At 36.4% G+C, this 554,565-nt stretch overlaps 1 protein-coding gene and 2 non-coding genes across 4 annotated transcripts; 1 reads left to right on the top strand and 2 right to left on the bottom strand.

Moving 5' to 3' along the window:
- Positions 1-51,754: 51,754 nt before the first annotated feature.
- Positions 51,755-51,861, bottom strand: LOC113192452 (U6 spliceosomal RNA). Its single transcript, XR_003302010.1, has one exon. It is a non-coding gene; the product is annotated as a U6 spliceosomal RNA (small nuclear RNA).
- A 59,041-nt stretch (positions 51,862-110,902) lies between these two features.
- On the top strand, positions 110,903-430,485 carry Slc4a4 (solute carrier family 4 member 4). 2 transcript variants are annotated; one of them, XM_026402584.2, is made up of 26 exons: positions 110,903-110,972; positions 153,710-153,783; positions 172,984-173,163; positions 239,756-239,891; positions 250,185-250,345; positions 259,431-259,610; positions 296,439-296,515; positions 326,148-326,305; positions 332,813-332,900; positions 335,385-335,539; positions 336,174-336,287; positions 338,906-339,080; positions 352,171-352,304; positions 357,853-358,124; positions 369,291-369,361; positions 378,076-378,267; positions 395,639-395,752; positions 397,544-397,705; positions 409,706-409,884; positions 411,001-411,073; positions 418,708-418,776; positions 421,297-421,470; positions 423,514-423,675; positions 427,251-427,347; positions 429,606-429,685; positions 430,398-430,485. In XM_026402584.2, the coding sequence occupies exons 2-25, from the start codon at positions 153,711-153,713 to the stop codon at positions 429,647-429,649; spliced, it is 3,240 nt and encodes a 1,079-aa protein (XP_026258369.2). In that variant the 5' UTR covers positions 110,903-110,972; position 153,710; the 3' UTR covers positions 429,650-429,685; positions 430,398-430,485. The 2 variants fall into 2 exon arrangements, with proteins under 2 accessions (XP_026258369.2, XP_026258368.2); XM_026402583.2 differs by lacking the exon at positions 110,903-110,972 and adding an exon at positions 153,178-153,358.
- Positions 115,736-115,807, bottom strand: Trnaa-agc (transfer RNA alanine (anticodon AGC)). Its single transcript has one exon. It is a non-coding gene; the product is annotated as a tRNA-Ala (tRNA).
- Positions 430,486-554,565: the final 124,080 nt, after the last annotated feature.

Genomic DNA, 554,565 nt, shown 5'->3' with positions numbered 1-554,565 from the left:
CAGAATTCCTGGAATAAGGATTCTGAAGTGAGTTTTGTTTTGTTTTAATTTTTGTTTGTTTATTTTGTTTTATTTCTAGAGGTGCTAGGGGTCAAACTAAGGATTTCATGCATATTAGGCAAGTGCTCTACAGAGTTGTACATCTAGCTCCTGAAGTTTTATTTGGAATGTTTTTGATCAGGTGCCTCTCTTTCCATCCTAATTTATGTTAAAGATAAAACTAAGTTTAGTATTTAATCACTTGATATTTATCAATGTATCTATAATACATTTATAGAGAAGCAAGTTAGACCTGATTCCCAGTTTGGTAATGACGTAACCTATTTTATAAATCATTTCACCTTTTACCTTTGTTTCTGCATCTGTGATCCATTTTTTTTTAACATGGGATTTTAGATGATTGAGGAGAAAATTTTTGTATCTTTAAAAGATAGCTGAAAAGTTATTACCTGAGTATAAAGATTCAGTTTACCAGGAGTTTAAAATAGCTACCTGCTTTTCCCTTCTCAGACTATTGTTTTAGAAATGACAATTCTTATTACAATTAAGAGATTTACTTAAACTATGTTTTTCCTTAAATCATTGTAGGTGGAAGTGTAGCTTTTCTTAAATTTCTTTTCATTTTTATATCTTTTGTTGTATGTATGTGTGGGTGGTGCTAGGGATTGAATCTAGGGCCGTATTCACACTAGGCAAGTACCCTACCACTAGGGTACACTCCTCTTTTCATTTTTGTAGGAAATATTAGTAGAACATAGTGAGTAATAAGTTTTTCTATTTTATTCTGTATTGTTCCTGCAGTGGAAATGAGTAATTTTTGTCTATCTGCTTGGTGATATTCAAACAAGAAACTGAAGCCAAAGTGGAGTGTCTTAGCAGTTTTGTCTGTTTAACCTCACCTCTTATTTCTTGCCTCATTCTTCTTTCCCTACTCTCTGAATTAATTAGGCAGCATGTAGTTTCAGTTTTAAATAAATCATGTATTTCTACTTTGAAAACATTATTATTGCTTTTTGCTCCACAGTTTGCTTTACTTTGTAGAATTTTGACCTAAATTTTTCGTACCTTTCAGAGAAATCACAAATAAAAATGATTTTGGTTTATATGTAATATATCATGAAATCATTATCATTTTTTAATTGAAATAAGGAATAAAATTAACAAAACTTCCTTAATAAGGCACACTTCTCTCTAAACTACTTATGTGAGTAGTTGTAAAACTTTGCATGTTTTCATCTTAGGTCTGTATATAAATAAAGAGGTTTTATTGCCCCCTAGATATTTAAGTTAAGGTATGCATGTTTTTTCCCATGTAATTAACCTTTCTATTTTATACTTTAGAAAAATTGTACATTTTTTTGAAATGAGAGGAAGAGTTACTTATTTTAAAATTGTAGTTTTCTTTTTATGTCACTTTTTGCTTTTGGTTTCTTGTTGAAAGGTGATAATTCAGTGGATTAACCAATCCTGATGCACTGATCTTTGATTAGGGGACTTGATTTCAAATCAGTAATAAACATATATACTTAAATTGTATCATGATATGTGTGAGCTTTTTGGTTGTTTGGTATAAATGAATTTGTCTATTTACTTATATGTCAATAAGTAAGTTTGAATTTCACAGACTGCTGAAGTTAAACTCATTAAAATGATTACTTTTTTTTAGAATTTACATTCTACTTTTGAATAAAAAATTCTGAATTTAAAAAGTTTAAATTGGTCTGTAAATTACATTGATTTTATTATGAAGCTTATAATTCAGTGTTCTTCGCTGACCTTTAAAAATGTTTAGTAATTTTTAATTTATGGAATTGAAAAGATGCTAATAAAAAATTTGTTATTTCTTTGTCCTAGTGTGATACATTATTAAGAATTAAGCATAAATAAAAATTATCTCTTTTAAAAAAAGGAATTGAGCCTAGTAGTCTGAATTATTTCTTGAATCGAATCTTATCTTCCATTAGAATATATGTATTACTTTTTTAGAAAAATAAATTTTTAGTTGTAGATGGACACAATAACTTTTTTTTTCATTTTTTATGTGGTGCTGAGGATCAAACCCAGTGTCTCACATGCGCTAGGCAAGTGCTCTGCTGAGCCACAACCCCAGTCTATGTATTTTAATAACTTTCTCTTCCATGAAGGTAACGTATAAGACTTGTTTTCGTCATCCAGAATTTTCTCTTCTGCTATGCCTGAAGCTTAGAACATTATATCCTGAGCTACCTAGATATTTTAGGTGTCATATTTTAAAGAACAGAGTTCCAAAATGTTTTTAAAATGGAGATATAAATTTTATTACCTCCAGAAAATTGCTAGCTAAATTAAAACATTAAAGGGTTTATAAATTTTGGGGATGAGGGTGTAGCTCAGTGGGAGACCACATGCTTAGCATGTGCGAAGCCCTGGGTACAATCCTCAGCACCAAAAAAAAAAGAAGTTACAAATCTTAGTAAATAATAATCTTCACATAACAAAATTTTCTCTCTTAAAAATTTCTTTGAAAGAATTTTAGAGTCACAAAAAGTTGCAGAAATATAGTTTTTGTGTACCAATCATTGAGCTTCCTCCAATGATAACACTTTATTTAACCATTGTATATTAAAAAGACAAATTAATTTTGGTGCACTATAAACTACAGACCTAGTTTGGATTTTACCTTTTTAAAAAACTCTGTACACGTGGTAAATGGGAGTTCATAACCTACTTGAATCAAAAGTATGAAATATGATATGTCAAGAGCATTGTAATGTTTTGAGCAACCAATAAAATATAAATAAATAAATAAAATCAGTAAACATTAAAAAATAAAAATTTTTTTTGAGAGAATATTTTTAATATTTATTTTTTAGTATTTGGCGGACACAACATCTTTGTATGTGGTGCTGAGGATTGAACCTGGGCCGCACGCATGCCAGGCGAGCGCACTACCGCTTGAGCCACATCCCCAGCCCAAAAAATAAAATTTTTAAAGAACAGTTTTAGGTTCATAGCAAAATTGAGCAGAAAATGAGAGTTCTCAGATACTCCCTTTACCCTTTACAGTTCGTCCCCACTACTGATGCACCTACTTTGATAGATCATTTTCATCCAAAGTCCATAGTTTATATTAGGGTTAATTCTTTTAAATTGGTTGTTGTAGATGGACAGAATGCCTTTATTTTATTTATTTTTATGTGGTGCTGAGGATCGAACCTAGTGCCTCAAACATGCTAGGCAAGCACTCTGCCACTGAGCTATATATTATACCCAAGCCCTAGGGTTCATTTTGGTCGAATATATTCTATGGGTTTGATAAACATGTATCTACCATTACATCACTGCCCTAAAAAAAAAAAAAAAAAACAAACTCTTATCTGTTCATTCCTCCCAACCCTGCTAAACACTAATCTTTTTACTGTTTCCATAGTTTTACCTTTTCTAGAAGTTGGAATCATATGATATGTAGCCTTTTCAGGTTGGCTTCATTCATTTAGTAATATATATTTAAGTTTTCTCTGTCTTTTCATATCTTGATAGCTAATTTCTTTTTAGGGCTGAGTAATCTTCCCTTGTCTGGATATATCAAATTATCCACTTACCTATTGAAGGACATCTTTGTTGTTTCCAAATTTTGGCAGTTTGGGATAATGTTGCTATAAACACCAATTTGTGGATTTTTGTGTGGGCATCAGTTTTCAGTTCCTTTAGGTAAATATCCAGGAGCCCAATTGCTTGATTGCATGTTAAAGATATTTTTAGTTTATTGTTTTATAAGAAACTGCCAAACCATCTTCCAAACTGGTTATCTTGTCTTGAGTTTTCACTAGCAATGAATTTGAGTACCTGCTCCTCCACATCCTTTTCAGCTTTTGCCCTCATCAGTGGGTTTTGTGGGTTTTTTTTTCTTCTTTTCCTTCTCTCTCTTTTCTCTCTCCCTCCTTCCCTCCCCGCTTCCTCTGCTTCCTTCCTTCCTTTCTTTTTCAGTGTTGGAGATTGAAGCCTCATGGACACTAGGCAAGTGCTCTCCTACTGACCTTTACTCCAACCTGGATTTCGGCCATTTTTATGGGTCTGGATATTATCTTGTCTTAAGATGTTGAGCATCTTTTCACATTCTTACTTGCCAGTTGTATGTCTTTTTTGGTGAGGTATCTATTTAGGTCTGTTTGCCCATTTATTAATTAGATTCATTTTCTGATTGTTGACTTTTAAAAGTATAAGTTTTAGATAATATACCTTTATCAGATTTTTTTTGGAAGCATTTTTTTTACCTGTTCTTGCCACAGTCCTGCTGCAACAAAATAACCGGGGGGTGACGAACAACTTGTGTGCATTGATACAGCAGGAGTGGGAGCCCTTTATTGTAGGACAGGAGGGGTATATATACATTCCACACAGCTTATCTTAATTAACATAAACTATATACAATAGTCAACCAATAAGGAATCTCCACACTTAATGGCTCGCTGGCTTTACTTCATAAACCACTCCCTCTGGCAAAATGCCAGGCGCCATCCTGACTTGTTTATAGACCCTAAAATGTTCTGTGATTTGTCTTCCCATTTTCCTGATGTTCTTGATGTTCTTTCACAGAACAGGGGTTCTTAATAAAGTCCTGTTTACGAGTTATTTCTTTCATAGATAGTGCTTTTGATGTTTTAAGTAAAAAGTTACTGTTCTACCTAATACCTAAGGTCATTGAGTTATCTTCTAGGAATTTTATAGATTTTAAGTTTACATTTAATTCTTTGAGTTAATTTTTAAAATGTTATAATTTCTATGTCTAGGTTTTGTTTTCTTTTTTCTTTTTGTTTGTGGATGTCTAATCTGGGCACCATTTGTTGAAAAGATTGTCTGTTCCATTGTATTGCTTTTGCTCCTTTGTTGGAGATCAATTAACCTTATTTATATGGATCTCTTTCAGGGCTTGTCTTTCTATTCCATTGGTTTATTTATTTTATCTTTTGCCAATACCACACTGTTGTTTACTGTAGCTGTACAGTAAGTCTTGAAGTGGCATAGTGTCAGTTTTCCAACTTTGTCTCAGTGTTGACTTGCCTATGCTGAGATTTTTGCTTTTCTGCATAAATTTTGAAATCAGTTTATCATTTGCAAAACAAGTTGCTGAGATCATTGATTAGAATTTTGTTGAATCCATACATCAGGTTGGGAAGTACTGCCATCTTTTTTTTTTTAATCTTTATTTTTTATGTGGTGCTGAGGATCAAGCCCCAGTCCCTCACACATGCCAGGTGAGCACTCTACCTCTGAGCCACAACCCCAGGCCAGTACTGCCATCTTTACAATATTGATTCGTCTTGTCCACAAACATGGAATATCTCCATGTATTTAGTTCTTTGGCATCTTTCATAAGAATTTCATAGTTTTCCTTGGTATAGATCTTGTATATACATTGTTAGATTTATACTTAAGTATTTCATTTATAAGGTGCTAAAGTATAGTATTCCACTTGTTCCACTTGTTCATTGTTGGTCTGTAGGCAAGCAGTTGACTTTTGGTGTATTAATCTTGTATCCTGCAGTCTTTTACTATATCACTTGTTTGTTTTAGGAACTTTTTGTTGTTTCTTTTGGCTTTTCCACTTAGATGCTCTCATCATCTGTGAACAGATATATTTTTATATTTATTTAATTCTTTCCAATATGTATACCTTTTATTTCTTTTTCTTGTTGCATTACATCAGCTAGGACTTCAGTATGATGTTGAAAAGTACAGTGGTGAGAGGAGACATTCTTGTATTGTTTTTTATCTTAATAGGACTTCTTTGAGTTTGTTACCCTTAATATAATGTTTGCAGGTACTTTGTGGATGTTCTCCATTAAGTTGAGGAAGATTCCCATCTATTTCTATTTTGCTGAGTATTTTTGTTAAATCCTTGCATTTAAAAAATAGCTTTATTATATATATATATATATATATATATATATATATATATATATATATATATATTGCTGAGAATTGAACCCAGGGCCTCACACCCCAGCTACTCACAGATTTTCAAATGTTGAATCAGCCTTGTATACCTGGGCTAATCCCACTTGATCATAGTGTGTAACTCTTCATACATTGTTGGAATCAGTTTACATATATTTGGAAGATTTTTGCCTCTGTGCTCATGAGAGACATTGATCTAGTTTTCTTGTAAAGTCTTTGATTTTGATGTTAGGAAAATACTGGCTTCACTGAATAAATTAGGAAGTATTCCTTCCATTCCTATCTTTTAAAAGAAATTGCAGAGAATTAGTATCATTTTCCCTTAAATGCATAGTAGATTTCATGAATGAATCAGTCTGGGCCTGGTGCTTTGTTTTGGAAATTGTTGACTCAATTGGAAAAACTGGATCTCCACATTCAGAAGAAAGAAATTGGACCTTTATCTGATACCGTATATTTAAAAAAACAAGTCAAAAAATTTAAACGTAAGACTTGAAACTATAAAACTACTAGAAGAAAACAAGAAGCTCTATAACATTGCTCTTGGTAATGAGTTTTTGAATTTGATCCCAAAGGCTTAGGCAACAAAAGTAAAAATACACACATGATTACCTCAAGCTAAAAAGCTGTACAGCAAAGGAAACAACTGAGTGAAGAGATAACCTGAGAGAAATATTTGCAGTCCATACATCTAATAAGGAAGGGGTTAATATCCAAAATACATAAGGAACTCAAATCAATAACAAAAAAAAAACAATAAAAAAAAATCAACAAAGGACCTGAACAGACAGGTCTTTTTTTTTTTATTTGTTCAAATTAGTTATATATGACAGAATGCATTTTGACACATCATACATAAATGGAGTATAACTTTTCATTCTTATAGTTGTACATGATATAAAATTACACTGGTCATATAATCATATATGCACATAGTGTAATAAAGTCAGATTCATTCTACTATCCTTCCTATTTCCATATCTGTCCCCTCTATCTAATCCAAAGTACCTCTATTCTTCCCTAGTCCCTGCTCCCTTATTGTGAATTAGCATCCACATATCAGAGAAAATGTTCAGCCTTTGGTTCTTTGGGATTGGCTTATTTCATTTAGCATAATATTGTCCAATTCCATCCATTTATCAGCAAATGCCATAATTTTATTCTTTTAGGCTGAGTAATATTCCATTGTATGTATATGTGTGTGTATGTGTATATATATATATATATATATATATATATATATATAGCACATTTTCTTTATCCATTGATCTGTTGAAGGACACCTAGCTTGGTTCTGCAGTTTAGCTATTGTGAATTGAACACTGATGTGGCTGCATCATTGTAGTATGCTGTTTAAGTCCTTTTGGTATAAATCAAGAAGTGGGATAATTGGTCAAATGGTGGTTCCATTCCAAGTTTTATGAGGACTCTTCATACTGCTTTACATAGTGGTTTTACCAATTTTCAGTACCACCAGCAATGTATGAGTGTACCTTTTCCCCCACTTCTTTGCCAACGTTTATTGTTGATTGTATTTTTTCTTTTTTAAAAATATTTTTTAGTTATCAATGGACCTTTATTTTTTTTATTTATGTGGTGCTGAAAATCGAACCCAGTGCCTCACACATGCTAGGTAAGCCCTGTTCCACTGAGCCACACCCAGCCCTCTTTTTTAAAAATTTTTTAAAAATGTTTTCTAGTTGTTGATGGACCTTTATTTTATTCATTTATTTATATGTGGTGCTGAGAATTGAACCCAGTGCCTCACACATATGAGGCAAGTGCTCTACCATAAGCCACAATCCCAGTCCTGACAGATCTTTTTCTAAAGAAGGCTTACAAGTGGCCAGCAGAAAAAAAAATCTTAATGTCACTAATCAGTAGAGAAATGCAACTTAAAACCACAAGGAGATAACACATCTGTTAGAATGGCTATTATCAGAGTTGATAAGGATGTGGAGAAAAGGGAACTCCTGTACCCTGGTTGTGGGAAGGTAAATTGGTATAGCCATGGAAAATAATGTTTCCTAAAAAAAAAAAAAAAAAAAAAAAAAACCAAAAACAAAAAACTAACTAAAAATAGACAATATATTCCAGCAATTCCACTTCTGGGTATATAGCCAAAGGATTTGAAATCAGCATAATTGAAGAGATGTCTGCATTGTCATGTTTGCAGCATTATTTACAGCCAAGATGTTGAATCACTGTAAGTGTTCATCAACTGATGAATGGTTAAAGAATACACACACACACACACACACACACACACACACTGGAATACTATTTCACCTTTAAAAGAGAAGGAAATCACTGGGGGTAGTGGTGCATACCTATAATCCCCATGACTGGGGCTGAGGCAGGAGTATCGCAGCTTCAAAGCCAGCCTCAGCAATTTAGCAAAGTTCTAAACAATTTAGTGAGACCCTGTCTCAAAGGGCTGGGGAGGTGGCTCAGTGGTTAAGCACCCTGAGTTCAATCCCTGGTGCCAAGGAAAAAAATGATCCCGTCATTTGTGATAATGTGGTTGAACCTGGAGGACATTATACTAAGTGATATAACCCAGTCACAGAAAGACAAATAATACATGATCTCACTTATATGTGGAATGTAAAACAGACAGAAGTAGAATGGTGGTTACCAGAGGCTAAGGGGTAGGAAGAATGGGGAAATGTTGGCCAAAGGATACAAAGTTTTGTTCTGAAGGGAATGGTGAAGTTTTTTGAGATCCATTGTACAAAACAGTGACTATAGTTAGTGTGTTGTTATGTTTCAAAATTATTAAGAGTAAATTTCAAACATTCTCATCACAAAAGCTAGTATTTGATATATGTTAATTAGCTTGATTTAATTATTCCACATTATATACACATTATATCACTTGTACTCTACATGTGTGTGTAAATGTGTATATATATATATATATATATATATATCATGTACATTAAAAAATTATACTTTAGCAGGGAGAAAATCAGTAGTTATACTCATTTGCCACATGAGGTCATTATATACTTGATTCTTTACTGTGCTCTGGCAATAATCTAAGCATCATTATTTTAATGATGATTGGTTGGCAAAAGATAGGAGCTGATGAGAGGACTTTGTGTTGCCAGACTAAAAGCCTTACTGATTAATAAATACTTCATTGAGTATGATTTTATGTGTATATATGTTCTAACTTGTTTAGATTAAACATGGGCAGACAAAAAGATAGTCTACTACAAAACTCCCAGCTGCTTCTCTAGGTATTAGATTGAATAATATTAATTGTAGGGGTTTTATGGAATAGTTCTAGATTAGGTAATTATGCTTACCAGGTTGCCAGGAAATTTAATGTTCTAATGGTCACTCATTGAAGACTGAATATTAAGAACTGTCTTATAAGACTTCACCATTTGCTTAATAATCATGTATGAAAAGAATCTTGTTATTTCTGTTATTCTATGAAACTAGGATAGATAATTATATTTTAGGAAAAAAGACTTACTTAAAGCTGTTGTCTAGAAAGCCAGTAACAGAGGTAGGAAAAAATTTGATCTTTCATGGACCCAAGAATATCTTCTGAAATAACCTGAACAGTAATTCCCTGGTGTTACTTCAAAATGTTGGTGGTGAGGAATCAATTTGTGTTAAAAAAAAATAAATCTGATCCCAGTTACCTGATCAGGAGGCTGAGGTAGGGGTTCTTATATTTGAGGCCAACATCAGTCCCTGTTTCAAAATAAAAAATAAAAAAGACTGCATATGTAGCTTAGTGGTTAAGCACCCCTGGATTCAATCCTTGGTACCAAAAAAAAAAAAAAAAGATAAGTTTGAAAGTTATCTAGTATTATAATTTATGATCTTGGATCTGTAACACTTGATATGTCATGCAGTACTTATCAAATTAACAGTTTTGGAACAGAATAGTCAATATGGGCATAAGTTATTTTGTTGATGGTTGATATGGACTACTAAATTGTCTTATCCCATTTTATACTACTTTAACAGAATACTACAGACTGCGTAATTTATAGAGAACAGGCATTTTTTTTTCATAGTTCTGGAGGTTTTGAAGTCTAAAATCCAGGCCTTGGAAGGTTTGGTGTTTGGAAAGAGCCAATATCTGCTTTTGAGATGGTCCCTTGAACTCTGTCCTCCATAAAGAACACTTTTTTCACATGGCGGAAAAGGGGGAAAAGAACAAACCCAGTCCATTAAGCACTTTTTTGTAGCAGCACTAATCCATTTGTGAGGGTGGAGTCTTCAAGATACAATACCTCTCATTACACCCCACCTCCCAACACTGTCACATGAGGATTAAGTTTCAGCATGAGATTTGGAGGGTACAGAAACTTCAAACCATGACATAAATGAAATAAACTTGTAAAGTATGGTAGTTGACTTTTACCAGACGGACATTAAACTGACAATTGAACATTATCCTTTTCAGAATAGTTACTTTCATTTACTACATGTGTATTTCAAACATTGTATCATTAGTTAAAACACTATTGGATCTGAATTTATTTAGAGTCTATATCATATTTTTTTTACTTATTTATTTATTTTTAGTTTTCGGTGGACACAATATATTTATTTTATTTTTATGTGGTGTTGAGGATGGAACCCAGCGCCCCACGCATGCCAGGTGAATGCGCTACCGCTTGAGCCACATCCCCAGCCCTATGTCATATATTTTTAAAGAGTGGGGGGGGGGGCGTTAGATTTTTAAAAATGGTCATAAATCACTTAGTGACAAGTAAATGGATAAGATATGTGTCAAAGTTGAAAAAAAACTGCTTTAGATTCTAAAAAAGGTATAATAAGGCACTTAGATCTATTTTCTGGTTCAGTATATGTGAAGGAAATTCATACTTGTTTTACTAATTCAAATGTTTTTGACTATGGCAGACTCTTAAATTGAATATATAACCTCTCTATATGCTTACTTTGAAGCCACTTTGAAGTATAGACGATTCTGGGAGAGTTTTGTTTTTTGTTTTGGTACTGGAGATTAAACACTGAGGTGCTCAAATAAGCTACATCCTGATCCTTTTTAAATCCCCAGCCCTTTTTTATTTTTTATACAGAATCTCTCTAAATTGCTGAGGCTGGCCTTAAACTTGGAATTCTTCTATCTCAGCCTCCCAAGTCACTGGGATTTAGGATGGGATGGGCACCACCATACCCTGAAAGTTTTTTTTTTTTTAATTCTATTATGTTTACAGTTGGTATATACCAGCAGTCATTGTTAAATAAAAATTTACCTATAATACTTTTAACATCACAGAGGCAGCAGTAATTTTTTTTAATGGTACTGGGGATTGAACCCAGGGCCTTGTACATACAAGGAAAGCACTCTACCAACTGAGCTATATCCCCAGCCCAAGGGAGTAATAATTTTGAACATAGGCTACCAAGACAAAATGGTGACTACAAATCTTGATCTTGCTACTTACTGTCTTAACCTTAGGCAAGAATGTCTTCCAATTTCTTTATCTGTAAGAGAGCCATAAATAAGTACCTACCTGTAAATAATGGAGCTCAATAGGGCTGGGGATGTGGCTCAAGTGGTAGCATGCGAGGCCCTGGGTTTGGTCCTCAACACCACATAAAAATGAAATAAAGATATTGTGTCCACCTAAAACTAAAAAATAAATATAAAAAAAAACCCTGCTCAATAGGCAACAACTTTCTCAATGTGACAAAGCTCAGGAAATAACACCAAGAGTTAATAAATGTGATGGCATCATATTAAAGAGCTTATGCACAGCAAAGGAAATGTGAAGAGAGAATCTACAGAATGGGAGAAAATCTTTGGTAGCTACTCTTCTAACAGGATTAATATCTAGATATATAGAAAATTCAAAATATTTAAGACCAAAAAACAAATAACCCAATTAATAAATAAATTAATAAATAAATTAATAAATCAGCAAATGAATTAAACAGACACTTGTCAAAAAAAGAAATACAAATGACCAACAAATACATGAAAAAATATTCAACATTATTAGCAATTAGAGAAGTGCAATCAAAACCACACTGAGATTTCATTTAACACCAGTCAAAATGGCAGGCACCAACAATACAAATGATAATAAATGCTGGAGACAATGAAGAAAAAAAAAGGAACAGTTTTATACTGTTGATGTGATTGCAAATTAGTACAACCACTATGGAAATTAATATGGAGGTTTCTCCAAAGACTAGACATGGAACCATCATATGACCCAGCTATACTACTCCTTGGTATTAATCCCAAAGAATTTTTTAAAGCCATCATATTATAGTGATATATGCATACCTATGTTTATAACAGCACAATTCACAATAGCCAAACTATGGAACCATCTAGGTGTCCATTGATGGATGAATGTATAAAGAAAATGTGTTATATACACAATGGAGTTTTATTCAGCCGTAAGGAAAAATGAAATTATGTCATTTGCAGGAAAATGGATGGAACTAGAGAGCTTTATGTTAAGGGAAATAAGCCAAACTCAGAAAGTCAAGGTCTTCTGTTTTTCCTCATCTGTGGAAGCTAGAGAGAAAAACGAAAAACAAAGGCGTGGGAGGCAGGGATCTCATGAAAATCGGAGGGAGATCAGTAGAGAACAGAGACCAGGGGGAAGTGGGGAAGTGCTGGGGAGTGATATTGGCCATATTATATTGTTATATTGTGTGCATGTATGAATATGTAACAACAAATCCCATCATTATGTACAACTATAATGCACCAATAAAAAATGTGGAAAGAGAAAAATAAAATAGTGCTAGCCATTATTATTAGTACCATTATTTCTCTTCACTTAATATCTTAGATAATACAGGTATCTGGATGATTTGTAAGTTTTGACAGTTAAATAACTGTGTTAATAAGAGTTAGTAAGATAGAAGTGTAGTAAAGTATCCCAATCTATTTTAATGTGGAAATTGCTATAGTATGATGTCATTTTTCTTCCTCAATCCCTCCCTCCCTTTCTTTTTCACGTGGATGCTGATCTATGATGGGGGTGGGGAGCATGGGAAGAATGGAGGATCTTTGGATTGGGCAAAGGGGAGGGTCGGGAGGAGTTATGTGGGTAGGAAAGATGGTGGAATGAGATGGACATCATTACCTTATGTATGATTGCATGAATGGTGCATCTGTACACTGTGCACAACCAGAGAATAGAAATATTGCACTCCATTTGTGTACAATAAATTGAAATCCATTCTGCTGTCATGTACAACTAAGCAGAACAAGTAAAAATCAGTCAATACATAAAACATACACGTAGAGAGGTTCATTCAACTATTTTGGTTACCCTTGGGGAGTGAGAATATTGTGGTTGAGTATCTTGGGAGAATGTCTTTGGTATAAAAATTAAACATTAGGCAGTTCATTTAATATTAAATTCATTCATTTGGCAAATATTGAGCTCCTATGGCATAGCAGGGACTGATAAAAGAAAAACTGTTGTTAGTAATTATACTTCCTCTGAAGGATGTTTAAAGCTACATAAAGAAGATTAGATTGCTTTTTTAACATTTTCCTTTATTTTCATTTTCTGTGCTTTTATGCTTCAAATGGTGCTGAATATAACTTTTTTGTAGTTTTATTAATGTTTCAGAAAATTATAATTTTTCCTATGTGAATGTAAAATTTCTAATTTTTAAATATAAAATATTTTATTGTTTTCAGATTATAAAAATTATAAATATTTGTTGCAAAAAACTCAGAATTTAATACTACATAATTCCAATGCTAAGAAATCTTCCTTATCTTGGAAAGCACATGGGTTTAATAGGCTATGATTTTTATCTATTTTTAAGCAAGTACATAAAGATCTTTGTGTCTCTTTCTAGAAGATAGGTAGCAACAAAAAGAACACTCCGTATCTATAAATTATCTTGAAATTATATTTGCTTAGAAATTTATTACTCTGTTTTTGAAAAAAAAAAAGCCCATTAAAGAATATGGTCTTTGGTGGAATAGTGCAGGTAATACCTGGGTAATACTTCGATAAGGGCTAAGAAGAGAGAGTGAGACCTTAGATTGCTCTGTTTCTTGGTTTCCTCCAGTTTTTATCTTATTATAAAGAAACAAAGGTGAAGAAGAGAAGGGAGGCATTCCTAAATTAATGGGTCCTAAAGCAATATTTAATATGGAACATTAAAAAATTTGGAAAATCACAAAGAAAAAAGGACCGTCTTCTAGAAATTCCACTATTTCCTTGCATTTTGTTGTGCATACATTCTACCAAAATATATATATCTATTTTCTGTGTATTTAGAAATCTTTATCCTCAGAAACCAAAATCCTGAATTCTGTATTAGACATGAAATAAAATGATTTTTATACTGAGATTTGATTATCAGCAAAATTTATTGAAGCTTAACTTTTACACTAAATGAGAGATATCTCTACCTAACTTAATAGGCAAACTGGAAGTTTAATATATTAGAATATGGATATATTAACATTTTCCATTGATTTGTAATTTGAGATCATCTTCTTTCTTCCATTTAATCTCCAGTTGGCAATAACAATAAAAGTAAGTATTTTTTGGTTTAAAAAAATACAATATGCCCTTTTAAAACAATCTGGAGATTGCAAAAATTTTCAAATATGAAAATGGCTCCCTGGATTCCATAATGCAGACAGAATATTATTCTAGCCAACTATTGCCTTCCAGATTTATGTACTTACATTTACAAAGAAACATTTTTTCCATTTTACCAAGTTGAAATTATGCTATAGATTCAATTCTATGTCCTGCTTTTTCCCTTTAGTTTACTGTGAAAACTTCTTATATCTAAGTTACTCAAATGCATTTGACTCTATAATTTTTCATTTCATAAAGTTTAACAAATACAGAAAATATGAGAAGGAAAAAAAAACACTTACACATTACTATTTTTTTTCCAAGTTGTGTTTCTTTGCTACTATCCTTCAAACAAAACTTAAGTGTTGGTAGCAACTCCTTACTTAATTCTTTTCACCTAATGAATAATAATCTTGAAAAATGAATCTCTTTAAATAAATTTTCATTATTTAATTACTATGATTAGGAAATTCATATTTTTTACATTTTGTATGACTTTTTTCTTCTTTCTTTCTGTCTCTTTCTCTTTCTTTCTTTCATTTAACATTAGGGTCTTTTACTACTTGTCTTAGGCTGGTCTTGAACTCCTGGGCTCAGGTGGTCCTCCTGAAGCCTTTCAAGAAATGGACCTACAAACATAAGTCATCATGACCAGATTTGTAGAACTTTTGCATTTACAAAGGACCACTAATCTAAGAAAATTTATTGTAATATTTTTACTATAAAATATATTTGTGAATGTTAGCATGTGTCTATTAGGTGAGCCCTAGCTCATAGTTTTTTTTTTCAATATGTTTTTAGTTGTAGATGGATACAATATCTTTATTTATTTTTATGTGGTGCTGAGGATCAAACTCAGTGCCTCATATGTGTGAGGTGAGTGCTCTACCACTGAGCTACAGCCCCAGCCCGCTCATAGAAATAATCTGTGAGGTGAACAGAAAGCCTACATCCTGGGAGCAAATTTTTACCCCTCACACATCAGAGCACTAATCGCTAGGGTATATAAAGAACTCAAAAAGCTAAGCACCAAAAAACAAAAACAAATAACCCAATCAACAAATGGGCCAAGGATCTGAACAGACACTTCTTAGAAGAGAATATACAATCAATCAACAAATATATGAAAAAAGGTTCATCATCTCTAGCAATTAGAGAAATGCAAATCAAAACTACTCTGAGATATCATCTCACTCCAGTCAGAATGGCAGCTATTATGAAGACAAACAACAATAAGTGTTGGTGAGGATGTGGGGAAAAAGGTACACTCATACATTGCTGGTGGGACTGCAAGTTGGTTCAGCCAATATGGAAAGCAGTATGAAAACTCCTTGGAAATCTGGGAATGGAGCCACCATTTGACCCAGCTATCCCTCTTCTTGGTCTATACCCAAAAGACTTAAAAACAGCATACTACAGAGCCACAGCCACATCAATGTTTATAGCAGCACAGTTTACAATAGCTAATTTGTGGAGCCAACCTAGATGCCCTTCAGTGGATGAATGGATAAAAAAATGTGGCGTATATACACAATGGAATTTTAATCAGCAATCAAAGAGAACAAGATCATGGCATGTGCAGGTAAATGGATGGCCTTGGAGAAGATAATGCTAGGTGAAGTTAGCCAATCCCAAAAAAACAAATGCCAAATGTTTTCTCTGATACAGGGAGGCTGACCAATAGTGGGGTAGGGAGGGGGAACATGGGAGGAATAGATAAATTCTAGATAGGGCAGAGGGGTGGGAGGGAAGGAGAGGGGGCAGGGGATTATCAAGAATGGTGGAATGTGATAGACATCATTATCCAAAGTATATGTATGAAGACACAAATTCGTGTCAACATACTTTATATACAACCAGAGACATGAAAAATTGTGCTGTATATGTGTAATAAGAATTGTAATGCATTCCGCTGTCATTTAATTTTTTTAAAAAAATCAATAAAAATTTTTTTATTTTATTTAGCTCACAGTTTTTGATGGTTTGTTTCCATGTAGAGTATCATGACTTAATCATGGCATAGGCCTGAGTCATTCTTGAATTTGACATTCCACTTTTTTATTATTATTATTAGTTGTAGATTAGACATGATGCCTTTATTTTATTTGTTTATTTTTATGTGGTGCTGAGGATCGAACCCAGTGCCTCACACATGCTAGGCAAGAGCTCTGCCACTAAGCCACAATGCTAGCCCTTCACTTTTTTTTTTTTTAACCCATAAACTTTATTTTCTAGCTTATTTATTTATTGTGGTGCTGAGGTTTAAAACTAGGGTTACTTTCATTGTAAACCGAGTAGGGGTACTTTATCACTGCATTATGTCCTTAGCTCTTTTTAAAATTTTATTTTGAGACAGGGTCCTGATAAGTTTCCCAGACTGGCCTTAAACTTACCATCCCTTTGCCTCAGCCTCCTGCTTTAGCATCCTGGGATTACAGGAATGTGTCACCATCACACCTGATTTTTACTTACTTTTTGTTCTTTGATCACCAGCTGAAGCATTTAGCTTTTATTCTGAATTATGACTGCTTAAGGACATTTTCATTATTTTTAAAGTTACCTAATATAAGATTAGCTGATAGCGTTTTTTATATGCAGAAGCTGTGCTAAGCATACTCTGTAAATTACTTGTTCCCTCACCTTACCCTTACAAAATTTGTGCTTTGGCAAAATCACAAATTTTTTTGCATATTAAGGGCTTTATAGATTGCCATCCAATTGCAGAACCTTTAAATGTTAGATCCTTAAATGCCTGTTTATGTTGGAATCTTTAGTGATATAATTATGAAACAGGGTGGGGAAGAAGGGAGAGAGAAAGAGAAAGGTGGAATTTGAAGATCTGCCTCTCTTTACCTGGGCCTTGGATAAGCTTTTAACTTTGGTGAACCTCAGTTTCCTCATTTTTCAAATTGTAATGCCAGCACCTTTCCAAGGCATAGGTTTGTTATAAGGAACAAATAGCATAAAATCTGTAAAAGGACTTTGTAAATTATGACATGTACACCTTAATAATTATTATTCAAAGAGCTCCAGGAAAGATAAATGAAAGGCAAAGTCAACTTGATTTTCGTGTTATGGTCAGTTCTTTTTTCAGAACTAATGGAAGTTGGGCATGGTAATCTTCCTATAAGAAATGCAGAAATAACTATGTCTGGGCTTTCACATCTTCTGTAGTCTAATGAAAATTTTTCTGACCACCTTTTTAGATCTTAGGGCACAGGGAATATGATTCTTTTTGTATTGTGTTAATTTTGAACAAGAGGTGTACCTAATTCTTAGGGGGAAAAAAAGAGCAAGGGAAAGATGGTATATCTGGCCACTACCACCTGCTATTTTTAGATTGGCTAGGAAGCCCTATTTGGCTGCCTTTACCCATCCTATTTGGCAACTCTTGAGCCTGCATCTTTCAGAAAATATAAGAAGCTTAGAAGGTGGAAAAGTGGATTTCTTTGATTTTCCAGAAGCCATTGCTGAAAAAACATCACCACAGACAATTTGAAGGACATTGACTGTAAGTAAAATAGTAAGTGTTTTCATTTAGTGGAGTGGGCATATGCAACACAAAAGAAATGATGTGATTCTACCTTTCTGCATTCAGAGGGGGTGAAGAGGCAATGAACCTTCTGTGCTAATTTGATTTTCATCCATTATCAAGAGAAATATTAATTTAGAGAAAGAAGCAAATACTGTGCATACATACAGAAACTCATACATTTTTATGGCTTTTTACAATAAAATCCTTAGGAAAAACGGTAACAATGTGAATGCCAAAGAAGAACACAGAAACCATCATGGAAATAACAGATCTTAAGATTAATGTATTAAGTTCAATGAATTTAAAAGATAAAGAATTAGAAGATAAATTGAAATTTTAATTGTCCATTTACTTAGATAAAGGACATACATAAATGGATCAGTTTTAAATGAGCATATATGTGGGCATTTTACAAATAATAAAATTTAAAAATTTTATTTGTAGTTTATACAAAGTTCTAAAATATTTTGTTATTTTGGTATAGTAATGTACCAAAAATCTCTCTTTTTAGGTTTTATGTGCCTTGAAATGGAGTTTCTTTTTACCTATATTATTATTTTATTAGCTTCCTACACTAATTTTGCTTTTTGTTAAATCATTTTTCTATAACTGGAGAATTTTATTAAATGAGTTAAATGCTAAGTGCTCAATAAATATTACTATAAAGTTTTCTATGATAATTGGTTGTACCTGGTATTTTTAACATGTGCAGAAATTTTAATAAGATTATATTTGAAAATCCATTTAAAGCCAATCCTAGTCTAAGTCATATAATTATTTTACATAATTGTATTTAAGATAAAATTTACTTTTTCATAGCAGTCCAAAATTGATAATTTTCCTTCTTTTCCCAAGGAGTTTGAGAAAAACTTTCATTGTAAACAGAGTTTTATGTGTAGTAGTAATGTAAAATAATTTTGCCTACTAGGAGAGGTTATGGATATATTGCTCTATTTGAATTTGTGACTATGACATCAGTGATATGTAACAGAGTATCTACTTAGAATGACTTAAATTCAAAGACCAATTTTGTTTTACAGACTACCTTGCTTGTAAAAAAAAAGGTTCAGGGAATATTTGTAAAGTCTTTTATTGTTGACAACGGAGGTTTACATCCTTTAATATTTAGTCTTCACAATAACCCTGGGAGGTAAATGGTAGTATTTTTCTCTTATAAGTAAGAAAACTGAAGTTTGGAGGTCACATTTGTATCTGACAAGGTTTTTAACAAGAGACTGGATCACTAGAAAGAATTCTATAGAACTGATGTCTTCACAGAGAAGGATAAAAAAAAAAATCCTAGGTGGTCTTTTGAAATCCACATGTCTGTGAGTTTTAGAAAGGCAGTATGGTTCGTAGAAAGCCTACCAGAAGACCTGTATTTACTATATCCTGACCTTGAGCAAGTAATTCAGTCTCTGAACCTTAATTCTTTATCTGTAAAACAGGGATGATTTTTTTAAATAACTTGAATATTACTGAAAAGATGAAATGAGATAATATAGAAAAGGGCATGCTCTAACTGCTTAGCAGTAAAGCTATTGTTCATAAGAACAATTCCAAAAACAGTAGTCCTTCCAATATCCCTGAGTTACTGCATAAACCATTAGAGCCATGTCTTTGAAGGGAAGTATAATGCTACTAATCAACACATTTTTGGTGAATTAGATAAAATGAATGGTGCATTTGTTGAAGATTTTAAGTATAGAGGAGGGAATTGGATAAAATAGAACTTGTGGATATATTTTGAAATGGAAACAAAAATCACAATTAAAAGGAGTAAGAAATAAGCCAGAACCTAGCTTGGAAGCAAAGAATGTGAGAACCATTTGGCTAAATCCTGGGCACACAGTTTTAGGACCAACTACATATCAGGGATGCTTCCAATAATCTGGTGGTTTGTGGACATGGACAGTTTCAGCAGTGGTGTGGAATGGCTCACATTGAACATGGGCTTTACAGTCTAACTGTCCTAGGTTAAATTTTGGCTGCGTCACTTGTTAGCTTTCTTGGACAAGTTACAAGTTAACATTTGTATGTCTATTCTGGAGAATGAAAATGATAAATCCTATCTTATGGATTTGTTTTGAAGATTTAATATGATACACATACAAAGTGTTAACTTGTATTTTCTGCATATTACCTCCTTTGCTAAAAAAAATATATGAGGTGTATAGGCAGGACCTTGGTTTTGTCTCTGCACCTGGTATATAATAGTAGACCCTCAAATATTTGTTGAATGACTCAACAAATGAAATTTATCAAGAGTATCTGTATATCCATAGACCTCGCTGAACAATGTGAGAAAAATACTCCTAATGTACAGTGGCATATATAAGATCTTTATCATGATCTCTTGTTTAAATTTCTATCTCATCTATTGTCTAATCATTTAAGTAACACTTAAATGTTTTATGTCATTAGAGTAGACAGTGGTATTTATCCATTATCATCCAGTCCAATGCTATGCTTGTAGCAGCACTTGACTGGAATAAGAATGTATTCTATGATTTACTGAACAACATAATCAGGAACATGTATTAGATAATGGTGATTGGTGAATGAAATTTATACTTGGTAATAGTAGAATTTTGGCTAAAGATGTTGGCTAAAGATGAGAGGTTAGTTTCTTCAATTAATATTTATCAAATGAAAGCCTGAAAAACATATTAATAGTCAAGGAAAAGAAAGATCTATATGAGAATATGATCTATTCATAGAACAAAGGGTACATGTTGGTAGATATTTTGAAGTAATCTTTGATAGAAATGACGTCTCTTGATTCTGATCTTTGCACTTACCTTTGTCTGGAGAATTTCTCTTTCCCTTACTCCATTTTTTTTCCCATTTGCCATATCTTATTCCTCTCTCAGTTTTCAGCTCAATGTCACTTTCTCCAAGAAACCTCTGTGACCACCTTGAGTCTCTCCCCTAGGTTCCCATAGTGCCATATACTTTCTCTGTTAAAATACATATGAAAATATGCTCTAATTGTCTGTTTAATTTTTTTGTGTCCCCTACCAAGTGATAAGTGCATGAGCACAGGAGTTATATATGTTTTATTCATCATTATACTCTAATACAGTGCTTGGTACTCAATACGCTTTGAATAAGTGAATGAAAAATGATGAATGAGAAAGCAAAAAACCTTCAAAATAATAGTTGTCATTTACTGGATATCTTTTAAGTGACTAGGCCTTAAAAGATGTTAATATTTAATCCTTGCAACAATTCAGATGGGGTACATGAGGTTGAAAGGATTTAATACGGTCAAAGCACTGCTTAGATCTGAGCCAGGATCTTTCTGTATATCTATGATCTTTTCCATTTGGTGATAATGCCTTTCTCATACTTTACATCAATATAGGTAATTAAAGATTGCAAAACTTCTTTACTCCTTATAACAGTCTTGAGAAGCCAGTATTACTTCCCCGACCCCCCACCCCCATCCATTTTTATATCTAGTGAAGCGAAAGCCATGGCTTTCCAATTAGATATTCTGGATGTGGATGATTTCCCTTTCCATGATAGCACAGCTGTCTCATTCTAACGGATTCAAAGGTCTAAGGCCTTTAAAAAATGGTGAGGTGGTGAACGTTTAAAAAATAATTTTAAATTCATAAACAAGTGAAATCATTCCAGATAGAAATATTTTAGCAGGGATGGAATAATTTCTGTATTTTCTTTATCATTTTTTCCCCAAGAGACAAATTAATGAAGTTGGGAATAATTGCTATTAGTACTATCAAGTTCTTTGTTCTCTTTGATACCTGGTTGTTTCTTGGTTTCATATTGCTATAAGCTCAAAATTTACTGAGTTCTTACAGAAGAGACTACTGCTTATGGAGGAAATGGTGCTCTGGGTGAATTTGATGCAGCACCTTCCTAATTGACTCTCCTTGCATCAGTTTGTTTTGCAATTACTCTGCTAATCCCATACTCCTCAAATTGCCGCTTCTGGCAAGAGGAGGCTTAATGGAAATGCCCAAGAGGTCATTGACTTTGGCCACCCTTGGCCTATGACTAGGCTTTGCTTTTTAACCTTCCACCAAAATTACTTCTGTTTAGAGGAAAGGGAGTAGGAATGAGGTTAGTGAGGAGAGTGGTATTTTTGACTGAAAGAAGAGGAGGCCTAAATCTAAGGGAAGCAATTTTCTATTTCTTCCCCCAAATGGAGAAGTCCCTTACACATACAGAGAAAAGAAAATTAAGAGTGAAAAGAAAAACAAACCTGTATTCTTGGTGTTGTCATAGTGTTTGGCAGCTGCTTTACCACATAGATCACTGGACTGTAGGAGAATAAAAATACCAAGTATCAAAAGTAAAGAGTATTTTTTAAAATTTCAAAACCCATTTTGAAAGCAGATGATAGTTTTCTAAAACTACAATTAACCAGAATTATAGTATAATCTCTTAAGAAAATGTTAGATTTAAATAAGAGCCTTACAAACAATTGTGATTTGAAAATACATTGCTCTAAAACAAATATAATCTTAACTTATATCTTGATTATTATATATTTTGTTCTGCCTTTTACTGTTCTGTAAATATTTGATGAAGCCACAGTTCATTATTTACTTTTCTTTGATCTCCCCACCAGCTAAAAATATTTGTGTTTCTGTTTTCCTTGTGACTTTGCGTTTGTGCTATCTGGCATTGGAATTTTGTTGAATCTGTGTATATCTATGGAGGAAAAAGAGAGGGAAGTGGATAATGTAGGCCCAAATAGGTTGTGGTTGAATAGAAGGAAATCCAAGGCTAGGCTGAAAGAATTGAGGTACAGGGCTGGGGTTATAGCTCAGTGGTAGAGTGCTTGCCTCACATGTGTGAGGCCCTGGGTTTGATCCCCAGCACCAAATAAAAATAAAATACAGATATTGTGTCAATCTACAACTAAAATTTTTTTTTAAAAAATTGAGGTACAATTTATATAAATTCTATAAATCTATATAGAATATATAAATTTTTTAAAAAAGAATACAGAAATAAATACTTTGAGATTCAGTTCCACCATATACATAAAATCACTTATGATGTGAGCCTCAACTCTCCGCCTCCTTTCCAATCATTTTCCTGCTTCATTTTAAGAGATATTTCGAAATTCTTTCCTAGATGAAGTTTTTCCCTATGTCCACAGGCTGTTGGTTGCTCTCTTCATTATTACAGCAAAATATTTGTTCACATATCTGCCATAGCCATTATCACTTAACTTTAAATTATTTGTTCATATATTTCTTTTTAAAGCTATATCATGAATTTTTGAAAATATGAACCTAATTTTAGTGCTGTCATCCTCAAAGTCTAGCCAAACTGTTTTGATTTGTGAGTGCATCAGCTGTGTTGTGTTTGGACAAATAGGTTGAGTTACTAATAAGAGGACTATATATTTTTGAATACCCCTTTTACTTACTTGAAAATAAAAGATGCTTTTGAATAATAAACTTAGACTAAAAACCACACAGTAGAAAATAAATCTGTATATTTGGTGCTATTTACCTCTCTTAAATGTTATCATTCTTTTCAGTTTCATCCTCTGCTATTGCTTTTTGTATTTAACACATGCTGTCCATGACTATATTCATTCCTGTGATTTCAATTACTTTTCTATTCCGATAATACCTTTGGCTGACCCAGCAGTGGCCTTCACAAATACCAATACTCTCTTTTTTCTTACTAAAAATAACCATTATTTCTGTTAGGGCAGGCATGTTGATAGTTAAATTTTCACCTCCCCAAATGTCATTACAAATAAAAGTAGTCATGTGACCAGTTCTGGTTAATAAAAGGGGAAATATCAGAGAGAGAAGCCTTTTCAAACAAGAGCAACAACAACAACAACAACAAAAACCTCACAAGAATCAGATTTTTACCTTCTTGCTTTTCTATATGGACCATGAATGCAGTGTGCAAAGGTACCTTATTAATTGTGTGACCCTGGGGACAAAAACAAACAAAAAACTACATATTAAATATGACAGAACAGGGGCTGGGGTTGTGGCTCAGTGGCAGAGCGCTTGTCTAGCATGTGTGAGGCACTGGGTTTGATTCTCAGTACCACATATAAATAAATGAATAAAATAAAGGTTCATCAATATCTAAAAAATATTTTTTTAAAATGACAGAACAGGGCTGGGGTTATGGCTCAGTTGTAAAGCACTTGCATAGCACGTGTGAGGCACTGGGTTTGATTCTCAGCCCACACAAAAAAATAAAAATAGTGTGTTCATCTACAACTAAAATAAATGTATATTTTTTAAAAAATGACAAAACAGGTTAAAAAATCATTTCCTTGATAACACTCCTGACAAGCTGCATTGGCTTTGGTCCACCTATTTCTGGGTTTCTTGCCACATGAGGAAATTAACTCTTGTTAAGTTACTGTTTATGGGTTTTTCTGTTATTCACAGCTGATTGCATTTCTACCGTATATATCCCAAATCCAGGGCTTGATTGGGACTTTTAGAGACTACGGACACTGAAAAGATTTTTCTTATTGAAATCAATTTTTCTCAGCATCTTCATTATTTATTTCACATAGTGACTTAAACCCAAAAAAATGTGGATTGAAAAATATTTAACTTTTATTCCTGCTTTGAAAATTTACAACTGATTTAAACTAGAACAGTGATTGTTAACATCTCTTAAATACTCACACATCTATTAGTTTCTGAACACTTCTGCAAAAAGTTAAAACATTTAATTTGATTTCTTAATTAATAAAATTAATTTTATTTTTTTTAGAATTGATATAATCTTTTTCAAATATCTAGATGGGGATGCTGAAGGAATAGAAATGGGAACCAATTCCTTTAAGGATTTTTGTTCTCACAGATAACCCTTATGAACCTGTCATTAGATAAAGCTTCAGACTAAAGAAATCAGAAAATTTTGTTTTTTATGTTTCTGTTTATCTCCCCCTTTGCTTTTGTTTCTTTAGAGTCTAGAGAATTAAATGGTGCATAGAAAATACTTAATGAATGAATGATGAATTTACTCATATATAATGTAGTAGATGTCTCTGTATCAGTCAGTATAGGTTATATTAACAAACAACAAAATCTATTTCTGAATTACATGCCAGAGTTATGTGGTTCACTTTGGGGAATTCTGTTTATCAGAGTTACTTAGAGACTCAAGGTGAAAGAACCTTTACTTTGTCAGATGTGTTTATGATTGCCATATGTGGTAGGGGGAGATTGGGATTTATACATTGACTTTTTTTCCCGCCCCCCCTTGGTTCTGGGGATTGAAGCCAGGGTCACTCTACCACTGAGCTCCATCCCCAGCCTTTTTAAAAGTTTGAGACAGGGTCTCGCCAAACTAGTCTCAAACTTGCCAAGGCTGGCCTTGAATTTGTGATCCTCCTGCCTCAGCCTCTCAAATCGCTGGGATTATAGGCCCACATCATCTTGCCCAGATATGAATTAGCTCTTAAAGTGTTCTCCCTGAAATAACAAATAACACTTTCACATTTTATTTGCCAAAGTAAGCCTGATGGTTAATCCCAGGTCATAGAGAAGTAAAATAACAACTCTGAGCCTAGATAGATGAGAATTGGAACATTTAAACAGCTCTAATAATTGGGTGTGATTAATACAAAATTAGGGATAGTCATTTTTAAGTTTGGTTTCTAGAAAGTGGGCAAGGTGTCTGGATTGCTCATCATTCCAATTAAAAGCAAATAAAAAATCTGACCTGAGTTGGGCGTGGTGGTACATACCTGTAATCCCAGTGACTCAGGAGGCTGAGACTGGAGGATCACAAGTTGTGATCAGTCTCAGCAATTCAGTGAGATCCTCAGCAACTTTGCAAGACCCTGTCTGAAAATAAAAATGACTGGGGATATAGCTCAGTGGTAAAACACCCCTGGATTCAATCTCTGCAAAAATAAATAAATAAATAAATAAATAAAAATTAAAAACAGAATTCTGACTTGAATGTAAAACAACTCCTGAATGCTTCCACAAGCAAAAAATAAAGAATTTTAAAAGTCAAGATGAATGAAGATGGAACTTCAAGATTAACCTGCGAAGAAAACTGCCTTTTGAACTTTGATGCTAAGTAGGGTAGGAGGCTGAGGGTAGAAGTTCTGTAGGAGGACTCAGCAATCTGTATTTAAAAAAAAAAAAAAAGACTATCCAGTATTCAGGTTTGCAAACAGCTATAATCCATTGCTTCAGTTTCTCAGTTTCAGAAATCCAATAGCTAGATAAAGCATGGAAAGGTTTGACCTTTAAAAAATAAGTTGTTTTTGTTCTAAAATTCAGTAGAAAATATAAGACCAGAATCTAGATTTCCTTGTTCCTGTCCAGCAAATTAGGAAATATGTTTCCTTTATTTCCATAGTTTGGTGGCCATTAATACAGATTTTAATAAACATATTTATTAATTTTAATATTAAAGTATTAACATGTTATTATTTTATTTGTTGTGCTGCAGGGGATCAAATCCAGGACCTTGTATATGCTTGGTCAGCATGCTACCATTGAGCTACAGACCTAGCCCAAAATGTTATTTATTCACTGTTTTGAATGGACACTATATGTGTATAGTATAAAATTCAAAATATAAAATACATTAAGGAACATAATTGAAATTAAATTTTTAAAAATTATCTGGTCCTAGTTCCCTTCTTAGAAGCACTCATTCCAGCCAGCTTAAGTTACCCTTCCAGAGATGCATGAATTTGTGTGTGTATATAAACCATACACACATACATACATATACACACAGACACAAATGGTAGCACACTAAGTTCACTGTTTCTTCATTTAACTCTATTATCCTGGATATCATTCAATTTTAAACCATATAGATTTGCCTTACTATTGGAAGTTGGCACATGATTCAATAATATGTCTCCCATTTATTCTAATATTTTGATATTTCAAATACTGCTACATAAATATCCTTTTATATGGCATTTCTCAGGTGTCAATAAATATATGGAGTAGATTCCTACAGTGGAGTTCATGAGTCAAGGATATATACATTTAAAATTTTAACTTTGGTCTGGGGTTGTGGCTCAGTGGTAGAATGCTCACCTAGCATGCATGAGTTACTGGTTCAATCCACCATATAAATATAAAAAAAAAAAATATTGTGTCCACCTAAAACTAAAAAAAAAATATTTTTTTAAAAAATTAACTTTAATAGTGTTTAATTGCTCTTAACAAAGCTGGTACCAATTTATACTTCCACTAGAAATATATGAATATTCCTTTGTATCCTTGTTGAAAAATTCCTTAAAAAAATTTTTCTTTTCACCATGTGGAAATTTTTAATTATTACACATTTGAATTCATCATTTAAAAAAATATTTCATTAGTTATTGATGGACCTTTATTTATTTGTTTACATATGGTGCTGTGAATCAAACCTAGTGCCTCCCACAGGCAAGGCAAGTGCTCTACCATTGAGCCACAACCCCAGCCCTAAATTCATCATTTTTTCATGGTTTCAGTGTTTTATGTAATTCTTAGTAAAGCCCTTCTTACTCTATGTCCCTTAAAAAATTCTTGTTTCAAGTGCTTTATGTTTTGTTTTAATTTTTATTGTTTAATACTTGTATATTCTAAAAATCTACCCAGCAGCTCCAATTGGGCCGTGCACCCCAGTGCCTGGCTGTGGCTGTAGCCACAGTGGGCACAAGGCCAAGTTCCTCCCCTTCTTTCCCCACTGATGGGGGCTTCCACTTGTCTCCTTGGGAGAAACAAAAGGGTCAACAATACACAGATGTCATCCCACTATGTCCTCTGCAGCCCACAGTGGCCAGTTGAAGATGCTGGCCTTCTGTGACACTCGTGTTTTGGCACGAAGGAGCGACATAAACATTTTTTATAGATGGCTAATATAATTGTTCCAAAACTATTTTCTTAATAAATCATCATTTCTCCCATTGATATGCAATGTCATCTTTAATAATATACTAAATTCCTTAATATAATTTTTTCTATTGCTAGATCTTCTATTCTGTCATTCATCAGTTCTTCACTCATTGACTAGTACCATATTGTTTTAATTGGTGAAGTTTCAAAATAAAATAAACATAGGGTTTATTCTGACCATTAATTTCATTTTTTAGAGTTTTCAGTCTTTTTTCTTCTTTTTTCATATGCATTTAAAATATACTTTGCTATTTCTCTAACAAAAATTGTGTTGTTATAATTATTGAGATTGCATTGAATTTATAGATTTCAGTTAAGTAGAAAGGATGTCTTCATGATATTGAGTCTTCCTACCCATGAACCAAATTTTCATTTTCATGTGTTTAAGGTTATTTTTCATATTCCTTAGTTGTTTCAAAAATTTATTTATAATTCTTGCTATTGCTTGCCAATTTGTTCTTAAATATTTGCCATTTTTTTTGTTTGCTGATAGTATAAATGAGGTTTTTACCTTCCTTTATATTTTTGACTGTTGCTTTTGCTAATATATATGACGGTAATTAATGTTTGTATATTAATTAATTTTATAGTTGGTCACATTTGCTGAGTTCTCTTTTAGTAGCAATTGTTTTTTCCCCTTAAGTTGAAACAATTGTAGATAATCTACAAATTATGAAGCATATTTCCTCCTTTGTTATTTTTTATGTACCTAATTTCATCTATCGACTAATTTCATTGGCTACAACCTCCTTCAGGATATTTTTAGATGATAATGGTTAGAACACAGTCATCTTTTGAGCTAGCATAATTATTTTTGTGTAATGTGATCAAGAAGGCTATAAAATATGCTTCCTTAAACTTGCAAAGCCCCCCACCAGAAAATATGTTTTGAGAAAGGAAATGAAATCAAAATGCTTCCTGGAAGCATGTTTTTTACATTTGGGTCTTTCACATATTTGTTCAAATGTACCTTTTCAGTGGGATTTTCCCTGCTCCTTAAATAAAACTGTATCCTCTTCTCCCTACCCAGCTCTTTTTTTCCCCTCTGTAGAATTTACCACTATTTCACAAATTGTATATTTACTTTTTTTTTTAAAGTATGTTTTTCTCCCCTGGAATGTAAACTTCATTAGAGCAGAGATTTTTTTTTTACCTTTTTTTGGATACTACTGTATTTTTAGCACCTGTAATTGTATCTTGCACATAAAAAATGCTCAATAAATACTTGATGGATGGAATTTCCTAAGATAATCCAGGGAAGGTGTTATAAGGACTGACTTGATGCCAGTTAGGTGTCAGTATATAGTAGGATTTAAATACCTGAGCACTTGATGGGTTTAAGGTACCATCATCACATTTTCAAATTTCTGTTACCTTATCTACTTCTCCATAGAGATGAACCATATACAAGACTCCAAATCTCAGCAGGACTGGGAACATAAGGATCCAAGCAGTAGTAGCCATGGAGAGGGGAAAAGCCCCAGATTCAGGGTTTACTCCACAGCTTTCCACTGGCATCTGTTTTAAAGAATAAAAAATTTTTTCATCTGTTTTGCAAAATAACCACAAAAATATTTCACTAGAAAGAGAATTCACAAGAATTGGAGCTCTGTAGAACAACCTTCATAGTGTTCAAAACAGATGTTCTTTGTACCTAATTTACCATTAAAAATAAACACAGCAAAGGCCTTTCATGAAAGCAGTGAGGAACTTTATATCCAAAGGACTTGGGCCTAGGATACCACAATTATTATTAAGAAAAAAGAAAGGAATAGAGAGAAGGAAGGGAAGAAGGGAGTGGGAAGGGAAAGGGAGAGAGAGAGAGAAAGAGAGGGATTGAAAGTCAGAGAAAGGGGTAAATTTTGAGATTTAAGCAAAATAGTTGGTGAAATTGTGTGAAAATTCTGTTGGAAAATTATTCTGGTAGCCTGGATATGGGGAAATGAATTGCCAGCAGGGACTGCTAAAAATACCGCAACGAGAAAGAAGTTACTTCATGCCAGCACATTGCCCTGCTAGTGCTTGGTATTTCTTTGTTCTAAATTCTTGTTCTGGTACAGGGTCAGTGCCTCTCCTTAAAGTGTGCTCACCTCAGATAGGGATTAATCTAAACCTGAAGGGTATGAAACAAAGCTTAATTCAGAAGCAAAAACTAGGGATCTCTAGCTCAGAGACACTCTTCATGTTTATGCTATTATTAGCACCATGATTAGGCTGAATTTAGACTAGCATTCCTATTTCACCTGAAGGGAAAATAGGAGGTTACTGCATTTAGACTGAAGGAAATCACGAATGTCAGCCTGCTATTAACAATGTTTTCAGATAAAAATTGTAAGAACCACATGTTATGAACTCAAAGTGGACTTCAGGCTGTTGTTCATCAGGACCCGTCTCTTCCTTCCTAGGTATTAAGATTCCTGATAATGGATTCCTTTCCTTCCTTCACTTCATGCCAAAAGTAAATTAAGGACTGCCTTCTTCAGTTGAGCAAAAGAAATGTAATTTCACCTTTTGCCTTTTATTTCAATCAGAGAAAAGACAAAAGACCTTACTTACCATACCCTATAAGGTATTTCAGGATCCCAAGGTCACTTCCTCCTTGCTCCCTTCACACCAGGCAGGCCAGCCTCCCCTGTGCAATAAGTAATATGCCCAGCTCACTGGGTCCCAGGAACTTTCCCTTGCTGTTCCCTCAACCCGGGCTCCTTTCTCCCAGATTTCTCATGGCTCACTCCATCACTTCTTCCCAGTCTCTACTGGGAGAAAGTGAATATCTTCTCGTTAAATAGGCCTCATCTGACCATCCAGTCTAAAACAGCACCCCCACCTGCCTCATCTGCCCTGTTTTCTGTTTGCTTACTGCTTTTATCATCACCTGATAAATTACATATTTATTTACTATACTCCATAGACTTTATAGAATGTAAACTCACAAGGGAAGGGTTTGCTGTTTGCTTCTGTGCGTAGGATGGTATCAGGAAAATGATGATATTTGATAAATTTCAGTTCAATGAATAATTTACTTTATTCTTGGCACTTTAACATATAGGTTTATTTGTTTTATTTTCTGTATCATACTTAATATCTTCTGTGGCACATAGGAATGTATTTGTCCTTTGGTATCAGCAGTCATTTATTTTTGTAAAATGGTTCATCGATATTAACAAAATATAGGATATTATAAAAGTTCTGTATGAAGCTGGTTAATGAAAAATGGTTTTGGATTTCTCAGGCTATATATTTTAATTTTGATTTCTATCTTCTACTTATCACACTTCATGTTAGTTACTTAGGCTTAACGATGCCTTAGCATTTGAAAGCAAGAATTACTATGGATCACTCGCCTCCAGTGTTTCCTCCTTCTGCACTCCTCTTGTGTCTTCCAACAAAAGTAGATTATTGAATTTTCTGTACATTAATAGGCAAAAGAATTTCCATCCAGCAACTATACTTAATGAGAAAATGTGTCATTTAGTAAAATCAGTACAAATATATTTTAATCAAGTATGAGGCTCAGCAAAATGTGTGTTCAGATACAGTAGGTCTTTTTTTTTCCATTTCAAAATCTTGATGAAATTCTACAAACAATAAGAAAAAAATGTGTTCCAAGTAGAAAATATAGCACAAGAAAAGAGTTGGATATAGAAATATTAGTATTAGGATCTCATGAACTGATTCTGGAGATAACTAATGTATTGTGGGACCCTCAAAACTATCACCAAACTATCTTTGAAAGTACGATGAGAATTCATTTGTTCATTCATTCATTCATATACTTTTAATTTATTTTTATTTTAAATTAATTAATTAGTTTGGGGATTCAACCCAGGGCTTTCAGTCCCTTTTTAAATTTTCAATTGAAACACAATAATTGGACCCATTTATCTGGTACAGTATGGCAATTTGATACTTGTATGTAATGTGAAACAATCAAATCAGGATAATGAGTTTTTCCATATTCTTGAACCTTTATAATTTCTTTATATTGGTAATCTTCAAACTCCCTTTTTCTAGTTCTTTAAATAAAATATATAATAAATTGTTTTAAATGATACTCACCCTACTGTGCCACAGAACATGAGAAGTTACTATCTAACTGTATTTTGGTACCCATTGTTATCTGACCTCTCTCTACCCTCCCTGCCCTTTTACCCTTCTTACCTCCTAGTGATCAACAAGTAATATGCCCAGCTCACTGTGTAAAAAATTTTTAACATTATTAATCATCATAGAAACGCAAATCAAACCCAGAATGAGATATCATATTACCCAAATTAGAATAGCTATAACCAAAAAGACTAAAGATAAACAAATGCTTGTAAGGATGGAGAGAAAGGGAAACCATCATACCCTATTGGGGGGAATATAAATTAGTATGGTATTTGTGGAAATCAATATAGAGTTTCCTTAAAAAACTAAAAACAGAACTACTGCATAATCTAGTTATTCCACTACTGGGCATAAATCCAAAGGAAATGAAATCAGTTTACTAAAAAGATATCTACACTTTCATGTTTATTGCAGCAATACTCACAATATATAAGGTGACCATCAAAAATTGAATGGGTAAAGAAAATGTGGCATGTATACAGAATAGAACATTACTTAAAAAAATGAAATTCTTCCATATGTGGCAACACGTATGGAACTGGAGGTCATTATGTTAAGTGAAATAAACCAGAAGACAAATACCACATGTTCTAACTCATTCATTTATTACCAGACATTAGCTACATGCTCACTGTGGAAGCCTCATTCATTTATTTACCAGACTTTAGTTGCATGCCCATCATGTGCCAGAAGTTTTTTGTATTGCTTTTAAGAATACAAAGTTCAATAACAGGTCCCTACTCTGATGTTGTGGGAGGTGATAGATTTGGCTGAGAGAAGGAAATTATCAATTCCAGCTGGTTAGGATTTTCTGAGGAGAACATGGGGTATTGGAGTCTTGGAAAGGTTTAGATACTTTGAATAAATAAGCAAGAATTTGAATAATCTTTTAAAAATTGATCAAAAGACATATATATACACACACACACAAATGCTGATGAGTTCTGTGTAATATATATATATATTGTAATATATATATATATTGTAATATATATATATATATATATATATATATATATATATATATTCTTTGTAGATCATCAAAATTAAAAAGTTTGTGTTTTGAAGGGCACACAGGCATTCTTCATTTAATTCATACTCATTCTAGCTCCCATGAATCTTTGGGTGCTAGGGATTCTTTGAGAGTAAAGTCTCAAGGAGATGTTTTCATGAAAATCTCTGGCACCTTAAGACACCAAAGCATTGCTGCTTTTAGGATCCATAAATAATTTAACATTGAGGTCATGAAGAGCCACTTTGGTGGAATTGTGACATGATATTTGTTCTTTGATAGTCATGGCAAGGCTGAGAGTCTCTGAGGCCTAGGCAGCCATCTCAGGGAGCTAGGAAAGCAGGAAATGGTGAGCAGAGAGCTGTGATCATCATTACTTGAGAGACACTCCTAGGGAGGAGATAAGGCATTTGAAGATTTGCCATGGGTCAGCCATTCCTACCTCAAGCCTCCTATTTGTTGGAGACAGGGGAAACTTGGGACCCATACACAATAGTTTGAAGACACTTACGGCTATAGAAGGGACACGATCTTTTCTGTTTCAAATCTCAAGTATGATATTTCATTCAAAGTTTTGTAGTCAGAATGATCTCCCAGTGTCATCAAACTCTCAAGTCCTATAATAGGATTTCAATCACCAAAAGGAAGTGCTGCAATTTGCTTTAGGATCACTTTTCATGAAGGCCAGGCTGTCACCAAGTTATCATATGTCACTATGTGGATACAGATTCCTCTGTGAGAATGACGTGTTTGTTGGAAGCAGTAAGAAGATGTGAAGTATGACTATGGAGTGTATCCCCCACAAGAGACAAATGCTGATAAGGAGTTCTGCCAGTGTGCTGCCAGCAACACCCCTCTTCCTGGGGGATTAATACATTGACTGGCCCTCTGGAGGGCCATGACTCCCCCAGTGGGAGAAATCTGGTTAATCCCTTAGTTTCTCTGAGGGCAGGCCCAGAAGGATCTTGTTGCCAGGAATCGAAAGTAATTGTTACCTTGACAGCAACAGTGCAGCCTGCGTGCGTCTTTCCTGGTCCCCATGTGATCCCTCACTGTGATTCTTGTGTGTTTACACCTGTGCATGACTCAGGAAGGTAGAGACAGCCCACGTGTCCCCATGTCCTCTTCAGGAGGCAGGGCTGGGCCTGCTGAGGTCAGCGTGCATTTTCCCTCTGCTGCTCTCCCAAATGTGAACTGATGGAACCGCCTAAGCCAGAGAGGTTATCTCAAGGAAGACAGCATGATTCCTGATAAGGACAAAGTTCTGGGTAAGTAGGAGTGGCTGCACCATCAATGATCCAGTTGCTAAAATGCTTCTCAGTGCAGGGCACATGTAAGAGGATGGGTATTTTCTCTTTCCTGGTGGCCGCTTGCAAGTGTTCAGGGGTGAGTTGGTGGCAGTTTGAGATTTGAGGCAGATTCTCTCATCAACTGCTTTTGCTCTGCTCCTCCTCATTTCACCTGAATCTATGTGTTCAGTAGTCCCTGCTTTGGAGATGTGGTCATCTCTCCTCTGGCACTTTCAATTTGCAGAACGAAGCTCTAGTTACTACACAAAGCTCCACTTACAACAGGCTTAAGTATTACACATTTATCATTATTTACAAATGAAGATATTGTCATTGTAGCATATGGATAAATGGGTATATTTTATTATTTGCAGTTTCTCCCATCCCTAGCCCCTCAACCCTTTCTTAATTGAAAGTTCTGTTAGATTCAATATCTTGAAATGATTCAAATATATTGGGGAGAATCATCTAATTCAAACTTGCTTGATTTTCTTCTGTTTTTTTTTTTTTTTCTCTGAAGAACAAAGTCTTTCATAAAAATGCCATCTTTTACAGCAGTGAGTTACGGGACTTGCACATCTTGGCTCTTCCCACCTGGGAGCACAAAAGGACTCAGATTTCAGTTGCTCTGCCCCCCTATTCATTATGGTTCTTTGTGGAATTTCCCCAACAGATTGCTTTTCATTTATCCACAAAGAACCTGGGCCAGAGCTCACCACTGGTGCTTCCTAATCTAAGTTGCCACAGCTGCCAAAATGAGAACTCTGCAGTCTAGCTGCTGATCCCAGAGAAAGGCTTGGTAGTGCTGCCAAACTGAATCCAACTTCTGCTGCATCCTTGTAGGCATCCTAAAAAATAGTTGCCTTGGTGCAGTGCTTGCCTCTGGCACCTCAACCAGTGATGCTTTTGCAAAGCGAGAAAAAGGATGCCTCCTTGCCCTATGTTCCAATAACAATAAAGGAATCTAGAGCAGGTATGGTTAAGCTTAAAGCATGACTTAGATTACAGAAAGCTTTCTTCTGACCTAAGCTGCATTGCTCCAGCTGGAACTAATCTAGTTGGAACTCTGATGTTGCAGCTGCTTTTGAGCTTAGGACACCATGACTTTGCTACCACCAGCATCTTCTCATTTGGGATCCCTGCTAATATCTTGGCCAATTTTTGTTTTTGAGAATAAAACAAAAATTGTTTGTTTTTGTTTTGGAAGTGGTGGGAAGGCTTCTATCCCAGAGCTTCTAAGTTGTGAGACAGCTGGAATGCGGGTTTGGGGTTCTGCTATCATTTGCTAACCCTGTTGTCTCCAATCCGTAGGTCTTTTTGCTGAATTTATTATACCAGACACTTTGCTCCTTTTGGTAAATTTTCTGTTGTTTCTCCTTGTACCTTACTTATTTGGGATTCCTCCAATTAATGACTATATATATATATATATATATATATATATATATATATATATAAAAAACCTAATATGGGTCAAGATTTAATTATTTCCCCAGGAGGATCTGAAGTCTCAAGTAATTCCAATTCTATGGCTATAGCAGGGATGAGGGTTTGCTTATTCTCCCCAACTTGGACATATCTGAGTCTTAGCTCCACCCCAACCCAGCCATGACACTGTGCATTTGCAGTCAGTTATAACTCAAGTTTCAAAATTCTTTACAAAAAGCACGCAACCCCCCACCTATAGGACACTATATCCTTTCACCCTCTCCCTTTCTCCTCCTGTACTCTGTGTGATCGTTACTTTGACATCTTTCTCCTCCCTAACCTGACTGCTAAGAATAGCCACCAAACATCAAACATTCATAATGTTTAGTGGACGGTGGTTATCATGAGGAACTCATCTATCAGTTTTTTTCCCATGGCCTTCTTTCTTTTTCCTTTGACAGTCCCTCTGTGTGTCTCTTCCTCTTTCAACAATGCATCTGGAAAATTATGTGAAAGGAAACTATTTCAAACATTCGCAAAACTATAGACTAATAAAACAAATACTATGTAGTCACCACCTACATTGAACAAAGGTTAACATTTTGCTAACTTTGCTTCAGATTTTTAAGTTACTGTAATATTACCTATATAATCAGCCTTCTAATTTACTTCTACCCAGCCCATAACTCCCTAAGTTCCACAGAAGTAACATTCTTTCCTTAGGTGGGGTTTCGCCTTCCCACAAGTGTTTTTGTGCATTTTGTCTACATGTGTATATTTATCTACATCATTATATAACATTATTTTATGGATTTAAAAATTAAATGCACGATATTATTCAGTACATGATATATTATAACTTTATTTCTCCACTCAAAGGTTTTTCAGATTTTTCCATGTTCACACATTAAATATAATTCATTAATTTTACAAATACTATCAGACTATATTTGAGACAATACTACAAGTGATATACCCAGTGCTCCATTGATAGAACAAATAACTACTTTAAGTTCTTTTTTTCCTACTCTTCCAACTTTTGCTTTATAACCTCTGAAAGATTTCATTATTGGTTCCTTATTCTGATGATCCATTTGTTTCTAGAAATTTTACCTTATTTGACTTTTTTTTTTTTTTTTTTTTTTTTTTTAGAGAGAGAGAGAGAGAATTTTTTAATCTTTATTTTTTAGTTTTCGGCGGACACAACATCTTTGTTGGTATGTGGTGCTGAGGATCGAACCCGGGCCGCACGCATGCCAGGCGAGCGCGCTACCGCTTGAGCCACATCCCCAGCCCACCTTATTTGACTTCTATGTTGAAGGAAATAAATTAGTATCTGAACTAAAAGGCATGGAAGCTTAAGGACAAGAATGGAGTACAAAGCTATGAGCTCTGAAATGACAATGGAAGATTTTCTGAGATTTTTATTAAATGAAATTGGAAAAAATGCTGTGACTGGGACAGCAAGAGCATGGGGCTCAGGGACAAGACAACCTAGACTTGAATTCCAGGTCCAATCCCTTATAGATGTATGAATTTCTCTCTAAATTTCTTAAAAACTTCTCTAAGCCTAAAATTCCTAATGGAGAGCTTACAGAGTTTTGAGTGTTCAGTAAAATAATTTATATCAAGCTTGTAGCGCAGTGCCTGGCACCTGGGAACTATTCTGTTCATCTTCATTTTGAGTAATGGTGGATAGCTTAGTTGAAGGCGCACACCTCTATTTTGGTAATGGGGTCTACGTTGGGACCCACTTCTGTCCCTTGGTTTCAGCTGTGTGTGCGACTGTATTTGTGTGTTCAAGAAAGGAATGGGAAGGCAGTGGCTGTAAAGCTCTTATAACCTCAAGACCCCCTTGCTCCTGCTTCAAAGACAAGTTGCCCTTTTTGATGTGTTGAGAATTCTATATTAATTCAAGGGAATTCTACATTAATGTAGAATTAGCTAACAACTTCTAAAAGCATTTTTAATAATGGGGTATAAGGATTGCTTTGAAATACACAAAAATAACTTAATATAAGGATTGCCTTGAAATACATAAAAATAACTTAAATAATTCCACTGCATTAAATATAACTAAGAGTGGTCTTTGTGGGGGGTGCTGGGGTTGTGGCTCAGCAGTAGAGTGATTGTCTAGCACGTGCGAGGCACTGGGTTCAATACTCTGCACCACATAAAAATAAGTAAATAAAATAAAGGTATTGTGGACTGGAGTTGTGGCTCAGTGGTAGAGCATTTGCACAGCACATGTGAGGCACTGGGTTCAATTCTTGGCACCACGTAAAAATAAAATAAAGGTTATTTAAAAAAAAAGCATTGTGTCCAACTACAACTAAAAAATAAATATTTAAAAAAACGGTCTTTTCATATGTACAATTTAACTTACCAGAGGCCTCTATGAATCTATTTAAGCCTACACCTAAATAAAACTTTTTATTAGGAAATAAAATGTACATATGCAAATTAAGGTGAGAGGTCATCAGTTAGGGTGGGGGACTTTGTGACCTGAGGGATTTTAGTGACTTCACCTTTGTTCTTACAAAACTGTTTTTGCATTCTGCTCTTTGTAAACAAACCTGAAAGAGACAAGGTTTGTTTTTGCTGGGAAAAATTCTAGGGCTAAAGGCAGAGCGGTAGGGCTAAAGATTGAACCTCTTCAGAGTGACCCCTCCAGTCTGAAATAATTAGTAACTATTGGTCAACGATTGAGTATTTTAAATGGCTCTGCTAAGACAAAACAGTTACTGTGAGGATTATAGCCAGAGATATATAGAAGGAAGTGGGGCCCCATAGGGATGTTGGACACCAGGAAAATTCACACAGAAGACTGTTCATGTTGAGGGAATATTTTAAAATACTAAAGCACTAATCCTGTGAATGAATGGAGAGGGCTGTGTTGGTTAAGTCCCAAATTGTCCCGTAGGTCACAGCCTGCACCCAGTCAGTCGGTCATTATTTCTTTATTCTATGGGCATTCTGAAAATTTCATTTCTTTTACGGAACAGAAAATAAAAAAAATTGCCAGGCATGGTGGCTCACACCTGTAATCCCTGCAGTTTGGGAGGCTGAGGCAGGAGGATCACGAGTTCAAAGCACCCTCAGCAACAGGGAGGCGCTAAGCAACTTAGTGAAACCCTGTCTCTAAATAAAATACAAAAAAAAAAAGATCTGGGGATGTGGCTCAATGGTTGAGTGCCCCTGAGTTCAATCCCCAGCACCAAAAAAAAAAAAAAAAAAAAAAAAAGGAAAAAAAGATATAGGCTTTGGGAAATACACAATTTCTATTCTAAGACTCATTTTAAGTCCATTTTTTTTCTTAAGGAATCAAAATCCTCGTGGTTGATGGATTTCAATGGATTTCTATTTTTCAATCAGTTAATGTTTTTGTTACAATTTTATAGGAAAATTTTTCTTTTGACAAACATATAAAATAGTTATTTGTGTTTTTTCAAATACAAATAGATTAGTAGATAACCTTTATGGATTTTAAATTTTGGGGGGTACTGGGATTGAACCCAGGGGTGCTTTACCATTGAGCCAAGTTACTGAGGTAAGCTAAGTTGCTGAGGATGGCGTCCACTAGACTTTCTTAAGGGGGCAGTTACTGAGACAAATTTCCTACACATTTTCTAAAAAGAAATTTTCAATTATAAGTATTTTATCAGTTAATGGGTATTTGAACATTATGTTGCATCAGTGATAATAGTACAGAAATCTAAAAGCAGAATGCCGAGAGTAGAATCTGAAAGAGGGGCAAGAAGAAAGATTCTTATGTGGATTCAAGTATCACAAGTATCATAGTATCATCACTTTTAAAAAAAATGTTATTTGAGATTCAATAGATAATTGTTATTTTCTTTTTACAGATACCAACGCTTATTTTATAATCTCTTCTGCCTGTAAACCTGAGCACCGATGCTTGACCTTTTGTAAGTCAAAAAGTCATGTGTGGAAAAGAAACAGTCCTGTATTTTAACCTCTTTTCTGTTTTACTTTTTTTAAAAAAGATTTTAATTATAAAATGGTTAGGAACAGAAAAGACTTTTTGTTTCTGTAAGCAAATGTTCTGACCTTGTTCTAAATTGATGAACTGCCTAAGTCTAGCTTTACTAATTTAAATTCTCAGAGTTCCTCTTGTGATACTGGTGGGTACTCAATAAATCATTGCTATTGCTGCTGCTGATATATATAGGTAATAAAAGAATGTGGAGATGCATTTTTCTCCTCTGTGGCTCGATATAAATAATGTCCTTTTCAAATCATTATGGGGAGGTATCTACTTGTTGGTCTTACAATGGTTTGTCATTTATGCATCTTATTGTAATTTGGTCCAAATACAATAGTTTTTATCTTCAAATAGAAACAAATTAGAGAGAAGTAATGAGACACCATTTGGGATTGCTGGCAACTTGAAATGTTCAAAAAAACGAAATCACACAAGCAAGAGAACAAAAAGCTTCATCCTGGCTTATTAGATGATTTAACCAGCAGTTGGTATTGGCACCAAATTATCAGCCAGACTGGTTAAAAAAAAAATCTCAGGGCTGGTAACTCTGTCCTCTGTGGGGAAAAATCTAAAATGCACTGCTCATCATATCTTTTGGTACATTGATATCCCTCATGAATTTCTGACAGGTAGAAATAGATGAAGAGATGGCATTGTAAGGGGAGCCAAGAGTGGGACACACAGTAATAAGATGCTGTGGCCACTCTGTGTCTATCCCTTTGCAGTTTGGAAGACAGTTGGAGTATTAAGTTTTGCATTATCAAGATGTCTCATTCTGCCTGGATCTAAGCATTTGTGCTTTACGTCTTGATGTATATAGGGAAAGACTCTAGGAAAAATGGAGTGGAAAAGAATTTGCATTTATTGCAAGAGCCTGTGTAGTGTAGGGTGGCGTATACAGATCCTCTCCAAACATTAAGCAGTGTCTGTCTGTTTTTGGCATCACATCATAAATAGGGCTCAGGCTTATTATGATACAGAAAAAAAGCTTTCAAAGAGATTTACATTCATCTTTAGCATGTTATAACATTGAAAGCTGCAGTATATTTTATAGGCAATATTCAATTGCTAGTGAGGTTTATTAGCTTTGCAAGTTTCAGCTCTTAGTTCATGTAAGGATATGTGGTCAGGGGAAGCTCTCTGATGAATTCCAATATGTTAATAGAGATTATTAACTATACACACACTATGTTTAATGAAGTTCTCTATTCCCTGTTTTGTTTTTAGTTTATTATTTCACACTTTTAGGGGACTATAAGAAGCTGGATGTTTTGTGCTAAAGTATGTGTCCAGTTCATGTGAGAATCCACCTTCTCCCAGGACAGGAAAGGCTTCTTTCTTTTCCTAAGTTTTCAACAAAGTCCTTCAGAGCCATGCTATATATTTATCAACTTGATTCTGTTGACTTTTGTTTTATATATTCCCTACCAGTTTTCCACAGACAGGTTAAATGGCAAATTTTTTAAATTCACGGAATTGGACGTTTCAAATTATTGACCAGTAAATCCATATGTGCTAGTTTTATATATATATATATATATATATATATATATATATATATATATATATAAAAGCATTACTTTTCAGAGAGTGCTATGAACTGATGTTGAGGATGGATTCTAAACTCTTAACATTTTTTTTTTAGTTGTCAATGGACCTCTATTTTGCTTATATATATGTGGTGCTGAGGATCGAATCTGGTGCCTCACACATGCTAGGCAAGCACTCTACCACTGAGCTACAACCCCAGCCCCTCTAAGCTCTTTATGATGGATTTTGAGATCTAGAAAACTTGAATTTCTTCCCTACTGCTGGGCAAAGCCATTCCATACTTGTCTTTGGTGAGATGCAGTTGCCAGCAAACAGCAAGTAAAATCTTGCATCCTGGAAAAGATCAATGGGCAGGGAATTTGATAACAGAAGAGAAGAAATGAGTTTCAGGAGGGATGCTAAAGGCCAGATGGCCCTGCAGGGTCTGCCAAGAAGTTCAGAGGCCCCAGGATAATGAAGCCAGCAAATGGGCTGTGCTCTGCCTGTTATATGAACAGCCCCAGGTTGGGAGTTCTGGTTATTTAGCAAAAGAGGTGAGTCCAGGATTAAGAAAAAGTGGGACTTTCTAAGTAGCTACTTCCTATCTGTGGTTGGACTTTGTGATCTCTGCATCTGTTGCCTTTCACTTACTTGTTCAGTTGCTCATTGACTGTATAGGTTCTCTTTGGATGGTATTTCATCTTCATTGACTGCCCCTTCTCTTACATATTTACTTACTTAGTGTGTCTGGTAAGTATTAGGCACTGTGGTAAGCCTGGATATAGAATAGTGAACAAAATGGACCTGGTACCTGTTCTCATAGAGCTTATGATCTAGTGAGAAAAATAAAGAATGGAAAATAGTTATAATACAAATAATCAGGGATATAAAAGAGAAGAAGGTATGGAATTCTATAGCAGGGGATCCTAATGTCATCTAGAGGTCAGAGAAGGTCTCTCTGGGACAAATATGTGGACTAAGACCTGAAGGGTGAGTAGATGTTTTCTGGAAAGTATGGAAATATTCCATGCAGAGAGGAAAATGCATAAGGAGTTGTACAATTGAGAGAGATTTTGGCATATTTTGCAACTGGAGAGTAAAGGGCGGGGAGGGGGGGAGAGAGAGAGAGAGAGAGAGAGAGAGAGAGAGAGAGGGAGGGAGGGGTTTGGGTGAGTGCAGAGACTTAAATTTTGGCCAGATAAAATACTTCATTGGAAGTGAGCAGTATTTCTCTGGAATTGCATCACAAAAGTAGAGGGTTGGGGTCTGAGGGTTAAGTTCTCCTTCTAGTGTGGTTGGAGGGTAAAGTGAAGAGGAAGCAATTTGGAAACCAATAGAATATAGAAGCAAGTGAGATAACCCAGGTGGCATTTGTAAATAAAGGAGAGAAGTCCTAAAACAGAACTTGGAAAAACTGACATTCAGTTGACCAACACTGGAAGAGGTGCCAAGAAGACTGAGGAGAATCAAGGAAGTGAGAAGAAAAACCAGTAAATTATGGTATCACAAAAATGAAAGGAAGAGAATCTTTCAGGTCTTTTTGCTTTGACACAAAATTTAAGGTAGTGCCGAGAACTCAGTAATAAATAACACTTAATGCAATATTTTAAAAAGCCAAAGTTAATGCCCAAAACCCATGAAGAACAAAATATCAAAATTTTAAATGAAGATGAGATTGGAATTCTTGAAATTTTTTTTTTTGCCTAAACCTCCAATATGGCCAACAAGACATTATCACACTGTATATTTAGAAGTTTGATAATAATGTTCATATAGAAAACAAACAAATAATAGTGTTAAATGTGGCTGAGAGGTTTGGGGATATAGCTCAGCTGGTAGAGTGTATGGCTTGCATATGCAAAGCCCTGGGTTTAATCCCAAGCATCACAAAAACAAAAAATAATGTGGCTGAGAAGTCAACTCAAGATGAGGGCTGAAATGAGTCCACTGGATTTAGGAATAAGCAACTCTCTTTGGGTCTTTTCTCTACTTGATTTTAATAAATCAATAGTTATCTTATTGATTCTGCAAACATAATTATTACTTCCAAAAAAACAAGTCTTTTTCTTACTTAGAAGATTGAATAAAAACAAATAATTTAAATGTTCTGAATAAAAACATTTTTTTCAAAATTTTAATTGTGACAAAATACACGTAACATAAAATTTGCCATATTTACCTTTTTTAACTCTACAGTTCAATTATATTAAATATATTTTTGCATTATTTTTAATTTGTTCTTTTTAGATATATATGACAGTACAAAGTATTTTGACATGTTATACATACATAAAGTATGATTTTTTTTTCTAATTAGGATTCCCATTCTTGCAGTTGTACATAATGTGGAGTTTCACTGGTCTTGAATTCATGTATGAACTTAGGAAAGTTTGTCCAATTAGATTTTGTATTATTGTGCAGAGATCACCACCATCCATCTCAGAATTCTTTTCATCTTAGAAAATAGAAAGTTTATTTAAGAGTCATTTTTGATATAAAATCTATTTTGTTTTATAATACTATAGCCACTCTGCTGTCTATTGGTTACTGTTTGCATGGAAAATGCTTTTTTATCCTTTAACTTTGCTCACCGGATCTGAAGTGAGTGTCTGGTAGAGAGCACGTGGCTGGATCATATGTTTTTATCCATTCAGTCAATCTATCTTTGGCTGGAGAATTTAACCCATTCATATTTAAAGGACTTACTAATAATTTTGCTATTTGTTTTCTACATATACTATGGCTTTTTGTTCTTAATTTCTGTTTACTTCCATTTTGGAGTAAAACATTTAGTTCTCTTCTTATTTCCTTTTGTGTATATTGTATAGCTACTTTCTTTATGGTTATCACAGGAATTACTTTTAACATATAAAAACTATAACACTTGAATTTATAGTGCCTTAAATTTAATAGCATATAAATACTATTCCTTATAGCTCATTTCTACCCTTTCTACTTACTGATGTCACAAAAATTATATATTTTAAACTATGTGTCCAAAAACACAAACTGATGACTGCTTTTAAAAGATGATTTTTTTTTCTTTCTTAAATTATGTAGAACACAAAATGTATTGTAATTGAAGTTACAATAATACTAGCTTTTACAGCAGCCAAGCATTTAACCTTTATGGTGATCTCTATTTCTTCATGTGGCTTTGAGTTACTGTCAAATGTCTTTTTCAACCTGAATGTCTCCCTTAAACATTTCTCACAGGGAAGTTCTAGTGGTAACAAATACCTTAGTTTTAATTTCAAAATGTTTTAATTTCTCCCTCATTTTTGGAAGACAGTTTTATCACATGTAGGATTCTTGGTTAACAGTTTTTTTCTTTAAGTACTTAAAATATATTGTTCCACTGCCTTCTAGTCTTCAAAATATCTGATGAGAAATATGATGCTAATCTTATTGAGGATTCCTTATATGTGATGAGTCGCTTTTCTTTTGTTGCTCTCAAGAGACTTTTTTTCTTTTTCTTTTGATTATAATGTGTCTCAGTGTGAGTCTCTTGGAAGTTCATTGTACTTGAAATTTGTTGAGCTATTTGAATGTTTATATTCAATTATTTCATCAAATTTGGGAATTTTCAGCCATTATTTCTTCACATGTTATGCCTGTTCCCTTTTCTCTCTTCCCCTTTTGGAACTCCTATAATGTAGATGTTGGTCAGCTTGATGATGTTCTACAGGATCATTAGGTTCTGTTCACTTTTCTTTAGTCATCCTTATTTCTGCTTAGACTTGATCATTTCAATTGTCCTATTTTCATATTTATTGATTTTTTTCTTCCTGCTCAAATCTGTCTTTAAATCCCTTGTGTGAATTTTTCATTTTAGTTATTTTACTTTCAGTTCCAAGATTTCCTTTGGGTTTCTCTTTAAGTTTTCTATCTCTTTATTGATATTTCCATTTTGTTCATACATTATTTTCTTGACTTTATCCATATCTTCCTTTAAGCATCATTAAGTTGGTTTTGTGTCTCAGTAGTGATCTGTTCAGGGCCTGGTAACTGCTACACCAGTGTTTTCTCACTGAGCTATATCCATGTTTTCCAACATAGTTTAAAAAATATCTTTGTCTAATAGACCTACCATCAGATCTTTCTTGAGGCCAACTTTTCTTGGTTTACCTTTTTTCTTTCAGTGGACGATACTTTTCTATTTCAATGTATGCCTTGCATTTATTTGGTCAAGATCTGGATATTTTAATTAATAATGATTCTCCCCTTGTTCAGAGTGGCCTGTTCTTTGCTTGATTTTGTTTTGGATTGCTGTAGGCTGTTAAGAATCAGCCCGAGGTTTGAAAAACTTGAGGTTTTTCAAAATCTTTTCTAAACCTACATTTTCTCCAGGAATGCATGATGACATTCTAATTTTCTCTATCAATTCAGTTCTAGTCTTTAATGTCTGGCTCCCAAAAGAGGAAAAAGAGAAAAATGAATGGGGAAAAATGCATCAGTCCTTTATATTCCTTGGGAATCTCTCTAGCCAGAAGGGGAGGGGCTTAAAACAAGGAGAGGAGATACAACAACAATGGCTACTGTCTCTTTGTTGCACCCCTGAGACCCGAAGCAGAAATCAGTGATCAGAGTACGGAGCCCTGATATTTTGAGGACAGGGCACTTTGCCTACCCTGGTTCCCACAAGCTGTGCATAAGCTGCTCCAGAAATACACTGTACAGCTCTCTGCTCCAGGATAGTGGTAGGAGGAGAATAGGAGGAGCTGAAATTGACCAAAATAAATTGTAATTTATCATCCAAGCCTTCCCTTGGATATTGTGACCTTCAGTAGACTAGAGTTCCAAAATAATTGCATCAGACACATTATTCTAGTGTAATCACCCATTTTCCCAGAATCCTCTCCCACCAAATATTTATTTTTAACCTCATGTCACCTTTCATATTAATGTTAAGGCAAATTGAAATAATTTCTTAATTTTAAGAATTTATTTTTAGAGGTTCTCTGGGTGGATCTTTGTTCTTACTTAAGTTCATGGGTCAGTCATATATGAGGGTCAGAAATATAGGCTACAAAGTCAGGTAACTAGGTATGATTGCTAAGCAAATCCATGAAAGAAGTCAGTTGGTGTTTTGATCACAGGTCTTTGTATGTATTTAGGGAGGCACTAGATTCTTTTTGAATAATTTGCTTCCTGATGGGAAGTTTGAAGTACTATATATAATTTAATTCTATGTACAATAAAACCCTCAGGTTCCTCTCTATCTAATAAAAATGTTATCTACATTTCTCTTTATGTGCTCTATTGCTGTGGATTCAGCTTATACCTGAATTAAAAAGGCCAGATCCTTTTCCTCTCAGATGGTTGGAAAGTTCAGAAGTTTGGAAGTGACTTGTCATGTCCCAGCCACCTGTCCAAAATCTAGGAATTCCAGCTTTATCTCTTAGTGTCAAAAAGTTAACTATATTTGGGGCTGGAGATGTGGCTCAGCTGTAGCGCGCTCGCCTGGCATGCGTGTGGCCCGGGTTCGATCCTCAGCACCACATACCAACAAAGGTGTTGTGTCCGCTGAGAACTAAAAAATAAATATTAAAAATTCTCTCTCTCTCTCTCCTCTCTCACTCTCTCTTTAAAAAAAAAAAAAGTTAACTATATTTACAGGGTTAAAAAAAATCATTTATATTTCACAAACTCAACCTCAGGCCCTAGGATGACCAGACATCCTAGTTTTACTCAGACTGTCCAGGATTTAGCTCTGAAAATCCTCTGTCCTGGAAAATTCGTCAGTACTGAGAAAACCTTGATAACTAGTCACCCTATTTGGCCTAGAAACATTTCCTGCTCTCCTTTATTAAAGCCACCTGATTCTTCGAGGTATGAAGATAGCAGGCAACTTTGCTAATTTTGCATGTTCGTTACTGCTACATTTCTTAACATTTATGAACTGCTGGGGTTTTGAGCAAGAAGGAAGTTGAGAGATCTTGCTCTACAACATCTCATTTTACAGATGAATAAAATCTCAATTGCATTGGCAAGATTAAGCCATCTTCGTTCCACTCTGGCTGCTGTGGTCCCAGATTTCTGTAATGTCTTCAAATATCTCCTTTCCCACTAATTAAAAACAAACCATTATGTTGGAACATCAGCTACAGTAACAGGAAAAAGTAGCAGTCAGTTAGTTTTAAATTGTCCAATAATCTTTTTCTAACGCCTCTATTTGCGTCATAGGCATTTTAACTTCCCTCGTGTCTAAAGTTCAATGTCTCTCATGGATTACTCATATTATCTGAGTGTGAAAATAAATATGGTCAGGTTAATTAGCATCAATTTTAATAAGATCCCAAAGTAATTTTACACCATGCTTCCTGGGGAAAAAAAGAAATTAAACTTGATAACTGGGATGATGGCATCTAAAATAGAAACTCTGCATGAAAGAAAGAAAATAAACATAGTAAAGGAAGGAAGATATGGGTGTATTATATATGATTTATAGATAAGGCTTTCTTTTCAGCATCGTTGCAATAGGGCTTTGTAATTTTGCTTGCAGAGGAAGTCAGAGTCTTGGTTCCCCAAAACAGACCAACTTTGAGGGCTTGTTGAAACATCAAATACCTGGCTCCTATACTTGCTCATTTCTGATTCAGTAGGTCAGGGCTAGAACCTGGGGAATATGTATTGTTAATAAGTTTCAAAGACTATTTAGATGCATTTGGCCAATGAAATTATGTCTAGGAACCATTTAACTAGGCTATTTGAAAAGCCTTCCATATTTTTCACTGAAGGAAAAAATATATAGTGATAATTTCTCAGACTTTTTTGAGATGGCAGGTATCATGGATCATCCTTCAAAAAGGGGAAAATTGAAATCAGAGTCATATCTTAATGTAAAAATATAAGAAGTGAGAATCTTAAAATTTTTTTTTTAGTTATAAATTACAGTAGAAGCCATTTTGATATATTTATATAAGTTTGGAGCATATCTTATTCTAATTAGGATCCCAGTCTTGTGGATGTACATGATGGGGAGATTCACTATAGTGTTTTCATATACATACATAGGAAAATTATGTCAGATTCACTTCACTGTCTTTTCTACTCCTATATCCCCTGACTTCCCTCCTTTCCCCTTTGTCTACTCCACTGAACTTCTATTCTTTCCCTCCCCACCCCCTTGTTGTAGGTTAGCATTCACATTTCAGAGAGAATTTTTTACCTTTGATTTTTTTTTAATTTTTATTTATTTATTTATTTTTTAATATTTATTTTTTAGTTTTTGGCAGACACAACATCTTTGTATGTGGTGCTGAGGATCGAACCCGGGCCGCACGCATGCCAGGCGAGCGCGCTACCACTTGAGCCACATCCCCAGCCCTGATTTTTTTTTAGATTGGCTTATTTCTCTTAGTATGATAATCTCCAGTTTTATCCATTTACCAGTAAATGTCATAAAAGTCATTCTTATTTATGGCTGAGTAACATTCCATTGTGTATATATACATCATAATTTCTTTATCCATTCATCTGTTGATGGACATCTGGGTTGATTCCATAGCTTAGCTATTGTGAATTTTGCTGCTATAAACATTGATGTGGTTGTGTCACTGTAGTATGCTGATTTTAATTCCTTTGGGTATAGACTGAGGAGTGGAATAGCTGGATCAATGGTGGTTCCATTCCTATTTTTTTGAGGAATTTTCATACTGGTTTCCAGAGTGGTTGCACTAATTTGCAGAACCACAAACAATGTATGAATATACCTTTTTCCCCACATCCTCACCAACATTTATTGTTACTTGTATTTTTGATAATTGCCACTCTGGTTGGAGGGAGGTGAAATCTCACTGTAGTTTTAATTTGCATTTCTCTAATTGATGTTGAATATTTTTTCATATATTTGTTGATAATTTGTATTTCTTCTTCTGTGAAGTGCCTGTTCTGTTCCTTTGCCCCTTTATTGATTGAGTTATTTGGTTTTTTTTGGTTGTTAAGCTTTTTGAGTTCTTTAGTATATTCTAGAAATTAATACCTTATCTGAGATGCAGGAAGTAAAGATTTCTCCCATTCTGTAGGTTTTTTCTTCACATTCTTGATTGTTTTCTTTGCTGTGAATCTTTTTAGTTTGATATTACCCCGTTTATTGATTTTTGCTTTTACTTCTTGAGCTTTAGGAGTCTTGTTAACGAAGTTGATTCCTAAACTGACATGTTGGAGTGTTGGGGCCTACCCTTTCTTCTGGCAGGTGCCTGCACCTGATCTGATCTTCTTGGAGTTGAGTTTTGTGCAGGGTGGGAAATAAGGATTCAATTTCATTTTACTACATATGAATTTCCAGTTTTCCCAGAACCATTTGTTGAAGAAATGATCTTTTTCTCCAATGTATGTTTTTGGTGCCTTTGTCTAGTATGAGATAACTGTATTTGTTTGGATTAGTCTCCGTATTTTCTATTCTATTCCATTGGTGAGAAGTTAGAATCTTTACACTGCACTTAATTTTTTTTTATAGTTTTAGATGGACACAATTCCTTTATTTTATTTGTTTATTTTTATGTGGTACTGAGGATCAAACCCAGTGCCTCATGCATGCTAGGCAAGTGCTCTGCTGCTGAGTCCCAGCCCTACCCACCCTGCATTTTTACCTCTAAGAATACTTTAAGATCCTGAAACTAGACCTGCTATAAAGTATGAGGATGTAATCCACCAGAGGGCATATATTCGGCACTGTGCACAACGATTTGTACATTTTGCACTTGACCATAATAAAGAGAGAGTAGAGATAACTCCTAGAAACTTCCCAGAGTCCAGCATTTTTCAACCTTGTCTATCTTGTACTATAGAGATTGTCCAATCACAGTCACATGAAGAAATAATGGCTGGAATCTTTAATTCACTCTCTGTTATGGAAGTACTTCTTAAGTGTATGTTTACATGGCCAGGTGCATATACCCACATACCCTGAAAAGTCCTTTGGGAAACAAACACAGGGCCCAAAGTTCTTAATTAACAGAGTGGATTCCCCAGCTCTGTCACCTAATGATGGAGCAGAAGATGTGCTTAGTAATTAATTGGGTGAACTGTAAAACTGGAATCCTGACCACTTGTGGTCATTAAAGATCCCAGGGTACTTTCTTTATGGCAGGTGGAGTTCTGGACAAATTCCAACTCTAATAATTAAATTACATTCTGCCCAGCTTCCTTGTACACATTCAATTGGACTCTGTTCCTTTTCTGTCCTTAATTGTAGTGGACTTGTATATTAGTAGAGAAATCCTGAATGCCTGCAGTATATCCCCTAATTTATGAAGTGGGATTCACTGGGTTAGCGATCAAGAAGCACATTTTTGGGGGCTGGGTTTGTGGCTCAGCGGTAGAGCACTTGCCTAGTATGGGCGGGACCCGGGTTTGATCCTCAGCACCACATAAAAATAAAGGCATTGTGTTGTGTCCATCTACACCTAAAAAATAAATATTTTTTAAAAAAGAAGCACATTTTTGTCTAAAGGGGGGGAATTGTTGAATTGGTATCTAAAGACATGGTACCACTCCTGAAAAATTAAACCTATTAAACATTTCAGGATATAATAGGTCATAACCTATTAGCTTTAGAGGCCATTTTTGCCTGTTCCTTTTATAGAAGATGTTGTTCTATAAATCAAATAATTAATAGACATACTTTATTAACAGACCAAGTCCGCATGTTTAACAACAACAAAAAAATCACAAAACTAAAATGATACCAGTCACTAGAATAGAAGTAGAGATAAGAACACTGAAATAAACTGAGAATCAATTGATGATTTGAAATTTGTTGATGCTGAATTTGTCCTCATGTGTTTCATTAAAAATAATTAGTCTGCTTCTAATCTACTATGTTTTTCCAAAGTGAGGAAGTTTGGAAGGCAAATGTGTTTTCTTTTGACAGTCATATTTTGTTGTTGTTGCCAGTTGATTTTACAAATAAAAATGCTTTTTTCTTTTTTTAAATAAATTTTATTATATATAATATAAATATAAAAATAATATATATATCTCCATCATAAGGTACACATATAGTGAAATGATTACTGTATTGGAATAAATTAATAATCTCATATAGTTATCCACCCCTGCCATAAGAAGAGCAGCTATAATCTCCTCATTTCATAAAAATCCAGAATAAACCAGACTATTTTAAAAAATAATTTTTTAGTTGTAAATGGATGCATTACCTTTATTTTATTTATTTATTTTTATGTGATGCTGAGGATCAAACCCAGTGCCCCACATGTGCTAGGCAAGTACTCTACCACCAAGCCACAACCCCAGCCCTGAACTACACTATTTTTAAAGATATCTTTTTTATCTTTTATTTGTTCTTTTTAGATATACATGACAGAAGAGGGTATTTTGACGTATTATATATACATGGAGTGTAACATTGTAATTAGGATCCCACTCTTGCCGTTGTACGTGATGTGGAGTTTCACTGGTGATATATTCATATTTGAACATAAAAAATATGAAACGCTTCATGAATTTGTGTGTCATTCTTGTGCAGGGGCCATGCTAATCTTCTCTGCATCATTCCAATTTTAGTATATGTGCTGCTGAAGCAAGCACCAGAATGAACCACACTATTAATTATAGTCGCATATTATACGTTAGACTTTTTGACTTATTTTGATCTACTTTGTTCCTTTTGATCTAAATCTCCCCTAACCCTCTCCCTAACACTAATTCTGTTAACTAGTGTTTTATTATCTATCTCCATATATTCAACTTTAAAAAAAGATTTCATTTATAAGTGTGATAACTTTCTTTCTATGTCTGGCTTCGTTCACTTAGCATAATGTCCTCCAGATCCATCCAATGTCATGGAAATGGCAGGATTTCTTCCTTTAAGAAAAAAAAGATGAATAATAATCTCTCTCTCTCTCTCTCTCTCTCTCTCTCTCTCTCTCTCTCTCTCTCTCTCTCTCTCCCTCTCTCTCTCTCCCTCTCTCTCTCTCTCTCTCTGTCTCTCTCTCTCTCTCTCTCTCTCTCTCTCACACACACACACACACACACACACACACACATTCTCCCCCCCACCCTCCAATTTCTTTACCCATTTATCCATTGTGAATAATACTGCAATGAACTTGGAAGTACAGATGTCTTTAGTAAGTGGCGATTTCATTTCAATTGGATATGTACCTAGAAAGGGGATTGCTATTGTATGGTAATTCTCTTTCTAATTTCTTCAGAGTCTCCATATGGTTTTCCACAATGGCTGTACCAATCCATATTACCACCAACACTGTACAAGGGTTCCCTTTTCTCTACATCCTCACTAACATTTGTTATCCCTTGTCTTTCTGATAGTAGCCACTCTAACAGGTATGAGGTGGTAACTCATTGTGGTTTTGATTTGTGTCTCTCTGATGATAGATACTGGTGAAGACCTTTTAATGTACCATAGGTCCATTTTTATGACATTTTTGGAGAAATGTCTGTTTAGTTCCTTTGCCTATTTTTAAATCAGGTTATATGTTTTCTTGCTCTTGAGTTGCATGAGTTCTTTATAAATCTTGGGCATTAATCTCTGATATGTAATGTGCAAATACTTTTTCCCAGTGTGCAGGTTGCCTTTTCATTTTGTTGATAGTTTCCTTTGCTGTGCAAAAGCTTTTGAGTTTGGAGTAGTCTCATTTATTTTTATTTTCTTTTGTAGTTTGAGCTTTTGGTTTTATAGAAAAGAAATCATTGCCAAAGTCAATGTCAAGGAACAGCAATAAATTTAGCCAACAAGGTGAAAGATGTCTACACTGAAAACTGTAGAACATTGATGAAAGAAATTGAATAATAAAAAATACATAAATGGAAAAAGTATTCATATTTATGGATCAGAAGAATTAATATTATTTAGATGTTCATACCACTTTAAAGAATATATAAATTCAATGCAATCCCTATCAAAATCCCAATGGAAATTTTCACAGAAATAGATTAATCTTAATTTGTATGGAGCCACAAAAGATCCCAACAGCCAAAGAAATTCTGATGAGAAAAACAAAAACATATTTTGTCACTTCTTGACTTAAAATTATATTACAAACCTATAGCAATCGAAACAGTATCGTACTAGCATAAAAACAGGCATACAGACCAGTGGAACAGAACAGAGAGCCAGATGTAAATCCAAATATATATGGTTAACAAATTTTCCACAAGGGTGCCAAAACAGTGGGAACAATTCCTTCAATAAATTATAATGGGAAACTGGATTTACTCATAGGAAAAAAAACACTATACACAAAAAATTAACTTAAAATGGATTTAAACCCTAAATATAAAACTTGAAACCCATAAAACTCTAACAGAAAAAAAATCTTTTTAAACAAACAAGAAAGCAGTGACTTGTATATTTACTGAAAAGAGAGTACTATTATGTGGTGAACAACCTCCCTTATTATTTAGCAGGTTGTCCATTTCAGGGAATCAAAATTCTCTCAAAAATATTTTAAACATATGAATGAAATATTATATTCTCATTGCTGATTCCATTTAATATGTACTTAATGTACACTCTGGGCCAAAAAGCCCTTTATTTGGAATACTGAGTAACTCATACATATTCAGAAAAGCAAAATGTACTTCCCAGTTTATGTGGTTTGTCAACATGTTTGAGAATAAATCCAGTTGGAGATGGTTTTTGTTTGCTTTTGTTTCTATTGTTAAACTAATTTTTGTTTTAGATAATATACCTAGCTCAAAATTTTCCAACCTTTAAAACAAAAATAAATCAACACACACTCACTACCTCCCCATGCTTAAATTTGAGAATTTTGTAATCATTTTCTGTGCATCTTCTCTCTGAACCACAGTAAATATTGCTTTATTATACTAGATTAACGAAGGAAAAAAGAGATCGGAATCAGAAAGCAGACAACAGCTGGTTTTCATTGTAAGGAAAGTGGTTTTATTACCTGGGTTAATGTGAAAAAAAATTTTGAAACTAAATTAAGAATGCTTATGAAAATGTTCTAAGAATAAATGTATTCCTGTAATGGAAAGAGATAAATTTTTAGCCTGAGAAGGTCTTTAAATAGGGAAGTTCTCAGAAATATGACTTGTAAATGATTTCCTGTGCTTGAAACAAAATATATGTAGTAGGGATTATTTGTTTGTTTTAATGGAACTTAAAAATGCATACAGAAAGGGGGGAAAAAGGAAGAAATAATATATCAGATTATGCTATTTCTGTTAGCTTTTGTGGAACTGGGAATTGAAACGAGGGATACTCTACCCCTGAGCTACATTTCCAGCAATGTACCACCACCTATTTCTGAGACAGGGTTTCCAAATAGCTGAGGCTATCTTTAAACTTTCGATTCTCCTGCCTCTGCTGAGATTACAGGAGTTCTGTGCTGTTTCTTACAAAGGTTTAAAATGACTTAATGGAACTCTGTGTGTGTGTGTGTGTGTGTGTGTAATTCTGTAGTTTAAAATGTTTTCTAATTTTCATTATTTTTTCTTCTTTGACTCATGTGAAATTCAGAAGTTTATTTCTTAATTTAAAAATATATTTTCTAGTTGTCTTTTTATGATTAATTCCAGCCTAAATTGTGTTTGGATATCATATACTGTATTTCTTTTTCTTTAGTGGTTTCCCTATAAATTGCAACATGAATAATTTATCAAGGTCCAAAGTAAGTTGGTACCTTTATCTCTTTCTTGTACAACTTAAGGTCCTTAGGTACCTTAACCTTGTTACTTCACTCCTGTCTTACATCATATTGTTGTCATGAATTAATTAATTACAGAATATTACCATTATTGTTATTATAAAGATAATGTTTATTTCATTTTATCTGCATACTTAACCCTTAATTTTGCTCTGCATTTGTTTCCACTTTAGCATTCTATCTGGGAATACTTTCCTTTTGACCAAAACATATCTTTTAGAATGTTTTTTACTGAAAATCTATTTGTGATGAAGTATATTTATTATTGCTCATGTGAAAAGATCTTTATTTGTCTTTGTGAAACATTACCGAAACATTACCGAAACATTACATCTTTATTTGTCTTTGTGAAACACTGTACCATTGTAATTGTCAAATATTTTCTTTGGCATACTAAAGATATTATTTCATGAGGCTGTGGATGTAGCTCAGTGTAGAGCATCTTGCCTGGCATGCATGAGGCCCTGGGTTTGATCCCCAGCACTACAAGAAGAAAATATTATTCCATAAATTCTGATTTCTTTTCATTTAAAAAGTGCTGATCACTTTTTAATCACACTGTAACTACACAGGACTTCAGAGGAAGGAGATAGGAGAAGGCTTTACAGACCAATTAGGATTTGATTTTGTTATAGAAGGACAGGCAAGGTATGTTTGGAAGAGCAGACAAAGAGTGAATTTCAGAGAAGTGGAATGATGTGTCAAAAATAATTGTAGAGCACAGAGGATTTTGAGGTTAGTGAAACCATTCTGTATGATACAATAATGGTAGATACATATCATTATACATTCATCTAAACTCATGGAAAGTACACCACCAAGAGCGAACCCTAATGTAAGCTTTCGGTGAGAAGTGGTGTGTGAGTGTGCTTTGATTGTAACAAAGGTATCACCCTGACATGAAATGTTGGTAGTGAGGGAGACCATGTATATGTAGTGGCAGAAGGTATGTAAGAGCTTCTATACTTTCTGCTCTAAAAGTAGTCTATCAAAGAAAAAATATACACAAACTTTTATATATCACAGTGTTACTATTATAGAAGTTAGCTATTATCCTATTATTCATTTGTAGTTAATTTCCTTTTTTTCTGTACAGCGGGTTGAACCCAGGATCTCATGTATGCTAGGTAAGTGCTCTACCACTGAGCTACATTCCCAATCCTTTTAATTTTATATTGAGATAGGGTCTCTTTTTTTTTGTGGGGGGTGGGGTACCAGGGATTGAACTCAGGGGCACTCGACCACTGAGCCACATACCCAGCCCTATTTTGTATTTTATTTAGAGACAGGGTCTCACTGAGTTGTTTAGCACCCCTCTTTTGCTGAGGCTGGCTTTGAATTTATGATCCTCCTGTCTCAGCCTCCTGAGCCACTGGGATTACAGGTGTGTACCATGGCACCCAGCCAAATTACCTAGGTTGGCCTTGAATTTGGATCCTCATATCTCAGCCTCTGAATAGCTGGGATGAGAGATGTGTGCCACTGCTCTGGACATAATTTCCCTTTTATCTCGGCATGCTTTTACAATATTTTGTTGTGATTGTAGTTGGGAGTTCTGCAGTTTCATCAGGATGAATATCAGTTTGAATTTCATATTATTCTGTTTGAGACTTGTTTGGCTTTAATCTGAGGAGTAATATCTTTCATCAGTTCTAGGAAGTATTGCTTCTTTAATATTGTGAAACATTCTCACTTCATTTTCTGTTTCTTAAACTTATTAGCAGGTTTAGTATTTTCATCTTTACATTCCTCAATAATTTCTTATAATTTTACTGTCAGCTTTATCTAATCTGCTTTTAAATGGATCCATTGAGTTTTAAAAATATATTTTTGGAAGTTCTGCTTGTTTCTTTTAAAACATTGTGCCACTTGCTTTTTATGTTTTCTTCTTCTGCTGATGTTTGCAAGCTGTTTTTCTGTGTCTTTAAACATAGTAAGCCAATTTTTAAATAATCGTGTCTGATTATATTGGAAATTTTTGAATTCTTCTCATGCTTATTGTCTTTAGTATTTTCCTTTCATGAAGTTTTTCTTTTATTATTTCTTTTTGTTTTAGATTGTTGATATCTTAAAATTTTATTTATGGAGATATAAATTAAGATATAAGATTAAAGTGCCGCCCCAAGAGAAGTTTCACATAGCTTTTGTCAGGCAGCAGCAAATTCTAGGCTGGGATCACCTTAACCATATTATGGATATTTTCGCTCAAGGTTCCTTCTTCCACCTGGGTGACTGATCACATTTCACTCTGGTCTGAAGTTGTAGTCCTTTGGACTTCAGTTTACTGAGAAGTATTTTTCCTATTAGAATCTCCACAGTGCATGGACTGTTGGATTTGACATTATTTTTGTCAAATGCCATCAGAGCAATACTGCTCCAGAGTTGGCTTGCTTTCAGGTCTGTTTGCTTTTGATTTTGTCCTGGTAATTGCTTAATATCTTGTGATTTGTGTGTGTGTGGGGGGGGGGGGTGGGTACTGGGATTAAACCCAGAGGTACTCTATCACTGATCTAATCTGAAAGTACGATCAAGGCTTGCTGAAGGAGAAAATGCCCATTTGTTGAGGAACAACTCTGCATATTTATAGAGCAGGGGGTGGTTTGACAGTTATGACAGTTTAATGGTTGAACGGTTTGACAGCTGGCTGGGGTGCTTTCTGATTGGTGGGTAAGGATCATGTGAGCCAGCAGGGATAGTCTGATTGGTGGGTAAGGATCATGTTAGCCAGCAGGGCTCACCATTGGACAGCTCTTCTTGGGGGATGGGGAAGTTAGTCTTTGGAGCCTGGGTGACTCCCAACATAATCCCCATCCCTTTTATTTGTTTTTTGAGATAGGGTCTTGCTAAATTGCTGAGGCTGGCCTTGAATTTGTGATCGTCTTGCCTCAGCCTCCCAAGTCACTGGGATTACAAGCATGAGCCACAATACCTGCCTCTTGTGATCTTTGTGATGTTGGTGTAAAGAAAATTGAATCAAAAATTGATCTTGAAATTTCAGTTATTTCCAGACAGGATGGTCTGAAAAACTTTGTGGGGTGTGTGTGTGTGTGTGTGTGTGTGTGTGTGCGTGTGCGTGTGCACCATTGTTGGGTACTAGAAAGATTTCAACAAAATTCTGGAATCAGAAATTAGATAGAATGGTGATAACTGGTAGAACTACATGATCAAATTCTAACACTGAGTGTTTCAGAATTGTGGAATTTTGATTTGCTTCCACAGAACTTCATAAAGGCTTCATGTTCAGAGATGTAAAAAGACAAAACAAAACAAAACAAACAAACAAAAAAAAAAACAAAGAAAAAAGAAGAAGAAGAGGTGGAAGTGAGATATTGGGAGTAAAAGAGACTGATGGTTTCATCACACTTTGCCCCAAGTGCCTACCCCCAGGTGGCAGATAGGTTTCTTCTCTGAAGAAACTAAACTGTTCAAGATGTCCATATGCTGGCCTTGAAGTTTCCCCAGGTGATTTCTCTGGTCATCTTCTTGTCTGCCTACCACAAAGTAAATTCATTGATTAAAACACTGTTCCTGAACACAGGCCTTTCAATCATTTTGTACACGTGTGTGCCTCATACTACTTTGAACAAGTAACTAAAGAGCAGGAAAGAAGCTGGATGTGGTAGTGCATGCCTATAATCCCAGCCACTTGGGAGGATGAGGCAGGAGGATGGCAAGTTTGAGGCCAGCCTCAGCAACTCAGAGAGGCTCTAAGCAACACAGGGAGACTCTGTCCACAAAAGAAAAAAAGAAAAAAAAAAGAAAAAAAAAGAACTGGGGATGTAACTCAGTGGTAAAGCACCCTTGGGTTCAATTTCCAGTATTCACCCCTATACACCCCTCAGAAAAAAGAGACAAGAGAATAAACTTAAGAAAGAAGATTGGGATACAAAAAAACTAAAGAAGAGTCATTAGTGCCATAGTCTAGAATGAAATTAATCAAAATTTCAGAAAGATGCCTGAGAAGTCTGGGAAGGAGTTATTTTTTTCCATATCTTGTAAAACATTCTATAGTATTTCTGATACAATGGAGCTTTTAGAAATGAAATGAGAATTAGCTGGTGCCGTAGCATACACATGTAATCTCAGCTACTCAGGAGCCTGAAGCAGACAGGAGAATTGCAAATTTAAGACCAGACTGGGCAACTCAGACTTTGTCTCAAAAAATAAAAAGGCATGTAGCTTAATAGTAAAGCACCCCTGGGTTCAATCACCTAGTCCCACAACAACAACAAAGGAGAATTATTATGGCAAAGATTCTGCAGAAGAAAAGAAAGAAAGAAACCCTAGGAAGAGCAAACATTTATTCAAGAAAAATTGTTATTAGGCTCCTCAGTGGACAACATTTATATGTTCATGTCATGAAAATATTGCTTATTAACTTAATAAAAATAATTATATAACCAGTGTTGTACAGATAAACGCTAATAGCTCTCAAAGTGCACATATTTACATACATACATTTATTATAAATTTTACTTCTGTGAAGGTATATAACCCACAATTTAGAGATAATAATAATAAAATACACAAAAATTTTTATTGTAAATTCCATATAGTAATCAATTCTCACATAATACTTTTACTGATTTTTCCTGAATTCTTGAACTCCAAGACAAGAAAGGGCTGTAATTGACAAATGATAATACATCTGATGTGAATGTTAGTTGAATTTGCATTTACCTCAACAAATAATAAAAAGTGAAACAATGAAGACATGTGTCAAACCTTCATTCATTCACCAATGATGTGAACAAATTCTTTGTTGAAATGAATATTTTTTTGAATAAGTGGAAAAATATTCCCTCACTTTTTATCTTATTCATAATTGAATGGGCACAGACATGACACACTTTCAAGTTTGATGTATCTAAATTATTAATATTTTTTCTATTTTTATGATTTGAATGCCTTTACATCCACAGAACCATAAATCAAGCTCCGATTTGTGGTATTTGCTGATTTCCGTGGTGAAATAGTACTCTTGTTCATATTGAGCTAACCAATCTGATGTCACTGAACACAGAATTGGGAAGATATGAATGAGAATACCATACCGCATTTCTGCCATGCAGGTAGAATAAACTTAAAGAAACTCAGGAGCCTGGATAACAGTACAATTCAGTAATATAATTAGGAAATGTAAATTTTGAATATCTATTGCCCTTCCTCTATACAGTCTATTGTGTTGTAAGTTTGTGCAAATTTTTATAATGACCATATTTAACGACTGACTTGCAAAATTCCTGAAATATTTAACTCTTGCAGTCTGGCGGGAGCTGACTCTATCCTACCACTGGCTAGAGCTCTGTCTGGTAGTTGGAGGAAACTAGTTGGCAGTGATATGAAACAGATGAATCTTCATTTCTCATAGCATAATGTGAAGATACAATGATTAAAGATGTTAAAGAAAAAAGTAACAGCTTTTCTAAAGATCTTTATGTAATCACTAAATTACTTAATGATTATAGGGAGAAAAAATGGGAGGCTGAGTAGTTGTAGGGAGCAGGACAGAGCTTAAATGTTAAAAAAGTTGTTTAATAATATATGAATTTTAAATTCTGTGAGATGGTTTTATTCCTCGTATTTTCCTGTTTTATTCACTGCTCAGGTGTTTTGAGGAGTATGATGTAGTTCACCAAAGACTCTGCATGAAATCACTCTATGCATCTAAGTTTTTAAATAACCTTTTGGATATTAAAGAATTAGTATTTTTTGATTGAAAGCATCACTTGGTATAAATGTAAGATGTTTCTACTTTGAGCATTTAGTTTGCTGCTGCCTTCTGGCGGTCACTGAACTCTTACAGTTTAAGCTATTGGTGGCTCACTAGGATTTTAATTAGGCAGATGAATCCCATATGTTTATGTGCACTGCTTTAATTTTTCTAGAATGTTTATTTGGGTAGTTATGGCACTTTAGCACCCTGTTTACCCAGGGGACACACAAACAGTCTGGTAATTTGTTATGTGATGTTATCGAAGGACACATACCATATCAAATATTTTAGTCCTACACTTTTAAAACCTAAGTGATAAATGAATGCTTTGCAAATTACATACATTCTTCTTCATCAGATCAGTTGCTCTTTTTCCTTTGTTTCATTCTCATTTCTATGATACTAATTTTTATTGATAACACCTCATTTTTGCCTTATTGTACTGGTCTCCTAGCTAATTTTTCCATCTTGCAACTATAGCATTCAACCCATCTTGAAAAGCAGTGCTAAACTCATTTTCCAAAATAGTGCTTTAATGTCTCTCCCCTACTCAAAAATCTTTAATGATTCCTCCTCCTTCTCCTCCTTCTGCTTTTCTCTCTCTTTTGTTTTAATTTTTATTGTTGGTTGTTCAGAACATTACATAGTTCTTGACATATCATATTTCACACTTTGATTCAAGTGGGTTATGAACTCCCATTTTTACCCCGTATACAGATTGCAGAATCACATCAGTTACACATCCACTGATTTACATATTGCCATACTAGTGTCTGTTGTATTCTGCTGCCTTTCCTATCCTCTACTAACCCCCCACCCCTCCCCTCCCCTCCCATCTTCTCTCTCTACCCCATCTACTGTAATTCATTTCTCCCCCTTGTTTTTTTTCCCCTTTCCCCTCACTTCCTCTTGTATGTAATGTTGTATAACCCTGAGGGTCTCCTTCCATTTCCATGCAATTTCCATTCTCTCTCCCTTTCCCTCCCACCTCATGTCTCTGTTTAATGTTAATCTTCTTCTCATGCTCTTCCTCCCTGCTCTGTTCTTAGTTGCCCTCCTTATATCAAAGAAGACATTTGGCATTTGTTTTTTAGGGATTGGCTAGCTTCACTTAGCATAATCTGCTCTAATGCCATCCCTTCTGCTTTTCTCTAAATTAAGTTCCGTAAGCTAGTAATCTCCAAAGTGAGGTGGGTAGACTCAGGGACAAGCCTCTGGAATAGGAAGACTACAGCAGAACATTTTTAAAAATTTCTGCACTGTGTGTGTGTGTGTGTGTGTGTGTGTGTGTGTAAAATAACCATAAAGGAAAAGAAATTAAACTTTGCTAATGTTTCACACAGATTAATACAGGATCTATCTTTCAGCTTGTGTCAGATGATCATGTGTTACTTATGGTACCTGAAATACCTTGAAGTAATAGTTGGAGTTCCAAAGTACTGAGGGGTAGCAGTAGTACCCTCATTTGTTTCTGGTTAACTTCCAGCTTGTTGTGATGTTTTTCTATTTATGTTAATCTGCTTATGGATTTATTAATTATGTGTTTCCAATATGAACATATAGTTTAAAAAATACATGAAAGAAATCAGATTGTGTTTATGTTCTTATTTCTGTAGCACTGAGGATTGAACCCAGGGCCTCACACATGTTAGATAAATATTCTACCTCTGATTTACATCCCTAACCTTAAGAAATTGGATTGAAAAGAATAGTAATTCAGGTATAAGAGAACGGCAATAAAATCAAGCTGATACTTTTATTCATAGTACCAATGCTTTTTTTTCTCTTGTTTGTTAGTGCTAGGGTTTGAACCCAGTACCTTTCATATGCTAGGCAAGTACTGTACCACTGAGCTGCATCTCTAGTCCAGTATAAATACTTTTTAAGCCACATTAGGTACTAAAAATAATGCAACTAATCTGGTCTGACAAGAATTTGTCCAAAAGGATTCAAAATTATTGAAATGACAATTTGAAATTGCAAATGCATTCTATTTAACAACTTTTACTTTAGGTGTATATTATGTTTGATTCTTCAGTTAGTGATAGTATCAAGGCATTCAATTAACAATCACCTGAGAAAGACAGGTGGAGCATGAAAACTGAGCTGATTTTAGGGGTGGGTTTTCTTTAAGAGAAAAAAAATATACAAATTTGCAAATGCAAGATCAGATGAGCATTTATTTAAAATGAGAAAAGAAGTCACAACAGATTTTTTTTTTAAAGAATGGAAAGAGTTTTGTGTTTTTTTTTTTAAGAGAGAGTGAGAGAGGAGAGAGAGAGAGAGAATTTTTAATATTTATTTTTTAGTTCTCGGCAGACACAACATCTTTGTTGGTATGTGGTGCTGAGGTTCGAACCCGGGTCGCACGCATGCCAGGAGAGCACGCTACTGCTTGAGCCACATCCCCAGCCCAACAACAGATTTTTTAAAAAGAAAAGATTTAGAAAAGTAGCACAACAATTTTATAAGTCAATTGCTTTTATCCCTTAGAAATATTTTTTCCTGTATTTTTTTAATTGTATCTTCTTTGATCACCTTTTCACATGATAATTACTTTGTAATATTTTCTAAAGATAGAAAGATAACTCATACTTCCTTTAGCATTGCTGATCAATACTTGTTTTTATTTAAAAAATAATTTGCTATTAGTAATGTTATGCAAACTTGGGGAACCTCTATCACATTTATATATAAGCTATAAAATTTTTGACATACATATTTTATCATGAATACTGACTTTAAATGCTTGTCGAACTAACAATACTAATTAGAGCAAATTTAAGTTTTTAAAAATGGTTGACATTGTAATCTTCATAATTGTATAATCAAATTAATAAATTACACATTTTGACTTGATAAATACATGTAGCTATTCTGTAATAGGAACATAGATTCTTTATATTATGTTGGTGGCAATTTGGTGTGTCATTTTATCTAGAACTACCCAATTTCATCAGGGCAAGATACTGAGAAATGCTAAAATGTTGTCTGATAAACTGGGATACATAAAACAAATAAGTTCACATGTAGATATGTTCTCTGATCATAGTGTCATTAGAGATTTATGTCTTACAAACATAGGGATTATGATAAATTTTGTTTCATCTGGTTACAATTAAAAATGACTAAAATTTATGATTTATTAAAAATTGAATATGTTGATAGGAGAGAATTTCCAATCAGAACGAGATCCCTTGCTTGTATTTTTATATATCTGATGACTACAAGAATTTTCCACAGACTATCTTCTGTTCTATAATTTCAAGCCTTGTTTCTCTTTCACTTCCTGCATACTATAGAATATATCCATATATGATATGACCTATGATTCTTCACCTTTTGTCACTACCACAGTTGAAACAGATCCCGAAGGATCCCATCTCTTCGGCTAGCCTGAATTATTCTCAACCCCTCATACAAGTGTTGGTATTCCTCTGTTCTTGTGTTTGTCCAAGTAAATCCTCCATCCTCTAGCTTAGAAGTACTCTCTTCTTCTGGTTTACTCAAATCTTATCTATTTTTAAGTACCTGCTCTTCCACCTGACTTGTTCAGGCTTCCAGGTCCTCTTATTTTGTTAAGTGAAAGCACATTTTCAGTGTGTTCTTAGTTCTTTAGGGCATCTCTTATGTTGTATTTGTTCTAATGCACACATATCCTATTTTTGCAGTTTAAAAACCCTTTCATTTTTGCATCCCGATATCACACTCAAGTCTATGCAAATATTAAATCCTCTGTGAATATGTGGGAAATCAAGACCTTTTTTGGAAAAATTAAATTGAGGGGAGATATCTTTGGAGTTCACAGAACCCTCTGTGGGAGAAGGGTGTGTGAAAGAAGTCACGATGACAGCCTTTTCTTCCCAGTGACACAGTGGAGGACATTTCTCCCCTGCATATGCTCTCCCATGCTGAGAATGTAATTTCTATGATGAATATCAAGGGAGTGGTGTACACTAGTTCTCAAACTGTGACACTAAATGGAAAGGATGACATTATGTAGAGTCACAATTGCAATTAGTATGTTCTCTTTCCCAAACTAGATAATTCTGTCTTCTCAACAGCTTACTTTTCTGTAGTATTCATCATAAGATCATATTTGTTAGCAATGGCAGATGGGAGAGTGGGGCTGTGTCTGTCCATCTCATGCTAATTTGGCATCTCTGTAGAGAGAAAACATTGATAAAAAATAAATCCTGTTTTCTTTTTAAGTATCATTCTGGTAGCTCTTTTTGATTTTGCCTTTTTTTAAAGTGCACTTTTGCTATCCTTCCAAAGATGTTGGTTCTTTTTTAACAGCAGAGGTCCTCCTTGCTCAGCGGTCCTCCAGGATCAAGAAGCAACTCATCCTAAAAGCACCAGATAGTTGGGAACTTCGTGACTTAAACAGATGATTAAAAAGCCATTGTCTGTGCTGTAGCTGGGTTTATGATGTCTTTTCATCTCGACACCTGCCAACATCTCAAGTTCTAATTAGCTGCCAATCAGGGGGAAAAGCTCAGAATAAGCCGCATTGTGCCTGGAATTACTATGTGGAAGTATATGCAAATGACTTGGGTTAAAGATAAGAAAGAATCTGTACTTCAGAGAATGAAAAGCTATATTAATCTAGGATTATCAAACACTGTAATGGATTCCTGACCATGTCAGACAGAATAATACTGTGATCCAGAGACAGTCCAGCTCTCCTGGGCACAGGTGAAACATGCTGTCTCTGATCTGGCTCATCCCATTGGAATAGCAGAAAGTGGAAAGAACCAAAGCCTTTACAAATCTGAGCGTGGCTGGGGTCCTAAACCCATGCGATCAGGACGAGCTCTACCCTGTGCCACCCACCTTTTCCCATCTGTATCCATCTCCCACTGTGTTATCAGACGCTCCAGATGGAGCTTCCTGTGCACTTGTTAATTATTATTATTATTTTTATCTCTTCACCCATAATGTCTCTAAATCTTCTGGCACTGCAACTGTTGTCTTTGTTGGAAAGAGATGATAGCCTCCTGAGTGGTGATGGTGGCATCTCTTTGTGAGCTCCCAGGAGCAATGTGGATACTATTTAAGTTTTTTTAAAAATAATAATTACGTCCTGACACTTAAAAAAAGTGAATTTCTTTGTAATCAGTTCTAGTGTTTAGGATTGCTTTGAAATTCAGTAGGGTTCTTCCTTTAAACAGGGAGAAAAGATACAGCTTGTTTCCCTTGTTTGGGATCCTTTGGGATGAAAAGCACTATAGAAATGTAAGCTATTATTAATCCACCCCTTCTCCAGACACATGTTGACAGGGGCTTTAAAATGCGTATCAGCTGACGTTGGTGAGACTTGGCTCAAAGTAAGCTGCAAATTTTTAAAAAATTTGCCCAAAGTCTGTCTGTTTCTGTGGAAATAGAAATGGCATCCTGTGGCTGAAGCTTTTCTTGGTTTTAGTAGTTACCACAGATTCAGCTGGATGGGTGTTACCTCCTGGACAATACTTAAAAGCCTTTGGATGTAGAAGGATAGACAGATCTTTGCAGATTTCCTCCAAAGCCTATTCCATAATAGAACCTTGAAAACTGTGGTTTATCTGCAACTCCGTATTGATATTTTATAGTAAGAAGGGAAAATCATTGGGTCTTGCCCATGTACCTGTACCACTGTGCCCAGTTGAAATTTTCTGCATAGTACTTTTTCCAATGTTATCATCGCTGGTGTTGACTTAATCCAAGCAATCTGAAAATCATGGTCTCTGCTATTGGAATAAGTACCTGCATGTGTGCCCACTGTGTCAGCTACTGCATACCCCAAAACAGATAAATATATGGGGAATGTGGTGGGACCTCACAAGCTCTGAACATCAAAGGAATAGAGGCCACATATTGCACTGCATACCAGTTAACATACATAGATTTAGTGGATTTCTGTTTTTACTAAGGTGAGGTTTGTAAAAATCTGGAATTAAAAAAAATTTTTTTAAAGTTATAGGTGGACACAATATCTTTATTTTACTTTAAATGGTGCTGAGGATCAAACCCAGTGCCTCACGCATGCTAGGTGAGTGCTCTATCCCTGAGCCACAACCCCAGCCCAGGGTGTTTCATTACAATTTGGAAATGGGTGGTAGCATTAAGCCTGTTTAGTTTATGTTCCTGAATCCCTCAGGGAGATTTAGGAGCCTTAAGTTAGTAACATGGGAAGCATCAAGACATCTTCTTAAGGTCCCACTTCTACACTAGTTCGTAAATAGCTCTGTGAAGCCCAAGCTTTATCACAGGTTTGTTATCTATTCTCCTCAAAACTAAGTGGCTCAAGCAATAACCATCTATTTGTTCATGATTCTTTAATTTGGCTGTGACTTACAAGAATAGTGTGAGTCTGTCCCATGTGGTGCCAACTTCCAAGATGGCTCACGAACATGGCTGTCAAATTGATACTCAGTTGGGATAGTAAGCCAAGGGCACTTCTGCTGGCAGGATTCCTAGGTTCTTCTCCAAGTGGCCTTTGCATGTGACCAGTTTGGGTTTCCTTCTCTGGTTCACAGAAGTCAGTTTTCCTACATTGTGATTAACTCTAACTAGCGTGCAAAAGCAGAAACTGCCAGACCTTGCTTAGGCCTCCTCTTGAAACTAGGACAGCACCATTTCTGCCAGTTTACAGGGGCAGCTCAGATTCAAGGGGAAGGGCTACAGAGGATGTGAGTAGCAGGAAATGTGATACATTGGGGGCTACATATACAGTAGTCTCCCAGTTTGGTTCCTTGGTTCTCATGGCTCTTCCCTGATATCTCACTTGGCACCCCCCATCATTCGAAATTTGAGGGACCTGCCTTCCTCTTTCTAGAACTCTCAGACTGAAATTCTTCTTTTCAAACTTTATCTTCTTGGTAGCTATCCCATGCCTTCTGGCACAACCATTGCTTTCCCCCATGAAGTTTTCTGGAGCCTTCCTACTAGACTGCCTGGCCCTTCACTATACTTCTGAGTCTCAAACAGAGGCCTAAATACGCCTACATACAGGGACATGGGCCAAGGAGTGGGGAATTGTGAGACATATATATGAATCATCTTCCCTGAAAGATGACTTGACTTGAAAATATAGCCTTAAAAATTCTCTTTGCAATCATTATTTTTATATAAAACCTTTTATATATATGTGAGAGCTAATGTGAACATGCTATTGAATAAAACATGGAATTGTATTGAATGTTTTTTAGATGGAAAAAAGGGTTCCAGGACATTTGAAGCTTATTGTGTTTGCTTCAAACTATACCCCAGACTCCTGGGGTGTGAGTGTGTTCTTCCATGTCACTGCAGGTCTGTTCACTTTTTGTTAGCAGAAATTCTCCTACTGGTCTTGCTTTTCCTGCCATGATCCAGGTCCAGATGAGGTTACATTATTACATGGGCCTTGACTGTGGCACATAAAGTGCTTGTTGCCTACTTCAACTTTCCTGTGAAGGGAGAACTCTATTTGGTAAAAGAGGAGGAAATGTATGTGACTTCTGTTTCCTCTTTCTGGGGTCTAAAACTTGTTCTAAACTTTGCCTCACTGAAACCAAACTCCGCTAGGTAGCTCTGTGACCTCTCTCACTGCTTGATGTCCTGCCTCTTAGTACCACGGAATGAAAGAGTATTGTTTGAATGGAAGCTACAGCACCTGTGGATCCCCTCTTCTGCTGCTGTCCTTAGTATGGCAGAAATATTCTTGTGGTGCTGCAAGGAACTTTAGTAATTCCTTGCTTCTGATTCCTTGGTCTTTTGTGTTGTCTCAGAGGCTGTGCTATCACATAGGCTGAGTTGGTTACTATGGGCCCCAAGTCCTTTCTCACCGACAGGGCAAGATAGTGCCTGGAGAGTTTGCTGGTGAATTTAAGCCGGGCCTCAGGAAGCTAGCAAGCTTCATCTCTCTTGAGTACAGTGGAGACTGGGGCCTTCAGCTGCATGGGCCAGGATGATAAAGCCTCCTTCTAAAGAGGAACAGTGTGGCAGTGGACCATGGTCAAGACTTGCTGGGAATTACAGTTGCTTGAGTCCATTGCTGAGCTCCCATAAGTCTTTAAATCACTACAAAGTAATAAGGTTGTTCTTTAATATGCCTCAAATCTTAGCCTAACTAAGCTCATGATATATATTTATTCTCTAGTTTACTATTTCTTTTTTTTGCTTGGTTGTTCTGCTCTCAAGCTTAAAGGCAAAGGACTACTTTAATAGAAAGTTTCATTCACAAAGCAATTTCATTAAATGTGTCCTGATGAAAGTGGCTCCTGACACACAGACAAAATGCACTGGGGATTTGTTATTTTGTAGATATTGGGCCCTAATAGAAAAAAAAAAACCTTGTTAGATATTTCATAGAATGTTCCATGGATATATTTTCCAAATTCATTTTTATATTTAAACATGGGGGAAAGCCCTGTCATAACAGGGCTCTAAAAGATAGACTTCAAGCATTATATTAATGTGCCCTTGGAATGACAAACCAGGTAGTTAAGATGATTAATGGAAGCTATGTTTATTCACCACTATGACTAAAATGATGCCAGAGGGGTCAATAAGTGAACTCTTTGTGAAGGCCAGTGTTATCACTCCTATTAAAATATTAACATTGTCCCCATTCCGTGGCTGCTTCACTGATTAATTTTTTTAATATATATTAATTTAGTTTTCAGGCTAAGTGCTTTCCTAAATCTTGTGCAGGTCTTGGTTAGTGTCAACTTTTTTGCAACACTGTAAGCAAGGACTATGGGAGAGGACGGTTCTTAGCAGGAAAAGAGGGCTGCAACCCAGGGCACACCAAGACTTTGCATCTTTCCAGCTTGAGAAATCACTGCATAATTAAATCTCATTCAATTCATATTATCTCTAAAGATCTGTACAGTCAGTGAGCAAAGTTCTCTTGAACAAGCTAATCTCAAGGTTCACAGATTATCCAAACATCATTTCTTTTCTGGACTGACTGTATCTTTCATTTTTGTCACCGTGATTCACATTTCCCTGTCAGTAAAACTGGATTTTCTATTTTGTAGGAGAGAAGGAGGCTGGTTAATTTGTTGGGGGGCCAGAGCAGGGGATACAGTTTAGGAATCAATGAGTCAATGATGGGTTCATCTTTCTTTAACCACCAGCGATCATTCAGTTGGGAGAGCAGTGGTGATTAATCAAAATCATAAATCTAAGCTGGCTTGTGTGTGTATTTCTGTTCTTTATTGAAGAGAAAATAAAAACTGCTTGTGACCCACACCTGGCACTGGCACTTTATATCCATTAACGACACCTGCCTTGCCCCACCCTTGGTGCCTGAGGTTGGGTGACACTAGTTTTTCGTACTAAACCCATAGCTAATGTCTATCAGGGAAACTTGCAATTCCTAGGATCCCAAATGCTCAGGTTGAAGTGGCTTCAACCTTATGGGTCTCTTAGTAGACCTTGTAGGTGAGCTAAGTCCGTATGCCTTTGACCTTTCAGGATGCTCCAGCCTACTTCTGACCTTGGGTGTCTCCATGTCTGTAAATGAGGGTATTTTTTTTCCCAAAGCCATACAGATCACTCTGGCCATGAACATGCTAAACTGATTCTTTTTGGGATAATCAAAGTTCTGCTTTTCTGAGTTTTCATTGTCTCCCTTTTCTTTGACTATCTAGTGAGGCTATTTTTAAGTGGGTTGTTTTGAGTACAACATAGCATCTAATGGCATTAAAATCATCACTGTGAATGACTGTGAAATTTATATCTCAAATTTGACTTCTCTGGGGATCTCTATACTTCTAAATTTAATTGCTTTGGATTTCCAATTTAATTTGTCATAGGTATCACAAACACATCGTTTTGATTTTTTCCCTCCAAAGTTGTTCCCCGCCAAAGCCCTAGCATGCTCATATCAGCTTCATTAAGTTGCTCAGAACCCCAAACATAGGACTAATTTTTGATTTCTCTCTTTACTTTCTCATGACCATCTTATGGTTTACTTTCAAAATATGTATCAAATATGGATAATTTTCATCACCTCCATTCCTAGTACTGTAGTTCAACACACGTCTAATCATTTTCTCCTCTGTACTACTGCAAAGACTCCTAAACTTCCACTCTTGTCCTCCTTGAGTTTAATTCCAAGACCAAAGTGATCATACTGCTTCCTTGCTCAGATCCCTTGCAGGACTCCCGTTGCCAACATGACCACGTCTGCAATGCGGTTATGATATTTTTTTCTTTTTCTGTTTTGGTACTGGAGATTGAAGCCAAGGGTGCTTTACCACTGAGCTACATCCTTAATCCTTTTTATTTATTTTTATTTTGAGATAGCGTCTTGCTTAAGTTGCTGAGGGTCTCTGAGTTGCTGAGGCTAGCTTTGATCTTGGGCTTCTCCTCCCTCAGCCTCAGAGTTGCTGGGATTACAGGAGTAGACCACCATGCCTGGCCCTTAAGATCTTTTAAAGCTCATTTTATACTACTTTACCTCGATCATGATTCTCAGTTATATGGCCACAAACATTTCAAGACTTGTCCCATTTCAGAGGTTGGGTTTTTGCTCTTTTCTTCTCTTAAGACGTCTTTTCCTTAGACAATTGCCTGGCTTGATCTCTCTCACTTCTCTTAGAGTCATTTTCAGCTCCAGTGTCTTCACCCCTTCAGAAGTGTCTTCTTAATCACCATGCCATAATGATACATAAATTTTAAAACTTTTAATATTTTGTGTTCCACAATGGGAATAAATTCCAAGAATTTATTCAGGAACCTGTTTACCTTGCTCATTAGTGTCCCCAGCAATAGAACAACCTGGAACATATATTGCTTACTAAGTACTTAGTGAACAAAATAATCCATTTGTATGTGTACTGTTATACTGTACTGGAGACTCAACTAGAGAGAATTAAATGAATTAAATGGATGATCAGCAAAGTTCTCAAGCTAGGGTTTGGAGACTAATAGGAGCATAATAAAGAAGACAATATTGGTAGCTAAGGTAGCTACTTTCTAACTTTTCTCATCCTTTAATCAAAAAGCTGAAACTAGGGCTGGGGATTTGGCTCAGTGGTAGAATGCTAGATTAGTATGAGTGAAACCCTGGGTTCAATCCTGAGTACCACAAGGAAAAAATAAAATATAAAAGCTTAAACCATAAAGTAGCATTTATGGATAGTTTTTTATTTATCTTTTTTGCCTATTGCATGGGCGAGGTGAATATAAAATTGCATAATACACAATCCCATACACATGTATGCATGTGTATGTGTGCGTGTGTGATAATAGGGATAGGTCTTAGTAAAAAAGGAGTAAAAAACTTCTATAAACTATAGGTACTCATTGTTTTACAACCAGACCCAATTCATAAAAATGCTGTAATATACTTTTCAGTAGGCAATATAAGCTGTAGGAAAGAACTCAGTAAGTTGGCCAGTTATTTGTGGGCCTCATGAGTAACTTCCTTCTTTTACTAAAACCAAACAACATTAAAACTAGAACTAAACACTGTGCCTAAAAGGAATGGGGAGCAATCAAACTCAGAAGAGAAAGAGAACTGTAATGTAACTGGGACCTTGTAAAGGTCATTTCCAGGTACCTGTGGCATTAGAACTCAAGTCAGAAGGTTCTTGCTGCATCCTGTTTGGAGAAAATAATACCTCAGTGACACCATCAATGTCAGTCATCCCCCAGGACACCACAGAGGCCATATCTTGTCATAGGGAATTCACCAACGTGAGTCTCAGCCCCTTTGTGGCACCTTCCTGTTGTTCTCCTTGGAGATGATATTTAGCAGTTGGAAATATGGTAGCATGCACTCAGCTTTCTCCAATCATTCCAAAGGAGTATTTTATTTTTTTCTGGAGAGAATTATGGGGTTGAGGGCGGAGGGATTGGGAATTTTGTGGATTCTGTTTTAAGAAGCCTTTCTCTTCCTCTCCTTTCATATTTTTCTTCTTTAATTTCTTTGTTCTTCTTGCTCCTCCTCTATGTGTTCTCCTTCTCTTCCCCTGTCTTTTCATGTTCTTTTTTTGTTCTCCTCACCTCTGTCTACCTTTCCTAACTCTCCCCAGAGGTGGTGGTTAATGACAGTCACTGAGTAAGAAGCAGCCAGAGACTTGGATGCCAAGGTCAACGCTGGGGAACCAAACCATTTACCACAGTGATGCTTTTCCTTCCTTTTTCCTTGTTCTTCTCCCCTGGATGGACCAAGGTCGTGGGCTTTTCTGCCACTGTGCTATGATGGAGTAGAGTCAGAGAAAGAGGAAATAGGAAACAAATGGGGCTTGACTTAATCACATCAGGAGTTCAGTTGTCGGAATACCAAGTTAATTTATGGTATCATGGCATGGAAAATTATATTTCAGGATGCAGAATTAAATCAAGTCATATCTCATGGTTTTTCAGATACAGTCTTCTGAGGAGGGGACTAAAAGAGACATTGCAACCCTCTGTCTGCCCCATAGCCAGAAAAATAGTTGTTTTCCAAATTTCCAAGGCCTGGTTTGTTTTGGCTGAACTCCATGTGCCTGGTAATGGACTGGTCTGCCCTGGTTGTCCTAAGGGAGGATCAAGTACTTCCCATAGCAGTGACTCTAGAGGGAACGGAGCTGGTCTCAAATAAACCTCTGATCTTGCCAATAAGAAACTCAGTTCTTTCTTCCCCACCCCTCCTTGCCAGTGATATAGTAGTGCAAGCAGGTGACTAGATTCAGAAGCTCATTTCCTGATGCTGGGAGGCGACTTGCGGAATCACAGAACCTTAAAAAGGGAAAGGATTTTAGGGGTCATCAGCATTACCACTGACTGGTGTTCTTCCTTGTTCTCTGCTTTTGCTCTCTTCTAAACAGCAGCAAGGATGTGTGAGGTAGCACATGAGCATCTATAATTTCAGAAGCAGCTCTGAGGACTGGAAAACTCTTCTTCCTATTGCGTCAGCATCTCTCTTTGTTGTAGGGTTTTTTTCCATTGGTCACTCTTGGGGCTCTTTTAGGACCCCATGAAACAAATCTTAGATCTAAGAAAGAAAGCTGGGTCTCCAAACCCTCTAAAGGAATTAATTCCTTGAGGATCTCAGGAGAAATAGCCTCAGATCCTTGAAGCCGATGTAAAAGAAAGTGGGTAAAGCAAGATGTGTCATGAAATCAGTGAGTTTTATCAGAAGGCTTATTTCTCTTTCTTGCATGTTCTTATTGATTCTTTAGAAGATGGCATGAAGCCACTCATTGTTATTATTATTATCTGAAAACCAAGGGTCTAAAATAGATTCAATATTAAGAAAAAAATTATAAGGAAAGCCCTTAAATTAAACAACAAGGGGCTGGGGATGTGGCTCAAGCGGTAGCGCACTCGCCTTGCATGCGTGCGACCCAGGTTCGATCCTCAGCACCACATACCAACAAAGATGTTGTGTCCGCCGAGAACTAAAAAAAAAATAAATATTAGAAAAAAATTTAAACAACAAGAAGTATTGGAAACACGATAGTCTTCCTGAACTCCTTTCTGATGCGATTTTAGAGCATTGGTTCACAAAAGTCATAGAAATCAGCTCTTCTAGCAGGAACAGGAGGTCATACACTTTGTATGTTGTTAAAAGCGCTAAGTGTTAGAGCATTAAAATCCTTCATCTACTGGATCTAGCTAGAGAGGAGTCCTCTAAAATCCTATCAGGTATGAATCAAATTCTATAACTACTCTTGGGTATGAAGGAAAATTCTACTCAATTTCTCATCATTTATTTGTTCAACAAATGTTTGCTAAGCACTAATTGCATATTGGGCACTGTGTTCCATATGGATGGAAGTTGAAGGGAAGCCTCTTTTACTCTCTGAGGCTTAGCTTGGAACTGGTTTTGTCAATTCTGCTGATAGGTTTGGATGAGATTCACTATTCCCTAATGGCTTTTCTTTTTCTAGCCGTATGAAAATGCAGGTGGGGTCAGAGTTTTACTGGCCTACTTTCAATAATGGCATTATTTTTTGATTCATCAAATGGAACCCCCAAATCCAATTAGCCATCTGGCTTAACTCAATTGTTTATCGATTAAGTGTGAATTCCTATTTATATTAATATATGTACTTATAAATGCTTACCTATAGTATGTGTTCATAAACCATTTCAATGTCTCAATGCTCCTCGCATTTTATGGCTGAAAAAGAGAATTTATTGTTAACCTTAGGTGTTGTTATGAAAATAAATGTTAGGCCCTGAGAATCCTTGGTGTGTAAGAGCAGTGAGTTTTTGTACACAGTGATGTTGCCTAGGGAAACACATATCTGGAAACAGAAGAACTGAACTTGAGTTTGGGGAATAAGTAGGTAGCAACTAGGTTCTGGGGAGAACCAAGAGCCATCTGGTAATATGTGTGGGGAAATGGATGTCCTTCTCAAAAATGGAGATGGTCTGCGAGTGCTGTTCCTTTGGGACCTAAGGTTTAGGTTCAGCCAGAAATAGTGGTATGTAAACACCCTGATTCCCTCATGTGCAGGCAGAGAACTGAGCCAGTAAATACAAAGAGCCTTTTTTGGTCAGCAGAAGGCAAACGAAAACTTAGTTAACTGAGTTTCTTTCTTTTCTTTTTTTTTTTTTAACCTAAATAGAAAGGTAAATTCAATTTGCAAAATGTTATAAAGGTCCTGCCATTCAGCGTGACAAGCAGAAAAGATGATTTAGAAAATGAAATCCTTTGCCTTATTCCATCATGACATCTGACTAGCAAATTCTTCAAATAAGTACACAGAGATCAAAATGAGAGAGGCGTAGGTGAGAGTGCTTTGGGCCTTCTGACCCAAATTCTCCTTTGCCAGCTTTGTCTTTCAGGTTGCTAAGTGCCCTGGGACCACCCTCTGGCTTTGCCCTCCTATTCCTTTTCAGACATTCGCTTCAGTTTGCTTCTCTTGTGTTTTTCTTCTATCTTTTCATAAGTCTGAAGAAATCTGGGGATGATGAGGAAGAATTATAGTGTGATAAGAAGTGTTGAGGGAGTATATTCTTCTGTTTGATAATTCATGCCTCAAATTGTTCTTGGTTGATTTTGTTTCATTCCTGATTGGAAGGAGTTGAAGATGTCCTACATCGTCCAATACAGAAGCCACTAGCCACATGTGGCCGTTTATAGTCAAACTTAAAGTAATTCAAATTTTGTTAAAATTTTAGTTCTTTAGTGCACATTATCCGCATTTGAAATGTTTAATAGCCACATGGATGGTGAGTAGATAGAATACATCCAACATCACAGAGTCTTCTGTTGGACAGCACTGGAAGTCTAGGTCTACTGTAGTCTGGTTTACTGCTGATCTCTTCCATCTCCCAGTATATCCTCTGAAATAACTATTGGTCAGTCCTGGCTCCTAGTGTTTTTGTATTTTAATGCCACTTCTATAATTCCTTCCTTCTCTTCCCTCAAACACACACACCACACACACACACACACACACACACACACACACACACACCAGGCACACATATAAAAATAAGCACACACTTTGAGAATCAAGAAGAGCAAATAAATTCAGCCTGAATTGAGTTTGTTAGGGTCTACCTAGTTTGATATGTGGGATAAAAATATTGCCTCCCTAACGCATTTAAATTGAATCTATGTAAAAATAAGGTTGCTTGAAAAAATTTGAGGATTCAAACAGAAATACACTCTTACCACATATGACTAACATTTTCTGGGTGTTTGACTTACCCATGCATTCCTAATAACAAACTTCTTACTCATTTTAACAATAAATGCACTCTCTATCAAGGGGCAAGTTGTGTGGTTACTAATCTCACTTTAGCTGTAGAGTCTATCTCTGGCAGCTAGATTGGTGAAGTCCTCCTGTCCTGCCAAGCTAACCCTCTTTTGGATGTCCAGGGTGATCTCTGGTGAAATCTTTATGTGTTCTCTCTGACAGCCTCTGTTATTTGTGCATTTATATATACCCTTTTTAAAATATCACCTTCTCTTTCCTCTGTTTATTCCTTTCCTCCTATTTTTTAGTCCTCTATTCCTACTCCTGTGTGTTCTTATGTATATTTTTATGCTTAAGAAATATTTCTTTCAAAGAAGTTAAAAAACTTTAACTATGTATATAAGGGTATAATGTGTATATATACAGTTTAAGAAAATAATATAATATGCACACAATTTCCTATCAAGTAGCTAAAGATATGAAATAGATGTTTGCTGTTATGTTCTTGCCCTACTGCATTCCCTACTCCCTAGGGATAACCATTATTCTACATTTTGTATTAATATCTTCATATTTTCTTTTATTTATTTTTTTTTAAAGAGAGAGTGAGAGAGGAGAGAGAGTGAGAGAGAGAGAATTTTTAATATTTATTTTTTAGTTCTCGGCGGACACAACATCTTTGTTGGTATGTGGTGCTGAGGATCGAACCCGGGCCGCACGCATGCCAGGCGAGCGCGCTACCGCTTGAGCCACATCCCCAGCCCCTTTCTTTTATTTTTAATACCTTTGCTCCACACACATATACACACACTTGTAAATACTATAGCATATAATTTTCCCTACTTCTTGAACTTTGTATATGCCAAAATGTTGTATACATTTTTCTATTACTTGCTCTTTTTCCCCCTCTCAACATTACATTTGGGAAATTCTTCAGTGGTATTGGGAGAGTTAGTTCTTTTACTCAGAATTAGGTTTTTGAGTAACAATCATATTAGTGTGCACATCTGTAGTTCATTACTGTTATGTATGTGCCAGAATCCATTGTATGAGAATGCCACAATATAGTTACCTATTTTATTCCTGATGGACATTTAGAGTCTTTCCATTATTTATTTTGCTGTTATAATGTAAGGTACTGTGGCAATCATATATTTCTTGCTGCACTTATGAATGACCTCTCTGATATATTTACCTAAGGGTAGACCTGCTTCACACTTCCTTTGAACTTTTTCCTTTGCTCATTTCACTTTCTCCCTCCTCCTCATCTCATCTCTATACTCAAAGCACTCTCCATTGACTCCTTCACTAAATAAAGAGGATAATTATTTTCTCCCCAGAACAGTGTCATTTTGGAGGAAAACAATGGGTTTCCTGGAAGTACTAGGAAGTGCTGAACAGACACATCTGGCTTTAAAACCCAGTTTCTCTATTTATAAAATGTGTGACCATGGGCTAGTTATTTGCCTCATTAAGTTTTAGTTCTTTCATTAGTAAAATAAAGGATAACGCTTTTTGTAGAGAGTGGTGTCAGAATTAAACAAGATAACACAAGGAAAACCTTTAACCCCTGGATGGAAGAAAATAGGCAGTCAATGTGTCTTGGCTCTTTTTTCTTCATCCATGTTGGAAATAAAACCTTCCATTGTCTACACAATGCCTTTCAAGGAAAAGGCTAGAGTCCCCATCCATTCCATTGATCATTACTCATTAAAGACACAGATGTGTTATCACAGCTACTCATTCACTCCCAGTGTTTCTCATTGGCTCTCTAGTTCCTGCTCTTGCTCTGACTAACAGTAGGCTGGAGGCATATAATAAGGATAGGCAGTGAGCAATGTGGGAGCATCAGTGGACACCTGTGTAATCTAGTACAAATGAAAGGTGATGAGCAGCCAAGTGAAAGAAACAATGGCGTACTCTTGGTTATCTATTCAGACCTACCACAACCCAGCACAAATACAGATTCAGAATAGGTATGACTCAGGTATTCTTTTTTGGGAAAGATAAACCCTACTGGGTCCGTGTTAATCTCAAGTAAGGGGCTAGAAATGGCCAAAGTGAGGGATACTTGTGAGGGTCTGCATTGGTTCAAGGACCTTTGCCTCTATGGATTTGATAATAACCTTTTTTTTTTCAGTTTTTTTTATTGTTGGTAGTTCAAAACATTACATCTATTTTGATATATTTCACAGTTTGATTCAAAAGGGTTATGAACTCCCATTTTTACCCTGTATACAGATTGCTGAATCACATCAGTTACATCAATTACATTTCCATTGATTTACATATTGCCATTCTAGTGTCTGATGAATTCTGCTCTCTATCCTATTCTCTACTATCCCCCCTCCCCTCCCCTCCCCTCCCCTCTCCTCTTCTCTCTCAACCCCCTTTACTGTAAAACACTTCTTCCACTTGTATTATTCTTTCCTTACCCCTCACTTCCTCTTGTATGTAATTTTGTATAACCCTGAGGATCACCATCCCTTTCCATGCAATTTCCCTTCTCTCTCCCTTTCCCTCCCCCCTCTCATCTCTATTAATGTTGATCATCTTCTCCTGTTCTTCGTCCCTACTCTGTCCTTAGTTACTTCCCTTATATCAAAGAAGTCATTTGGCATTTGTTTTTTAAGGATTGGCTAGCTTCACTTAGCATAATCTGCTCTAATGCCATCCATTTCCCTCCGAATTCTATGATCTTGTCGTTTCTTAATGCAGAGTAATACTCCATTGTGTATAAATGCCACATTTTTTTATCCATTCATCTATTGAAGGGCATCTAGGTTGGTTCCACAATCTTGCTATCGTGAATTGTGCTGCTATGAACATCGATGTGGCAGTGTCCCTGTAGCATGCTCTTATTAGGTCTTTAGGGAATAGACCGAGAAGGGGAATAGCTGGGTCAAATGGTGGTTCCATTCAAAGCTTTCCAAGAAATCTCCATACTGCTTTCCAAATTGGCTGCACCAATTTGCAGTCCCACCAACAATGAACCAGTGTACCCTTTTCCCCACATCCTCGCCAACACTTGTTGTTATTTGACTTCATAATGGCTGCCATTCTTACTGGAGTGAGATGGTATCTTAGGGTGGTTTTGATTTCCATTTCTCTGACTGCTAGCGATGTTGAGCATTTTTTCATGTACTTATTGATTGATTGTATGTCCTCCTCTGAGAAGTGTCTGTTCAGGTCCTTGGCCCATTTGTTGATTGGGTTATTTGTTGTCTTTTTGTCTAATTTTTTGAGTTCCTTGTATACTCTGGATATTAGGGCTCTATCTGAAGTGTGAGGAGTAAAGATTTGTTCCCAGGATGTAGGCTCCCTATTTACCTCTCTTATTGTTTCTTTTGCTGAGAAAAAACTTTTTAGTTTGAGTAAGTCCCATTTGTTAATTCTAGTTGTTAACTCTTGCGCTATGGGTGTCCTATTGAGGAATTTGGAGCCCGACCCCACGGTATGTAGATCGTAGCCAACTTTTTCTTCTATCAGACGCCGTGTCTCTGTTTTGATATCAAGCTCCTTGATCCATTTTGAGTTGACTTTTGTGCATGGCGAGACAAAGAGATTCAGTTTCATTTTGATGCAAATGGATTTCCAGTTTTCCCAGCACCATTTGTTGAAGATGCTATCTTTCCTCCATTGCATACTTTTAGCCCCTTTATCAAATATAAGATAGTTGTAGTTTTGTGGATTGGTTTCTGTGTCCTCTATTCTGTACCATTGGTCCACCCACCTGTTTTGGTACCAGTACCATGCTGTTTTTGTTACTATTGCTCTGTAGTATAGTTTGAAGTCTGGTATCGCTATTCCACCTGATTCACACTTCCTGCTTAGCATTGTTTTTGCTATTCTGGGTCTTTTGTTATTCCATATGAACTTCATGATTGTTTTATCTATTTCTACAAGAAATGCTGTTGGGATTTTGATTGGCATTGCATTGAACTTATAGAGAACTTTTGGTAATATCGCCATTTTGATGATGTTAGTTCGGCCTATCCATGAACAGGGTATATTATTCCATCTTCTAAGATCTTCTTCTATATCTTTCTTTAGGGTTCTGTAATTTTCATTGTATAAGTCTTTCACCTCTTTTGTTAGGTTGATTCCCAAGTATTTTATTTTTTTGGAGGATATTGTGAATGGAGTAGTTGTCCTCATTTCCATTTCAGAGGATTTGTCGCTGATACACAGGAATGCATTTGATTTATGCATGTTGATCTTATATCCTGCCACTTTGCTGAATTCATTTATTAGCTCTAATAGTTTCTTTATAGACCCTTTTGGGTCTGCTAGGTAAAGGATCATGTCATCTGCAAATAGTGATAATTTAAGTTCTTCTTTTCCTATTTTTATGCCTTTAATTTCTTTCGTCTGTCTAATTGCTCTGGCCAGTGTTTCGAGGACTATGTTGAACAGAAGTGGTGAGAGAGGGCATCCCTGCCTTGTACCAGATCTTAGAGGGAATGCCTTCAATTTTTCTCCATTCAGAATGATGCTGGCCTGTGGCTTATCATAGATTGCTTTTACAATGTTGAGGTATGATCCTGTTATCCCTAATTTTTCTAGAGTTTTGAACATAAAGGGATGCTGTACTTTGTCGAATGCTTTTTCTGCATCTATCGAGATGATCATATGGTTCTTAAATTTTTAAGTCTATTGATGTGGTGAATAACATTTATTGATTTCCGTATATTGAACCATCCTTGCATCCCAGGGATGAATCCTACTTGATCATGGTGCACAATTTTTTTGATATGTTTTTGAATCCGATTCACCAGAATTTTATTGAGGATTTTTGCGTCTAGATTCATTAGAGATATTGGTCTGTAGTTTTCTTTCTTTGAAGTGTCTTTGTCTGGTTTAGGGATCAGAGTGATATTGGCCTCGTAGAATGAATTTGGAAGTTCTCCCTCTTTTTCTATTTCCTGAAATAGTTTGAAAAGTATTGGTGTTAGTTCCTCTTTAAAGGTTTTGTAAAACTCTGCTGTATACCCATCCGGTCCTGGGCTTTTCTTAGTTGGTAGTCTTTTGATGGTTTCTTCTATTTCCTCTATTGTCATTGGTCTGTTTAGGTTGTCTATATCCTCCTGACTCAATCTGGGCAGATCATAAGACTTAAGAAATTTATCTATGCCTTCACTATCTTCTATTTTATTGGAGTATAAGGATTCAAAATAATTTCTGATTATGTTCTGTATTTCTGAAGTGTCTGTTGTGATATTACCTTTTTCATCCCGTATGCTAGTAATTTGGGTTCTCTCTCTTCTTCTCTTCGTTAGCATGGCTAAGGGTCTGTCGATTTTATTTATTTTTTCAAAGAACCAACTTTTAGTTTTGTCAATTTTTTCAATTGTTTCTTTTGTTTCGATTTCATTAATTTCAGCTCTGATTTTAATTATTTCTTGCCTTCTACTTCTTTTGCTGTTGTTTTGCTCTTCTTTTTCTAGGATTTTGAGATGAAGAATGAGATCATTTATTTGTTGGTTTTTTCTTTTTTTAAGGAATGAACTCCAGGCAATGAATTTTCCTCTTAGAACTGCTTTCAATGTGTCCCATAGATTCCGATATGTTGTGTCTGTGTTTTCATTTAACTCTAAGAAGTTTTTAATTTCCTCCTTGATGTCTTCTAAAACCCATTGATCATTTAGTAACCTATTGTTCATTCTCCAAGTGATACTTGATTTTTCCTTCCTTCTTTTATCATTGATTTTCAGTTTCATTCCATTATGATCAGATAAGATGCATGGTATTATCTCTACTCCTTTATATTGTCTAAGAGTTGCCCTGTGACATAGTATATGGTCTATTTTTGAGAAGGTTCCATGTGCTGCTGAGAAAAAAGTGTAGCTACTTGATGTTGGGTGGTATACTCTATATATGTCAATTAAGTCTAGGTTATTAATTGTGTTATTGAGTTCTATAGTTTCCTTATTTAACTTTTGTTTGGAAGATTTGTCCAGTGGTGAGAGAGGTGTGTTGAAGTCTCCCATGATTATTGTATGGTGGTCTATTAGACTCTTGAACTTGAGAAGAGTTTGCTTGATGAACATAGCTGCACCATTATTTGGAGCATATATATTTATGATTGTTATGTCTTGTTGGTGTATGGTTCCCTTGAGCAGTATGTAGTGTCCCTCTTTATCCCTTTTGATTAACTTTGGCTTGCAATCTATTTTATTAGATATGAGTATGGATACTCCTGCTTGTTTCCGCAGTCCATATGAATGGTATGATTTTTCCCAACCTTTCACTTTCAGTCTATGTATATCTTTTTCTATCATATGTGTCTCCTGTAGGCAGCATATTGTTGGGTCTTGTTTTGTGATCCATTCTACTAGCCTGTGTCTCTTAATTGGTGAGTTTAAGCCATTAACATTTAGAGTCATTATTGAGATATGGTTTGATCTTCCAGCCATATTTGTTTATTAATGTTACTAAACCTGTTTTGTTTTCCTCTTTGATTACTTTCCCCCTTTTACTGTCCTACCTCCCGCTGTTGGTTTTCAATGTTATTTTCTTTTTTTTTTTATTGTTGGTCGTTCAAAACATTACATAGTGCTTAATACATCATATTTCACAATTTGATTCAAGTGGGTTATGAACTCCCAATTTTACCCCGTATACAGATTGCTGTATCACATCAGTTACCCTTCCATTGATTGACAAATTGCCTTTCTAGTGTCTGATGTATTCTGCTGTCTGTCCTATTCTCTACTATCCCCCCTCCCCTTCCCTCCCCTCCCCTCCCCTTTTCTCTCTCTACCCCTTCTACTGTAAATCATTTCTTCGATTTGTATTATCTTGTCTTACCCCTCCTTTCCTCTTATATGTCATTATGTATAACCCTGAGGATCGCCTTCCATTTCCATGCGATTTCCCTTCTCACTCCCTTTCCCTCCCACCTCTCATCCCTGTTTAATGTAAATCTTCTTCTCAAGCTCTTCGTCCCTACCCTGTCCTTGTTTACTCCCCTTATATCAAAGGGGTCATTTGGTATTTGTTTTGTAAAGATTGACTAGCTTCACTTAGCATAATCTGCTCTAATGCCATCCATTTCCCTCCAAATTCTATGATTTTGTCATTTTTTAATGCAGAGTAATACTCCATTGTGTATAAATGCCACATTTTTTTTATCCATTCATCTATTGGAGGGCATCTAGGCTGATTCCACAATCTTGCTATCATGAATTGTGCTGCTATGAACACCGATGTAGCAGTGTCCCTGTAGCATGCTCTTATTAGGTCTTTAGGTAATAGACCGAGAAGGGGAATAGCTGGGTCAAATGGTGGTTCCATTCCCAGCTTTCCAAGAAATCTCCATACTGCTTTCCACATTGGCTGCACCAATTTGCAGTCCCACCAGCAATGAACAAGAGTGCCCTTTTCCCTGCATCCTCTCCAGCACTTATTGTTGTTTGACTTCCTAATGGCTGCCAATCTTACTGGAGTGAGATGGTTCAATGTTATTTTCCATTTCCTCTTCCTGTAATGTTTTGCCAAGGATTTTTTGAAGAGATGGTTTTCTAGCTGCGAATTCTTTTAACTTTTGTTTATCGTGGAAGGTTTTAATTTCATCTTCCATCCTGAAGCTTAATTTCGCCGGATACACGATTCTTGGTTGGAACCCATTTTCTTTCAGTGTTTGAAATATGTTATTCCAGGATCTTCTTGCTTTCAGAGTCTGTGTTGAGAGATCAGCTGTTATCCTGATTGGTTTGCCCCTAAATGTAATCTGCTTCCTTTCTCTTGTAGCTTTTAAAATTCTCTCCTTATAATGTATGTTGGACATCTTCATTATAATGTGTCTAGGTGTGGATCTCTTATGATTTTGCACATTCGGCGTCCTGTAGGCTTCTAGGATTTGGGATTCTGTCTCATTCTTCAAGTCTGGGAAGTTTTCTCGTATTATTTCACTGAATACGTTGTTTATTCCTTTGGTTTGGAGCTCTGTGCCTTCCTGTATCCCAATGACTCTTAAGTTTGGTCTTTTAACGTTATCCCATAATTCCTGGATATTCTGCTCATGGTTTCTTAGCAGTCTTGCTGAGCTGTCTATGTTCTTTTCAAGTTGAAATACTTTGTCTTCATTGTCTGATGTTCTATCTTCTAAGTGATCTACTCTGCTGGTAGTATTCTCAATTGAGTTTTTAAGTTGGTTTATTGCTTCCTGCATTTCTAGGATTTCTATTTGTTTGTTTTTTATTACCTCTATCTCCCTGTGAAATTGATCTTTTACTTCCTGGATTTGTTTGTCAATGTGATCTTTCATTGTCTGATTTTGCTGTCTCATGTCTTCCTTGAGACTCCAGATCATCTGTAGCATGTATATCCTGAACTCTCTCTCTGACATTCCCTCTGTTGCAGCTATTACCTCTTCTAAAGTTGAGTTGACCTGCATTGCTTGTGGTCCTTTCTTTCCTTGTCTTTTCATGCTGCTCACGTTTCTTTCTGCTTGGTGAAACTTTTGTGTTTATGAGGTTTTCCCCCTAATTATTTATATTGTCTTGTATAGTTGAAAAATCTCCCTTGCAGGGCGGGCAGTGGCTGTGTTCCTCCTCTAATTGGGGTGATCTGTCTACCACGCTGGTGGGCCGCTAGGCCTGCTCTGCCGGTTATTCGTAGGTCTGCCCACCCTGCAGGTGTGGGTGGCGGCTCTGCTCTGCCCCCACTCCAATTGTGGCGATGTGACTACCACCCCCTCAGGTCGTTGGGCCTGATCCGGATGCGGGTGGCTGCTCTGCTCTGCCCCTACTCCAATTGGAGTGACGTGTCTACCATGCTGGCAGGCCTCTAGGCCTGTTCAGCTGGTGGGTCTCAGGTCTGCCTGACTCTGGCAGTAGGGGGAGTTGGGGGTCGAGAGTCCTTTGGTCCTTGTGGTCACGTCCATGAAGAGATTTTGCAGTTTCCCGTTGTTCGCCAGGTGGGCGGGGCTGTTAGCAGAGCCCGGAGGGCATGGCCATGTGCTGGGCCATGCGGGGACCCTTCTAGCTGAGTCGGGCCACCGGGAGCCGCCTGAAGAACGGGGCAGCTGTGTCTGCGTGGCTAAGATCCGGGCGGGTGGTTTGGCTGTTCGCAGAGCTAGAGCAGGGCCTCCCGGGAGAGCCGGGATGGCGGGGGCGTCTGCCGGTTTGGGCTGCCACTCCACTCCGGGCCGCCGCCGCTTTCAGAAGCTGCTGGTGGCTGCGGGATTGGACCTCTGCGCCCGCCGGGGGGGCCACCTGTAGAGCCGGGTAGCTGTAGCCGCGTGGTTAGGAACCGGGCAGGTGAGGCGGCTGCTCCCAGAGCGAGCGCTAGGCCTCCCAGGGGAGCCCGGATGGCGGAGGCCGACTGCCGGTTCGGGCGGGGCGGGCTAAGCCGCTCCGGGTGTCAGCCACTTGCAAAAGCAGCTGCTGGCTGCAGGACTTGATTTCTGCACCCACAGCGGGGCCACCTGTAGAGCCGGGTAGCTTTGGCTGCGTGGTTAGGAGCTGGACAGGTGAGGCGGCTGCTCCCAGAGCGAGCACTAGGCCTCCCAGGGGAGCCCGGATGGCGGAGGCCGACTGCCGGTTCGGGCGGGGCGGGCCAAGCCGCTCCGGGTGTCAGCCGCTTGCAAAAGTGGCTGCTGGCTGCAGGACTTGACTTCTGCACCTGCCGCGGGGGCACCTGTAGAGCCGGGTAGCTGTGGCCACGTGGTTAGGAACCGGGCAGGTGAGGCGGCTGCTTGCAGAACAAGAGCTAGGCCTCCCGGGGGAGCCGCTTGCCGGAGCGGCTGATGGCTGCGGGATTAGACCTCTGTGCCTGCGTGGCCATCCAAGATCCACTTCTCTGGGACAAACTGTCACTTCCAATAAACCTACCAGTTCACAGCAGCTCTCCTCTTAAGGGAATTATGCTAGAAGTTCCTCCGTAGGTAGGCTGCAGCTCTTCCGATGGGTCTTTCTTATCCCGTTAAAGTGGAGACGTTGGAATCGCTGCTTCCTCGCCGGCTGCCATGTTGGATCCCTCCTGATAACAACCTTTTTATATCCCTGGAAATGATCTTATGCCTGTAGTTCTTCAAAGGCTTGATAGCTATCTCTAGTTGGAGAAGTTATGGTTTTGCACTGAGAAGCATGCCTGTAGGCATGCTGTAAGGAGGGAGTGGATGTTGGTTACAGGAATAGTGTAGAATCTTTCATTTGCAAGAAATATGAAAATTAGGACAAACAAAATGAGCTATGTGGCATACATTGCATAAGAAATCACTAGTCAAATTCATGATATGTTTTAGAAAAAGGAGGGGAGAAAATGCTTGTACAAGGAAAAGTATAGTTACAAATTATTACAGGAGTACCTGGCCTGTCAGTGCACGATCAACAAAGAATTCTGGGTAAGTTAGTTAACAACTGGGGTTGACAGAATTGGGAAATCATTATGAAAATGTGTATTGGACTTGGCTAGAAGGAAAACAGGAAGAAAATAATAAATAATCTATTGACACTACAACGTAAAGTAGAAACACTAGAATACATTAGTGGCAGTCAGGAAGATAAAGATCATAATGGTATATAATAAAGAAAGAAACTGGGGAAAATGCAAATTTATGCTAATTAAAGAAAGTGGTTGTAAATAATTGATCATTTCTTAGTCATACATTTCTGAAGAAAAATTTGATGATCCAAATTATGAAAAAGATTAACATATAATATGAGCCTATTTTGTGTATCATTTTGAAAATGAAAAAAAAAACCCTGAATTTCATCCATAAATCATTTCATTTGTTTAAATTGCCGATGGCTATAGTAAAACCTAAAATTTCAAACTGTGGATTATAACTCCTGTAATGGATCAGGTAATCCATTTAGTGGACCATATGGGGCATTTGAAAATATAGTAGTATAGAAATTATCAGAGTGTCTTTCATAAAGTAAGGGGAATTACTGTTTTGCTACATTATTTTTTTTTGTGTGTGTGTGTGTACACAATGGGTTTGTGTTTGCGTGTGTGTACACAGTGGGTTTCAAAAGTTTCAAAGCCACCAACACAGATGACTTCTCATGTACCCTTGCAATGATTCTGTATGTTAAGCAATTTGAGTTCTGTAGATGGAAATAATTTTGTTGGGTTTCCCATAATTCTCCCATCTAGGAATATTATTCCTTCTGTGTTGCATAGAGTTTTAATTGAGCATCTCCCTTTTAGATTGCAAAAAGTTGTTAAATTGTTAAAAACAAACCAAACAAAATAAAACAACAACAACAAAAACAAAGAAGAAACACTATGGATCTCCTTTTAAAGTTGTTCCAAAGTTGTGGAGCTTGTAGTCATGATTAAGGGAAGCTCCATGATATGAAAACATTTTTTCCATGCTTTTCTTCTTTTGTTTCATAGCATGAGTTCATCGAATGATCTGTTTAATTAGGGGGTACTCTAAGTGCATCAATTAGAATTAAATGCCTGTATGTGTTTTTTTAAAGTCCATTTGGTCTTGCAGGTATTGGAAGCTTTTCTTTGTATTTTTTTGGTGATAAACGTATGCATTAACCTTGCACGTCATGATTCTTTATAGAGCAGTTAGTACAGAATTTACAAGAATACACATGATCTTTGCTGGCTTTTCGCACACTGACTTAATAAGCAGGAGCCCAGTGCTACCCTTCCTTATTATCTTCCTTTGCTATTATCCATAAAAGCCCAGTTTTGGACTTGTGGGAATGATGAGAACTGTCTCAACAGGCCAACTCTGTAGCTTGTAATTCCATAGAGTGCTGCCAACGAACTGCTGTGGTGGGAATGAGTTAGGTTTCCATATAGCCTGTTCTCTGCATTGATTGGAGATTTTGGTGAACTTCATGAAGGTTTTTGACATCTGATCACTGTTTGAAGAGGTGAATGAGGTTGTTTTGATCTGTAGCCCTAACAAAATCTTCATTACTTTGTGAGTATGTTTTTTCCCCACTCTGTGCACAGTTAGGTGTACACCTCCTGTATACCTGACATGTTTTTGGTCTTTGTCCCATTCCATGGTCATGAGTTTTACAAGTAAAAAATTTTAGGGTTTTAATCACAATTGACTGATATTTATCATTGGTATAAAAACAGTAAAATTATACTTTGAGAGCTGCTAGCAATGACAAAAAAGCACACACATTGTATTCTTAGGCAACTGATATTAAAAAAAAAAAACCTTATCAGAAGAGACTTAACAGTCCTTGAACAATTTGAGGCTTAGAGTGAAGCCATCTTTGCTACTACTAATTTTCTTCTACGGATTTCTTGCATTTCACTAGCAGTAGTTTTGGGCCTCATTTTAGCAATGCTGAGGTGACATTTCCTTTCTGCTCTAAACACTTAATGGTTTTAATTAATGGTATTTATTCAGCTCATGCTTAGCAGTTTTATTTTTGCAAAGTGATTTATAATAATTTTTATTAGTTATTCTAAATTGAGATTTAGCATGTCATAAAGGAAATACTTTAAGAAAGGAAGCTATTCCTACCCAGCATTTGTCTAAATAGCATAATTATAACTGCATTACTTATGGATTGTTTAATTCCTTAATCCATAGAATGTAAATATATTACTCCAACCTGCAATTATGAAAGGTCTGCAAAGCTGGAATTGTGAAGTTCAACTGATTTCTGTAAGAATTCTTGAAATCAAGATGAGGATATGTCTATGGCTAAAACACTATTAGAGAAAATAAATTATTAGATCATATAAATCATTAGACAGTAATGACAATCAACATTTAGTAGTGCATTTAATTAAGCCATACCATTTAGAAATCAAGAGTATCAGAATAATGGTATCACTTTTACTCCTGAAAGCATATAATACGTATTAATATGTTTGCAACTAGACCAAGCTGGTAATTGGAAAATACTTTTGGCATGAAATAAAGCAAAATTCTCATGGGCATGTTCATTTTTGAATTAAATATTCTAGGTTTTGTATATCCGGATCTTTTGTATACCCAAAGGACAAAAATTTAGCATAAATAGTACATTATTGAGTTTGCATTTATTACTTTTGTATACATTGTAGAATGTAATGTGCAAATGTAAAGCTTGGAAATTAGAAAATTTGGAATGAAATGTGATATTCTAAAGACATTAACTCAGTACATGATTTTCAACTGATTTTTCATTATTGAAAGACAATCCAATCTTTAGATTATGTGTTCTTTAGTTTGCCTTTTGTCCCTGCTTTTTGGCTGTTACACTACGTGTGTAAGGATCTCCCCTAGAGAAGGCTTTGCCAAGGGAGAAGGGACAGAATGCTGACAGCTTCCCTGATTACCAATGTTTCTGAGTAAGGCAATGGCAGGAAGAGGGAAGTAAAGCCAACTAAAAATGCCAGGGAAACTGCCACTCATTTTATTTAAAGCCATATTTTTCAGAATTTAAATGCAAATTTTAGGCTACCAAACAATGAAAAATGAATTTTATGAAAAATTTCTTTTCCTGGTTACTATGGTATTTATAAGAGAAAGAAACCATAAACAACCATCTAGGTTTATGGGAAAAGACCCAATTAAAAAATCAGAATGTCAGGCAAGCATATCCTTGACTCAGTGTCTCTCTCTCTCTCTCTCTTTTTTAAAGGAACATGTAATATAAACATGTAGCTACACAGCATCTGCATAGATATTAAATATGATAAAAAGATTTACGAATGTACAACTGTGACCTGAATGAAAGGGCATGTCTAAACACAATGAATCCAATTTTCTGCTTACACTGGCAAAGAAACCAACTACTGTGCCTAAAAAAACACTTTAGTTTTATTAGCTAAATAAACAGACTAATCAACACCACTGATCCCCTGTTCCCACTTACTCAAAGCTTTTTGAAAAGCTGGGATGTTTCTCAAAGGCAAGCTATGGATTTCTAATGCCAAAAGGAGGTTTTAAATACTCCAAAATTCAAGTGATGGTTTCCATGGTGACTCCCCCCAGCCACTTACTTGGATCGGAAGAGTGCTTCCCCTTCAAACATCAGATCCCCAAGTCCCTTCAGTCCTGTAGCAAAGGGCCGAAAAAGGAATGGCTGACTTTGAGAAGGGTATTTGGTGTTGGCAAGCTCTTCTTACGTCAATATAGATTTCATTTCCTCATCAGACCAGTTTCTGGACGTTCTATTGGATCTCGTTCTTTCTTTGCCACCCATGATGTTTGTGTTCTGGTCAGGGCAGAGGGAGAGTATGTATAAAGTGTGGGTGGGCCAGCAAGGGATGAATTAGCTTGTGTGTGCTTTTCAGATTCACCCAAAGGTGAATCTGATGTGAATTGGAGAAGAGAGTGCTGAAGTGGCAGGTTTCGTTATTTTTTACCTGGGACACCTTAAAGGGCCAGCCTTTTTAATCTATGAAATACCTGGGTGGATTTCATGGTGTTTCATATGTAGTTTATCAAATATATGTGGTTTATTAATAAAAACAAAAAAGATTTTTTAAAAAGTAGAAAAACATGGAGATAAAATGTGTGTGAATATATAATATAATATATATATGTACATGTATAGCTTTATATAAATTTATATAATGAAAATGGAATCATGCCTGAACTTACCCCTCTGCAGCTTCCTGATTTTTCTTAATATTGCATTATGAATAGCTGAAAGGATGGACCATATCATGTTTAACTGATTCCCAGGTGGTTTTCAATTTTCTTATTTTATAACTTTAAAGAATGATGTGGAGTATATCTTTGTGTGATATTCTCTTTCTGTTGACTTGGGGTCAACATTCTCCTGGGAAAATTCCCAGAAATACCTTTTAAAGTTTTTTAAAGGTTTACTTTTATTATTAGTCTTTTTAAAAAAGGTTTACTTTTATTATTAATCTTTTCATTAACTATAAAGACACAATATTTTCTGTAGAGTCCTTTGTGTCTAAATGGTGATCAATAAGACTACATGAAAATGTTGATACAGCTTTCCCAGGCATATGCTTTGATCTTTCTACAGAATTAGAATTCAGAAAAGAAGGATTTGGATGTCTGCAATATGGAATCTGTTTTAATAACTAATATATATTGAATGTTTACTATGTATCAGACTTTCTGAGCACTTTGCATCTACTTATTCACATACTTCATACAACAAACTGATGAAGTTGATACCTTTTACTGATGTGGAAAGTGACACAGAGAAGTTAGCTCACACTAACTTCTGACTTTAATTGTGACTTAGGTCAAAACAAGTAGTAAATGACTAAGGTCATACAACTAGTAAATGGAACCTGTCATGGTTCAAAACAATGTAATTTGAGTCTATGTGGACAGTTAATCACAACCCAATGCTTTCTTTCATGTTGACCATCTCTAGTTGTAAGAAATTAAACACACTTGCTTTGGTTTTACCTTATACGTACTTGGGTAAACGATAACTCAACCTGTGTTCCCCAGGATCACAGGGGCACCCAATTGCAAATACCAATTTCTTTTCATTGCCATTTTTTGAGGCTTGATAAAATTGTAATTCTTCTACTGCACACTGATTTGTTCTCATGTGGAGCATTTTATTTCTACATTTGATCTTAGCTAACAGGCTGAGAAGCAATTCTATTTTATTTCTCTAGCAATTCAATGAAACATGAAATGGTGGGGGAAAAGACAATAATGTCATAATTGAGGGAGACATCATGAGACAGAAGGTAGAAGGATCAGGACAAGGGTGGTAGTTGAGAAAAAAAGAAGAGAACTATATAAAAAAGCAAAACCAAAAGCCCTGGTTTACAGATGGTGCATAAATCAAGAGTATTTATCAAAAAATACCCACATTGGTGGTGTCTAGGAATACATATTTTTGCTGCTCTTGAAGTGTCAAAACCAACCAGTAAGCAAACCCTGATAATTTTGAAAGGGTGTTACACTAATTTTCCTACTGGCACACACTCTTTTATATACTGGCTAGTTGATTAAAATGAGGATTTTTAAAAAAAATTATTTATTCTAATTAGGTATATATGACAGCAGAATGCATTTTGATACATTGTACACAAATGGAGCACAACTATCATTTCTCTGATTGTACATGACATAGTGTCGCACCACATATGCAGTCATACATGTACCTAGGATGATGATGTCCATCTCATTCCACCATCTTTCCTGCCCTCATGACCTCCCCACCTTCCCCTTTGCCCAAAGTTCCTCCATTCTTCTTATGCTCCCCTCATCCATTATGGATTAGCATCCACTTATCGGAGAGAACATTCAGCCTTTTGAGTTTTTGGAATTGGCTGACTTCACTTAGCATCATATTCTCCAACTCCATCCATTTACCTGCAAATGCCTCCTCGGTCTATACGCAAAGGACTTAAAATCAGCCACATCAATTTTTATAGCAGCTCAATTCACAAATAGCTAACCTGTGGAACCAACCTAGATGCTCTTCAATAGATGAATGGATAAAGAACTGTGGTATATATACACAATGGAATATTACTCAGCATTAAAGGAGAATAAAATGAGATTTTTGATGAACTCTGAAGGAGGATCTAAATTTTGGAAAAGTAGAGTACCTTCGATGATAAATTACCCTCCAGATCAATATTAGAGTCTTAAGAATGCACAAAATTGCAAAACTCACACATTTCTCCGATACTGATTAAGGCTCTGTGTTTGAGCAGGGATATGTCCATCAAGGGCCAGGAGGAGGGGAGACTTCTGGTATTTCCAACTCATATTTTTCCCTTATGAAGATGAAAAGGGAGTGAGCCAGGGGGTTCTGATATAGACATCAACCTGAGCTCTTCTCCACAAGCAAATAGGCTTTTCACTGTGCATTAAATAAACAATTTGTGCCATTTCCCTAAAGGCAAGTACAGTATTATAGAGTGGGAAAAGTTGTCATGTGGCAATCTGATTATTTCATTAATTTACTCTACAAGAACATTTATTGCCCCACCCAAGCAGCATCATCCACATCCCATTGTTATGTTTTACTGAGGGGATGATGTCAGTGGCAGGGAATGTGGAGATAGGAAAGTCATCTGCAGCTGCCCATTCCTTTAGGTATAGAGGTGATGGCTCACCAGACTTCCACAGGGCAGATTTCTAGCTTGTCTCCTTCAATGATGACTGTTGTTTAATCTTACGTAGCTGGTGTATTGACTTTTTGTGTAATCGTTTAATATTGATCTTCCATAGGAACTCTTCAGTAAGTTTCATGAGGGCAAAGACTGTACCATGTCTTGTTAACTGGGGTTTATCCCCACTGCTGAGCATAGTGTTCAATACGTACTACATTCTATGAATTTTTGAATGAATGAATGCTGCAAAACAGGCTAGAAACATGGCAGGTGGTAAAAGACAACTATAGGCTCTGAGTCCTGCACTCTGTGCTAGGATAAATTTGTTAAGACATTTTAAGATATGAAGAAAGACAAACGATGAGAGGGAATAATGGATACCCATGTGGGTTATAAACTCTGTTCTTGGAGTTTAAGAAAGGCATAAGAATGCAAATTAAAAAACAGATCTGTTCCTCTTCTCTGTAATTCTGATCATTCTCCCACTCTGACTCTACTAATTGGGTATTGGGTTACAGTGAGATTTGCAATTTCCTAGGAAATAAGGAAATGAATTAATAATGAAAATTATTACAGTATTTATTTTCATGTCAAGCAATGTCCTTAATCAACATCACTGAAGAGATAATAGTCTTGGCTTACACAGTTGAAGATAGAATATAGATAGAGGCATTCAATATGCTGGTGGACTGAGAGGTTATTTAACATTATTTTGGTACTGTAAATTGTGTCCTCATGAGGTTACTGAACTACACAGCAATACCCCACCTCTACAACCAGCACCAATATTGCTACCACTACCACCACAATAATAGAAGTTACCCAGAGAATAAATAGTAGAACTAAGCTTTGAACCTAGGATTGTCTGACTTGAAAGCTTATGCTCTTTCTTTTATATTCTTGTTATGAAGTGTAGTCTTCACAGGCAGGTCATCCTATAAGGAATAGGATAGTTTTATCCCTTTTGATGCCACTACTGACAGTTAGGTATGTACACAATTATTAATCAGACATTTCCCATATTTTAGTGGTCTCAGTTCATGGCTAAGCAGCAGAGTTCAAATTCTGTTGCTCTTGCCCTGATCTCTTAACTTTCTTTCCTTATCTTTTAAGTGGAGCCATAGTTGAGGAGAGTGAGATGTGAGTCATTAACAATGCAGAGGATAGGGGAAAGTGGACTCAGTGGGGTAGCTCAGAAGGAACTAAAGATTACCTCCATGAAAGGACATTTTATCTTTATGCTTGATTTTGCACCTAGGTGAGTTCAAACTTGGAGAGGCTATGAAAAGGAAAAATAATTCTTAATGGCTACCGTATATGTTCAAGATTTGATCATGTAAAGTTAGGAAGACAAGACACTCAAGGACCCATCAAATACACATATTTGAAATTTCAGTTCCACTTATTTTTTACTGACTTTATTACTCATTTTGTTATATATACTATTTTGATAATATTATTTTTCACTAAAATGATATTCCTAAAATACTGTGGTCCTTTATAAGGAATAAATTAATATTTGGCAATAACTAAAAGTCCAGAGAGCTAGAAATCAGAATCATACAAGTAGAAGGAAGATGATGTTTTAAAAAATATATTAAAATAATAGAAATCAGAATCATACAAGTAGAAGGAAGATGATGTTTTAAAAAATATATTAAAATAATAGCAAAAGGTTTATTATATTGCCATTTCTTGGCCCATAGAGGAAAACTATTTTTAATTAGTTTATTTGTTCCTTTTGGCACTTAACTTCTGAATTATATATCTATATGATATAGTTGTTAATTTATTTCTAGGTGCTGCAGTCCGGCTGCAGCAAAAAATAACCGAGCCACCACAAAAACTTGTAGATTCAAACAGCAACTCTTTATTCCCAAACTCTCCCCGACACTCTACACGCACATTCTGGGAAAAATACACTCCCTCCACCAGGCTCTGTGTACCAATTCTCTCAGAACCTTGAGAGAACTCAATGGTAACTCTAAAGGAGCAGGCGCCTGAGGCAGCAGGATAGCCCTATTCCCAGCAGGTTCCACCTTAAACCTGGAGCCACCCTAATCCAGCAGGATCCACCCTAAACCTGGAGCCACCCTAATCCAGCAGGATCCACCCTAAACCTGGAGCCACCCTAATCCAGGAGGATCCACCCTAATCCCTGAGCAGGGTCACCTTTCAAAGCAAAATGCCATGCGTCATTGCTACTTGGCTATGGCTCTCAGCACTAGGTATTTCAGTTTAGTTATTATCTACTGACTTTCTAATATGGAATGGAAAGGAGATAACTTTTTAGAAAGTGTTTGGTACATAAACTGGGAAAAAACCAAAAACTTTAGGCCAGGTAAATAACAGATGCATCACTTGGCCATAAGAGTACATTATACACTTCTCTGAGTGTATAAAGAGGAGGCCATTAAGTGCTTTTTAAAATAACATTTTCTATTATTTTTCTTCACTTTTACTTCAAAATGAGCATGTTCAAGGTGTGGGCTTTTCTCTTGTCACTCCAGTTTTATTAGGGCTGTCCAATTAAGTGAACTGGGATTATCTACTTCACTGTGTGATAGGAGTGTCTTTGAGGAGTATACTTCATATCAGCCATGGTTTAATTTAGACATATCAGTACAAGATAATAGACTGCTAAGCATCCTGAACTAGTGTTTTTTACATCTCCCTCCCACTCCAAAATACCAGATACAGTCTTTTGAGCTGTTTCTTTCTGCGGTGGTGACCCAGAGTCGTTTTGTAGCATTCCAATCATTAATGTAATACAATAATTGACTTATCTCAGTCTGCTGCAACCTGGGAGGATGGGTTGAGTGAGGAGACTTGGTATAGTCTGAAATAAAATGAAACAATATATATAAAGGCACACCAAGAAGATTTGAATGGTAGATATTGTTACATGTAAACCTGATTATGTTCCAATAGGTTTAATTAATAAAGTTGCCTTTAGTTTAAACCAGGAGTTGGCAAAGTGTGGTCTTCTGGCCCAAACTGGCCACACCCATCACTTGCGTATTGCCTACAGCTGCTTTCTCACAGACAAAATATCCTGTTGGCCAAGCCAACATTTACTATCTGGCTCTTTGCAGGAAAAGTTTCTTGACCCCATGGTTTAAACCAATATCTTATCCCATTTCTTATTGTGTCTACTTTCCTGACAAATAAGCCTCCAAATCCAAACTCTTCTCAAAACAAAACAACAAAACACATTGGTTTTGTATCTCTTCTTGTTATAGTGTATCATTTAAAAAATGAAATGACCCTAGTAAGTTCCAAAATAAAAATTTCCCTTTGGCAGTTTGAATAGTCTCAGTCTTTAAATACTAAACACGTTAGTTTGTTTCATTGGAAGGAAGTAAAAAAAATATTTAAACACATGTAATTACTATTTTGGGAGAGCTTCCAGAATCTTAACACTCTAAATAGAACATAGTAATATTGGTATTATCTATAGTGCATAATAGTGAAAGCAGAAGTAGAGCCAAGAGCTTTGAGTTCAGTTTATTTTGTCCATAATGGACAAAAAGTTTCATATTGATTATGCATTTCTGCAAGGGTTTTAAATCTTATTGGCTTACTAGCAAGTAAAATAGTATTAAATAGCCACTCTGTCAGAGCCAGGAGTCAGTAGCTAAAATAACTGCTATCTTGGGGGATATTGTTTATTGTTAACAATTTCTCAAATGGAGTGCTCAGTATCTATTTCTAATTGTTGTAGAGGCAAAATAAATGGACATTATTCACTTATGGAATAAAAAGTCCTAATTACTAGGAAAATAATTTACTTTCAAAATTTAATATAATTACATTAAAATAGTTCTCAGATCAACATATTTCTGGAAAAAAAAACATTCTAATTAGCCAAGGCCAAATTCTTCTATTTTACACTTCTTGTAAGAATGATGAGGAGAAAATATTAGGTGTTAAAAAGAAAAAAATATAGAGAATTGTTTTTGAAAACAAACAACTTTGTGTTCCAATTCCCTAACCATCTGTCATGCATACGAATTTTATCCATAGCAGTCTAATTCTATTTGTAGCTCCACTTATGTGAACTTAGAGATATGTGCAGGAAAACTACTTATGGAATGTAAGGGGAATCAAGAGATTTGAAATATGCGTCAGGGTTTTAAAATATGCCTTCCTTTTACTCTAGCTTTTATCAAACTTGAATGTACTTTACTATCAAACATAATTTAGAAGAATTAAGTGCCAAATTTATGTCTGAACTTCAGATTCCTTGTCTTTCTCATAGTTACTACTAATACAGTTATTCAACCTTCATTTGAGTAAGTGAAATAACATTTGGTTTGAACATCTTGCTAAGGATATCATTGCTGCTATCAAAAAATGTAGGGGCTTACAATAATAATCACTTTATTATCCTCATGGGTTCTGTGGGTTAGGATAGGGCACAGCAAGATGGCTTGTCTCTGCTCTCCAGTGTTTAGGATTCCAAGTTGAGAAGATTTGAGGGCTGGTGTGATTTGATGGCTGGGGATCAGAATCATCTGGAGGCTCCTTTATACTCACATGTCTGCTGGGAAGACCTGAAGAATTAGAACTGCCAACCAGTCTGCCTGTATGTGGTGGCTTCTCCCTGTGGACACACTCCAAGTGATTTAGGACCAGGCATGGCAGCTTTAGTGTATTTGGATCTTTACAAGGCAGCTAAGGCTCCAAGCATGACTGTTCCAGCAAACACACAGCCTTACTTTTGCTGCTCTGTTGGTCAAAGAAGTTTCAAGCTCACTCATATTCAAGGAGAGGAGAATTAGATTCTGCCTCTTCACACAGTGGACTGGCAAGGTCAATTGGAGAAGAGGATGTGGAAATGGGACATGTTGCTGACATTGTCTTTGAGAATATAGTCTTCCATGCTGGCCAAAGAAAAAGTGAGTATATAATTGGGAGAATGTGTAACTAGTAAAATGGCAACTTTTTGTTGTTGTTGTTGTGATGTTGGTTGTTGATTAGAATTGAATGTCTAAAAGGCATCTCATACTTACTGTGTTCAAAATAGTGTTGTCTTTCCCCAAAATCAAAATAGTGATTTTTGTTTTCTCCTAATTTTCTCTTCATCAGGTGCTTCCATCTTAGACTATGTCACCATTTCCTAGTCAAAATTTAAGTCATTCTTATATTTTTGTTCTTTGAACTTTTACATCTAATCAATTAGTTCTACCTCCAAGATGTCTCTCAGATTTATCCATTTCTGTCCATCTTCAGCACTCACCTCCTGTCTTGTCTGTTTTGTGCTGCTGTAATAGGATTCTTGAGACTGACTAATTTATAATGAACAGATAATTATTGGCTCACAGTTCTGGAGGCTGGCAAGTCTAAGATCAAGGTGCCAGCATCTTGGTGAGGGCTTTCTTGCTGCCTCATTGCATGGTGGAAGGCAATGAGAGGGCGAGCAAGAGTGACCTGAACTTGCTCTTTTATGATATTATCAATTCCATCCCGGAAGGTGAAGCCTTCATGGCCTAATCACCTCCTAAAGGTCCTACTTCTTAATGCTGATTGTTACAATGACAAATTTCAGTTTGAGTTTTAGAGGGACAAACATTCAAATCATAGCATTCCCTAACCCAACTCTCATTCATCTCCAATCTGTTCTCCATTCACTTTTTTTTTTTTTGGGGGGGGGGGTGTACCAGGGATTGAACTCAGGGACACTAAACCACTGAGCCACATCCCCAGCCCTATTTTCTATTTTCTTTTGAGACAGGGTCTGAGTTACTTGGCACCTCTCTTTTGCTGAGGCTGTTTTTGAACTTGTGATCCTCCTGCTTCAGTCTCCTGAGACGCTGGGAATTCAGGCTTGTGCCACCACACCTGGCCTCTCCATTCACTTCTTTAAAAAAAATTATAACTTTTTATTTTATTTATTTGTTTTTATGTGGTGCTAAGGATCAAACTTAAGGCCTTGCATGTGCGAGGTAAGTGCTTGCACTGAGCCATTACCTCAGCCCCTCCATTCACTTCTGAGAATGAAATTCCCAAACCCTAAATTTGATCATGTGACAACTTTATTTAAAATTGATCAGTAGCTTCTGATTGCTCTTAGAATAAGATCTGAATTTGGGCTGGAGATGTGGCTCAAGCGGTAGCGCTCGCCTGGCATGCGTGCGGCCCAGGTTCGATCCTCAGCACCACATACAAACAAAGATGTTGTGTCCGCCGAAAAAACTAAAAAATAAATAAAATTCTCTCTCTCTCTCTCTCTCTCTCTCTCTCTCTCTCTCTCTCTCTAAAAAAAAAAAAAAAAAAAAATCTGAATTCATTCTACAAAGCCCTACAAAATCTGGCTCTTGCTTCCTTCTCCAAACCTCATGTCATTACTACCTTAGTCCTTCCCTAACCAGCAAATCTCAAGCATTGAACCTCATTACTTTCATGTGAACTACACTATTAATTTCTACGGTAGAGCTTATCTTATTATTTTATGTTTACTTGTTTATTGCCTCTCTTTTAAACTAGAATTCAAGCTCCATGTAGCCAGTAGCCTTGACTGTCTTGCTTTACTCTGTTTCCAGTACTTCACTGGATCTTGTGCATAATAGGTATTCCACAGCTATCTTTTGAATGAATGGTTTAAAACAAGGAGCAAATTGTATGTATAAGTCTAATTCCTCATGAAAACATCCTTATTTTACTCAAGCCCATGACTGGACATAAGAGATGACTTTTACATTAATAGCCACAGAAAAATAAAAACTTCCAAGTGCTTTGGGGTTCAAACTGACTTTTCAAGGGGGTTCTCTCTCTATTTGAACTAATTTATACAATAACTTATAGTTGTTAACTAACTAAATCTAACCTTAACTTATTCATTTTTTTTTTGCTCCTAACATACTTTATTTGGTAGAAAACTTGGCCTTCTTCATCTGGTCCTCCAAGAACCAGAGAGGCCTTAAAAGCAGCCAGACCACATGTCAGTGCACATGCAGGTGCCCACCTGCAAGGGAGGCAGTTAGAGCCCTGCAGTGTGAGTGCAAGGGCACTCTGTGGTGCTATCTCCCCACCTTTGTTCATATTATGTCAGGGCCTCTGCTTGACCATGTCAATGTGGGTTTCACATCTGTCTGCATGTATGCTTTCCATGGCCACTGCCTCAAATGGATCTAGCACTGGGACCTGCCAGTGGGCAGCAAGAAGAGAAAGGGGCCTACTTCACCCAAACATGTCCCTACAGAGAGGGAGTTAGAGCAACATGCCTGTCACCAATCACACCTGCCTGCAGCTGCCCCCTGGGTTCTCTAAGGGCAACCCAAGGGATACAGTTCTTTGTCTTTCCTTAGAAGATCATTGTACATCTGGACATATGTAGTTTTGAAATCATAGACATTGGGCTTGTCAGGTGCTGGTCCTGGGAGCTTCACGTGAGTTCCTGTTCCGAAGGACTGGACGCTGAATCCTCGCTTGCTGAGGATGTTGTGCACCTCCATGCTCTGATTCTGGTTACTTAGCACACCACCTCCACCCGCAGCAGCGGCGATGAAGGCATGGCGAAGGCCATACCATCCACCGAACCCACTCAGGGGCTCCCACCCAGCCTCGGGCTTCTTAACTTATTCATTATTCCGTTTATTTATTCAGTTTTAAACAAGTGCCCATTGTATGCAAGGGACTGTACTATAGGAGATTAAACAATGTAAAAATGTTTAAGACACATTTCCTACTTTTATAGAGACTACAGTTTAGTGAGAGAAAAAAGGAAAATATACCAAAAGCCTCAATACATGGTGATGGTATAAGTGACATGGAAGGGGCCCAACCTAAGGTTACCAGCAGGGAAGAGATAGAGGCCTTTAGGGCTGAACTCATCAGAGAAGATAATCAGGATTAGGTTGCAATCTGAAGTGGATGTTTAAAAACAAGGCTTTCAATAGTTGGAGATGGAGGAAATAATCCTGGTACGATAAATAGCATGAGCAAGGGACTGGGACCCAGAACAGAAAATACGTGATTAAGAAATGGTGAGAAGTCCTGCACATGGGATCAGTGGCAAATACAGCCAGTTGAAACCAGGTCATGAAAGGTTACTAACTTCAAGCTAAATTACTTGAACTTCTTTCAATGACGGAGGAAGAACTATTGAACTTTTCTTGTTTGTTTGTTTTGTTGTTGGAGGGAGGGAAGGAAGGTAATGAAAATAGTGTTTTAGGGAAATTAACCTGGCTTTGAGTGCAGGCTATACCCACTGATGACGAGGGTGTGGGGAGGAAGGAGTGTGGAGGGAAGCAGTGCAGACACTATCCAAGGACCAGGGACCAAGTATTCTCAACTTCCTCCATGTGTCTCCAAGGTGTATAATGAAGACAATGAATTTCTTGTTCCAGGCTCCTAGTGGATAGAGCATAGACTTAGACCATTCAGAATGCTGGCTGTATAACATTGGGACTTGGATGACCTGAGGTCAGTCACTTGATATTGCTGAGCCTGTTTTTTTCAACTACATCATAGAGATAATTTTTGTACTATCATGCAAGGTTTCTATGAAAATTAGGAAGTTCTTGATAAAAGTAGCTATTATTAATTATTGAGTGCAGCATTGAGTTTACTGGATTAACTTTTTTTTTTTTTTTAGTATGAAACTGGACTGTTTCCATTTTCCTTGCCTGATGTTCTATGCTATAGGAAGACTATGAAAGCAATTTGTTAGCACAGCACCACTTCACCTTGTATGTAATGTTTTCTTTGGTATTCTCTGAAAAATCACCTCCATCTACTTGATTACTCTGTACTTTATTCCAAATAGTAACTGCAGTGTCAGCAGAAGCTTTCGAATAGTTGTTTCCCTAAGTGAAATGTCTTTTACTCTTGCCAGAATAGACAAAGTGTTAAGTAAAGAGTCAATACTTTTTGTATATTAATTTAATTAAAAAAACACTAATAGAGTTTGAGGGCCACTGACTGGGCAGAGAGAGCTGTCCAGTATTCTTAGACTTTGCTTCATTTTCATCTTATTCTTTTTTCTTCTTTTGAGTTTATTTAAACACTTTCCCTGGACTGGGATGCTAGGCTATTGGTTCCAAGACATTGCTAAACCAAACTGAACAAATGTCAGTTCCATGAAGTGATTTGGGGGTTCCTTTCCTTGGATCAAAGTTACTCAAATACTCAGATGGAAACTTGAGAGAAAAGGAATTTATGTATCAATAATTTTAGAATAATCTCCTTCTTTGAGTTTCTGACTTACCATGACATATGCTAGAACAGATATGTTCTGACAAAATTTTACTAAATTCTAAGCTTTTTTTGAGTTTAAATAAGAATTACTGAATGAAAGGAGATATGTTGGCATTTGTAGCTAATTTCCCTATAACTCTAAGTGAAATGTTATTTTTTATAAACAAAGATAAAAGCCTCAACATTTAATTTAGGGATGAAGACTTCTTGTTCCAGGCCCACTAACTAGATACCAAAACAAGATCTTCAGTACTGGGTGTGGTGGTGTACACCTGTAATCCAAAGAGCTTGGGAGGCTGAGTCAGGAGGATTGTGAGTTCAAAGCCAGTCTCAGCAACTTGGTGAGGCCCTGAGCAACTTAGCAAGACCGTGTCTCATAATAAAAAATAAAAAGGGCTGGGGATGTGGCTCAGTGGTTAAGTGCCTCTGTGTTCAATCTCTAGTACCAAAAACCAAACCAAAACAAAACAAAAAACCCAAAGCAAGAAAACAAAACCCTCCAGAACACCAAGAAGATTTCCTTTCCCTACTTCTTTTAAAATAAAAATCAAAAGTTGGAGAGTTATAGTATAAGCAAATACTGTAGTGTTATTGGTTCATGAGACAATATTAATGTCCTTCAAATCTATATGTTGTACATCTACTATGTGCCCCATGGATCATGGATAGAAAGCACATAAAGGTAATTTTAGTTTGAAGAAAACACCACCAAAATCTCATTTCAAATAGCCATAATAAAATGTAGCCATGAAAATAAACAAATAAATATTGTTTCCAAGCACAGTATCTCCAAAGTCCAACATTCTGTTTCTGGACAGCCAAGTTCTCAGATGTTGATGTAGTTATATATGTGCTCTCAGATTCTGTTGAAATTTAAGAGGTAGATATAGTTTAGGTCTGATATTGTATGGATTTCCCCAACAATTGGCTCACTCTTCTGGTTCAGATGTTTATGTTCCCAGAGAAAGGCCAACTGCAACTCCAAACTTCTTCAAACTCAATCTGAAACAGAGTTGACCATGTATGAAACATAGGGAATTTTGAAAGCCATGTAGCTTCTTCTGAAGGTGAGAGTGATAGCCACTACCAACAATAGGTATTGTCAATATTGGATGAGTTAATTCATTAGAATAGACCCTGGAACATGGCAAAAGTACTGTAGGTGCTGGTTATTGTTATTGTTAGTGAGGCTATCAATATTTTCATTGCTAGATAGTGGAAAATGCTATCAGAGAGCCTATTCCTCTGAATTTTCATAAGTTAAGGGCAATTCTGGAATTGTGCTAAGAGTGCAGTAGTCTTTAACTAGATCTGAAAAGATGAAACCAATTCAGATTAACTACCTTTTTTTCTAAACATATTTCTTTTTCTTTTTTTTTTTTTTTGCGAGGGGAGGTTCCAGAGATTGAACCCAGGGGCATTTAACCACTGAGCCACATTCCCAGCCCTTTTTATGTTTTATTTTGAAACAAAATCTCACTAAGTTCCTTAGGGCCTCACTAAGTTGCTGAGGCTGACTTTGAACTCATAATCCTCCTGCCTCAGCCTCCCAAATCACTGAGATTACAGATGTGTGCCACCAAGCCCAGCTCTAGCCATATTTCTTAAAGCTTATGTTTTAGGCCAAGAGAGATTGTTCTTACTCAAAATTACTCTCAAGAACCACACCAACTTTTATATATATATATATAATACAATCAGTCAACCAAAAGCCAGAAATGTAAATCATGCAAAGAAATGTGTCAAAATAGAAATGGTCTTCTCTGAAAAGGATAGTTTTCACTACTATTCCATCTATTTCTACTTTGTAACTTTTAAAAATAATGAGACTACATTGCTTTAATAATGGAAAAAAATAAATTTTGATTTTTTTGAAAACTAACCTGCTCTAATCAAGTTGCTTGATAAAATGTTATTTTAAAATTGTGTACAGATTTTATTTGTGCAAGAAAATGGTAATATCTTTTTGTTTGCACACTCAAATTTGAGTGGAAGCCAGGCAGGCACTGAGGGAATAGTGTCGGCACTCAACAACATCCAATAACCATGAAAGGGTGAGACATTCGAGTCTTGTCACTGGCATCTCACCAGCCATAGTTTCAAACTGTGTCACAGTTTGTAAAGATATTAATCTCACTGTCTATCATATGGATTACTGTTTAAATGAGTTATTCACACATTAAAAAATGTCTTTAAGCATGTAACTGGGGTTATTTATATATTTTAATTTCAAATTTAAATTAAAAAATAAGCAATCTATCCACATGGTTAAAATTCAAAAAAAGTACAAAAAATTCAATGAAAAGTGTGAACTCCACAGTCATCTATTTTCCCTCCCTGGAGGCAAATAGTGCTTTTATTTGCTTGTGTATCCTCTAACAGATATTTTATGCACATGCAAATAAATATGTAGTTATAGTTTTAAAAGTTATCAGGTAAGAAGAATGATGTCTTAAACAATTTGTGGCATCTGAAATCTGTCTTAATAAAATATATATTCTGGTTAAGAAGCCTTTCTTCTTAATTAACATTAAAATGTTCCAAAAAAGAATAAATATGATCAATCATCTTACAAGTAATGAGGTACATATTAAGTTCCTACTATGTGTAAGGCACTTTCAGGTGCTGTTTGTTCTGCCAAGTTGCTGTCAAACATTTTTATATTTATGTTTCTGGTCATCCGGATTTGTGTGCAGCCATTGTCCCAGAGATGGCTTCCTTAACAACACTTGAAAGCAGCTCTCTCTTTCCCCATCAGCCTCCCTCACATCACTGTGGTTTATTTCTCCTAGAACTGGGGTGATCTAAAATTTCTCCTCAATATTTCACTTTTGATCACGAGGGGAATTATCATTATCATTTGAGAACAACAAGAGGAATAAACTAGGGCTGGAAGCTGGGATGGATGGTCATGCTCTTTGCAGTACGTATGCCGCTTCTTGGCATTTAGCATTTGAAGGTAGTGGAAATGATCTTGTCCACTTGTTTACTTGTCAGCTCCACAAAGCAGGAACTTGGCTTGTTCTAGGAACCCATCAACTAGAAGAGTCCTTGACACAAAGGAAACAGTTTCTTAATAAAAACCTGTTGATTGTGTGGATGACCCAAACCTGTTCCATGTTCTGTGTGGAACTGAACAGTCCTTGAGCAGCAGTATGAAACTGGAAAACCATAAGAGAAAATTGGTCCAGAATGTTTTTTTCCCTAAAGAGAGGGAGAAAAAGGAGGCAACTTTTTAACATTCAGATTTCCATCCTTCAGCATTTCCCATAAGCTCATCAGTTTGGCAGATGTATACTTGGAGAGTCATTTGTTTTGTTACTTGCAAGGAGAACCAGGTGTTGCGGTTTCCAGAATAGGTCAGGTCTGAGGAGCAGATCAGTGGGATGTGAATGGTTACAGTCCAGTTTGATCCAGTGGTGGGTCAGCCCGCAGGGAAACCTGTTTCCAAGCAGTGGAACAGTTGGATCCACATGACTCAGTCCACAGGCAGAAAAGGAAGAGCGGCTTTAGAACAGCCTGCCATCTGGGTTTATTCATCTCCCAAGGAGGTGGGAGGCCAGCAGGATACAAAGGAACAAGCACCTGTCTGTGTCTGGGAAGCTGCTGGTGTGAAAACACACACACACGCACACACACACACATACACACACACACAAGTTCATCCTGGCAGAGAAGTCTGACATAATTCTCCACTATCTTACCTTAAACCAGACAATGTTTTTTAACTAGGAACACATGTATGTTTTAGTGGCTTAGTAGCTTGTTTTATGTGTTCCTTTCCCATTCCAAACAGAGAGATCTGTGTCCTGTGTTATTGTGATCCATGGGAGAATTCCTGTAGGAGGAAGAGGCTGAAACACTGGCCTAAGGTTACTAAACAGAGTATTCAATGACAAATGCATCAGTAACACTTCTGAAATATTTGCATGTTTCTCTATCACTGTATTGTTCAGATTTTATTAGAGGAAATTATTCTGGTATCCTACTAGAGTTATTGAATTTTGGGGTAACTGAAGTCCCTTGATTTTACTTCTGAAGAAACTGAGGCCCAGAAAGGTTGAATAAATTGCTTGACATTAACAGAGATAGGCTCCCGTTTTTTAGAAGAGTCTCTTCTAATATTTGACTTTAGGCATGTGTTTTTAAAATAACAGTTGGATATGGCTGAGAGCTTAGTTGTTAAAACTGTGAAGCAACTTATGACACATGTTTAGCCAAATAAAATTATTTCTCCAGCTCATGCCATGCTGACAGCTTGCAAAAGTGTTTTCACCTTCCTTCTTGTCTCATAAAAAGGGGTTTCAGCTACTTTTAAATCCTGGGTTTGTATAAAGAAATGTAGATTATAAATTTAGGTTAGTTGAACCTAAATTTCAAGAATTTATTCAGGAATTTGGCAGGTTGATATGAACTTTCTGGAGTATAAGTGAAATAATAATGAGGCCTTTAGTGATCTATCTACCTATTTATCTATCATCTATCTATCTTCAGTGTCATCCCAAGTTATTTAAAGAATGAGAAAAAAAGTGATTTTTTTTTCTTACTCTTAGGTAATGATGTGGTTAACTAAATTGATATAGGATGACAACTTCAACGATCATTGTTATAATATTGCTTAATAACAAAACACGTACAAGTCAAAATAAATATGGGCACAAAGAAAACCTCTATTTTGTATAGCAAATATGTGTCAGAGTTTTACCAATGAGTCACATATTTAAAAAGTACTTGATATTGAGAAACATTTCGGATCATTCTTTCAAGTCTATAGTAACATGATATAACATACCTAGTACCACCTTTCTATTTAGTTTCCAGTATGAAATGTATATGAATGTTATAATTTTTATAACTCCAAGATAAACATGCAATGATGTTTTTACTTTTTGTCCTCATAAAACAGAATAATGAAAAAACCATTCAAATATAATAGGTGTGTTTATGGGTTTTGCTATATGTTGAACAAAGTGCTTTACACATATAATTATTTAGTTACAAACCATTGCTCTTCTTGTTTTATGTAATGAGGAAACTTAAATGCAAAAGTTTTTAAGGACCTATTTAAAAACCACACAAATATTGAGAAATTTTTGTAATAATAATCCTATCTGCAGTTCAGAGCTACACCCTACATTTGTTAAATAATCAATACAGAGTTTATGAGTTGTGTTATTTTACTACATACAACATTCTTGTTTTAGAGTCATAGAATACCATGTTTATATGAGACCAAGAATGCTTTTGATACCTATGAAAAAACTTTAGTCAGTCTAGTTGGAGCTCTGTTGTCAAGAGGCTTCATCACTGGCTACCACTAGATGGTGCTTGTTACTGAACCAAAGGTTCTTTCTGTTTTCCTCAGGTGCCTATTAGGACTTTGGAAGATAGGACAGAAACTTGATTAATAAGCTAAATAGTGGGTGGGTACTGCAGAAAGTCATTAAGCACAGAGAGTTATTGATTAAAAAGTAAACAAACCATTGTTAGTAAAGGTTACTTATAAGCTGTTTTTTCTACTGCCATCAATATTTTCTGTTCATTCTTTTTGCCATCAACCGGTGTGAATTCCTAAACAAAAAGAACAAATAAGTCTTTCTTTGGACTTATGAGACTCAAAGTCCATAACACAGGTTTTAGGGTTGGTGGAAAAAAAAAAGGAATCTTGGGATTCATTGTTCTCACCCGGAAAAGCAAAAGGAAAGGTGGCCACATGCAGAGTTAACAGGAAAAGTTAATAAATTACCTTTCAAAGGAAAAACACATGTATCTCAATTACTGAGCAATAATCAATAGGAAAGGAAATGGAACATGCTCTTTTAATTGTGGGATAGCAAACATCAAGTAGTGAGACCGATAACAGAGGTTTCTGGATCTTTGCCAAAGACAACTCTTTTCCTTATTAATTTGAGACCCATTGCAAATCTCCCTCCAGAATGCCCTCATTCTCTTTTCTTCCCATCCTACTTCACCAACTATGTACCCCTTTCAGGGTAAAATCTTGCCAACCTCTATAGTGAAATGCCTCCCAAGTGTTACCTATCCAGTTTGTTTGAAGACATTTTGACAGATTTTGCAGCAGAATGCATGGAAAATGTGTTTCTTGGACTTTTCCTTTCTCAAACAGTCACCAAAGCTTACTATTCATGGCTGGTTCAAGATTATAATGAGAAATTGCCAGCTATGTTGAAATACATAATCCACAGTGTGAAAAACTTGTTAATAGCAGTGGCAAATTCTTAATACAAAAGTGATTTCTTTTTGCCTGTGAACTTACTTTGGGGTTGCTGATTCTCACTAACTGTGTCCAGGAAATGACAGTTAATTTTAACAGTAGTCTGGAAAGAAAAGAAAATGACTTAAGGGAAAGTTTTAAAGCTCAATTTTCTTTTATCTTGCGTTTTGAATTTCCCATGTCACTGCAGTGGGAAATGTAGAATGTGTGAACATACATGTGATCCAGATGTGACAACAGCTCAACATATGACATAAGTGTATTTTAATTTCAGACATCAGGCAGCTTAGTGTTTCCTAGTATTTTTGAAGCATTGATTAGGGATTTTAAACATATAGGTTTTTGAAAACTAAGAACTCTATATCTGCTTCCGAAGCCCTTTTGAGGCATCATGGATCTCTTCCAGCTTGATATATTGAAAAAAAAATCTCTTCCTTAAATTTACTTCTCTTCTATCCCAAATATTTCCCTCCCCGTGTCTTACTATCTATAGCTTTGTATTGAAGAAAGTTTTGGAACCAGGAGCAGCCAGTCAGTATGGAAAATTATTTTTCTTGGGCTTTATGTGTTTTGGTGGCTACAATTGAAAGTGCGGTTTGATCAGTGACCTCCAAACATATATAATGTGCATTAATAGAAAATTCATATGCACTTGAATCATACATTGTGGCTCAAATCCATTAAGTGGCTACTTTGTAGCAGTTTTCAGAACATTAGATTGTGTCTATGTTGCCAGTCTGTTCATCTCTTTTGAAATACCTTTATTTTATTTATTTATTTTTATGTGGTGCTGAGGATCGAATCCAGTGCCTCACACGTGCTAGGCAAGTGCTCTACCACGGAGCCACCACCCAAGCCCAACCGTCTGTTCATATCTTAATGGCTTACTTAACTGATCATAATGGTGCAGGGTCACTGATTTGATATTATTATTATTTGCTTGGCAAAGAGTACTTAACTCTCATTAATTGGACTTGAGAACAGAGTAAATAGTCATGATCATTTTGAAATTTCAAGAACCCCCCTTGGATGACTAAGAGTGTTAGGAATCCTAACTCCAGAAGAAGACAGAAGCAATTAGTGACATAAACGAAGGTCAAGCCTGAGAACCGCGATGTGCCCAGACATCCTTTGCTGAAGATTTAATGTTGCCTATACTGGGTGCTGGCAGTACTCTACCTTCCAATACACTTCAAGTTTTATAAAGTAGCTTCAAGAATGATCTGGGGCTGGGAAATGCTTGCAACTTCAGGCTCTCCCCAGCAGGGAACTCTTTGGAGTAGGGCTCAAAAGTACGACGGACCTAGCAGCCCGCTAAGGTCTCAGGAGAAAGAACCCAGGGAGGCAAGGGCGGCCGGTCGCGACCCCAGTGCTAGGTCCTTTGCAGGCGGGCGCGGCGCGCAGAGCCCGAGCCCCCAGCGGAGGCGGCGCAGCGCGAGGCCCCTCCCAGCCGCCGCGGATGCCCAGGCGGCTGACGCCGAGCGGCGGCTGGGAGAGGTGGGGGCCAGGCGGGCGGGAGCGGGCGGGAGCGAGCGAGGGCAGGGCAGGGGGCCGGCCGAGGCCACTCGCGGCTTTAAATATGGATCGCGGGCTCGCGCTCGCGGCACAGTCGCTGCCGCCTTCCCGGATTCCCGGTTTGTTGCCGAGGGGCGCCCGGACTGGGCACCTCTGCTGCAGTGTTAGCTACTGGCAGTTACATCGGAGATTCCTATAAATATGCAGGAGCTGCAGGAGGCAGAGTAGACGCCCGCGCCCTTACACCCTCACTCGCCGCGCACCACGCGGGCCGTGTAGACATTCCCCCCCCCCGCGCCACCTTCTCCCGCTTCCTCCCGGGAGGTTCAGGTTCTAGGGGAGCTTGCTTCGAAGACCCTCCCGCTTCAGCGCCCTCGCCCCGCTCTGTCGCGCTCACCTCTCTCTGCCCCAGAGCGCGCACCCACCCAGGCGGCAAAGTTGTGACTACTTGGGAGCGGGTGACTCGCGTCCCGATCGCTCCGTGCCTCGCACCGACAACTTCCCCCGGCTCTGCGCCGCTGCGCGCCGGGCCCACGCCTCCCAGGACCCCGCGGGCCCCCAGCCTCCAACCCCGGCGGGGCGCCGGGCAGCGCTTTGGTGGCGGCAGCGGCCGTGGTGGCAGCGAAAGCAGCGGCGGCGGCGGCGGCGGCGGCGGCGGCGGCGGCGGCCGCTGCAGCCACACACTCCGCCGCCAAACTGGAGGAGCGACGGAAGCCGGATCCCAGGAGGTAAGTACCCGGCCGGAGCAACCGCGGGTGGGTCGGCCAAGTCCCCAGCCTCACCACGGTGGCAAGCGGGGGTCTGAGGGCCGGTCCTGGAGGGCGCTCAGGCGGCCTCGGCGCGCTCGGGGGAGGAGAGAGAGGTCAGTTGCGGGCCGGGCATCCCCTGGGTTGGGCTCCCGAGACTTGTGCAGGCTGCTTCCGCGGAAAAGTACTCCCCCCCCCCCCCCCGATTCTTAGCGTTTACGGGAAGAGTTGTGGTGGTCTTGTTCCCTCCCACCGCCTAGCCCCCTCCTCATAACTGGATGTTGTTACTAGGATTGTGGGGCCAGTGTGCGCTGCAGGCTGGCTCGGACGCGGTGACACGTGTGTTCCCGTGAGCCTGGGTGGTCGCAGTGCGGCCAGGCACCTGCCTGAGGGCGGGGGACACATACCCAGACACATCAGAGGGGGAAGCCTGGGGAACTCAGTGCCACCGAGGCCGCGGCCCCCACTTCACTGACCACTCCTGTACCGAGCATTCACATCTCTGGCACGCTGAAGACAGTGGGGGTGAGTCAGGCAGATTCTCTGCAAGTGGCACATACACATTTATTTGCAATGGATTTGGAAGGAGGAGGCAGAGGTTAAACTGGCATTTCTCTTGGCCAGCGACAGCAGAGCTCTTCCTCAGGTACTGGGCAGCATGTGCATCTTGGCAAAGATAGGTGATTTCTTTCTTCTTAAGTGCATTTCACTCAGCCTTTGGCAGTCTATTAGTAATAGTCACTAAAGGAAGGCAGGAATTGGGAACTACATCAGCAATCTGCAGCAAGCACTACACAGGAAAAAGTTCTTAAAAGAACAAAAGAAAAATCCTGAACTTATGAAAGATGTAGAAGAAAGCAGTTAGACTTCTATACCAACATTGTAGAGCATTTATCAGTTCTTTGTAAAACTTTTTTCTACCCTTTATTCCTTCTCAAGGCCCTACCTTAGCACAATTGCCTGCAGCAAACTTTCCAGTCTGGACTGAAGCTCAGTAAGTGCTTTAAATTACCCTCCCACTTCTCCCATTTTCACATCTGTGCTGGAGAAAGTTGCTCCTAATTAGAAGTCATGGACACTGGACTGTACTAAACACACTTTGTCTCAACTCTGGAACTGCTTTTTCCTAAGAGGCACTGCATTGTACTGTGCTTCCTCCTCCCTCCTTTTTGTATCTGAGACATACAGTTGGAATAGTACCTGAATTAAAGTGTAATTTGCCTATTAGGGTTTATTTTCATTCTGACTTTGAATAGAGTCTTCCATGCAGGGCAGTATTTACAGGCTCTTTTTTTTTTTTTTTTTTTTGGCCAATGTAATGTCTTTTGAAATTGTTTCTAAGAATTCCTCCTTGCATCTATCCTATTAACATTTAAATAATTTCATGGTCATTTTGTAGTTAGATTGAGGGTACTAGTATAACTTCATTCAAAGGAAGTGTGTCTTTATTTTTCTATAGCTTTCATTACTGAGAAAAAACTTTTACTTTCATTTTAAAGTTAAAAGTAGTGATAGGATTCTGGTCTCTGTTAATTCTTGCAACTGAATTGTTTTAACTTTAGAGTATCTAGGTAAAATGACATAAAACTTTTGCATGTATAGATAGAGATGGGAAAATAGTACTATTATGAACTGTTGATTGAGTTGTAGGGCATTTATAGGGGTAGAGGTGGGAAGGATAAGATGGAATATTTTGATAGTTCTAGGTATGTTTGAGAAAACTTCTAAAGAAACCCTTAACTCATTTTTAGAAGCACTCAACCACAAATTGTTTTTTTTTTTTTTTCAAATGAGGTATCATTTGCTGTTTTGGGGATATACATACATATATATATATAATTTTAGCCAATCCGATTGTACTCTTTATCTTCTAGTGATATATTTTTGAAGTTCCTTTGTCACCATAAAATAACTTTAAATGTTAGTGTCATTATTTTTTGGATTTACAAAAATATATTGTGAAAGGCAATTGTATTTAGAGGAAAAAATGGGATAGACATCAGGTAACCTTTGGGACAACATTCAGCATGCCTTGGTAGTAATCTCATTTTTTACTGAGCTCTGGCAAGTACAATTTTGAGGTTCTGATCCCTTGTTCTGATAGCAAGCAAGATAGTCTGGCCATAGCTTACATCTTAAAGGAAAACAGCACTTAAGGAAAGGAAATACACACATTAGCTGGTGAATCATTGAGATAATCAGGTTTCTCTGCCTGCCTCTGAGGGCGCTGCAGTCCAGGAGGACTACTACTGTTAGGGGAGAGGAGTCCTAAGAGAATTCACCAGACTGAAATGTGATGAGGCTCATCATCAGCTTGTTACTTGAAGTTTCTTTGTGTTCATTTTATACAATAGGAATAAACTCTAAAACAGGAGTTGATAGGTAATAAGGTTGGGATTGGGAAGAACAGACTGAGAAGAGGAAAATCTGATGATGATCAAACTTTCTAAGCAGTTTTTTTTTTTTTTGATGGCTAAATGAAAGGAAGCAGTACAAAGGAAGCTAGAAGCAGAACACAGACCACAGTTGATGCTGTTTCCTAGGATGACTTATAATTTATGAAATTTATAGGGAATTATTTAGCAAAATGGGTAGTTATGGAACATCCAAGAAGTTAGTGAGACTACAAAAGTAGACCTTACTACTTTTGCATTTGTAGGAATGTTTTTTGTAGGGGAAGAGGAGAATAATTTTTTTCATATAAGGTCTGGTCTAAACTGAATTACAAATACATATTGCCTTTCTTCCAGTATTTAAACACTTGATATGATATGTCACCAATTGGAAAATATGCGACTGTCCTAACATGAAGGTATTTCATATCCTTAGTAATGATTGCCTTTAGTTATTTTTACAGTAGTAGAGATGGATTCCCTTTTGCTCATTTGTTCTGTCTAATGTGCATTTACACATACACTCACACACACACAAATTAGTACAGGTGGTCAGTTTTATTTTAGCTCTAGGCATACTTGCTATTGTCATGATGATTTTGAGGCAATGAATTTTGTGTATTTCTCTAGTCTCAGTGCAATGGCATTTCAAACAGGCATCAGAGAGATGATGAAGGTATAAATGGTGATGGTTTTGTTTAATCTGCTGTGGCAAATAAGAGAGAAAACTTTTTTCTGGTCTTCTTCATTATGTTTATAATTTTACTCCTTAATATATTGTCTTACTTACCTCTGAACTAAGTTATGTATTCAAAAAGGTGTGGTAGAAATAGTAATGGTGAAACCATGCTCATCTGGAGTTGTTTGCATGAACCAAAATCTTGTTCTTCTTTCTTAACAATGGACTAGATGCAAGGGATTATTATGTTTAGTAAGAAGATGAGGAAATTAAGGCACAGAGAACTTTGTTTGCTTTTCTTGAACTTAAGAGAAAATTATTGGTGGATATAAAAAAGGACGTGTTAAATTTTGACTAGTGATACATAATTATTGAATGAGTGTCATGAAATGGACAAATGTCCATTTAGTCACAGCAGAAAACACTCAAGAAAATAAAAGTTTATCATGTTGTAAAGTGATGGTCTCCATTCCCCTCTGTTCATTCCACTCAGCAGCAGCGCCTACTTGCCTTGACTTTATTTCAGATTCTGGAATGACGAGGGTGTTTTGCTAGTTAGTAAATATTTTTCAGTTTGTGTATACCAATATTAGCTCCAATCTTGAGAACTAATAGTGTTTTTTTTCATGTAGAATTCACACAAGAAACAGTTATATGAAATTAGGATATTAAAGGAAATAAATAACCACCAACTTATATTTTGGGTTTTTTTCTCCTTTGTGGATAATTGTGTTGAAAAAGGATTTTCTCAATTAACTTGAATTTCTATCTTAGAAACCTTAAAAAAAACTCTACATAAATATTATACTTTTGGGTTTTTTAAAAAAATAAAAATGATTAAAAATGCAAACTAAGAAGGGGATTACTATGTTTAAAACTGTTGTGTTCTGTAAGTGACACAACTAGAAAAGCTGCTCATAATGTCTTCGGTTGTTAGTTTCTTTACTTTTTTTAAACAATATTTTTTAGTTATAGATGGACACAATACTTTTATTTTGTTTATTTAGTTTTTTTATGTGGTGCTAGGGACAGAACCCAGTGTCTTAATCATGATAGGCACATGCTGTACGACTGAGCCACAACCCCAGCCAGTTTCTTTATGTTTTTGTTAATGTACTCACTGAATAATCTTCTCCTCTATACTATTTGCAAATAAGTACACTTGAGGGACCTGGGCTTCTGGGTTGGTTAATTCTAGCTTCAGCCTGGAGATCTAGCAGTCACTGATAGGATCTCGTAAAGCAATTATTTAACATATTCTTCAGTAAAAAATCTCCAAGCAGGCAAAATAGAGGGCAAAAAAGGGACATACATTAAAGAGGACTCACTTCACTCTTAGCAGATTTCTCAGTGTCTGCTTAATCTTAACACACATAAATTCTAATAGGATAGATAATAGGGTCTCTGCTCTCATAGTAAACAGTCATTGCAAAGTGGAAGACAGAAATGGGCTGATTTGGTAGATAGTTGGAAAACATTGAAAGAGCCATAGGACAGCTTGGTAGAAAGGGAAGAGTTAGACAAAGTACTGGAAACAGAAGTAAAGAACTAAAGTGGGGTGGTTAAGGACTATTTAGGTGTAGAACTGATAGCACTACTTTACTGTTTTCTCCCTTCCTTTCTCCTTTCTATTCTTCCTTCCTCCCTCCTTCCTATTTATTTATTTTTTATTTTTGGGGTGCTGGGGATTGAACCCAGGGCCTCGTACATGCTAGGCAAGCACTTTACCACTGAGCCACATCCCTAGCCCTAGTTTAAGTTTTTTTATTGAAATACATTCAGAAAATTGCAAATGTCATTAAGTCATCAGTAAACAGCTCAGTGATATACGTGAGTGAATATATCAATATAACCAGCACCAAGACCATGATGTTAAGCCATTGCCAGCATCAGAAGCCTCCTCTCCAATTCCCCTGCAAGTCATTAGTTCCCCCAAGGTAACTTCAGACTTCTGAGACTATCGGTTACTTTTATCTGTTACTGAACTTTCTATCAGTGAATCACATTGTATAAATTCTTGTATCCATCTTCTTTTGGTAAAGGAGACTCATCCTGTTTTTCTGTGAAGCAATGGTTTGAAGCAACCAGGAGGAGTCTCACAAAATTTATTCTTATTGCTCTATCTTGTTTCACCTTATGAGAATTCCACAATGTATTTATCCATTTCATTCTTGATGGACCTGTAGGTTGTTTCCAGATTTGGGCTGTTAGAAATTATGCTGCTGTGAACATTCTTGTGTATGTCTCTTAGTAAACATGTGAGAAGTTCAGTTGTGTGTGCTGTGCGTTGAACTGCTGCGTCAGTTTTAGTAGATGGCATCTTTATTCAAAGTTGGTACAAATTCACACTCCTATCAGCATTGTATAAAGAGTTTTGTCTGTCTCCTTAACAAACACTTGGTATTTTCTTTTTAATTTTAGCTATACTGGTATATGTATAGTTGTATCACATTCTTTTTTTCCTCTTTTATTGGTGCATCATAATGATACCTAACAGTGGGGCTCATTGTGCCATATTTGTGCATGTACTTGACATAATTGGATCAGCCTCCTTCCCTGGTACCTTCCCTTTCCTCTGCTTCTTCCTCTTCCTGATCTACTTGTTCTATCTACTCTGCTGATGCTGATTTTAACTTGCATTTTCATGTTACCATTTCAAATGTTTATTGGTTATACTCTTTGTGTAAGTCATTCAGGTTTTTTGCTCATAAAGTTTTTGTCCAATATTTTATCCCAAGTAAGGAAGGTTTTAATACCCAAGGAGTAATTTCTCTTGTTTATTTAGAAAACTCAGCTAACAGGCAAACTCATTCACCATTGCTTCCATCTAATAAGTGAGTAAAGAGATTAGAGACATTTGAACTTGTAACTGTCATAGTCTAGATCTATGAAACCCTGTCCTTTAAAAGTTGAAAATCTACAAAAAAGCTTTAACATAACTCAAAAAACAAAACAAAACAAAACAACAACAACAACAACAAAACCCAGACAATACGTCCTTGTGCTTAATACAAAAGTAGAGCATCTTGTAATGTTGTATGCACAATGACTGATGGAGATGTGCATTTGGAGGGTATGTGCGTTGAAGATCCAGCTCTTTTATTTTACTAGTTGATTTAAAAAAAAATCATCTGTATTTGTATTTTTCATTATTAAAATATTGGTAAAATCTAATTCACAAAGGAGTTACAAGGGACCAGTGGTGATCCTTATAAAACCTTGTTTATAACTGTAAACAGCTATACATATGGTAGTTATTATTATTGTTGGATTCTACACCATTCTTTTTTTCTTGGGTTGAATTGTGCCACCACTGAGAACAGTTCTTGGCATACTAGTAAATGTTCGTGGGTTGAATGAATGAACAACTCATTTAAGCATCTTTCTTAAAAGCTCTTAGTCGGAGTGACTCAAACTGTGTTTTCCATTTTTCCCTCCTAGGACTTGTACTTTTTTATTGCTAAAATTGAGTAGGGAACAGGGCTTATCAAACATTAGATTGAGAAATTGAGTCTAATAGCCAGCAGTTTGAGATCACCCATTTCACTATATAGTTCATATTAAATCTGTGCCCCCAAGTAACACACGCCAGACCTGGAGAACCCTTGAAAATGATTACACTGCTCTTCACTCCATAGGTGATCCCCCAAAGCCTACATGCTGAATATTTTTAGCTTCTATAATTAGAATTCTGGCCAACAAATTTCCAGAGTTAAAATGTTGTGGTGGGTTCTTCGGTGCTGATACCTTGGAAACCATGTTTCATCTAGAATTGAACTTTTAAGGATGAATAATAGCTGAAAACTGAAGCTCGAATAGAGCCTTTCCAGTTTAGGATGCATAAGGCATTTCTCAGATATGTTGATTATAATATGAAAATAAATGGGCAGCATACTCCGTTACAAACATTTGTTAGAGTCAACCATTTTAACCCTTTGAAAGGTCTGTTTCTCAGCTATTGGCTTGACTCTGTGATGCAGTTTTTCTTTATCTGAAAAATGATTAAATGGCATATTAATTTTATTTAAAAATTAAATAGAATTAAAATTTATATTATTTTTCTTTTGGAGATTTACATGGTGCTTTTTAAAACAATAACAACTATTCTTGCAAAACCAGACTTGTGGTAAAAGGAACTTGGATTTTTATGTGGAAATCTAATTAGATTTTCTTACCCAAAGACTGATATCTTTTTTTTTTGTATTTGAGCTGTTTATGTATTTATTTACTTATAGAGCTGGTGGTTAATTTTCTCTCATCATTTGAGTACAACTATTTTGTGGTATCCAGGGACTGAACATGTTCCTTCAGGATAACATGTCAGACAACATGGTAGAAGGTCATTTATGTTTTAGGTAGTGTACCTCTTGTGGGCTTGACCCAAATGTAGCTGATGTAGTGGAAAATGGAATCATCTGGTATAGCAGACAGGCTTTGTTTTCTGTTACAGACATAATGCTATGGAAAATTGAAATAAATACAAAGGGCAATTATGGTGAGTCTTGTTAGACTACTATTTTTAAAATAGTGACTTTCAGAAAAACCTCATCTTTTGTTCTGGGTGATTACATTCCTTCAAGAAGTTAAACTGGGTCATTTAAAAACAAATGCACCCAGGCATGTCTGGATATTGCTTTATTTAAGGCTAGAAACGAGGCTTCTCATTTTGGTGTCCATTCAGCCCATAAGACTTAAAAAAAATGGTATTATGGATTTAGGGAAAGATAATTGTTGAAAGAGTAGGATCATATCAATTATAGTATCGGAACTGATATCAAAAAGGAACAGGATTAGCTCTTTCATTTCTTGTGCTCTTCAGCATGGAAATCTGTTGTTTATAAGGCCTTTTGGAATATAACTAGTGTACCTAAATCAGGGTTTTGCACCCTCCATCCCAGATGAACTGAGAATGAAGTCCTGAAACTGTTACTTGGTGAAGCATGCAAGGGCTCAGGGAGGCTATCAGTTGGATTGAAAGTTTAATGGAACCTTGAGTGTTGATGCCTACACCTCTGAGACCCTTCTGTCATGTGTGGCATAACTGCAGCTGCAGCAGGACATCGCAGCTGAACTGCTCTGCAAATTCCTTCATTCCTTTGACCTCTGGAGACTGTGTCCTTAGGAATGTGAGATGAGCATTCATGATGTTAGCAGAGAATAGGGCCTCATGGTAGGGAGTTTGCTAAAGTACTGATTACAATCGCCTTTAGAAAATTGCTGAGCATTAACAGATTAAGCAGAAACACACAGCTCACACGTTTGCACTTTTACAAGTTGAGCTTCTTTGCCAGGGAAAGGAGAGAAGGCGGATAGGAAATGTCTCAAACGATTTAGATAAATGAGATCAGATAATTTCCCTTGAAAAATGCATTAAGAAATGAAACAAAAGCATTCGTCCAAAAACATCAGAAGAAAATATAGTTCAAGCACTGAAATGTTTTTGCTGCCAAAACTTTAGGCAGTGAATTCCGTACTGTAATTGATCACTTTAGTGCTTACTGCTTTGCGCTGCCCTTTAACTATTTCACGTGTTTATGTTGGCCTCCTGTACTGTGTGGGTCCTCAGTTTTCGTGAGCTTCTCTTTTGTGGTCTTCACAGTGGCCAGCATATTCTATAGCACAAAATACTTAATGGAATGATATGTAGTCACTTTAAAAATCATGACAGACCAATCAGAGATGCCCATTTATCTCACCCAGCTTTATCTTAACTTGACTTCTTCTGGCTGTGATCCCCTGGTGTGGTAGCTGTGGATCATTGCTCTCAGGACTTTCAAACATTTCTTGTGAAATTTGATGTAATGAAGTTTAGAATCCAGTAACTTTTGGGAGGAACTTTGTTATTAGAGTTTGTGGTATGTTAGAGTTCCCTAGATAAATTAACCTATTTTGATATGACTGTATTTTACTTGTTCTCAAAATTGGACATAATTGTACTTAATTTATTTACTTAAGACTAAAAATGAGTTGGTAGCAGTTTTTTAAAGAAATCTATTTTTGAAATAGCTATAGATTCACAGGAAATAGTAAAAATATAGTGTAGAGTTTTTTTCATACCCTTTACCCAGCTTCCCCCAATGGATAGCACTTTTAAGATTCCTAAAAGGCTTTACCTAAAAAGATTTATATACATTATACAATTATATAGATTTATATAGATTATATATTTTATGTTATCTCTGAAGAAATACTTGTACTTATTCATTAATCACTAAGTACATATATAAACATACTTACATAACCCGTGATTCATATATGTATGTATATGTACATATGTGTATGCATATTTATATATGTATATATATGAAACAATGATTTAAAGACTGTAGAATTAGACTTTCCTACTGTTTGTGTCATTTGAAAAGTTGCTCATGTGGAAGGCAAAGAGGAGTCATTCACTTTGGTCATTTACCAAATTCACAAAGATGTGAATTTGGTGTTGCTGCATGCAAATTATTATTAACATTTTTTAGTTGCCAATGAATCTTTAATTAATTAATATGTGGTGCTGAGGACCAAACCCAGGGCCTCACATATGCCAGGCAAGTGCTCTACCACTGAGTCACAACTCTAGCCCCTTATTTTTTATATTGATCATATTGAACTAGGGGTTTTAAATCCAGATGTTGTTCCCATAAAGTCATTGGAAGACATGCTACAAATATTATTGAGTGAGGGAACTCTTTTATAGTACAGATGTTAGTGTACAGTGATAATAATGGATTTTATATACAGTTGAGAGAATATTGTCATATGATATATCTCTGTTAGGTGTATATTAATTTGCCTAACAAAATATATGTGAATATATGATATATTGAGATATTTTAGAATAGGTGATTTATATATTAATATGTAATAATATTTTCAATGACATTTAAATGTTTCATTGATGTATATTACACTCAAACACATTGTTGAGTTCAATTATATTTCTTAATAGGGGTTTTTAAAGGCTATGAGTATATTTGTCCAGGAGTTTGAACTTTAAGTTCAGGTTTGTCTAGGTGTTTGAACCTTGAAAGTTTGGGCCTGCACCTCAAGATAGACATAATTGGAAAGATCTTGAAAAGCCCACTGCACATCATAAATATAGAGGAGATTTTTTTTTTGTAGAATAATAGAGAGCCATGTGAATGCTTATGGTCTTGAACAAGGATGTCTGAAATCTGAAGGGAGATTCACTGAAGCCTACAATATCATGAACATTTCCTGCGGATCCAAGAATGTCAGAACAAGGAATACCACTTATAACTGAGAGAATTAGGTTTAGCATAAATAGAAAAGTTTACATAGTTGGTATTTATTTGAGCTGCTTTTCACCCTGAGAAGAGAAATTGGCTTCTTCAACAGATGGTCCAGAGTAAATCTTTAGGTGAATTACATATTTATACAATTTAAAAAAGAAGATGGACATATTTGATAAATAGACTTAATCTTTTGGTTGCTGTTCTCTCTTTATCTGGGTCTTTTTACACAGGGTTATTCTCTTTTCACAGAGCATTGTTCAAGTCATTTATTGTTTGGTAGAGAATTTCCTGTCAATTGATATTGCTATCAGATGTCACTGAATATTGGTCTAGAAGATTGTGAGTCTGACCCCACATGACAGTTCCTGAAGAGGTTACTTGCTCCAGTAAGTCTTATCTCAGCTCTTGACCTTGACCAGCTCCACTAGTGAATATGCATAATTACCCTTGAGGGTAATTAAATGAGCACTTAAACCACCTTGTGAAATTTCTCTGAATCAAGTCCACCTGGGTACTGATAAAGTGAGATCGGATATTATTTCTGGATTGAAACCAGTACTTTTGTTTCTGGGTTCATTTGAGATAATCCTGCTAATCTGAAATGTCTTGTTTTTCAGAAAAATGAAATGTTTTATTTGGTACAGGTTTAAAAATCATTGTGTTGTATAACGTTCTCCCATGTAATACTATGTTCACAAATTAAACAGAAGGCTTGGAAAGTCCAGTGCTATATATTCCCATTTGGCCTGCAGCTTTTGCTTCTGTGATGGATGGACTCAGCATATGAGCAATATAGTGTCTTTTATATAAAAACCAGAGTAGCAGAAAAAAGATTAGAGCATGTGGTCAGGCTTCAAACAGTTTGCTGCTTGAGTTAGAATCTGGAGGAATAACGTCTTCATCTTGTGTACAAAGTGAAGGATTCACTTCTAAGGTGGTTGTCTACGGATATGGGATCTAATGGAACCCTGTGGTTCAGGGTTCAGTGAGGGATGATGTGAGTGCCTGCTCTGGGGCTGTTGGTACCAGGAAGAATCTGTGGAATTAAAGAAGGGGAAATCATATTTTGAGGAGCCTGATTATGGGAAATTGTGAACTTGTCTGCTTAAATTGCAGGAGTGGGATGTTTATTTGCAATGAAGGATGAAGTATTTGCTTTAGTAGAATTTTCTGATTATTGAAACTTACCTAATTAAGTGTCCAAACTAAAATTCTCTTAAAACATTTTTGATGTACATCATTTCAAAATGAATTGCACACACTCATCTCCTGTCTTAATGACATATTGGGTGTAATTTTTTCTTTTGTTCATCTGTCTTGATCTTTATTACATATTCAGAGAGGATCTCAGGGCTGAAGATGCATGATGCTGTTTTCACTGTACATGTCCCATATTGTTATGCCTTAATCACTGTAAACACAGCAATGACACCCTCTTTACAACACAAACGATAAACAAAAGAGTGGATAAATGTATCCTGGGCAGGAATGTGGCATTTTAAGTGGTCCATGCCATCAATCAAGATGCCTGAGTAGAAGGCCATGAAAGGATGGGTATTGAGTACAGCTGATAGACCCCAGGCACATGTGAGGGACTGAGAAGGTTGTTGGGATCCATCGGTCATGCAGCAAATTTGTTATTGTTACTAAGACCTCTTTGTAGCCCCAGGCTTTTGAGGCCTGTCAGAGTTGTTTTCTGACTCCTCAGTGGGTGTTGGTGTTTCCCTGGTTAAGAGCATGGACCATGAAGGTAGAGGGTCTGGGCTTGAATCCTGCTCTTATCACTCACTGACTTAGGCTGGTTTCTCTGTGAAGTGCTTTCTGAGATTGTACAGGAAGTTTATTGGGACTTGTGTGGAGGAACAATACCAGTGGAGAAGTGAAGAAAGTTGGATTGGGCCCAGAGAAAGGGGAATGTGAGACAATAGCAATTGAGACCTCAGTTGATCCCACCAGGTGCTCTGGAGCTGGGGGAGATCCTTGAGTTGCCCCACCTATACCCCACATCAAACAGTGTGGGCTGCCTTTGGCCAGGGTGTGTGACCTCAGGTCAGATGACTCTTTGACTAAGGTAATTTATAGAGTAAGTCTGAGCTCAGCCAGAATGCATACCATCCAGGGAAGCACCTGAGTTCTGGAGGGGAGATCAGGGCAACACTGCACAGCATCCAGATATGTAGTGCCTCGTGACTGGTGACTGTGGGCCTCAGTTCTCCATCCGAACCTGCCTCATTTAATTCCTAGGACTTTAGTAAGTGAAGCAGCTAATGCTTAGAAAAATGCAGAGTACATAGTGTGTGTAAGTTAGGTGTTAGTTTTTAAGACCATACCAGACTTTATCACTCCTGCCTTTCCCTTATAATGTGGCTCTTTTATAAGTTTGAAAGCTAATGCTCTCATTGTTATTTTTTTTCTGATTTTCTTTATAAGAGCAAAACACCTGATATCTTATTAACAAGAAATAATGTATTATGTGTTTTAATACTATTTACATTTCTATTTTTTAAATAAATTTTTAATATATTTATTTTATTTGTTTGTTTATTTTTTATGTGGTGCTGAGGATCGAAGCCCAGGGCCTTGTAAGTGCTAGGCAAGTGCTCTACCGCTGAGCCACAACCCCAACCCCTACATTTTTAATTTTTACTGGAAAGATGCACAAGGAATAATAAAAAATTACTGATGATGAAAGTTGAAGGAGGATTTAGAATGGGATCTTTGGGGATGTGTGTGTGTGTGTGTGTGTGTGTGTGTGTGTGTGTATGAGTTCTTAGTCTCTCAAAGAAATATAGATAGTAACTCCCCAGCTGACATGGAGTCAGTCCATTTGCTGCTGTTGAGCTGAGCTGAGGCTCCATGAAAGGAACTCCTCGCCAGGTTGTGGAGTCCAGGGACAAAGGTCTTTATAGTCTTGGTCTGTGCCTTACCTACCTCTCTAGTTCTTGATCTAAACATGACCACATAAAATCAATAAAGACAACATTGTCACTTAATTAAATTGCTTCTCTTCTTAAACATTCAAGAATAATTCTTTTCAATGTTTCAGTATTTAACTTCCATAAATATAAAGCAGATCACCTGGAGTGTTTTGGAAATTTGGTTTTGATTCAAAGTAATGTTCTCATGGAGGTTCAGCCTCTGCCAATTCATTTCTTATTCACTTGAGGACATGGCTAATTTCCTTGGACAACTTTTGTCTCCTTCATATTTGAATGGGTGCAAAATGCTTTATTTGAAATAACTTCTTCCCAATAAGGTAAGCATATTTGTTTTTAAAGGACTATTTAATTGTACTGTTTCCATTAGAGATAGTTAAGAAACATGTTAAAAGCATTTTATAAGAGTGCATATTCCTGATGTTTGTACCAATATCCATTATTGGCACACTCTAGCCAGCAGAGTGGAAGAAGTAATGACACCTCCTCTGAAAGATTTTTTTAAAAGGCCTTCCTTGAATACATTTTTCTCCTTAGTTTTAATTTCATTTACTTGTGCTTAATTTCTTTTAAAGAAATGAGCATGTTAGAACTGAATCATGAAAAATATTGTATCTTCATATTTATTATACAACAATATTTAGAAGATGAGGATTGTATTAAACATCAAACTGAGTCAATGAGAAATTTTATCTTAGCTTAACCCTCTTTGACATTTACTCTATTTTTGAGTTGAGTAGTCTTGTGGATTCTGTGCAGAATTCCGTAGTCATGTAAGTCAGGAATCTAATGGAAATCTTACTTGAGCATCCAGCAATTTTTTTTTTCCTATTGAGAATAGGAATGTCTAACACATTTGAGATTTCTCTTCCACATTTGATTGGGGAGAGGGCTTGGGAGGAGTAAAATATTGAAGATTCACCAAGAGATGTGTAAAAATGTATTCATGTTTAAGTATGATGAGTGGTAAAAACTCATCATTCATCATGTAACAAAACCTTTCTAAAAGCAAAGACGACTTTTAAAGTTTCATATTGGGGATTAGAATAATAAACCCTCTTTTTAGAAAAATGTTGACTCTGATCTGATGGGAAACAAGTCCATGTCCAAGAAGATTATGTCAGGATACCTTTTAATTCTCAAAAACACGTAATTATGACATTTGTATAGATGATCTTTCACTGTGTAGGAAGTATGAAATAAAAACTAGTATTTCGGACAGAGTTATTTATTGTCTTCAAAATGAACATAGGAGAGAATGATTTCTACTCTGTATCTAATCCCAGGTGGACCATAGTTACAGCTTTGCATTGGGTTTGCCTAATGCCTTTATTTTTTCTTTCCTTCCATCCTTCCATCCTTCCATTCTCCTGTCCTTCCTTCCTTCCTTTTCTTCCTTCCATGAATGCAAGTGGGTTTTTATATGGCCTTTAGTTATACTTGGTAAGAAAAAATTCTTAATCTTAGGCCATAGTTATGAGTTAAAATAAATATATGCAAAATAGAATATATTACAGATATGAAAAATTTGTCTATTCAAGCATTTTTTATGTTTATGAGTAGCTTGTTACTTTTGTTTAGAGTATAAAGTGTAATTAGTTCTTAGATTGTTCATTTAAACTTGTACATGTTAAGCAGGCATGGACACATAAAATAATGTTTGCTTAAATATAAACTGGATTTTAACTACTTAGAAAGTTGTACGAATGAAGTGTTTAGTAAAGTCGCTGTTTATTATATAACTTAAATAATAGGCAGAAGAGGAAGGGCAACTAATATGCAAACTCTATATTAATTCCAGAAAAACCACATTATTAGAATTTATATTTTCTGGGTTGAGGCTGTAGCTCAGTGGTAGAGTGCCTGCCTCGCATGTGTGAGGCACTGGATTCCATCCTCAGCACCACATAAAAATAAATAAATAAAGATATTGTGTTCATCTACAACTAAAAAAAAAATAAAAAAAATAATTTTCATTTTCTTCAAAAATCAAACACTAGTGTTTTACCCACAGGACCCTTAAAGATTGACCAAAAGTGAAGGAGAGTCCCATATGGGTGTGGGCTATTTGGTCTAATGGTCTAAATGAAATGGAAAAAGAAAATATGGACTTATACTAATGGTTCAGTTTCCAACAATAAACCTGGTGAGTTCACTTTAAATGTGGTTTGCTGAAAATTGATGGTGATTTTTAGCACTTAGCATCTTATCTTCAAAGCACTTTCCAAATATTGAATAATTAATTGCCACAACCCCCATGTGGGGTTAGAATAGCAGGCATGTCTTTCAGTGTACCAGGAAACCATTATGGCAGAACCTGGAAATGCTGATTTTTATTTTTAGAGGTGTCTTTGCTTTCCAAGGTGACCTGCTCTTTCAGTGTTGTCCTGGTTTCCAATCACAGGGTCAGGGGAAAAGTAACCAAGGATGTTGAAATCTTGAAAATTTTCTTTTCTTCTTGTTTCCAGATGGATTTCACTTTCATCTCACTTTTGCCTGCTCATCATTTTGAAATGCTAGTTTTTTTAAAAATTGGAATAGAGAATATTGGTAAATATAGTATTTGCAATTAGTATAGATTCTTCTTACCTGTTAGATCCAGAATTTGGGAAACTTTGTAGAACTATGAAGAACAACTCTAAGTGACCAAAAGTCACATTTCAGAAATGCCTTTAATAAATTAAAGAAACAAATCTTTCAAAAAGTAGTGTTTGTAGCTCTAACTTAATCTTGGAGTCTGAGGAACAATGAATGTAGACTGTATGTATGTTTAATAGCGTATGACAGATGATTTGAGCTATATGGCATATATCGATGATGAACTTATATTAAACAATTAGATAACAAGAAAGGCTATGAAAGAGATTAATTTATTTTTATTTAGAAATTTAAAATTGACACATAATAATTATAAATACTTATGGGGCATAGAATGATATTTCAATACATGTATACAGTATGTAATGATCAGATCAGGGTAATGGGCATGTCCAACACCTCACTCATTTTTTTTGTGTTGAGAAAATTAAAAATCCTCTTTATTACCTATATTGAAATATACAGTTAATTCTTGTCAACTGCAGTTACTCTACTGTGCTATAGAACATTAGAAGTTATCCTTCCTATCCAACTGCACCCTGTATTCATTAACCATAGAATAAAGCAACCAGATGTAACACTGGAGTTGATACACGTTAAAGGAGTTTGAGAAGAGAGGCCATAAGTGCAGGCCAAGGGTCTCGAGGAAGGCAGGAGGGTCAGAATTTACAAGATGAGCAGTGACTGTGTCCTACCAGACAGTACCTACATTAGCCAGACTCATGCCTGGCTTGTTTGTGTTGCCAGCGTCAGGATGTCTACTGATTAGCTCTCTGGAGAGATTCAGAGTGAAGTCACTGTGGCAGACTCCGAAGGCCATCCATCCCTCAGGTTCTCAGCCTTTGAAACAGAAAAGAGCCAGGACCTTACTTTGAGAGCAGTTAATCCCTTTATGCTTTGAGTAGCTCACCAGATAACAAAGAGAATGCTGTGGTAATTATTTCAAATGAATGCTGAATTTCTTTGAGTATGATTAACACCTTTGAAGGCAGAGCAGAATTAGACTTCTTTGTCATTTTAAGGAGGTGAAGTCCTAGAAATCATAGAAATGTTGGCTCACACTTGTTTACTGAACATAGGCATAGGTTATTAATCTTCAGGTCTTGGGGCTCACAACTGGGCTTCAGGGAGGCCCACGAACCCCTAGATAATACACACAGACACACACAAACACCTTTACATGCACACACACTCTGTGTCCATTGTCTGGAGTATATATATATATATACACACACACACACATATATCCATATGGATATTTATATATACATATGTATCTCATATATGTACATATTGCATATATGTGGAATGCAGGCAAAGTATTCTTGATATTGCTAAATCTTTGACATATATAAAACATTTAATGTTTAATATGGACTACTGTCCCTTAAGAATGTTTATGTAATATCCTTCAAGTAGTAAAATAAAATATCAGCAGGAAATGAAAACCTATCAGCTCCAGGACATCACCTCTAAAAAAATCTAATATTATCGGAAAGATCAGAAAAGTGCAATGATGCAGTCAAACTGCAAACATGGCTATTTAACCACAGTACATTAAATTTGGAAAGGTAACAATCAGGTTTATCTCAACTACAATCAGTCACGAGACTTTCTTACTATCAGATCTGAAGAAGGTGTGTGTGCATTTGTAATTTAGCCAGCTTTTAGATGTGAGGTCCTTTGATGACATATTTGTGGAAAATTGCTCACTGATTTTTGATAGAATTCATCATATAGGAGGTAGAAATATTCTTTGACTCCTACTGTGCTTTCTATAAAGCAATATAGCTGTTGTCCTAAAAAATGGTATCATTTTATTTTTATAAATAAGATTATGTTTTTTGAGAAATTTTACAAAAGATCAAGACTATAATTCATTAGGCTTCCAGAAACTTGATAAGTATAGGAGTACTTCAGTAGAAGAGAACCAGTAGATATGCAAAACAAGAAGCCTAAAAAGTTAGGCTTAGGACTTTTCTTGAAGTTCATGGTTGGTCTTTAGGGTATGGAAGTTCAATAGTACTATGAAATTATATTTTAATTATACTCATATATCCATTTTTTTTACCTTGTGGTTAGAATACACAGCTTTCATTAGATTTTCAAAAGTTCTGTGGCTCCCCAAGGTTAAGAATCATTAACTTATAATGACTGAACCTTACTTAGGCTTTTCTAAAAAGAAGCCTACAATTTAGAGAATTTTGATCAATTTCAGAAATCTGAAGACTGGTTATTGCAAATAAATAAAACGGAGTTCAGAAGTGTTTAGAGCTGGGTGAATTGCTTGGTAAAAATATTTAGACTTGGATGGGAGGAAGAGACAAACTCTAGATAGGGCAGAGGGGTGGGAGGGGAAGGGAGTTGTCAGGGGTTAGCAATGATGGTGGAATGTGATGGACATCATTATCCAAAGTACATGTATGAAGACATGAATTGGTATGAATATACTTTATATAAAACCAGAGATATGAAAAATTGTGCTCTATATGTGTAATGTAAATTGTAATGCATTCTGCTGTCACATTTAAAAAATCAATAAAAAATTAAAAAATATTTAGTCTTGGCATATGTATTAGAAGATAAACAAGGAAGATTGAGATCCTTGGATTGAATAAATGGCTTGAGATTTATATACAATCCATGAATCTCATTGAAATCAGAGGTTGAACCATTTCACCCATGAAGTTCTCATTTATTTTGATTATTACTAAAAAAGATAGGTTTTTGATTCTGATTGATTTGGTTTTTATATTTATTATATAGTTATCTATCAGAGACACATCATGTAGTGGTTCAGTATTTGGGCTCTGGCATGGGACTGGATGATCATCATAGCTTTGCCACTTAATGATTGTGGTCTTGGACAATTCATTTGACATCCCTGTGTCCCTCATCTGTAAAATCAGCATAACAATAATACTGATTTCTTCAGGTACTTGTGGGAAATCAAATGCTGTAGTATATGTTAAGAACAGTACCTGTTTGTGGTAAGGCCTTGATAATTTGATATTTATCTTTACTTCTGGAGTGAGGCCTGCTAATAAGACAGGTAAGATTCTGGGGTCTGAAAGGACAGTAAAAGAAATGAGGTGTTGGCTGTATTCCAAACCCTCTGGTCCCTCACGTAAATGAGAATTGATAGTTGATAATATTGACACTAGTGTGAAGTCTCATGGAGATGTTTTATTTGATTTAGTATATCTAGACACACAGGCTTCCAGAATATTCCTAAGTTAATTAATTCAGAATTATAAATATTAAAAATACCTGTAACCACATGTAAGGATAAATTTATAAGATGTGCTTCCTTTACTTAAAGGAAGTTATGTCTACCAGTATAATCCCTATCGTATTTAAAATGAAATATCCCTTTTCATAATTTTGTGGGTATTTTAACTTTCTTTTGTTCACCTAAAAACTAAATGAAGGTCCCTGACTGTGAAATACATTTTAAAATATTGAAATCAGATCATCTGGTGAATAAGCTGAGATGATCATCTTTGTGTAGTGGTAAAAGAAGCTTTGGAGTGGGAAAGATGCAAAATTGCTCCTCACGTCTTCCTCCATTCTGACTTCACGGTTTTCCAAGCAACTTTGTATTTCTAAGAATTTTTTGAAGGCTTAGTTTCTTTATGTAGAAAAAAATTAGTGTTTGATTTCTATTTTTCTTTTCTCTTTATATATGTTTGTGTTTAAGAAATTTTTAGAAGGCTTCTCTCTTGAGAAATTAAGATAATATAACAATTTTTACAGATCTCCAGATATATTGTTGGCTGGTCATATTTCTAGAATTAGAAAAATTATTAGAAATAAAATGTGATCTTGCATGGTTTATCATACTGCATTAAAAGGAATGTAACGTAGTGTGAGGAAATAAGCTTGATTTTTACGTATATACTGAAATCTCATTTAATGATTTATCGATTACATTTTTTCCTATTGTCTTTTCTTTCATTATTATCATTTGAACTCTTCCATTTTAAATCACCTTCCTGTTTAGGATTGTATGGAAAGCACATAATTTAATTAAGTTGGGATGCCTGATTCAGTTTCCTAGGCCATTTGTACTATTTTCAAGGACCCTAGATGGCATTCATATGACTGTCAATTGAATATAAGATAATCTGTGAGCCATGACCAAAGGATTGATAGAAGATGAATATTTCTTCATTTTTTTCTTGTTTCCAGACTTGAAATTGGCTGGCAATTATTTGGCATATTTGGTTATGGAAATGACTTTAGTTCTACCAGAAACCTCTGATCCTTGGAATGTGTTCTTTATGTAATGCTAAAACTCCTTGGATAGTCCATATCAAACTTTCTTGCCTTTGTATTTGGCGTGATCAGAATAAGTATGGCCTAAGTTGTTTTACATGACATGGACATTTATTTTTAAATACTCAATATAATAAAGAGCATCAAAAGGCCTCTCTGTGTGTTTTTGAACAAGGTATGTCATGCTTTTAACTTTTGAAATTAATAGTGGCATTTTTATTTAATAGTCATCTATTGTTTTGAGCAGTCTGTTAGTGCCTTAGAAAACAGAAGCTTAGCCCATGCTCACCCTGATATCTAACAGCCGATTACAGAGACAATTGAGATGCATTTAGCAAACAGAATACTAAAGGATGTTCTAAGAAAGATTCAAGACAGTAGAGAGTAAGTGAAGTTGACAGGTGCTAAGGCAGTTGAAACATTTCTTTTTTTTTCCTTCTCTCTTCTTTTGAGCACAATACTTAGATCACATAGTTTCGGATAATAAAGATATGTTGTAGAATATCGTTACTAATAAGCTCTATGTAGTGCATTTTGGATATTTGCATTTTATCCTTGTATCTTTTTTCAGAATATTAAAGTATTTCAGCCTGTAGTACTTCTCTGAAGTTACGTATTATACAGACTCAACTTGCTTAATCTCTGATTTTCAGACACTTTTTCCCCTCCTAAGTATTGTGAGAAGCCATAATAGATTTAGCTTTAAAAGACAGTTGACTCTCCTATTAGTTAGTTATGCCAAACAAAGCTGTCTTTAGTAATGAGAAATAATTATGGATGCCTGGATAATAGGAAAAATAAATTATGATTTGTTCTTATATCAGCTATTATTTATAGCTTTCAGTGTTCTATTTGATCTCATTTTTATTTTTTATTTATTTTTTATTTTATTTTTATTGGTTGTTCAAAACATTACAAAGCTCATGACATATCATCTTCCATACATTTGATTCAAGTGGGTTATGAACTCCCATTTTTTACCCCAAATACAAGTTGCAGAATCACATCGGTTACACATCCACATTTTTACATAATACCATATTAGTGATTGTTGTATTCTGCTACCTTTGATTATTATTATTTTACTACTATTTTGTTTTGTGTTTTCTGGAGGGCTCTTCTGTTGTTTTCTGTGATCTATGTGATCAGTGTTTGACTATGAAAGTCTCTGAGACTTGACCATTTGTCCATTCCCTCTGGGAACTCAGTGACAGTGTTTTATCTCCATTTCTGTTTCCTTCTCATCTTAGCTACCTGTCTCACGTTTTCCAGCAATACATGAATGTTTCTGGTGTTCTTTGTAACTACCAATGTGGGGCCCACTCTAGTGCCCATTTGAGCACACCTGGGTGCTCATATGATCTTACCTGGGTACAGCCCAGATCATACCTGGGTGCTGGCCTGAGCATGACTAGTATTCTGGGGAAGGTGCCATTGATTGCTTCCTTTGGGTAGTTTTCTAGTTAGTAAACACGTTATAGTTAGCATTATCTTTCTTGTTGGCTGTTGAATAGTTATTTTCTGATTTAAGAGGCAGCCATGGTATTTACAGAGTCACTGTCAGAAGAAGAAATGACTTAAACATATTCAGTAAATAGAGCCAAAGTGACAGTTGCCAGAAATGGTGATGAAGTTGAGTCATCTTTGAGCAAGTTTAGTTTGTGGTCAGTGTACTGTGTTAAAACAAGTGATCATTGGTAATATTTTGAGAAATGTTTTCTTGTGGGTTTTTTTTTTCCTCACAAAAGAATGTATTGTGATTTTACTGTCTTCCCCCATCCGTGTCTCCATTCCTCACCCTCAACTCAAGTAAAATCCTAGAGAAATTAGCCAACTAAGGAGAAGGCTTTTTTTTCTTGCCAGAGTGAATACTATGTAGAGAAAAATACTGGAATAAATATTTCTGTAAACCTTAAAAATGTTTATTTATTTCTTTGGGGTGTGAAACTATGCATAATTATCTGTTTATGAGTTTGTCCCTCAGTAGCCTATAATCTCTTCAATGAAGTGGTTTTATCTTATTCATTTTTATATCAATAGCCTTTGGCACGGACTGAAATTCAGTAGGTAATCAATAAAAAACTGTCCAAGTGAGCTGAACTGGTGCTATGTAGCTGCAGTTATAAAGATGAAAAGAATGAAAGGTGGTAGAGAAACAGTATTTGATACTGAGTTCCAAAGGATTGGCTGAAAAGTCTGAACAGACTTCAAACTAAAATATGACAAAGAAAACTCACATTCAGAATTTTTAAAAAATAATTTATCTTGGGAACATTTATTCATATGAACATCCATGTGGGTTTCAGATTGCTTTCAAATAATATCTTTGCATTCCAGGGTGACTACATCATATATTTTCCCCACAAAATCACCTTCACAAGAGTGTTAATCTTTTTATAATTACTTTCTCTCTTTCTCTTTGCTTACTCCTATAGATTTTGAGCTTTGACTGTAATTTTGAAAAATTATCATTTATTTGCTTTTAACAATATAAAAACAGTGATTCTACTATGATTCTATACACCGGTAAAAATTTAGATCTGTCATTACCATGCTTTATTTAAAGTGCAGAAGTTTTTATATATCATTTCTGAAACTCCCAACAATGTGCAAAATTGAACCACCGTGATGGTAAATGATAGTTTATACCATTTCTGAGATTCTTTTTCCAGGGGGAATAGAGATACATTTTGAGTCTATAATGTAAAACACTAGCAATACATCACTGTCCATATTATTCAGAATATTCCAGTAATTGGCATTGACCTTAATGTTGCTACATTCTGAAGTCTTAAAACATGTGAGTATGTTTTGCACAACTTTCTGAGGCATGTGAACATGAACCCCAAGAGCGGGAGCCCTGCCCTTTTGGGGCAGACTGATTTTCATAGATTTCCTATTGCTAAAAAGGTGGAACATTTTGGCAATTTAAGGTCATGTTCCCCATAAGCTGAAAATAAATGCATATTAGTAATAGTATCACTTAAATTTATCTGTTAATTGTTTTTATTTTATGTGAAGGGCTATAAGTACTTCATGGGTTTTAAAGACCCACATAGCATTCTTGGGCCTGAGGTTGTGCAAAAGTAGTTTTGTCTCTTACAGCTGAGGAAACAAACACAAAGAAACTAGGGACTTATTCGGGGTTACCTGTGTCAGGGGTTGTAAGATTTATAGCCAAATGCATGAATTTGAAGATTGCAGTGCTACATTACCAAGGAAGTCAGCCAACTGTCAGGACGTCTCTGTTGGCCCTTTATGGAGACAACTTAGATGCCATCTAAGAAAATCTCACCTTCCAACCTTTGATTGCACAAGTGTATCTGTCCTCAAAGGGTCAGTCTGGCTTTCTGTCTTCCATCTGCCATAATACATTCAGTCTAATTTCAACTTCTCCCTGAAATTTCGAGGTCCATAATCTCTATTGTTAGTATTTTGGATTAGGAATCCATTGGCTTTTCCCCTAATGGCCTATGTGCTGTGCTTGGGTTTCTCACTTGATTACACGCAGAGTTAGTTTTAACGTAGTCACCACTACATTCTTCTCAGGATCAGGACTGAATCTAGGCAGAATTGTGTCTGGCTGGGAGAGCAGCAAGGAAGAGGCCTAAAGCTCAGGCAAGCTCAGGTGGGGTCTGACCTTGCTTAGAGGAGAGGGTGAATATCAGGGCTGACCAGAAATGAGTGAGAAAAATAGGAAGTCACTTGAGCCAGAGTTGGGACCACAGAGTGGAGCCATATTGAGATTAGAGAATCATGAATGTGAAAGTATGTGGCAGAGTTGAGACTAGATAAGTGAGTTGGTGGTGGGTTTTGTCTAAATGGCAGTGGCATTGTCTGTGCAGTCATGCATTTGCTTGTAGTCATGTGTTTGTGTGTGTGTATTACATGTGTTTATGTGTGAACAGGGTATGAAACTGGGTGCAGTGTTGGGCAGGTCAGGTCATAGTGAAGAGACTGGGATGGGATAGATAGCAGGGAGCCAAGCAGAGTGATTATCATAAGACTGGAACTCTCCTGGGGAACATTACTAAAAATGAGAGAGCTCAGAAATGATGACATTTCAAAATTCTCTATTCTCCTGTGTGCACTGGGTTGCTGGCTTGCATATAGTTGTACTTTTCTGTATTTTCATTATTAGTTTTAATCCTGAATTTTGCCTCAAAGTATTGGCCAATATATGCAGCTGTTGACATGTTATAAGGAGCTGGTAAAGCAGAAATAGGGCAGCCTCTGTTCTTACTTTTGGAGCCCCAAGAAAGCTCTACTTCTAGGCTAGTGGTCTTGAGGGCAGGTCTTATTTTTTTTTACCACATGGGCCATCTTACTACTTTGCACTATGCACCAGTTGCTCTTTAAACATTGACTTCTGTGTGGTGTTATTATTGTTCATCTTACTGTGTATTGGTAAATAATAACAGTGAAAGATAAAAAGGTAAGAAGGACTTCTTCCTTTATGCCTGTATCTCCCCACCCATGTGTTTGTTTAAACCCTAATCCTCAACATGATGGCATTTGAAGGTTGGGCTTTTGGGAGATAATCAGGTTGTGAGGTGGAGCCCTAATGAATGGGATTCGTGCCCTTATTCAAAAATACATGACATGAGAGAGAGAGAGAGAGAGAGAGAGAGAGAGAGAGATGATCTCCCTCTCAGCTACAAGAGGGTGCTCATCAGGAACTAAATTGGCTGGCACCTTGGTCTTGGACATCCCAGCCTCCAGACCCATGAGAGATTAATGTCTGTTGTTTAAGCAGGGAGTCTACAGTATTCTGTTAAACAGCCTGAATCTCAGCTCTAACAGTGAGGGCCGGCTAAGACCTTCCCTCTTCTCTTCTGCCCACTCAGGCTGTCCCTCTCAGTGTCTTTGTGACTGTTCTTTTGGAATTTCTACTTCAATCATTTTTCTTGATATGGCCTCTAGGCACCCAGATGTTTTGTGACTAGATTGTTTAGAACTGAATCGTTTGGGTATTCCACTATAGGCCTCAACTGATCCTGTAACGAAGTACCCCTAGTTGTGGCCTTCTAGCTTGGTTCACATAGAGCTGTACACAGTACTTCAGAAAGCATGTCAGCCTCAACCTGAGATGATGCTGACCAACAGTTATTAGAAAATAATGGCCTCCTGGGGACCTCAGAGGCCTGAGGAGGAATGGTTATTGAAGCAGCTTTGGGAAATTATGTGTTTTCTAGGCTGTTCACATTTCCCTATCAAGAATGTTGGTGAAATGATTCACTTATTAATATTTCTGAATCTTTTTCATGTCATAGGATGCTTAATAAATGATAATATTTGTATGGCATACTGGGTAAGCAGTCTAGACATCTTGCAATTGGAAGTTCTGACTGTGCCTGGCCCTGCCTGGTAGCACCCAGAAGGGAGGATGGGCATTGCAGTCCACCTGGAACTTATTCCCAGCACTGGCCTGGGACCATCAAGATCCATAGTTGACTCAGTAACAGTTTTATTTAGTGAAATCAATTCTATTCTGGGAGCTTAGGTTATGATTTTTGCTTCTGTTCTTTCCTCATGTGCTTCAAACCTTTCATCTGAATTGTTTGACCTCTGACCTAGACTCAGTATACTACCTATCTTCTTACTAGCTACTGGACATGTTGAGAAAATAGTGTAGAACTCTGTGTACGTTGAAAGTAATACCCTAAACTATTGCTGTGGTATCACAGAACTTTGGAAGTCATTTAGTGTGTCCTCTGTTCAGTCTTATTAATGCTATGGAGGCAGGGGAACACATCACAGATGGGCTTGTTTTTTTCCCAAAGTCATTAATTTGATTTTGACTGCTTTTTTGGTTTACCAGGAACTTTGTATTCAGGTCCTGTCCAAGGTGCAGATGGTTATGCTTTCAAAACACCTTATTGTCATAATAGTACCCATTAAACTAGTCAACACCCTGCTCTCAGTTCCCCCATTTTCAGCACCATCAGTTTGGTGCTTAAGGAGAAGGTGATGCTTATCCTCTGATACTCTGGTCTTTTCCTCCAGGAGGGATCCATCCACTTCATTCCCTCCCTAGGTTCTTCAGGGTGGCAGCATCAAGTGAACCTGTGCCCGCCCTTCCATGTCCAGTAGGGCAGTACGTGGGCTTTAAGGTCAGACAGATGAGTGTGAGTTTCATCCTTCCCCTCAGGTTCTGCGTCTTCAGACCACTCATGTTCTGGCACTGGGGCTGAGCTTCTTGCTGTGTGATGTGTAGCTAGTAATAACTACTGGGTCATTGTTAAGATCACAAGAGAACCATCCAAAGGGCCCAGGAAAGGGAGTACACAACAGAGTACACATGTCACTGTCATCACTGATAGTTTTTTTTTTTTTTTTTTTTTTGGCATCCTACAGACTCAGTTTTACTACACAAGAGAAATCATTGATCATCTACCCAGGTTTTCATTTGTTTTAGGAAATCATTGATTTTGGAAAATTAATTATTATCAAAGATATGTTATTGAAAACCTGGGATACATTTTTTTCCCTTCTTTTCTTGTATTTACCCCTCTGTCCCTGCTCTTTAAAACTTTTCTTTAATTCTGGTTTTTAAAAAATTGGCCTGTGGGGTCATTTTCAAGTATTTTTTCTAGCCATAAACATTGCACAAGCAGTTTGTGTTTCCCAGGTGACCACCTTTCAAAAATACCCTGCTGGCTTGTTGCCAGTCCTCATCACGTTCCCAGTCAGTCCTCTGAGTATTATCAACAGGTTGAGAAATTTGACCTCTGGTATATCAAGAGGTTCATGCTTGATGATTTCTTTCCTCGACACCCCTTCGCTCCATGTTCAGAAGAGGGAAATTTCACTTGCCTCTTATTCCTGGTGGCCACCTTGGGACTAACAGGCTTAGAAACAACCTTGGAAAGAACTGTCTGGCCATTGTTCTTATTCCAAGCCAAGGAAGAAGCATGGTGTAGTTTTGGAGTCAGACAGAGCCGGGTTTCAGTTTGCTGTCTGCTGGTTGTTAGCAATGTGACCTTCATGAACTTGTGCCTGTCTGGGACAAATGAAGGACTATTGTATAATAATATCAGCCATATGTGTTGTCTGCTAGCTTTATGCCAAGTACCTACCATATAGGGTGCTTTTTGTATATAGTCTCATAGCTTCCCTATAGTTGGATGATGTAGACATTACTAAGTCCACTTTTCAGATGAGAGAGTTGAGATCTAGAGGGTTAATAACTTGAATTAAATTTATTTTATAAAAACTCTTTACTAATTTTGTTAAAAGAAATTGTGTGGGTGGGACAAGATTGAGAGTCAGAACTGGATAAGAAATAGCACCTTGGATTTGTTCAGTCATCAACATTTCTTTTCTTTCTTTTTTTTTTTTTTTTTTTTTTAAGTAGCCTGATCCTTACTGAGACTAAATAATAAGCTATTTCGACTAATAAATGAAATGTCAGCCTTAATGACAAAACAGTACAAATCAATAAAATACTGGAGCAATAAATGATTTGGCCACTAGGAAAGTGGCATTTATATAGCTTAGTAGGTAGCTTTTTCCTATGTATTAATGCTTGCCTCTCAAAGACCATTGTACACAAAAATGATTCTGTGACTGCAGCAGAAATGGGCAAGTCACTTCCAGTGGCTGTAAGAGCTGCCCTGTCCTGGCTGTGACTGTTGGTTTTACAGAACGGTAAGGACAGGCAGGAAGACTTACCCAACAGAAGTGGAGGTCTCCATCGGGAATAGATTGTGACAGTCTGACTTGCCCTGGTTTTGGCTCTTCTTACTTCTCAGCTTGGCTGCAGTTGGGAAGCTGGGAGGACTGTGAAAGTTAAAACAAATGGAGGTTGGAGAGACAGTAATCTGCACTGCTTCTGAGACTCTTTTTGGCAAAGGGACTTTTCTTCTGATATTTAAATGAAGAAGCTATTTTTCCTTTGTCACTGCATAGTGGCTTGTGAAATGGATTCAACTTGGTAATAGTTCACAAACAAGTGCCAAATCTCCAGAAAGGAGATATCATGACACTGAACAGATCTTTAAGAACCAAGTGATGCTTTGCTTTGGTCTTTAGCTATTTCTGTTTATCTGGAAAATTGATTTTCCAGATATAGACAAAAGCAAATGCAAAATGTTGCCTTAGACAGTACAGACAAAATGTTGCCTTACAGTGGGTTTGCCTCAGCTGATTATGGTTAATTTTATTTGGGATTAAACTATTAGAGACAATATTGGTATATATACTCTACTTTCAGTTCCCTGATAACATTTCAAACCCAATGTATGCTGCTTCCAACTTACTTTTGGAATGCTGTTGCTATATATTTATTAACTGTTTGAAACTCAAAATGTTTTTCTCCCTAGAAAGCAATATTAGAATGATGCTTAGGGTTCCAGTTCCATTTAAGCCCACACAAGTTTATTTTACCCATAATGCACCCAAAGCAATACTTTTAGCATTCAACTGTTATTAGTAATTTGGATACTGGCTAATAGTCTATGGATTCATCACTTAGTAGCTGTGTGACCTTGGCAATGTACTTACATCCTAAGTTGCAGTTTAATCATCTGTAAAATGGGAATAATAATAGCACTTGCTTCATGGACTGATAGTGAGGTTTAAATAATTCATATAAAGCACTTACTCTATAGTTCTTCTTATGATTACTATAATTTGGCCACATTTGCAGCAAAAAGAATTTCTTAAGTTGATGTTGGAGCCTAATCAATAAATGTATTAGTATTTCTTTGGGAAAAATAAGTATCCTGTGTTTGACAAGAAGGGGATATGGGTCACCAGAAACATTTCTCATTCTCTTTTCTAGAGACATCATGAATTTGTACAGCCAGTTCTGACTTCCAGAAGTTGAGCTTCATACAAACCATGCTTTGGTCCACAAGAATCCCCCATAAATCTTCTTTCATATTCTGATTTTGTACTCTTATACATCAGCTGAGAAGCAGGATGCATTTGTAGTGAACTGAGGTTGCATTGTATTCCAGCCCCAGTTCAGATTGGTGGGTGTCACCTGGTTTATCTGTGCCTTAGTTTGTTGCTGCAAATATTTGAGTGCTTGTTAGATTTTACCATGCAAATTTCTACTAATGAGGGGAAAAAATAAAAATGCTTATGTTTATGCTAAGGAACATGGGTTTCCTAAACTTCATTTTAAGATGGAAAGTATCAGGCATGCTAAAATCAATCACATGTTTATTGGATGAAAGCCTTAGTATTAAGGTATGAAGGAAAAGGAAAAAAAAAGTAAAGATGTTGAAATGCTCCATATACATTTTTTATTTCTTGTGTTTAGAATGAGTGGGTTTTACAACTTTTAGTTTTTAGGGAACAGGATCATCTTTATAATATGTGAGTATGTTTGTTATGACTTATATTTGTACATCTTTTCTAGGATGAATTCCCATAAAAGAAGAAGGAGATTATATGGGATACTTTTAAATTAAACAATAAACTTTATTTTGGAAAATTTCAAACCTGAAACAAAAGAGCAGCTAATAAGACAGTGAACATCCATGTACCCCCTGCCTAGCTTCAACAACTTATCACCCTCATTCCACATGTTGCTGGTCTTATTTATTATTTCCCTCCTCCCCATACTTTTTTCTTTTGCGAGAGTATTTTAAAGCAAATCCTAGACCATAGCATTTGACCAGTCTTCAGTGTATATATCTAAGAAATAAGAACCTAAAAAACTCTAATGCCATTACTGTTGCTGAAAGCTCGATCTTTGTGCCTAATACCAATCCAACAATGAGGACATGGTTTTGAGAAAAAGGAAAAAAAAAAAAAGGTTTATTGCTTTGCTAGAAAAGGAGAAACACAGGGGATTCCTGTCCCAGAGGCTGTGATTCTGCCCACTGCAGGAACAGTGGGCTTTTATAAAGGTGATTCAGAGAAAATGAGATTAGGGAGGAGTGAACAGGAAGGAGAAGGTGAGGGAAAAGAAGATCAGGGAGGAGAAGGTTAGGGAAAAGAAGACTGGGAAAAAGAAAAAAAAAACATGTAATTTCAAAGCCACAAGGGATATAGTCAAAGCATCAAGTGAACCCCTGTTACATTATTACCCTTATTAAACTAGAGTATCCTAGTACCACCTAATACCCAGTTAACATTCACTCTTCCTTGATGCCCACCTCAAAAAAAAAAAAAGCTTATTTGTTAAAATCAAGTCCTCAGCCCACATATTATATGTAGTGAGGTCTCACAGGTGTCTTTTTATCACCACAGAAAGTGTTTTTAAGGTGGAGATTACATCCTTCTGTAGTGTGGATCTCCTCTGTGTTCAAACACACCACTAGATCCAGAAGACCACATTGATTTCATTCTTATGTAAGGGCATTTCTACCCCAAATGCAATAAGTATAACTATAGGATTTGTAACTTCTCCATGTCCTTCTGCTCTTTTAAAATTAATCCAGAAAACTCATAGTTATTCCTTTATCATTTAAACTATAGCTTTGGATCATAGGTGGTTAAAAAAAAAAGTCAACAAATCAGTTCCGTGTTCTTCCCTTGATATCTACATATTAACCCCCAGCATTGGCATCTTTTAACACTAAATGTTGCCATTGCTGGGACACATTTACACAGGTGAAGATTCAAGGAGCAGCTGCTTGAGTCATGAACTTTGGGGCTCTTTTGGCAGAATAAAGATTATTAACAAGTTCATGCAGATTGCCCTTGCTGAAAGCTTTGTTCAGCACCTCCCTCAGCTGAGGTCAAGGTGAAGGTGACACACACCCGGGGTAAAGTCTTCTAAGGTGTGTCGACCCACTCTTGGATTGCCCAGGGAAGACTGGCTCAGGTTCCTGCCTGGGGCCGAGGGAGGCTCTTCTAACACACACTGCCTGTAACCTCTGTTTCACTAGCTGTGGCCTCTCAAAGACTTTCTGAATAGGTCCCAGAAGCCCTGTAATGGAAATGTTGATAGAATAATGACAAGGATGTCAGGGTAAAGAAGATGGTGAGCTTGAGGAAACAGCACTCTGCTGCTTAGCAACTTCCAGTGACCTTGTAGCTTGCTCAGGGTAAAGGCCTAACGCTCCAGCAGTGTCTCCCTGGCCCAGCGCCTTTACCTTTATCTCCACTTTTCTGACCTTTTCTCCTTCTTTCCTAATTCTGCTCCACCCAGTGCCCTCCTGGATGTTCTGAGAATCTGTCAGGTTCCTTCTTGACTCAGGGCTCTGCCCCCGAGGCTCACTTCTTCACCTCCTTCAGGGCTTTGCTGAGCCTCCCTCTTTGAGGCCTTCCTTAACTCCCATTTAAAACCACACCCTTCCAGAGTCCCACCAGCACTCCCTAAATCTCTTCCCTGCTTATCTTTTCCCATAACACTATAACCTATTAATATATTACACAACTGACTTTTAAAATTTGCATATTCTGATTTTCCACCCAGGGATTTTATCCTTAGAGTCTAGAATAATGCCTAGTCATAGAAAACACTCCATAAATTGAATAAAGGAATGAGTAGACAAGTCAAACTCTGGAAAATTAAATCCCCAGATAACAAGAGAGATTCCTTGGGGAAAACGAAGGATAACCTTTGAACAACATTGTGGAAAAAGACATTTCAGTAAAAAAGTGAACGGGGACTTGAGAAGTGTCTTCAGTGTTCCCGCAGTAGTGAACCGTGCTAATGAAGTGTATGAGACCAAAGTCGTTTTCTGCTTAAGTAGCAGCATAGCCTACGTGGTGAACCGTGACTCTTCTTCTGGCTTTGTATTTAGTGGATCCTTATGAACCTAACCATTGTGCTTCAGCTGTTTGTTGGCAGCTGTGTAGGGTCACATCACTAATTATAAGTGCATTTGTAGGGGCCCACGTGGTGAACCCCTGTGCCGAGGTGAGCCCAGACACATCTGAAGAGGACTACCCCTGCTCCTCAGGTCCTTTTGGTCGCCTTTGTTTTCTCGAGAATTGTGAAACTCATATAAAATTATACTAAACCTTGTGTTATATCAGAAATTATATACTACAATGATATTTGTGATATTTGGGCATTTGCAAAACAGGGGAGGGAATATTTCACGAATGTCAAGGATCTGTGTATCCTTTAGCTATTCTGATGAATCTGTTTTCTCACCAAAAGTCTGTTTAATACTTGTGATTCAGGTTCCTGAAGAGTTTGGTACAGATCAGTGAAATCAGCTAAAGTAAGGCAGATGACATTGAGCGGATAATAGCATAGACTTTGGAACCAAACTGCTTGGGTTCAAATCCTTACTTCGACAGTCACTTACTGTGTAATTTTTGAGGACAAGTTATTTAATTTTTTGTGCCTCAGATGATAATGATTCAAAACAGTACATTCCTCATTGGATTATGGTGAGAATTAAATAAATTTATAATTTTAAAGCAATGACAGTAGTGATTGGCACATAGCAAGTGTTATCTAATGTTAGCTAAATAAAGACATTAATTTTGAGATGCTTTATTAGAGGATGCTTCAACCTTTGGCCAATAGGAAAAGGGGTGATATAATTCAAAATTACAAGAAAGTTTGCTTAAGTTCAACAATATAAAAAATAATTCTTGTAAGTAATCCCTGGTGGGTATAGATTAATTACTTTTGAATAAGTATAGCAAAGTGATTAAAATTGTGGACTGCTCAGTTACACTGCCTGCCTGATCTTCTCATCACAGGTACTGAGTGATCTTGAACAAATTATGTAACTTCAAATTACAATTCTAAAATGGATATGTAAAAGTACTTACCTTGTAGGGTTGTAATGAAGATTGGATTAAATAATCATTGCAAACTGCTTAGCATAGGACATGGCAGGTAGTAAGTGTTTAAAATGTGACTTAAAAAAATTAATAGACAGGAGAGAATCCCTAATATCAGTTCCTAAATTGTTAATTGGTATTGAAATCCTTTAGCTAGAATCTTTAGCCCTATCCTGTTACTAAGCCAGCAGACAAATTATGACAATGTTCAGAATGAAATAATGCATGTATGATGCTTATCACCCTACCTGGCACATAGCACAGACTTAATCAAATGCCAGGAGCCTCACCCTAGCCAGCCAGTTCTGGTTGGAAGATGCGAAGGGTACAGCTGCCATATTAGGGAGAATAGGAAGGAAGGCACTTTCTCTGATATCAGTTCTCTCTGTCAGAGGGGGAGTAGTAGCTCAAGGGCCATACTTGATTAGGTGCATCCAGGTGATTCCTAGCACGGTGTCCCGGGATTGTAAAACCACAGTGAGTATATACAGAACCACAGACTAAAATGAATATGAATTAATTGTGGATTTTAGTTACGGGTGTTGTCTGTAGACTAATTACTACAATTAATTTACCACTGACTATGTTTAAAAGTCAAGCTAAAATTTACAGACCTCAAAGTTTATATTGACACTTCAAATCCCAATTCCCTTTGCAAGGAGTTGCCATTTACCATCTTTATAGGTTTACATAATAGAGTTTTACTTGTCCATTTGTAGGTATGAGGAGCAAAATTGGGCTTTATCATAACTTCTTATGCTGCTTTTTGGTATTTAGTTTATATTGCAATTTATATTTAAGTTCACTCTTTCATCTATTCATCAATAAAATGTTTACTTAATTTTTTTATACCTTTGTTTAATTTATTTATTTTGATGTGGTCCCAAAGACAGAATCCAGAGGCTCACACGTGCTAGGCAAGCACTCTAGCACTGAGCTATAACCCCACTCATCTTAATTATTTTTAATCAGATAAAGTGAAATTCTTGTCTGAATTTAATCCAACTGAATGATATTCCTGTGCCATTGCGGTCTATGAGAAGGGTTAAATTCTAGTTTTATCTGTAAGGAGAAAATTATGTAGTTAAAATTATCCTTGAGAAATTCTTTAATTCACCCAGATATTACATTTTTTTCACTGAGGACAACATAACCACTTCCTCCCCTCTAACTTAGGCACAAAATACTGTTTCCTCAGTTGGAAATACCAGAATGTCAGACCAAGTAATTGGGAGTATGCTTGTGTATGGGATCCATGTTGTTTGAAAAATGCTTTGGGGGCCTTTAAACATAGAGACACACTTAACATCAAACGTGTGTGTGTGTATTTTCCTTACTGGTTGACTGATTGATTCATTAGTCAACATTTAATGACTTCAACTTCTGTATAAGGAAGGACCACTGAATGATTTAAGAGTAAACTGATACCAAATTGTGTTTTATAAATGGATGGATTAGAGGGGAGTGAGTTCAGTGCCAAGAAGACCAGTTAGAAACCACTGGTGAGAGGGCACATGGAATCCTGCCCTCTGTTCAAGTCTGGACATGGCAGAGTACCCCTGACTGACGGTTGCCTTGCAGGATGGGTGTTCAAAGGGGATGTTTCATTTCCCGCTGTGGGGTATCTCCTCTTTCTGCATTTGCTTTTCTTTCTTACAGTGCTGCTGATTGGAGGTCTAGCTTTCCAGAGCACTGGTGATGGTGAAAGGGAAAGGACAGAGCGGGGAAGGTCATGCCCATGTCCTCAGCCCTAGGTCCTTCCCTGGAGCAGCAGCCCAGCCATTCCATCTTGCCTGATCCCTCTGCTAGGGCCTTTCTGGTTTTTACACAAATGTATTTGAAGAGGGACAGCTGAAGGCTAAAAGAATGATAAGGGATCCTCTTTTTTTCCCTTTCCCTGATAGTAGAAACTTTGAGAAAATTTTCAAAGACTGAATGTTTGGTTTCTGACATAGGAAAGAGACTGTTCTTTTCTGCGGTGGAACTCTGGTCAGAGGCGACCATGGTGGTATGGAAGCACACAGGATAAACAGAGTGCAACCATGGGTGGTTAGGGAGTGAGGGGAAAGTCCTCAGAGGTCAGGCCAGCAGTCCCCTTAGGCACTTAGCACTTAAGCATCTCCCCAGCAAGTTGTCACCTTCCCCAACCCCCAGGCCTTTCCTCACCCCAGAATCCCTGTCTTCACCCTCCTGTCAGTTCTTTTCTTGTCCTTTGGTGTCCAGCCTGCTCCAGCATTTCAGAGCTCAGGTGCAGTCTGAGCAGAGTGCAGTAGACCTGGCTGCAACAAGGAGAAGATGTGAGGGAAGAGCCTCACCCTGTGGGTGAGAGGGGCAGTTTATCTGGGTCTCCACAGTTGAAACTTCCATGCGTTTTCTCATGGGACAGAATTATGGCCCTCAGATCTCTAGAGCTACTCATATCCTACAGTACTCTCTGGGCCTACAAACTTCAGATGTAGATTTAAGTAAAGTTAATTGGATTTATTTAGTCCAGGAACTTATTGAATGCCCTAAACTGAAGACTGAAGTGTTGCAGGCTGGTTTTACATAGTTACTAAAGGGCACACTGGGAATTTGTACTCATTTTTGCCTGAATCCTGCATATTTGTTGATGGACTAGTTTCTACACTTGACCATCATGTAAAATAATGTTCCTAGGGTAAATAAAAAAATGAATTTATTGATGAGTTTTTTATTGGATTTTTTTTGATAATTGTAGATTTAAAAGCATATGTGATAAATAATGCAGACATGTGGAAAAAAGTATCCATTTTGTTTTTCTCAATGTTAATTAACAAAACCTGGATAATAGCACCGACACAAATCCATTGATCTATTCAGATTTCCTCAATATCTCCCACATATTAAATTCTGTGCAGTTCTATCATCTGTCTAGATCCATGTGTCCAGATAACATACTGGACAAAGCCAACACTCTCATGTTGCCCTTTTATAACCATAAATACCCCTATGTCTAACTACTAACAACCAATAATCTGTCCATTTCTAAAATTTTGTCACTCCAAAAATGTTATATCAATGGAATTATCCAGTATATCACCTTTTGGTTTGGCTTTTTAACCTTGGCATAATCACCTGGAGACTCTTTCATCTCGTGTGTATCAACAGTTCATTCTTTTTTATTGGTCAGTGGTATTCCATAATATGGATATACCACAATTTGTTTAACCATACACCTGTTAAAAGACATCTGAGCTAATTCTACTTTTTGGCTATTATAAATAAAGTTTCCCTGAAACATTTTTGTACAGGTTTATGTGTGAATGTATGTTTTCATTTCTCTGGGATAAATGCCCAAGAGTGTGAATAGACTTTTAATAGAGTTCATACACCCAGAATTCTGTTTGGCATGATCCTGCTCTGGGCTTCATTTTTACCTTTTATCCAGTCTGCTGTCTGGTTGCATGTGGTGCTATTTCCCCCTGGCCTGGAGCCTGTGTAAATTTCCAGACTGATTAGGGAGCTCCTGAACACTGGGAAGGGGATTTGCTTTGCTTTGTTGCTGGCTGATCTCCGGGAGTCACCTCTGTCATTAGTCATGCTTGTCAGTTTTGCTATATGAATGTCTCTTTTCCCAATATGTATGTCCGGAGCTCCAGCTCTCTGCTCAGTTAAGCCAGCAACTGTGCTTTCTTCCTTATTTCCTGTGGGGATGAAAGGCCCTCATGGGGCCTTGTGAGCTGTTGGAGGGAATGGTTGCAGCTTTCCTGGAGCTTGCTGGCCCTGCAGTTCCCTGTAGTGACCACATGCTGCCAAAAGATGGCAGTGCACTTTGCAGCCACTGAGCTTCTCCCCTGTTGCCTATGGCTTGCGCAGTTCCGTCTTGTTCTTTATGTGCATGTTGGAAATGTGGAAAGCAGATTTTACAAAGCAGCAAAAGCAACTATAAAATGCTGTGGGGTTAAAAAGTTTAAAAGAAAACTTTATGTTTGCAAAGTGATTGTAATGAAAACGATTCCCCACCTCTTCGAAGGGATTTGAATAGAGAACAGAACTCTAAAATGTGTGAGTGTATAATTTTAGATGTTATTACTGATTGTTGCATACTGTGTAGCTCCTGGAAAAAACCCTGTGAAATGCTGATTTTTTTTCTCATTTAATCCAAGATCAACCAAAGTGTAGGAATAGCCTAATTTTGAACTTTGAGACTTGAAATGAACACCTTTTAGTCCTTAAGTAAAGGCCCCTGTACACATTATAAATGTAGTTTTCATGGCCACCATGGCTAATAATACAAAACTCTTCACTTCTTAGAGTTGTTTGCTCCTGCATGTGTCGGTGTGTATGTGAGGGCATGTCGTGTAAAGAACTGTTGAAACATTTGCTGTGCATGGGAAAGTTGTTGTAAAGTGAGAGATTATTGGGTTCATTGGATGTTGTAAACAGACTGAGCTAGTGAGGATAAAGTGGGATGAGTTTAAGTACAAGGTTAACTAATAAACTTTAAACTGCATGCATGGAAAGAACCAGTGATGTCAGATTCTGGTATGGACATGTTAAAAACTGGAGTGATGCTGCTCCCTAGGGTGCCATCCCTGGTGCCTCTGTGGAAGCAGTCAGAAAGCCCACATTAGTCTGATCTATGTGCAGCCTGGTGCAGTGGCAGGGTGGAGGAGAATAGGGGCCCCAGAGTGCAAGCCCCAAAGTGGGTCTCTGCACATTGGCCAGCATGCTGAGGTTGGAGGATCTGTCAGGTTTCCCCTGGAACTCTGCCACAATTGCCATGATCCTACAACTCAGCATTGCTGCAACCTTGGGGTGACGAGGTAACAGGTGACCCCATCCTGGGCAGAAGCTTTTTTGCTAGTGTATCCTTTGGCAAAAGCCTTGGGCAAGGAGAGAAATGGGCTGTAAAAAGTTCTAACCCTGAAACCAGATGCTGTTACCATAGAGACAAGTGAAATGCTACCGTGGGAGGCAAATCAGGGGAGGGAAGGTGGAGGGAGGTGGGAGGGCAAGTGAGGCGAATCTAAAGGCTAGCATACCCAGAGACCTTCAACCTTTAGCAGCACTGTGACAAGCAGGCTTGCATTCTTGAAACTTGTGTGCTGGCGGCCTGCCACTTGCTGACTGGCTGAGTGGCAGCTGCTTGCGTGGTGCAGACCAGCTAGTGAGCACGTTGGCAGTTGGCGCGGGTTCTGGGGGTGGGAACTCAGAGGGGTGGAATGTCGATGGGTGCTCAAGGCCCAGTGGCTGACAGTTTTGCACAAATGTTTCTCGTGCCGGGCTTAAGTCACCCTTACAAGCCTGCTCAGTGATTAGGACCGGCTGGTGAGAGCCGGTCCGTTTGGCAGCAGATTTGACAAGTGCTACAGTTAAATCATTTTCGTGTCCCAGAATAAAGGAGAATAAGAAAAATCCTGCTGTGAGTGTGGATTTCTGTAGAAGATGCATAACTTCTACTGTCAGTGGTCCTGTTAAAGGAAGGCAGTACTGGCGCCAAGTGGATTGTACACTGAGTGGTGTGACCCTTATCCCCGTGATGCTGGTGAGAAGCTTCCAAATCTATTCTGAACTTTGCTCCATGCTGGTGATGTGAGCAACCCAGGAGCTGTTTAGAAGCATGCTTCTTCCTTTCCTTGTTTTCAGCAAATGCAGGACATGTGAAAAAATGGATTTGGGGGTCTGATTAACTGGATGAGTTAATGTCTTCTTACTGATTGATAGAGGGAAACTGGTTGGGTCTGATGGTCATTTAAAAAGACATCTCTGTCTTACTAATAATAGCAAGCAACTGCTGAGAGGATTTGGGGTGAAGGGACACAAACACAAATAATTGACATTGTGATGTAAAGATGGAAAAAAAGATGGAAAGTCCTGTGGTTTGTGCAGAAGCCCAAGTGCACCAGGCTAGACTTACTCCTGAGGAGTGAGGGCTGCTCTGGGGAAAGACCACCTTGGATAGACAGGTTTTGTATTTTCAGTTTGCCTCATTAACCTCTTTTCACTTCCTACAGGGAAGAGGCTGGTTGCAGATATTTTGCGTGGTCCATCAGAAAGATCTAAGTTTCTAGTTATTTCTGGAGGGAATGTGAAATATGCATCAAAGAGCCAAGGAACTCACCCATCATCGCTCTCACTCTCTAATTCAGATGGAACATTGGGACAGTGCTTCAGATAGGCTGGGTGGTTTTTCAGTTTGGGAAGAGGGCTTGGAGCATTAACTTTTCTACCTCCCCTTCCAGTTGTTACTGTTTCTCTTTGTTTCCTTCCTCTTTGGTTATTGCATGTAATTTTTGGAAGGATTTAGACATCAATGTAAAACATCTAATTTAGGAAATATGTAAGAAGACAAAAAGACTTCAGGAATGGCTTGATGAATGGTGGGGTGCAAAAATGACATTCTGTATGAAAGGGTCTTGGATTCAGTATGCTGATGGAACTGGAAGAGGGTTAGTTCTGAGACGACATCTGAGCTAAACCACTCTGTTTTACAAAGGAGAGATAGTATAATTAGTGTACATGCAGAAGTATGGGGGTCTAGGATTTTGTTGTGCTTCTGAGGTCTTTTAAGTTAATTTTCCTAGTAAACTGTCATTCTTACTAATGTCTATAAATGCTGTATAACCAATGGATTCTTCCTTGATGCTGGGGGAAGTCTTTGAGAGGGCAGATATGCTTGAGCTCTTATCTATTTTGCCTATCACGGTTCCTCTGGTGCTTGAAGTGTGCGTGGCTGGTAGTAGTAAGTACTTAACCGAGTGCATGAATGGAAGAGGGTAGGAAAGGGAAAAGGGAACTGTTGAATATCCTCTTTGTGCCTCCCACTGATAATGAGTGTGGTTTGTTCCTTTTGTTCTGGTCATAGTCACTGGTGTCCTCCATATTGCCAAATCCGATTCTTACTTCCCTGTCTCCATCTTTCTCAGCAACAGTACTCTCCTCATTTTGTGACTTCCATGAAATCGGTCTTGACTGTTTTCCCCTCTTACCTCATTGGCTCTTTTTGTTCCATTGCTCTACTTGTAGATGTTTCAGCACTTATTATTAGGTCTGCTCCCTCCTCTACATTTTCTTCTTGTGTGATCTCATCTAGTAAGAGTTTAAGCACTAGCTTCATTCATTGATGGTCCAGATTTTATCTCTAGTCCTGAGCTCCTACGCTCTAGGCTCAGGCATCTAGTAGTGCCCCTGACAGCTCCCTTCTTTCTCTTTATCTCTCTCTCTTTTTTAATATTTATTTTTTAGTTGTAGTTGGACACTGTACCCTTATTTTATTTATTTATTTTAAAAAATGTAGTGCTGAGGATTGAACCCAGGACCTTGAATGTGCTAGGCGAATGCTCTACCACTGAGGCCACTACCCCAACCCCTCTCTTAAAAAAAAAAAAAAACACAAAAACAAACAAACAAAAAAACACCCCAAAACACATAAGATAAGCATCTTGACCTTAGAGTGTCCAAACAGAACTCTTGATTCTTTCCCAACAGCCTCTTTCTCCCTTAGGCTCCCATGGTTCCTGTGCATTTCCTAAACTCTTTGTCCTCTAACCCTTTATACAGCAGCCAGAGTGATCTTTTAAACAGGTAAATCAGCTCAAGTCACTGTCCATCTTGAAACTCTTCAGTGGCTCCCATAATGCCTCTAATTCTAACTCCTTATCATGGCCTGCATGTCCCCAATTCTTTCCAGTTTCATATCCTGCGGTTGACCTTCTCTCTTACCCAACTTCACTGACCTCGTTTCTGTTCCTGGAACTTGCTGAATTCGTTCCCACCTTAGGGCCTTTCTATTTCCTTTGCTTGGAATGCTCTTTCTCCAGATTTCCACAGGGCTGGTTCCTTCCTATCATTTTTGTTGCTGCTTAAATGTTACCTCCTCATCAGAACCACCCTGTGCTGAGTGGCCCCTGTCTCATTTTACTTTCTGCAAAGGTCTTAATGCTATCTGAGATTACCTTGTTCATCTAGTCATTGTTCGTGTTTTAGGAAATTTTTCTTTCACAGGCAGCAAATAGAATATGCTGTATCATTTAATCTTCTTGAGAACCTGAAGCTCAGAGAGATTGGTAAATGATTTGACTCCTTAAGTCTGTAAGGCATTTTCTTTCCCACTGTAATCCTGATGACTGACCTGTAACCTGTTTTATGTATTTAGTTTGAGTACCATGAAGAAATGATCCTGATATACATCAGGATGAGCCTTTACAAACAAGGCCCTTGTCCCTGAGAGAAGAAATCTTGCACGTGTCCAGAGGTAATGATTTCCTCAGTGATGTTGTCCACCAGTGGTTCATCAAGTTAAAAAAGAAAGAAGAAAGAAACAAAGAAAGAAACATTTATTAAACAATGTAGTATGTGCAAGATCACGTGCTAAAATGTTTTTGGGTGTATTATCTAATCTCAAAGCAATCAACATAAGTTTGATATCATTGTGTTGAACTGATGCAAAGTTGATATCATTACCTCGATTTTATACATGGAAAAACAGGCTTGAACAAGTCAAGTACTTTGCTCCAGGTGACATTGCTACTAAGTGGTAGAACTAGATTCTTTTAAACTCAAGGCTACTTGACACCAAATTTCTGACTTTTTATGCTTAAGATTGTTGCTTTGTGAGGTGAATATGCTCCCAAAATAGTAAGAAGGAAAATATGAATTCAGTGCATAACCACATAGATTATAACAAATATCTGAAATACAAGAATAAGTTATAGAGACAATATTGAAAGCAGACTTGCCGTATTCAATGCCTGAGCATATAATTGGATGAATAGAATACAGAGTGAACATTTGGTTCTCTGGCAGGGCTCATGTACGGTATGACATAGAGCAGCTGTCCCCAGAGAAAGTTCTTTGTTTCTAGACCGGTACTACACAAGCAGCATTTGAGCAATTCTGGATTTCTTTCTGCTTTTGCTATAAATAGAGTTCATGGAATTCTGTATATCAAAGTTAAATGCAATGAAAAGGAGCCACAGAGTATGGAAATAAAGCTTAACTCATTCTATAAACTAGAAACATGTTTGGCATCGGGAGGCTGTAAAAAACGCTGTCATTCCTTGGATGGATTCTGAGGTCTTATTTAGCATATGAAATTGCAGAGTAGATCCTATTATGTAAGGAGACAGGAGGACAGCATAATGTGGTTACAAAATGAAGAACTTTCAGGGAAGAGTTAACAGGGCAGATATACATAGAGAGAGACGTGTGATAAGAATGTGGAAAATGAATGAATGGGCGGCATGTATATGTGCCTATTGCCGAAGCCGGGTTGCTGGATAATCCTCAGATGTCAGATTTCCGTAAGGCCAACATGTGACTCAAAGCTTGCCACTCAACAGAGAATACTGGGCTGTGCTGGTATTAAGAGGCTGGCTGGAAGCTAGGCTCCCACTGTGCATTAGCCTAACTCCCTGTCGCTCTCTGCATGTGGGTGGGTGTGCATGTGTGTGTGTGAGGGTATACATTTTGTGCAGTGGGTGTTTAAAGAGCTAAGCACTGAAACTGGATTTCCACAAACGATCATCACGAGCACTCCAGACACACCAAACTTCCTCTCTTGGTATTTTTTTTTTTTTTTTTTTTGCTTTCATCATTTTTTTTTCTTTCTTTTTGCAAATCCCAAGAGGGGAGCACCCCACCATCCAGCCTCCAGGATTGGGATTATTTTCTCTTACCTGTCCATGTGGGTGCCCTCTCAAGGTTAGAGCTGAAGCTATGTGGGGCCGGCATATTCTCAAGCACCAGATGAGAGGAGCTGCGTGAAGGAGTAGCAGCCACCAAAGGAAGAGAGACTCTGCCCTGTTAACATGAACAACAGCTTGCAGGTTAACCTGCCCAGGAGCTGGGCTGCTTCAAGTGGCTCACTCCAGGAGAAGTCTGAGCATTCTTTTTTTCTCTTTTATTACTATAGGATGGAGGATGAAGCTGTCCTGGACAGAGGGGCTTCCTTCCTTAAACATGTGTGTGATGAAGAAGAAGTAGAAGGTGAGCTTTTGGGGTCTGGGAAAGTATATTCATATACATATGTCTCTGTAGCATCTGCCCATTTCATATAGCATACGAAAGTTAAAAACCAAAGCTTATCTATGGAGTTGCTTTAATCTCTACATTTTGCTTTAACACAGAAAGTAATTTTAAGAACTTCATTGGTTCCTCAGAATCTAAATGAGTGTGGTATTACCTGTTATTTTTTTTAAGTCTTATTTTAAAGCAGATACCAGTGTTATCTCTGCCTCTCCATCAAAACTAAATATTTTACTAGATAAAATTAACCACCTTTCAATGACTAATTCCAGGGAGCTGCTAGATTTATATAAATGAATCTGGCAGCTCCTTCTAATATTCTTTTCTGTAGCTTGCAGGGGAGAGAAACAGATGTTGCAGAAGAAGGTGAATACCATTGTTACAGGAAAAATGGGTCTAAGCTGAGGATATTGAGAGTGGTAAAATGGATGAGTTTTAGTTAAGAAAAGATGGACAGGCATTTTTTTTTTATTTAAAATTAAGCCTCCAGGACCTCTTTCACTAAAGTTCCCCAGTGTCTGTTAGAAACTAAAGAAAAGGTATATTTTAACTGGTGCTGTGATGCTTTCAGTATGCATCTCCTTCTCTTGTCCCTGGATAGATCAGTACTGTGGACATAATGCTGCTTATTTGACAGTGAGAAGACAGGGCTTCCTTAATACTTACTAAAGTATTTATGTAGAGGAATCGCAGATATACAAGTTATTATTGATATTTATAGTGACATTTTATAAAATAATCAGAGTTAAATGAAACTTGCAGATGAACCCTGTGATCAATTCTACCTGTTAAAATCACCCGAGGGACAATTTATATGTGTTTTGGAGACTTTATCTGACTACTGTCATTTTCATAAGCATTTAAGTGCCTCTAAAAATCTTGGAACAGAGAGTGGTGTGTTGGAAAAAGAGGGTCTTGTGTGTTCTGGAGTGACTCCTCAAGTGAAGAGAACACCAGGCCCAGGGCAAGTGATGCTCCTTACCACCTGGGATGACCTGAATAGTATGAACAGTCTCAGGCTGTTTCTCATGATTCTTGGTACCCTCCCCCCACTTCCCGCATTTATGCTCTTGAGACTGACTAATAAGAATTTGATGCCTAAGTTTCTTAGGAAAACGGAAACTACAATATTTTCTCTCATATTGTTTTATGGGTTCCTTGCATTTTTACAGCACAACTGTGGGAAAATTTCAAGCTGGAGAAAGCCAAATAGCAAAACTTTTGTCTTAAGAGTTGTGTAATCCATGTTAAATCTTCATTGTAGTGACTCTGTCACTGTCAAAGAGGAGATAAAACCATTACAATTACAGCATAAGAAAAAATATGTTTGAGTGACTATCCTGTAGTGTTGGGACAATTAAAGTGGAAACAACTTGGGAATGAGAGGTACTGGGTGTGTGTTTTCCTTTGAGAATAAAGTCCTAGTTGGATTCACAGGAGATGTAAATCTTGAGTTTATAAGTTTGTAGGATTGACAGCACACTACTGCAGTAGAATAGTGTGTGCAGTTTCTTAAAGCTTTGATGAAGAAGTTTATTTCCTGAATTATTTCCCATGACTTTCAAACACAAAATTGGGTAGAAACAAAAAGACAACCAATGATGATTGAGATACATGCAAAATTCAAGAAGTGTGTTGGCTTTGTGGGGTTAAACTTGCCACATGAATTTTGTGCATTTTCTCATTCTTATAAGGTCTCTATATTAAAGGTATCTTTCATTGATTGGTGCCTGGGGCTCATTCAGGGCACACTTAGTTGCCTGTTGTTGAAATCCTGAGGCCCAAGTAGGGTGATTGTTGCTTTTGGTGTTAGCATTTGGTACAGAACTTCCAAGAATGGAGGCACTCCTAAGTAGAAGTCTTGATACAACAGTTGGGAACAATTCATTTCTATTTGACCCTCCCCTTTTCGCATCTGTCTTCATCTGATGGAAGTGGAAGGACTCATGTTTTATAATGGCTCTAGGTGAAGTTGAAAAGCACATAGTTTTGATGGCATATCTGTGGTTCCAGTGGTTGGGAGCTAAGAAACAAGTGACTCGGTTGTCTAGACTTTTGACAAAGAATCACACATAAAGGGGGGTGTTTTTCTAATGAATCTATCTCATATTTTGATTGTATAAAGAAGGTTGTGTTTGAAAGAAAGCAAAGAGTTATTATCTGGATTCTGAAAATCTTTGTTTCTGGTACATTTATGGCAGAAGGGAATGCTCCAGTTAAAGAATCAGGAATTCAAAAGACAAGGAGTTGGAACATCTTAGGTGTATATTTTCAAATACAAGTAGTTGTTTTATCCAAGTAATTATTTCCCTTGCTTCTAGGATAAAAATAATTAAAGTATATTGCAGCATACTTGGAAAAAAGTAAACCTAAAACTTCGTTTTTTGTTTTTTTTTTTTTTTAGTAATCTGCAAAAATAAGATGTATTTTCATTAAGTGATTATTTATGTGATGAATGTCCAATAGTTCTATTACTTTGGATGTTTATGCATTAAAAATACTTCTTAGCATCAGCTCAGCCTGATGCTGTCTCCTAGTTCCTTCTAATTCTGTAGTTCTGAGAAGGGAAGAGAGACTGAGAGTTCAAACCACGCCTTCAGTTCACCTTGTTCAACTCTGTTCTCAGTGGGTGGCATGACACTTAATCCACATTCTCAAAACTCAATAGAAAAACCATCATTTGCAAAACTCAGTAAGAATAGAGTGAGTCAGAAGAGGAGTCATCTTTTGTTTCAATAATGAATTTATCTATGTGGTGTATATTTAAAGACCTAAACCTTGTTTTCATATAATTTCCCTCATGTGTTAATGGCTTAGAGGTATATTCTCTAAAAAGGAAACCAAGTGCCCATTTTAATCTTTAAAATAAATTGAATTCTTTTTTGTTTGTTCCTTTTATTGGTTACCTTATGTATGATTTTATAAAGTGAACATTTTGGGAAGGGACTGTATTAGTTTATTTAACATTTTGGCATTTCAGATATTAATATTTGTTTCTGTACCAAAAGCTCCCACTTCTTCCCAGGTGCTTCTAGAGAATTGGTCTATAGATGACAAATTAACATTACTGGAATGACCCAGAAATGTTGACCATGAAGGACAGCCACTCATTTCAAACACAGATGGGGAAATTGCCAGGTTTGGTTGGGTGAGCCAAGATTGAGACAGGAAGCAAGAATCCCAGGAAGCAAGAGTCCCAGGTAGCTATTTGCAAACTGGAGGAAATCCTATGGATATTTTATTCTTTACAAAGTCAGCTTGGATTTTGGATCTGTGTGATATAAACAGATTACTTAATATTCTCAAATTTCGCAATAGGGGAAAAGAGCAAACTCCACCTTATCCTTTGAGATAAGGCCTTGGCTCTGCAAGGCTAGGTAACTCCCCAGGGACCTTGGCAGCTTTGACTTCATGAGGAGGGGCCTCTTAAATCAACTCCAAACAGCAACTCAGGAAACATAAAGCACAGCAAGACAATATGGTCTGAAATGTGTCTCCATTCCTGAAGCCTGATCGGCGGTCTCTTAAAGCTGTTATGCTACCTCATGATGGTTTCCCTTCAAAACTGAGTCCAACAGGAAGTATGCTCCCACCTGTCCGCATGGAAAAATAATGCTACAAATTCTACCATCTACTGAGGGTCACTAAGAGAGGGAGCATTTTTGCAAATGTGTGGAGTTTACAGAAGGGTTTTTTTGGGGAAATAAAAGAAAAAAAGTAGGACAGGGCTTGGGATAGAGTAGATACTAAATATTTGTTAAAAGAACGAATAACTTAAATAAAGCATATGTAGAATTTATATAATCCTCTTAAATCTTTAAGTTTTTAGTTAGAAACTTAGTTCTCTTAGTACTTTTATCAAAGGAGATGATGATATAGTCTCTAATGATCTTATCCTTGGTATTACTTCTGTTTGATTTCACAAAGGTCATTATCATTATATATTTATATTTATATAAATATGTTTATATTGATAAGAAAAAGAAACTCTGAAGACACCACTGCTTTATCCTCTTTTGTTGTTCGGCTCTAGCTTTTTTTTTTCTTACATACATCACAATAGAGGATTGTGAGATGGGGTAGAGAGAGAAGATGGGAGGGGAGGGGAGGGGGGATAGTAGAGGATAGGAAAGGTAGCAGAATACAACAGTTACTAATATGGCATTATGTAAAAATGTGGATGTGTAACCGATGTGATTCTGCAATCTGTATTTGGGGTAAAATTGGGAGTTCATAACCAACTTGAATCTAATGTATGAAATATGATATGTCAAGTGCTTTGTAATGTTTTGAACAACCAATAAAAAAATAATTAAAAAAAACAATAGAGGAGTACACCACGTTTATAATTTTTTTGCATTGCAATTCTTAATACACCTTTATACCACAATTTATCAAATCTCTGTTTGTATATAAGGTATGTTGACACCAAATTCACATCTTCATACATGAATTTTGTGTAATGATGACCGTCTCCTTCCACTATCGTTGCTATTCCCATTCTCCCCTTTCCCTCCCATCCCTATTCCCTATCTAGAGGTAATCTTCCTCCCTTGCTCTCCCTCCCAACCCCATTTTATGGACAGCATGTGTTTACTGGCTTATTTTATTTATTTATTTATTTTTAATGTGGTGCTCAGGATTGAACCCAGTGCCTCACACAGGCTAGGCAAGCGCTCTGCCACTGAGCCCCAGCCCCAGCCCTTCTGCTCTAGCTTTTGACGAGAGAGACTAAAAAGGTGAAATGGTGGCTTTTGTCTTTTTGGAGGTCAACATTTAACTGATATGAAATCATAATGACTTAAACCTATTTTTTTGTTAGAGGGTTTTAGGATGATCTACTCTTTTGCATTGGAGGTAGTATTCTAAAGGAAAAGTGGGGCCTTGGTAGGCATTTGTTAATAATTACAATGGCCCAAAATGTAATTGCTGAGAAGGAGTGAATGAAAACCTATCGGATGGGAAGGGAGGGGCCGACTTGGGGTTGGGGCTATTCTGAGCTGTGGATATAAGTGTCCGGTTGCATTTTGCTGACCTCTTCTCTGCCGTTCACTCTAATTGCTCAGAAACAGTGTGTACAGAGGAAACACTTGGGCAAATACTGCAGAAGGAAAAGCCTTCTTAAAAGAAACAAAGCATCCACACACTGGAAAACTTTAAAAGAAACCCAGTGAGGTGTTTAAAGGTTGGTACTTGAGTGGCAACTTAGTTTTCCCAGAGCAGCTTGAGTCCTTACAGACCTTTCCCAGCTCCCTGTTTCTTTTTCCTTGCGGCCTAAGCTGAATGCTAGCCAGAGGTCCTCAAGGCTGCAGCACTTAGCTCTGTAGCTGCCTGACACCTTCTGCTGCGTCAGTGAAGTTAAATATGTATATATAGATTTCTTTCCCTTTAAGGAAATCTGATGATAGTTCTATGGGTTTTTGAAACTGGAACTAGACATCATCACTTCCCAGAGTTTTCTAATTGCAGAGAATTCTCTGTTAATACAGTGGGTCTAAAGCCCTCTTGAAGCCACTTTCTGTCCTAAGTGTCAACATTCTTTTATGGCAATAAGCCATAACAAATTGAACATGATACTTGGATGGTGTTTTACAAGGATCCAGAAATTCTGAAATGATGCATTTGCAAAAATTTTATCTGTAGGTTGAGTTTCTTTTTAGAAGCTTCTTATCTGGTCAGACTAGTGAGACATATTGTTTTATATTTACTTTTGGAAGTGTCTACCATTTGTTTTATTCATGTGTTGTTGAAGCAAAATGGCTAAGCATTGGTTTGAGAAATAAAAGTTTAAGGCTTTACTCTGGATGAATCGTTGCATAAATGAAGGAAGCAAGTTATAGCTTGGATTTTGGGTCTCTTTCTCTTTGTAAAATGGGAGCAGTGGAACATGCCACTCACCATAGAACTCTTGATAATTACCAAAACCAGTGTTTCTTCTGTACTTGGTGTTAGGAGTAGGAATACTTTGTACTATACCATTCTTCAACCATTCTTCATTCTTTCTGATTGAGACAGATTTGTCCATGATTTTCATTGATTATTACTAATCTAAAAAATTCTAATTGGCTTAAATAATTTTTCTTTCTTTCTTTCAACTTGCTTAATTCATTTCTCTCAATATCTATCCTTTAACTTCCTAATCATGCTTACCTACTGCTTCCTGAATTAGAAAGGTCAAGCCAGAATGGTCAAGTGAAATTTCCCAGGGACTATTGTCTGCTTCTCTTCAAGTGCAGTCTGATTCTCTGTACGCTTGGATATAAGATATAATTTTCATGGTTAGGTTGCTCTGATATATCTATTGCCCTTAATTTGTTAAATAGTCTCCTTTCCCAAGAAGAGGTCTATTAAGGTGTGATTGTGTACAGGGTGAAATACAAATGCTGGCTCACTGTCTAACAAAGGCTGCAGTATTATTTCTTCTGCAAAACAGATTCAAGTGTGTAATGTTGTACCATTAGTAAGGATAGAGGAGTCTAATACATGTGTATGTCTATAAACATGCACATTTTACCCCCTCTGCAGCATAGACTAGAATAATTCTGTTCCCTACTGGGTATTATGTAATTTAAGTGCCAATTAAATGGGATTATGCAACAGTATAGAAATAATTCTATATATTCTAGCCTGAGCTAAATATCTCCCCATTTCTATCATCACAAAATTCACAATCATTGGGGGGAATTGAAAATTGGGCCTGATGAGGGTGAGCAGAGTGAGAATAGAATAAAGATCAGCTAAGGCCCTCTTGTTGCTGTAGTGAGCTTTTATTTTATTTTATTTTTTTATCTTACTTTTTTGGCTGATAGTGAGGTTTGAGGTGAGAGCCTGCTGTGCCAGGGGTTCATGGGAGGTTCTGAACATTGTATCTCTGAGGCTGCTGATTGCCAGGTGGGATGAAAGGTGAAGGTAGTGAGGGTGGTGAGTGACATCAATTGAATCAGCAGTATAGGTGACTTAAATAATTCCTTTCTCTGAATAGCTGAAAAAGCTTTTAAATCAGGTTAATTGTTCTTACCTTTCCGTAGAGTTAGAATCAGAAGGCAGCTTTCCTAAGTGCAGTATCCAATATGCTCACCTATCTTTTGATTTTGAAAGGAGAACAGACTTTGCTTAAGCTTTGTCAGATATTATTTTATTGAATATTTTTATAGTGGGATGCTCAATAACTTTTACCAGGCCAGAACTCCTGAAAATAAAATAGGTTTTGGATTTTAGTGATATTGGCCAATAAATCAGTGTTAAGGGCCAGAATTATGTATTTATAAATTGGTTAAGTCATCACCCAAACCCCCAGTTGATTATTAAATTTTCAACAAGAAATTCTATCTTTACTGTAAAATAAAGAAAATGTCTTTGATTTAGAATGAAAGCTCGTAATTGAATCCAATAGATGCATGTATTTGGCAAATTAGATCAGTATCTGATTGTTCAGGTTTCACTTGCTTTTTATTCAGGCTGTCCTGTGACTTAGAGAACATGGTGGTGTAATAAGTCTCAGGACCTATTTCTATTCCTGGCTCTGCCATTGTCTTTCTGGGTGACATGAGGCAAGTCCTCCTCCTCTGGTTATGGTTACTTTGTGCAAGGTGCAGTTAATAGTCTATTTTATTATGCTCCTACTAGAGATGCTCTATGAATTCTTGGATGATACCTGAAAAATACTTTGATATTTGCAATAACTTTGCAATTAACTTCTGAATCTGGGCTTTGTGTGTGTGTGTGTGTGTGTGTGTGTGTGTGTGTGTGCGCGCATGTGCACAAAGAAATAGCACTTACACCTCCATCTTCTAGTATTGCTACGAATATAAGTAAAGACATTGAATTCCCCAGGATGAATCCTGTGGGACTTTGGATATTATCTATCTTGGATATAATTCATCCAGTGGTTGCTGTGACTGCAGAACACTTTCAGACTAAAGCTGAAGTATTGATACCTGGTAATCAACAAATTTGTTGATCACTTTTACTGACTTGTATAAACTTAATCTAACTCAATATTGATGCTTTTTTTCTTTTAAGCTTATCAAAATGGCAAGAAAAGTTGCATGATTAAGCTCTAATATGTTTTTTTTAAATGGGGCTTACATGTATCATTGAATGTAAAAAATATATTCCAATTAGGACCACAACTAATATTCAGCCAAACAAGCCAGCCATTATGTAAGGACATAAACTTAGTTGATAAGACAATTTAGAGATTGTATTATGTATGTGGGTGAATTTACATGAGAGGAAATATATCTTCCTTAGAGTAATATTAAATTGAGACCTAAAGGATGAACAGGAATTAGAAGAATAATGAGGGATGCATTCTTGGCACACATGTGAAGACCCAGAGTTGAGAAGGAGGTAGGCCCATTGGAGAAACAGATAGGTTAATGTGGCTGAATCACATGAATAGAGAGAGAGTGGCCTGGAGTGGGTTTGTCCTAGATGACTTGTGGCCTTTAATCATGCTAAAGATTTAGGATTATATTGAGCACAACTGGAAAACCATTGCTTACAGGGTTTTTAAGCAAAGAAATGACAAGACAAAATTTGTGTTCCTAAGAAAGATTTCTTTGACTGCTGGATGGAGAGAACATCCTAGGAAGCAATGTTAAAATTGAGGAGACCATTGCCAAGATTCAACTGAGATGATTTTGTGTAGGACAAATGTAGAGACGAAAGAGATGGAGAAAAATGGGTTGAATCACTTGGATTTACAGATGGGTGGATGGGCAATGGATAGGAATGGATTTTTCTGGATTTCTGCTCTGAGAAATTTGGGAGATCATCTAACATTTTGTAAGAGGAACACTGGAGGAAGAGCGGTGGAGGATGATAGGAGTTCAGCCTTTTAAATATGTTCTGTCTGAAGTCATGATATCCAGATAGGATGATGGAATAGGTAATTGGCTATACAGGCTGGAGCTGAAAAGACAGGCCAGGGATGGGGATGGAAATCTGAGAGTCCTAGGCACATAGCTACATTTATAGTCATAGGAGTGGGTGACATTATCCAGGGTGAGAGAACAGAATGAAAAGAGGACTGGACCGCAAGTGCCAACATTTAGAGACTAAGGAGCGACATAGAAATAGATGGAAAACTGGGAAGAGGGTGAAGTATCCGAGGCCAAAGGAAGAGAGCTTTTACAAAGGATCTAGGGACCAACAATGCTGAAAGCTGCTGGGAAGTCAGGTAAGATGAGTACCAAAGAGGAGCCCTTGGATTTGGTAGAAGGTGAGGTTGGTGATCTTTCTTAGCAATGCAAGTGGCATGGTTAGATGGGAGTCAAATTTGAGTGAGTTGAAGAGTGCCCAAGATAAAAATTATCATTATGAGAAGTTGGAAGAGACTTTTGAGATGATGGTAGAAAACTTTTAGCCTTTCCTTCTATGTGCCTCATTACATCTGACCAGTTAAGATGTTTGGACTTATTATAGAATTTTTAGAACTAGAAAGGATCTTAGAGAAAATCTAGTTTAGTGTTCTTCCTTACAGATGGATAGATGAGCCTGGAAAAGCTAAAAGGGATTTGATCCAGGTAACACTGGTAGTAGATGTAGTAACTAGGACAAGGGCTTTCCTGGGGCAGTGCTTATTCCCAAAGAGTGTACTTGAGGTCTGTACTCTCTGTGGAGTGAAAGGAATTTAGACGTGGACATGAATGAGAACTAGAAGATGCAATGGAAAGAGGTGGAAGGAACTGAAAGGAGAAGAACAAAAAGTGTTGGAAGGGCTTTTGGAAAGGGGAGAGAATGACCACACAGTCTGATTGGCCATCATTTGAACGACTCCAGGTAATAAGTGGGAAGACAGATGTCTCCATCAGACCATCTTCATGTGGATTCAAGCCTGTCATCATGGGATATAGGACACAAACATTTCCAGAGAATCACTGAGCTTTCTTTTTCCCTACTAGGTAATTACTACCTTGAAGAAAATTTATTATTGTTGTTATTATTATTTGACTACTTTTGCAGACAATGGAGGTTGGGAGGGGTGAGTGTGGAATTGATACCATGGTAGTGGGAAAGTGGGAAGGAAGGGTGATATTTTTAGGAGCACCAAGAATACTCTTTTTCTCTGTATGTCATTAACTGGTTATTTGGCTTTAGTTGGTTCACTGGAAAGTAGACAGGGTGAAAATGAAGAGAATTCATCATTTCAACTCTAAAAGTATGATTATGTACTGCTGTGTAGGTGAATGTAGTCCCCCTTTTTTCTGGGTATAGGTAGAAAACTTTAGGCATGAAGATCTTGGAATTGGTCTTAATAAGATTAACATGTCTCTTGCAGCATTTCCCCTAGTTTTTGGTGACTGCTTCAGCCCCATAGCATTATCTGCATCTCATTTACCTACATACAGAATGAGGGGAGGGAATTATATGAACTAACATTAGATATTTTATATATAATTACCCATGAGTGCATTAACTATATTATGGATTATTTGTCTATAGCAACTAAAGACTATTCTTCCTATTGCCCAGCCAGGGTTTAGTCCACTGCAAAAAGAGAAGCCATAAAGGTTCAGAAATGGACAATGTGTGTGGAATGAGAGTATGAATGTGTGCATTTGTGTGTCTAAGTGGACTCTAGGGCTGCAATTGCAAATCCAGTTATCAATGACCATTGGATTAACCATTGTTTTGTGTCTTCCAACTCTATTTCCCATTTATTTGTGCAAGTGTTGACCACAAGAAAGATAAATGGAAACTGTTAGTTTTCTGTATTTGGTGCACAGGTAAATTTTGTCTTCACATTAAAATGTACTTCACATTAATGTACTTCACATTAAAATTCAGCTACTGTTTTGGGGCTCTGGGGTGTGAGTGTAAGTGGAGGGTTCCTTCTTCCTATTGGATGGCTCCTGTTCCCTCTTTCTGCTGTCCCGCTTAACCTGGCCTTTCCAGGTCTTTTGGCCCTACTGTGTTCCCATCAGTCAAGTTAAAGGACTAACAAACCTGGTTTCAGTCAAAATACAGGACCAACAAACCTGGTTTCTGGATATAGGACTGTGTGAGAGCTCTGAGAAACTGCCCAAAGCTTTTCTTGGGGATTGCCAGGCACTTGCTTCTGGGTGGGGTTGAGGGGAAATTGAGGTTATGGAAGGTGTTCCTTATGTTGAATGGTTAAACTCTGTACAGTGGCTAAAATAGCCAACTAAGGGACAAGTTAAAATGTGGTTTTGTCCTGCTCAGAGTGAACATTCTGGAGTACTAAGTTCACAAGTTATCACCAGAGCTTGTGGTGGGTGGAAAAAAGGAAAAATAGTGCTCTTTGACTTTCCCTTTGCAAAGGAAGGAAGAAATGGGATCAACATTTACAGAGCACCTTTGTGTACCAGACACAGAAAGAGGTACTTTTCATTCAGATTGTTTATGAAAATTATATCTAGCTCTCTATGCAGATATAAGTATATAGGTACAGATGTATTTTTATATTTATAGATAGGGACATAAAAGATTTTGCTAGAGCAAAATTAAAATTACTTGGAGAATGAACTTTTTACATTACAAAGACTTCAGGAACTGCAGTTTTATAGGGTAAGCTGCTTTTCAATTCTGTTTATTAATTAGAGCAGGTTCCTAAAGTACCTTTAAGTGGGGATTCTTGTTTTTCGGTAACTTATTTTTAAATAATTCATGTTCGCCATACATAATGGAATTATGTTTCTTTAAAAATACTAATTCAGACTTCTTATGATGCCAGCCAGATTTTGCCTCTATTATCAACCATTAATAATGGAAACTGCAACGGAAACCATCTTAGTATGTGGTCTTGGGGTCCTCACTTTTACCTGAAGAGTATAATTAGAACTCTTTTGCTAAAATAAGCACTTGAAAGGCAAATACACAAGTTTTCTGAGCTAAATGACAGGAGTCTAACCCCACCCCAAGCTGGCCTCCCCCTTGAGAGGTTTTTTCTGCAGCTGTTTGTCCTTGCCTAGAGATTGTCATCAGCATCATCAGATATTACATATTAAAAGTGCTGTGCTCAGTAAATACCAGGTAACAAGTTGAGATTTCTTATCAGTCTTGCTTGGGGAACCTCAGGTGCCTTGAGGATTTCTGGGAGGGTTTCAGTGTACAAAATTACCATGCAGTTCAGTGAGAAGAAAAGTTTTTTTTTTTTTTAAGTTAACTTTTATTATTTATTTGCTTGCATGCCTGACAATAAGTGTAGTTGATAGCATTGAAATTAAAATAAATTACTTATCAGTATTTGAAACGATCCATAAATAAACCCAAATATATAATATGTAATTATCTATCAATAAACATATGAATTATTTTTTTTCTATGTAGAAAGTGGCCCTTATCCAAAATATAAAAATAGAAGCCATCCCTTGTCCTGAGCAATAGTATGTATTTAAAGTAAGGACCCTCATATACATGTTTCATAATGGACTGGCTTACCCCCTGTTAACTGCAAAATTACACCATGTCTTTTGAAGGCGGTTTTCTTTTCATGAGCTGGTATTTATGCCCCATAAAATTATCAATGCAGCTTTGATTATATCTTATCATAGCTGCTGATGGACACTCTTAGGAGTTTGTAAATAATAAACTAACTAATTATTTCTATTTCATTATTTAATATTTAAAATTATATATATTGGCCTACATATTGGTCTATTTTTTATTATATAAAGTGCCAAACACACAACCTACATGGTGTCTGGACTTGATGTTATATTCTAGGTTCTTTTTTTAAAAAAATATCTTTTTATTTATTTATTTATTTTTATGTGGTGCTGAGAATTGAACCCAGGGCCTCACACATGTGAGGCAAGTGCTCTATTACTGAGCTACAACCCTGGCCCAATTCTAGGTTCTTATGCATGTACTTTTTTTTTTTTTGGAGAGAATTTTTTAATATTTATTTTTTAGTTTTCGGCGAACACAACATCTTTGTTTGTATGTGGTGCTGAGGATCGAACCTGGGCCGCATGCATGCCAGGTGAGCGCGCCACCGCTTGAGCTACATCCCCAGCCCCTTATGCATGTACTTCTAACTGAGCTTTCTGGTCTAGGTAGTAAGTCTTTGCAGCATCTTTTTATGTTCTATCTTCTAGGATCTCTGCTAACTAACTCTTTTATTTTTGTTTCAATAATTAAAAATAATAGCAAATCTCTATTTAGTTCTGGTTCCCCTCTGTTCCTCTTGGCAATATCTATAATGCATTTTAGGCATCATGGCATAAATCCAGGTTATGCTAAATACACCAAGGAAATGTAGTGTTTATCTTATATTTTAGGAATATTGCAGATTAGTTCTGAAAGAATGATGTGAAGTGCCATGTCTTGAGGAATCTTTATTTTGAACTGGAGAGAAAAAGAAATCCAGTTTATTATAGGAGGAACAATAATGTAGATAAAGACCTTATTTGGAACATCCCTCAGTGTTTAATTAGAGATGTATGTGGGAGGCGGGGGAGAGAAGATGGGGATGGCTGGAGGTGGGGAAAGGTAGATTTCTGGGCAAACATTTTACCTGTCCTTTTGTGATCCTTTAGCTAGAACAGAGTTCTGAAATCTCAAGTTAAAAATTTTTTCTAGCTGCCTTTTTTCAAAAAGGCCTAGAGTGAAGTGAAAATGATAGTTGAAAAATTGGAAGAGGGAGATTAGTGTATAAAATTTATGTCATAAAACTATATACCCACTGAAGTTAGCCTGATATTTGTCTCTTCCCTTTCTAGCAGTAAACATGAGGAAGGAAACAAACAGTTACAAGATTTATAGTATAAATGTCAAATGAATTACCAAAAAATCCTGTCAAAATGGTGATGAGATATGGAGCTCTGCTTGTTACTAACACCTGAGAGTATTTTTCCTGTGGGGTTTTGTGGAGAGGACACTTGGTTAGCTAGTGGCAACAGCCTTGATTTTCTCCAGTCTTGCTTCCTGCAGCTGTACAGGGGGGATGATAGCATGATGGCATGAAGTGAGAGATCCAGAACATGGAGTAGTTCCTGGCATGCTCACAAGTATTTCTTAGATGGTTGCTGTATTCTGTATGTACAGTGAACACAGCAACATGTTTACCAGAAAGGAGCTCATGGATCCATCCTGCATAAAGAGACTTGTTGTCAGCCGCCAAGTCATCTATAGAATTTTTAAGTTGACTGGTGAATTTTTAAGTTTTTGCCTCCATGGATTCAATTCTTCCAAGTTCTAAATCATCCTTGGTAGCAAAATGGGTAAGTTTGAGAAAAACCACCTTAACTTGGATGGCTACAGGGTCACTAAGTGTTTCTGTTTGCCAGAAAACATTGTATCAGCTTTGGAGGTATGTACTCAGATTAGACATATTTCAGGAATCGGGAGAATTGGATGATGGCTTTACAGTGCTTCCTACTTGTAACTAGGGTGGAGCAGGTAAAGATGAGAAGAAGCGGGAATCATGTAGTGATTATTTCTGACAGTCAGAGATAATCAGGAAAGCCACGTTTTTTGTTTTTTTTTTTTTTCCCTGTAGTACTGGCTGTGGTGTGGATTGTGAGACACTTCTGAGGCATTGCGAGTTTATTGGGAACTCACACCATCTGTCAGAGAAAGGCTTGTAGGGCACTTATTTAAATGCAGGATGTTGGGTCTCCTGCCAAGTGCAGGCCAGAATGCCCTTTGCCAGCACACCTGCATGAATGCTGTCTGATGTGGGTTCCACTGGTATTACTTTATAGTTTGAGTAGCAATAATGAAACCATTATTTTAATAACATGTTAAACAATAACGTCTTCCTTAGGAGTGATAGCTGTTTTTAAAAAGTTTTCCTCTTTCTTTTTTCATTATCTTTGGAAGCAGCTTTTCCTGAAATTTCTAAGCAGAGATTTTTCTTTCTTTTTTTTTTTTAAGCCTAAAAATTTCCTTACAAGAGGCAGAGTAACTATCCTTGATTCTTTGAGCATCTTATTATTTTTCAGATTCCTATGGGATCAGAAAGCCTATCTGTCAAGTTGCTTCTTTTCTTTTTTACATGTAAAACAATACCACACCATCAACCTTTGTGGTTCCCTTAAGAGCTTGCAGTCATTTTTTTTGAGTTATAATTTAAAAATAGCCATTAATCTTCATGACATTTCTCCGAGACAGGTAAAGTTACTTTAATGAAAATAAATACTGAGATCCACCTATGATATTCTCATCAACAAGAGTATATCTTCAGCAGGAATGCTGCTCCTGTTATTTAGACCACAGGTATTCTGTGGGGGCAGTAGGAATGCTTCCATCTCTGCTCATTTTGCTTTCAGTGTTTTTGTTATTTGGCACATACGGCTTACTAAATATTTGGTCATTACTTTGAGAAAGCATGCCTACTTTACCCCACCCACCAAAGCAAGGCTGTCTTGCTCTTTCCTCTCATGGGCAAAAATGTGAGTGGAGAGCAATTGAGAAAGTAACTGATGAAGCAGGAGGTACTTACTGTCCCTGAGCTCCTAAAGATCTTCTTTTCATAACATTGTTTTTTATTGGCGCATTTTTTTGTTTGTAATGGGGTGTACCAGGGATTGAACTCAGGGGCACTCAACCTCTGAGCCACACCCCAGACCTATTTTGTATTTTATTTAGAGACAGGGTCTCACTGAGTTGCTAAGGACCTTGCCATTGCTGAGACTGACTTTGAAATTGCCATCCTCCTATCTCAGTCTCCTGAGTTGCTGGGATTACAGGCGTGCACCACCATGCCGGTTGTCTTATTGGTGTATTATAATTATACACAGTAGTGGGGTTCATTGTTACATATTCGTACATGCATGTAACATAATTTGGTCAATTTTATTTCCTAGGACTTCCCCTTTCCCTTCCCCTCCTCCTTCCCCCTGGTCTCTTTCTCTACTCTACTGATCTATCTTATATTTTCATGAGATTCCCTTGCCTTCTTTCCCCCCTTTTCCCCTCTGGCTTCCACATATGAGGGAAAACACATGACCCTTGACTTTTTGAGTCTCGTTTATTTCATTTAACATATGCTCTGAAGTTGTATCCATTTCCCTGCAAATATCATACTTTTGTTCTTTTTCTTGGCTGACTAAAACTCCATTGTGCATATCTACCACATATTATTTATCCATTCATCCATTTATGGACACCCAGGCAAGTTCCATTGTTTGGCTGTTGTGAATTGTGTGGCCATAAACTTGGGTATGCATATATCACTAGAGTATGCTGTCTTTAATTCTTAAGGATAAATACTCAGGCGTGGTGTATCTGGGTTGTATGGTTGTTCCATTCTTAGTCTCTTAAAGAATCTCCATACTGATATAAAGGTCTTTTTAACCCCAGAACCATGTTCCTCTCCTCTGCTTGAATGCAAGATTTAAGAGGAAATTTTAGTTCCATGATATATGGGAGGAGAAGGAAGACGCTGCATATTTTGAATCTTAGCTCAGTCTCATGATTTCCTTTGGAAATTCCTGGAAGGTCAATTATCTTCCTCACAGGGAATATTTGATTTTGCCATGCTGTGAGGTTACCCATAAAAAGTTTATATCCATGTGAGGTAGGGGATTCTGACTTCATAGAAGCCATCACTAGAGAGTATAAAAGATGCCTAAGAACGGTCGTATGGGTTAGGAGTGGGAATAGAGAATGACTGAAGATGACCATGAGGGATCTTTTTGGACTGGTAGAAAGATTCTAAAATTGGATTGTGGTACTGGTCACACAACTCTGTAAATATACTAAAATCATTGAATTATATGCTTAAGATGAGTGAATCTTATGGTTTCTAAATTATACTTCAATAACACTGATTAAAAAAATGCCTGGGGCCAGGATTGTGGCTCGGTGGTAGGGCGCTTGCCTAGCACATTCGAGGCTCTGGGTTCAATTCTCAGCACCACATAAAATAAATAAATAAAATAAAGGTATTGTGTCCAACTACAACTAAAAAAATAAATATTAAAAAAAAAAACCCTGAAATTTGATGTCTCTTGAAAGGAACTCCTGTCTCTACCGGGTAGCCAGGTGCCATAGTGCCATAACTCTCTGGAGTACAGCATCACATCTGCTGAGATTACTTAATATTCTCAGGGAAAGTGTGGGAGGAGGAGATGGGAACAAGGTGAATCTGCCACAGGGAGGGTGCCTGTGATGACAAAGTGAACTGAACCACAAGCACTAAGGTACATCCCTCTCCAGAATTGAAGGCTCACTCTGAATCACAGTGACTCTTTTGTAAGGTTGACAACAGTGCTTCATAGTTGGAATTCTTACCTTAAAATCTTGTCAGCCCTTGTAAACTGCCTTGTAAATGACTTGATCAAATGTACAGCAAGGAATTTGGATAAATATGTTACGTGTTTATGTATAATGTCAATGTGACTAATGTAACTTAATTACCATTTTTTTGTTGGGTTGCCATTATTTAATAAAGTATAGAAAATATTTAATGAGATAAGATTTTCTACCTCTTAATTTTTTTTTTTGTGTGTGTGTAAATGTTTTCCTAATTCCTGAATGAAGGCAACCCAACTTTCAGTGTTTGATTTACTGAAGAAATGGGTTGGCTTGATTACTTGTATTGTTGAGACTTGAGATAAAGCTGCAGGAATCCCTCAGTAACTGGAGCGCAGGAAACAATTGACACTGTTTTTTAATTCACATTGTTTCTGAGACATTTCCTACTTCCTAGTATAATATAGCTTTCCCATGAGAACAATTTGCTTACAAATGGTTAGACATGATACATTTCTCATTGGCACACATTCTGTGGGGAGAATGTCACTGTGCTTTATAGTAGCAAGTTGCTGTGTTTCTGTGAGTGTTGGGGTGGGGGCTCTGTTTCATGGAGACATGCTTGCAAATTCATTATTCCAAGTATCACATATTTTCTTTTGAACACTGACCCATTCACTTAGGGTTCTCCATCCTTTAGCTGGACTCTTTCTTGAAACAGCACATAATTCTTTTGACCTTGCCAATTGAGTGGAATAGCCTCGTGGATTATGGTGTTTTTAGATATGCTTGATGAGTTACCATGGAGAGCCGTTCACAGCAATTGACATGGGAATACTTCATGCACATGGTGGTATGTGAGATAATCTGTGGCATTGTAAAGTGTCATCAAGGAGTAATTCCAGAACTGGGAAATGAAACCCACAGATGAGATAATCCAATATAATTTTTAGTTAAAAGTGTGTACACACTTCTGAAATGATCATTCCCACATTCAGAAGTTATGCTGTATATAAAGTGAAAGTAAAAGTTTCCCAACTTTTTTTTTTTTTTTTAAAGATGTGGAACTTCGAGTTCCCTTTTTTTTTTGTCTTATCAGATTTTATAAAAATAATACCTCTTGTCAGTTTTGCAGCTCCTTCCATCTAGAGAACTGAAAGCACTTCACAATCTTTTTTCCTCATGCCCTTCTCTTCAAGGCAATTTTTTGCTGGGCTGAGTTTATTTTTATCATTGCAACAACCAGTTTTTAGAAACTTTTGGAAACGAAAAAAGAAAAATGAGAATGGCACTGTAGCTGACATTCATTTTAGCTGTTTCCTAGTGTGAACATTTGAGTATTTCTAAAATCTTCTCTCCAAGTATGTCTTATTTTTCTCAGTTTGTCCCAATTCTAAGTCTCTGTTCTGCTGATTGGGTAAAAAAGAAAAAAAAAAAGAATTTATACTGTAAAAATTTATCCTCAGCAAGATGACTTTTTGAACTTGGAGTTAGATCTTTATTTTTGCAGCCCCAACAGCTTCTTTTCCAGCATCCACTCAAAATAATCACAGTGTCATGGAAGTTAGAACCAGAAAGGCCTCTATGGGTTCCCAGTTCAAGCCTCTCCTTATCTAAATGATGAGATTGAGGCCCATAGTGGTTAAGAAACATGCTGAAGGTCATAGAGCTAGTGTGTGGCAGAGGTATGGCCAGAATCAAGGATTCCTGATTTCTAGTTGGGTATTCTTTGGTTTTCTTCAACAAAAGCCATCTATCTGGACAGAGCTGGAGCACATCCTCAGAGAATTCTAATGCTACACAACAGGTTGAATCACACACTGCGACTAACTAAAAATGGGGAAAAAATTCAGTTTTTCCAGTTTGAGTTAGTCAAATATAGAATAGTAACATTGAGTTCATAGACCATTTCTCTGGCCTGTGGATCTTGTGTGATTTGTATGCAGCAGAGAATACGATTTAGAATGACTAGTATTTGTGTACTTTCTTTAGGCCACCACACCATCTATATTGGGGTCCATGTGCCCAAGAGCTACCGGAGAAGAAGACGTCACAAGAGAAAGACGGGGCACAAAGAAAAGAAGGAAAAAGAGAGAATCTCTGAGAACTACTCCGACAAATCAGATGTGGAAAACGCTGATGAATCCAGCAGCAGCATCCTAAAACCTCTCAGTGAGTACTCTTTGGGGCTTGGTGCCTCCCTCTGCTTTCCTGCCCATCCTCGGGAAAGACCCTGTCTAGAATCCTGCAGCTAATAATATGTCTGCTCTAAAGGTGAATGTCTTTGAAGATGCTTTTCTTGTGCTGGTAGATTTATCGAGCAAGTTATCTAGAAGATTCTGAGTTGGTCAAAGAAGATCTGACAGAGTTTAGGCATAGTTGTGTATTCTACATTTTTGACAAGTGAAATAGGGCAGACTGTTACTTATGGTGTTCAACAGTGACTGTAAACTCTTAAAATAACTTTTTGGATTTATTACACCTGCTTTGAAATAGGTTGCATTGAGACAGTAGGTTAAGATGAGAGTGTATGCATATGTGTGTGTGTGTATGTGTGTGTGTGTGTGTGTATTTATATCTTTACAAATGTCAAAGCTGTAGATGACATTTAACTAAATGGTTGGCTAGGTCAATGATTTGAAAAGGAATAGTGGAGAAGCATCCTATCACTCAGAGAAGAACGTAGATGACAGAGCTCTTGAAATGTTGAACATAGTAGAAGTCATGCATTGTGTAAAAATGTTATGAAGAAGAGAATAGCAGGAGGTCAAAGCATACCACTAGACTCTGGTGATAGAGTGAACTGTGTGTTTAAGGCATATGTTTATGTTGCTTTTTTTTTTTAAATGTGGGGAATATTTGGCTGCATGGATAGCCTTGTGGCTGAAGTGAGAATGAATATGTGCAGCAGAAACATATGCCAATTTTGGGAGATTCCCCAAAAGGAGTTACACAGTGACAGCTTTTCTTGTTGGCAGAGCTCTGTGCATTCTTCATCTCTTTGCTGCAGTTGCAGAAATACGGACCCTGTAATAAAATGCATTATGGGTGGCATAGATAAAGATCGAGTTCAGTCGTTGCAGGTGATGACAGGCCAAATTAGAATGAACAGCTCAGGGGTGTTGAAAAGTGAATTTATAGAGTTAAATTAAAGAGGGTGTGAAGTGCAGTGTTGTGAATTTTTGACAGTATCACCCCTGGAACTGAGCAGGTGGCTTAGGAATCTAGAGAAGTACCATGTGAGAGAAGTCATACAATTGGGCCAATGAGTTACAGATCGGAGTTTGGAGGAGAATTTGGAGATGGACCACTAAACAGAAAAGATGTTGGAATAAATGTGAGACTTAGAAGGTAACAGAGGGCAGGGGAATAAAGTTAGGAACTTTCCACTGGAATGCCAAGGGAAAGTCTTTCTGGAAGGGATCCTTCAAGTAGCAACCAAAACTATTGGGTCAGTTTTGAGCATAGTCCTTGAAATGCATATGAAAAGCCCACAGTCAATACTTTGGAGGAACAAAAGATAATACCCTCTTCCAAATAAATTACTCCAGCTTGTTTTTTTTTTTTTTAACTATCTGTTTTTGGTGAGACTTGAATCAATATCAGAGGACTCTTCCCAATGCACTTGTGATCCGTTTTTCTCTTTTGTAAGTCATCTATCTATCTGCAATTTAAGAAGAAGAGTATATCATCTCTGTTGATATTGAAAAGGAGATTCACGTAGACATATGGGCCAAGGGATTTTAAGATGATAATTATGTACCAGCTTTTTAGGAAGTAGTGACAATACTCAGGTAATTAGGAATGAACAGATCAGAAAGCTGAGTCTGAATGTCTGTCAACCACAGAAGACTGTTGCTCTCTGTGGCATTTGAGGGCCAGTTTGAGTACAGCATGTGAAATAGGCAGGGCACTTCACAGTTCCTGGGGGTTGCTGCTTTATGTTATATGCTAGGTTTCTGAGGGGTTCTATGGAGGCACAGTTGTTAAGGAACAAATTGTTCATTGAGCCTAAGGGTATTGTTTGTAGGTTTGCATTTTGTGTTTATTTTTTCATGTTGCCCATTAGGTAACACTGTAATATGCTTTTAAGATATTTGGTCTGAGTGATCCATTTTGACATGAAGGTTCTCTTAGAAATTGCCATTATTTTCTCTGATGCTTATCATGGAGACTAGATAGATTGGTAGTTGGTTTATCTTGGTGCAGTTCTACTTGAAAGTCAGAATTGCTTCACCCAGAGGTAAAAAGAAATTTAATCCTGATTTTTGGGAAGCCACAAGTTCTGACACCAAGTGATAATAAAATTCTTAGGACAAAACTCACTTAGTGAAGTATCTACCTAATAAATTCCATATTGTCTTTCAAGAACAACCATATATACAGTTTGTTATTCTTGAATCTAGAATGTTTGAGTTACATATGGGTGTGTGTCTGTGTGTGTATATATATATATAACTGTGTGTGTGTGTGTGTGTACACGTACAGTACACACACACACACACACACGGATAAAGAGGGAGGGAGATGATGTCCTATTGTCCTATAGACAAGATTCCCACATGTGCCAGCAGTGCATGGTGTGATGCTTATATTATTCTGAGACAAAACAAAACAAGCAAGTCATATAAATAGTCACTAGATGCGAGTCATCTTTGACTTTCCTTGCTTTCACCCCCATATGTAATCTTTTTGTCTATTTCTTTAAAGTTTTGCTGCTCAGGAATTGTTTTATCTTGCTTAGACATCTGTAGCAGCCTTTAATTTTGGAGTCTTTCTCCATGCAGTGGCAACATTGGTCATGATGAGGTGTAAGCCAGGTCATGCTGCTCCTTTGCTGAAAACTTCCATTGCCCTTAGAATACAGTCTCAGTCGGGCAGTCTGGTCCACAGTCTCTCTCCAGTCCTGCATTGCAGCCATTCACTCTTAACTCACTTTAATCCAGTCGCACTGATGTTTTAGGTCCTCGGTGCTAAAACCTTTTGTACCTCAGGCCTTTTTGCACCTATAAGCCTCTCTCCCTGGAATGGGCACCCTATTCATACCCTGATTAGCTTTTTCTTCCTGTTTTAAAATTTTAGTTCTTCAGAGAGGCCTTTCCTTACTTCTCCATCCAGTGCAGTTTCCCTAGCACTATTCTTTCTCAGCTCCTTATTTGCTTCCTTCCTAATACCTGGTTTAGCTTGCAACTTTGATCAGTCTACAATTTTGCCTTGAGCTGGTGTTAGATTGGAAGCTCTGGGAGAGCAAGAATCAGGTTTTTTTTGTTGTTGTTGTTCATTGATCTCTCTGGCCCCTAGCACAATGCCTGGAACCTAGCATTTGCTTAATACATGTTCATTGAAGATAAATTGGATAAGTGCATTCCTGGAGAAGCATAAATATTGCTTTTATTTGTCTAAAGATTTCCCACATTCTAGCTGGTGGTTAGGCCTAGCTTGGTGGCTTATGCCTATAATTCCAGTGGCTCAGGAGGCTGAGGCAGGAGGATCACAAGTTCCAAGCCAGCCTCATCAAAAGCAAGGATCTAAGCAACTCAGTGAGACCCTGTCATTAAATAATATACGAAATAGGGCTGGGGATGTGGCTCAGTGGTTGAGTGCTCCTGAGTTCAATCTCTGGTACACACATACACAGACACACACACATGAAAAAAAGATTTCCTATATTCTAGATGAAGGTCCAGCTGGTTTTCTTGTTTTTAAACTGCACATTTCATTTTCTACTTCCCTGTTCTGCCTTTTTCTCTTGCCATGTAAAATTTGATCCTTTCAATTATTCCATATTGGAAAATGCCTCATAATTTCAGCTTTTGCCAAAGTGGTAATTTGGTCTGGGTAGATGACTCCCAAGTGTATGCAATTACTTGTTACTTACAGGTGATGGGAGAAATTGATCCACAGAGCACAGAGATTCATCACTGACTTCACAAATGCTCCTATTCCAGACAGAGCTCTGGTACCTCTGCCTCAGAAGCCTCGTGCAATAGGCATGGAATTGAATAATAAAGAACATTCCTATGAAGAAATAAGCCAAATAACTTGCAGTATTTGAGCACATCAGGGAGATAACATAATTAACAGATTCATTTAGCTTGGAACAGGATGCTTTTGATTTTCTCCAGCATTCTGGTGTCGATAGAGTTTCTAAAAGGTGGATATGTGTTTGGTCCCTTCCACATTGGGAGTTTTGAGAAGGAAGCCAGTTAGCCACATGTCCTCTGAGTTCAGCAGTAGCTTCAAGGCCTTGCACAGCTGCTATTCTCAGTGTGGCTGCAGAGCCCGTGTCCCAGCTGGAGACACAGAGAAGGAAACGTGTGTGAGAGTGTGGTACTCTGAGCAATTGGGAGGGAGAGGCTGGGGAAGAAAAGCGAACTGGAAGAACAGGCAGGAGAGACAAGGGAATGAGGAGGTGGTGTGGAGTGGGTGGTGGAGAGAAAGTTAGATTGTGCTCTTTCTTAAAAATAATCCTTTTGCCTCCTCCACCGTGCACTTTTTTCCCCCCTAAGTTAGCAGCTGCCATCGTCTGAGGGTTGCCCAGAAAAGTGGGTGGGAAGATGGTCCTGGCTGATAGGATCTGGAAACACAGTGTGGCTTCCCACCCTCCATGGTTTTGGCCTCTTCACTTCTCTTTTTGTTAGTGTCCTGGAGTATGTATGGGGTACCAGGGGCCACTGTGTTACTGCAAAAACTCTGAAGACGTGTGAAATGTTAGGAGACACAGCTACAGACAGAACATCCTGCTCAGTACGTTGATCTGCTGTGTAATGCATTTTGTGACAAGCTTAAACAGGCATCAGTGCTGGGAGCTACCAACCGCCCCTCGAACACAGGTCTGGTCTGCGTGGCAGCGACGTGGTGCTAGCTAGGTGTGCACGGACACTCATTTAGTCTTGTGGTATTTTTTAGTTCTTTGGATGTGTACCAGAATTGATGGATTTATGCTAGTGGACATTGTTCTGTGAGCCTGGGACAATGGTTGCCAGTTGGTGATCCAGTTATATTCAGGAAATTGAAACAGAGAAATGGGCAGCTGCTTTTGTTTGGGGCTTCCGGGTAAATGAACAGAGTAGCTTTTCATAAGAGCCAAGAATATTTGGTATTTTGTCATTTGACTTCCCCTTTTCCCAGTGCACACCCCTATGCCCGCTCCCAACCTGACCTCATACTTTTTAGTACATTTCTACTTTCTTTTTTTTTTTTTTTGGATGTTTTAAGTGCTTTTAGGCAAGACCCTTCACTCTGCCATCATAAAGTAAGATTTCTTTAATTTTTCTATATGCCATTGACATATACCCAAAATGAATCACTATGCAGAGCAGAAGGGTATCTTCAGGGTGAGTGTGAAATGAGATAGTGCTGTCTCTGTTTAAAGAAACATGAACAGAAGAACTGTACTGTCTACCTCATTCTTATCTCTATTGATGGAAATAGGAGGATGCACTTTATCTTTAGGTCTGAGATCAAAAGGTTTTATATTAAAAAGTAACTGGCCTTTTCTGAAGGGGTCCCTGCTATATGATTTACCTGGAAAGGCAGAGTGTATCAGGCTGTTAAGAGCACATTTTAGAGGTGGCTTACTTGAGTTAGAATCCTAGCTCAAACTTGCAGTATAGCCTTGGAAACAGTTGTTTTATGCTTCAGCTTCCTCATCTGTAAGAAGGGGATTGTGATAGAATTTCATTGTATATTCTGCATATCAAATGAGCCTGGCATCTGGTTAGCAATAATGGTCAGCAGTAATTATATTTTGAGTTACCTTGGATACATTCTTCAACCTCATCTTTTTCCCTCTCTTGCATGCAGATAATGCCAAAAGTTTCAGGCTAAAACTTTGTAGAGATTATTCCTTATAAACAACAATTATTATTCTTTAAGCTTGTCTAAACTTGTCTTCTACAAATTCTCATTGGCTATTCCTTTATATTAGCCATCAGCTTGGTCCTGACTCCCAGTAGCATCTTTGGAAGAGTCAACCTAAATTCAGTCTCTCAACTTGCCAGCGGGGTGCCAGTCTGAATGTTGGCTGGCAGGTGCAAGGACCAAGGAAAAGAGAATTTCAGGGCACACAGGTGACAGCTACTGAGCTGCTCTTTTATGTGGGGTACTGCTAGTAGCAAGTGGCTCTGCTTACTAAGTGTGCCCTTGAATTTAGTCAACAGGTGGGATCCCCAGTTCTGCACCCCTGCAAGCCAGTAGCTTCTCTCTTTGTGTTCCTCAGTGAAATTAATCTGATTAAGAACAAGTCAGGAATCTGAAGGCAGTGCTATGTGGGAAGGAGAACACTTGACCTCTTGTGTTTTGGGTGGTGCGGGGTTGGCACAACAAGATTGTGCTTCGTGTGATACAAATAATGGTTATTTATTCCTGTGGTGCCAATGGACATGAAAGGATAGTGTCATGGTGCTTCTGTCTTCTTTAGCCAGTTGACTATATAAATATCTCAGAGAGCCTTGACTTCTGAAATACAGTTCTCTTAAAGTCACCTCAGAGTGCCCTCCAATTGGCAATTCTTATAGTATTCATTTCCTGTTGCTACTGGCTATTCTCTTCCAATAGTTATTCCATCTTATCATGCCATGGGATGTTATGAATATCGTGTTTACGTGTGTCATGGGAGAGTTGATGTTGTTGCTATTTATAGTGACTCATGAGTTCAGGAGGCCTCAGAGGTTCTAGTGTACTCCAGGTGCTGGGGGTATTCAGGGCTAAAAAGAGATTGTAACTTGGAGTGGAAAATGGGGGAAACCCAGAAAGGAATGTGGAATTCAAGATGTGAAGTACTCCTTAGTGAAGTAAACAGGGTATAAATGATTATCTGCAACAGGCATTATTACCACCTTAGCAGAAGATGGAACACGGCCTGTGGTTTGGAGTTAAATCTGTGAAGTAGGGAGCATGAGTGTGAGTGCTTTTGTGAGTGTGTGTGCACGTGCACTCAGGTGTGCGATTGGAGTGTACATGAGGAGTGACAAATTGGCAAGGACTTTTTTTTGAGTGGTGTTCTGTTTAGGAAATTTTTCATATGGAAGCAAATAACTTTAAAATGACATGTGTTCTCAGTACGAGGGATTTCAACTCAGGGCTTTGTGAGTATGGCCTGTTGAAGCAGAAGTAGTTGGGGTGAGGGACCATGGGTGCACTCTATAAATAAGTTCTCCAGAATTCTTCCATGACCACAATCTGAAGGAAGGAATGTTAGGTTCTTTTAATAACTTTCCCCAAAACAGGAGTTTTATTTGAGTTTTCATCACACTTTGATAGAGGTGTTGTGAGTATGGAGCCCCCATTTTCATTTGTCTCTAGAGACAATCATAATTATCTTTGGTTCTTTCCTGTTCTTTCTCTACCATAGCCATCCATTCACTGACTTTCCTTCAGTGTCTCTTATATCCGCCCTTCCTTTGAATTCCTTGGGCAATACCTTTCTATTTGGTTTTGCAGCCTTTAGGGTCTTCCTTGAAATAGAAGTTATTTTAGATAAGGCTGCCAGGTATCTAAAATATCAGTTTCATCTAGTGTCTCTTTAATTATAAAAACAAACAAGTGAGCAAAACTCTCCTCATTACTCTGCATTAATTAAAGCTGGCTCCTAACTTGGAATTCATAGATGTTTAAGAGTAAATTGACAATGTAACAGAGAGTCCACTATTTACCATCAGTATTTAAAAAAGCATAATAAAAAGTACACAGATTTTCCCTGACCTTGTAAGTTCATTTATACCAACTTGCAATGACTTTGCCAGTGTTTTTATTAAATACATATTTTTTATTCATTCTAATGAGTTATGCATGACAGTAGAATGAATTTTGACACATCATATGTAAATGGAGTATAACTTCTCATTCATCTGGTTGTACATGATGTAGAGTCACACAGGTCATGTAATCATATATACATACAGGGTAATAATGTCCAATTCATTCTACTATCATTCCTACTCCCATGCCCCCTCCCTTCCCTTCACTCCCCTCTGTCTAGTCCAAATTGTCTCTGTTCTTCCTCACTTGCCTTATTGTGAATTAGCATCCTCATATCAGAGAAAACATTTGCCTTTGGTTCTTTGGGATTGGCTTATTTCACTTAGCATAATATTCTCCTATTCCACCCATTTACCAGCAAGTGTTTGAATGCCTGCTATATGACCTAAATTATACAGATTGGTATGTAGACTCGAATGCTTCCAGTAGTGACTGACCTCTTTCAGGTGTATGTCATCTCTCCAATGGTATCATTAGAGCCCCTCAGGGCAGGAGCAATATTACACGCATCTTTTGAACCATGTTTTGCAAAAGCATATCCATTTAAATGGACAAGTAAATAAAACATTCAGAAATTACTTATTAGGTTCTTATAGTCTAGTCTAATAAAATAAAAACGTGAGAGGAAGGGTTGTGTGATTTATTCAATATTAATAAATAACTTGGCAAAAAATGCTATTCCCAACTTAAATTCTTATTGAAATGTGACTAAAATAGAAAGAGCTTTCCAGTAGGGTGTGTTTCTGAATAATGGTGAAATGAAGAGGGAGAAGGCCTGAAAAGTAAATTTTCCCATGCTATAACTCTTCAGCTTTGTTTTGCAATAACTAATTTGCATGTAAATAAAATAGAAATTGTCTTTGTTTCCAAAATAGAGATAAAAGTGCTACCCCGTGTATAGGAAAAATATTAAAATATCAAGATTTGTGAAAATATGCAGACCAATGTAGGCATGCAAAATACTATTTCAGATGTAATTTCTCTAAGAGCCATATAGCTTGATAAATTGGAATAAGCCTGCTTGTGTGGGCAACTATTTATTTAGGGTTCATTCCCATGATGATGAGTGAGGATAGCACATAAAAGAGGTTACTTATGATAGTGATAATTGTTAATTAGATGTGCCCTGAGTCTGTTTGTAGCATTTGTTACAGAGAACTTTAAGAATTGATTTTATATGTGTATCTGGGATCAAGGTTTGTGATCCTTTCAGAAATGAATTTAGATGACCTTTAGACATGTTTCTCAGAATTATCACTTAATGATTCTGAAGCAATAACACCTCTGTAATTTATATGTTCTTTTGCTGATTATCATTTAAGCAGAATTCTTTCTTTCTTTCTTTCTTTTTTTTTTAAGCAGGATGCACTTGATAACTTGATATCCTTGTTCGAAAGCCACTTCTCATGGTAATGGTATTGTGATCCAGCAATTTGTATTAGTCATCTTTTTGCCAGTTACTAAAGTTTTAGCACAAAGGCCACAAGAGAAAGCAATTATTTTAAATTGATTCTGCTTCATTGATGAGTCTTTGGGAAGGAATAACTTGAATTAATGGAAAATGTGATTTGGGGATGCAAATTTATCATAAACATGTGAACCTGGTAGCTGGCTGTGTTTGTTCAAAACTGAAGTTGTTTATATTTGAAAGTGGGGTGACTTCTATTAGCATAGCACTGGAAAGGTGATTTTTATAACTAGAAATTCACTGCACATTTGCCTGGTATCTGGAGTACACGTGAGTAACTATAAAACCCCAAGTTAATTTTTTTTGTCTAATTATACTTTGTTACTTGTGCAACTGCTGAATGCCACAAGCAAATAGGAAAAAAAATTTCAAAAACATTTTGAATTATTTTTTTACTGTTGTCTACACAAGGATATGACTAGTCTTCTTTGATCCTCCAATTCCTAAATATAGATTTTGAGTAAAGAGGTATTCTGGTTAGGAAGGATTGAAAATAAGTAACTGTATTCTACTGGCTATCTCAGTTAGATGAAATTCTGACCAGAGTTTTTGAAAAGCATGTAAGCATGGCTTGAGGAAAGATCTCTGACCTATTATTTGCATGCTCAAATCAAACCTGGAGGGTTTGTAGATCTACATTTTCTTTAAGCTCTTCTTAAATAAAAAAATATTTTTTAACCAATTTTATTTTTATTTTATTTTAATTGGTGTACTAATTGTACATATTTATGGGGTACAGTGTGATATTTTAATACATGTATACAATGTAGGGTAATTGTATACAATCAGGGTAATTAGCATTTCCTTCACCTCAAATGTTTATCATTCCTTTGTGTTGGGAACATTAAAAAATCCTCTGTGTTGGCTATTTTGAAATATTCTGTAAGTTGTTGTTAACTGTAGTCGCCTTACTGTGTGTGCTATGGAGCACTAGTACTTATTCTTCCAATTATCCATTCTCCCCCTATTAACTTCCAGCCTCTGAAGACCTCAGTTCTACTCACTCCTGAGTAAATACAATGGGATAAATTTAAGGATCTTCTTTGTGAATTTTTAAATTATTTTTTAAGTTTTTTATTCTAATTAGTTACACATGATAGTAGAATGCATTTTGACACATTGTATGCTAATAGAACATAACTTCTCATTTCTAGGCTGTAAGTGGTGCTGAGTCACACAGATGGTCTAATTATACATGTATATAAGGTAATAATGCCTATTTCATTTTACTGTCCTTTCCATCCCCTCCGTCCCACCCTTCCCCTTACTCCTTTCTACACAATCCAAAGTTCCTTCATTCTTCCCTACCACCCTGGCCCCACCTTTGGTCTTAGTGTATTTTTGTATATAGGCAGAAGTGGCAGAGATGGTTTCCTTGGTTGGCAGATGGAGAGAAAGTTTCATCTTAATAACTGAGAGGGAATGGGGGATCTTTAATTTAATAAAGGCTCATATAAGCTTAGGTAAAAAGAAATCCATCAAGGGCAGTGTATAAGCAGAAAAACCAATCTGGAAAATGCATTTATTTTAAAACAGCAATTGAGGGCTAAAAAATGTCACTGAGTTGTGAATGATAAGCACAGGGATGATGCTGAAAGTAGTAGGAGAGAGAGAGCTATGACATAGTCTGAGCAAAGAAGAGAGGAAGTGAAGGGACCCTCACTATGGAGAAAAGCAGTGAGATCAAAGAGCAGAAAAGCCACTGGTGAGTGGCAAGGGACACTTACCCTTCAAACTAGAGCCCTGCAGCTTAATAGTAGCTTAATAGTACCAGGCTTCTACATTCTCCCTTTATCCTAGTTTTCTTGAGCTAGTCCCCCCTACCCAAGCATGATTATTAATGATTGCAGTGATTCTCCAGTCTATAACTAGTTTTCTTTCCTTCCTTTTTTTTTTTTTTTTTTGTACCTAGGGATTGAATCCAGAGGTACTTTACCACTAAGCTTCATGTTCAGCCCTTTTTATTTTTTATTTTGAGACAGAGTCTCACTAAGTTGCTTAGGGCCTTGCTAGGTTGCTGAGGCTGACCCTCTTGCCTCAGCCTCCCTAGTCGCTGGAATTACAGGTATGTGTGGTCCACCTCACTTCCCTTCATTCTTATATCCACATTATGTCTTTGTATTAGTTTTAGAATCACCTCTATGAGACAGCTTTCCTGCAGAGAGCTTGGACCTTGTCTTGTAGCTATGCTTTCTAAAAATTCCCTGTACTCTCTGGTCTTTGGGCAGCAGGTATATTGCTCAGTGGTAGGGCGCTTGACTCACATGCATGGGTTAAAAAAAAAAAAAAACAACAAAAAACATGGGTTAAAAAAAAAGTGGAAAAAAAATGTCTAGTCATCTTGCAGATCACTTAATTTAACTCTGCAATTTAATTTATATTCCTTATAGGAGACTACTCCAAGGCTTTGTCTTCAGCCACAAGACAAAGCTGGATTAAGATGTTCACTTTTTACAAAGATGCTATCTCGAGTGTCCACACCATATCCAAGGCTGGCCGCTTGGTAATCTGCCTGATGACAGTGGAAATTCAGAGTGAGGCAATGGGACTTTTTTGGAAGACAGCTGGGTCTAGGGGAATTTTTGTAAGCAATGAACCATTCTTTAATTGAAACCACTGGATGTAGTTAGTAGTTTATTTTAAAAACACCATATGTTAGTTCATTCCTATAGACTGTGACAATCATAGTTTAATCAAAAGCTGCTTGTGACATTTCTGTTTAGTGTTCATAAAAGAGTGGTTTGCTTCCTTGAAATCCTGAACTCTGTGCCAAATGCCAACACATTTACAATTATAGTTTTGCTTTTAGGCAGTTGTGCAACTTTCTGAATATGTGGTAGGTTTTAATTCATTTTTGTCACTTTCACTAATTTGTCATCTTCTTAAATGGAAAAATGTTTTCTTAGCCTTTTGTTTGGTAAACAAAACTTTTACTCCTTTCTCCATGGTTCCCCTGAGAGGAAATAAGCTAATGTAACTGCTTTTTGACTCTCCTTTTTGGTCAGAAAGCCAAGCTAATGCATGATCTCACTGAGACATGATCTATTTGTATGAACTGTAAGCTTGTAAGCTTGTCATCATCCCTCATGGTCTGGGGGCAGGCACCCTATTAGCCACCACAACAGGATGAGAAAAGAGATACAGCCGGATCCCTGAGCCTTCCTCTCAGCACAGTGCAAGACAGTTCAGTCCATTTTGATCCAACCCAAGAAATATTTATGGAGCACTTCTCCTTTTTAGGCATAGTCCTGGGCCCTGGGGCTGTGGAGATGAAAATGTTTTATAAACAGATAGTTTGTGTGTGTGACGCAATCAGATAAATGTAAAAGAATGTGATAATTGCTAATAGTTGTGTTATGACAGCATAAAAAATGGTGGGGGTATTTGGAAATGGCCTCACAGAGGAGAAAGCTCCTGATTGGAGTCTTGGAGGGGCAGGAGGTGGGGCAGAGAGAGTGAGGAGCTGGCTATATTTCCCTAGGAATGGAGAATTACAGGTGGGGAATAAGATGAGGTGCTTCTTCAAAAGTATCCCTCTCCTTTTTAGGAGGAAATACTATGTTTAGGTCTTTCTGTACCTAAATTGACCACAAAAGCCCATTTTGGGAGACTCTGTGTAGTAGTTTTGCCTAACATCACTCTTCCCTGTCTCAGAACTCTGAAGATAAGTTCAATCCATCTTGATCCAGTTCAGTAAATATTTATATTCTTCTCAGGTGTGGTTCACAACAGAAAAGTGCCAGCTGAAGCCCTCGACTTCCCAGGTTGCCCTGTGGTGAGGGGTGGCCATGTGACTTAGTCCTGGCCAGTGAGATGTCAGCTTAGGTGTATTGCATTATACATTTCTGTTAGTACTGACTCCTGTGAGAAACATCTACACAAAAAATTTCTAAACAATATCTAATGGGTGTTGCAAATGAATATTTTTGTTCTATTATTTTCTATATAAGTAGTAAAAAACTGTCAGGTACATTCACTTCCATCTCTTAACTCTGTTCTTGTTGCTGGTGAGCCTGAGTAACTGCTTACATTTTGCAGGTCAGTATGTTTATACCATATGTCTATCTGTTCTCTCTATATATACACAGAGGAGGTTTATGAGAAGTAATTAGAGTGAATCTGTGTATTAGGTGATTTGAGTTTCATTGATGGAATGTTGATAATGATAATAATAATGAATATTGAACAAAAGCTATGGTCTGTATTCCTTGCCAATACATAAAAAAGTGAAATCTTAATTTTCTTCACTCAAACCTGAGGGTACTGTCCTCCTTTCTGTGTTTGAAGGCTCCCGGAGCCTCTGAGCAACTTGACATTATACGGTTGGCAAGTGGCGTTGCTGAGATGTGGATCTGGGGCTTTCTGATTCTAAGTGAAGGCTCTTAACCACTGCACTGTGGTTATTATGAGCAGGCTTTTTGACAGCTTTATACTAGAGTGAATGGAATTTGAAAGCACTGTATGTATCTACATTCAACTTGTCTTGTCAACATGAATTCTTATGCTATGCGAAGAGTGATACTGAACTTGGGCAGAAAGGATAAAGAAGCCCTTCCTTTCCTCCTACAAGATCCTCCATGTTTAATCCAGAAATCTTAGCTTAGAATCATATTGTGCATACTTTTATTTTTTTGGCTGATTTTCTGGGTACAAAATTACACTTATTATTGGAAATGTAAATACAACAAACCATAAACAAAATAGCTGCAACTGACTAGACGAAATGGACAGTGTGGCTGGATTTTACTATAGACTGATAATTTTCCTATCAGCCTGTTTATTTTGTTCAAATCTGTGTATTTCTCTATCTACCCAGTTTTCATTTTGTTTATGTATTTATTTATTCACTCATATAATTTTTTTTTTGAATTTTAAAGTTTTGAAATTTGGTCAGTTTTCTTGGTTTCTTCTCAGGGGCATGTTTTTGAAACATTTTGGCTTCAAGTGACTTTAGTTAGTCACCCAAGCTTCCCTCCTCTAAGAAAGTCCTTACCCATCCAATTTGTTCCTGTCAAGCAAATGAAGTTGGGAAAAGTTATTCAGTATTGAGGACTTTAGGGAGAATCTCTCCGTAAACCCCAGGATCATGTCAGTATCAGGAAAGAGGAGATGACTTGTTAATGCATTCATCCCTTTACCTAAAATATTTATTGAAACCAGGTGCTGTGCTAGGTGCTGGGGTTAGGAGAGGGAGCAAAATAAAAAAACATTTTCTTCTCTTAGGGAGCTTTTAGTCTGGCACTTACTGATCAGACACCCATAGAGAGAAATGTGAAATTGGACTTGCAGTGAGTCTTGTGGTGGAGTGTGGTTCGTGGTGCTGTAGTTTGATATTGGTAGAATTTGGTTAAGTTGGGGGGTTGTGGAAAAGCTTCTCTGAGAAAATCCTATTTTAATTGAGATCTGAAGGATGAGAAAAAAAATTAGAAGACTCTAGAGAAGAACACTGTAGATTAAATGGGAAAAAAAAAAAAGCATAAACAAGGCTCTGAGCCAGGAGGAAGGATGATGAGTTGAGCAGGCTTATCTAAGACTAGCCATCGAACCTGACCTAAGTAGGAGGAGGCTTCATTTAGAGAAGTTTGATCTAGAAAGTAATTCCATTTTCCTTGACTCATATTTGAGAAAATGAAAGGTACAAATTTCATGTGGATATAGAATATAGAATTCCCAATGCATGTAAACGCACATCTATATTTAAGGCATAAAGTAAATTAAAGCACCCATTTTTAACCTAAGTTGAATTGAAACTTTTATGTTTACCAACTTCCTTATTTTTTTCAATGCTGGTTTATCTAGGAACCACTCCCAACTTCTGCTTGTATATGTAACTTTCTTTTCTGAAAATATTGCTTCCTGCAATATTAACATGCCAAATAATGCCTGTGTTTCTAAACGTCTCGTGAGTGTCAGCTAAAGTGTTGGGTGTTGGCATGAAAGGAGCAGTCCTACCTTTTTTAGTGCCTCCCCAATTTTTATGTTTTGATAAACTCATCTGGCAGTCTTTCAAAGTCTAGAAAGATGGAGGGGCACACCATTCCAGATGAACGTTCAGTAGCACTGAGTTTAAATCATACACAGGCCTTTTCTATCTGTGATTCACATGGTGTCAGGAGGAGAAGGAAGATCAAGTGACAGGGTCAGGAGGACACAGAGCCTCAGCCCTGCTTTTGCTTGCTCAGTGACTTCCTTCCAGAATGACTCGACATGCATCACCAGAACACAAGAGGTATGCACCATGGTGATTTATACCATGGTTTTGGTTTGTTAGTTTATTCTGTCATAGCCAGAGCAAGAAAAAAACTGGCGATGCAAAGAGAGATTTTGTTTAACTGGAGGAATTTTGAAACCTTTGTGAACTAAGTACACCAGTGTATTTTTGTTCATGGTGCTTTTGAAGTCTGTGATCAGGAAATGTGTTTTCCCTAAAAAGAAATCAGAAAAGGTCCCAGGAGGGCCTCATTGACTGTAACAAAATATGTTTTTTTAGAGCATTTTTCATGTTTTCACACTATTCTTTTTCTCCCTTTTGCTCCAAGTTGCATTTTTCCATCAGAGTTATTTTGGATAGAATTGGAAGTTTTCTCTGGCTCTTTGTGCACAGTTCCAAAGGGCATTCAGAGAGTTGACTGAGCTGAGTTGGCCATACATTGCCAAACATTTATTTTTGTGTGGTGCTATAAAACTTATAGAGACTTTCATACGTGTACCCTAATTGTTCCATCACCCTGATGCAATTAGAGCCAGCATAATTCCTGTTTTAGAAATATAAATTTGAGGTTCCCCAGTCTAAGTAATTTGCCTGAGGTCACATCTCCTATGTTGGTCGAGGAGTCAGGATTAGAACAACGTCCTTGGACTTCTGATCTGGCTCTCTTTATACCACATCATGAAATTGAAATACCAGAGTGATTGGACTAAAAATGGGGAACATTTGATAGTGTGCAATCAAATCCTGGAGGGTTCCATTATTCATTTCTCCAAAGCTTGGTATATTCAAAATTAGAAAATTATAGCTATGAATAGTTGTTTTCCACTTGATTGGTCTAAAGTCAACTGAGTCCTAGAGAAGACTCTTTGAAACTGTGTTGCCGTGGAGATGGATGAGCATAGCCATGTAATAGCTTCCACGTATTTGAAATTCCAGCAGTTTAGGTGACAGTTGTGTCTTTCTGAAGGGCGTGGGCAGATTCTGAACGGGCTTTTCCCGTTGCTCATCAGCTTGGCCGTGGCTGGTCTTATTCCAGCAGTCACTCATTTTCACAGATGTCTTTCAGAAGTCTTTTTATGCTCTTCTTTTTTTGTGTGTGTGATACTGGGGATTGAATCCAAGAATGCTCAACTACTGAGCTACATCCCTAGCCCTTATTTTATTTTTGATTTGGAGACAGGGACTCACTAAGTGGCTGAGACTAGCTTTGGACTTGTGATCCTCTTACCTCAGTCTCCCCTGTTTCTGGGATTACAGGCATGGGCTGCAGCACTCAGCGGTTGTTTCTTTTCTAAATCCAGAATATGTGGAAGCCATTTCTTTTTGGTGTATTTCATTTCTTATCCTTGCCTATCAAATAGCTGGCATTAGGAAAATTCACACGGACTTCAGCAGGGACTCAAAACATTTGTGTAGTAGTTTGGACTTATAAAGGCTGTCACCTCTGTGATTGTGTTTGCTCTTCTTAACAGCCTTATGAGAAATCTAAGCCAGTATTAACTCTTCCTTTTTTTAATAATAAATATAGGCAGCAAGATTTATGGAAGCAATATCTTAACAGTGGTTAAAACCATGGGCTTGAATGGTAGTTTGACTTCATCTCCTACGTGCCTTACTCCCTAGCTCTTGATGGTGGGCAAAGTACTTGGTTATTCTAAGTCTCAGTTCTTGTAATCAATAAAATGAGGTGAGACAGCTACGTGCCTTGTCAGGGTGTCCTACGTTTTAAGTGAATTTTAATGCCTTCAAAGGGCACTGGCAAAGGATTAGGCTTGGTGTGTACTAGTTATTATCAGTAAGCCACTTGATTACACTCATGCGTTAGCAAAGAGCAGAACTGGGCCTTTCAACCCCGACTCCTACCTCATTGTCTTTCCAGCATACCAGCAGTTTTCTTCTTTTTCTTCTTCACGGGAAGGCAGCTGCTATACACTAAGCTGTTAGTGAAGGCAATGGGTTTTTGAAATAAAAGACTTAAGATATTCTGTAAGAACATCTGAATTCTTGGAATAAGTCTGCAAATTATTCTAAAAATGGAGAAACACCTACTGTACTATTAAGAGAAGCTTGGTTCTAGCCCAAATTTAACTTGGAAAAAAAAAATCCCCCTCTGGTTCATGTTAATAGTATATGAGTACTTTGGGATGTAGCAGTTTGTCCACTGTCATTGGTAGGGGATTAAGGTGTGACTTTGGATTCCCGTGTTATATGCCCCTACCCACAGTTCCTAGGATGAATTTGGTGAGAGCGAGGGGTGAAGCTGCAGGCTCATTGGGGAACAAACCATGGTTTCATTGGCACTTTCTTCCAAGCAGATCAGTGTAGAGGAAAGGCCAGACAACAGATTTGTTCAAGATATTTACTGGATTGGGATTGTCCCTTGAAAAGTTTACATTCATGTTCGTCATGCCTTGTCTTTTAAGGAGTCTTCCTGGAACTTTCTAGAGAGCCTAAAGTGGTGAGGTGGCTGCTTCTGGCCCCCCTCACTACACATCTTCCATATCTGCCTGCAGGGGGCCTCAGTGCAGCACCATAACAATTTATGTGTCTGTCTATACCTTTACTTGTTTGAAAATTCTTCTTCTCTGATTATAAAAATATTAAGGTTTGGCCTCTATATAGCATTTGACATGTTACAAAGCATGCTTGCACATAAATTATCTCAGAGGTTTTCAGTGATTTTTATTTCTACCTTACATGAGAGAATATAGATCTAAAAGGTGAATGAATTGCCCAAGGAGCAGGACAAGTGTGAGAAAAATAGGACTTGAACATCTCAAATCTAGGACTGTGAATACAATTGGTGTCTTCTCTGAGGCTGATTTAATTAGTTGTCGAGTTAATAAATTCATACATCTACAAAGGTTTTGCTGTATCTTGTAATAACAAATGAAGGAGCAAAATAGAAATCACAACCGGGGTTGGGGGGCACACAATGTGCAGAATCACTAGGATCAATTTTGTTCCTAGAGTTGCCTTTAATTTGTCTCTGAGCCTCCTGGCAGCCAAGGTAAAAAGAGAGATAATCAGTTACAGATTTCTTATCAGAAAAGGAAAAGCACACTAAAGAGAAGTAAAGATTTTACTAGTATTACATTCTAAAAGGATTGTTTCACGTGAGGCTTCAGATAAGGTCAATAAGAATAATAGAAGATAATGCTCTCAATCAAAGTTTTACAGCTATGCAATAACATAAAAAATGCATTACAAGGGGGCTGTCATTTGTTGGGTGCCCTTCTTGTTTGGCAGTCTGCAAGGGAACTCCACCTGCCTTATTTTATTTAACCCTCATAAGCATTTCATTATTGCAACTATCACTTAATGGTATCATTTTGTCTATTTAATGATAAGGAAAACCAGTTCATGCTACTTCCTCAGGGTCATGCAGCTAGGAATCCTGCAACTCAGGTCAGACTTTGTCTGATTCCAGAGTCCATGTTCTCTCTACTCTCTCATGCTGCTTGTCATGCTGTGGGGAGGTGAATCAACTAAACACAAGTACACAAGTGAATCAACTAAACACAAGGCCCTCCATACCTGTGTGTTCTGCATCCACAGATTCAACCATCAGCAGATGGAAAATGTTCAGGAAACAATCGCATCTGTATTAAACATGTATCAATTTTTTGGGGGGTCATTCTTTAAACAATACAGTATAACAATGTCTTACATAGCCTTTGCATTAGCTATTATAAGTAGTCTAGAGATGATTAAAGTATAGGAGAGGATGCTTGTTGGTTATATGCAAATACTGTGTCATTTTATAAAAGGGTCTTGTGCTTTCATGGATTTGGCATCTGTGGGAGGTTCTGGAACCAATTCCCCCAGATACTGAGGGATGATTGTGTTTCATCTTCCAGTGGTTCTACTTTACCCAGGAATGCATTTCTACAGGACCTAGATTAGAGGGTCTTCTCTAATTTCACTTCTCTCATTCAGGAGGTGAGTGTAGAAAAGCTCATATTCTGCTGCTGCTTGAGAGCATTTTCCCTAGAGTGGTTGATGATGGCTATGGTTGTGGTTGTCAAATACAGAACACAGTAAATACATTATCTTCGTTCATCCTCCCAACAACCCAGGAAGGAAGATGCCAGATGGAGAAAGTGAATTTCACAAAACCATATTGATGCCCAGTGGCAGGATTCAAATACAGATCTTCTTGGCTCTGATGAGCATGTGCTACACCATTTTACTAGGGGGCCTCTTGTTAGGCAAGTGGTAAGATTGTTCATTTCTTGAAAAAAGTTGAACTGCAAATCTGGGCTCTTGTCTGGAAGAAAGACCATCTTACCATAGCTCTCAGAGAGACTATAGGGATACCGTCATATGATTGGTGAATTAACTACTAGACATAGAAATGTCAAAAATTGATGTGAACAACTTTAATTTGGGAGAATGCAGCAAAAGTAATAATTTCAGTTTAGAATAGTTAATTCAGAGCTGTTCTTTTTGACAGGCCTTAAATACCATGATCAATTATATAAGTAATGTTACTCCCATTTTGTGATTATTCTAATAATCATCATCATCATTTCTACCAACAGCACAATAACAATAGGTAGTGTTCTCTGAGTACTGTTCTAAGGGTTTGATAAGAAATGGCTCATTTAATCCTCATAACCCTGTGAGGTAGATATAATGATTAACTGTCTAGATGAAGAACTATAGATAAGTGAATTAGCCACTCAAGAACCACAGCTGGCTCATTGCACTTGAACCATCTTTATATGTTTGGTAGATCAGGTAAAGATGCTTGTATTGCTTTTCTCTGTTTCAGGGAACAATGCAACCAGTTTATGTGCCAGGATTTCTGCATTTTTAGAAGTAGAATTTAAAATAAAAGGGATAGGAATGCAGAAAAAGTAAAACAGTTGCTTGCTTAACTTGTGAGGAGACTATTCCTGAACACCCTAATTCTCATAGTGGGCAAGTATCAAAAGACTGGGTATCTTTTTTTTGAGCTCATATAGTTTGGTTCATAAATAGTTTTAGTCCACAGAATGAAAATCTGGTTAAAAGTTCAAAAAGGTTCCCCCCCTCCTTCTTTCTTCTTCTTCTATATATGAAAAGTTGTAAGTGAACACAATACCTTTATTTTTATTTTTATGTGGTGCTGGGGTGGAACCCACTGCCTCACATGTGCTAGGTGAGCATTCTACCACTAAGCCACCACCCCAGCCCTAATTTTCTTTTTATTATAAAATAAATTTATTGGTAGTAACCTTACATAATTTGTTGCCAATATTCGATGTTACAAACTTTTAAGTCTTTTGAGATATGCAAGATCCTTCTGTATAATGGTATAAATCCTATTATTGAGGTCTCACTTTTATAATTTCCTTGTTTCTTCTTATAAAGGCCTGTTATATGATTTCCATAAATATGTTCAGTAAATGGAGAAATAAACTGGGAGAAAAACTGTATATTTTTATAATCTACATATTTCTCACACAGATACACTTATTAAGAGATTCCTAATAAAGATTTTTCCATTGGAACATGTGGGTACTGATGCTGGTTACCAGTTTGTATAGTGAACAACTTCTTCTCCATAGCACCCTGTGAGTTCTGGGTCTGTGAGGCAGTGTGTCAACTTCTTCCTCTCTAGATCACTGCCAGAAAGGGTTAGTCTTATGATTGTTCTTGATAGAGTCCCCCACAAAGTAATGCACAGTGTTTAAATTACTTATATTAGGGGACTTTTGTCTAAACTCCATTTTATCCTTAAACCGAATATTGGATTGAACACTTGAGAATTCTTTATATTGATAGAGAAAATATTAGCATAAAATTTTGAAAGAGTAACCAAGTACTTAAAAAGTGTAGCTTTGAAAAACATACTGGTTACGTATTGCATACTGGAATAAGATTGACCTGAATTAGATGTATGGCCTTGAGCTAGTTTACTGACTTGTTTAAATCTTAGTTTCCTCATGTGAAAAATGGGGTAATAATACCTAACTCATGGGATTATTATGATTATTAAATACCATAATCAATATGAAGTGCTCAGCCTACTGACTGAAATAAACTTTCAATGTACATATGTACCACTTAAGATTATTCATTAAAAATGGAGTAAGTTATGCTCTGAGTCTATTTTACTCATGAAGAATTAATTAGAGCAAAGTGTTTGATAAGAATTGGAGTGTCCCCACACATAACATTCCTAAGTAATTTCAGTTTCAGAAGTTAAGTTCCCAGATGTAGTTAATGTCGTCAGAAGGTCAAGTCCTGGAGAATTTTTTCCAGCCTGAAAGAGATGAAGGTGGTCCTGTAGTAGAGCAGACAAAACCTTGCCAAGGTATAGTTCCAGTCAGCTGTGACATTTACCAGCTCTGATGTTGGGAGCTTCATTGAATGTGTTTGGGCTTCAGTTTACTAAGCCATGGGATGAGGAATTGGTATGGATAATCTCTAATTTTTCTTTTGTTCCAGCTCTTATATTATTTTACTCTAAATGAGTATAGGTCATATGAAACTAGATAAATTAGTCAGGTCAGTTAAAAAAAAAAAAGTTACCAGAAAAAGAGTTCTTTCTTTCTTTCTTTTTTTCAATAGTCACAAATAAGACAGAGGAAATAAATGAAAATAAAACAAAAACTCCAAAGTAGGTTGCTGGAGAGTCTGTTTCTTTACTCCCAAGTGACCAAGTGACCCTTTTATTGTCTTTTTCCTTGATTCCTTTGGAGAAATGGCTTCAGCTTATTCACAGTCCTAGGGTCTTTTTGCTTCCTTCCTTGCCTGAAAAAAAAAAAAAATCTTTTAAATTCTTTCATTGCAACAGCAGGAGGGGCCCCAAAGGATGTAGGCACAGGAAATGTGTTTGCTTTAATTGTTGCCAGTTCCCAGTTGCCCTGAGCTGTCACCAGAGTGAATATGTGAATGAATCAAATGAATAGGGAAGATAAATCCAAATAACAGAACACACACACACACTTTTTTTTTTTTCCCCTCTCAAAGAACCATTTTGTCTTGAGCAAAGGGTCATTTAAACTGAAGATGTGGTTGGCTTGGTGCCTTGGAAAGGTTTGTCACTTTCTTTCTACAATACTTCCTGAAAAATTTCTGTGCCATTGGGGAGTTGTTCAAATTGGTTATCGTCATTTTCTTTAAAATGAGGACAAGGGGGTGGTTAAGTGTGGCATGCATTCTAGAACTGGTTTGGTATCTTTCAGGGTTTCAAGGTTACCATCAGAAAATTAGCTCTTCTTTCTCTGATGGTGTTTTGAGACTGTGGTATTTCTAGCAGATAGACGCATCACAAATTACCTTGTTAAATCTCTACAACTCAGTGAAACAACTCAGGGAAAAGTCACTTGGGCCATGTGGCACAAACAGTTAACTTGGGCCTCTAGCACCGAAGCCAGTGTTTTCTCTACCACACCACGTTTCCTTCCTATGTTGGGCTGCGGCTTCCTAATTCTTGCATAATGACTTGAGTTTACCACAGTGGTAACCATCTCCCACCAGCAGTAGAACCTGAGAAGAGTGAAAGGATTTTTCCGTCTTTCAGAAGCCATGTTGCTCAATGAGGTTGAGAGTGTGGGTTTACCTCAGTCAGATCCACAAGGATGTGGCTGCCACACTCTCCTGAAACTAAGGACAGTATGGGCAGAGAATGTGGCAACTGGTCTGAAGTAATCCTGCAGCAGTGCCAACTGGCATGGAATATTTTTTTTTCCAACTTTTTATTTTGAAAAACTAGATTTGCAGGTGGTTGTAAGATAGTACAGAGAAGTCTCATGTACCTTTCTCTCTGTTTCTCTGATGGTTGCATCAGAGGTAACTAGAGTGTAATATAAAAATCAGGAAGTTGACATTTGTACAGTGTGTGCATATTGTTCCATGTCATTTTATCAAGTTCAGATTCATTTAACCACCAACACCACAGTTAAGGTGCGGAATAGTTCTATCACCACAAAGATATCTTTGGGTTATTTCTTTATAGTTACACTTCCTCCTTTTAGATCATCCACAACTCTGGTAACTACTAATCTATTTCCATCTCTATAATTTTGTCATTTCACAAATGCTGTATAAGTGAAATAATGTAGTATGTGAACTTTTTAGATTGGCTTTGTTTTTTTCACTCGGTATTACACCCTTGAGATTCATGTAGGTTGTTGTAAATGACTTTTTGGTTTGTTTTTGTTGAGTAGTGTTCCATGGTGTGTGTGCACTAGTTTGTTTAACATTTACCTATTAAGAGACATTTTGGTTGTTTCAAGTTTTGGGCTATTAGAAATAAAGGTGCTGTGACCAACTGTTTATAGGCTTTCAAATAGTAGTTTTCATTTCTCTGGGATAAATGAAATATAATTTCTGGATCCTATGGTAAATGTATGTTTAATTTTTAAATAAATTACCAACTCTTTTTCAAAGTTGTTCTCTTATTTTACTTCCCACCAGAAATATATGAGGGATCCAGTTTCCTTTGTATTCTCACTAGCATTTGGTATTATTCACTTTTTAAATTTTTTTTTAGCTGTTCCGATAGTTGATAGTGATGATCTTGTCTTAGTTCTAGCTTGCATTTTGCTAATGGTTAATGCTGTTGAATATCTTTTTTTTGTTTGTTACCATGGATTGAACTCAGGGGCCCTCAACCACTGAGCCACATCCCCAGTCCTATTTTGTATTTTGTTTGGAGACAGGGTCTCACTGAGTTGCTTAGTGGCTCATACTTGTGGAGGCTGGTTTTGAATTTATGATCCTCCTGCCTCAGCCTCCCAAGCCACTGGGATTATAAGCATGTGCCATCACACCTGCCTTGCATATCTTTTTCAAATCTTACTTACCATCTTATTTATATCCTCTTTGGTGAATTATCTTTTTGTAGTTTTTAACTCATTTTCTAGTGGGATTTTTCTTTTAACTGTTAAGTTTGGAGTATGTATTCAAGATACAAGTTTTTTTTTTTTTAGTTGTAGATGGACAAAATATCTTCATTCATTTTTATGTGGTGTTGAGGACTGAACTCAGTGCCGCACATGTGCAAGGCACATACTCTACTACTGAGCCACAACCCCAGTCCCCCACCCCCGCCCAAGGTCTTTGTCAGATATGTGATTTGCAAGTATTTTCTTCTATTTATAGCTTATCTTTCTTCCCCCAGCTTTATTGAGGTATAATTTACAAATAAAATTATAAAAATTTAAGGGGTATAGCATGATGATTTTATATACACGTATTGTGAAATGATTGCCACAATCAAGTTAGTTAGCATTTCTATCACCTCACTTAGTTACTACTTTTTTTTTTTTTTTTTTTGGTGAGAGCATTTAAGATCTTTATACCTGAAAGTTTGTACCCTTTGACCAACCTGTCACCTTTTCATGTCCTCTACCCCTCAGCCTCTGGTAACAACTTTGCTTCTACAAGTTCAGCGTTTAGGTTTCACATACCAGCAAGTTGATAAAGATTCATTTTTCTCCATCTGACTTATTTCACTTAGCATATGTCCTCAAGGTTCATTCATGTTGTCCCAATTGGCAGGATTTCCCTTTCTTTTATGGCAGAGTAGACTCTGCTGTATGGATCCTGTGCGTGTGTGTGTGTGTGTGCGCGTGCGCGTGTGCGCGCGCCACTGTTTGTCCATTCATCTATTCTCAGATGCTTTGGCTATTATGACTAATGTTGCAAACTTGAGTGTAATTAATCCTTCAATATACTAATTTTGTTTCCTTTAGATATACCGAAGTGGCATTTTGGATACTGTGGTGTTTTAATTTTATGAGAAAACTACATACTGTTTTCCATAAGGGGTTTACCAATTCACATTCTCACCAATGATGTACATGGGTTCCCTTTGGCCATATCCTTGCCAATTCTTTCTCTCTTGTCTTTTTGATAATAGTCATTCTCATTGTGGTTTTTAAAATTAGTTTCTTTTATACCTTTATTTTATTTATTTATTTTTATGTGGTGCTGAGAATTGAACCCAGTACCTCACACATGTGAGGCAAGTACTCTACCACTGAGCTACAACCCCAGCTTGTCCTTTCAATTTTTATTCCTCTAATGATGTAAGTACATCAATTTTTTCATATGCCTATTGGCTACATGTATGTCTTCTTTTGAGAGTGTCTAATTCATGTCCTTTTTCTATTTCTTTATTTGCTACTGAGTTGAATGAGTTCCTTATATATTTTGGATCTTACTGCACATCAGTTATATGGCTTGCAAATATTTTCTCCCATTTCATAGGTTGCCTTTTCATTTTGTTGATAATGTTCTTTGCTGTGCAGAAGCCTTTTAGTTTTGATATAATCTCATTTATTTTTGCTTTTTTGGCTTGGCTTTTGGTGCATATCCAAAATATTACTGCCAAGTCCAATGTGAAAGAGCCTTTTCCTTATGTTTTCTTCTAAGAGTTTAAGGTTTCAGGTCTCATATGTAAGTCTTTAATCCATTTCAAGTTAGTCTTGTGAATGTTAAAATAGGACTGTGATTTCATTCATTTTTCTGGCTTATCTTTACAGTCCCATAAAAGGGTCTTTCACAAAGCAAAAGTTTTAAGTTTTGGTCAAGTCTAGTTTATTTATTTTTTCTTTATGGATCATGTTTTTGTTTGTTTGTTTGTTTGTTTTAATCATATGAAAAAACCCTGGTCCTGAAGACTTTTTCTTCTATTATCTTATAAAAGTCTTTTAGTTTTACATTTTAATCTATGATCAGTTTCAAGTTAATGTTTGTATAAAGTGTGAGATTTGGATCAAGATTTATTTTTAACAGTCATTTTGCAATATAAATAAAAAGACATTTACTACTTGAAAACTTACATGTAATAGTTTTATGTAAAATTATTATGTTGCCCTCTTTTTATAGTTGATAATGTCTCTTACAGGGAAGTAGAAACTGGATGGATGTAAGAAGGAAAAAATATAAATTTGATATTGTATTAGGAGCTGGGTATTTAAATGAGGAAGAGTAGAGATATTTTAGGCAGAACAGGAATCTCTCCCAACTCAAATTTTGTTTCCTGATTGTTGTTTGAACGCTGAACTTCGTTTAGAATGAGACAGTAAGTGCTGAGCACAAGGGAGAGACTAGAACTGTGTTTGGCATTGCAGGTCCTACAGTGGGCCGGGAGTCATAGCATAGCTCAGGGCTCTTACTTAAAACTGCAAAGGGGTCCCAGTTCAGGTTCATATTTAACACAATGTTGTTGAGTGATCAGGTGAGAAGAGTGCATCAAAATTTGGTTTAAAGGAAAGCATAAGAAGAAGAAAGCACTAGGGTGGAAACCAGGAGCCCTGGGATGCCAGACTTGCAGTAAGTAGTTTCACAACATCCTGCAACTGGTATGGCAAAAATGAGCCCTAGTTTTCTCCTTGGGTTTGGATTCAAGGTGCTCAAATTCTGAAGTCTCTTCCAGATTTATGTTATGTTCTTCTATGAAAAACAATTAAAAAAAATAAAATGGACAGTGATGTGGTCTACATTTTCTCTTGCAGATTAGAATATAAAATTTTGATCCGAGAAATGATGACTGATGTTTAATGTTTCACTTAAGTAGCATGTGTTATAGAACTTGTCTCTTTGATATGAAATGTATGCTCTATTTGGTGTTGTATGTATCTGATATACAGTGGGTTCAGTATTTGATTCTTTCTCTTTCAAAATAATTTTAAGGGATTCTATGCTGTGTTAAATATTGAGATATCTTAGAATTGCCAATGAAATATGAACCATTGGTTTGTCCTGAACAGTACGCAATATCAGTGACTGAGACAAGGGCCATTCACTGACTTTCTTGCTCTTTCTGATTTTTTGCTTTTTTTCTGATTTTTTGAATGAGATGACATCATGAGGCAAACTATTACTTTCTTTTATTTTTTATGACTTTAGTTATTGCTCATGGGGATAGATTCTTATAAAGAGAATTTGCTTCTTTTTAATAAAATCTATTAAAATTTTTTGAGAAATTTGGTTTGGAATTTGAGCAAGAAAGGAATGGAAAGATGATGAAATGAAAATGATCTGATAAAAGTACAAGCAGTTTCTGTGGAAAGCCAGAAAATAAATAGTGTATGACAAGTGGACAGGGTTCTGTATTAGGAAAATGGGTAGCCCCGAAGGTTGATTTTTAACTGGCTCAAAACCATGGACTATGTACTGATGTGTGGGATACCTGTGACTTGTGACTATTCCTAATGTGCAAAGTAAAAGCAGTCATTATATTTAAAGCCGATGACATTTAAAGACAATGTCAAATAGACTAAATTAGTTTATAAAAATTTGATGAGCAAAGTTTATTATGAAAACAGTAACCAAGTATCTATTATGCATTCCCCCAAAGGTCAGGCACCGTTTGTTTCAATGCAACAACAAGGACCTTAGCTCTGCTGATTTGTTTTCTACTTAGGAACATCATTACAGTCCTCATTCTTCTTCTCCCTCCTTCCCTGATCCTCAGGGAAGATCTTAAGAGGCACTTGAGAGAAAACCCCATTGCCATCTTCGTATGCTCTGTCATGATGATATTTCTTGGCTGGAAGGACATGATAGCTGCAGTGTGTGCAGGCCTGACATTTGACTCACAGCGGAGCTTCTCTTTCTTGTCATCAGAGTCTCACAGGGCCAGACTAGGGCTACCTCACTTGCTTTGAACGTCTTGGCCTTTGTAGGTGAGAAGCCAACAGAATCTTGGCAGAAGGGCATGTGAAGTCCATTCTCTCCTAGGTGCAACTTGAAGGCCTCATTACTCTGATTTCCAGGGAAGCAAATGTTAGGCTGTTGGGAGTGGCATTTGAGTCAATGTTATTGTTATATGATCCCTACTTTCTTTCTTAAGACTCAGGGCTGGAGATCACCAAATTGTACCTGTTAGGAATTTATTGCTATTGACAGGAATTGGGAGACCAAATCAAATTGGGTATGAAATTTTGATTCCTTTCCTTCTAGAAAATTTCCACTGGTTTTGCATGTGTTCCAGGTCCTGGGAACTACCCTGCAGGGTTCAATGTAAGCTGATCTCAGGCTGGTCCACGGTGTCATCCTTTCAGACCTAAGTGAGCTTTTTATAGTCCTCTTGCTACAGATCCCTCTTCCTTTTAGTTCCCCATTATGCTACATGAGGAGGATTAATGATCATCTTAGAATTTTCTCGGCAGTCGGTTTTTAGGAATACAGTTATATATATTTAAAAAAAAATATTGTCTTGATTTCCAAAGTCTATAAACTTTGGTTGGAAACAACCCACAGTGATAAGGGTAACAGGAGCAGTGCTAGTAGTAGTATGATGTCATAGGTAAAAATAAGCCTCTATCAGTTATATTTCCCAGAATGGAAATAAAAGGCTTGTACTTGTAATTTAGACTGAGTTCATTTTAGATGTTATACTCTTTGCCAGTTCATTACGACTCCTTTAATGGTAGAAAGGCTTGGTTTCTACCAGAAGTATTTTTTTTTTTTCCCACAGAATCTGAGTGCTAAAGAAGTATAAAGACCAGCTAATCTCTCTTTTACCAAAGTAGAAATCCTTGCTATGGTTTTTTTGACTGATGATCATAATTTATACTCCAAGGACCAAAGAGTTCATTGCTTTGCACAGTGCTCCATTCCATTTGTGGATGGCTTTAATTGCTAAAACTCCTTTCAGTACATTGAATCAAAAGTTAGCGTTTCTGTGATTTTTGACCCTTTGGTTTCAGTTATGCACTTGATAATACAATTAATCCTTTTTCTACATAACAGCTCTTAAAAATAAGAAAGAATTATAACATCTCTCAGCTTTGGGTAACTTGACGTTTTTATAAGCTATATTCTGTTTATTTATCTTCCTCCAATTCATGGCTAACAATGTTAGATAAAAAAGTGAATTCTTCCTTCAAGCTGATCTTGGCTCATCAGTCAAAGCTGTGTGTTTATGTCTTTCCAATCCTTTGCATTTAACTGCCATGATGACACGGTAGTGTGTCCCCGTCTCAGAACCCCTTTACTCTCACCAGTGCATCTGTTCCTCTTTCTTCTTCTTCTTCTTTTTTTTTTTTTTGTATATACCTATAGTCTTATGCTTTGAATGTTACCTCTTGTTTCCAATTTTATGTTGTCCTTTAGTCACCCCTGGTTTTCTAGTGTTCTCTGCTTTAGTCACTTCGGGTAACTATCTGCTAACTTTCTGATTTTTTTTTCCTGAGAGCTAACTGAATGATGTCCCCAGAGGGGCCATATGGTCATCCCATTGTTTAGTCAGAGAATAATATTAATTAGAGTGTGTTCCAGCTACAGTAGTGGGTTATAGATGTGTTGAGAAATCAATCTCAGCAGTTCTTGGGTAGCTGGGCAGGGCCTCAGTGTGACATACAGATGTCATTTTCTCTGTACTCCATGCTGGACAAAAGCCTTAAGCCCTGTGTCAAGGATTCAGCATAAAGTCTGCTAAGTTAGTAAGGGAGTAGGGCTAGATATTTTCCTAAACTCAAAAAGTGATGTAGTCATTTAATGAAAAGGAAATGAGACTTCCTTGGCATAATACATTATTTGTGGGCCCATCTTATTTCCCTCCTGGTAACCTTTCAGGCTGAAAGAACTGGTGTGAGTGTGGCTGGGTGTTGTCACCCTGCCACCACCCCCAGACTTACCTGGGGAGCATGGAGGCAGATTGCCTATGTTGATTACAATCCTCTCAGGTGTACGTAACCTTAAAAAGATGGGTGGAGGTATTTCAGGAAAGTTCAGTGGAGGCTGGGTCTGGGTGTGCATCAGAACATGGAGTACGCTGATTGTTCCCCCCTGCTTGTCCTGCAGGCTCAGGCAATTGGGTAAGTGTCAAGAGAAGTGAAGTCAGTATCTGGAGCACTAGAGAAACCTGAGTGCACCATAATAGCCAGTTGTAAAACAATTCTTATATTACTCTGTGAGATGTCATTGAAAAGATGTATTTAAAGGAAAAGTTAAATATTGATTTCTTTGAACTTTGTCTACTCTATTTCAAAATTTGTACTTAGATTAAATTTCTTATTCTCCATTCTTTGTTTTCTGGTAAACACTTTCCCATAAGTGACACATGCTAGCTATGATAGTTGTGACTTTTCTCAACAAAACATTGAAGCAACAATTTTCAAGCTTAAATGAGCATCAGAATTACTTGGAGGTCTTGTTAATATTCAAATTTCTGAGCCTCACTACCAGAGATTGTGTGTAAGTGAATTGGGGTGGAGCCTAGGAGTATTTTATAAAAGCACTCTCTGTGGATTCTCTTGCATGTGGTCAGAAGACCAAATCCTGAAAAGCACTGGACATAAAGTAAAGGAAGATGTTTTCTCACTTGTCAGCTGGTGGATGCTTTGCTTTGGAGACTTGTATTTTTCCCCCTAGCAGGTGACTCTTCTTCTACTCTACTGGAAAATGGGAACATTCAACTATATCGCAATCATCACAGCAGTTTCTATCACATCGTACAAAGTTAGACCAAACATTACATGTTGTCTTTAGTTATGGAATTCAGAAAACACTCTATTTAAACTGGATTTAGTAACATTGCCTTACATTGTGTATAGCTATACTTTTTTTAAAGAGTATTTTCACTGACATTGTATCAATTCATCTTGGTAACAATCTTATATGGTTAGTGTTATTTCCATTTTATGAATGAGAATGTTTAAGATTACAAGGGGTACTCTAACCTGTACTATTAATACTACAAAATTAGGAAGGATTTATTCTGGCTAGGGTTTATGTTGTATGTGCTGAAATTTATTCTCCCTTTGAATCTGTATGAGAACATGATGAAGGATCATTATTATTACTACTATTATTATTATTATAATTATGAAATTTATTTTATTTTACTTTTTAAGTTGGCTTTGATGAGGTTAATTAACAGTGACTTCTTGAGGTCATTCCTTTAGCAAATGTCAGAGCCAAGATTTGAGCTGGATTTGTCTGACACCAGAGTTCATGCTCTTCCTCTGGGTAGTGTGAAGGCAGATTGCCTGGGTTGATTACAATCCTCTAATTAGATGTCTCTGTCCTAAGAAGGTTGGTATTTCCAGGCAAGTTACCAGTACACATTACAGCAAGTTGCCAGTATACATTGTAAAAAACCATGTTGCAGCTCACTCTATAAAGAACAGAAAGAAACAGAAAGATCTCAGAGAAAGGAGAGCAGACATTGCAAGTACAAAAATTAAAACCAAGCAAAAGGATATAGATTGTTCATTTTTAGAGAATTTGATAAAAGGATTATTTTATATTCTTTAGTCATGAAAAGTATGAAGAGAAGGAAAGGCATGGATTATCATCTACGTATGTTCTGATGATGTTAGCCATTGAAGAAGCAATAGGATTGTCCTGTGTTTTATAAGCTTTTGAGTGTTGTTGAGTCTTTCTTTTATGGGATCATATTTCCATTACTAATACCAACTGGCATTTGACTTTCACACTTATGCCCTTGGCAGTATTGTCTTTTATTTTCAGTGCATGGTGTGGCCTTTGTGTTTTAAATCAGAAGTTTACTTTCATTAAATCTTGTAGCCTTGTGCTAGTGCTTTTTTCCCATTGATAGAAAAGTCTCATTGATGCTCTGTTTAATCCTAGGTTTCCTTATAAAATTTCAAAATTTAAAATTTTGGTTCTGGTAGTTTTGGTTATAATCCAACAATCAGTTTTAACACAGAAGAAATAATAAAATGTTATTTCTTGTTCTGAATGCTTCCCACCTCACCCCCGAAGCTACTCTAGACTATCAGTCAAAACAAAATATTATCTATAACTAGGTTTTACCAAGAGTCATTATGAATAAATGACTTGTAGCATTTTTTTAAAATCACAAGTCAATCTTTTATAGGACCTCTACTATTGATGGTGATGAAAATTCTCAGGAGCTAATCTGTTGCCTTGCCCTGACATTTAAAAATTCTATATCCACTTAGGCATTTATTACCTATCTATATCCATTTGACTTCTAATACTTACCAATTACTTATTAGTTTCTTTTGGTTCTAGTACTCTATGATGCTGTGTCAGAAAGGTGTAGCACCTGCACAGCATACACAATGAATGGCCTTTTATGTGAATTGATTCTGTACTGTGTGGTGCCTTACTTGAAAACTATGAGTGAAAGATCTAGGATAGATCAGTTTAGACCTATGTTTTCTAAGTGCATTTTCCCTGAAAATGTCAGAGCTCTGCTTTATGATGGAAGTAGTAAGTCCAAGTAGTACTTGGATTTGGTCCCCAAACAAGAAGTCAGAGAGCAAATGCAAGGCAGGGTTTCTAGAGGGCCTTTGGAGAGTGTCTTGAGCAATCAGGCCAGTATCCTCACATGAAACATCTTGTGTAGTTCAGTTATTTATCCATTGAAAAAAATGTGGAAACAATATGCAGAATTATTCTTTTTCCCTCAACCATGTTATGAATTAGAGGAAGTTAATTCTACTTCTCTTTTTTTTTCTCCTCTTTGTATCATTGGCATATGTATATAAATGTGTATAACCTTCATATCTTTTAGTGAAATGTGGGCTGCTTCCTGACTTTTAGGGCAGCTGGTGGAATTACATTCTAGGTTGTTGGACTTTAGGGACTGAAGCCGAGGCCTGTGCTGACCTTGGGAATGTGCTTTGTTATGCCTCTGGGAGTAGCATTGAGCAAAGTAAGTTGCAGAGCCAAGATTCAAATATGGGGAAGGAGTAAGTAGGTTAGGTAAGAATGATTCCCTTTCCTTCCAGTAGGTGGACAAGCTAGTAAGGAAAACTTAAAAAAGGAAATGAAGCCCATTTAAAGAGAAAGGGTTTACAATGGAGTAATTTAAAACTTTTTATTAAAGAGAACGAGATCCATTTTGACCAGAGCTGGAAATGTGTTAGGGTCTATAAACAAGTCAGGATGGCGTCTGGCATTTTGCCAGAGGGAGTGGTTTGTGAAGTAAGCCATCCAGCCATTAAGTGTGGAGATTCCTTATTGGTTGACTGCTGTATCTAGTTTATGTTAATTAAGATAAGCTGTGTGGAATGTATATATACCCCTCCTGTCCTACAATAAACGGCTTCCACTCCTGCTGTATCAATGTACACAAGTTGCTCGTCACCCCCGGGTTATTATGCCGCAGCCCGGCTAGGTATGTAGTGCTTTGGGTACGTAGTGCTTTTGTAAGATTTGGGTATAGAATTATGGCATCGGCCAGCCATTCTAACTACTCTATTAATTAACAACTAATACTAGATACCTGCTGGTACTATACTATATGTAGTACCAAAATATTCTAAATATTCATATGTAAACAGTAAAATACTGTTATATAAAGATATTCCCTGTTTCGAAGGAGTGTTATAAACTAGCAGAGAGATAAGGTGTACATTGACACAAGTTGAGAGCACTTGCAAGGTAGCATATTAAAAACAAGGAAAGTGGTACAAATTGAGTATCTTAAGTATAGAGTGATAAAGGGAATGATGCTAAAGATATGGGGCTGGCTGAAGATGGATCTGCTTTTTGAACTAGATAAGGGAGAGAGAAACATAAATTGGCAGACACAGGTGAGGGTTGCATTTCAAGTGGGAAGAAAGGTATATTTGAAGGCACAAGTTTGGAAAGGACAGTAAGCAAGTCATGTGTTGTGTTTGTCCAAGCACACTGGGTTGGCTGAGGTGGCACCTCCATGGAGAAGTCTCAATGAATTTGATTATTGATTTGATGTAGTAGACAATAGGAAAGTGCACAGGTTCTTGAATAGATGGCAGTGTGCTGGCAGGGATAAATACTAGTAATTATTTAGGCAGTAATAGCTGGGATGGACTGGAGCAGCAGAGCTAGAGTTGGAGAGGACAGTGTTAGGGGCTATTTTATAAATGCAGTTATAAAGCAGTAGGGGTTTAGTGTGGGATGTTGGGAAATTGTGCAAGGCTAAAAAAGAATTGAGCTCACTTTCTGAAGTGTTACCTTTGAGGCATCAGGGATCATATCCTGAGATGACTTAGCAACTGAAGACAAGATCACAGTTTTAGAGGTCAAGCCTTGATCTTTGATTTTTGAGGGGCCTGTGCAAGGTGGATGTCGTTCAGTAGTATGTTTCATGTTGGTGAATACTGAGGGAAAAATGCAGAAAGCTGAGTTCTTGAACTTTAGGAGCTTTTGCCAGCCAAGGGGGTGGAGGCAGACAAAAAGAATAGTCAGCAAATGAGACAAAGAGGTTGTAGAAGAACACAGAGAACACCCAGGGAAACCATGCGAGGAGAGAATTTCAGCAGTGCTAACTGAAGCATAGAGGTCAAGGGGATTGAAGACTTGAGAAAGGCCTATCGGATTTGTGGAGGGAAAGGTTTTTGGAGACTTAGAAAAATTTGTTACCAGAGAAGTTTCAGAGCAAAAGTGTATCAGGGATTTTCTAGGTATTCTGCATGACAAGGAGATTAATGTTTAATAAATAAATCCCTTCTGTAATTGCTTTAGCACATATGACTGGGTTTCTAGGTCTTCAGTAGTCCAAGGAAAAACTGTGAGGTCACCTCAGAAATGAATTGAGGTTAGATTTCTCAAATTATGCAAACCAATCAGGTGATTCGTTGTATTATGTGGGAGAGAAATTTCCAATGCTGAACTTTGGGACTTAACTTGGATTCACAAGATCATAGTGGCTCTGAGGAGAATCTTTGAGAAAATGTAAAACCCAAGCAATGTTTGAACATCTCCTTACTGGTTCTGTTATTTGGTGATTAGTAAAGGGGTGAGCTTGGTGTATTTGTCATGGATTTTGAGTTGTGGAAAGTAATAAAATCAGATTATAGTTTACCAAAATAATTAAAATTCACTGATACAGAAGTAGAGGAACCAAAGAAATTTTGGTCAAGATTGAATCAAATCTCTGAATTTAATGACCTCTCATTAATGTCATCACAAAAGGTCATAACCATTTTGTGAGAAATGTCAGTCTAGTTGGATAGACGGAGGTGATAGATTAGATGCAGGAAAAAACTTGAATTTTATAAGGCAGGAGACACTTTCTCTCAAGGGGAGATATTTGTGAAAAGAAAAGAAAATTTTGAAATTATCTCTCTTCCGCTAATTACCAATAATCTGAACAACTAAACCTGAAACTGTAATGATGACATGGTTTAACTTAGGTATAGCTGAATGAGAGTGTCGTGCTTTTCTGGGGAGTTAAATATGTGACTTTGAATTTATAATGAATTACAAAAAAACTGTTTGAGAGGGAATGAAAGCAAAGATGGGATTAAGAGTTTCTTTTCTCTGTCTTTCTTTTTTGTTTTGGGTCATTAGCTCACTATTTCTTATGTTCTGATGGTAGTTCCCCAGAACCAACTAGGTGCTAAATAGTTGAGGGTAGGACTTTAATGTTTCCACAGATTTTCATGTCTCTGCAGGAAAAACATGAATTGCCTGTGCTGTTTCTCTGATATAAAATGTAGTTTTTTCAGGATTCTTGACCAGATAGTCCTGACTGTGGGCTGCTTCTTGATCAGAAGCTGCTGTTACAGGATGTATTTTTAATTGAGTAAATACTTTTGAAAAGGTCTAGAAACATTCTTAAAATTTACACATTTGTGTTCTACCTTGGTACCAGAAAGAGTCAAGGTGACTTATGGTTATATAAGCTAAAAGATAATTAAATAAACATTATAAGTTGGTGGGAAAATGGGAGGGAAAAAAGAGACATGAATGGAGTCAGGGATAGTTATGGTTATGTGGTATTTTTCTACCTGCTTGGCAAAATATGAAATTTAATTACTTATTCAATTTGTAAACACTGTGACTTAAAAACAAGCCACTTGCTTAGGAGAGGCACAAATATTACCAACGTACAATCTAGAAAGAAATAAGAAGCATTTTATGTCACATAGCAAATGCTGCCTTTATCTTGAGACCAGTCAAGGTTCCTTCCTTTCACTGAGCAGAGTTTGCTGCTTGAATTCGTAGTCTTTTTTGTGGTATCACATAGAAAAGTCCTTCTGCAAAGTCAGTTCAGTGGTAGGTCTTCAGGGTCAGCTAGATAATTCTTTTAGTGCTTATATTTGGTGTTGCTATTTTTCTTTCCACCTCGTGTTGAACTTTTAGGGCATACATTGCAACTTATGACATACCCTGCCACTCTTGATGTGAGCACTCATATTGAGAGCATTCACTGGGTAGCTGCCCTCTCACTGGGAATTGGCAGGAAGGGTGAGCTTTCATAACATTGGCAGAGGGTGAGGTAATTATTACACAATCAGTTTTTGGAGTACATGATAAAGAAATTCTGAGGTGAAAGTGAGGGTCTTCAGTTCCCCTGTGGTCAGAAGGGAAAACTTAACCTGACAAAGATTTTCAGAAATAGTTTTCATGCCCTGCCCCACAACCCAGAAAAGTCTATTATTTCTTTCTTGAAATAAGTGGAACATTCAGGAAAATGAGTAAAATAAGTAATAAGATGTCTATGAATTTAAGGGAGAAGCAAATTGCTATAGTGAAGAAAGGTTAACCGTGAAGCTGGCTGGGCCTGCAGCAGGGCAGATTTCCACCAACAGGTGTGGAAATCATCTTAGCTCCCCAGAATTGCCTGTTCATTGTATTTCCCTTGGCGTGTGACCCAGGCTGTTGGAGACCTTGGTAAACTCATCACATTAGATCATGGGTGATGCAAGTTCATGTTTGGATGTTTTTAAATTGGTTGGGACCTGGCTGGGGGAAGAATGTATGTCTACAACTGGCCCCGAAGAAGAGAAAACATGTTTGAAATGTTTTTTATGGCAGTGGAGAAGGTAGTAATATTTCTTTTGCAGTGATCTAGCAAGCATGCCTGTTAGGAGAGCATTCCTGAACATCTGATGAATCAGAGGACCAGTAGCTTAGTTGAAGTAAGAGATTTGGAAAATGCTGGGAGGGAAATGTTGCCATTAATTATGGAAGATTTATATATCATCAATTTAAAGAATAAAGACAGGGATTACTCCTTATTGAACTGATTTCATTGTGTGTCCTCTTTTAATTTAAACATCAGAACTTGCAGCTTGAAAAGTAGTTGGTTTTCTTCAGCCAAGGAAGTGTAAAGAACGATTGGTACCCCAATTTTTTTATAAATACTATATGTAGAGTTATGTTTAATTTAAACATGACAAGTTACCAGTTAAAAAGAGAGTTCAGTTTCTTTTTTCTCTGCCAAAAAATTTAGTTTTATCCCATAAAATAGATTATTTATGACTTAGTGATTTTCTGAGACTACTTATTTCTCTTTCTATAATTTCAGGCATTTAGATCTGCTGAAGGTAATTGATATGATTATTCAGAGCTTAAGTTTTGGGATTTAATTGATTGGGTGAAATAGTTTCAATGATAGACGTGGTGAATAGCACTCATTTCTGTAGGGAATCAAAATTGGAATTGTAAGCAGTTGAGATGAAGGACTGAGGTTTAGGAAAATCATGGTTGTAAATGTGAATTAAGAAGTTACCTACTGGGCTGGGGTTGTGGCTCAGTGGTAGAGCACTTGCCTGGGATATGGGAGGTGCTGGGTTTGATCCTCAGGACCACATAAAAATAAAAAATAAATAAGGGCATGCTGTCCATCTACAACTAAAAAAAAATTTAAAAAAAGAAGTTACCTACTTAGGTTTTGAGTCATTTCCCATCTTACTGTAGCACAAAGACACTGGGAACTTGCTATACTTCTCTGCCCTTGGGGATGTTGAAGGGTTGCCTCTTGATTCTAGGAGACAGGTTGGACTCTGGAGCTGCAAACCCTTAGTGTTTATCTAGCAACCTTTGGACTAGTTTACCTTTTCTTTGGAGTACACAGTTCCCTCTTAACACCCATGGAAGAGATTTTCAGGGGCTTTGATTTTCTTAAGAGGGAGGCAATCTTAAAATGGAATCATTCGTTTCCCATAATTCTTCAAAGTTGATTGGAAGAAGAAAATATTTTCTGATCCTCTTGCCTTTCACTTGGAGTGAGGAAGCTGTAGTGATGTCAGTTAAAACTGAAGTGTGCTCATCATTGTAGCATCTGTCCAGTCTTCCATTTCTACATTATATCATTTAGTGATTTTCAGATCTTTAGTGGTCCTGATGTGTGAAGCAAATCTTTTGAATCCATTTTCTTTTCTTTTTTGGTACCAGGGATTGAACCCAGGAGCATTTTACCATTGAGGCACATCCATAGCTGCCCCTCATTTTTTAAAATTTTGAGATAGGGTCCTGCTAAGTTGCTCAGGGCCTAAGTTCCTGAGGCTGGCCTTGAATTTGTAATCCTCTGGTCTCGGTCTCCTGAGTTGCTGGGATTGTAGGCATGTGCCACCACATCAGGCTGCATTTTCTTAAAAAAAAATCTCATACAAATAAAATATGCTCTAGAGTTGCCATAGACCAGATAACATGGAGGAAAAGGTGACATAATACAGAGTAGATAATGGAGCAGAAAGTCAAAGTCTCTCTTCATCCCTTTACCTTTTAGCCCACTCCAGTTTTCCTCTGTTCCTTGCTCTGTGGATTTTGATGCACTTTAATGTACATGTAGATAAGTATTAACTTGGGTTTTGCAGTAAGTAGATATAATTAGAAATTTACCTATCTTGTATGTAACCATCAACGTACTGTGAACCTAAAAATTCAGTTTGTACCTTTTAGTGGAATATAGCATTTTTTGTATTATAAGAAATGTCTGGATAAAGGGCAAATTTCTGGTCCTTGAAGTTTATTTTTATTCAAAGTTGGATATATATTTCTGTTTGGGGGCCATTATTTACTTTTAGACCATTCTGCAACATTTTAAATATCCAAATATGATTCAGAGAGACTAAAATATGATTTGATCATTTTTGCTGATTATAAAGAGCATCTCCTTAATATTTTCTTAACTTAAAAAGGGATTGTGGCTCAATCTGTAGAGCGCTCGCTTAGCACGGGCGGGACCCGGGTTCGATTCTCAGCACCACATAAAAATAAAGGCATTGTGTTGTGTCCATCTACAAAAAAAAAAAAAAATCATTCTCTCTCTCTCTCTCTCTCTCTCTCTCTCTCTCTCTCTCTCTCTCTCTCCTTAAAAAAAAAAAAAAAGGTTTACTTGGGGCTGGGGTTGTGGCTTAGAGGGAGAGTGCTTGCCTACCATGTGTGAGGCCCTGGGTTCGATCCTCAGCACCACATAAAAATAAATAATTAAAATAAAGGTATTATGTTCAACTACAACTAAAAAATAAATATTAAAAAAATGGTTTACTTATGTGTGTTTGGCATATTTTGGAGCTGATGATCTCAAATAATTCTTCACTTACTAGACATACTTAAATCTTCTGTCTCAGGTGAAAAAAGTCTACTGTCTTTGAGTTCTGTTGTTTTATGGATTTAGTTTTCCTTATTGACTAGGTGATAGAAACAAAGGGATGAAAATAAGACCTTATTCTCGGTGGATATTACTTGGTTCCTCATCTGGATTTTAAAGTGCTATTAGAAAAAAAAAATCCCCTAATCATTTATTAAAGATAAAAGACAAGCTCTTACAAAGTATAGGTTGTTTGCAGGACTGAGAAGCATTGGAAATATGCCTTGGCTCAACTTGCTGGCCACCGTTGAGAGCCATTAATACCAAGTGGCTCAGCTTAGTTGCACTCAGTGGCAAGAGACATTCTGAGGTTTCCCATGTATTGGGAGGGGGCCCAAGACAAAGAGGTCCTTGTAAAACTCTGCTAGAGGCTTGGCTGTGGAACAGAGTCCTTGAAGAATCTGCATTAACTGTGCCCTGCCCAGTGGCATGCTGCTACAGACCTTATGCTGGGAACCATCAGCATCAGGGAATGAGTTTGCTTCTCCAAGTCTATACTCTGAGCTTCTTTTGCTTATTGACCCCAATATCACCCCAGGACACTGGAGCTGCCCATGTAGCCTCATGCCTCTCCTCTGCAAAGATAGGTGTATATCACACATCTCACATTCATTGATCAAAACTGTCTGCTTTTTGTTTTCTCATGTGTGGTTGTTTTAAAGATAATACTTATCCTTTTATCTACCTTTTTGTTTTGATGTATAAATATATGTGTGTACACATGTGAATAATTTACCAATGTATTAATGTACTAATTAATACCAACATATTAATTCCCTCTGCTAAATAGTGAGAACTACCAGTGTACTAATTTTATACTGGGAATCTGCAAAAGCATAGTATTTAGAATTAGAAGACTTAGGTTTAACTTCTTTGCTGCCACAGAGATAAATAATATGGCTTTTCTGAGTTTTTTTTTTGGGGGGGGGGTACTACGGATTGAACCCAGGGGTACTTAACCACTCAGCCACATCCCCAGACCTTTTTTATTTTTTGAGACAGGGTCTCACTGAGTTGCTTAGGGCCTCGCTAAATTGCTGAGGTTGGTTTTGAACTCACAATTCTCCTCAGCTTCCCAAGCTCCTGGGATTATAGGCATGTGCCACTGTGACCAGCTTCTGCCTCTGTTTTCATTCCCAGTCTTGGTTGGGACTTTGGTGTGTCAAATGAGGCATTGTATTTAAAAGGATTTTGTGAGCTGTACACACAAATGTTAAGTATACTTCTTTAAATATATTCTCACCAGCATAATCAATATCAGTAGTGAATACTCCATGAGTTATCTTAATCCCATGGAAGACATATAAACTTAATGTACCCTACCTTGGCCATCAAAAGGTGTATTTATATAAGGGTTACTGCTAAATAGTGAGAACTACCAGTGTACTAATTTTATACTGGGGATTTGTACACAGCATTGGGTGGAGAAAGGAGGAGGCAGATGATAGAAATCAATGAAAGCCTAGTTTCTGCACAGCTTGGTGAAAGACTGAATTTTGAAGGACTGAGTTCACTTTTTTTTTTTTTTGAAAAAGAACATGGATGGTAGCATTAAGGTCTACACTGCCCATTTATTTAACCAACCCCAAATAGAGAACTCCATGCAATTATCTTTTCTCCATGGAATCCTCTGGTCTTGAATCCAGAGAGAAGATAGTGACTCAGAAAAATCCTGGGAGTTCACTTCTTAAGGTTGATAGTGTTTTGTATTTTATATTGTATTTATGAATGCACAAGGAGGAGCATTTTTTGTCAACTTTTAAAATAATAATTTCGTGACTCACAAAATATACAAATATGGCCAAATGTGGATAACAGTTCTTAGAGAAATTATGTAGCTTTTTGGGCAAAAGGGAGAATCTTTTGGCTATATAGTAAATGGTATAGGAAAGGAGATTCATTATTTCCTAAGATGAGTTTCACATGCTAGAAAATGTTTTCTCAGTTGGACAGTAGGGCCATCTTCAGGCTGAAAATATCAACAGGAAATAGCTCAGATTCAGGTATGGGCAGGTTCTGTGTTTCTGGGTTTGCACAGAAGGGTTTCTATCCCCAGTGGGGACTTGGTTTTTGTCTGTCCAGCCTCATAGATGAGTGGCCAGTTTCATTTCGTTCTTTGACTTCATTCAAGTTATTTGTTCTCTGTTGGAAACTCCTTTAACTTTTTTGCTGAAAATATTTTCTGGGATTCAATGTTAGAGAAAGCCAGTTTTATTTATTATTCTACCTATAATGTGTACTCTAATAAGATCTTTTTTGAAGCAGGACATCTCACACATCTAGATGTTCCATTACGTGTGCATCTTTTATTTTTTCCAAGAAAAGTTTTATGCTGGATTTGAATGAACTGTTAAATTGACTGAGTTAAGAGATTCATTTTTTGCTGTCCATGAGGCAGAAAAGTGGCGGAAGGATATCTGACTTCAGCCAACTGGCTGCTGACCAGCGCTCCTGTTGTCTAGGACATAGGAAATAGGGCATTGGGAGACAGGTGCTGAGGAAATGAATAACACTTACTATGATAAGTCTGACACAGTCCCAGTTTTGTTTTCTATATTTGGTCTTTGGTGCTTTTGTTGTGTTGTGGAAGATGGTAATACTTAGCAAGATGGTATTTTATTTCCATTTCAAGGCAGGGATGACATTAGTTGTTGTAGAAATGGGGAGGAGGTATACACACGAGTTGGGAGTTAATGATGATTTGTTGTTCAGTCTAGGCAAAAGAGATATTTTAAAATTTTGGAAACAACCAGGTTATTGATAAGGCAGTTGTAGTGGTAGAAAGAACTTTGTATCAGAGAATAATGAACTTTTTTTTTTAAATAATGGCTTTACTAGAGGTAATGTTGAACCTGGACAAGTCCCTTAATGTCTCTGAACCTTGTTTTCTTATCTATGAAATGACAGTACTATATAACTTCTAAGCTCTTTTCCAGACCTAAAATTCTCTGACTTTAATTATTTTCTGATTGTGATGATTGCTTCCTTTTGTAGAGTATGCAGGTAACAGATATTCCTTATTAATGAAAATTAACTTGAAGAAATAAAACAGCAAACTTTATTGAAGAGGGAATATATGGAAGTAGGCCTGTGAGTCTTGAACCTGACTGGGCTGCCAGCAGATGGTTCCCGTTGACATGCAGGAGTGATCGGTATTGTTAACTTTAGCCCAATTGTTTTTGTTCCTCCTGGTATAGAGATTGTGGAACATAGGCACACTCTCTTGACTGTGTAGTTATTGCAGCCTCTTTCTAGACAGGTCACACACATTTCAATGGTGACTTTCAAAGGTAACAATGTTCCCTGTCAGTATATAACCCTTAGGTAACACACAGATTGGGACTTCACAACTACATAGGAAGAGGATGACGCCATATTAGGTGTAAATAGGGTGTCCTGGGGATGGAAACCATCATACATTCCATCCAAGTGTAGATTTTGGTAAATGGGTTTTAGATTGTTTTTCAAGCTTCGTTATGTTTCCTTAAGCTTTTCTACTTTTTGTAGTGATCATTTTTTTCTGATGTTTATAATACATTCTATTATAAATGGGGCTTACCATCTGCTATAAAGGAAAGTATAAAAACCAGGCAATATCAGTCTTTTTTTTTTCTGCGTAATTTCCACCAAAGCTCATTTTTCTCTGCTATAATTTCTCCTATGAATATGGTAGTAATCTTGAGCTCTATGGCTCATGAATGTGAGGTTCTTTACAGGTAGCATCTGAGGATATAGCAGGAGAAGGGAGGGAGAGGTGAATGGAAAAATGGAAGGTTGGGGAGCAGATTGATTATTCATGCAGTGTTTCTTTGTCAGTAAAGAAAAGCAGATTGGTCGTTCATAGTAAAATTTAGCCCAAATGGCATTTGAACAGTTGTAAATTTCATTTCACAGCAAAGCAGTCTGCCCATTAGTATTTCACACAGCTCTATGTCACTCTGTCAAAATGTTTGTGGATTACCTTGTTTCATACTTGTTATGGTTTGGATACTAGGTATCTACCAAAAGCTCCTGTGTTAATACAGGAGGTGAAATGATTAGATTATAAGAGATGTAATCTTATCAGTGGTTTAATCCATTTGATGGATTGACAGTTTCAGTGGATTTATGGGGTGTAACTGTGGGCAGGTGGGATGTGGCTAGAGGAGGGGTCACTGGGGTGTATCCTTGGGGATTACTTTGTTCCCTGTGGCTTCTTCCTCTCTCTCTGCTTTCTAGCCACTATAAGGTGAGGAGTGTTCTTCCATCCACATCCTTCTGCAATAGAGTTCTGCTTCACTTTGGGCCCAAGGTAATGAAATTGGCCCACCAGGAGCTTAACCTTGGAAATTGTGATCCCAAAATAAACTTTTCTTCCTCTAAGTTGGTCTTTTTGAATATTTTGGTCCCAGTGATGAAAACCTGATTAGCAGAATACTTAAAGCCACTTTTTATTTTCTGGTTGTCTATCCTATGCGCACCTCTTGGGAAATAGCTCTTCTAGTATATATGGATGAAACATCTTTTTATGACCATTCCATTTCATGTTTTGATTAACCACTATTCTAATTAACAGAAAGAGAATAATGGGACATCACAATTTAGCATTGTAATCTGGGATCATAATTTAGAGTTGTGTGTAACATAGAAGCTTGATTGCTCTTTCTTAACAGAATTGTAGCTGTAACTCCTCAGATAGCTATTTTTATTTCCTTTTTTTCCCCTCCTTCCTTTTCTTCTCTGCATTTAAGTTATTTGTAAGAAGAGGAGCACCAACACTTTGCAGCATCTCAGGAGTTCCAGATGGTCTTAAGAGCTCCAGATTGAGTTTCGTCAGCACCTGTCCAGTGTCTGGTATATTCTGGTATATTCTAGGCCCATTGCTATGCATTGTCTCTTTTAATCTTCACCCCCATTCCATGGATGAGGAAACTTTGGCATGAGTCTCAGAGTTGGTAAGTGGCAGAGCCTGAATAGGAAACTGAGTCTTCCAAATCCTTTCTCTACTGAGTAGAAACACTGTTTCAGATAGAAAGTTGTATTAGGGTTTTTCAGAGGAATAGAACCAATAGGGTGTGTGTGTGTGTGTGTGTGTGTGTGTGTGTGTGTGTATGTGTGTGTTATAGGAATTGGTTAACATGATTATGGAGGTGAAGAAGTCCCAGTGATCTGCTGTCTGCAAGCTTGGGTAGAGAACTTGGAAAGCCAGTGACGTGACTCAGCCTAAAACCAAAGGCCTGAGTTTGGGAGAGAGTGAGGGTTTTGGGGAACAGTGATATAAGTCTTGTTTTGACTCTGAAAGTCCAAGAAGCCCGAACACTGATATTTGAAGGCAGGACAAGATGGATGTTCTAGCTCAAGCAGAAAGAGTGAATTCATTTTTGCTCTGAAATTTTGTTTGATTTGATCTCTCAGTGGACTGGGTGATGCCCACCTACATTGGCTGGGCGATCTTTACTCAGTCTGCTAATTCAAATGCTAATATCTTCCAGAAACACCTTCATAGGCATACTCAGAAATAATGTTTTACCTGCTTTCTGTGCATCCTGTAGTCCAGTCAAGTGGACACATAAAATTAACTGTCACAGAAATGTTTTTTAAAAAGTACTTAGTGTTGAAACAAGCATTCAAATCGAATTTTCATTTAATCATTTGAGAATGACATGAGACTAAGTTCTGATTCTAGATTTCCAGTGACTGATTCTGTCTTGGGCAAGGTTCATTTTTTTTTTCTTCTTTCTTTATTTTTTTTTTAACCTTTGTATTTGAGTGTCTCTAGTTATTAAATAGAGAAAGTAAAAGTCTTAGAAAAATGTCAATCTATAGCTATTTATATTTATTGTGGGGTTTTAGTTTCATTTGTGCTTTTAATTTTGTGGAACACTTGCAACTGCTTAGTTGGGACATAAATCCCAACACAGTGATCTTTTTAAGCACAGAATTTAATGGAAGTTTTAGTATCTAAATCAGTTGGCAACAAATATATCAAATTACTGGGAAAAGTCTGAATATTTAATGAGCTAACTGATACATATTTGTCAAATACCTATCATATGACTGACACTTTGCATTCATTATCTTATTTAATCCTTATATCATTCCCTAGAAAATCACTAACCTCACAATGATAAAAATGAGGCTTAGAAGAGCTAAATAATTTCCCCTAGGTCACATAACTAGTATGTGGTGGAGCTTGGATTTGGAACTTTGAGAGAACAAAAATAGCATAGTTGTCACTAGTGTGGAATTTAATGTCCCATTCTGTCTTTTACTAGCTGTGTAACCTTGGGCAAGAGACTTGACCTCTCTAAGCCTTCATTTTTAGATTGAGCTACTTCACAGGGCTTCTCTGAAGATTAGATTGAAATATGCCTTTACCATGGCCTGACACAGTGGTATGTGTGGTGGCCCCTGCCTGTAAGGTTTCAGTATGTTCAAATGAGAGGTGAAGCATGAAGATGACATGTGAACAAAATTTTATATGTCTTATAGTATCTGATAAAACATTCAATCATGTAGTTTTAGGACTAGTTGGTATATATAGCATATTAGCCACAACTTTAGGATAAGGCTGGAATATACAAACTCTTTTATTTTCCTCTTGCACAATGTGAATCTTAAAACAAGTTATTTTGCTTCTGTTTTCTCCTTCTGTGTTTCATCTGTTCTTGCATTCATCAAATGCTATTGAGAGGCAACAGTGTGTCCATGCACACGATATCAGGAATCTAGGTGACGGATACGATATGGTGTCTGTTCCCATGATGGGCCACGGAATTTACAACTTAATAGTAGGAGAGGCAGGTGTATCTACTTAATTGTGATACAGTGTGAAAAGTGAAACAGTAATGCTCTGAATTGGGTGAGGTTTTATGAAAGAATTAAGCAATAAAGAATTGAATTAAGCAATGAAGATGAGAGGGAATCATGATTTATTCATCTTTGTTTACTATTTCCCAAAGCATGGAGTGCTGGCCTAACACACAGCAGGCCCTCAGCAGTGAATTGGATACTGGTTTTCCGCTTTTGTTTTGGAGATCCATTTTGGCTAATTTTTCTTGTCATAGCTTCTCTACCTCTTTCAAATGCAGTTCAGGCACCTGATTCTCTTGGTTCAGTACATCAGGTTAAGAATATAGGCTCCAGCGTCATACTTCTTGGTTTCAGTTTGTATGTCTGCCACTTATTAGCTGTTTAACCTTGAGCAGGTTACTTAGCTTCTCCATATATCAGTTTCCTAATCTGTAAAATGGGGATGATAGTGGTACCTAGCATTACTAAATGGGGAAAAAATGCCAAGAAATAAGAATGAGACTAAGTACTACTTAATAACTACTAACAATTTTTGTTTTTCATTTAGATCTACTTTGCTCTAAGTCCATTCATAAGTAGTAATGTTGCCACAAATACTCATTGTTACCAGTGAGAAGTTTCCTGTGTAGTTTATGATTGACAGTGGATGTGAAAGAAGGTGACTTATTTTAGGTAGCATGTTGTTTATTCATGGCCTATTTTGCTTTAAAGCACGGACCATAAGGTCCTGGTTAATGCCACAAGGAGCTCACATGTATTCCGCTAATTATAAATCATGCTCTTGGCGGCTCCTTTAACTGGTAAAATGACCTCCAGATTCTGATTTTTCTTCACTTTTATTAATAGTTAACAAATTGTTAAATGCACAGCAGGAAAACCAAGTAAGCCTGAAGCATTTAGAAAATGGCATGTGAATTAGTTGTAAACTGTTTCAGTAAACATTAAATGGGTGGCAATTACTTAAAGTGATTGACTAAGTTTCATTAAAGTATTTAAGAGAAAAATGTGTGCTTAATGCTGCTTTAATTATAAGGAACTCATTAGAGATGCTTCCATCCAGGGTTTACCAAACTAGCCTAGTTTATAACTTTACCAAGGGAGTCAGTAGAAAAATGTAGATCCTGACACCCTCTACTGAAACCCAGGAGCCAGTTAGTCTGTGTTTTGAATCACCTAAGGTAGATCTGACCATCAAACCCGTTTTGAAAACAGTGCTCTGGTGCTGCTGGCTAAAAGCTTGCCTTAGCTTTTGCCTTCAGTAGTTGGAAAAAGCACTTAAGGATCTTTAGTATAACTAGTTACCAAGGGTTGAGAGTGGTGAATGTGAAAGAGGGTGGTTGGGAACATGAAAATCTGTGATTTTACATTGCCTTCCTAACCCATCATCAGAAGCAGCATTGCCTCCATTTATTGGGCTATGGCAGGAAGTGCTTTAGCTAGATTTACCACAGGTCAGTTTAATTTTCTTAGGTAGGTGAAGAATGTGAATGAAAATCAGGAAACTTTATAGATGTTATCTGATAAGTGGAAGTGGTGCATTTATGAGCAGAGTTGCAGAAGAATGCTGAGTCTATTTCTGAAGCAAGGTAGCCTAACTACAGACGGGGTGAACAGAAGCACTCTCCAGGTCTTGCAGCAGAGAGAACAAAGCTGCTGAGAAGCAGAGAGCAGTGGGCTTGAGTGGGTGTCCAGAACGACTGATCACAACTTTACACATTTGTTCATTGTGGAAAGAACCATTGAATACTCTCCCTCTTCCACCCCACCAACTATGGCATGGTCCTGGACAGATTTCTTAAACACTGGCCTGATTTCGCCATTGCCTGCGTGAAACCCTCAATACTTCCTTATTGGTATTATAGGATAAAGTCTAAAAGCCTTATCAAAGCATAGAGGGCCATTCAGGATTTATCTCAAATTTGTTTTTGTAGTCTCATTTCTCTTCTCTTATCACATTTTGGTGCCCTGTGTTCTGACCTTCTGAAGCCTACACATGTAGCCTTCCAAAGTGCTTTGAGCAAAACAAAACAAAACGAAACAAAACAACAACAAAGACCCCAGTACTATTCTGTTACAGTTCCCAGTGCAGTGCTTCGCAGGGACTCAATACATAGTAGGTGTTTGATAAATATTTATTAGAGGAATGAATAAATCAAAACGTAATCACTGTAATTAACCCTTTACATGTGGGCTTTTCCCTTTGGGGGTGAAAACCCACCCAGAGCACAATAGTGTAGGCACCATTTCTGACACATGATAAATACTTGTTGAGAGTTTGTGAATGGATGGATAACCTGATAGGATCACACATTATATTGCAGATTCAGAGTCAGCCTTTATTTATCTGTGCAGTTGAAGTGAGATGGGTCAGCCAAACATATTAAATAATAGTATGCCTGATTTTCTTGGAATTTACAGAATTATCAAGCCAAACAATGACTATCTGAATCTTGAGAGACTGGAAATTTGGCTGACTTTCCTAGGTTCCTCCCTTTCCCACAGAATTCTCTGTTTTTTTTTTTTCCTCTGTTCTATGTCCATTAGTATCAAACCTAAGACTCAGGCAAATACCACAGATTGAGGTAGAGCTGAGCAGTCTAAGATTACTCTCACAATAGTTCAGACTTCACCCAGGTTGAGAGAAGGAAACTCCACTGTTCAGAACTGTGTAAGGACTTTGAGTTTTCTAGGAAAATAGATATTGATAAGTGTATTAAATAATTATTACATGACTTTTTTGTAGCTTGATCATGACAAATCAAGGGAAGGAACACCTGAGTGAGTCTTTTGCACTCTGAGTGACGTCACGCTATTGCAGAGCTGGGCAGACTCTGAGTTAGACCTTCTTCAGTAGAGACTCAGATTCCTCAAAGGGCTCCAGCTGCTCCTGAGGTGGGGTACAGGGAAAATGTATTTACCTGAAACATCCCTTTTATTTGGCTATTTGGATATATATATATATATATATATATATATATATATAGAGAGAGAGAGAGAGAGAGAGAGAGAGAGAGAGAGAGAGAGCGCTATTCATTTTAATTGCAAATCCATAGTCTTTAAATTGTGAAGATAACACAGATACTTAACAAGTATTTTTTTTTAAATATTTACTTTTTGGTGTAGATGGACACAACACAATGCCTTTATTTTTATGTGGTGCTGAGGATTGAACCTGGGTCCCCACTGTGCTCTACCACTGAGCCACAATCCCAGCCCCATTAACAGGTATTTTTGAGGCTGAGTGAAAGCCTTAATTATTCAGTTTGATAAAAGTTTTGAAGATTGGTTAGCAATGTGCAGGACTTAATGACCATAGCATAGATATTTTCAGTTCAAAGTACATATTTAAGCCCTTTAAAGTCTTAGTCTTTTGCTAGGCATTGTGGAGCATACCTGTAATCCAATTGACTTGGGAGGTTGAGGCAGGAGGATCACAAGTTTGAGATCAGCCTGGGCAATTTAGTAGGACTGTGTCTCCAAATAAAATAAAAAGGGCAGGAGATGTAGGTCAGTGGTAAGGTGCCTCTGGGTTCAATCCCCAGTACTCCCCCGGTACCCACGTCTATTTTGACTTTATTGCTGAAAGAGGCCGATAGTCCCTTTCACCACCTCCTGGGTATAAAGGACGGTGGTACAATTTTTAGCTTTACCTTGTTGAATGAGAAATCAGTTAGGATCCAAAACTGTAGACAAAGATGCCTTTCTGCCTTTGAGAACAAGTTAAATCAAAAAGCGCTTTATTTAGAGCCAGTTGGAGGTAGCATACTGCTGGCAATTCCAAACCGTTTAAAAAACAAAAGTTACGGTTATTAATTTTTGAAGCCACAAAAGCATGAATCAACATTATAGCAGTGTCAGTATCTCAGCACGAACTGGTTTCAGCTGAACTGTGGCAGCAAAATAAACGTTTGCAGATTGTTTTGACAGAATGTCATCCGCTGGGCTTCAGTTTATTCGCCAGCAGCCTTACTTTTGAAACAGAGCTGTGGCACTTGTAGTTGATAAGAAAATCCTTCCTTTGAAAGTTTTGGACCTTAGCAAATAACCCTATTTGTAACGTAGACCTGCAAATGTTTTCAGTAGAAATGGAATATGTCGCTGAGAGATGTGCCTCTAAACATCTGTTTGACATATTCCATTATGGAGATTAGGGAAAGAGATTCATAAAGCAAGTGGTCAGCTGGTCACCATGGTGGCACAAGCCATTTTGTTAAAACACAGGTCACAGGTGTATGTAAAATCATATCAGTTGTAAAGAGGAAAGGTTCTTTTTCAGCTTAGTGTAATTGAATTATTGGAAGTGTTTATTGACCCTCAACAGATAAAAGTTGTAATCCTCCTTGGCTATTTTTATGAGATTCTTTTTTAAATAAAAATTTCTAAGACTGTGTGTGTTTACTGTTAGTTGATTTTACTCTTATTTTTCTAGTGCATACACCATTGCCATCACTTAGTCATGTGCAACCCTGGGAGGTTAGTTTATTCCCTGGAATGAATGTCTTTTCTATATCTTTTGAAAGTTGAATTGATGAGCTTGAAGAAAATCCTTTAATAAAGCAATAACATCCATTTTCTACAAAACTCCACTTGTATATGTTTGTATGCATTTTATTTGACTTAAAAACATCTGTTACCCCCAAAGTTAAAACTGACAAGTTTGTAGGCTTAGTTATTTAAACTCTGGAATGAATTTAGATAGCTTCTAAAGCCATTTAAAATTAGAGGAAAGTAAATTAAAAGTAATAGAATGGATGGATTTTTGAAAAGTAAAGGAATAATACTTCAATCCCAAACTTAGTATAGGAGAATTTAACACTCTTTGGAAGGCAATTGGTGATATATCGTCCATGAGTTTATTTTTTTTTATTTAAAAATATTTATGATATTTGGCTTAATACTACCCCACTGGAATGCAGAACAATCTTTGTTATACATACATATGATTTTAGCCAGCTTTTTGGTTGCTGTAACTTAAAGACCAGACCAGAACAATTTTAGGGAAGAAAAGTTAGAGGAAATGCATATTGTTATTATCAACATTTTAACATGTCTTACATTCAAAGCCTTCAAACTAATGTAAGATATGTTTTTGAAATTCAGAGTATGAACTTTTGAAAGGTGCTTTATGTTTGTTTATAAGCACAGTAAAAATAGAAATTAAAGGGGAAGCACTGAATCAGGTAGAGTATGGACTCTATGTCAGACAGATCTACATAACTGTGCCTTAAGTCTATTCCCGATTACTAGAGTTGTGACTTGGGTGCTGTGTGTAATCTCCTTGAACATATTTGGATACTGAGATAGTAAGTTTTGGGAATATTCTGAGGATTAAAGGAGACAGGTTTATTGTAAATGCTATTTGTTAATAGATATAAGTAATATTTCAGACCAAATACCTGACCAATGAAAATATCACAATTTAAATTGCTTGGCTAGAAAAAATAGAAAGCAAGCTGAAGATTCTCTTCAATAAGCCTGTATTAGTGACTACATTTTTGAGAGCTTGTTTGGAAGTTCTAGCAGGGGAGTACAGTACCCTTGACTTAAAATGGTCCTCTGTCCTCCTGTTATCAGGGAAGGTGGCCTTCTTTGACAAGAGTGTGCAGCTTTGGGAGGGATGCACATGGAGTAGTGAGGGAGGAAGGGAACACCTGCTTAGCCAACCAGATCAACTGAATCAACGCTGGCGTTCAATGGGGTGACTGATGTCTCAGCCAGACCACCTTCACATCCCACTGACCACCTTTTGAAGAGGATTGAAAGTGGTAATCAGTCAACAGATATTGGGCATGTTGCTCAGCTGTTATATACCCCAAATAAGATTTAAGCTGAGTTATTCTCAGAGTCTTCAATTGTTTAAAATAGTAATAGAGTCAGGATAGAAAAGAAACTAACCTCTGAAATGAGCTAGTTTTGGGCTCATGAAAGTATATACATGTATATATATATATTTTACTCAGTGCAGAACATACTAATTTCATAGACAACAAGTTAACAAGCTATTCATGGTATGACATTCCATATAGACATTTCAGAACAGTTTTAATGTCAGTTGATGTTTCTGATGTGAATTCTTGGACATTACCATCTATGTGACTTGGCTGAATCACTATGTTGAGAAAATTTAGTCTCAACTGATTAAACACCTAGAGAATAAATTTAGTATTTAGGCATATTTTATGTTACTAGCCAAAGAAAATGATTAGAAACTGACTTTTAGAATTCTGTTTAGATAATTCATTTCATTCAGATCACAAGTAATTCTTAACTAGCATTTTTTTGTCATGTTTTAAGGTGATATTAAAGTAAAATGTCAGGTCAGTTTTTTTTCAATCTTTGAATTGGAAATTTGTTGGTGTTCTCAAAAGAAAGATGAAATCCTCAATGCCAGAATGCAACATCCATTAGCGGATCACTTAATAAAATGGCACTGTCTTGAGTTTCTTAAAAGATTTTTGAAAGTCAGGAGAGTAAATTTCAGTTCCACCAGCCACAAACATGCCGTCAGTAATCTCTTCACTCTTCAAGTTTTTATTTGTGAAACAGACAGGGAAGCTGAGTCAGAGGGAGAAGAGGGACTTTACTCAGTTGTAGTTGGAGCACAACACCAGATCCATGCCTCATAACACCGATTTCATGCTCTACCCATGACTGTCATTGAGTTGGGGTTATGTTTTATGGTGACATAGATGCCCTGTTCTGTCACTGTCCAGGAAAGCATGTGTAGAACCCTATCCTAAAGTGTGTGTGTGGGGGTGTTACTAAAGTGTAAATGCTCCCTAAGTGATGAAGAGTCAGTTCCCCTGAGGATGTGAGAACTAGCTGCTGAAAAGTGCTTCTTTGGTCACTTGGGGGGAATTTTGCTAGTGGGTTGCTTTTTATGTCAGTTAACTCTAGTTTCTCATTCTCAACTTGGTAACTTGACCTTGATTTTTCCTTCCTGTCCTTTCGGATTTATTGTTGACAATTGTTGGCTCTGGAATTTTTACCTCAACTTCCTTTCATAGATTTTTGGCTTATCTTGTTCATCAGGTTCAGAGCACCTTCTGTTGCCTTAGTGGGAGTCCCTGACTCATTATTTTTGCCATTTTATAACTTTATAATTCTATTCCCAGATACCTCACTTTTCTGGTGGTTTTTTTTTCCTGCCCCTCCCACAAAAGGTGGCAGAGGGATTTGGGAAATTTTCGCATGTATGCCTACTCTCCACTTTATAAAGGTTGCTAAAGCATTTTATAAATGCAATTCTCCCAAAGACAGATTTGAACTTATGCGTCTTGAAAAGTGTCATTAATGGACAAATGTATTTCTAAACTAGCTTAAACTTGAGGGATCTAAAGAAGAGATGGTCTGAGAAAAGGCAAAGGAACTTAAGTTTTATGACATTTAATTAATTGGACATTCTGTACCTAATTAAGGAATAGACATGCTGCACATATTACACAAGCTTTAGAAGTGACTAAATAATTTCTCTGCAGGTTCTCTCTGAACAGGAAGCTGTTAATAATCAATCTCTTTTGAAGTGGTGCTCATTTACTTCATCCTCCATGAACAGAGGTTATCTCCAGATGACTGGAAGTGCTATATACAGTCTGTTAATATAAGTGATTAAGAAATGTTGGACAGAAAGATTATAGTGAAAACATACTGTGTGGAGGGGGTGAATTCTTTACTTTTGTTTGTATTACTTTGTGGAATATATGCATTGTGTGTATCACACTTTAGTAGGAATTTAAAATCCCTACCCAGCCCACATACCCACTCTTAATATGTTTTCCATCTGCTTTGTGTAGTTTAATGATATGGATAATTTAGGAGGGAGCTTATTTCTCTAACAAATTATATTTCTCTACACTGAAAAATGCTTCTAAAACTTAAGGGATCTCATTTTATTGTTTACTAAAATAAGTTTAGTAAATATCTATTCATAATTTGGGAAGGTAGCTTAAGGCAAGCCCGATATTAACTTGTCAGTGGCTGAACTATGGTATACATTTTGGTTTTCTGAATTCAAAGTCTTTTTTCTTTCTACTATGTTATGTTGCTTCTCTAAATAAAGTTAAAATTACAATGTTAAAAAAAATACTTGCTTGCTGGGCATGGTGGCACATACCTATAATCACAGTTACTCAGGAGACTAAGGCAGGAAGATGGCAAGTTTATAAGTTTGAGGCCAGCCTGGGCAATTCAGTGACTTAAAAAAATAAAATTGTTTGTTATATTAATTAGACTTGTCATTCGTATTGCTATTTTATAAGTCATGAAGTCAGGTTTTGTAAGTGGTCTTAGATTCTGGCCTGGTTTTGAGGTCTTTGCCAATAGCATGTGTTACTGGTTGATTTCTCTATATAATCTCTTGGGTATATAAGACAAGGTGTCTTAGTTTGTTTTGCACTACCAAAGCACAGATTGATAATGATTTATAATTTATGGTAAACAAAAATTTATTGGCTCACAATTCTGGAGGGTGGGAAGTCCGATATCAAGGTACTGACACTGTTGCCAGCTTTCTTGATATATCATGACATGGCTGAAGGCATCACATGACAGGAGTCAAAAAGAGGATGGAAGAGGGCAAGACAGGGTGAACCCACTCTTGCAATAAGAGCACTAGTTCATTCTTGAGGCAGAGCCCTCATGACATAAACACCTCTTGAAGGTCCCACCTCTCAATGCCATCACAATAGCAGTTAAGCATCAACTTAATTTTGGAGGGGACAAACCATTGAACCACACTATAAGGCAAATGAAGCCGTATTTTGTCTGAGAACAGTTAAGCTATAGATGTCAAGTAGGAAGTGTTATAAGACATGTTTCTCTCTCTCTCTCTCTCTCTCTCTCTCTCTCTCATATATATATATAATTTTGTTTTCTTTGCTGAGAATATCTTTAAACTTCACAGAAGTACAGGATCAATGCCACTAATTTTGGACCCTTGACTCAGAACAGATCCAAATAAGGCTGAAAAGAAGAAAAATATTGTAGAATCTTGTTGACATTTGTATATTGCATTCAGAATTCTATCAAAATCTTTATAGCAGTGCATCTTTGGGGAATGTTTGTTTTTTTTTTTTGTTTTATTTTTTCTTTCTAGAACAGTCTCTCATAGTGTTTTGTGATTACTCCATTGCCCATTCTCTCCTTTTAAAGAGATTATGTTTTGAATCACATTTCTCAATATTGCTATCCAGGAAAGATGGGTAGAATTTTTTGGCAATGTGGGCATGAAGTTCAAAAGATTCCTTAAGGCTTGGTGCCTTTATATTCTCATGCATTTTGAGAGCATCTGTAGGAAGGAGGATGTCTTCTTTTGCATGCACATGCAAAAAAGACATCTAATGGTAGCATTAGCACTGTGGTTGTGACACTAATATTGAAGCTATAAATTGAGCTACTTTGTATAGAAAATAGTCGCACTTGAGCGAGTCTGTAGAGTTTATTTTGGGAATCCTGAATATTTCTTAATGTTGATGAGAATTGAGTCTGATGTTAGAAACCTCGGGGTATAAATTGTGCTGATAATTGGTCTGAGTTGAACCTGGAAAAAATGCTGATGTGTTCACTCTTAAGCAGAGTGATTCATCATGTAAGCCTTATCATGGACAGCTCTGGCAGAGCAAAGAGAAGTGAAGTCGGGAAAGACAAATTAAAGGAACCATGGAAACGGTGGCTGTCTATGCATAAGGAACTTGGAGGTCTTTGAGGAGAAGGCTCCTGAGTGTCCAGATTCCTTGCCATTTTCATTACTGATTGGCTCTAGTTATATTTACGGGGAGCCACTCTACCTTTCCCTGTCACCTGAATGAAGCCCCCCCCCCCATCTCCATTATTCTGTACCCATGGGATCACTTTTAGGCTTTTGTGGCTTCTCAGTCCGTTAGCTTTCAGAACCATGGTCAGTCTGTTTCATGGCTCAGAACTGGCTATTCCAGTCCCCAGCGAGCCGTGGAGGCAAATGCTGTGGGCTTATGTTTGTGTTGGACATTTATTACAAAAGATAATTGAGATTCTGCAGTTTCAAATACTTCAGGGGGAGTGTCTGGCACTAATTTCACATGACTGTTTTCAATTTAGCAATTAAAAAAACCTTAATTGGTTTGTTTCCCTTATAAATATGAAATGAATGTTAATTTTAGAAAATTTAGAACTTACACAGAAGCAAAATGAGGAAATAAGAATCATCAATAATTCCTATCATCCAGGATAATAATTATTAACATTTGGTATGTATCCTTCTGGTGTTTTTCTGAATATATTATTTAAGTCATAAGTCTTTGGATGTAAGATATCCAATTATATGTTGAATAAACAAACAACAAAAAGAGAATGTACTGATTCATTAAAGGAAGAGTTTGGATATAGTTGGGTCTTTGGGAAAAGTAATTGATTTGAACAAAAGATTAGAGGAAGCTAAAAAAATGCATTCAGAAGTAATGATTATCCAGATACATAAGGCAGTGTGTCCCCTGTACTTTTACCAAGGCAGATGAGCCCTACTGGTATATGGGGTGAATGGAGGTATTGTGAGAATTCTTCTGCCTTTCTTGAGTCCTTACCTTTCTTTTCTTCTGGAATTCCCTGGCATGTGGCAAGTGTCAAATGACATAATTTAGAACTCTAGAAGGGACAGACCATACTCTGAGGTCTGTACTGACCCATTAAATGGCTGTTATCTGATGTCTAGATTTCCTTGGTTCCTGATTTGGTTTTCCCCACTGTGTTGTTTTGGCAGCTTGAATCTTGCCTCTCTGAGAACTTTGGGAGTTGACGTCCTTGGCAGGGTACCAAGTGCCATCCTTGTACCCTCTCAGGGTGGTTTTTTTTGCAGGTGGGGAACACTAACAGGGGCATCCTTTTGGGATCAAAGGAATGTCTATGTGTCAGCCATCCCATTTTTTTTCCCTCATAGCTGAATACTGTGCAAACCTGGATTATGTGAAATAGGAAAATGATATCATGGAAGGTAAAGTTCAGGAAAAAAATGCCAAAAATTATAATTTTTTTCATTAGTTAACTTAATTACTTGGTGTAGGTCACCACTGAGTCTGCTTGGAAACAAATGACTGATTTAAATTCTGCTTCTCTTTCCAGTAGAAATTCTTAAAATATCAAAATAACACTAATAATATAATTAAGATAATTATAATTAATATAATTGGAATAATTAATAAAAGAATTAGACCAAAAAAGCTGCATACCATTGATTTTTAATATGGTCACTGGAATTTCACAGGCCAGATTCATTTGATGGCTAAAATAATACTAACACCACGGCAGAGGTCTTAGTTTTAGTATTTTAACTCACTTTGTTGGCACAAATTATGAAGGAAGAAGACAGTGAGTGGGGAAATGTAAGGGCTACCACCATTTTGTTCTAAAGAATCCTGTGTATCTTATAGATGGATCTGAGTCATGACAACATTTTTGAAATGGTAAATCCTAGGTAAGTTATATCATCTACATTTTAAAAATAAAATACTAAGGTACAGATATTTCCTAAAAAAGCCTGAGTGAATTCATTGAACTTACTCTGCTCCTGAGTAAGATAGTTTGGTAGGATTCTTAAATCTAGGTTCCTAGTGCTGTTGATTTCTCTACGGCTGAATAATAATGTCACAGAATATTAAGGATAATTGTGGTAATTGACAGCTTTTCTTGAGTGGGAGTTTATTAATACATGGATTCCTACGTATATTTAAAATTATCCATTTTAATGAATGCTATTTAGCTGTTTCAGTTTCTTGGCTAATTTGAAACTGAAAAAGTAACCTTCTAATTTACCCCTCTAGAGCCCGCCAGCCTGTAAATTGATAATAATTTTCTGGATTGGTTGAGGTAAAGGTAGGTTAAGGCATAGGAAAAAAAATGTATGGATGACTTGTATAGATTATTCCAGAATTTGGATTCTATTTTAAAAAGGTTATTCAATGCAATTAACTTCATATTGCACATATTATGTGGAATTTAGCTGTACTCTAACCTATTAAAACTGAATCATAGAAGTGTATAGCAGCACTTTTTCTGGTTTCAAGTGGCAGAAAATTCAGCTCAGATTGTTTTAAAAGAAAATTACCACAAATGATTGAAAAGTAATTGTTAGGCATGGCTAGATCTAGGTTTTTAAATGATGGCACAGGAACCTCTTTCTTCCTTGGTTCTGAGTTCTTCCATGTTTACTTTACTCCCGGGCACCCGTTTCCTTTAGGGTTGCAAGATGGTCATCAGTACCTTGCAGTTTTCATTACCACATTAATGTCTCAGTGTAAAGCGAAGATTTATTTTCCAGTAGTTCCAGCCTAACTCTGACACTTAGTCACACCAACTAGCTTGGTTTAGGTAAAGTGCTCACTCAAAAACAAATTGCTGTGGTCAGGAGTTTTGATCATTGCGTGCATCTGGGTCACAGCGGGAGGATTCAGCCCAGTGCATGAACCCACAAGTCTAAGGAAGGTTCTCTAAAGGAAAATAGGATACATTTATCAGAAAAAAAGGTCAGGGTGCTAAGATGGCAAAACTAACAGGTATTGCTAAAACGGATGTTTTAGCATTTACAGGTTTATGAAGTTTCACTCATTTGGTTATTTCTCATTTCTTATAAGAGTGAAAATGAAGTTTGAGGATTTAATAGAACATTTAATTATATTTTTAAGAGTGCTACAGTGGTCTGATGATTAGATGAATTGTGGAAATTTTAACAACCATGATGTCTACCTATAAAATTTGTCTTAGGACGAAGGACCGAAATGAAATCTTAAAATGATAACTGTGTAAAGCAACTGGTAATAGCATATTGATCACTTTAATATTTTTTAGGCTTTTGTTTGAGAGCTGAGACTTCATAAGATTGTAGACTTTGCTAAAGAGAAAAATAAAAAATCCAGAAGCCCTCATTTAACCCACTGAAAATATATGTAGACTTGTCATGCTCAATATAAATTGTTTATTATGACCATCATTTCTATTAAAAATATATTTTTGGTAGCCTGCAGGGTGGCCACAGTGGGATGCTTCCCAGACTGAAAATAAAAGGGCACATTCACAAATTGCCTTTTGGTAGATAATGAACCAAATTGTTCAATTAATTTACTTTAGGACTATTTCATATGCCAGTGTGATTTCTGCCTCTTCTGAAATCTAATCCTTTTACTGTTTGTACTGTTCATATGGCAATCTGATCATGTTTTTCTTTTAATTAGTTTATTTATTTATTTATTTGTTTATTTTATGTGAGAGTGTGCTAGCTAAGAAACGGTATTGGAAATTAAACAGGTGGGCTTGTGGCCATATAATTTACCAGTTCTGTGATCCTTAGGGAAGTCTCTTACCCTCTTAAAACTCAGTTCTCTATTTGTAATCAAGGGTTGTGTAAAGTAAATGATGTAATAACAGTGTTTCTCACAAGGCCTCTGTAGTCATTCAAAATGTTAGTTATTGCATATTACCATTTTATTGATACCATGTTCCTTATTATGTATTATCTTCCCATCCATAAATTCCCTAGGACAGGAACTTTGTCATAAAAATATTTTGTGATCTTTCAACAAACACCATAGTATATTGCATACACTAAAAATTTAAGTCATCCTTTCAGATCCATCAGTTCCACAACCAAGTATTTAACCAGCCATGAAGACATTGGAAGGCCTACGATAAGTGTGTCTGTACTTACTTATAGACTGACTTTTTTCTGTGTCGTTGTTGCCCAAACAATGTCATATAAGAACTATTTTCATAGCATTTACATTCTATTAGAAATTTTTAATAACCTAGAGATGATTTAATGTACGCAAGAGGATATGTGTAGGAGATATGCAACACTAAGCCACTTTACATAATGGATTGAGAATCTGCAGAATTTAGTATCCATGGGTGGAGGGCCTGAAACCAATCCTCTGTGTGTGGACTCCAAGGGATGATTGTGATTGTATTAATTATGTTACAAAATGGCTGTGTGCCATTGCTAGACCTCAGAGTTTCCATTTTGTCAAACCATGTCATTTTCCAAGATGCTCTTAAAAAGAGCCAGAGAAAAGGGCACAGGAAGAACTCTTCTGAGGAACTAGGGCAAAATATGTATTGTTTATTCATTCATTCTCCTACTTATTTTTCCCACTCATTCTTCTTTGTATAACTTAACTGTACCCAAAGTAGGCACCAATAGTTGTTTAAATAAGTTTTTAACTAAATGAATGACTTAGAAAAAAGCATAACAGAGTATAGTAATATATAAAACACAAAGCAGGTGGATATCAACTCTCCTGATAGAGGTACAGATTAAGTGTTGTGGTCCCTCAGGATAGGGGGAGATAGCGTCTAGCAGAGGAAAGCATTTGCCCAAGGTTTTCATTCTCTTATTTGAGGCTTAGTCCACATTCAATGTCTATTTTATTTGGTCACATGACCACTAACGTGAAGAGGGATTAAAGGAAGGATAGGTTAAGAGCAGTTTTCAAAACTTTAATGTTTTCTGTTTTATAGTTATTAATGTGAGATTTATTTTGCAAATCATTTTTATATACTTGAAACTATCCAAGTTTTATTCAGCCACATCTAATTTCTTAGTTTAGCATTTAAAGTTATGTGATAGTTCTGTGTTGGTCTTGGAAGAGGGCACATAAAACGCAGCCCACCTTCTGGTTTGGTGTCTAGCTGGGAGGAAAATTACCTATAGAATGTTGGTAAGAATGAAGAGGCTGTGTGCCTGTAGAAGTCATTCAGACATGAAGTGTTTTTATGGCTGTAAGGTAGAGCCCCTTGCTGCTGTACATGGGATACTGAAAAAGATAGAATTCAAAACTGGGAAGTGGAGTTGGAGCCAGGAGAGAAAAGGGTATGCTCCTATTCTAAATAGGAAAGGTGAAACAAAAACAGAAAGTGAGCAGGTGTGCTCCTCTGTGAGTCACAAGACAGTTCTATCTGGGAGACAAGGTTGGGCGCAAAGATAGGGGCCGGCAACTGCGTGGACTCTTCTGCACTGGGGATGGTAGCGGGGTCTCTTCTGAGCTGCTTGATGGATAGTGGCTGTCCAGATGAACTCTGAGGCCAAGTCCAGGCTGAGTGGGAGTGAATGTGGTGATGTGTAAGAGATGTCTACTGTAGATGCTGGTGGTGGGGTGGCCGTGGCCAGCTCTCCTGCCTGCCTTCTTGTTTCAGTGGAATTTGGGAGTGCTGGGTCTCCTGCTAACCCCACACTTTGTCATCCTTCATGTGGACCCTGGTCAGAGATAACCACATTGATGTAGGAACGTGACGATTTGTCCATTTCATAAGTTGTACAATAGGAAGAAGGCAAGCACTATTCAAGCTACCCCGATAAGATGTGAAAAAGAAATGACTGTTTTAATCTCAGTGTTTCTACTTCAAAAACCAAAACATGTTCTCATCAGAGCACAGAATTCCAAAGAAAATCAAGGTAGATCAGAGGCATGGACTTCACTTTGATTTACTGGCTTTGCTGACCATAAAAAAAAAAAAAAAAGAGTAATTGGATTAATTTGGCAATTCGTCCCTCCCTGGGAATTTCTCTTTTTTTCTTCAGGTTCTCTTTTACAATGAGGTTAGTTTAGTTATTGCTAAGAATCAATGTATTCCTATTCAACATAGTTGACTTTCTGATATACTCCCCACCCAGGTATTACGTGAGGCTAAAGGGGTTCGTTATTTCCCCCTTGTTCTTTGTTGTCTGTTCCTGGGAATGTAGACACACCTGTGTGTTCTCATCCCTGAAGCCACTGAATTCACTGAAGTGAAACAGGCACCACTCCTGGCGTTTTTCTTTCCAGTCTTACACATTTTCAATATGCAGTGATTCTCAAGGCCAATATTTGTGAGAATTTTCTTTCTTAAACTACAACTGTAGCTGCTTCATCATCATCATCATCATCCCCTTTGGCAGATGGGAAATTTGAAACACAGAGAGATAAATTAGCATGTTTCAGGTCATACAGCTAATTAATAACAGTTAAGATTCAAACCTAGGCAGTCTGGCTTCAGAGTCTATACTCTTCTCTCTGCAATGCTGTCTCTTCTATTTAGTTCATTTCCCTACATAATCAAAGACTATGGGAAACAGTGAATTCCTGACATAACTCATGATCCATCAATTCTCTGGGTATCTTTGTGTTGAGTGATGTTAGCAGTCTTTGGGAAGGGTATTTGCGGGTGACAGGGACTCTCCTTCAGGTCGTTATTTGCAATACAATTGCTGTGGCCTCTTCAGAAATCTTAAGGGAGCAATTGAAGAAATTTACTAGAGTCATAAGTTAGTTTATGACACATGATTGTGAAATTTTACTTCCCAAAGGATTATTATACTCCTTGCTCAGGAGATAAGATAACATATAAGAAGTGTTAGAAATGGTACCTGATGGCACCTAATGATATCACCTGGGGTGATGTCACATTCTTTTTCCATTCCATTTTGCTGAAGCCACTTTGAATTGCTGTCAGGGAGAGTGATTGGTATTTTCCTGTATGGAGGATGCTGGTCCAGAGAGCAGTGCGCTGTGGAGCAGCCCCAGCAGGGATGTGTGCTGTTGGTGCAGGAACTTCTGCTGTTTAACCTGGAAAAAACATTTGTTCCCTGTTAGAGGGGGTGGACAGACCTATATCCCATCTTTAGGAATGTACAAAAAGTTGATTGTTCAACCCTGGACTTCACCCTAAGCTACTTCTCCCTTAGGGATCTTTGATGTTGAATGCTGATGAAAAGGTAATCGAATTTGTGATTGTCAGTTCCAGGACCACTATAAAGAAATGAAGTGACTAAATGGAGCAGCATGAACGTCTGTTCCTTAGGATTCCAAATTCCACTGGTCATTTCTTCATTTTCATGCCCTCCCTGATCACCTAAAATACTTATTCCAATTTCTTGATTGGAAAGGCATTGCAAATGTTTTCACGCAAAAGTCTTGGAACTTTAGATCCTTTTCTTCTTCCAAAGATTTTTAGAAATTTCAAAGCCAAGGGTTACAGAAATAAAATACACTTATTGTAACCAAATCAATATGTATTAAATTACCTTAATGTTCTGAAAACACTTATAGTGAGCAAATATATTCTCTTGGTTTGTATGCTAATTTATTGATTCATTTAGCAAATTAATTAATTGCTTATTGTTTATTTCCCCTACTTGCATGATAATATCAGGGATAATTTTTTCATGTTTTATCCTTTATCTTCAGAGCATGAAATAGAGACTACTTAGAGGATAGATTGGGCTCAATACACATTGTTGAGTGAATACATGGATGGATTGTAAAAACTTAGAACTTATAGAAAAGAAAACATTGAAGCTCTAGAAATAATCTATATAACATTTAAAATGTGCTTTAGTTTAAATATACCTGTATAGTTAAATAAGCCTGTGATTAAGGCAGTCCTTGCTTTATGCACTAGTGCAAGACTATAAAAAATGATCATGCAAGCCAAAATCAATACAAAGCAATCCTAATAATCCATGGGAAAAGTTACCATTGTTCCTTGACCTTTATAAAAATTTCAAAACATTAAAATCTCTCTTGATGTTGGCTATAATGGTACAGGGAAATGGAAAACAAAATGTTAAAACTGCTATTTACTTAGTACACAGTAATTTAAGACATTAGAAACATTGAGATTAAAACGGTCATTTCTTTTTTCACATCTTATCAGGGTAGCTTGAATAATGCTTGCCTTCTTCCTATTATACAACTTATGAAGTGGACCAAACAGGTGTTTTCCTTTATATGCCTAGACAGATTGTCACATTCTCTTTAGTTGGGATCAGCGTACAGCATTTATTCTTTACGCTTTCTGTGTCAAGCCGTGGTCTCTTGGGTTTCTCTAGTGTGAAGTTTTTTCCAGCATCATTCACTTCTTATATGACATTGTCATCTTTTTCATCATGGCCCTTTTTCTTATAGATGTTGATAATTTGCCTTCACAAAGTTCCTTATATTCAGAATCTCTTAAATGGCGACTGGCAACATTGTCAACATTCCATGGATGGCGATGTCTTCTGCAGCTCTCTTTGTGTTTGTTTCAGATTTCACTTCTTCTAACATCATCAGTTTCTTTGTTGGCCAGTTTTCTCTTTTGATGAGCCACATCATGTGTATTTACCACAGAAAGGCAAGAAGGCAACACAACTACACACTTGCTGTCTGTGTGAATTGAGTAACAAGCTTTTAGTGGCCAGTCACTGGCGGATTGAAAGAAGAGCTATGGGGCTAGGGTTGAAGCTCAGTGGAAGAGCACTTTCCTAGCATGTGTGAGGCACTGGGTTTGATTCTCAGCACAAATAAATAAAATAAAGGTCCATCAACAACTAAAAGATAATTTAAAAATATTACAAAAAAGAAGATCCATGATTGGTCACTGTTCAGCATGCACATTTGTTAATTAGGTAGTGATTTATGGACTGAAGAGCTAGCAGCAAAGGTTTTACTTTATGCAATTACAGTTACTATACTATGTTAACAGAAATTTGAACTGTGTTGTTAAAGGATTAAAATTATTTAACTAAACTGTGCTACCTGAAATACACATACATGATAGAACTGAGCAAAGTGAGGGTTGCCTCAATTTTGGACTTTGATTTATGGATATGTATTGTGCATTTTTTCTTTACTAGAATAGGGCCACTTTATGCCTATGATTATTTTTTTTCATTTGATTTTATATGGTATACATGTAAAAACCCTGCAATCTTGAATTCATGTTTTATGACTGCATGGTATTTTGCTGTGTATTTGTACCATGTTTAGTTAACCAATCCTTCTTTCTTTTTTTTCTCAATTATGAACAATACTGCAAAGATCACCACTGTAGCAAAAACCTTTGAAACAGTTAGCATTTATTTGAAATGAATGTATTTTTAGTGGAAGAATTCCTGGCTTATAAGATATACTTTTAATAATTTTTTTAGTTATAGATGGACACAATACCTTTATTTTATTTATTTATTATTATGTGCAGCTAGTGCCTCACATGTGCTAGGCAAGTGCTCTACCAATAAGCCACAATCCCAGCCACCAGGATATACTTTTAAAACATTTCCACATCCTTCCAAATTTCCCTTTAGAGATTTTTTCCCATTTAGGTTCCTACTAACAACGGACAATGGGAGATACTATTTCACAATTTCTAAACATTGGGCATTGTCATTCTTTCCTATTGTTATATTTCAATAGGTGAAACATATATACTTTAATAATTAGTTTTGATTACTAATTAGGTTGAATATTTTTCATGGATTTATTTGCAGTAAATAAATTTTGACCTTTCAACTTTTATTTTGTCCTGTATTTATGTAATTTTCAGATGGTGGGCATTTTCATGTTTTATTAGGTTGTTTGTATTGAAATCTAAATATAAATCTATTGATTTATATATTATATTCATGTGTGTGATATACATTAATTGTATCCGTATGTATATGTCATTGGATTATTATTATAAAAGTATACATGGGCCTTAGTTTTTAATGTGACCATCAATTTCCAAATGCTTTCATCCCTCTCTTTTTTAAAAAAGAGAAAATAACCTACAACCTGGGGGAAATTCTAGTTAAATTTTCATTACATGATTTCCAGGAGATGGGGTCAAAAGGAGCTAGTAGGGCATTCAATTATCTGCTTAAGTGTGTTGGAAAACTTTTTCTCTCTCAGGTGTACAATATTTTACTTGGACTTGTTTTTCAAGTGCATTGAAGTGTGACTAAATATTTTTGGGTACTGCCATTATGTAAAAAAGAGACCTCATCTTGTTAAATATTCCTTTACCAACTTTGCAGTTAGTCAGTTATGGTCAGCGAGGAGCCTGGGAGGGCCATGGGCTCAGACATTGGACAGAGGGAGGGTGGGTGGAAGGTGTGGGCCTAAGGAAAACCCAGGATTGGGGTGCTCTGTTGGCCCTCCCACAGCTACATGAAAATGTGATTGGTTCAAGATGATTTCCGTCTTATAATTTTGGATGGGTCATAAGTGAGGAAGGAGGAGAAGTCATGTGGTTGGGCCTCAGCACATCTGAGGGCGTAAGGTTCTTGGTTACAAACTACACAGACCTGGAGCGCAGTTCTTTTGGAGAACTGAGATACAGTTTGGACCAAAAGAAGAGAGACCAATTTTGAGTGCTTTTTGGCTTTAGGTTGGGGATAAGGGAGAGTCAGCAAGAAAGATGTCTACTGAAAATGTGGAAGGGAAGCCCAATGACCCTGGGGAGAGAGGAAGATCTTGGAGCTACACTTTCCTCCGGGTTGTCCAGCCAGTGTTTAACCACAGTATTTTCACTTCTGCAGTCTCTCCTGCCGCAGAACGCATCCGATTCATCTTGGGAGAGGAGGATGACAGCCCAGCGCCTCCCCAGCTCTTCACGGAACTGGATGAGCTGCTGGCCGTGGATGGGCAGGAGATGGAGTGGAAGGAGACAGCCAGGTGAGGCATGGCTGATCATATGCTGTACTAACTCAGGGAAACGAGTGTGGGGCATGATAGGTGAGCCTGCAGGTGCCTTCCTCTCACCTCCACACCCTGAATGGGCAATGAGGGTGGTGTTGCTGCTGCATTAAGGAGTGAACAACCCCTCTTTCTTCTTTTCTTCTACATTGACATGGTTGCAGGGCACCCTTCCTTTCACTGTTGAATCATAGGTTCATTGCCCTGTGCTGTTGTAAGTTTGACTTTTATAATGAATGAGAAGTTGATCTCAATTTATATTCCTACTTTATGGTAAAGTATTTTATAGATATAATAAACTCAGGCACCCAAAGATGATAGCCTACAGATGTGCAAATAACTCCAATTTATCTTGTGAGACCTTGTTTTATTCTCACTCCATGATAAGAGAGGCATTGTGAAGATGGTGATAGGAATTAGCAGAGTAGGATTTCAAGTAAAAACCTGTCATCTTCTGAACATCCAGCTAAAAGCAAGTAGAAGGTTTACTTCAATTTGGAGTTTAAAGACCTCAGTTTACTTTTATGCTCTGTTTACTGTTAGCTGAATGGTATTTAGTTTCTTTGGTTTTATGCCAGATTCAGTGGTTTATGCCTATAATCCCAGTGATTCAGGAGGCTGAGGTAGGAGGAGTGCAAGTTTGAGGCCAACCTCAGCAGCTTATTAAGACCCTGCCTCAAAATAAAAAATAAAAAGAACTGCATATATAACTCAAAAGAAAAAAAAAGAACTCTGGATTCATTATCAATAAAGAGTAGATAAAGTTCATTGGATTAGACAGAGCAATGAAGGGAAGGGAGGGGGTGTGAGAATAGAATAGTAGAATGAATCGGACATAACTTTCCTATGTTCAATTATGAATGTACAACCAGTATAACTTCACATCCTGTTCAACCACAAGAATGGGATCCTAACTGGAATAAGTTGAACTCCATATATGTGTAATATGTCAAAATACACTCGACTGTCATGTATATCTAAAAAGAACAATAAAAAGTGTAGATAATCATACCTATTATGTATGATATGTATTTATGTTATATAAAATGTGTAATATTGGGGCTGGGGTTGAGGCTCAGTGTTAGAGTGCCTGCCTCGCACATGTGAGGCACTGGGTTTGATCCTCAACACCACATAAAAATAAATAAATACATTTTTAAAATGTGTAACATATTATGTATAATTATATCATATTTTTATCTACACACACATATATATAGATATAGAAATGCTTTCTACATTATTAACCACTATAACAGATAGATAAACTTTCATGAATTTCATGATTTCTGAGCTTTCCTTTACAAATAAATTCAGTTACATATCCCAGAGTAAATCTTCTTTTGTGACATGAATAATTATGTGATATAAAGACTTTGATATTGGTCTCTCATTGTTTTGTAATACAGAGATACCAATTTGTTTCAGTTTTCTAAATAAAATAATGTTAAGCTATGTCTTTTATAGACAATAATTTATTCATATCAATTCAATTTACCCAGTGCTTTTTTGAGTGATTAGTATATATCCAAGCATTATTTTATGTTCTGGGAGTACAGTAGGGAGCAGAAGAAACACATACAGTGACCTCTGTACTTTATTGAAAAGTTTGAAGCAAGTTCAAAATGCTGTGTTACAATCTGAGGAATACCAATCAGTATCCTGGTTTTTAGTTAAAGAGAAATAAAGCTAAAAAAGGCAAAGGTCTCCTGTGGTAATTGATGGAATTGGGAGCTTCATCTGCTCTTCTATTCCAAATAGGCTACTCCAGAGTCAGAAAGAAGTTAATATTTTCATCATTATGATCAGTCAGAACAGATGAACTACAGAGAGCAAGCTCAATAGTCCCCCTTTTTCGACATCAGGGCTCTTTTAAGAGTTAAAGGAAGGACTTTTTTCTGAGGCATATCTTGAAAGTTTCACATATTATACCATTTACGATGAAGTCTTTGTCAATTTGATTGGGTTTTTATAGGTTAGGTACTCAGACTATGCTTTACAGATTTATGAATTTATTCTTATTTCCACAATTTTAAGTATTGCTGGATGTCTTCAGCCATTTGGTATTTTTAATACTGGAGAGGTTTTGTAAATTGATTCATTTGATAATGATTGAGAGGCTTTTATTATTCACCAAGAATTTTGAGGTAGCTTGGACTTACAGACAAACCTGCTTTTAAAAAGTTTAGTAGAACCCGTGAAGACTTTCTTGCTTTCCATAACTTAAACCATGGTCAGCAAAGAAAAAAGACATTAGGTTATTCCTTACCCTCACAGTAGCATTAAGACAAGGGATCCGATTTTCAAATATTTTATTTCCACTTAATGGGTAATTCTCCTTCTAATTGACATCTAGAGGGAGTGTGCTTGTTTAAACTCGTCTGTTTAATACTGAATTAATTTTTCTCTTTTATTTACAAAGCTTTGGTAGCACATCTGTATTTTACTCTAATGCTGTCAAAGATTTTTCCTTTTTGCTCTTTGGGACCTCTTGTGACACAGCAATTGTCTCTTATTTCCCTTTTTAAGAACCAATAACTTGTATACTAAAAATCTTTAAAATATAATTTTAATCCTTAAAGTGTCCTCCTAAAAGAAGTCTTCAAAGCAAAAACTTTTACTGGTGTCTCCATTTTATTCTCTTTTCTTTCTTTCTGTTAGGAAAGTATGGAGTGAAACTTGTATTAGTGCAACCTCAATTATGTGTTGTCAGGTCTTGGTCTAGCCTTGGCTTTGCTGTTCTCTGATTGTTTAATTGTGAACATATCACGGGGGTCTCCCTGAGTTTGTGTTTTCTGTTCTATCAAAGGATCATAATATTGGGTTGTAGCCTCTCTAACATAAGCATATTTTATTGCTCTAAAATTTTATTCAGATGTGTGTATTGTTGTAGTTAGCTGTGGCTGATTTGATTCTTATTTTTATCTTGAAATTTTGTAGTTATCATAGAGTGCAGGGATTATTGTCTGTTTTTTATTTCAGTCAAAAGTAGACTGTGCTTTATTTGACATTATCCTTAGTCCCAAAAGGGTGGAGAGGTCGAAGTTCATTGTGTAGGTAACCCAGTGTTGAATGAGATGGGCTTAATATTTCCCTTTAAGATCATTACAGATTAAAGTGATCTTGAATTATTTACTACCATCTTTGAAGACTTTTTTTTAAGCATCTTTGCCATCTTAGTGATGTAATCAGTTTCTCAGAGACTGTATTGCCTGTAGGAAGAGCACTGGGAGTATACTGTGTGTCAGGGAGAAGTTGTATAGAAATAAAAAGCACTCACACTCATTAATAGCCCACACTTTATAACTTCTCATATGTAGTATTTGCCACAATTACTATTAATTAAATTTTATCACTAATTTGTGTTTTTATTATTTTCATCTGTTTTCCCTCATGACACTAAAGCTGGCGACTACCATGGCTGTTCACTATGGTGTTCCCAGTGCCTTGCTGTTCTTGATTCATACTGGGTGGTAAATATTTATTGAATATGTGATAAGTTCATAACTGATTGCCTTAGAAATAACCACTTTGAATATAATGGATTTTTAGACATATTAATTGGCCAAAGTTGGAATTCTATTATAATTTCTCTCTTTCTGAATGATGAACGCTTGTGGAACAACAGCCCCAAGGTACCTAGCATATCACTGATAAAGCTCAGAAGAAGACCTTTGTTTAAAGTTTTAAACTACTTCATCAATGTGTGAATAGCACCTGCATTTTTATCTCTAAGCTAGACTTCTTTCCTTACTTAATTGGAATTAAATATAATTGGAACTATTGGGAGTCTCAAAATCCATGTTTCCAGATCTGCAGCTCCTACAGATTTCTCCACGTCAGTAAATGGTTTACTCTTCTAGTTGTGTCAGCCAGAATGTTGGTCTTTTTTTATGCCTGTCTTTCCCTTTACCTGCTATTTGATCAACTGGCAAATTCTGTTTCTCCCTTAAAGGTACTCAGATATTCAGATGTCTTACCACATTTCACCTTCAGTACTCCCATGACCTTGGCGCAGGCTACCATCTTGATTACTGTGAGTGGCTCCACCTAGTTGGTCTCTCTGCACCAGCCCTTACTTCCCTCATGAGCTATCCACCCTGGTCTCTTTGACCTTATCTCCTGTTTTCTTTCTCCTTATTCAGTCTGCTTGATCCCCACTGGCCTGTCAGGCTCTATTCTGTCAAGGACTTTGCCCTTGCTGTCCCCTCTTCCTGCCATGTACCACCGCAGTTACCTGCAGAATTCATTTCCCCTCCTTCAGGTCTTCATTCAAATATTATCTTCCCAGGGCTGCCCTATCTATAGTTGAAACTTTCCCTCAACACTTCCTAGCACTTGCTCATCATTACTTTAGTTTTTACCACTTGTCACCATTTGGTGTATTATATATATTGTTATTGTCCTTTCCCAATAGAACTAAAGTTCTGTGAGGGCAGTTGTTTTGTTTATCACTCTATTCCTAGTGCTAGGTACTACCTGGCACATACTTATGCTCAAGAAATATAGGTTAATAGAACGAATGAAAAGAGAAGTAGAACCTTGATCCTTAGTTTGCTGCTCCATCTAAATTCTCTGAAGGTTTGGAAATGATTATGCTTCCAGAAATGTTCAGATTTTAAGCAGTCTTTACTTCAGAATGTTTTTTTGTGGTAATTTGATTCTATTTGTGATGTCCATTTCCCAGACATGATAATTTCTTTTCCCCTATTAAAAGTTCTCCAACCTACCAGACTAATAAAAAAGCTTTTGCTTAGAAGGAATTCATTTTATATATGAAGATGTGACATGAATCTTTTTCTGATTTTAAAAATAATTTGAGAATTCTGTCCTGCAACAACCTCAGCTGATAGACATGTTTTGCGGGGAGAGGGCTGGGGTTCAAATTTCAGGCTTCATGAATGCTAAGAAGGTGCCCTACCATTGGGCTACACTCACAGGTGGTAGAATGTTGTATTCCAAGGAGAGCTAACCTTTCATACTTCTCCAGCTTAATGCAGTTTCTACAGAGTCTATACTCCACAGAACACAATTCCCCCCTACTTTTCCTTTTTAGGTTCTATACTTTTCAGTTGGTACTGATTTGATTTGACTGAGAATATTCTACATGGAGCCTCAGCATTTCTGTGGTTTGAATCCTACTTCAGGAATTTCAGGTTGGCCCTGTGCCTCAAACAATAAGGAGATTGTTTCCAGTAATAGGGGAGATGCCCTATTTAAGTCTTATAAGGTGCAGTAGTCATGTAGTACTATGAACAAGAGAAGTTTTTACTTATATGGAGTTTAAAGTAACAGTCAATTCTATCTGCCACCCATCTTTTCACATCCTGTCTCTGTTCTTCTTTTTCCTGTAAGTTAGAACTTTGAATTTTCAGCGACTCTTCCAAAACAGAGCCCAAGTTGAACACTGCACAAAGGATAGACTTATCAGACCCCACAAATGCATCTTATCAATGGAATGGCAAGGAATGTGACTCTTTTAAAAGAGTACTTCTGAATGTTTGCTCATTAGAAAAATGACATTCAGTGAGATAGCAGTGATTAAAATCGAATCATTTGGAAATGGTACAGAAGTCTTGCTTCTTGTTAAGAACCTAGGTATCAGCTAGTGGGTTCATGAAGCAAGTGGGTAAAAAGAATAATTTGTGGCCCAGATTTGGTGATGGCCCAACAACTGGAGGAAGGGACTCCCCCCCCCCCTCAAACTCTTTATTTCTTTGAGCTAGGAATATATCTGCAAATGTGATTATTGTTTTTTGGCTTTGCTTCAGTAAATTTTCAGATGGACAGTGTTGGAATTCACTACTGTTAAGTGAATATGTGTTAAAGATCACTTATCCAGCATAACTCAAACAGTACTGCCAAACCTGGGTAAAAAGAAAAGCCATCACAGTTTCAACAGATGGGAGCCAACAAAGGGAAAGGGTGTTGATGTTTCATGTCCAGTGGGACAGCACAAGGGAACACCTATTTGTGTTTCTGCTGATTGACCTGACTCACCTCTGGGAAACCTAATTTAAGGTCATGGCCATGACACATCAGAAGGTACACTGACCCTGTGGGTTTTGACATGGATCACTTTCTTTCCAATCGACACTTTCTCTCTCTTTTTGTACTGAATTACTCTGGGAAATTCCATTTGAGACCATTTTTTTTTCTGTAAGAAAAAGGCTTGAGAATTCTAATCAGAATGTAATTATATGTAGTTACATCTAGATAATTATATGCAATAATTTTTACAGTCCATCTAGAAACTTAAGAATTCTCCTTAAAATCATAATTTATCCCAGGTATGTACTAGCATTGACTTCTTTTATATGTAATGAGGCATTTATTAATTAGCAAGAAATTTAGTATCATTTCAATAGTTTTATGTAGTTGGGTTATATTCTAGTGCAAAGGTCGTGTCTATTTTCCACTGTAAAACTGGAAGGTTTTTAAGTTAGAGGTCTTGTCTTTTCTTAATTATATTTAATCATATGATTGGAAAATTGCAAAATCCAGTGATTCCCAGTGGACCTTCTGTTTCTTCAACAAACGAGTGAAATGTTGTTTGGTTGGCAGTCACTCAAAGTGTGGTAAACTGCAAAGTACTTTATCATTATTCTTCTAAGACCTTGGAATAAATAAACTTCACCTAATAAACTCCCCTCCAAGGGTACAACGGTTTTGTAATTGCAAGCATTTAAAAAGCCAACTTTTGAAATTAATTTTCCTGTAATATGTCAAGTACTGAAACAAGAGGAAAAGTCAGAAACTTATTCCAAATATATGGTTACTCATAGTCATTATGAAGGGTACATAGTGGCTTTTAGTACACTCTACAATAAAAACGTCTGTTTTTTTAAAAAAAACATAATTGCATGGTTATAAAGCACCTTTACAGATTCATTGGCACTCAGGCTGAACTTTGGTCTTTTGCCTTAGCCTTCTTTTTAATGGCTTCTGATTTGAATTGAGTAGTGTTCAGTTTTTTTTTTTTCCCCACAAGTTTGTCCTTGGTATGTGAGGTAGATAGATATAGCGCATGCAGTTTCCAGAATGAAACTATCTGCAAACAATCTGTTTATATGGGCACACCATTCTTTTGTGCTTAAATGAATATGTTGAATTTCATAGGCCTTATCCCAGGGTTCCGTTATGCTGTTAGCTGTGCTATAATATGACATCATCACAGCTCTCAATATTTACTGAAGGCAAAGTGAAGTAGTTGCTGAGCTGAGATAATACTTATCCCTTAGGAATGTAGATTTTAAGCAAAGGCTAGTTTTAAGACTTTATGTTTCCATTCCTTTATGGTTAAATCTTGACCTAAAGGGCTAGTATAATCCAGGAGGGTGAGTAATGCTATTTTGTAAGTCCAACTTAGTTGGGATTTACGATTTCTAATTTTTAAAATGTACTTTTAAAATGTCTTCAAATTCATATTTTAAGTCCAATCAGGTTCCTTACACTGTTAACGATGGAGAGGAATGCATAAGAGGCAGCCACAAAGGAATCCAGTGATTTTGCTTCTCTTTTTTAAACAAAAATTTTATTAAATTTATTTGTTTGGGCAGTTGAGGATTGGCTTAGCCTTTTTGGGCTGCAGTAATATAATATCATAAATTGGGTAGCTTATAGATAACAGAAATGTATTTCTCACAGTTCTGAAGGCTGGGAAGTCCAAGATCAAGGCCACAGCAGCAGTAGTGTCTGAGGGGTGATACTTTCTCATGTAAAGTGCCTTTTTAGCTGTATCCTCACATAGTAGAAGAGGCTATCTGTCTACTTGGGACTCTCTCTATAAGGGCACTAATCCCAATCACAAGGACTCCACCCTTCTGATCAAAGTACTTCCAAAGTACTTCCTAATACTATCACCTTGGGTAAGATTTCAACATATGAATGTCAGGGAACTTAAACATTTATACCATAGCAAGGGTAATGGCAGAAAAGAACCACTGTCAAATACTGGACATCAGTGATGCATAGTTTTCTTTTAAGGAACAGGTTTAGCAGTACAGGTTGATGGAAATTAATAGAAAGGAGACACTCATTTAGTAAGGATATTAGGGTAATGAGGACATATAAGATATTTCATTTAAAATAATTTCTAGTTGATTCTTGTCATTCATCTTGGGCTTGAATCTACCACCAAAGAATCTACCTGTCATTTAATAGGAATATACTTAGAAATAGAAAATGAGGAGTCACTACACTCTCTATAAATTATATAACTCTATGTAACCCTGACTTGATTTCATATACCATGAAATCTTCTGTCTACTGGAGCCCGAACTTGGGCAATAAATTATAAACTCAGATGTAAATACAGTTCCCACAACCATTACCAAAAAACATGGTTAAAGAATTTATGAACAAGTTGGAAAAAATGTTATACCTAAAATTAACCAATGTATCATATTGCATAAAATGATTATTCTTGAAATAACCCTGATTACCTAATTACCTCTTATTGTTTTGGTTACACCCATAGAATTCTATAAGTGTGTGATGTAAAACTGTCATTTTTTTCTTCTCCTAGCCCCTTCTATTTCTCTGGCTCTCATTCAAACCAAAATGAAGAAGTGCTAATTCAATCACAGATGTGCATATACGCACACCCACATGCATGCAAGAGTATTAGGACTCACTGATTCTTTACTGGAGTGTGAGTCAACCACTCTTGTAGAAATAAACTAGGTTTCGTTCTGAATTTCTTTGGTGTTGTTGTTGACCTTTTAAATCTTGGGGAAAACATTTAAAAATCTCCACTGCTTACCTTTTTTTGGGTGTGGGATATAAGGGGAAAAAGCAGGGGTCTTAGAATTGAGTGAGATTGGGATGGGGTTACCACTGACAAAGGAATTGCCTGGCTCTTTGGGCTTCGTGACAGGAGCATGGAGGGAGAGTCTTTGAATATCGCAGAATACTTCTGAATCATATTTGTGTTAGTCTTGATTAAATTCTAAATATTATCTGGCTTTGTGGTTGATCACTTGATCTATTTTCACTCGGTTTCTCATGTGTGTTTCCCTTTCCTTTGGGGTTGGTAAGAGTTCTATAAATAATACTTTATATAGAGTTTCCTCTGATCTCTGCCCTTTGTTCTCATCTTTGGTGAGTTAGGTGAGTGTTTAGCTTTTTCTAGGAAAACATTTTTTCAATCATTAAACCTTTGGGTGAAAAATGTAGAAAAAACAATTTTTAACTCCCTCTTTCTTTTATCCAGTATCTTTCAGAATGTTTGAATAAAACAAAGCAGTGTGTTCATTTGGATGGTGATGTATAGCAATCAAAGATGCTTTTCTGTTTCCTTTAACAGTGTAGGACAGTCCATGTGTAATGTATGGGATATAAAAACTACCAAATGTGCTTTGCTCTACCTGAACTTTTTTGTTTCTGAATATTGCCGTATTATCAAAATGTCTAGGAGTCTTAGAAAGCAGCAGCTATGGCTGTTTGTTCCATTGCTAAGGTTTATAGAAGATCTGTTATTATCAGAGTAGATCTGTTTTTCACTGAGCTTGTGTATTTTTAAACACACATGGAACCAGACTTGCAGGCTAAAGCTTCTGTTAGAATCTCAATGAGAGGGAGCATTTGTTAGCTGAGAAATAAACAAAGACACAGCAAACATGATGACCCTCCGTTAAGCATCCACAAAGGGAAACTTTATGTTCATTTCACCACTTGACACATCAGGGTTTCCAACTGTTTGAGATAAATATTGGTTCATCACTAATATTTTACCTTATATGAACCTGCCTTGTGAAGTCTCAATAAGATCCTCATGGTGGTGGCTATTTTTATACATTGTAGGTTCTATCCACATGGAGAATTTTGAGATGCATATTTTTCTACCTTATTTAAAAAGTTTAGTTAAAGAATCATTCTTGGGGGCTGTGGTTGTGGCTCAGTGGTAGAGCACTTGCCTAACATGTGTGAGATACTGGGTTCAATCCTTACCACCATACAAAAATAAAAAAAATAAAATAAAATCATTCTTGGTGTTTTCATGGTTACATGTGGGCAGGTATAAAAACAAAGATGTTTTGTCTCTTTTTGGTTACTTTTATTCTCTCTAACTGTAGGGTGATGAGTGGTCTATGACTCTGGGTGTATTCCAGAAGGTAATGCAATAAATGATAGAGTAAGCTATTAAAACTTTACAAAATGAGACATAAAAAAGAAAGTTCTGGTAAGAGTGGAAATGGAGGGGTTGACATTTGTGTTTCTAGAGAAAGTTGGAGCAATTTTAATTATTATTCACTATTTTCATCTTTCTAGATGGATTAAGTTTGAAGAAAAAGTGGAACAAGGTGGGGAGAGGTGGAGTAAGCCCCATGTGGCCACGTTGTCCCTACACAGCTTATTTGAGCTTAGGACATGTATGGAGAAAGGATCGATCATGCTTGACCGGGAGGCTTCTTCTCTCCCACAGTTGGTGGGTAAGTATACTGTTTAGGTTCCTATTACTATTTTGCCTTCACAAGTCATGAGTCTACATTAATGCAGAGGCCTACTAGTGGAAGTAGAGTTGAATGGTATATAATAATCTTTTCCTTTCCACATTGTGAAATTAGTGTGGTTTATTGTAGAAAAGTTGAAAGTCAGAAAAGAAAAATGTAGCTGGGCACAGAGACACACACACACCTGTAATCCTAGTGGCTTGGGAGACTGAGGCAGGAGGATTGTGAGTTCAAAGCCAGCCTCAGCAAAGCGAGGTGCTAAGCAACTCAGTGAGACCCCATCACTAAATAAAATACAAAATAGGGCTGGGGGTGTTGCTCAGTGGTCAAGTGCCCCTGAGTTCAACCCCAGGTACCCCTCTTCACCCCCCAAAAAAGATAAAAAAATAAAATGTCTTCTGTAATATGTCTCTAGTCAAAACCATTGTTAACATTTGGAAATATTTTCTTCCTGATTTATTTTCCAATCTTCTCTTTCATGCTTTTCATTTTTTACATTATTTTTCCTTATGTTTAGGATTGTACTATTTATTTATAGATTTGTATTAATTTAATTCACTTATTGGCACAAGATTAATATTTTGAGTAGACTCACTCACCCATCTTTGGTCTTATCAGACCAGAAGTTGGCACATTAAATTTCTAGAACTCTTTGACCTATACGTTGCATCGAGCTTCTGTGCACTTCAGTTTCAGCATCTGCAAAATGGAGCTTAAATCTTCTATAAGAAGGGAAATAGTCTGGGTCCTGCATTGGATGTCAAGCTTTTTAGCTGTGTATAGAGAAAGCTTATGAAGGGCAGCGAGCAGGTAGGACCTTTTGGGTTAGTGACTGAGTCAGTTCACATTGTTGCTGAGTATTATTTGTATCACCAAGAATTTGTGAAATTTCTCTGCCTGAAATTCTACCATTTAAAGATTCATTCCATCGAGCCCAGGGTTTGTCCTCTATAAACATGTGCACATTCTCTGGGAGGTATCGTGTATCAATCCCATGAGATATAGAATGACATCACAGGAAAGATGATGGATTTAAAATTGGGAGGGGGGGCTTTAATTAAAGTTCACCTCTGCTGGCATGGATGACCAAGGATAAAGCAAGTAACTTAACTCTTGTGCAGTCTTATTAATCTATAAAAGCAGGATGAAGCAGAGTTGTTATGAGAATAAAATGAGATCATTAGATGTATTTGTTACAATTTAATTATCTAGATCTTTTTACATGTCACCTGGCAGAGGGCTGAGTGAAGACCGAGTCAGGTTAAATAGATGCTCAGGGACTTCATGAGCAGGAGAAAAGATTCCAAATGGTGTGGTAGACAGAGCTGGAAATGGTTGCATAGTTTCTTGACTATGCCTGGAGCTGATCAACAGGAGATGAAAGTCAAAGTGGAATTACACATGGGAGCTTTTCTTTAAAGCTGTCTTTGGGGGTCTTCAGCACCAGAAAGAGCTTAAGGAGCTTCTGGTCTTCAGCAGCTAATTGACCCCTTTACATGTAGTAGAAGACAGATTCCACATTAAATTGGAACCTCTTTAGCCAATGGCCACAGAGAGAACTTCTGATATTTACTGCATTTAAGAAAGGTTAATTGAAGCATTTTATGTTCTTGCATTAATTTTCCATTACCTTTTATTATCAGCTGTGAACCTTTTCCCTAACCTCCATGCATTTACTTTAAAAATTGTCATTACATGTTAAAATTAGACACCACTGGGTCATTTTGAGGTATCATCCTTCACTAATATGTTTGCTCCACAGTCCCTGGGGCAAGTAGGCAGAGAGCCAGTGCTGTCATTCTGGAGCTAATAATACAGACATACAGTTCAGAGGCAAATCACACGTCATGAGCAAAACAAAGGGAGAAAGGGGGAAGAGGCTGGTTTTGCAGGCATGGGAAGAAAGCTTGCTTGAAAGAGTGTAACTGGCTAACAACAAAGACTTACAGATCCTTGGAGAGAATCAAAACCTTCCGGAGGGTAAAACATGAAGAATAAAAGGTCCTATTTTATCTAGTTTAAAATGACAGAAGATGGAACAGTAATTTGGAGAGTTATAGTCATTTAGTTAAGAAAAAAATCCTTTCTAGCAGAGGGTAAAATGGAGTTGTTCCCAAATCCTGAATCATGCTATAATTTTCAGTTGAAAATTATTCACAGCTAAGTCTTAAGATGCATCTCCCCCCACACTCCAATTTTATTTCAAAAATAAGATGAAAAACTAATAGCAACTATGATAGCAAATATCAAAAAACAATAGTATGCTGCTTATTCTTCTTTGCAGTCCACCAGCTACCACGTCTCATCAGTCTGCCTCTCAGAGGCTTCCCACCCTAAGCTCAAAGGCAGTGCCATAGGAGGGGCCTTGAGATGCATGGGGGCTATGAGTGGCGGGTGACTATTCAAGCAGGTGTCACTTCTCATACTTACCAAAAAAAAAAAGAAACAAAAATTCAGCCTAATTCTGATTCTTCTCAGGACCTCTATGTGCTTTTTCCATGAAGAACCCCTTCTGCATGCTAATAGAAAAACTTATCTTTTTAAAAAAGTATCATAAAGGGTAAAATATCATTTTCATGGATTATTTTAATAGTTTTATTATTAGCATCATCATCATAATTCTACATTTAACGAGAGTGTCATTCATATTTGAAGCCAAGTCCATGGGAATTTTCCTTCCCTTCTAAGTTAAAAACATTATAAGCCATTTCAGGTATTCTATTATGATAAAAAATGGATCAGGGAAATGTACCTCTATTTTTGGAGCTCATTTTGTATGTAAAGGCATTCCTGAGCTGTGCATGTTGGCAGATGTGTGAGTTCTGTTGCTTCTTGCTTTTCACACCTTTTTATATTTTCAAAATGATTTTATTTCTATTGTTTCTTCTAATTACAAAATGAATATATGCTTATTTTAAACTAATACAGAAAAATCTAACCCACAAAAATAGAAATACCCACTCAACTAATTTTCAGATCTATCTTCTCATGTTGCTTGCCTGCTTTCTTTTCTTTTCTTTTCATTTACACACACACACACACACACACACACACACACACACACACACTATTTATTTTAGTAAAGGTACTAAATATAGTTCAGATACTACTGAACTGTATCCCCATCCCTTTTTATTTTTTGAGGCAGAGTCTCGATAAGTTGCTAAGAATGATCTTGAACTTGTGATCCTCTGGCTACAGCTCTGCCAACTTGCTGGGATTATAGGCATGCACCACTGTACCTGCGTCTCAGCATTTTTTCTATACGACCGTTTATGCATCTATAATTTATTTCACAAAGCAGAATTATACTGCCTCATTTTTTAAAAAAAATCTTTATTTTATTTACTTATTTGTATGTGGTACTGAGGATCGAACCCAGTGCCTGAAGCATGTGAGGCAAGAGCTCTACCACTGAGCTACAACCTCAGTCCACATACTGCCTCATTTTAATTGGTCTTTTCTTAAACTTAAAACATAACAATATTTTTCCATGTTATTACATTTGAATGTAATTTTAATGTATTAAAATTACATAGTATTATCACACAGTGTTTAATAATCTATTATTGGGTGTTTAAATTGCCTTCAAATTTTTTATTGTAAAGAAAAGAAGCAAAGATATTTCTTATAGTTTTGTGAAATTGTTAGATTATTTTCTTGGTATGAATTTCTAATGGTAGAATGTTCAGAAGCTTGAACATATTCAAAGGTTTTGATATGTATTTGTGAAACAATCTTCAAGAAAGTGTCCTAGTCACTTTATCATTAATGCATAAAATTGCCTGCTGCATGCACCCTTCATACCATGGGGGATTGATTTGTCTTTTTAATTTTTATCACTTTGGTGGATAAAAAAATACCTCGTAATTGGTTTAATTTGCATAAATTTGTTTAAATTGTCTTTCTTAATCTTGAAGTTGAGTATTTGCATATTTTTTTGCCCTTTGTATTGCTTTTAAGAAGTCATTTATGACCTTTGGCCATTTTTCTGTTGCATCACATCTTTCTCTTGGTTTACAAAAGTTCTGCATGTATTGATTCTTTTCTTGTCTAGAGTTTGCTTTTTAAATCTAAATAAAAACATGTGACCTGGAGAAAGATCTAAACTGTGAGTCAAAAAAACTGGTTATATTGTTTTTTTTTTTGCCTCTAGTGAGTCTACATGTGTGGACCAGCACCTCTTTAGCCTGCTCTTTTCTCACCTGTGTAATAAGAGCTTGAACTCTTTATTTTTTTAATTTGTTTTAATTAGTTATACATGACGGTAGAATGCATTTTTGTACTTTGATATACATAGATGGCATGCAATTTCTCAATTTTCTGTGTGTACATGTTGCAGAATCATATTGGTCATGTGGTCACATATATACATACAGTAATAATGTCTGTTTCATTCTACTATCTTTCCTAGCCCCACATCTCCCCTCTCTTCCCCTCCCATCACTTCCCTCTACCTAATCTAAGGTAATGCTGTTCTTCCCTAGTGCCCCCTACCTTATTGTGAATTAGCATCTTCATATTAGAGGAAACATTTGGCCTTTGGTTTTGTGGGATTGGCTTATTTCACTTAGCATGATCTTCTCTAACTTCAACCATTTACTGACAAATGTCATAATTTCACTCCCATGGAGTATATATACCACATTATATTTATTCATTCATCTATTGAGGGACACCTAGGTTGGTTCCATAGTATAGCTATTGTGAATTGAGCTGCTATAAACATTGATGTGGCTGCATCACTATAGTATGCTGGTTTTAATTCCTTTGGGTATAAACCAAGGAGTGGGATAGCTGGTTAAATAGTGGTTCCATTTCCAATTTTCTGAGGAATCTCTATACTGCTTTCCATAGTGGCTGCACCAATTTGCAGTCCCACCAGCAATGTATGAGTATACCTTTTTTACCACATCCTCATCAACATTTATTATTGACTGTATTCTTTTTTTTTTCACCCAAAAAAGTATTTTTATTTATTTGATAAGCTTATAATCAATTTTACTTTCTTCATATTTTTGACTGTATTCTTGATGATTGCCATTCTGACAAAAGTGAGATGAAATCTTAAGAGTAGTTTTGATTTTCATTTCTCTAATTGCTAGAGATTTTGAACACTTTTTCATATATTTGTTGATCAATTGTATTTCTTATGTTAAATGTCTGTTCAGTTCCTTAGCCCATTTATTGATTGGGTTATTTGTTTTTATGGTGTTAAGTTTTTTGAGTTCTTTATATATTCTAGAGAGTAACGCTTTATTGGAGGTGATGTAGAAAAGATTTCCTCTCAATCTGTAGGCTTTCTCCTCAGGTTATTGTTTCCTTTGATGAGAAGAAGCTTTTTAATTTGAATCCATCCCATTTATTGATTCTTGATTTTACTTCTTGTGCTTTAGGAGTCTTGTTCTAGTGCCTAAGTTTTTGATCCATTTTGAGTTGATTTTTGTGCAGGGTGAGAGGTAGAGGTTTAATTTCATTTTGCCACATATGGATTTCCCGTTTTGCTGGCACCAGTTGTTGAATAGGCTATCTTTTCTCCAGTGAAAGTTTTTGCCACCCTTGTCTAGTATGAGATAACTGTATTTATATGGGTTTGTCTCTGTGTCCTGTATTCTGTACCATTGGTGCCAATACCATTCCGTTTTTGTTACTATAGTTCTGTAGTTTAAGGTCTGTTATTGGGGTGTCTTCTGCTTCACTTTTTTTGCTAAGGATTACTTTAGCTATTCTGGGTCTTTTATTTTTCCAAATAAATTTCATGACTGCCCTTTCTATTTTTATGAAGAATGTCATTGGGATTTTAATAAGAATTGCATTGAACTCTTTAGTTTTTTAAAATTTGTTTTAATTAGTTATACATGACAGTAGAATGCATTTATGCACTTTGATATACATAGATGGCATGTAATTTCTCATTTTTCTGAGTGAACATGTTGCAGAATCATATTGGCTTTTGGTACTCTGGCCGTTTTGACAATATTAATTCTGCCTATCCAAGAGCATGGGATATCTTTCCATCTTCTGAGGTTTTCTTCAGTTTCTTTTTTTAGTGTTCTGTAGTTTTCATTGTAGAGGTCTTTCGCCTCTTTTGTTAGATTGATTCCCAGGTATTTTTTTATTTTTTATTTTTTGAGGTTATTGTGAATGCAGTAGTTTTCCTAATTTCTCTTCAGCAGATTCATCACTGATGTATAGGAATGCATTTGATTTATGAGTGTTATTTTATATCCTGCTACTTTGTTGAATTATTTTATTAGTTCTAGAAGTTTTCTGGTGGAATTTTTTGGGATCTATAGGATCATGTCATCAGCAATAGTGATTGTTTGAATTCTTCTTTACCTATTTGTATCCCTTAAATTTCTTTCTTTTGTCTAATTGCTCTGGCTAGAGTTTCAAGGATGATGTTGAATAGAAATGGTGAAAGAGGACATCCTTGTCTTGTTCTAGTTTTTAGTGGGAATGCTTTCAAGTTTGCTCCATTTAGAATGATGCTGGCCTTGGGTTTAGCATATATAGCTTTTACAGTGTTGAGGTATGTTTCTACTATACCTAGTTTTTCTAGTGTTTTGAACATGAAGAGGTGCTGTATTTTGTCAAATGCTTTTTCTGCATCTGTTGAGATGATCATATGATTCTTGTTTTTAAGTCTATTAATATGATGAATTACGTTTATTGATTTCCGTATGTTGAACCAACCCTGCATCCCTGGGATGAATCCCACTTGATTGTGGTACACTATTTTTTAAAATACATCTTTGTATGCAATTTGCCAGAATTTCATTGAGTATTTTTGCGTCTATGTTTATCAGGGATATTGGTCTGAAGTGTTTTTCCCTTAATGTGTCTTTGTCTAAGAGCTTGAACTCTTGCTCAGCTTTCAGCTCTGCTATCATCTGGAGTTGGCACTTTTTCTCCCAATTGGTAGCGTCTGTGGGATTTTGAACACTGAAGGCTTAATTTCAGTGTAGCTGTAAAATGTTACTGCCCCCACTTTCCCTTTGAAAAGTTTCGTAGTTTATGTTTAAAGAGATTCCTATAATGTGGACCATTTTAATGGAAACTTAATGAAGGGCATAAGCCACACAGATGTTTTAACCTGTTCTAACTGGTGATTTCCAGACATTAGTAACAGGGCAGGCTGTGTATGCATATGGATTGGTTTGTGATTTTAAGGGAAAGAAAGAATAGAGGGAGGCTCTGCCAGGAATGGTAGATAAGAAACACTTTAATCCACAACCCTGGAATTAGAGTAGGAGTTTGATAACACTTGCAGCTGATATGCTGGGCTGTTTTTTTTTTCTTTTAATTTTTTTTTAAATTTGTGGTTCTTCTGTAAAATGGACTTTCCACATGGAACAAAGCTTAAAGGGAAAGAAGAAGGGTTGTGTTCTGTAGGCACCTAATTATTTTACCGTTCAACAGAGGGATAATTGTAATTACAGGATCAGTTCTGAGATTTTTACTGAGTGGGGTTTGTGTAGTTAAAAATACTCGGAGCTAAAGGCCACTGTCAAACCAAAACATCCACAAGAGAAACTCTTCCTGTCTTGCCCAGGCATCCTACCAAGTGGTCCAGTCTTACATGACATTTATGGCATCTGTGTAAGGCACATGATGGAAAATCCTGGATTTAGCCTCTGCTTGACTTCCAAATAATTGATTGTGCATTGTAAATGTCAGTTTCTTGCTATAGACTGTGAGACCAAATCTATGAGTACTTGCTATAAAGATGGATGTATGAGAAGTACAATTATGCCCAAGAAAAGCCCCTTGAAAATCTGCGACTTCTCTTTACAGGGGTGGGAATCGTGGGAGATGCTATTATCCAACTAGGACCCATTAGTTTTCTTGTCAGACTTTTGCAGAAGAATTACTTGTTCTCTTTTTACTTTTGTATATTGAGATGCTTGCTCAAGAGGGGAATATGGATATGTGTTAGATGCATCTATGTTTCCAAAAATATTGGTATGGGATATATTGTTCTGGCTCAGTGCAGAACACTATTTGCTTGTAGTGAGATAGCTTCCTGCCAATATTGCACAGATTTTGTGATTTTTTTTGGTCTTCAATCTCATTCAGGGTAGAAATAAAATATCCTGTCATGTAGATGTTAAAGTAAGATGCACCTGGATACATTTATGTTATACTATTAACATGTTTTACATGTGAGAAAGAGGATTTCTTATTTTCTGTTAGAGTAGAGGAAAGGGATGGCAGGGGAAAGGAAGGAAGGGGGAAATACTGACAAATGATATTGGCCAAATTATACTGTTACATTGCGTGCATGTACAAATATGTAACAATAAATCTCACCATAATGTACAACTATAATGTTCCAATGAAAAAATGGGAAAAAAAGCCTGCCTTAGAAGAGATTAAAGGATAATTTCAAAGTTGCTCTTTTATTTAATTAATTGGTGTTTAGATGACTTGATATTAAGAAACTATTGTTTCCTTTTCTCTTGTTTAAAAATATATTTTTTGTAGTTGTAGATGGACAGTGTGCCTTTATTTTATTTTTATGCAATGCCAATGATTGAACCTAGTACCTCACATGTACTGAGCCCCAGACCCAGCTCTCTCTCTCTCGTTTTCTTGTAAAGAAAACATAACCTCTTAGGAGAATTTGGAAAGATAGATTTAAATTTTTTTAAAAAATTAAAAAATTAAAGTTTAATCTTACTTTTAAATTTACACATTCTTAAGTTTTTCATACCATTAATATTTCTAACACATAATAGTGCATGAAAATTTTCCAGTTTATTTTAGATGAAAATGTAAATTATTAACTCATAGAAGTAGAATGTAATTTATGTGAAATTGCTCAACTTGGATGAAGGATAATGAACAAGATAATTTGCCTTCCCAAACATACAATTATTACTAGAATATTTATAACTCTCATTAAAACCAGTATCCCTGTACCTTGTATCTTTATCCTTTACATAAAGTAGGAAGTTAGTATATTGTTATTAAATTTGAGGGTGACAACTATGAAGCTGGAGTAAAAAATTCATGTTTCATGATTAAGTTTTATTTTTGTTTCACTTTCTTTTTGTATTAGAGATGATTGTTGACCATCAGATTGAGACAGGCCTCTTGAAACCTGACCTTAAGGATAAGGTGACCTATACTTTGCTCCGGAAGCACCGTCATCAAACCAAGAAATCCAACCTCCGGTCTCTGGCTGACATTGGGAAGACAGTCTCCAGTGCAAGTAGGATGTTTACCAGCCCTGATAATGGTAATGCAGGGCCACTGGCTGCTGCTTTCTCTTACCTGTCTCAACTTTCTTCCACTTCTCGTCATCTTTTCCTCCACATTTCTTCCTTTTTCAAGTTCATATGCCACAGTCATCTCATGATACTTTTTATCCAGGGGGGCAGTTTATAGACTTGCTGGAAGGATTTCACTGCTACTGTAGGCTGAAAAAGCCATGGTGCCTGGCTTGCTCCATATATATCTCTTCTGATGGACTGATAAGGTTTGGTAATAACTATGATGATCCAACCACATATTTCAGATGCATCAGGAAGCTTATATATCTTGAGTACTTCAGGTAGTATTTTTCAACATGATGGTTTACCAGAATTAGGAGAATATAGTAAGATATGATAAATGCCTTGAAATCTCATGGAATGAGGTGTTTTCTTGTGTGTGACAGCATCCGGCCTATAAATGATCACTTCATAAAGTAAGACTCAATAATTTTTTTACTACTTAAAAAAAAAATTTCTCTTTTCATAGGTTATAATCATGGGAAAATAAGTATTCAGGATGGGTTATTAACCCAATTATATAATAGTAGGGAAGGCACTATGTCCTATTCATACTTTATTGCATTTATGAGAGTTTCCTGATAAAAGTGCTATCTTCTGGATTATTCTCTTTGTTTTAAATAAATTTCATGATTGGGTGCAGCCTGAGAAAGGAGAATTTAATTTCCATAAAGCATGGGAAATGAAGGTGTGGTGGGCAGAGTTGCTAAGCACTGGGGTGGTAGAACTAGGTCTGTACTTCCATTCTGCCTGTCTTGTTTAGTGTCAAGAGAAATGAGTAGATATGGGAGGTTCTATTTAATTGTGTTCAGTTGCACTTTCAGAACATGAACATGTTGTCATGGAAAAGGTGGATTGAGAGAATTGTGTAGACCGAATTCCAGCTCAGCCACTCTGCTTCCAGAAATGGGGTTTTCTGATTTAGTGTTAAAGTAAAAAGTTGGAAGAGAGCTTGCTACAAATGAACTTTTCAGTTATATTTCTTAAGGGAAACTGGTTACAAACAAATAAATAGAATAGAAATGCTCTTTGTAAAGAAATTTCACAGTGGTTTGGGAGGCTGAGACAGGAGGATCACGAGTTCAAAGCCAGCCTCAGCAACTTAGCAAAGCCTTAAGCAACACAGCGAGACCTTGCCTCAAAATAAAATACAAAATAGGGCTGTGGATGTGGCTCAGGGGTTAAGTGCCCCAGGGTTCAATCCCTATTTTAAAAAGAAAAATCACAAAAGGTAATCTAACCTGGAACATTCCTACTACAATTTAATGGTTCTACTGTTACCTGGAATATTGCTGCTGACAGGAAATGTTTTGGTTTTTGCGTGTCTCCGCTTTATTTACTGTTTTTTTAAAAACTGGTTTTTGAAGAAAAAGGTTGTTTAATGACTGAAAAGGTTACAGGGTGAATAATTTTAACAGCTGATGTTAAAATGTATTTCATTTTAAACAACCCATATTTTTGAAATTAAGGCAATTCAAATTGAAGTCCCTCTTGTATATCATATATAATAATACTCTTTCTCACATAAAATGAAATTTAAACAATTGGGAGTTTTTGTTTTTTTTTTTAATCGTGGGGTTGGTGATATAAAGAGGTAAGAATGTAAAGAAGTAAGAATGTAAAGAGGTAAAAAAGTGCGTTGTGTTTTCAAATGTCATTGTATTTGTGAAGAGAAGAGGCAGGATGAGTACTGTGAGGATGCTTTCTACCACTGCAGTTCTTGGAACTGCAGGCAGAGTCAAAATTACAAACAGATGAGTTTTGGAGGCCAGTATCTCGTGGTAGCTTGAAATCGGTCCTGATATTAGTACTGACCTTCCACAGTATTTGGATGTGGAACACAGCTAGTGAGTTGATAGGGCTCCTCATTTTATCAGTAGATCTCTGTACTTCAGAGGAAAGTTGAAATTGCCTTTGTCATTCACCTTTTCACTTGTGAAATGTTATATGTGCTGGGCAGAAAGCAATAGGGAGGGTAGGCAGTTCCTTTCTGGCTCTTCAACGGGATCACCTTACACCCTGAAGCATGGGATACCATTAGGTCTTTTAAAACCTATTATTATTGGCCTTTGTGTTATCCAACTCCTTTTAAAATATCACAGGCAAGATTTGGCTTTGAGAGATTCTATAGCAATGAATTTCATGTGCCTCCAAGGTACATTATTATAAATTATCAGATGGCGAATTTTTGGCTTTCTAAAGGTGCTTGTTCTAAACGTGCAAGTTTACACAGTTGCCTTTATATCTTGGAGTTTAATCACTTAATATCTTTAACAACTACAAAATGTTCTTAGAATAAACTTTTAAAATAAAGAATTATATAACTGTTGCTGCTATTTAAGCCTGAATCTTATGCCTATTGTAGTTGGAGCTATATTCTAATATCCTCATGTAAAGTCTAGATAAACTGAAGTCACCTTGGTCTTCCAGTACAGGTTGGAAAATAGACCCAGTGATATAGTCAGCTTTATGCGAGCAACAGTGTGGTAAATAGCTGAAATTTATGGAGACACTTCAGAGTTGGGAATTTTTTCATTTCCCAGAGGTGTGCTAGAGCCAGCTCTTATCTACTCAGAAGAGCCCATTGTTATCAAAAATTTTGCACACCGGTTAAATACAGCTTCTATTAAAAATTAAATTATGTAAACATGTAATTAAATAACTATATTAAAAACTCATGTAATAAACACTCAAATTTATCACTTCCGACTTATTTCACTATATTTTATTGTAATCTGTACTCTTGAGGTAATTTCCATCTATTATTGTGTCTGTACAGTAGAAATACTATAAAATGGTCTGCTACTGTGCATCACTTCCCAGCGCTCCATGGTCTGGGAGTACAGAAGTCTTTTGAGAAGTGGTGTATTAGTCATCCCATCAGACCTAGATTGTGAATTTCCTTTTTCTCAATCCAATTTAATAACTTCATTTTTTATTAGTGAAAAGTTGTTTCTTCTTTCTAATAAAAAAGGTAGTTTAGTACTTAGTTTCCATGTCTATAAAACACACGATGAAATGACAAATGAAATGACATTATGTAAATGTTTAGAATATTAATAATACTTAGTAATACACAATATATTTAAGCATGATTAGGAAAGATTTCATGAGTCAGAATGGATTCTGGAATGATACCTGCTTTGTAGCTTACTACTGGGAGGAAACTCATGGATATAGTCCTGATTTATTTCTTATGCCTTTTAGTAAGTGATACCAACACCCATTTGTTAGCAAAGGAGAAAGGAAGCTGTCTTGCAGAATGTTCTGTCTCCTTCATTGGTTTTACTCCTGGCTCAATGGCTGTTGTGGACCCTAAACCACACTGGGAATTCATGGGCCCCATCAAATAGATCAGGGGTTGGAGAAGGTGCCAGCTCCAAGCAGGGTGGTGGCTCCTAGGGCTCATGGTGCTTCTCTCTGGCTTTTCCTGGATAGGGTCTCTTTTGTATATATAGGGGCCCATGGCCTGCTCCTGATTGGATCCCTCTGAGTTTTATCTTCAAATTACCACCTCCCCCTTTTTTTCTGTCAGTGTGAGAAATGTGATCTCCTTGGTCTTACCAGTTTTTGCCTCCACTTACTCCTGAACCTGGTCTCTTCTTTCAAGGTTATCTACCAGGCAGGGGCTGCTTCCTAATTCTTTCTCGTGTGTTTGCTTTGACATAGGCATAGAAAACTTCAGGTATTTTAAAAAAGGTTCTCTATTGCTGTTGCCTACAGAAACAGTGGTTAACAATGCAGAACAAACAGTAGAAAGAGGGCTGGGGATGTGGCTCAAGTGGTAGCGCGCTCACCTGGCATGCGTGCGGCCCGGGTTCGATCCTCAGCACCACATACAAACAAAGATGTTGTGTCCTCCGAAAACTAAAAAATAAACATTAAAAAAATTTTCTCTCTCTCTCTCTCTCTCTCTCTCTCTCTCTCTCACTCTTTCTTTAAAAAAAAAAAAAACAATAGAAAGAAACCAGTGCTTTTTTTGTTGTTGTTGTTAGTAGTAATTCTAGGCTTCATGGAAATGGAAGTAGGATTAGTAAGGCTCTTGTTGCTTTGGATCTGATTGAGGTTAGATCTATTCGAACTATTTGGTTTGAATACTGGATCAACTGCCTTGACATTGGCACGTGTTGGGTCTGGCTGGGATCACTGCCAGGTTTGGCAGCTTTCTCAGTCCCTTTAGCAATTCTTAGCTTTTGGTCTGGGCTTTAGATTCCAGTTAGCCCCGTTGTCTCTGGCTGGGTTGTTCTACTTTGCTTATTCCACCACCCCTGCCCTGGACTCTTAAATTCAGACATGTACCTGAATCAATGGGTAGACAGGCATTTCCCTAACTTCCTTCAAAGGTTCTGCTCCTCTGAAGCAGGCCATCATGCTTCTGAGATGAGACAGGTGACATTTTGCATCTTGAGGCCCATAGCATCTTAAGATGAGAGTTGTCTTCCCAGGTGCCTTTCTGTGTATTAGTCAGCTCCTTCTGAAAACCAGCAGCAGATATCTGTTTTGTTCTGGATTCTAATTTCCCATGCATTTGCATAGCACATGTAAATATTCTGGCCAGACCCCAGGAATGATCAACCTCTTCCCAACTTTAGAATAAATTAACCAATCCATGGAAAGTGTCTAGGAACATGTCCAAAAGAGATTATTCCTTAACAGTAGTAGCTATTATGTTTATTATTATAAACAAATTCTCATTTACTCATCAGGCACTCTTCTTACTTTACTTTCTTTCCTCCAGGCAGTGACTGATCTTCTTGATCAAAACTGTTCAAATCTTTTAAACAATAACTCATTTTTCTCAAGGGCATTCCTTCTTAGTGTTTGCTAGTCTGTTCTGTTCTTGAAGGCAACAGAGAGTCTGGCTTAAGAGACACAACACTAGTGAGTGCTGGTTTTAACACCAAAGGCCAACTTCACTATCTTTTTCTAGAAGTCATGATGCTATCTTTTTCAAAAGGTTTTATTCAAATCTTGCTAATATTTGGTAGCAGCATGATTTTGAGGAGTATACATAATCTCCCAAGCCTTAGTTTTTGTAACTGTAAAATAGGGTAGGTAGTAATATCTTATTCATTGTATATAACCAGAATTAAATGAGATATCTTTGTGAAAAGTATTCATTAAGAAGTACATGAGATTCCTTTATCAGAACCAACTTATTCAGAAATATTTTAAGGGAAAAATTTCATGACCTTCAGATTTAAATTTGAGGACAGAGTTTCAATTCAACACCATTGTTTTGTTTTCTGTGTTTCTCAGTTTTTGTCCCATATCACTCCAATATGAAAACATTCCTGCAGTTTTTTAATAGTGTTATTTTTGTTATCAACTTTACATTTACTAAAAAATGTTTAATGTGTTGACACTTAGAACTTTATAGCATTTTTAATTTAGGGTAGAAAGACTAAGAAGTATGTGTGAGCAATGACAGTTCTTAGCCATCAATAACTGATGTATGTACAGCAGGATGTCACCATGAGATGAACATGTTTTTTAATTTTACTAATTGTCAGTCTGTTTTATACAGCCAGAATGCGGGTAGAGGAAAGGAACTGGAATGATTCTCTTTGTCTTATCCTACCAAAATACAAGCACTCTTCTTTATTTTCCCTTTCCAGGAAAAAATCGTGTATTTAAGGGACACTGAATGATTTGCTGCTGCCAACCCAGAGTAAATCTTGCAAAACTTGAAAGCCTTCATTGAGCCACCCTTGCAAAGTCTTCAACTGCCCAGCCTCATCTTGTGTTGAGAGTAGATGGTAGAGGAGGTTCAGATCTGGGACCATGTCCTGATCTCTATGAACAAGAGAGAGAGAAGAGGAGAGGGAGGAGAGGGAAAAGTGAGGAGTGATGAGAATGTGAGCCGGGTGGACTCCTGATTATGTCTTCCTAAAAGAAGAAAGGGGAGAGGATGTTAGTCTTCCAAGAGTAATTAAGCATGCCTGCACTGCTGGAACCCTGTTTCAGTACAAGGGACAAAAAGAAGATCTTTACTGGTGTGTGAACCTGATTTCTTAAAAATTACATTTTGAGGTTAAGGTTGCATTTAGTTTTTAGTGGATATTGACAACGATACTTGTATTTTTATGGAATACAAAGTGATGCTGTGATATATGCATCCAAGGTAGAATAATTGAATCAAGCTGATTAAGGTATTATTCATCACCTCAAATACTTATCATGTATTCCTCCTGTTTACTTAAAACATTGTACCCTTTGACCAACATCTCCCCATTTTTTCAACTCCCCAGCTTCTGGTAAGCACTGTTCTACCTTCTGCTTCTATGAGCTATTATTTCAGAGTCCACATGTAATAAGTGAGACAAGTGATATTTTTCTTTCTGTGTTTGGCTTAACAGTTTCTCCAAAAAACCAAAAATTTCCTCTTTTTTTAAAAAATAGGACTGACAGTACTCTGTTTTGTTGATGTATATCACAATTTCTTTATCCACTCCTCAGTTGATAAACACTTCGGTTAATTCTATAACTTGGATATTGTGAATAGTGCTACAGTAAACATGGAAGTACAGATATCTTTTTGGCATTCTGATTTCAGATCTTAAAGTTGAATTTGACTTAGGCCAAAATTGCTGTCTGTAGTGTTTTCCAACATGGTTCAGACTGTTGAGCACAGGAAACATCATTCTGTTAATGATAACCTCCCATTTTTATTTAAGCACCTTGTACACACTGGACATATGCCAGGCATTGTTGTCTACCATATTTCTAATGTATGTAAATAATCTCCATTTGAAGATGAAAAACCTGAAACTCAGAAATGTAAAATAACTTGTACAAGCATAATCAATGGAGGATCCAGTGTGCCTAATAGCAATATGATAATTACACTCCAAGGGGAATAAGCTTCCTCAACCATAATTTATTTCCCACACATTAATGAGTCCAGTTCTCTCATTTTGTGCAATCATGAGATGTTGAAGAGCTTTGGTAGCTATTCTTTTTGTGTGTGTGTGTCGATGGACACAATACCTTTGTTTTATTTATTTTTATGTCTTGCTGAGGATGGAAACTAGTGCCGTACAAGTACTAGACAAGTGCTCTAACACTGAGCTACAACCTCAGCCCCCTGGTGGCTATTCTTTATTTGCAGGAATACACATCAAACATGGCAGACTGTTGATTATCTTATTGGCTTTCTAAATGAAGATTTCTATGCAATGTATCTCAAGGGTTTATTGGTGAAATACTATTATAATATTAGGTAAAATTTATTGGTGAAATAGCAGTGGGAGTGCATAGTAAGTGCTTGGTAACTATTTAAACATACAACATTGCATTCCCCCCCCCGCCCCAATCATACAATTTTAATATAAATAAACTTCTTCTCCTCTTAATACTATTGTTGAAAAAGCATTTTTTCTGGAGAAGTTTCCTTGATCTGTTTGCATGAGTCAAAAAGAGACACGTTCACTTGAGTAGATTTAGGATGGATGTCTTTGAACAAGTTGATTTCCAAGGGGAACATGAATCATTAAGCAAAATTTTTGATTCATAACACAATCCAGATATTGGAAACCATCACTCAAAAATCTTTAGAGGCATAGCTTTCGTCATCAAGTATGATATAAACAAGATTTTACCTTGTTCATAGCAAACATGATTTAAAATTTGTAAGATGCTAGCAAAGCTGTTTGTTTTGTAGCTCAAGCATCAAGGACAAAAATGAAAGCATTTTTTAAAGAAGCACACAATATATCATTACTGTGGTCTAATTATGAAAAGTTCAGTTCCAACTTTAGGAACAAGTTTTTAAAATTTGATGTTTGGAGTAAATTTATGAAGAAAAAAAAAGTAACAAGAGAGGGTTACAGTTTGTGTCTCTTCCTGCACAGAACACCGAGGGCCCAACAAATCAAAATGTTAGAATTTGCCAGTAAAAGTAATGGATGCTGTGAGCCTCCCAGTTTTCATGAGGGTGAGCAGCCAGATGGCTCCAATCATGCTTTGCTAAATCACAGGTGCCAAGTCTCTATGGGCATTGCATTTTCATGCCTGTCTTTGCAGCCAGGTTCTTTGCTGGTATGTGCCAGGCTCCATTCCACCGTCCCCTTAATGAGGAGGCTCAGCATTAGTGGAGGCTGTGTATGCAAAAGGGAGTTTCCAGATCTTGTTCCCAATAGATACTACACTGACATGCTGAGAGGAGCAGAGAGAGAGAAGCTGTTGGAGAAAGCTAGTTACCAGCATCTTAGTATTTGAGCAGCAGCTGACTTCTCGTACTCACTTTAGTGTTGAGTCATGACATCAGTGATAAAGTCTTGGTAGCTACATACTCGTGAGAAGCTAAAGGAATGTGAGTTTACATTGTATTACCAGTCTCTTTCAGTTCTCACGGATTTGGCATTACAGTCAGGCCCTTGTTTGGGCCCAGGCAATTGAGTGCCAGTTGTATACATTCTTCTCACGTCATTTAGCCAAGCCTGTAGGAATATTGGCTCTTAAAACAGGGCACTAAGTCATTAAAAGAAACAGGAGGTGAGACTTGGTCAGTTTGATAATATACATTTCTAAATGCCTCCCTCTTGACAAAAGCAATTTTGGAGTACTCTCAACTGGTTCATTTCCCTTTTTCATTTTTCTTAGTGCAATAAAAACTTGCAAAGAAGTTCAATTATGGGAAACAATTAAAAATTCAGATTGCAAAGAGAAGACATCAGATTTGCCTCAAACAGGTGCTGGCACAGATGGCCCGCTCACAAGTCCTGGCTTTATTTACAGCTTTTAAACACAGACAGATAAATTGACAAAAATGTTTCTGGATTTTATAATGTGCTGAATGCCCAAATTTGGCTATAAACTTACATTAATTTTTTAAATGGTTCAAGTTAAAACCTGACCTCCCAAGTCACCAATAGCCTATTAAAAAAAAAAAAACTGTCTGACCTGTCTTTTGCACACTTGTATGAATAGAATGATCTAATATTTGCTCTTGGTTGGATATGTTTTGCTTTTTGCCTTGATCATGTTAATGGCTATATCATTAAGAAAAAAAATACTTCTCAAGTCAAATTGTACATAGTCTGATGGTTAGGTATTTACACCATCACTGCCGTTCCTTAAAAGGATCATTATGTTGTCCATTTCTTACTAGCCTGAGAGCATGGTGCATGATGAAAATATCAAGACAAATGACATGAAGCCCAAAGCCTAAAGGAAACTGTCCTCAGGAGGAAGTCGAAGGTGTTATCCAGTTGATGAAATGTACCAGGAGGAACCATACTGTATATTTAGCTTCATCATTATTTTATCCTTACTTATTTTGTGGTCTTAAGATTTTGCATAGGTGCACCAAGTATAAAAATGGTAGTAAAATAAGTATTAAAAGGCACTAGAAAATGAAGACTTAATATGCATTTCTAAGCGGGTCTCTATTAAGATATTATTAATCCTGGTGTCATATTGCTGGAGAACTGAATAACAGAAAATTGGGAGCCACTTCTGAATTCATCAAGGAAAATATTTCAGAAGTGGAAGGCTGAAATGTTGCTTTCTACCTTTCTGAACAAGATCCATAGATGGGTCTGTTGGGTAGATCATCAAAAAGCTGCTTACTAATATGACATCGTGTCCCCTGTGCTTTGTAAAACTACGTGTTACTTCCCTCTGTGTGTGCTCATATGGTACAAATTATTAACAGTCTTGCTCTCACATCTTGAGATTGGTGTTTATTATGTAAATCTTTCTTTGGGAAATAATCCATGCTTTGTGTATAAGACCTGTGGGGCGAATCATCCATTGATAATTGGGGAACTATAATGATTGAATGTAATTTTTTTTTTAACTTTTTCATTCTGTGTTGGGATATGTTTCATTTAAGGGTTCCGGGTCATGGGAGGGGGTGTGTGTCATTGTAATGTGTCATTGTTCTCCTTTAACACGCTTGTGTGATTTGCTTTAGCATTTTTTCTTCTTAATCAATGCTTCCATCCTCATCCTTGCTGTGGCTGCTCATGTGTCCTCCTTCTCCTGTCTTCTGCTTCTGACACTAAAGCCCGCAGCCCGCTTGAGAACTCAGTGCTCTGCCTAGCAACCCGCACCTTGGACGATGACCCCCGAGTGCGGCGCACTCCCAGCGTGGGATGGCTAAGTAAGTCAAGGGTTGGGGAAAGGGCAAGGATGGTGGTGGGGGAGGGCGGGAAGGACGATGATCTCTTGGCCATGGAGTGGAGGGCATCCTCTGGCTTGCCTGAAAGGGTAAGATGTAAGAATTCCTAAGCTCATGATTACTGATCGATTGCTTCTGCTTCCAGACAGTACAGGAATAAAGAATTCTCTGGGTCATCTGTTGGAGTGAATTTGAGTTGAGAATCTTGTGAATCAGTGGGAAGGGTGTGAGAATGGGGTCAGGGCTGATACTGCAGCCTGGCCTCTATGCAGTACTTGTCAGAAGCTCAGGTCCCTCATGCTGGACCTTGTTCCTTCACAGGATTATGAGCAAGGTCACTTGGGATGAACTCTCTGAGGGTGGTTGGAAAGTATTCAGGAGCTAGATAGGAAGAACTTACTAAGTTAAGGACTTAAGACCCTGAAATACTGATTACATGCCAGAGAGCCATCAGGTGCTAAGAACAGTAAACAAAGAGCTAGAGATAAGAAAGAATCTTTAACTTTTTAAAATTTAGAGCTTTACTAAGGAGGTAAAACTAACAAACCTAAAACCAAAGAGAAGCAAACCTGTTCAAGAAACCACATGGACTTTTCCCGAAGATTTTTATATTAATCGTGAGTGGTATAAATGTTGGTTGGCAAGAAGCCTATCTATGGTGACATCATTGGGTCTTAACTGATTATTATTCTACTGATTTGAGCCTTTCACTATGTTAGCATAAGAGAATTTCACCTTCTTAGGAAGATGTCCTTTCCATCTAGATGAATGGGAAAAGATTTAGTTCATCCTAATATAGAGTTTGTTGAATTATGGTCTTCCAGGGATTCTCTTGGTATTATTCTGACATTTCAAGAAGCTATAATAATAGCCTCTGTGTCTTATAGAGGTATACATGCATATGCTACCCATTAGGTATGGTATGGGTCTCGTGTATTCAGAGGTGAACAAGGTGAGTCTTTTCCCTCATGGGAGTTCCTTTCTGATGAGGGATGAAGGACACAAATGGGTAGCAGGTGTATAAAATAATCAGTGAAATCACTGTTGAAAACACACACATGCATACACACTGCCTACACCCAGATGTACACCCATTTACACATACATATAAGATTGTGGGAAATCTTGGCCTTGGAGTGGTGTGGTAAATAAGGATTTTTGAGGTGGTACTTTTGGGGGTTAAATCTTAAGGGAAAAGTATGAATTTTGTAATGGGAGAATCAGGGGAAGACCCCATTATTGAACTATTAACTTTATAATGATTATTTCTATAAAGTAGGCCTCATGGACTTGAATAAAAGTTTTTCTTGAATAATAATAAAAGTTGCAGACATCAGTTCATTGCTTTTCATTACTTTTTTGCAAACTCTTGAGCTAAATACTTGGTGTGACAGTATTTAGTTTTTCGAGCAATCCTGTGACGAGGCCATTATTATTCACAGTTTACAGATGAAAAAAAATGAGGCTTAGACTGGTTAAGAAGCTTTCCAAAATCGCACAGCTCATGTGTGTCTGGGACTTCATCGTGAAGTTCATCAATAATATGATGGGTGACGTTTTATTTAAATGGTAAGAAATTCACAGGGACAGATTACCAGAAAGATCTACTGACCCTGTCATGAAGCTCTAATACCTGTGTGATTTTCTCTGCAAGAATCATGTACTGTTTCTAATATATTCTTTTATTCCTTGGTGTTGCCTATAGTGGAGAAAATAAATTCAAGTAAGAAGTTTAGATGTTGGAATTTGAAGTCAAGTAGGGTTGGGTTTGAATCTGGGTCTCCTCCTGGTGACTTCCCGACTTTGAGCTTTTTACTTATTTCCTGTAAACTTGGGTTTCTGAACTATAAAATTAGGTTAATCCTACCAGCATAAGATTGTTGTGAGAATTAAATTAGAAATGGATAAAGTGTCCAGGGTAGTGCTTGGTGCTCAGTACATCCAGCCTTACTGTTGTTAGCAAAGTACTTACAGGAATTGCTCAGGAAATTGTAGCTGTTTTTAATCTTTTAAAAGTTTTACTTATTCCCTGTCAGGAAAACAGATATTAAAGTATTTTTCTGTATAAAGCATCAAGGAAATTGACCAATAGGTTGAGTTGATGATATGAAAATTTGGCAACTCTTTGGAAATCAGCCTAAGATTAAACCATGAGCCATTCCTTCTAAGAAAACATATTTTAGTGATGAGAGCAGCTTTCTCATTGCCTAGTTTTGTGGTATATTTTGTTCCTAAACAACCATGTTTGATGTACAGTCTCCATCACCTTCACTAGGTGTCCATATGACTTACCTTATGTATTCAGTAAACCAAATATAAACCATAGAATAAGTTGTGCAAGTTATTGTTAAAACCTGTTGGTGTCACCTGCTCACCAATCTCATTTTGTCTCTTTTTAGTGTGAGCCCCAGCTTGTCCTTTGTTTTTGTCCTTTACTTTTGGTATTGTTTTATCTCCATGCTGTAGTTGATTTCCCTGTCCATTCATGAATGAATGCCTTTTTAAGTAAGACTTTCCAAAACTATTCAGTAGGGCCTGAATGATGTTCTTCCTCCTTTATAAAATTGTTCTTATAAACACAGAATAGGTCCTCAAGTCTTAAAATTTCATAGTTCCTATTGTCTGTGCCTATCAATTCAAGATTTACTATATAGTTTTATGTTGTCCTCCTATGTCTCATTATCTGTATATATTTTTTCATTTTAACTATATAACAAAGCTCCTTTAGGGAGGGGCAGTATCTCAAGCTTGTACATCTCCTCTGGTGTGGAGCAGGTACTTGAAACATGGATGCTATATAATACCCATGTTCCTTTTTTGACACCTTATCATTTCATTGAAAGCAACTCACAGCCCCATTTTCATTGTGGGCCTTCTCGGCCACCGTAAACTATTAACCAGGCATGAATATTGTTTACTTGCAAAAACTGTTTATCCATATTTCTGTACATCCTGAGCTGATGAATTTGGTTATCAGTTTATGGTTAATAGTTAAACACAGAACAACTTTTAAAAAAAATTTTGCCAAAATATCAGCTAAAACCCAGATTTGTAATAAGAATCCATTAAGTTAATCTTTCAATATTCTTACCAAGATATTTTCAGGCCTAATGTAAATTGCAGCAACTATCTTTAAAAAGCTGCCTTTAAAGGTGCTTTTGGAGAGTAAGCTCTCATCATTTCTCATTGTGCTTCTTATCTTAGTTGTCACCTGAGGCAGATGTGAGCTTAGGGCTCTTATCCATTTCAAATGCTGCCAAGGTATTGAATTAGAAGTTGGAACAAAACCAAAAATGATTTCCTCTTGCCGATCCCACTGGCAGGTCTGAAACCAGACAGGCCACTGAGAACAAAAGGGAAGCTTTCACCTCCACTTTTCAGGACAAGTTAATACCAACCTAATGCTTTGCCATTATGAGAGTGTAAGAGCATACCCTATCTTGGTAGATCCAGAATGGCTCTTCACTCTGAGTGCTTATCTGTGAATTCAGTTTGACATCTAACCGCCAGCATCATTTGAGCCCTTAGAAAACACTTGTGTCCCTTTGCAGTTAGTGACAGTAGAGATCAGCTGCTTCAGACATTCAGGTCTGAACTTCAAAGAAGAAAATGAGGCTTAGGGTTTTCCTGTCGTCTTCTGCACATCCCTGGTGTCTGTCTTTGCTATGTTTTGTATTGTGTGTCTGGTTAGTTTGTGCAGGAACCTGGTCCAATTCAATGTTTTTCTTTGTAGGTCTTTATCCAGTATCTACTGTTATTATTATCCTAAGTCTAATAATTAGGTAAAACTTTTTTTTTTTTTAAGTTAAGCCATAGTACTTTAACTCCCGAATCTTGTTTTATTTTCTAATCAGCCTACACAACTTGACCCTAGAGTTTAAAAGAACTAAATTATAAGTGGGACCTTTTTTTCTTATAATTTTTTTTAGTTTCTTTTTGGATCATTTTTGGAATTAAGTGATAAAAATTTTTTGACTAAAAAATTTAGTTTTCTCTGTCCCAGAAGTTTTTCTTGAAAATAAACTAAAAACTTTTTTTAGGAAAATGGAGAATCCAGAGAGTTCAGTTTAGCAAGTTTAATTCAATAGCTATTCCCTGAGCTCTTATTCTTTTAGTTGACATCCAATTGGAGAAAAGGAGATGAGGGAAACATGACAACAGCACTTTGAGAGAAGCATGGTAAGTGCCACCCAGGAGAGTAGAGGGCAGACGGGTTTGTCTGCAGAATATAAAACAGTAGTGTGTATTATGCACTCTGAAATGCTTATTAGCAGAATGGATGGTGGGTTACAAAAAGAATTAGGAGAAGAATTCTTCCTAGGGTAGACAGACTTTTCCATGAACCTTAAAGAATGGGTCATATTTTCATAAATGGAGATTGTAGTGAAAACAAGGATGAGACATTGAAAGACCATGCTAGACCGAGAGAAAAAGTACAAAAGCAACCAGAAAGTATGAAAGATAGTTTGTATGAGGTACAGTAGATTGACACATTAAATTGGCAGAGAGGGAATGACAGCAGGACATTGGGGAGCTAACATAGCAAAATAATTGAGTTGTTTTGTAGAAGGCCTAAGTTTTTTTTTCCCCTCCCCTTTATATTAGGGAGATTAATCTGACAGGGGTTCTTTGAATGGGATAGATTTAGGAGGTAATTGCAGTTGACCAGAGATGAGGGGAATAAGGATCTGGACTAGGATGGTGACTATGGAAGTTGAAAGGAGGGCACATGCAAGCTCTGCTATGGGCATGGAATTGCAGGACTTGGCAACTTACTCAACTCGGGGCAAGGGAGAGGGAGAAGGCTAGGCTGGCTTAGGTGATTACCTTGCCCTCAGGAGGATGGTGGAAAAGCATTTGTGGAAAAGGGTGATGGGCTCACAGAGGCATGCCAGGTGAGGTCTCTGTCCCCACCATGCATGTAGCAGCCATCCTTGAAGACACATTTCACTAGCAGAATATTAGATGACTTCTTTTTCTAATTTATTTTTTCTTTGTTCTAATTAGTTATCCATGACAGTAGAGTGCATTTTGACACATCGTACATAAATAGAGTATAACTTCTTGTTCATCCGATTCTTCTTTTGGGCTAGGACTCCTCTACATTTCTGCTTTGTTGTCACATTCTTAGCTTAGTTTTTCTGAGCTCCATCTCACTTTTTCCTTTGGGGTGGGGAATAACCAACACATCACAGCTATTTATTGCCCAGTGAATTTAGAACATTTTCATTTTTGATTCCAAGCATTTCAGTTTTCATTCCTCTGTTTCTTTCTTCGCCAGGTTCATATAGGCTTGTTTTTGAATGGGAATATTATTTGGGTCACTTACTGTACCATTCACATATGTTCTTGGCCTTTAAAAGCCAAAGCAAATCCAAGTATAACTTTAAAAGTTCCCTTCCTTGAGCTGTTCATAGTCATAATTTTCAAAAGATTATAGGGAATAATAGATGTCTTTTGCCAATCTGACTTCTATTTTCAGTTAACATAAGACATTCAGAAAACTTGTGGTATGCAAGAACAAGTGACAATGTTCTTAAAATATCGATAGTCCTAACCACTTCTTCTTCATTTTTTTTTGTTACTTTAGATACTCTTTATCCTGAGTTCTGAAAGAAGTCTCATGAATTATTTCATTGATATCTAACACTGTATTTATAATAGACAAAAATCTGTGCTGAAGCTAAGCAGGTATGAGTAGAATGAAATGGAGAAAGAATAAAAAATTAGAAATTCTGTTACTTTGCACTTGGAGGCACAGATTTGGAAACAAATTTGACAGTCTGCTGAAATTATAAAATAGTTGTGTGGTCAATAAGAGGATTTTGGGATTTGTGAGCATTCAAACTCATGCTTGACAGAAGGATGGGTGGTGATATGTGTAGTATGTTTATAATTAAAGAGTTTCATCACCAAAGTCTTCCCATCACCCAGTCTGTCCCTCTTCCTGACTTTCCTGGTCCTTACCATCCTTTTGCCTTCTCTCAGTCTTGGGCCTGAACATGCCCTTTGATTATGCACTCTTCTCCTCCACCTGCAGTGGCCCACCCAAGGTGTCCAGTGTTACCTCTGTGTTGTTGCCTGCTCTGCTTCGTTTATAGTTCTTACTGTCATTGGGTTTGTTCAGGTTTGCATTTCCTCTTGCTGAGTCTGATCCAAAAGCCTGTTACCTGGGGTCACTGTCTATGGGTGGGCGTATGCAAGCGCAGACTACACTTCTGTTAATCTTAAACCTGGCTGATAAGTACCTTCTAATGAGGGAGTGTTCAGTGGCATTTCATACATCATCCAAGCCCCCGAGCTTAACATTCAAGGCCCATTACACAGTGATCTGAAGCTGAGGAAGCAGTTTTTTTCTTTCCTGTGCTCCTCTTTATGCCCTGTTTCAGTAGCTATTTACCATTACTTGCATCTGCTGGGCACCTCCCTCTCTTAGTGCCTTTGCCCTCAATCACTTCTCCGCGTGGAATATTCTGCTTCCTCCTGAAACTTGGTCAAACTTCCCACTGTCCTTTAAGACTTCCTTTAAGACACATTCTCCTAAAGCCTTCCCAATTCAAGGTATTTTTTTACTGACCTTGAACCTTAAAAGCATGTTTTCTTAGACTTCTCACAGTGGCATTTATTTTATTCTACTTTGTACTATAGTGCGTAGGCATGTATTACTGCCTCTTAAGGGCACCCAATGTCTAATTTGTTTAGATATCTTCTATCACAGGTGTGGAAAGGCTGGCCCATGGACTAATCCATTCTGTAACCCGATCATGTAAATAAAGTGTCATGGAACCAAGCCATGCTCATTAGCTGATATGTATTGTTTTTGGCTACTTTTGTGTTATGCTTGCAGAGTTGCAACAGAGATCTTAAAAACCTAAAGTATATACTGTCATCTAGTAAAAGCTATTCTTGCCCTTGCATTGTAGTCCTGGTTCTCAAAGTTGGGACTGAGGAACCCTGGGTCCTCCTAAGATGCTTTTAGAAGGTTTGAAAGGTCTTAGGACTTTCTTCATATAATTCAATCAAAATAGTGTTTCTCAACAAAATGAACACAGACGCAAACATGAGAATCTAGTTATATCCCATAAGATAATAAAGGAGATCTTCAAAGATGTCATTTTTTTATGGTTAAATAGCCAATCAGCATTCATACTTCAACACCATTTTTATAGTGATTTTTTATTTTGAATAATAGTTTTTTAATGAAAATATATGAATTCATTGACATAATGCATTTATTATTATGATCTTACATTAATGAATCGATAGTCTTAAAAATTGTTGTTTTAATTACTGATGTGATAAGTATTTGTGTTTTTTCTTTTTGAAATTAGAGTGTAATAGTTATACATATTAGTTGAGTTTATCCTGACAAACTCATGTATGGAATTCAATTTCAGTTCATGGTCCTCTCTTTTCCCCACCCCGTCCTCCCTTCCCTCTCCCATTCTCCTTCCTCTCCTAGTCTTTGACTTGCCTGTTTGTTTATATTTTATTGGTTCCTTCTACCTCTGTATAAAGGTGAGGTTCTCTGTTGCATATTTACATATATATATATAACATAATTTTCTAAGAATTCATTCTCATTGCCTCCCCTTGCCCTTCTTGCACTCTGCCTCTCACTGTCCTTCTACGTTACTGAGCTTCCCTTTACCTTTATGTTATCCTATCCTCCTCTACCCCTTTCCTTTATTTTACTCTAGCTTCTGCATATGAGAGAAAACATTTGACCTCTCATGTTTTTTTATTTGTTATTTTTAGATATACATGACAATAGAGTATATTTTTGACATATTACACATGTATGGAGTATAACTTATTCTAATTAGGATTCCATTCTTGTGGTTGTATATGATTTGGAATTTCACTGATCATTTATTCATATATGAATATAGGAAAGTTATGTCCCATTCATTCTACTGTCTTTCCTATTCTCATCCTCTCTTGCTTCCCTTGATTCCCCTTTGTCTAATCCACTGAACTATTATTCTGTATCCCCCCACCTTGTGTGTCTGCATCCATGTATCAGAATATTCACCTTTTTGTGTTTTGAGATAGGCTTATTTCACTTAGCATGATAGTCTCCAGCTTCATCCATTTACCATCAAATACCATGATTTAATTCTTCTTTATGGCTAAATAATATTCTATTGTATACATATACCACATTTCTTTATTCATTCATCTGTTGGTTCTATAGCTTAGTTATTGTGCATTGAGCTGCCAAAAACATTGATGTGGCTGCATTACTATAATCAAGAATTCGAAGAGAGAGCCTTGGCATGGGAGCAAAGCTGTGCCACCTGTATCTCAGATAGAGCATTAATCTCCAGGATATACAAAGAATTCCAAAAACTTAACACCAAAACCAAAAACAAATTACCCAATGAATAAATGGGCAAAGGACATGATAGGCACTTCACAGAAGAAATATGAATGATCAACAATATATGAAAAAATGTTCATGGTCTTTAGCAATTAGAGAAATGCAAATTAAAACTATACAGAGATTCCATCTCACTCCAGTCAGAATGGCAATTATCAAGAATACCAGTAACAATAAATGTTGGCAAGGATGTAGGGAAAAAGGTTCATTCATACAGTGCTAGTGGGAATGAAAATTGGTGTAACCACTATGGAAAACTGTATGGAGATTCCTCAGAAAACTTGGAGTGGAACCATTATTTGACCTTTGAGTTTCTGAGTTTGGCTTATTTCACTTAGCATGATATTCTTCATTTCCACTCATTTACTGGCAAATGCCATAATTTCATTCTTCTTTTAGGCTGAGTAGAACTCCATTGTATATATAAATCACAATTTCTTAATTTCTTAATTTATTGACAGACATCTAAGTTGATTTGATATGGTAAATATTGGTAGATGTGATCTAGATAAATAACATTTTTAATGTTTAAGTGTGTTAAGGAGGCCAAAAAGTTTGACATTTATTCTGTTGTATCTTGTAGAATGCCTTATACATAGCAGTGAATCAATAAGTATAGAATGAATGAACAACAGAACCAGATGACTAAAATGAGAAATTTAAAAAAATTATTGATAATAATTGAAAGTATTGAAAGGAAAGGCCAAGTAAGAATCATTAAGACATGATATTTACTAATTGCTTGTGACTTTGATTCCTTCTTGGCTTCCCAGAGAACCCTGGTGAAGGATACTTGATAGAGGATAATTTTAAGGGGATAAGAAGAACATGATAACTAGTAGTCAGGAAGGGCTAGATTTTGCTTCAGTGACAACCCCCCTCTCCCTGTATCTCAGGTGCTTAATATGACAAAAGTTTCTTTTTTATTCATACTACTGCATATCTAATGTAGGTGTTTAGGGGGCACTGCTCAACATCCTTCATCAGGATTCAGGCTCAACGCATGTTTCCACAGTCACTAGCAGCAGACAAGATTCATGGTAATGTGTAGGCTGCCTGTTAAACTTGTACCCGTACATTTCATTTGACATAGTTAGTCATGTATCCACACATTACTTCAAGGAATGTTTATGCCCAGAAGGTATCGATTCACTAGTATTTGACTAGTGGCATTAATGACTACCACCCAATCACAACAGGAATTGTAGCCTTGACTTTGAAGTGTGTCAGCATTGTGAAGCTGTGCAAAACCAGTATACAGAAAATCTTTCCCTCTCACCATGTACTCTTATATGAGGAAGATGAGAGTTCTCTTCTAATGCAGGAGGTTGGATTTACCAATTCAAGGTCTACCAAAGAACATACTGAACTGTGGTCTTCCAGGGGACTTCTGAGGTAGACTAGAGTAATTTGAAACTGATAGAGAGTCTTTCGTGCAAATATACAATAAAATACTCTTATTAGACCCGACAATGTCTGGATGTAATTATTGGAGACAACTGAAGATCCACCTACTTGAATTAGTATGTCTGTGCACATGTGAGTGAGAGAGACGAGGAGGAAAAGCAAATGTAATATCCTAGCTGAGGATATCAATTTCAAAGTTAATAATGAAATTTCTTCTTGGCAGCAAACAGTAGAAATTTCCTTTGATGAAAATTGCTGGCAGAATCTTCAGAAATAGGGTTTTTCTTTCTGTGGTAAGCTGAATGTTTATGATATGTATGGCTGTCCTGGTAATTCACATCTCAGTTCTACTCCTTTGAATGCATTTCCCAGCTCTGTGGACCCTCATCCATTCTCCTGCCAGGCCAACGAACCCCTTTTATTTTGGACTCCTCTTCATTCTCCATTCTCCATCTTCTTATGCTGCTTTGCTTCCTATTAATTCCTGCCCATCATGAACTCTTTTGTTATAGCTGCTCTGCTTCAGGGCCTTATTATCTTCATTGTGGACCATTTCAATTGCTTCTTCTTTTCCAAGCCTTTGTTATTACTTCTTTAAAGGAATCCTTCTATTACTACTACTACATATTTAAATTAATCCTTCACAACTGCCAGAAGAACCTAAATAAGCTACAAGTGTAACTTTTTTTTTTTTAATCAAAAACCTTGAGTGAACTTCCTATTATTATTAAGTCCAAGCTCATGGTCCCTAGTCTGGCTAATATTTGTAAGATCAAGCCCAAGTTTTCTAGCCTGTGAGATGCTTCTTGACTTGGTCGTTCTTAACTCCCTAATCATCTTTTGGCATTCCACTCTTGTACTTCAAGCTCAAGTAATTTAGATTTAGATCCTCACATGCCCAGACTGCATGTGTTTCCGTCTCACATATTCTGTTTAGTGACCCTCACTTGATGTGACTAAATTTAACCTGTCATTGAAGTTCATATTTCCTCCAGGAGAATTTTTTTTTCATGTTGTTCTTGTTCCTCTCTCCTATCCCACCAAAGGCTTCTCCCTCACTATGTTCTTGTTGCCCAGCTCTCCTGCCCCCACAGATTTATCATCACACCTGCATTGTTGGCAAAGTGGCTAAAGAACTTGAACCACATCCCATTCGTCTTTGTTCCTAGTGCCAAGCATAATGTCACACACTTAGTAAATGTTCAGTAAATGTTTGACTGGACCAGTTCATCCACATGATTCTCACCATGGCTAAATTATTTGTTAACCATGTGTTGTCAGTCACACCTATATCTCTTTCCCCACCAGGTTGTTATGGAGAAGATCTTTTATGAGTGTCTTTAAGAGTTTAGTCAATCTAAGGAAAAGAGAGGAAATAGAATGTGTTCCATCTACTTCAGCAGAATATGTAGTATCCAGAGCTTGAGACAAACCTTTTAAATAGATCATTACGTTTTTGTTTTTGACTTTTGGACAAAACAAAAGTTTTGGAAGGATTGATGACTAATTTCTCAAATTCATTTAGATTTTATTGTTTGTATTATTTATTTATTTTATTGATTGATTGATGGTGGTGGTATAGAGAACTGTTACTGGGCATAAACTCTGATTCTTAGAAAGGTTGTTTTTTGGGGGATGGGGTGGGATAAGAAACAATGATTTATTTTTTTCACCCAGGGTCTAATATGGTGTCTGACACATAGATATTTTATAATACTTGTTGATTAAAAATGAACACTTAATCTGAAAATGAGAGAAAAGATGAGGTAACATCTCATCTTTTCTTCATTTATCAGATCAGTATTTTTAACATCATCCCCAAACTGACCGGCTGCAGTGCCATGGGGGAAGCTCTGGGTTTTCTCTAGCTTCCAATAGTAGTAGATTTTGATGATTGGTCTCTCTGCCCATGGCCTCCATTTCTTGCCAACTGGGTCATTCTATCCATTATTGAGATATCACAACCAGGGCAACTATGGGTACTCCCTAACATTTATGTACGTGGTTCCCACAGAATATTCTTATGAGGTAGGCATCATTGGCTTTTCTTGTAGCTGAAGGCACCTGGGATCAGTAGGTTATGTCTTTATGGTAGTCATTAGGGTTATTCACAAATATTCCAGCTTTCCCTCTTTTGGGGGAACTTATGAAGATTGTACTTTCTTGCCCAATTGAGGTTAGGTGTGACCACATACTTGCCTTTTGGCCAAGGAATTGTGAGCAGAAGTACTGGGTACCAGTCCCAGGGGGAGCTTCTAGAGACAGTGCACACATCACTCAGCTCTTCTTCCTCCAACCAACAGTGTTCTAGAGAGTAGCTGCTACCTGCAACTGGGTCCTGGTATAAGAACAGAGATGCAGAACCATGTCCCTGTCAATCCACAGTAGTCAATGTCAAGAGTGAGAAATCAATTACAGTAGGGTCAACCCATGAGAATCTGAGGTGGTTCTTTTCTGTAACCTTACCTGTCTGAAAGGGAGTGTTTGAGGTCACCCAGGAGATAGGTTAACTGGCGTTGCACTCAGTGTAGACTCCAGATGACACTTTCCCTCTTCATTCCTCGCTCTGCTTATCATTCATTCTGATACTGCTCTTGCCACAGATACTACTTTTGTCTGCTAAAAAGAAGTATGGTCACGGATGACTCAGAGTTTCGCTGTTTTGGCTCAGAATATGAAATTCCTGGTGTCCCTCAGTGAGAGGCAACAAGTCAGCATTCCAAAGCATAACTTTCTGGGATGTTTCTGTTTTCTAAGGCCATTCTTCTCAACCCCAGGCAATAGTTGGAGTACACAAACTACGATGGGCTGTGACCAACTTTGTTTTCAGAAAGCTGTACACTATGTGTTCTGTAAGTAGTAACCATGGTTACAAACTGGTGTATGGTCTTTTTAGGTAAATGTGGTGGAGAGACTAATATCAGTGTCCTTTTTGAGGAAGAACACGGTAAATCCAATTATAATGTCACGTTTTCTCCTCAGTCAAATCTGTACATCTAGCACACATTTAAGCTGGGCTCTGGGTTTAAAGTCTCAAGGTTGAATCATTTCCCCAACTTCCAAAGGCCATCTTAGAAACTTTTTGTCTGCATTTCTAGGGAAGTGCCTAGAATGTGTATGAAGGATTTCCAGCTAATATCTCACATTGTATTATTATTTGTAAAAAATGTCAATCATAGTTATAACTGTGGTCTCTAGTAAAAGTGATTATTTTAACTATGAACTGGGAAGGTTCCTTCTCCCTTTACTGGTAATAATTTCATTATTTCCAGATATAGTGATAGAATTTTGAGGTGTTATAATAATTCATTTGGATTGTCAAATTCATTCATTCACTTAAATACTTTTTTGGGGGGTGGTACTCAGGGATTGAACTCTGGGGGACTCAACCATCGAGTCACACACATCCCCAGACCTATTTTGTATTTTATTTAGAGACAGGGTCTCACTGAGTTGCTTAGCGCCTTGTTGTTGTTGAGGCTGGCTTTGAGCTTGTGATCCTCCTGCCTGGATCATTCCCTTAAATATTTTTGAGGATTACTCTTTGCTCAGTTCTCAGCAAGGTGCTGGAAATATACAGTGATCAAGACACACAGTCCCTGTCTTCAGAGATCTGCCAGTTAAACCTGTTTACCATAAGAGGAACACTGATGTTTATGATGAGCTAGGCTTATCATGAGTAGGGTGAGAAGTCCTTGTGGGTAAGTGGTTCCCATCTGGTGGAAGAGAATGATAACCTGGAGACCATCTAAGAGGTGACCAGACACTGAGACATCTAGGCATGATCATCCTTAGTTGGCCCAAGAGAGCTGGCCTAATACAAATATGTAGAGGAAAGTAGACCTTGCTTTGTTGCTTTAGAGAACAATATTAGACCTATGGATGAACTTTGTAGTGAGGAAGATATTTGCTTTAGGCTCTTTATGTCTCTGGATAAGAATGGAATTCATTTTTAGAGTCCATTGATTTTCAAAGAGGATCTGTGGACTGCTGCAGATTTAACTTTTTTTCTAAATTCAGGCTGATAAAGCCCTCTTGGTGAGGATATAGGTATCTCCCTCTTGTACAAGGGTACAGAATTTCCCACTAAAGGCCCTTTGTACACTAGCTTCTGGGACGGATGAGAACTTTATGGACTAGCTCCCTGATGGTAGAGAATTGTCAAAGATAAGGTGAGGGCTTCTATGTATGGAAATTCTCAGTAAAGCCTGGGAACATATGAAGATGTACATTATTTCTAAGAAGAAAAATATAAATTATGTGTATTTGAGTGGAAATCAAGTGTGTGCTTTAGTTGGCACTCTGAATGTAATGTATGTACTGACTTTGGTCCTTGAAAATGCTACTGCTTACCTGGGGTGTGGATGCAGTTTACCAAATTTAAGAAGAACTTCACTACAGTGAAAGGGATTGTTTCATAAGTGGCAGATTTCCTGTCAGCAAAAGTATGTAAGCAGATAGTAGGAAACTAGCTGTATCTAATGTTATAGGAAGAATCACATTTGAAAAGTAGGTTAGAGGGCACCCAGGTGCCCTTTGACTCTGTTATTATATGAGCCGCATCTATAATAACATGCCCAACCTACCAGGGACTTTTCCCAGGGGCATCTAAATTTATTGTACCCTCTGTATTGTATTCCTGGTCCACAGATAATGTACAACTGTGAGAAAACTTTAGTAGTACTGTATCAGAGGATTTTAGAAGCTGAAGTTCTGCTTCTGGTTCACATTATTCCTAGTCAGTGTTTCTTTCTTATTCTCTGTTTCATTTCTCTTTATCTTGGTTCAGCAGAAAATAGTTTTTTTTTTAAAGAAATTACCTTTGCCCACTGATTTAAGCAATCTTTAACTAGCATAACTAGACTCAGTGAAGCATTCTCAAAATCTCTGCTTTTTTTTCCTCATGATGCTTCATATGTTTTAACACTTGCTCTTTTTTTTTTCCACCAGCTCATCCTCCACACCATTTTAGTAGCAAATGTAGAAAAGTGTGTCTTGTCCTCCATCAGAATGACAAACTAGATCACAGCTCCTCAAAAGAATATTAAAAATTACCATTAAAGACCTTTTTATACCCACAATGTAATATATGTAAGTAAGGTGCTTATTGCATAGGGCTTTGAAGTAAATGATTGTTAATGACCTCTGCACTCAATGAGACGTCTAACACTTTTGCTAGAAGCTGTCTCACATTGGTTTGCCTGGTGTGACCACATATCTCCTGTGTGATTAAGAATAGCTCCATTTAGTCCTCAGTCTTCATTTATTGAGTTGACTTAGATGACTTCAACCTCAACCTCAAGATATCAGTTAGAATTGCAACCTCTCAGTTCTCTGAACTCATCACCTTAGACTGGAAAATTACAAATGATGACTGGTTACGGGACCTCACAATGGCATGTAGTTCACAGTTTCCTAAGCATCTTGAGTTCTGAGTGGCATGATTGCAGGGAAAAATGGAAAGAAAACTAACATTTATTGAACATCTGAGAAGACCCTTCTTATGCATTTTCTTGTTTAGTTTTTATAACAATCCTATGAATGATCATTACTCAATTGGCTAATCTTTTCTTACTCTTGCTTTGTCTTCTTTCTATGATAACATGTTGGCATGATTCTTTTACTTCTCTTTATGGATCCAGTAGGCTCTTCCCAGAAAGGAAAGATGTGAGCCACCATTCTATCTCCTTTCCCAGCTCATGCTTAGTAAAAAAAAGTAATGATCATGGTAGTTACTATCAGACAGGTCTGGGTCATAAAATACCCTCACCCTTGGAACTTCTTAGTTCCAACTTCTTAGTAGAGGTGATTTAGAAGTAGGATAGTATTAACTGAGAGCTACAAGCTTCTCAGTTCAGCTTCAGCTTTCAATAAGAAGGAAATCCTGGACCTTCTTGTTTCTGCCTGGAATTCCCCAGGGTAACTCTAGGAGGACCCTAAATGTCACTTTGGCTGAAGATGAGCTTATTAATAGGTATATACAAGTCAAGTGGGACATGCAGTCAGCAAGGTCATGAGGAGTTGGTCACACAAGGAAGCCAATTGAATGACTTTTCCCCAAATATGTTTTGTGAGCCATAAATCTGGAGCACAAGGGGAGGGGACTACATTTGTTAAGTGGAGGCTCAGGGAATGTGTCTATTAACCTTTTAAATTTTTATGTCTGTTTCTATAACATCTGTATCTATATTTATGTCAACATCTATATATTTATTTGACTGCACACAGAGGATCTTGTTAATATTGTGTTTTTTCTGCACATACTCATATTTTTCAGGTGTAAGAATTTTTGGTAACTCCAGCTATGGATTATAATCTTTAATAATTCAGACAGATTTCAGAAAAAGTTTCCTTTGCCATAATTAAAAAATTATAAATAATATTTCATGGACTGAAAGATTGGACCTGTCCCTGGCCCTTCCTTAATGCTGACACTTCCAGGCTTCTGTCATTGCTTCTTTTACTTTTATTGTCAATACTGGTTAGATTTACATTCTCATCTTTATCTATAAATAAATGTGTGCTTTCTCTGTCAGTTGATTCTAATGCTAGGAATCCATAAATAGAATTTGTATTATGACTGCATGAATATAGTTCACTCTAAAACTATGTAATGAGCTGTAAGTACATTTTCTTTTATGAACATCTTTTTTTAAACTAGAGTTTTGAATTGTATTAAAAATTACCTATTACTGTATTCTCAAGCTCTTTCAGTGTTGCAGTGATGCTAATGCACCTGTAGTGTGCCTGAGTGTCACCTTCTGGCAGGGCTGCCCCTTCAGTGGATTCCCCTGCCCCCTTTACCACCCTCCTGCTTTTCCCTGGGCCTGCTGCATGGTGGGTATTCTGAGGTTTGCTTCCCTGGGTCTGCAAAGTTGGAGACCACATATCCCCTTCCTTAGTCATTACCCCATTTTGCTAAATCACATGGTCAGGTAACTTTGTATGAAAGGGTATACTAATATTAACATTTTTCACCTGAATTTTTTTCTTTCTTTTCCCCCCATGACTGATGATTTGGAAGCATGTAGAATCCCTGATTGAAAGTAATTTCTTTTTTTTAGAACTTTGAAAACAGGGTTCCATTAACTTCTACCATGGAACTTTGCTTTCTGCTGCTTAAGAGAATTCCAAGATCTAATTCTGGTCACAACATTTTAGAATATTCTCTTCATTCTTGGTGTGAGGAAGTTTCACAATGACTCATCTACATACAAGACTGGGATTTTTAAAAAATTTTTTTGTGGTTTGTTTTATTATCCCCTAGAGGCCCTTGTGAGTGGAAGAAGCATGTCCTTTAGCTCTGGGTTATTCTCTCATAGTGTTCTTTCCCTCCCTTTTGTTGTTCTGACCTAATAGGACTCCTAATAATTAGATATGGGGCTTCTTGGATTGATTCGCTATATTCAGATATATTCTCTATGTTTCCTGGCATTGTCCACCCAGTCTCCTTGTTTTTTTTCTAAGACTTTCTTGTTATTTTCTAGCTCTTGTATTGAGGATTTTGAATTTTGTTGTTGTTGTTCTGGGGGTTTGACTCAGGGACACTTTACCTTACCACTGAGCGACATCCCTAGCCCTTTTTATTTGACACAGGGCCTCATTATATTGCTTAAGGCCTTAGTAAATTGCTGTAGCTGGATTTAAACTTGTGATCTCTCAGTCCCAGCCTCCCAAGTCACTGGGATTACAGGTGTGCGTAATTGTGCCTGGCAGGGGTATTATTTGTTATAATCATCTCTCTTGCTCATGCTCTCCACCCCCCTCTCTCTCATATATATGTATATAAAATACACACACACAAGGAAAGCTTTCAGAATGAACAAAATGATTAGTTTAAACATATTTAATGTTTTTTATATTTAAATATATTGAACATATGTGTACACACATATAAAATGTAACTATATATGTTTAAACTAATTATTTATTCATTCTGAGACCTTTTCTTTATTCTGTTTTTCATAGAATCTTGTCTGTATTTTATAGATACATTATTGTCTTGGATCTCTGCTAATTAATAAGAATTTTTGAGTGTTCTAAATTATACTTCTTTTTCTAATTTATTTTGTCTCCTTTCTTTATGGTTATCTCTGAAATGCTTGCTGTGATCTGTCTTCCTCTCCTGAATGCCTGATGTTCCTCAGTTGTTCATTTGCCTTTGAGAAAGAACACTTGCTCTACAGTGCATTATCCCAAGAGGGTCCTCTACAGTGCTGGAATTCACAGGGCTTGACTCTGTGGTACAGACTCTGCACTAATTATCTTTGTCTTTGCTGAGTTTCTCTTTAGTAAAGAGCCTGGCAGTTGTAAATGCCTTGGCTGCTGCTAGTTAGTCTGTTCCCTGGGTTGGTGTTAAATTTTTGGTGCATGGTATTTCCATGAATTTGTTCCTTTCAGCCTACATCTCTGCCTCCATCTACTTGGAGTCTTTCAGTATAGAGCTTCTTCAGGAGTGGGAAGATCTCTTTTGTGACGTCATGCTCCTCAGCGCGTATTCGACACTACAATTTCTGAATAGTGTCAGATTCTACTACTCTGTTTGCTTTTCTTCTTATAGAGTGTTTGAAGTCTCTTGTCTGTGTTTCTCTTTTGCCAGTTATTTTCATTGATGTGTCTTATCCCCCCCCCCTTTTTTAGTATTTTTGTTTGAAATATCTAGGAAGGGTGTGGAAATAAACCCATCTATTAAGTCATATGCTAAGTATATTATCTTGAACTGGTAGCTTTCTTAAAATATTTAAAACTCACTTCATCAAATCAGAGAATTCCTTAATCTGATGAATGATATTTTACTATTATGTTGTTTTTGGTGTCTATACATGTGTGTAAGAGAGTAGCCCAAACTTATCCAGTCACACACTGGTAAACGTCCAGTCCTTGCAATGATGTGGCTGCAGGAACCTACTCATATTCCTTTTTAACTTAGTTTAGGGGCATTTCGTGAATATCAGTTTAGGTTGGTACCTTTTTGGAATGAAGACAGTGAGATGTTTCTTTACTGTTCTCATATTCTGCCATTGATAGGCCTTCCCTGTTTACACTTTTATTAACTAGCATGGGCTCACTATGCTACTATGTACTGCTCTTTTCTGTTTCTGTGAGGTAAGAAGGTCACAAAGTATTTTATATATATCTACCTAAGTTTTTTGTTCATAGTTTTAATTTTTGCATGTGTGCATGCATAGCGTGTGTCTGCATATATATGTGCTCAGGTGTATGTGTATGTCCTTTGAGAGAACTTTTATAGAATCACAAATACTATAATTGAAAGGACAACAGATTCCTTATAGTACTTTATAGGGAATTTCCTTTTTAATAAATTTTCCAACCATGGTCTGTTTCTGAATGCTTTCTCAGATGACTAGTGATTTTATGTTGTGTGTGTGTTGGGGGCGGTAGTTGAGAATGAAGAACTTTTCAAAAAATTAAGCTGCCTATTTTAAGTCACTATAAAAATTAAATGTTTAGTGCAGTGTTATTATTAATTGAGTGAAGGAAGTTGAGGTTAGAAGATTATCAAAGGGGCTTAGATAGTAGAGGGTGTAGAAAAAAAAACTCATACCAAAAAACCAAATAACCCAATCAATAAATGGGCTAAGGAACTGAATAGACATTTCTCAGAAGATGATATACAATCGATTAACAAATATATGAAAAAATGTTCAACATCTCTACAATTAGAGAAATGCAAATCAAAACTACTCTAAGATTTCATCTCACTCCAGTCAGATGGCAGTTATTAAGAATACAAGCAACAGTAAGTGTTGGCAAGGATGTGGGGAAAAAGGCACACTCGTACACTGCTGGTGGGACTGCAAATTGGTGCAGCCAATCTGGAAAGCAATATAGCGATTTCTTAGAAAACTTGGAGTGGAACCACCATTTGACCCAGTTATCCCATTCCTCAGTTTGTACCCAAAGGTCTAAAAAACAGCATACTGCAGTGATACACCCACATCAATGGTTATAGCAGCACAATTCACAATAGCTAAATTGTGGAACCAACCCAGACGCCCTTCAGTAGATGAATGGATAAAGTAAGTGTGATATATATACACAATAGAATATTACTCAGCATTAAAAGAGAATAAAATCATGGCATTTGCAGGAAAATAGATGGAGTTGGAGAATATAGTGATAAGTGAAGTTAGCCAATCCCCCAAAACCAAAGGCTAAATGATTGCTGATTCATAATGGAGGTTGGGGGGAAGCATGGGAGGAATGAAGGAACTATGGATAGAGGAGAAAGGGGAAGGGAAGGGGGATGGGGGTAGGAAAGATAGTATAATGAGATGGACTTCATTACTATAGGTGCATATATGAAGACACAAATGGTGTACAACCAGAGAAATGAAAAGTTGTGCTCTATTTGTATACTATAAATCTAAATGCATTCTGCTGTCATATATAACAAATTAGAACAAAAAAACAATTGATTAAAAATTTTAAAATGTTAACAAAAAAGAAGAGAATGTTGATTGCCACCTCCTCGTTACAAGTGTCCTGCTGTGATCTGACCCCTGCACACTTCTAGCTCTCCATGTAAGAGCATCTTCTCTGTTATCTTTGTCCCATACATTAGGGATGACTTCACTTTTGGCTGAACTTCACTCACATACTTTGATAGTTATCTGGGTCTTTTTATGTCGTTGTCTTTCCTGCAAATTTCTTTCACTTTCCAAGTTAATCACGTGCTTCCAGTGATTTCAGTGCCACCTACCCCTCTGGCTTTTCTTTGTCCCAGGGCTCTCCTTTCCTTTGGCCCAGACTGCACACCCTGTCCCATTTCTCCTGCATCCTCACTCCTGGTTCTTGGTTTGCAGGGTTTTTCTTTTTCCCATTATCACTTCTGACTTCTGTTCCTTCCGTTGGCTGACAGGCCTTTGGCCAGCTTGGCAGAGTCCTTGGGTTCTGTTAGTTCTGGGCCAGCAACAGACTTCTTCCTTATTTACTCTCAGACTTTCCAAGTCTGAAGGCTCTTGGAGGGTACATGCAGCATCTCCCTCCATAGGAGATGGACTTAGCACTGTTGTGTTTAGAGTAGTAATTCCAGATGGAGGTCAGATGATACCCACTTGCATTATTCATTCACCAATATTTATGAGGCTCCATTAATGCCAAGCTCTGAGGCTAGACCTGTGAACAAGACAAAACCAAGTGCCTTGGCTCTGGGCTCTTGGAGTTTATATTATAGAAAATTATGAACAAACAAACAATAAAAACATCCTAAACCAAAGAATTAAAATGAAACAGAAATAGACAAACTGATTTCTTAGTTATGAAATTCTTTCAAAAAGCTCCTAATGACGGATGATATTTTTAGCTTTCCTTAGTCTAATACTTGCATTTTATGTATTTCTGCATTTTATTTAAAAGATGGGTGAAGGGATTAGATTAGGAATCTTAATAATCTGCGTATTTTTAAATTACTTTTGGTGGGAATTGCTTTTGATAGCCTGTTGTTATAGAAAAATAAGCTATTCCTTCCAGATAGTCTCAAATTTATTATAAGTATTCTAAGTGATTTATCTCCTTGTTCTATTTCTGTTTTTAGTGGTTGAAATGGGGAGAAGTTGTAGTTGGAGTAACTTGAAATGTGGAAAACCAATATGGAAATAATGGAGAATTGGCTTTGTGTACATTATGGAATTTCCCAAACACTTGGCTATGACGATGTAGGACATTTAAAAGCATGTGGTGTTATTATCTTATAATTATATTGTTATTGCTTTTAGCATCCTTTCTTCTTTATCACAGAGTTGTGGTTTGGTGCTGCTTAATCACTGTGGGATACAGAATAGCTGAGTTCAATACTTTTCCTGTTGTTTTCTTTATGAAAATGAAAAAGTGAAGAAATACAGATTCTGTCTTTGGGAATAGCTAAGTTGAAAACCCAGAACATATTTGTCTCAAACACCCTCAGCAATGTTATATTGTACACAGTTGGCACGGAAATAGGATATATTCTTCATGGTTGTACATTATACTTTCTCTTCATTGGACATGATGAAGGACATGTGTTTATTTGTGTAAATAGCATAGAGCAGTTTTCTTTATAGAGGAGGTGGGACTGGTATTAAGAAATCTAATTTTAAATTTCGGTTTTACCATTTTCTGTGTAATCATGAACTTAACCTTCTTGAAGTTCATTTGTTTAACATTAAGTGGTAATAATAATACCAATCTTCCAGTGTTGATATGAAGATTAAATAAGATATGCACTCAAAAAGATTAGTTAATCATTAAGCTCGGATGCAGACATCTTTAGTAAGTTTGTTATGTCTATAGAGCAGGGAGGATTATCAGTGGGGTCAATGGGGATACAGAACACATTAACAAGCCGTTAGTCAGATTTTTGTCATTGCAACAAAATACCTGAGATAAACAATTTGCAAGGAGGAAAGATTTATTTTGGCTCATAGTTTTAGAGGTTCAGTTCGTGGTCACGTGGTCCTGCTGCTTTGGGCCAGTGGTAGAATAGTACACCATGGTGGGAAGTTGTGGCAGAGAACATCTGTTTACCTCATGGTATATGGGAAGCAAAAAAAAAAAAAAAAATAGAACACTCAAAAAGGAGGTCCTCATATCTCTCTCATGAGCATATCTCCAATGGCCTGCCTTCTCTTACTAAGCTCCATCTCCTAAAGGTTCCACTAACTCCCAGTCCCACAGGGTAAGGACTAAGCCTTCAATACAGGGGACAAGGGTAGGGAGCATTCCATATCCAAAGTATAGCACACGCATTTTCCTGAAATTACATTTACTATTTAGTTTATGGTCCTACAAAGTGCAGATTAGATTCACACCTCTGAATTTTCTAACATGAACTTATATGTCTGTAACTTGTATGTTACCTTAGTTATTTTTTATTCTGAAAATATTATATATTCTTAAGAAAAAAGAACCCAGTATATTTCATAGACCTGAGCTATTTGTTTTAACTTGTCCTTGTGTTCTCTGTTGGCTCATTATGTAGTTTGAGGTGAGGGGGCTGCCATTGTGTTTATACATATTTACATTTTTATGTACGTATTTAAGTATCATTCTTTTTCCATGCCATGCATTCTCTATACCCCATTTTATTTAGTAGAATTGCAAAGGACTTTATGAATTGCTACATATATGCTAAAGAATAACAATGATTTTAAAACAGTACAGAATGTAATTAATTTTTATAGAAACTGTATGTACCTGCCAAATGGGTACTTTGCAAATGAAATTGTTTTTGATTGTGTGAAACTGCTTGAAAATGTGATTCTCCAAAGCTTTTATTTTTCCCCCTTATGGCTAGAAAACAGTGATATGGAAATTAATTATGACTATGCACTCAAGACTAGTTCTTCTCTTAAAAAAAACCTTAAAAAAACCCCACAAAGTTTCTTTGGATAAAAAGCAGAGCTAAGACATTTGTATGTCCTGAAATCAAATTCCATGCATGTATGAGTTTGTCTGAATGAATCAACTACTCTGTATAGCTATAAACCTCTAATTAAAGAAAAGAAAAGGCAGGGTCTGCAATGGTAGCTTTGAGTGATTCACCACCTGTCCTACTTTAGGGTGTGTTTGTATTTCATCTGTTTGGTACAAGGTGACATTTTTCTCTAGTCCCCTAACTCCCTCAGGATTGTAGTATAATAAATTTGTATTATTAGGCCCAAATTCTAAATAGAATGCACTGATTTATTCTGACAATGTGTCTTAGTGCATGTCAGTTGCAAAATGTACACAATAGAATGTGTTGTTAAGGACCTGTTGTGTAACAGCTTCTTGGGTTTGCTGAAATCCACACACAAATTTCTGATTCCCACATGTAATCTGGTTTGTAATCATTTGGCTCATGTCCTGTCTTCTTTGATTTGGTTAATACATTTCTGGAAAAGTCTGATCAGTGAGTTTCCAAAACCAAGTATTTATTTATTTAGTTGTATAGGTGAGGACTCAAAGGAAAAAACAAATAGGATTCTTTTGTGTGTTTATGTGGTAAGGATGCTAATCAAATGATTTTGTTTGAGATAGGACAGTTGTGGAGCAGTGATTTGGAGGAGGGTAAGTTATTAGAATACCCTCTGGCTACTCTGGCTTAAATGTGCTTCTTCCAGTTCCAATTCTGAGTAGACTTACACTGTTAAGATGACTATTTTATTTTGAGCAGTGGTTCTCAATCTTTATCATGTTTCAGAATCACTCAGAAGGTTTGTTAAAACCCATGTTGCTATGCTCCATACCCAGAGTTTTGATAGAGTTGGTCTGGGGTGAGCCTCAAGAATTTTGCATTTCTAAGTAGTACCTAGGGGATACAGATGCTGCTGGTCTAGGGACCACACTTGGAACCACTGATTAAGAGCATTGGGAAGCATCTGTCCCTGTTCAAGGTGTTGTGGAATGGGGGTGGGAAGTTTGATAGGGAGAGAGAGGGGAAAAAAGTTGAAGAATACTGATTATATGCTTAGTTACCTGGGAGCTTTGACTTCTGAGCTCTTACAGCATATCACAAGGTTAAATGTTGGTGAAGCTGTTAATACTGGGAATTGGATAAAGTTAAGAAGGGGCAATAGATTTGATTGTTTCTTAACACTGGCCTTCTCTTTCTCATCTATTTCTTACATCTTCCTTCAACCTGGGCTTTCCTCTGAACACCCCCCCCCACCTTCTAGGATAAATGTAGATAGGTGCTCTATTACATTTCAGAAGTGAGAGAAATGATGAGGTACTATATGAGGTTTCTTAGAAAAGTTAACACATCAGTCAAATTTACCATTATCATAAAAACCTTATCTATTTGTTGTTTACCTCCTTATGGTTGTAGCAATTAGGATGGTGATTGAGCTGAAATATACCTTTGCAGTATTTATAGAGCTTTCAAACAAATCAATATGTTTAGGCTGTTGCCCAGGGAATTTAACTTGTTTAATGAAAAACTGCTTTCAGATTATTTCAACATAGCCAATAACATACATTTGATTGATAATTAGAAATCAGTCTGGAGTATTCATCCTACACAAGCTGCTTTTAACTTGTAAGTCTTATTAGGACTGCTAAGACTACATTTCTTTAGGAGTATGTAATTCAGATTTCTTCACTCAGGCAGACCTTTCACTGTGTTAGTTAGAATAACTGCATTTGTTTTTAAATATAGAGTGCAAGATTATATCCATTCATCATTTCTATTAGAATCAATCTCAGCATTATTTGGGGGCATTCAAGTTTGTACCAGATGTCTTTTGTATGGACACTAGAAAGAGGTTATAGTTCAAAGCAGAAAATATCACCTTCAGAGGGGTTCTTTTAATTTTGCTTATGAAGCACTTTTTCCAATGTTGCTTTCCTTTAAATAATGCCCTGTGCTCAAATTTTCCTAGAATAAAACACCCATCAGGTAAAGGATTTAAGAGATCTAGGCCATGCTTACTCAATGAAATGCAGCAGAGTGGAAAATACCCTGTCTTGCCAGCTCAAGAAAACTATGATTTTTCTGATCTGGTAGTTAAAGGCTATTATATTACTTAAAGAGTTGCTTTTACATAGAATTAACTTATTAGGAGTAGGCTTTCGTCTCTTGTAAAATTAGGTGTTGGGGTTTCTATGTGAAGGAATTAGTCTGTAATCTAAAGGATGATTTTGAAGCCAATGTGACGCTCTATTTGAACCTCTGTGCTTCTTTTCAACCCTTGTCCTTTTGCTGTGAAGACCAACCTGAGTCGGATCATTGAGGATTAATAATGAATGCATTGCTCAGCACCCTGCAGGGGTTGGGTCAAACACCCTGGATTTGAAAAAGTTACTCTTTTGCTTAGTAAGCCCACAAGTTTCAGGTCCAACTGCAGAATGCAAGTTCAGTATTCTGTTGATTAACATGGTCCACCTGAACATGATCTATGGCTGTTCTTGATGTTTTTTTTCTTTATACTTGTGTGTAACAGTGTCTAGAATAACTGGAGGGATTGCCAATTAATTTTATCCACAACTGTGATAATGCTGAGAAGGTTGGTTCCCATGTAGTATTCCTGATGAAATTTATCCTTTGACTTGAAGCAGAAGTCTGGCATGTTGAGGAGGAAAAGGGGCTGTGTTTATTTTAGGTTGCCAAATGGAAATGCAGAGAAGCAGGGAGCCTGTGAGAATATGACTGTGAGGCAGAGAGTGGGGATTCCAGATCAGATACCCACTAAGGAGAACTATTCTGTTTGAAATCTCTCTCAGAGAAGGGAAAGCAGGTGGCTTTTCTGGTCCATTAAAAAAAGAGTAAAGTGGTGTCCTAGGAAGGACTGTCAAGTCCTCGGGGAGAGGAGGTCCAGGCTTACACCCAGGGCCAGCTCTGCTGCTGATGACGAAGGAATTGATTTCTGCAGGCCATGGAAAAGGAAAAGAAACCAGGGATATTAACATGTGTGTGAGAAGGCAGCGATAGTAGTGAGCCAAACCAGAGGAAATTTATTTTATTTAAAAATTTTTTTTCAACTGTAGATGGACATAATATCTTTATTATTATTATTTTTTTTTATTTTTATGTATTGCTGAGGATCGAACCCAGCACCCCATGCATGTGAGGCAGGCACTCTACCACTGAGCTATAACCCTAGCCCAGGAAATTTATCTTGATGCTTATTGTCATAGAAGTTTATTTCAAAGTTTAAATTGTCTTGAAGTAGAACCAGGTAATAAGATTTTTAAAGTATTTGGGATTTTTACATATTTTCCACTTAACCACGTTTGTACTCCAACCTGAATTCTAGAAAATTCTTCAGGAGAATACTAATGTGTTTAAAAGCATCATCATCATTCTCATCTTTGTTTACTAGTGTTTATGAATTATACAACCAAGGTCTTAGTCTTGAAGAGATGTCTTTAATGAAAAAATCACTTGTGTTTTTCCAGGTAGTCCAGCCATGACCCATAGGAATCTGACTTCCTCCAGTCTGAATGACATTTCTGATAAACCAGAGAAGGACCAGGTAAGCAAAGAATTCTTGACTCTTTGAAATGTACAAGTGAACGTGTGGCTAAACAATGCTAGGAAAAGATTAGAGATGATGGTTGCCTCATGTAACATGGACTATTATTCGTCCTTTATGCTTGCACTTTACCTGAGGGAAGGTAACCAGTATGTGAAGAGTTCTGGAGTCAGAACAGAATTTACATCTTGATTCCAGCCTTTGTGGGTGATGATGGTTTGGGCAATTTAAACCTTGGAGCTATAGTTGATTAGCTTTCAAACAGTAATAACCTCTGCCTCAGGAGCATTGTGAGCACTAAATGAGATAATTTATGAAAGTGTTTGGGTAAACTATAAACAGCTAAGAAATGTTGGCAGTTGTTAATTTTGGAGGGATACAGCAGGCTCAGGTACTGATTGTTAAATCATCTCTCTAGCTTTATATTTGTTTGTCTATTAAAACCTGTAGCAAGTAACCTATTTGAAATGAAGAGCAATTGGGTTTTGAATCTGCTTTCTCTTCAAAAGAATGTGGGCCATTTTCCCAGTTGGCTGTATCTACCTGTGGAGAGATGTATTTCAAGAATATAGTTTATCAATATTTATAAAAGGATGCTTCCTGATTAATAAAGAAGTTACAGCTTCAAATAAATCAAAGTGGCATATTTTTAAAAGGACAGAAACCCCAACCCATTTTCAGGGTTATAGTGGAGGTAGCTATGTTGGAAAGAGCAAGAAACAAAAAGCAAGTACCATGGACTTGGAACTTGTTTCAAAACTAGATAGTTATGTAATGAACCCCAGTTTTCTACTTTGTTAAGTGGAAACAGTAATATATGGCTCACTTCAGAAAATCAAGTATCTGATTCTTGCTCCTTTTGTCCTTTGATATAGGGGAGTGTGATTCTAGTTGGCTTCATGCTTGACATTGCTAATTGTGTATCATTTATGTGACCTTATTCTTCCTTTCTTTCTCTTTTAAGTAGGATGGTTTTGAAGATTTCTTTTTCACACTTTGCTATTTTTTTTCTAAAAAAGGCAATATTTATGACAGTGTTCTTCTTTAACTGGCAGCACTTGTAGTAACGACAGAGGTTTATAGGGGTGGTAAATTCTAAAAAGAACAGGAAAGGTGAAATTACATTCCTTCTTATGAAATGGCTCTTGGATTCTTTTTACCTTCTCCTTTCCACCAGCAATACTCAAATAGGGCTGTCATCATCTCCGATCTGGATTGTTAGAAAAACCTTTAGAACTAAACCTTTATTCCCACTTTCTCCCAGTTCATTGTGCTTTTCATATTATTACCCTCATTTTTCTTCTCCGAATTGGAAACTATCGAGTTAAGTTTGGAATTTCCTGACTTTAAAGATACTCTGAAATCTGGTGTTGTCCTTCCTATCTTCATTTACTTATTCTTGTTCTCCAAAAGAGGGCCTTCTTCTTTTGATCAGGACTGATCACTTCCCTACACCTTTGCCTTGAGATTAATTCTTGACTCCTTGAATGCCTCCTCCCTCAAATGCTGATGTGGATTTTCTCCTCCCTTCCACCTGCTCAACTCTTGATATAATCAGGGAGAAGGTAATTTAAATATTGGATACATTGGTAGGTATGTACCTGTAGCAGAAGAGGGAGACCCAGACCACTAGTATTTCCTTCAAAGCTCTTTTGAACATTTGGCTTCATTCAGTATTTACCAAGCAGTGTTGACTATTTAGGTTGTTTGCCAGGGATCTTGAAATTGGGTAAGGCAGTATACACTGGTTAGGTTAGGTATATCTGGTTGACAAGACTTTTTGAGGAATTCTTTTTTTTTAGGAACAGCCCTCCTCTGGCCAAGAATTTGTCATAGGCAGCTGGTAAATTCTGGTGGAGAGAAATTTCCTACCTTCTTGGATCTTTTCATATTTGGGTATATGTAGAAGAAGTTTGATGACTTATGATACAAATTGCATTGAGATTTTGTTTCTAGTGATAGAAGAAATATGTTGGGATATTGTGATATTTTGAAGTTCATTTTGCTATAAAACCTGTGTGACTGGGTCCTTAAAACCAGAATCTTCATTGCCTATCATTAACATCTCAAAGTCATGAAAGTTCATGTTAAGACGAAGCCAGAAGGTTTAACTCAAGAGTTTGGTTCCTCTTGTTTTCAAAGCGAGCAAATGAAGATTGGTAAAAATACTATTATAAGAGCAACTGTCTATGCAAATGGTGTCTATTACAGTAATTATACTTAATCTAATGTATTCTTCTGTCCAAGAAGAGGAAGAAAATCTGTTCTTTACTTCCTACCAAAGAGCTTGAAGAGGAACTGTGACTGGTTTATGATGTCTTCCACAACCAAAAGTAGGGGAGGAATTCAAAGTAGTATTTCTAGTTTCTTTCTGTACCTTCTCTCTTAGTAACTAGAAATATAGAAGGCCCTAGGTCATTTTAGGGTGAGAAGAAAAGATGGACTTGAAAATAAGATGAAGATGAAGATACGTTAAATCTGACACCACTCCCCTTTTTTAAAAAACTTGTTTTAACACAGTGAATCTAGGCTTTAATTTTTTAACCTGATTTTCCTCTGTTGGGGTAGGAAAAAGGTTGCCAGGCTTAAATTTGTTTTGAAAAGCTTTTATAATTAATTAGCCAATGTCCTGGAAGTGAGCTTGGCAGTAAAGTCAAACTTGTCCTGTGTGCTTATCCAAGTTGGCCCCAAAAACTTCCATCCAACTGCGACTGAAGTTTCTGATTGACTGATTATTCTGCCTGAATACAATCTCAACAGTTGCGATGGTGCCTCATGGCTTCCTGGAGCTATATAACTTCCCACTAGCACAAGGGATGGTTTTAATGTTCAGAGATACAAAGAGGAACAGAACAGCTCTTTCTGACAGCTACATAGTGACAAAATTTGAGGGCATATTTTTTTTTTTATGAGATTCTGTTTTGGGAAAACAGAAGAAACAAATCTGTGGACTGCACTTTTTCTTTCTGGCTCTGCCAAGCCTCTGAACTTAGGATTTCAGAAGCGGCTGCCTGATTGAGAAATAGCTCAAAATAGTTAACAGCAGAAGAGCATAGCCAAAATTTAGGTGATTCAATGCTTTAACAATATTCCAACTTGGATGTTATATTTATTAAGCAGAAAAACACCTGTGGACAGTAGATTAAAAATACATCTGGAGCTCATCTAGTTGTAAATCTACATAAATAACTTCTTCTATTTTGTTGCTATGGAGTTGTTTTTTTTTTATGCAGTTATCTTCCTTGGTTTTCTTAGATTGATTTGTTTTTTATCCCCCTTTATTCCTTTCCTGATCTTTTAAAACTTTACATGCATGTTAGATGGGCGTTCATCAAATGCGGTATCTTTAGTTTCAGTTTTCATGTGTTACAGAATTAGCTGAGTGGATAAGACATTTTTTCTCATCATTTTACTTTTGAGCTTTAACTCTTGTAGAAGTACTGTGCTCATTGGTACAATAACTTCAGAAGGGGTTGACTTTTTTTCACGTTTATCAACAACGCAATAACGTTTCTCACAATTCCATGTTCAACTTTAAGTGAAATTGTAGTCTGGAGTTTGCAGTGGATACAGAATTCATGGAAATATCTTACAGATTCCCAGGGAGACATGTAAGGATCACATAGCCTTAGAGCTGCTTGTCTGATTATCACTTCCTTGATACTTATTATTTAACAGGCTTCCCTGAGAATTTATCCCATTGGTCTCCTCATGAAATTTGGCCCAGGGTTAATGTGTAAAGGGTTTTATAATTTTTAAGCATCATCTATTATCCATTAGCTTTAAATATATTTGGGTGCCTTTTTATTTTTGAAGTGTTGGTCTTCTATGATAGTAAACCCAAGTTTAGATATTTTGTCAGAGAGTAATAAGATGAAACCATTAAGTCACATACAAACTTGAAATTGCTAAGCCATGACTGTCACAAAATGAAATCTAGAAGGAATCACTCGGTAGCTGAATGACTCCTAGTCCTTCTCTTCCTCATACATGACATAGGTGCAAGTCAACCTCTTTTAGCTGAGATGACTCTCATGGTTTTGAAGGTATGATTCCATCCCAGAGCATAGACGGAGCTTCCCTTAGCCTTAGTAGCTGGCTCATATTTATGGTGACAGAAATATACCCAAACATCTTTTTTTTTCTTTTTTATGGCTCACACACTGAAGTTCACACTGAATATGGATAGTCTTACTTTACCCCTCAAGGGAGGCACCGTAGCTGAGAAAAGATCATGATCTCCACGATTAGAATAGTGGTCTTCAGCATGTTTTCAGGGACCAGTGAGGCACTGCTGTGTCAGGACAGCTCCACGGGGAATTGCATCTGTGAAAACTTGAGAACAAAGGTATGTGGTGAGCAGGGTTACAGTCCTTGGTCACTACAGTTTTGCTCATGGCTCAGTGACTATGGCTTTCCTTGGGCCATGTGTTTTTGAAGGGAACTTGTGTGGCCATGATTATCCTTAGGTCCCTTTCAAACAAGATCAAGTTGCGTTTAGATAACCAATAAAACAGATGTTTGTCATCACCTTTTGTCTAATAGAAATTTGACTTCATATAGCTTCCTTTTTCTACCCTGAGCTCTGTCCCGGGGTCTTAAAGTTTTAACTACTGGTGGGTGGGAGTAGAGTTTGAGAAGCACTGTCAGTACTGATTTCAAGAACCTGTGTGTTTTAAAGTTGGGACAGTTGAATTTCCCTTTTATTGATGCTGTACTTTCTTGAAAGCCATTTGATTCCATCAGAAAACCAGCATTCAATTAAAAGCAGGTTTATCAGTTTTAACATGATAATAAATCATAACCATATGGTTGTAAATAAACCATAACCATAATGATATATATATATATATATATATACACACACACACACACACATACAAGAATTCTTTTCCTACTATATAGTAACATGTTCTTACTATAATATTTTTAAAAAATCTTAAAAGAGTTTTCTAGTTCAGGAATATACAAAACTGCTGTAAAACTTAAACCAGGCAAGCTTGAATAAAATAGAAAGTAATAATTCTTAAATTCCAACCCTTCAAAGTAGCCACTATTAGCAGTTCAATGTAGAGTCTTCTGGACTTTTTTGATGCATACTTATATGCTTCCACATGTAAAAGAGAAATAGGATTGTACTCTTCTACAACCTGATTATTTTTAACCCACAGTACCATGGAACCTACCTTATTCTTCTTAATAGCTATATAGCACACATAATCATATTTTATTGAAATGATCTTCTAATTAATTGATACTGAATTATTTTCAATTCTGTATGATTACAAATAAGCTCAGACAAAATATTCTTATGGTAATTTTTAGTTTTCTTTCATGAGTGTTTTTGGAGGAGAAGTTTTTCTGAGTGCAATTGCTGGGTCACTATATATTGCCAACACAATTAACTTCTCAAAAGATATACCAGTTGTGCCCTAGATTTTTTAAACATTTTAATAAACCTCCTCTACTGCCAAGATACTGCTTGCCACTCAGGTTTGAGTTTCTTCTTTATGATTCACTCCACCAAAAGCTCAGCAATTCAGCTAAAGTGAAAAGAATTTCAGTAACAGCATCTGTCTCCCAGCTCACTTTGGGACTTTTTTCAGAAGCTTAAAATACAGAGATAAAAAACAAGTTCATGGGCTGGGGCTGGGGCTCAGTGCACTTGCCTGGCATGTGCCAGGCACTGGGTTCAAATCTTAGCACTGCATATAAAGAAATAAAATAGAGGCCTATCAACAACTAAAAAAATATATATATTAAAAAAAACAACCTCCAGTTCATGTTCCTGGTCTAATTGGCTGTCTGAGCTGGCTAATTGCCTGTATCCTGAGGTAAGGAGGTGAAAAGTGCAGTGGCCCTAGCCTTGACCACTTGTATTTCTTATTGCTCTAGCTAAAGGTGTTGCTGTTCCCAGCTCTGGGAGAAAGAGCTCTTTGGGCTCTGTAGGAATTTCCTTGGCAACCAAAAATGGTTTCCTTTCAAGAGCCCTTCTTGGTGGTCAGCATTTGGAAGAACAACAACAATAAAAAAAAAGAATTGCAAGATGAGTTGGACAAAGGTTCTTTTTGAAGCATTACTCAACACATTTTCAGCTCAGCTCTGCCTCTCCCCCTCTCCCTCTTCCCCCAAGAGAATTTTGAGTGAACTGACATCCAAACTGTACAGTTATCTGGAAGTGCTTAGGAGCTTTGAAGGAGTGCTGTTATCTGGGAGAGCTAATAGAAAGACAGCTGACCATGCTGTACGTGGTGGCTTATTGCTACAGATTCTGCTGCTCCTCTACCTCCTCAATGGGGAATCTCTGCAGAATAGATCTATGAAGAGGCCACAGCTCACAAGGAAGTTGCTTTTACTCTTCTTCAGAAGGTGAATGGTTTTCCACTGTCTGCAGTTCATTCTTCTGATTGATCCGGAGACTAGCTGATTTGTTTACCTTGGCAGAATTTCATGATCCTATCAGCCACCACCAGAGCTTCCTGATTTCTCCATGTATTACCATCAATGGTCTCATTTTACTCCCTAGATTCAAGTGAAACTGAACAGAAATGGAAACAACACTTTTTTTTTCTTTTTCTACCACATTAAAAGGGCAGTGGTATTATTTTTTCTGTAATTCAAAAGCCAGTGGTTAGTCACACCAAGCAGACATTCCTGCCTAATCAGTGTTCTATGCATACATATACATGAAGGTAGAAAGTAACTGAGTCTTTGCATAGGCAGCCATTGTAAACTTTGAATTTCAAAATTAGCTGTACTGCTAATCATGCTGTGGCTCTACCTGCTAGTATTTAGACAAGCGTCTCACTGATAGAACACCCAATTGAGTCTGTTCCAGTATAAAGAATAATTAACAATAACTAACATAGATTGGACCCCTACTTACATATGCCACGCGAATGCTTTGGAATTGGTACTCTCAACCATATATATATATATGTTAACTTGAAGCCTGGAGAGATTAAGTTCCCTGAAGTTAAACAGCATCTAAGCAGTAGGCTGCATCCTGTTGTGTGCGCCTATGCTCTTAATCAGCATAATGAATTCTGCCTATTTAGATTAGGGGTGTCTCTGAGGTTTGAAGCCACAGTGAAACAGACAGGTGTCCAGTTGATAGTTTTTGGCCTTTGGTTTGCCTTTGAGGTACACATCATGTTGACTAGGCTAATTACCAGAATTAGTGTTAAAAAAATAATTTTAAAAATTCTTAAGGCTCTTTGATTGGTTGGACATTTCTGCTGCTACAATGATTAAAAGACTCGATGTTGTGTATCTGTACTGTGTGTAGGATTGGAGGGGGATCAGTGAAAAGAGGCTGATATAATTAAAAAAGGTATGATATATGATTCCCTATTGTGAGTTTGTATCTAGCTGGGAAGACCAAATAAACTGTGTGGTGCTGACAGTGGAGCACGGCAAGAGTTCAGTGAAAGATGAAATAACTGTGTGGGCCAGAGCTGTCAATCAAAGAGAAACAAGGGACTTTGGAAGCATCTTTTCATTTTAAATAACATAAATAACAGAAGAGATGAGAATTAGCCAAATGAAACATTCTTCCTTAGATAAAGAGTTGGGTAAGAAGTGGGAGAAATAAGTTGAACTGTAACTGTCTGCAGTTTAATAATACAAGTGAATGACTTGATTCATACAATAAATGGAAAATATTGTGGCTTTTAGAATTCTTTGATATAAAGACCCCAGAGTCCTCAAATCTGATAAACTACAACATTTAAATTTAATTTTTTTTTTGGTTGTAGTTACAATTCCTGTGAATTTAACAAGTCTAGATTAGATTGTCGAGTTGACTCCATCACAGATCACAGTGGATAATCAAGAGTTAGATCTCACCTGGTTTATGAATCTTCACCTTGTTCTTTACTGAAATAACCCATTGTTCTTTGGATTTCAGATCAGTCAGTATTTATCCTCACTATAGATTCAATCCCCTCTAGGTCATTAAGTCATACATACACATATATCATTATGACTTTATTTTTTCTGGTAAGTGGAAAAAGCAATTATTACTGAGCTTTTTTCACTAATCCTATCTCAGGAAGAGCATTAACTTAAATAAGCATGTTAAGCTTTGATTCTTCTGAACTTCAGTTTTTTTTATTCATAACACAGGTCTTATGATTCACAGAGAACTTCCTTCTCCTCAGGCTTGTTGTGTGAAAAGGAAAGTGCTTACTACAGTTTAAAGTGTTATACAAATTTTCATTGTCATTTTATTATATAAATGAGCTATTGCCTTTTTTGGGGGATTTTATTTTTTAGTAAATTGAGGTAGGATGGAAGTCACCTACATTTTAGATATCATTCCTCATCTTTCAGATTGATATTGCCAGTTGCTGTTTGACATTCCATGCTCTTGGCTTTTACACTATACTTCTCTACCTTCACTGTAAAGAAATGTTGGGTTGTTTTTCCAGGAATACTATTATTGCATGTACATTTCCTTTGGATCCCATAATCCATTTTCCTTAACTTTTACAAATCATATCTTTACTTGAAGACCTGTCAAGTACTACTCTTTCCTTACATCCATATTTAAATTTTCTATCAGATGTAACCAACTCTTTCCTTGAATATCTAATCAGCTAATACTTACTACTTGCAACACAAATTTGTTCATTTTGCTTTTTATGAGTATGTCCATCTTCTCTATTTGGAGAGGCAGGAGTTAGTTTGAGAGTTAGTTTCTAATGATGACAACTAATTGGGGACAATAAGTATCCACTCATTTTTTCTCTTTTTTTTTAAGCTAAGGAAATGATTATGACCCTGATTTTCTCAGAGAAAAAAGATTTCTCATATTATTGTTATTGTCAAATCTTTTATTCTGGTGACTTTAAAAGTTAGTTTGTTTGAATCTGTATTTGTTATTTTGTATCTAGTGTTGCTTATGCTTATTAGCATTGTGCTCTATTAATTAGGTCAACCAGTTGCTTGAAATGTATGCTTATATTGTCTTTTCATTTAGAATAGTCATGTAAATTCTACCATTTCAAATATATTTTACTCTTTCATTTGCTATTATCCATTTACACATTTATACCATAACCTATATCTGAAATAATCAGTATACTGCAAGGAAAAATGAATGAACAGTTGTTTGACTGGCATAAAAAACACCACTGAATGTTTTCCTCCTTTGTTTAAAATAAAGTATGGTCTGTCTTAAGGATATATTGGAAAAGCCAACTGTCAGCACAGAAAGGTGTTTTATTGAAAGATGGCATAATATTGTTCATTTATGTAGAGCACATGTCAAATTATGGACTGTACAACATTCTAGTTTTATATAAGAACCTTTTCATTTTTTGGTGATGTGAAATTAGGGGGAAAGCAGAGCAAATGGAAAGGATTTGTCATTGAATGGGATTTATGATTGAATTTACTAGTTCTATACATTATAACACCATCTCACTTATCCAATTTTCTTATAGTTTAGATTCCATGGAGAGCGTTATGATAATAATCTTGGTATATTATTGAAAATAAGTGAGAACCAGTCAAATTGAAATCCATCTATGTATTAAGATGATTTGTCTCAAAAAACCCTTTTGGTTAGAGATGAAACAGCATTTCTTTTCTTGTTGTGTCTTTGATTATATTATACATCATTTCTCATATATCGTTTCTTCTTCCAATATCAGCTTATTTGAGACACTGAGAAATAAACAAAGGGAATTCCAGAAATTTCAACAAGCAGCCTGCTTGGAGACTTTGTAAGAAGGACTAGATGGAAAGTCTACTGCCTATTTTATTGTGATCTCTGAGAAGGCATTCCTAGTTTACCGGTTTCTAGAAGGAAATTTTGTTTAGAAGAACAACTGCCATTACTATCTACAAAAGTTGGGAAACTTTTTCAGAGTGAGCAATTCTCACAGAGTAGCCCTTTCTATTGAGACTTATGAAAACACATGTAAGAATGTGTCATGAAGGTAGTTTCATGAGGAGACATCAAAGTTGTCCCTGAAGGATGTCTTAATTACTAATGGAATAGAATGCAGCTAGTCCTTTTTAAAGGCCAAAGTGTATTCATATTTTGTTTTCCATTAGTACTTAGAAAAATCCTGTATGGTTTTCCATTTCTAAACAGCATATCAAAGTAATACAATGTGCAGGGTTCTTTTTAAGTTAAAAAAGAAGAACAAATTAAATAAAAGGTGTAAGATTCTCCCTTCCCTGATTATACCAGGGACTTGTGCCTCTTTGCTAATATGTGTTCTAATCTGTGTCCTTGTGGTCTACACCAGTCAAGGAGCTGTCCTGTCTTGCTTTTAGTGGTGCCTTGTTGCTCTAAATGCCCAGTTTGTAAAACCTCCGTGTGGAAAGAAAATGAGAAAAGGATTTAAATAGAAGGGTAGAAGATTTAGGGTAATTTCAGCATTTTCTGAATATTAGGAAATGTATTTTGCTTGATGTGATTGAAAACTCTGAATTTTATAACTCTTAGGATGTTGGTTCAAAACCTGACTTCCCTTCTTACTGTGTGATCTTATGCAGTACTTATTTATATCTGAGTCTTACAAAGATGTTGTTTTTTTTAAAAGTATCTCCTCATGTACTCATAAGAATAAAAGGAGATAGTATATGTGAAACATACCAGGAGCAGAATGGATGCTTAGTAAATATTACCTCCAGAGCAGAGCAGGGAACTTGCTTAGTGTGTGAGGCCCTGGGTTTGAACCCCAGAAGCACACACACACATACACACACACACACACACACACACACACACACACAATTTCTTTCCCTACTCCCTTATCCTTTTCTCTTGAAAGCAGAGAAATAGGATGAACTATGGAATTTTAAAAAGCATATCTGAATGTATGGCAGAGATCATTGCCACAAAATGTAAAATATTTACTGTTTGGGCTTTCACAGAGAAAATTTGCCAATCTATGGTCTAACTCTTCACTATTTATGTTGAATAAAAGAACAGAAGTATAATCTATGTCACTTTCTTTTTAGAGCAGAAACACAATTATAGTGAGGCATCCATGGAGTCTTAATGATGTTGTAGTAAGCATTTGCACAAATAGGGCTGTGTTACCATCAGAGGGTTCTAAGCTGCTTAAACAGTAATACTCCAAGTGTGTTGGTTAATAGCTAGTGTAAATGTAGGAGGGTTTCCAATATCATGGCACTTTTAGCTTGTCATGCTGTGTTGAAAGGATTTATCAGCAATTTGAAGTAGGACACAATACATGCACGTTAAATTTTCTTATGACACAAAACTGACAAGGTTAGCTATCTTAATTTTAAATGATAGCATCAATATGGACAGTGATCTTGATAGGCTTAAACCCACAGGAATTTAGCAAGAATAAAGGTGAACTATATAAGCTCAAACTATGAAGAATATGTGACAACTGCTACTTTATTTGGAAAGTTTATGACTTTCATCTGATTTAGGCTTTTCAAAGATGCCCATTATCCAAAAGCAGTTGAGGATAACTAACTGATTAAGATATCTAATTAACATAGTGAGATGCCTGGGCACTAACCAGAGAATAACTAAGAATTGAAGTAACTCATCCAGCTTTGAGATGAAGGGCTATAGGGGTAGAGTGCTCAGGAAAGTTGTTGTTTTCTAGTAAGGGAGGATAGATCTGCTGTCTGTTGCTCCAGACATAAAATTGCAATACCAGGTGGATATTTCAAGGAGGCAGGGTTTATTTTTTTATTATTATTATTTTTTATTTTGTTACTGGAGATTGAGTCCAGGGACACTTAACCACTGAATCACATCCCCAGCTCTTTTTTAAAAAAAATATTTTATTTAGAGACAGGGTCTCACTGAGTTGCTTAGGGCCTTGCTAAGTTGCTGAGGCTGACCTTGAACTCATGATTCTTGTGCCTCAGCCTCTTGAACTGCTAGTTTACAGGCATGTGCTGCCATGCCCAGCAAGGAGGCAGCTTTTAGTTCAATAAAGGATAAAAGGAAATGAGGCTTTATCACTAATTTACTTACAATGTTTTTAAGTCTTTCTTTGCACTGAAGATTGTTTTAGGCATCAAGAGTACAGAAACTGTTCATTATAGACTTCAAAGAACAGTGGTAAATAATGTCAGGTGTTAAATGTCCTAGCCCTGAGAAGGGAGTATGCCTTCTTTCAGGGTCCAGAGAGTGGGCAGGTGTGATGTTGAATTAATTCTTGAATTGAATGTTTTTTTTTTCCTTTCACTATAATGTTTAAGAAGAATCAAACGACTATATGTTAGGAATACAGTTGTTGAAGGGAAAAATTGGACTAGACAGTTTTGAGTTCTTTTAAGATTTTCCAATTTGATAAATGTCAATAAGTGGCAATTGTTTTTGCATCCCCCCACCCCAAGTAAGAAGTGGGCCTTTGGGCTGGAGTGTACCCTGGAACAAAGGAATGAAGGGACCCTGAGGGTCATTTTCACATTGGTCAAGTGATCATAACCTGCTGGTGGCCCTTTGAGAGCCTCCAGGTGCAGATGAAGAACCTCACAGGGAAACGTCTGTGTGGCTGTTGTCTGCCCTTGTGTGAGAAGCTTACTCTCCCTTCGATTCCCTTTTTCTGTTCCTTCAGTGTTCTCTATTGTTCTAATTTGGTACATGTTCTCAGAGACCTCAGTGAAGGGTACATGAAAAAAAAATCTGCTAAATAAATAATAGCATGACTACTACAGATTTAATTATAGCTATACAGCTGCCTGTTTGAAGTGTTCTGCCGGGGCCATATGGTCCCTTGGATATCCCAGCCCTGGAAGGACCTGGTTTCAGTGCCACCCAGCTGATAGGATTGAATTCTCAGAGAACTGCTAGCAGCCAGCCACCAGGGAAGTCAGTAGATAGTGTCTTTTACCTTGTCCCCTCCCCAGGTGGACTTTTTATTGATGATTGCTTATTAGACTCCAAGTCATCAGATATTAAAGTACCTCCCCAGACAGATTCTAAGTTATGTACTTGTAAACATCTTAGCCTGATTTATGTCATCATACTCAATGTGGTAAGGGGCAGTACTTCTGTATCTGACCATTTTGACTTCTTTCAGGAAGTGTCTTAATGGGAGAGTCTTTTAATTATTTACTGTCCCACTGGTATTGTGGGGGCAGGAGTGGAGAAGGGCCCAGGGATGGTGCCTGCTTCTGTTCTAGGAGTGTGACCTGGAGCACTGTTTAGCTTCTCTGGGTCTCTGGAGAGCAGAGACTGGGCCCTTCAAGGCCTCTTCAGATTCCAGAAGTCTGTGCCTTGACGTTAGACTGTGCTCTTGTCAGTGACACCTGTCTCTGGAGTTGAGGGCAGTTACCTTTTCCCACTGTCATGTCTGTGCATCCCTTCCCCTTAGTGCTTAGAAAGCCCAAGTTTCCCATTCTCAGAGGCACAAAAATCTTTCAGTGTGAAGTCTTTGTGAAGGACTAAACCTCAGAGAGCAATAGAACTTGGCCTTTATTATGTATGTTTTCAGTTCAAAGACTCATGCTGCAGTCTTTAAGCCGTTTCCACATCAAGGATCCATTTGAGCTTATGATGAAGTGATGGATGTTTTCTCCAGGAAAACACATAAGAAACATAAAGACTCAAAGAGTTGCATGTAAACCAAAGGTGCCCATAGACTTCCTGGGTTTTCCCTGGGGACCCCAAGTTAAGAACTGCCGCTGTGTGCTTTGCGAGGAACCTGGCCATCTCCATTTTGCTCGGAGTGACAGGACTCCCAGGGTAGGTCAAGTTTGGTGAAGTAGGTGTGAGGCCTGAAGCACCAGCTCTGAGGTTCAGATGGGGCCAAAGACAGAGTTTGTCAGGTTCATGGGCTGCACCCAGGTGGAACAAAGAATACAAGTGGTGGATGGTGTTTTCTCAGTTCCAGCACAAGAAAAGCATTCTGCATAGGTGTTTGCCGAGCCATCAACTTTCAGCTTTTGGTTATCTACATTACCTTTGATGATTCCATCCTCCCTCCTCTCATGCCTTGAAGTTTTTCTTTTTGAGAAAGCAGTCTGTGTTATTTATTAGCTGCTCTGACTGGGATGGGTGCAGAAGAGAATTCACACAAAACATTTCCCTTTAAACTGTAATTTTCTCTTGAAGTCACTAACCCCACAAGGCTAATTGTTGTTTGTTTGTTTTGACTTCATTTGGTTGTTCCCTCTGAAATCTTTCTCTTCTCCTGGCATCTGGAGGTTGTGGGGCAATGAAAGAAACCCTATGTTTAGGATCTTTCTTTTGGGGGTGCGAGCAGGAGGAGTGTCAACAAACACTGCTCTTTAGATATTAATAGGTAGGGCAAGAGTTAGAATTAAGCATTTCATGTTATGTTTGCTTTTTCCTTTCCTTGTTGAACAGTTATTCAAGGACAAGTGTGTCATTCTGAGGGATTACAGATAAATTAAATGGTGCAATATCATGTGGAATTATATTTTTTCATATTATAGTTGCCTTGAATCATCTGAGATCTTCTCAACCTTCAGTTCATCTGATTTTGTAGCCTCTGCAACCTCCTCTAGTTGAAACTCATGGATCTGTACTCTGAGTAGCATTAACTTCTTTAAGGAGGTGCTATCCTCTGTGATACATTTTTAAATCTATAACACAAACAAGGGAAAGAGATTTCTCTCTAAAATTCTGGGGGCTACATATTGAATTAAATGTGGTGGTAATCTATCTATATTGTTGCTCTATTCCTTTGAGAGAGAAAAGTTTTATTTTATCAATCACCTCTTTCCCTTTCTATGATTGTATTAAAACTCTGCTGTAATTTTAACTTTCATTACCATTTATTGAATACCTGCTATGCTATTTCAGGCACCGTGCTGAGAGCTTTTTCCATGGTATCTATAACACCTGACATTATCATCAACCTTATTCTACAGATGCAGAAGCGAAATAAGATGACAATCCTGTAGTCTTTCAGAAACTGTTCCATAGGTTAAAATAAAAGGAAACTTTAGGGCACAGGTATTTTTAGTGCAAGACAACCTTTCACCGATGTATCTGTTAATCACTCCTATTGCTGATGTGTGCTTTCTGTGCTGGAGAGAGGAGGCATTTGAAGAGCTCCAGTTTTGTGCCCTCCCCTCTACTTGGATATACAACAAGTCCTATACATCTATCTTTTAATTTTCCTCAAACCTGTTTTTGACATTCAGTCCACTGATACTCTCTTGGTTCATGGCCTCAGAATAGTCTCCATTTTTACACATTTTTGTTGAGGGGCATTGTGCACTTTCAAACCTTGTTTTCTCCTCTGAATAACTCTGTGAACCGACACTTATCCCCATTCATACATGAGGAAGCTCAGCTTAAAGAAACAAAATCATTTGCCCAAGATCCCACAGCAAGTAACTGGAAAAACACATATTTGCCTATAGCTCTGTCTGATTCCAAAGCGCATTCTCTCTATCCCTATTTTAACTTAAAACAATTGCCTAACAGGTGCTAAGCTCAGCACAGTAGAGTTTGGATTGTGAAGACAATCTGTGATTTGAATCCTTACTCTGCCTTTCCTAGTGTCATGAAATTAGTCAAGTGATGGGATCTCTAAATCTCACTTTCCACATGAGTAAACAGAGCCAGAAATAATAACTTGCTTATAGAATTACAGGGAGAACGTAAAATGACGGTGTGTGCAAAGTTATTGGTCCAGTGCCTGGCCAGAGATCATTGATTTAAAAATGTTATAATTACTCATTTGAACATTGTTATTGAAGGTGCCTCTTGATAGCAAGGGTGTCTTTAGAATCCAGTCTTACCGATATGAGATTCAAAATCTTAAATTAAGAAGGACTTCAGCATGCAGCTAATCTTCAAAAGGAGGACTCCCTTTTAAAATTTCATCCATGTACCCCAGATAAGGACAGCACTTTCAGGCACTTCAGGGATTATTATTATTTCTTTAAAACAATGAATGGTGGTACTGTATGTTTACAAGTTTTGGAACCAGTAAAGACCCTTTGCTTATTACCCAGGGCCTTTCTGCAGTTTACTACCACCAAATGGAGCACCTTTCACAGAGCTCTCAGATCCCCACTTGTCCTTATGCAGGGTGTAATGATGCCACAGCATAGGTGTGACCACCTGGGTTTCATGTGTTAAACAAATGTTTACTGAACACTTACTGCAAGGCTGTGACTTTATAAGGTATCAGGGAAACAAAGTTGAATAATGTGTGGTTCCTTTTTATAGGATATTTTAGAGCCCTCTTTAAAGTACTTGTAGTCTAGTAAGAGTCACAGGGGAGTCAATCAATGACTGCATTGTGCTAAGTGTAATCACACCTGAAAGGCTAAAGAAAGTCAAGGAATGTGGGGCAAGTCAGGGCCAGGCCTTCCCATAATGCCTGGTTGGATTATGGAGGCATAAGTGTAATCTAAGCATCAAAGGGGCAGGTTAGGGAGAAGGGCATGGCATGCAGGTAGAGAAAATTTCCCATCAGATAGGATAATGAAGAGTTCTGGTCTCCTTCCTTGAGGCATAGAGCAAATAACCTGTATTTACATACAGTGGAGTTCATGACACAATGAAGATCCAGAACTTTTAAAAAAAAATTTCCTAATTCAGCTAGCACCTAGAGTCTGCAGGTTCTTGTTTTTCCTAATGTTATGGTTTGGATGTGTGGTATCCCCCAAAAGCTCATATGTGAGATAATGCAAGAACATTCAGAGATGAGTGGCTCTCATAACCTAGTCAGTGAATTAATCCCATTAATGGCGACTAACTGAATGGTAACTGAATTCAGGTAGGATGTGGCTGGTGGAGGTGGGTCATTAGGGGCGTTCTTTTGGGGTATATATTTTGTATCTGGCAAGTGGAGTCTAGTCTCCCTCTTAGTGTGTCCTGACTATCATGTGAGCTGCTTCCCTCTGCCACACTCTTCTATCATGATGTTCAGCCTCACCTTGAGCCTCAAGGAATAGAGCTGGCTGTCTATAGACTGAGACCTCTGAAACTGTGAGCCCCCAATTAGACTTTTCTTCCTCTAAAATTGTTGTTGTAAGGCCTTTTAATCACAGTAGTGAAAAGCCTGACTAGAAAGAACACTTAACATCCCTTTTCAAGTGCTGTTCTCTGTGTTTGGGTTTTCTTTTCTCTCTCAACCATTTTATTTTATGCAGTCAAATACTTTTAAATGTGCCCATGATAATTTTTAAAGGCTATTTGTACAGAGCCTAAATTAGTATTGATGCTTACTTCTGGTTTGCTCTGTGAAAGCCCAGAGATTTCAGGACAAGAGTTTCTAAACTTGAGGTAGTAAAATTTGTTCATCAGCCATAACGGTTTTGCAGTGTAAAGAAGTGAATAGAGCATTAGCCACTGGAAAGTCTGGATTCCAGTCCTGGCCGAGCCATGTAGCTGTATGAAATTGGGGAAGACAAATATACTTTTCTTCATCAGTAAACAGCATAATAATGCATTTTCACAAAGCTGGTTGTAATAATTCAATCAAAGTACCATTTAAAAATACTAAAAAATTGTATTTGAAAAAACTTTTGAAAAATATTGACACATAAAATGTGACAGATTTTGACAAGTTAATTTTTTAAACTAGGTCATTACTTGAAATTTCTTCGTGTTTAGGAAATCATAACCAACGGATTGTACATAATGTTATATTTAGTTTAATAGCCATTTGTAAATGTGCTGCTTTGCAGAATCATTTGCATTAATGGTGGTGAAATGTCTAAATTTGGAAAGAAAAATTAGAAAATCAAATTTTCACCCTCAGGGGACTGTTTTCATTTGAAGTTGTATTTTTTTTAAATGCAAAAACAGAAGTATAAAAGTGTTCAGAAAGTAAAAATGTAGCCACAGAGCCTTTTGGCACCTCGTCTAAATGACTTTGCACTCTTTCACATTTTATATGCTCTGGAAATCTCAGACCACATCATAAATGTTAAGTACTAATAACATTATGAGTGATTGTCAAAATTTTGGATTCTGGGGGCTGTCAAGCTCCTTTTAGGCTTCTTAGACATGGGACCAATGGTATTTAAAATTTAGCTACTGGAAATATTCCTCTAAATCACAGGTAGAAGATAAACTAAAGGGCAATCCAAGCTTTCATTAACAACCAAACAAAAAAAATGTTTCTAGTAATTACTCCAATAGTTTTCTCTCTCTCTCTCTCTCTCTCTCTCTCTCTCTCTCTCTCTCTCTCTCTCACACACACACACACACACACACACACACACACACACACAGAGAGTCCTGTCCCACAAATTAGCTTAAGAGATAAATAAAGAATATCTTTATTTTAACAGGAAAGTTTTAAGATAATTTTTCTTATGTGGTCTTGAAATAAAAGGCAGTGCCTGTTAAGCAAAGAGAACTGTGATTCTTATCTCTTCCCTTTGTCTGCCCTTTCCCAGTTGAGTAACCATGAAATTTACAGTAAAGAGGTGAGATTTAGGAATGGAATGCTGGGGTGTGTTTCAGATGGTGTTTGTTCAGGCTATCCAGGAACACCCAAACCCTGTCCTTGGCACAAGAGACTCTCTACAAGATCATCAGGGAAATGTGTGCCTGAAGAAACAAAGCTAAGGAGCTGAGGCTTCTTTGTCTTCAAACCCCAAAGCAGAGCCCTGGTGAGCCAGGCAGAGCCTTCTGCCTCATCTTGGTAGTTATAAAGAGACTAAAAGCAAAACAGATTCTACTAGGCCATCTGTTTGTATCTGAAGCCCAGACTGAATCATGGGCCTTCCTTCTTTAGCACAAAGAAAGACTGGAATATGGCTTTCGTGAGAACTATTGTCCCAATACCTGAGGCAGAGCTGGTGTAGGCCTATTGAATAAGAATTTGCTTATTTCAAATCGGCCCTCTTCTTTCCTAGTCATGGGACAGGAGAGATGCTGGAATTAGGGGTGAATGGGAGATAGGATTAACCTTCAGATAACCATAGAAGCCAACTGGAGAAAATGCACTGGTCTTCAGCCATTCTAATGCTAGACTTGGGATTGTAGGTGTCCTTTAAACAGATACATGTAATTCTTAGTAGGTCAAATCTATTTCAAAATTGCTCCAAAGATTAGTTTTCACAAGGTGTCATTTGATGGCCTGCTTCTTCATCTCAGCCCTGTTGAAGTCTAATTTTAACCTGAGAAAAGTATACTTGTTTAGGTTATATTTATATTCAGTGGTGGATATGAGGGTTGTAAGAGGAGAAAGGATGAATAGGTCAGGGCTCTTTTTTTTTTTTTTTTCCCCATCACCTAAGACTTAGGCCAGGTTTGGTGAGAACTTTCAGGAACTTTCTCCCAGAGGCACAGTAATGCATATGCTTTGAACTGAAGAGAAGAGGGCCAGTCAGTCCATGTTGGAGAAACTATAAATAAGCCAAGAGTAGCTCCACATTTCTTTGTCTCTTACTAGATATTTTACCTCTTGTTTCTTATAATCTTTATGAAAGTTTTTAAGTTAGGGCTGTGAAATATGGTTTTAGTTTCTCACTGCCTTTTATTTTTTTCAAGTGTTCCCTGCCAAAGGTATATCACATAATGTGCCAAATTAGTGAAGTGGTTATTTATTAAGACACTCATTGTAGTTTTTTGTTTTAAGTAAAACATGGCATAAATACAAATCATAAGTTTACTTCATGCTGTTTCACCCTGAGAACACAACTGATGTGGTTTGAATGTTGCGGTCTCCTCCAAAGTTCATATTGAAATTTAAACTCTAATGCAACAGAGTGTGGCTATGGCTTTTGGAAGAACTCTACCCTCATGAATAGGATTAGCAACACTTATGAAAAGGTTTGTTGGAGGAAATTTGCCCCTTTTTGCCCTTCTACCTTCTGTCACATAAAGACACAGTGTTCCTCCTTTCCAGAGGATGCAACGTTCAAAATTTAAGCACAGCCCTTCATAGATGCTCATGGCTTGATCTTGGGCTTCCCAACATCCAGAACTATGTGAAAGAAGTTTCTATTCTTTATAAATTACCCAGGCTCAGAGACATTTTATTATAGCACCACCAATGAACCAAGACAACGTCTGTATAATTGTCACTCAGTTTATGAAATAGTATTTATTTTCTATTGCATTGATTTCTTCTTTTATTTTTGTTATTTCTCCATCTGTCTTCTTTGAGTTTTGTTTGTTTTATTCATACTTTTTATTGTATAGTTATATCATTGAACTTTTTTATATTTAATTTTTGGTTATAGGTGGACACATACTTTTTTAATTTTTATGTGGTGCTGAGGATCAAACCCAGTGCCTCATGCATGCTAGGCAAGTGCTCTACCTCTGAGCCACAACCCCAGCCTATATCATTGAACTTTAATCTTTCTTCTTTTGTAATGTTTGCAGTTAAGGCCATGAATTTACTGAACACACATGGTTAGTTGCATTCCACAAGAGTTAATACGTCATATTTTCAGATTATGAGTAATATTGACTTTAACAGTTCAAGGATACATATTTTAATCTCTAAGACAATTTTTTTTAGCATTTCAAATGTATTTTTAAAAACCCAATCCAATAATTATGGACTATTTTACTTTTTAAATAGATTCTACTAAAATCTTATGTTTTATAGTCACTTTTTTTAAAAATGAAGTTACTTCAAAGGCTGTCTGGTAACTTCAATGTGTAGCTCTTCTTTAGGGTTTTTTTCTGATTTCTATTAGTTATTTTTTTTTCTTGAGCTCCAGGTTTTGTTGTTATCTACTAGTATGCCTGGTAATTTCTGATTAAATGTCAGATGTAATATATGTAAAGTGGAGATAATTTGATGCTGTAATGATGTTAGCTTCCTTCAGAGATTTTTTTTCTTTTTGCCTGATATTTAGGCTGGGGGTAGGTCATCTAAATATTCAGTCTGGAATTGAGCTGAAAAGAAGCTAGGTTTCAGTTTTTTTTTTTTTTTTTTTTGTAATTTACCAAATGTACATCTCCAGGCCTACAACCACCCATACAGAATCTAAATCCTGAGATTCAGATAGGTTCAGATGTAAAAATTATGTTATAGAAATATGAAATGACCTTTCAATCTCCTAACCAGCTACATGGATGAACATGTCAGGTGTCTCTCTCTCTCTCTCTCTCTCTCTCTCTCTCTCTCTCTCTCTCTCTCTCCCCATTCAATTGTCTTGCTTCAAGAGAAAGTTAAATTACTTCTTGTGTTGAGGCACTATAACCCTCCCAGTAGACAAAAAACCCATTGAATTTGTCAAACTCTTAGTTCATCAAATTGGGTATTTTTCCTGAGATGTAGAGAAAGAGAATATGCAGAAGCAGAAACCTAGTAAGGTGAGAGGACATCATAGCAGTGTGGGTAGAGTAAATGAATAAATGCATACTCAAGAGAGAGCATAAATAATTTAAAGTCTGTTTGATTATGCTTTTTGAGTTCCTTGAATGTTAAATTTTTACAGAATATGATTTTCCTCTAATGCTATATTTTGGGCTCTGCTGAAGAGCTGATCTCAATGAGATTATAAATGTAGACTATCTATATAATTTTTGTTCTGGACCAAGATACTTTTGAAAATCAAAGAGGGAGTACTTATGATGTTGACAATAGGGTAAATTGAAGCTGTCATGAGTAAGCTAGTAGGCATGGTGTCCCCCCCTTTTTTTTATTATTAACACAGATACTTCCTATTGTTGGAGGACATGGTACTAGGGCCACCTATAATGACTTTTAGCTTGCCAGATGATTTTGTTTGAGAAAGAATATGAGCTGGCAATTCCCAAAGGGAGAAGAGAAAATAAACTAAGAAGAAGAAAAGAAGAAAGGAAAGAACATCAATAAGAACTCCAAGAATAATCTCTTTGCCCAGGAAAACAGGTGGATGTTAGCCTGTGGTCATGAGCAGGGTGCACTGAAACTGAGTAGATAAATTAGAAGATGAAAATTATTCTCATGGAGAGAAAACAAGAATGTATAGAGTGGAGTATCAATAGGTGTGAGCTTTATAAAGCATGAGAAAATACATTCAATTTGAAATTATTTTTAAATATCACTTATAATAAGGGCATTGAATAGGATCATATTCTAACAAGTCAAACTCATTGTTCAAACCATAAGTACTCATGCTTTATTATAAATGGAATTTTTTCTTACCATATTTCTATTAGTGCATTATGGTTGTACACAATGATGAGATTTGTTGTTACATATTTGTACATGCACATATATAAGAGTATAATTTGGCCAATATCACTCCCCAGCACTTTCCCTATCCCTTCCCATCTCATCCCTTGGTCCTTTTCCTCTACTGATCTCCCTTTGATGTCCATGATATTCTTGCCCTCTCACCTTTCTTTTCCTTTTTCCTTTCTAGCTTCCAATATGAGAGAAACCAAACCCTTGACTTTTTAGGTTTGGCTTATTTTGTTAACATAATGGTCTCAAATTCCATCCATTTTCCTGAAAATAACATAATTTCATTTTTTTGTGTGGTTGAATAAAACTCCATTGTGTATCTATACCACAGTTACTTTATCCATTCATCCACTGGGGAACACCTAGACTGGTTCCATAATTTGGCTATGTGAATTGTGCTGCTATAAACATGGGTATGCATGTATCGCTATAGTACGACTTTAATTCTTAAGGATAAATACAAAGGGTGGTATAACTGGGCCATATGGTGGTTCCATGCCTAACCTTTTGAGGAAACTCCATACTGATTTCCATAGTGGTTGTACTAACTTACAGTCCCACCAACAGTGTAATAATGGTCCTTTTTTCTACATTCTCTTCATCACTTATTATTGTTTGTACTCTTTTTTTTAAGAGAGAGAGGAGAGAGAGAGAGTTTTTAATATTTATTTTTCAGTTTTTGGTGAACACAACATCATTATTTTATTTTTATGTGGTGCTGAGGATCGAACCCAGCGCCCCGCACATGCTAGGTGAGCGTGTTACCACTTGAGCCACATCCCCAGCCCCTTGTTTGTACTCTTGATGGCTGACATTCTGATTGATGTGAGATGAAATCTTAGTGTAGTTTTGATTTGCATTCCTTAATTGTTAATGATGGTGGACATTTTTCATATATTCGTTGGCCATTTGTATTTCTTTTGAGAAGTGTCTGTTTAATTCATTTGCTCATTTATTAAGTTATTTTCTTTTTTTGGTGTTAAGTTTTTTTAAAATTCTTTTTTAAAAATATTTTTTAGTTGTACTTGGACACAATACCTTTATTTTATTTATTTTTTTTTAATGTGGTGCTGAGGATTGAACCCAGCTCCTTGTATGTGCTAGTCGAGCACTCTGCCACTGAGCCACAACCCCAGCCATTAATTTTTTATATTAGATATTAATCCTCTGCCAGAAGAGTAGAAAGAATTTCCTTCCATTCTGTAGATTCTTTCTTCACATTCTTAATGTTTCATTTGCTGTGTAGAAGCTTTTTAACTTGTTGCCATCCATTTGTTCATTCACGATTGGCATTATTTCTGAGTTTTAGGGCTAATGAGAAAGTTGTTGCCTGTGCCCATATGCTGGAGTGTTGATCCTATGTTTTCTCTTAGCAGTTGCTAGATGCAATTATTTTAATGTGGCAGATAATGACAGAGAAAAGGAGGTAGGGTTTAAATACCTGCCTCGGGTCTGAGGAATGGGACAGCTTGGATCTACAATGCTGTAGTTCTGAGGTTAATAGCAAAGAAGCTAGTGGGACATACTGTTAATCAAATGGTTAGAACAGCCGGTTGAAGTGTGATGGATCCCTTATGTGAAACCTTAAAATATGCAAACTGCTTTCATAGAGAAGGACAAGAGAACCTAAGATGTAAGTGGAGAGTGGAAGATTGACTTTTTCAGTGAACTATATATGGCACATATCACTTATTCATCATCAGACAGAACTGTCATCCCAAGTAATGTACCTCCTTTACAATCAGTCCATTTATTCTGCTTTATCCATTCAAAATTTCTAGTTTCTTGGTATAGTAATGTTGTGATCACTGGGTTATAGAAAACTATTCAGAAAGTAAAGAAGGGTAAGAAATTATAGGAGTAAACATTCATGGCAAAGGGCAAGAGCTTACTGTAGAAGAAAAAATAAAGTATAAAAAGAATTTTTTAAAAATGCGCATCTGTATTTACAGAGCTCATGTTAAAACCTGGCAAAGACAAGAAAGGTCACAAAATTGTTGTGCTAGCCAAAATATCTTTTAATGATTATAGCTCCACAAGGCAGCCATTTGAAATCCATTTTTCTGAAATCAAGGTTGGCTAAAGAAATTTTTCTTCCTTGTGTGTGTTCTTAAAGTTGACCCTGCCTAAAATCCAGGCTGGGTATCCCTTGGAGAAACAACTAATGATCTATAAGAAAGGAATGTCAAACTTTATCTTTGGAATTCAATCCAGATGATTTTATTGGGTGATTTTCAACCCAATTTGAAAGCCTTAGGTTCTGTTTTTGTTTTCATTACCTTTTATTGCTCTTTGTAATTCCTAAGTTTATTCTTTACCTTTTTGTTTAATCTTTATTATTTTATTATTGTTCATACTTTATTGCCCAGAATTACTTTTTATATTTCTGCCATTACTTTTTCCTTCATCAGATATTATTGGCTTCCTTAAAAAAGGCATCTGAATCAGTGTTTGAAGAGCCAAAATTATGGGAGAGATTTTGTTAACTTTGAGAAGAACCTTCCTTGAGCTCTGTTACTGGATGCAATTGCTGTTTCTGTGACCTCCCATCAAACAATGTACCTTTCATGGTGTTTGTTTCTTCTGTAAATTTCAGGAGAGCAGATCTGTCTTTTCTTTACAATGACTACAACCAGACCTTGAATTATAGTAGGCGCCCACATATTTTGAAGAGAATAAAATAGAATAGAAAGGGGATTAGATGAAAGATGAGAAAATTTCTATACAAAGCAGCGTTTTCTAATCTGATTTCCTACCATAATGTGCCTGGTCTCTCAGTGGGAGATAAAGCATCTATAGGCATAAAGGCATATTAAAGGCTCTGAGAAAGTCTATGTTGTGGAAACTTATTTTATTTAACCCGGTGTTCCTCAAATCCATTTGACAAATACACTTTTGTACCTGGGCTCTGCAGTGGACAGAAATACATTTCAAATTAATTTAAGCCCCAAAGGATTTAGTGGTTTATGTCAGTGGGAGGGATTCCTAGAGAAGATTCAGGATGTCAGAGACTGGGACTGAAGACTCATAAATCTCTTTCCATTCATTTTCTTTTTTGCTTTTTTAAAAAATATCTTTATTATTTTATTTATGTGTTTTTATGTGGTGCTGAGGATCGAACCCAGGGCCTCATGCACGTGCTAGGTGAGGGCTCTACCGCTGAGCCACAACCCCAACCCTTCTCTTTTGCTTTTGTTGAGTACTTACCTCATTCTATTCTAGTGTGGACAGTCCTGACACATGGCTTTTCAACATAGTGGGGAATAACCTCTGATGAAAGAAAGAATTTTTTTTTTTAACCCACATAAGTACCAGTTCTTCTAAAGGATATGGTCTTTGCGCAGGTCATGCATCCATCCTTTTGACCAATCACTCTTGTCAGGGGAGGAGTTTACCAAGAATGGCCATATCTAGGCTTTTTGTTCACCTGTGTGTCCTGGGAGGGGAGAGGGTAGATGTGCAGAACTGACTGCTTGAAGAAGAGAGTTAGGAAAGCTTATTAGGAAGAGCAGAAATAATAACCCCCATTCCTTCAACAACTATTTGTTGAACCTTTCTCCTCAGGTACTCTTGTAGGCACTAGGAACATTGCACTGAACAAATTAGGTGGATATGTCTACCTCTGGTGAACTTATATTCTAATGGGGACGTAGATTTAAAAAAAATTTTATTAACTTATATGATATGTTTGATAGTGACAAATGCAAGGAACAAAAAAATAAAGTGGAACAGAGGCGTTAGAAGTGTCTGTGGAGAGAAGGGAGTTGAAATTTTAACTAGGGTGGCTAGGGAAAACCTCTCTGATAAGAAAGCGACTTTTAATTAAAGAGCAAAGGGAAGTGAGGGAGGGGGCTTTGCAGACATGGCCTGCAGAGCAAACAGCAGGTGTAAAGGACCTGAGGTGAACCTGTCTGAGGGAGAACATGGGACCAGGGGTGGCCACAGGGAAGGCCAGGAGAGAGTGGTAGGAAATAAGTTCAGGGAGCAGTTGGCAGCTAGATAATGCTGGGATTTGGGGTTGTTGTAAAGAGCTTGGCTTCACCTAGGGAAACAGCAACCAGCTGGAGTTTTGAGCAGAGGAATAACAGGGTCTGACTCTTGATTTTTCTGCTGTGGCTGCTTTGGTGAATACACAGCAGGGAGGGCAGGAGCAGGCTACCTAGTCAGGAAGCCAGGGCCATACTTCAGAGAATGTCCTGGACATGAACGAGGGTGGTAGCCACGAAGGTGTTGAAAAAGTTGGATTATAGGTACATTTGGAATGTAGATCCAACAGGTTTGCTGATGGAATGGGTGTGGGGTACCAGAGAAGGAAGAGTTGAAGATTACAGCAAGATTTTTGCCTTGAGCAATGGAAGAGTAGAGGTGCCATGCAAGGCAGGGAAGACTGCTGAAAAACTGGTTTTAGGGGACTGTCGAAAGGGCTTGTTTTGGATGAAATGAAGTTTGAAATGTGTGTTAGAAATCCAGGTGGAGGTATTATATATAGGTCTGGAGCTTAAAGAAAAAGTATTGGCTAAAGATGTAAGTTTGATAAGTCCTCGGACTTCCTCACACTTTTGAGATCACCCCGGGAGCTTGTGTGTGGGGAAAAGATTCATTCAAAGAAGAATTGGCATTTACATGGGTTTAAAAAAAATTCTTTCTTTTATCAGAGGTTATTCCTCATCATGTTGAAAACTATTCAATTTATTCAGAATAAACTGTTCTTACCCTCATGAAACTGGGGGAGGGGAACTTATACCTTGCCGAAGTGTGATTCAGAAATGAGTAATTCTGAAAGTTCCCAAGGAAGGGGGATGAAATGGAAAGAAAGTCTTGTGCTGAACTCTGAAGAATGTTTAGAAAAGGTAGAAATAGGGAAAGGACTTTTTTCTTTTCTTGTAATGAGTGTGAGAATCTAAGTATATAAGATGGAAGGAATTATGGTTGAATCACCTGCCTAACCAGGAACAAGGAGTTTGCTGAAGAGAATGGGAGGTAAAACCAGAATAATGCACAGCTTTGTTTTCTGTATTGGTAAATGAGAGCAAACACTCTCTGGAGAGAGTTTGAGGATTGTTATTTTGCATCTGTTTGGCCACCTGGCTGTACTCCACACTCTACTTAGTGTTCTGGAGAACAGTTCATTATTGTAATTTCCTTAGGTGATAATAACAATTTTGGCAACTTCTTGATTTTAGACCACTCTCTTGGCTGGTGTTTTTATATCTGTAAAATGTAAAGACAATTTTTTAATATTAGCATTTCTTGGAGGATTAATGGTAAAAATTTTGGAAAATTCCATACTACTTAGGAGTAGTTATATTCCTAACGTCTAAGAATATATAACTTGTCTTTATTTATTGGTTAGTGAATTGATTGGTTTCCACCAAATTCTTAGTCCTTTCTTGCTTTTTGTCTGATAGCTTTGTTCTTGCATGAAGTACCAAGTTAAAAACAAAATCCTATAAAAATGCTCCTGAGGGTGATGGAGTCCTCAGAGTAACTTTTCATGTCATTAATTTCCCCTAATTAAAAACTCTTAAGTGGTCGTTGAAAATAAAATGTTGGTATAAACTTTGTACTAATGGGCAAAATTGGATCAAGTGTGCCACTTTCCATCCCAGCAATAATCCATGGCACAAAATACTAAACTCACTGGTACTTTTGACTTGAGGAGTGGGGCATTTATTTACATTGGACGATAAGTAAGTATGAGAAGTCTGTGTCTTTTGTGTGGTCTTGCAAAATTCTTATCCTTTTTCCCTCCTGCAATTTTGAATTGTTTTCTTTGGGTTTTGTGGAAGAGATGATGCCTGTCAGATAAGCTTTCAACGTGACTGTGTTAAGCAGCCTTCACTCTCCAAGAAAACGGCTTTACACCTTCTCTTCTCTCCTCAACCCCCACATGCCTCCCTCCTCCTCACCATCAGCTCACTTGTATTTCATTGCAAAAATATGAGTCCTCAGAAGCCCTCATTGCCACTCCACCAGCTCTCCCAAATCACCCACCTTTGAACCCAGAGAGTCTGCCTTCCCTGGTAGGATCGATAAGCTCTTTTCCTCTCTAAAACTGGCACTCCTACCTGGGATGTGGATATCATCCCTTCACTATAGATCCAGGTTGCTTGAGCTGCTTTTCTAATTGTTCCCTATCCTTCCTGCAGCATTAATCTGTCTCTACTAGATCATTCTATTCACATTCCAAAATGCTGTCACATCTCTATTAAAACAAATCCCCAGTGTTATGCCTTCTTCACTTCCCTCTCCACTTTTCATCTTTTCTTGGTAGCTGTATTTCTCAAAATAATCACCTCTACTCCCTGTTGCTCCTTCTTTACTTGTCATTGTTCATGTGGCACTTGGGTGTCCATGGTAACAGCTCTTGTCAAGATTCACCAGCACTACCATCTTGCCAGACTCACGGGTCCTTTCATAGTTCTCATCTTATTTGGGCTTTAGGCAGCCTAGGACTCAGCTGATACACTTTCCTTATGGAGCCCTTGTGTCACCTGGCTGTGAGCAAAGTCTGGTTTTCCTCTCTTTATTTGTTGCTTCTTTTCAATGTCCTCTGCTGATGCCGCCTTTTATTCCTATGAAAGGTAGAGTGGCCCCAGAGTAGAGATCTTACCCCTTTTCTCTCTATACTTACACTCAGGGCTATGTCACCTGTCCAGTGGCCTTGAATACTGTTGACCTGGTGATGTCTCTCAAATTTATGTCTTCTGGCTCCACCTTTTAACTGGGGCTCTTCGTAAGCATCTCCCACATGAAACTTCTAAGCCTCCTTACTTTGGCCTTCAAGGTCTTTATGGGCTGGACCCTTTACCCATCCAGCTTCATCTGTGGCTATTTCTGCCACTTTCCTCCTTTAGCTCTCAACACATCTGACTTCTTACTACTCTGCAAACCTCCTTCGTGTTCCAGAGGCTTTGCCCTTGCCATTCTCTTTGCTAAGAATGCTCTTCATTCAGGTCTGTGCATGGTTTGTACCCTGGGTGCCTGTGTAAAAAAAAAAAAAAAAAAAAAATATATATATATATATATATATATATATATATATATATATATATATTTATTTCTTTCTTCAGAGGTCTTCCCTGACCATCTTGTTTAAAATAGTACCTGTTTAAAAATAGTACCCTCTTATCTGTTTCATTTTTCCTTCTCAGTACTTATCACTACTTTAAATCATGTGTTATTTCCTCCTGTGGCAAGGTGAACCTAAGCAGAGCTCATAGTTAGCCTGTCCCTTCCTGTATCCCTCAGACTTAGAGTATTGCTTTGCTCATAAGTTTTCATGAGTGAATGACTAAAGAAATGAATGGATACTACAAATGGTTTTATATATAAACCATGTTATTATACCTTCATCATGTTTTAAATCAAGGTACAGCTAAGTGTTTATTTTAATAGAATGGTTACATACAACGTAAAAGTGGCTGTTTAGGGACTGTTGCATTAAGACCCCATAAAGGGACATCCTGTGAGTGATGCGTATAGTATCTCTTCTTGTTTCCCTTTTTTGGAAATAAAGTGGTTTTTGTTTGGTTCTTCCCATGCAGCTGAAGAATAAGTTCATGAAAAAACTGCCACGTGATGCAGAAGCTTCCAATGTGCTCGTTGGGGAAGTTGACTTCTTGGATACTCCTTTTGTTGCCTTTGTTCGACTACAGCAGGCTGTCATGCTGGGTGCCCTCACTGAGGTCCCTGTGCCCACAAGGTAGGCTGCTCTTTCCCACCTGCTGGGGTCTGTAATGTGCTTATAGGGAAATGGGCTCCCTTCCAGGCTAGAGGATCAGAATGAGGATATATCCAGTACATTCAAGAGGTTTAATTTGAAATAAGGGCTAAGTCTCATTTTTATGCTATCAAATGACTAGGCACTTGTATAGTTATGACAACAGTTAATAATAATTAGAATAATCTTCTGGGTGAAGGACTACTTTCTTCTTATAGATTATTCTACTCAATCTTTCCAATAATCTTTTAACATACAAACTATAGTGTTCAGATTTTACAGATGCAGAAACTAAGTCTTAAGAATTCAAAGTGTACAAAGTTATACAATTAGTAAATGGTCATAGTTGCTTTCATTTGTTCTACGTCATCAGAAAATTGGTAGTGAGTTCATATATATACACACGTATACATAAATATAGGTATACATACAGATTTGTAAAATTCTTTTGGCTTTATACCCACATTTGTACACTTTACAGTGACATATATCATGCCATATAAAATTTTGCTTTAAAAGAAGGGTGCCACTGTTGTGAAATCATGTTAAATCATCACACTGCACAGCACCTCACAAGTCATCCTCTTCAGCTCCCTCTGAAGCTGAGCTCAATAAAGTTAGGTAGCTTGATTTACAAAGTACAATTAGTTGAGTAGAAGTTAATACTTCACTAAAATAATGCTGAGAAAGAGTTTAAAGAGATGCTTGTATCTTTAGGTTGACATCAGGAAATTATCATATGAAAGAATTGAGGGGTGCTTTCTGTGGATTCCAGCACAAGAGGTGACCATTGCTCTCCTCTAGTTTTCCCCATGTGAACAGGAAGGAAGGGCTATGAATCCTCCTCAAGGAACACAGGTGGTGTGAGCATGATTAACCAACAGTGACAAGAGGCCAAGATTTATTTTGAGCCAAGTTAGGAGGAATATTAGGAGAAAATTTCCTTAAGGCTTCTCAATTCAAGACATTCTTCCTTATTATATGTTTTTTTTCTCAGTTTTGAATTTCTTAAAGACACTTAAAATAGGAATAATACACAGGCAGTCATTGGACAAATAATATGGACAAATAACAGGAGAAAGGAGATGATCAGTTTATTCGATTACTGGGATTGTTGTGATTTGTTTTCTGTAACTTAGCTTTTTGCTTTAAAACATTCCAGCAGAGCTTTGCAGTTCTATCTGAGCAATCATCTGGCAAACTGCTGACTCAGACCATGGCTGAAGTCCAGATTGGTGCCCCAATGGCTTTATTTATGTCTCTTTGGACTAACTTTACTGGGGCTTGAAAGAAAAAAAAAAAAACATGCCAAGAAGTGTTGAAGAAAACTGCTCTTCCCTTTTTATTTTTATTACTATTTTCTTTAAAAGCTACAAATAAAAAAAAAAGTTAAAAGGCTTTTTATTTAACAATAATATGCATGCATTGAATAGCAAATCATGACAATTTTTGTATCCCTTTTATCATCTGCTCCTGTCTGGCTCATTCTTTTTTTCTTTTGTACTGGAGGGAGGAAGTATTAGTCTAGAAGTGAAATACAGCATCATTTGAAATAACAAGAGGAGCCAAGCAATTCAAGGGAATGTAATTCAATAATATCATAAAACTATTTCAGGGCAATAATCTGAATAATATATCCTTACATGTTAACATTTTTCCAGGAAACTGTTTTATCCATTTGCTATCCTCCAAACCAATACAAGCTCTAATCACTGAGTGGGGAGTCTCATTAGCTTTTTTGGATGTGAGTAATGTGAGGCCATTTACAATGGCTTCATCCTGTGAAATCCAATCAAGGAAATCCCACAAGAAATGTGGCAGTCATTGTGGAGGACCGTGTCTGCATTCCATGATGTGCTTTAATGTGCATGTGCTGTTCTATCGCAGGAAGACTTGAAAGACCTGTTTTGGTGCATGTGTTTTTTTGTGGTCTTTTTTTTTTAAGGTGGAGGGAAATTATACAATTATTATTATTACTACTATTCCTTATAGTCTTACTACTATGCACCTCCCCCCTTCCTTGTATAGAATTCACAAGTTTCTCTACTTACAATGTGACTATTTTTATAGGCACTTTGCTGTCATCTTTTATCTGTTCACAGAGGCAACCTCTCACTCATATTTATGAGTTATATATGGAATAAATGTTGTTATGACCATTTTATATTTAAGGGGTGCAGGCAAAGGGAAGATCCACTGTCAGCACTAGAAACAGAACTCTGGCCAAGTTTTAGAGTCTAGGTAACCCAAGAGATACCTAGAGTGGGATAGAATAGAAAGTTTTAGGAACCTCCCATGAAAAATGAGAAGCCTTAGGTCAATTTATCCTTTTTAAAAAAATATATTTTTTAGTTATAATGGACATAGTATCTTTATTTTGTCTATTTATTTTTATGTGGTATCGAGAATTGAACCCAGTACCTCACCTGTACGAGGCAGGTGCTCTGCCACAGAGCCACAACCCCAGCCCTAACTTATCTTTTTCTGATCTCTGCGCATTTAGGGTAAATGGTTATTCAATAAGCTTTTAGTTCTCTAAAATGTTAGAATGTTTGCCCTTTTAGCATGGCTATATTAATATATATGTGTATTATAAATAATTACTTACCTAAGAGAAAGAGTTTGTTCTTAGTGTTTTAAACTGTTTATACAAAAACTATTAAAGGGGCTGGGATAGAAATCTTGCTAATTCAGTTCTGTCTTGTCCGTTAGTCGAATTGCTAGCTTCTGAACTGCACATAATGTGGTTGGTTATGGTGGGTTTGTGGTCCTCATGAATCTATTGTGGAAGCTACAGTTTAGCCACATTTTCCAAAGTTGCTAAATATGAATAATGTGTTATTTGATTTTGAGAGAAGAGAGTAAAGGATTGGTACATGCTGAGTTTATTCTGGAAATAGCTTTGCTGTATCAGGAGGGAGATGTACATCCTTTCTGAAAAGATTAAGTGATTTAGGAAAGCTGGCTCCTTTTCTGATATTATGCTCTGTTTCTGCCTATAATTATTTTGTGAATGTGAGTATAGGCCATTGGTTCCAGACATGGATCATCTGGTACTTTTTGTTGTGCAGAATGCTAGAGGCATCCTCCCCAGGCATAATTAGTTTCTTGAAAAAGCTCACAAAAGTAGAAAAGAGCCTCATGAACATTCTTAAGACAACTAGACACCATTAAGCATTCTAACTCTGACTTGTTGCTAGTGATGAGTGCATAAAAGAAACTCAGTGACATAAATTAATTTCTTTTCTCTGAGCTGTCAACATGGACTGTGTCCTTCCAGCCACACAAATGTGATGTTTACTCTAATTTGTTAATAAAGAAAAAAGCTTCTGGTTAAAAATAACATCTGTCCATTGACAAAAAACAGTTTGGATCATGAAAAGTGTTTTCAGTACATTATAAAAGCTGAGCTTGGCAGGATGTACTTCAATCATAAAAGTTGTAACAGCTTTTGCTTCTTTGAGGGTTAAAGGGGAGAGGACATGTTTCAGGCAGAGGGAACATTGACTGGCTGGGTTGCTCTGAGTTAGTTCCCTCAGAACTCTTGGCTTCATGTCCATAATACAGTCTACATTAAAGGCTGCTTAAGGGTCCCTATTCCTACAAATGAAATTATTCACTTGACATGATGTTCCCTACTGCTTTTGCATGCTCAGATTCCCTCGGTATATCACTTTTTAAAATTTAATTTTGTATATTTTAATTTGTTATACATGACAGTAGAATGTATTTTGACGCAGTGTACACAAGTGGAGCACAACTTCTTCCTCTGGCTGAATCCTTGTCTATATCATTTTAGGAGGATGCATTTACTGAATTGTTCCTGACTGGAGTTAGGTAAACAAGGTTGCCATATTGTTTCTGTTTGGCACTTGATGATAGTTCATTAGTGAAGAAATATCTTTTTTTAACAACAAAATTATAATTACCTAGGAATAATACCTTTATTTCTAGGTCATGCTATAGTATCCATCATAGATACTGTTGATCTACTGTTTCCACTCATTCTTTGATAAATTTTGTGGAGACCAAAGAGTAAAATTGTATGGAAAATATATGTTCCTCATCTCCTGGGTTTTTATACAGAAGCTTCATGACTCTATTAGTTCAGAGAGTAGTCACCCTTCCTTGGCCAAAGTTTATGTTTATGTTTGAGGACTATTAGTGACTAAGTGTTTTTTCTCACTAACAAGACAGTAGGTTTTTTTTTTTTCCATCTAGTCAACCTGATAATTAACTTGTGTCAGTTGATACAGATTGATAGGATAATGTGTATTTGTAAGCTACACTCCTTATGGGAGTGGTAGGAAGGGCCGTAGAGTGGTTCTGGAAAGGTTTTGGGCATTATGCATTCCTGAAAAGTTAATATTTAGATACACTGAGATAATAAAAAATGGCAGGCAAAAGAAATCCATTATTTAAAAAAATGTGCTAAGTAAAGGACCCAACAAGGTAGTTTCTCTTGTGACACTGCACCTTCCCATTTTACCTAATAACACACTATTGTCTTACTTGACAGCTGGCCATTTGTAGATAGGCAAATTGAATTGGAAAAAATGTAACCGGTACTAGCATTTCTCAGTGGTATTTGTATTTTGTTTTACTGGCAAAAAATTTTTTTTTCAAGTGTTGCATTCAAACCAGGGATTAGTCCCTTTAGAAAGCAACATTTTACTGCTACCGAGTAGCACTTTATAATGCTGTATATGGTGGTACATAATTATGAAGTGGTCAGTGTCAAAGGAAGAAAAATTCTAGCATCAATTGAACTTCAGGGTTAGAGGTCTAAAGTTCAGTCCTGACAGTGGCTTCTTTCATGCCAAACAGACTTTCAAGCTGCTGATTGCTTTGCTTTTTCATTCACTGTGATCAGACTTGAAAGTGAGTGTTCCACTCCACTGCAGAACTGGTTTTCAAGCAAATAAGTACTGAATGGTTTTATTGTTATTCTAGTATTAAATCTGGGTATTCAAACTTTCAGATTACCACTGCCTTTTTTTTACACTCTTAATTCCTGATGTTTTTTTTTCCCCCTATCTCCTTTGAATTGACTTTTATAATGAAATAAAGTAATTATATATCCAGGGGCATTTTGGAACAAGCCCTAACATTTTATAGAGTACTTGCTGTTGATCCTTTTTTATTTAAAGGGAGGTATAGAAGTATATTAGTAATAAATAGAATTTGGCAAAGTAATGTACAAAGCCATCCCTGGTACTTAAAATCTTACCTTTCTTGTCCCAAGCTAAGCATCCACAAGTTCTTTCCCAGGAGCAACCTGTGGAAGTTATTGTGGATAGTTTTTGTGTTTCACAACTCTGGTATGCCAATAGGGTTGGTGGTAATAACATAATTATGTGGTAAAAAGAATAGGATGCAAGAAGAGCTATATGTACACTTTATTTTGCTTTGCTTTTGTTTAATTTTGTTTTGTTTTTTGATGCTGGGAATTAAACCCAGGGAATCATGCATGCTGAGTATGTCTTCTCCCTCTGAACTACATCCCTTGCCCCAGACATTTACTAAGCACAGACCTTGGGCTCATGTATCACCTCCTTCAGCCCCAGTTTCCTTGCCATCACATAGGAATAGAATACCTGTCCTTTTTGCAAGGGTTGCATGGAAATTAACAGAAAGTGATGAATGTGAAATCCTGCTTTGCAGGACTTTAAAAGCTGTCTAACCACATAATGCCATCATCTTGATTGTCCTCATTATCGCCCTGTTAGGTAAGACATGATCGATATCAAGGCTAAGATTTATCTAGTATCACCTTTTGTGGCTTTTTTCCTTATTTATTTATCAGGTTCCCTCCTCCCCAGTGGAGACATACATCTTTGTCCTTGTTATCAGTAAGGGATTCCTTCCAATATGAAAAATGGGAATGAGCTCATTACTACATGTTTCAGGACCTATTTTCTCTGAAGCAGTGCTTTGTACAGTATCAAGAAAACAAGTTAGAAAGAAAATGGGAACACCCATAAAAAATTAAGTCTGTGAATGATAATTTATTTTGAATTTCCCTCATATTTCATTTTATTTTACATTGACGGTCAGCATATGGCTTACTTAAAGAAATTTGGTTTCAGTTTTTGGAAAAGTCAGAGAAGTCCAAAGGTGTACTAAGTCTGTCTAGTTATTAGACTTAATGGATTTGCTTCAAAGATTCCAAAAGACAGTAGAAATGGAAGAAGAGCAAAACTTAAAACAGAAACATTGACTGACTCATAAAGAATATAAATTGAACCTTTCCTTCTCAGAGAAAAAGCTTCTCAAGTTTTCATGGTAAACTTTTCTATGCCTCCAAATAAACTGAACAGTGATTTGTGTTTCACATAGTGTGAAAGAGTATTTTCCATATCATCAAGTCTAGTCCTTCGTTTAGAGATCTAACCCTTTCGAAAATATGAACTGAGATAAACATTTCTTAGTCTCATGTATATTGATGAAATGTGTGTAACAGCATGTGCTTCTTTCCTTTTCCTTTAGGTTCTTGTTCATTCTCTTAGGTCCTAAGGGCAAAGCCAAGTCCTACCATGAGATTGGCAGAGCCATTGCCACCCTGATGTCTGATGAGGTAGGGAATTGGGAAGATAGGTTTTTTTGAATGACCTACTTGTGTTGTTTTCATACTGTGACTCATCTGTGACAATTTATTCAGTTTGAATTATGGGGTTACTAAGATCTTCATAGCATGAAGTACAATCATGTGTGGTAAATGCACTGATATTCCCTATGCATTAGTTTTCAAAAAAAGCAAGTCATGTACTTTGTTTTTGTACTGGATTATAAACTGTGTTGGAATAAAACATTTTCCTTTCTTTTTAAAAACATTTTCAATTCTTTTTAAATTTTTTTAATAGACCCATAATTGTGCCTCTATATGAGTTATAGTGTGATATTTCAATACAATTCTATACAATTTGGAATGTCTAAGGCACAGTAGGGAAACCATAGCTAATAACAATTAATTGTATATTTCAAAATAGTTAGTAAAGAGGATTTTGAATGTTCCCAAGAGGAATAAAAGATAAATGTCTGAGGTGATAAATATGCAGTTCCCCTGATCTGATTATTACATATTTTCAACTTTGTCTCAACTTTATCTCTTAAAGTATTTAATATGTTAATTCTGGGAATTTAACTATTTATATTCTATACTATTTCCAGAATTATGTGTTTTATAAAATAATCTGTAATAAAATGGATAATGCATTTTTCTTAGGTATCAGAAAATACATGTTTTATGGTTTTCTTATTTTGTGGAAGGCAAGTTGCACATCTGAAATACATTAGCAACTGCAACTGTGGAGTATCTAGTACTTTCCAGTTATGGTTTCATTACTCTCACAACAGCTTGAATGTTGCTACATGCATTTTAGATATGACAAAACCAAACCAGACTTGTGGTAAAAAAAAAAAAAACACTGTTAGAATATAAGATCATTAATTTCTGCTTCTGTGTCTTTCTGCTTTACTATTTTTTCAAATGTTTCACTTTTGCTTTATTGTTGAATTTGTCAGTTTTTCCATGTGTTAAGTGAGGAATAGGATGCTTACTTGTTAGGGATAGAAATTCTGTGTGGTGATTGCTCAGGTGATTTCTACTGGGTCTGAGAACATTGAAGTATAGCAATGCTGGTTCTTTTTCTCCCCCTATTAAGGGGATGTATATTTCCCTCCTCACAGTGAGTTAATTTATTTTTGTATGTTATTCACTTGAAGATGTGTCAATTAGGAATGCTTTAGGCTGCAAGTGATGGGCTTATAGTAGCTTAAACAATCTGCAGATTATTTTCTTATATAACAAAGTTAGGAGGTAGATAGTAGCTGGGGTTGGTTTAGTTTAACTGTTTGCTAATTGATAGCTGCACACTTACTTCCATGGTCTTAAGATGGCATTTTTTCCCCTCCTATCAAAATTGTAACTCTACAGTGTCTGCCTGCACTCAGCTTATCACCTCACTACATTTAATGTAGGAAACAGTGATGGGGATAATGTGAGCCGTATCTGCCCCTTTTTGCAGGCTTACGCAAACAGCGTCATTCTCATGTCTCATTGGTTGGAACTGTTGCTCTCTATCTGCAGGGTTGGCTGGAAAGGTGACTCTCTGACTCTCCAGCCACAGTGATGGAGATGGCAAAAGAAAATGAGATTGAGGGTAGCAGTGTCTGCATTTTTATTGCCCTCCTCTCTACCCCACAACCCAAAGACCATTAAATGCTATTTGATTGACAACTTTAGAAAATTCTTTTTCAGGAGAAGTGATTTAGCAGAAATCTTTAAGAATGGGGAAGGTGATTGAACAGGGTGGCCATCTTCTTTTCTTGAGATTAAAGAATCTGACCCAGTTCAGGTTCAAGCATGAAAATCTTGTGAAGAACTTTCAGATCATCAGTTTGGTTAGAAGAATGGAATGGTTGACAAAAAGGCTTGTGTACCTTTTGGAAATCCTTCCTTTGGAAGTTCATATAAAAGACATGAACCTTTTGAATCCTTGGTGATTTAGATATTACCTTGCAAAAAAATGGACTTGTTTAAATACATTGACTTTACTTTCTGACAGTATAACTAAGTTTTCTTTTTAAAATGGATCACATTATTTTTGTGCTTGACAACTGCAGTGTTTGAGTCTCAACCTGATCTTTACACTCACTTTAAATTTCTCCTTGAATTATCAGCAGTTGTTTGTCCCAGTAGTTTTTATTTCAGGGAATGACTTTTCAGTATATTTCTCCGAACTATTTTCATCTGGCTTCCATAGCAACTGTATCAGTAACAGTACTTTACCAAGGGGAGCTGAAAGGCATGTAATTTTACAGTATTGATAAAAAAAGAAACACTTAAAAATAGCCATTTACTCAGGCTTCTACATATATTCTTTAAGGTTATAATCTGAAAAACTTAAATATTTTGGAAATGGTTGAATAATACAAAATAGGAGAGCATGATTATAGTAATATCATGGTGAATTTTGGATAGCTTTCTTCAGGCTAGATATGGTGTGAAGCTTGTAGAAAGCTCTTTGGTTGGATGAACACATCTCTTACCATTCTTTAGGTGTTCCATGACATTGCATACAAAGCAAAAGATAGGCAGGACCTGATTGCTGGCATTGATGAGTTCCTAGATGAAGTCATTGTCCTTCCACCTGGAGAATGGGACCCAGCGATCAGGATAGAACCTCCTAAGAGCCTTCCTTCATCTGACAAAAGGTAAACTCTTAGGCAGTTGGAAATTTTAAGGTGCTAGAATACACCTGAGAAGGAAGTTATGTTTAGACAAGGAAGTGGGGTCAAGCTACTGTCTTAATATTTCTAGGTCCTCATGGGCATATTGCTTCCAAGGGATCAATTATGTGCCTTTGTTTCTTATTTCCTTGATGCTGTAAAATACATGTTAAATGTTTTGATGTTCTTTAGTGATTACAAATTAGCTCAGATCACAGTATTGGAATGCATCAGAGGCATTCTTTGGGGATGTTGTTTTGGGGATGTCTCCCTGTACATGTAGAAAGATCAGTTTACTCAAGTCCTTTGCAGATTTAAGAGGTTAAGAAATTGGGTGAGGTAGTTGAAGAGAAACCATTTGTTGGAAATGTAATATTTCCCAGGTGAATTTCCCTCTTATAAGATATACAATTAATTCAGCTTTTCATTTCATTAACCATTTGTCTTGGCTTTGACTGCAACGTGTCAATAATTATTTGTTAGGATAGCAGAAAGAAAGAATGTTCTTTCTTCCCAAACTTCATCTTTCCATTGGCCAGTGTATGCTATAGTGAGTGCTTCATTTTAGAAGCAAATGGATAAATACTAATGTTTGCTTGGGCTCTGTTTCCTTGCTTAGAAAGAATATGTACTCAGGTGGAGAGAATGTCCAGATGAACGGAGACACCCCCCATGATGGAGGACACGGAGGAGGAGGGCATGGGGATTGTGAAGAACTGCAGCGAACTGGACGGTAACTGACGGATCCTTTTGCCATTCACCATAAGGTTTTCTTTAGATCTAAATTTCCCTTCATCTTTCTAAATTTACTTTCAGCATTTTATTCACTGGTTTGTTCATTTATTCAGCCAACAATATTTATAGTGCACCTATTAGTCACAGGCACTGGGGATATAACAGTGAATTAAAATCCCTGCCCTTGTGGGTCTTACTTTGTGGAGATGGGAGACAAGTAAGAAAATAAATAAACGTGGTGATATTTTTATGATGAAAAATGAAGCAGAAGTAGGGACTCTTGTCATGAGAAACAGTATTGTGATTTTAGACAGGCTGGTCAGAGAAGGCCTTACAGAGAATGGCAACATTTGAGGAAAGTGCAGAAGGAGGTGGGGGACAGATCATGAAGGGAAGATGTGGGGTGGGAGGGAACTGCCCACAGAGTGCTTGCTGGAATGGCATTGGGGTATTATGGCAAATGCAGGGACAGATGGGATGTCAGAGGGTCCAACTGATGCCTGGTAAGTATGGGTACCAGGAAGACGAACTGGTGATGGGTTAGCCTTTCCCGGGTGGCTCTCAGGACTCCATCTCTTCCCTGCACATTTACTCAAAAGTGAGGAACATAGAAATGAATAATTCACAGGTCACTCCTCTGCCTCCTTAGCCTGAAGCTGGGAGTTCAGGTTTTCCAGATTGTTCTATCTGATTACTTTTTATGACAATTCTTCCTCTTCCACTATTATATTCTCCATTTCATTTTGGGGTAAGTGAAAATTTAAGTAAGATAGATTTTTTTCCTGTCTCTTAAAAAAAAAAAAAGACAAAACACGGTAGGATTTTAATAAATAAAAAAAATACTGTAGGATTTTAATTAAAAAAAAGTATGTCATTTGGTTTGCAGTTGAATCTTGGTGAAGTTATTTCCTTTTCCTGGTGATCCACTTGGATTTTTCTCCCAAATTAAAAGAAAAATTCCACCCTCCACACAAAATCCTCCCTCTTGAGCTCCCTGTTTTTTCTAAATACAGTCATGCATCACTTAACGATGGGGATGAGGTCTGAGAATTGCATCCTTGGGCAGTTTGTCATTTTGCAAACATCATGGTGCATACTTCCACAAACCCACATGGTATAGGTCAATCATGTGACACTTCTGATAAAATCAAAAGGCAAGGTTATGACCAGATGTAGGAGATTGCTGTCAGTGTAACACGGTGTGCTGTTTTATAGTAAACTATTTTTTTTGATCAGTAGAAGGTATTCACTCTAAAATAATGATAATAAGAATAGTGTACCAAATACATAAACTAATAACACAGGTATTGATTAACATTATCAAGTATTACATACTATATGTATTTGACAGCACAGTAGGTTTGTTTACATTGACATCACCACTGACACATGAGTGATATGTTGTACTGGCCCATCATACATGTGGTCCATCATTAACCAAAACATTATTATGTGGTACATGATTGAAGTTCTTAACAAACCATTTTCATTAGGAATATCATTTTTGTTTTTCTACTTACATCCAAGGTAGTAGTTCTGGAATTTAGTTTTTTAAATTTCATCAGACTGTGATTTTATTCTTCCCTCTTTCACCTTTCCTAAATGCACTGTGTACCTGCAGTGTTGCTGGTGCCATGCACAGCCCTGTGAATACCAAGGAAACAGCAGTGGGGCACTGAGTGCAGTGCAGGTCCAGCAGGCACCTAGAGAGGTAGATAATCCTGATAAAGTGTGAGAGCTAAGAGTGGGAATCTGGGTGATGAAATCGGAGCACCATTGAGCATTGGAAGTGGAGAGTTCTAGGCAGAAGCAACAGCATGCATGTTTATGGCTGATGATTGAGGTCTGGCTGGGAGGGAAGTAGACTGATCCATGGGTCCATTAGCTGACCTGCTGATGTGTATCGAGGCTCAGTTTGTGCCTTCTCCTGTCACCTACCTGCTGGCCCTCCCCACTTAGTTTTTTCAGATCCTTACCCCAAAGTCATCTTCTTAGAAGCATCTTCTGGTTAGCCTATTTAAAATTTCAAATACCTTTTTTTTCCAGTAATACATAACCCTCTTTCCCATTTAATGTTTTCTTTGATTTTTAGCACTAAGCATTTTACTTATTTATCTTGTTATTGGCTGTTTTTTTGTCTCACCAAAGTAACCCCCATTAGAGCAGGGCTCTGGGGCCTGTGTTGTTCACTGTTGTATCCCCAGCAACCAGAACAGTGCCATAGTGTGGGAATATCACAGGTGCTCAATAAACATTTGTGGGATGAAAGAATGAATGAATGTGGGAAGGATGCTCTAGCAAGATTGTAAAGGGCCTTTTATGATCCCACATATTTGGATGTTTTCCTTTGGGCAACAAAAGATTTTATTTATGTACACAGTTCATTCTTACATACAGAACCACTGGCTGATCTTTAGGAAATGTGACACCTAATCTAGTAACTGAAAGAGGTAGATAGTTTTCTGGTTTCATCTTAAGTGGTTAAATAGTATCATGTGATTGATTCAAGTGTTTTAATAACCAATTCTTCATGGTTTTGTGAATTGTCTTTTAATGAATTTGGTGGTCATTTATTTGTTTCTTACTTGGTCACATGTTTGCTTTCTCCCTGCCCAGGTTCTGTGGTGGATTAATTAAGGACATAAAGAGAAAAGCACCATTTTTTGCCAGTGATTTTTATGATGCTTTAAATATTCAGGCTCTTTCAGCAATTCTCTTCATCTATCTGGCGACTGTAACTAATGCTATCACTTTTGGAGGACTGCTTGGGGATGCCACTGACAACATGCAGGTGGGTATGGTTTTGGGGAGGACACAAATAGTACAGCCAGATTGTCTTCCTCACCCCTACAGCTCAGTTAGAAGCAGATGGCCTTTCAGTTACTCAGCGTGATTTTCTTTCTTTTGCTGGATGCTGCATTTTAGTTTGCTTCTGGCTTGCTGCTGTATTTCCAGCATGTTAGTAATTACAAAAATAGCTCGATGAAATCTGGCTTGAGTCACAAGTGGGGAAAAGAAGGAGAGGAAATGAGGATCTACAATTCTATTTGGGCAAACACATATCAGCTGCCTTACATTTGTGCAGTGCACAAGGTTTAGATCTTCTCCATTGAATGTATGGACCATATTCTGTTAAACTTGATCATCACACTCTTTGGGAATGCATGATTACTTTACTCTTTACCTTTGCTCTTACATGAACAAATAATAATCAAACAATTGAGAGATTGCTCAAAGTGGGATTTGTAACTAGTAGAATTCAACTTTAATGGATGCAAGTTAATAGCTTTTTCTTCCATACCTGAACCTGTCTCTCATTAAGCCATAATGATTCTGGTGTGGCTTGTTTTGTACCATTAATTGTAACCACAATTTTTTTGGTTACTTTGAAAGTGGCGTTTGCCTTCCTTTTGCATCAATAATAGCTACAGAAAGAGAAGATGTTTTTGATTCCCCTAATCAATTGGAATAATAAGTACAAAACTACTTTTATTTGATCCAGTCATTAAAACAAATAGGCATTGTGTTAGGATGAATACAGAGGAGTGAATAAGTTTGATAGTCCCATGAAAAGAATCCGATTCAAGCCCTTTTTACACTCTGTTCTTACTTACTTGGGTTTAAGCAATGTGACATTTGTAAGTGCTGCCAGCCAGCTTTTTTTTTTTTAATGTAACTAATTCCAAAAATTACTTTTGTCCCACTTCACTTTTCTTGCCTAGGTACATTTATGTTCTAGATTTCTTTTGAATACAAAAATAAGATGGAGGGCTGGGGTTGTGGCTCAGTGGTAGAGTGCTCGCCTAGCATGTGTGAGGACCTGGGTTCGATCCTCAACACCACATAAAAATAAATAAACAAAATAAAGGTATTGTGTCTAACCAAAAATAAATAAATATTAAAAAAATAAGATGGAAACTATAACATGTATATTGTCCCGAGTAAAAAGGGAGAAATGACTTTAAACATTGTTCATTTCAAGTGCCCATACCTTATAGCCCTTATCTGTCTGTACAGCATATTGCCCCAAAACTTGGAGGCTTGACATAACCATTTTAAACTTCTTCTCATGGCTCAGGCAGTTGATGCTTAGCTGAGTGGTCCTCTATACTTTGCAGTCAGATGGCATCAGAGGCTGAAGTCCCTTAAAATGACTTTTTGCTCACATTCCGGTGCCTGGCTTGGGCTGTCTGGAACAGCTGGAGTCTGAGGATTCTCCACATGACTTTTCCACATGGCTAGCTTGGGGACTGTGATGACTCCTAAGAATTCATGCTCCACTGGAAAGGGGAACTTGCTGTTCATCTTTACTTATTTCCATGTAAATGTGTACCCATATCATTTTCTGATTTTTCAGAGAACCTGAAAAATTAAAACTCTTAGTGAAATCTCATGACACTTAAATATTGGCAGCCAATCAACATTTAAAAAATAACATTGTGCTGGCCAAAGAACTTGTATCACTGTATTACCCATGAGAGACCTACAGTGCAGATTTTAGAGACTAAACTTGTGGACCACAGAGATGAAATACATGAAGAGTCTTCCCCATCTGCTCCTGTACTTTCTCTTCATTCATAAGACAGGAGTGAATAAACTAAATTACGACAGTGATGTCAGTAATAGAGTTTTTATAAACTTTGATCTGTATCCAAATTGGGCAGTGATTCTTCATCTAGATGATAACATAACATTCATTAAACAGATCATTCAAGGAAACAAGTGTAGAAGAAAGAAAGCACTGGGTAAGCATGCTGAGGCCAGCATGAAGAAGATAACACAGGTAGCCACATATTCGAAGAGTAATGCTAGTTTTGAGGACCGTAAGAACAAAACCATTTTCTGTCCATCAGAAAGCACAGAGACCTTCTTGTGCAGTTAATTTTTAAACATTTGTTTTGCCATTTTTCTCATTGAGGTGGGGGACTTTGTGGCACTTCCCATGTGTGAGCATATTGCCTTTCTGAACTGAATCGAAATCTTTGTAGCCTCATAAGACTTAGCTTTAGAATGCAGCATCTGAGACTAGGGGCAGGTTATATTGAAATCTGTTTTGATCCCTCCTATAGTAATCGATTTCTATCTAAGTGTATCCTTGGGAAAGTAGAGGACTCTGTTGTGTAACATATGTAGGTAACATAGGATTACCACCTCCCCTACCATGATATATAACCTGGACAAGGCCTTACTTGTGAAATTAGCTATTTTCTAGAATGTGAGGATTTCAGGGGAAATGAATGGTTTAGGGCATCAGAATGTTAAGTAGTACATCAGAATAGCCCTTTGCTGGATATTATTACTCTTGGGAATTGACAATTCAAAGTAATGCAAATACAAGAGGTTGTTTTTTAAAAAAATAATTAATTTTTGTTAGTTGTAGATAGACAGAATGCCTTCATTTTATTTATTTTTATGTGGTGCTAAGGATCAAACCCAGTGCCTCACATATGCTAGGCAAGCACTGAGCTACAGCCCTAGGCTACTGAGCTACAGCCCCAGCCCCATGAAGTTATTTTCCAGACAAAATTTGATAATTTTATTAATAGATTCTGTAAACTCCATGCATAATTTTGTTGAAACTGTAAACACATTGTTTTAAAAGTTTCTGTGATTGAAAATACTGAAGTAACGTTCTTTTTTCTTTTCTGTCAAATCTGAAGTCTTATTCCTTTAAGAACTGTATTGGCCAAGTCCTTCTCTCAGACTATAACTTGGTACTTCTGAGAAGTCCAAGTAGGTGGCAGAAACACTGAAAAAGAAGGGTAGAAAAAAGAATGATTATTAATCTACATTTATTGAATTGAAATTCAACAAATAGTTTTATATATTTTAAAGACTAGGGAGTAAGGTGGTTTAATATGTTGAAGAGTATCTCAGGTACTGAAAGGGTATGTACTTTAACACACACAAAAAATTTGAGACCCTTGCAGTAGAAGACTTCTTGACTTAGCAAGAAGGACAAGAGAATATTTTAAGGATTTAATTCAAAGATCCAGGTCATTTAACAGGTCTATGGAAGAGTTTGATTCATTCCTTTGCACATATTTATGGAGTGTTTACTATGGGTCAGAGACTATTTTAAGTGCTGGGATACAAATAGGTGAGCAAAATAGATAAGAATCCCATGCTGGTGGTATTTGCAGTCTAGGATGTTGATGAATGCAATGTTTTTCAGTGCCCAGTAGTGGTGTGTAGTGGGTTTATTTAGGGGGTGAAGTCCCCTGGATTCATGAGACTCTAGACCAAGACTAAACAGAAAAGCATTGGGGTAATCTGAGATATCTGCAGTTATATCACATGCATTCATAAATGTGGCAGTGGGTTATTCTCAAAAGCACAGGCAGTTCCAGTGAGTCAACTGAGAACAGTGTCCTTGCCTTTAAGGCAAACAGCTCTGAAATGGTTCACATAGGGCCCTTATTGTCAGGCTACAAATAGACATGGGTGCTGGGTGGAAGCATGTTGTGAAAACACAGATGAGTCACTGCACGACTGTTGTCTAAGCAAACTCTTCTGCCAGCTTCTGTTCAGGAGGTCTTGCCTGCTTGAAGACAGGATTTTACATCTAAGCTTTTATTTCAGAGCTAATGATGCACACACACATATACAAAATTAGATTATATATATGTATATGTATATATGTGTATATATAATATATCATTGGAAGCAGATGATCTTAAAAGCTATGTAGACCATTTCCTCTGTAACTATGTTCAAAATAAGAACAGTTGAGGCTACTACGATGGCTCCAAGTATGATTAAATCCTGTTGCCAACATAAATTACTGCATGAATTCCCCAACTTTGGCATATATATTTTGCCCATCAGGCAGTTATGATAGGACTCTGGGGCTTACAGAGTGGGTATTCACAGATTTCTTGTTAAGTGTTGGCAATTATAGCTTAACTTGGGCTTCTGGAAGCGACTGAACCACTTTGCCAAGAGTAGACCTTACACTCATCTAGGATCCAACCTGGGCTTGTAACTGATTGCTGTTCTTTGAGCTTAGCAACAAAGACCTGGAACGTATGCTTTCTGAAGTCCAAGAACAGTGCAATACTCTTATTACCCTTTTCATTCAATCTCACCAAAAATAATTCTCTGCTCTCCTTGCCATATTGTCAAGTAATCCAAAACTTTTAAACCTCATTGTTTTAAAATCATGTCCCTTCCACAACCAAAGTCTCTATCACCTGCATGCCTGCTCTTTACATTATATTTGTAATCTTGGTTGCCACACAAGCATACTGCTCTATTCATTTAGGTACTTTGGATTAAATTGTTAAATGTCAGTGTATAAATAGGTTCCATCAGAATCTGTTATAGTTATAGATTTTCACTCACATTACTATCTGGATGGATCCTTGCTATCAAACTAAATCAACAAATATTTATGGATTGCTTGGTTTATGGGCAACATATTGGCACAAAAAATACTTTTTAATATTTTGTGTCAAGTCTTGTGTTACCTAAAAATTATTCTCCTAAGCTTTATAGAATACATGAAAGTACTTTAATTTAAATCTACATTTAATTGTGAATGACTAAGCATAGTCTAGAGTGAAGACTGACTGAAGAATGTAATTTTAATTTTTTTCCGGGAGTAAATATAATCCTATTTTCACAAACCTTTTAGCCAAAGAATTCAGTAAGATTTTTAGAATTCTGTGAATTTTGTGATATTTATGGAGCCTAACAGAGCACATTTTAAGGGAACTTGTCTCATAATAAGGAACATTTATAGCTGGCATCTCCAAATTTGAAGCTTTATTTTAACATACTGCTGTGCTGAGAATTTTTAATCAATCTGCTGAAGTTGGAAATGTATCATTTCTTGTGCACATATTCCTCGAGAAGATAGACACTTCTTTACAAAGACTATCACATGCAATTTATAAGAGCAAGATGAAAGCAAATTGGTAATTGCTTTACTATATTGAGAATCATATAATAATTTCCATTTACCTGACTATTGTACTTTGGCACCCAGAACGCATTTCCTTCTTGACACATCAATCTGTTCTAGGAACATATTCTAATTTCAAAAAGTTAAGTAAAGGAGTCTGTTGGGATGATACAATTTAGTTATTTCCATAAGCAAAAATGAATAAGCCTATTTAATGACGGAGAAAGGAATCACTATTGCTTAGTTACCGCTAAGTTTTATTGGCTGTGGTTCTACCAGGGAGAAACTTGAAATAATATGCTTTACATGTACAAGTTCTGAATTTAACTCCTTGATTAAAGTAATTTGTATTTGGTTGTTTACTGCATTTGAAAGACCTTTGTCAAATCTATTTTCTTGATGATCAGAAAATGATAGTGATTTGGGGGATGGAGGGAGTCCCAAATGATGCTAAATTTGAAAATTATTTTGTTTAGCTTGCAGTTATTTAGGATATAATTATACATTGTAGAAAATTTGAACAGTACAGAAAAATTACATAGAAGATAATTTTGTCCTTAAACACATCACCCAGAAATAGTCATTAACATTTTCATGACATTTTTCATACATTTTACAATATTTGTGTACACAGATAGATCAGTATATAAAATTTAATATAAATGAGATCATACACATATTATTTCATAACAGTAGTATATCATGGATATCTTCTACATCAACACAGTCTTTAATGTGATTTTTAATGACTTTATTCATGTATATGATACGTGTGCTTTAGTTTATTTAGTAAATCTCCTATTATTGGACTTTCAGTTTTTTCTAATTTTCTCTTTTATAAGCAATACTATGGTGATTAACTATATTTTTGTTCTTTATAATTACCTTCTCAGGGTAAGTAAGTAGCAAAATATGTTTGTTTTAGTTTTTGCTATTTCTTTCAAATTATACTCCACGAAGATTATACTTCTTCCAGTAATGGACAAGAGTACCCAAAAGTCCATACCCTTGCCAAATAGAATTTTGGCCTATATTTTCATTTTGCCGTACTGGATTGAAAAGGCTGGCTCATTCTTATTCAATTAAGTTTTCTTTGATTTTTTAGTGAAGAGGAATATCTTTCCACACTTTTACTGACTACACTTCTTTATATTGTGTCCTTGGTATATTTTCCTTTTGGGTCATTTAGTTTTTTGTTTTTTTTTTTCTTATTGACGTGTAAGAACTCTGATATTTTCCTTTTGCTTGTTGGAAGTATTACAAAACATATTTTTCCTAGAGCTACCATATGTCTTTTAACCTTATTTATGATTTCTTTTGCTGAACAGAATTTAATTTTTGCGTAGTCAAATCTTTATTTTTTGTTTCTTCATGATATATTTAAAGAGCCTTTTCCTATCCCAAGATTGGAAAAATATTTACCCACATATTTTAGTTCTTTTATGTTTTCACTTAAATTTTTTATCCATCTGGAATTGATTTTTGTGTAATGTTATACTGGCATTTGATGTTTCAGATACATGTTCACATCTCTTTGAATAAAAACTGTAAGGCCTCCGTGTCTTTCCCATCCATTTGATTTGACTGGGAGTTGAAGCTTTGGTAAAGTTTTTGGCTCATGCTTTTGTTCAAGCAGAGAGATATTTGTCTTTCAAGTCTTCCCTTTTTTTTTTTTTTTTTTCAATTCCTGCTGGCAGTATAAACAGAATTTCTGCTTATGACACGACAAAGCACGTTAGAGTAGATGGCTCTGTCTGGCTTGGCGGCTTGATCTGTCAGGACAGAAGTCACGGATTTATAGGTTGTAATTACATAGGAGAATTGAAGATGAGGGCTGTGTATTCAATCTTCTCCCCCAGTGTGGATGGATGGTCTGTATAACTGGTTGTTGATGCTGTTTTGGAGGAGGAGAGGAGGTTGTTTGAATACACAGGAGAATCACCTGAGGAACTCTGAAAAAATTCTGAGTCTCCAGGCTTCATCTTCAGAGACCCTGATTTAATTGTTTGAGGTGGAGTAAAGAATTAGTGTTAAAAAAAAAAAAAACAACTTACAAATAAACAGAAAAACAAGCAAACAAGCAAATAAAAGACCCAGGCTTCCCAGATGACTTAAATTTGATTTAGATACTTGCATCATTTCTCCCTCCTGACCACGGGGGTTGGCTTATGCCAGGAACCTAGTGTCAAAACTCATGCAGGTGATTGAGATCTGACTGCCTGTTCCCAACGGCATTGGGCTGCCTTATTTGTTTAGGTATTTCTGGCTAAACTTTGGATTCAAAGATTCATCTAGAGAAATTAAATTTTATTATTCAACATGCTGCACAGTTATGATATAAATCATCACAAACATGAGCTAAAATTTCTCCTTTGATAGCTAGTAACATATAAGCAAAAAGCATTTCTGCTACGGTTTAGATATGAGGTGTCCCCCAAGAGCTTATGTGTGAGACAATGAAATTAAGTTTAGAGGTGAAATGATTGGGTCCTGAGAGCCTTAATCTAATCAGTGCATTAATCTCCTAATAGGGATTAACTGGGTGGTAACTGTAGGCAGGTAGGGTGTGGCTGGAAGAGGTGTATCATTTGGGACATGCCTTTGGGGTATATATTTTGTCCCTGGCATGTGGAACTCCCTCTCTCTACTTCCTGTGTCCTGTCCTGAGCTGCTTCCCTCTGACACACCCTTTTGTCCTGATATTTTGCCTTACCTCAGGCCCAGAGCAATGGAGCCAGTTGTCTGTGGATTCAGACCTCTGAAACCATGTGCCCTAAAATAAACTTTTCCTCCTCTAAAATTGTTCTTGGCAGGTCTTTTGGTCACAATGGTTAAAATGTTAGTGAATGCTTTATCATTGAATGCCATTGAGATATTTTATTTTCCAAACTTGATTGCATTGCAAATTGTCAAAAGAAATTTAAAATCTTTTGTTTTCTTGGACAACTTCAGCACTTTCTTCTTAGGTTTTACTCCACACCCTTCTGTTATTACTACCCAGCCTCCCTAAACAAGGTTGCAAATATTAACCCAAATAATAAGGGCCTTAATAAAAAGGGACACAAAACAACAAGTCATTCTTCAGTGTTATATAAAGATACTAAATTTCAGTAAAGTTGATGTTGACAGCATACATTTTCCAATTTTAATGTTTTATTCTCTTGATTGCGGTTGTTTTGAATCAGCCATGGTAGGAAATGGTGCCCTTTGCAACCATCGTCATAAGTAGCCCAAAGATGTGGAATGCTAGTATTACAAATTATGGTTGGATTTCAATGTTTTTAGAATCTTGCTCCTAGGGTCTGATTTTCTTTTATGCTTGATTTTATTATTTTGGGATTTGTCCTAATTTGGGGGGGGGAGGCTATTTTGAAAACCAGGGGCCATCCTTTCTTTAATTTCATACCCTCATGAAAGTAGAAAAGTATTTTCACAAATTGGTTTGGATGTGGGTTTGGATTTTACTTCTGTAAAATAAACTATTTTGTTTATTACCAACAATTTTGATGAAAGGAGCAACTGGCGATGGCCACGGAGTTGCCCTTGCTCCCCAGGGCTTCTGTTGATTTGGAAATTCTCTGGAAAATCTTGCAGATCTAGAAGCTATCCCCCACTTCTCTCTGAGGACTGATTTTCATCTTTTCTGTTTATGCCACTCCTTTTAACTTTCTCTCCATCTTCTTCCTCTCTTGAAGAAAACAAATACTAGAGATTGGCTGGGGAAAAGATTATACGAAGCAACAAAGGAAAGGAAACCATTATATTGTGCCTCAGCTTTGTGTTAGGTTTTTTTCTGAGTGCATTATACCTCATTGTATCATTTAATCTAAGTAACTATCCTGTGAGGGAGCCGTCAATGTACAGAAGAGAGAATTTGAATTTAGAGAGGTAACTAGTATAAGATTTAAACTCAGGTATCTGTTACTGTAAGGCATGCTCTTTTTCCTGAGCAACCTAGAGAGTTCTTGAAGATCATCTAGTCCAACTTCTTCATCTTGTGTCCAAATAAGTACGTTATGCATGTGGTTATTATTGTTCAAAAAGGGTTTCATCTATCAGAGACCATGCTGAGCATTTTATATGCATTATCTGATCAAGTGCACACTAACCTTTTCAGGGAGATTAAGAATCTTCCTTAAAAGTCATTGATCAAAGAAATGGTACAGTTTGGATGTCAGATAAAGGAATGTTTGATTCCGGAGTCCATTGCTCTCCTACCTCTTCTCTTTTTTGTTGTTGTCTTACCTGGAGAAACTAAAATTGATAGAAGTGAACTGAGAGTCCTAAGCTCTCTGGGGGCAAAAGAGTCTAGACTTCACGTTTCCTGTCTGCCAGCTGTTTGCTGCTCCCACTGTTCCACAGTTGGAATCATCTGATCAGAACTGGAATAAAGTGAAAGCCCAAGTAGAGTGGCCTGGAGCATTAGTGGCTCCTGATTCTGCCACACCTCAGAGCTCAGCTGGCTGCATTGCTGTGAAATACTAGGGAGTTTGCTCCTCAGAGAAACCAGGTATCCAAGTGTCTGTGACTTAGTAGCTATTAAAAAAACCACACATCCACACAGTATTTCCCCTTTTATATCTGTGAATATTTAATATAATAAATCAGAAAAGAGGCTTCTGATAGTTCACCTTATAAATTGTTTTAAGCTCTAGATATAAATATTCATTATATGAGATTATTTTAAAAATTTCTGTATCATGAAGAGGAACATGTCAAGATGTGGTGAAAATAGTTACTTTCTTAGAAATTCAGGAAGCGTCGCGAAGTTTAAAGCAAGTTTCCAGTGCAATGTGTATAATAAATCACCTGTCTGTTTCAAAATTGTGAGCCACAGAATGGAAACTGTAGTGCTAACCAAAGGATCAAGTACTGAAATAAAAATAATCTGCCTTTGAACAGTCACATGGCTTCCATAAATCAAAGCCATATGCTGGAAGAAATTGGTTGCTATCTTTAATAAATGACCAATGACGGCTGTTGACCTTTGACAGGTGGACCTAGTATCATTTGGGCTCATCTTCTCTGGTTCCTTTAGCATTTACTGAGTGCCTGCAGAGCACATGGCAGGTGGTGGATAGCCTGTTGGAAGAAGGAGAACCATGAAAGACACACCAGAAGACCCTGTTCCTGCCATTGCAGAGACTAATAGTTCTGCCAAGTGGAGAATCCTAAATCTCATACACCTCCTTTTTTTTCTTTTATATTCTCTCTTACACCCAGCCAGAGCCATGTTTTAATTCTGCAATAATGATGAGAAACAGGCATTCCATTGTGCCTGATAAAGAATAAAGAGGTGTACTTTTGCCTGTCACATGTATCTAGAATGTGGCTTGTCTTCCCATGGAGCATTCAAGTTCCAAAACTTTTATGTAAATTGCAAAAAAAAAAAAAGATAAAGACATGCGTTTATGGTGGGCGTTTCATGCCCACCATCAAGGGGTGAAAAACTGTATGTCTAAGAAAATTATAGCTTGGCACACCTTTAATCGTTGCCAAGGATTAGGTTAGTTGGGCAGGTATGTATGCCAAAGAGTTCTTGTGCCACATTTATGTTCATATCATTTAACCCTCCTGAACCTCAGTCTCTAAACACTGGAGAAATCAAGACAAATCCTATTTTGGGGGCATCTTGGTTCTGTTAGCATTGCTTGACATTCTGATTCTGTTCCTATGAGGAAGAATGAGCTGGATTGTCTGTAAATACTGAGATGACACCTTTAGTCATGCTTTGGAACTCACGTTCATGTCATAAGGGTGTCTAAAAAGAGACTCCTGCCAGACTTCAAACCTAGACTTTTCCATCAACAAGGGCTCTCTGGATTATTTCAGAGTGGTGTTACTTGCCATATGACAAGTTAGTCTTACTGTCTTTTTTACTGCCTCCCACCCTAACTCTGGTTGGTTATCTAGTGCTACCCTCATGTTGTTCGAATGCATTGTCATCTGTTTTCTGAATCAAACTCTAAAAGAGGAGGGTTTGCTATTGCTAATATCACTCTAAGGAGAATGTTGCTGGCTCTGAAGCAGTATAAAAATATTCTGAGTAATAACTGTAGCAAGGGTCTCCTAGGATAGCTTTTAAGTGGGGATGGAATTTAGTGTGCTTAAGCTCTGTAAGTTGATTTTCAAAACCCAATTTCTTCATAATCATTTCCTGTGTATTATAGTTTCTTTAAAGATGATAAGTGAATGAAAAGTTGCTGGAGGACTTTGGAAACAGTGGAAAGAGGTGGTCTGGTGAGGCTGACAGCAGGATAGGCTAACTAGGGAGTTGGGGACCTAGAAAATGAATGAGGGTCACTCAGAATATCCAGAAATCCACTTTACTCCAGTCTGGGGATATTTAGATTAAGAGGCATGTTTATGTAACATAAATTAACTTCTGGAAGCGAGTAATTTATTGTTTAATTGAAGAGAGAATTATTCCCATAATAGTTTCTTTTCACACACAAATTTACAGATATCACATAATTTTTCTCCATTGTGTAAATTAGTCTAACATTGGCTATATTGTACCTTTTAAAGCTGCATAACTTTGTTCATTTGAAAAATGTTTTGTTTGATAAATTTTAGTTTTCAGATTTATAGCTTTTTGTGTGAATGAATGGTCCTTGTCATCTTTTTACATTTAAACACCATTCCTTGGTAAAATATTATTGTAAGTTTACAGATAGACCTTTCCTACAAATACACATGTGCTATTCTAACTGATGTTTAAACAATGAAAAGTAAACAGGTCAGTTTGTCATCATTGAAAGCTTTGGTGCTCAGTGACATGATTAAGAAAGTTAGGGCCATTTTGTAAATTTCTGGTGCTTGATGATGTGTTTCTTTGTTCTTGTTATGCTAAAGGAAAATTGCAGATTATTTTCCATAGATATACCTACAAGGAGATATGACCATACAAATTTAGCTATTTATATCCCTACACACTTGTTTCCTTGAGAGATAAAGTTAATTGAAGCGTGTATATAAATTTAGATTGGACAGTGAGTATATAACATTTTTTTTTGAAATTGGTGCTATAGAAATTTCAGGATGGAGTATAAATCATTGTTTTTAAATCTCCTTTGCTCCCCACTTCATTTCAAAAGCTTTTCTGAAATAGTTGGGTAGGGAAAGGGAACAAGGGAGGAATAGACAAATTCTAGATAGAGCAGAGGGGTGGGGGGGCAAGGGTGAGAGCATGGGATTAGAAATGATGGTGGAATGTGATGGTCATTATTATCCAAAAGTACATGTATGAAAACACAAATTGGTATGAATATACTTTGTATACAAACAGAAAGAAAAAATTATTGTTTTGCTAAAAGGAGAGACAGGAATAAACACATTTGCAATGTTGCATGTAAAATGTTGGGAAAGAAGTAACTGCAGGACATTGGAGATTGCCCCTCCTTTTTAATGTTTTTACTAGTGCATTATAGTTATATGTAATAGTGGCTTTCATTTTGATATATCCATTAGTGCATATAATACAGTTTGCTCCATTTAAAAAAAAGTAAAACTACTTTTTTAAAAAATGGAGCAAACTGTATTTTAAAACTATATTATATATTGTGTATAAAATACAGCTGCTTTAAAGTGCCTACTCTGTGCAAGGTGAAATCAGGCTAAAACATTGAAAAAAGTACCAAGAGATTTCTACCCATTTCATAGTTTTATAAAATGTCATTTTGTTGATAGAATCATCAATTTTTTTAAGTAAGAATGAGAGCTACCTTTTATGCTTTATATACCAGTCATTACAGTCATTATAGTTCTTGGGAGCAATCCAGCCCTTGAACAAGAATGACTAACTATATGAGATGAAATACATGGTAGCACCATTTATGTAAGTAAGTCTTTCTTCATTCTTGGGCTGTTTGCTAGAGACCTAATAATAATGTATTCAAGTAGCTTCATTTTCCTGCTAACATCACAAGTGGAAAAAAGATTTGTTTATTTAACACCTGTATTTTCTTTCTTTCAGGGTGTGTTGGAGAGTTTCCTGGGCACTGCTGTCTCTGGAGCGATCTTTTGTCTCTTTGCGGGTCAACCACTTACTATTTTAAGCAGCACGGGACCCGTCTTAGTTTTTGAGAGGCTTCTATTTAATTTCAGCAAGTATGTATATACACACCTAATTATAAATTAGAATGGTTGGATCATAGAACATTCATAGTCCAGATAAAGCACAGAATAGCAGTTAGATAGATCCAAGAATCAGGCTGAATACTGGAATGATAAGGTTCAGAACCGGAAAGGACCTTACAATTACATAGCCCAGCCCTTATTTTACATTTGGTTCAACTCACTCCTGTCTATTGTTTTCTGCTTTCTCATTTCCCAGTCATTCTTACTGTCCTGCTTTGTGCCCTAGGGTCCCTCACCTACGGACTAGACCCCAGGTTCATTTGCCTTCAGGCTTCCTGCTGGGTTTGGCTATTGGGAGCATCAGCAGGACAGGAAGAGAGAGAGGTCCCAGTATGTCTCCTTGGCCCCACTTCTGCTTTAGCACAGCAATCTGGCAGTGGCTTATCCCCTAAGACTTTAGCCTGTGTCAGGTGGATCCTCTGACCTGGCTGTAGCCCTTACCAGTCTCTGCTGACTCCATTCCTTCCTGGTTCTTTTCAAGCCTGCAGTTAGTCATGGCTTCCTGCTATTGCTAGTCCAGAAGCGCCTCTCCCTTCTTACATCTCTGCAAATAGCACCTATTTTCAGTTTTCCTCAGACTCCCACTTGAGAATGCTGTTTTCTGTCGTGATCCTAACTGATTCATTAAATAAATTAAATGACTTGTTCATGGCTTCTAAATGAGAGAGAGAAGATACTTGGTCACAGCTCCTAACCTCAGTTCCAGTATTCTTCATTGAAGACAGCTTTCAAAACTCAACTGAATAATAACAGACATTTGAGGCTGATCACATACTAAGTATTCTCATAAGTGTTTTACATGTACAAATTCATTTAATTCTTGTAGCAATCCTGTAAGGTAAGGACTGCATCCTGTTTATAGATGAGAAAGAAGGCACAGAGCAAGTGAGTAAATTACCAAATGTTGCATCACCAGTGCGTGGTAGGGCTGGGATTTGACTTTCTCCTTTCTGACTCCAGAGCCCATGCCTCTTAAGGAATCACTAGACACTACTAATGAGCATGACAATAATATCAGTATTTTCCCTTAGAAAATTCTCATTCTAAGAAGGGGAGCATTGAGTTAAGTGAATTATATAAGTGGCCATGTTAGCACACACATAGATTCAAAATAAAATGGAGTATTCTGGTCTCTTTCTAGTGTACTGGATACCTCTGGAGTGAATACCTTTACTGGCAGGTCTCAATCCTTAGACTGCAGAATTTCAGTGACTTGCTAGCACTCCTTGTTTCCATATTCTAGGTTGTACATTTTTAGGACTCTAAGTATAGTCACTGTCTACATAGTACTTCGTGGAATTAAGGACTCAAAACTTTAAAACTGTTTGTGTCACAAAAAATGACCACAAGATCAAGGAGAGAATGAGTTTTTTGGAAAACTGGATTGAGAACATCAGGAGGAATCTTCTGAGAATTTAAAGTCCTAAATTTTAAATTTTGTGAGTTTTCTGTAGGACATTATTACAGATCTTTGTAGTAATTCTGAGAAGAACATTGGAAAGAATTTTATTCTTGTCAGTTTATAGAAGGAGTCAAACAGTTTTTATATGTTTAAGAAAACATTTTGTGAGACAAGAAAGCCTTTGTGGAAAGATTAAACAAGCATGTACTATAAACAGGAACAAACACGCACAACCTCTGCAGAAAGATTTATTGGATGAAATGTGATCAGAGCCTTAATCTACAGAAAATGTTTGCATCCTGGTTTGCTTTAGATAATTGTAGGATAGAGATGGTTTCCTTTCACTAAGCAAGTTCCTTTCTCACTTTCCCTTCTGTTTCATCATAATTGGTACTGTTGCATAGTTCCAAGTAATTTATTTGAAAACAGTTGTAAAGCAATGAGAAACATTTGAGAAACCATACTTGAAATCCATCATTGAGTAATATGCTGCAAACATTTCATTCATGTGCTGTGAACGTATTCATTTGCTTGTGTTATAGCAGCAGTGCTAATATTTTGTCTAGATAAAAAGTATTTAGTAAATTGCTATTTCCCAAAATGTGTCTCATTGATTCCTAAGCCCATTAGATGACCCATGGAAAAAGGCTTTTGTGTTCCCAACCAGTCTGGAAAGTGCTCTGTATTGCATCCTCCTCCTGGGATCTGAGAGGTCTTTTAGTAAAGAAACTTTTTGTTTTATCTTACCCAGATTTTCCCCAACATATTTTATCATTTTTGGAGATATGGGTAGATTCTTGTTTTATGGGTTCAGTGTAGTCATTATAGACCATCAATTTATTTAAAAGTTTCTCATCTCTCATTTCTCTTTTCTTCTTGCTGCTCTCAGCACATGATTTTTTTTAATGAAGTGCCACTGGTTTTAATTATTTCATTTAGGTTGTTCTCATCAAACTACTATGGGAGTATGTTTGGCTCTTAGAGCAACTTGAGTATGTTGTTTAGGTTTATGATTGAAGTTTATTGTGCCTTTCCCTTCATACCCAAACTTATGGTGTTCCTAGCCATTAGCTAGTTAATAAATTTGTTTCTCACCTGTACCTATAAACATCAGTTCTATTATAACCATTAGCATTTTTTTTTATTCTTTGTGGTACTGGGGATTGATCCTAGAGAAAACTTACCACTATATTCTGGTTACCCAGGTTGATCTCAAACTTGAGATCCTATTGCCTCAGCCTTCTGAGTTGCTTGGATTACAGGCATGTGCTACCATGCCTGGCCCTTACTCACATTCTGACATAAATCAAGATTGCTCTAACTTTCATCTTGCTAGGAAAGCAAGGCCATTGTTTTAAACTCATTTTTATTTTGTTCTAAACTTTTAAGGAAAATGTCTCTTGGATCAGAGGTACTAAAAAGTGTTTCTTAACTCTTATCTGACACCGACTCATTGGATGATAATGTGAATTATCTCAAATTCCTACAACTCAGCTTGTTCTGTAGTATTATTCTGTAATGTACTTATTTCACAAAGACACACATAGGATTAAACAGTAGGACTATAGCCATAAAGGGAACTGGAAGGGAATGGGAAAACCATCTTCAGAAAGTTTCAGAAAATCTATAGGAGATAATTTTCTACGTCAAGGTCAGTAACAACCTGCTTTGGCAATGTGTGCTAATTCATGCAATTTGGTGAAAGGAGGGAAACGAAGATAATGTTGATGCCAAACCTGTCTTGAGCTAAGTATAAGTCATATAGGGGAACCATGGTGTAATTTTTATTTTTTTACTTAAGCAACAAAGATTTACTTCTGGCAGTTGTGGAGGCTGGAAAGTCAAAGACCAAGGTTTTGGCAGGATTTGGGTTCTGGGGCGGGAAGTCTTCTTGGCTTGTAGATGGTCGCCCTTTTCCTGTGTCCTCATAGGGAGGTGAAAGAAAGAGATCTGTGGTGTTTCTTCCCTTTGATTTTTTTTTTTTCATGGTGTAATTTTTAAAAGGAGCAGTCCAAGAATCAGGATACTTAGTTTCTGGCCCACCCCTAGCATTAACACCTTAACACTGGGTAAACGACTTAGCTTCCAATTGCTTTGATACCTTCATCTATAAAATGAGGCATATTGACAAATTGGTATCTGTGTTATTAAGGATTTTCCAGAAAAACAGAACCAATAAGATGCATATACAGAAAGATATTTATTATAAGGAATTGGCTCACATGCTTTTCTAGGCTGGCAAGTTCAAAATCTTCAGGACAGGCTGGCAGGATGGAAACCCAGGAAAACCAGTGTTTCTGCTGAGTCTGAAATGTTTGAGTCTGCTGTAGAACAAGGAAGAGCTGATGTTGTAGATAAAGTTCAGAGACAGTCTACTGGAGAATTCTCTCATGCCTCTAGGGAGGCCAATCTTTTTGTGCTAGTAAGTCTTCAGCTGATTGGATGAGGCACATGGGTATTATGGAGCACCATCTGCTTTACTCAAAGCTCATCAATTTAAATGTTGATTTCTCTAAAAACACCCTCACCTATACACTCAGTATGTTTGACTAAATATATGGGTACAAGTTGACATAAAATGAACCATCACAGTGTCTAAGGAACTGTTAATTCTAGTATTTGATAGTGTTTAGCTAACACAGGGTCAGTCTTCTCCTACTTAAAAGTAATAGTTCATAGACAAATGTAGTCACTTTCTCAGTCAAGTCTTAAGCTACAGGCTTGCATTCATTCATCTAGCAAGTCTTAATTGGGTACCTCATATATGCCAGGCACTGCAAGAGATAGAGAATTTAAATTTTATTCTGAGAATAATGGGAAGCCATCAAAAGGTCTTAATCTGAGGTATCTTATTTTCATTTTAAGAGATCATTTTGGTTGTGGTGTGGAAAATGATTTTGAGTAGGATAGGCATAGGTATCAGTTCAGAGGCTCTTACAAGTGAAAGACTCACTGGTGGCCCAAACTGGGTCAGTGGTAGAGAAAGCAGAGATGATGTTTTTGGAAATGTGCTAAAATACATCGTTAACAATTGTTAGAAACCTGTGGGCTCAAGAGCTTCAATCATGCACAGTTCTTGGTTCCTAGGTATGAAGTGTTCCTATCTACTTTTATCACAGATAAATTATGAGTTAAACATTATTGTAAGGTACTCTTTACATAATTTTAAGGGAATCAGTTTGAAATCATAATATGTCAGCACTTGACCCATCTTTTCATAGTTGTAAATCCTGAACTAACTCGCTTATAAGAAATGGGGAAGATATCAAAAGAGAGTAGCCTCATTAGATAGAGGTCACCTATTCTGAGTCTGCTATGGGACAAGCATTGGCAAGAAAAAGGTGGTCACAAGATGCTTTGTACCCAATTTCAGCAAAGGACATGAAATTTGTGGGCAACTGTGTGAAAAGTGATGGTATCTGGCTATCACGTGACAAAAAACCTTTCTTGATCTGACAGCAGCTCATGTTTCTGTTCCTGTCTCCTCTTGTTGGTGGCATTCTGTCCACAGTGAGCATTATGCCACTTTATGCCACATCTCTTTTTAATGTTCTTTTCTCTTCCTGGTCTGACTCTTCCTAGTAAGTTTGGAAAGTTTCTACTTATTCGTAGACACCCTTTTTTCCCCCATAAAACTTTATCCATCCACTTGTCAGAATTATTTACTCCTTTTTCCAAGACACAATCACTTCGTATTTTATAATGTAATTATTTTTATCAGTTCATCTTTCTGAGTGACTTGGAGTTACAACATGTTTATTAGCCAGTAAAACTGACATTTATCAAATATATATGAGCTTTCAATGCTTTCCTTTTAGATTGTTTGCTATGTGAGCTTCATGAATGGAGGGACCATATTTTTGAATGAGAAAATTAGTGAGTTATTCATATACAGTTTATGAGTATTTTTCCATATGCTTTCCTGAAACTTTCAGAATCATATATGGTTGTATAATAATATCACTAAACCAAATCCTGAATCTCAAATCTTTCTAGATAAAATCAAGCTTTGTTTCTGGTGGTTAAAAGTAAGCTTGTACTGTAGGCATTTGGTAGTTTTGTATTTTGTGTATTTCATTGGAGAGAAGTCTAAATACCTTTCGTTCTTCTTTCCAGGGACAATAATTTTGACTATTTGGAGTTTCGCCTTTGGATCGGCCTGTGGTCAGCCTTCCTGTGTTTCATTTTGGTAGCCACTGATGCCAGTTTCTTGGTGCAGTATTTCACTCGTTTCACAGAAGAGGGCTTCTCCTCTCTGATTAGCTTCATCTTTATCTATGATGCTTTCAAGAAGATGATCAAGCTAGCAGATTACTACCCCATCAACTCTGACTTCAAAGTGGGCTACAATACACACTTTTCCTGTGCCTGTGTGCCACCTGACCCAGGTGAGGACCTCTCGCTCAGTGCCTGTGTTTGGTGGAAGATGTAAGCTCTGGGCTTGCAGATTTGTGATAGGATTGAGGATCCTCCTGAGTTTAAGTCTGAGGTTTCTTTATCATGTGATTTGGTCAGTAAGTGAAAAGAGGAACTCTGGAATGTGAACATATCTGGTTCAGAATACTTTGAAGTTCAGAATACTTTGAAATTAACTCAAATTGCAGTATTTGCAGAAATTAATTTGTACGTTATTTTTAGTTTTCCCAGGATCAAACTCAGGGGCACTTGGCCACTGAGCCACATCCCCAGCCTTATTTTGTATTTTATTTAGAGACAGGATCTCACTGAGTTGCTTAGCACCTTGCTTTTGCTGAGGCTGGCTTTGAACTTGCGATCCTACTGCCTCAACCTCCCAAGCCTTTGGGATCATAGCCCAGCTATTCTTAGTTTTAAGTGGTAACTGAGGAGACCTAGGTATATATATGTTAATAGGTATAAAGTCCTAATTTTCTGAACTTTTGTCCATATTTTATAGATTGCTATGGGATCTCTTCTTTTAAGAAATGCATCATAAATTTTATAGAAGAATCAAAGATGATACTAATTCTCTTTATCTAATTTGAAGCATGAAATTAGAAAAGAAATTCACATTAGAGCCAGTTAATGATAAAAGTGGAAACTTGCTGCAGTTCATCTCTAGTAGTCAGTGTAAACAAGAAAAAAGAAGAAGGAACAAAAAATAAAAAAAGAAAAGGGAACATGTTATGTTCTAGGAGTAGATTTATATTCTAGAGTCAGCAAAGATGTAAAAGCAACTTCTGGATGAGGAATGTGATTCTTTACATCTCAACACTTTAGCATCTGTCTTGCCAAACCTAAGTCAGTATCAGAACTTTTTCACAAAAATAGTGTTGAACTCTTGTTTTTGAATTTTTTCCTGGAATTATTCATCAATGATTTATCTTATACAAGGTTTTTGAAAAAAAAGATTCACTTCAAGAAAAGTTGCTTTAAATTTGCTCTGGTAGAATAAAGGTGAGTATTTGTATCATACAGATGACAATTATACTGGTAACTTCAAGTTATGCATTTAGCCATAGGCTGATGTCCCTTAAAATAAAAATTGATACACAAGTCACACTTTTTAAGTAAGGCCCTGTGGCACCAGAAGTCCCACAGTATTCTGGGGGTGGTGTAAATCTGGGCCATAAATGTGGAGCACATACATGCGATATCCACTTTGAATTATGGATTCTGAGAGAAAACCTTTTCATATTTATAGTAAAAAACACATGGTTGTATTATTATGGATCAGAGTCAAAATGCTTTTGAATGTAAAAGATAAATAAGATGCTACTAAAATTTTTATGGCTTGTGGTGCTAAGATGTAACCTGATCTGAAATATATCATAATTTAAAAAGTGCTTAGAACTGGATGGCATGGCCAATATTGTCAGAAATCAATTGAATATGCTCCCCAAGGAAACAACTATGTGGAGCTCTTCCTGAAAAAAAAGTGGAGTGAACCCCCCTGTAGCCACTCAGCATGGACTCTCAGGGAGGTCTGCACATTCAAAATATTGTATTCACAGGCACATTTAGTTATGGGATTTTTGAACTTAGGAAAGTTCAAAAAGGATTCAGTTATTTATTTCTATTTATACACATGTGTATACTTATTTATTTTTTAAAAAGTCTACAACTTGTTAGGTAGGTCGGAGTAATCATCCTCCAAAATTTCCTAAAGGAAAAAATTACCACTCAGCTGTTCTGTGGTTTGAGGTGCTCACAAAGGGCTTTGTCAGCACACCTGTCTCACACAAAAGATATGCCTAATGTCAGCCCCATGGGTACCTGAGGCTAACGGAAACTTATGTATTCATTGTTTCAATTGGATGCTGGCAAAGAAGATAATATGAAACCAACAAAGACATATCAGAGTGTGTTCATTTTGTAAAATAAAATAAAATAAAATAAAAAACACAACAAAGATTTTCCATGTAATTTCCTTTTCAGGAAGGATCTTTGTATTGTTGAAAAGGAGATACTGAGGGCTGAACCATTTTACACATGCCTGGCAAGTACAGGCTTCAAAAGTAGTAGTTTTTCCTTTGACTTGTTTTCCCCGGGTTGTGTAAAACATGTGTCCTAAATAACTATGGAGTCATTTCAGAAGGACTCTGACAATTCCTGCTCTCTCTAGGTGGTACCAGTAAAACAGCATAGCAGTGCTTTGAAGTCAGAAAATCTTATTGCACGTCCCAGGTTGGCTAATGCCAAATGTGTGTCATTGGGCAAGTTCCTTTCTCCAAGTTAGCGTAGCCTCACCTCCCTCATCTGTAAAATTGGGTTAAAAATAGTACATACCTTATAGAATTGTTTCAGAGATAAAAAAGAAGAGAATATAGTTAAAGTGATTATGCTATTTTTTAACATGTAATAAGTAGTTAACTGTTAGTTGCATTATTATTGCTGTTGTTATTCATTAAAATTTAGGGTTAGTATTTAGGTCTGAATGACAAACCTGTCCTCATCATTTTTCTTTTTAATTATACATTGTTGGGCAGTTGGCCCATTCTGCAATCAGATGGTTGTCTGCACCACTTCTTTCTAGAGTGGTCCAGATGAGTGGCACTCACAAAAGATGTGTACATGAACAGGAGGGATTTAAAAAAAAATCTATGGATTTTTCACTATTGATCTATGGATGTTTCACTATTTGTAGTTTTCCAAACTACAAATAGTAAAACCTATTTGTAGTTTGGAAAAAGTCATAGTTTTATAACAATCTCATGTTTTACAAAACCACTATAATATTAATGTTTGTGTATTTCCTTCATAACCTCAATACTGTTAGACAATCTAATACTTCCCCATAACCTTCATAGTTTGAGTAGCAAGTTGTATAGATCTATCATATTCAGTACTTCTCAACAGCAAACTGAAAAATGCCTGTGAGAGAACAAGACAGTTGCACATACAGCTCGAGAAAGTATTCTAAAAACAACAAAAGACTGGCCTTTCATCACGACGTGCACTCTTAGTAAAAGCATTCAATCAATGAGTCAATAATATTTAAGCTGGCGGATGACTTGTTTTTCAACACTGGGACAGTATGTAACAACGAACCAGCAACTGCGCGGATATTGTTGTGATCCTGCAAACTCAGACGTGATTTTACAGAAATGCAAATAGGGATCACTAATCATGAAGAAAACTGTCTTCATGCCCACAATGTATTACATCTTTTTTTTTTTTTGTCTCTGTGAAGGCACGTCTTCCTCTTTTCCTCTTCCTGGTCTTTCTTGTTCTCACTCTTCTAGAAAACCTCATCACTTGTGGGCTTTTCATTTCTTTATACCTTTTCTCCTTTCCTTTTAGTCTCAATTATTGCTTGGTAACCCAAGTCATATATTTAAGTTTTCTGAAGATCTAAGAAGGACAGTTGACTAGGAAGGTTGATATTCATGAGTAGATGCATGATTTTGATACTAAAATTCCCTTTTCTTGGAAATGGGATAGCTATGAATTAATAGAGGCAGTGAATATTATATTTCCCACCCTGTTCTTGGTGGTTACATAGCAGAAGTATGCAGGAAAAAAATAGTTCAAAAGCCAAAAGGAAAAAGAAAAAATATCCAGTTGAAGGATAGCTTACCATATCCCATTTCATCATTATAAAATTGTTAGTGTGATAAAGTAGACAAAAACATCTGCTTTGCAGTAAAGGAAACTGAGTTTGAATTTCATTGTTGATGCTCTCTTGCAGTGTGATCCTGAGCTAGGCTAATTACTTAATCTTTTTGTTTTATAATATGTTAGTTATATAGTAATTGTGCCTACTCTCAGGGGTTACTGTGAACATTAAAATGTATATAAAATTGCTGGTCATCTAATAGACAATGAGTAAAAATTTGTTCTTTGACATATTTCTCACTGTCCTGCAAGATGCCCCAGTTGGTTTAATCTTATAGTTGTTTTTCCACGATTTTTGTAGGGAAAGATATTAATTATGCTTCCATTGTAACTTTATTCCCCCACAAATTAACCACCAGTGTGCTATTGTAGACAAATGTGGAATACTTGAAGCTGTATTTCAGGGGAAGAGTTAACTGAATCTCAAAACTACAGAAGTGTTGTAAGCTATGCAGTCATGTAGAAAAAGGCTTTTAATACCATAGAGTCAAAGTGTTTGGTTCTTCTAAGAAACATACGTATAATTCAATCAAAAACATAAATGATAGAGTTCTGTAAATAGGAAATAAGACATGGGCATCCTTCCATCTCATTTTCTCTTCTCTCCCCTGCCTGTTTTTCTTTCTCCTTCACCCGTCATCAAATATTTACTTAGGGTCTGTTTCATTGCTTTCTAAGTTGTGCTACTTGTGATGAAGTAGAATACTTGTATACATATCTATACAGATTGCTTTTTATGAAAGGTATAGTTTGTAAAATACTGTTATTTCCAAACAAACAGAGGTCCAATTTTCACTCGACCTTGACTTTAAAAATAAATTTATACTCCAGTATCCCTTTTTACTTTTCTAATGTATAAAGGTTATAACTGACTGTACACTCAAGGGCATGTTAATATTTTAGAAAGGCTCAAAGTAAATTTTCTGACCAGATGTTGATTTTTACATCGGGGGAGAAAGATGCTTTGCTAAAAATGACAAATTCTAAAAGCAAGGAAAAATAGCCTCAAGGGGATAGACACTATATTATTAACAGAGGGAATATATTTTATTGATTCGTTGTTGACTGTTCCAAGGAGAACATGCTTAATAATGGATGAGTGATTAAGAGGAAGAAATTCTCTCTCAGGCTCTGAGTGTGTCACTGTCTATAGTCTGAGTAAAAGATGACCTTTTCCTTGTGTGAAACCACGAGACCAAGCCAGTTGACTGCTAGGAGCCATGGCTTCCATTTCTATACATTTTTTATTCACAGCGTGAGAAGGCTTCCAAATGCTCTAAAACAGTTGTCACCAAAGTAGAATTCTAATATTATTTCTTTCTCCATAATTTTCCTATTATCTTAATAAGTGCAGTTCACCAATATGTGATATCCATTAAAAAGAACTGCTGGGTTGGGTCCCCTGTGGTCTAATGTTACAGTCAATATGTGTTTCATATTTAGAAAGCCCATTAAAAGACAGTGAGGAAAAGAGATCATCCTAATTTATCTTCCATCAACCATATCATATTATGTGCAGTTTTTCATTTATTGTGTGTTGTTCCCCTTTTCTGAAGTTGGATTAAATTATAGACTAGTGGTAAAGCCAGGAAGTAACAAGTCCTGAAAACTTCCAGCCTGCACTTATGAAAATCCTTCACCCGCATAGCTGATGTTTCATCATTCATAGTAATACAGCCTATTGAGAAAAACCATAGATACTTGAAGTGCTCATCATGTTCATTTCTTCTTACTGTCTAAGACTGTATTTTAGCAGTTTCTGCATAATTCTTGCAGGACTTAGAAAAAGGAAAGCAATTAATTTGGATTATCACCAGACCTGGAAAATTCTCCAGCTTTGAATTTGTATAAAACAAGTATTTGAAAAAGTTCCCCAGAATAATACATCCTAAGTATATAACTTTAGGTGGGTATAGAGGTGTTTTTATGGCAATAGTGGCTAAATACATCCAGCTTCAGACCTCCGTAGTAACTCAGCTCTCTAACTTCCAGCATAGCATTCTAGGCAAGCTTGTGAAGAGTGCCTGTGGCTTAAAGATGCAACTCGAACTTGCCTAGCCCCAGAGAAAATCTGAAGCATTAAGCCTGCTAAAAAACATTTAGGCAAATGAGGAGTAAAAACAAGAAAAAGCAAAGAAAACTTTACTATTAATTTTGTAAAACTTACGGCTAAGAAGGTGGCAGGTTATTTCCCCAGCAGCTGCTTCTCAGAGTTTTCTTGATTTACTTCATTATCTCTCCAAAACCATTTTCACGTTTTTTTAAATTGACCTAGAAATTTGAAGCACAAATACATGACTTTATCAAGAGATGCTAGTGTGCTCAAGTTATCTAGAACCCTAAAATAAATTTAACATGACCATGTAGCAAGAGGATATTCAGTTTCATCTTGCATCTACTTTCCAGTTACTCAATTTCCTTAAGATGCCACTTAAATAGAATGGGATAAAACATCAAGATTTTCTTGTTGTGGAGAATAATCTTAAGCTTTTTCTTGCTTACATCAGCTTAATCAGTTCCACATTATTATAATCCTAAGAAACTATGTGGAGGGTACATATTCAGATTGGGCTAATATTTAATAAATATCCTTCAGATGCCAGACATTTTACTAGGGGATTTTAGTAAACTGTGTTTTTTTAAAAAAAATATTTATTTTTTAATTATAGGTGGACACAATATCTTTATTTTATGTGGTGCTGAGGATTGAACCCAGTGCCTCACGCATGCTAGGCAAGCACTCTACCTTTGAGCCACAACCCCAGCCCGTAAACTGTGTTTTAATGAGACTATATGTGTATATTTAATCATCACCAAAACCTTGAGAGGTAGCTGACTTTTTTTCCATGAGCAAATTCTTTCTCTGGGTCATAGAGCTGGAAGTAATCTTAGCACCTCATATTTAGATCTTATCTGATACTGGACACTGTGCTAACAATTTTGCCTGTATTTTGTATTTAATTTGCACAGTAACCTCATGAGGTAGGTGTTTTCAAATCCAGTTTCACAAATGAGAGGAGTGAAGTAACTTCCTCAAGACTTGGTGAGGGAGTTTGAGGGTACTGTTGTCAGAAAGTGGCAAGCCAAAATCCAAGCTCAGTTTGCCTGATACTCCCTTCTCTACATTGTGATGTTTGGTCCACTGAAGGAGACTGTTCTGTTCTCTGTGCTAGTTGTTGTTCATACTGGACCTCATGGCCTTGAGTGAGCTTGTGCATATTCCTCACAACAAAGTTCTTGCTAATGTGTAAATCAGAAGAGCTATGGGTAGTTCCCGAAAGAGGATAAAGAGGGTCAACCTTTAGCAATGCAACTGATATTCCCTATGTGGGAGATGTGCCAACACTGACACGTGGATGTCACCTCCTTTTTCCTCTTTCAGGTCCCACAGCTAAAGCCAGGCTTGATTTCTTTGTTGGAAATTCACAGACACACTTTAAAATGTTTATTACTGACAATATTCATTCCCCCCTTCTTGAGGACCATGGGCATTTTATATGTGGGGAGAAAGAACGGGAAGTGAAAAATCAAGTAACAGAAAACCATCAACCTGTGGAAACTCCCTGAAACCAAGTGGGATGAGACCATCATAGTAGTATTTGGTTCAATCTAAATTAGCCAAATTCTTATAACAAAGAGATTCTTTACTTCATAAGCCACGGTACTGAACAAATAGAGACAGAGTGTATTTTGGCTTTTCCATTTGACCTTTCCATAATTTTAATCAAGGATATCACAGATTCCACATAAATAGATCATTTTACAGTTGGTTGCCAAATCATTTACACTGCATGAGTCTGGATCCAAGTGGTGACCAACGGCTCTTATAAGACCAAGCTCCCAACTGTAATTAATCGTTTTCTCATCTGTGAGCCTAAAGAAATTTACTTTTAATCTTATTTATGGACTCTACCACACCCTGCCAATATTTATTTACAGAAGTGCTTTTTAATATATTTATTTTAAAGTGTTTCTTTTGAAACAGTTGCTTATTAAAATAAGTAGGGAAAATATCGTATACTTTTTCTTGTCCTTTAGATGCAGGTCTTCTGGGATTTTGATAGCCAGTGTACTTTAATAGTTTGTCTTAGAGGAAAATGAAAATATAAAGGAATCTAAATGAGCAGAATTGATGTGCATCCAAAACTTGAGAGCAATTACTGAAAGTCCAGATTGGAATCTTATTTTAGTACACTGCTGGCCTTTATTATCCATTATTCATTTTCTTAACCCTTTTTTAACGTAGAAAAGTGTCTGTCTTATGACAGGAAGCTGATGAAATTGCATTAAATAATCTAGCTCAAGAAGAACAACTTCTCAAATGCCATCTAAGTAGTGCCTGTGACTTAACATATGCTGTTTCTTCAAAAGCTCAGAGGATCAGACATCTCAGCTCACAACTGAGATAGGCGGGTACTATCCTACCTTCCTTGAGTTCTCTGGCAACATAAATCATCTTGATTTTTATGATTAGAAACTCGATAGGAGGAGAATGAATATTGAATGAAGTCTTGGACCAACTTTGCTTCTGATTGACTCTGTAATACTAGGAAAGTAATCTTGCTTCAGAGTCCATTTATTATACAAATCAGGTATAAAATTATGCCTATGATTTATTCTAGGGTGTTTTTATTTTTATTTTAACATTTTTATTTGTTTTAATTAGTTATACATGACAGTATAATGCATTTATGCACTTTGATATATCATACATAGATGGGATATAATTTCTCATTTTTCTGAATGTACATGTTGCAGAATCATATTGGTCATGAAGTCACATATATACATAAAGTAATAATATCTGTTTTATTCTACTATCTTTCTTATCCCCACATCCCCTCCCCTCCCCTCCCATCACTTCCTTCTACCTAATCTAAGGTAATGCTATTCTTCTCTAGTGCCCCACACCTTATTTTGAATTAGCATCCACATACTAGAGAAAACATTTGGCCTTTGGTTTTGTGGAATTTGTTTATTTTGCTTAGTATGATATTCTCCAACTCCAACCATTTACTGACAAATGCCATAATTTCACTCATCTTTAAAGCTGAGTAATATTCCATTGTGTATATATATCACATTTTCTTTATGCATTCATCTATTGAGGGACAGCTAGGTTGGTTCCATAGTCTAGCTATTGTGAATTGAGCTGCTATAAACATTGATGTGGCTGCGTCACTAAAGTATGCTGATTTTAAGTCCTTTGGGTATAAACCAAGGAGTGGGATAGTTGGGTCAAATGGTGGTTCCATTCCCAATTTTCGAGGAATCTCCATACTGCTTTCCATAGTGGTTGCACCAATTTGCAGTCCCACCAGCAAGGTATGAGTGTGCCTTTTTTACCACATCCTCGCCAACATTTATTGTTGCCTGTGTTCTTGATGATTGCCATTCTGACAGAAGTGAGATGAAATCTTAGAGTAGTTTTGATTTGCATTTCTCTAATTGTTAGGGATGTTGGACACTTTTTCATATATTTGTTGATGAATTGTATTTCTTCTTCTGAGAAATGTCTTGTTCAGTTCCTTTCCCCATTTACTGATTGGGCTATTTGTGGGGTTTTTGGTTCTTTGTGTTTGGGTGTGTTAAGTTTTTTGAGTTCTTTATATATCCTAGAGATTAATGATTTATCAGAGGTTCATGTGGTAAAGATTGTCTCTCGGTCTGAAAACTGTCTTCTCAAGTTATTAATCGTTTCCTTTGCCGAAAAGAAGCTTTTTAATTTGAATCCATCCCATCTACCATTTATTGATTCTTGATTTTACTTCTTGTGCTTTAGGAGTCTTGTTAAGGAAGTCAGATCCTAGGCCAATGTGGTCAGATTTGGACCTATTTTTTCTTCTGTTAGGCTAAATGAACAAATGGAGTAATTTAATAAAACATTAAGCTTTTTAGAACAAAATAGTAAAAAAAAACCTATGAAAATTATTAGTACTAATAATTTACTTACATTTTCCTTTTTGGGAATAGATTCTTGTTTCATTTTATTGTTTAGGCCAGGTGTCCTTTAGTCCATTTGATTCTCTCTGATTTATAAAGAAACAGAGTAAGAAAATATCTAGTGTGCCTATGACAGGAAACACCCTGACAATCCCTACCTTTAGGCTAATAGTTTCACAATGCAGAACCTTCAAAGATCAGAGTGGATTCCAAAGTTGAGCAAAACTTGGACTTAGATTAAATCTTTTCTCTCCTTTAGTTTGTTTTCCTTACTTTTTTTCTTCTGCCTTTATCTGTTCTCATTTATTTATTTATTTATTGTTATGAAAGACTCATCTTTCTAGTTTCCTTTAATAACAGTAAACAAATATTTTTGACTTTTTGTTAGTTAAGAACCAGACTGGTTAGAGTCTAGGAAAAAGTAGTAAACAAGGCATTCTCTTCTCTTCCTCCATCCTCCATCTCATATTTAAAATGTCATCCATCAAATAAACAGTGATGTGTTTTTCTTTTAAGGTTGGCATCAGCAGGATCTGAAACATGGCAAACTAAAAGTCGGGTTAAGGGCTTTGGTTGGATGGGGTGAGGACCATGCTAATTTGCATTTCAAATGTTAAATCAACTATGAGGTCCCCAAAGACAAAAAATGATAGTTGTAATTTTGTATTTCCATAAATAGAGAATAGTCTATGTTACAATTTATTTTATAGTATATGTCTTCTCACAAGAAGAGAGATTTATGGGACTAGGGTTGTGGCTCAGTGGTAGAGCACTTGCTTAGCATGTGCGAGGCCCTGGGTTCGATCCTCAGCACCACATAAAAATAAATAAAATAAAGGTATTAAAAAGAGAGAGAGAAAGATTTATCTGATAAGCATTTTAATAAAAATATTATGTTTTAATTTTCACACCCATAAAATTTTGAAAAATGAATAAAATATTTCCAAAGGGATTGGTTTAAGAAATGAATTAAGTTCTTCAGTGATATCTTAAATAAAGAAATGATGCCACATTTTATAATAGTAATTTTTAAATTAGATTAAATATTGTTTTCCTTTAAATTTACATTATTTAGTTAGTGCTTATTTTCACCATTTGCCATGATATACTTTCTCACATGTGGTCCAAATTTCTAAAAGTTACTTATTCTTATTTAGTTAAGATCCAATTTATGAGATTTTTACTGTACATGAAGCCAGTGATCAACTTAATCATTAACAATCATTTCTTTCATTAGTCAAAATATATTGAGTGTATTTTAGTAATATATATTTTTTTGAACTGAAACAAATTTTAATTCCATTTCCTTAAATGTTGTTTCTTATCAGATTAGAACACAACAGATGTGTTTAAATCTTTGATTATTTTATCTAGATAAAATGTGAAGTTATAATAAAAATTTATTGTGCCCTTTTGTTGTTATTGAAGAATTTTTAATAACTAACTTTATTTAAAGAGAGACATGAACTATGCTTTTAGGTTGTTTCTGTTTTATTTTTATGGTAAAAAATTGTTCAATTGTCCTTTGCTTACAGTTAATATCTCAATATCTAATGATACCATACTGGCCCCAGAGGATTTTCCAACTGTTTCTTCTACTGACATGGTAAGTGACTTAAATTTCAAACCACCTGTCTGCTGACTGTATTCTGTGTACTTTTTGTAATAATAATATTCATAATATGATGTCATCTCCCATTCTGCAATTCTAACATGAATGAACATTTAATAATCCTTGGTAGTAGAGAGACTGAAAAAGAACACTTTTATTTGCTCTAGTTAACCTTTTTCCTCCTGTTGAAAAGAAATTGAAGCCACAGTTTATTTGTAACATGCTTTCGAATCTTCATAAGAATTTAACTTCTATATTCCATTAACTGTGACCTTGAAATATTTTCACAAGGAAAAATGAAAGTTGTGGAAAAGAGAGCCTGGTATTCTCTCTGTATCATGGTTAAGAATTCTGACTGGCCAAATGGTGCTGTGTTCTCTTCACTACTGGAGATTGCAGCAGGACATTTCCCCTGTCACTTAGAAAGGCCTCCATCACATGGTATCCTTTCCCATGGCTTGTAACCAAGGATCTTTAAGGCACTGGAACTAAGCTTTAAAAATGAGCTGTTTTGCATGGAAGGTCACACACTGGAAGGAGACTTTTATATTGGAGAAAAAGGGGAAAGTGCCATTTCAGGCTTCTAATTGTGCTCCTTTTATGCTGAATATGGAATCTTACCAAAGAATATCAGCCTTTCAGTTTTAAAGACAGAAAGAATAATACCTTGTATTGATAGAGTGCCCATCTCTCAGGAGACCAGAACACTTCTGCAGATATTATGGAGTGAGTGCCCACAACATCCCTTTCAGAGGTGATGTTTTGTATCCTTCCTGGGCAACTCTTACATGACCCCATTTCTCTCTTATTTTCATATTCTGTGGCTCTCTTCTTGACTTCTTTCCTCACTGTTAGAGTTTTCTCTGACTTTCTTCAAACCTTACCTCTCTATTTTTTCATGTTTGATTTTGTGTGTGTGTGTGTGTGTGTGTTTATGAGAGAGACAGACAGAGAAAACAAGGTCTGCATAGTGCTTCATGTAGAAGGACTTTGAGTGACTTTTTGTGCCAGACTGCCTGGTTTCAAATGCAGGGCCCATAACTTAACAGGCTGTAGACGCTTCTCAGTGATCTATCTGTAATGTGGTAATGATAATAGTTCACAGGTAGCATAAAGGTCAAATTAATAGATAGGCCGTGCTTAGCAGACTGACATATAGTCATCTCTCTTCTGGTGTTGGGTTTGTTATTATTCTCTTTATTATGACCACACCGCTAAACCATTCTACCTCCATAACGCAGATGGTTAGTAGGGAGAAGAAGTTAGAAGCCACTGCTTTTGATAGACTGCTGAGTCCTCTGTTTGCTTGACCGTGGCAGCTCTGCTACCCTGAACCTTTCCTAGGACACGCAGTCATCAGGACTTCATTTCTTTCTTTCCATTTTAGTCGTAATTGATGATGAGAATGTGCAGTAGAAGTGACATGCAGCCCCTGGGCCAGCAAGCCTGCCTCTGAGAGCATCCTGTCAGAGGAAGGAAGGCCTTTTCCCTTCAGCTTCATTAGCATGAAGACAAGTTTTCTTCTTCCTGGTGGTAGGGGTATGTTTCAGCAGGAAAGAGCAGGAAAGAGCAGGAAAAGGGGACATTTGAGCATCTAGACTGAGACTAGAACTCTAGAAAAAGAGGCAGGATTTTCAGCATTTCCATTTATTGTTGAAACCATTGTATTTCATTTTATCTCACCTTACCCAATTTTCCTGTAGATTTCTCACTTGTCATTTCCCTTTAACCTGCAAATGATTTTTTTAAAGGAAGTCCCTGAAAAACATTGAAACCACACATAGCTGATAGATAGTGTATTTAAATGAGGAGCATTAAGATCTGCTGGCTTCTAGTTTCTAGCTCTCAGGAAGGGTCCAAGTTTCAAACTCTGATATAAGTCTCTTCTAAGCAAGTACTTGAAAGGATTAGTTAATATTTGTATTAACATCAGATTTCTTTTTTAAAAAATTAAATTGAGACATCCCTTACAGTACACAGTTCTGAAGCATTCATTGAAGTGAGTTTCAACAGTTGTGTACCCGATGCAACTACCATCCAAACAAGAGAAAGAATATTTCCATTATCCTGAAAGTCCCATGGAATGCTGTGTATCTTGTTTTGTTCCTCAGCTTTATTAGCCTTGGGAGGTATTTCTTTGCCTAATTTCTCTATCCTAAACCTTCAGAGGGCAGATTCCTTAGTCCTTTCAGAAAGCTTCTTCCCGTTGAATGTCTCAGAGAGGTTTCTCTCAGCTCTGCTTCCCTGCCTCCCATCTTTTTATTTATTTATTATTTTTTAATTTTTTTAAATTTATATGACAGTGGAATGCATTACAATTCTTATTACACATACAGAGCACAGTTTTTCATATCTCTGGTTGTATATACAGTATATTCACACCAACTCGTGTCTACATACCTGTACTTGGGATAATAATAATCATCACATTCCACCATCATTAATAACCCTATGCCCTCTCCCTTCCCCTCCAACCCCTCTGCCCTATCTAGAGTTCATCTATTTCTCTCATGCTCCCGCTCTCTATCCCACTATGAATCAGCCTCCTTATATCAAAGAAAACATTTGGCATTTGGATTTTTGGGATTGGCTAACTTCACTTAGCATTATCTTCTCTAACTCTACCCATTTACCTGCAAATGCCATGATTTTATTCTCTTTTATTGCTGAGTAATATTTCATTGTGTATATATGCCACATTTTTTTTTATCCATTCATCTATGGAAGGGCACCTAGGCTGGTTCCACAATTTAGCTATTGTGAATTGTGCTGCTGTAAACATTGATGTGGCTGTGTTCCTTCTTAAGAAAGTGACTTTCTTGCCTTTGGTGGGAACTACATGTGTCTAAAGGAGATTTCTCTCTGGTCTTCAGTTCAACCACCAAGCTTTCATGTCTTGTGGTGCATTTGGCTAAGACCATGAAAAAATTTGGTGAGTGACTATACATCCTAGGACTCCTTTGAATTCTAATCTGCAGTCATTAAAATTTCGTTAGAGATTTGACTTATTTCTCCTCATTTGGATGTATCTTTCACCTGCTGTATCTTTTACCTGCTTCTCTGTGATGAAGCAGCCCTAGGTCTCTTCTGTTATGAAGGACTGGTACTATTTTGAAATTTTGTTTATTTAGATTTCTTTGCATCCTCGTCTACTTGATCTTAACCTTTTATTTATAGTATCACCCTCAATTATATGTAAAAGGTCCATATTTTATCAGTCAATACTCAAGGAGAGTAGTGTAGGACCTTTATTTATTTTTTGCTTATTATCCAGTGAAGCATATCATGTCCATGCAGAGATGCTGTTAAATCATAGGACTAAGAACTATTACCATCACATAAATTATGCTTGACAGTCAGACATGGAAGCAAAAGTGGTTTGATTTGATGTACCTTCAGGGTGATTCTAGGAGTTAACATTCATTTTCAAGGGAAATGGAATGTCATATTAATCTCCTTGTGCATAGCATCCTTGTGATTTTTCTCCCATTGAGAAAGTCAAGTGTAAACATCATTCTGTCCTTAAGTCTCCTTGGATACATGTGCTCTTATTTTCAAAATTATTACAGAAAGTTCCAAATACACACTAAAATAGAAGAGTATAAGTGACTCTTATGTACACAGCATCTCACCTTAATGGCTCTCAGCATTTGCTCCAACCTGCCTCATATTGCTCACTTTTTCATTTGCGGATGATGCTATGGTGTTTACATATTGAAATAAATCAGTCAGCATACATTCTACTGTTAAGAATTTGAAGCACAGCTACTCAATGTAAGGAGAGTAATTTTCTTGAAAATAAAAACCAGAAAAGTAGATTGAAATCAGTTGAAGACCCTTAGCAACTTAGCCCCATTTCCTTTACATCTTTTTTTTTTCCCTCACTGCCCCTTTACACAAACAATCTGCTTCATCCCATCTGGTCCACGTACTGTTAGCTTCTTCCATCACCAAAAAATGATGAGCACTCATGCATTTAAAATTTTTTTCTTTTAAAAAATTATTATTATTTGTTATTATTTATTTGTAATTATTTATTATTATTTATGTATTCTACTTAGTTGTACACGACAGCAGAATGCATTTCAATTCATTGTACACAGATGCAATACAACATTTCAATTCTCTGGTTGTACACGTGTAGAGACACACCATTTGTGCAATCATACATGTACCTAGGGTAATGATGTCTATCTCATTTCATCATCTTTCTTCCCCTCCCCTTTGCCCAATCCAGAGTTCTTCCATTCTTCCCACCACCATTGATCAGCATCCACTAATCAGAGAAAACATTTGGCCTTTAGTTTTTTGGGGATTGGCTTACTTCGCTTAGCCTAATATTCTCCAGCTCTATCCATTTACTTGCAAATGCCATGATTTTATTCTCTTTTAATGTTGAGTAATGTTCCATTGTGCATATATACCATAGATTCTTTATCCATTCATCTATTGATGGGCATCTAGGTTAGTCACTCATGCATTTTTTTAAAAAAATTATTTTTAGTTGTAGATGGACACAATACCTTTATTTTGTTTATTTATTTATTTTTATGTGGTGCTGAGGATTGAACCCAGTGCCTCACATGTGCGAGGCAAGCACTCTACCGCTGAACCACAACCCCAACCCACACCCATGCATTTTTAATAAGGACTTATTGGTTAGGCAAATGAATCACTGTGTGTCCCCCCACATCAGCATTTTTGTTCATAGCTTCTAATTCTTTTCCTTTCTTTTTGTGAATACATGAAGAAATGCACATCCAGAGTTGGTCACTGGTATTCCTGTGTTCATTGTTCCCTTACTCTGTCATTCCTATATCTAATTGGATTAGCATTGCCAAATTTAACAAATAAAAATAAATATTGATAAATATTTAATAAACAAATAAAAATAAGTATTGAACAATATTTTAATATAACTGTGTCCTAAATAGTGCATAGGGACAGGCTTAATAATAAAAATATTATTCATTGTTTAGCTGAAATTCAAGTGTAACTGGGAATCCTGTGTTTTACCTGGTAATTCTAAATTGAAAGTTATTTTACTTTAATTTTGTCCTCTAGATAGAAAGGGTAGATAAATTGATAGAGTTCTTCTTTGACTGTATCAAATATTCCAGACCTGATGAAAGATTTTATTCGCTCAGTTAAGTAAGATTTCTCTGGTGCCCACTGTGTTCTAAGTTGAACTCTCCTCTGTCTTGGTCTGCTATTTTCCTCCTTCCTTATTTTCTATTATTATTTTTTTTGATGATGCACAGTCCCTTTGGCCCTCAAGCTCTATACTTTTATCAGCTTTGTCTTTCAGCCATCCCAGTCCAACAGTTGCTCAGTCTTTATCTGTCTTTCCCCCTCTGATGCTTTTTTTGGTCGTTTTTTTCTCTGTTCTTGTTATTCTGGTTATCCCTTTCCCCTTCCATCCCCATTCTTATCTACGGAAACACCTCAAAAGTCTTCACTAACCCTGAGAAACTTGTTTTGACCTTGCAGGGCTCATGTGTTCTAGCTTATTCTTCACTACTGTATTCCTTGGGAAAAAATAGTCTGTAATTAATTGCTGTTGGAATTTTTTCACTCCCACTCATATCTCAGCCCATTGTACTTCTCCTCTTACTTTTCACTCCGATGACTTCCAGGAACCTTTTCTCACTCCCATGGATGCACAGGGTGGTTCACAGTCTTTTTTTCAACATCTTTGTAATTGTAGTAAGTCTGATGGATCCAGGGATCAGATCTTTACAGATGACTTTTAAGTCAATATCTCCAAACTTGACATCTCTTCTGGATTCAGCTCTCCTGGCTCATTAGACATCTCTTCAAGCATTTCCAAAGTCATAACACTAAACTGCAGTACAAATGAAAATAGAAAGTTATAAGTATCCCAAGAAAAAGACAGAATGTGTTGTAAGAGTTCTGATAGGCACAGGGGAATTCCGTTCCCATTTGTCTTGTTCTTAAAAGTTCTGATTTTGTAATTTAAGCACTGCACGAAGAATTTTGCATAGGAAATAAAGGTCAAAACCACAGAGAATCATCTCTAAAGGGGTTAAGGACAGTGGTACTGAAGTGAGCTCAGTTTCCTGCATCAAGCCTGTAGGAGGAAATGGCTTTACAAAGATGGTAGTGATGGGCATGGGTTAATTTCTTCATGAAATGTATCCTGCCATAAGATATACAGAGTTAACCTTCATTGACATCAGCTGATATAAAATGACAACTCTTAAATAATAAGGATAATACAGATGTCTTTTCAGTGATATTTAAATAGAATTATTTATTTGATATAGCTCAAGTTTTATGGGAGAAGAAAACTGTGTGTGCAGAAATATTATACATGCTGAGATCATGGAAGCTGGCTAAAGGTTTTAAACTGAAGTCCTTAGGGAAAGATGCTGTTTGGAGGCAAAACAAATTTGATATAATGATATAGAGAATCGTTTGGGGCTTACAAAATATGGATGCTGGTATTTTATGTTAATGTAAGCAAGAAAACATGCTCATGGTTTATTTCATGTACACCTGTGAAGTTTCACTTCAATCTGAATCTTAGTAAGAAAATTGATAAAACTGCCTATTGTGATTGTTTCAATGCATCTCACCTCTTTGGGGAACTCTATGAAGAGGATTCTTGCTGATTATCAAAATGCAGAAGTGAAATTTGGGTACATTTTTGCTGATTTTAAAACAAAGAAATCTGTTACTATTAGGATCTCTAAACTTTAAATGCATTCTCCTAAAATCATCCACATGCAGAAATCTAAAAAGTAAAATGAGACATGATTAATCACCTTTTCCAGGAGCAGGGTTTGATAAAAGAGCAGTTATGCAATTCAGCTGTTTACAAGTTGAAGTTAACATAGAAAAATATTTCAAGGAAAGATCTAGAGTTTATTTTTTTTATTGACTTATGTAAACACTTTACCATTTTGAGCCCTATAAAAATATGAACTCTTTCTGTCCAGAGAGTCTTTTATAACTAGGTTGCTCAGATCAAGAGAAATTTATAAAATGGTAAAAAAATGTTGGTGATATGGGTTTGGTGCAAAGCAGATCTCTTTCCTGTAATGGACAGGAGACATTTATTTGTCCACATTTATTTGCATGGTGTTTTCAAGTAACTCTTCTGTTAGCACATGATATACTTATTAGTCCTGGACCCATAAGGATAGAAGTTAAAGTATTTAGAATGTTTCTAAGCTGAGACACCCATCCTTTATACCCAACCACATTGGCATTCATTTAGACGGGTAAGATTTCAAAATCTGTCTCCTGGAAATGGCCATAATTGTCAAGGTATACAAGAGAACTTTTTGTATATCAAAAGAAACTCACTCAAAGTATAAGCATTTAAGAAGATTCAAATATAAGAAATAGCTGCACAGGAATTTTAGTAAGAAAGGGAATGAGCTACCAGGAAACTGCTTATCACAGAAATTGTTCAAGCAGAGAATGAATGATCATCTTTCAGGACAATTGAATACTAAGGGTTTTGAGAAATCACACGAAATTATCTCTAGATTTTCTCCACACTATAATATTCTAGAAAAAGTTCCTTAGGGTTAGAGGCCATTAATTTTCAGTAGCCAGTAATTCAAGTAAATTGGCTGTTTTGGAAACAGAATCTACTACAGGAATTTCAGGTGCTGTTCTCAATAAAAACAGTGAAAGAAAGAGAAGCAGTGTAGGACACAGAAGGAGTTAAACAAGGATGTGGTCCCAGCTGAGTTTAGCATTAGCCTAACTCCACAGAGAGTTCCAGGGCCTAAATTGTGCCAAAGAGCTGCTTCTACTTTGAAACAAAGAGGATAGTTTTTTCTCTCTGTTGGTGATGGTCAGTAATGGGCTATGAGAGACTCTAACAGTCCAGGTAAGGTAGCTCTTGTGTGGTTAAAGGCAGTTCTCCAGGAAAAGAGCCAGTTGTGAGCTAATAGCAGCTAATTAATAGAGCACCTTGGGGTGAGTGCCTGGCCATACTGATAATAGCCAAAGGGTTCTGCTGCCTATTAGAAACAGAAAATAGAGGAATGAGCTGCAAGAGACAAGTGCAGCACTGACATGACAGCAATATATGAAAAGTGGCTTATACATTTGAGGCCATGTAAAATAGGGATAGTGTCCTGTACAGGAAGCCACTGACTTTAAGGCATCACAGCCATTCTAATGATGGATGCCCGTAATGCTGACCTGGAGTTGACAAGAAAAAATGAGAAAATAAATAGTCTATCTGAAAAGTGTTCGCCGAGTAGTGAGCCTGTTGAATGTTGAGAGCATTAATAGGGCCATCAAGCAGATGCATACAAAGCTGTGCACTGCCAAAGTACTTTTTGAACAAGAAAGGTGTTTCTGAGAGTCTCCCATTTGAGACTTAGGATGTTCAAGTACCTCAGTTTACTCTCGGAGCATTGACAGGAAAGGACTTTGGGGTTTGTTTCCATTGAACAAATGGGTGATGGTAAGGTGGCAGCACAAGCTAGGTAACAAGTTGCATCTTTCTCATGTAGTTTCAGTAATTGCTCATGTCTGTGTCGCCTCACCTGTTATTCCAGTAAAGTCTTACCAGGGTTTATTCTCTAAAGGTTGTCTCAGAATTTTGCAGAAACTTTTACTATAATCCCTATATTGTCCATCAAGTATCAAAAGCTGCTTTTGACATATCTGTATTCCCTAAAACCAAAAAACAAAAACAAAACTCTTTTTTTCTTCTTCAGTACCATAATTCTACCTTTGACTGGGAATTTTTGTCGAAGAAGGAGTGTTTGAAATACGGAGGAAAGCTTGTGGGGAACAACTGCGATTTTGTCCCTGATATCACACTTATGTCTTTCATCCTCTTCTTGGGCACCTACACCTCTTCTATGGCTCTGAAAAAATTCAAAACCAGTCGTTATTTTCCAACCACAGTAAGTATCTGAGATTTAAATAATGTTTGTTGGATTTGCACTGCATCAACAGTAATACAATTTTAGTTTTTATTGATGCATTATAATTATACATAATATTGGGATTCATTATGATATATTTGTACTTGCACATAACATAATCTAGGGAAAGGGAGATACCAGAGAATGAAATTGTATAATAATACAGTTTTACAAAATGAAAATGGACCTATAGTTCATTTGGTCAATATAATTTTGTGCACTTTAAAAATTACATTCCAGTTCATATGGTGTGTGTTTAACATAATTGAAACCCAGCTTTGAGAAACCTTCCAAAGATTGGGTAGCATAATTCTATAATAAAATCTGTCATAATTTTGAATGTACTGAAAAGTAGAATATGTCTAAGAATTATTGAGTAAAGAGTAAGACCTTGTAAAGGTATAATATGTAAGTATATGAGGGGAAAACTCTTCATATTAATCAGGAATATCTGTGTTGTGGAATTTCTTGTTCATTGGCTGTATATGTGAGTATTTTCATACTTGAATTATAGGCTGTAGGAGTAAACTTAGATGGTATTGTTACACTAGTATTGGTGTAATATATGACTGTCAGCTGAGCCAAACTTTCCTTCTCATAGTGATTAATGGCAGAGTACTGATAATTGAACTGGGTTGTGCAGACTTCCTGTCTCCCATTAATATGCTTGAGTGAACTTAAAGTCAAAACTGTGGTTCTTTGAGACTACAAGATAAGGCCAACATTTAGATAATAGCATTTTTTTGTTTACTTGTAGAATGAATCTAAGCTAATGCTTTGCTTTACAGCTTGGTTCTTAGTATTTAGGATGTCAGTATTTCTTAGGTAATCTGAATTACACCTGATTTCTATCAGTGACCTGCTCTATACACCTGGCATCTCATGAAATCTTTCCTTTGTTTTTTGTGTAGAAGAACTTTAGAAGTTGAGTAGCACTCAATGAAAGGCTTTTTTTTTTTCTAATTCCTAGGAAATGAAACTTAAGATATTCACTTTCACCCAAGATATTTTGGACTCTCTTATTCTTCTTATAAAATTGAAAATAAAGGGAAGGGTTGATAATAAAATGTCTAGAATTAGATGGCCCAAGGAATGAAAAACTTCCACCAAAGAAAATGTAAAAAGAAGTGTTCAACTTAATTTGCTAATGGATGTCACAAACTGGTGGTTCACACACAGAATCGAGCGCACAGCCATTCTTTGTTTAGACAACAGTGTGTAAACACACACATATATAATTGAAGCCTTAACTAGAACCTGTACTTTGAGGTAGTCATTGTCTTTTCAATGCTCTGTTGTCTGAGACTTCCCTACATACTGGACATGGTGGTGCATGCCATAATTCCAGCTACTTGGGAGGCTGAAGCAGAGGATCATGAGTTCAAGGCTAGCCTTGGAAATTTAGTGAGACCTTGGAGAAAGTGTCCCTGGGATGAATCACCAGAACAACAAAAACAAAAATATATCCTGCATCACACAGGCAGACTAGGTGCCTGTTTTTGACTGTACTAACTTACATGTTCAGAAATGTGCTTACTTGATCTTTTTTTCAACTGAGTTTTATATAAAATAGATTCCTTGGTAAAGGTCTTTGGGGACAATTGCTTGTCTACTGAGGTTTTTCCTTTATAATTATTAGATCATTGGGCATTCTTGATTTTTACTTGTTTATTTTTATTGCTTTTTATTCTTTTGGTTCTGGGGATTGAATCTAGGAGTGCTTAACCCTAAGCCCTTTACTTTTTATTTTGAAACATTGTCTCACTAAATTGCTGAGGCTGGCTTTAAACTTCAGATCCTCCCGCCTCAGCCTCCCAAGCCACTGGGATTACAAATATGTTCCACCATGCTTGGCTTCATTGCATTTTTTTTTTTAATTTGTAGTTGTGTATGGACAGAATGCCTTTTTGTTGTTGTTGTTGTTGTTGTTTTGTTTTTGTTTTTTGTTTATGTGGTTCTAAGGATCAAACCCAGTGCTTCACACATTCCAGGCAAGAGCTCAGCCACTGTGCCCCAGCCCCAGCCCTGTACTGCCATTTTTAAACATTGTTAAAGTCCAGTGTTATTTAAGCATAGTAGGTAGAAAAGTAGAAAATTTAGAATCTTTATAATTTACAAAATAAACTTTCTCCTTTCAGATGAAGGGAGAACAATTATGTTTTCAATTGTTAAATAATAATTACATATATTTAGAGGACACAAGGTGATGTTTTGGTATTTGTATACATTATGGAATGATTAATCCAAGCTGATTAACATACCTATAATCTCATATACTTATCATTTTTGTGATGATAAAATTAAAATGTACTCTTTTAATAAATTTGAAATATGCAATATATTATTATTAATTATACTTACCATGTTGTGTAATGAATCTCAAAAATGTATTCCTCATGTCTAACTAAAACTTGTACCTTTGACCAGCATCCCTTACTCTTCTCTCTACTTTCTACGTCTATGAATTCATCTTTTTAAAGTTCTGCACCTAAGGAAGATCATGTAGTGTTTGTCTTTCTGTGCCTGGCTTACTTCACTTAGCAGAATATCTTCCAGATTCTTCCACATCATCTCAAATCACAACGTTTTCTTTTTTTAAAGAATAGTATTGCTTTGTGTATATACACCATATATTCTGTCTTCATAAACCCATTGATGAACAGTTAGGTTAATTCTACATCTTGGCTATTGTAAACAATGCTGAAATGAACATGGTAATATGGATAGTCTTTAACTGATTTCATTTCCTATGAATATGTACTGAATTGTGGGATTGCTTTACCAAATGGAAGTGTTTTAGGTAGCAGTTTTTTGTTGCTGTGACCAAAATACTGGACGAGAATAATATAGAGAAAGGAAAGTTTATTTGGGGATCATGGTTTCAGAGGTCTCAGTCCACCAACAGCCCACCTCCATTTTTCTGGGCCTGAGGTGTGGCAAAACATCATGACATAGTTATTTATTTGTGTCTGTATTAGTTTATCATTTCTTTATAAATTTAAAAATATAGATCATTTACTGCCCTGATTAAATTTATTCCTGAGTATTTTGTTTTTTATGAGGTTATTGTAATTGGGAATGTTTCCTTGATTTACTTTTAGGATAGTTTGTTATTGGCATTATGGAAACACAATTTTTATAGAAACGTGATTTTTGTATGTTCATTTTATATTTTGAATCTATACTGAATTTGTTTATCTGTTATAACAGGTTTTTTTTTTCTTTTGGTAGAGACTTTAGGGTTTGAGGTTTATTCTGTTGTCTGTAATCGGAGATAATTTAACTTCTTCCTTTCCTATTTGGATGCCTTTTTGTTTCTGGGCTGGTCTGGAACATAGAGTGGACCTGACATCTGGACTAATAGGGACTGGCCTGCTGTTAAGCAGGCCTAAAGCCTCTACTAAGAGACTGGATGCCCAGATTCTGACCTGATGATGAGGGGAATGATCTGGTGCTAAGGGAAGTTTGGATCTCAAGGATGCTAGAGCTAACCCAATCTGAGTTAACCAATCTGGAGCCTAAGCCAGTGGAGTTGATTTTGGAGTGGAGCAGACAGGAGACCAAGTCCCCAGGGAATCCCTGAAATCTGGAGCCAGACTGGTGTTAGGGCAGTGCATGGGTATCAGTCTGGAGTCTAAGACCCTGTGGGTCCTTCTGGTGCTGGATTTTACTGATGAAGGTCCATTGTTTGTGTTTGAGGCAAAGTCTGAGACTTGCTTCCCTGTACTTCCCCCAAGTAGGTCTCCCACCAGGTGGTGCTGCCTGGGGTTTGAGGAGTAGTGATGTGGGTAATTTTCCTTTCTGCTCTTTTCAATGTGTTTTCTTGTTTTTTGGTTAGACCCATGTGCTATAATTTCTCACCTGACTTTCTTAGCCATTACAAAGATGTTTTCTTATATAGTTGCTTATTCAATCTCATGTTTCTTTGAGATAATGAGTATTGGAAAGTCCTATTCCACCATTTTGCTGACATTACTCTCAGACCAAGTAGACACATAGAGAGCAGTAACTCCCAAATTGAGACTAGCTCTTCAGACGTAAAAAAAAAAAAAAATCTTCCCCTTACAAAAGCCTAAGTTCCTAAATTTTTAGGCATTGATAAATGTTGCTGAGAAAGTGAAAACAGAAAAACAATGGCAGTTTAGTTAAAATTTCTATTAAGAAGGTTCTTGGCATAGTTTAGAATTGTATTATCAAATCACAAAATAAACAGAAGAAAAAGTGGTTCCTAAGGATCAGTATGTAAATATGTTTACAGTTAAAAAAAACACATACATGAATACATATACATTCATATGCAAATAGTAAGACCATCATTTCATTTCTCTTATTTGTCACAATATGTTTTAATTTAAGCCATCATTTAGAAGGGTCATTTCTGAGGGTAAGAGCAGATAGGTGTATAGATTATTATAGTTGCTTACTTTATCACTAAGCATATGCTTAAGTATTATAAAAGTCTTTTATTGCTATGAAAATAATCAAGGCTAATGATTGTTCTCAGCTCCTTACACCAACAATTCACATGAAACCTCTAAAAACTCAGTATGCTAATGCTGAGTGACAGTGCCCTTGTCATATAAAATGTCCCCCTCTCCTTTAGCTTACACAATCATTTCTGTTTTGCACTGTCACTTCTTTACATTTGTGTGGGTTGGCAGTCGGCTAAGACTATAAGCTGCTTGAAAACTCTCATACTTCTATTTTGTTCCTCATGTCAACCAGCAGAGAATTGGCTGCAGACTAGATATTCAGTACTTGTTAGCTAGTGGAAACCATTCAAGTAGAGATAAATGCTGCATTCTGTAGGAAGAACACAGATGTAAGAACCCAGAAACTGTAGATTCTAGTGCCAGCACTGCCATTAACTGTTTTCCCTGTGATAGCTAACTGCAGACTTTGGGTACCTCATTTACAAAGGGAAAGAGCTCAGTTAGGTGATAATTAACACCCTAATAAGCTCTAGTAGTTTTGTGATTTTCAAGAGTTTTCTGGCTCCATTTGCTAAAGGAAATAAATTCTCCATATCATTGCTAATCCTTATAACAAAGATCAAGTCTTACAAATTTACAAAAATTAATTATTATCTTTATCTTTAGGACAGGTTTTCTTTTGCATTTACTGCCAATCTCTCTCTGTGGATGATCCAAAATTATCATGCAGCAAATTGGAAACATGGTTTACTTCCTTTCCACTGTTGAGCTTACTCATCTCACTGTATTCCTCATCTCACCTAATAACATCACCTATCCTCACAGTCATCCAAGATCAAAATCTTAAAATCATTGGTGTCAAGCTCTCATTGGGAAGCAAATGATACACTCAAATGAGAATAATTTGAGAATTTAATGCAGGTATTCTTTATAAAGGTGAGGTTAGGGGAACCATATAGTATCCCAAAGTTAGTAGAGAAGGATAATTACCATCCTGGGACCAAAAGATGTGGAAATGGAGTGGTGACTGGAACTGGGAAGAAGAAAGGAGAGTACAGTTGTCTGGAGAGGTGATGTGACTTGGATTGAGGGGTAAGCCAACCTGAGGCTATCTGACGGGGACCCACAATCTCACTCTCTTCCTCTGATAGCCTCCTCTGGATGCCACTGGCCAGACCCACCTAGAAGCCAGAAAGTAAGGGGACACATTGTAGACCACACAAGTCATTTTCCCAAGGCAGAAAGTATGGTACAGAGAGGTAGATAACAGATTTTGTGATACAAATGAAGGTATCTATCACCAAGTTTTTCCTTTCATGTTAAACATGTCACAGTTTGTTTAATTTTTCTGCTGTAGTCCTTATCCTTTTCCACTTATTCTTAAATTTCCCTCATTCTGGATCTTATTAACTTTTTTTAGGGGGGGGGGTACTGGGGATTGAACTCAGAGGTATTTAACCACTGAGCCACATCTCCAGCCCTTTTATATATTTTATTTAGAAAGAGGATCTCGCTGAGTTGCCTAAGGCCTTACTAAAATTGCTGAGGCTGGCTTTGAACTTGTGATCCTCCTGCTTCAGCCTCCCAAGCTGCTGGGATTACAGACATACACTACTGCATTCAGCAGGACCATATTAACTTTGCTGACCAGATTGTGACTCATTTGCCTAGCCTATGGTTGGTGACTTGCTCTCCTTCATGGAGTCACTAGCAATCCATCAGTATGTGCTCTTAAGATGAGACAGATTGCCTTTGCTCATCTGTCGGTTATTTAATTGGTCTATCAGGCTCTTCTACAAAGTCCTAACACTTAGTGGAGCATGAGTAGAACAGTAATACTCCACTGATGGTTTTCCTTGTATTCCCCTTCCTTTTAGAGGGGTGTGCTCTCCAACACTGCGACTGGTCTGTCACCTCAGCCTCAAGTCTGTAGTCAAAGCCTTTTAGCATCAAACTTCCAGTAGGAACATCAGAGCATAATCTGTGATCTTCTCTGGCAGATGGCTCAGAGCATTAACATGAAATGTTCTCCCAGAGTCCCACACCAACAAATGATCAGAAGCATGGAACAATGATGCCATCATTGAACATGTGGCAACAAAATAAAAGCAGCAGCTTATAAGTAAAGCGGGATTGTGAACAGTATAAATCAGAAAGCATGGAACCCTATGAATTAGGCAGAATTATTAGTACTTTGGGATAGTCACACTCTGTGGCTGGGTGATACGTGTAACAACACAAGAATGTCTTTCTTACGGAGCTGCTCAGTTTCCTTCTATCCCTGTAGGAAGGAGTTTCAATTCTCAACCTCACACAAAGTGCTGTAATTTTAAGTTTATTTGACAATGACTTCCCAGTTGTTATTGTCATTTAAATAAACAAAATTACTAAATTATAGGTAGCATCAACAGCTTCTATGTTGCATTTAAATGATGCTGAATGTTCTTTGATATCTTTTCCTAAAAATCTACTATTCTAAGTCTTATAATTAATTAGCATATCCATTCAATATGAAGCAAAAATTATTGTTATTCTAATATGTACTTAATGCAATACTAGGTAAAGGATAGAAAGACAAGCAATTCATGGACCTGTCACATAGTAAGCATTAATATATATAGATTGAGTAAATTAGATTTTTGTGTTTTCAAATAAAGATGACTCATCTCGATTCTTCTGCTCTGTTCATGATTATTATTTCCTGAGAGATCATGTGTTTGTGCATTTTTGTGACTTAAGTTGATGATGGTTTTTGAAGAACTGACTTTATGAATGAAAAATAGTGTAGGGCTGCAGGAATTTTAATGAAAATATAATGAGGAAAAAAAGTATAATGAGCATTTTTATTAGGAGATGTGTTTTGTTTTTATCCATGTAAAACAGAGGAAGGTCTTGAATTCCACAACTATTTCTATTTTTAGAACCGTAATTCTTGGTTGACATTTTGTCCTAGGGCCATTCTATTAAGGTTGGATGTGTTTTGTTTATAAACAATTCTTTATACGAATCAGGTGACATTCCCCTTCTGTTTCTTTTTCTCTCAGAAACTTTCGTGTTGAGTGGTAAAAACTGTCAAACTAATACAAACCATGTATTAAAAATGAGAAAGAAGTAGTGGGAATGTCTTCTATGTCCCATTTTGGTGTTTATAATACTAGGTGACATTTTTCTGGTTCAAAATATCAGACCACATTGTGCTATTGAAACTCATTCGAAAATGACTTTGCTGTCACTGGAAAGAGTCAGATTTTCAAATTCCTGTGGTATTTTGTACCAAGGAAAGTCATTTTTAAAGTCAAATTTGCTTTTAATCCAAAAAACGTTTTTCATCTTTGTTTTATGAAGAATGACAAAGGGATATTTAATTACAAATTACATTTTTGACTGTTAAACATTTAAACAATTACAGACACTTTAGTTCTTATAGATATATAACAAAAATAAATACAATTAACCTGAATTGAGTATTAATGAAAATAAGGTTGGGAGCAATGACTGGTCAAATAGAAGAACTGATTTTGACCATGATACCCTGAGAGTCCAAAACTCTTTCTGCTTACTTGTCTAACAGAAAAGTCAACAGCACTGAAATCTATGCAGTAAAACAAAAGGGCCTCATATTCCAATTCTAGCTTTCTAATTTATATATACAATTTACTAACTATTCTGTTTTTAACTTTTATTTTTGTACCTTATTGTAAATTATAAAATCATCTTCCTTTTTAGGTGCTGAGACCTTTTATTAGTAATGATCTCTTTGAGTTATGCTGAGAAGACCCTCAGACAGAGTCAAGGAATTTTGATAGTTGGGTGTTAATCAAGAGTTTTATTATTAGAACTTTGAATCTAATCTAATATTGCCTGTAGATTTATGACAAGTGATAGTCTTCATGTTACTTGAATGCTTCCTGGAATAGAAACTTGGTATCCAGACGCATTTTTGGTAGAAACATGAATCTGCCCCTCCCTAGTCTTTATCCACAGGGTCTACGCTCACCATCTGGAGTTACATGGCAAGTTGAATTTCTCTTTCCTTTGGCAGAATTTACCTGTTATAAGACAGATTCTCTTGACAGCTTCCTGAGGCCTGCCATTACTTTTTTTTTTTTTTTTGAAGGGGTGATATTTTTCTTAGACTCTTATTTCTCTAGTTATCCTTTCTCTAGATAAGCTCTAGATTTACAGCTTCAACTTAGAAGAGAGTGAGCAGATTGGGACATGAATTTCCCATGTGGTTTGATAATTTGCTTCTCCTTGGGTTCCTTGTTCTCCTGCCCAGTTTTGAGGTAGGATGGCAGAAAACATCCCTGAGTGATTGCCAGACTCTCAGAATTCCTGCTGGAGCTCTAGGCCTGCTCCTCTACCCCTGTAGACTCCTATTGGCAAGCTCTGAGCCCCACCCAGATAAACTGTCTAATTTGCTTCTCTTCTTTCTCAGTCTCCCTGACTTGGAGTTCATGGTATTAAACTCCTAAAATTTGGCTTTTCTTTTACATAATTCAGAATATTAGGAGTATTACTCAAAGTACAGTGAATTAAGATTTTTTTGCTCTGAGTAATGTTAACATGTATTTCTTTTACAGTGCTTTATAGCACTGGATACTAGGGGGATCAAATTTTTCAAAATTATCATAGCATTTTATATCTTATTGCCAAAAGGCATATAAATATCTGGTATACTTTTTCTTCATCTAGAATAAATGCTTTTTTACACTGTTGGTTAGCATTTCCCAAGCACCACAATCATTAGAGAAATTGACATCACAAATTAATATTTATCGAGAGCCCCCAGGGTGCCTGCTGCTGTACTTCTCTGTTTGTCACGCTCCATCCATTGAGAGCTGCTCAGCATGCTCACAGCCCCTTCCCCCCAGTTAATTTAGGAGCAGCTGCAGTCCTTGCAAAGTGAAAACCAAATGTCCTCTGGGTCCTCTGAAAAACCATTTTTCCCCCCTGTAAATTAACTAGCTTCTCGCTGTTGGTTCTCTATGATTATGACTCTCTCAATAATTAATATGGTATCATCCTTCATAAAGAGTGTGTTTATAATAGATTTATTAGGTTGTTTTTGCCCAAGAATAAGAGAACCGTGTATGGCTATTTGAATTGTCTTTCTCATCCATTTAATTTCTTCTACACTTTGGTGTTCTAAATATTTAAGCTGGTTGTTCCTTACTATATTAATTGAGATATTGTCTGATTTTGCAGAGGACAAAAACATTTTTCTTCTTTCATGTTTGTAATTAAAAAGAATAAAATAGGGCTGGGGTTGTGGCTCAGTAGTAGAGTGCTCGCCTAGCATTTGTGAGGCACGGGGTTTGATCCTCAGCACCACATAAAAATAAATAAAATAAAAATAAAGATGCATCAACGACTAATAAAAATATTTTTAAAAATATTAAAATCAAAGAGTTCAAAAATAATCTGGTATAGAAAGGGGCATTAAAATCCTGAGACATGCTTCATTTTTTCCTAAGTTGAGGTAGGAATTATCATATATTGTAGCACATCCATTTATCATTAAAATAAACCAAGGTTTTTGAAAATTATAAACTGTTGTCTATGCATTATCATCATTTGTATTCTCTTAGATTGTCATAATTTATAGTGCCAGGATATTGAAGTTTTGCCTAGAGAGACTTAGCATTTGATTTGGATGAACACTCACAAATGATAATGTTTGTCCAGACTAAATTTGAGGTGTTTGAATACACAGGATTGGGCATGAAATTCTGTGGATTTCTCATGAAAACTTTGGTACTTCTACTTTTAATTGTAACCAGTAGTACCTACTAGAGAATTAGGAATGGCAAGTTTCTAATTTGATTTCTTTATTAATATATTGAGCTATATAAATTTTTTTTTAGGAAAGAGATCAAGTTTGATGAAATGAAGGTAAAACAAACAGTGAAAAGAAATCATAAACTTTCTCTTCTAAACATGTTTGGAAATGTGAGAGGGGCCCAGTGAAAGCAGTTCTTACCTCCTTAACATCAGATACAAAGTTCCTGTACTCAGACCCCAGAGTATATCTAGAGAGCTGTGTGTATGCATTGTTTCACATCATTAGGGCACTTTCTGCTTCTACTATGCCAGTTTTGCCTAGTTCAAATTGAAGTTTAATTTTAGGATAGAGTAAGACCCAAATCGCTTGCTAAAATAGCATCCTACCAGCCTCCTCTAATTAGAAGACTTAGAGGTGAATACAGGAGTGGCCTGAGAAAAATCAATTTCCTTAACTATGATGTTTCAACTAGATCCAATACCTTAGAAATGAACATCTTAATAATAAACACTCTCCAGGAGATATTTCTGCTGTAAGTGAACTTTCTGCATTGTACAATTGAAGGGAAAGGAAGGGGAAATAAAAGGGAGTATATTATGTAGAATGTATCACCCTGGCTGTGATTTTTAATGAGGTTAAGAAACATTATTAATAGCTTCCCCCCCATAAATTTTAAAAACTCTAATCCTGACCTTTGTTAGCATTTGTCTTTTTAGTTACTTTTTTTTTTTTTAACCTATAGTACAACAGTGCTACACTCCTCAGACTGCTGTTACCTAGGAGTTCTTCCCAAATCTGTCTCTCCTCTTTCTTCCTCCCTCCCTCCCCACCACCTTTTGTGTTTATATATGTTGTTCATCATGCATGTCTATATCCCATCCTATTTATTTATATTAGTCATTAGTTTCTTGTAGTTGTTTTATCCAATTGCCATGGACATGGTGGCTTAAAATGAAAAAAAAATTTAGATCTGAGGTGTCAGATCTGGAGGTCAAAATTGGGAAAAAGAGGTAAAAAATCTGAAATTGGTCTCAATGGGCTAATTGGTCTCTTCTGGAAGCTCAGGGGAAATGCATTTTTTTTCTGCCTTTTTATTTCTGGGACCCACCTGCATTCCTGGGTGCTTGGCCCCTTCTTCAACTTCAAAGACACACTTCATCACTCTGACACTGACTCTCTTGCCTCTCTCTGTTACTTATAAGGACCCTTGTGATTACATTGGGTCCAACTGTATAATCTAGGATAATTTCTTCAATCTCAAGGTTATCTGATTATCAGCCTTAACTCTGTCTTCAACCTTGATTCTCCCTTGCCATGTAACATTACATATTCACAGGTTCTGGGAATTAGGATGTGAATATCTTTATGGGCACATTATACTTTTTTCTGCCTACCATATTATCCAACCTGTATTTTAACATGATTACTTAATTTTCAGACTTGTTAGATGTATAATGTGAGAAAAAGAGAATGATTAAGTGGGTTGCAAACTTTTGGCCTAAGTAATAGAAAAATTCAGCTGACATTAATTAAGAATGAGAAAACTACTGAAAAAGTGTGTAGATTAGGGCATCAGTAGTGGGGCAGCATGGGCTGGGATAGAAGAGCATTGGAGAGATCAAGCACTTAATTTTTGATATAATTTTGAGATGCCTATAAGAAATCCAATTGAAGGGGCTGGGGCTGCAGCTCAGTGGTAGAGTGCCTGCCTCACATGTGTGAGGCACTTGGTTTGATTCTCAGCACCACATAAAAATAAAATAAATAAAGATATTGTGTCCATCTACAACTAGAAAAATATTTTTTTTAAAAAGAGAGAATTGGAGATATCAGGTAGCCAGATAGATGATTCTAGAGTTTAGAGAAATGCTCTGTCCTGAAGATATAAATGTCTTACTCTTTGGCATGCAGATGGCATTTTATTTTATTTTTATTTGTTCTTTTTAGATATACATGACAGAAGAGTATCTTTTGACATATACATACATGGAGTATAACTTCTCATTCTTGTGGTTGTACATGATGTGGAGTTACACTGGTCTTGTATTTATATATGAACATAGGAAGGTTATATCAGATTCATTCTACTGTCTTTCCTGTTCCCCATCCCTTCATTCCCCTTTGTCTAATCCAATGAACTTCTATTCTTGCCCCCTACCCATTGTGTATTAGCATCCACATATTAGAGAGAACATTTGGCCTTTGGTTTTTGGGATTGGCTTATTTCACTTAGCATGATACTTTCCAGTGCAAATGGCATTTTAAATCATGAAATTGAATGAGATCACTTATGATTAGAGTATACATGGAGGAGAAAAGAGTGTTTGAACTCTAAGATACTCCAACCTCAAGAATTTGGAGGAGTCAAGGAGAAACCAGGAAAGAAGACTGAGAGTACCAGTGAAGTAGAATGAAAAGCAGGTCCACTAGATCTGGCTTCCAAAATGTCTTCAGAATGCACAAAATATTCCTAGATCAGAACCTGACAACTGGTTTATTCCAGTCAATTGCCTTTCAAAAACTACAGTAGCTGGATGGACTATTACTACACAAATGTCCTGCTACCAGATAGACTCTGTGTCCGTTAGTAATTGTGTTTCTCTCTTTCTCTCTCCACATGGTATTCAGTTTGTAAAGTTTAATTAGATACTTTTTAGAATACATATTAATACCATGTTTAGAGGTTGATATATTTATAAATTAAATATGAAGGTTTAGAATGGAGCAGAAAATTCAGTTGTTTTATTAAGCAACAGAAATTATGGTTTTAGAATATTGACATTTTTATATTTTGAATATCCTTGGTGGTGAAAAATTGCTTTCCTTTTGAGTATGGATTTAACTCTTGACAATATCTATAGTCATTTGTATGTTTTTGAGTAGAATGAAAATTTGTAAATCAATAAAGCATTCTAGAAAGTAATTTGGCATTATATACTAAAAGCCTTAATTTTTATATACACATTGACAGAATAATTTTGCTGACAGAAATTTATTCTACAGAAATAGTCTTAGCTATGTGCAAAGACTTTTTATGTTATTGTTCATAATGGTGAGATGTGGGAAGCAATCTGAATAGTATTGTGTTTGAAAACAGAAGTGTTGAGATATTACTTCTACATAATATATAGGGCCATTAATGCTCATTATAATAGAAAATATCGAATGAGACAAAAAGTACTGAAAAGGGAGATATAAAGCAGTATGTGAAAAACTAAATATACACCTAAATGGGAACATATATATATATATATATACAAAAGATGAATATGTTTGAAAATGCTAAGATTTATTCCTAGATAATGGAATTGAGAATAATTTTCTTTATCTTACTTATATTTTCTAAGTGAATAATTCTCTTTATCTTACTTATTTTTTTCTAAGTGTTCTAATGTGAACATATATTAATTTTGAAACCAGAAAAGTGAAACTTTGACAGAAGATAGAATCATGGATCCTTTACACATATGTCTGATGGTTAATTTGGGTATTCAGTCTTTGCAAGTAGTAAAATTATAACAGGAATTGCAAAATTATTTGGGATAGTAGCAACATCATTGAAATAAATGAATAGCTTCCCAAAGAGAATAACTTGAAAGGTAAGACTGATTTGGATTTGGAAGATCTGAGAATTTTTTGTGAGGGGTCTATTATAAATTAAGTTATAATTTATATAGTAAAATGCAGAGATCTTAAGTATATAGTTCAAAAAGTTTTGACAAATGTGTACATTTGTATAACCAACACTCAAAATCAAAATGTAGTTGATATAAAAAAATTATTTTCTCTAGACATTGTCATACCTTTAATAATTTTCCAAAGCAATATAGAGGATAATTTCTCTTCATTGATATGTGGGATCTTGTGCCTTGGTCTCACCGTCTCATGGAATGTGTGGGACCAAGTCAGAAGCAACTCATGTGGGCCTTCAGTGATAATGTCCTGTTTGCCCTGTTGGTTTTGTGGGTTGTCCAACTTAACAGAGGCTGAAAATGCCTCCTCTCTGAAAAGCCAGCATTTCCCAGGTGCTTGCCTGATTCTAGTCAAGCAGGTCTGTCCTTTAGCAGGGCCAGAGGTGTCGGTAGGTCTTACAGGAATTTCTACCAAGGAATTGCATGCAGATTGCATTCACTTGCTACCTTCTATTTCCCATCTCCTGTTTATTAAAAAAAAGAAAAGAAAAACTGTCTTTTTAAAAATTTTGTATCTTAATGGGAAATCTTGTCAATTGAACAATTGTTTCTTTCCACGTACTTCTCTTTAAACCAGGAATTTTTATTGTACCAACATTTTTTCTTTTTTGAATTCTTGCAGGCCAAAATAAAAGACCAAGTTAATACACAATTTTCTGGAAATCTCCAGATTTTTTTTTACATAGAAAAAGTCACAACTGTCTTGGTAAAGCTACCTTCTACATAGAGATTACAAAATCTGTCCATACATCTCACCTGGACCTACTATGAATGGGAAGGACAGCTTTATTCCATGTACAGGCCAGGAAACCAAATCTCAGGAAGATTAGATGCCTGAGACCAAGCCCTGAAACAAGTCAATGGGGGAGACGACATTCAAACCCTCACCTTGGAACTGGGTGCCTCCACAGAAACCACAGTTTAGCTATGTTGTAAAAACTGTGTTCTGTTGTTTTTCCCAGTAGCTTATAAACTCCTTGTATGTTCTAGTTCCTGCTTTGCTTTTGAATCCCCAGCACTTAATCTGGCACTTGGCATGGAATAAATGCTTAAAAAAAAAAGTTTGTTGAATGACAAAATGAAGGAAAGAAATAAAGACTTTGGATTCCGACCCCAGGGAAAACTGTCTTTCTAATAACTATTTCCCTCATCCTTTGAATAATATCTAGGATATTTGAGTTGTCAAGTTTGAATGGCCTGGTTTTGGACCAGGAGAGGAATAAATAAGAACTCCCTTCTTTTTGTCTTTATCTCGGGTCCTCCAGTGATTTCTGACTTGTTAGACCAGAGGGATGGTTGTACATCCCAACATATCTCTGAAACTGTTTCGTGGGACCTTCTTTTGCCAGACTATTCTGAATCACGAATGTCAACCCTACTTGCACAAAACTTACAGAAAGCTTTTTTTTCTAGTATTGAGGCCCTGGGAAGCATCCATTTTCTGCAGTAATTCCAGATACTTTCAACCCATTGTGGCTCTGAGTAGCAGTTTCACATTATTGTTGGGCTTTTATTTCTTGTTTCTTAGAGTTGTTGTTTCATTTAAAAGACCTCCTGACAGTGTCATTTAGTTATCCCGGTGGTTTCTGCAGCCAAGAGGTCTTCTGGAACATGGAATAACAATAGTAACTTATCCATAGGGATTAAGTTAAGCACTTTCATGGCTTATCTTATTTAATTCTTAAAACCAACCAGTGAAATTATTGGTATTATTTTGGCTCTCTTTTGTAGACAAATTAATTGAAGCTAAGAAAGGATAAGTATTTATAGATTGTTGGGGCTAGGATTGTGGCTCTGTGATACAATCCTCGTCTAGCACATGTGAGGGACTGAGTTTAAGCCTCAGCACCACCCAAAAAAATAAATTAATAAATAAAACAAAGGTATTGTGTCCACCTATAACTAAAATTTTTTTTTAAAAAATTGTAGATTGTAAATAATGGTACTGAAATTCCAACCCAGGTGACCTGACTATAGTAATTATGCTCCTAAGAGCTGTACTATATTTTCTCCCCAAATTAATCCCTTCCATTTGTTTGTTCTTGAAATTATTATGTGTGATTGGTGTTCACTTGCCCTTGAGAAGTCCCATAACTCGCCTTCTGTTCTGTGGTGTGTGTCTCAAGAGAGCTACACCTAGCAGAATCTGGCCTTCTAAGAGGCCAGCGGTGTTGATGACTCCTGGCTAAAATACCTATCCTTGATCCTGCTTCTAGTTGGTACCTAAGGTTTTGACATAAGGTAAAGAATTAGGTCCCACAGCCTTCAACATGCATACACTGCCAAATAATTTCCAATATGGAATACTTGGCTACAATAGTTTCACTTCTTTGTTAAGAGATCCTCTACCACGAGAATGGTACATTTCATTCAGTTATCATTGATCTCTCTTCCTTCATTTATCTGCAGCAAAAACTCTTGATTATTCTTCCTAAGATAACTTGATAAAGTCTGAATCAACCCTGATTTTATTTAGAAGTCTTCCTTTTATGCAACGTGGCTCTGAGCTTCAGGAAGACATGAATTAGGTTAATTATCCTTAGCAACAAGAAAAATATTAGGAACTCCGTAAATTTTGATGAATGATGAAATGATAATTACCCTGTGTACCCTCCATATGGGAATCTCAGGTGTTGATGACCTAGAATGGTCTTAGTGCCACTAGAGACTACAAAGTAACCTCTAAGGAACTAAATGGCCCTCTGCTCTCCTTAATGACTTGTAAGTGGCCATTCTGCAGTCAATGGGAAAGGACAGGGTTTAATGCTGCATCCCAGCATTAAACCCAGACCTTGTCCTGAACAAAGGCAGGCACTTAGGAACTTGGAGAATGACCAAATAATGGCATCCACACTTAAGAAGTAGTTGGGTAGAGAATGCCTGCCCCCATCACCCCCAAGAGACTTGAAGCACTTGCCTAGAGTGAGGAATATTTCCTTTGACAAAGTTAGTGCAGCCCTTACATTTCCATCTTCCCTCACTTGACATTAGTCTGGGTCTGGATATTTACTTCGTTCAATGGACTAGAACTTGTAACCCTTCCTGAGAGATCTGTGGTGTTTTCAGGTTACCTTATAGGATTTATATTGCTTTATTTATCACAGTACTGCCTTCCAAATGACCAGATATATTCTTTCTACAACACACACTTAGATTTCATTCTTATCCAGCTGTCATTTGTACTGCATACAGGGAAAATGCTTGTATGGAATTTCAGGGATATATTCTTTTTGATTGACCTCCATTGTACCTGCATGACTATGTACACACATACATATTGGCTTGTTCTATGGGATCAGATTATGTCTGGCCAGGTGATAATTTGTTGAGGAAACTGTTATTATAAATTGTTAACAAACACAAAATTCTTTTTTTCAGTTCAAACACAGGAAAAAGTATCTGGTGCTAAACAGTTCTTTCTTTCTTTTTTATTTTTCCAGGCAAGAAAGCTAATCAGTGACTTTGCCATTATCTTGTCCATTCTCATATTTTGTGTAATAGATGCCCTTGTAGGTGTGGACACTCCAAAACTAATTGTGCCAAGTGAGTTTAAGGTGAGTGTCTATCTTTTGCTTGTTTCTTGAATTCTTATATTTTGCCTTTCACCTGTTCTAGTTTATTGTGTGTCTCAGTTAATTTTGTATAATTATCCATTCCTTTCAAAAAAGCAGTTCTTTGTTAGACTCATTTATACAGTTAGTCATTATACTGACTTCACTAAAATGCCAAGACTAGGATCAAATGCAAGGATCATATTGAATTGATCTTTATTTTAAAGTAATGGATAACATTATAGACCCAGCCTCATATTTTTAGAATATTTTAAAATACCTGAATTATTTTCATATACTTTATTGTCTTGATCCATGCAATAATTCTAGGAAGTGTGCAACATAAGTAACTTCATTGTTATTTTATAAAGTTGAGATTGAAGCTCATGAAAAATAAATAAAATGTCTATGGTTAACTAGTGGTATCAAGGATTGAAGTTAAAACTAAAGCTCAGGACTCCTAATTCAATTTTCGTAGTATCTAACTACCTGCCAAACACATTTGTATATAATGTGAATTTTAACTATTACAAAAAAAGAATAATAATTATTTATTTTGCAAACTTATTGGTATATACAGGTATACTGGACAACAACTACATTTTAGCCATTACTAAATATGTCACTAGCTAATTTTCTGTTGTAAGTCTCTTACCTATTTTCTAGAATAATCCTCACTCTCTGCACTGTTGAGATCGTATATGTGCTAAGAAATATTAAATTGACTGCAGTTTTAGTATAATAACAATTTAATGAAGAAGGGATACATATGGTGCAGCACACAATATTTTTGGCATTATCTGCCATCACATATTTGTCAACAAAGATAAGTTCTCATTCATTCAACCATTAATTCGATATTTATTAAATGTTGGCTTTGAGCTACACTTTATATGGGGGATTTAAAATGCATTAATGAGCAAGACAAAGTACCTTCCCTTATGAACTCACAACCTGTTAAATGTGGGAAACATGGATACATTCAGTGATAAAGTTATGAGCAAGGGTGTCCAAAGATAGAAATAGCCTCAGAAAAAATGTGAGACTTTCTTCATTGATAGAAAACCTGGAGAAAATAATTCATAAGACAGTATTCTAGTTCATTTCATTATTTGAATTGTTTATAATAAGGAAGCAAAGGAAATTTTTTTCTGAAATAGACATGTATTATCTGACAGAAAATAGACTGAGAACTGGAAAAAATTACCTTTTTTTTTTCTTCAGTTTTCTGTGATATGTATAAGAATTTAAGTAGTTCTTCTGGATCAATTTTAAATATGAAATGAAAGATCAGGATGTTTAATTTAGTTCAATTACAAAATATTTAAAGCTTTTTATATATGATGAAGCTATTATAATTTGGTAGTAGTAAAAACAACTTCATTATAATTGCTAAAACCCAAGAGCAAAACTCATGATGATTCTATAAGTTCTTCATTATAATTGCTAAAACCCAAGAACAAAACTCATGATGATTCTACCTCTTTACTGAATATTACATTTGGGGTTGTCTCCTGGATTCCTATAAAATTTAAATCACTTTTTCTATCTTGAGTCCTTATCTGAAAACACCCCAAGTCAAGGGTGGTATCCCCTGCTTTTCCAACAACCCATATTCTTTCTTTCCTGCCTTTAAACATAACCTTTAAAATAAAATTCTTTAGAAAGATTTTTGGTAAAAAATTTCCTTTATCCAGCCTGGTTTGTATATATATCCTCCACTGATTTTTTTTTCACTAAGTAGTATGTAGTAACTTGATATTGTTTTGAAAAATATTCTTTTTCTACTTTAAGCCAACAAGTCCAAACCGAGGATGGTTTGTCCCACCGTTTGGAGGGAACCCTTGGTGGGTTTACCTTGCTGCTGCCATCCCTGCTTTGTTGGTCACCATTCTGATTTTCATGGACCAACAGATCACAGCTGTGATTGTAAATAGAAAAGAGCATAAACTCAAGGTAAGTGCCCATAATAATGGTTATCTGCCTTCTACAGTTTTTGTAGTGCTTGATGACACTTACTGATTCAAAAATCAAGAGAGCTTTCTTGGGAGTTAAACCATAGCCAGTGTTCCTTAAGACTTTACAGTCATAGAACCCCTTGTATTGACATGGGTCCTCAATATAACTCTTTAGGGAGAATCATTTAAATCAGAAAGTTGTGTTTCAAATTATGTTTTAGTCACTACCAAAGAGTGACAATGAACAACAATCCTTAGCCAGGGTCATCCTACTTCAAGTTTTAATGTGGTAACTGCCTGTAGTGAAGATGGTGTCATTTAAAGATTTAGTGAACATCTACTGAGAACCTGCTCTGTATTACTCTGTTAAACTCAAAATTATTCTTTTTATTTTCCATTCAAAAAATGTTTTAGGTGTTGGGAATGTAGCTCAGTGGTACAGTACTTTTCTGTTATACATAAAACCCTGGGTTCAATCTCTAGGAATACACACACACACACACAAACACACACACACACAATTGTACATAGTTATGGGTTTCAGTGTGGTAATTTGGTATGTGTATACCTTGCTGAGTGATCAAATCCGAGTAATTATCATTTCCATCTCTTTAAACATTTATCATTTCTTTGTGTTGGGAATCTTCAAAGTTTTATTCTTAAAGATTATTCAGGTAGTTCATGTTTATAAGATTTTGGTAAACATTTATATTTTTTGTCTTCCCACATTTGTCTCAGAATATTACTGACCATCAAGTATGGAGAAAGATGCTTTATTTTGTACATTCCAGCTTTTTTTTTAATTAGTTGCTAACTTTGTCATGAGTCTAAGAAAAGAAAATGCATTAGTTGTCTAGGATATCTTTCATGAGAACTGCCTAAAATGTTCTTATAATGTTTCTCCATCTCATGATTTCTTTAGGCCATGAAAGATTTCAAAAATGCCATTTGGGGAAGTGAGATATGAATAATAACTCTAATAAGAGCTCTAATTTGTTGGATGCCTATTATGAGTCAGGCCATGTTCTAATCACTTTATGTTATATATTAATTCATTAACCTTTTTCATAACTACCAAATAAGGGAAGCATAAAAATGCATTAAAATCAGTCACCCAGAATCAGGAGAGGAAATTATAATGAATTGAATTCAACATAGAAGATGTAGTAGAAGGAAAAATACAGAAAATGAAAAAGAATTGTTTGACTATGGAAACCCACTGGGTGGAGGAATAAGAAAGATGAGGAGTGTTATGATAAGCTTTCCGATTAGAACTTGGATCACAGTGAGAAAGGAATTAATCCCATAATAAGAAGACTAGGAGAAGAAGAAAACTAAGAGCTTGGGTCAAAGAGGAGAGAAGTTTAGATTTTGAATGTTTGGGGAGAGAGAAATATGAGAGTGATGAACTGATCCAAAGTGTGCAACTAGCTCCTGAAGCACACTGGAGAGGACATTGGGGTGTTGGGAGTCCAGGGTGTTGAAAGTCTCATTTGCATCAGTGTTGATATCATTGGACAGCACAGAGAGTGGTCAAGAGGAAGATCCAGGAATAGATGCTGAAGTCATAAGGCAGGTATGTACTGATGCACCTGTCCTGGACATAAGCATATTTAGTGATATGGAATGTTAGAAGGAAGCAGAACTTGAGCTTCAAGAGAAGAGAAATAGTCTGTGGAATCACGAAAATAAGTAACATGTACTCCACCTGATATAGGAAGTTAGAATAGTAGACTTCCACTAAAAAAAAAAAGAAACATCTTCAGGGAATCACTGGTACAAAAGAAAAATACTGGTGTTCAGTTATGATCAAAGAAAAGGTTCATTTGGAAACTTAAATTAAAATGGCTCTCCTTCTACCCTTTGCCATAAGCAAATACTGTCCTGCCTTGAGATAGTTTTAATTTTAAGATTGTTGTTTAGCTGCTTATGTATTTATGCCTTGCCCCCAACTGGACAGTCAGGACATAATTCATATATTCACTGAATGCCTTACAGTGCCTGGCTCTCTACCTCATATTATTCTAAGCAAAGATATTCATTCTAGGGGCAATTAGTAAACAGGATGAGGGCAATTCTTTAGTCTTACCATCTTGTTTTCTGATGCTCAGGATTTTATGCCTGTGTTTGATGTTCTTTAGAAAAATGATTTTTTATAAAAATCAGTAAATTACTTTTTACATTTTATCACCCAGTGAGTTTCAAAATTTGTTTTTAAATTACAAGATTATTAAGAGCCATGAAATTCTTCTGTACCTTAACAATTCAGCTGTTATGGGGGAAAATAACAGAGAATGGCATCTTTTCTTTATGAAGATCTTCTTGCATTTCTATCTTTCTTTTTTGGACTAATCTCCTTTAGACTGAACTATCTCCTATATACAGTATTTACCTACCAGGACTTAAAAACTTTTCCCCACTATGGTCTTCAGGTACTAAATTCACTCATTTTTGTTTGACTAATATGTTTTTGTTTCACCCTCATTTGGAAAGGTAGTTCTCTGGATAAGTGACTTCAAATTGAGATATTTCACTACTTAAAAGCTATTTTTCATCATTTTTTACTTCCATAAAAGTAGTATGTTGCTATAATTTTCATTGCTTTATAAATAATCTGTCTTTTCTTTTTGGCAATCTATGATTATTTTTTGTCTTTGTTTTAGAGTTTCACTACAATTTGTATAGGCATAGGTTTTATTATATGTTGGATTTATTTAGTTTATTTTATTATATGTTGAATTTATTTAGTTTCTTGAATCCAAAGATTAGCCTCTTTTATCATTTGTCGAATTTTATATATCTTTGACCCATTCAAATTCTAATACATCCTTCTAGAATTCCACATTAAAGATGAATTACATATTTCCATCTTGTTCTCCATGTCGGTTGATCTGTTTTATAAATATTTCCCATTCTTGGTTCTCTTTGTGATATATTTTAGGTATTTTTTTCAGGTCTTTCTTTTAACTAATTCCTTTGTTGTTGTTTTTGGTTCCATTCTGCTACTGAAGGTTATTTTTCTGTGACTTTTTTGAACATTTTAAAATGTTCTCTATTGCGAAGGATTTTGGTGTTGATTTAGTTCACCAAAGACAAAAATGGATATTGACCAATACATTTTCATTCCAAACACAAAATTAGAAATCAATTCTTAATTTTAATCTTCATTTGGTTAGATATGTTATGTACCTTTGGAGGTAAATGCCTATTCTTTTTTGCTCATTAAGTTTTCTTATCAATAAGAATTTTCTCAATAAAATTCAGAACTTAAAATTTAGAAAAGTTAGGATTGATAAAATATGGAAAAAACTATTCTCTTCTTCAGAGAAAACATTAGACAATTGAGTTGTATTAGCATTTGCCTCTAAAAGTAAGAGTTGAGTGTATAAAAATAACTTTTCATCCCTCTTGAGATTGATTATTTGAAACCATTCTTTTGCATACAGATAGCTATAGAACAAGTGCCCATCTTTTGTCACAAATCTGATGATACCAGTGGACATTTCATGAGGAATCAAAGGCTTTTCGCTCAGGAAATTGTTTTGTTCACAGTTTGTTAGGAAATGGGAGCTGTGGAATATGAAAATCAGAGATTCTAACTGCTATGAAATTGATGCAAAAGAGAAACCTGAAACAGTGAGAGAGATGGAGGCATTGTGATATTAAAAGCAGTGTTTTTGGGTGGCATTTGCTTTGGCTCTCTGTCAAGTGGCTCTGGCTGTCTGCTCTGCTTGGGATGGGATCCACCTTTCCACTCTGCTGAACAGCTCTGTATTGATGTAGGAACGCCAAGGTGCTTGGCTTTTTTTTTTTTTCCTGGCCATCATTTGGTTAGTTATGCCCTGCATTATCCCTGCACAGTGCGCAATACCAAGGTTCAGCAAGGTCACGACTTCCCCAAGGTCAATCACTGAGTTACTGCAGAGGTCGGAGCAGAGTCAGGTTCAGACTACAAAGCCAGAGACACTTTTCACAAGGAAAATTATTTCTAGAGTATCATAGTTTGGGTTTAGGAGGGATAAATCATTTCTAAAATTAGATATTGTATAGTTGTAGATAATAGGTAATTTTCTCTGATTTCTTTTATGGCAAAGCCTTTCATTGGAATGTGTGATTTTTTTGCCCTACCTTGCTCTGTCTTTATTTTTTTTCTCCATTCCTACTTTCATAACATTGGATCCAGTTCTCTTATTTCATGGTTTGATTTTTTAATAGTTAAGTCATGAGTTATTACCAGTCTCCCTTGCTTTATTCCAAGCATTAAATTTTTAATTTTAAAATATATATTTTTTTATTTGTTGTAATCAGTTATATATGACAATAGAGTGCTTTTCAATTCATACTACACAAATGGAGCACATTTTCATTTCTCTTATTATACACAAAGTAGAGTCACACCATTTGTGTCTTCATACATGTATCTAGGATAATGATGCATGTCTTATTCCACCATCTTTCCTACCCCATACCCCTTTTCTCCCTCCCCTTTGCCCAATCCAAAGTTCCTCCACTTGTCCCATGCACCGCCCCCCACCCTATTATGGATTTGTGTCCAATTATCAGAGAAAATATTTTGGGGATTGGCTTACTTGGCTTAGCATGATATTCTCCAACTCCATCCACTTACCTGAAAATGCCATACTTTTATTCTCTTTTAGTGCTGAGTCATAGTCCAGTGTGTGTGTGTGTGTGTGTGTGTGTGTGTGTGTGTGTGATATATATCAGAGTTTCTTTATCCATTCATCTGTAGAAGGGCATCTAGGTTAGTTCCATGGTTTGGTTATTGTGAATTGTGCTGCTATAAACATTGATGTGACCAAGCATTAATTTTTTAAAAGTGCTGTTTTTGTATGCACATTTTAAACCTTTGCACCTTGACCCTGCAAAACTTTGCTCCTTGAAGAATGCCATTTATCCTAGACTGGGTTTTAAAGCACTATGAGATGACTCCAACCTAAATTTAAAGTGATTTTCTCCAGATACTAACTAGGGGGCTGGTCATAAGACCTGTTGGTTTCTCCTCAAATATGACAGTTTCTTCTGCTAGGTATTATGACTGAAAATCTCTTTTCTCCACCTTTCATTGATTGCTACTTATCAAAAGCTTCATCCTTAAGATCCTCCAAACATAACACCTCTCAGTGGAGCCTTTCTTTACCCTTAGTGTAATTTATATTGCTCTTGCTTATTTTTTTTCCCTGTTGTATTTATATAATCCTGTGGCACTGGTCACAGGATCCCTTTTATAATATTTACTCTGTTAAATTATCTTCATTTTTGGTCCAAAATGTTTTCAAGGTAGTGACTAAAATTTGTTCTTCTTTTTTTAGCTCTTTGGTGGCCCACCATAATTCCATTTGGTAGACTCAACACATAGATGTAACTGAAGATTTTTATTACTTTTGGTCACATGGTTCTCAAAGTTGTTACACTGTTTGAGATGGGTGATAACTGAAAAACGTGCACACTTGTCCCCAGGTCTCAAAACTGAGTGCCTATCTAGTTTAAAACCCTATAGGAATGGCATCATTGTAGAGAGCGTTTGTGAGTTCACTGTAGGCATAATTAAACTCTTCAGCCTCTGCACTTTTTGTTTTTTTTATTCCAAATCTGTGGGAATATCTACTTAGAGTACATTATAATTTTCACACAAAGTCTGAGTCCTCTCATCTGATTGTGTCCCCCTACGTGGGAGGTACTATGTCATGGCTCTTAGTATCTCCATAAACCAGCGTGTTGTCTGGATCATGGTGTGCCCCAGGCATGAATGTTTATTCTCCGTCTCTGCATGCATGTGTACCGCTCCTGACCTCTCCGTTGTTATCATCTTTGTACCAGATGGACACTTTAGCCTGCTAGCCTAATCTTCTTCTCTTGCAGATTTTTATTTCTGTGGATGAATTCCTAAATTTTGCTCTGTATTAGCAAAGCATATACAATTTCAAAGGGAAATAAAATTTTACTTTTTATCCTTGTACTTAAAGTAATCTCCAGTTTCAGAAAATAAAACGTCCTTTGGGTTTATATTCACAAAGACAAGGATGGATGCTTTTAGTCTTTAAAGGACGTACTTAACCTTTTGAGCATTTATTGAGTGCTTGCTATGTACTGAACACTTGTGTTAAGTGTTGAGGGTGAAAACAGTTCTGCATTTTTTTTGTGACTTGAAGAAATTTTATGGACCTCCCTTGTGTAGCAACTATGTCTGCTACCAAGGTTAGAATTGATCATGCCTTCCTTTGTGCCCTATATCTTACATATACACTGAATCATTTATTTTATGTCTGACTTCAACCTAATAATAATCATTCCCTGTTTATAACCAGGTATCCTGTCAATAAATGTTTTTTCTAACATAGGCCTAGCACAGAATAGGTTTTCAGTAAATGTTTATTAAATACTAGTTTTCCATGCAAAGAGCTACTGCAAAGACCCAGGGTGGGAGAAGCCTGACATATTGAGGAACAAATAGCAGGCTGGAAGGACTCATGGTTCAAGATGAAGTCAGAGGTGGGGTCAAGTCACAAATAACAAAGTTTCATAACTTCAGCATTGTTGTCAATTTGAATAATTCCTCATTGGTGGTAGCGGTCCTCCATGTTGTTGGCTTTTTAGCAGCATCTTTGGCCTCTAGCCAGGGGATGCCAGTTGCACCTTGTCCCCCAAGTTGTGACAACCAAAAATGTCTCCAGGCATTGCCAGAAGCTCCCAGGAGAGGGAAGGCTACAAAATAGTCCTAGGAAGAACAACCATATAGAATCTTAACGGAGGATGTTATAGCGTTTAATTTTTATGCAAAGGGAAACAGGAGGCCAGAGAGGTTTTTGAGCAGGGAAATGCCACATAATGATTTAGTTTTTTAAGATTAATCTGTGGGGAAAGTGGGTTGTCAGGATGAAGATAAGTGAGGACTTCATGGTGAGAACAGTGTTGAGCACTGAGGGATCTTGGGTGGTATGGAAGACGAAGAGGGGAATTCAAGTTGGACTTGAAGAGGGGAAATGGATTTAAACCCAGGCTGAGGAGGATGGAAGGGCAGTTTGAAGTGTGGCTTTTAGAAGGGAACTGGTGCAGAATGTGCAAAGCACAGTTAGGGAATGCAGAGTTTTAGGCTCCTCAAGGGCTCCCCTTATGGTCCTAGATACAGGAGCCTCAGCATAGTAAGCGAGGCTGGGCCTGCTGGGCCTGCACGTCACTGCTGACCTCCCTGCTCAACCTCACCCTGGGGTGGATGGCATCAGAACAGCATTTTGGACTCTCCCACTGACAGCAGTAAGATGTATGGGAGAAGTGGATGGAAAGAGGCTGCTGTATAATCCTGGAGAGAAGTTATGAGAATCTGAAAAAGTCAGTGGCAATGAGGAGGGGTAAGGAACATAAAGAAGTTTCATGTGTTATTTTTGAAAAAAGCTATTTTCTATATTTCTTGCAATGTTCTTTTGCAAAAACTGGGCTAGGATTTCAATGTTATTTTCATTTCATTCAAATCTAGCCATTCAGGTCCTTTTAGCTAACCAGGATGTTTTTGGAATAGCTTATTTTTATACACATATAAATTGTTTTACAGGAACAACTTCTCTCACAAGCATTTGGCTTCTGAGGTAGGTCTCCATGGCAATAGTTCAGGGCACCAGGGACTTTGAAGTATAGCTTTTACCATTCTTTCCAACCAATGTGTCTCCAGAGTCTAATGTATGTAGGATACTGTATTAAACATGATAAGCCTGGATAAGTTTGCATCAAAATTTGGTAAATGAAGTTACTGCTTTTCCCTCTTTAGACTCAGTCTCCTTAAAATCTCTCCTCTCTGCCCATGGTCTTTCCCCAGTGCTGTAACTTCAGTTTAAACTACTTCATCTCAGTACTGATTATGGCAGTATTCTCAGGTCTGCCCTTTGCCTCCAATCTTGACCACTTCTGATATACCCTCTGTAAGCCAACAGAGCCATCCTTCTAAATCAAAATCTTATATCACTTGACCAGGAAAGCGAAGTGATTTATCATTGTGTGTGTGCAGGCCTTACAGGAGGAGGTGTGCTGATGAGAATGAGCTACTGTGTGGCTGAGTGGGAGAGGAGAGTTGAGCCTGGAGAAGGAGGTAGAGGTAGAGGTAGATCAGGCAGGACATTCAGGTCATGATGATCATTTCTTCTTAAGAATAGCAAGACGTCTCGGCATCGTTGAAAGGAAGGAAGACTTTGGAGGCAGTGATATCAAGGGGTACAGAGTAATTATGTCTATAATTACTTTATCCCAGAACTTTTATTTGTTCTGGTGATTATACAGAGTTATCTTTGTGTTCTACTATCTGAAATTCTTATTTCACCCTTCTTAGTATTATGTTGTCCTTTCGTGCTTGTCTTTAGTACACCTAACTAAGACCTGTTTTAGTTGAAATAGAGAAAGCATCAAGATAGCTCAGGGTAGTGGGCATAACTTGGTACAGTGGCCATTCTTTTGACCCATTGATCTGGCCAATATGTGCATCCTTATCATAAGTGCTTTGGTAACAGGATTTTGGAATTCTGTCTACTAAATACTATGCTGTTACCTACAACATGGACTTTGGTGTTTTGGTCTAAATAGAGCTTGACATTATGTGATATTTCCAACTATTATCCTCCCTGGAGCGCCCAGATATTTCACATATCTATCAGTTAACAATAAAGTTTTCTCTTTCTTTTTAATGGCCAATTAAGAATTCATAGCTGCTATCAGGCAAATATATATGTAGTATTTATCATTCTGTTTTTAAAATAAACCTTTATTGAGAATCACCTTTTCATCGTGCATTCTGCTAAGGTATTCAGAATACGGAGGGGAAAAACAGACACAGTTTAGGTCCCCATGTTACTTAAAATTTAATATAAAAAATAGATAAATGCACATAAAATTAAAAAAAAAGATAGTTTGAGTGCTGTGCTAGAGGAAGGCATAAAATGAAAAATAGGGGAACATAAAGGAGGATCTCTAACCTAGCAACTCACTCATCTCATCTAGGCTGAGGCAGAAAAAAACTATTGGAAAAAGTGAAAGCTAATTTAAGTCTCAAGGATAGATAGGACTGAACCAAGGAAAAGAAGGAAAATTAGAGTTCTATGTAGAAGAGGCTGTGTGGGCAGAAATACAAAAGGCTTTAGTGAGTGAAACACATTTGAGGAATTGCATGAGGTTGAAAGTGGTGGTGGTGTAGGATTCAGGCAGGAGAGAGGTGAGAGAGGAAGCTATAGATATTGGTATATATTGACTGTTTCTATATGACAGATGTGTAGGCAAAAGGGAGCAAATCCTAGGGCTCCACCTCCAAGCACAGCTGAAATCTAGCCATCAGTTTGTTTCTAAACATCACAATCTCCTGCATGGGTTATGGCAATAGCCTCCTATCTAGTCTTTCTGTCCTGACTCTGCTCAATTTGCAGCCAGAATGTTTAGAACACTAGCAAATCATGTCACTCCTCCACTGAAGACAGTCCAATCATACTCAGTATACAAGTCCAAGTTCTTATAACTCTACTTAGTACATTTTAAGATACTATATAGATTATTTATTTGGGTTGTTTATAGTCTCCTATTGTAGAATAGAAGGGCCATGAAGCCAGGGAATTTTGTCTGTTTTATTCACAGATGTGTTACCAACAGCTCCAATAGTGCCTGGGTCTAAGTTGGCAGTCAGTATTTGTTGAAAGAATGAGTGACTGAGATCCCAGATATATCATGATGTTCACCTCATTCGTCATCATGGAATAAGTTTGTTCCAGTTCATCCCACATGTGCCTCCCTTGTCCCTCCCTGACCCAGTTTAATAGATAAAGATAGATAAATGCCATCCGCAGAACTGAAATGAACTGCTTTTATAGATACATTTTAACCTGTTTTTTGTTCTCATCCAAACCTGCACTAGATGACCACGTGCTTTTCTTTCTTGTGTCAGCCCTTCGTTCCTGCTATGAGTTCTCTGGGAATATGATTAGACCCATGTGTGCAAGCCAGAGGTGAAATCTTGGCATTGCAGTGAAAGGAGAGTGGTGTTCTGTCAAACTGTAACGGGATCTGAATGATAACAGTCACCAGGATCCTGGTGTAAATCACATTCTCATTTTTGAAAGCCAGCCTCTCCTCCCTCCGTCCCCCTCTGCCTCTCGGTACTGTTGCCTCCATGCTGTGAAAATGGACTGCTCTATTTTCTCAGGCTCCATAGGGGTATTAAGCATCTGATTTCTTCATAAATAGAGCAGAGAAATATAACCATACAATAACATTGTGAACACATTTAACAATATTGATTCAGGGAGTAAAAGAGCTAGACCTTTTGTTACATTGTCTGCTCTTCCAGTCAGTAAATGTTATTGTGACCATTGAGTGATGTTTCAAACCAGTCTATTCTGTTAAGAGGGAATTAATTAGGTTAATGATGTCAAGTAATAGGTTGTTAAGCAATTATTTTTATATATCATGAGAGGTGATAAATGGTCCTCCATGTACCATCTCAGGTTGTTTTGGATCTTTAGTCTACATATGCTCAGTATTGTGTAGATGAACAGCATACTGATAAACACTATGGGGAGAGAAGGCAAAATGCTTGTTTTTTCCCCCCTATATTTTTTATTGGTGTATTATAGTTGTACAGATTGATGAGATTTGTTGTAACATATTCATATATGCACACAATATAACAATATAATTTGGCCAATATCACTCCCCAGAATTTTCTCCCTCCCCTCTATCTTCCTACCTCACATTTTTTGTTTCTTTTCCTCAACTGGCCTCCCTTTGATTTTTAAGAGATCCACCTTCACCTTTGTTTTCCTTTTTCTTCCCTAGCCTCCATTTATGAGAGAAAATATAGAGCCTGTAAACTTCTGAGTTTGACTTGTTTTGCTTAACATGACAGTCTCTAGTTCCATCCATTTTTTCTGCAAATGCCATAATTTCATTTTTCTTTATGGCTGAATAAAACTCCATTGTGTATATGTACCACATTTTATTTGTTCATTCATCCATTGGCAGACACCTAGGCTGGTTCCATAATTGGGATATTTTGAATGTGTTGAAGTAAACATGAGTAAGCATGTCTCACTGTAGTAAGAATTCTTTAGGATAAATACCGAGAAGTGGTATAGCTAGGTCATATGGTGGTTCCATGCCTAGTCTTTTAAGAAGCCTCCATTCTGATTTCCATATTGATTGTACTAATTTATGTCCCATCAGCAATGTCAAAGTGTTCCTTTTTCTCTACATCCTGTCCAGTAGTCATTATTATTTGTATTCTTGATGACTGCCATTTTGACTGGATTAAGATGAAATCTCAGGGTAGTTTTGATTTGCATTTCCCTAATTGCTAATGATGGTGAACGAATATGTTGTCCCCAAATGCCTGTTTTTAAGGTGCCTGTCATGCTTTTGTGAACAGCAACAACTAATACCAGTCCTGCTACTAACTCCATTTATTGAGCTCCTACTGTGTAACAGCTACTTACATTTAAGTATCTACAAATGCTTTGCTGCTGGTACTTCATAGCACAGTACTATTAACTCTTCAAAGTAGGCACAATATCTCCATTTTCTGAATATAAAATTCTGATTTTCTTTTGTGACATAGCTTTTTATTCTTTTTTCCTATTATAGAAACCATGCCAATTAGTGATAATTCATATCTTATGCTTTATTCCATAGTACAGAACACGATGATCAGCCATAAATCTAAGCAAATACTAAGTGAAGCTGTGACTTAAGTCTTTAAGTTAAACAATTATTCAAAGCTATGATAGAGGAGATGACTGCTATGGCAGCTGTAGCAGGTGGCTAGTTTTAGTTGCTAGGAGAACTTCCTTTATAAGAAAGATAAAGTTCTTTCCCTTAATGAGCTGCCCTTCAAGTTGATACTCTCCTCAAGTAAAATGAATCAGTTCCTTTTGGTAATCTTAATTCCTATCTGGTAATGCAAATAGATAGCAAATACAAATGTTTTTCCATGTGGTTTTGTTATCTCTTTCTACAGAAAGGAGCTGGGTATCACCTGGATCTCTTCTGGGTGGCCATTCTCATGGTGGTGTGCTCCTTCATGGCTCTTCCGTGGTATGTGGCCGCTACTGTCATCTCCATTGCTCACATCGACAGTTTGAAGATGGAGACAGAGACGTCTGCACCTGGAGAACAACCAAAGTTTCTAGGAGTGAGGTGTGTTAAATCAGAGGAGAGTGGCTCAACAAAAGACGTTGTGCACACATCTATGTGTCAATCAAAAGGAAATGGGCAGATTTGGAGGAGACAGAACTGATGATGATTAATTTATTTATAATTTTTTTTGTTCTAGCAAGGATTAACTTTTCATCAGAAAGGGAGTTTTCAATGATTTTTTAAGTTAATTTCTTATTATATATAAATTTCCTTTGATTAACAAAAAAGCATAAAAACACAAACAAGTCATTCATTTTCATCAATATGCAGGTGATTTAGGTGCTGCAGTACTCACTGAATCTCAGTTGTGTGTAAAGGCCCCCAAATGCTTGTGTCTACTTATGATTTTTAAAATTCAGTAAAGGAAAGGAATTTTTATTTTCCAACTCATTTTCTCTCCCCAAAAGCACTGAGAAACTTTGACTTCCAGCTGTTCAATTCAGGTAGCCATGAAGAGTGGTAGTAGAAGACCTTTATACTCTGTTGGATGCTTTTTGCAGCAAACCATGCTCATAAGTGCCTGGGTGGATAGTTCACACCACAGAGCCATCATTTCCCACGCCTCAACAGTGGATGATTCTTTCTTGGGGATGGAGTGGGGGAGGGGAGTGTTGGATGAGAATCATATTGGTTAAAAAGTACTTTTGTTGTTGTAGATTTAGAAATTAGACTGGTGTGATTTATTGCACTCATGAAATTTCCCTGAGCTGTTTGTTAATTAGAATGTGGGACAATGTAATATCTGTCTCCTATGAAAGAAGGTGTAATTACACAAGAGGACAAGTTGTTTAAAAAATAAGGGCTTCAAAGAGGCCAGTAATTGATGGACCAGGAGCAAGTGATTTTTCTTTCTTGATTCTAAAAGGAGCAAAAAGCTTTAGCAGAATCATTTCTTTCTTTGTGAATTCAAATCACATTTTTGTAATAGTCTTAAGAGATTTCTTATAGATGTATTGAGCTCATATGATATCCTTTAGGTAATTATATGATGTCAACATCTTTGCTATTTTGCTGAACATGAGTTTGGTCAATGTGTTGTCTTTTTTGAAGATGCAAAGACAAGAGCATGTTTATGAAAACCAGAGGTAGATTGGTAATCTTTTGATTTGGTTTCAGGGAACAAAGAGTCACTGGAACCCTTGTGTTTATTCTGACTGGTTTGTCAGTCTTTATGGCTCCCATCTTGAAGGTAAATATGTGAAATACTTCTTCCTCCTTCTCAGAACACTGACAGATAATTGGACTATGTGAAGAGTAAAATATTTGCAAGGTTCATATTAGTTTTATAAAACACTGAAGCAGAGATCAGGTAGCCCCCCCCCCAAAAAAAATAAAAGCATATCTTGATTTCCAGTTAACCAGTATTTTTCAGTTATTCAGTTGAGCTATATAAAATACCCAGTATTGAAACTTTCTAACTTATCAGAATGGCAGTTTCACACAGTTCAACCTGACTGATCCATACACATACTCAATTTTTACTCTCCTTGTCTTCCTGTCTATCCTTTCTTTCATAACCACCATTTACTTGTACCTACATAACCCCCATTTACTTGTACCTACATAACCCCCATTTACTTGTACCTAAAGCCTTTCCTGCCTCTCCATTAGACTTCTGGATATGATGCTGTGAGTAGTCCAGAATGGTCATTTTAAGTTTTTCTCCCATTCTTAGTTATTGCTGTGTTTCTATTTTCTTTGAATCAGAAGGCCTAATTTAGGTTCTCCAAGGGAAATGAGGGTAAACTTACTGATTTATAATTAAAAAACTGTGGAAATGAACTTTTGAAGAAGAAGAAAAGAAAAAGCTGGTATATCAAGTTAGGAGTCCACACATAGGTTTGATTGAGGGAATGGATATCTGCCTACATAGATAAATTTAAACTGATATATGAAAGCCTACTTCAGAGCAGAAGTAGCAGAAGTAGGAACAAAGAAGAAGGTTAATAAATTCTTGCCTGTAAATCTTCCAATTTTCTTTTATGACACAGCTTTTTATTTTTTTCCTATTATAGAAACAATGCCAATTAATGATAATTTATATCTTATGCTTTATACCATAGTACAGAATATTATAATCAGCAATAGATCTAATAAGTATAAACAACAATATCTTTAGTAACAATATCTATTAACAGTATGTTTCCAATTTTTTTCTTGAAATTTAAAAATTTTTAGCAACTTTAAATTTTAAGGTTTTAAAAAGTTCTCAATTGTACAAATAACTGGTAGAACATTCTTCTAAGAAATTCAAACAATATACAAGTATACAGATAGAGAAAACAAAAGACCCTCATTTCTCTCAGATTAGCAAATTTTATGTCAGTAACCAACCAGATGAATTTTAAGAAAGTAGAATTCTAATACCTAAACTTATAAGACTACCTTTGCCTTTGGGGGGTTTAGACTAATGCATATATTGGATACAAAATATGTCATAAACTGTTAAATATTTAATTATCCATCTTATGTCCTTGGTTTCCACAATGTCAGTTGTCTGATTGAATCAATTTCTGACTAGATGCCTGTTTCTCAGGTAACACATGGGAGCTAAGATTAAAAAAAAACTTAGAGAAATTATTTCTGGTTATGTACAGAGGACCTTAAAAGACTAAGAACTTAGCTTCTTTGTAAAGAGAGGGAAATCTGTTATTACTTTTGCCGATGCAAAGCAAGGTACAATACAAAGTAGGCTTGAAGGTGTGGTCAGGTTCACAGTATTGAGTCCTCTGCCAGACAGAATTCATTCTGTTCCTGTGTCCCCCTGTAGACACCAGCAGACCTGCTGGTGGAAATATCTAATTGCAGCTCTGCCTCCCAGGCAGTGAGACCTCATCTGGAGAGATCATCTTTAGAGAGTTCACTGTGGGTAATTAGGACCCTATGTTGTGGGAAGCGCTCCTTTGAATACATTTCTCCAGGCTTTCAGAAAGTGGGCTTATAAGGCACAGTGCTTGTGCCTTGTCACCAATGAAGGAAATAGAAACATTTTCCATTAGTCTAGATTTACTCATCATCTCCCATTTGATCTTTTTATTTCAATATGATTTATATACATATAAAATCCTAATTAGGAAAGCCAGATATTTTTAAAAGTCCTTTTTAAAAAATGTGTGTTATAGTAAATTGGCTTTAATCCTGGAGGTCCTGTCTGTAGAGTAATCATGTGTGATTCTAAATGGACCTGGAGAATAGATACTATGTAAATTGTTATTTTAAGGAAAATTTGCAGAACTCACAATGCCTCTTCCTATTTTCTCACCCTGAACCCAGATATGGCTGTAGAGGAGTTAAAGCTGCTTTAAGATGTGCTTTACAATGATTCCTTTTGCCCCTGATATGCAAAGCCCCTTAGTATCTATAAGAAGAGATTAGAATGCAGAGAAAGAAGAGAGAAATGCAGGTACCAGTGAACATGAGCTTGCTTTTTCTTTGGCCTTGCTTAAATAGTCCATGCATTGGTCATCCTCATTCTGCCACTAGTATCCATGGTTGTGTTATTTTCATCTGGTGACTTTGGGTTAACTCGAAAGATCATTGTAAGAATCAGTGAAAACAGGAGTTCAGTAAGCATTTTTGTCCTGTAGGGTTTTGTCAAAAATGTGGAAAGTGAAACCATTTTGTCAGCATAGCTTATAACATATTTATAATGTAGTTTACAACAAATGTAGGAAAACTTTCAAAAACCACAAGGACAAAATAGTCAAGCATTGGCAACTGAGATTTCTTACTTGAGCAAGTCAGGCTGTTCCTTACTTCAGGAGTCATGTCTCTAGAAAAAACTCAACTAATTTCAGATCACATGCTCTTCTTAGCACTGAAGCTTGGGGAGGTATGTGGGTATGTACACTTATCAGAGGTCTCTTGTTGGGTCATTTAAAAAGTCAATACAGGAAGAAGTAGTTGTTGAGGGTACAGTTTAACCAAAACCTAAGTTAGAACTCAGGTAAAGTCTCGATTAATAATTAACCTCAGAATTCACACAAAAAGTGGTGTTAGGGGTTACCTCCAAGTAGGGTACCTTTTTTCTTCCTCCATGTGACTGTGTTTCTTAAAGAAGCAGGTGACAGCTTCAGAGAATAGTTTTACTTAATAGTCTGTCTTTGAAAGGTAGATCAAATGAACGAGAACAAGAGAAATGTGTGACTTTCACTTTTCAGAAGGAAATGTCTGAACCCCTTCCCTGCCCAACTCCTTATTTCCCTCACAAGTTTAATGGTCTCTGATGAGCTTAGCAATTTTCTCTCATGCATTAAGCAGTATAGGTGGTTGCCCTCCCCCCCCCACCCCCCTGCCTGCTTATGCAAGCTTACTTTGAACATGAAGTTTATGACCTCTGTTTTGATCTGTGTGCCGAAATCTGCCTTTTATGTGGAAGAATGTAAGGAATTATAGTGCACCAGCTTTAAGTTCATGAAGAAACCCCCTTGACCATTGCCAGCTACAGTCATTCATGCCTCAAAGTGCTGAATCTCACCATGGATTCAGTGCAGAACTGCTGGGAAGCAAGAATAACCGGCTTCCCAGGCTGGTTAAATGATTTCCGCTGTGTTTCTGCAGTGGAAATATTGCCTTTTTAACTGCTAGTATTCTGTATGGGGAAGTGAGGGGAGACTAAAGGGCAGTGAAAAGATGAAAGGCAGTTCCTTGAGCTTACTTTTCCCATTTTTTTGGCAAGCTTCAAGAAATAAAGATCAAATGAAGTTCACTGCTACTTCGGTTGCTTTTGCTTGAATTAGTTTATCTTTAACATGAGGAGTGGCCAGAATTTATCTTTAAGATTTGTTTAGTGTTCTGAAGTGTGGAAGATAGCATTTAGTTTGTACTTGGCAGATTTTTGTCCAGACCCTACAATATGTCATCCTGTGCTCTGTACCAGGGCAACAGAGATGATGATGGTGGTGGTTGTGATGATGATGACCGCAGTTGTTACTATTCATTGAGTTTATCATTGAATGAAGGGCTCAGCACAGATTTTTAAAATTTAGTCCTCCAGTGACACCAAAAAAAAAAAAATACCACTAATTATTTTGCAGTTTGGAAAATTTATGAATAAACTACTGGGTCACAAAGTTTTTTAATGATAGAACCAAGATTTGAACTTAGGCAGTTCTGACACCAAAGCCAATCTCATAACCCTCATGATTTGTCACCTTTTAAAATAAATCATGGTACTTGTCCTCACGGAACTCGTTCACTATCATTTCCCATGAGATGATCTTCCCCAGCTTCTTTGATCCAATTTCTAATCCTGTGTGGAGAAAAAAACACAGCATTTCCACAAACTCCTCGTCAGGCCTCATTCCAGCTTCTTCAATTATTAGAGACCAGCGTGTAGGTCAGCACCTTCTTTAGCAACTTAAGGTTTTTTAAGGCTTAAGGGATTGATATTATTTTAATAACATGTTTTAAAGATGGTTGTTAGAACTCAAAGGGTAATGTAGTGAAGTTTAAACAAAGCAGGGCTTCAGGTATGACCTTTCAGCCATCCTTCTGGCCCATTACTTAGCTCCCAGTCACCCCTATCACTCAGATCCCAGTGAGAGCTGTGCTTAGCAATTTCAGGCTCATTGACTTTGTCAGTCAAGATCATGTTAATGATGACATCAATACCACATTTATTGAGTATCTACTATGAACCATGTCCTGGACTAGATCTTTTCTGCTATGTAATCTCTATCATAGCCACTTTCTAGATGAGGATACTGAGGATAAGAGAAGTTAATAATTTTTTTCTGAGTTACACAGACAGTAGCTAGAAATCAAACCCAGGTCCGTCTGACTTCTATACCTATGTTCTTTATCAGAGTCTCACTCTGGGTTCTACACACACACAGACCCTTACATTGCTCTCACTCCTGTCATGAACTCTGTGTTAGAAAACTACAGTCTCCCTTTATTATTAGTCAACTTACTCTTTTCACATTTTTCTTTCTGAGAATGTTCTAACACTATCAATAAATCAAAGGTATAGAGTTACATTTACCAGAAATTGAAAATTTGACATAACATGATCTGAATATATTAAATCTTTGACTTCATCTCCAGTTTACTAATCTATCTGGTTATAGGATCAATCACTTAATTTTTCATTCTTCATGTTTATTAAATATTAATACTATTTTATAATTATTCCTATTGCCTTTCTGAGTGTGATTAATTATATCATTTTCTTTGCATAATTTTGTCACTTGGAAATTCTTGATTTGCCTATAATCCTATTGTACCTTGTGTTTTTATATTTTATGTCTTCCTGTCTATCTTTGTAAAAATGTATACCTATTACTATGTATATCATCCTGGTTTAACTTAAGAGGTGGGGTTCCACCACTTGCTCCCTGTTTCTACCTCATAGTCCTTGCAAACATCTGGGTTGCATAGTCTACTGCTTTTAAAGGCAATGGAAAAGCGAACTCTTTCCCGCCACCATTAATTAAGGAAATTATTATTAAGATCATATATGCTCATTAAAAACACACACATTAAAAACTTATTCTTCTTTTCCTTCCTTTTGTGATGAAGGATTCTAGTATGATTAATTTTTCAAGAATGACCTTCTTATGTGAACTCATGAACCAAATTCAATAAAAAATATCTTCTAACACAATAATTCTGTCAAGTTCCATCAAGAGTTCTATACTGGCATATTTTTATTAAGATATTGTAAAAATATGACAAATTTCATAAGACATTTGTATTATATTGAAGTTGACCAAAAATCTACTTCATAGCTTTCCTTCCCAACAAAAGTGTATTTCAAAAAAATATTTATTTCTAAACCTATATTCCTGCCCACATCCATGTCATTATGTGTTGATGATACCTTCTGATTTTATTTCGTGATAAATTGGATCATATCTATAATTATAAATTATAATTATGATTACAAATTCAGAGGGAACAGACATAAGGTCCAAGACACAATTTTCCTTCCTTTTGATGTTGAACCACAGTAGAGAAAATATTTAGCTAAGCTTAGGTAAGGAGTAAAGATTAGGCCAGGAACGGACTCTTGAAGACACTTTTTACTCATGCTAGAAAAATGATTTACCAGGATTAAAAAGTAACTACCCTAAGAATTCTAACTAGTTTTTCATGAATGAACTATTTTTTTCCCTTTTCCCGTTTTGTTTTTCTTCCCTTCCTCTCAAAATTAAAAGTGAAATAATAGAGAAATCATCATATTCTAAGGAAAATGGAAGATTCTTTAAAAATGAGTTAAAGCAATAAAGTGGTCTCTGTTTTTTATTTATTTATTTTTGATAAATGTATGCAGAATTGTAAGGGATGGAAACACTCACATTCTAAAAGAATAGAGGCTTGTGTGCCAGCTTGGGTGACTTGAATGTGCAATGTCCACCTCTCTGTGGTGGCTGCTGGGTATGACAGCAGCCTGGCTTCCCCTCATCAGCACGTCTCTCCCACCCCCTTCAGCATTTCAGGTCATTGTTTTTGTTTTCTTTTCTGAGCTCAAGATCAAGATTAGTTATGTTAAAATTGACAATCCTTTTAAAAAGAAGCATTTGCTATTTTATAGAAATAAATATTTATTCCATAGAAATTCAACCATTCTACGACTAACCAGTAACAAAGATTGTCATGACCTGTTTTAGTATTCACTAGTTCTCTAATGGTGGCTTAAGGATCTCTTGAGACAGAACTTCACTAGACAGTCACAAGAAAGGATGCTAGGGCTAGAGTGGGGAGGGACTCATTAGTAAAGTGCTTGCCTAGAATGTGAAAGGCTGTGAGATCAATCCCCAGCACTGGAAAGAAAGAAAGAGCAATGTTTGCAGGTCCCTGGATTCAGTTCCCAGCTACTGGAAAGAGGCTGCTAGAAATTATGCTTCACTTAATACATGCAGTAGTTCTTCAAAAATTACTCTACAGCCATTCCATGTTTTCTGATTACAGTCAGTTCCTTTGTATGCATTTGGTAAGACTGGCTGGCCTTAATTGACTTGTGGTTTTAATATTTTAGCTTTGAAAAATCCTGAAATTGCTTGAACTTCTTTTCAGAATTTCATGTTGACAATCTTTTGTTGTCCTGAGAAAAGCCTTCCCAGAATCAGAATCATGCTTGATATGTTCACATTTTGCAGGTCTAGGAAGAGGTGAAATGTACAGATTTCCCATTAGAATTTCTCATAATTAAAACACTTTGTATTACTGTAAAAGATTTTTTGCTGAACAATGCATGAAGATGTATTAATTGAATTTTAAAAGATGAGTATTAATCCATGCATGTAATTAATTGCTTCCAGATGTTCCACACTCCTTTTAACCATGTTCTCATTAGTTTATCCTCTTAATATTCCTGAAAAGAAAGGGACAGTTGTTTGATGTTTATTTTATTGAAAGAGGCATTTACCCACCAAGTTGATACCATTTAGCAAAAATTGTACAGGAAAAAATCAGCAGAGTGTGATGTTATGGAAGGATCTTGGTCTCCAGAGTGAGGCCACTTGCTCCCTGTTTCTACCTCATAGTCCTTGTAAGCATCTGGGTTGCATAGTCTACTGCTTTTAAAGGCAAAAGAAAACCAAACTCTTTCCCGCCACCATTAATTAAATTATTATTAAGGTCACATATGCTCATTAAAAACACACACACATTAAATGAAAGTTGAAAGTCCCCTTCATCATCCTTCATTTATTTCTAGTACAAAGAGTGTAGAAGTTTATCAACAGAGGAAGAAAGAACACTTATTAGAGGTCATTATGTTACAATATCCTGTCTTTGAGCCTTTTTATTTAAATTATTCCCTCTAGTGTTTATGTTATTGTTGCTTTTAACCTTTATCCATTTTTTTTTCCTTCTCAGTTTATTCCTATGCCAGTACTGTATGGTGTATTCCTGTACATGGGGGTGGCCTCACTTAATGGTGTGCAGGTAAGTGTTGTGTTGCAATTGGAGTTAAGTAGTGCAATTCTTGTAGTAATAATGGGCTAGTATTGGATCTTCACAAACAAGCATTAATCATGAATAGTTAAGTTTTAAAAATTATTTAAATAAATTAATTTATTTTCTACTTTATCCACCTTTCACCTGCTTTTTGTTTCTGACTTAGTCAACAAAGTTAGCTAGTGTTAACAAATATCATCATAAATACCCATTTTCGAAGCAGGCTACTAAAAGTTATTTGACTAGGGAGTGAGATATAGTCTTTCTTTTTCTTTCTTTTTTCTCTCTTCCCTTTTCTTCCTTCCCCCTTCCTTTTACGGGCATCTAACTTTTTCAGGGTGTTCTTCAGTGGAGTTGATCTACTTGTAGACTCTACCAAGAACAAGCTATTCTTTATTCATCTGCATTTCACATGGCTGAACTCGGTGGTCAGAAGTTTTGCACTAATACATGATTAAAGTCATTGTGGTTTATGTACTGCTGTTGTCACAAGTTTGGTAAAACCAAACCCTCTTTTGTTATGTTGTTTCTTCTCCTCCTCCTCCTCCTTCTCCTCCTCCTTCTTTTTTTTTTTTTTTTTTTTTCCAGTGCTTGGAGTTGAACCCAGATCCTTGGGTATGCCTGGCAAACACTCTACCATGAGCTACCTCCCCAGCCCTGATCTCCTTAAAAAAAATCATTAGGAAAAAATTTATTAGGGACTTTGTTTTTCAATTGAGGTTTAATTTAATTGGCACCAGGAAACTGGAAGTTCTGCTACTGCTTTCTGGCACCTTGTTAATTGTAGCCTTATTTAGCAGTCAGTAATGTTTTAATGGGAAAAGACTGCATGTTCTGTGAACATCATAAGAATTTATTTGAACTTCAAAATAGTCCTTGCTTTCATTTATTGAATTTAGATTAACTTGGTTTTAAAGTCAGATAGAGCTGGGCAAGTGGCCAGGCCCCCCTCAAAGAGAAAAGGCTACTTTACTTTTCCCTGTTTAGAACCATTGAGTGAGAGTTTCTTTACCGCTGGGATATTTGTTACAGAATACAAAGTGGGTCTCATAGACTGTGCACGTTGAATGTAAATGTGAGATTATTTGAGCTCATGCAACTTTTAGACTATAAATTTGTAAAAATATTTTATTTTTAATGTGTCATTGTAAGTATTCTTTATTTCCCTAACTAGAAAAATATGAACCCACTATGACCTTGAGCTGATGGTTCTTATTTTTGTTTGCCCTTAATGACATGATCTAGAACTGCAATTAGATTCTGTGTGTTCTAGAAACTTTACTGATGGTTGGAGCTCAGTACATGTTAGTTAAAGAATCAATCACATCATGATGATGGAAGAAACAGGCTAAAGGGACAGCTAGTGCTAAATTCTGCAGTGCTGTTGCCTCTAATGCCCTTTTACCTTTCTTTACTTTCTCTTGATTCTGTCTCTTTTAGACTCTTTTGACAAGGTGGATTTAGCAAAAAAGTTTTGTAAAACCCAATCTTCATAAATGAGAGGGGACTCTATCAGTCGAAAATAGCTTTAAAGGAAGAAGGAAACCCCTTTCAGTAGGGAAATCACTGCAGAGAAGATTGTCTGTGATAGTGTGGTTTACTTTTGCACTTCTTTTTCTCCAGAAAAAAATAGATATTATTTCTGAGTTTATGCAACATAATTTCAATTCAGCAATGATTTAATGAGCCTTTTCCATTGCAAGACCCTGTGATGGCTTTGTAAATACCATCCTGTTCACCATCATTGTCAATGTCAACTCAGCAGTTCCTTTTTGAAGTGCAGCAGCTGGCACATAGATGCTCAATCATTTTAATATCTGTGTGCTAACCTCCCTTAGATTCTAGTATCTAGTTGTCTCTGTCTTGAAACCTACTGTAATGTTTGTGTGGCTTTTCTCTTGAAAGAAATGGTAATGCATTGCTGGATATACTAGTCAAGCTATACCATAGATAAGTAATGTTGAATTTATGGAAATATTAATACATTCCCATTTTTAAGTTGTATACTTTCTTTATATCTTTAAAATATCCTTGAAATATATATATATATATATGCGATGCATAGTATTATCCCTTTTTCTTTCAGGTAAGACAAGTGAAGCAGAGTAAGATGTATGAGTCAGATGTCTTTCTTTAGCATATCATTATTTAAATGGACACAAAACCCTCTCTCCTGAGACTCAGTAGAAAATAGAAAACTTGGAGATGAGCATCTAGAATTTATGATTTTCTCTGTGACTTTATTCTTTGGTGGCACTTTATCTCATGTATCTGCATAACATTCCTCCAAATAATAACAAAATTGAGAAGACTCATACTAGGGTCTGACTATGCTAGACTGAATTTCTGCACTCCCTAACAAGTACCTTGTCCTTCCATAAGGACATTGCAAAGGATGTTGCTTGCCTAAATATAAATCACTACTGGTTACTTAAGCATAGCAGAAATGACTGTATGAATAGGCCCTTGAAGTAATGCAGTTGGACTCTCTTGCCCTTTCCTCTCCAGTTCATGGATCGTCTGAAGCTGCTTCTGATGCCCTTGAAGCATCAACCTGACTTTATCTACCTGCGTCATGTACCTCTGCGCCGTGTCCACCTGTTCACTTTCCTGCAGGTGTTATGTCTGGCCCTGCTCTGGATCCTCAAGTCAACGGTGGCTGCTATCATTTTTCCAGTCATGGTAGGCAATCCTTTGATTGAATCTTCCCATGAGGTTATGCTGATATCACGTGGTTATTGTGATATGAAACACACATATGTTTCTAATGTGTGGTTCCTAAATTTTCTAGCTTTGACCTCATAACTCTGATCCGTGTAATTTAAGTTGCCTATGTCTATGACTGTCTAGGATGAATTGGGCTCCCCTGAATTCAAATACTATTTCAGATTAACCCTGGTCAGTGAACCTCTGTGAGCTGCCATTAACTCATCAGTAAAACAAGGGTGGCATTCTTGTTCTGTGCACCAATAATGAATATCAAATATATAGCACAAAGCCTGAGTCATAGTAGACACCAGTGCACATTAGTTATTTTCAAAATATTGTCTAATAGACCCAATCTAAATAAGAGTAAAGGACTTTTAAGTCTCAATAGTAGAAGTATTTGGGGACTTGTAAGAAATCCTATAGTGCATTAGAAGAAAGGAAGTGAGAAGTTTAGTGTTTCAAGTATTTGTGGTTACATCATGCCAAGTTTAAGGGTAGATTACCTATCCTTGGCATGATATGATGAGAATCAAGGTAAAGCAACTAACATTCTACTCTGAATCAGAAATTTTAAAAGGGAAAGAAGGAATGAAGGCTGTTTTGGCCTCGTTACTGAATTTTATAGCTTCTCCTAGCTCTCTATTTCTTCCAAAAAAAAGAAAAGTGCACATACATAACACAAAACAGATTTCAAGGCCACCTCAGTTCTGTCTCCCCCATAATTTTGGAAACAATTTCCATACACTTATCACATTTTGTATTATTTTTTTGTAAAACTATTTAGCCAAGATCATTATTTTATTTTATATATTTTATTTATTTTCTCCAAGGGACAGAGCAAAAAATGGTAAGAAATATTAATGGTATATTAAGTCATATTTTTTTCTTAATGGTTCTTTACAAGATTTTTTCCTTAAACTACATTAACTTACAGTAAAAAAACATTAAGCATGGGAATTGACTCCCACTTACCTATTAGTATTATCTACCTACTATTAGGTTTTCTTAAGTCAGGATAAATTGAAGCTAAGCCACAATAAATTTAAAATATATCCTATAAATTACTGCTTGTGCTGAATAACAGTGAGAAAATGCTTTACCTTTATAAAGTGTATTTGTTTTTTCAGAGCTTTGATTTGGTCGTGAAGCAATCCTGTAGTACAGTAGGGCAGATGTTGGTAACTTCTCCAGAAACCGACATATAGAAAGCATGATGTAGATAGAGACAGCTGTTTAATTTAAGGCCAAGTCAGGACTCCTGTAACTTGCTGCGTACTAATGTGCTGTTGAGCAAACATATCTTTAATGTGCCTTCAAAAGTAAAGGAAGGGAAAAGGGATTGGTCTTCAAGAGCAAATCATAGACTGAAGACACAAACATCAAGAATACTCGATAGCAGCAGGCAGCTGGCACCCTTTCTTTTTCTTTTATATGGTTTTGTGGCTTCAGATAACATACTTAATGCCTCTGAGCTTCAGTTTCATCAGCAGTCACATGGAGATAATAATATCTACTTTTCAAGTTTGTTGTACAGAATAAATGAGATAATATTGCCTAAGAGTTTGGCCCAGTTTTCAGGCATATAGTAAATATTTAGTTGATGGTGGTGATTGAAGTAGTCCAGTAAGAATATGGTCTAAGCATCCCCAAATACTATCTTATCAGAGATGTCTTGGAATACTATACGTAATGCTCATTTTATTGATTTTCATAAACCCGTATGATTTTTAAAGTTTTGCATAATTAGAAATCATCTACAGGCTTATTTTTCCTTTAAACTTTTAGTTATTTTATTAAAAAATCTAACATGGAAAGAAATGGTTTTGAAAAACTATCCTTTCACATAAAAATTCTAATTGAATGTGATCATACGTGCAGGGAATAACATGAGTTTCAGCTGAGACTTTCATAAAACAATAATATACAAAGTAGGTCTCTGCCATGCTGCAGTGTCAGTCCTCATTGTGACAATGTCTGACGTGGTTTCTTTTATGCTCTTTGTATTTGCTGTTCCAGATCCTGGCACTCGTAGCTGTCAGAAAAGGTATGGACTACCTCTTCTCCCAGCATGACCTCAGCTTCCTTGATGATGTCATTCCAGAAAAGGACAAGAAAAAGAAGGAGGATGAGAAGAAAAAGAAAAAGAAGAAGGGAAGTTTGGATAGCGACAATGATGATGTAAGGGGCTTTCCAAAATTCCGAAGCTGGTTAAAAAAGCAAATGTGAAAAAAATGTACACTTTTATGCCTGATATGAAAGGGAGAGCTGAGTTGTAAGAATATTTATCTAGCTGTGTGACCTATCACTGATTTTACTTTCATTTACCCTTTATTTGCTCACTTTGGTTTTGTATATTTTGTATAGAATTTCTGTAACTATAATACATTAATAATGATATAATGCCTTCCTAAAAAACTCTAATATTTAAAGAACTCCAATCTAATAGATAACAGGGAAGTTGCTTAGTAATGCTGTGAAATATATTTGGTTTGTTATTGATAATCCAGGATATATACATGAGATAATATCACAATTGTGTCATTTTAAGTCTAATATGGACAGATACTGTAATTTCTGCCTTCCATAATCTATATATCTATTTGAGTAGCTCTCAACCCCAGTCTTATGCTGTTGTATTATACCAGCAGTGTATTTATGCTAAACTGATTTGGCATTACATCTGTCAAAAAAAAAAAGGAAAGAGAATTGGAGTTTGAGGTCTTTTTTTTTTAACCTAATTATAGTGGTCAATGTCATAATCCAGTGGTCCTCCTGTAATTAGATGATTAAGTAAAGAAATGAAATTATTGACCATTTATTTTTCTTTAGCAGACTATTTCACTGAAGTACTGATGCCCTGCTAGAGATCTGTAATCAATGCCAAGAGAAAAGCTTGGATTTGTTTTAATGCACACATATGCACATGTGAGCTCACACAGCTTATCCTAGTAGCCTTTTGAAAGGATTGCTAAAATATATTTTCCATGTGATGGGTCTGGGGTTAGGGTTAGGGTTAGTGGTAGAGCACTTGCCTCGCATGTGTGAGGCACTGGGTTTGATTCTCAGCACTGCATATAAATAAACAAAAAGAGAGGCCCATTGACAACTAAAAAAAGTTTATATATATATATATAAGTAAATATATATATAAACATACACATATACACTTTCCATGTGAAAAATCTGTTCTGGATTTTTACACCAAGTAGTATTACAAATGGTTTTTGTGTGTCATTACACATTCTAAAGTGCAAATGTAGTTCATTTTTATCTTCTTTGATCGTGTATGCTTAATCCTAAATTGACATAACATTTTGTTAAAGTGTATATTTTTGTTCCCATTTTGCAGATGAGAAAATTTAGACTGAGAAAATACTTCTAAAAAAGTCATTCTAAAATTTCAAATGTTAAAGTTTTTTCAGCTTTGTTGAGGCACGACTGACAAAATTGTATACATTTAAAGAGTACAACATAGTGCTTTGACATAGATATTTGAGTCTTTTTTTTTTCAAATGAGCAGCCCTAAGTGGCAAATCTAAAATTTAATCCGTGCCCCTCGGCTTATTCTAGTTGATCAATCTGTCTGATTGTATTCTTTTTGTAGAACTTGGAAATAGTACAATGAAGGAAGGCAACAGACAGAATTGGATTTCAGATAAATTGATCCAATAAGAAAAGGCTAAACATACAAGGCCCATTTAGCTAAAGAGAGAAAGAATCTGAGGGAGCTTTTGTGACTGTCATCATCTATCTTAAATGAGAGCAGTTATATAGATTTTCTGTTTCCAATGATAGCAGAAAAAGAGAATGTGTTTAAATTACAACAAAGATTAACATGCAGTATGAAGAAAAATGATATGCTTACACATTGACTAGAATTCAGAACTTGAAATGAATTTCTGGACCATTCAAGATGAAAAAAAAAGAAGAAGAAAGGTGGTCTGAAATGTTACAATGATTAAAGCAGTATTTTATCTTGAATTTTTAGAACAGGTACCTCAGTTTATGTCCATGGATACCAAACTTAATATTCATTATGCATTACAAATGTATGAACTAATATTATGTAATCCTCTTCTCTGTTGTTTTTAAGGGGAAAAATGAAATATCAACTTTGGGGAATGTTTTAGATTTACTGCTCTAAATGGGCTCCTATGGTGCTCTTACAATTCTGAGATATGGTTTTCAACAAAACACAATAATGCTATTGTTGTATTAATATTTATCACTTTTAAGCTCCGTATTTTCAACAGATATCTTAATAATGGCGTATGATATTTGCCTCTTTTCCTCTTCTTCTTCTCTGCCCCACCCCATCAAAGCAAATGAACAACAAATATATATATATATATATATTTGTTTCTAGACAGTGAGCCCAACCAGGCAATTTAGAGTACATTTGTGCAATAAATTCTCCATGTTGAGCCCATTTTTTAAGGGCTTTGGATTTGGAGGGTGAGTCTCCTCATGTTCACCTCATCATCATGAGGTTGTAGGATCCATGGATACAGGGAACCACATTGGACACGAGAGTTACAGTACTACTGCTAATGAGTTGTAGTGGCTTGCCAAAGTTTTGAACCACTTATAGTCATTTCTTAATCTGCCTAGTAGACTGTGTTGCTTGCCAACCTGTCCCTCTGTAAGTGCCATTATTTTGGGAAGTGCCTGAAATAAGACTTACCATTCTTGACATTGTCATAGGTGAAGATGTGTATGGCATCTTAATTATTTTTTTCTTTTTTGTTAACTTAAGGATATGGTCTTAGCTCTCTGAAAGAATATTATGGGTCATTACCCTTTGTAGATTCATCATAAAGTAATTTTCATAATAGGAAGTAGGCTTTTTGTTAAAATTTCTTTGTATTTTGACTCTGAGTTCTCATTTATTAAAATTTCAACTAAAGATTATCTCCTTGGTACTTAGACCTAAGAGATGAATTGGATATTTCACTCCAACCATAGACTTGAATTCAATATGGTGAATTTTTTTAAGTGGTAATCCTATAGTAATCTGTGATAGTTTGGACCAGGTGGCCTGTTCTTTCAGCAGCCTCATGGATAGCTATTTGATTATAATAATTATTCTGGTTATGATTCTTCGTGTGTCTAACCATAATAGACACTTCCTTTTGTTTTATTTTGTCATGTTATGCTTATGTTTTCAAATATCTTTGGTGCATGCCACTTAAAAAGAAGCTTTCATTGTAAAATAGTATCTGATGGAGTATTAAAGTAAAGAAAGTAGGTTTATAGCTGAGTCTATGTAGTGGGCTTCTTGATAGTGGATGTTCAACAAGTCTTACTTGATGTGGAAGGAAATGTGGGACATGATTTTCCTGGATACAGAGAAACATAAAGATGCAAGAATTTTGAAAACATATTATAGTTTAAGAAATTTCCTAGATTTAATCTGTTTTCACAGTGGCATTTGCTCTACACACATAACAACCCAAGTTTGATGATTGAGAATCTAGCTATGGAAAGCTTTACAACTAAGTTCTAGTACTCCCTATTTGGTCTGTTTTAGTTTTAGTGGATTCAATCCCATTAACTCCAGAAGAGAGGAAAACAGATATGGATTAGAAAGATGATGTTGAATTTGAGAAGTTAGCAGACTGGAAATAATTATATCTAAAACCTTTTTTCTTAGTACAATGAAATGATAATATGATAGGTTTGATCAATACTGGGAGATAGGAAGGGCTGAATAATAAAACCACCCTAAAAACAGTTATACATTCTTTTCACAGTCTGACTGCCCATACTCAGAAAAGGTTCCCAGTATTAAAATCCCAATGGACATCATGGAACAGCAGCCTTTCCTAAGTGATAGCAAACCTTCCGACAGTGAGTAGAACTAACCTCTTGCATGCTTGCTTGAGTATGATTTACACCTGCAGAGAAAATATTTTAGAGATGTCATCTACATTCACTTCCCCTCTTTCTCTTTTTATATGAATATTTATACTTAATTCTTATAAAACATTACTTTTACATTCCCTAAACTTGACTCTTAACTTCTTCCTTTTATCCATAACCTTTAAGTTTTCATTTGGTAATCTTCTCTCTTCCCCAAGGCATCATCATTTTTTTTCCAATTGCTAAACATATAACCATGTTTTTAATTGATTTTTATTTTTATTTCCCACTGATATTTAGAGTTGCAGCTTATAGTACTACATCACTGTCTGTTACTGTTTGTCTTCCTTAGGTTTCAACCAATGACCAAATCTTCTCAAAAGAAATTACATCTTGGACCTCTCAATGATTAATGAATTAGCTGTTAATATTTAGAATTTGGCAAAATTGGTATTTTCAATTAAATTGACAATCATAAAACATTAGCACAACTCCTTTTCTTGCTGATTTCCTGATTTCTTTATTCCTCTTCTGCTATTTCAAAATCATCTCTGTAACTGGCTCTGATCTTCCAGGGGTGATAGCCTGGTGGCTACAGTGTGATGGTTTGTGACATGTCATCTTTTCTTTTGTAATTGGGTTAACAGGCCACTCTGTGAAGACATTAGTGAATATCTGAAGCTTTTGCAATAGCAAGTAGCAGTTGCCTCTGTTCTGCTTTCCACTTTGAGTTCTCATTTGAAGAAAATGCATTCTTTTAGATCCAGATACACTTCAGAGTTTGTTGATCTGTTACAGGAAAAGAGACAGTTGAGACACTTTTATATATAGTTAATAATGCAACTTCAACTTCAGTAGAAGGTTAGCAATACCAAAAAGAGTTTGAAATGAATGACAGTTCATAAAATTTGGGTGTATTAGTTACCAATTGCTGAGTAACAAATTACCATATAACTTAGCAGCTTAATACAACAAACTTTTATTTTCTCACAAAGTTTCTGACACCCAGAAATTTAGGAGCAGCCCATTTGTTAATTCTAGCTCAGAGGCTTTCAAGAGATTCCTTACCAAACTGTCAGCTGGGACTGAGTCTCTGGAGGCTTGATTGCAGCTGGGGATCTGCTTGAAAGCTCCTTCCCAAGGCCTGGGACAGGAAGTTTCAGTTCTTCAGCCTGTGGGCATGTCCATAGAGCTACATGTGATATGGCTACCCCCAGAGCCACTGACAGAAGAAAAAAACCAAGATAGAAGCTATAATCTTTTATAATCAAATTTCAGAAGTGACAAACCACCACTTCTGCCATTTTCTTTTGGTCATATAGACTAACTCTGTTGCAATGCAGAAGGAATTACACAAGTACATAAATACCAGGAGATGATAGGGATCATTGCAAACCATCTTGGAGGTTGACCATCACTCTAGGTTTAAAGAACAAAGAATTAAAACAATCTTACTTTTGTTGTCCAACTTGTAACTATATTTTGTAACTAAGGCTAATTTTCTGCTCACTCTTATCAATGGGATTTGATTAAGAATTTTCTTTCTTATTTCAAGCCACCCAAACCATGTTCTGAGTTCATTTTTCATTTCTAGGAAATTAATGTCATAGGAAGACGAACATACATGTGTGTAATGTGTTTGTCTTTGGTTGGCATATTAATTGGCATAGCCCCTTCTAAATACTAAAAAAAAAAAAAAAGAAAAAAAATCACCAGAGTTTAAAAATTTTTGATAAATTTTGTGTGCCAGTTGTTCTTCATCCTCTCAAAAACTCTACATCAGTATAAACTGAAAGTTAATAGTGATATTGGAAGTTTACCTGAGCAAAATACACCATGAAAGAACAAAAGCTGAATTGCTTTCTAAGTATTTCAAGAATCCCTCTCCCAGCCCCACCCCATCCCAAGTAACAGCTAGAGAAAATAGTGAATGTTGAAGATGGAAGGAAATTCCAGGGCAAGCATCAGACATTCATAAGATGCTGTCATCTTACAGAAATGATTCCTCTCTTGCTTTTCTTATCATAATGACAGCAGTGATCCTTCCCAGAAAGCCTATGTGGAGGAAAGGAAGAGATTGAGACTTAGTTTGGTATATTGTTTATTGGAATTCTCTAAATTTATCTCTCTTACTCTTTCCAGTTGTGAAAATGCATCAATTTTTAAGAAGATTTTAATTTTCACTCCAATCTTTCATGTTCACACAGTTCTATTACTTTTGATTTAAAATGTGTTTTTCTTTCCAGGAGAAAGATCCTCAACATTCCTTGAACGCCACACATCATGCTGATAAAATTCCTTTCCTTCAGTCACTCGGTATGCCAAGGTAAAGGAGAGTCCAGTGTTTTGCCGTGTTTGTGTGACGATTACCCCACAGACATGCAGTCATTGGCGGGTTATTGGCAGAACTCCCTGTTCTCTTTCCTCTCTCTGATTTATCTCACATAAATTACTCAAGAACCAAAACTTACCCCAGCTTTTACTAGTAGAAAGACCTCTAAGAGACCTGCTTACTCTTAGAAATAATGGAATCTTTCAGTATCATTAAGTTAAAGTCCAGGATCAATATTAGCTCTTATAATTTCAGTGTCCTGACTGATTTAAGGGTAACTGACATTTCCTGGCATCTCTCATCCAGTTGTTTCCTTCCCTCTAACAAGACTCTGGAGATGACAGGTCCAACTGTGGATTCTCAAGAGATTGGAAGCTCTGAATATTTTCAGCATATATTAGTCTTATTGTCCTTTAATTTCAGATATATTACCCTCTAGGTACTTCCTCATTTTGTCCTTTGGTATGTGGTTTTTTAAAATATAGGTATCAGATCTTGTAAATTTTTATTTGGATTTCTTAACTCTATTGGCACATTAATCCCATTAACAAAATATCTGTTTTTAATATGCAAGGAGGAGATGAGGATTAAAGAGAATGAAGGTTGACGTGTTTGAATTCTGTATGATTAAAAAATATTTGACAGATGATAGAGAAAAATCAGACTGACTTACTATTTCTTTTCTTTCTTTTCTTTTTTTCTTTAGTCCTCCTAGAACTCCAGTAAAAGTTGTGCCTCAAATTAGAATAGAACTTGAGCCTGAAGACAATGATTATTTCTGGAGGAGCAAGGGAACAGAAACTACATTGTAACCCGTTCGTCTCTCTTAGAACTGACAGTTTTGTTGTTAATGTTCCTTTTATTCCCCACCCACCTTTTGTCTGTTTGTTTATTTTTAAATTTTTGTTTTGTTTCAGTTTTTGGTCACTGGCCAAATAATACAACACTTTTCTCTGCTTCTCTCTTGCATAGGTTAAATCAAGACAATAGTGCACCATTCCCTAAAAACCACATCTGGGGAATCTCCCTTTTGTTCTTATGTTTTAGATGTGTCCTCTGACATCCTAATTCCTGTCACTCAAGACAAACGCACAGATCCTGTCCTTTTCCTTTATTAAGCAGAGGTCAAAAGTATTAAGATTTTATAACAACTTTTATTAAAATATTGAAGGAACTTAAAACTTTAGCTTTGGAGCTGTGCTTACTGGCTTGTCTTTGTCTGGTAGAACAAACCCTGCCCTCCAGACAGAGTCCCTTCTTGCTTATAGAGCTCCCCAGGACTGGAAAAAGTGCTGCTATTCTAACTTGCTCTTGCTTATAAACCCTAATCTTAGAGTTATCAAAAGAAGAAAAACTAAAGGTACTTTACTCCCTATAGAGAAACCATTGCCATCATTGTAGCAAGTGTTGGAATGTCCCTTTTTCCTATGCAACTTTTTTTAACCCTTTAATGAACTTATCTGTTGAGTACATTGAAGAATATTTTTCTTCCTAGATTTTGTTGTTTAAATTATGGGGCCTAACCTGCAACTTATTTTTTGTCAATTTTTTAAACTTTTTTTTAATTACTGTAAAGAAAATGAATTTTTCCTGCAGCAGGAAACATAGTTTTGAGTAGTTCTACCTCTTATTTGTAGCTGCCAGGCTTTCTGTAAAAATTGTATTGTATATAATGTGATTTTTACACACACACACACACACACACACACACAAACAATCTCTAAGGTAAGCCAGAAGGCTAGATCAGATAAAAACACCATGTTTCTAAGCATCCATTTTCCCCTTTCTTTAAAAGAAATTTAACTGTTCAATGAAGGAGCTTGAGGAAAGGAGAGAAATTCTTACACAATGGGGTAACTGATATCCTTCCTGATAATGGTAGTATATGGGCACGGATGCTGATTGTATTACCATGTCAATGTCCTATGCAGTATTGTTAGGCATTTTTAAATTCTGAAATATTTGTGTGTTTGTGTATGTGCTCTGTGTGTGGCTGGTGCACATACGTGCAAAGTTAGAAAAAGAAAGCGTGACAGTAGACAGAGGGCAATGTTATCAAATCTCTTGTGTCAGTTTTCATAAAATCCAAACCACCTATGAAAAATTCACCAGGGGGTCCATGAAACTTGCCATTATGCAAATAGGGTAAGCATATGTTGTTACCCAGACATTAGTCATATAGCAGCCCATGTTTATAATAAAAAATCCATAAGAATATTAACAGCCCATTTACATACCTATAAAGTATTATAGGAATACAGATAAGTCTATAGAGATAATTTGATGTATACATACTATAATAATGCACACATTCATTGGGGATGCAAAGAAATTATTCTTTGTGATTGGGACACTTAGAAAGTGTACGTATATATGCACATATATACCTATTTGTGTTTCAAAGTACCATATTAAAAATTAGACCTTTATTAATCAGATTGAACATGATGTTTACAGGTAATATTTTCATTGTTACATTATATATTGAATGTATTTTGAAAAAGACATTCTACATGATGACTTCGTACTTTTGGATTCCTATAACCATGATTGTGACGTATCCTTGCCATACCAAGTTTTTGGAGGAATACAAGAAGCAGAATGAAATCTCTTATTTTGGTTTCATAATATGCATTTATTGACCCCCACACATTCCTATATTAATTAAATTGTAATCCTGCCTTTTTGAAATTTTCATTATAAAAAATTTATTATCCTGAGTTAGATGTTACTTTTGTAGTATCTGGTCATCTTAAACCTTTTAATTTTATACAAATGGGACATAAATTTTACTAATATTTTTCATTGAAATCACAGTGGCAAATCACATTTTATTGTATTAGAAATTCAAAGGTTATATTTTGGCATTATGTTTGTATTTAGAGCGAACCCTAAAATGATGATTCTATATTATCTAGTTTTTTGTTATCCTAAGTTAAAACTGTGTAAGAAGCCTTACCCATAACATGTTTAAAAGCTGCATAGTAAATTCAGCCTAACCCTCATAATGGCAAATTAAAGGCACACCTGTTTATTTTTATAGAAGTTCTAGATGTAATGATATTTTTTCTCATTGTGCATCAAAGCAACTTAACTCATCATTGTAGAGGGAAAAACTATCTATAGTCCCACTGAGGAGCCCACTTATTTTGTGACTAGTTAGAGGGTTGGTATTCATGATATGAACACAAAACAGCATCTTTCATCTACTGCAAGGACCAGTTTGTGTCAAAGGTTTTTATAGTCATCACTTTAAGAGGAACTGAGGTAGTTACCACACTAGTAAACAGAACCCAAGGTCCCTGTGAGCCCTCAGGTTATCTGAATTCTAACTGAATTTACTCATTGCCTAAGAACTAACCAGATTTTTGGATGGTTTTTGTCTCTATGTAAACTGGACACACGTCCAACAGTAAATATTTTATGAAGTACTTCTTTTCTCCCTCATGTGAATTTAGATTCATGTTTCTAGAAGTAACGACTAAACGCATTCTGAATTATGAACCAGGAGTCCTGTGAATTTAGAAATTGACTGTTGGGAGGGAAGAGATTATTAGACCAAGAGTCTGTCAATCAAAGGAGTGAATAGTTGCCCCTGGTTTACATTTGAGAGAACATCTCTTGGAGACATTGTTTTCCTTGAGAAAAGTCATTCTCTCTACTATTGGTAACAACTACTTGGAATCCTGTTTATTTTCTGTGCTGTGGGCAGCATTGTTCCTGCCCCTTCTCCCAGTCAAGCTTGAGGGGTGGGTCTGTGGAGGGACATAACTGATTTGAAAAAGCCAGAAGACAAACACCTCCCTCTTCAACCCCAACCTGAAAGAATAGGGGGAAAAATTTGTCTGCTGTCCGCAATTCAATTTGTGTGTATTTAAAGCATGTGCAGCAACACACACAGAGCAAATCTTTTATCAGCTATATATTGGTGTTTCGTATAGAGAATGATTGTCTTCCGAATTTTTGGTTCTTTTATTTTTAACTGTGTTGAAGTACTTGAAATGTATTGACTGCTGACTCTCTTTAAAAAACAAAACCATTTGAGTTGTATTACAGAGGTTGACATTGTTTAGGGATGGGACAAAGCTTTCTTCAATCCTTTTCATACCACTTAATGATTTTGGTGCAGGAACTTGAGATTTTCTTATTTATATTCCATGTTATTTCACATCTGCTCTCACAGGATAAGCAAGAAGCCCAGTGGCACCAAGTGGCTAAATACAATTTTAAAAAATAGCAGCACTTCACTTTCTGAAGAGCTTCATGAATTTTCAGATTATTATGTCATTGAACTTCATTGTAGCCCAAAAAAACAAAAAGAAACCTTTTGTAACATATACTCATCAATCAAGTTGTGTTTTGACCAGAGGTTTGGATATATCTCATTTGCTGGCTCATATTGTTGTGCTCTATGGGTACATACAAAACTCCTGAATTTTGTTTTCCTAGGCAAATATTGCAACTCAGGGCTAAAGTTACCCAGTGAAACTTTTAGAGCCAGAAGTAACTTTGTCCCAGTCCTACAATGTGAAAAGAATGAGTAGTTGCCTCTTTTTAGCCGTTTTCATGGCTGGTACATATCTGTACACATTACTTTTCAGAATCAATACGCACTTTCAGATATTCTTATTTTTATTCTCTCAAGTCTTTATTAACTTTGGAGAAATGATGCATCTTTTTATTTTAAATGAAGTTGATCAACATGGTGGAACAAAATGATAAAGAACAGAAAACATTTCAATATATTACTAATAATTTTTTCCAATATAAAACCTAAAATTCCTATAACATTATAGTATTTTACAGTTTTATGAAGCTTTCTATTGTGACTTTTATGGAATTATGAGATGAAGAAGATGAGATATTTTAGCATTTATATTTTTCAAAATTAAATGTATACTTAAAATAAAGTAACTTTATGCATTTATGAGTGTCAAGTGCTTCTCTTTAACTCTTCAACTCTTCGACTAATTGTCCAATGACTATTATTTTGTTCTTTGTGGTGTTGCAGAGATGAGTATAAAGATGAGTAAGTCAGAGCCCTCACCACCTCCCCCCTCATATTTCTTTAATCCCTTCAGGCTGAAGGATAAAGTAAGTGTCCAAATTATATGAAATTGTTAAGAATTACCTATTTAAATGTTAATGAGCTGCTCTCATGCAAAGGTTCAAAGTAAGAAGAAAAAAGTGTCAAACTAAGAATAATGGGAACTATTTGATGGAGTAGAAATATTTTCACTGTTTCTTTTATAAACTTAGTGAAATGTAAAATACCATCTTCTTGAGTCTAGGTTGATGCATATACTCACTCTTCCAAGTAAACAAAACACTGCTAAGCTTAAGCACTTATTAGGAAATAATTACTCAAATGAACAAAATCTCAGGATGGCTTTCAGAATATGTATCACACACACCTTTACTGGGTCTACCCAAGCTTCCATCTGATATTTATGATTCCCCTAGGGAACTTCACTGAAGCCAAGTTATAATCAGAGTGGTGCTGGTGGTGGGTGGAGCAAATGGAAAACAGGATAAATATCCATTGATGGTAGTAAAAGTTAGATTGGAAAAAGTTACACTGGAAAAAAATGAGGAAGGGCCTTTGGCTTAAGCAACTTGGAAACCCAAAGTAGAGACAATAGCTTTGAGCCTTTGGGTACTACTACTACTGGTGGTGAGAATGCGCAGCAGAGAATGGAATGTGGATTTTACCATGGAACTGGAAGAAGCAGCAGAAGCCACACTAAAGATAGATCATAATAAGGAAATTTTTGATTATTTTTTTAACCTACCCACAAAGAATTCATTATGTATTATCATGGGTAACAATCACTGAGTCAACAAATCAGGATTAACTTACATTTAGTAAATTATTGCCAACCCAAATAACAAAGAAATTCTCCAAAGAATGATATTTTTTTGGAGAATAGTATAGCATTACAGAAGGAATATGTGTACCATTGTAAACTATGAGTGTATTTAAAGAAGTTGATGTAAGAGGGAGTTTTAGAAAGGAAAAATGAAGAAGCTTACATAAGATATTTTGAAACAAGAATCCTTTGCCATAAGATTAGTAACGAGGTAACTCCAGTCTGAAGTTGAACAGTTAGTTGCTGGGCAGGTATCCTTGAAGAAGTATTTTCTGAGTAATGTTATGGCAGCATTGTACAAGGGTGTGGTTCTGACAAAATCATTTGAGAGTTACTATCAGGCAATTGTAGGGAGAACCTTCCTCCATAACACCCTGGCTTGCTTTATTTATTTATTTTGTTAAGATTGACACAAGCAACTTCACTTTGATTCTGACAGATTTCACATTAAGAAAAGGAATGTATTTTTCCATATCTGTGACTCTTCACTATTCTGCCTGGCCTTCCTGACCTCCCTGATAACTAGGAAGTAAAATACAGAAATCTCTAAGCTACCAACCATCTGGCTCAAGATCTAGGCAAGAGCTTGAAGCCTCACTCAGAATCCACTGACACTTATTTTTTTTTTTTTAAATGCTCATTTGTAGCTGGGCATGTTAGCACATGCCTGTAATCCCAGTGGCTTGGAGACTGAGGCAGGAGGATCCCAAGTTCAAAGCCAGCCTTAGCAACTTAGAGATGCTATAAACAACTTTCTGAGACCCTGTCTAAAAATAAAATATAAAAAGGGCTGGGGATTTGGCTCAGTGATAAAGCACCCCTGGGTTCAATCTGTGGTATCAAAAGAAAAAGCTCATTTGTGGATTTCTAAGAACATAGGAAATGAGAAACAGAATAAAATATTGAAATAGGAAAATTCAGCTAGTCCAGGCAGAAAGAGAAAATATATTAAACACACACAGACACACACACACACACACACACACACAAAAAGAACCTGTGGGGGCTGGGGTTGTGACTCAGTGGTAGAGCGCTTACCTAGCAGTGTGAGGCACTGGGTTGGATCCTCGGCACCATGTAAAAATAAATAAAATAAAGGTATTGTGTCCAACTAAAAAAAAAATACTTAAAAACACTGTATAAAATATACTCGAAAACTTAAAACTCAGGTTATTTAGTAAGAGGCAAGAATGCTACAGTAGGTCTTAAAGGTAAAATGTATTGATTTCAAATTGATTGAAATCTATTGATGAAATGATTAAGTTGATTAAATGTCTTAAAGGTAAAAATGTATTGCAAGTAGTGTTGAGAATGAGGATTTCTAGCCAGGAAAAATTAAGTTATAGTTTATTTTTGTTCATTCATTAATTTTTAGAAATGAAATGGAGTAGTTGCTGGAGAACCAAAAGTAAGATATGATTCCTAATTTCTAGTAGTATACCATCAAGTGAGAAATACAAGTAGACCAAATAGTGCAATAAAAATTTGTAAATATTATGATAAAAGTATGTGTAAGGTACAGTGATGATCCAAATGGGGAAGTTAACAATTCCTTGTGGGAATAAGAGGCCAAATTGCAGAGAATTTTCTAAAGCAATCTGTCAGTTTGTGTGAGAAAATGTTGGCCAGACAAATGGTGTCTGAAGTGGAATTAAGAATGTAGATAAAGAGATTCCAAATCTGGAAGTTATAAAATAAAATAGTGCAGGCAGAGAATCGCCATGTGCTATGGTTTTAATGTCCCCTCTAAAATTCATGTTAAAATGCAGTCCCCCTCAACAGTATCGAGAGACAGAACTTTAAGAGGTGATCAGGGGTCGTCAAGGACTCTGAACTCATGAATGAATTAATATTATTATTTCAGGGGTGGATTAGTTATCTTGGAAATGGGTTTCTGATAAAATGGATGAGTCTGATATGATTTCCTTTCTAGTGTGTACTTGTTTGCCCTTTTGTTATGACATAGCAAGAAGTCTCTCACCAGATGCAGCCCCTTGATCTTAGACTTCCCAGCCTCTAGAACCAAAAACCAAGCAAACCTTATCTCCTTATAAATTAACTGGACTGTGATGTCCTGTTATAGCAGAGTAAAATGGACTAAGACTATTCATTCGGTCAATCGTAATGATCAGACATCTCTATATATCAGACTCTTTGCTTGGTTAAAGAAGTGGGAACAAAAAATAGACACAGTCCTTGCTCTAATGAAAGAGGTGATCCAGAAGAGCATATACAGTGAGTGAATGAGTAAATAAAGTAAATATAGAATTGTGATAGGTGTTGTAAAGGAAAAGGATGGTGGGAACACAAGAATAACAAGGACCTAATGGATATCGAGTGGGCTGGGAAGTGATAGTTGAGTGGAAACCTGGAGTATGTGTGGAGGAGCTAGGTGGGCAGTGAAGGAAGGTTGGCCTAGGCAGAAGTACCACTGCAATGAAGATGGAAGGAACCAAATGATGAAGAGTATGTTGAATGTTCACAGGACAGGGAACCTCTGTGTAGCCAACTATCAATGTAGTAGGAGTAACTACTACATGCTCACTGGTTAGGAGCTCATGGTTGGAGTGGAGAAGGCTTGAATGAGGCTGTGCAGAAATGAACAATAACAGAGGAAACAAGGTCCAGATGTGTCCCCAGCCTATCTGCAGTGCTTGATGTCATAGGGCCCCTTTTCAGCTCACAGTTTGGGTTTACATTAAAGGAAAGTGGTAAACCATTAAGAGTTTTGAGAAGGGAAGCAATTTATCATATTTTCCCAGAAAGAGAAATAGATCAGGGAGACTAGAGGCACAGTGACCAGTGCAAAGCATTGCAATAACCCAAATGAGGGATGATGGTCAGCCTAGTCCACCTTTTCCAGGTGGGTGCATAAGATGGATCTGAAGCTTTTTGACACTATTTTCTCATGTTATTTATACCTAAATCTTAGATTTTTCCCTGTTTTTTTCCTTCCTCCCCAAATATTAGTGTTTTTAAAATTCTTTGTCTCTTTTTCTCCCTTCTCTTTTGCCTTTGTGAGCTCCCCTTCCTCTTCTTCTCTTTTTTCAAAATTATTATTATTCTAGATTCTGCCTGAGAATCTAACTCTTTGTGTTATGCTATAGCAATCACATCTATTCCTGCAACTACAAATACCATTTAAATGCTGGTAACTACCAAATTGGCATAGTCAGCCCAGATCTCTGTCTCTCTGAGCTTCTCACTCCCATGTGCATGTGATTACAGAATATCTGGGCTTAAATAACATCAAACTCACCTATCATTCCACCGAAACAATCTCTCATGCTCTCTATGTCTCAAAGGAGGCCGTCAATCACATTGTTGCTCAAGTCAGACACCTGAGTGCCATCCTTTATTTGCATCTCTTCCTCATTTCACTCATCCAGTGAATCACTAATTCTACCTTCTTAGCAGATATAAATTATCAATACTTTGTAAATAGCTTCTTGACCATCACACTAGTCTAAGTATTCTTTCTCTGTTTCCTGGTTTGCTGAAATAGTCTCCTGCTGCTCCCATGTCTCTAGGGCTGCCTGTTGAAAATACATACTCCTTTACCTTGCCTCTGAAATCATTTTTGTACTTGTGGCAGTCCTGGGAACTGAGTTCAGGGGCATTCTACCACTGAGATACATCCCCAGGCCTTTGAATTTTTGTATTTTGAAACAGTCTTGCTAAGTCACCCAGCCTGATTTGAACTTGTGTTCATCCAGCTTCAGCCTCCCCAGTAGCTGGAATTATAGGCATGTGCCATTATGCCTCTCTAAAGTCATATTTTTTAAATGTAAAGTGATTTCTGTACAAACTGATAAAATAAAATTTCTCTGTTCCAAGACCTCATTAATATGAATCTTAATGAAAACATGGAAAGGGAGTACAGGTGGACCAGAGACTTCCACAAAGTTCTGAATGGTGGAAGGTAATTGCTAGTTTAATGAAGAAGCTCACTGTGTCCTAGAATGTATCCAAAATTGGTTAACAGGGAAGGCTATAGATGAATGGCCAGGAAAATCTCATTAAGTTTTAGACTCAGACATTGTAGTAAGGTCTGTGGATGGGAATGGGAAGTGGGGCTGGCTGAGTAGGGATATTTGAACAGAATGTGTATATATGTAGACTCCCCTATCCTACTTCCACTTGTCAATCAACCGATGCCAAGGTCTCCTCCTTAGGTAAAAATTCAGAGGGTTTTTCTCTGAGATAATTGAACCAATTGCCTTGAGAGAAATTAGAAACCTATGTAAAGAAGATCTGACTTTTCTATACATGCAGGCCTGAGAGCCAACACAACTTACCCAAAAACATAAAGCTCTCTGTCAAACATTTTTCTCACATTCTGAAATGTGTAAAGATATGTGAATAATAAGAATTATAAAACAATGGGAGTCTTTTAAGCTTTACTTAGAAAAACTAAGATTAATAAAAAACAAATTCTCTGAAAACAAATATTTTAGATCAGAAGATAATTTTTAAAATCATTCTAATTTGTTTACATTTGAGAAACATTTCCTGTGAAAAATTGAACTAGATGAGTTTAAAAAATAACAAAAAAAATGAGAAAAGATTGAAAAATTTAGGAATAATTTCAAGTTTCAAAAAAAATGAAAGAATAATTGGAAGATAAAACTTATGATTCATATCTCAATTATAGAATCGATTTTTAAGACAAAAAGAGAAAGAAAACAATATTTCATAAAAGGTGTTGGGTATTAATCCAGGATATCCAGTGTTCATCTCAGGATCTTCATAGGAGAGTTTAGAGGACATTCGAAGGTATTTTCTAAACAATAATAAAATTTCTCACAAAGGAAGGGAGATAGGTGTGTTTAGATACAAATCTAAGTGCCTAGAACAGAAAAAAAATGTTTAAAATATATATATAATATATATATATATATATGAATGTGAAATTTCAGATTACTAAGAATATAAATTCTATAACATACAAATAAAAATGTCCTAAATTGTCCAGAAAGATAGTACCAACAGAAAAATAAAAGCCAAATTGTGATTGTCTTTTCAACAACAAAATTGGATGCTAGAGGTACTAGTACAATGTCTTTAAAATTATAGAGGAAAATTATTTTAAACCTAAAATTCTAAAACCAACTAACTTATAAATAAAGTGTTTACCAGAATAAAATATCTATAAAACTTTAAATTCCAAGCAGTTCATCTTCCATTCATCTGTTCCTAAGCAATTACTCAAGACTGTACATTGGTACATTCATACATAAGGGATTTAGCTGAGCCCAAGAGTCAAGTTCACACAAAACAATTAACTTCATCTTGTTGAACAGCAAAGTCCAGGATAATTGCTACACATCAAGCCTAGATAGCGATCAATCAAAACTAAAGTAGGAAAAAAGGGCTTGGACAATAACATAAAAATGTACCCGATAGAATGGGGGAAGTGACTGGAAACCTGGAAAACTTGAGATATAATAGATGCATTTTTTAAAAAGACATTTAGAAAATTACAAGAAGATAAAAAGTTTTACAAGAAAATCATGGACAAAATATTATGAAACCAATCCAAATTTGAATAAAAGTTAATACTCCTAAAAAAGAATATACTGGCTTCTAACAATAATAAAAATGATATGATTAATAAGGAGTATTAGGGATCTTAAGAAATTATGTTTTAGTTTCCCCAAAGAAAATACAAACTTCAGAAACTCCAGGAAAGAGAAAGATAATTCTGAATGAGCAGTGAATATTCCACATATGTACTAGAATCAAGTTTGTGCTATTGATGGAATATAAGAAAAAAACTTACTTGAACTTGACATTCCCTTTTAGTTGCTCAGGTACAATAATATTGAATTTGTAATTGTAGCCTGCTACTTGGTTCAGCTAAAATATGAACATAGATATAACATTAACATAGCCATAGTTACTTAATGGAAACTATTGGTTTCCAAATTTAAGTTTTCAGTCTTCATAGACATAGCACAGAACATTAAAATTTTTTAAAGAACTGAATACAAATGATATTGCCCTTGAAAGTAGAAAAGGCCCCCGGCATAGTGTTGGAAATAGAATCGTGATGGGAAAAATTAAAAGAAGTGAGGTGACACCATTTCAGTCAGTGATAGGATTAGAGGAACTTACAATTTTTTTGTTTTTATGAGTTATAAATGACAGTAGAGACATACTATACATATATGGAGTATAATTTCCAATTTTTCTATTTATACATGATGCGAAATTACATTGGTGGTGTATTCATTTATGAACATAGGAAAGTAATGTCCGATTCCTTCTACTCTCTTTCCTATTCTCATTTCCCCTCTCTTCCCTTCATTCCTCTTTGTATAATCCAAAGAACTTCTATTCTTCCTTATGTTCCCTGCCCTTAAGTGTGAATTAGCATTTACGTATTAGAGATAACATTCAGCCTTTGCTTTGGGGGATTGTCTTATTTCTCTTAGCATGATAGTCTCCAGTTCCATCCATTCACTGGGAAAAGTCATAATTTCATTTCTGTTTATAGCTGAATAATATTCCATTGTGTATATATAAGCCACAGTTTCTTTATCCATTCTTCTATTGGAGGCACTTAGGCTAGTTCCATAGTTTAGCTATTGTGAATGGAGCTGCTATAAACATTGTTGTGGCTGCATCACTGTAGTATGCCGATTTTAACGGACCATTTATCTTTGCCTTAAGTAGTCTAGGGTTAGGCAGCTTCTGGCTTTTGTTCCGTGTTCAGATGTTTTCAGGGCTGGCATCTCTGTGACACTCTGGGTTGTTTTGTTCATGTTCAGAAGATGGCTGTTAAAGTTTCAGTCATCACATCAAAATAAGAAGCTGGAAGACAAGCAAAGGGCTTTCTCTTATCTGGGCTTTGTTTATTTGGAAGAAGCTTCACTGGGTAGATCTGTCCTTATATCTCACTAAGTAGATACAAATTCATGAGTGGATCAATCACCACCCAATGGGAATTTGATTAGCATCTTCTGGACTGTCTGCATTTTGGGGGTCTTTCTCTTCTGGGTTCAGGGTATCTCAGTCCAGTACTTGAACAAAGTGGAGATGGAGTCATAGGGTAGAAAGAATGGATATTGAAAGGCCAAAGAGCACCATAGTGCTGTTTTGAAGTGTTCTCTAGTATCTGGAATTCTGTTGTCTTCTTTTTCCTTGTTTAACCTGACCTTGTATCTCACTTAGACTGACCTAGTAAAAATTTAGCTTAGCTGGTATAATTTAAATATTTGAGATTTAGTGGTACAATTGCCTTAGTTGAGCATTAACAGTTGTAGAGCTTCAATTATTAAGTTCCTTAACCAGCAGACACAATTGCTGACTTTGGGCAGAACTACAAGTAATTATGAATGAGTGGATTAGTGACTACACATAAGCTGTTTTTAAAGGATCAGCTTTCTGAAGGTTGAAACTGAGATTAGAGGCTATGATTAGGGGAAAAAGCATATTTTTGATGCCACGATACATATCCTCATCCTAAATATGAAATTTAATACAAAAGGTATCTTTTATAAAATACTTACTAAATACTATGTGCTATCCTTTAGATGTTGAATGTCCCCAAAATGTCTGTGTTAAAGGCTTGGTCTCCAGGGTAGTGCTATTGGGAGGTGGTGGAACTTTTAGGTGGGGCCTTGTGAGAGGTCCTTAGGTTTTTGGAAGCATGCCCTTGAAGTGACTCTGAGAGACCCCTCTTTCTTCCTTTGCATTCTGGATGACAAGAGGAACGTACTGCCACCATCATGTGCTTCTTCACCAGAGGCCCAAACCAAGGAGGCCAATTAATCATGGACTGGAACTTTCAAAACTGTGAGCTAAAATAGATATTTTCTCTTTATTAGTTAATTATCTGAGGTATTTCATTATAGTAACACAAAGCTAGGTTATTGTGCAAGCTGATGTTCCCATAAATAGAAGATAAGTTTAGCATTTCAATATTTTAATTATTTGTTATCCAAGATGAGAAACTCCATTCTTATATTAAAAAGCTACAGTATGATGCTTTGGGATTATTTATAAATCTATGGAGCATAACACCAGTAGGCTATATTTTCTTTGAGTGCAATGGTGAAGAAATAAGATATTTTGAAGACTTGAACAGCTGAGTTTATGTGGAAGGAAGTGGGCATAGTGGTTAAGCATTGAGGCTTTGGAGTGAGTATGTAATCTCAATCTTGCAAATACTTCTGAGTTTTCTTGCAAATACTTTCTGGTTTTCCTTCTGTACCTAAAAGTAATAATAGAGTAGGGTCTGTTTCTTAAGATAGTTGTAATGAGGAATGAAAAAAATTAATGTAAGGAATTTAGTAAAGAAGGTGTCAAAATTATACTACTTTAGTTCTTGTTTCTGAAATTCAAAATACCTAGTAATTTGAATAATGCCTAGGACTAATTTTATGTTAGCATGATTGTTAAAAAGTAACTTCCAAGAAAATTAAGACTTTTCTTAATATTTTCACAGAGAACTTCTAACTTTCTTGAGAATTCACTGTTTTCAAACTTTCAGAAGCACTTCCAGAGTGGCCCTCCCCATAAAAACAACTAATAGACTAATTATAAACCTCCCTTATTTGATAAAATATATTCTTTGCAAACCTCCACTGAATAATGAGCATTTGTATAGTCTCATTATATGGTAGGCAATGTCAAGATGCTCTACAAATATTAACTGACCCTCAGAAGAGCCCAATGAGAAAGATATTATTATTTGATTATTATTATTATTATTATTATTATTATTATTTGATGTCAAACCTAAAGGACTGATTTTAACTGACCATTTATCTTTGCCTTAAATAGTCTAGGGTTAGGCAGCTTCTGGCTTTTGTTCCGTGTTCAGATGTTTTCAGGGCTGGCATCTCTGTGACACTCTGGGTTGTTTTGTTCATGTTCAGAAATATGCCCAAGGTAACTGTAGTGCTGTGGTGCATGTCCCAACACCCTTTCAGGACCCAGGCCCTCATCTAGGTGTAATGACTGCTGACAGTCACAAGTGAGTCCCTCCTTAAGTATCTCCCTGGACCAAATATTCATCCAAGGTTATTCTCCTTTGGAAGCAATCCACATCCGGTGACCCCTTGCCTCAATTCAGGAACCTCTGGGGTACCATCCCAGCTCAAGAGTTCCCTGTAGAAATAGCTGAGACCTTTTGCAACTATATCACAGTTCATCTTTTCCTTTTATTCAACCTTGTTCTCATCTCCTCACAAATGTTGATTTCTAGAACATTCCCCAGTAAGCCTCCTGCATGGAAGTCTCTGCCTCAGAGCCTGCTTCTTGGAAGTGTGGCTCAAGACAGTCAGAGCTAACAAGTGGTAAAGCTAACTTAAGTAGCCTGACTCCAGGCTCTGTCCTCTTATCACCACAGCATGCTACATGTTGTAACAATTTGTTTTAATAGTATCTTTTAGAAAGTAAAACTTTCCATTTAAAAATATTCTATAAAACAGATTTTTCAATAATCTTGCCTGCCTTTTCATTTGCCCTGATTAGCAAGGTGATTTTTGTTCCTTTTTTTTTTTTTTGGATAAATATTCAGAGATCTTTTGGCTCTGTTACATATTAGATGCCACTAGAGAGGAATTCCACAGTCAAAATGGCTGTTGGACTGAAATGATGATATGTCTCCTTAGTGGTAGTTTAGAAACCTATAAATTACAGAATAGCCTTACACTAGATGTTCCCTATTAGATACTCAAGCCTTTTGAGTGTCTGATATCATGAAAGTAACAGTGGTTTACCAGTTCAAAACAAGCACAGGTATTGTGCTGGAGATTCTAATCTCTTAAAGTAGGGCTTTTAATAAGATCTTTCGAGCAGTTCTTTAGGAATACATCCCAATACCAAGCCAATGTAAAATCTTGCTGAGCTAGGTTTCCACAGGTCTGTTTCAAACATAGTAATACTAACCTCAATGATGTCATGAGAAAATGAGAAGCAAATCTTACTTCTTCAACTGTACCACTTACTCTTGTAGCACAACAGTGACTCATCTTCCTCACCAACAGCTGAAGCAACTGTTGGTGGGAAATATATAAGAGTTCAAGGATGTCTTTCAAAAGGGCAGTATATTCAGCAAAACACCAAAAGATGAAGAAAGATGTGTTGGTCACTTCAGACAAAATTACACTGAGGTGATAAGGGCTTCAAAAACATGTAAGCTTATAACAATCAAGGTTTATTTCTGATTTGAGCAATAAGTTCATTACAGTTTGGCTGAAGCTCTATTCCATGTCGTCTGTGCTCCAAGAGCCAGGTTGATGGAGAAAGTCCATTGGAATACAGATGAATTCATGGTGGAGGAAAAATAGAGCATGAGAGACCCACTGGTGCCCATGAAAGCTTCTGCTCATATTTTATTGTCCAAAGCAAGTCACATGACCAAACTTAAGGTCAAAGTTAAGAATGCATAACCTTCCTCAGAGAAAAAAAATAGCACAGTCCTCAATTTTATTTGTAAATATCTTCTCCCTTCTGTGCACAAAATGTATGAATTTTACTCCCAGAGGAGAAAAATACAAATGGCATCAGAATGAAGGATGATTTCATGACAGTGTTTACTAGACCCAGTCTGACTGTGCCTCATCAAGCTTGAGGTCAAAATGAAATTAGACCCTGCCTTTGGAAACCCAGAGCCTTAAACTACTAAAGCAGTTCTTCCCACAGGTACCACAGTTGAGGCAGCACCCTGACCCCCAGGAAACTTTAGGCCTCCAAGACTCTTGAACAGTTTCCACCTCCACCCCATTCCTACACCACAGTTGGGGAAGCACTCTGCTCCCTGGGACCTCCAAACCCCCAGTATATTAGAGCAATTGTACCTCCTAATACCACAGCAAATACATAGGGTACCACTCCTAGGGATTCGGAGGCTTTATTGATGTGTAGTAACACTTTCTGGAATGGGGCAGATGCAGCCTATTGCATCTCAAGGAATCATAACCTTGGGTGAGGCATTCCACCCCACCCTTTGTGCCAGACAGCCACAGCACTTCACCAATTTGAACTGGAGCAACCCTTAACATTCCAAGCTGCTGAGCCACCTGTCTTCTTCAGGGATTGGAGTTATCACTGTGCTGCTCCTAGCAACCTATGACCCATGGTGGCATCTTATTATTCTTGGATTCTTGGTGCTGCACCTAGCCTCAATGAACCTGGGTTACCACCAGATCCCATCATTCAGTGTCCAAAGCCTGAACTACCACCCTATCCTTTTGGTTCCATGTTCCAAGTTGCAGTTGTGTCTTGCTCCCAGCCTGCCAAGGCTCTGGAGCATTCCTTCTCCCCCAGAACCATGCAGTGTTGTGCCCTATCCTGCAGAATCAGAACTAGTCACATCCAAGCCGTCTGGGTCTAAAGTGTGCCTCAGAACACAGAACCTAGATTTGTGGGGAAATCACATCCACTTGTGCTGTAGAGAATGGACCTATGTCTCAAGTCTTAGGTATTACTGTACTTTTGCAAGACCCCATTCCCAGAAAATCAGCTCAACAGCACTTCTGAGCACGTGTACCCTGGTTTCCCTGGCTGTTGTGGTTATGAACCATGCCACATCCAGCAAGAGGAGACATCCCCTCAGATAAGGTGCCCCACAAGAACAGGAGGATTCCTAAAGTCTCACCCTAATAACCCAAACAACCACCATTACCGTTACAGATTCCTGCAGCTTAGACCACTGAGTCACCTGTAACCAAAACTAGTAGTGACCGTAACTGAGCCCATACAGAACCAGCGTCACCACACCTTGCCTAACTGCATGCTGAGCCCATGTGAAAGTTTTTCCCTGTGAAAATCACTCTATAAAATTTAGAACAAGTGACTACACTAAAAGATACACAGATATCAATGCAGGGACATGAGGAACATGAAAAAAAATGAGAAAACAATATCACCAAAGGATCACAAAAATTATCAAGTAATTGACCCCAAAGAATGAAAATTTATGAATTTCTTTAAAAATCATTCAAAATTAATGATCTTAAGGGGGAACTTAGGTATCAGAAAATACAAATAGATAATTCAATAAAATCAGGAAAACAATTCATGATTTGACTAGAAACTTTAACAAAGAGATAGATAGCATTTAAAAAAAACCCAGAAACGTTAGAGTTGAAGCCAATTGATGAAATAAAAACACTGAGTTTCAACAACAAATATGTGAACAAATATGTGAACTTGAAGATAGGTCTTTTAAAATGGCTCACTCAGTCAAAGGGGAAAAAGAGTGAAGACAGCCTATGAGACTTAGGGAGCACCATTATGCCAACAGATATTTGCCTTACGGAAGTTTCAGAAGGGAAAGAGACAGAGAAAGGGACAGAGAGCTTATTTAATGAAATAATGGGTGAAAATGTCTCAAAGGTTAGAGAGATCTGGAAATACAGATGAAGAAAGCTCTGGATTCATAATTTCATAATGTTCAAAGCTCAAAGAAGTCCAACCCAAAGCAGCCCTCTCTAAAGTACACTGTAATCAAATTGTTTTAAAAGTCAAAGATAGAGAACTTAAAAGCAGAAAGGGAAAAAGTTCAAGTCATATAAAAGAAAAGCCCCATTAGACCAGTAGTGGATTTCTCTGCAGAAACCTTGCCAAGTCAAGAGAGAATGGAATGACATGTCCATCAAGAATACAATATTGAGCAAAGTCCCCTGCAGAAGTAAAGAAGAAATAAAATCTACTGACAGCAAAAGCTGGCTGAGTTCATACCACTAAACCAGTCTTAAAAGAAATACTTAAGGGAGTTATTCAGGCAGAAATAAAAAGATAATAATTATTATTATGAATATGTATGAAAGTATAAAACTCACTGATAAGGGTGAATGCATAACCAAATTTAGAATATTCCAACACTGTACTGGTGGTGTGTATTTCATACACATTAGTATGAAAGTTAAAAGTCAAAATGATAAAAAATAACTAAAGACACAACGTTATTAAGGAATATACAAGATAAAAAGGTGTAAATTCTGAGATTAAAAACAAATTGTGAAGGAGAGTTGCACAGAAGATGGAAGGAGAACCTCATTGTTATACAGAATACATATATGATGTTGCAATTAGAAAAAGAAAAAAGTGTGTCACATAGATTGGATAGAGAGAAATGATGGGAGAGGAGGGGAGGAGTAGGGAGGATAGGGGCAGCAGAATAGAATAAACAATATGATTGATGTATGTATATTCCATGTATGTATTATATGTCAAAATACATTCTGTTGTCATGTATGACTAAAAAAAATAAAAAATGAAAACAAATTGTGTGGGTGGGAATAAAAGTCTACAGTTTTTGTATGTGACAGAAGTTGTTATCATTAAAAACAGACTGTTGTTTTAAGCCTCATGATGACCACAAAACAAATAACAAAAAAAACTACAGTAGATATACAAATGAAATATACAAATGAAAAAGAGGAAGGAATTTTTATTTGATATTTTGATAAAATTTTGATAAAGCTTTTTATTACAGAAAATTGTCAAATCATAAAATAGGCAACCCAAAAGCAGAAGGAGGAGGAGGAGGAGGAGGAGGAAGAAAAAGTGCAAAATAGAAAACAAATGACAAGAGGCAGTGGTAAGTTCTTACCTATTGATAAAAACCTTGAATATAAATAGGGAGAAGGTGACTGAAAAAAAGAGCAACTATACTCTATGAGACTCACTTAAGTTTTAAAGGCACTCATCGGCTGAAAGTGAGAGGATGGTAGAAGGATTCCATGCAACTGACAACCAAAGGATAGAAGGAGTGGCTATATTTACATCTGATAGAATAGACTTCAAGTCAAAAACTGTTGTAAAAGACAAAGAAGGGTCATCATTTAATAATAAAATGATAATTCATCAAAAGAACATAACCACTGTAAATATATATTAATTTACATATATTCCAACATTGGAGCACTAAATAAATGGATCAAATATTAATGTACATGAAGAGAAAAATAAACAACAACATAATAATAGTAAAGGACTTCAATATCCTACTTTTGACTCTGTACAGTTTAGACAGATAATTAATAAGGAAATATGAGACATGAATTGTACTTTTGACCAAATGGGTCTAACAACAGCCTAACACACATTTTTCTCCAGCACACATGGAACATTCTCCAAGACAGAATATATATTGGGACACAAAACAAATCTCAATATATTTAAGAAGACAAAAAAACATATATAATATCATTTTAGACTACAATGGTATGAAACTAGAATTAATAAAAAAAGAAAGATCTCAAATCGTCTAACATTATTTCTCAAAAAGCTGGAAAAAGAGCAAACTATATTCATAACTAGGGGAAGGAATAAAACGTAAAATCATAAACATAAAAAAATAAAAACAAAATAGATAACAGAAAATAATAGAAAGAATGAATAAAACTAAGAGTGAGGGGTTGAGGATACAGCTTAGTGACAGAGAATCTGCCTAGCATGAATCAAGCCCTGGGGTCAATTCCCAACAATATTAAAAAAAAAAAAAAGAAAAAGAAAAGAAACTAAGATTTTAAAAAAATAAAGAAAATTTAGAGACTTTAGTTAGTCTTAAAAACTCATATAAAATGAAAGTGGAGGGATTATTAATGTATTTATAAGAGATTATAAAGGTTTGTAAGAGACTATTATGAACATCTACATGCCAATAAGTTGAATAACCTAAAGGAAAAGAATAAATTTCTAGAAAAATACAATCTACCAAATAGAGTCAGAAAGAAATAGAAAACATGAAGGAAGAGATTAAAGAAATAATCAAATGCTTTCAGCAAATAAAAATCCAGGAACAGATGACTTTGCAGATGAACTATACTAAGCATTCAAAGAAAAATTAATGGAAATACTTTTTAAACTTTTCTGGAAAACAGAACTAGAAGAATACAACCAAACACATTTTATGAGGCCAACATCACCTTGACTATCACCACTGAAAAGTATAAAATGTAATGAAATCAACTGAAGAAAACACAAATATATGGAATAATATTTCATACTAATGGATCCGAAGAATTAACATTGTTAAAATGCTCACTCTACACAAAGTAATATGCAAATTCAACATAATTCTCATCAAAATCCTAATGGCATTCTTCACAGAAACAGATTTAAAAAATCCTAAAATTTGTATTATAAAAAGACCATGAATAGACAAAGTAATTCTGAAAAAGAAAAATAGAATTGAAGCAATCATACTTCCTGATTGTCTTAGTTTGCTTTCTACTGCTGAATACCTGATATTTGTGTAATTTTATAAAGAAAGAAATTTATTTCGGCTCACAGTATTGGAGGCTGGAGAGATCAAGACTGGGTGGGGAAATCTGGTGAAGGCTTTATGAAATAGTGAAATGAGAAAGGCCAAGCACATGCATGCAGAAGAGACAAAATATGAAGGTTTCCTTGCTTTATCATAATTCATTCTTGTGGAAACTAATATAGTCTTATGAGAACTCCATTAATCTCTCTTAATAACCTATTCAACTCTTAAAGTTTCCACCTCCAAAATATCACAATGACAATCAGACTTCAACATGAATCTTGGAAGAGACAAACCATATTAAAATTATTTATAGGTAAATATGCTGATTAAGGGTATATTATAAGAGAATAGTAATCAAAGCAGTATGGTACTGGCATCAAAAACAGACACATAGACCAATGCACAAAACACAGAACTCAGAAATAAATTGAAACACATACAGTCAACTAAGTTTTGGCAAGGGCACCAAAAGACACATTTATCTTCAATAAATGGTGTTGATAAAACTGAATTTTCACATGCAAAGGAATTAAATTGGATCTTCATCTGATATATACACACAAATCAACTCATAATGGGTTAAAAACCTAAAAAAAAGGCCAGAAACTCTAGACTTCCTTGAAGAAAAAGAACACAGGGGAAAAGATCTTGGTCATTGGCCTTGGTAACGATTTTTTATAATTGCACCAAAGCTCAGGCCGCAAAGATAAATAAATAGGACTATATAAAACTAAACAGCTTCTGTTAAAAAGGAAACTATTAATAAAATAGCGGCATAAAATTGAAAAAAAGCATCTAAATTATTGAAAAGTGGCTAATACTCCAACTTTATAAATAACTCACACATCTCAAATAAATTAATTTGGAAAAACAAATAACTTTATTTTTAAAAAATGGGGAAAAGACTGATTAGACATTTCTCCAAAGAAGACACAAAATAGTCAAAAGGTACATTAAAAGGTAGTCAACATCATTGATTATCAGGGAAATGCGAATTAAAAGCACTTGGGATACCAACTTTATATCTCTTAGGATGGCTGTTTTCAAAAAGTCAAGATAAATTTTGGTGAGAATGTGGATATGAAAAATGGTATGGAGATTTCTAAAGAAATTAAAAATAGAACTACTATATAACTCAGCATATACCCAAAGAAAGTAGAATTACCACTTCGTGAAGATATATGCACTCCTGGTTCAAAAAAGCATTTCTCATAACAGCCAAGATGTGGAAGTAATCTGTGTCTGCCGATGGGTGAGTGAATAAAGAATCTATTATGCAATAGAATATTATTTAACTCCAAAAAAAAAAAAAAAGAATGAGACCTTGCTGTTTGTTACACCATGGACAAGACTTGAAGACTTTATACTCAGTAAAATAAACTGACCCAGAAAGAAGAACATGGCAGAATCTCACTTATATGAAGGATTTAAGAGAAAATTCAAATATAACAAGAAAGAGAACAAACAGTAATTATGAAAAGGGTGAGAGTGATGGGAAGATGTAGCTTAAGGGATTAAGAAATAGCAGATGTGTAAAGTGACCATGTCTAGAAAACTAATGTACAGCTTGAGAACCATAGGTAATCACGTTGTACTCTGTGGAATTGATGCTAATTGAGTAGATCTTAGCTCTTCTTGTCCCCCCTCCCTAAGAAAAGGGTAACTTTGAGATGATTAATATGTTAATTTACTTCATTGTAGTAATCTTCACATTTTCTACAACATCAAGCTCTATAGCTTAAATACATACAATAAAATTTCTTTTTAAAAAGTGAAAGAGAAAAAGTGAAAGACCCAAAGTCACATAAATCTTTTCCAAACATTCAGTCACAAAGTTATGGAAGTTTTATAATTTTAGCTCTCATGTTTAGTTCTATCTTCTATTTCAAGATAAATTATGTACACAATGTGAGGTAAGACTCACTTATTTTGTATATAACCAATCATTCCAGCACCAGATATGAAAAAACACTACCCTTCCTGCACAGAACTGCCCAGTATCTTCACTGACAATAACTACACTAAATATGTGCATCTATTTTTGGACTCTATTTTTTCATTAACCTCTTCGTCTATCTTCACACCCAGTAGCTTTGCAATAAGTTTTAATATCAGGTTGTGTGAATCCTCTAACTTTATTATTCTTTTTCAAAACTTCTTAGTCCTTTAAAATAAAGAACTGTATACAGAAATGGAAATGCACCCAGTACAAGTACATGCTTCAAAATGAATGGATCTCTTAAAGAAAGAAGCTAGTGGCAAATAATACATTCAGTGTAAACCTGTTTATATAAATTCAGAAACAAGAAGAATAAACTATAATTTTAGGAATGCACAGCATGTACAGTGAAAAGAGAAGCCTAAAATTTAGGATTGTGATTCTAGCCGAGGAGGAAAGGAAGGGAATATAAATTACTTGTTTCTTTTTATGGTGCTGGCAATTGCTTAACCTTGGTGGTAGAGCTACAGATACTTATTTTATAGTTATTTTATATGCCCCCCACACATATTCATGTGTGTTTAATTAAACATATTATTTTTGTGTGCTGCCATTCAGAAAAATAGTAAAGGAAGTTGTTGCTGAAAACTTGTGAGCATGCACTGGTGGTATTGACTTGTGGCTTCACTAAAATGGGCCACTTATGTAGGACTTCCACTATTATCACCAGTGGATTTCTCTTGGTAGTGGACCACCTATCTACAGAGGAATGCTTGGTTTGCTTGACAGTGCTCTCAGAGATAACAGAAGTGAGCTAAAATGTCCCACTATTTCACATAGTGTTTCATTTAATTTTCCTGCTTTCAGTTGAATAACCTGAAATTGAGCCTACTGTTCCCAATTCCACAGTCCTCTGGTTGAACTTCTCTGGAACATAAACCCCCAGCCTGGTGCTTGTGTGGGGAAATTTGATTTTCTGGGTGTGCATGCTTGTGTGGGAGAAGAACTAGAGAGCTAACTGCTCATTACATAACTTTTATCCTCGTTCCTCCTGTCAGCCCACCTGCACTCCCACCTTCAGAACTAGCTTGTGCCTTCAATTCCAAGACTTTCTTGGTTTCTTGGAGTATCAGTTGGCTTGCTTCTATATTTTCACAATTGCTGGTTTTCCTTTTATGTTTCCCGGTCTGTTGAGTCATTTTCCAGTTGGCCAGTTGCTTCTAGCTTCTGTTGGTTTTCTGCCGCCATCTCTTCCCTATCCTTGTGTTCTATCTTAGCATTTTAACACTATATAAAAATATCCACACTCAGTGCCCATACTTCAGTTTCTAAATATTAATATTCTCCAGTAAAAGGAACCAGATATACTGCAGGAAATAACTGATTCTAGCACTGGCTCATGAATGATGTAAATTGATCTTGGAGCATTCTGTAGTACCAAAAGGCAAGGAAATGCTAAAATAATGAAAATGTGGGACATGTTGAAAGGGCACAGGAACTAAGCTGAAAGTGTCCCACAGGCCACTGGAACAATGTGAGCAACAAAACAGATAATGTAGTATTGAATAATAACCCCAAATGTTCAATTAATATCCATAAATCCAAATTATATAAATAAGTGGTTAAATAAATAAACAAGATAATATAAGATACATCTTCCTTACAAAAGAATTCCAAATAACCTGTGTAGATTCTCTTTCATCCAGAGGTGAAGCTTGAATCTTCTCTTATGTGTGAACTAGGCTTATTGATTCCTTTCTAAAAGACAGAATATGGAAAGAAAAAAAATTTTCTGTAACTGTCAAGACACTATCTTAACCAAACCATTAAGGTTAACATCAGAGGTGATATGGTATGCTGATATCAGGTACTCCTAATTTGATGCACATATTTTGTGATATTTTTAGAAATAGATGCACATGTTTTATGATATTTTCCCTCAAACTCCCAATCTCAATTTAATAATGAGAAAGACTCAAACAAACCAAAATTAAAGTTTGTTTTGAAAACGACCTACTATGGTATTAGCCAACTTTTTATATGTCCTAAAATATAGGATGATGGTATATGTTGGTTAGTTCTTATGTTCCCACCAAATTCATGCTATTGAAATCTAGTCTCTACTGTGGTAGTATTCAGAGGTAGGATCTTGAGAGGTTATTAGGTCATTAAGGCTGAGCCTTTATGAATTGATTACAGTCCTGATAAAAGAGGCCTGAGAGGATTTATTGGCCACTTCCATCACATGAGAATTCAACAAGAAGGCACTGTCTCCGAAGCAGAGAGCAAGCCCTCACCAGACGTTTAATTTTCTGGTGTCTTGTTCTTAGACTTCTCAGCCTCAAGAATTGTGAGAAATAAGTTTTGGTTGTCTATAAATTGCCTAATCTAAGGTCTTTTATTTAGCAGTCTACTACCTGACCAGGACTCTTCAAAAAACAGTCAGTGTCATGAAAACCAAGAAAAAATTTAGAAACTGCCACAGATTGGAGGAGACTCAGGAAACACAAGTACTAACCGCAAGGTGGTATCCTGAATTAGATCCTGGAAAATAAAAAGAACACTAGTATAGAAGATGGGGTAATATAGATAATGTCTATTTTCTATTTAATACTAAATATTAATTTCTTAGTTTTGACAAATGAATCAGCTCATGTAAAATCTTAACTTTAGGGGAAACTGGGAACTCCTATTAATATTACCCTTGTCACTTTTCTTCTGTAAATCTAAAATTCAAGTTTATTGGAAAAAATCTCTGTAGTGAAGTTTCAAGTGAGAACTATGTTTTGCTAGGTTTGGCTGTAAGTTCATGATCTTGTCAACTATTTTGCTTCAAGACTCAGCTGGATGGTGACTGAGTGCCTTAGAAGCCTCCTCTGACTCTTCCAGACACGGGGTTTCCATAGCACTTTAACTACATTCCTTTTTATAGAACCTGTAATGGTGTTTCCCCAGTGAACTGGGCAATCTCAAGGGTAAGAACCAGGATCTCATCATTATTTTGTGCTCAATTACTGGCAACATTGCCTCCAGAAGACATACATGCATTTCATAAATACATGTGTGTTTGGGCTAAGTTGGAGACATTGCAATATGAGAATCAAAATAGTCACCAATAAATACTCCTTTAAGAACCAAATTGACACTGGAAGATTCCTCTCTAGTCACTGCTTCCTTCAAAGTAGCCTATATTTCTTTGGTAGTAAAATATAGCCCAAGACCATTGCTTCACGTCACGGGGAACTATAGCAACCAGAGCCAGACTGTGATGAAAAGCAAAGGCTTAATTAGCCTTCTTCCAGTGACATTTTTCTAAATAGTAAACTGTGCGCTCTGAGAACACCCCCACTCCTAATTATTAGGGGAATTATGCCTTGTGAAAGTAAAAGCTATTACAATGATGTTGTGTGGGCCAAAAAAGGCAGGAAATATTTGACATTGTAGTTTCTTGGTATAGTGTTTTTATCTTTCCTGGTTTCTTTTTCATTAAGTGATCGGAAAATTACCATGACTTTATTCCCATAGGCTGAAAATTAGCTTGCTAAGCTTGAGCTCAAATCAGATTCTGATGAGTAAGAATTAATCTATTTTAGCGGAAGCATGTCTAACGGAAATCAGTATAGCTCTTCTCTGCCACAGCAGAGCAGTTGTTGCTGTCACTGGTGATTGATATGCAGGAACCAAATGTGGAAATCACTCAGGTCTGAGTCCTTTTGTTGTCCAGCCAATATTGATTAAATTTTGTTTTTCCAGAGTACATCTGTTCACATGCACATCTCTCGTAAGGTTAGCAAAACCTTCATGTTGAAAGTTGAAAAGAAGTGTTTTAAGAGATATTTAAACTTCTTTGGAATAACTGCATGGAGCTCTGGTTTCTTAGCCCTTGACTTGGGATTTTGGGTGACAGCAGTTATTTCAAGAAATGGCAGATATTTATGATATTTAAATTCAATGTACAAATCTTCCAAATTAGTTTATATTTTAATATATCATAGGACAGATTATAAAGAATAAAACAGTATGATGAAGAATTATAAATTTAAAGCAGTTACACGTAGAGAATTTGTTCAAAATGTATTTAGCATTTATTTGTTGAGAACTTACTATTGCCAGACATTGTGGTGCTTAAATAAAAATTAGTGAATAAAATAGTCATCGTTCCTGCCTTCATAGAGCTTTCAGTGTGGAGGGAAACAAATTTAAAAAGACATAATTGTTTGATTCAGAGTTGCTTTCATTACTGGATTTCTCTGTTATTTAATGGTGTTTTCCTTACTTCAGTAAGAGGCTCATTTTTAAATATAAGTCAAGGATGAACACACATATTAGAGTTGGTCCAATTAAAAACTGATCTAGGTGGTTGATGTGAGAGCTCTGCTGATTCAAAAATCTCTCTTCAGTCTGTTTCCTACTAATTATCTGGAGAATTGTAAACGGCTTCTTTTAATAGCATATACCTCAACTCATCTTCACACACCTTCTCAGCCATGCTAGACTTATCACCCCATAATCTGTGTTTGGAGTCCTTCTTGGTGCCTCCAAATCCTTCCCTTCTATTCTAACTTCTAACCAAGATCCCTATCAAATGCTACCACAAGTATAAAGCTTTACCTGGTATCATTTTTGAAATTACTTTTATTCTTTGTATCCTTTATATTATTCTTAACATGTTTGCCTGTTGTCATAACAAGTCCCTGTAACTGAACAGAAGCATTTCCCCCCCTATGAAGAAGAATTTTCTTCATATGAACACAGTTGCATAAATCACTGTTTACCTGTGTCTTCCATAAATCACTGAAAAGTAGTAAGTACCAAAAACTCTTAAAATTTATAGTGATTTGCATTCTCTAATTGTTAGAGATGTTGAACATTTTTTCATATATTTGTTGATAGATTATATTTCTTCTTCTGTGAAGTATCTGTTCAGTTCCTTAGCCCACTTATTGATTGGGTTATTTGTAGTTTTTTTGGAGTTTTTTTTTTTTTTTTTTTTTGGTGTTGAGTTTTTGAGTTCTTTATATATCCTGGATATTAATGCTCTGTCTGAGGTGCATGTGGTAAAGGTTTTCTCCTATTATGTGCATGTTATTGTTTCCCTTGCTGGAAAGAAGCTTTTTAGTTTGAGTCCATCCCATTTATTGATTCTTGATTTTACTTTTTGTGGCTTAGGAATCTTGTTAAGGAAGTCAGATCCCAGGCCAATATCGGGGAGATTTGGGTCTACTTTTTCTTCTATTAGGCACAGGGTCTCAATGGATAATAACCAGACCACAATGACATGCATGTGTCTAACCCACATAAGAAGTCCAAGGACCCAAATTACAGTCTTTGCAATAATCAAGAGCAAGGAAGATTAGACTTGGTCAATAATAGTGAACTTCATTTTTCTTCCCACTTCCAATTCAGAATCAATCAAGAAAGCCAAAATATGTTAACTAACCCAATTAGACAAACTGTTTCTCTTTTGCCTAGTCTATCTCCACTTTCCCATGGCAACAATTCCAATCAGAGCAAACTGGAGGCCCTACTTTTTAAACTATAAAGTTGCCTACTCCCTAGAATGCTTTTGATTTTCTGCCAGACATAAGTGATGCCTCCCTTGTAATCTCTAAATAAATAGCTTTGTTTATTCTTAAAAAAATTCTTTTAAAAAAATCTAAAAAAAATATGGTGAAAGCAGGAGGCAGATATCATGCTGACTTATGTGTAAAGGCTGCAAAGGGCCCTCGGACTGAGTAGTCACTATCTTGAAAAGAAGTGGAGTTAGGAAAAAAAACGGGGAAAAAATGACAATGGGATGTCATTTTTGTGTGTTGTGGTGGCAGTTCCTGAAGGACAGGGCCACACCTGAGTTTGTGACTACAGGGATGGGAATTGCATGGCTTACACTGATAAGATCACCCTAGAGCTTGATTGGTTCCAAGAAGCAGAGAAGAACAGTTTACATAACGAATCACACAGATGAGGTATATTTGTGGGAAGCTGTTTTTCTCTGTAACCAGCCAACCAACCAACCAACCAAACAAACAAACAAACAAGAAAAAAAAGGGGGGGGGGTAGTGAGGCTGTAGAATTTTCTTCTTTTAAACTGCTAACTTATTTAAAGGCTAAATCATAGTCCATTGCATGTATAAATAACATTTTTTGTCCATTTGTCATGGATATAACATAAACACGGACATTTAGATTATTTGCATATCTTGACTACTGTGATAAGCCTGAAATAAACATGGGAATGCACATATCGTTTTCTTTTTCCTTTGGATATGTATTCAGAAATGAGATTTTTGGATCAAATAGTAATTCAGTTTAAATTTTTTGAAAAGTCTCTGAATTGTTTTCTGTAGTGGTTGCACCCCATTACATTCCCTCCCATAGTGTAAATGGGTTCCTCACCAACACTTGTTGACTTTTGTTTTTTGATAATAGCTATCCTAACAGGTATGAGGTGATATCCGTTGTGGTTTTGACCTGCATTTTCTGATCTTTAATGATGTTGAGCCCCTTTTCATATGCCTGTTGACCATTTGTATATCTCCTTTGGAGAAATACCTATTTAGGGGTCTTTGACTATTACGTTAGTCACCTTTCCATTTATATAACAAGTATCTGAGATAATCAACTTATAAAGAGAAAAGATTTATTCTGTTCACAGTTTCATTGATTTCAGTCCATGATTTGTTGACCTTCTTGTTTTCAGTCTTGTGGTGAGGAAGAATGTGGTGGTTTGGAGAGTGTGTGGTAGAGCAAAACTGCTCACTTAATGGCTAGGAGAAAAAGGGGTGGGGAGAGAAAAGGGCTGGAGTCCCACTTTCACTTCAAAGGTATGTCCCAATTATTTGAAGACTTCTCACTAGGTCTCACCTCTTAAAGGTCTTCCCACCTCCATAGTTTTCTTACTAACTTACTTAGTATTCTTACTAACCAAACCAGATTTTGAGATGTTTCAGTTGCTTATATATTCTGAATATTAACCCCTTATCAGACAAATGTTCTGCAAATATTGTCTCCCATTTCATACTGTCTTTTAATTTTGTTAATGGTTTTCATTGCTAACGAGAAACTTTTTAGTTTGATGTAATCCTCCTTATCTACTTTCAATTTTGTAATCTGTCCTTTTGATGTTGTATCCAAGAAGTCATTGTCCCATTGAATGTCTAGAAGCATTCTGTTTTCTTCTAAGACTGTTACTCTTTTGGGTTTATGTCTATGATTTTACTCCATTATGAGTTAATTTTTGTACATGATATGAGAAAAAGCTCCAGTTCTTTTCTCCTCCTCTACCTCCTCCATCTCCTTCATCTGTGGATGTTTAATTTTCCCAGAACCCTTCATTGAGAAGACTCTCCTTTCCCCATTGAATATTCATGGCACTCTTGTCAAAAGCTTTCTTCCTTTTCTCTTTCCTTTTCTTTTTTTTAATATTTATTTTTAGTTTTAGGAGGACACAATATTTTTATTTTATTTTTTTGTAGTGTTGAGAATTGAACCCAGTGCCTCATGCATGCTAGGAGAGCGCGCTACCACTTGAGCCACATCCCCAATCTTGTCCTTCCTTTTCTATTATTGGGGATTGAGCCCAGGGCTTCACACATGCTAGGTAAGCAAGCACCCTACCACTGAACCACATCCCCATCCTGCATGGGTTTATTTTTGAGTTCTCTACTCTGCTCCATTTTATGCCAGTATCATATTGTTTTGATTAGAATTGTAATACTTTTTGAAATCAGGGAGTATGATACATTCCACTTTTATTCTTACTCAAAATTGCTTTGACAATTCAGGATTTTTGTGGTTCTAGTGAATTTTAGGACTCTTTTTTCTGTTTCTTAACATATGCCTTTGGAGACTCTAGGAGTGGTGGTATATGCCTGTAATGCCAGCCACATGGGAGGCTAAGACAGAAGGATCAAGAGTTTGAGGCCAGCTTGGGCAACACAATGTCTTACCCCCATCTACAAAAAAAAAAAAAAAGCTTTTGGAATTTTGCTAGAAATTGTTTTAAATCTATATATCACCTTGGAGAGTATGGATATTTTAACAATAGTAATTCATCCAATCCATGTACAATGGATGTCTTTTGATTTATTTGTGTCTTTTAAAATTTCTTCCATCAATTTTGTAATTTTCAGTGTGCATGTTTTTTACTTACTTGTTTAAATTTATTCCTAAGTATTTTTCTTCTTTTTGACGCTATTATAAATGTAATTCTTTTCTTGATTTCCTTTTTCAGATAGATTATTATTAGTTTTTAGAAACAACTGATTCTTATTTTAAATAATTTTATTTAGTTGTAGATGAACACAATATCTTTATTTATTTATTTTCATGCGGTGCTGAGGATTGAACCCAGGGCCTCATGCTTGCAAGGCAAGCGCTTTACCATGGAGCTACAGGCCCAGCCCGACAACTGATTCTTGTTTGTTGATTTAGTATCCTGTAACTTTACTACACTTAACAGTTCTCATAGGGTTTTTTTTTTTTTTTTTGTCATCTTTAGGGTTTTCTACATATAAGACCATGTCAATGCAAACACTTTTAATTCTTCCTTTCCTATTTGGATGCCTTTTATTTCTTTTCCTTTCCTATATGATTTTGCTAAGTCTTTCAGCAGTATTTTGAATAGGAGAGACAAAAATGAGGCAACCTTGTTTTGTTCACTGTTTTAGAGGAAAAGCTCTCAGCTTCGAACTGTTAATTATGATGTTAGCTATGGGCTTCTCATAAATGGCCTTTATATTGTTGAGATAAGTTCCTTCTCTACCTAATTTATTAAGAATTTTTATCAAGAAAGGATACAGGATTTTATTTTTGCTTCTATTGAGATGGTTATTTGATTTTATCCTCCACTTTTTGCAACATGGTTTGCATGTTGAATCATTCTTGCATTCCAGGGATAAATCCTGTGTGATCATGGGGTATGGTTTTTTTCATGTGCTGTTTGATTTGGATTGCTAATATTTTATTGAGAATTGTTGCATCTATGTTCATTAATCATATTAGATTGTAGTTTTGGTTTCTTGTGGTTATATTTTCCTGTCTTTGGTATGAATATGGTACTGCCTCAAAAGACAAGTTTGTAAGTGCTCCCTCTCCTATTTGGGGAAGAGTTCAAGAAAAAATGTTATTTATTGTTCTTTAAGTATTTGGTGAAATTCACTGTGAAGTCATTTGTTTTTGGGCTTTTCTTTTGGGGAGTTTTTGGATTACTACTCCCATCTCCTTGTTTGTTATTTGTCTTTTCAGGCTATTTCTTCTTGATTCAGTCTTGGTAGGTTGTATATTTCTAGGAATTTCTCCTAGAAATTGTATAATGGTTTATAATAGCCTCTTATGATATTTTTAATTGTTTTGGGCTTAGTTATTCTAATCTTTCATTTTATTTATTTGAATTTTATTTTTCTTAGTCTACCTATGATTTGTTTGTTATCTTATTAAAAACACAAATCCTATGTTCATTTAATTTTAAAATTGTTTTTCTATTCTTTATTTTATTTATTTCTGCTCTGATCTTTACTATTTCCCTCCTTCTGCTGTTTTGGGATTTGGCCTGTTCTTTTTTGAATTCCTTCATATACCTATCTTTTTATTGGTTGTTTATTTGAGGTCTTTTAAAGATGCAGGCTTTAATTGCTATTTATTCTCTCCTTTATGCTGTCTTATCTACTTGGTATTAGTGTTTTCATTTGTCCTGAGATGTATTCTAATTTCTTTTTTATTTCCTGTTTGACCCAACAGTTGTTTAAAACTGTGTTATTTTATTTCTATGTATTCGTGAATTTTTCCACATTATGTTGATTTTCAGTTTTATTCTGTTTTTATTGGAAATTTATTTGGAAGGATTCCAGTTTTTAAAATCTATTGAGAATTGTTTGGCAGCTGAGCATGTGATCTATCCTGGATAATATTCCACATGCACTTAAGAATGAATGTTTTGCTCCTATGTAGTAGAATATACTGTGTATTCCATTAGATCTAAATATTTTTCAATTCTTTCATTTCTACCATTTACTTATTAATTTTTCTGTCTGAATGGTTATTTTTTGTAGAAGTTGAATTTTGAAGCCTCCTACTATTATGATATTGGCATTTCTTCCTTCAGGTGTATCAATGTTTGCTTTTTATATTTAGGTGTTTGGATGCACATATATTTATCATTGTATATTCTTGTTGAATTGACACTTTTATTACTATGGTGTACTTTTTCCTGGTCTTGGGCTCACTGCATTGTTGCAAGTCCCTATCTATGTCCCCAGGGTGCCACACAGACACTTTTGTCCATCGATGATTACCAAATCATTCTTTATTTGGAGGATAATAACTGGGATTTGTTATGCCAGTCTGTCACTGCTGGGGAAATTTTCTTTTGTTTTAGGCTGTAATTGTAGGAAATAAATTCGAGATGTAATAGTCTACAGTAAATTTTGGTTTTGTGTTAGATGAATCATTAGACGTTTACCATTATTTCTAATTGAAACTGCCTCAGATTGTATTTCTTTTAATTAATCAGGAATATACTCTGTGGTCAGTACAAATGATATGGTAAGTTAACCACTCTTTGGGTTCACACACAGCAACATGATTTAAGAAAACATTTCAAACTATAGAGAAAGGCCCACAAAGACACAGCTTATACACAGAATATATATACTGAAAGAAAATTTCCTTTCCACACTGTTGACCTGCTTTCTTTCAAGCCCCTAGACAACATGAAGAGATACCATCACAATCTCAGTTGAGAAGATTTTTGCTTATCTTTCTGCTCCACTTGTGTCGTGGCCCTTTGAATGAGTGTGTGTGTGTGTGTGTGTGTGTGTGTGTGTGTGTGTTTCCCTATCTTTAAAATTTACATCTACAATCAGTTAAGGCAAAACTATAGCTGTACCCAATTCCCTTTATTTCTTTAAATGAAATTATTATTTCTCTCCTTATGATTCTGGAATCCAAATTACTTAGGAATGAGGGTGCGTGTGTGCAAGTGCACATGTGTGCCTTCAGGAAATAGACAGCCTTCTGGGAAAGAATAAATGAGATGGTCACCAAGATACTTGTAACACCTCTTTCAAATCCTAGAGTAAGTAAATTTTTATGATTGGGAAAAGGCTTTAAACCCTAACTCAGAAGTTATTCCTTTAATTTCTCTTTCTACTTCTTTCTACAGGAGTAACTAAGAAGTTTGCACAACCATGGAGTGTCTTGCACATGCTAAGTGTCTGATAAGTATTTGTTGAATAAAGGGATTACTAAGTATTTATGTAACAAGTTCACTCTTTCCCCTGTCTTTCTTATTCATGAAAGATGTTAAGAATGGACTGTGGTCCAGAATTTTTCGATGGACAAATAACACCCATTTATGATTGGATACTAAGGTCAATTGTTATAAATTCCAATCTTAGTGTTACTTAGAATATCTTGTCACAAGACCAGTGTTATCATTATGTTGCTCATCTATTATTCACTCAGCACATGTTATGTATTAGGCAATGTTGTATAAAATTTCCTTCTTTATGAAGCTTCTGATTAGAATGTCACACACACACACTCACACATGTAGTGAGGGAGAGAGAGAGAGAAAGAGAGAGAGAGAGAGAGAGAGAGAGAGAGAAGGAGAGAGAGACTGTGTAAAATATCAGGCAGTGAAAAATGCAATGAGGAATAATAGCAGCATATATTTACATAGTAGTTACTCTGTGCCAGACACTGTTCTGGTACTTTTCACATATTAACTTACTTGATCTTTGCAACAATATCATGAAATAGTTTTATCATTCCCCATTTTAAAGATGAGGAGTTTGAACCACCAAAAGATTAAATGATTTGCCCAGAAACTTATGATTCATAAAATAGTTGGAAATGGAGGCTGAGATTCAAAATCAAATGGTGTGGAGCCAGAGCCTGGCCCTAAATCATTAACCCTGTGGGGTCTTAGCAAAAGAGTTGAAACTGAGATTGGTAAGGGGAGACATGCTGTTCTAGAAAATGAGGTCAAGGAAGGTTTCTTTAATGGGGTGCATATGACAGACACCCAAACGAAGTAATCTCTGCTATCTTCTCACACTGAGTTCCCTGTAAGGTCATTAACCTATTATTAACTTCTATTTATCTGTTATCTTTCAACTAGATTGCTTTTCTATTGCCCTAAAGATCTTATTCTAGCAAGGGTGTAACCCTCAGGCTTGGTTGGTTACTCATGCTTTAGCTGTTTTCATGTCTTCTCACTGTATTTACTTGAGTTCATTGCTCCCTCTCTGTGTCATGGAGGTGAACATGTTGACCCTTAGACTAGACTCACAACACCTTCAACAGGGATGTTAGGAAATGCATGGATTTAAACTATGATCCCAAAAGACTCATAGTTCCAAGAAAATGTACAAAATGTTTTCTTGATCAGGGCCACTGATAGATGAAGTGGGAGTCAGGCAAAGGTACATTTTAGTTACTTCACATTTCTACCAAAGGGCATCTGGGGCCACATCATGCCCACGCATCTTGTGTGGAGAGGCACCCAAGCCACAGGACTCTGACTGCTGAACTGGAGTTAAAAGCAAGATAAATAAAGCACGAACAAACTGGTAGCTCAACCAGGCAACAGTTTTCCTCAAGCAACAAATTACTGAAAACTAGGAAGATTATAAACTAGTTTGAGTCTAAAGGGGTAGGAAATATCTGCATAGGAATTAGAAACTTGTCATTGCTTACCAGAGGTGGGTAATTTTAAGAGTATTTGGGGCAAGACAAGAAGACTTCAGTGATGTTTAATAGCTCTATCTAATAAATATTTGTTTAGCACCTGCTATGCTTGTCAGTGAGGGGCTCCCAGTCTATCGGGGGAAGATAGATTTAACCACACAATAAGGAAAAAGATATAACATACCTTTAAGCTATAGAACTTCCCCCGGCCACGGAGAATCTAGGAAACTCTCCAGCTTTGCTTATTACTATAAAAAGCAAACTTAAGATTCATATTTCTTAGTCTAGAAATCTGCTAGCATACATGGACATCTAAAGGTTGATCTTGGAAATTTTTCTGGACTATTTTTAAACCTATTGCCATTATTAGAGGTCTCTTCTTTCTCACTTTTCCAAACAACTTTGCCAACATCAATTCCTCACTCTATCCATGCACTGAAACCCAGTTACCATCCTCTCTTTTTGATTTCTTAGATTCCTGTTGAGAAATAGGATTTACAGACATTAAGCTCCTTCCCAGTCTTTGTGCAGGGACTCTACTCATCAATTACCTTTGCTGGATGTGGTGAAGGTAATATATGCCTGTAAGCCCAGCGGCTCAGGAGGCTAAGGCAAGAAGATTGCAAGTTCAAAGCCACCTCAGCAACTTAGGTCCTAAGCAACTTAGTGAGACCCTGTCTCAAAATTTAAAATTTTTCGAAAAAAAAAAACAAAAACACCACTTTTATTTTACCAGGAACTTCTCTTGAATTTCTCTATAATTTCAAGGTTTTGAAGTGGTTAATAGTGGCCAAGTTGTTGACTTCCTGTGTATTCCCTTTTAAAAGACAGTATTGTAGTTGTGTTCCCAGTAATTTGACAGTTGACATCTTTGTGATGTTGATTCTGCTGAGAGAACATGGTATACTTTTCCAATTATTCCATGCCTGCTATTTTTGATTTTTCAAGTTTCTGTTAAGAATCAATGATCGTGTGTGAAAAAACAATGAGGACATCTATGTGATTTATTACTGAGATATCCTTATACCCTGGGATCAGTTTGGAAAGGCATGGAGTTGGCCTTCCCTTGAGGCTGAAGGTAACTCTTATACATTTGTATACCTCTTGATATCATTCTTGTTCTGCATTGCAAACCATTTCCCTGAATCCTACCTAGATCTTTCCCCAAGGTGGATGAAATGGATGTTTATGACTCTGTTCCTAAAAACTGTCTATTTCATTTACATGTGGTTTTCTTATTATGAGGCCATTATAGGATTGGCATGACTGAGAGCTGAACTTACACAGTTTGACTTTGACAGACCCTTGACTTAGTTTTGTTCAACTCTTGTGATTACAGAATATTAATGATTTTAGATTCAGCTGGTTTTTTCTCCTTGTTTTATTTTCCTTTCCTTAAATTCTGCCTGGCTGGCACATTGCCTCCTTGATTGATTAATTCAACTCTTTCAATTTCTGTTGGCTAGCATTGATGGATTTCTACTTTTCCAATATCATAGATTCCCCTTCTGACATTTCCTTTCCACAAGATAGCTGGGTGTCTATGATTAGTCCTACTGTTTCCTCTTTATTGTTGCCCACAGACGTAATAGAGTCAAGAATCTAAGCAAATGTCATGTTTTTAATATAGCCAAACACAATTGCATTAAACATTTAAGACAATTCCTCTTGTAAAAAAATCAAATAACTAAACTTACAACATATTCAAATAATTTGACTCTGCTGGTAGGTGCACATAATGGAATAGAAAATCCTGGGCAAGGAATTAGATTTTGGATTTTATTCTCACCTCTGGAAATTATTTTACCAGTTGCTTTGGAAATTTGCACACATTTATTAAGTTCTTTGAGCCTTGGCCTCATTTTATGTAAAGAAAAATAGCTTTGTATGTTGGAACTGGATGGGGAATACATATGCAGGTACTGTAGTGGTTGACATTGCAATATATTCAGGCAGTTGGGTGCATGGATTTTAGTGGCACACAAGGATTTGATTTCTGGAAATTCTACTCAATTTTTATATGATCTTGAAAAAATTATTTATTTTTTTTATGTTTAAATGTTCACATACATTGAATGGTGATATCTGTCACACGGGTATGTTGTATGGATTAAATAATATGGTAAATATAAAGTGCTTAGTGCAATATTTAGAAAGTTAGTATTTGTTCAAAACATGTTAGTTGTCTTAATATGATAAGCCATTCAATAGCTTTAATTGTTGATCAATAATAAAGTTACATACATATAACTTTAAAAGAAACTTCTCTCTGTAAAAATGTCATTTGAAACAAAAACAGGATGCATTTTATATTATGAGAAAAGAATGGTTTCAGTTAGGCAGTCTAAGTAATGGCCATAAACCCTTTTATGAAGAATTTACAATAAATCTTAGAAAAATCAACACTGAGAAAAGAAAGAGCATCAAAGTTTGTTCACTTTCACTCTTATATTAAGATGAAACCAGATACTTGTATGTAAATGATTTTTTAAAAATAGAAAAAAGATCAACGGAGTAAACGAAGGGGATTAAAGGGGAGGGAGGAAGGATGAGATAAAGAATAAAGAATGGTATGAATCTGACCTAATATTCCTATGTCCCTATATGAATATACCACAGAATATCACACCATCATGTATATCCCAAGACACTAATTTAAAAAAAATCTGTAAGTAAATAGTAGAAAGATCAGTAGAGTAAAGGGAAGGGAACAGGGGGGAGGGAGGAGGGAAGGGAAAGGGGACATACTGGGACTGAATTAGAACTGATTATATTCCTTTTAGTCAATATGAATGTTATATATAGCTGAAAAGACCAGTAAAAAAGAATAAAACAGGATATTGTAAAACAAATTCGGTTGTATAGTATATAGATATTTGAACGTCATGATGCTGTTGGTCTGGGGATTCTGTCCTCCTCTGGGATTTTGACCCCACCATTCCTTTTTTCTCATTCTGCCCGGGAAACATTCAACTATCTTCTTTCCATGTATAGGAGTTGGGGTCATCTCCTTCCCATTTCCCTTTTGACTTTTTAAATCTTTGTTATCAGTCTCCTTTTCCACATTCTTTAGACATATGCTAGGAATTGTAAATCAAACACCAACCAAGCTAAACCAATTAACAAACAAAACAACAAATAAATGTAAATATATTTTTTTCTTTTTGTTTATCTACTTTTATTGTAAAAAAAAAAAAAAAAGAATGGGATCAAACCAGAAACTCTGGGCTCTAATCTCCATCTCGTGGGGTCGGGCTCCAAATTCCTTTATAGGACACCCATAGCACAAGAGTTAAAATCAAGAATCAACAAATGGGGGGCTGGGGATGTGGCTCAAGCGGTAGCGCGCTCGCCTGGCATGTGGGCGGCTCAGGTTCGATCCTCAGCACCACATACCAACAAAGATGTTGTGTCCGCTGAGAACTAAAAAATAAATATTAAAAAATTCGCTCTCTCTTTTAAAAAAAATAATAATCTGCTTTTAAAAAAAGAATCAACAAATGGTACATACTCAAACTAAAAGTTTTTTCTCAGCAAGAGAAATAATAAGAGAGGTAAATAGGGAGCCTACATACTGGGAACAAATATTTACCCTTCACATTTCAGATAGAGATCTAATCTCCAGAGTATACAAAGAACTCAAAAAATTAAACAACAAGAAAACAAATAACCGAATCAACAAATGGGCCAAGGATCTGAACAGACACCTCTCAGAGGAGGACATACAATCAATCAACAAGTACACGAAAAAATGCTCACCATTTCTAGCAATCAGAGAAATGCAAATTAAAAGAACTCTAAGATACCATCTCACTCCAATAAGACTGGCAGCCATTATGAAGTCAAACAATAATAAGTGCTGGAGAGGATGTGGGGAAAAGGGAACACTTGTACATTGCTGGTGGGACTGCAAATTGGTGCAGCCAATTTAGAAAGCAGTATGAGATTCCTTGGAAAGCTGGGAATGGAACCACCATTTGACCCAGCTATTCCCCTTCTTAGACTATTCCCAAAAGACCTTAAAAGAGCATACTACAGGGACACAGCTACATCAATGTTCATAGCAGCACAATTCACAATAGCTAGACTGTGGAACCAACCCAGATGCCCTTCAATAGATGAATGGATTAAAAAATATGGAATTTATACACAATGGAATATTACTCAGCACTAAAAAATAACAAAATCATGGCATTTGCAGGAAAATGGATGGCATTAGAGCAGATTGTGCTGAGTAAAGCTAGCCAATCCCTAAGGAGTAAGTGCCGAATGTCTTCTTTGATATAAGGGGGGCGACTCAAAACAGAGCAGGGAGGAAGAGTATGAGATGAGAGATGGGGTGAGAGATGCATGGGAATGGGAGAGAGAAGGGAAATCTCACGGAAGATGGAAGGAGACCCCCATTGTTATGCAAAATTACATATAAGATGATGTGAGGAAGAAAAAAAGAGAGAGAAAAGTGTCATAGAGTGGGTAGAGAGAGGTGATGGGAGGGGAAGGGAAGGGAGGGGGGAATAGGAAGGGTAGCAGAATACAATAGACACTAATATGGGTGTATGTATAAACGTGGCTGTAAAACCAATGTGATACTGCAATCTGTACACATGGAAAAAAAAAGAATTCATACCCCACTTGAATCAAATGTATGATATGTCAAGATCATTGTAGTGTTTTGAGCAACTAATAAATTTTTTTTTTAAAAAAGAATGTTTCTGAATTCCTTTAATTTGAGATGTCAATATTGTGAAAGTAAATCATAAAGACTGACATTTCAAAGATCTTATCACCTTGATACAACAGATACCACCTCTAAACAGTGCTGTCCTGATGTTGGACCTTTCTGTGAATTTTGCTCTACTGTGGTCCTTTTCTGAGGATATTAGGTCTGCAAATCAGAATAAATAGCCTTTCTTTAGACTATAACAATTTAAGATGTGAACTTGTCACTAGTGGTCTTGTCATATAGATACAAAACCCAGAGGAAATTCATCTGAAGATTGAGAAGGAAGAGTAAGGGAACTTGCAAAGAGGAAAAGAGATGACAGAGTAAGGAACTTGATGGCCTTTCTTCCAGAACCCAGTGATTTCTGAGTTCTAACTATGTTCTTATTACTGGGTCAGTGAGTTGGATTTCTGCACCTTGTGACCCAGAGTCCTATTACAAATACCCGCTTCATAGGGTTTCTGTGGAGAATCAATAAGATCTTTGTTTCGTAGTATAATATTTGTCACATAATAAGCATACAGGGTATTGCAGTTTTTGTTCAAAAATTCACTTTTTTGGTATCTAATTCATGGTTATCAAGATTTTCTAATCACCACTAATACTTGTCTACTTAAAATAATTTACTCATTTATCATCCTTGCTGTTCATGTTTAGGTTCAGGAATTATGCCTGTTCTTTATCACCATCTGATGCTCTTAGGTACCACTACTTATTTACTGCCACATTTATCATGTAGTGGTCATTAAAGGGTGATTTTTTTCCATGCATACAATAATTTATTAATGTCAGTGTTTAAAGAATAAATAATCCAAATATTACTCTCAACTGCATTAATGAGCATATATATCTATATAGATAGATAGATGGGTGTGTTATACATATATGTATAAATAAACAGAGTTAGTGAAGAAAAGTGGACATGTCCTTGAAAACATCTGACAAAGCTTCTATTGAATAAAAATTCATTGGTCTTGCATTAATTCTGAACTAAGGCACTCTTGCAGATTTGATGTTTTAAAAATAAAACCTACATATAAATTTGATATTTTCTAAACTTATCTTAACCTATTAGAGAAAGAACAGTTCTACTTCAACGTATTAGAACAAATGTTGCAGAATATCACCATTTCTTGCAATTTAACACGACTTTTATTATATGTTCTGATTTTATATTTCCTTGTTTGCAGGTTTTAGAATTCATTTCCAAAATGACTTCTTTGTTGGGTGATTTATGAAAAGGAAGGTTTTTCTAAGGAATCATGTTAATATTAACCTCTACTATTTGCAGAAAATGTTGACTTAACAAGGTGCTTTCCTAGTGACTTAGATGGCTTGACATGCCTTTGTGATTCCATTTAGTGCTCCAGAGGTTAAACATTATCAATTAGTAAGTTTTATATTTTTTTCTACTCTTCCAGAGTAGACACAAAATGTTTCTGAAGAGCCTTTGACTTTGGCCCTTTTCATTTTTTAAAAAAGACTTTCCTTTCAGCGATTACTCTTTCCAATGAAGCTTTGTTTGTCTCTCTTTGGGAGAAAAGAATTCCAGGGTGTTAACTAATGAAAGTCTTCGAGAATAAATTGCACACATGCAAAGAAAAAACAGTATTTGATGTATCTGAAAACAGATGGAGGCAATTCAGTCTTTAAATTATGAAACTGAAGAAAAAGTTGGCTTTAAGGCAGTGAAAGTTTGTTTTGTGCTGTTTTTGTTTGCCATGGATGCTTTAAGAAGTTGCTGAAAGCTATGAATTCTCTCCCTGGAGAAATCTATATACGAATATATACAAAATTCTTCACATTTCAGCAGTTCACAAATGTGCCAAAACTATCCTATGAATTCTGTTAAGAATACTTGCCACAAACAAGTTTCCAACAATGATGATTGTTTAATACTTAACTAAGTTGCCTTCCGTGGAGATGGAGACTGTTCAAATGGGAAGAATAGCCTTTGTTGTTTTACAGCTGAACTGATTAATATCTGTTTGTTGAAATGGTGAGATACTAAGGCCATGTTCTACTTTGGGAGTCTTTGAAGGAGATGTTTCCTGTGAAGTGTGTATGCATAATATGACAAATACTGAAACTCAGGGAAGCATGGGCTATGTGTGAAATAGTAGCCATTGTGTTCATCACCTTTTCATCACTATAACAGACACCTGAGATAAATCAACTTACAAAGGGAAAAGGTTTAGTTTTACACATAGTTTTGAAGGTTTCTGTCCATGATAAGTTGGCCCTGTTGTTTTGGGACAAGTAGTGAGGTAGCACATCATGATGGGAGTATTTTGTAAAGAAAAAACTGTTTACCTCATGACCAGAGAGTAAAAGGAGAAGAGATAAGGGTCCCACAATCTATTTCAATGACACATTCCCCCAAAACCTGAAGACTCCCCTCAGCTCTCTCCTCTTAAATTTTCCACTGCTTCCCCAAAACACCAAATTGGGGACCAAACCTTTAATACATGGGCCTTGGGAGAACATTCCAGACCCAAACTGTAGACCCACTGCATCTGACATGCTAATATGGACGGAGGAATCAATTTACAAAGAGTAGGCTCTAAAAGTTGGGATGAGTTCATGACTCACAAGTAAATACAATGAAATGCTCTAGGCATTATCGTCTAATATTACAAATAAAATTAGATGATTTATTGTTCTATGTAAAATAGTAAGTTCAAATCACATAAAGATGTGGAGAAATTTATTACTAATAAATATGGTTTTTTTGGGAAATGATCAGAAGTTTTCTGTTGCTAATGAGTTTTGGTACATATTTACCAGAGTGTTTTATCCACAGGGACGTTTCAGCCTCTCTAGTAATAAATACTTCCAGAAATATGAATGGATGCCACAGAAGATAAAGAATATTTGAGGTTTTCCTTCACTAGAGTAAGTTTATAGCAAAAACGCATGATATATTTATATCTATAATCTCCAGAATGTATATCTGCCATGGATACTGGTAATAAATATCTGTCTCTTATGCTATGTACTAAAATTTGAGACACATTAAATTACTCTGTTCTGAGATCATTCAAACCTACTTCCATTTCTACCCTCATTACGAAGTATCATTATCATCCTCACTGCTGTCTTCCAGTCAATATTCCTATTTAAACACATCCACACTGACCAGAGGTTTTCTTCTTCTTTGGGAAGCACAAAACATTTCCCCTTCAGTTCCTTGCTTAAGAATACAACATACAATAGTCTGCATTTCATTTTCAGACCAGAGAAAACTGTTCTTTTTAGAGAATTATTGAAGAATTTTGTCAATGCATGCCTCTTTTTTTAAAAAAAATTATTTTTTAGTTGCAGGTGGACACAATACCTTTATTTTATTTTTATGGGCTGCTGAGGATCAAACCCAGTACCTCATGCATGTTAGGTGAGAGCTCTACCTCTGAGCCACAACTCCAGTTCCCAATGTATGCCTCTTGATCAGTGTTTTCAGAGGTTTTTGATTAAAGTCTGAAGTAAAATACTCTTATAATCTATTGCACTGTACATAGAGTAGTGTAAATAATAAAAATTTCACAAAAGTATACTAATGCTTACTATCTATAATACATGTAGTTGTTAATACTCTGTTCTTTCCATTTTATTTAATCTATTTCATTACAAAAATTCTGTCCCCCTATTTGACTTCACAACCCTTAAAGGCTGAAAGCAAAAATTCCTGCTCAAATTTAACAGTTTGCAAAATTTAATATGTGAAAGATGAAATCAAGGAGCTCTTTCAAAATGAAGATTGCTAGGCCCATCTTCTGATGTAGATTTTGAGAAATAGGTTCTATCCAGCAATCATATTCTATCATCAATTAAGTTAAATCACTTAAAAATTATATGTACATACTAGACTTTCTGGCTTCTTTATGGTTCCTTTACTGAGACAAGTTTTGATATCTTGTTCTCAGTTTTCATTGGAGGATGCAAGAAGAAGTTTAATATTGCATTTTTTGTATGTATGTTATTTAGGTAAGAGTCTTCATAGCACAGTAATGCTGCCTATGTAAAGATTTAAGTGAGATTATTTTTAGTACTACATACCAGAGAAGTCTTCTCTTCTTTTAGAGAATTGCTCTTTTTTTTCTTAACATTAAAGAGAATTATATAACTGTCTTATACCATGACAACTAAGATTTATTTTCCATTTTGTTATCTGCTGTATTCTTGAGCCTGAGAGCAATGGTGGGCTCCTAATAAATTCTAACAAAATAAGTTACCTGTTCAATTGAATTGCTGGCTGTCAACAACATTGGAGGCAAATTTATACTTTAGCTTTGAAATTATGTAGATTTTCTGGCCTATGTATATACACATTTATCATCTTTATGATTTTGATCAACTCTTCTAATTTGTGTGCTACTGTTTCTTTTTTTAAAATCTGTAAACTTATACATGCAGCAAGGCCTCTAATACTAAATATCATCACTAATACCTATTGTGGGTGTAATGTGTAATAGTTTGAAATTTTATTGTCTCCTTATGAGCAGTTGATTTAAAACCGACACTTCAGTTTCAAAATCATGAATTAAAACTTAGAGAGGTTACAGTTCATATTCTTTGCATTATCCCAGTGAGTGGCAATACAGATGATAGGTCAAATCCTGCTTTTGTATTGCCCATGAACCACACAAAATATTTTGAATAGCTAAAAAAATTCCAAAGAACATAATATCCTGTGACATGTTAAGATTATATGAAATACAAATTTTGCTGTCTATAAGTAATGTATTATTGGAACATGAACATATCAATTTGTTTGTATATTGTCTATGGTTGTTTTTATGTGACAGTGGCAGAATTGAAAACTTGCTATTACAGGGTATTGCTATGGACAGGAACTGTAGGGATCTCACAAAACTTAAAATATATACCATCTGGCCATGGATAGAAAATGTTTTGCTGACTTCTGCATTTTATAGCTTGCTCCAACCAGCCTGTTTCCTGCTGAGGAGATATGGACTTGCAAAGATGCAGTAGGCATGGTTGCTGTATATAAATTAGAATTATTTACCTCAATTTTATATAAGTCACATAAATATACCTCTTCTCAAGCATGTCTAAATCTGCCCCCTCCCCCTTTTTGATCAATCTCAATGTGTTTCTTGATGTTTCTTTTGATTCATTGTGCTGGTCAAATGCTTGGGTAATTTCAAATTTTTACTATTAATAGCCATCTTTCAGATTGGTAGACACTTCTATTAATTTTAACAGGTCTATGATCTAGTTTTCACATCTTGACTGCATAAGTAAATGTTATAGTGTTATATTCTGGGTTAGAATTACTCCCAGTCAACCCTTCTCATCAGGTCTGGGAACAGGAAGGAGGCTGAGAGAGTTTGAATATGGTCATCCCTCTGGAAACATAGGGTAGTGTAGTTTCAACTTCAGCATGTGAGGAAGAAAAAGAGGGCAAAACAACTTCCCCATTCTATTATCTTGTAGGCAGAAGGAGTAAGGTTATAAGAGAGGGATGATTAAGGAGCATTTGAACACATCAGATTTAATCCTCATAAACTCCTACAAAATCCTGCAGTTTTTACATTTACTTGTGGAAATAAACTACATGAGGAAGTGAGGGTTCGCTCAAGGACTCAATCAATCCAGCACTGTTGCTCTTTAGTTCTTATTTTTTTATTCTAATTTGTTATATATGACAGTAGAATGCACTACAATTCATATCACACATATAGAGCACAATTTTTCATGTCTCTTGTTGTATACAAAGTATACTCACACCATTCGTGTCTTCATACATGTACATGGTGCCAATCTCATTCCACCATCTTTCCTAACCCTGTGCCCCCTCCCTCACCTTTGTCCTATCTAGAGTTTGTCTAATCCTCCCATGCTCCCCCTCTCAACCCCATGATGAATCAGCCTTCTTATATCAGAGGAAACATTTGGCATTTGGTTTTCTGGGATTGGCTTACTTCACTTAGCATTATATTCTCCGACTCCATCCATTACCTGCAAATGCCATGATTTTATTCTCTTTTGTTGCTGAGTAATATTCCATTGTGTATATATGCCATATTTTCATTATCTATTCATCTACTGAAGGGCATCTAAGTTGGTTCCACAGTTTAGCTATTGTGAATTATGCTGCAATAAACATTGATGTGGCTGTGTCCCTGTAATATGCTGTTTTTAAGTCCTTTGGGTATAGACCGAGGAGTGGGATAGTTGGGTCAAAAGGTAGTTCCATTCCCAGTTTTCCAAGGAATCTCCATACTGCTTTCCAAAGTGTTTGCACCAATTTGCAGTCCCACCAGCAATGTATGAGTGTGCCTTTTTCCCCCACATCCTTGCCAACACTTATTGTTGTTTGTATTCTTGATAACTGCCATTCTGACTGGAGTGAGATGATATCTTAGAGTACTTTTGATTTGCATTTCTCTAATTGCTAGAGATGTTGAACATTTTTTCATATATTTGTTGATCAATTATATATCTTCTTTTGAGAAGTGTCTATTCAGTTCCTTACCCTATTTATTGATTGGGTTCTTTTTTTTTGGTGTTAAGATTTTTGAGTTCTTTATATATACTGGAGATTAGTGCCCTATCTCAAGTGTGTTTGGCAAAAATTTTCTCCCATTCTGTACTCTTTCTCATCCTTTCGTGTTAGTATATTAGTTTTATGAAACTGTTGAAAATATGCCTTTTGTGGAAAATGTGCTTAGAGGATCAAATCCTTCCCTATCTCCTCCCCTGGGGAGCTTTTGTTCAGTAAGCCTCCAACTATTTGACCATTCTTGCCTAAGTGGTTGTTGATTAACCTCAACTCTCTTGTTCATTATGCCAATGAATGACTATGAATAGGAAATAGATATGAAAAAAAGAAGAAAAGAAGTTAGAAAGTAATATTTATCCAATATTTACTAAATTACATGCATTAAACACATTTATTTTTCACTTTTTATTTTGGAATAAGTTACCAATATGACTAAACCCTTGGAAATAACCATATTGAGTATTCTTCTTTACACTTCATAGATGAGAAAAATTCTTCTCAAGAGATTTAAAACAATGCTGACTGTACCCAGCACATGTGTTGAAACTCAATGTCTACTTTCACCAGACAACATGCACTCTTGAATATATGAGAAGGCAAGGAGAGATTTCCAGTTTCTCTGAGAGCAATGGTAGTTATCATAACTGAGTGATACCTGTAGAAGGATACCATTCCAAACTGGCAAATGTGTTTTTTTTTTTGTAGAGAAATTATATTAGTATTTTTGTCTTTTTCTTGTTCTGTGCTATTTCTGGGAGAGTGTAAGGTTTTTTTCTTTTCAGTAATAGTAAAGTATTGTCTGGTTAAACCTCTACCTATGTATTGCTTCACCTATTTGCAATTATATACTAGTCTTTCCAGAACTTTCTACTCCAAACAGGCCCTGGTCCTCTTTATTGTTAGTTGGTTGGGACATGCATTTCAATGTTTAAAGTAGACTTTTTTTTACTTCTTCCCAGAATATTAGGCCAAAACATGGGTCCATAGATTCAGATACAGACAGCTAGATAAAAATGGATTAGACAGGGCTGGAGGGGAATTTTCAGGGACCTGTATCTGAATCAATGGACCCATGTTTTGTCTTAATATTCTGGGAAGAAGTAAGAAAAGTCTACCTTAAGCATTCAAATACATATCCCAATTATGTTCCTTCAGAATGAAAAAGCAAGAAAGAAACAAGGAAAAAAATGGCTTGTTTATTGGCAGAATAGAAAGAACACAGATTGTTGCAGAAAGGACCACATCTGCATTTAAGAGTGACCCTTTAACCTTGATTTGAAGGCTGGTGTTTCTGAACTCAGCATGAGGTTACTTTCCTTCTATCTTTCTAGATAGTGGTTTAGGTAAATGCTAATCTGTGAATGACTTATTTCTTCTTTTACATTGCTAACTTAATATGCCATTTGAGAAAATCTTTCTTCCCAGTTTAAAAGTTGGTGACCAATGAAAGGGATTCAGCATCTGAATGATCACCAATCAGTAATCATTTTACTGTTGTGGAATAAGTTATGCAATTATTTCATATTACAGATACACTATGGTTTGGATGTTGAGTGAATACCCCTCCAAAGGTGTGTGTATTAGAGACTTGATCCACAGGATGGCATTATTGGGAGATGACTGAACCTTTGAGAGGTAGAGCCTAGTAGGATATCATTAGGATATTGGGACACAATACCCTTGAAGAAGATTTTGGGACCTCCGCCTCTTCCTCTTCCTCTCCTGCTTTCTAATCACCTGGTGAGCAGTTTGCTCTGCCAGGCACCTCTGCCATGATATTCTTCCTCTTCAGAGGCACAAAGCAATGCTCCCCACCCTTCTTGATCTAAAAATTCTAAAACTGTGAGCCAAAATAAATTTTTTATTTTCATAAATTAGTTTTCACAGGTATTTTGTCATAGTAATGTGAAGCTAATTAATGTAATATGGATTAAACTTGTAGAGCTCAGAGTAATTAACATCCCCTTGTGTGCTTTAAAGAATGGCACTCAAAATCTCTTATAACCATCAAACAAATTAAATTGTGGGATATTAAAAGACCTTTTAGTTTTCATTCTAAAAGAGATATAAAATAAATAAAAAATTCCTTAGGAAAGCAGTATGTCTCTGTGACTATGCTAGTTTTAGGATTACATAAGATAATGGGCTTGTGTACCTTCAGCACATGCTCTCTGGGCTAGGCCTGCTAATGCAGAACATGTAATCATTTCAGCTAAAACACTTCTCTATCTCTGTCTATTATCACAGAACTCCAAAGTACTGTTTTCATGGTACACACTTTATTTGATTAAAAGTTTTAGGAAGTACACTCAAACTTGCCTGAAGAGTTCATTTGAAATAGCTTTTCCTTTTTTTCCACCTATGAAGTATATATTGTGACTTTTTGCAGAATTTAAAACTGGCATTGTGGAAAACATGACCAGCAAGTGCTATATTGATGTCAAGCAGCAATTAGATGCTTATAGATGTTTGCTTTTATGTCTGTGTCCCACCTCCCCAAGTTTTGGATACAATTTCTGCTTATGACAATGAAGATGACACTTCCAATAATCTGTATGTTGAATTTTAACTGTGGATTATAGGCAGATTAACTTAATTTCCCCCCTTAGAGATTGTCTTGTCAACACTGTGGGCTCAGTCTTATTGGGACTTGCTGAAAGGGCATGTAGAATGTTACTCAGAATTGTTTTTTGGAGTGACCCAAGAAGGGAAAATTTAACCACTGACTTCTAATCCCCATTAATGAAGATTGATCCCATAGGTGGTGATCCTCTCACTTCCAGATTGTGCATGCATGCTTATGCCATGCCTAAATGCTAGGGAAGCACCAGAGAAAGGAGGTACAGCGGAAATAAGGAGTTATCAGGTTACACCTGTGAAACTCATCATCATATCAATGTCTAGAATAAAAAGTAGGTGGAGAAAATACAAAGTATACATAGGAAATAATCATTCCCATGAAAAACATTACACTGCCTAGTATCAGTATCATTATTATTATCATTAAGAACACCATCAACATCTTAATATATAGAAACACCTTATTGATAAATTCGCACAAATATTTTAGTAGTCTTATGTACTATAACACTTAATCCTAGTTTCTGGGTCATAATTAGGGACTTGTATATAATCTACAGAATCATTAATGTCACCTCAACTGTACTATTTACACATCCGTGTTAGCAAACATTTATTTAGTTCTCACCCAGTTCTTAGAAACTGGAAGACTCTCATCTTTACTTTTTAAAAGTTCCTGTAATTCCTATTAGATTAATTGATTGTGAGTGATAGAAATATTCTGTAATTTAAGAAAAATGTAGTTTATGGAAAGAATATGGGAGGATGGCAGGCTTGAGAAGTGGTGGAGAAAGTGGTAACAATCAAGGGATGTCCAGACCAGTGAAAGGAAAGCACGCATGGCCCCACAGCAGGAGCTGTTTTGGTCAGCAGGAGCCAGTATAATTGTTAATAGATCTTGATTTTCTTCCCTCCTTTACTGACTCAGTCAAGGTTAACAGGAGCAGAGAAGGTCATACAACTGGACATGCCTGGGTCACAGCCTGTCCTGTGGCTGATCTAGGTGGAGAAAAGGCTTGTTGCCTTTGATTTCCTTCACAGGATATGTCCCTCCCACCAAGACCACCCACAAGGCAGAAGCAGCAGTGGTAGGGGTGGTGTGACTTTTACCCTACTCCTGAATGTTACTTGTTAAAATTTTGGAGTTTTATAAGCCAGATATTAAATGCAGCTATTATTTACTCTTAAATTACATTAACTTACATATAAATAATTTTTTAAAAAGATAATCAATGTTAAAAACATCACTTCCTAATTATTTTGCTATTATTTATGTTCTTGAAGTTAGTGTCATTTGCTTGACTATGTACTAGAAATAGGACAGGCTGGTGTGTTCCTGCACACTTTGTGTTTGTGTTCAGTAATGTCATGTAGGAAGTTTGAAATCAGCCATCATGGCTGTGTTTACAGCCCAGAAATCCATAAGCACTACAGAGTAGGATTTGAATTATTGCTTTGTCAATTGTCTAGACTTAAGAAAGTGACAGAGAAATGTAAATCATGCAGATTAAACTTCAAAGTGTCATGTCTGTAGCTATTACATTGTGAATGGCACAATAAATGAGGAAATGTTCTTCCAGAATTCAAGAACTATCAGATTCAGCAAAGAACTTATTTATGTCATTGATGTACTCAAGAAAGTTCTGACATCGGTATGTGTCATTTCACTTTGCTATTAACATAATTGAACGAATCAACCAACCTTTGAGTCAAGACTGTGCTCTTCCATCAACTGCAGCTGTAGTTAGGCTTCCAGATTTGACAACACCAACAAAATCATTCTGTGAGAATAATTGACTATATGGAATATGAAATAGAAGATTATATATTTTACTTTTATTGTTTATAAATTATCAACTGCATGTTTTTATATGAATAAAATTTATAATAAACTTGTGTATGTGAGTATAGATCAATATGCACCACCTCACCACCCCTTGCCCGGGGAACCAGCTGTTAAACACTTATCAGCACACTTCTGGATAGGAGTAATTCCCCAAGAGGAAATCAGGATGCTAGCCAGCCAAAAACATAAATAAAAAATGTCTCCTAAACCAGATATATAAACAGGCAATTTGAAGACAACACCTGGAGTCTATATGGGGGCAACAGAGTTCAAAAACAGAAAAGAAAACAATTTAAGCATAAAGAAAAGAATGAAAGAGAATGAAGGGCTGAACTGAGGGTAAGTCAAAGTCAAAAGGAGGCACATTGTTGATCCTTGTGAAAAAGGAGACTAAATTATATCCTTCAGAAATAAGAGGGTGAAGAGAGGAAGGGGGGTTGACAAAAGTGGCCAAGAGTTAGAAGAGACAGTAAGGGATGTTTTAGAGGATACTGTCTTATTCCCTGTAATGTCCAGACATCACCCCTGAGTACTTGAATATATCTCTCCTGCAAAAGTCATAACCACACTTCAACCCTCCAAATCAGAAATTAAGCTTGATAACTTCTCACCATCTCATCCTCAGACCACATTCAGCTTTCTAGCTAAAGGATGCATTTCAAAATCACATGCTGCATTTAGTCTGTAGTCTCCTCCAACCTGTAGCACTTCTTCAGTCTATCTTTAGCAAACCTGATGCTTTTGAAGATTAGAGGCCAATGATTTTATAGAATATACCCCCATTTGGCTTTGCCTAATATATCTGTATGTTTAATTTCAGGTGATGTTTCCTTGGCACTCTTATCTTAAAAGTGATGTTGCATTCTTTTATTTCTTCACTCAGGTGAGACACAATTTCATCTTGTCCTGTTGTTTATGTTCACTTTAATTACTTGAATAAAGTGGTATCTGCTGGGATTGTCCACTGTGAGTTAACTTTTTTCCTTTTGAATTTAATAAATTTTTCCCCCGGGGGAATGTATGTTAAGACTATATAAAATCCCCTTTCTTAGAATGATTTCAATTTGTTTATTTACTTACACTAATATAAACTCATGATCTCCTAGTTTATTTAATAGGTAATAATCTATTATACTGTATTTATTTTGACCTTCAAATTATCCCTAATTTTGCCAATGGAAGCCCCTTAAACTTTTTGTGTTTCTTTTTTTGGGGGAGGGCAAGTCCCCTCATTTCTTGGGCATCCCTCATTTTCAGACATTATAAGATGTTCTAAACTCTTCTTGTACACTTTCTGCTCCAGCCCTGGAATCGGCTGTTTCTTCAAAGAAACCCTAGTTCCCAGTGAATAAAGGTCTTTAGATACCAAGATCTGGGTGCTGGGCATGCTTACTACTTTTGCCTTTACCCCATGCCCTCTCCCTGGACAGAGTTAGAGAATGTATGTACTCACATAGCATACATGCAAGTGCACACACACACACACACTTATATTAATTTGCTTATCTGTCATATATTTTAAAAGGCTTCACTTTATACTGATGACTTCAGTTCTTGTCGACACCATGAAGTTCCACATTTGCAACTCCCTCTGAGATTGACAAGGGTATAAGGGTATACCTTACCCTTTATATACTTACTCATCACTCTCCATGTGTGTAGTTCAGTCCCACGACTGTCCCTGCCCCTCTTTTTACAGGGATATCCTCCTCACTCCATTCAGGTTCTAAATCTCCATAACTAGGGCTGCTGTGTCCAGGAAAGCAAGTGAAGGGAAGAGTAAGAATGGTTGGTTTATTTTAGTTACATATTCTACCTTCTTCTCTTTAATTACCTATGTGTTTCCATAAGTACAGTGCTTTTGGTTTTTCTTTGATAGTGTCTTATGAAATTAGCGTTTAAAACACAAAACCATCATTGTTTTCCCCTGGCTCAGATTAGATTTAACATGGGACTTTCCCATTTGGTCCCAGTCTAGTTTCCTTGCCTCCTTCGTGTGTACTCTCTGCCACGTAACTGAGCACCTTACCTCTTCTAAGCTCTGCACTATAGCAAATATACCATGCCCTTTTGCCCCCTTGCATAGGCTTCATTCTTCCTGGTATGTCTTCACCCTATTTTCTATCTAGAAACCTCTGACTCCGTTTCTAAGATTTAGATCAAATGTCACTTCTCAGTGAAATCTTTCCTGTTCCCCTTTGGGTGAGGGGTCCTTCCTGCCTCTTTAGAGTGTATCTAGATCTTGTGCTATTAAAATTCTGCCACTGACTGACAGTGTAACCTTGATCAAATTGCTTGACCTCTCTAAATAAATCTTAGTTTCTTCTCTGTTTAGAGGGGATAAAAATAGTATCACATCATACCATCGTCATAAAGGTGAGTTGCAAATCGTCTCAGTATTAATTATTGCTATTATTATGATTGATTATATGTCTCCCAGAAAAGATTGTTTCCAGAACTTCATTCAACATTCACAACACGCGATTCACATTTTCTGAAGAAATTTGTTCATTCTGTAAATATTTCTAAGTGTGTGCTATCTGACGAGCATGTGTTATGCAATATTGTGACCAAAATAAGGATGCTTTCTGACCTCGTGGAATTCAGTTTGGCGGGAAATAGGGAATTTAGCAAATAATTACACAAGTGAATAAATAAATAAGTGAACGTAAACTGTGGTAAGTTTTTAAAAAGGTAATGATTGTAAGGTAAATGTGGTATCATAGAAAAGATATTTGGTCTTTGTCCCCAGTTCCTGGCACAGAGCCCCTAAAACCTTTGGGATTTCCTGAATGTAAGGGTCACAGAATCATCTTTTGTTCTAGTGAGGCAGCACCTGGCATGCCCTTGTAGTTTCAGGATGGGGGTTTGTGGTTAGAAACTCGAAACTTTCAGTTCTAACCCCCAACCTTCAGGAAGTGGAGAGGGACTAGATATTGAGTTAATTACCAATTGCTAATGGTTTACTCAATCATGCCAATGTAATGAAAGCTTACTAAAAATTCCCCTATGGATTTTGGAGACCTTTCTGGTTGGCAAGCATCTCAAGGTCCTAGGAGGGTGACATGCCCAGATTGGCATGGACACTCTGTGCTCACGTCCCTCATACCTTATCATACACTGCTCTTCCTTTTGGTCGTTTCTGAATGGTCTCATTTATAACTTACCTGTTATAGTAAGTAAAGTGCTTCCTCAAGTTTTACAGGTTATAGCAAATTATCAAACCTGAGGACAGGTTTGTGGGAACCCCTGACTTTGTAACCAAATAGGACAGAAGTGTGGGTAACCTGGAAACTTGATACATGTGACTGGTTTCCAAAGTGAGGGCAGCCTTGTGGAATGGAACCCTTAATCCCACAGAGTCTGATTCTAACTTTGGGTAGTGCCACTGAATGAAGTTGAATTGAATTGTCACGTCAGAATTGGTTGGGGTCAGGAGAAAAAAAAAAAAACACCTCTAATTTCGGTGTCAGAGATGAAGTAAGTAAAAACTCAATCAGAAAGCCAACAAAGAGGGTGCAAATTTAGATGAAGAGATAGAAAAGTATTTCTGATAATGTGATATTTGCTGGAGATTTAAAGGCTGAGTAGAAATTAAGCAGGTGAGAAGGGCATGGAAGAGAAATAGTATATGTGAAGGTGTGTGGCAAGAAAGAACTTGGCTCCAATCAACTGGGTCTCAGGATGCAGTGGACAGAGAGGCGTGACAATATCATGAAATGAGGTTTAAGAGGAAGTCTGGGGTTGTGACATGCTGAACTTAAGGAACTTGGTGGATTATAAAACCTGCAATGGAAAGCATTCCCATTTTCACTTTGCTCTCTTTGTTGACAAAACCACGAATCTCATTTACTATGACCTTTGCGAATAACTGTCACCCTATCATGTATGTATGAGTTGTTGCTGTAGTTTGGATAAGTGAGCCCCAAGGGCCCATGTATTGAATTGTTGGCCTTATTGAGAAGTGGTGGAATCTTTAGATGGGAGACCCTAGTGGAAGGAAGTTAGGTCATTGAGGCATGCCCTTGAAAGACATTTAGGGACCTTGGTCCCTTCCTGTCTCTTTTTCTTTTCCAAGCCACCAAGAGGTGAGCAGCTTCCTCTCCATGCACTTCCACCACAATGTGCCCCCTAGCCACAGGCCTAAAAGCAACAGGCTAACTGACCCTGGACTGAAACTTCTGAAACCATGAGATAGAATAAAACTTTCCTCCTCATAAATTGACTGTCTCAGGTGTCTTGTTGCAGGGACAGAGAGCCGATGAACTCAGTTGTACTTTCACAAAGTTCATAGCCTTCTCTGAAGAGCAATAAGATCAATTTGGTTATAACACCGTATCCTCATTCCTCAGAACAGAAGTGTTCTGTGGAATTGTACAATAAAAACCACAAGGCTTACAGGAAAAATGGGGCCTAACACTTAAAAGCTTTATTAGTGACACACAAAATGAAGACAGAAACCAAATAAAAAATGATAGCAGTTTTATTCATGTTAAATGACTAAGCAATACATGAGTACTAGAATAAATATGAAACTTTATCTTGAAAAGGACCTGATGTTTCCTTGTGGAAATGGCATTGGCAGGATTACAACTTCTGAGGTATTGATAAGTGGAAGAGGACCATTATCTGAAGTCAGATTGGAAAATTGTCACACCACATATGGATGAATGAATGTGGCTGCTTGTATTTGACTCACACATCAGTCATGTGATTCAGATTCTAAAATCCTAGAGCATGTTTTTCTTCTTTGGGATATAGGTCCTTCCAGGCATAGAATTATAGTAGATACCTGTTTCTTTAAAATACAGAATTTGATCTAAATCATGGCCCTTTCCCTCAGTTCACTTCTATATTGTAATTGGAATTTTTTTTTTTTTTTGTAGTTGTCATATTTTCATTTGTGTCTTTATCCAACACTGAAGCCTTTGGGTATTTTTCTCCATGTTTCAAGCCACCAATCATGCCCCTGCTAATGCTAAGATGAAGCACTTCTATAGGCCTTGTTGATTTCTATTTTAAGCCTTTGTACATACAGAGCACTTTCTTTTTTGTGAGAAAGGTGGTTTCTGATTTTCTCACCATTTGTTCTTCAATTCACAGGCTTGCCCATCTGTGTCTTCTTTTGTAGGCCTTGTTCTTATTGATTGACTTTCTAGCACTTGATGTCATTCCCACCACAGGCCTTTCTTTGGTTTCCCATCACATGGTTGTGAGGTGGACTCCTTTCTCTCTGCTGTTCAGAATACATCACATGTTCTCTCAGTGTATCTAAAATGCTTTAGTATTTCCAGCTTCTCTTCAATCTTGGAAGCTTTCCTTTTGCCTATACAACATGGGACTTTTGAACTAAGATATTTAGACAAATTTAAGATGATGAATGAATATTTTTAATAGGCAAATTTACAAATTCAAAAATAGCGAAACAAAAAAAATCCCCCAATTTTTTTAAACTTTTTTAAGAGAGAGAGAGAGAGAGAGAGAGAGAGAGAGAGAGAAAGAGAGAGAGAGAATTTTTTTTAATATTTATTTTTTAGTTCTCGGCGGACACAACATCTTTGTTGGTATGTGGTGCTGAGGATCGAACCCGGGCTGCAGCATGCCAGGCGAGCACGCTACCGCTTGAGCCACATCCCCAGCCCCCAAATTTTAATGTATAATTTTTTTCTGAAAATTAGTTGTGAATTTTTCACCATCAGCTGTTAATAATTCTAATTTTGGTAGTTATCAAATAAAATATTACTCATTATTCCCAGAACCATTTTTTTCTTTGTCACAGGATCTAAAACTAAAACATCAGACCCTTAATAGAAAATTATTAATATAGTTATATAGTAGGTGTAAAGATTAATAGACGTCCTTTTAAATTCTAGGTATAGGTTAATAGATTTCTTTTTAAATTCCATGCATATGAGTGAGATAGTTAATAGAAGTGTAAGGTGTGGATGATATGTATGCATTTTGTGTATGTGTATTTCTACCCAGCAAAGCTGAATAAAGCTTTATTTTTTTTAAACTTTTCTGAAGTGTTTTCTGCAGATAATCATGCATAAGCAAATGTAAAATTCACATTATGCTCAGAATGTTCCCTAATATATTAATTACCATGAAGCAAATTTTCATTTTCAAAACAAATACTATTAAAATATTAAGTATATTGACCTTATTTTTATTTTCCAAGTTTCCCAGTAGAATATCCAATTTCTATAAAATAGAATAAAACACCTATAATAGACGAAGAAACAAATTTTACTCTTAAAATTTATAGCAAGTCAATTCTTAATGAGATAGAAAATAGTGAAATGAACATTAAGTGAATTGTTTGATTCATTGTCTAGATCTTGAGTGACTTTTTAAACCTCAGTTTTATAATAATTTAATTGTATTCCAAGAAATGACAGTATTTATTTATAAGGTTATCATGAAAATTCTCTTATCACTTCTTTTCTTTGTTTCTTATTTATATCCAAATATCCATATATCTATCTGTCCACTGTTTGCCTTGTGCCAATTCATTTTGAATATAGGTGTATATATGGCAAATTTAAGAAACAAAAAAACTCACTTTGGATTATTTTACAAATTTTAATTTAAAGCATAATTGAAATAACCTATGCATGGAATTTAAAAAGAAATCTATTAACCTATACCTAGAATTTAAAAGACATCCATTAATCTTTACACCAACTATATAACTATATTAATAATATTTCTATTAAGGGTCTAGAGTTTTAGTTTTGGATCCTGTGACAAAGAAAAAAATGGTTCTGGGAATAATGAGTAATATTTTATTTGATAACTACCAAAATTAGAATTATTAACAGCTGATGGTGAAAAATTCACAACTAATTTTCAGAAAAAATTATACAATAATTATTTCCGCCATAAAATAAACATGTTGAAAGTTTAACTCAAGTCTCTCTCTCTTTCTCTCTCTCTCACACACACACACACACACACATACACACATACACACACCAATGGGAAATAACTATTAATTAAGCATTTTCCTTAGGCCAGAAAATCTGGTAGGTGCTTTTACATGTTTTCTCAAATATGCACAATGAACTCAAACATCAAATAGAATTCAACTTGACCAATAATGTTTATGTTTTAAAGACAAATTCCCAAATGTCCTGGGATTTCAAAAATGTTGAATCATGAATGGTATTTGTATATAAAATTTTTTCTTTGCCATAGTTGACTTTTGTTAAACTCTTTTCTGTATGTGCACATTGACATGAGAAAAAACAAGTAAAAATAATAAAATTAATGCTTATTTCTTGTTTTAAATAGTACACACACACACATATACACACATATATATTTGAAAATTCACTAAAACAATTACTTTTAAAAAAATTCAATTGTCTTGAACTCAGTAAATGTGATAAGCTCTATTTATTATTTTTAGTGCATAATGGAGAACCTTTCTACTTCTTGATCATTTTGTTTTTTCTTTCATCTGTTATCTGAAGTTTGCATCTGACATAGAGGGATATAGAAGAAATTGGAGTTTTCCTTAGTTGCTACACTAACCTCTCTACTAGGCTATGACCTCCTTGAATGGTATGATTATGTCATCTCATAAAAGTTTGTATTTCCAGGGTCTGATAGATACTTATGATGAATATACTGGATACATGACTAGAGCAATAAGAAAAATTTTAGTTTGAGGGCTAGAAAAAATAATTTTCGCTATAAAATATATTTTAGAAATTCTTTTATATGCTAAACAAAATAAAATAAAAATGATACGTAGTGGATACTGTGGTTAAAAAACAAACCTATCAATTGAAAATCTGTAAAAACATAGTTTAAAAATTAAACAGAATGTAAGACAATTTTATAGTCATATCAATAATGTTAGAAAGCATTGTGAAAATCAGATTATATATACTAGCAACAGAAATAATATATTCTTAATAATAATATAAAATAGAAATTGAGTTTATGTACAGAAAACCACATAAGTGAAACACAGAAATATGCTAGTAAATAAAGAAATACACAATGTTACTGATGGAAAAACTAAATGTTGTAAAGACATGAATTACCAATTTGTTGATGTAATATGTCAGTATTATAAAGCTAAAATAATAAAGTGGTAATGATAGAGAAAATGGTCCAGAAGGAGCTCTGGAAGACACACAAATTTAATGTATGTTAAGTTAGAAGCAGTGAAAAGTCTCTTATCCTACTTGTAAATCATATATTTACATAGATAAGAAGATAGATACATACTTACAGAAACTTCTGCAGATAGTCAGAGATCAGTTTTATTTTTATTTGAAGCTAAGACAGCCCCTGGAGATGGCTTCCCCTACCTGGTTACTCCTCAAATGACATGATAAAGAGCATATGGATAAATCCTACAGGTGCTGTGGGATTGTGTTATAGGTTAGGAAGTCATAACACTGTTCCCCTGGTCCCCTTATATAGAAGGAAGAATATCTGCCCCTCCTCCATGTAGAAGCAGAAGAATCTTGGGTTCTTGTCTTTGGAATGCAAATAACTATTTCCAGGGGTGTGATAAGACTAGCTCTCCAAGTTTGCAATCCAGGATTTTCTATCTTTGGAAAAGTAAGTGCTTGGGAAGATAATACTCTCAATACTTCCAGTAATATACAGTGTTCTAAGCAATATTCAGTCACTTTCCTTTAACTCAGTTTCCCATTGCTATAATCCACATCTGGAATGTTTCCCCAAAGACTCATAAGTTGAAAACTTGGTCCCCAGTTGGTGGAGCTTTTGAGAGGTGCTGGAAATTTTAGGAGATGGGACCTAGTTGGAAGAGGTAGATCACTGGGGACAGGGTGGGGGTGGGAGGGTATGTCTTTGAAGTGTCTATCTTGTCCCTGGCCCCTTTCTCCTCCCCGCAATCCTGCCCACTCTGCTTCCTGGTGGCCATGAGGTAAGCACTTTTGCTCTTCCATGCCCTTCTGCCTGATGTACTATTTACTGCCTCACCACAGGTCAAGAAACAGTGGAGCCAGCTAATCATGGACTGAAGCCTCTGAAACCAGGAGCTTCGCACCCCGCAATCTTTCTTCCTTTCTGTTGTTTTCTCAGATATTTTGTTACAATGTTAGAAAGCTGATTAACACACCCATTTTGGAATGTAACCCTTTTACTTTTAGGGATAAGAAATATATTATTTTTGGATGGGAAAAATTAGCTTCACCATTAAAGAAACAAATGGTTGAAGATCTACTACTCGGGAATATGAAGAAGAATTATTTTCCTGTGAAGGTAGGACCAAATATTCTGATTTTCATGGTGTATTAGTGTGCATACCTAAGAAGGACAGGACTTGTAGAAAAACTGAGAGATCTAGGCATTTCCCATAACATACATAAAATGTATACTTTTAACATTTAGTAAATATTTTAATAAATGATGCTAGAAAAATGAGGATAAAATTTGAGGATCTTCATCAAAAATATATAAAGAATCACACTTGAAAAATCAGATGATAGTACTGGGTAAATATCTCAATGGTAGAGTGCTTGCCTAGTATCTTGCTTATGTTCAATCCCCAGCACTGGGGAACAACAACAACAATAAAACAAAACAAAACAAAAAAAAAGGAAGGAAAAAGAAAAGAAAAAAATCAGGTTATAGTCTGAAGAAAATTAATATTCAATTCAATGTCTTTATGAGTAAAAATTTTCCAGACTTATAGGTAATAAAAAATCATAAAGGGAAGTATAATAGATTGTATTACATTAACACATGAAATATTTATAAGACAACTGCATAAATTAAAAGGCAAACAAATTATTCCAAGAAATATCACAAAAAGGAACAAACATTCCCAAACGGATTGCATTAGTGAATTATTCCTATTTTATATGTGTATCAGAGACAGAAGGAGGAAGAGAGAGCGGCTGTATGGCTTTTGCATGAATAAAGTAGCAGCCAACCAGGGTTAAAGTACTAAACCTGGTATTTGGGTCACAAGACCAAAGTGGCAGTATTTTCAAATCTGCAGTTTAACAAGAAAAGACATAATATAGACTGAGCATTAAAGTAAGGATATGTATCAGAGCCAAAGCTGGCTCACATCAAGGGGTCCAAAGTGGCCAATATGGACTCCAAGGGTCCTACCTATAGAAGAGCTATGTGGACTTTCTCAGGTTCAGAACTATTGATGTTTACAGAACACCTCTGAACCAAAGAGGTAAAAGTACAGTTTGGGATATGAATTTTTTGCCCTGCTGGTCAGGTAGCAATTTTTGGTATGTAACCAACACCAATGGCAGAGACTTTTGGGAATTTCTCCAAGATTAGGTACAAATTATTAGTTTGTTTTCAATAAATAATGGTAATAAGCTTGTAAAAGCTTTCCTGAACTCCTTGTACTCACAAATAATGTTACAAAGCAAGATTTTTATTTGTATGTTTCATGTTTTGACCAAGAATCAAGGATTTTTGGTAAATCTTGTATACAGTAAAATGACTCAGGTCAGTTCTAGATTTGCTGGAATTAACCCTTGAACAATTTGAATTATTAGAGGGAGATGGCCTTTCATGGAGATCCGACATTAGACTGTTTCTTCAAGAGTGCTGAGTATATCAACAGCCCTTCATAGGGTAACTGATCCATTAGCTAATGCAACTTTTAGATTGTACTCTTGACTGCATATCCATCTTACCGCTACTACTGCATATGTACATAGAGAATACATCAGGAGCATCCTGGGACTTGAAGGACAATGTTGTAAATGTTCATTTAAATGCAAATTAGATACAACAGCTGTTGTTGCTACTGTTATTGGCAACCTTAAGGAGACATTTATCCTAGCAATCAGAGGATATAGATAACACAATTCTATTTTATAAGAAAAAAAACGAAAACAAAAACAAATGGTCAGGAAGCATAGGAGCAATATTTCATCCAAATTCTTGTATTTCACACACAGAAATGCCCTTTTAAAAATAGAGTTTAGAAGGACACAATCAATAGCTTCAAAAGACTTGAGGAAAATAACTATCATCACCAAGATGAATGAGGTAAGCCCTCTATGCTATTTGGTAGGTTCTGTTCTGGGCAGTGATTTTGTTCCATAAGTTAACAAAAACTGTGTGTGGAGTCAGTGATTTAAACTTCCAACTTAAGCTCATCACTGTTGATAAAATCAAATTTGTATGGATTATCTTTAATAACCAAAATTATTTTTAGATTATTAACTTGATCTTCTATTTTACACAGCAAATATTTATTTCAACGTCTATGTTCTTTTTGGGAATTTATCATCAGAATATTTTAAAACTCTTCAGCCTCTGACAGATTTGAACTTTTGACATGTAGTATTATTTCTCACTTGTCAAACACTCAGCTTCTTTTTTAGCATGTTCTTAGTGAAACTTTACTGAATTTAATTAAAATATCATTTCGTTTAGCATCAAGTTTTAGCATTTACCTAGGTTGTTCTTAAAACCTCAGTTTTGGAGTGCAAGGCTTAATATTTCCATGACAAATTTTTTAAAAAGACAAAATATATGACAAAACCTTTCATTCTTTTGAATGCCTAGAAATAATTTTATAAGTATATTTAGACATATGATAGATATTTGCTTTTTAACATCTGGATCCTATAACAAAACTCAGGTATATATATATATATATATATATATATATATATATATATATATATATACATATATATACACATTTATATTTAAAATAAATATTATATATTAATATATATGATATACAATTGTTTCCTCTTATGTGCTGAGGTTATGTTTGAAGATCCCTTGTGGATGTCTAAAACCATGGCTTGTACCAAACCCTATATATACTATGTCTTTTCCTATACATATGTATGTATAATAAATTTATTTTATAAGTCAGGTACAGTAAGAGATTAACAACCACTAATAAAAAATAGAACAATTGTCAAAACAATGTACTGTAATAAAAAGTCATGTGAATGTGATTTCCTTCTCTAAAAATTTCTTTTTGTATTTTCACTTTTCCTAAAGGAAGTACTTGATGGGCAAGACTACTACTAAGTGACTGATAGGCAGGTAGCAAGCACATAAGCATGGACATGATGGACAAAAGGATGAATCACATTTCTGGAGGGACAGAGTAGGATGATGGGTTACTCAGAACAGTGTACAATTTAAAACTCATGAATTATTTATTTCTGGAATTTTCCATTTAATATTTTCCAACCACTGTTGACTGTAGGTAGCTAAAATAAAAAACAAAAATGGAGTAAAAGGATGAAGGAGTAGCATCTCTCTCTCTCTCTCTCTCTCTCTCTCTCTCTCTCTCTCTCCCTCTCTGTGTGTGTATGTGTGTGTGTGTGTGTGCGCGCGCACACATGCTATAACACACCATATATACTATATCAGTTTTTCTCAAGCGCTTTCATCAGTTTGGAATTTCCTAAAGTCTCAGAGGGAAAACTTCATCATTTGTTAGAACGGTTTTTTTTTTCAGAATTTTTTATGTAATCTACAATTTGAAGTCATTATTGAATGTTTTCTAATTTAGTTTACTGCTCTGAATCTTAGGATTTTTTTTACAGCAAGTAGGAAGATCAATGTTCAAGTATCTCCATAATTTTGTTTGTTATAAAAATGTAAGTGATTTATCACAATTTCTCAGTTATCCCTTCTGGTCTGAAAAAAAGGGCTAGATTATTGATCCAACCATAATATTTTAATCAATATTTCCAAAGCCTTTCTAAGTTGTTATTATTTTTGTCAAGTTGCTATCACATAAAATAGCAGGGTTAGTTTGACATTTAGTGTTTTTCTTCCTGACAATCAGCCTTAAATGGATGAATGAGGAAGAATTCAAGAGAAGGAAATAAAGGATTTATTTAATTTACAAAACAAGAAAAGCTCTGATTGTTCCCTAAATATCTTAGGTATGTAAGTGATGACTAAAACAAATCTTGGTACTAGCAGCAAATGATATCTGGACCCACTTTAACATGTTTAGAGTAGATAATCTCTTTGAGTGACACTGACTTTTTGGCTGTGTTAGGGTACACCTGCCTCTGCCAGCCATGATGATTTTGAGATTCTTACATTTAAGTCTGTCACAGTCAAATGCACTAACTTTCCAACTTTTCAAGAACTGATTATCCAATTTAAAGATTACCCAGGCTGGCGAGATGGTTCTATAATCAATTCTTGAGAAACATGGTAAATAATTATAAACAGGTTTTGACTTTAGGATTCGTTATTGTGCTCATGTGTTTGGAAAACCTCTAAGAGAAGGATATAGTATGCAATAAAGGGATATAGTATCTTTCAAAAGTTATATTTGTATATGATTTAGTCACCCTCTTTGTCTTCTTTTTGAGGGAGAATCTTATTGCACCAGCTGGATCTGGGTCCTCCTGGCTCATAAAAGTCAATTATTTGCATAATTTCTCAGATCTTCAGCTGTCATATCAGTACCTTGAAATTGACTGTAGTGGGAATATTTAAACTCTAGTAATCTCAGTAAACTCAACAAGTCAGGGTTTTGTTCCCTGAAGAACTGGTTTTTAAATACCACTGTAGTGTTCATAGGACTCACTTGCCTCTCTTTGTCATATCCCCTGCATTCAGAGAAAGTGCCTGTCACACAAATTTAGCCACTCCATAAATAATTGTTGAATGAATAAAGGCCTAAAAGACTGGACTAAATCATTCAGAAGTAAACGTTTGTTTTTACTTTTCTTGAAAATCTTCTGGGATATATATTCTATCACCATTATTGCTAATATATCGACTCCTCTCATACCAAATCTGCATTTATTTCCTGCTTATATTTAAAAATATTTTTCACCTCTCAATCATTAGGAAGCTGGCGAAAAAAATGGCATCTTTTTGTTATAAGTTGTTTGTTTAACAAGAAATCTGGATATAAAGTTGGAAGAGATTCAGTCTCCTGTTGAAGGTGGCATTAAATCAGTCTCTCAGGTGGAAAGAATGTATCACAACTGGTTTGTGTTAGTACATGGCAACTCAGTTGTACCAAATTGTGAGTTTAATATGGGGCAATTAATAAGTTTGCGTGACCAACCATAAATCCATCCTGCTTCATTCTGGAGCTTACTCAATTGATATTCATTCAGTGCCTCCTAGAGTCAGAGTTGGAAGCACTTGTGTTTTGGTATTTCAATAATAATTGAGCAATTTTTCTCTCAGTTCACTTCCTTTTGCTGGAAAGTTCTTCCTGCTAAGAATGATGTCTGACAATCTTTAACAAGCCATTTGGTTTTATGTCAGACTTGTTACTGGAAGTCTGATAGATGTACAGTTAAACTACGTGGTTCATATTACATATTTCCATATGGAAATTTTGAACACCTAAAATTGATGATATTCTGAGCATTGTTACCCATAGGCCAATTAATGACATTCAGATCTTTGAGGAAGTAATTTCAATAGTTTCATATGAGGCAGTGGTTCCCAAATTTTGTAGAGTATCAAAATCACCTATGGTATTGGTTTAAAATTAAGTACTGAGAATTTCTTCTAGCTATTTCTAAAGATATTTATAATTTCAACTTCATTGCAGCTAAGTTCTTAACTTGCATATCTAAAAGAAGGGAAAATATACTAGCCACAGTATATAATATAATAGCCATTAATTCTCCTGTAATCCACATATCTATACATTCCATCTCATTAAAATCTTTCAAAATTATCCTTTTCTTCATCTCACCTGTAGCTATTGCCTTGTTTAATACTCTGGGATATGTATTAAGCTCCCAACTGTTTTTCCTACATGCAACTTTTTTCCTTTAAATACATCTCTATTGTGCAGTTATTATATATATTTGTATCTATGAATAACAACTCTTCAGTGTTTACTATCAATCTTTCCCAGTCTGTGGAAGGTATAATAGTGGTGAAATAAAGTGAAATTTTCAGGCAGGACATGGATAACCACATAAAATTGATCATTTATATATTTATTTTATGTGTATTAAAGAAGTAACTGGAACCTTATATTTAAGGCAGAAGAGTTAAGTTTTCAGAATACAGTAATGTAGCAGATGCTATCCATAACCCAGGCATATTCTTTTGGCCCCACCTATATCTACCCTGTAGTAACTATGGGCTATAAAAACCCATGGTTTCTGCCTTTCTGGCTAAGGGAGCATAGCTGATTGGTCTATGCCTGGGATAGGTCTGGATGGGGAATAAAGTTAACTTCTCTTGTAGCAATCAATGAACAATGAGGATCAGGAGTTTGTGCTGGAACAATTCCAAGGAGAATCCTACAATTTCTTAAGAGACTATTAGCTGCCACTGGGATACTTCCTTTTTAATGTTCCATTTACTGAATTTCCTCTATTACCTTTCACAATTCTTTAATCCCTTAACATGCTTGCTGGTATTGCCTCCCAAGGAAATTACTTGCAACTATATCTTTGACTCAGAAAATCTAAAAGCAGTTGGTATTAGTGGGTGGACTTAGAAAAAGGCGAATTAACATAAGAGTCTGAAATTTGATCATTCTCTAGTTTAAATGTAAAGAAGATCTCATTGCTAATGCTAACTGTGGTGGTGATAATTGCAGCTGCTTGTAGCAGTGCAATTACCAGGTTTCTGGGAAACTTCAAGGTTGGCAGAGGCAACCTCCTTTCTCTGGCTAGCATCTATTACCTGAAAACTGCTTCACTTGAAGCCCTTCAAGATGATACTTGTCTTTCTGCAGATCTGCCTACACATTTTCTCATTGTTTCTAAGTCAGCCAATAACTAGGGTCAAGTCTTAGCATGGAAGGAGCAGGCAAGTATAGTCTCTGCTATTGGAAGAAACAGATTATTAATTAAAGAGTTGTAGTACAGAAAATGGGAAGTCATGTATGCACATCATATAGAAGGGGGGGAATTACAGCATTATTTTTTATGAAAATGAAAAATATTCAGAAAAGAGGAAATTTTTAGGTAGCTTAGGAGAGAATTGCTGTAGCACTTTCCTTGAATAAATGAATTGGAATCCAGAGCAAGTATGTAAGATGTGGTAAGGTCTATGGTAGTTTTGGATAGTTAAGAGAATATACAGAAGGAAAAAATCTCAGGAAGACTAAGTGTCCATAAAAACATCAAGGAACAAAATTTTCTGGGGATGAAACATCTGCCCTTTGAATGTGAAGATGAAGAAGAGGAGGGTTATAAAGATTATGTGATTTACCATAAGGGACATGATTGCTTCATGTCCCAGCCAGAGTGGAGGTAAGGTTTCCTGACTTCTACTCCAGTGGTCATTTTACAGTACCTTTTCTCTTGATTGTGATATATTTGTAAAAAAAAGTTAATGTGTCAAATTTTAGCTTACACATAGTTTTTTTTTTTCAGTACAATATACAGTCCCAAAGCAAGGCTTTACATAAATGACCCATTCAATATTTATGGTCAAACATAATTTCATCTTATAAAAATATTTATACTTATAAAATATATTATTTATTTCCATATAATTTGTTTTTGTTTGTAGTAACATGCATATTTTTATAAAGCAACTTGGAAAAATTCTTTTATATGATATAAATTGGTTTTGTCAAGGAAAGCGCTAAGTTCACCCATTTTGACCGAGTAGGATGTTTAGAGACTAGGATATGCTATTGTCTTAAAGAGAGCAAGGAAGAAAAATTGCTTTTGATCAGCTATGCCTTGGTCATTGGCCAAGGACATATATTTGTTTTTAGCTTTTCCAATAGCTTCATGAATAGTTTTTATCTCCAATGTACTTGTCAAGTTATAAGCTCCCAGAGGTTGATGAATTATTCTAAGGTAACATACTCAAAATGAGAGGAATAGATATTCCATTGGAGAGAAGTTTGTGAAAGAAAGGAAAATATTACTGACCTCACATTTCTATGCAGGCCTGACTCATCTGTATGACTTTGTTCAAATTTACCCTACCATGAATAATGGTACAATGATAAGAACAAAAAGGTAGAGGCAGTCAATGAATAACTGATCGATTGACCAAGCCTGCTGTATTTTTTTTAATTTAATTTCTTTGTGATATAAGAAAGTTACTTAACCTTTTTCTGTCCTCATCTAATCATTGAGGTCAGTTTTGAGTTCTAATATTTTATGAGTCTATGGGCTCATAAATATTCTGAGAATTTCAGATATTCATAGAATAGTCACAAATTTCATACCATTGAATAATTATGGTGAATTTTCTGATTCTATTTCTACTGAGGAAATATTTGGACATTATTCAAGCTAGTAATTTGCCAGATGCATCGCCTGATTCATATTCTATTTAAAGAGACACTGATAAGTAATTTAGAAACAAAATAGAGGTGTGTGATTTTTTTGTGTGTGAAAAGGAGAGAGAAGAAAAAAATATATAATATATATATTATATATATACTTGTATATATATTAGTTATATATATATATTTGTATATATATATACCTAGTTTTTAAAAATGATATGATATATAGTAATTTCCCCAAATAATATGGGCTTCTCACGTACCAGCTATACAAGACTATAGCTGGTACGTGAGAAGCCCATATAAACCGGACTACAAATTGATAGGAAACAATGAAATAATTTTTTAAATTTAATCATATATGGTCTAAATATGCCAAATCTTTGCTAAAATTTCAGTCAGCTTAGGATAAAGGTGATTAAAACATTAAAAACTATAGTAAGAAAAACATGTAGTAAAAGAAAAGAAATTGAGAAACTCTTCAATCTCCATGTGCCAGTTGATGCAAACCATTGTAAGAACTCCTAGGACAAATCATATAAAGTGGATAATGTGTCTTCACAGTCTATTTAGTCTCCTTTCTTCAACTTATATTTCTGTAAGTGCCTATCATACAAGGCATGGTATTAGGTACCTTGAGGAATTTAAAAAATGGAGAAGGAATTTTTAGCAAATTGACTTAAGATTCAAGGTGGACGATTTGAAATTTTAGAAGAGTGGCAAAGATTTTGATTGGAATTTTTGTTGAGATAACATTGAAATTATGAATATTAAGCCATCAAGCATGAACATGGAATATTGGCTCCATACAGTTCTTATGAACAGATCCCTATTTTGTAGTTGGTTTTGCTGATGTAGAACAATCTTTAGATTTTTCAGATTGATTTTATAAGAATTGTTGATTTTTTTTGTGGCTCTAGTAGATGGATATATTACTATAAAATTTTGGCATACAAGCCTTATGAAATTAAGGAAATTTCAAGTTGTCTATTTCTATTTTTCAAGCAATGTTTCACTTTTAGTTTCTAAATAATAAGTAGATATTCAAATTTGTGAGATATTTTTCTGGATCATTGGAGAAATCATGGGATTATCCAGTTTGAATCATTGATTTTCTGTTATTTGTTTATTTTTACAATCCTGGGATAAACTATACTTAATCATTATTTTAAAACACACTATTGAATTTGATAGTGTAATATATTAGGATTTTGACATCTATGTTCATAAGAGAGATGGTAATCTAATTTTCTTGTACAGTCCTTGAGAAACTTCAGAGTGAAAGCTACACTAATATCCTAGAATCTATTAAGCAACTTCTTCCCTAAAAATGTTTAAAGTTATGGAACACCTACTATAATAATAGAGTTATTTGTCCTTGAGAATTTTTTAAACACTCTGGGTGTGAGGTTTTCAATTGCTTTATTATTTGTCTATTCATGGTATCTATACTTTTCTTGTACCAAGTTTGGTATTTTATGTTCTGCCATAAATGGACAGTTAATCTGAATGATTGATGTTATGGCACAATATTGTTCATTGAAAACTTTTTCAGATCTTTTTTCCTGAAATATTCATTTCAAAAAATTTCCAGGTCTCTATTGTCTCTGTACTTATTTGCCTCTATTTACTACTTTGGTGTTTATATCTATTCAAAGGAGAGCAAAAGACAGCAAGTTAAGAAAAGTGGTGAGAGCTTTCAGTGGATCATTTGTTTGTGTGGAAAGCAAGATTGTAAGAATAAGCTAATATGAGCTGAGTGTGGTGATGCATGCCTGTAATCTCAGCAACTCAGGAGGCTGAGGCAGGAGGATCACCAGTTCAAGGCCAGCCTTGTCAATTTAACCAGATCTTTTCTCAAAGTAAAAAAAAAAAAAAAAAAGAACTGGGGATGGAGCTTAGTAGTAGAGTGACCCTAGGTTTGATCCCCAGTAAGCAAATAAGATAATATGAGTAGAAAGAAGTATATGAGCATAATTATTAAGCTGAAAGGAATGGATGGAAAATTATTCATTTACTTAGAGCATGAAATACGTATTATAAAGGAGAGATCTGGAAGTTAATGTCTTAAACATAGGTATGATATTTGGGCTGCAATAAGAAAACAAATCCAGGATTTAGTTTGAGAGTTAATTACCAATGCAAGTTTTTGAGAAAGAAGTAACATAGTTTGAAGTAAGGATTTACCTGGCATGGATTGTGCCATAACGGAACAGGGAGTAACCAAAGAATGATGTTAGTAATTCATGCATGGGGATTTATTTTAATAGTTAATAAACGTTAAAACAATAGTTAAGAAACGTTAAAACTACTAGTTTGTTTCTTCTTTTCCAATTATTGTTGAGCTTTTAAAAAAAGTTTACACTGCATACATTGTTTTTGCTCATCAACTCCTTCTAATCTTCAAGTCATTATTATCCGGTTTCTGGCCCAACAGTTCAATTCCTAAGAAGCTTCATTTATTGCCAAATCAAATAATATGGTGTTTATTGTTTGTCCTATTTGAAATTCTGATGCTTTTTATCTCTATGACTTTAAGAAAATTTTCTGTTGCCTTGACTTCTATGAAATGTGGTTATTTTGCTTCCTTTCTTGTAATTGTTTTGCTTTCTTTCTGTAATTGTTCCTTCCGTGACTTAACCTTCCTCCTTCTTCTCTGGCCCCTGCATGTTACTGTGATTTTGTTTTGGGAAAAAATTTGTGGTTAGGTAAAGAAAGAAATCTAGGTGATTTCTTTTCATGGCCCTTACCATAACATCTTCTAGGATAACTCTCAAATCGAGACTGCAAGCTTACTGGGAGCATGCTCTGTGTTTTCCTCATCACTGTGGCACTCAGTACCACAAGCCTGTTATGCTAGGTGACATATAATGGTGACATGCAATGGTGACAGGTGACGAACTGTCAAGTTTGAGCAATTGTCATGTTTTCACACACATAGTAAGAACGAACTGATGTTTCTCCTTTCATTCAATCTCTTTCCCTCCATATGTCCCATGTGTGGCCAGCACATTGATAGTCCCTTCAGCATGTTACTCTAATGCTTTAAAGCCATTACTGATTAATTACTGTTAGGCGAAATTGTAGTAACTTTTCTCTATTTTCTCCATGTACAGCTGTTAAAATATGTTTCACGCATTCTGAAAGGCCTTTGCTTCTCCTAGTTTTAGCTGCTTGAGGTGTCTAAGTGCCTCTGACTTTAAAAGCTCAAATTCTATTCAAGAACTATCTTAAATGCAACCTGTTTTTTGTTTTATAAAATATTTTCTGATTGCCCAGCTTTATCTCTATTGAATGACACTGGCCTTTATAAAATGTCATCTTTAACTCATTTAACACTTTCTAATTCATTGCAGCAGGTTTTGTACCTAACTATGACAGCTGAAACTATTGCTCTGCAAATATTTACTTCTTTCCTCCTCCTACTCTGGATAGAGCATATTTTTCTGTCGCATGATTGTTGGATTTACCTAGGTAACTTGCTTAATGCAATGGTAGTAGACTTGTCTACATGAGCAGAAACCATAAATGTGCTTGTGCAGTTTGGCTTAGATCTTGTTTTTTGTCTTCACCATGAGACTGTGACCTGGGAATACAGGTGAAGCTGACCTGAATGTAATATTTAGCTGTAGGTAAAGCACAGCTGAACTTCAGCTTAAAGCTGAGTCACCCAGCTGAGTCTAGACAAAATAACTAAAGTGGAATCCCCTGCAGACCTTTGAGTATAGGAATAAATGAATAAATGTTTACTTTTGCATTTCACTAAGATTTTTTGTTGCTTGTTATGAGGCAAAAATCAACTACTACACCTTCGTATACACTTCAATACATTTAAATTAAAGTCTGCTGTGTCCCAAGCTCTTGGCTCTCGTTGTGAGAATACAATGATTAGCAAAACTACCTATGACTTCCAACTTCATGGAACTTAGAGTCTGTTTGAGAGGACACTTAAGTAATAGCATTCCATACTTCTCAGAGGAAAAATACATACTTCTTAAACCGTAAGAAATAAACTCCACCTATCCTGGGAAATCAGAGAAGATTCTTTGAGGAAGGGATCAGAGCTGAGATTTAAATGATTAATAGGGTCTCTTGAAGTGAAAATCATGGTGAAGGGGAGGACTGATGATGGTTATTTGGGGCCTGGGAGAGGTGGCAGAAGATGTTCTTATATTCCAGAGGAAGTAATATGTGCATGGTGAAGAGGCATGTGGTATTTTCCAGGGCTTAGAGAAGGCCTCTGTGACTCAAGCTCCCAGGGCAGGGGTACTATAGAGGTAGAATAAAGAAAAGACTTACCTAAGGATTTTTCTTCTTATGAACTTTTAAGAACCACCAAAACCTCTTTAAGCAGTAGCATGATGACATTAGTGATTTGAAAAGAGAATTCTCTGGTCTCTTGATGGAGAGTGATCTGGAAATGGTCTCTAGGTTAAATTGTATAGAGACAAGTTAGGTGAATATTGTGCTTGTTCAGCTGGAGATGAGAATGGTTGCCCTAGAGCAGAAGCAGCAGTGACAGAAGAAAGCAGATAGATTCAAGGTATCTGTTATTTTTTTGGAAAAAAAATGGGCCCATATTTAATGTACAAACTTTTTTCTTGCTGTTTTCCCCTAAAAATATAGTTTAACTATTATTTATATGACATTTACATAGTATTAGATATTATAAGTAATTTAAACATGATTTAAAGTATAAAAAAAGGTTAGGCATATGATACATTAAACTATTATACCATTTTACTTAAGAGACTTGAGCATCAATGAATTTTGGTCTCCATAAGGATCTTGAAACTGATTCCCTAGGACACTGAGGGATAATTGTATTGATCACAGGTCAGAATCACTATTTTTTTCTTTATTAAATTATTTATTTATTCTAATTTGTTATACATGATGGCAGAATGCAATTAATTTCATGTTACACATATCGAGCACAACTTTTCATGTCACTGGTTGTACACAAAGTATTTTCACACCATTCATGTCTTCATACATGTATTTAGGGTGATGATGTCTAACTCATTCCATCGTCATTCCTACCCCCATCATTCCAACCCCCTCCCTTTACCTCCCAACCCTTTGCCCTACCTAAAGATCCTCCATTCCTCCCATGCTTCACTTCCATCGTCATTATGAGTCAGCATCCTCATATCAAAGAAAACATTCTGCCTTTGGTTTTGGGGGATTGGCTTGCTTCACTTAGCACTATATTATTCAACTCCATCCATTTACCTGCAAATGCCATGATTTTATTCTCTTTTAATTCTGAGTAATGTACCACTGTGTATACATACCAAAGTTTCCCTATCCATTCATCTACTGAAGGGCATCTAGGTTGGTTCCACAATTTAGCTATTGTGAATTGTGCTGCTATAAACATTGATATGGCTGTGTCTTGTAGTATGCTGATTTTAAGTCCTTTGGGTATAGACTGAGGAGTGGGATAGCTGGGTCAAATGGTGGTTACATTCCAAGTTTTCCAAGGAATCTCCATACTGCTTTCCAGAGTGGTTGCACCAATTTGCAGTTCTACCAGCAATGTATGAGTGTGCCTTTTTCCCCACATCCTTGACAACACTTATTGTTGTTTGTATTCTTCATAGCTGCCATTCTGACTGGTGTGAGATAAAAATCTTAGAGTAGTTTTGATTTGCATTTCTCTAATTGCTAGAGATGTTGAACATTTTTTTAATATGTTTGTTGATTGATTGTATATCCTCTTCTGAGAAGTGTCTGTTCAGTTTCTTAGCCCATTTATTGTTTGGGTTATTTGGGTTTTTTTTTTTTGGTTTTAAGTTTTTTTGAGTTCTTTATATTCTAGAGATTAATTAGTGCTTTGTTTGATGTGCAAGTGGTAAAGATTTGCTCCCATTCTGTAGGCTGTCTATTCACCTCACTGATTGTTTCTTTTCCTGAGAAGAAGCTTTTCAGTTTGAATCCATCCCATTTATTGATTCTTGGTTTTAATTCTTGCACTATAGGAGTCTTATGAAGAAAAATATGATGGAAATTTGGGCCTACTTTTTCTTCCAATAAGCACAAGGTCTCTGGTTTAATTCCTTGGTCCTTGATCCACTTTGACTTGAGTTTTGTGCATGGTGAGAAAGGTTTAATTTCATTTTTTTTTTGAAGAAGAAAAAGTCAACAAATAAATGACCTAAAATTACATCTCAAAACCCAACAAAAGAAGAGCAAATCAATACCCAAAGCAGTGGAAGACAGGAAGTAATTAAAATTAGAGCTGAAATCAATGAAATTGAAACAAAAGAAACAATTTAAAAAATTGACGAAACAAAAAGTTGGTTCTTTGAAAAAATAAATAAAATTGACAAACCCTCAGCCATGCTAATGAAGAGAAGGAGAGGGAAAACTCAAATTAGTAACATCTGCGATGAAAAAGGAAATGTTACAATGGACACTACAGAAATACATAATATAATTAGAAATTATTTTGAAAATTGGTACTCCAATAAAATAGAAAATATCAAAGGCATTGAGAAAATTTTTAGAGGCATATGATATTCCCAAACAAAATCAGGATGATATACACAATTTAAACAGATCAATTTCAAGCAAGAAAATAGAGCATGCCATCAGAAGCCTACCAACCAAGAAAATCCCAGGACCAGATGAATACAAAGCTGAGTTCTACAAGACCTTTAAAGAAGAACTAACACCAATACTTCTCAAACTATTCATGAACTAGAAAAAAAGGGAACACTTCCAAACACATTCTATGAGGCCAATATCACCCTGATTCCCAAACTAAAGACACATCAAAGAAAGAAAACCTCAGACCAATATCTCTAATGAATATAAGTGCAAAAATTCTCAATAAAATTCTGGTAAATTCAATGCAAAAACATATCAAAAAGATAGTGCACCACAATCAAGTTGGGTTCATCCCAGGGATGCAAGGTTGGTTCAACATACAGAAATCAATAAATGAATTCATCGCATCAATAGATTCAAAGATAAAAATCATATGATCAATAGATGTAGAGAAAGCATTTGATAAAAGACAGAATCCCTTCATGTTTAAAGTATCTGTAGGAAATAAATGTATCAGGAAAGCATGCCAGTTCCTATGCGGAGTCTCAGGGAAGAGGTATCAAGGAAGCTTCTTTCCCTTCTTATTTGTCCAACTGAATGAAAGTTGGTTCCATTTCCTAGAAGTAAAAATGAGTTGTGGAGGAGTGCTATACTTATTCACAGAGCACCAGTGAGGCACTACAGCTGACTTTGAAGTTGGGATGCTGTCAGTCTGGAATTCAGAGTAGGTAGTCTGCAACTCAGAAAGGAGATCTAAAGAGAAAACTTGAAGCCAATTGAAGCTGACTGAAGAGATAGAGTAGGCAAAGAGGAGGACTAGAATTGAATCTTGAGACTATCTAAGATTTTGTTGTTAGGTTGAGGAAGATGAGTTTGCAATGGTGAATGAGCAGAGGCATCCAGAGAGGTGGAAGAAAAACCAGAAGAGCTTTTGGAAACCAGTGAAAGTGTTTCTAAAAGTAAGGATGACAATCAATGTCAAATACTGCTGGAAGGTAAAGAAAGAAAGAGTCTAAACAAATGTTTATTGGATTTGGAGACACAGGTGTTTTAGGGTACTGATAAAAATGAATAGAATGGTGAATGGAGGAATAGGCATATACTAAAGATATTAAGATAAAATTTGATAACTCTTGTAAACAGTTTGATTTGATTGTGAGGAAGCTGCCTAACACTACTGAAAAGCTATGTGGTATCAACAGAGAGTTTTTTGTTCTTAGAATGGCATGCACTCGAATACTTTTAAATATCACTGGGGTTTCCCAACTAAAAAGAAGTTCTTAAATAGTCTAGATTGATAACAAATAGTGCAAGTTGCTTGAGAAGACTGGGCAGACAGTAACCATAACACAAGAGAAAAGATTGATGCTGGAGGCAGAACATAAGAGAAGAAAGAAGATAGGTAGAGCTATAGGTAGACTTATGGATTTGAAAGGGAGGATATGAGAATTCAGGTTTGATGCTTTTAATATTCTTTTTGAAACAGGGTGCAAATTTATTTTCTGAGAATTGGTGCTTATGGTAGGGGTGGAAAGTGGATTAAAGTTTAAAGAAAACACAAATGTTTTCAAAAGTTATTTTGAAATGCAAGTTTAACAAGAAAAAGTAGAATTTGGGGACCTAGTTGTGTTCATTAAGTTTGTAGTTCATTGATTTCTGCTGCTATGAATCTGCTCCACAATGTTTCTTGAGCAGAGTAGAGCACTGGTAGAGGTGTGGATGATGTCAAGGTAATCTGTATTTGACTGCTATATGTATAAGACAAAACAGAATAAGGCAAGAGACTTCAGTTCATTGGCAAGAATTATTGAAATGATTTTACAGGGAGTCTGAAATAACTAAAAAGGAAAGTTAAAATGGTGAAGATAAAATAATTTGGACATGAACTGACATGTATAGAAAACAGGCGATTATATCTACTAAAATTTTAGTCAATTTAGGTGAGGCTGTTAGATTTATGTAAATACAGGAAACCAACAAGGTCATATTCAGACACATTATTTTCATTTGATTTACTATAAAACTAGAGAAGTTTCTTCATTAAAGGAAGTGGTGGACTATAATTTTCAATATTCTTGGAAAGAACAGGCATCATATCACAGACCTTGCTTTTACAACCACAAAAATTATTTAGGATTAAGAGAATATTTTGCTTTTTCTCTAAATCTGAATTTTAAGAGATTTAGTTATGCTTTTGTTACTTAAACAAGATGTCATAATGATACTTGAGAGGAAAGTTAGTTCACATTTATTAGAAAACTTCCCATCTGAAATGGTAGCCAACACTCCCCAGATGTTTTTGATGCCACCTAATGGTTTAACTTGTCCTTTGCAAACTTTCTGTTTTCTTAATCTTTGTCTGATATTCTAAAGTCTAAAGAAAAACTGCACCTAAATGATGATATTAACTGATAGAGTCAAGCATAATCCAGGAAAAGGGAACAAGAGAAACTTGGATCTTAAGACCTTCTAATCAGTAATCTTTATTTAGATTTAGAGAGCCCAGATTACTTCGGGATGTTCAGAACACTTGTCAAAGAAATTGACCACTGAATGATTCATGATTAATCTGTTGCCCACCTGTTTGTGTAGCTAAAATAAACTTCCTTAAATTTCCTCTACAAGTTCTTTGCTCGTGGGTTGCTAGTGAAGATGGTCCTTAGGACTGTAGTCTGGCTATATTCCATATCAGTTAGCTCATGGTAATAAAGTTCTTTCTCTTGCTGCTCAATTAATTGGCTTCCATTGTATGGTGAATGGACCAAGTTTTTGCACCATAATATTTTTAGAAAATTCTTGAGGAATCATATAATATTTAAATATATTTCCTTTTCTGATAAAAGCAGATACAAAATGTATGACTAGTTTACTGAAGGTCTTTACCAATGGGTGGGTCAGTTTTGTGATCCTTGCTTCCAGGAGGCAAAAGAGAGAGAGAGAGAGAGAGAGAGAGAGAGAGAGAGAGAGAGAGAGAGAGAGAGAAGGAATAGAAAGATCAGCTATTAAATTAGTTAAAAGAACAAAAGAATTAATCAAAGGACTGGAGGGCATGGGTTCACTTTGAGAATGCTTTTGTAACAAGAACTTAAAACTCCTCACTTGCAGCTGCAAAAGAGCAATGGGTAACTAAAAGCAGGATGAAAGGTTTAGCATTTCTGCCTCCATTTTACCTCTGCCTCCTTTGCTCTGAGTCACCTTGGATTTCCGGAACAGCAGGGCTAATCAATAAACATTTTGTAATGAGTCAAAACTCTCTCCAGGCAACAGCAAACTTCCTATCCTTGACAAGACCCCACCTGACAATCCTGAGGGGATGATCAACCAACCCCAGTTTAACCAAGACTGCTGGACTGTGCATATTTCTGATCCCTTTATATAATTTGGAAGCTTACGCCGGTACCCCGAGGACAGGGCTAAGGACACATGTCTCCTCATTGTCCTTGCGTAACCGTACTGATTACAGTTCCTTTCCCACTTTTTACCATTTGGTGCTTGAGAAAAGTGGGCAGGCTTGATTTCTCGAGGCATCCATCTGGTAATAGTCTGGCACTTTTTTGGACTATGATTGTGCTACCTTCATAATCCTAGTATGATCAGAGAATATGCTAATTATAAAAGGGAGCTTGGGCCTGAGGATGTATTTCAATGGTAGAGAGCCTGTATGTCTAGAATGTGTGAAGCACTAAGTTCCATCCCTAGACATATACATATACACAATCATCATCTTCATCATCATCATGAGTATTTTCATTTGGTTCCCTCCCTAGATATTCATTCTTTGCTGTACTTTTTTTGGGTGCATTTGGTAGGGATAAGCCTGTGAATTGTAATTTATGCACACACACCTCCCCCCCGCCCAGTCCTTATGCTTTTGAGTGGGCTCAGCAGTCAGAAGGCTTGGGATATTTCTTTTCCTGCTCTCTTAATGCTTCTATATTTTATAACTACAGATACTCCTAGATTTATCATTAGGTAAGTGCCTATCAACCCACCATAAGTCAAAAATGCATTTAAGATATCCACCCTACTGAACTTCACAGTTTAGTGAAATAGTATACTGAGGTCCTTGTTGGTTCCCTCATGATTTCAGGGCTCATTGAGAGCTGCAGTTTGATGAGCTGCCTGGCATCAAGAGAGAGGATCAGAATGCATATCACTAGACTGGAGAAAAGATCAAACTTTAGAATTCAAAACATGTTTTCTATGAATCTATACAGCTGTAACACTATTATAAATGAAAAAGTTAGTTGAATCATCCTAAGTATAGTTCCTATCAGGTTGCCCTCACCAGATTCAGTAACACTTCTCCCCATATTTTCAGACTGGGGTGGTATTAGCTGCCTCCTCTTCTAAACTCTGTTGTATCCACATTCCTTATAGGTTCTTTTAACCTGTCCAGACCTCCAGACATAGTCCCTTCATGAAATTCTCTTTAAACTTTGGGCTAAGTATGCCTTTTGCTTCTTACTGTGACCTGGAGTGATGCAGAAGACGATTACCTTTATTTATAGAAACGTATATAATTGAAAGAGGGATCACTGAAGCTCCAAGATGTGGTGCTGAAAACCATGATTGACTCTTACTTATGACTGACAGGGAATTCTATATGAGATATGAAGTAATTATGCTCTTTCTGACTTTTGGGTGCTTTTCCATGCTTAAACCTAGGAAAAGGGCATCTTTTCTGAATCCTGCTCTTTAGAAGATCCTGTCTGACTCTCCAGGTATGAGACACCTCTGATACGAGTCTGTAGGGCCAAGAGTGCCCCCTCTCCAACCCTTTTACTCTTTCACCCCCTCACCCTGCCATCTAAATTGTACTCTGGGGCTGGGGATGTGGCTCAAGCGGTAGCGCGCCATGCCTGGCATGCGTGCGGCCCGGGTTCGATCCTCAGCACCACATACCAACAAAGATGTTGTGTCCGCCGAGAACTAAAAAATAAATATTAAAAAAAAAATTAAATTGTACTCTGGCTATTTTGGACCCTGGAATGTCCCATACAGATACACCTGAGCCATGTCGAAGTCCTGGTTATGCCTCCTTTCTTCCTTCTTCATTTTTTAAAAGAAAGAACCATGCAGGTGTCCCTGTGATTTGGATGGAGCAAGAGATGGGAAAGGGGGAGGTCATCATCAGGATGGGAACTGTGACAGAAGCTGGCGGTTGAATCTTGTCACAAGTTTCAGATGCAAAACTCCAAGAATTACAACCATTCTAAATTTAAACCCGCCTTTCCATTTTCAGGTTACTTTAAACAAACTAAAAGGATAGCACCAAGGAGAGGGGGTGGTTGGGATATTCTGTGGGCAGAAATTGCCTAGCCTAGACTGGATGGGGTAAGGAAAACCTTTGGGCCTATGAAAGCAGGGCCTCACTGCCAGATCAGACCTCTATCATTTTCTTTGTGATTTTCTTTTCTGTTTTAGCTAGAACTAACAAACAAGCAAGCAAACAAAAACTGATTCCTCTAGTTTGTTCTCTATTCAGCACTCAAATGACATAGATTTTTAAAATAATTTATTGTGGGAAATGATAGACCCTTAAGTCCATTCTTGTCTACTGTATAGGCAGAAAAGTCTAATACCTTTTCTCACCCCTCAACAGGAAACTTTCAAAACAGAAGATATTAAAAAAAAAACAAACAAACAAAGCAAACTTATTTAATCAAAGTTTTATGAAACACAGGAGTCTTTAGGGATGAAGACCCAAAGACCCTGGGAAGACTCTATTTTTATTCTTAGGTTCAATGCAGAATGGAGTGCTGTGTAGACAGGCAAGTAGATGAAAGGGTTTGACCCTTAGGGAGGGGATGTGGCAAGGCCTGTCCAGATTCATCTTTGCCTGTGTGTGTAGCTTCCCTTCCTCCCAGGTAAGGGGCAGGACTGGAATAAGGGTCTTTAAGGAAGAAGGGATTTAGGTTTTAGGACTAATTTGGAAGACAGAAGTGCTAGTATCTTTGATCCATCTTAGATCAAAAGATGAAGAATTCTGATTTCTATGAATTGTCTTGGAGGGTAGGTACTGGGAGTAGAAAAAGCAGGGGGATGGGAGGATGGGAGGATGATAAAGGAAAGAAATCCAGGAGGATGTGAGGACAGAAAGACCTTATTTCTGAGGCCCTTTTAATCGCCTCAGTTCAGAATACTTAGCATGCCAAAGTGCCATATTTTGGGGGTATTTAGTTTTGAGCGCCAACACTATGTACTTGATGCAAATAGTGCCCCATATTTCACTTGTTTTGATGCTGCAGCCATGCATTATGATTGAAAAACTTTCTGTGGTCTAACAAGTTAGACTGATGTGACTATATCACATCGTACGTATAAGCATCAAAGTCGACCACATGGAGCCCACATCCCTGTTCAAGACTTCTCTGTAACTTGTGTATAGAAGTGTTTATTTTTAAACTCCATGTCTTTTTTAAACTGCTCTGACAAGCAGACCGACTAGAACGTTCCATGGTGCCTTCCAGAACTCTTGAACCATCACCAACAAACTATATCTTCAGTCTCTTCTACAAACATTTTATCTTCTCACTGTAATGAAAACTGCTGTAGGACCAGTGCTTGCCTTGTGGTCCCTCTCTGCGATGCTAAATATCTTACAACCTGAAGTTGGGGAAGGAATCTTATTAATCCACTTTATTATGATGCTCCCCTTCCTCACTATCTCTTTAAGTCTTCCCCTCCTTTGTAATTCACACAGAACTAATTTGAACTCATTAATTGTCCCTAGCTTCCTGAAATGGCTCCCAACTTAATTTCCTTCCCTCAGTGTGCCCTACCGCACTCCAATCTGTTCTTCACACTGCTGAGACACTGATCTTTTTAATCATGCCATTTCCTTGTTTAAAATCCTTCAATAGCTCCTCACAGCTTTCAGGGATAAAGTTCAAACTCTTTCATTTAGTGCATAAGGCCTTTCATGACCCCATTTCTTTCTATATTTTCGGTTTTATTGTCTCCTCCTCCAAATCCGCCTTTGCTCCAGCCATATTGAGCTATTTGCAGTTCTCTGCAGTTTCCCAGAGAACTGTGATGACTTTCTGGCACAGTTCCCTCCTGCAGACTTAGAGGCACTATTGCTGGTCTTCGTAAACATACTCAATCCACCTCCATCCATCTGTCACAGCATCTAGGGCATTGTGCCATAGCTTCTGTAGACCAAGATTCACATCTGTAGTACCTGGTAACTGTTTGTAGAGTCAGTGAATAAAGAAAAAGGACCAAAGCTCTTCCACTGTTAGATATTAATGGGGCATAATTTTGAGATATTTACCTCCTCTTTAGAGATGGAGTTGGTTTATGTTGACTCATTTATTTTTCGTGCCTCACCAGAAAATTAAGTGGTGTATATGGAACGTTGGGTGGTGCTGGTGCTGGGGACTGGGTATGCCTGGGTGTGCACTGTTTGTGTTTGTGGATGGAGATGCTGTAGGAAAAACCTAACTCTCAAAACCTAACTCTCAGACACAGTGGAGAATAAATTCTTAAGACCAGCTGTTGAATAAATTCCTATGACTGCCTATCTTGGAATCCCCTAATGGGCTGGATTAATGTATTCTAGGGTTCTTCACCCTAGTTTCTCTGTATACATTCTCTTGGCAAGCTGTCAGATCAACTCGAGGTTCCTATTAACGTCAAAATCTAATCAACCAAATTTACTGTTCACAGAAATAACCCTCAGAGATTTGACATGGACTAACCAGTTAATGAGGATAATGTGCTTTGAAATCAGACTAGCTGAAAAATTAGGCAGTGAAGGTGTCTTTCATGCTCTTTCTTCTCTTTAACTGGAATGTCCTCTCCTTGCTTTTCCACATGGCAAACCCTGATGTGTTCTCCTAGACCTCCCTGAGTTACCCCAACTGATGTAATTACACATTATTCTTGCATCTCCACAGCACAATGATATCTCCCTTATGCCACTGACCAACTGAATGTTTTAATGTATATCTGTCTCCCCTGGACTAGAGGTTCTTTAAGAAAAAGGACTGTCATTTTTGTTTGTGTGCTTATTTATTTTAATTCTTAATTCCTACTATTGCATCTAAAATATAGTAGAAGCCAATTGATAATGCTTAAATTTCTAGACCAGAGGAAACAACAAAATTTGTATGGCTTAGCTGGAGAAATTACTTGCATATATAATAACTATAATTTTTTTTGAAATTTTATTTATTTATTTATTTATTTATTTGGTACTAGGGATTGAACCCAGGGGTGCTTTACCATTGATTCACATCCCTAGCCTCCCTCCTTCTTTTTATTTTGAGGCAGGGTCTCTCTCTATAAATTCCTTAGGGCCTCACTAAGTTGCTGAGGCTGGCCTTGAATTTGTGATTCTTCTGCCTCAGCCTCCCAAGCAACTGGGATAACTATACATTTTTAACGTGAAAATAGCACTACTAACAGATAATTTGGAATACATGGAAATATACAAAAAACAAAATTTTAATTTCCTGTTCGCTGCTACGCCATATTCATTACTGTTAACAACTTAAAACACTTTTGTGTGCATACAAACTTTGAAGGTCTAACTTAAATATTTATGTCAAGTTTCAACAGTCAGCTTAACTTCCTCTCAAATCAAGAATCATGCAATGTGAAACACTCCTAAGGAATCACATTGTCCCTTGAGGCAAAACAGTTCAAGGACAGGAGGGACATATGAGATTAAAAAGAGGAAGTTCAATTTAGGGAACCATTTAGGCTTGAAGGAGCTATTTACCCTGTGTGAGTGAACATTTTATTCTGAAACCAGATTTTATTTGTATAGGATTAGTCTTTTGACTTTTCCCCCTACTTTTTAAACCTATTTTATAAAGATTGAAGAATCAGTTATTTCAATCTACAGGGGCTTGTTTATCTAGTTTATTAGGTAAGGGGTAGTTAGCAGCCAGGATGAAGAGAAATGATACAGAAACTTTGAGTAAATGTTACCAAATATTGGTTTCTCTGAGTGAATGTCATTACTCTCCTTGAATCTCTGCTCTCCTCCCTGGGGGCTGTGGTGACAAGTGACAACCTCTTTGAATCCTTCTCTCCATCCTTCACTGCTGTAGTCCCTGCATTAGAGTAATAATGTAAAGAAAGAACCACCCTTTTTAAACAAAAGAAAATTCTAATCTTTCAAAGTTGTGTTTAAACTAAATTTGGCCTAAGGATACTTCTAAACTATGAGTCCTTACATGAGAAACTTCAGTGTAACCTGGAAAGTAAACTAAATGGAGGCCTAATTTAGGAGTATACTTTCTTAACACATATCTGAGTTTCCGCCAGTCACAGTGGCCAGCCTTCGGTGAATGACAATGGCCAGCTGATCAGGCCATGTGAATATCTATTACATGCCACATGCTCTGGTGGGTTTTAACTTATTAGCTAAATGAATTCTTGGAAAATATCACTTTGGAAATGAGAAAATTAAGCTCCAGGAGTGTTAAAATGTTTTTTAACATAATCACTAGAAGTTAAATAGGGAGTTTGATTCTGTCAGGGCTCATAACATGAAACTCCAAAGCATGGGTTTTGGCATGTGAGTGAGTACTTTGAACTAAAGGAGATTGGAAGGCCTCAGAAACAAGGTTTTCCTGACCCTCTCTCACCCTCCTGTCTCCCACTCTTCTTTCTCCCTCAAAGTGAGTCACAGAATCCAGAATTCATTTTCCTCAAAATGAGTTATAGAAACTAGAATACCTCTTTTCTAGAACTAGTCATAGTACCTACAAAGGTCCTTTCTCCCTTCTCCCTTAAAGACTTCATTCCAGAAGGTCCTCACAGGAATGCTATGAGACAGGCCAGAAAGAATCTGAACACACAGGCCTCCTTCCGTCTTTTTAGGTTCCCCCTCCAGTCTGTTCCCATCAGGTCAGACCCTTTTGTCCAATCACGTCTCTACGTGACTGTCCATTTATTTAAATGGATATGGGTATTGGGCTTTCATTCCAAATATTCCCTATCATATAAAACTTTAATTATTTTGGGCGACCTTTTTCTCCTTGTTTTTTTTTTTGTTGTTGTTGTTTGTTATAGAAATGTTGGCCTTGACCCTTTATTCCCTATCATATAAAACGTTGATTAATTATTTTTTTGTGTGCCTTTCTCTCCTTAAACTTGTTTTTTGTTATAGAAATGTTGGCCTTGACCCTTATGGTGGTAGAGGAAAGGTGACATACCTTTGTTCCCTTACAATAATATTGCACTTTCTTCAAGTCGAATGATTACAGCATCAATTTTATGTAATAAGTATTCCAGGATATGTTCCTGTCTTAAAATCCAGCTTTTGATATTATTTGCACTAAAGCTACAAAGTGCCTATCTTGGAACTCTAAGTCAAGGATTTGTTTGTTGTATTCCTGTCACTGTTCTTCCCAACCCCTAGAATGTCAAAGCTGTATTCTTTTATTCCACTACCATTCCTGAATATCTTTGGAGGGTTAAGTCTCTAGCTCTGTGAAACCTAATTAAAGACATTTTAATATACTAAATATTTAATGACAAGATCTGTGGAGGAGAGAGATTGTGCAGATAAAACAAATTGACATGGATTTTGAGACAAATTATGTTTTTGGTAGTCCTATCTTCTTCATCATATTTTTATAGTATTAAAATTTAGGGTTTGTGCCCTATCTACTGGGTGACAGGAGTTATTGGTAAAAAAAAAAAAAAGTTTTTGAAAAAGCAAAGCCTGACTTGGCAGTAAATACTGTTTCAGATAAAAGCTGGCATAAACAAGCCTTGAATGAGTAATATGAAGTTATCTTCACAAATTCTTTTAAGGGTGAAGCAGTTTATGTGAAGCATTGGAACAACTTAAAAAGTAGTGTAATTGAGATTAAATGAATTTTGAGCCACGCTGTGACCAAATTAGGTTTAATTATTGCAATGCACCACCATATAATTCTTCTCAAATAAGCAGCTTTATCAATAGAACATTTACCTATACATGCAAATTAGTCAAATAACAGTTTGAATGAATAACCAATAGTGTATTGAACCTAATCTCTAATCATTAAGACATGGGTCATTATGTCATTAAATTTGATTTTTAACTATCACAAGAGTCAACATTTGTCTTAGTATTTTAAAAGTACTTTATGCATAAATGAAAAACTGACACAACATTGTATTTGGTAGGCAAAATGAATATCTTCCTTTAAAAGAGCAATGAGCTACATTTGATCCTTTCAGCTAAAGTTGCTTTAAAAATCCACTTTATACTGAGGCAGAACTGAGTTTTTTAAAAAAGGAAACATTGAAATTTTAGGCATAGACATACATACACACACAAAGGAAAAAAAAAGAAAAAATTTAGTCTAGCAATTTAGATTACCAAATCTATTAAAAGGGGGAGTTTAGCTATCAAAGAAATGGAAGGATAATAAAAAATGAAAAAAATGGTAAACTGAACATACCAAGTAAATTTATTTAATACTTAGCCATCTATTATTTTTTATTAGTTTTGTGGTCAGAAAAACTATCTTCCTTTGATTTATCACAGTTCAAATATAAAACATAATAAATATTTTAGTAATCCTTACAGTAAAAAAAATCCATGAAACTTGTAAGTGGTTATGAAACTGGATGTTTTTCAAAGCAAATAGCGTAGTGAAGCAGTTCTTCATTTTCTGTCCTGGGAAATAGCATTAAAACTAGGAAAATCTTATTACTGTTTAGTCACAAAATAATTTCTTAAGGAAATTATGCGTAGTTTTCTTATACAGGTGTTCACTGATGTTTGAGGTGATTGCATTCACAAAGAAGAAGAAGCCTGGCCCAAGAACACTCTCAAGCATAGGTAAAGTATGACTTTAGACAAGGTGAAATTCAGAGATGACTATGAGTATTTCAAGCAAGAAGCGACTTCTTTCTTAACCTGAATTTCCTCCCAAGCTCCCCTTTTTCAGGAGATGTAACATCCCTTATTCCATAGTAAGACAAATATCAATAGAAACCTTAGGCAGTTATTTCTCATCTTATAGGTCCAATGTCCTTAAGTTGATATAGAAACTTCCATAGTCAATATACACCAGTCATTTAGAGGCAAAAGAATTCTGTGAGTTTGTAGGAAGAGAGCAATATGTGAAATAATGCCAGCATTCATTAATGGGTTTATGAATTTATTTAACATATTTTATTGTTCTAGATACTAAGGATATAGCAGTGAACAAAACAGATGCCTCCAATAGTTGGGTGTGGTGGCCTATGTCTATAATACTAGAGTCTTGGGAGGCTAAGGCAGGAGGTTAGAAAGTTTGAGGCCAGCCTGGATAGCCAAGCAAGACTCTGTCTCAAAATAAAGAGTAATAAGGGCTGAAGATGTAACTCAATGGTAAAGAACCCTGAGTTTAATCCCGAGTATTACAAAGCAAGAACAAAACCAATAACGGATACCTCCCACAAATATTCATGTCTTAATTGAGCTGTCTTTCTAGCGAGGATAAAAATGTAACCAAGTAAAATATGAAGGCTATCAAATATTTATTTAAAAAAAATAGGTCAGAGAGAATCTTAGGGGTTTGCTATTTAAATAGGGTAGTTAAGAAGGTTTCAGTGAAAAGTTGCCTTTTCACTTGTTCCTTTCATTGAAAGAAACAAGACATAAATAGTTTAGAAAGAATGATCCAGCCAGAGGAAACCACATGGGCAACGACTCTGAGGCAGAAGTAGATTCAGCATGCTTGAGGAATAGTAAAGAGACCAAGGTTACTGCAGTGGAGGTAGTGAGGGCAAGAGAAACCCAAATAAATCCTAGGTATCTGTATGACGCAGGGAGATACACTGAGAGAGATGAATAGGGTCAGAACTTGGAAGTCCCTTTTGAATGCTGTGGTTTTCCCCAACAGTGAGGTGAGTTTTGATCAGGATATAGAGGCAAAATCTGCTTTATGTTTTAGCATAGTCACTTTGATTGATGTTTTAAGAATCCATTGTCGGTGGCGGGGGGGGGGCATGGAAGAATTAAGAAGACCATTTAGAAGATTACTGCAAAATCTAGATGAGAGATAACAGGGGTAGCAACCAGGTCGTTAGAATATTTCGATTCTGGATCTATTTTGAAGGTAGCTCCAAAAAGAATTACTGCTGAATTGAATGGGAGATCTGGTAGAAGAGTGAAGGGTGAAGGGTGACCTATTGTTTACATTGACATTAAGTGGCAGCTGGACTCACATCTTCTGTACCTGTTGCTTGATCATCTTCTTCACTTCTTCAAGTACTGGACCTGAGTATCAGCTGCTTCTGTAGAACACCTGTGTCACTGAGGTTAGAGGCAAAGAGAAACAGATGAAGGTTCTAAGTTATCTGCGTGGATCCTAGCTTGTCCTCCTACTTCACCCTGTCTTCCTGGTTCTGGTCAATCCATAGATGCAGAGACAATAGCCTTCCACTGATGGTTTTATTAGCAGCCACAATTGCATAATGTTTGCTTATAGTAAATAGCTTCCATATCATTCATGATTCTGGATATACTGATCTTCTGGATTTGTGTCCCTTTTTTGTTCAGACTCTTGGTCATGCTCAGCATGGGTGTTGGTCTATGATGTAGTATGATATTTCATCATCTTAGACATTCATGGTATTTCCTCAAAATCTTATATTTTCTTATAGAATCAAGTATCATCTTCCATTCATGTTAAGGGTATCTGTATGAATATAGTCATATCTGTTCTGGATAAGATTGTAGAATTGTGATGTTAAACACAGTAAAACTTTTCAGTTCATTACCTGTGGGATAATTCTGGGAAGCAGTTCAGATTTTATTGAACCAAACTTAATTTGGAGAACTACTATAGTACTAGAAATCCAACTTCTAGATGCATGTCTGAAAGAATTCAAAACAGGTTTTGAAGAAATATTTGCACACCCATATTAATTGAAGCATTGTTCCAATAGGCAAGAAGCAACCCAAATATCCTTCAGTGAATGAATGGGGAAAATGTGCGACGTATACATAAAATGGACTAGTGTTCAGTCTTTAAATGGAAGGAAATCCTGTCACATGTTACAACATGGATGAACTTTGAGGACATTATGCTAAGTTAAATAAGCCAATAAAGGCTTACTTCAGATAGTCAAATTCAAAGAAACAGAAAGTAGAATGGTGATTACCAGGGACTGCCAGGGAGAGAGAAAGAGTCATTGCTTACTGGTTATAGGATTCCATTTCTGCAAGTAGCATAAATTCTGGAGATCTGTTTCACAATAATGTGAATATACTTGATACTACTACATTGTACACTTAACAAGTTAGAATGATAAATTTGATTTTGTGTATTATTTTTACTCCAATACAAAATACAATCTTATTTAAATATTAAAGTTTCAGTGTTGGTCAGAAGAATTAAAACCTTTTAGACTATTTTTATAGAACTTTTAGTCAAAATTTCACAGATGAAGAAGCTGAAGGATAGAAGTAAAATAACTGATCTAAGACCACATCCCTTGATAGTACCAAATCAATGCTGAACCTAGGTTTTTGAATTCTTGTTTTGTGTTCTTTCTGCCATAGTTACTGCTATTCTTATCCTCCTGGCATATAGTTAAAGTGATCCTAGAGTTTTGGTAGACAGTAATTGTTTCTAATAGCCATCTTCTCTTTCCTCCATAGTTTTAGAGTTTGGGCCAACAGAATATGAGTGGATGTATCTTGTGCCATACCTAGGACTAGTTTTACCAAAGACTGAATATTTGATACCTTTATCCCTGTTATTTCTTTTTGGATGTCTAGATCATGGGCTTGTTGGTGAAGACACTGCTTAACAATAAAGATGATCTTACCAAATCCCAGAGTAACTAAATAGAGAATCTGAATTTCCTAGGCAAATTGTTGAGCAGTACTTCCCAACCCTCATCAACTTGGATGTCTATACAAAAGAGAAATAAATCTTCTATCTCATTTATTATTTTTGACATTGCTAAAGTAGCCAAGTAACTATTTCAGTGGATTAATTTTCTAGGATGGTTTGAATTTCAAAAAATAGCATTATGAGGTTTTTTTTTTTTGGCCATAAGTTTCTGAAGTGTTCCCAAAAGTTCAACAAGTTATTTATATTCATATCTCTGATACTTCTTTTATCCTGGGTTGATTAAAAAGCAAACAAAGCAAAATAGGACACTTATTGGATAATGTTTTCTTAACATTTTAGGAAAATATGCTCTTTAGTCAAAAATTCATGCCCCAAACTCATGTCTACCTATTTAATCATAGGGCTAGCCTTAAGAAGAAATAAAAAAACACCCCCCCAAAAAATGAGCAAAACAAATAACAAGTTTATCACAAAGATTCTCCTTGGTGTGTTGAATATCCCAATTGGGTGACATTTTTTCTCTTTTTTGAGGCATCCCTTCTTGACCTTCTAGGTCATATCATATATCCCTCATGGTGATGAATACACGACCAAAGATCAACTATTATCAACCATGCCAGGGAAAAATCAAGCAAATCCATTTTTAATTTAAAGGGTTTAAGCAATGGAATGTTGGGAGTTATTTGTAAAGTACCAAGGGATATTATGAGTAATAGGATCTTCCATACGATCCACTACTTGAGCACACCTCTTTGGCCTCGATTGTATGTTTGCCTGGGACACCAGCCTCATGGTAAATAAAGCTCCCACTAGGCGTTTCTCTGGCTTTGACATTTACTTGAAATTGTAGAATTTGTAGGTCTTTCACTATCAACTGAAGTTATTTCTGGTGGATATGGTCATGCTTGAATCCTAGTTGTGATATACAAAGTTGTTCTCTCATCATCTGGCAAAGTTAAGATCCAGATGTGATAGCTGTTAGGTGCTGGCTGCCTCAAGGGAGGGTGCTAATGTCTCTAAAGTGGAACAGTTAAGATTATGGGTTTCCACATTAGAAATACTTGTTGAATTTTGTCTCCTTGCTTTATTTGCTGGGTGATACAAGTTATTTAATTTCATTGGGCCAATCTCCTCAGCTATAAAACAGAGCTTAGAAGAGTATTGGAAGACTATTATGTGAGATAATTATGTGGAGTTGTTAGTGTAGGGTTTGTCACATAGCAGGCACCCAATCAACAATCTTGTTATTATTTTCACCCCTGCCCTGTGCTCCACTAAGAGCTCTTGATGCTTCCTCATGCACTAGTCTTGCTTACTACTTCAGCCTAGTTTCTTGCAACCTCTAATAGCTTTTGCTATGGAGAATGGTGCTGCCTTTACAGGTTGGAGATGGTGTCCTGGTACTGCTCCTTCCTGAGATCTCACAAGATTAGACAATGATGTAGCAGTGCTGTGCTGATACCCCTGCCCAGAAGAAAAGGAGCAACCTTGGGCTGAGCCTCTCAGAGTTTCTTTTCAAGTGTATAGTCTTACTAGGGGTACAGCGGAAAAGAAAATATATTAATTTGCAACATTTTCTACCCATTCCCTTCAACTAACTATACTAAAATAAAGTTGCCTAGATCTATGCTTTTTCTTCACATCATGGCAAGCAGAAAATGGCATTTGTAGAGGCCGTCTGGGTAAATGGATGAGACCCTGTGTGGCTGGAAATTATGGATCCAAGAACTTTAGCTGCTCCAGGTTCAGCAATATCTTCACCTATTTGTAGCACTGCAGTAGGGTTTACACAAAAGATAGAAGATTTTCTGTGCTAAAACTGGGGAAATCCTGGGCAAACCAGAAAAGGTTAGTCACCTTACATACTGGTTAGAAATCTTTGGACTAGACTGTAGTTTGTACCTTTTGCGGAGTCAATGAGTGAGTGAGGAAAAATGGAGACTCTAGAAGACTAACCAGCTGGATTTATACTGGAGAGGAAGAGTTACTAGTAAAAGAAATATTGAAAGGGGGGAAAAAGAGTCAAGAATTTTAATATGCCTTTGGGAATGTACTTTTGAGAGATTACTTTTTTGTGGAGAGCTTAGAGTGATATAAAAGGAGACCTTGATGACCGATATTTTCCAGTTACTAAAGGGTCCTAGTACCTGTTAACATGAGTGGCCATCATGGTGACTCATTTTGTATAGGTTAATGCTGGGAATTAGTCACAAGGCCATAAGAATTAGGTCAGGGGTTATCTAAGAAGCAGGTTTTGTGAACCTCTCAACATAGCATTTCTTTTTGATAGTGAAACATTTTTCTTAAATCCAACTTGTGTAGTCGATTCTCTTTTCTGACAACAGGGCATTCTTTCTCAAAAACTTACCAACTCTTTTAACATCTGCTCTACTTCTTTGGTGTTCAAATTCTAGCTGTGATGTAGCTTAGGTGTACTGTGGGCACCTCAGGTAGTCTATTCCACACTCAACCCTCTAAATTCAATCTTTGCCTCACTGATTGAGATGTTATATCAACTTTAATTATCTTCCATTAAATGTTCTTTATTTTTTTTAACTATTCTTCTCTTTACTCATCATTCTTCATGTGATTAAAGAAGAGAATTATAGACAGTGTGTTAGTCAGTTTTTCATTGCTATGACCAAAATACCTGGCAAGAACAACTAAAAGGAGGAAAAGAGTACCTGGGCTAATCATTTCAGAGATTCAGTCCATGGTTGGCCAGTTTCATTGCTCTGGGCACAAGGTGAGGCCGAACATCATGGTGGAAGGAGGAGGAAAACTGCTCAGCTCATGGTGACCAGGAAGGGTAGAGGGAGGGACAGGGGGGAGAGAGAGAGAGAGAGAAAGTGAGAAATCAACCAGGGGAACAAGATATATATGTCCAAGGGCATATACCCAGAGACCTAAATTCCTTCATCCACACCTCACCTGCTTATAGTTATCAGCCAGTTAGTTCATTAAAATGAGGATGGATTATTTAGGTTCTGACTCTCATAATCTAATCATTTTACATCCTGCATTAACACAAGAGATTTGGGGGTGAGAGGCACCTCATATCCGAACTATAACAATCAATCACCCTTGTAACTCAAAATATATTCTGCCTTGTTTCTCTTTTTTCTTTTTCTTTTTCTTTTTTTTTTAAATACTTTTATTTAAGTAGACCCTGATACATTCTAGGAAGAGTGAGTTGATAAGCTTCAGTAGCACTAATATTCAGCCAGGCCATTTCTTCCTGGCAATTCACCTCTAGAATTTGTAGGAAAAGATATCACATGGTAAACACTATTTACTAAATATTAAACATGGCAATGGTAGCTGTCAAAATGACTTCTAAAACCTGAGGTCATGGAACTTGGATTGAACTTGGTGTGGTTTTCCTTGTGGTGCTACAAGATTTATTGAATGCAGTTAACACATTCAAATTATTTTACCTTGAGAAGTTGGTTGCTGAGTGGACAAGCAATAATTTAAGAGGTAACAATAGGATTTAAGCGGCCTTGACAAACTGAGGTGAAAAGACAAAGGGGGAAAATTTAAAACAGAGAGCAAAGGAATGCTAACAGTTAGGAAAGAGAAAAAAAATCTTGCATTCAAGGAAGAGGGGTAGAAACCAATTATCTGAGAATATGACAGGAAAGATCTTTGGATGTTAGCAGATAGAAAGGAGAAGAGAAGTTGGAATCCTATTACTGGTGCTTTTTTTTTTTTTTTTTTTTTTTTTTGAAGAGAGAGTGAGAGAGGGGAGAGAGAGAGAGAGAGTTTTTTTTTTTTTAATATTTATTTTTTAGTTCTCGGCGGACACAACATCTTTGTTGGTATGTGGTGCTGAGGATCGAACCCGGGCCGCACGCATGCCAGGCGAGCGCGCTACCGCTGAGCCACATCTCCAGCCCACTGGTGCTCTTTAGTGTGCTCTTTAGTGTGCTTTCAAAATGTAGGAGTTTAAGTTAACAGGACGTGTGTTTATCTTCCACAGGACATTGATGATGACAACTTGGCTCTTAAAGGAGCCCTGAGAACTTCCTTCAGTGTTGGCTGATACTGGTCCCCAGCAGCTTAGATAATTTTCCTGTCCACAGAAGAGGTAGTAAGTCCATGTCCTCTCCTTTTACTTCAGAAAAATAATTTCTTTTGGTTTAATCCAAAGTGCAGTGGGGAAGCCTTTTGTCCTCTTGTGAGAGGCAAATATGAAGGAAAAGAAATTCATTAATTCTTATTACAGTTTCAGTATGAAGAAATACTATGGACGGGAGGAGATAAGCTATTCAGAAGGCAAATTTTACCCTATATCATGATTTTGCAAGCCTTCTCTCCCTACCATGGTTGAAGCAAGGATTTCTGGAATTTTCCCAAGTGTTTTCCTGCTTTCATTTTAATTTTGTCATATTTTCTTCATAGCTGTCTCTAGATTAGATTTGGTTTCAAAATGGGATTTTAAAATGATTAAATATTTTAAAATAAAGCTGTAGAAATGTATTTATCTCCAGATACCAAAAGGAGTTAGTTTTTATAGGGCTCTCAAACTCTTCTGCTAGATTAATTTCAGGGATCTGTGAGAAATCATTAAAAGTATATGCACATACCCAAACTCATAGGACAAAGAAAATGCAGGCGAATCAGGTTCTAGAAAGGGCAGCAGCTAATTCTTGCATGTGGAGAGACAGGCATGCTGTCAATAGTCTATTTTTAGAGTATTTTCACTTGTCTAGTATGAAAAGGAAAGTTATAAAAAAGGCGGGGAGGAGAGGATTTGGAAACCAAGGTAGGATGAGGCTGTACATGACATATTATAAAAAATTCTCTTTTAGACTTATTATGGGAAACTAGAATAGCTTGTGGGGCTTGTGGTCAAATGTAATTTCCTCAGACCTGCTTTAGATTTTTAGCAATGCCAGAATGGAAAGGGAGCCAGAATAAAAATTTGTAGCAATTCTTTCGGTTATGAAATATCATTTTTCATATTTATCTTAGCCAACCTTAGAGAAGGTATTCTATTCACCTTTATTTTTTTAATTTTCAATATTTAAAAAAAATATTTTTTGGTTGTTGATGGACCTTTATTTTGTTTATTAGTATGTGGTGCTGAGAATTGAACTCAGTGCCTCACACATGCTAGGCAAGTACTTTTCCCCTGAGCTAAAACCCCAGCCCTCCTACTTACCTTTAAATTTCATCTTATCTGGGTTATTTCATCCTTGAAAGGACTCCAATTCTCTTTCATCCAGTCAGACAACGATCCATTCCAAAATATTCAAGTGTCTACTGTGTGCCAGCCACTGTACCAGTACTAGAGAAACAAAAATGAATATGACATAGCCCTGTCCTCAAGGCAGAGCCCACAAAAGATCACACAGCCTATCTGGGGGACGGAGAGATTATCAAGTGAACTATGGTAATATTGGATGAAAGGGGATAACACAGAGTATCTGTGGGCTTAGAAGAGGCAGTAATGAAGTCTCCTGGGTAGATCAGAGCAGGATCAAAGCTGGATATTGGATGAAAAGGGTTCACCAGGGAATAAAAGTGGACATTTCAGTGAGAGACCTGGAGAGAAGAGTGGGTGGCTCAGATCATGAAGGGCCTTGTCTGCTATTCTAATGACTTTAGACTTTGTCCTATGAGTCCTGGGGAGATATAAAGATTATTTTTACATAGACAAATTACATAACCAATGCTAAAATTTAGAAAAGTCACTCTGATGACTTCCAGGAGGGCAGGATCATTAGAATATTCTGGACCAATTTGGGGAAACTGTTATTTCTTATCTAAATAGCATTAAGTCTTCCAATCTACAGACATGGTTTTATATCTTCACTTCTTTGGGTCCTTAATTTCTAGCAATGCTTTGGATTTTTCAACAGTTCTTACACATATTCTAATAAATTAATTCATAAGTATTTCATGTTTCTGATAGCTGGCATTATTTTAAAATTATAATTTCCAATCATTTGTTGCTAGTATTTAGAAATAATATCGATTTCTATGTCTTGACCTTGCATCTGTGACCTTGCTAAACTGGAATATAAATTCCAGAAGCTTTTTTTTTGGTAGATTCCTGAGAAATCTATAAAATGAATATGACTATGCTGTCTAAAAAGAGAATTTTAGTTTCTTTTCAAATTTGTATGCCTTTTTTTCTTTTCCTTTTGCACTAAGACTTCTAGTACAATGTTGAGTAAAAGTAGTAGTGCCCATTTTAACCCTCCTCCTGATCTTAGTGATAAATATTTTAGTCTTTCTTCATTAAATACAATTGAAGCTGTTGTTTTTTCACAGATACTATTTTTCAGCTTAATTTTTTTCTCTTCCTAGTTTCCTAAAAGTTAAAAAAGAATGAATATTGAAATTTATTAATGATTTCTCTATAGCCATTAAATTATTATTCTTTTTCCTTTTATTCTGTTACTGTAAAATTATTTATCATTGTTAAATAATTAATTATTGCTTGGTTTAATAGTAATTAATTAATTAATGCCTTATTCTCATTATGTTTTGTTGAAGTTTTTATGTCTTGTTTTTTGAAGAATATTGTCATGTAGTTTTGTTTTAATGTCTTAATTTGGTTTTAGTACTAGGATTGAGCTAGTGTCTTAAAAGTGATTTGGGAACTGGGCGCTGTTGCGCATGCCTGATATCCCAGGGGCTAAGGAGTCTGAGGCAGGAGGATCCTGAAGAGCTAAGCAACTAAGTGAGACTCTGTCTCAAAATAAAATACAAAATAGGGCTGGGGATGTGGCTCAGTCATTGAATGCCCCTGAGTTCAATCCTGGGTACAAAAAAATAAAATAAAATGATTTGAGAGACATGCACTAGTGAATAGCACTGAGCTTCATCCTCAGCTCCGCATTTAATTTCTTTAATAGATTTATGACTGTTGAGATTTTTCTATTGCTTATTGTTTTAGTCAGCTTTTACAATGCTGTGACCGAAAGACCTGACAAGAGCAATTAGAGGAGGAAAAGTTTATTTGGGGGCTCAAAGTTTCAGTGGTCTCAGTCCATGGATGACTGACTCTGTTGATCTGGGCCCAGGGTAAGGCAGAGAACATCATGCCCAAAGAATGTGCCAGAGGAAAGCAGCTCAAGACATCCCATCAGGAAGAGAGAAGAGAAAGACAGCTCTGCTCAACAAGACAAAATATATACCCCAAAGGCATGCTCCAACCTCCTCCAGCCACACCCTATGCAACAGTTACAAGAAGTTAATACCTATCAGGGGATTAATAGATTGATTAGGTTAAGGCTCTCACAACCCAATCATTTCACCTCTAAATTTTTTTTTTTTGCATTCTCTCACACATAATCTTTTGGGGGACACCTCATACCTAAACTGTAACAATCAGTTTTTGGTAATTTATATGTTTCAGGAAAATTTCCCATTTCATTGAAGTTGTTATTTTTTTGCCAAATTTTTTAAAAAATATATTTTATAGTTGTAGATGGACAGAATGCCTTTATTTGTTTTTGTGGTGCTGAGGATCAAACCCAGTGCCTCACGCATGCTAGGCAAGCGCTCTGCCACTGAGCTACAGCCCCAGCCCTTTGCCAAATATTTTTGTAATAGTTCTTTTTCCTTTAACATCTGCAGGATGTTTAATGTCTCTACTTAATTATTGATATTTATGTCTCTCTTATTTTATATAATCACTTTAAACTACCATGTCCTCTCTAAGTGGAAATTTAGCTGCATTCCACAAGTTTCAGTGTTTCTTCTGTATTTTCTTTCTAACCTAACTTCTAAACAAGGATTTTTCTAGATATTTTTATATTATTGATTTCTAATTTAATTGATTGTAATAAGGTAATATATGTGGTATGAATTTAATCCTTTTTAGTTCATTGAACTAATTTTTATGATATTATATTTGGTATGCTATAATGAAAATATCATATGCACTTGAAAAATGCATATTCTGATATTGGATGGAAGAATCTACAAAGGCCAATAAGCTCTGAATGGTTGATAGTATTGTTCAAACATTTCACATCTGAATGGATTTTCTAATTGTTTGAATTACTATTGAGAATAGTGTTGAGGAGGCTGGGGATGTAACCAAACAGTAGAGTGCTTGCTTAGCATTCAGAAGGCCCTGGGTTAAATCCCAGCACTGCACACACACACACATGCACACACACACACACACCAAGAAAAAAAAAAGAAGAGAGAGAGAGAGAGAGAAAGAGAAACAAGTGCTGATATGTCCAATCACATTTTGTATTTGTCTTCCTTCACTCTGTCAAGCATTGTTTTTAATATTTCAAAACTCTTATTGAACACATACAAATTTAGACTTGTATCATTTTGATGAATTGATCCCTTCATCTTTTTGAAATGTCCAACTTTAACCTGACAACATTCCTTGTTACAATGTTTACCTTCTCTGACATTAATATAGTCAGTCCAGCTTTCTTATAATTAATGTTTTCATGATGTATCTTTATTCCATCCTACCCATATCTTTGTCTTTAAAATAGTTTTCTTAGCAGAGTGGGATAATGCATGCCTATAATCCCAGCTACTTAGGAGGCTGAGGCAGGAGGATTGCAAGTTTGAGTCCAGCCTGGACAAGTTAGTAAGACCCTATACCAAAATAAATGTTTAAAAAAATATATGGGGATGTAGCTTAGTCTTAGAGCACTTGCCTAGCATGCGTGAGATCCTGGTTCAATCCCTAGTACCACGAAAAAAGAAAAAAAATCCTTGTAAACTGTATACCATTGAGTGTATAACTTGATCTGGAATACCCCCCACCCCCAAAGTCCCAGCTAAGTGCATATTTGGGAGGTAAAGGAATCTTTAAGAGACAGGGCCTTGTGGGAAGTTTTGGGTCATGAGGGACATGGCTTCAAAAGGAATTATGGGACCCCTGTTTCTTCCTTTCTTTTCTGTAACTTGTGTCTATAAGGTGAACAGTTTTGCTTTGCCATATTCTCCCACCATGATGTGCTGCCCCCATCCCCACTAGAGGCCTGAAAGCAATAGATATGCCTGATCCAAAGTAAACCTTTTCTCTCTATAAGGTGATTATCTCAGATATATGTTAGAGTAACAGAAAGCTGACTTATAGAGTTGGGTATTAGTGAGGACTTATTATAAAAAGTCTGATAATCTCTGTCTTTAAAGGAAAATATATAAACTGTTTACAGAAGTAATGATATAATTGAGTTTAATTTATTATCTTTTTATTCAATTAATAATTTATTGGGGCATTATAATTATATGCAATAGTGGGATTCATACGCCACATTGGTATTTGCACATAACAATTTGAGCACTTTCATTCCCCAGGACCTTCCCTTTCTCTCCCTTTTCTTGCTTCCCCAATCTGCTTGATCTATTTAATTTTACCATTTTGCTAGTTGTTTATTTTCATTTTTTCTGCCTTATTTTATATTAACTTAATACTTTTGGAGTTCCATCTTATTTCTACTAATGATTTATTCATGGAATTCTTTCAACTTGCTTTTTTGATGAAATTTTAATTTTTTTCCCCACAAAAATATTTTGATCACATATAAATTCTACATTGGGAATTTTGTTGTTTCTGTGGTGTACTTTGGCTTGCATAGTTTCTGACAGAAATTCTTCAGACATTCCTTTTTTTTGGTTCCTCTATGTGTTTTCCTTTGATTGTTTTAAATTTTATTTTGATGCTTGTTTTCAGTAATTTTTTTCATAATATACCTTTGTGTGATTTTCCTTATATTTTTTGTCATTGAGTTTTTTTGATCTGTTTGTTTATAGGTTGTTCCAAATCTGAAAATTATCTTACATTATTTTTGCCCACCCTCCAGACTCCAATCACATGTGCATTAACATACATGATATTCTACAGGTCATTGAGGTTCTGTCAATTTTTTAGTGTTTTTCACCTTGGAGTTTTATTTGGATAGATCTATTGCTATTGCCTCCAGTTCACTGATTTTTTTCCTGCTACAGTGTTTGTTGTTAATTGCTTCTAGTCAGTTTCACTTTTGACTATTTTAATTTTTATTTCTAGATGTTTCTTTTGGTTTTCTGTATGTTTTTCATTTCTTTTATTATTATGATTCTTTCTTTCCTTTTCTTCCTTGAATATGTGAACAAATATAAGTTTCCAATCTTCTAATTAAGTCTCTATTATTTCTGGATATGTTTTTATTAATTGTTTTTAATTCTAAACTGGTTGCTAGACTCTGAAGTTTATGTTTTTGAATTGTTGAGTGTTGGATATTTCTTTGTTAATGTGAGTTTTGAATTTTGCCTGAAGACAATTAAGTCACTTGCAGATTAGTTCAGTGTCTCAAAGCTTTTATTTTTCAGCTCTTTCATCTTGAGTGGGTATGGAGTATCTTTTATTTTAGAGTTAAGTTTATCTTCACTCTTAAGTCATGGACCTTCTACAGTCTACTGCATGCCTTGTGTCTTCAGCAAAATTTCTCTATGCTTGCTGGCAGGAATTCAAATTGTTCTGTGCCCAGCCTTGTTTTAGCTCCAGGAAGTGTTCATCTCTGACTCCCTGGTAATTGCTCTTTTTTTCCCCCTCAGAAATTGTTATTGTCTATTCTCCCAGGATTTCACCTTAAAACTGGGCAGATTGTTCCTTAGCCAAAGATTCAAGGTGACCTTTACACAGATTTCTGGAATTTTTTCTCTATGTGGTTTTGTACTCTTAGGTACATTGCCTTAAAAGTTCTAGCAACTCTGGCTTCCCTGAATTCCAGCATATCTGCTTAAAGGAGACTGCCAGGTCCTCTTCTCTGAGCACCTGGGCACGGTAACATTTACCTAGTCCCTCAGACCCCATTATCAAGGATCTTAATGGTTGTGCTGCCTGTTGTTCAGTATTCGAAAGTAGTTTTTCTTGTGTTTGTCCAGTTTTCTATTAGCCTTCCTCTTTTATGGACAGAAATAGAAGTCAGTTTTTCCTCTTGACTCTCAGCCTGTCTGCATTATCTCGTTTTTTTCCCCAGTACTCTGGGCCCAAGTATCTGTTTCATTCTTCCTTTTTGGACGGTGAGATAGAAAAGGCTCAGACCTTGTGCACAGGAAGTGGGCGGTAACAGAAGGAGAGCAGATCATCTAAAAGGCCAGCAGATCTTTCTACTTCTAAGTTTAATTCCTTCCTTAGAAAGATTCCTGATCACTGTTACGCTAAAGATTCTCTGTCCTTTAGCCTTACCTAGGGAAGATTGCTCCCTTTCATCAGTGTGGTATATTACTGTTAAAGAATGTTTAATTTTATTTCTGTTTTAATGAACCCTTTTGCTCTTTTTTTATAACTCAGGTGTCCCAGCAGGTGATGAAAATGTTGAAAACATTAAAATATTACAAAAGTGGGAGAAAACCTGGGTTTCAGGTACTGTGGTTATGAGAACATTCTTGAAGTTGATGTTTGCTTCTCATAGAAACATAGTTGAAAAGTCTGCCCACAGTCATTTATCATTCATAGTTCTACCTGGGAGAGTATTTATCTAAGAGCTGGGGAGGCCAGCACAAATATCCTGGAAAATGAGTCCAGGAGATAAAGTAGATTTTTTTCCCATATGACCTGCTTTTTCATATTTTTTTTTACTTTATGACTTTGACATAACTGGTTCTTCCTTTATTATCTCAAAAGATACTTGGGTTATTTTTCATAGGCACTGTTTTCTTTAGGTAGTTGAAAACCATATTTACAAACTTTTCTCTACCCTTGAATTTTAAGAAAATGATATTTAATATTGGCAAATATTTCATACTATGTTATAATTTCATTTTCCCTAGAATTTATTATCACGCAGTGTACTCAGTTGTCTCTTACAGACTTATTTCTGCAGCACTACCTGTTCTGTCTGCTTCCCCCTACCCTTCATGGGGTGCTTCTTTGGCTTCAGCTCTCCAAGTCTCAAGGATCACTGTTCTTTCCACTTGTCCTTCAGGCTTTGGGGAACAGCTTTTCTCTGATGACAGCCTGGGGGTCCTGGGTCTTTTACTAACCCTTGTTGGCTTTCTTATTCCTACCCAAACCTCTGTAAATAGTTCCTTCATTAACCTCTCTTCACTTAAACACTTTTGAGTGTGGTTCTTTTTCCTGCTAGGACCCTGACTGATTTAGATCCCTTTCCAAATATTGATCTGAGAATTCTGTTTAAAACCTAAGTCAAATAAGGCCATTGCTTTCGTCCAAACTCTTCAACAATTTCCCTTTACATTTAGAATCCAATCAGAACTTTTTAAAAGAATCTCATGATCTTGACTTTCCAATTTCATTTTCTTCCAATCTCCCCCACTCTCTCTTTCTGTTCTAGCCACACATGGTCTTTCCCTGGAGCATATCATGAACTCATTTATACCTTTGGACCATTCTTTCAGTCCAGCAATGTCTTCCCTTAGAGTTTTACCTGACTGTCTCCTTATTATCCACATTTCTGCTCAATTTTCACCTTCTCTGAGAGAATTTCAGATCATTATATCTATCCCAATCACCTCCCTCAATATTCTGTATCTTATGACCCCATTTTACTTTTAAATATCAGTTGTTTCTATTGGAAATAATTGAACTTACTTTTATATTTATTCATTGTCTGCCTCTCAACACTAAAATGTAAGCAGCTATATTCAGGGAGTTTGTCTATGTTGTTTTCATTGGATATCCAGTGCTGAACTAGTGTCTAGGAACGCTGTGGGCCTTCATTCATTGAACAAATTCGTGATTAATTCATGGAAGATCTAAAAAGTAAATGAAGCCGTTGAAGTCAAAGAATTTGTAATCCTCTGGAAGGTGAACTGACAATGTGAGTTCCTTCTTAGAAAATGAGTCCTGTTCCATCTCTAATTCTAGATGGAGGGCAGGATCTATTGGTACCAGTGTGAACAAGTCAAACATGGGAGAAAAACATGGTAGATCAGAATGGAGCTGAGAACATGGAGAAGAGTGTGAGGAGGGGAAATGAAGATTACAGGCCAAGGTATTAATGGGAAGAGTTGTTCTGTATTAAATGGGGGAAATTCAGTAGGAAATAAACCTTAAGCCACACCAGCAATGGTTTGTCTCAATAAAGGCCAAGAAGAACAACAGGCACCATGGAACCAAATCAATTTTAAGTCACTGAAACAGAGAAAGTTGTGGGAGTCTGAGGAAGACATCCACATAAGACCTATTTTAACATGACCTTAGATCCTCTGAGCACAGTCCTATGGTTCTCTACTTCTCCAGTCCAGCATCTGTTCCAAGGTGGCACGCTTATTCAGTCATCTGATCAACCATAGCTTTTCCTGATCACCTAGATGTCAGTAAGGAAGTCTTGGAGCTTCTCAATTGGGTTTGTCAGTGAGTGATTTTTTTTCCCCAATGGAGTTAACAATTCTAGCAGAAGGATTCCCTCCTTTTAAGAGGCCCTCCTCTGTAAAGTTGGACTCTTTCAGGAGCAGGGCCAAGGCATCTCTGAAGAGCGAGCTATGCTCTATTTCCTCTCCCCATTTGAAGCTCAGCTTCTTCCTCTGGCTGCATGAGACCTCAAGATTCTGGCTCTTCTCCGGCAGACTAAACATCAAACAGACCCCCGGTCTATCCATCCTGTCTTTTAACAATAGGGTGGTGCATCTCATCACTAGGCCCATTGACTTTTTACTCACAGCAGGGCAATGCTACACCGTTGTCTTAAAACTTACTCTCATTAGGCAAAGGGTGAAAAATACAGTAATTTAAAGAGTTCAATGAAATATGTTGGTTACAGATCCTCATCCCAGATGAAACTGATCTCTCCTTAGTGGAGCCTAAAATTCCCCATTGTTTATGGAACAGTCTTTAAGCCTCTTTAGACCTTGGAACACTCTGTTTCCACACAAAAATTGGCAGAATTACTTTAAAAAGTCAGATAGCTAGGCTATCCTGAGGGAACTCTTCTAGAATAGTTCTATTTAAAAGAACATTCTTTGATAATGAAAATGTTCTATTTCTGTGCTATTCAATGCAGGAGCTACTAGTCACATATGGTTGTTAAATACTTGAAATGTGAACAGCTGAACTTTAAATTATATTCAAATTTAAATTATTTAATCAATCAATCAGTCAATCAATTTTTGTATGCTGAGATGTGCAGGATTTCACACATGCAAAGCATACACCATACCACTGAGATGCACTCCCAGACCTAATAATTTAGTTTTGCACTAATGTGATGGTCAGTGGTTGCCATGTTGAGCCTCACAGTTCTGCTTACTAGGACCTTCCAGCCCAAGTGCAAAATTTGCACTTTCACTTGTCTATGAGTTATGCTCTAATAGAGAGATTGAAAGACTCAGACTCATTTTGGAAGGGTACCACACATATGCAAATATACATCTTATTTAGACACCAAAATGTGAGTGATATTTTCTCTTATTCTATTCATTCTGGAAACAGAGTAACTGGAGCTGAGTAATGCATTTTTACTCCCAATTACTAGTCACTTCTTTATTTGGTATTGATAAAGCATGGTCAGTGTGTCTAGGGAAACCTCTGATATTGTCTTTTTTGATTCAATTCTGACAATTCATTCACAACTAATCCTCATATTATTCCTTCTTCAATGCTCATACAATCAAAAACTATCAGTTCTGAAAAATCTCTTACTGACATTGCTTAAAATCTATCCTTGAAAGTACAGAGCCACTGTGCATTGGATAGAGACTTTCATTAACAATATTCTAAAGCTTTAGCAAACCTGCTTTTTCATTTTCTCATAGAGTTTTGTAAATACTGGTCTCTGGTTCTTTTCCAAAGTGAATGGACTCCATTTGTGCTATCCATAAAATTTCCCATGGTTTTCTGAAGAAGCAGACACCAAGAAGGGATAAAGAGGTAGAAGTTCTATTCTAGGAAGATGCCTATATGAAAGAGAATAGAGAGGTACTTGGGAGAACCATCTGACCACTATGCAGATCTAGCCCATGGTGAAGGATGGAGAGATAGAAGGTTGGATGGAAGCACACATTTTCAGCAAAGTTATCATGGAATCCTGGAATTATGTTTGCAAGAAAAAGTCCAGTGTCTCTCTGGAGTGGGATTTGCCTTAGAATCACTACTCCCCTCAGCCATAAGCTGGAGTAGCCCATGGGTGGGTACAGCAGCCCATGAGTGGATGAGGCAACCCTGGAGGCAAACATTGATACAGTTCTCTGAGCTGGAGATATTAGTCATTTTAGTCTCTATAGTAGGGTGAGGGCAAAGCACATTTTCATGGTCTTTATACCCTGAATAATCCTGATATACAATTAATATAAAAGAAAGAAAAGAGAAAAATGCAATTCTGAACATTACCTAGAAGACTCTTCTTTGTAACCTAGATTTATCCCCATTTATTCCCTTAATGTTAAATCCAGTTCTTCTCTATCAAATGTTTCTCTTGGCTGCAGAAAAGGGTTAGAAACCATGTTCTTGCCACCTTTCTTGGCTTTTGTGATTAAGCGATAAACATACCCATTTACAAATGGGCTTATACTGTATCTGGCCAAACAGAGATATTTTAGTAGTTTGGAGATGGAAAAAACTGAACCAAAATAAATTTGTAAACCACCTCCATCCAATTCTAGTCTCTTATTTCCAAAGTATGACAAAAGAAGCATTTTTTTTCTTTGTGTTCTGTTTGCCAGTCATTGATATCCAATTCTCCATCATTTTGGAGTCTTTCAAGGGGCGTGATAAACGATATCCTATATCTCCATTCAATTCAGAATAATTGAAAAAAAAAAACAAGAAAAAAGAGTCAGTAGATAAGGGGCCAAAAATAACATTAATTACTAATACAACGGGAGGGTTTGACTTCTATCTGAAGACAAGTTGGCTTCCCGAGGTGGAAGCTATAGTTTGGAGGCCACCTGTTCAGCTTCCTTCACCTCAGAGCAGGATGGGGTCCCCTTCTCCAAGTGTAGACTCCACCAAAGCTGTGGAGGAAAGCAGTTTCCTGAAGGCATTCATGTTACTCCCTCAGAGTCCCCCCTCAGGGTCAGGTGAAATCGCTCCTACTGTTCTGAAAGTGAATGAGGAAAGGCAGAGAGAGACTCAGGGGAGATAAATTAATGGATGGGAAAGCCAGTGGTGAGGAAGATACCGAAAGACAAAATACCAGGATGACACATGCCTGGGAATATGCAGTGATGGGCATTAAATAGGGCAATTATTCTCTTGGTTTGGGTGGCCCTAGAATCATTCTCAAGCTTCTCAGTTCAAGGAATAACCATTTTTTTTATACCTCTCTCTCTTTGGACTCTTGAAAAATATATATTTTCTTTTCTGTTCTGGTTCAAAATGTTTTTAGAGAAGCTCATGAAAGTTTTAAATTCTCCCCTACAAAAAAGTATATACAAACTCAATTTTTGCTTTGGTGTCTATAAAACAGGTTTCTTTCTTGTCTCAGAACTTCAGGTATTTTTATATACTATTTTTATTTTACACACACACACACACACACACACACACTATGGGACTTTGAGATTTTTGAGGGCCCTTTCTCTCATTTCTGTTTTCCTTAGCTTGCTTGAATCTAAGCCAAAATCACTATAATCCTGATTTTTGAACTTGGGGAGCTTATGTGAAATGGTCCATAAACTCATTCTAAGAAAAGATTGCTTAATGCATTTCTGTATTACTGTGGAATTAAATCCTCCTTCTCAAACCTACTTTTACATTATCTTTTTCAGATCAAAAGCTCAACTTGAATTTTATAGATTTGGGGAAAGAATTTTTGTAATTGAGCCACTCTTTATTGTGAGGTAGTATAATGCATTGGATAAGAACTTAAGCACTGGAGTCAGGCACAGCTATATTTAAATCCTAGCTCTTTGACCTTGTGCACATTACTAGACATCTCTGAGATTTAAGTTTCTCACAAAATGAAGACAATAATAATGCCTATATCACACGGCTATGGTAAGGATTAAAGGAGATTATGTACTTAAAGCATTTAGTACAGTGCCGGCACATAATGAACAGGCAATAAGAATAAACTATTTTTGTTACAATTATTTTTATTTATCTTTATATAGCATCTGGCATAATATAATATATAATGTATAATGAAAGAGGTGACACAAAAATAGTTATTAAGTGAATGACCAGGACAAATCCAGTGACCTTGGTGCTCTCATGCCCAAGAGTAGTAGACCTTACTGTAGTCTGTATTGTTATATGATGGAATTCAAAACCTCCCACCATTCAGTTCTTCTGTGACCAGCAGAATTTGTCTCACAACGTGATGCTAAATAGCATAGCATCTGTAAAAATATTATTTCTTTAAGAGAATAGCTGTCAAATTCACACTTAGTCAGAGATGTCTCTCTAAGATAAGTCAGAATGTTTCCACTTGGTGAACATGCTCGCCAAGGGCTTCACTATAGAATCTGTTTTTAAACACACTCCAAATCTTGATGCAGTTCTTTTGGGAGTCAAAATCATACTAAGAATTCATCTCAAGAGGTAAAAATTATCTAACTAGAACCATTTGTTTTTATTTTTACAAAGATGGATAGGTAGATATAGATATTTTGAGATTAATTTTCACTGTTGCATAGATTCCAGATAATTCTCACCAAACCTTGCACCTTAATACGTCACCAAAGCTTTTCATATCAGGAAACTCAGGTTGAACAAGTGTTTGTTTCATTCCTCTAATGCTCGCTCTCTCTCTCTCTCTCACATGATTTCCCTCATCTGTTTTACAGATAGAATCTTATGAGGATGTCAGCTTGCCAAATAGTTGAGATTCTTTTCAGTAATATAGAACCCAAATCAAAAACATTCCTGGAGCCTAGTTGCATTTACAAATGTTATTGCTTATACAGATGTGTGGTGGAATGGAATAAAATTTTAGGTATGACAACAAAGAATTATAGAAATATGAGGCTGCCTTCAGGCACATGAATATATACATGAGGGTAGAAAATATTTGGTGGGAATTATTACTAAGAATCTTTGAAATTCTTTTTGGGACAGAGGAGTCCAAGTTAAAATCAAGGAAGCCAGTCAATATTTCTTAAGCACAAATTGTGTGCCAGCTACTGGTCTAGGCACAGTTGTGAATGAGAATGCAGTTGTGAATGAGAATAAGTCCCAATCTGTACTTACAGCCAAATGTAGAAGATGGACATAAAGCAAACAGTTGAATAATTCAGAAGTGTATGAAGCTTTGAAGAAATGCAGAGTCATACAGAATTTAAACTAAGGGTAGGTAGGAAGAGGAGAGAAGTCTTGCCTAGTCTGGAAGGTTAAGGAAGGTCTCTCAAGGAAATGCTGTTTATAACGGGATTTGAGGATGGCTTGACTAGGAGAAGAGGAAGAAAGTTGTTCTACTAGGTAAAAGGAACATTATGGGAAAAGGCCCAGGCTGAAAGTTGAGCATATTAGTTTGCTACGGCTGCTGTTACAAAGTACTCCAAACTGGATGGCTTCATAACAGAAATTTATTGTTTCACAATTCTGGAAGCTAGTTCAAGATCAAGTTGGGTCAACAGATTGGGTCTTTCTGAGCATATGAGAAAGAATAGTTTTCCATACCTCTCCCCTAACCTGTATAGATTTGCTGTCAATCTTTGGTATTCTTTGAGTTGTAGAAGCATCACTACAATATCTCCTTATGTGTTTAACATGACATTCTCCCTGTATGTCTCTGTCCAAACATCCCTCTTTTATAAGGACACTAGTTGTATCGAGGGAGGTGATTATGGGCTTCCATGATCATCATTGGCAGGATAACAAGGTTTATTCCTCCTTCTGTTTTAGTCCTAAAGTAACACCCTTTCTTCCATTGCATTGATTAATTTTCACAACTGAAACACATTTCAGAAATTATTTTTTTTAGTAATCTCTGTATTAATCAGGCTCAATTAAAGTGTCAAAGGACACCAAACTGAAGAAGTTGAAGTAAAATACCTGTATTTTTTCTTCTTTCTTATCTAAGAGTCCAGAGGTAAGTTAGATCTATCTGGAAAGGCCTCATATTAACTAATTATAATTGCAATAGCTATCTTTCCAAAAAAGGTCACATTTTGAAATTAGGTCTTCCACATATGACATTAGGGGAGGGGAACATAGTTCATTCCATAAAGCCAGTGTGCCCAGCCTGGAAGTAGGAGTGGAGATAATGGTTTGAAGTGCTATCATAAAGGTAACTAGATTTCCAGGCATGTAACACATTTATATAGGACCATCATAAAACAGTTATAAATTTTAAGTGGAGAAATTAAAATGACGAGATTTGTTTTTAAATAATTGGTCTCCTTCAGTGTGGAAGATAGATGAGTAGGTAGGAAATAGATGATCAGGTGGGTGAGGCCCCTATATTGCATCCCTACACTTTTATTTTAGAGCATCCCTTTAGTCCTTCCCTTTCACATCAATTCTCTGCACCCCAAAGACATAAATTGCCACTTAGCTGGCCATTGGGATATCCAAATCTCTTCAAGGTATGAAATGCGCTCTTGGGAAACTTCATGCTGCTGAATTGATCTGTTACCTGCATGTTTTCTCCTTCAGCCATCAGTAGATATCAAACTTTAAATTTGCACAAATAATTCAGTTTCATTATATAACACTTTATCTCCTGAAATCTTTGAGACTTCATATGAAGGCTCAAATAAAAATATTGCTAATAAAAAGAATTAATAACCAGTAAAATGCAATTTGTGTTCCACTGTAAAAATTAATGTTAAATTAAATATTTAAAACTGGGCATCTAATAAAATGATAGGTTTCTTTGGGACCATTTTTGGGAAATGATTTGCATAAGCCAGAGCAGGTCTGAGTCAGTTCAAGTCTGCTGTCCCAGAACTCCTGGTGGCTCCCCATGTGAGCTGCAGGATTTCAGGTCTCTAACCTCCCATCAACTCCAAGCCCTCCCTGCCTGTTTTATGCTGATTGGTTAAAAACTACTTTTAGTGATCTAATCTTCTCATAGGATTATGCCTGAGGATAATGAAACTTTACTAAATGCCCGTGGGAATTTGAAGACAGCCTTTGTAATGAAGGCAATCTATTGTCATGCAGCCTGGTAGTAACCTGGAAGAATATTGAAAGAGATTAACAGAGTAATTAAAAGATGTGATGAAGGGGCCTCTAAGTCTGAGATGTTGAGAAAGAGGAGAAAAGGTCACCATTTAAAAACTGATCTTAAGCCTTAGCATGTGCTTCCATGATCATCATTGGCTGGATAACAAGGTTTATTCCCCTTTTGTTTTAGTCCTCAAGCAAAACTTTCTTCCAGTATTGATTATTATTATTTTTTTACAACAGAAACATATTTCAGATTTTATTTTCAAGGACTTTCTGTATTAGGTAGTGTTCAGATTAAGTTAACAAAGGAAACCAAACTAAAGAGGTTGAAATAAATATATATATATATATATATATATATATATATATATATATATATATATATATTTTTTTTTTTTTCTTTCATGTAGGAGTCCTCAGTAAAGGGTTTGCATCGGTGAGTCCCAGGTAGTGGCTCCAGTTGCCATTTCCCAGCCAGTGAGATGGGGGAGGGTCCAGGCCAACTGACTTTATCTTTAAGAAAATGACATAAAAATTGCAAAGTCACCTGATATTCCAAGGCCACTGGTAACTAGGAGGAAGGCTGGCACCCTTGTACCTACTAGCTAAAGTTTGCAGGGATTGATGGTTTGTATCATATACTCTCATTCTTTGAGAAGGTAATTAAGACCCAGAGAGGAAAATGGGTTAAAAATCACATGGTTTTTGAAAATAATTCCCAAACTTCTCGGAAGGGACACATTTTACTGAAAGTCTGATAATTGTCCCATGTCCCATTGCCTCCACATTGCTGATATTTTTTTTTTTTTAAAAACTGTGACAAAGGTCAAGAGTTTATCTTTGAAATGGCAAAAGTTTGTCAGTTGGTTTCCAGGGATTTCTAGTAATTGATTTGGGGCACTAGTTTAAAAAACCTAAACTGATGGACCAGATTAGAGAGATAATGGTAAACTTCCCTTTGCTTTCTCTATAATAGTTTTTTTTTTCCATACCAATATGCTGTCTTAAACCCCAAATCATATTGACCTATCTTTGGCTTCTTTTACAGTTTTTCAAATAAAATATCCAGCTTTCTGAGGAAACCTGTCACTTTCTAGTTATCTATTTTACACCTTGTCCTTCATTCTGGAATTACCACACTGTTGACTGATACACAGAACAACACAAGAAATGACATATAATATATGACCATTCTATTTCTGTAAATACAAATTCTTAGTTCTTGTTTGTATAGCTATCTTCCTACATTATCCTTGAGAGAAAAATGAATCTAGCAAATCTAAAAAACAAGTAATGGGTTTGACTTTCTTGTACATGTGTGGGAATTATAAGAATTATACTTTGTTTTGTTGCATAATATTAAAACTAATATTTTTCAGGAAGACCTAAATTATCCGCATTTTATTCTTAGAATGGTATCTTCTTTTAGGAAGTTCTTGACCAAACTTAAAAAAAAAATCACTGAGACATGTGCTTCAGGCTCTCTGGCGCTTTGTCAGGTAATAAGATTTTAGTATTCTGTTTCCTCTTGATCAATTCAGGGGAAGATTGTTTCCTTGTTTTCAGCATAACAACATTTTAGCTCCAAAGAGTGCATTTATCTCACTTACCTACTGGAGAAACCCTGAGGTTGTAGTTTACTGATGTGAAGATTGTTGAATGCTTGTGACTAAACACTGAATCTTTAACAGGCCTTCAGGAAAATAGATGTTAGAATAGTCCTTGTTTTCTTTAAATATAGGAAAGGCAGTTTTTCTTACACTTCTCTTCAGCTTTTTAAATTTCCTTTGTGTGTTTTTCCAAGTCTATGAATAATGGTCAGATATTCACTGATTTACCAATGACTCCATTTACATGATTCCAACTTTACCATGGTGTGAAGGAGATCTATGTTCAGCAGAAATCTTATTTCAGATCTTTTCTGGGGTTAGGATATGTGATACTGGCTGCCGCCACTCCAAGTCAGCCCCACTATCATGAGGACAAACGTCCCAGACTCTACCATTACAGTATTACAGTAGAATCACTGTCTTGCTAAGATATGGTGCTCTGCAAGCTATGTGATTTAAATGTATTTTCCCCTTGTGATATTTTCAACATATGATGGATTTGTTGCAAGGTAACCCCACCACACACCGAGGAACACCTGCTGAGTAGGAAAGTAAGGATAGCCTTACTCAAAATGATGCTCATTCCCAAATTCAAATTTCATTTTTCTTATCTTGGCTTCTTTCTAAAACTTAAATTGCCTGCCCTCTCTTCTCTCATGCATACACTTCTAATTACATACACCCTTATTCAGAACTAGGCAGATCATGCTAACTTGTGGCTATTTTAATAGAATCACATAAAAACTGAGGGAGTGAATCAGGAAGGCTGCACAGTGTAAAGGTTTTGCTTGCTCCTGTTACATAGGACCTATACCCAGCTCTGCCTATGTTTTCAGCCCCTGGGACTGGAGGTAGTGTATAGTGCTACCTGTTTTCTTGCCTCAAGCTGTGTGGTCTATCCCTTCTGCATTTATGTTATAAAATTGCTATTGACTTTGAATATACACATGTGTGCTACTTATATTCCCAATCTGTAAATTATGCTTTGGGAAAATACTTCCTTTATACCACATATAAGTTTGGAAATGCTAGAAAATTTAAGACCTTTGTATATAAACCATTATTTTGTGTTCTTAGCTGAAGTATCACAACACACCGGTGTAAGGAAAGCTTATTAGTGATGTGTTACTAATAATAGTCATCACAAGGCAGTTTGCATATGACATTAAAAAAAAAAGGAATTAAAGGAGATTCAAAGTCATCTTTGCATGTATACAGTGGGAGAGGGAGAAGGGTCATGATACTTGTGAGTCTATTAATAGGCGCAAATTTTCTCCTTCTGGCTTTCTCCTCAGACTAGATTTATCTGTGATTGGGATATGCTTACCACTTTTTTTCCACTTTCAAACACTGCTGTGTGTATGTAAGAGGGGAGAGGAAGAGAATTGACTTGGATTCTTTGAAATGTTTAAGGAAAAAATAAACTGAAACTTCAAAGGCATTTTGCATTGCTAAAGATGGATTCCTTATCATCTTTGAGATAGAAGGAGTTTGAAGTTTTGGAATAAACATTTCCCATATGCAAAAGTAAAATAAAATCCTATTTGGGAACATTGGATACGGAATAAAAGAAATCCAATTGCTTCACAAGGCAAAGGCTGTGTTTTGTGTGGTCATTTTTGAAAGATTATTGTGGGATTAACTGGTTTGGTTTCTCTTGGATAGCCAGAGTAAAGTAAAAATGAGGTTTCTCAAGTAAGAAGACTCAGTAAGTCCTCAGGACATAGTTGAGGACTAAGGAATGATTTTGATAGATTCTAGGAGTAGGATTTCCTACTTTTTGTATTGCAATTGCCTTATTTCCATAAACCTTCCATTTAATTGACAGATTTTTACTGAACATGTACTTATGTACCAGGCAATATTTTAAGTGCTTAAGATATGTCAGTGGCAAGACAAAGATCCCTTATGTGTTAGGGATAGCATGTATTACAGTAGAATCACTGAGTGAAGTCTTTTGCCTCCTGTCAGCTGTGTTTTGGAGAAAATGCAGTGGTGTCTTCTTTTTGAGTGAGGTGGCAGAGACAAGTACACCAGATTGAGAATAGTTATGAGTGGCAGACATGGGAATAAGGGATGAGGAAGCTTGGCAAAGTCACAAGCAGGAGAAGATAGTTGGACATTGTGACATCGCACACGATGGAGACCCACATGATAATTATTTGGGTATTAAAAGGAGAGGAATCCAAGAAGCTAGTGAACTGTTAAGGTATGCCTATAAGAACGTGAGTTTAATTCTCAAACTGTTGACTATTTTATCTTGAATGGAAAACAAAGAGATGACATCAGAAATACTGCACAGGGAATTGAGCTTAAATCTCATTTATGTTTATTGCATTCTGAATGCCCTCATTTCTCATGGGTGCTTTCTGGGGAAGACAGACTGAGAATCATTGAGGGAGTATCTGTTTACCAGGGATACCGGGAATTGTAGCATCCAGCAAAAGTTACTTGTCCATATAATTTATTGAAAAGCATGTAGACATCCTTTATCTAATAAAATCCTTTATTTCTCATTAGTTAAAGTTAGATGCAGACATCTTTATTTTAAACCCAATGGTACTTTTGTAAATATTTTTCAGTACATGGTAATTGTTATATGATTAATCAACTGATTGTTCTTGAAAAACAAAAAATTATGTAAGAATAATTTTGGTTATTAAGGTATTTTTCCATCCATTATTCTATTTTCTTTCCAGAGTTTTTCTCCACTAATGAAATTATATTCATTTTATTTCAGGTAAATCAATAAGTATTTCCTTTATAGGTTCTTTGATGACATTTATCATGTTAAGATGCACTTCCAAATTCAGTTTAGGCTTATATTTAATAATATATGAGGCATTCATTTGGTTGCCTAACCACACAGAATATCAAATGATCTTTTTATTCACCTCATGCTTATGGAGTTATTGACCTAAAACATAGGATATAGACTTCTAGGTAATATATGGAGAACTCATAAGAACAAAATAAAAATATTTCAATTTCCAGTGACAGATAATTAAGTTTTCTTTGGCTTATGTGTGAAAAACTTCCTAAACTACTGCTTTGTCTTGAACATCTCAATACCATTTTTGTAGTCCATGTCAGATTCCTAAAATTCATCTGTTAGTAAGGTCTGCTATGGTGAGCACAATAATCGCTCCCAAAATATGACTACCTCCTAATCATAAGAACCTGTAAATATGGTAGGGTACATGAGAAAGGAGAATTAAAGTTTCTAATCAGGCGATTTTAAAAGAGGGAGATTATCCTGGACTATCTGCATGGGTCCAGGGGATACAAGTGTCCTTAAAAGGGAAAGAAGGAAGCAGAAGAATCAGAAAGGTATGAAATCAGGAATGAAAAGTGCAGGAAAATACAATGTTGATTACTTAGAAGGTGGAGGACTGGGACCTTGACCCAAGAAATGTGGGTGGTCTCTAAAAGTGGGAAGAACAAGGAAATGGATTGTCCCCTAGAGCTCCCACAAAGGAAAGCAGTACTGCGGACACCTTGATTTTGGTCCGGGGAAACTTAGGTTAGACTTTTGCTCTACACAAAGGTTCAGAGAACACATTGTGCGATTTGAAGCCTTTAAGTTTGTGAGGATTTGTTAGAGTAGCAATGGAAAACTTACATAGTTGCCATTTGCAAGATTGTGATATCGTTTTCTCAATGTCTTATGGGCTCTTTGCACCCTCTCCGTTTCTTTAGTCATACCTTGGCATTCCCAACCCCTTTCTGACCCCTACCGGCCCATTAGAGGTGTAGATAAGTCTGAGTGGTCCAGAGTGGAAGTCGTCATGGTGTCACCAGTTCTGATATTTTGTTCAAGTACTCTGGTTGCCTCTGAAACTTTCAGCCTGTTGAATACAAGCTAGGATACCCTTCTTGACATTAACTTTCCCCTATCCACACCCTTAAGCTCCCAATAGACATCTAGAGTAAGATGTTTAGTATTGTCTATTATTTGTAATGGTGTAGTAGTATGGATTGAGAATTACCTCACCAGGGTTTCAGCAAAAGAAAGACTTTCTATTCCTTAGGGAACTTTTTTAGAAGCTAAAGGTTTAAATTTAGCTAGAATTTTGCTACCTCATTGTAATACCTTTAAAAGGGTTACTTAATTCTTGGCTACCTATTGTCCAGTAGTAGGGAGCATGAATCAGAGGATAAGGAGTTGTGTTTTTTTTTTTTAAATTAGTTTTTAATAGTATACAGTAAAATTGATATTTTGATGAATCTATACATTTAAATATATTTAATATGTTTACTTTTTAAAGTTTTATGATTATACACTTTACTTTTTGATGTATGATCCATTTTGAGTTAATGAATATATAAGATATTGAGGTTTAGGTAAAAGTTAACTTTTTTTGCCAATGACTATATAATTCTTTTAACACCAATTGCTTAGTAACTTTTTTTCCATTGACTTATCTTTACATCTTTGTTGAAAATTAATTGCTCATATGTTCATGGATCTATATTTGTTCTAATTTGTTCTATCGATTCATGTGTCCATCCCACAGTATTGTGTTTCCATCCCACAAGATTGTGTGTAAGGCCACACAATATTGATAAAGGTAACTTTATAATAAGTCTTAAAAACAGGCAACGTAATTCCTGCAGCATTTTAGTTTCTTTGCCTTTCCGTATGAATTATAAAATCAGGTTGGAAATTCAACAAAAAATCCTGGTGGGCTTTTGATTAAAATCACATTATATCCCTAGATCAATTTGGGAGAGTTTATCTTTACTACATTGAATTTTCTAATCAATGAACAGAGTCTGTCTCCCAACTTTGAAGTCTTTTTTGTTTTCTTTCATCTGCATTTGCAATATTCAGCCCATAGATCCTGTATATCTTTGTTAGACTCCCATTTAATAATTCATTTTTTGTTATTGCAAATGATATATATTTTTAAAAGTGTGATTTTTTTCACTTGTTCATTGCTAGTATATATGAATAATATTGGTATTTTGTACTTGTATTGACCTTGTATACTACAACTTCATTGCATATTAGTTTTTTTGTTGTTGTTTGTTTTGTACTGGGGATTAAACCTAGGGATACCACTGAGCTACATCTCCAGTCTTATAATTTTTTTTGTGTGTGTGTGACAGGGTTTTGCTAAGCTGCTGATGGTCCTACTAAGTTGCTGAGGTTAACCTTGAATGTGGGAAACTCTAGCCTCGGCTTCCCCGGTTGCCAGGATTAAGCTATGTGCCACACATTTAACCAAATCACATGCTAGTTTTAGAAGTTTTATTTTCTTTTGAATGACTGAGTTTCTATGTAGGCAATCATGTTAACAAAAACTATAAAAAGAATTTTTATGTTTTCCTTTCAATCTGTATGCATTTTACTTCTTTGTGCCTTATTGCAGATGGTGTTGCATAGGAATGGTGGGAATTGTATTCTTGCTTTGTTCCCATTATTAGGGGAAAGCATTCAATCCTTCACAATTTATTATGTTAATAGTGTTACATTGAGAAAGTTTTCTCCTATTCCTAGTTTTCTGAGTATTTTATTTTGAATTTTGGGATTGAATTTTTTTTCAAATACTTTTTATGCATTAACTGCTGTGATTTTGTGGTTTTTCTTCTACAGACTGTTAATGTGGTAAATTATATTGATTGCTTTTTTTTTGAAAATTGAATCAGTCATGCATTTCTAGGGTAATCCCCACTTGGTCATATTGTATTTTATATTTGGGGTGTGTGGTGTGTGTGTGTGTGTGTGTTGCCAAATGCAATTTACTAATATTTTAGTGAAAAATTTTGCATCTATGTCCATAAAGGATGGTGGTTTATATTTTATTTTCCTCTATTATTCATGTCTAATTTTGATATAGGATAAAGCTAGCTTCATAAAATAAGATGATGAGTGTTCCCTCATGTTCTATTTTTTGAAAGAGAATCTATAGAATCTCTGTAATTTCTTTAAGTGTTTGGTAGAATTCATCAATGAAACCATCTGGGACCAGAAATTTCTGTTTGAAATGTTTACAATTATAAATTTTATTTTTTTAATACTTATGAGATGCTTGCCATTGTCTATTTCATTTTGGATTGAGCTTAGGTAGTTTGTGGCTTTTAAGTAGTTTATATATTTCATCTATATTTGTGTTCATAGACTTTGTCATAGTATTCTCTATTTTTTCCTTTTTATATCTACAAGATCTGTTGTAATATCCCTTCTTTTTTTCTATTTTCAAAATATTTGCAGTCAGTCCTATTTGGATCTGACCCATGTGCGTACAATTCAGTGGCCAGTCTAAGACCTGGGCAACGATCTAAACTTTTAGTTGGATTTTCAGAGTCTTTGATATATTGATTAGGGACAGATTCATGTGTGCACAGTATGGGGATGTGCCTAGGCATTCAGAACCAACTTAAAGGGGCTGCTTATTCTTAGCCCCTCCCTCTCCATAATTTCATCATTACTTTCCAATTCCTTGAAACACATCTTTTCAGTCTTTTTTTTTTTCCTTCCCCTGAAGACTGAACCTCTATTTATCCTGTTTTACCTGAAACTTCTCATGCCTTACCAGTGTCTGTGAGGAAACTGTAGAATGAAAGGGAAGATAAAGAAAATAATGGGGTTTGCTCCATGTTCCTGGGTCTTGAGATCTGAGCTCTCTCTTGGGTGGAGAGAAAGTTTCTTGTACCAAGGAGTTTTAGGAATTCTGTCAAGTGATTCCCTTAACTGCTATTCAAGCCTAAACTAGAGGGCTTCTCTTAGAGCTCTTTCTGTTTTCACTGATCCTATTTCTAGGTATTAGTCTGCTTCGAGTTTAGGCCAGGGAACCAGTGGGAAAACATGACATGTGCACCGTCATGAAGCGCCACTTCAGATCTTTTCTTCACTAATCTCTCTGCTGCCACGTACTTTTTAGAGTTTCCAAATATCTGCTTTGTGTATTCTAAGTTTTTGGCTACATTCACTGGAACATACAAGGTAGAATGCGCTTGCTGCTTCTTACTCTAAACTGAAACTGGGTAGAAAAGTTTTATTAGATCAGAAGGCAATATACTTTGAACTGAAAAATCTTTGTAATTGTAAATTTGATGGAGGACACTAAGTGCCCCAGTGGAATGGTGGTGCTGATGGGATTATGTGGGGATCAGTGTTCAATAGCTTTTTCATAGCTTCACCCAATGCTGTGCCAGCTCCCAAAGTCATCATCCTCTGTCCCCTCCAAGCCTCCAACACTTCATATTAAAGAGTTGGGGGATCTTTTCAATACAGCAAAAACATTGTCATAGGTCTCAGTGTCACAGAACTTCAAATGAAGTGCCACAGAATTTTACCTCCATTGACCCATTTTTTCAGTCAATGTCTACTGATGGTTTAACATGTCAACATTTGTTAACTTCATCATCATTTCATGTGATACCTGTCGTAAATCTAAAGGCCATTTTATTTCATATAATATTTACTGCATGAAGCATAGAAGTCCTTTCATTTTATATCTTTGTTTTGAGTCACTCTAAATGTTCTCTTTAGATTGTAGTCAGTAGACAATTCAGGAGGGTGTTCAAATGGTGAGAGTTCACACTGCTCTGAAGCACACAAAAAGGATGATTACATGTAATTTACTGGAATCCTCCTTGCATTTATGTTACCAGTAAATCTCTGGTAAGCAGTTTAGTTGTTCACACACTGAAAAGTATGTGGATTAAGGAGGGAAAAGACTGTGTGGGAATTAACAAAGATCAGGAACGCTGGCTGGCCCTGTTGAATCTAATTTTCTCCTCTTGAAGATCAGCTTAGAATAAGAGTGTTACCCTGAAGTGTACATTAGAGACAATTAACCTAACTTATGAAAAAGGAAAACAAACATTAATGATGTGTTTCAGGTTACATGGCTTGTAGCTGCTAAGAGTAGGCATAGGGTATAGATCTTCTGACTTCCAAACCCATTGTATACTGTAGAACTCACGGTTAGCAGGGATGGTGTTCTGGGTATGAGGAGCCACTAGCTGTCACAGGCACATAGGAAGTTTCTGTGCTTTTGAAGCCTATATCCTGTCCTTAGTTCCTGTTTGGGTTGGTTGAGCTCCTTCATATGTTCCCATACACATTCTGAGAAAGTCTGGAGAGGGCTAAAGGTCAAGGGTTTATGAACCTGCTCTTTGGTCACTCAGCAGGACAGTATTACAAGCTTTGTTGCTGGTATGTTACTCAATTGTATTGTCCACAACAAGAGCAATGAAGGCAAACATTTGCCGAGTGTTTGTGTGGCAAGCAATGGTGGTGAAAGGGTAGGTCAGGTTAGGTCTCTGCCCTCTGTGAGCTCATGATGTTATGAATGGTAGTTGTGCTGTTCTGACAGATTTTCCTTGAGCTAAAGAACATATAATTAGAGGTCAGTCTTTTTCTTTTTTTCATTTACCTCTTTGTGTGTGTGTGTGTGTGTGTGTGTGTGTGTGTGTTAATTATTCTTCCCAAGTACCATATGTATTGAAGAACTATTTTTAAAAATTTTTATTTGTCTTTTGAAAGTCCTAAGGCATCTTTTGGTGAATAAGAACCAGTGGTGTGAGCAGAAAGATTCTTAAAGTACCTCATTAAGCAGTGACCACACTCTTTTTCTGCACCCCTGCACAACCCTCCACTATAGCCTGATATCTTGGAGGGCCACTCTGTCCCTAGGTCCTTGTCTTCATTCTTGCTAGCATCTGGATAAAAGGTGTGAGATGTTTCCAGACTCAGCTCATGACTGGCTCCACTTCTCGTGACCTGCTTTGCTCTTAAGTGTTTGGGCTCCATCGTCTACCTCATTTGCCCTGGGCTGGGCCATGTTCTCTGACTCACTGTTCCCTGTCAGCACCAATATCTTGACTTGGGCTCACCCTGTTACACAGAACATGATATCATTCTACACTCATATCACTGCTGAGAAAGTTATATGCTAAACACTGAATAACAGTGGCAAAATGAAATGGAGAAATTTGTTGTAATATAGTTCTTTGGAAAATGAGGTGAGGTCAGGGAGGGGATAGTTCCTGGTAGTAGGGATAGCTAGTTTTTGCTTTTCACCTTAATTCTTCTGGGTTATCATATCAGCTATTTTCAAAAGTGATGATAGATAATGAAAACAAAGGAGCGGGGTGAATCCTAAAAATTTTATTTACTTTAAGGATTTGGTTCCTTTAACCTTATGTCTTCCAGTCTTTAAACCTATACCCAAGAGAACTTGGCAACTCTCTTCAGACTATGTGTAACAATATTTTTTTTTTTTAGAATAAGTGATATTCTTGATGATTGTGGTGAATAAATACCAAGTTAAGGAAGAATGAAGTAGATTGTCTTTTGCAATCTAGGTTAGTTATCTTTCAGGGTTGGTCTTTGTAGATTTTTGCTAAGATGGAAAGCCCACTGTGTCTACCTGGCGTCTTCAGGTGGATTCTCCACTCCACCTGTAGGGGGAATCTACAGCCTGCCAGGCTCTAAGGGACTTTAGTGAGGATTAGGTAAGGCACAAAATATTGACTCCTGGACTGACAGATAGATCTAAGACATGGACCTTTTTGCAGCAACTTAGATTAAAGAGGATTCTGGGAACCATTTCCGGAGCCTTGGCCATTCTATGTAGACTCTGAACCTATGCTTCACAGTCAGTATACTGCCCCTGGTTTATGCTTGAACACATCAGATGAGGCAGTATGTGTGTGTGTGGGGGGGTCGGGTGAGAGTGGGGGGGGGGAATGGTTTGAGGGATTTCAAATGCTTTGAGACAGAATCAGAATAATTTCAAAAGAACTAGTAGCAACAATAGTAGTTAACATGTATTAACATCTTTACTTGGGATGCCTTACTGATTCATTTCAAACTCTCTAAATAATAGATCTTATTATTTTCCCATTTTACACACAAGGAAACTAAAACTTACCAAAGACCCAATATCTCATAAATAGAACATAGAATTTTTCTTTATCCCAAATTCAAATTATTTGAATGACTCAAGGTAGAAAAGAGAACATTCTTATTTAATGTGTGGACAGAACTATTTAAATGTGTAGTGTTCTTCCTAGGGTAACAATATTTGTAGTTATAGATCTTCGTGATACTCTTTGATTTTATTGTGGGGGAATCAGAAACTTTGAAAGGCTTATTTGCCCCAAATCATGTAAGTAATAAATGGCAGAGCTGAGTAAATATGAATAAAACTCGAGTGTTTCGACAAGCAAGGCAAAGTGCTTCTACTAACTTTGATAGGAGAATTCAGGCTGTTATGAAAGTTGCTGGCTTCCTGTAATCATTCAGTAACCATTCAGTAATCATTCAGAATTTGCTACCATCTAGTGGGTCAACCGAGTAATTTACACTTTTAAAGGAAGTCTCAGATACTGCATGTAGACCCCCGTGCACCCCCCAACACACAGAGTATACTGTTGTCAGTGAATATGAGTGAAGAGGATTTGGAGAGGCTCTTCGTAGTCTATTACCAACATTTTATTGTTAGGAGGATTTGAACATGAAGAAACTGAATGACTTCTCCAAGATCTCACAGTATGATGTTAAACTGCAGCCTCTTCACTTTTGGTTCAGTAATCTTTTCCTCTGTTATGCCACAAATAAGAGAGAGAGAGAGAGAGAGAGAGAGAGAGAGAGAGAGAGAGAGAGAGAGAGAGAGAGAGAGAGAGAGCGCCTTTCAATTCATGGGGTTCAAAATCAAAGTATTTGTATGAAATGTTGTGAAGTTTTCAGCACATGATCATTCAACTTTCAATTTTGGCATCAGTTATTATTTAAACCAGTGGAAGGAAAAACTTGTGCATATAATATGAACATGGATCTATATGTCCATATCTGCACACATCAATGTCTACCTATCTCTATCCCTATATCTATAAGCTTTTTTTACTTAGGCTAATGCTAGAATAAATTTCCATTTCTTAGTAACCTGATACGTTACAGTAACCTGGGCATAGCCAGATTAGAAAAAATAGTTAATATGAGAAAAAAGTTTAATAGAGTATACAGATGAGTATATTGCATATATTATATAAAATGTTCTTCTATGGCATTATACTCAGAACAGTAGTGGAATTTTGTAATAAATTTCAATGAATATTATATAAAAAAGATTTTTATTCTTACCATTGACAATTTCATCAAGTAGCATAAGAAGACCTACCTCAATAAACTTTAAAATGTTCTTAAGAACTGTTTTGTTGATTGTATACATGAAATGGACAAAACTTAAAATGGCAGATTCTTGCCTTTGCCACATTGGTTAGTTTTTAATCTTAAAACAATGTATCTGAGCAATATGAGAAATGTTTATTTAGTGGCATCCTTTTGAAAAACAGCAGGAGAGCTGATACTCCTCTCAGGAAGAAGCATCCTGGGGATAATCTTGTGCATACAGGAGACCTTGTAGATTGTGTCTCCTGTCTAATCCTCTCCTATATGTTCTACATATGCTTCTCCAAGATGTGCTCAGAGGCAGAAGTCGTCAAATGCCACCATCACCACTGTTCTCATGCATTGTCATTATCTTTAATTTTGCAGGATGTTGAACACATTTACAAAATTTTTCCATATTTTTAACAATTTTAGAAAAATGGGTATAAAAGAAAAATCCTTTAAAATCTTTGGATCATATATATGTTATAACACACACACACACACACACACACACACACACACACACACACACCACACAAAACCTGGCTGTTAGTACATGTAGGTAGAAAAATACCTTTTTTACCCCAAAGCAAGAACAATTTCCTTTGCTACTACTTTGGTCCCTCTTTAGAGAAGCTGCCCTTCTGACACCAGGACATCCAGACCCTGTGGGGAGAGTTAGTATGAGTTCACAGGCTCTGGTGTCACATTGCCCAGGTGTGAATTCCACCTCTACTGTCATTTACTAATGGACAAACCTCAGCCAACCACATAATTTCTTTATGTTTCAGTTTTCTGACTTATAAAATTGGTATGATTATTATAGCTATCTACCATATTGTGTGTGTGTGTGTGTGTGTGTGTATGTGTGTGTGTGTGTGTGTGTGAATATGACATATGATATACTGCAATTAAAGTGTTTGGAACAATGCTTGGCACATGGTAGAGAACAATTTTCAGCTATTAAAATAATTATTATTAATGGACTTTAGTTGGAGCTCTTGAAACCACTGAAGTCTAGGCTTAGCTCAGCGGGACCATGAAATCTGTCTTTGCTCTGTTGTATTTGTTCTGTACATTCTATGCTACCATAGCAAGACCATAATTAGACTGATGTAGGGGAAGCCATTATCCTTACTCTTCCTCAAACATTGTAAAAGATGAAGTAGGTGTTCTGCAACTATATAAGGTCAATGCTAAGTACTGTCCCAGCTCTTGACTTACTGGCCCCTGGGCAGGTGACTATAGGCAGAACTTCTCTCTGAAGGTGATACCTTTGTGATGTCAGATCTGGCCAAAGAGACCTGAGCATGAAGGATTTATATTGGAGAATTCCTTGGGAAACTACGAAATAGCCTTTTTATCTTTCTCAACTAGTGTCCCAGACCAAGGGAGAAGAAAGCCTTGGAAAGTGTGAACCCGAACTATACCTCAGCTGTGGGAATGAATTGATAAGTTTCAGCAAAGCATATTTCTCTTTTCTTCCCTCATTTCATTTTAAGTCATTTTAAAATGGATACCCAAAACATAAAAATTATACATATCAATGTGGTACCATGTAATGTTGGGATATCTGAAAGCATTGTCTAATATTTAATTAGGGAAATATGTTTATTTCCTCAGGAATTTATCATTTCTTTATAGTGAAAGCTTTCAAAAATTCTTTCGTCTAGCTTTCTGAAGTGCACAGTACATTATTATAGACAACATTGATTGAAACTTCATTTCCTTACCTGGGTTAGTTTTTTTTCTTTCCCATTGAATCAAATGTGAAGGTTAGTTTAATGATGTCTGTCGTACTCTTTAGGTACATTAACATCTTTGTCCTATGTAAAGCTCCTGTTTAACTTATTCCCTCTTCATTCTCCATTTTCATCTTCATGTGCATACTATGTATACTTTCATTGTACATTCTTCTTAAATAGGAAATATTGTTTTGCATGTATGCATTTTGAATTCATGTGAATAGTATTGTGTAAAAAATCTGCATTTTTTTTTGTTAACATTATCTTAAGCTCCATTCATATTGTTATTGATACATCTTCTGACGTTTTTAGCTTCTGTGTGATATTACATGGTAGGTGCCTGTCACATTCTAGCTGTATGCTCTTCTGGGGATGGATATCTAGTTTTGGTTTGAGTCTGCCTTTTCCAATATCACATGGAAACTACCAT

This window comes from Urocitellus parryii, chromosome 10 (genome assembly GCF_045843805.1).
Source record: "Urocitellus parryii isolate mUroPar1 chromosome 10, mUroPar1.hap1, whole genome shotgun sequence".
Taxonomy (NCBI): Eukaryota; Metazoa; Chordata; class Mammalia; order Rodentia; family Sciuridae; genus Urocitellus; species Urocitellus parryii.
This window is presented reverse-complemented; position numbering and strand designations above follow the sequence as displayed.

Bases quoted from the DNA above. Each gene is read 5' to 3' on its own strand.
- Slc4a4 (XM_026402583.2), top strand. From the start codon at position 153,240: ATGTGTGTGTGTGAGGGTATACATTTTGTGCAGTGGGTGTTTAAAGAG. The intron at 153,784-172,983 runs GTGAGCTTTTGG...TACTTTCTTTAG, and splicing joins TGATGAAGAAGAAGTAGAAG to GCCACCACACCATCTATATT. The intron at 358,125-369,290 runs GTGAGGACCTCT...CTTTGCTTACAG, and splicing joins CTGTGTGCCACCTGACCCAG to TTAATATCTCAATATCTAAT.